Raw genomic sequence first — 430680 nt, 5'->3', positions numbered from 1 at the left:
CAATTCTGCACATTCCATAATCTTCCTAAAGACCTCTTCGTCTTTTGGAATTTCCTTTTCTTTCCATTTTTGTGCAAATGCAATTCTTGCTGCTACTAATATATGAATTATTAAATAATATATTTCTTTTTTATATTTGGTATCAGTAATACCCAATAAAAAGAATTCTGGGGTCTTCCTAATTTCCTTATTTGTAATTTCCTTTAACCATTTTTCTACCTTATTCCAATAAATCTTGGATTTTGGGCACGTCCACCATGCATGGAAATATGTGCCAATTTCTTTTTTACATTTCCAATAAATAGGTGAAGTACTTGGAAACATCTTTGAAATCCTATTTGGTGGAAGATGCCATCTATAAAACATCTTAATTTGATTTTCTTTAAAAGAGACTGATTTAGTTATTTTCCAGTTGTATATCCAAACCTTTTCCCATGTATTTAGATTTATTTCTTTTCAAAAATTTTTACACCAACTGATCATATTATCTTTTAATATCCAACCTATCATCTTATAGTTTATTAAATATTTATATAGCTTCCCAATCAATTTTCCTTGGTTTTGAATTAGTAATTTCCCAAGTATATTATTATCATTATTAAATATGAATATTCTCACATCTTTTTGATATCTAGAATTAATCTGGGCGTATTGCCACTAATCTATTTCTATGCCTGACTCCTGCAATTCTTGTTTTGTTTTCAATTTTAATTGATTATCAAGTAAATCTCTATATTTCCATATTTTACCTTCTTTTAACAAATTAGGGTGAGAAATAACTTCTATCAGTGAGATCCATTCTGGGATTACTAAAAAGTGATTTTTTAAAAATCTCATTCCAAATATCTATTAATGCCTTTCTAATTATGTTCCTTTTAAAGTATGAGTGAGTTTTAAACTTTTCATACCATACGAAGGCATGCCAATCTAACATTAAGCCATGGCCCTCTATTTTAATAATCTTCTATTTTCCAAAATTAGCCATTCTTTTATCCACTATAGTGCTGCCGCTTGGTAATATAACTTCCAATTTGGGAGGGCAAGCCCACCTCTCTTTCCGATCTTCTAATGAATTTTGTTTTATTCTTGGTTTCTTACCTTGCCATATGAATTTTTTAGTAATCTTAGTCAATTCTTTAAAAAAATTCCCTCCTGGATTTATTGGGATTACCTGAAATAAAAACAGTACTTTGGGAAGAATATTCATTTTAATTGTAGAGATTCTTCCTACTAGGGATAACTGTAGATTGTTCCATATTTCCAAGTCTTTTTTAATTTGGCCTAAAAGCTTTATATAATTGTCATTTTTTAAAGACATGACTTTAGAAGAAATCCAAATACCCATTTTTTTTTGTTATCTTCATATTTGTTGAGTTTTCTAATTGTTTTATCTGTAAATCCGTCATGTTTTTTATAAGTATTTGTGTCTTTTCCTTATTAATTTTCAAACCTGCCACTTTCACATATTCTTCTATTAAGTCTATTAATTTTGATATTGATGTCAGAGGATCTTCTATTATAAAGACCATGTCGTCAGCAAATGCATGGACTTTGTATGTTTCTTTTTTAATCTTCAAACCTTTTATATCATTTTCTGTCCTTATTTTTATTAATAGTGTTTCTAACGTTAAAATAAATAGTAATGGTGACATAGGGCAGCCTTGTCTAACTCCTCTTTGTATTTCTAATCTTCCTGTTTGTTAATCTCCTTCCAGAACTCCCCCTCCCCTTCCTCCATTCCCATGTGGGCAAAGGCCATCTCTCCAGCCACATGGCCAAGACAAAGGACCCTTTGGCTGTATGATGAGGAGCGGGGTAGCCACATGGCCCTACTGGGCCAGGAAGCCTCCATCTTGCCAGCTGCCTCTGTGCTACTCTCTTGCAGCTCTTTAAACTTGCCCCAGATCTGCACACGCTTTCCCAGCAGCGCACCTAATTGCCGCTAGCCAACCGATGCTGGCGCCACCTCTGCTGTCTCTTTAAAAGTGCTCCAGCTGACTCAGTAAGGAAGCAGAAAGGGAGCAGAATGCTCCAATAGTGTGGGGTTTGCCAAGTAGTGACTGTTCTCCCCCCTCCAGCGGTGTGGTTGAAAGGGCAAAGAAACTGGTGTCCGAACTCCTCCCCCCCTCGTTGTGTCATAGAAAGACTGGCTGGGACAGAGGGGAAATGTGGGGGAGGTGGGCAAGGTAGGCATGCAGACTCTCTGTTTCTTAGAGTGCTCTGGCTGCTGCCGGGGGAATGCACAATATAAATGAAGCATCCTGTCTGGCGAGGGGAAAAGGACTCCCCCCCCTTATATGGAATTATAATTTCCTTACCTGTGCATTGCAAGGCTGTGGGGAGGGAAAGCTCTGCCGACTCGCAAGGTCCAGCCAGACCGATCGGCTTGCTTATTTGCTGCCTTGGGAATCCTATCTGATTAGCAAATATCCTTAACTAGCAGTAGGTAATTCCAGTGAATGCTGAGTTATGATGATTAAGAAATGTAGGCCTAAACCTGTTGTCCATTTAAGGAGAAGTCACAGACTGAATCAAAATAGGATTAATTATGGAGGTTCTATTCCCTTTATAGTATTGATTTAGTCCCAATTACAACACTGGGCACTTCTAATCCAAATCACTTAGAGCTAGCTCCATCCATCTTGGAGGAGAAGCTATGCAAGATTATATTGATTACTCTTAGTACCTTTTTGACAATGTTGTTACAATGAGCTTTGGCATTCAGATCATTAGATATGAGAACTCCAAGATCCTTGACAGAATGAGGATCATCTACAAAGTCATGTCCTTCAAGCTTGTATTTTGTATTCTGATTCTTTTTGCCAATTTGCAAGACAGAGCATTTATTTGTTGAGATTTGAAGTTGCCACTTGTTTGACCATTCTGATACAGTGGTACCTCTACCTACGAACGCCTCTACTAACAAACTTTTTGAGATACGAACCCGGTGTTTTAAGATTTTTTTGCCGCTTCTCATGAACCATTTTCTACTTATGAAACTGAGCCGGCGCCGCTGGGATGCTCTGGCTACGGACTTCCATTGCCGGCTGAAGTGCCTGTCATTCTGCTGCACGGATCTCCCTCTGCTTCCTCCTATTGGGAATCCCTGCATTCCCTGCTTGCCATCCATCCAAAGCACTTGTCTTTCTGCAGGGATTCCCCTTTACTTCCTCCCGCTTGCCAGCACCGCTGGGATGCTCTGCCTCCGGACTTCCGTTGCTGGCCAAAGCACCTGTTGTTCTGCTGCAGGGATCTCCCTTTGCTTCCCCTCGCTGGGAATGCAGCAGAATCCCTGCAGCAGAATAACAGGCACTTCACTCAGCAACAGAAGTCTGGAGGCAGAGCATCCGAGCGGCACCGACAAGCGGGAGGAAGCAAAGGGAAATCCCTGCAGCAGAATGACAAGCACTTCAGATGGACGGCAAGCATGAAATGCAAGGATTCCCAGCGGAGTCCCAGTAGGAGACTCCTAAGATTCCCAGTAGGAGCAGGCGACGGGGATTTTGAAGCAAGATCGGATGGCTGTGGATAGCTCCTTGGACTCACTTCCAAAATGCCAATCGCCTGCTGCTACACTCTCTGCCTGGGGGGAAGGAAGAGGGAGAAAGAAAGGGGGGGAGAAAGAGAAGGGGAGAGAAAGGGAAGGAGGGAGGAAGAGAGAGGTGGGGAAGAAAGAGGGAGAAAGGGAGGGAGGGAGGGAAGGGAGAGAGAGAGAAAGAAAGAGGGGGGAGGGAGAGACAGAAAGAGGAGAGAGAGAAAGGAAAAGAAAGAGAGGGAGAGGGGGGAGAGAAAGAAAAGGGGAGCGCCGTGGCATATATTTTACTACTGTGCTTCTCCACCATCAGGAATGTATCATATACAGCTGGCATGTGACCCAGTTTTAAATACTTCCAAGAATGTTTCTCTGAGTCCTGATTGGGTGTTTTGTTGCCTTGTATTTGGTTTTTTGCAATTTGTTTGTGGCAATCTTTGCATAAAATAGAAGACAGAAGCATATGGACTTTATTTAAAAGCTGGTGGCTTTATTTTTTCAACCAAAATGATCTAATTGGGAAGTAGTCAAGTTTTGCATTTGTATTGATGTGATAAATGTGTATACATATTTATTGTCAAGCCGCTAAGGTAATATGCTTGTATAGTGCTTGTTCCATATCTCTCCATAAATAAATGTGACAATTGATACTGAGTTGATAGTGGGATTTGTTAGTTAGGGAACATTTCAGTATAAATTTTGCCCTACAGTAAATTAATTGAAGTGAACTCCTGGCTAATACCATTACAGTAATACCTCATCTTACAAACCCCTCTTCATACGAACTTTTCATGATACGAACCCGGTGTTTAAGATTTTTTTTGCCTCTTCTTCTGAACTATATTCACCTCACAAACCCAAGCCATCACCACTGGGATGCCCTGAAGCGCTGGGATTTCCCTGGGAATCCCCGCCTCCGAACTTCCATTTCCAGTCAAAACGCCCCATTCTTGCATTGCTGGGATTTCCCGGAGACTTCCCTCGCTGGGATTCCCTTCATTTTTGCCAGCGAAAAACTCCCCCCTTCCAAACTGCATGGGGAAAATGAGCACAGTGGGGTGGATAAAAACGAGAGGGAAAGACTCATGGAGCTCAAGAGAGGAGAAAGGTATGTGGGAGATGAGCACAGTGGGGTGGACAAAAACAGGAGGGAAAAACTCATGGAGCTCAAGAGAGGAGAAAGGTGTGGGGGAGATGAGCATAGTGGGGTGGATAAAAATGAGAGGGAAAGACTCATGGAGCTCAAGAGAGAAGAAAGTTGTGGGGAAAATGAGTACAGTGCGGTGGACAAAAACGGGAGGGAAAGACTCATGGTGCTCAAGAGAGGAGAAAGTTGTGGGGGAGATGAGCAGAGGGGGGGGGACAAAAACGGAAGGCAAAGTCTCATGGAGCTCAAAAGAGGCTCTTTTCGCCTTGCTTTGTTGGGACTGCCACCTCTTGCCACCTCTCGCTGTCCCTCTTCCCATTCCATTTGCCTCAGCTTCATCTGCCCGCTGCTTTTTTTTTTTTTAAAGTTTTAATGTTTTGGATTTTCCTAATGGACTTGCAAGCATTATTGGCTTTTCCATTGATTCCTATGGGAAACATTGTTTCATCTTATGAACTTTTCACCTTACAAACCTCGTCCCAGAACCAATTAAGTTCGTAAGATGAGGTATTACTGTATATGCTAAATTATAAGCATAACTCAAAACAAAGATATTAATTAATAAGATAATATATTCATAAATGTATTCCATTAGATATAAAAAAGAAAAACAAATCCTTATATATTAATCTAATAATGATCAAATAATCAGATAACAAACAACCATTTTCTATAAATTTCCATCTTTTGAATCTCAACTTACCCTTCTTTTACTTTCTTGTAATAATGCATTCACAACTTCTTTTCTTCTTTCTATATAATACAAGGGTTGCCCAGAAAGTAATGCACCATGTTTTTTTCTACAACAATTATTTATTGAACACAATGAAACTTACACATAAGAAAGAATGATGTTTCTTCTACATTCCCTATTTTTCATATTTTTCTCCATCCTATTCTATGGCCTTCCTCCAGCAAGACACAGGGGCATGTATGCCCTGTTGGTACCATTTCTTGTTAGCCTAGCAGGGACCCTCCTTGCATAAGCAGCTTCCTTTGCATGCAGGTGGGCCAAACCATCCTGTGCCAGCCCTGAAGCAGGGGGGAAGCCCCAGTAGAGAGAGGGGCAGTGAGAGGCATAAGGAAGCAGGCAGGGGGGGTTGCTGCGTATCAAAAGACAGATCGATTCCCCCCACCTCACTTCATGGAGCTAGCCCTCCCAGCTGCCCCTCCCTTCAAACCTGAACTGCCCCTGATGATTGCTTCGATCCCAGAGGCCTTAACGATGAAGTCTGTCTTCCTTGTCGAGGGGAAGGGGAAGCTGTCCATCTTTCTTGTTGCGGGATCCTGGTGATTGATGCGATCAGCTTCGGAGGCTGGATGGCATTGCTGCCCTGCTCTTTAGTCCGCTTCTGGAGGCAGCCAGGCTGGAAAGGGAGATGCAGGCGGCATGCAGGCCCTTAATTAGGGTGATAGCTCCACCCACACTTCCTCCGGCCCAACACTGCCATGCAAGGGCTGCTGAGCACTCTTGTCTAGTCGTGTGAGACCGCACAGCCCTCAGAACCCCAGAAGTCAGGTGCCATGCTCCTCCAGCCCCGATGCAAATGTCAGGCTGGCGCTAAGGGCGCCCAGCCTTTCAATTCTGGTTTAAATTCAATAGTCCTTTTCAAAATCTTTTGTATCCAGTACTGAATCTCTTTGCAAAATTTCTTGGCTTTCGTGCATCTCCTCCACATATGATAAAAAGAACCTGGTAACTGATTACATTTCCAACATTTCATTGACCTATTTTAAACATTTTTGCTAATCTCTTAGTTGTCATATACCATCTATAAAACATCTTATATATATTCTCTTTTTACGCTGTTGACATTGACATTTTATAATTTATTTCCCAAATTTGTTGCCATTTATCTATATCTACTGTATACCCTATATTCCTCATCCATTGTATCTTTATAACTTGTTCAAATTCTAAATAAATAGACAAGAAATAAGTATAAAACTTTTTTTATCACATGTTGATCTGGGCCAAATAAAATTTAATTTAGTTTAGTTTTTTCAAGATTTATACCTTCTTCTTTATTATTTTCATTATTTCTTGCCTGCAATTGTATATATGTATACCAATCAAGGTTTATGCCTTATTTTCTAATTCTATCATTTTTTTCAACCTTTTTGACTCTCCTGTTAAATCTTTATATCTTGATATTTTATTCCACTGTACTCTACTGGGGTGTTTCTGAGCTTCCAAAGGTGCAATCCAATAAGGTTTATTCCACTCTAGAATAATGTTTATTTTTATTTTGTCCCCAAATTTCAATTAAGGAATTTCTAATGCTATGTCCTTGAAAGTACCTGTGTATAGTCAGTTTTCCATACCATACAAATGAGTGCCATCGTATCTGTAAATTATGCCCTTCTAAAGTCAAAAGTCTTTTATTTCTGAGCGTCGCCCATTCTTCGATCCAAGTCATTGCCACCACTTGATAATATAAATGCCAGTTTGGAAGTCCAAATCCTCCTCTTATTCTTAAAACGTATAAACATTTTAAACTAATCCTTGGTCTTTTCCCTTGCCAAATAAATTTAGTTGTTATTCATATAATTTTAAAAGGTTTTATAATGTCTTGATTTCCTGCCCATCAATGACAACTGCACGTTTTTCCACTTTTGCAAATCACTTTCAATTTGTTTCTTCAATTTAATATAGTTTTCTTCCATTAATGTCAAACATCTTGCTGTTAACTGAATTCCCAAATATTTTACTCTCTTCATTACTTGTATGTTTAAAAGTGTCTTTAAATTAATTTTTTGGTTTTCTGTCATATTTTTTACAATCATGTTTGTCTTCTTATTAATTTTAAGCCCTGCTACTTCTTCATAATTCTCAATTTGAGTTAGGAGTTTTGGACCTGAAGTGAGTGGTTTTTCAAGTATGAAACTGCTTGCAATTTATACTGTTCGTCTAGAAATCTGAGGCCCAAAATCTCTTTGTCTGCTCTTATAGCTCTAGTCAGTACTTCTAATGTCAAAATAAATAACAGTGGTGATAGTGGACAACCTTGTCTTGTGCCTTTGGTGATTTTCACCTTATCTGTCATATCTCCATTCACAATTATTCTCGTGACTGATTATTATAAATTGCTTCTATGACATGTAAGAACCTTGCTCCAAAGTTCACATATTGTAGTTGCCTGTTTAGAAATGGTCAGTTTAAATTATCAAAAGTCTTTTGTACATCCAGAAGCATCAATGCCATTGTCAGGCCAAAGCCATCATGTGGAGTTAGAGACTTTGGCCTGCCACAGTAGAATAGTATTATGGGAACTGGGAGGGTTAATTGCATGAGAGGGAAAGTTACTAGTCACAACAAATTCCTTTTTTAGAATACAAAGTCATCTTTTGTTCTGCATCAACTGAAGTAAAGAGGAAGTTGATGAAATCCCTGTACTTGGACTGGTCCTCATGATGAACTTGTGGGTTTGGGGATGGGGGATGAACCTTAGCATGGGTGGGGAACTGGAAGGTGTGGCAATGGTGTGACCAACATGGCTTTGCTAATAAATTCAATCTTGGGTGAGAGAAATGGACTGGAATCTGATTTATTTCTCAGATGCTTTTTGGGACACTGACAGCCATCTGTTTTTCAGAATGCTGTTCATAATACTCGTAAGTATTTAAAATTATACACATATTGTCATTTATTTGTCTTTTAGATAAAAATCATTCTGATCTGTTTGTATAAATTCATTTAAATATCTTTTAAGTCCATTTGCAATAATTGATGCAAAAATCTTATAGTCAACATTTAACAAAGATATTGGTCTATAATTCTTTGCTTTTTGTATATCAGTCCTTTCTTTCTGTATCAGAGATATATAAGTTTCTGTCCAAGTATCTGGAATTTTAGCTTTTATAAATATTTCATTTATCAAATCCAAAAAGATAAGTCAAAATAACTCTTCAAACACCTTATAACCCTCAGCTGGTAATCCATCAGCTCCTGGTGCTTTGCCATTCTTTAGTTTCTTAACAGCTTTTGACAATTCCATCATTGTTATCTTAGCATATAATGTCTCCCTAATAGTTTCTGGAATTTTGGGTAAATTTGCTTTTTCTAAGTAGTGACATATTTTCTCATCCTTGATAATATTTTGTTATATAACTTTGGATAAAAATTCCATATTATTGCCTTTTTTCATCTTCTTTATATTTCAATCCTCCTTCTTCATCCTCTAAATATTTTATCCATTTTTTTTCTCTGTCTTTCCTTACTTTATAAGCCAACCATCTTCCTGGCTTATTTGCCTGCTCAAAAAAGTTTTACCATGTTTAAAAAAATATTTTTAGCTACCGTATATATTTGAACATAAGACGAGTTTTTCAGCCCAAAAAATGGGCTGAAAAATCCAACCTCGGCTTATACTCGAGTCACTGACGGCGCTTGGACACTGCAATGGCCCGAGCGCTGTCAGCAGGGACAGGCTGGACCCACTAGGGCATGGAGTCATCCCACTGATGTAAATGAAGATGCGCACAGCTTCAGCTGACTGGCGGCAGTCACTTCCGGGACTACCGGTCTTGGCTCTCCTTTTTTTCCCTGCTGCTGCTGCTGCCTCTGCACTCCTCACTTTTTTCCTGTTTCCTCCTTCCTGGCCTCAACAAGCTTCATTCTCTCTCCTCCCGGCTCTCCTCCACCCCCACGCGGCCACCTCCTGAGGCCAGGAAAGAGGGGAGAGGAAAAAAGCGATGAGCATGCAGATAGCAGCAGCAGCAGCAGCAGCAAGGAAAGAAAGGAGAGCCCAGCTGTGCTGCGCCAAAGCGATCAGCTCAGATGAAAGGGCTATGGCACAGTGCAGCTATCTTTTTTTGCTAGGCTCCCCCACCCCATCCCTGGGGGCCTGGGTGGGAGCTAAGCCAGAGGGGTGATTGTGACCATGGAGCGCCTCCCCCAGCTCCGGTAATTTTCTTTTGGAAGTATTCTTTGCTGCAAGAAAATTACCAGACCTGGCGGTAGTGCTGGTGGGGCTCCAAGCAGGCAGCGATAGCAAAGGAAGCTGAGCAGCTCTGATTGCAGCAAGGAATTTTTCCAAAAGAAAGTTACCGGAGCGGGCGGTGGGAGGGTCCTTTGAAACGGCCGAAGCAAGGGGCAGGTGGGAGCGCAGTGGCCCTCCAAGCAGACCCATCCAATGGGTCTCCACTTTCTGCTTTAGGGCAAAGGAAAGCAAAGCGGCGGTAGCGGCGATGACTTTTCCCCTCGGCTGCCTTTCCATGGCGGGAGCAGCGGCGGTGGTGCTTCAAAGCCTGGATGAACTTGTCTCCCAGGATCTGCCATGGGCCACAGGGTTACTGGAGGATCTGCTGCAGCTTTGTCCCTGCCAGCCATATAGCCAACACTAGAAAGCCATTCGGCAGGCCGTTGCCCATGCCTTAGCTGGAGCCACTAGTAACCCCGTGGCCGGTGGCAGGTCCTGGGAGACGGGCTCATCCAGGCTCTGAAACACCGCTGCCACTGCTCCTGCCATGGAAAGGCAGCCGAGGGGAAAAGTCGCCGCCGCCACCACTTTGCTGTTGGGGTGAGGCAGAGATGCGGGGATGGGCAGGTTGCCTGGTGTTGGCTGAGGAGCTTTCCGACTTGCCGGGAGGGCTCTTTGGCTGAGGGGAAAAGTCTGGCAGGTTCTGTGGGACTGCCCTTTCCCTTAGCAACCCAGTTTCCTATTCAGCCCCACCCGGCAGGGAGGAGAAGTCGCTTGGATCCTCCAAAGGGGCACCCGAAATGAGAAAGCACAGAGTGGAGGCTCGGACAGTTTATACGCACACGAAGAGAGGGGTGTGAGAGCACACACCGACACACACACACACACACACGCAGGCAGGCAGGCAGGCAGGCAGGCAGAGAGACAGACACAGAGAGAGTTGGAAGGGACTCTGTACTGTAGGTCATCTGGTCCAGGGGTCTCCAACGTTGGCCACTTTATGACTTGTGGACTTCAACTCCCAGAATTCCTCAGCCAGCAAAGGTGGCTGAGGAACTCTGGGAGTTGTAGTCCACAAGTCTTAAAAATTGCCAACACTGGGGATCCCTGCTCTAGAAACATTTCTTTTTAGGAATATTTCAGGTTTATCATCATCACCATATATTTCCATGCACTTCAAATGTGAAAATTGGAGTGGTCAAGAGAGGGGTCTTTGAAAACCTCATGGTATAGTAGTAATATTAAGGCAACCTCAGCAGGGAACTGTAATTGTAAATGATTCTATCACTAGCCATTTCTGTGAGTAAAGGAACAACTAACAAAATGAATTGTCCTTGTTTGTTTGTTTGTTTGTTTTGTTTGTTTGAGTTAGGGGTTAGGAGTGCAAGGTCTTCAGACCTGGCAAATTTAAGGCTTGTGGACTTCAATTCCCATTTCTGAGCTAGCATGATTGGTGTAGGAATTCTGGGAATTGAAGTCCACAAATCTTAAAGCTCTCAAGTTTGACGACCCCTAAGTTAGAGGTTAGGAGTGCAAGGGTCTTCAAACCTGGTAGATTTAAGGCTTGTGGACTTCACTCCCATTTCTGAGCTAGCATGACTGGTGGAGGAATTCTGGTAGTTGGTCCACTAGTCTTGAAGCAGTCAAGTTTGAAGTTTGTAAATGGTGTACATGGTTTTAAAAAGTGTACATGGTTTAAAAAAGTATACATTGTTGTAAAAAGTATTCTGCTACACTGGTTTTTATTAAACAATATAATACTACACCAATTGGTTCAGAATACTTTTTTCCTTGTTTTCCTCCTCTAAAATCTAGGTGCTTCTTATATACCGGTGTGTCTTATACACCAAAAAATAGGGTACATAGAATTAAATAGTATATTTTAGATGTTCAGTAATAGTAAATAGATAGGGAAATTGTATCTCTTTGAGGCAAGGAGAAGCCAGGTACCATAACCCTAACCCAAACCAGGGGGAGCAGCAGGGGATTGAGGTAAGTACTTGCATTTTTTTGCCTATACCTGCCTTGGGGGGACATATACCTGTTTATCCTCTTTTAAACTTACAGAGCTACTTTACTGGTTTTCTTTGAAATAAATATTCTAAAACATTTAATCTACTGATGCCTCAATTAATGTAATTTTATTGGTTTCCATTTTTATAAGTTACCAGTAGCCACTGCATTTTCCAACCTTGGCTTATACTCAAGTCAATAAGTTTTCCCAGTTTTAATGGCAAAAACTGGTCCCTCAGCTTATACTCGGATCAGCTTATACTCGAGTATATACGGATATTTTCTCCTTTTCCATTAAATTTAATTTATGCTTTGTTAAGTCTAACATTTCCTGAATTTCTGTATTTTGTGGATCTGACTGTAGAGACTGTTCCAGTTCTCTATGTCTCCTTTTGAGATCTCTTTTATATTCCAAAATTTATCTATTTTGGATGGTAAAGAAGAATGTGGTTACTATAAGATCTGGGGAAAGTTTTATGAATGGTTGGAAACTAAAAATAATTGAGGAATAATTTCTAATCACTTTTGAAGGAATGCATGATGATTTAATTTTAATTTACTGAGGACCTGATGATGAAATAAGGATTCGTGGCAACAATGGATAAGGAGTTAACGGAGAGATGAAAGGATTAAATTAGATATTGAGTTAAGATATTTATGTTTTATTATAGATAGAAAAAGAGAATATAAGGGAATAGATTTTATAATATTGCTATCTTTAGATGAAACGTCTCACGTGTAGTTAATTTTAATAATTTAGTGTAGAATATAAAAAGTGTATATAAAAGGCATCATTAAGATTTTTTCTGAATGTTTAATATAACAAAGAAATATCATTTATTGTTATTTTAGCCATTGATTCTGTTTTTTTACTACTTATATTGTTTTTACTGTATATGTTGGAGAAAAAATAAAGAAAGTTTTATAGCCCCCCCCCCAAATCTTCCACTGTAGCAATTCCTCCAACCAGCAGGTGGCACTCCTCATTAGTTCCACAATTCTATTTTCTCTTAATTAATATGCTGATGTTTAATTAAATCAATTTTATTAGATCAAATAATTCACTTCAAAGTTAATCCAAGGATTAAATATAAAAGTCATAAAATATAGGGCTTTTACAGCCTTAATATTTTTCCACTGTAACATTCAGTGCTCAATAGCTGCGTTGTCATTATTTTTTCCCCCAAACTTTTTGTTCCCATATGAAATCAGCAAAAAAATGGTCCCAAACTTCAATTCAGCTAAATACCTCACCAGCAAAACTTTTAGTCTTCTTCTTGATCTTTTCAGCTATCTTCCAATCTTTAACACAAATTAATATTTGTGTTTGTAGGCACTGCGACTTAGATGGCTTTCCCAAGCCAATATCCACTACTGCTGGTTGAGGGCTCTAAATGAATTCTCTATGGGGTTTGCCCAGCCCAAACAGATTGCTGATAGTGTCCCTCTTCTTCATCGCCCCTCCAAGGCAGTTCTGACCTGGTTCCAATTGAACCAGGTGACAGGGGTTTGTGATTCCCCCATAGAACACAGGGAACTCCGTGTCGCTGCAGCACTTGGCAATGCCTCTTGGAATAACTTTATTGTCACTTTGAATGTATATTAATTGGCAGACATTAAAATGAAATTTCATTATATACAACTCTCAAAGGGTCACCTTCAATATACACTACATAAACATGATAAAACAAATACATACATACCTACATACATACACACATATACATACATACATACATACATACATACATACATACATACATACAAAGTTATGCATATACCCACATATATTATATGATACAGAGAAACAACACAGTATAGTTTGGATGTACACAATGAGAAAAAAGAATCTTGCAAGTTTACCAAACAGATGGAATCTGGTAGTCCTGTTAGAAATACAGTAGAAAAGTTTGTAAGTAGAAGCAATTTTTCCCATAGGAATCAATGTAAAAGCAAATAATGCGTGCAAACACATTAGGAAAGAAATAAAAGCTTGGAATTTGGGTGGGAGGAGGAGGAGGACAGTCGCTGCCGAAGGAAGAAGGTGAGGTGAGGGGAATCAAAAAAATCCAAAACTTTAAGGCTTAAAAAAAAAAGAGGGACTGAGGCAGCGTGGAGCATGTGCCTCCCATATACCCAGCACGAGGCTACCTCCCATACACTGTGCCAGAGAGAGAAAAACCCAGGCAGGCAAGTCGGGGGAACCTCCCGCTCCTTTGACCGAAAGGCAGATGCTGCTGCTATCTGTCACCTTACTTCCCATGTTGAATGGCTCCCCTCTTCTCTCGCTTTTTAGCTGGCACCTTTCTTTGGTGACTTCTCGGTTTGGCTGAAGCCGAATTGATCCAGCTGGGGCAAAATGCCCCCTTTTGCCCCCAGACACTCGGGGAGGCAGCCTTGCGCTGTGTGTGTGGGAGGCAGCACGAGGGAGTCACCACAGCGAAGTGGTTTATTCCCTCTCCAAGCGCCCAGAGAAAGGAAAACACTATATTCGCTCTGGGCTGCTCAGAGCAAAGGGAGCATTTCTTTTCTCTGGGTGCTGGCAGAAGTTTATTCCCTCTCCAAGCGCCTAGAGAAAGGAAAATGCTTTGTTCGCTCTGGACTGCCAAAGCCTCCTTAAGCGCCACCGAAAGGTTCCTCTGGCAACACAGAAAAGCCCAAGATGGCCAAGATTAAAGGGGGAATGGGGGGGATGGGGGTGTCAATGGCCACGACAACATGGAGCCCTTGCTCTCATGAGAGTAGCCCTGAATCCCCACCGTCTGGGGGTCTCGGTTCTTCTGAACCAAGCCCTCACCTCCATGAAGGGGAGATGACATAGGGGATGCTGCTGGTGGTCTGGTTGGGGGATCGGCAAACCCCCATTGGACAAACTGGCTTATCTCGTGCCAGTGGTGGTACGAAGTCGGCCAGACAGCAAGGTCTGTCTATACAATAGTCACGGGAAGATGAAAGAAGACCGGTAACATCTGGAAAGAGAAAAAAAAAGCTGGAACATAGGTGAAATGAAGAAGTACCTAGCGGTGTGATGGTGAGAATGGAGTGCTAAAAGACTTTTTAAAAGATTTTTGGAGAATTGTTTACGAATGAAAAATAAAAGCCGGAAATGGGATCGTAGCAGCTGCTCAATGGAGGCATGCAGCAAACGCTACTATTTAGCAAATTGCCTAATATTTTCTCTTCTGCTTGGAAGGGCTTTAAAGGCTGTATAAAATTTGGAACTTGGCTTTGATTTAATTTGATTTGATTTGGATGATATTTGGACTTTTTTTTTTGTTCTATTTTGGTCAGAATTATTTCCTTCCGTATTTAAGGAAGTAACGTATTGGTCTGGATTTGGTTTGCTGTCTTTTTGTTTTGAGGAACTACTGCATTGCGATTCAAAATTTGCATTTCTATAGGTAAAAGAAGCTAACAGAGGATTAACTATTGGTTGTGTATCTTGCAAGGATGGACTCTCTTTGTAATCTTCTTAACTTCATGAAGAGAGGAGGACATTGGCCTCTACGTTTGTATACGTTAGATTCTATCTGGTAGAGACACTTTTGAATTCACATCTGGAGTTACAATGGTAGCGGAAACATGAAAGATAACACCAACAGCAATCGTGGAGTAAGGAATTTTGCAGAGACATGGTTACATAACTTGGTTATAAAGTTCAGCAAGAAACTCAACTTTTACAAAAACTGCTTCTTTTATAATTGGATCGGAGCTACAAATGGATTTATATTTGGAGAAAGATTTATGGACTTGAAATATGTTTGATAACAACAATGGCACCTTTAAGGAAAAATCATCCTTCTAAATTTTTTTTAACAATACAAAGATGGCAACTATCTTAACTAAAATTAGATTTTAAGGAAACTTTAAGATTAGAGGGATTCTATTTTTATTGGGAGATAGAAGGGCTTGATGGAAGGGGAATTTACTAACGGGAACAAAGATAATTATGTTGTGAATAATATATAATTAAGATGTTTTTGCTTGAATCTATTGTTTTAAATATTCGGAGAAGGGGGGTGGAGTAGAGCTAGCGTGTGGAAAAATGTAAGGGAAATATATTAAGATAATAATTGGAATTCAGGGCACTGTCATCAGATTTTTGTTATGTATACCATATATACTCGAGTATAAGCCGACCCGAGTATAAGCCGAGGCACCAGTTTTTGCCACAAAACCCTGGGAAAACTTATTGACCCGAGTATAAGCCGAGGTTAGAAAATGCAGTGGCTACTGGTAACTTATAAAAATGGAAACCAATAAAATTACATTAATTGAGACATCAGTAGATTAAATGTTTTAGAATATTTATTTTAAAGAAAACCAAAATTAGCTCTGTAAATTTAAAAGAGGGTAAACGAAAGCAATCTGGTAATAACAATAAATTAAAAAGAAAAAAAAGTAGCTCAATCAGCAACCAAGCTAAAACCTATTTCTAACCCTAACCCAGGGCTCTTTAAACTTGACAGTTTTAAGACTAGTGGACTTCAACTCCCAGAATTCCTGCACCAGCCATGCTACTTCAGGAGTAGGAGTGGAAGTCCACAAGCTCTAATCTTTCCAGGTTTGAAGACTTGCATTTCTAACCCTAACCCAGGGCTCTTTAAACTTGACAGTTTTAAGACTAGTGGACTTCAACTCCCAGAATTCCTGCACCAGCCATGCTACTTCAGGAGTAGGAGTTGAAGTCCACAAGCCTTAATTTTTCCAGGTTTGAAGACTCTTACATTTCTAACCCTAACCCAGGGCTCTTTAAACTTGAGTTTTTAGAAGCCTGGAGAGAGTTCATGCTGTTTCCTCCCCCCTCCCCCTCTTTAGCTTGCTGGCTGGCTCGTTGGCTTGATCTCCCACTCCTGATCCTCTCTCCTCCTTGTCTCCCTTTATTGCCCCATGTGTTGTGCAGGGAAGCAGATTTGCTAAAGAGATCCACTTGGGACGGCAGCAGGGAAAGGAGGAGGTGGAGAGCCAGAATAGCCCACAGCCGCGGGGGAGGAATAGGAGGAAAGGAAAGAGCTGTCCTCCTCCTCCTTCTCCTCCTTCCCCTGCTGCGGTACCAAGTGGATCTCTGTAACAAATCTGCTTCTCTCTCCGGCTGGAGGCTTCTAAATCCTGGAGAGAGTTCATGCCGTCCCCGTCCTCCCCATTTAGCTTGCTGGCGGGGCGCCCTCTTGTGGTGATTTGGCGCCCTCTTGTGGTGACTCGAGTATAAGCTGAGGTCGGGTTTTTCAGCCCATTTTTGGGGCTGGAAAACTTAGCTTATACTCGAGTATATATGGTAATCAATATGGAACATGAAAGGATTATGGAATTAATAATGGACTTAATAGTGGAATTAATAGTGGAATTAATTGAGGTGACTTAGTAATGAACTGAATTATTACAGATAATATTTGGAGATTGAATTAAGATATATTTAAGAAATTTGGAAATAGAAGATTATGTTGGTAACATTGGGACATTGAATTAAGATATAATTTACTGATTTAAACTATAAGAAACCTGGAAACAGAAGATCATGCTTGATTTCTTTTTCTTTTTTAAAGGAAAGGAAATCTTGCCAGTGGTAATCATTGAATTTAGAACTTACGGAATTATAGATTTTACAGATCACAATTTAGAAAGAAGGTTGGATTGAGGAAGGGGAAGTTTCTTTTAATGTAAGGGGTGTGCATAAGCACACCACTGTGCCTACCGTCCCTGTCCTATTTCTTCTTTTGTTACTTTTTATCATTACTTATCTAATGTTTTATTTGTACAAATTATCACCCTATAATTGTTTGAGAAAATAAATAAATAAATATTTGGATCAATATAATTAGAGTAGGGCACTAATTAGGATAGGGCATGAAGGTTCAGCTGGGTATGCAGCATTATAGTGAGAAATTGATTCCAGTGAGTTATTGGAGGGTTTTTTCCTTTCTTCTTCTCTTTTCTTTTCTCTTTATATATAAAGAAATATAAATTATTTTAGTGATAATTACTGAAAATAGAATTTATGGAATTATAGAAAATACAGTACAGATCATAAATTTCGAAAGGTGTTTTAATTTATGGAAGGCTATAACTTTAAATTGGACCAAGGAAGGGGAACTACTTTTATCTATTGGGACCAACACTCTTACATTAGGGCATGATGATTCCACTGGGTTTGCAGTGATAAAATTAGAGTAGGGCATGAAGATTCTGCTGGGTATGCAGCGATATACTTAGATTGATTCCAATGGGTCATCAGGAGTTTCTTTTTCTTTTCCTCTCTCCTTTTTTCTTTTCTTTTTTTGTTAAGGAATAGGGCAGGAGATTTTCTGGACAGGAATGTGATTATCTCACAGGATATAAATATTAGGAAGGTTTGAATCAATGTTTTTTTTCTTTCTTAATTATAATTATTCTTTCATGATTTAGATTGGGATGGAGGAGTTCAGTGGTTTATAGATGAACTTTAAGGTTCAGTAATTTTTGATGGTGTTATACTGAGCTATTTTGGGAAGTTGGTGAGAGAAGGAGAAAATATTTATTTTTCTTCCTCTTCCCTCTTCTTTTTTTTGTTTGCTTTGTTTCTTTTCCTATTTTTTTAGTAGTACTTTCCCCATTCTCTTTTTTTTTTCTTTTTATATATACTTTCCTCTTTACTTTATTTCATTTTTTTCCTCTTTACTTTTTAAATTCTATGTTTACATTTTTTATGATTCCTATATAAAGGAATTATTATTAATTAGGTTTTACAATATGGCTAATTTGGTGAATTTTTGAGATTTTAATTGGTCTTTTCCCCCTTGATTTGCATCTTGGAAGGTGTTGGTGTTCTTATTTTTATTTTTATTTTAAATCCTTTTTAGTGGGCACTTAATAATAATAAAAAAGGTTAATAAATATATATATGAAAAATGAAATGGAGGAGATGTGGAGAAATTTGAAATATTACAGCCTAATTAACTTGAGGCATTTAAAATTTGGATCAGCCTAAAAGATGTTTTAGCGAATAGCATATTAATATAAGAAATCTGAGCAGCTATTTATTATCCAGATGTCAAAAGTAAAGGAGGTAGCATTGGATTTGTATACCATAACTTTTAAAATTGAATTATTGATGTATTTATGTAATTTAATGTTGTTGGTACTTTATATTGTACTGTGATTGGTGAGAAGAAAAAAAATTGTGGGGGAAAAATAAAATAAAGGGGGAATGGCAGGAAACTGTATGCGCCTTTGTGCCACTCTCAAATTTCCTGGGAAATTTTTCCGGGCTCGGGTTATTGAGTAGAAAATGGTTCTTAAGAAGAGGCAAAAAAACCTTGAACACCTGGTTCTTATCTAGAAAAGTTCTTAAGAAGGGGCGTTCTTAAGTAGAGGTACCACTGTACTTCAAAACCTCCTCCCAGAAGTGAGCAATAGAAACATTCTATTCTATTAATGTTTCTGTTTTTAAACATTCTATTTAAACATACTGCTTCTGGCCATCTCAAGGTCAAACATATCAGAGGGCTTCAATTGTCTTTTTTACACACAACAGTCCATTCAATGTAACCCATAATATTAACATGAAGGAGTCAAACAAGTTAAGATGATAGCAATAATAGCAATCAAAATTTCACTGTATGTCCAGCACAGAAAAAGGCAATCACCATGATACCATTTTTGACCCTTAAGGACTAAATAATACAGACATATATTTACAATTGATTATTTTAAGAAGTTTCATAGAAGTATATGGGTCCAGCAACAGTACATATCTGAGATAATCCTTGATTTCCACACACTACATGCACAGTTCGGCAAACAATGCTATGGAAAAATATCCATCTAAATATGTGTCATAATTTTGGATGAATCTCACGATTGTAACACAGTATTGAGGACAATAATCATAGAGGATGTGGAATAAATTACTTGCTGAACCACTAATAGAAAAAAAGGACAGCAGTCTTATTACACATTCTATATTGAATGTACATCAAATTTTATATACAGTGATCCCTCGAGTTTCGCGATCTCGATCTTCGCGAAACGCTATATCGCGATTTTTCAACAAATGATACCATCTCGATCTTCGCGAAACGCTATATCGCGAATTTTCAAAAAATAATAAATTAAAAATACGTGCGCGGTTTTTCCCGCCCGATGACGTCACGCGTCATCACCAAACTGATGTCTACCATTGCTGGTTGGCCGAAATCTCGGCCAATCAGCTTTGCCATTGCAATAAGTTTGCCCGGCAATGGTGATACAGCAAAATTTCAGCCAATCAGCGTTGTCATTGCAAACATTTCGCCCGACAATGCTGATGGACAGAAATCTCGGCCAATCAGTGTTGTTTGCTCAGCGTGCTTTGCTTTGGAACTTTTGGAACTTTTGGAGCTGTTGGTCGGAGCTGTTGGTCGGAGCTGTTGGTCGGATCTGTTTCTTGGATCTCTTTCTTGGATCTCTTTCTTGGAGCTGTTTGTGAAGACTTCTTGGAAGATGGCACCTAAACGTTGCATGCGGAGTGGAGGTGGCGACGCTAAAAAGAGCAGGAAGATGCTGACAATCAAGGAGAAAATTGAACTTTTGGACATGCTGAAAGCGGGACGTTCTAATGTAGATGTTGGTCGGCATTATGGGATCAACGAATTGACTGTGCGATACATTCGGAAAGACGAAAAGAAGATAAGGCAAACTTCTCAGATAACATTCAACAAGGCTGCAAAAAGAATGGTGACGCCTAGAAACAAACGCCTTATGAAGATGGAAGCTGCTTTGTTTGTGTGGGTACAAGACTGCCGCAAAAAGAGCATTGCTTTGGATACGAACACTATACGAACCAAGGCGCAGCAATTGTACAACCGTCTTCAAGACACAGAAGGAGGCGATGCAGATGAGGGAAACCCAGGTGAGGGCTGGGGTTTTTTATTCTGTCATTACTGTATTTAAGTGTTTTTTAAGGAAGGAGGGAGGGAGGGAGGGAGGGATGGAAGGAGGGAGGGATGGAAGGAAGGAAGGAAGGAGGGAGGGGTGGAAGGAGGGAGGGATGGAAGGAGGGAGGGAAGGAAGGAAGGAGGGAGGGAAGGAGGGAGGGAAGGAGGGATGGAAGGAGGGATGGATGGATGGAAGGAGGGATGGAAGGAGGGAGGGATGGAAGGAGGGAGGGATGGAAGGAGGGATGGAAGGAGGGAGGGATGGAAGGAGGGAGAGGAGGGAGGGAGGGATGGAAGGAGGGAGGGATGGAAGGAAGGAGGGATGGAAGGAAGGAGGGAGGGATGGAAGGAGGGAGGGATGGAAGGAGGGAGGGATGGAAGGAAGGAGGGATGGAAGGAAGGAAGGAGGGAGGGAGGGAGGGATGGAAGGAAGGAGGGATGGAAGGAAGGAGGGATGGAAGGAAGGAGGGATGGAAGGAGGGAGGGATGGAAGGAGGGAGGGATGGAAGGACTGTATGCTTTCATTCAAGTAACTTCTCTCTCCCTTTCCTGTCATTCTCTGTAGATGAAGGTGCTGGTTACTCTGAAGACCCCCAGCCATCAACATCTTCTGCTTCTTCAGCCCCAGCCACATTCACAGCAAGCAAAGGGTGGTTTGAGAAATTTCAACGGCGCTATGGCCTGAAGAGTGTGTCATTGCATGGAGAAGCTGCCTCAGCAGATACAGGTGCAGCCGAAAACTTTGTCCAGCGCACGTTTAAAGATCTAATTGCAGAAGGAGGCTACCTTCCAGAACAGGTGTTCAACATGGACGAAACAGGCCTGTTCTGGAAGAGGATGCCTTCACGGACTTTCTTGATGCAAGATGAAGCCAAAGCCCCTGGCTTTAAGGCCATGAAAGATAGAGTGACTTTGATCATGTGTGGGAATGCAGCAGGCTTTTTGATGAAGCCAGGGCTAATTTATAAGTCACGAAATCCAAGAGCCCTCAAGAACAGAAATAAGAATGCATTGCCAGTGTACTGGATGCATAATCCTAAAGCATGGATTACAAAACCCCTCACGCGGGACTGGTTTCATCAGTGCTTCATCCCACAGGTGAAGGATTATTTGGCTGCCAAAGGACTCAATTTCAAAGTGCTTCTCCTAATGGACAATGCTGGAGGCCATGATGACCTGGCACATGAACATGATGGGGTGCAAGTCGAATTCTTGCCACCAAACACCACATCGCTTATCCAGCCGATGGATCAAGGTGTTATCCGCGCATTTAAGGCACTGTACACGCGCAATTCTCTTGGAAGCATCGTGGAAGCAAGGGATGCTGATGAAAACTTCACATTGAAGGCCTACTGGCGTCAGTACACAATTGCATCTTGTCTGAAGAACATTCAGAATGCCTTAATGGATATGAAGTCACAGACAATGAATGCCTGCTGGAGGAAATTGTGGCCAGAAGTGGTGCATGATTACAGGGGATTTGCTCCCGAAGAAATTCAAGATGCTGCAGTGCAGAACTCTGTGAAGCTGGCACAGGCACTGGGTGGAGAAGGCTTCGTTGACATGACACCAGAGGAAGTCAATGGTTTGCTTGATGAGCATGGCCTACCGCTGACAGACAGAGATCTGGAGGAGCTGACCAGGTCAGCGAGTGAAGAAGATGAGGAAGAGGAAGCTGAAGAAGCTGAGGAAGAAGAAGATGTTGGCCTAACGCTTGAGCGGGTTGCAGAACTGAACAGAGCTGCTGCAAATGTACAACGCATGGTGGAACTTTGGGATCCCAACATGACTCGCTCTATACAATTTAAGGCCTCCCTTGACAACACCTTTGCACCATACAGAGCCATGTTAGCCAAGAAAAAGAAAATGTGCCAACAACTGCCCATAACTATGTTTGTCACAAAAACCACGAGGTCTGTCACACCATCACCTGCAGCGTCCATTGTAGACATGGTGATAGAAGAAGATCCCGATTTATCCTAGTTATGCTAACCCCCCCAAAAAAATGTAAAAATGTAAATAAATATTGTTCTTATTTCTATCAGGATGACTAAGTGTGTTATTCAATGTGTACAGTACAGGTACAGGTAGAGGTAGAGTACAGTACATTAAGGGGATGGGAAATGGTAATTTGTGGGTTGAAAGTGTTGGGACTGAGTGGCATACAGAAGAATGAATGAATGACTGAGTGAATGAAATTCAAACACAGGTGAGGGCTGGGGTTTTTTTATTCTGTCATTGTTTAAGTGCTTTTTACGAAAGGAAGGAAGGAGGGAGGGAAAGAGGGAGGGAGAGAAGGGAAGGAAGGAAGGAGGGATGGAAGGAAGGAGGGATGGAAGGAGGGAGGGAGAGAAGGGAGGGAGGGAAGGAGGGAGGGAGGGAGGGATGGAAGGAGGGAGGGATGGAAGGAGGACATGAGGGCAAAACATCCAGGTTCTAATTGGACTTGAAAATCAGAAGTGGGGGAGGTGTTCTCACTCTGAACTAGCAACTTGAGAGGGGAAAACATCCAGGTTCAAAATGGACTTGAAAATCAGAAGTGACAGAAGTGTTCTCACTCAGAACTAGCAACTTGAGAGGGCAAAACATCCAGCGTCTAATTGGACTTGAATATCAGAAGTGGGGGAGGTGTTCTCACTCAGAACTAGAAACATGAGGGCAAAACATCCAGCGTCTAATTGGACTTGAATATCAGAAGTGGGGGAGGTGTTCTCACTCAGAACTAGCAACTTGAGGGCGAAAAATCCACGTTCTAAGGAGGGAGGGATGGGAGGGGCGAATCGGGCGGGCGGGGGGTAGCGGCGAGGAGCCCGGAGGCGCTGGGGGGGTGGCCGGCATGAAAAACAACCATTGCCAGCCTCCGAACTGCCGTCGCCCCACCATCTGCGCATGCGCGGCCATGGAAAACAGGACGCGCATGCGCAGATGGTGTTTTTACTTCCGCACTGCTACATCGCGAAAAATCGATTATCGCAAGGGGTCTTGGAACGGAACCCTCGCGATAATCGAGGGATCACTGTAGTGATTCAATTACTTTTCATTTATTCATTATTGTTATGCCGGGCTACCCGTTACGAGCCCCCAATTAAGTCCAAAGTGAAGACGTCACAGCCACCCCCCTTCAAAAGTCCTCACGCTGAACTTAACTGTGAATTTTTCCACAAAGTCCTTGTAAATCCTGAAGCCATTCACAAAGTCTTTGTAAATCCTGACGCAAACCACACTTCTTTATCACACAAAACGGATAATCTCCCATGCCAAGAGGCAACAACGCTGGCAATTTATCAGCAGCCCCATTAGCCTAATTGCCCCAGCCACAGGTGTTCTCCCTCATTTTCTATAATACTTGCACAGTTGTTCCTTCCTTGTCATAAACCTGCATCTGTGAGCATCTATGAATCCCTCCTCTTCTGAATCTAATGATGATGATGATGATGGCTCACTAATGGGGTAATTAGCTAATGGGCTGCCTGTAATTACTTTCTCATCCGATCCTGTTTCACTCCCAGAATCTTCCCCTGACACAGAAGCTTCACTATCTGAAGCTGTTGGTAGTAAAACCGGCCTCTGATAATGTGAAGATTCTCCCACACCAACCCCCACCATCCTTGGAACAGGAGCTGGCCCAGAGCCAACCACAACAATTATCTAGTGCTGGGAAGATGCAAATGGAAAGAGAAGACATTGCTCCCATTCCCTCTCATCTAAGATCATTGGAATGATTTTTTTCCAGTCAGTACTTGTGTGTGGAAAAAGCGAAATTGAAGCCCCGCCGCCCAGCTGTCGCCTTTTGAAACAGCCGGGGGGCTTCTCAGCGTCCTCCTGAACCCAAACGCCACACCTGAACTTTTGCTGAACTTCCAGGTTCGGCATTCGGGAGGCCGCCGAGAAGCCCCACTGCCTGGCTGTCACCTTTTGAAACAGCCGAGGGGCTTCTCGGCGACAGCCAGGCAGCGGGGCTTCTTGGCGGCCACCCAAACTTGAACCTGAACTTTTGCCGAACTTCTGGGTTCAGCATTTGGGAGAACGCTGAGAAGCGCCCGGCTGTTTCAAAAGGTGACAGCCGGGCGGCGGTGTTTTTGTGGGGGGGTTTTCCTTGCACGGATTAATGGATTTTACATTGTTTCCTATGGGAAATATTGTTTCGTCTTATGAACCTTTCGCGTTACGAACCTCCTCCGGGAACCAATTAAGTTCGTAAGACAAGGTATTACTGTATTTTTTAACTTTCAGAAATCCCTGTTTCTTTTGTTAATGAAAGCTAAGGGGATTTGCAGTGCATAAAAATCAGGAAGATTTTTGGCAAAGCTTCGTTTATACTGTCCACCAAAGAAACTGGTAGCCACCTCCCACTGTATCAATTGGTAGTTGATAAGAAGTCTCCACTTGGATGCTAAACTAAATATGATTAGTTACCAAAATTCCAGTGACTTTCTCCTTTTCTATACATTTGATTGAAGAAGATTCTGAGAATCTTGCACTGGCATCTCAATTCTTTCTAAATTTCTTACCAGTTTAAACATTTAAATATCTCAGCAGTTAACACCATGTTTTGGTGACTTTTATTGTTTTATTAATGAACAAAGATCTACAGTATTCATGGACTTCATCTTTATATATTTTTATCAGATGTTCATCCTAGACATTGGATATGGGCAAAAAGAATATCTAACCATTGAACATATACAAAATAGATACTCTACTACAAAAATAGGAATATAAAGCAATGAAACAAAAATAATTTAGGGAAAGCATCCAGAGCAGGATTTTCTAGAATTCTTTCAAACTCCTTATTAACGGTTCTGCTTTAGATCATATGACCAGGAAAGGATTTTCATTGAAGGAAAAAATAATCTGAATCAATTACATCTTCCATATGGTCAATTGCATCTGTCATCTGAATGCACTGGGGGTCCGTTCTTCATCTTTCACCTACTTAGGACATTTTGAAACTTGATATTTGTTGCCTTTTTCAACCATATCAGCATTGATGCCCTTTGATGCCTTTTTCAGATTCAATATACAGTAATACCTCATGATACAAACTTAATTGGTGCAAGGAGGAGGTTCGTATGACGAAAGGTTCGTAAGACGAAACATTGTTTCCCAGAGGAAACAATGTAAAGTCAATTAATCCGTGCAACCAAAAAACCCCCGCAAAAAACCGGCTTTCGGCGACTGCTGGGAAGCCGCGCGGCTGTTTTAAAAGGTGACAGCCGGCCTGGGGGGCTTCCCAGCACCCCCCCGAACCCGGGTTCGGGGTGGTGCTGGGAAGCCCCCCAGGCCGGCTGCGACCTTTTAAAACAGCCGCGCTGCTTCCCAGCTGTTTCCCGAAGCCGAACGCGGAAGTTCGGCTTTGGCGTTCGGCTTCAGGAGACAGCTGGGAAGCGGCGCGGCTGTTTTAAAAGGTCACAGCCGGCCTGGGGGGCTTCCGAGCACCCCCCCGAACCCCGAACCCGGGGTTCAGAAAAATTTTGCCTCTTCTTACGAACTTTGTTCGAGTTACGAACCGGCGTTCGGGAGGCTTCTGGGAAGCCCCGCCGCCCGGCTGTCACCTTTTAAAACAGCCGCGCGGCTTCCCAGCAATCTCCGAACGCCGGTTCGTAACTCGAAAAAAGTTCGTAAGAAGAGGCAAAATTTTTCTGAACCCCGGGTTTGTATCACGAGTTGTTCGTAAGACGAGGGGTTCGTATCTTGAGGTACCACTGTAGTTCTATTTAATGCATAAATATCAAAGACAAATAAAGAGGTGCTTAAATAGGTTTTCAACAATTTAATAAATATTCTGGCACCAAATTTCTGCTCTGGAATAAAGACTTTTAAGGAAACAAACAAAAAATAAATATAAAATTGTACATTCAGTGACATAACCAAATTCCAGTATAAAGCTAGATTTAAAAATTTACCACACAAAAAGAGAGACAGAGAAGTCCTTAGAAAAATCAAGATAAAACAATTATTCCACTCTGATTTTGTAGCCTCATGCCTGTTGCCTCTTTAAATAACTAAGATAAACTACTGAACTAGATTTAATGTTACACAGAACAAAGAAGACATTCAAAATGCAATAAAGTGGCACCTAGGCATTATCATGGTCTGCAAGTTTTTATCCATTTTCTTAAATGACAGGACACCAAGATTGGGTTTGCCTTCTTTGAAGCTATAGCTAGAGAACAATTATGTGCTGCAAACTAACATATCTGCAAAGGGCCCAAGGAGATTTTTGTTGAAAATACATCGGATCCAAACCAGATAGTTTGTGAATGGCTTAATGTTGTCTGAAAATGTGTGGTTTTGGTGGGACAAAATGTAAGGCATGTATGTATTTTCTCCTTGCTCCTGAATCCAAACTTCGTATTTTACTTCTCTGACCTTTAAGTATTTCAGGTTCCAAGGGATCTGCCAAAATACAGAGAGCTTAGCTTCACTGGTACCCTGGATAGAGGCTTGGCATTTAGCATCTCTAACTTTGCCTGGATAGAGACCACTAATCCACTTTTGTTTCTTAGGCCCTGGTTTTGTTTTCACTGTTTGCCTAATAATCTGGATAAGGGAAGCAATATTAATTTTGGTGTCCTGATAGATACGGAAAAGCCATTCTGGGTTGCGGCAACACAGGTGCCGGGAAACCTCATTGCTCTTTATAATGCGATCTTGTTCTGCTTTGTTTAAGTGGGCAATTCCTCCTTGATCCCAGGGTCTGTCTGGATAAGTCACAGTATTTTCCTTTTCAGTGTTTCGCCATGAAATGTATTGAAGATCCATGCCAGGAAGAGTAGATAATGTCTTGTAAGGGGTGTAATGCTCAGGATTTATAGCAAAAGGAAAGAGTTCCACAACAGTAGCTCCTCTTGGCAGGAAGAGAGACATCACAAGTTGAGCACCATGCATGCTGACAAGCATGGATGCATTGCTAATCAAGCGTACTATTTCTGAAAATGTATGGCCTTCTATGGAAACAGTAAGGGTTTTCATCTGAAATTCTTGAGCAAGTGCCAAAATTAGCTCTGCTTCATTTAAGATTAGTCTATTGATGGTTCGGCTGAATACTATTATATATTCCTCATCAAATAGTCTTTCCAAGCTCACATTTAGCCTCTTCATCATGAATGTTTTGAACTGTCTGATCTCATTGCCAGACAGCAGGATGTTGGCTTTAGGCCCCTGGGGCTGAACAAAACCATACTGATACCAGGTTGTGATTTTAGACAGACCCACATATGACTTGGTGAAGCACAGGAGCCGCCCAAGTGTTTTAAGCTGCTCTCTTAGAAGTGGTTGCTTGCTGCTAAGCAATTTGTATAGCTCAAAGTGTAGTCCTTCACTCCAGCCTTCCATGAAGAACAATCTGGTCTCCAAGTCCAAATCTGGGAACTGCTGCATTGTATAGAAAATTGGAAGGAGATCATCATGGAAAACATGCATCAAATTATCTGGATTGAACCTATTCATAATCAGTGCTACATCAGGAACAAAAACAGGCTTTGGCATAAATTTCAGAGCTGCAGCCGGTAGTTCTACAAAATTGAAGTACTGGGTATTATGGTCTTCCACTGAGGAGAGGTCAAGTAGGGCAGGCTGAAATCTTCTGGAGCCCAAGTTTGGAAGCATGACAGAAGAACTGCTATGGAAGAAGATGAATTCCTCAGCTTCAGTGGAATAACAGAGAGATTCAAAACGGCATATACGGTCAGTGTGCACCCTGCCTGTGCACACCATTTTGGTGCCATCTTCTACCAGAGCTTGAAGTGCAACATAATAGTCAATACTGACCTGAGAGATTTCCTGGGACTGGCGCATGAGGACTAACTCCTCTTCCAGCACAAAGACATGATCACGCAGCTTGATACACTTCCACAGCACAGCAGCCAGGACACACACTAGCAAGGCATTAAACACTGCAGCTATGTTCATTCTGGACCCAGATCCTAGCAAGTGGGCAGGTAGTAAACACTAAGGAAGAAGGATGCATTCTCAGTCTTCTTTATCATAATGGAGCAGAGATCTAAGAAAATAAAGTAAGAGCAAAAACAGTTATCGTGATAACAGTCCTCTAAAATGCATTATGTAAAGGAATACAATGATACCTCATCTTATGAACCCCCTGTCATACGAACTTTTCGAGATATGAACCCGGGGTTGAAGATTTCTTTGCCTCGTCTTAAGAACCATTTCCGTCTTATGAACCCGAACCCGGGTCCATGGGCTCTCTTAATGCATGTGCGCTTTCTTACTGATGCAGGGATTCCCCTGCCTTGTGACTGCCCCGATGATATTTCCCATTAGTTTTCCGCCCCCACCGGGATTCCCCGCCTCCCAACTGCCAGCCAAAACACCTGGGATTTTCCCTTGGCTTTCCAGCGGCTGGTCGAGATGCCCCCCTTCTTCCTCCTCTTGCCTGTCGGGAGGTGAAGCGCTGGGGGGGGGGGTGTCAGGCCAGCTCTCCTGCTCCACCCAAGCCGAACATGCAAAGCCGGGCCGCTGCCGCCAAAGGAGACTTAAGCCTCCGAGTCCTCCCTGCCCCTCCGTCCTGCCCATTGCTTGGCTGGCAGGATCCTCAGTAGCCGGCCGGCAGAACCTGCCTCCCGAGCCCCCTTGCCCGGTGGGAGGCGAAGCGCTGGGGGTGGATGTCAGGCTCCAGGTCCAGAGTCCCTCCTCCTGCCCCCACAAGCTTCGTACGAAGCCAAGCTTCTCAGCCAGGGGAAGCTGCTGTGGTGGTGAGGCGGGAGTGGTGTCAGGAGTTTCTCCCCGCGGTTTCCTTGCCCTCCCGATGGGGGGAGAAGCTCAGGAGAAGCTCCTGACACCATGCCCCCCTCACCTCCACAGCAGCTGGCTGTGAGGCTTGGCTGGCATCCAGCCCTCCTGGCGGCCACTTGCGACACAGAGACTCCCATGATCGCCGAGCCAGGGTCGTCAGAATCAACACACACACGCCCCTCTCTGCCTCCTCCGCCTCCTCCTGCTGCTTTTCCTGGCACTTTGCTTGCCTCCCGCCAACTGTCTGCTTCCCTGGCTCGCTGCTCCAGTCAGCTTCCCAGGTGCTGGCTTGAGCGAGCCATTCACGTTGTCCCTATGGCACTCAGGATAGGGGGAGGTGGCTGGGCTGCATTGAATTAACATTTTTCTCCTGATCATCTCTAGCTTTTTTTAAACTGGACACGAATTCGATTCCAAGGGGTAGATGCCAGAACACTTAGGAGCCAGGGTAAGGAAAGGAGGAAGACATTAAGAATAGTAATGGGCGATCCAAACTCGCACAATTCGGGTCCATACCGAATTTTGTGGTGTTCGGTATCCCGAACCCGAACCTGAATTTTTTTGAAAGTCCATGCTGAAGTTCGGGTTCGGTTCGGGCAACGTGGCGAAACGGCGGACCAATGGACATCCTTCTTCTTACCTGAAGCCATGCAGTCTCCGGACATCAAGGTAAATGAAAAGCTGGGATTGGCCATGTGTCCTGCTGACCACTGATTGGCCAGCAGTATGCATGGCTTGGATTGGTCCCCAAGGACACCTGACCTGCCTCTATAAAAGGCAGCACCTTGCTCTCCAGCCCCATTGTAAGAGATACCAGATAGAGAGGGAAAGTCTGTGTTACTTATACTGAGATGGATAGATAGATTAGCTTTCACTTTGTTTCTGCTACAAAGAAAGAGAGACCTCAAAGACTCTTCATACAAGTTGAAGAGACAAAAAAACTTTGGTGAGCATTGCATCCTGGCAGGGCAGGGCTGAAGAAGAAAAAAACACGGGGAGGCAGGGGGCCAGTTGCTCTCTGCTACACTTCCACTTTTACATTTTTAAAACTTTTTTTCCTTTCATTCATTTTGTGTCCAAATGCATTGTAGGGAACAACAATATTACTTTGTGGGTATTTTTGCAGTTATTTTCTCTATCCTATACTTCCAGTTTAAAATTTTTAAACAATTTTTTTCCTTTTATTCATTTTTATTTTGTGGACTGCCACTCAGTAAGCAAAAAAAAAAAGGTTGCTGAGTTTGAACAAGCCTGCTGTTCCTGTCTGAAGAAAAGGTCTCCAGTGCGGTCTGGGGTCCTTCCAGTCTTGCAAAGCAACACATGCTTGCAAGGCAAACACTATTTCCTTGTTTCCAGAGGAAGGAGGTACTCCCATACCTGTCTGAAGAAAAGGTCTCCAGTGCAGTCTGGGGTCCTTCCAGTCTTGCAAAGCAACACATGCTTGCAAGGCAAACACTATTTCCTGTATCCAGAGGGAGAGAGACTTGTCCAACATGCAGATTGGTTGGGTTTAAAAAGTTCATGTATAAGTGATAAATTGAGCCATTCTAGTAATTAAAAAGTGCAATGGCTAACATGTTGAAAGCCGCCCAGACTCTAAGGAGAATCGTGGCAGAAAAAACAAAAACATTAATAAATACATAAAAAGGGGTGGATGGACACTTTTGTCTCGCTACTGACCTCTGGCACTCGTACTTTTGGGTCCACCTCTGGGCCACTTCTTTCAATTTATTTCTGTGCATTTCCTTTTTTTCTATATATATATATAAAAAGCCACTAGTGCTCTCTGAAATTTATTTTTGGGTCAAACAAGGGCTAATTCCTATCTCTGCATCTCTTTCTTCTATCTAATCTGAAGCCTCTAGTGCTCTCTGAAATTTAATTTTGGGTCAAATAAGGGCCAATTCCTATATCTGCATCTCTTCTCTCTAATCTGAAGCTTCTAGTGCTCTCTAAAATTTATTTTTGGGTCAAAAATGGGGTGACTTCATGTATCTGTGATTTTGATGTTTTTCTGTCTAATACAAAGGCTCTACTGCTGCCTGGGCATTTAAGTTTTGCAAGGCATTTTTTCTCTAATTCTACTTCCGCCTGAACACCGCACCTTCATCTGTTCCTTGGACCAGTGTCACCGCAGGCCTTCAAACATGAAGAAAGCTGCGAAAAAGGGACATGGTCCTGCTGGTGGTGGTGGTGGTGATGGAACTGGTGCTTTAGGGGCAGGTAGAGGGCGTGTAACATCTGTGTGTCCTACCCTTTCCTATGGTGCAAGCAGGTGCCTGGGTTTGATGCAAGAAGAAGTTGGAGATTGTCACACTGTGTATTGCCAGCCCCAGAGACATTCAGTAATTAAATAGTTAACAGTGTGTATGTTAGTTAGCTCCACCCATTATGATGTAAAATCCTGCCTGTCTTACATGCATCATTTCCTTTCTTCTCCAAAAACTCCATCTTCTCTTTGTTAGCTTTGATGATGTAGCATGGCGGGCCCGGGACAGGGGTTTATCCTCTGTCCTGGTGCTTCTTGACCTCTCAGCGGCTTTCGATACCATCGACCATGGTATCCTTCGGCACCGGCTGGAGGGGTTGGGGTTGGGGGGCACTGTTCTCCAGTGGTTCTCCTCCTACCTCTCCGATCGGTCGCAGTCGGTGTTAGTGGGGGGCCAGAGGTCGACTCCGAGGTCTCTCCCTTGTGGGGTGCCTCAGGGGTCGGTCCTCTCCCCCCTGCTATTTAATATCTACATGAAACCGCTGGGTGAGATCATCCAAGGGCATGGGGTGAGGTATCACCAGTACGCTGATGATACCCAGCTTTACATCTCCACCCCATGTCCAGTCAACGAAGCAGTGGAAGTGATGTGCCGGTGTCTGGAGGCTGTTGGGGCCTGGATGGGTGTCAACAGACTCAAACTCAACCCGGATAAGACGGAGTGGCTGTGGGTTTTGCCTCCCAAGGACAATTCCATCTGTCCTTCCATTACCCTGGGGGGGAATTATTGACCCCCTCGGAGAGGGTCCGCAACTTGGGCGTCCTCCTCGATCCACAGCTCACATTAGAAAACCATCTTTCAGCTGTGGCGAGGGGGGCGTTTGCCCAGGTTCACCTGGTGCACCAGTTGCATCCCTATTTGGACCGGGACTCACTGCTCACAGTCACTCATGCCCTCATCACCTCGAGGTTTGACTACTGTAATGCTCTCTACATGGGGCTACCTTTGAAAAGTGTTCGTAAACTCCAGATCGTGCAGAATGCAGCTGCGAGAGCAGTCATGGGCTTACCTAGGTATGCCCATGTTTCACCAACACTCCGCAGTCTGCATTGGTTGCCGATCAATTTCCGGTCACAATTCAAAGTGTTGGTTATGACCTTTAAAGCCCTTCATGGCATTGGACCAGAATATCTCTGAGACCGCCTTCTGCCGCACGAATCCCAGCGACCGATTAGGTCCCATAGAGTGGGCCTTCTCCGGGTCCCGTCAACTAAACAATGTCGGTTGGCGGGGCCCAGGGGAAGAGCCTTCTCTGTGGTGGTCCCGGCCCTCTGGAACCAACTCCCCCCAGAAATTAGAACTGCCCCTACTCTCCTTGCCTTCCGTAAGCTCCTTAAAACCCACCTTTGTCGTCAGGCATGGGGGAACTGAGACATCTCCCCCGGGCATATATAATTTATGAATGGTATGTTTGGATGTATGTTTGTTTAGCAAATGGGATTTTTAAATATTTTAAACTACAATTTAGATTTGTGATGAACTGTTTTATTTTGCTGTGAGCTGCCCTGAGTCTGCGGAGAGGGGCGGCATACAAATCTAAATAATAATAATAAATAAAATGTACTTAACATGCCTTCTGAGGCATTATATTATATTTTCTTATTTTTTGCAATAAAAGTAACTCCATTTGAAAGCTGTTTCTATTCTTTATACATCGACCTCCAGAAATGATTTATTGCGGTCCATACGGGCTGTAATTTATCTCTATTTTCTGACATGGTAGCGAGAGGTTGGTTGATTTTAAATAACAGCTACCATCTTTTTTGTAATGCCAGCTAAACGAAAGAAAAGACTATTTTCTCAGTCCTTTATTGACCAGATATCTAATGAGCAATTTGCTGACCTGATGGATCTTATTCACACTTCTAAAGAAAAACGAAACCTCATCATGGAAGAGCAGAGATCTCTTCAAACAAAGGAACAGACTGGCTCTGAAGAAACAGTAAGTGATGAACTTCTTCTACAATTAGAGAGGGAACAAGGAATTTATGATGAACAAGTAATAAAATCCTCACAAGTTACCGGCCATCAGATTTATGAGGATAGTAATTTAGAAGAAGCTACCGTAATTCCCTCTGGATCTGCTAGTCAAGCTTTCTCCGAAAGCAGTGGGCTTCAGGGGCCCTCCCCCTCTTTAAAAGCAAAGCAAAAGTTAAAGCAACATCATCCGCATACAAACCTGCATTGGGTAGAGGCTATCAACAGAAGGGCTACACTTCGAGATATTCACGCCACAATCAGCCTAAAAGAGATGATTTTCAACGCTCTCCATCCAACGATCCTCAACGCTCTCAATCTGGCGATTCTCAATCTCCTCAATATCCTACTCCGCCCAGAGGAACACGTTCAAGAGGTTCCAGGGGCCAAGGCTCCAGCATCTACAGATCATCGCAAAAGGATTCAAAAGGTGAGACACGTCCTTATGTCAACTCTTTCCTCCTGAACAGTGTTCCAGAAAAAAGTCCACAGTACGATATTTGACATTTATGGACATTAGATAGCGGAGCAGCTGTCCATATCGCCTACCGGAAAGAACTTTTCACAGAGTTTCATCAGATTGACATCAAAGAAGTGCATGCTGTCTCAGATCACCTATGCAAAGTCGAAGGAGAAGGAACTGTCTTCATAAAAGAATTGGACCAATCCATCTCAAGTGTTTTATAAGTTCCAAGTGCTACAAGCAACATACTTAGTGTATACTGCCTGAATGAAGACTTAGGGTCTGAAGTGACTCATAAACTAACAGAAGCTTACATTGTTAAGGATGGCAAAGTTCTTTCTACCGGTGTCCCTATTAGGGGTGTTTACTACTTAAAGCCAAATCCTCCTGCAAAGGTTGATGTAAGTATGAAAGTTCCAAAGGGCGAAAGCACAGGCCCAGAGAGAAAACCTGTTGCCGCTATAGATACAAAGGCTCCTAAAGCCAATGAGGTTCCCAATGATGTTTCAAATGTTAAACCTGTATTAACAAACAAATCTTTTCATTCCAGGTGTGTTCATAGATGGCACCGTCGTTTGGGCCACACATCTTATCCAGTTTTAGCCAAGATGCCTGTAAATGGTTTTAAAGTTGATAGCAATTGCAAGGTTCATTTAGACTGTAAAATTTGCAACTCTGCCAAGTCCAAGGCAGCACCTACTGCCAAACATACTACACGTTTGTCTACACGCATTTTTCATTTGGTCCATACCAACATTGTCGGTCCATTTCGGCCTACTAAGAGTAACTGTAAATATTTCTTGACTATTGTTGATAGTTATTCTAGATATGGTTTTGTGTTTCTAATGAAACAAAAATCTGAGACTTTTCAGATCTTTAAAGATTTTGCTGCAGAAGTACTCACGCAATATGACGTTCGCATCAGAAGAATACAAAGTGATCGTGGTGGAGAATTTACGTCCCAGCAATTCCAAGGATGGATGAAAAGAAATTGAATCCGTCATCAAGCGTCAGCACCTTACACAGCCCCTCATAATGGTATAACTGAGAGACGACAGGGAGTCCTACAGACTATGTTTCGTTGCCTTCTAGAAGATGCTGACATGGACAATTTTTATTGGGGTGAAGCATTCAGGTATGCTAATTACATTGTTAACCATACATGGAGCAGTGTTATAAAACAGACTCCTTACTACTTGCTTCATGCAAAGAAGCCTGATATTCAAAACCTCCACATTTTTGGCTCATATGCCATGGTTAACGTTCCACTGGTTCAAAGAAAGAAAGGAGGTCCAGTGTCAGAGAGACTGAGATTTATAGGTTTTGATGAAAGTTCCAAGTACTACAAATTTGCTGACACTAATCACAGAGCTGTTGTTTCTAATTCAGCTAAATTTGAGGAAGATACAAATTGGTCCAGAATACACAGTAATGATACTTCAGTTTATTTTCCTAAAGATGATGTCCAAGGTACAGCGCAACCTGATCCACAGGGAGCTGTTCCAGATGATGCACAGTCTTCAACAGTCGCAGATGATGTTCCCAGCGATGCAATTGGAGACGGAGATGACCAAGATGAAGGATGGACCAAAGTTTCAAGGCGTTCGAACAGAACCACAAAAGGAATTCCTCCAAAGAGATACGAACAGAAAGTATTACACAAACCTTTTCCTTTTCTATGTAACAACATTACACTTCCTCCAGAGAACTTTTCTCAAATAAAACATTTGCCTGAGATTGAACAAGAAAAATGGTATGAGGCTATGGAAAATGAACTGGACAGTTTAAAGAAACTTAATGTGTTTCAACAGATTGAGCCTCCAATGAACAAGATTATTGGCACACGATGGGTCTATAAGATTAAACAAAAACCAAATGATGAGAAAATATACAAAGCAAGACTAGTAGCACAGAGGTACTCACAGCTGTATCCTGAAGACTACACAGATACATTTTCACCCACAGTTAAAAATGAAAGTGTCAAAATTGCCCTAACTACAGCTATTGCCTTGAATTTAGAAGTTTTCCAGTTTGATGTTGAAATCGCCTATTTGAATGCTGATCTAAATGAAGAAATCTACGTGAAGAGTGCACCCGGGTTCCAGGATCGAGAAGGGGATGTCTGGTATCTGCAGAAAAGCCTTTATGGGTTGAAACAGTGTGCTCTCATGTGGCACCGATGCCTCATAGAGAAATTAAATTCAATGGGCTTTAAGTCCGACTCTGATGAATGCGTGTTTACAAAAGGGCAAGGTAATGTTTATGAAATTATCCTTGTTTATGTTGATGATATTGTTTACATTGGTCCTAATAAACATATGAGTGAATTTTTTGCAAAAGGTCTAGAAAGACATTTTACTTTGAAAAGCTTAGGGTATATTCATGATTATCTAGTTCAGATTGAAAAAACTGAGAAGGGGTTTTGCTTTTCACAAGAAAGCAAGGTTGACCAACTTTTGCATAATCGTAACATGTCTGATGCACATCCATGTCGTTCTCCTATGCAAACTGATTTTTGCATAATCGTAACATGTCCGATGCACATCCATGTCGTTCTCCTATGCAAACTGATTTTTACAGGTTGAGTCAACAAGAGTATCCTCAATTTGAAGACCAAACGCTTTATTGGGTCACTGTTATACATTAGCAGTTGGACAAGACCTGACATTTCACTGAGTGTGAATCTCTTGTCAAGATATGTTGGCAAAGCAACTATGTTCCATTGGACATGCATAAAGAGACTGCTGAGATACATGAAGTATACAAAGGACATGAAGTTGTTCCTAGAGCCGAAACACGATAAGTATCCTGAATTGATTTGTTATGCAGATGCTGACTGGGCAGGTGATACAGAAACATGAAAAAGTACTTCTGGTTATATGATATTTTTAAATGGTTGTCCAATTTATTGGAAAGTTAGAAAACAGAAATTTATTTCTTGTTCTTCCACTGAAGCTGAATACGCTTGTGTTTCTGATTGTTGTAATGCTTTAACTAATGTTTCTGCTCTTGTTGATAGTATTTGGGGAAATCTCATGAAACCAATTGTTATTATGGAGGATAATGTTTCAGTCACGTTCATAGCTGAAACTGAATATGTTGGAGCTCGTTCACGGCACATCAACATAAGATATAAAAATACAAGAGAATGCGTGAAACAAGGATTCGTGAAACTACAATATGTGCCCACAACTGAACAGATTGCTGACTTGCTGAATAAACCATTGCCAGCTGATCAACACGAATACCTATCCAAGAAAATGCGCCTTATGTGAACCAATGTCCCTGATGACTGCCAAAGAAGGAGTGTCACGCTGTGTATTACCAGCCCCAGAGACATTCAGAGACATTCAGTAATTAAATAGTTAACAGTGTGTGTTAGTTAGCTCCACCCATTATGATGTAAAATCCTGCCGGTCATACATGCATCATTTCCTTTCTTCTCCAAAAACTCCATCTTCTCTTTGTTAGCTTTGAGGATGTAGCACGTACTTAACATGCCCTCTGAGGCATTATATTATATTTTCTTATTTTTTGTAATAAAAGTAACTCCGTTTGAAAGCTGTTTTTATTCTTTATACATCGACCTCCAGAAATGATTTATTGCGGTCCACGTGGTCTGTAATTTATCTCCATTTTCTGACAGAGATGACATGGCATGCAGCACTACCTTTTCCTTGTTATTGTTTTCTACACACTCTACCACATCTGCGTGTTCACTGCCTGAGTCATCACCCCCTTCCAAAGCAGCAAGGCCGTCTCACCCAGAAGCAGCTGAGTCCTTAATGTTGCTTTCTGTAACTTGCAACTGGGATGCCATGGGGCGTCCACCTGCCCAATCCGCAGTTGTAGACGTTGGGCTTCCAGATAGCCAGGAGCTTCTGCCGGAGAAAGAGGATGTGTCCATTGCATCATCGGGGAAGACCACGATCGATGATGATGAGACCCTGCAGCTTACTGCAATGTAGAGTCTGATAGGAGGGTAGCGGGGAGGAGTTGGTGGAAGAAGATGACGAGGTGATAGATCCCACGTGGACCGAAGGCCAACAGAGTTCAGAGGAGGAAGAGGCTGTGGTAGTCCCACAACCCCAGGCAGCCAACAGAAGCAGAGGGCGAAGGCTGCAAACCCTCAGCCCTGAGTCTGCTGGTACTACTTCCCACCGTGTCCAGGGGCCGAGCATGCCTCATGTGTCACAAAGAATCTCACCAGCATGGCATTTTTTCAAGCAGTTAACAGAAGACAGGAAAAAAAGTTGTTTGCAATCTCTGCCACCAGTCCCTGAAGCAAGGGAGAGATCTTAATAATCTCAGCACCAGCTGCATGACCAGGCACCTGATTTCAAAACATGACCTTCGTTGTAGACAATACCTTAAAAGTATTGGAACGCCTGGGTCTTCCTCTTCTGCTATGGCTGCCTCGGCCACTGCCAACGCCCCCCCCCCCCAACAACATGGTCACCTGTCTGTCCCCAAAGGGACAATGATGGACCACCACCAACACCAACACCACCACCACCACCACCACCAACGGAAGCACTGGCACCACCACCAGCAGCACCACCACCACCACCATTGCCAAGCATGTCTACACCATCCCAGGGAAGCATTCATCAGCTGTCCATCCCTCAAACTTTTGAGAGAAAGCAGAGGTTTGGCCCATCCCACCCACGAGCCCTGGCCCTAAATGCCAGCATTTCACAGCTGCTGGCATTTGAAATGCTACCCTACCGCCTGGTTGAGACACCAAGTTTCAGGAAATTTGTTAAATTGGCTGTCCCACAATACTCCATTCCCAGCCGCTATTACTTTTCACGCAAGGCCATCCCTGCCCTGCACCAACATATAATGGAGAAAATTCAGTGTGCACTGCAAAATGCTGTCAGTTCCCGCTTCCACCTCACCACCAACACATGGACCAGCAAACATGGCCAGGGCCGGTACATCTCTCTCACTGCCCACTGGGTGAATGTAGTGGCGGCTGGGAATGAGGCGGGAAGCAGTTCAGCGCATATCCTTCCACCACCCAGGATTACTGGACATCAGTCGGTGCCTGCTGTTGCCTCCTGCTCCTACTCTGCTTCCCCGTCTTCTTCCTCCACATCCAGTAAGCGCACCCCAGTAACCTCCTACTTCAGAACGGCCGTGGTGAAACTCATCTGCTTGGGCAAGAGACCACACACTGCCCAGGAGCTATAGACCGTCATCCAGGGACAGAAAGATGAGTGGTTGTTGCCGCTGAACCTGAAGCCAGGGAAGGTGGTGTGCGACAACAGGCAGAACCTTGAGGCAGCCTTGGGCCGAGCGGGGTTGATGCACATCCCTTGCATGGCGCATGTGGTGAACCTGTGGTGCAGAAGTTCCTGGTGAATTATCCGGGCATGTCGGCACTGCTGGTGTGCGCGGACTTTTGACATTCCCACCTTACTGCTGCTCGCCTATCTTCCCTGAAGAGGAACTTGTCCTTCCCAACCACTGCCTCATCTGCGATTTGCCAGGGTGTGTGAGCAACAGCAGGCAGTAGTGGATTACCAGTTTCATAACCCCCAGTCAAGTAGAAGTGCAGACCCACAGCACTTTACACCCAATGAGTGGGCCTCCATGAGGGACATTTTTTCCATCCTTAATGTCTTCCAGTATGTGACTAATATGGTCAGCGCTGACAATTCCGTCGTCAGTGCTACCATCCCCATGGTTTGCCTACTAGAAAAAACCCTTCAGGCCATGCAGGATGTGCAACAGGAGGAAATAGAGCGGCAGGCAGAACAGGAGGAGCAGGCGGAGGAAGGCCCATTTTCCCAGCAAATCCATGTCTCACAGGGTGGGGGATTGTGCCGACAGCAGCCAGGTACTGGCTGTTTTGGGGGAGGAGGAAGAGGACTTGCAGCAGGGCGGCCCCCAGTGCAGCTCATGGGCACCAATGGAGCGTGGCTGGAGGGGGAGCAGGAGGAAGAGGAGGAGGAGGAGGAGAGACCTGTTGCTGAAAAAATCGCCTTGACTTCGGGCAACCTGGCTCACATGAGCCACTACATGCTCCAGTGCCTACGGAATGACCCCAGGGTAGCCCGCATCCTCAACTCTGCCAGTTACTGGGTGGCCGCCCTGCTGGATCCCTGTTATAAGGACCGCATCACCTCCTTCATATCATCGCCCGAGCGGGAGCACAGAATATACGAGTACAAGCATGAGCTCATGGATGCGCTATTGGAAGAGTTCCCACAGCAATTGGAGTGCCCAGTGGTGGCACACGGAGTAGGTGTAGGATGCAGTCGGCAACGCAGCAGGGACCCTGGCAGCACCGCAGGGGGGTGATCATTGGAAGACGTTGGAAATATGTATGAGACCTTATTCGACATCCACACAGATGTACTACGCTCGGATGTGATGTCCCATAGCAGAAGGCATCACGTGACCTGCATGGTGGACAAATACCTGTCCACGTGCATGATGGTTCTTAGCGATGCCTCCATCAACTTCAATTTTTGGGTAGGAAAATTGAACACGTGGCCAGAGCTTGCCCTCTATGCCCTGGAAGTGCTGGACTGCCCTGCGGCAAGCATCCTGTCAGAGCGTGTGTTCAGCACCGCAGGAGGGGTCATCACTGACAGAAGGATCCGCCTATCCACAGTCAATGTTGACATACTGACATTTCTTAAAATGAACCAGGCATGGCTCAGAGAGGACGTTGCTATGCCACCACCTGAGTGAGTGGTTAAAGCGTTCGCTACTACCATCACGAACACCACCCTCACAGTTGTAAAATTCATGTTATGTATGTATATAGTTAGTTATATTTTTATGGTGAAAGTTTGGGTATAGTTTGTGTTTGACTAAAGTTTGTGTTCAATAAACCTATTTTTTGCACAGATTTGTTCTGAGTGCCTTAATGCAGGGGTCCCCAACTGCCGGTCCGCGGACCAGTACCGGGCCGCAAGGCATGTTGCACCGGTCCGCGGAGTCAGCAGCTGCTGTGGAGCTGGCGAGTGCCAAGCTGTTTCCTGTCTCTTTCCCCTCACGTTCACTTGGGACCGCCATTTGCCTCGGGCTGAGAAAACCTTTGCTTGCTTGCTTTCTTCCTTTCCTGTCTTTCTTCTCTCGTCGAAAGTGGTCTATTTCCTCCTTGCGAAGCCCTTGCAAAGCCCTCGCTCTGCCTGCAGCTCAAACGAAAAGGCTTTGGCATTGTGCAGCTCTTTTTTTGCTAGGCTCCCCCACCCTATTCCCGGGGTCCTGGGTGGGAGCGAAGCCAGGGGTGTGTGTGTGACCATGAAACCCCCACCACCAGCTCTGGTAATTTTCTTTTGGAAGGATTCCTTGCTGCAAGAAAATTACCAGACCTGGCAGTGGTGGGCGCTCCAAGCAGGCAGCCATCGCAAAGGAAGGTGACTGTGTCCGTGGAGGCACCTCCCCCTGCTCTGGGATTCCTTGCTGCAATCCCAGCCGGAACGGTGGGGGGGATGTCCTCTGGAACTGCTGAAAGGCAAACGGCGGTCCCGAGTGAACAGGAGGGGAAAGAGACAGGAAACCGCCCCCTCCTAACCTTCCTCCCTCTGTCACCTCAACTCCCCCGCAAAATTAAAAAGGGGGGGGAGAGAGACAATGGAACGATAAGCTAAACCCCCTTTCCGCCCCCACCGGGCCATAGAAAAATTGTCTTGCTGAAACTGGTCCCTGGTGGAAAAAAGGTTGGGGACCACTGCCTTAATGGACGTTCCTTCCAAGTTGTGTCACGTATTGAAAATCTGAGATATCCATGTGTATTTTCATGGGAAAACTTTTAGTGTGTCCTGAGTTCGAATCCAGTCAATGGCTGTACTGTGCACCTGGCCAGGAAGAAAAAAATTCTTTTGAAAAAATGGTTGCAGGGTGCCTAAATGCAGGGAGTCTTTGGAAAGGGCCTGCATACAACACTAATAAACTATAAACTATGTCCCTTCCCAGAACTGTCACCGTTTGTAAATCTGAGATATGCAGACTTATAGTAATGGGATGTAATGGTCTGGTTTGGGTTTGACAAACACGGTTTGTGTTCTTTCTCCACCAGTTGCAATTTGCCAGTGTGCCACTTTTGTCCAGTGTGCAAAGCCATCCAGCTATGGCATCAGAACAAGAGAAAGAGGAGGTGTCCAGGGCATCATCTGGGAAGGATGATGAGACCCAGATCACCGATACTGCAGCTTACTGCAATGTACAGTCTGAGAGTAAGGCTAGCGGGGAGGAGTCGATGGAAGAAGATACCAGGGGTGATGACGAGGTGCTAGATCACACATGGACCGAAAACCCTCAATGTTCAGTCTGCCGTTACTACTGCCCACAGTGGCCAGTGACCCAGCGTGCCACATAGCGCATGCCCTCCAATCATACAGGATTGCTGTGCAAAATCTGGTGGGTGGCTGCTGTTGCATCCTCCTGCTACTCTGCATCCCCGTTCACCCTCTTGCAAATTTAATTTGTGGGCAACCACAGGGCCACCTTCTTTCTCTGCCTTTCCTTTTTCTATGCAAGACAAAGTCACTAGCGCTGTCTCTCAATTTAATTTGTGGGCAACCACAGGGCCACCTTCTTTCTCTGCCCTTCCTTTTTCTGTGTAATCGGAAGCCTCAAGCTGTTACTACTTGTCACAGCGGCCAGAGACTGATAGTGCCACCGAGCGCATGGCCATCCATGACACAGGATTACTGTGAAAAAAGTGATGCCTGCTGCATATCGGATTGCTGGGTCAAAGCTGGTGGGTGGCTGCTGTTGCCTCCTCCTGCTACTCTGCATCCCCGTTCACACTCCTGCAAATTTAATTTGCGGGCAACCACAGGGCTGCCTTCCACGACTCTATTTTTTAAAAGTTCGGAGTTCGGTTCGAGTTCAGGGTTCGGTGACATCACCTGAATTTTTTGCAAAGTTCGCCTGAATCCGCCGGACTCGAACTTCGTTGAGTTTGCCCATCACTACTAGTTAAGAATGCACAGCATCGGGATAGGCAACTGACAGGCAAGGCAGCCTGCCCTGGGAATCCGAAGCCTCACTGGCCTGGGTTGAACGAGCAGAGGCTCCAGTGCCTTGAGCTTGGCTGTTTTCATTAGAAGGGGAACTGTCAAAAAAAAAATCCTGCTTGCTTTAGGTTTGAAATAAGTAAATTAGTGTTTTGTTTTTTCTAAAGGGGGATTCTGGAGTCAGAAGCTTGTAGAAGAAGAATCTGACATTGCCAAAGTGCCAAAAAAAATCAAATCAAATTGTCGCCCTGATTCGTGGTGTTAATTCAAAAGCAATTCCAAATGGCTCTCCAGCTTCAGAGAAAAAAGGGGGGAGGTCTCATAATCAACCACAACTGTAAAGAACCTCTGCAAATTGATGTTTTTGTTATAATCACTCGCAATGGCCAGATGCACGCACACGTCGCCCAACAAGCTACTGATTCCCCCTTTCTGTTTCTTCTTTTGTTGCTTTGAAAATGCCAGACCGTAAATTGCCAGCATTTTCGCCGAGGGAAAAGGTGAAAGTGAAAGGAGGGGAGGGTGTTGGTTTTCGTAATCTCGCGTTGCTCAACCACCCATTTACTTACCCATTTATCCATTTAAGCCTTTCACTCCCACTTCGGACTGTTCCAGGAAGAGGGAGAGGGGGGCTGGGAAGGGAGTTCCCTCGAATGACAATCAAGGACATCAAATCAGTCTTTACAAATGACAAAGTGGTGGTGTGTTTCCCCTCCCCTTCTCTTTCTCCACGCAAAGCTCTGCAATGCAAAGCCAGTTGCCCGGGTGACCTGATTCTCTCTCCACTTTCACCTTCTCCTTTTCCCTTGTCGAAATTGCAGACAATTTACGGTCTGGCATTTTCTTTCTGGCTCTCTCCTTCCTTAATTCTTCCTTCCTTCTTCTCTCTTCCTTCCTTCCTTCCTTCCATCTTTCCTTCCTTCCATCTTTCCTTCCTTCCATCTTTCCTTCCTTCCTTCCTTTTCCTTCCTTGTTTTCTTTCTTTTATTTTCTCTCTCTTTCTTTCTTTCTTTCTCCCTCCCTCCCTCCTCTTCCCTTGGAGCTTATTGTTCCATTGCCTCTCTTTCCTCTCCCCCGTTTTTAATTTTCTAGGCCCTCAACAGTCAGGGTTCAGGCCCGGCTAGAGCACGGAAACTGCTTTGGTCGCGATGATGGATGATCTCTGGCAGACCCGGGACAGGGGTTTATCCTCTGTCCTAGTGCTTCTGGACCTCTCAGCAGCTTTCGTTACCATCGATCATGGTATCCTTCTGCGCTGAGTGGAGTGGTTGGGAGTGGGAAGCATTGTCCTGTAGTGGTTCTCCTCCTACCTCTCTGGTTGGTCGCAGTCAGTGTTAGTGCGGGGTCAGAGCTTCACCTCGAGGTCTCTCCCTTGTGCGGTACCTCAGGGGTCGGTCCCCTCCCCCTGCTATTTAATATCTACATGAAAGCATTGGGTGAGATATTTCAAGGGCATGGGGTGAGCTGTACTTCTCCACCCCATGTCCAATCAGTGAAGCAGTGGAAGTGATGTGCTGGTGCCTGGAGGCTGTTAGGGTCTGGATGGGTGTCAACAGGCTCAAACTCAAGTCTACGGAGAGGGATGGCATACAAATCTAATAAATAAATAAATAAACTCAACCCCGACAAGACGGAATGGCTGTGGGTTTTGCCTCCCAAGGACAATTCTATCTGTCCATCCATTACCCTGGGGGGGGAACTATTGACCCCCTTGGAGAGGGTCCGCAACTTGGGCATCCTCCTTGATCCACAGCTGACATTAGAACACCATCTTTTGGCTGTGGTGAGGGGGGCATTTGCCCAGGTCCGCCTGGTTCACCAGTTGCTGCCCTATCTGGACCAGGAGTCACTGCTCACAATCACTCATACCCTAATCGCCTCGAGGCTTGACTACTGTAATGCTCTCTACATGGGGCTACCTTTGAAAAGTGTTCGGAAACTCCAGATCATTGCAAAACGCGGCTGCAATCTGCCCATGTTACTTCAACACTCCGCAGCCTGCATTGGCTGCCGATCCGTTTCCGGTCACAATTCAAAGTGTTGGTTATGACCTATAAAGCCCTACATGGCATCAGACCAGAATATCTCTGAGACCACCTTCTGCCACATGAATCCCAGTGACCAATTAGGTCCCACAGAGTCAGCCTTCTCCGGGTTCCGTCGATAAAACAATGTCACTTGGCGGGACCCAGGGAAAAGCTTTCTCTGTAGTGGCCCCAGCCCTATAGAATCAGCTGCCTCCAGAGATTAGGACTGCCCCCACCCTCCTTGCCTTCTGCAAACTCCTGAAAACCCACCTATGTCGCCAGGCATGGGGAAATTGATTCCCCCAGCTGTCCCGTGTTATGTATGGTTTGCTGAGTTGTGTGATTGTCTTTAATAAGGGTTTCTTAATATGTTCTGGTTTTCAATTTTAGATTTGTAGATTGTACTGTTGTTGGAAGCCGGTCTGAGTCCTTGGAGATGGACGGCATACAAATCAAATCAAATCAAACCAAACCAAACCAAACCAAACCAAACTAAATATCAAATCAAATATCAAATCAAATCAAATCAAATATCAAATCAAATATCAAATCAAAATCAAATCAAATCAAATCAAATCAAATCAAATCAAATCAAATCAAATCAAATCAAATCAAAGAATGAATGAATAAATAAATAAAGACTGTATTAAAGACTGAAGAAATGTGTTTAAGGATGGTGGTGGAGCCTCAGCCAACCCTGACCATCCGGCGGGATGGGGCTCAGCTCCATCGGCCCCCACCCCAATCTTCCACCTTTGGGGGTGCCTTTGGGAGGGCGCAGCAGTCAAATGAAGGGCGCTCGAAGGGAAGCTGCCTCAGCCAGGGAGAGGCGATACCTGACCAGCCCCTGCCACAGCCACTCACCTGGCTTGGCTGAGGCAGCTTCGCTCCAAGCACCCTTGAACCTGCCCACCCCTGCCTCAGGCAAGCCAGGCAGCAAAGCCCTGAGTTTCTTCTGCAGTGAGAAAGCAGCATCAGTAGCAGCAGGCGTGGCCAGGGCTGGAAATCCTTTATTGGTGCAGCAGAGGAGGTGGCGGCCACGCTGGCAGAACAGCCCAGGAGGCCCTTCTCCTCTGCTGCAGTGGGCCCTCCAAGGCCCTCCCCACAGCGCTTGGGCTGCGCTGATAAGAAGGAGAATGCTTGCCCGGCTTGGCTGAGGCAGAGGCGGGCAGGTTTGAGGGCACTCAGAGTGAAGCTGCCTCAGCCGAGCTGGGCCAGCAGCTGTGGGAGGGACCGTTCAGGTGCCGTCTCTCCCCGGCTGAGGCAGCTTCCCTCCGAGCGCCCTTCACCGACTGCTGTGCCCTCCCAAAGGCACCCCCAAAGGTTTAGTTCAGAATACTTTTTTCCTTGTTTTCCTCCTTTGAAATCTAGGTGCGTCTTATAGATCGGTGTGTCTTATACACTGAAAAATACAGTAGGTTTGAGCTCTGAGAAGAAAGGCAGGATAAAAACTTAAGGAATAAATAAATACCCAGAGATTTTGGGGACTCAACTTTTGCATATAAATCAGGCACTCTATCATGGAGTAACACCCCCCCCCAAGGGCTACAAGCAACATTGAATAACAAATAGAGCTTTGCTTTTATTTCAATACCTCAGAGGCAGGCAGACACTTCCGATTAAGACAGCTCTCGAGCCTGCCAGGGGAATTAAAACCAGCTGTTTTGCGTGCCTTAAAGGGACTCCCCAGGAGGAAGCGGGTGCCAGGCTCGGAGTGAGAGCCAGAAATCCTTGTCTGAGGCTGAAGTGCCGGGATCCCCCTTTGCCTGCCGCTGCCTCCGAAAACACTTTCAAGGAGGGTGGAAGCCCCACCAGCTGACAGGCTGACAGGCAGCTTCCCACACGTTAATCACCCATGAGGCTCCCCCCAGGCAGCCTCCACTGTTTCCTCCCCCCCACTGGCTCCTCCACCTGCCCCCGAACAAGGATCAGAATGTTGGCGGAAAAATAAAGCAAAAGGGGTGAGTTTTGGGATGGGTTTGCACGCATTATTCACTTTTACATTGATTCCTATGGGAAACATTGTTTCATCTTACAAACTTTTCGACTTATGAACCTTGTCATGGAATGAATTAAGTTTGCACATCAGAACAACTAGACAGAAGAACAGTTTTTTCCCCCAAACGCCATTACTCTGCTAAACAAATACCGTATATAGTTGAGTATAAGTCGACACAATTATAAGCCATGGCACCTATTTTTGCCACAAAAACTGGGAAAACTTATTTACTTTATAAGTCTAGGGTTGAAAATGCAATGGCTACTGGTGACTTGTAAAAATGGAAACCAGGCAAAGGGGGAGCAAGATAGAGAAGCCTGGCTGCTGTTGCTGATTCTGCTGTTTAGTATCCCTCCCCCGAGCTCTATCACCACACACCCCTCCATCAAGCCATTCTGGGATTCGAGCCTAAGAGAGGCTCCTATCTCTTCTGGGGTAGAGAAATAGAGAAGCCCGGCTGCTGTTGCCGATTCTGGCACTTAGCATTCCCACCCACAGAGCTCTACCCCTCCACACACACGCACATCCACCGACAAGGCGGGTGGCGGGAGGCGGCTTCTGGTCGGGGCGCCTGGAACTCTTAGGCTCAGTGGAGGTGTGGGGGGGTAGAGCTCGGTGGGAGGGAATGCTAAGCGCCAGAATCGGCAATAGTAGCCGGCTTCTCTTTCTCTCTTCCCCAGAAGCCACCTCCCACCACCCGCCTCACCCACCGCCTGCTTGTAAAAATAAAGCAATGATTGTCCTTTATATTCACAAAACTGCAAACCACAGAGTTTCAGAGCAATTGTTAGTTTAAAAAGTCAATAAGTCAAAGTAAATTACTGCAGTCAGTGCAGGAGCCCTTCAGACTTACGTCAGTCAGAAATAACTCACAAATTGAATGTCAAAATGTCCAGAAAGCCACAGCAAACACCAAACCACAATTTGTCAAACTTTCTTCAACGCTGAACGATAGACTCCCACACAAATCACTCCAACCCTCCCCTTTTTTCAAGGTTCCAGCAGCATCATTAAGTCTTATCACCTATGACCTATAATTTGTTCCTGCGTTTGCGCAGCTGCTCGTCTTCCCAGCATTCTCCATATCCGAGCATTCAGAATAGGGTTGTTCATTAATTCTTCCCCTTCTGATTCAGATGAACTTCTGGCTGGAGATCTGACTGACTCTCTTCCCCTCTCTGTCTCTCCAGTCCTTTCCTGCTCCCTTTCTCTCTCTGTCTCTGCTTCTGGTTCACTGTTTGATTCGTCCTCCAGCCACACTGGTCTTCTATAAACAAATGGCTCCCACTCCTCTGCATCAAAATCAGCCACCACAGGAACTGGCTTGAAGCCAACCACAACACTTACAATTTATATTGACTGGTTCCTAATATGATTTGATTTGTGTTGAGGTGGCTGGAGAGGAGAGCTTGCCACCAGTAACAATGCCTTTTCGTTCATAGCAACATCAGATCACACCAAAAAAATTATTCAAGGCTTGCCTTTTCAATGTTTAAGATCTTGCTGAGGTTCTGCATTTGAAGGTTTGCATTTAAAGGTTTGGAGTGAAATTGAGTCAGGAAGAGCCAGGACGCTGAAAGTCAGAGTACAGAGGAGAATGAACGAAGATTGCGACTGACTGATAGCTGAGGTTTCCAGAGGTGTTTGGAGGCTAGTGGAAGCATCTAGAAGTATGGGAGAGATGAGAGACGAGGAAGTGGAGATGACGCTGGGACTGTGATCAAGCACCAGGGACAACATATGATTTGAGAAGGGGCAAGGCAGGGAACCAATGGAGAGTGTGATGAGACTTTTTCCTGCATGTTGAGAGAGAACAGGAGAAAATGAAAAATGGACCAGAAATGGAGGAGGTTTGTCGGTTTGGGCTGTTGAGCGTGAGGAACTTTCAGAGACTTTTTGCCCAAAGGGCCTGATTACCGCCTCCCGGCCACAGTTATGATGGACTTCTCCATTATTATTGATTATTGTGGTTGGGAGTGCTGCCAGGGTCCTTTTTATGTAGACCATTTAAGGGAAGCAAGTACACCTGATTTTGGGACAGTTAACCAGGGGGATGAAATTCAAGACCTTGCCTGTCTCGACTGAGCGACTCCCGGACGAGCTGCTCTCCTTCCTGGAGGATTTCTTTCCACTGGCAACTCCCGGCTGGGATTGACCACTGCCACAGTCGCCAAGCCTCGCAGGATCCAGCCCCACGGCTGCTCCCGGGGTGGGCGCAGAGAGCGTGGCACTCATCTGACAGGTGTGGGATGTCTCTGCTGCTGCTGCTGCTGCTGCTGCTGCTGCTGCTGCAGCAGCTGGCCGGCAGCCGCGGGGTTGGATCCTGCAAGGTGCAACTGTAGTGGTAGTCAGTCCCAGCCTTCCTTATGACAGCCACTGACAACAGACCCTCTGTTTTTAGCTTGGACTTTGTTATCGATCTGAATGTAAAAACCAACAGACTCTCTGGTCTACACATTTGCCTTGCCATGCGGACCTTCATTATATTCCTGGTCAGTATGAAGGTGACACGAGACTGGATCCAGGTGGTTGTCAATGCTTCTCTGAGGGAGGGATTCTTTCCACCTCCATTAAAAGAGGCAGTTGTGCAGCCTCTCCTTAAGAAACCTTCCCTAGAACCAGCTATTTTAAACAACTACCATCCAGCCTCCAACCTTCCCTTTTTAGGAAAAGTTGTCAAAAAGGCAGTGGTGCTCCAATTCCTGCGGTCTTTGGATGAAGCCGATTATATAGATCCTTATCGGTCTGGTTTCAGGCCTGGTTACAGCACTGAAACTTCTTTGATAGCACTGATGGATGATCTCTGGTGGGCCAGGATAGGAGATTTTCCTCTATCCTGGTGCTACTTGATATCTCAACGGCTTTCGATACCATTGACCATGGTATCCTTCTGCACCAACTGGAAGGATTGGGAGTTCTGGGGTGGTTCTCCTCCTACCTCTCTTGTCAGTCTCAAGCACTATTGGTGGAGGGACAGATATTGTCTCCTAGGCCCCTTCTCTGTGGTGACCTCAAGGGTTGGTTTTCTCCCCCCTACTGTTTAATATCTACATTAAACAACTAAGTGAGATCATCCGTTGGCACAGGGTGAGTTTTCATCAGTTCATTGATGCCTCTCAGCTGTATGTTTCCACCCCGTGCCAATTCAGTGAAGCAGTTGAAGTGATGTGCCGGTGCCTGGAGGCTGTGAGGGTCTGGGGCATCAACAGGCTCAAGCTCAATTCTGACAAGATTGAGTGGCTGTGAGTCCTACCTCCTAATGACAATCCCAACTGTCCGTCCATCACTCTGGGGGGGATTTTGACCACCTCAGAGAGGGTTCGCAACTCGGTAGACCTCCTAGATACCCAGCTGAGGCTATAGCAACATCTCTTGGCTGTGGCTAGTGGGACTTTTGCACAGGTCTGCCTGGTGTGTCAGTTGCAGGCCTATTTGGACAGGGAGTCTCTTCTCACGGTCACTCAAACTCTCATTACCTTTAGGCTCAATTACTGCAATGTGCTCTACTTGGGGCTACCCTTGAAGAACATTTGGAGACTTCAATTAGTCCAGCATGCAGCCGTGAGAGCCGTGTTGGGCGTACCTAGGTATTCCCACATTAGTCCAGCACTCCATGAGCTGCACTGGCTGCCGATTGGTCTCCAAACACAAAACATTGGTTATTACCTATAAAGCCCTACATGGCATTGGACCAGATTTTTTACGGGACCATATTCTGCCTTACACGTCCCAGTGACCGGTTAGGTCACACAAAGTCAATGTCCTCTGGGTTCCATCAGCCAAACAATGTCAAGTGGCAGGTCCACTAAGGAGAGCTTTCTCTGTTGTTGCCCTGGTCCTCTGGAACCAGCTCCCCTCAGAGATTCGTACCGCCTCCACTCACTTTGCCTTCCAAAAGGCATTTAAAAACACATTTATGCCGGCAGGCTTGGGGACCATGAGCAATAGTTCCGCTCTGGCCATTAGTATGAATGAGGGATGATTGATTGTTTTTATATTAAGTTTTAACAATTAATAGCTAAAATAGCACTTAAGTTTGTTTTCCTCAGCTGGCAATTGTAGAACTATTTGTATTTTGAAATCTACTTTCAGTAGGATATACTGCCAAATATATCAGCACCAGTAACTAAGTAATATTTCTGATACTTCTGTACAACTCAAAATATGTAGCCATAGTAGATGTTTTTAATGTGATAATTAATACATTTTAGTAGACTGCATTTCTTATTTGGTTATCTCACATGTATACATATTACTCATGTTTGAATCTTTTAGTATATGATATAATGTGTAACGGTTTTAAGATTCATTTGTAGAACCAATTTTCCAGATAAATATGAAAATATTGACTGTGAATCTATGTGAATATACAATGGGATCCAAATATAGTAAAATTTTAAAGCAGGTCTAATATTTAAAACCCTGCACTACAGAACCTGAACACTGACTGCAGGTAATCTCTTTTCAATCTGATGTTCTCCAAAGATGTTGGACAACTCCCATTGCCACCCATAGCTAGGAAACACACAAGCTGCAGTTCAACACATCTGGAAATGCCTGGGGAGTGATATACTAAAGAGATAGAGTGATATACTCAAGAAAGAATTGGTTAACAATTTCTGAATGCACTGGCAGTTGTGTTTTGGATTTAGTTAAGCAAGGAAATCTCAAGGAACTGTCCCGTGATTTTTTCTCTTTTCAAAAGCTATTTTGAATGCTGGCATTTTCCAAATGTTTGAGGCTTTTGATTAATCCAATTTAGCCCAAGCTGTGCTTATAAAGAAAATTCAAAATATCACTATCTCGCATGGATTTCAACTCCCCAAACTTATAGTATCCCGAAGACATTAGTTAACTAGGAGACTTCATGAAAGCACTCGCTCATGCCACCCCACTCCATCCACACTTACCAAGGATGTCCCCCTAGGACGAACATAAGGCCAAGAAGAATTAAAGGGAAAATAATTAAAAGGACTCGCAATGAAGGCAGTCTTTTCACTCACCCTCTGATTTTGATTACTATCAAAATAATAAGAGCGGAGTAAAAGAGCTTCCTTTCTTTGCAGATCTGAATATGAGTCTCAGAGAGTACTCTGCAGTGGGGGAAAGTAGTGCTCGTCTTGCAATCCCTTCGTTCTCTCACCACCGCTACCGTCGCCGTACCAACCGTCCATAGACCAGCCAGCTCCTCACCTCCTCAGCGCTTCCTAGGACACTGCAGTAGTTCTCGCCCTGCTCTTGCAGCACTAGGCTCTCGGCCCGCTACTGGGGACGCACACGGCGTCGATGCAGTAGCAGTGGCCCGCAATCACTGGAAGAGAGCGATCCTCCTTCCGGCTGCTCCTTTGCCTACGCGGGAGCAAGTGGTTTAAATCGCTCTCTTGTTTATTACTACAGTATTTCTCTTCGGCCGGCGCTGTTCCCGGGCAAGACCCACTTATGCTCATGCTCGGTCCCGGCATGGCTGCCACGTTGCACCCTGGGAATTGTAGTTTTCCTAGCGTCCATTGCTGGTTTGTTTTTTTAATTTTTCATCTCTGAAATCCTCATGCAGAATTTGTTCATAGAGCTATAATTATTTAGGTAGGAGTAAATTACAAATATATATTTCACTAAACTTATTTTTGGTAGGCAGAAATGAACAATTAGTTAACGGTACTTTTAAAAATCTGAATCAATTCTTATCAGCAATATGTATAGATCTCTCAGGCATGCAGTATTTATATGGATGAAAGTCTTAAAACCAGGGGATTCCCTGAAATCTTTCTTCATCTTTCCTTCTTCAACGTTAAGTTAAAAACAAAGCTCTCTTAAGTGAATGTTTCACTTAAGTTGTCCCATCATCCCAGTGCCAAAGAAGCCCTCCATCAAGGAACTGAATGACTACAGACCAGTTGCTCTAACATCTGTAGTTATGAAAACCTTTGAAAGGCTAGTGATGTTCCATTTGAAAGCCATCACAGATCCACTGTTAGACCCCCCCCCCTGCAATTTGCATACTGAGCAAATAGATCAACAGATGATGCTGTTAATATGGCTCTACACTACATCCTTCAACATGTTGAATCTCCAATGACTTACGCCAGGGTCCTCTTTGTGGACTTCAGTTCAGCATTCAATACCATCATACCGGACATTCTCTTAACCAAACTAAATCAGCTAGTGGTACCTGAACACACTTGTAAGTGGATCACAAGCTTCCTAACAGACAGGAAGCAGCAGGTGAAGCTAGGAAAAATCACATCAGATATATGTACAATTAGCACAGGTGCCCCCCAAGGCTGTGTACTCTCACCACTTCTCTCTATACACTAATGACTGCATCTCATACGATCCATCTGTTAAACTACTGAAGTTTGCAGATGATACAACAGTGATCGGACTCATTCGAGACAACGATGAATCCGCATACAGACGGGAAGTTGAACAACTATCCTTGTGGTGTGACCAGAACAATCTAGAACTGAACACACTCAAAACCGTAGAAATGGTGGTAGACTTTAAGAGAAACCCTTCCACCCTTCCACCTCTCACAATACTAGACAACACAGTATCAACAGTAGAGACCTTCAAATTTCTAGGTTCTATCATATCTCAAGACCTAAAATGGTCACCTAACATCAAAAACATCATCAAAAAAGCACAACAAAGAATGTTCTTTCTGCGCCAGCTCAGGAAGCTCAAACTGCCCAAGGAGCTGCTGATTCAGTTCTACAGAGGAATCATTGAGTTTGTCATCTGCACCTCTATAACTGTCTGGTTTGGTGCTGCAACCCAACAGGACCGACACAGACTTCAGAGGATAATCAGAATTGCAGAAAAAACAATTGCTGCCAATCTGCCTTCCATTGAGGACCTGTATACTGCACGAGTCAAAAAGAGGGCGGGTAAAATATTTACTGACCCCTCAAATCCTGGACACAAATTGTTTCAACTCCTACCCTCAAAACGTCGCTACAGAGCACTGCACACCAAGACTAGACACAAGAACAGTTTTTCCCCGAACGCCATCACTCTACTAAACAAATAATTCCCTCAACACTGTCAGACTTTCTACTAAATCTGCACTTCTATCCTACTAGTTTTTCTCATCATTCCTATCACCCATTTCCTCCCATGTTGACTGTATGACTGTAACTTGTTGCGTATATCCTAAGATTTTTATTAATATTCATTGCTTATTTGACCCCTATGACAATCATTAAGTGTTGTACCACATGATTCTTGACAAATGTATACAGTGTTCCCTCGATTTCCGCGGGGGATGCGTTCCGAGACCGCCCGCAAAAGTCGAATTTCCGTGAAGTAGAGATGCGGAAGTAAATACACCATTTTTGGCTATGGACAGTATCACAAGCCATCCCTTAACACTTTAAACCCCTAAATTACCATTTCCCATTCCCTTAACAACCATTTACTCACTATTATTACTGGTACTCACCATTAGTGATCCTGATATTTATAAACATAATTATTTATCAACAATAATTAATTTTTTTTGTTATTTATTTGCAAAAATTATTAGTTTGGCAATGACGTATGACGTCATAGGGCAGGAAAAACCGTGGTATAGAAAAAAATCCGCGATGTATTTTTTAATTAATATTTTTTGAAAAACCATGGTATAGGCTATCCGCGAAGTTTGAACCCGCGAAAATCAAGGGAACACTGTATTTTATTTTATGTACGTTGAGAGCATATGCACCAAGACAAATTCCTTGTGTGTCCAATCACACTTGGCCAATAAAATTCTATTCTATTCTATTCTATTCTATATATTTCTAAACTAAGCCCCCCTACCCCGACTTCCAATGTGTAGAGCCGTATTCTTAATTAATCCCAAAAATCTGGGGGGGGGATTTAAAAACCATATATATATATATAGCATGTATTTGCTGAATTTTTTTTACCTACATACATACATATATACAAAAAATAAGAACAGCAAAGGCCCAACACTATCAATACCTTGCAATGAAAGTCAATGAAAATTAAAAAAAGCTTCTTCCAGCACATAAATAACAAGAAGAAAATCAAGGAAACAGTCACCACACTAAAAAATGAAGACTGTAATGAAATTACAGACAACCAAGATAAAGCACAGTTGCTCAATGTCTACTTTGCATCAGTCTTCCCACAAAAAGGAACCACCAACTAACCAACCTGCAACTCAACTACAATAAACAGCCCCGGAAGCGAACTCAACACAGGTAAAAATAAAATAAGGGACTACTTGTGGGAATTCAATGAGTACAAATCGCCAGGACCAGACTGACTTCACCCCAGAGTCATAAAGTAACTGGCAGACATCATAGCGGAACCACTTCTCCTCATCTACCAAAAATCCTGGAGCAATGGAAACCTACCGGAAGACTGGAAACAAACTGATGTAGTCCCCATCCACAAAAAAGATAAAAAGACTGACCCAGGCAACTATAGATCTATCATTTTGACTTCTATACCTGGAAAAACACAGGAGAAAATAATAAAAAACAGCTTTGCCACTACCTAGAAACAGACAAGATAATATGCAACAGTCAACACAGATTTGTCAGAAACAAATCATGTCAAACCAATCTCATATCATTTTTCAACATCATAACCAAATCAGTAGACCAACGCAACGTAGTAGACCTCATATACCTGGACTTCAGCAAAGCTTTTGATAAAGCAGATCACAATCTCCTAATCCACAAATTAGAAAAAAATGGGATAGACTTCAACACACGCAGATGGATAAGCAGTTGGCTGACCAACCGTACCCAACGTGTTGTCCTCAACGGCTCCAAATCCACATGGAAGAAGGTAGGCAGTGGGGTACCACAGGGTTCTGTCCTGGGCCCTGTGCTGTTCAAAATTTTTATCAATGACCTAGACGAGGAAATAGAAGGGGAACTAATCAAATTTGCAGATGACACCAAGCTGACGGGGATATTCAAAACCTAGAGGATAGGCTCAAAATACAGAAAGGCCTAGACAGATTAAAGCTGTGGGCCCAAACCAACAATATGATGTTCAATGTTGAGAAGAGTACACCTAGGTAAAAAAAACCTAGACACACATGCAGTCTGGGAGAAACTCCACTTAGCAGTAGTGACTGTTAAAGAGATCTCGGAGTCTTGGTGGATAATCAACTAAACATGAGCCAGCAATGTGCAGCAGTGGCTAAAAACGCCAACACAATTTTAAGCTGCAGCAACAAGGGGATACACTCCAAGACCAGGGAGGTATTAACACCACTCTATAATGCCCTGGTCAGACCACATCTGGAATATTGCATTCAGTTCTGGTCACTACATTTCAAAAGAGACATTGAAACTCTAGAGAAGGTGCAAAAAAGAGCAACCAAAATGATTAGGGGACTAGAAACCAAGACTTATGAAGAGAAATTGCTGGAACTGGGCATGGATAGCCTTGAGAAAAGAAGAACCAGGGGGGACATGATAGCTGTGTACAGGTGCTTGAGGGGTTGCCACAGAGAGGAGGGGTCACACTAGTTTCTAGGGCAACACAGAGCCAGACGAGAATCAACGGTTGGAAGCAGACCAAGGAGAGATTCAACCTGGAAATAAGGAAGAACTTCCTGACGGTCAGAGTGATCAACCAGTGAAACAGCCTGCCAGAGGAGGTTGTGAACTCCCCAACTCTGGACACTTTCAAGGGAAGATTGGACTCTCATTTGGCTGGGGTGCTGTAGGATTTCCTGCCTAGGCAGGGGGTTGGACTTGATGACCTGCAAGGTCTCTTTCAACTCTAATTTATATATGTATGTGTGTGTGTGTGTGTGTGTGTGTTTATGTCGGATCACCCTGGTATATTGAAGGAACATCACAGCTCCTTTTTGCCTCTAGGCTGACAACTATATTCTGTATGTAGCAAAAAACATGTGATACATATATATATGGGTATGGCTAGCTGATGAAGCCAAAATAAGGCTGAAATAGATCTATCCTAGTCTCCCTTAATTTTCAAATTCAGCAAAAAAAAAAAAGTGATATATATATATGTGTGTGTGTGTGTGTGTGTGTTTGTGTGTATATATATATATATATATATATGTATGTGTATATATATATATATATATATATATATATATATATATATATATATACACATACATACATATATATATGTTTTCGTAGATTTTCACGGTTACAGGTATGACGGTTTTGGTATATTCGGGTTTCTTCCCATGTAGGATTTGGAAATTTCTGGCGACGTTTCCATGAGGTCCCACTCATCATCTTCAGGCTGGTGTTTCTGTCCTTGTTCTAGGGCGAACACAAGATCATCCAGCGACTGATCCGGTTCTGTGATGCCATACTACTAGTTTGGGTGAACAAGTCCAAAACCATCCCTGCATCAGGTATGAACATTCTGGCTGAGTTTGGAGTTTGCATAATATAATGAAAGTGACTTTCTTTGTACTTTCCTTCCTTAAATAAATGAAATCTACTCTACTGAATTCAATTGAACCTATTTGAAGAAACATTGTATTTAAATAATCAGACATTTCCCTGTATGGATATTGTTTAAAATATATGTATATAATTTTATAGCAAATAACTATTCATTAAATTATTAGGTATGTGATATTATTCTAATCTTTTATGATTTATGCCCCTGTATAAAACTGATTATGATATTGTGATAGAGTATTATGCTTTCACAAAAATCTTTAAAATCTTAGTTGTTTGATTTTTTTTTTTTGAGAAAAAATCTGTAAAACTTAAATGCTCAGAGTGCTGAGTTTCACTTTCAATTGTGACAGGAGATAATTTCTCACAATAGGAACGAATGCGTGCCATAGATTCACCAACACGGCTCTATATCAAACCTTTTGAACCAGAAGTATTCAGGTTTGTTGGGGGTTTGGGGATGACACTATGGAGTCCGGTAATGAGTTCCATGCTTCAACAACTCGGTTACTGAAGTCATATTTTTTACAGTCAAGTTTGGAGCGGTTAATATTAAGTTTAAATCTGTTGTGTGCTCTTGTGTTGTTGTGGTTGAAGCTAAAGTAGTCGCCGACAGACAGGACGTTGCAGCATATGAGCTTGTGGGCAATACTTAGATCTTGTTTAAGGCATCTTAGTTCTAGGCTTTCTAGGCCCAGGATTGAAAGTCTAGTCTCGTAAGGTATTCTGTTTTGAGTGGAGGAGTGAAGGGCTCTTCTGATGAAGTATCTTTGGACATTTTCAAGGGTGTTGATGTCTCAGATGCAATATGGGTTCCAAAACGATGACCTGTATTCGAGGATGGGTCTGGCAAAACTTTTGTAAGTTCTGGTAAGTAGTGTGAGATTGCCAGAGCAGAAGCTACATAGGATTAGGTTTACAACTCTTGAAGCCTTCTTGACTATGTTGTTGCAGTGGGCTTTGGCACTTAAATCTTTTGTTGTTAGTATACTGAGGTCTTTAATCGAGTGGGGATTATCTGTGATAATTTGATTATTCAGTTCGTATTTGGAGTTCAGATTCTTTTTCCCAATGTGTAGGACAGAGCATTTGCTAGTTGAGATTTGGAGTTGCCATGTGTTAGACCACTCAGAAACAGAGTTCAGGTCTTTTTGGAGAGTAGTTGTGTTGTCGGTGGTGTTGAAGAGTTTTACATCGTCGGCGAAGAGGACACAGTTGCTTGTGATGTAATCGCAAAGGTCATTGATGTAGAGAATGAAGAGCGTTGGTCCCAGTACACTACCTTGGGGAACACCACTTTTAACTGGGACGGGGGTGGATATGGTGCTTCCTATTTTGACCACTTGTTATCGGTTTGACAGGAATGCTGTAATCCAGCTGTGGAGGGATCCTGAGATGCCATAGGATTTGAGTTTTAGGAGTAGTTTGTTGTGGCACACTGAATCAAAGGCTTTGCAGAAGTCGATATAAATTGCAACTATAGATTTCCCTTGATCTAGATGAGTTGTCCATATATTTTTGCAGTGGAGGTGCTGCAGGTTGCTGGATAATATTTTTCTGAAACCAAATTGTTTGTTAGAAAGCAAATTATTAGTTTCTAGATAGAGAACAATTGATTGGTTTATAATTGATTCCATGACTTTGCATGGGACGCAGCATAGTGAAATGGGTCTGTAGTTAATGACAAGATTGAGGTCTCCTTTTTTGAAGATGGGGATGACCATTGCTTTCGACCATAGCTTAGGAAGTGTGCTGGTTCTGAAGGATTTTTCGAAAATTATGCTTAGTGGTTTAGCTATGGCAGAAGAGAGCTTTTTTAGGAAGTAAGCACAAAGACCATCTGGTCTGACTGATAGAGAAGGTTTAAGGTCATGTAATGTTTTTTTCAAATCGGTCTTCAGAGAAGTCTATTTGGGTTAGGTCATTGAGGGAGTTTGAGGTGCGATTGGTGAAATTTGGGGATGAGCCATTGCTGTTAACAAAGACAGAGCCAAAGAAAGAGTTGAGGAGGTTGGCTTTGGATGAATCATCGTGGTATTCTTTGTTGTTGGGTCCTTTGAGAGGCGGGATAAGTCTAGAGTCTTTGAGTTTATTGTTGACAAAGTTGTAGAAAGCTCTATTAGATTTGTGTAGGAGGTTTTCCTCTTGTTTGCTGTAGTAGTTTAGGCATTCTGCTTTTATTTGATTGCAAATGCTTTTATATCGGCTTTTGAAGTTGGAAACTTGTCCTTTTTTGTTTTTCCTCCAGAGAGATTTTTTTCTTGTTTGTAATTTTCTTATTGAGATGGGGAAGTTATTTTTTTTGTTTATGCTACATGTTAGAGGTACATGAAGTCTGATGATAATTTTCATTTCGATTAGGAACGTGTTGTAGTGGTCATCAGTAGTGTAGCATTCAGAGAATAGAGTTTTCCAGTTTAATGTTGAGAGGTGGGCTTCAATGAGTTCGTAGTTCGCTTTTTTGAAATTCAATTTTAGTGTTGTATTATTTTGGTGGATCATAGTATGGCTTAGGTTGAGGCTGAAGTTTATCATGCTGTGGTCGCTATTGGAAAATGGTTCTGTTATTTGTAAGCCATATATTGCACTTTTTCTGTTGCAGAAGATGAGATCCAGACAGTTATCAAGTCTGGTATTGTTAGTTACTAGTTGGTCGAGTCCCAGATAGTTGACAGTATTATATATAGTAGAATGGATGGATTCCGTGCTGCATTCATTTAAGGACCAGTTAATGTGTGGTAGGTTGAGGTCTCCGAGGAAAATAATGGGGTATAGGCAGTTGGTTGCCCACGTTAGTAATATGGATAATTTGTTAGCATGTTCGATGTCGTAGTCCGGGGCTCTATAGCAGAGTAAGAAGCGAATTGTGGTATTTAGGGATAAATCACAGAAAATAGTTTTGGGTACCGATAGATCCTGTGCAACTTAGAGGATTTTTAAGTTCAGCTATTTTTTGTAGAATATAGCTACTCTGCCTCCTCTGCGGGATTCACGGTCAGAGCGGAAAACATGGTAGTTTTTTGATGAGATAATGGAGTCTGGGTAGGAAGCATTTAGCCATGGTTCACATATAAAAATTATATCGAAGTTGGAGGTGTCAAGTAGAAGGAGGAATTCAGACATCTTGTTGACTAAACTTCTAGCATTTAATAGTTTACATTTGAGACTGGTCTTGTGTTGGGCATTGGTTTTGGGATGGTTAGAGGAAGTAAGGGGCATGCTTTCCTATTCTTTGTTTGAGGTGGTAGGGGTGTCCATTTGTTGTTGTGGGATGGTGGTCTGGCAGGTGTCAGTTTGATGTTGTGAGATGGTAGGTTGGGAGAAGTTAGACCGGAAGATGTAGGGAGAATTATGGGTTTTGGGTTTGATGCATTCCGTGCGGTAATCTATGTAAAGGTTTGTTTCACCAAGTTCATAGCATCCCTTGAGTTCTGCCCGTAGTTCGCGAGAGCGAATACGTTGGAGGAGAGAAAGATCTGGTCTGGATCTGAGTTTGTTGGAGGACTTGTTATTTCTGGCACTCATGTACTGTTTGGGTCTATACGACCCGGACCAAAAAAGGTTTATTTTAGGTACTTAACTTTGGTCTTTTTGAAAACTGTTTTCACTGGGATACTAATTTGAACTTTTCTGAACACAATGAGAGTAAAATTGACATGAAAAAAGTAATGCTTATATTATTACTTTGCTCGCAAAAGCCCACCCCTAGTGTTTTTGCAAACATTTTCCAATTTATAGATAGTTTAGCCTGCAAACTGCATTCAGTTTTGCTAATCTTGGTGTTGGATTAGTAGATTGAACATTTCTGAACAAAATGAAATGAAAATTGAACTGAAAAAATTGATGCTTATTTATGTATTTTGCTCATAAAAGGGCCACCCCCATTTTTTCCAAGCATGTCACTTTATAAATTTTTCTAGGCACCTAATTCCAAATATTTTCAATAACCTTGGCATTGAATTAACAGTTTGAACATTTATGAACATAATGAAATGAAAATTGAACTGAAAACATTGATGCTTATTTGTTTATTTTGCTCAGAAAAGCCCCCCACCATGCTGTCTTCAGTTTTTTCAGTTTATATACAAATTATGCGGTTAATTTCAAAATTACATACTTGTTTTTAGTAAAATGGATTTCTTTCATAAAATTAATTGTCTGGCCATCATGTACTTGCTTTTCAAAAGTATATTCCAAGTATTTTCAGCCAAATCTATATAAAAACTGAACATAATGGCCCACAGCAAGACCGAGGGGTGGGGGCCCTTTATGAGCAAAATAAACAAATAAGCATCTTTTTTTCAGCTCATTTCTATTTTCCTTATGATCAATAATGTTAAATTTAGTATACAACATCTCCTGCAAACTCGCAGACACAGAGAGGTGATATGCCGCATGGGAAAATGATATTTTATGGTAAAATGGGCATTGCTAAGCTGGTGCCACCTGCTGGAAAGGGGAAGAAAGCATTTGAAGTCTGGACTGACCACAAAAATCTGGAGGCCCTTAGCACCCTGCCCAAACAAGTCCACTGGCTCAGAAGTTCAACTGATTTAATTTTGTGCTAAAGCAATGGACCGAGGGGGGGGGGATTTCCTAGCTAACATCCTCTTCTGCACGCCCCAGTACAAATGCATATGGAAGGTGGTATAGACCAGTGATTTTCAACCTTTTTTGAGCCGCGGCACATTTTTTACATTTACAAAACCATGGGGCACAGTTGGGGGGGGGCTAAAAAAAGCTTGGACAAAAAATTCTCTCTCTTCCTCCCTTTCGCTCTATTTCTCTCTCCCTCTTTCTCTCCCTTCCTCTTTTTTCTCTCTTCCTTCTTTCCTCTTTTTTGCTCTCTTTCTCTCTCCCTCCCTCCCTCTATGTCTTTCTCTCTCCCACCTTCCCTCCCTCTCTCTCTCTCTTGCTTTCTTTCTTTCTTGCTCTCTCTCTTGCTTTCTTTCTCTCTTTCTCTCTTTCTCTCTTGCTTTCTTTCTTGCTCTGTCTCTTGCTTTCTTTCTCTCTTTTTCTTTCTTTCTTTCTCTCTCTCTCTTGCTTTCTTTCTCTCTTGTTCTCTGTCTCTCTTGCTTTCTCTCTCTCTCTTTCTTTCTTTCTTTCTTTCTCTCTCTCTCTTGCTTTCTTTCTCTTGTTCTCTGTCTCTCTTGCTTTCTTTCTCTCTCTTTCTTTCTTTCTTTCTTGCTCTCTCTCTTGCTTTCTTTCTCTCTTGTTCTCTTTCTCTCTTGCTTTCTTTCTCTCTCTTGCTTGCTTTCTCTCTTGTTTTCTTTCTCTCTTGCTCTTTCTTTCTCTCTCTTTCTCTTGTTTTCTTTCCCTCTCTGAGCTTCGCGGCACACCTGACCATGTCTCGCGGCACACTGGTTGAAAAACACTGGTATAGACAATGTTGTGGTTGGCTCCAGGCCAGCTCCTGTAGCTGGGGATTTTGATGTGGAACAATGGGAGTCATCTGTTTACAGAAGTCCAGTCTGGTTGCCAGATGCCTCAGACAGTGAAGCTGAATCACAGGCAGAGGAAGGCAGTGCAGAGGAAGAGACAGACAGGAGAATGGGTGCAGCCTGCCCACTAGCTAGCCCACCAGCTAGAGGGTTCTCGGACTCAGAAGGGGAGGATGTCATGAATAACCCTAACATGAATCCCCACGTGTGCAAGATCTTGGAAAGACAGGAACAGCTACGCAAGCGTAAAAACAGATAAGGGAGTGCAGCTGTTCAGAGGTAAATTATGCTGCTGAAACCCTGATATAAAAGGGAGGCTTGGAGTGCTGGGGGTGGGCGTTTATCATTGGTGTTTTTGGAAGAAAGAAGATTGTGCAGCATGGTTTGCATTCTGTTTTGGATTTCTGTGAACCCTGACACACTCAAGCAGGAAAAGGCTGTGCTGATTGGAGTGTGGAACTCTGACTTTATTGCCTCACAAATCACTCCTTGGCTCTGGCACAAGCCTAACCATGTCAGGTGAACTGTTGTGAGCAACTCTAACCTTTTGGGACTTGTAAAACAGTAATTGGTCTTGCATTCAATCAGACATTTAGCCTCTGTACATAACAGAGACTTTCTTGATTCAATTGTCCTCCCATCATGTGTTTTACTTGATTCTGGGCTTGCAATTAGCCAGGCAAAACAAAATAAATGCCCACCTATCAAACACATGCCATCCAAGTTTCGTGGCTTGCTATTGTTTTGCCATGTTTGTTTTGATTGCTGCTGTAAAAGACATGGAGGAAGTTCAGGCCATGTTTGTTGCCTTTCGTCAAGTGCTGACTCAAACTGTAGCAGACTCCAGGTCCAGGTGGGCCAATTGGCTCAGCCACTCCAGCCAGCCCCGCTGGTCCAGCAGGTCGTTCCAGCCCCACAGCCTTTGCCACGTCGGAAGTGTTTTGTGGTCATGCCGGAGAAGTTTTGTGGAGACTGCTGTCAATTTCTTGCTTTTCTCAGTCAGGTGCAGCTTTTCATTAATACCCGGCCCATGGACTTCCCTCTGGATGCAGAGAAGGTGACTTTCCTCTGCAGTTCACTCGCTGGTCCAGCTGTGGCGTGGGTGTCACCTCTGCTGGACTGCAATGATCCACTGCTGCAGGATTATGCTGCCTTTTGCAACTAGCTGCAGAGATAGTATGTGGACCCAGTGCAGGAGCAGACGGCCACGTGTGAGCTGAAACAGCTGAGGCAAGGCTCACAGCTGCTGCCCAAGTATATTAGTGACTTTCACGACCTCAGTGCTGAAATCCAGTGGAATGAGGAAGCATTGCTGGAGGTCTTTCAGGATGGCTTGTCAGAGGCCATGTTGGATGAGTTAGTTCATGAGGTCCTTCCTCGCACCTTAGATGCTATGGAGCAGCACTGCTTTGATACTGAGGCCAGGCTGCTGTCCCGAGAGGCTTGTCAGGCTGTGCTGGCATGCTGTGCTGGCACGCTTCTGACACCATGCCTCTGTCTCCTCTGTGTCGGAGGTGCCAGCCGGGCCCATCCAGTGTCTGGTTCCCATGCCCTGATGTTTCGAGCCAGCCCTGCCTCCATGTCTGGCAGTCCGTCCGGTTTCCGAGCCTTGCGAGGAACCTATGGAGTTGAGCTCTGTCAGATCCCATGTATCCACAATGGCAAAGGCTCATCAGCGTGCGACAGGCCTCTGTTTCTACTGTGGGGAAGCAGGCCATTTTGCCAGTTCTTGTCCTCGCAAGTGGCAGAGCACAGCAGCAGCAGCCGTCCCAGCTTCCCCAGTACCACCCATGACGACCACAGCTCCTGCCTCACCAGAGCCGGTTCCCATGTCTGTCCCACCTCTGTTGGATCCCCTGTCAGGAAATGAGGGGAGCCTGGTCTGGTGGCAATGCTAGGTCGGGCAGGTGTTTAGCCCTCTCCAGACTCTCTGGCCAATGACTCTGGCTTGTACCAACATTTAACTCTTGACGTCCAGTTCCTGTTACCTTATGGCTTATGCCCTCGTGGACTTGGGGGCCACCACAAACTTTTTGTATGAGGCCTTTGCTCAGCGTCATTCCCTGCCATTGTGCCCTGCTAACCCTGCTCTCATGGTTGAGACCATCAATGGGTGAGTCTTGCTTTCTGGGCCCATCCGTTTCCAGACCCAGCCAGTGAGCCTGGCCATCGGAACTCATGAGGAGGCCCTCCAGTTCTATGTGTCTCGAGGTCTCCATTTCCCTGTGGTCCTGGGATTGTCTTGGTTGCGAGCGCACGATCCCCATGTGGTGTGCTTCCAGAGCTGCTTGTCATTCCCGAGCTTGCAGTGTGTGAACCACCACCATCATGTCTGCATTGCTCAGGGGACTGGGTCCCCCGAGGTCTCCTTGCCAGCCTGCCTCGAGGAGTTTGCCGACGTCCTCGACGAGAAGGAGGTGGATTGGCTACCACCACACCGGCCGTATGACTGCGCCATTGACCTCCTCCATGCTGCCAAGCTCCCTGCCACCAAACTCCCCACCGATCAGTTGTACTCCATATTTGACCCCAAGCTCATGGCCCTCAAGGACTTCATTGACAAGAACCTAGCCAAAGGGTTCATCAAGCCCTTGACCTCGCCCCACTCTGCACCTGTTTTGTTTGTAAAGAAGACTGGGGATCTGAGACTGTGTTGCAACTACTGGCAGCTCAATGCCATCACCCTGCACAACCGGTACCCATTGCCATTGATCTCAGAACTCATGGAGCATCTGCAATCTGCCAAGGTCTTCACCAACACCGATTTGCGGAGCACGTACAACCTGGTGCGGATCCGACTGTGGGATGAGTGGAAAACGGCATTCAAAACCCAGTACAGGCACTTCAAGTACACGGTCATGCCCTTCGGTCTCACCAACGCCCCGGTGGTCTTCCAGCATCTGATGAACGATGTCTTCTGAAATATAGTGGACCACTTTGTTGTCATTTACCTCAATGACATCTTGATTTATTCCCCCTCACAGTCCAGTCACCTGCAGTATTTACACTGCGTCTTGCAGTGCTTGCATAACGCCAAGCTGGAGAAATGCCAGTTTTTTCAAACAACCATTGAGTTCCTGGGGCACATCATTTCTCCAGAGTGCGTTGCTATGGACCCAGGCAAGGTGTCGGCTCTGAAAACTTGCCAACCCCTGCAGTGAGTGAAGGACTTGCAGAGGCTGTTGGGCTTTGCGAATTACTATCGCACATTTATCCCAGGCTTCGCCATCTTGACCGCACCCCTTACCCAGCTTCTGCAGAAAAAAGTGCCATTCCAGTGGTGGTGATCAGCCCCGACTGTCCACAGTCATTATCGGATGGTCTGCTCCAGTACCGCGGACAGCTGTACATCCTGGCAGGCCCGCCCTGTGGCCTGATCAAGCCTAGTACCATGACAATGACACCGCTGGTCACTTTGGACTGTTCAAGACTTTTGAGCTGGTGTCACAGACATTTTAGTGACCTTGGCTTCACAATGATGTAATTGTACATGAACACCTGTGTGTGTTGCCATCAGGCCAAGTCCACCACAGGAACCCCACTGGGTTTGCTGCAGCCTTTGCTGAGGCCCAAGAGGCTTTGGGGGGTCTGTTTCCATGGACTTTGTGACCCATCTGCCCCTGTCTTTGGGGTTCACAATGGTGATGGTGGTGGTGGACATGTTAACAAAAATGGCTCACATCATCCCCTGTTGACGAAGGCTCACAGTTAAAGTCACTACCCAGCTTTTTATTCAACATGTTTTCTGGCTCCATGGCCTTCCGGACATGGGGACCCAGTTCACGACGCAGTTCTGGAAGGAACTCATGTCGGCCTTGCAGGTGCAGATCTGCCTGGTGTCCACGCAGCAGCCCCAGACCAATGGTGGCACTGAGAAGGTCATTGGCATTCTTGAGCAATATCTGCACTGCTTTGTGTCAGACTGGCAGTCCGAATGGTCACAATACCTCTCAGTGGCCAATAATTCCCAACACACGTCAATGCAGACCACCCCCTTTCATGCCAACTATCGATATCATCCCTGTTTTTTCCCACTGACACTCTTGGATTCTCCAGTCCCAGCTGCCGAGGAGTTCCTGTCTGAGCTACAGTCGGTGCACGAGATGGTCAAGAGATACCTCAATAAAGCTAAGAAGGACTACAAGAGGTATGCCGACTGCTCCTGTCATGACGTTCCCCCCGTTGGCTGTCAGAGACCGAGTGTGGCTGTCCACCAAGTACATCTCATCTGAATCGCCACGCAGGAAGCTGGATCTGCGATCCATGGGTCCTTTCCCTGTCAAGCACATCCTCAATGCTGTGGCCTACCATTTGACCCTGCTTGCCTCCCTGAGGATTCACCCGATGTTCCATCACTCCCTCTTGGTTCTCGTTAATCCTGATTGCCCACTTCATCCTGGTCTCCCAGCACCGCCTGCACCTTGTGTTCATCATACAAGGTCTAAAGAATGGACAACGCTCTGAAACAAAAGACTTTTGATTTTAGAAGGGCACGATTTACAGATAGGATGGCATTCATTTGTATGGTATGGAAAACAGACTATACATAGGTACGTTCAAAGACATAGCATTAGAAACTCTTTAATTGAAACTTGGGGGAAAAATTAAAAACAAACATTATTCTAGAGTACCTTATTGGACTGCACCTTTGGAAGCTCAGATACACCCCAGCAGAGTACAGTGGAATAAAATTTCAAGATATAAAGATTTAATAGGACAGTCAAAAGGGTTGAAAACAATGATAGAACTAGAAAAACAAGGTATAAACCTTGATTGGTATACATATATACAATTACAGGCAAGATATAATGAAGATAATAAAGAAGAAGAAGGTATAAATCTTGAAAAAACTAAACTAGATGAAATTTTGTTTGGCTCAGATGAGCATATGATAAAAAAGTTTTATGGCTATTTTTTATCTATTGATTTAGAATTTGAACAAGTTAAAGATACAATGATAAAGTAGATGAAGAATATAGAATATTCAATAGATAGAAATAAGTGGCAACAAATTTGGGAAAGAAATTATGAAATGTCAATGTCAACAGTGTATAAGGAGAATATATATAAGATGTTTTATAGATGGTATATGACACCAGAAAGATTAGCAAAAATGTTTAAGAATAGGTCAATGAAATGCTGGAAATGTAATCAGTTACTAGGCTCTTTTTATCATATGTGGTGGACATGCACAGAAGTTAAGAAATTTTGGAAAGAGATTCAGCAATGGATACAGAAGATTCTGAAAAAGACTATTGAATTTAAACCAGAAATATTCTTATTAGGTATTTTACCAGAAAATTTTAATAAAGAAGAAACATATTTGATTTTACATATTTTAACAGCAGCTAGAATAGCATATGCATAAAATTGGAAGCTGAATAAAATTCCAGACAAAAGAGAAATAATACATAAAATCTGAGACTGTGCTGAAATGAATAGGCTTACTTTAAAACTTAAAGATAAAGAGGAGTGTGATTACTATAAGATTTGGGGAGTTTTATGAATGGTTGGAAATTAAAAATAATTGAGAAGTACCGTATTTTCCGGCGTATAAGACAACTTTTTAACCCCTGAAAATCTTTTCCAAAGTGGGGGGTCGTCTTATACGCCGGATACTGCGCCCATTCGGTGCCGAAGTCATTCATACGCAGCAGCCACAGCTGCGGGCGGGAGGAGGCCGGGAGCGGGATTGAGGAGGGGGGGAGCGGACCTGCGCTCACTTTCGGCTCCGGGGACTGCGGGTGGCTATGGCGCCGAAAGGAAAAAGAAGTTGCTGAGCGTCTCTTCGTCGTAAACCCGACGGGAGGCGATGCCGTAAGACGCCGTCTCCTCGAGCGCTCCCTTGCCGGCCGAAAGCTCCCCGAACTCCCGCCTGTGAAGAGAAACCAAAGGGGAAAATAAAAAAACAAGGCGTCGGGCGAGCGCCAACCGATTCCGGAGCTCCCTCGCCGGCTTCATCGACGCGCTGCTGTTGCTGCTGTCGCTGCCGCCTGAGGCGGCGGCACTCGAATCTGGCGTGGTAGAAAATCTTTGCCTGCCTCCAGATTTTCCACCACGCCAGATTCGAGTGCCGCCACCTCAGGCGGCAGCGACAGCAGCACATCGATGAAGCCGGTGAGGGAGCTCCGGAATCGGTTGGCGCTTGCCCGACGCCTTGTTTTTTCATTTCCCCCTTTGGTTTCTCTTCACAGGCGGGAGTTTGGGAGGCAAGGGAGCGCTCGAGGAGACAGCGTCTTGCGGCATCGCCTCCCGTCGGGTTTACGACGAAGGGACGCTCAGCAACTTCTTTTTCCTTTCGGCGCCGTAGCCACCCGCAGTCCCCGGAGCCGAAAGTGAGCGCGGGTCCGCTCCGCCCGCCCGGTTTGCAAGCGGGGCTTCCATTCAGGACGGGGGCAGGAGGGAGGGAGGGAAGGGAAACGCGGCCCTTTGCCTCAGCCCGCCGGCTCCACCAACACCCCATTTCTCGCTCGCTCGCTCGTTCCTCCCCCCCTTCCTTTCCCTCGCCACCGGAGCACAGAAGGGGAGCGAAGGCATGTGCGTCAGAAGAGGGGTAGTCTTATACGGCCAGTATATCTCAAATTCTATATTTTAACTAGAAAAGTTAGGGGGTCGTCTTATACACCCAGTCGTCTTATACGCCGGAAAATACGGTATTTTCTTTTACTTATTTTTGAAGAAATATATGATGATGTAATTTTAATCTATTAAAAACCCAGATAACGAAAGAAGGACTGGTGGCAGCGTTGGATAAGGAGTCAACACAGAAATGAAAGGATTAAATTAGATATTGAGTTAAGATGTTAAGATGTTTATATTTTATTATAAATAGAAAAAGGGAATATAAGGGACTGGATTTTATAATATTGTTATTTGTAGATGAAATATATCTCTTGTGTGGTTAATTTTAAATAACTTAGAAAAGAAGAGGATAAAAAGTACATATTGAAAGTATTATTAGCACTTTTTTCTCTCTCTGAATGTTTAACATATCTAAGAAATATTATTAATTATTATTTTAAGAATTGATTCTGTGTTTTTTTATTGCATATGTTGTTTTATTGTATTGTGAAAGAAAAATAAAGAAAAAATTTATACCCCCAAAAACAGAGGGGGGAGAGAGAAAGAGGGGGAGAGAGAAAGAGAGAAAGCAAGCAAGAGAGGGAGAGAGAAAGAGAGTGAGAGAGAGAGTGAGAGAGAGAAAGCAAGAGAGAGAGAAGAGAGGAAGGAAGAGAGAGAGAGAAATGAGAGCAAAATGGGAAGAAAAAAGAGAAATGAGAAAATGATTGAGGTAGAGAATGAGAGGAAAGAGAAAAAAACAAAAAGAGAGAGAATTGACTCTTGATTTAAAGCATATGGTAAAAAGCACCCAAATAATAACAGAGAAAAAAAACCCAGCCCTCAACTGTTTTTGGAAATGGTTCAAGAGTTCACACACACACACACACACACAGACACAAGGGGGAAGAGACATGGATGGAAAAAGAGAGAAGAAGTGAGAGAGGGAAGGAATGAGAGAAAAAGGGAGGAAGAGGGAGAAATGAGAAACAAATGAGGAGGAGAGATAGGAGAGGTACCCAGAATTTTTCCCCCTATTTATTATTTATTTATTTATTTTTCTATGCCGCCCAGTCCCAAAGAGACTGCCGCTCAGACACTATACTTTTCTACCCACACCGAAAAAAAATTAGAGGGAACATTGACCCACCACCCTGGACTGCTACAATTGGTGGCAGAGCTAATGAGGCCATGATAGGAAATCACAATGGACTTTATAGTGGAGTTGCCAAAGTGCAAGGGGGACACTGAGATCTGGACTGTGATTGACCTACCATGTTTCCCTGAAAATAAAAGTGCTTATATTTTTTGATGTGTGGAGCAAGATGGGGCTCCTTTTGCCATCTCTTCTCCCCCACTTAATGGTTATGGCAGGGATTCCTGCCCCTCGCTTAGCCACTTGCGCTCTTTGTGGATGCTATTTGGGGGTTGCAGGTGGGGAGGGGTGAGGCTGGGGAGAAGGAAAACATGCATCTTACCTGACTTCCAGCCCTGTCACATTTCTTGCTATTGTATGCAGGAAAACAAATTGTATGATTAAAAAAACTTCTCATGAGTTCAATCAATTAATTCCAACTTCTCTTTTAACCATGCAACTTGTTTCCCTACACTTTACGACAACAAATGAGAAGGAGCTGGAAGTCAGATAAGTCTGCAGAAGGAGCCCCATCTTCCACATGCCCCAATGGCAGCAGCAGTCTATATGCTTCCCTTCCCCACCATCTCTTTATTAAAAGCGGTGGCAGGTGGGGCGAGATGGGGCATGAGAGAAGCAACACACATGGAGTGAGATGGGGCTCCCCTTGCCATCAGTTCTCCCCCTTTGTCAGCATGGCAGGGCTTCCTGCCCCTCACTTAGCCACCCGCCCCCTTTATGGATGCAACCTGCACCCCCCTCAATAGAGAGACGGGTGCAGGGTCAGAAGGATGTGGGCATGGAAGTTCAGTGGGAAACAAAGGGAGCACTGTGGAAAAGGAAGTTAGGCAGGCTTTGGGCACATGTTGAAATGATGGCTGGGAGGGAAAAGGGTGGGGGTGAGGGGGAGGGCGGTGGGTTAGAACCATTCCTTGAGTGTCTGGAGTGCAACCTGCATGGCATCTGGGACTGCTAGGGGAGGTTTGCCTGGCAGAGAGGTGGGAGTAGAGTGGGAGTTTGCAGGTGAGGGGGATGGATGGATGTAGGTGGGCGAGCACCAAGATCGCTGGGGAGATTCCCACCTTTGGTTGCCCCAGTTGCTAGGTCACAGCACAGTGTGAAGAGCAATGAGTTATGCGTGTAAAGTGAAGTTACAGAAGATGCAGAAATGACTATTTTTTTAAAAAAATGTTTTTTATTTTTTATTTTTTACAAAGATCAAATAAATGAGAGAAAGATACAGAGAGCAAAATGAGAAAAAGAGAGAGAGATAAGAGACAGACACACACAGAGAGACATGAGAGACAGAAAGAGAGAGATACAGAGGCAGAAAAAGAGAAAGAGAGAGACAAGAGAAATGAGAGAGAGAAACAGAGCAAGAGAGTGAAATAGAGCAATAGAGAAAAAGAGCTACAGAGAGAGAGAGAGAAACAGAGAGGGAGAGAGAGGTTTCAGAGAGATACAAAGAGATATATGGGAGTGATACAGAGAGGTATATGAGAGATAAAGAGGGGAAATTGAGCGATAGAGAAAGACAAAGAGAAGGGGAGAGATGAAAGTGAAACATACAGAGAGAGATGGGAGAGAGAAAGATATAAAAAGAGAGAGAGATAAAAGAGAGAGAGAGAGCAAAAGAGACAGAGAGAGGGAGAAAAGATGAGAGATCCTGGTGTTTTGTTTTCTTTGGGAAATGGGTCTAAATGGCTCTGAGTGTTTAAGGTTGCAGAAACAGGAGGCCAAGCTAAGTGCCTGAAGGATCCCATCTCATCTAGGTGCTTCAGTGAGTGGTGTTCTGGACTCATATTAATGGTCCATAGGATTTTAAATTATAAATTTAGTGATCCCTGAGGTCTGAAAGATTGGTGATTCCCAGTCTAAACTATGCATTACGGCTTAGGAAAACATGGCCCTCCAAATGAAGTAGGAATACAATTCTTATTATCCATGGGCACTGTCCATGCTAACCAGGGCAATGAGGATTGGAGTCCAACAATATATAGAAGGTTTCAATGGAAGAGAATGTCTGTAGTTTAGGCCTGAGTGATCAAGTTCTGAGCATCAAGAACTCTACATTTAGAAAAGTTTCGTCATGCTTTAAAGCATCATCATCACTTAGTTATCGTTTAATTGATTTTCCAGTACATAGTAGGGGTTGGACTAGATGGCCTTTGTGGTCCTGTCCAATTTCAGCCTACACAATACGTCTTTATGAATCAGCACAATCTTTATATATCACAGCTAAAGTTATATTCACTCAAATCTAAGCCAAGGCGATGCAGGCATTTTAAAGATAAACTGTTATGGTGAAACCTTGTATTAAAAATATCCCACCAGCATTTGGTATGTATATAATATACCTTGCATTCCTTTCAACAGAACAAGGTCACTATGCAATGACAAGACTCATCACAGCCTTCTTTTTTCAGTGCACCTGTAACCATGGCAACTTTGGAGATGATTCTGATTTGGGATTGAAAAAGAGGGGGGAAATCAGCACAGAACTGATGGGCATGTCACATCGTAGATATCTTGGGACACATTTTTAATTATTGGGTGTATTTAATTACTATTGCAGCTTCTTTTTTGGTAAGTTGCTTTTCTGTAAGTTAAATGGCTCATTGGACACCAAATTCGCTCTTTATTTAAGCCAAATTGATTCCTAATGGTAGACATCAAATTTGCTGGATGATTTATGTGAAATGATTTTTGGAGATATCCAAAACTAAACTGCTTTGTTGGTTAAGTCCCTTGAGTTCATTCATAAGGGTAATTTTTAGCATAATGCTCCCCCCTTTTCTATTTTCCTCACAACAACATCTCTTGAAGGTGGATTGGGCTGAGACAGGGTCACTGTCCTAAAGTCACCCAGCTGGCTTCCATTTTTACCATAGAAACATAGAAACATAGAAGACTGACAGCAGAAAAAGACCTCATGATCCATCTAGTCTGCCCTTATACTATTTTTTGTATTTTATCTTAGGATGGATATATGTTTATCCTGGGCATGTTTAAATTCAGTTACTGTGGATTTACCGATCACGTCTGCTGGAAATTTGAACCAAGGATCTACTACTCTTTCAGTAAAATAATATTTTCTCATGTTGCTTTTGATCTTTTCCCCAACTAACCATATTTTCCATAGTATAAGACACACCGGAGTATAAGACGCACCTAGGAGGAAAACAAGAAAAAAAGTATTCTGAGCCAAATGGTGTAGTAACATATTGTTTAACAAAATACCAATATAGCAGAATACTTTTTACTATGTATACTTTTACAACCATGTATACTTTTTACAACCATGTAAAGTCAACAGCAGTATTAAGAACCATCATCACTATCATTAACAAATAAGGAGAGATTTTAAGGTTGAAGCACTCTAATTTTCTAGAAACCCCAAGAACTCCTCATCATTGCTGGTATCAGAGTTTCTGCAGCTCAGTTGTTCACAATCACTTTCTTCACTATCTTCATAAAGGATATCATCTTCCATTTAAGTTCCATCTAAGGCATTGCTAATGCCACATTTTTTGAAAGACCATGTAATAATTTCATCCTTCACTGAGTTCAATGATGTTTTCACTCATTCACAAGCTTGAGTTATAGTGGGCTTCCTCATTAGACCAGAGGATGTCAGATCATGATTACCAGCAGCCATTCATTTGTTCCACTCTTCTCGCATGTACAATTTGAATGGCTTGTTGATGAAAATGTCAAGAGGTTGCAACTGGATGGTAAGACCCTTAAAGTTGCCAAATTTGAAAACACCTGGCTAAGGGATTAGGGTGCAAGGGTCTTCAAACTTGGCAACTTTAAGACTTATGAACTTCAACTTCCATTCCTGAGCTAATCCTCCTCCAACGGTGGCCCCTTTGCTATTTGAACTTCTCAGCTCTATTTACAAACAGCCATAAACATTATCACCGGAGATTCAGGAAAGAAAGATCAAAAGGGGAGATAGCAAAATTACGGCACTTCTTTCACCTATTGGAACTGGCAGAGCAGAAGAGATTGAAATGGCAGCTTCACTGGAGATCTCGTCTGCTCTGCCAGTTCCAATAGATGAAAGAAGTACCATAATTTTCCTATCTCCCCTTTTGATCTTCCTTTCCTGAATCTCCAGTGAGGAATGCAAGGATGCAGGCAAATGAAACAATTTCCTTCCTTCCTAGTTACCATGTGCCAGATATATTGGTAATCCAAATGAGTGTGCATGTGGTCATACTGCTGCTGACTCTGGCTGCAGCCCAGGGAATCATCCTGTTGCCTGCATGTCTTTTCTCCTTCCTTCCTAGCCTGTCAGTTGGCTCGCTAGGGCAGCAGCGGTGGCAGCTCCTCAGGCAGTCTGGAACAGGCTTTGTGCAGGAAGGGCAGCTGCATTTTTTTGGTAGCAGTGGTGGGAAGGGCTCACTTTGGGCAGCAAGGGTGGCAGCAGCTGCTCTTCCTCAAACAGATGAGGGGTGGTGGGATGGCTTAGATGGTAAGGTGTGACAGGGGTCCTCGGCCCTCAGCTAACAGAACCCTTTCACCTTTTTGGTTGGTGGTTGGATCAATCTCCTGGAATACCGCCAATCAGCTGTCTGTTGCCACCCATTGCTGCTATTACTGCATCCAGTGTATTTCAGAATGGGCTAAATAGAGGTAGTCCTTGGCTTACAACCATTTGTTTAGCCACTACTCAACAGCAGTACTGAAAAAAATGACTTAGGAATTACCTTCACACTTATGACAGCTGCAGTATCCCAACATCAATATTCAAGCATATAGCAACTGGCATGTATTTAAGACGGTTGTAGTATTGATCTGAATTTGAGTACTTAGCAACTGGAATGTATTTATAATGGTTGCATTATTCCAGAGTCATATGATTTTCATTTGCTCCCTTCCCAGATGGTTTCCAACAAGCAAAATCAATGGGGGCAGCGGGACTCATTTAATGACTGCAGGATTCCCTGAACAACTGCACTGATTTGTTTAACAACTGAGGCAAAAATGTCAAACATTGGACATGACTCTCTTAACAATAACTTTGTTTAGCAACAAAAGTCTGGTCCCAATTATGATTGTAAGTTAGGAAGTACTAGTACTAGCATTTTCTTGGAAGCGTTATTTATTTATTATTTATTATTAGATTTATATGCCTCCCTTCTCCGAGGACTCTAATCTATAGCTAATCTATAGCTAATCTATAACATAGATTAGCTTTAATTTCACATGCCTTACATTGGAACACAGCTGGGCCTTTGGCTCTTCCTAGATTGATTGATTGATTGATTGATTGATTGATTGCCATTTAAGTCAGTGTTGACTCATTGCAACTGCCTGTCCCTCCTGTGTTTGCCATTGCCTACTTCCTAGAGTTGAGAGTGGTCATTCAGGTCATTCAGCTGACTTTGTGCCTAAGTGAGATTAGAATTCATAGTTATTCAGTTTCCAGCTTTGCACTTTATGCACTATAGCAAATTGATTCTGTAGCTCTATAAGCTGAACTGTTTTTCTTTCTTTTTTTGGGGGGGGGGGAGGTTATAAATTTTTTATTGTTTTTCACACCTTAGAGAGATTCCAATTTACATTCCTCAAATTAAAATATAATACAATACAATATCAAATGCCAAATTCTTAGTCAAATTAATCATTTTCTTTCTAATTTATCCAATTATTTCTGGTATACATCATTCATCCTGTGCTACCTCCTTTCCAAATGCTATCATCTGGATTTTAGATAACGTTCTTCACTTTCATTTATATTTGAAGTACTATAGCTATCTAAATTTCTCTTGGCTATTTGCTATTTTTCATAACTGTGCCATCGTGCTTCAGTCCCTTTCTAGTGTTCTTAGTAAACACATTCCTACTTTCATTTAAAAAACCCTCATTTTATTGTAGCTGCCCTTAACTATAGAAATATCCAAATTTACTTCTCTTTAAAAACCCAGGAAGGAAAAAAAAGAAAAGGAAAAAGGAAAAAAAAGAAGAAGAAAAACACTATTCATATCGTATTTTAATCTATACATAGGAGGAAGGGTTGTTGTTAGAGATTTTAAAATGTATTTCTTACTCAATTTATTTATTTCTCTTCTTTCATTATATCAGTATATCGTTTCTACTTTTAACAGATCAAAATAGATGTAAATCATTATTATTCCATTATTTTGTGCAAAAAGTATCTTCCGTTTAAAAAAGACCAATGTATTAGTATTCTTCCCTAATCTAGATATTTTCCACTGCCATTCTTAGTGTGATAATCTTCCCTAATCTATAAATTCCACTGCCAATCCCAATGTAATTATCTTCCCTAATCTGTGCGTCACTGTCATATCAGTGCAATAATTTTCCTTATTCTAATTATTTTCACTGCTAAGTGAAGTGCCATAATCTTCCATAATCTATATATTTCCCTAATCTATATAGTATCCCTAATTCTAAATACTGTATCTTCCACTATCGAACTCAGTGTGATAATCTTCCCTAATCTATTCATTTTGACTTTTCAGTTTCATCTGTCTTTCCTTATGATGTCTAACATAATTAGTGCTAGTTATTATCCCATATTAACCCTATTCCTGGTATTATACCCTCTCTTCCCTTTTCTTTTCCCCCTTCCTCCTATTTTATTTATCACCATAAATCAAATAGGCAATTTATAATTCAATCAATCAGAGGGGGAAAAAAGAGAGAAAAGAACAAAAAAGAAAAGTGAAAAAATGTAATCCAAAAATAATCATTATCATTATCAAATATCTCATCTATATTACACACAATAATCAGAGCTATTTTCAATTTTCTCATTTATAAGCCATTAAATCTTCTCCTCTTGTACAATTCTTCCATTTTATACTTTATATCCCTTGCTTATATATTTGCATATATGTATAGAGTATATGTATTTTCATTAGTAAACTCCCATAAGATTAAAATATTAATAAATCCAATTCATTATGTATACTCAATTCTTTTTATAATTTATAACTTTATGAGAGAAGAGAAAAGAGGAAAAGAAAGTGCTGATAGTTTTAGTATCTTCTGGATTTTCTTAAAAGTATTTTCATTTTCTTAAAAGTATTTAATTCTTCAGAGTATTTAATTTCAAATTATATTATTCAATGTGATTACAGTCAAATCAGGCAATCCAAATGTAATTTCAGTCAAATCGAACAGTGCAAATAGATCAGATCAGTTCAAATCAGTTCAGTTCACTTCAAACAATTTCATCTTGAACATTTTCTTCCTTCCATGCATTAGCTCAGTGGTCCCCAACGTTTTTTTCACCAGGGACCAGTTTCAGCAAGACAATTTTTCTATGGCCCGGTGGGGGCGGAAAGGGGTGTGGTTGGGGGTGGGATTAAGCATGGGGGTGCTGTCCTCCCCGCCCCTCTTTCCCGCCATCGCCCTGTGGCCAGCAGAACCTACCTCCCAAGCCCTCTTGCCCAGCGGGGGCTAAGCGCTGGAGACAGGGTGTCAGGCTGGCCCTCCTGCCTCCCCCCAGCCAAAAACGCAAAAGCGCCCCACGGCAGAAGCCAAAAGAGGCTTGAGCCTCTCGGTCCTTCCCGCCCCTCTGTCCCGTCCATCGTCCTGTGGCCCGGCAGAACCTGCCTCCTGAGGCCTCTTGTCCGGCGGGAGGCGAAGCGCTGGAGGGAGGGGGTGGCGGCATGAGGGCCGGCAGCTGCTGACTCCACGGACCGGTGCAACATGCCCCGCGGCTCGGTACTGGTCCGCGGCCTGGTGGTTGGGGACCCCTGCATTAGCTGATCCATCTTCTCATAGCAAAAATGTCAAAGTCTTTAGACATATAGCAAACTGCTATATGTCCTCTGGCCACACAATGTCGCTAAATAATCAATTTTCCAAGTCTTCTCTGGATAGCTCTTTTATTTATTTATTTATTTATTTATTTATTATTTGGATTTGTATGCCGCCCCTCTCCGAAGACTTGGGGCGGCTCACAACACGTGGAACAAATCATAAATAATCTGACAAATTTAAAATATTTAAAGATTTTAAAAAACCCATATGCTAACAGACACACACACAAGCATACCATGTATAAATTAAACATGCCCAGGGGGAGATGTTTCAGTTCCCCCATGCCTGACGGCAAAGGTGGGTTTTAAGGAGTTTACGGAAGGCAGGAAGAGTAGGGGCAGTTCTAATCTCCGGGGGGAGTTGGTTCCAGAGGGTCGGTGCCGCCACAGAGAAGGCTCTTCCCCTGGGGCCCGCCAACCAACATTGTTTAGTTGACGGGACCCGGAGAAGGCCCACTCTGTGGGACCTAATCGGTCGCTGGGATTCGTGCGGCAGGAGCTTGAGTCTGTTGACACCCATCCAGGCCCCAACAGCCTCCAGGCACCGGCACATCACTTCCACCGCTTCGTTGACTGGGCATGGGGTGGAGATGTAAAGCTGGGTATCATCCGCATATTGATGATACCTCACCCCATGTCCTTGGATGATCTCGCCCAGCGGTTTCATGTAGATGTTAAATAGCATGGGGGAGAGGACCGACCCCTGAGGCACTCCACAAGGGAGAGACCTAGGAGTCGACCTCTGACACCCCACTAACACCGACTGCGACCGGCCAGAGAGGTAGGAGGAGAACCACTGGAGAACAGTGCCTCCCACCCCCAACCCCTCCAGCCGGTGCAGAAGGATACCATGGTCGATGGTATTGAAAGCCGCTGAGAGGTCAAGGAGCACCAGGACAGAGGATAAACCCCTGTCCCGGGCCCGCCAGAGATCATCCATCAACGCGACCAAAGCGGTTTCCGTGCTGTAACTGGGCCTGAAACCCGACTGCTGGGGACCTAGATAATCGGCTTCTTCCAAGGACCGCTGGAGCTGGAGTGCCACCACCTTCTCAACAACCTTCCCCATAAAGGGAAGGTTGGAGACTGGACGATAGTTATTAAGCACGGCTGGGTCCAGGGAGGGCTTCTTGAGGAGGGGGCGCACGAGCGCTTCTTTATAGAGTGATGGAAAAACTCCCCTCCCCAAGGAAGCGTTGGTAATCTCCTGGGCCCAGCTCCGTGTCACCTCCCTGCTGGCCGAAACCAACCAGGAGGGACATGGATCCAGTAAACAGGTGGCGGAACTCACAGCTCCAATGGCCTTGTCCACTTCATCAGGTGTCACCAGATCAAACTCTTCCCAGACAGGTGGACAAGTACGTGCCCCAGTCACCTCAACTGACTCGTTGTCAGTCGACTCTGTTTTACAATTGGAGTCGAGGTCGGCCCGGATCTGAGCGACTTTATCAGCGAAAAACGTGTTAAAATTCTCGGCACTACTCTGCAAGGGCTCCCCAACTCCCCCCTGGTTAAGAAGGGAGCGGGTCACCCTAAACAGAGCGGCTGGGCGGGATTCCGCTGATGCAATCAAGGCGGCATGGTACGCACATCTTGCCGCCTTGAGCGCCACTTTGTAAGTCTTAATAAAAGCTCTTACAAGTGTTCGATCGGATTCAGACCTACTCTTCCTCCATCGCTTCTCTAGACGTCTCTTTTGGCGTTTCAACTCCCGGAGCTCCTCGTTGAACCATGGGGCTCTACGGGGTCTAACGCCACGGAGAGGTCGCAAAGGCGCAATCCGGTCAAGAGCCCCCGCCGCAGCCCTGTTCCAGGCCTCCGCGAGAGACTCCGCCGAACTGTGGACGAGTGCCTCTGGAATAACCCCAAACGCCGTCTGAAAGCCCTCTGGGTCCATCAGGCGTCTGGGGCGGAACATCTTCATTGGTTCCGCCTCCCTGCGGGGAAGGATTGGAGCCAGGAAGTCAAGCCGTAGTAGAAAATGGTCTGACCATGACAAAGGCAATGCTTCTAAGCCCCTTAGTCTCAGACCATTACTCAGTTGCTCGGAAAGGAATACCATGTCAGGTGCGTGCCCTCCCTCGTAAGTCAGACCCTGCACTACTTGAGTCAGGTCCACGGCTGTCAGGGTGGCCATGAACTCCTGTGCCAACCCAGAGGTTTCGCTGAGTGACGGCAGGTTGAAGTCCCCCAGGACAATAAGTCCGGGGAACTCCACCGCCAACCCGGCTACCTCCTCGAGTAGCGCAGGCAGGGCTTTTGACACGCAGCTGGGAGGCAGGTACGTGAGAAATAAGCCCACCTGAACCCCTAAGTCCAACTTCATCAAGAGAGACTCGCAACCCGCAATTTCCGGAGCAATGAGTCTACGCAGACAAAGGCTCTCCCTGGCTACAATAGCCACTCCTCCCCCCCTTCCCTGGGGTCGAGGTTGATGCCATATCTGAAAACCGGCTGGGCAAATTTCAGAGAGAGGAACACCTCCCTCTGGGTCCAGCCAGGTTTCAGTAATACATGCCAGGTCGGCCTCCTCATCCAGGATCAAATCCCGGATGAGGAGAGCTTTATTTACCACCGACCTGGCATTCAGCAGCAGCAACCTGAGCCCAGGGCCAGAGTTACACTCATCACCAGTACCCAAGATTGGGCTCACAGAGCCGGAACAAGGGACCGTTATTAAGCAACGATCCCTCGTTCCCCTGGAACGGCTAACTCTGTGGCCCCCGCCATATCTGCCTCTCCCCAGCAACACAGGGATATTCCGACCCCCTGCCCCCCCAGAGATCGGTGCCCCTTCCTCTCCTGTCTCCCGAGCGTCAGGTGGGCCAAACCTATCATTCACACTACTATCAATGAGCTCATCCATACCATACCCCCCCACACCCCCGCCCACCCAATCATACCAGTCATTCCATTCATAACCACAAGTATATTTATTCCAGTCATCCATTACTTTAGAACCCCAATTACGTTAAAAATCAATTTCCCTTTGGAAATCCGATCAGGTACCCTCTTTTTTTACAATAATTACAAAAATTATAGAATGCGCTGAAATGACTAAAATAGCAATGGAAGCACAAAATAAAAAAGATTCAGAATACTATGAAATATGGGGAAATTGGTATAAATGGGTTTCTCAAAAAAAATACAAAAACTACTTATTGTAAAATTTTTACCCCATTACATCATTAAAAGTACCTTTGAGCACTTAAGCCAATATTAAAACAAATTAAAAAAGAAGCACTAAAAACCAATTAAATTTGCAATGAAATTATACGAAATCTCTTTTTAACTATCTTTCAACCAATCCAACATACATCATAAGATTATCAACTTTCTTTAAAACAACTAATTTTCACTTATCATATTATTTCTATATTCCCTACACTACTTTCAAACAAAAGTCATCCCTAAAAACGTCTGCGCTAATCGCAGATTTTTTTTCTTTCTCCCCCTTTCTCTCTCTTTTCCCTCTTCCCCTTTTACCACCATAACTTTAACGTTTATAGACACTTAGAAATATGATATTTGTGTTAAAAATATATATACATATAAAGATTAAGAAATCAAGAAACATTATACTCTTTTTAAGAAACTCGTGCACCATAATCCATATGTATTACAGTGTTACTATAAATGATTTGACTTTGTATTCCCCCTCCCTTCCCCACTCTCCCCCACTCCAGACTTTTTGTTTTGTCCTCCTTCCCCTATTCCCCCCTTCGTTTTTATTATACTGTATTTGTAAATAAAGTATATTTTCAAAAAAAATAAAAATAAAAATCAATTAAATTAGTAACAGTATAAAATAACAGTTAATAACAGTTTAAAAACACTAAAACATTAATATATAAATATATAAAATATAAGCTAACATTATAAGTTAATATAAATTTATTTTGTTGATGGTATAAATCAGATCTTAAAATATTCTTCAATCATCAGTAATCAGTCAGTCCAGGTATGATGTTCTTCTGGTCTTCAAAGGTCTTAGGTCTTAGTCTAACTTAAAAAGTCTTGATCTTAATTTTCTCTCTTTCTAGGTGTCTTTTTAAATCAGTCCACAGGGGCATAGTTCTTCAATTCATCCACAGTCCGCAAGGGGCATAGTCTTTCAGCGATGATACACACAGATCACAAAATTAAGGTTAAGAGGGGAAGGAGTGGAAGGAAGGGGGGGGAAGGGAGTTGATAGTAATCCTCAGTTTTTTGACTCCCCTTGGCCCCCAGTAGCTCTCACCCACTGGTGCCATAGGGGAGGGGGCTAAATTAATTGCCCCTAAATGTCCTCGTTCATCTGTTGGCGTTACGGCTGACTTCCGCCACTGGACTCCATTTCTTCCCCGCTGTCTCTCTCCCCCGCGTTGTCTCTGTCATTCCCAATCACCACCATCTCGACACCGGACCTCTCACCTCCGGAGTCGGGTTGGGGATCCATCTCAACGGGGACTCGACTCCCTTCGCTCCCCACGACTCCTCTCATCACCTCCCCGCCGGCGCCGCGAGCCTCCGACCTCTGTCCGGTCCCGCCGCCATTCTCCGCGCCGGCCAGATGTTCCTCCGGTGCCACGCTCTCTGTCAGCTCTCCCTTGGCACCCTCGACACCCCCTCAGCAGTGATTCGGCGTTCCTCCGTCCTCTGCATCTCCCAGAAGGCTGTATCCTCTGCGAGGCTGCATCTCCCAGAAGGCTGTATCCTCTGCGAGGCTCGCCAAACGCCAAACGCCGCCGCCATCTCCGCGTCTCAGCTGGCCACCTTTCCTTGCCGCGGTCTCTCTCGGCGACCCCCCAACGGGCGGGAACATTCCCGACCCTCAGGATCACAAAAGTAGGGGGACAAAGTGGCCAGTGGACTCTGACCCATCTCCAACCGTCTCGAGCCCGGATTGACCCATTTTCTGATGATTTCCCGTCGTTTTCAGAGGAGCAGCGGACCCACCATGCTCCTCACTGCTCACCCCAGAACCGGAAGATAGGTTGTAACAGGGTGTCCAGCAAACCTGCTCAAAGCTCCCACGTGCGCTCCAAGGCAAAACCTCTTTTATCGTTCCTTCCATTTTTTTTAGTGACTTGTTCTTCCGGTATTACATTCCTCTTTGTTTATAAAAGAAAAGAAAAATAAAGCTTCCACAGCAGACGTTTAGAGTTCCAAATTAAAAAGGCAAATTTCAAAGAAGACCAATTAGATAGCTAGAAAGAATCGGATGATGGGCAATTCACTCCTTTTCAAAGCTTCCGCTGAAATGCCACATCGTACAGATAGCTGCCTTCTTCAATTTCAAGCCATTTTAGCTTCATCCAGCAGAAACGCAGAAACAAAAGTCTAAAATCCCATTCAGACACTCTCCGCTGACCACCATAGACAGGAAATCCCTTCTTCCCTTCTGTAAGTAATTCCTCCAACTCTCTTTCTGGACTCTCTTCTTCCGGTTCCGGTGGGGGCAGCAGGAGGGAGTTTGAAGACGCTGCTCCGCCGGACTACGGTCTAACATCTTAATTTAGATAGTATTGAATTGGGAGAATCAGCCTTTTGGCAATGCTTGGGTGAGGAGGAGTGACGGATGCATTTGCACTATCCAAGGGTTTGTTTCCGGATGATTTTTGGGTGAATTAGGTGACCTAGAAAATGCAGTAAGAAGATCAGCTGTAAGGCGGAAGATGGTGACCATTTTTACGAGCCGCCCCCACCAGCACCTTTGCTTCCATCCTTGAGAGATTGCCCGGAGACTGCCTGGACTGAGGGGACTGAGGGGAGCTGAGAGAAGGAGTGTTGGCTGTGTTCACGCTAGGGACTTCATTTCTGGGCGATTTTAGAGGATTTAGGCGACTTAAAATGCAGTGAGAAGATCAGCTGTAACGTGGAAGATGGCGACTGTTTTTTACGAGCCACTCCCGACGTTGCCTTTGCCTTTGCCTCTGTTTTAAGAGATTGCCAGGACTGAGGGGAGATTACCTGGACTGAGGGGAACTGAGAGACTGGTACTGAACCACTGAGTTAATATCTGGGAATGAAGGCGACCAGCAAACTGAATGGGCGGTAACCGGGCTGAGTGGAAGCGTGGCAGATGAGAGCAAGCCAGTGGAAACGAGGTGGAGGAACCATGCCGATTAGACCTGAAGCAGTTTGGCGACCGAGTGGTCCTGGGATCTGGATGATGAGAGCAAGCAGACCTGGGGCGCTGATTAAGGAAAGCTGCCAGAGCTGGCAGATCTGCTGGTTGGAGAGGCCTGGGCCGACCATTTAGGAGGAGGATTGGTAGTGCGGGGGCCATTTTAAGAACATGCAAGAAACCAGGAAATCGGAGATGCCGTTCAGTGAGAGTGGCCAGCATTGAAGGACCTCCTGTGGAACCCGAGACCCAACTTGCAAAGACTAAGTTCCCTGTGTGATGCCAGTGGCTAGAAGAAAGGAGAGTTTGATACCAAGGAGATGGAGGTGATAATAACGGGGAAAGGGGGTGGAGACTGAGGTGAACTCCCCACTCTATGGACTCCTATAAGGGTGGACAGTCTCTTCCTTACACCCCTGGAAGAACTTATAGCTCCCTTGTATGTGAACTGGTGATCCAGCTGTTTTTTATGGACATTGCTATTGGGCTGACCTGAACTGAACTGCTGCATTTGCACTTATTAATTAGCTTTTTAATGTAATTTATTCGATTCTATCTATATTCTCTATATTCTGTATTTTTGTATTTTATTACTGTATTTTATACTTTATATTAATTCTATTTTTAAGGATTTAAGGGTTTTTAAGGATGGATGATTGGGACTGTATGGATGATATATATGATATATTGGGGAATTTAATTGATAGATAATGAGGTGAGTGTAGAAATATGAATGGAATGAATGACTGGTATGGGTAGGATGAGTGGGGTGGGTGGGATTATGGTATGGATGTGATGAATAGGAATGATATGATTAGCATACCTTGCCTACCTGACGTTGGAGAGGCAGGAGGGGAGGGGGCACTTATCCCTGGGGTGGCAGAGGGTCAGAATATTCCAGTGTTGCTGGGGAGAGGCAGATATGGCAGGAGCCACGGGGCTAGCCGCTCCAGGGGAACGAGAGATCGCTGCTTAATAACGATCCCCCGTTCTGGCCCCATGAGCTCAACCCTGGACACTGGTGATGATTGTAATTCTGGCCCTGGGCTCAGGCTGCTGCTACTCAATGGCAGGTCGGTGGTAAATAAAGCTCCCCTCCCGCCGACCAGGCATGTGTGACTGAAACCTGGCTGGGCCCGGAGGGAGGAGTTCCTCTCTCTGAAATTTGCCCAACCGGGTTTCAGATTTGGCATCAGCCACGATCAATGTTCCCTCTAATTTTTTTTCAATGTGGGTGGAAAAGTATAGTGTCTGAGCGGCAGCCCCCTTGAGACTGGGAGGCATATAAATAAGTAAGTAAGTAAGTAAGTAAATAAGTAAATAAATAAATAAGAAAAAAATCCCTTCTTTTTTATGAAAATAAATTAATAATTAAAAAAACCCAAAACCCATTACTATTAAAACTAAATCAACCAGCAAAATCAAAAACATAACTATTAATAAAAACAGGTGAGGGCTGGGGGGTTTTCTCTCTGTTATTATTTAAGTGCTATTACCATATGCTTTAAATCAAGAGTCACTTCTCTCCTGTTTCTCTCTCTTTCCTGTCATTCTCTGCCTCAATCATTTTCTCATTTCTCTTTTTTCTCCCCTTTTTCCTATCATTTCTCTCTATCTCTTCCTTCCACTCTTCTCTCTCTCTCTTGCTTTCTGTCTCTCTCTCTCTTGCTTTCTTCCTCTCTCTCACTCTCTTCCTTCCTCTCTCTTTCTTTCTCTCTCTCTCGTTCTCTCTCTCTCCCCCTCTTTCTCTCTCTCTCTTTCTCTCTCTCTCTCTTGCTTTCTCTCTCTCACTTTCTCTCTTGTTTTCTTTCTCACACTCTGTCTCTCTGTTGTTCTCTCTCTCTTGCTATCTCTTTCTCTCCCCCTTTCTCTCTCTCTCTCTTTCTCACTTTCTCTCTATCTTGCTGTCTGTTGCTCTCACTCTCTCTCATTGTCTCTCCGTTCTTCTCACAGCGGAGGCTGGCGAAGGTGATATTCAATGTCGGGGGGGCGCGGGCGGTTGCGCACGCTCCCCATCCCCCTGCCAGCCCGCCCAGAACATTCAAAATAAGAAAAGCCTTCGCCGGCGAGCCTTTGCCTACGAAGACTCGTTGCTCCAGAGATTGCGGGTTGTGAGTCCCTCCTGGTGAAGTTGGACTTAGGGGTTCAGGTGGGCTTGTTACTCATGTACCTGCCTCCCAGCTGCGTGTCAACAGCCCTGCCTGTGCTGCTCGAGGAGGTAACCGGGCTGGCAGTGGAGTTCCCCAGACTCATTGTCTTGGGGGACTTTAACCTACCGTCGCTCGGCGAAACCTCTAGGCTAGTGCAGGAGTTCATGGCCACCATGACAGCCATGGACCTGACTCAAGTAGTACAGGGTCCGACTCATGAGGGGGGGCACGCACCCGGCATGGTATTCCTCTCTGAGCAAATGAGTAATGGTCTGAGACTAAGGGGCTTAGAAGTGTTGCCTTTGTCATGGTCAGACCATTCTCTACTGCGGCTTGACTTCCTGGCTCCAATCGTTCCCCGCAGGGAGGCGGAATCAACTAGGTGGTTCCGCCCCAGATGCCTAATGGACCCAGAGGGCTTTCAGAGGGCGCTTGGGGTTATTCCAGATGCACTCGTCCACAGTTCGGCAGAGTCTCTTGCTGAGGCATGGAACAAGGCTGCAGCGGAGGCTCTTAACTGGATTGCGCCATTGCGACCTCTCTGCAGCACTAGGCCCTGTCGAGCTCCATGGTTCAACGAGGAGCTCCGGGAATTGAAACGCCAGAAGAGACATCTAGAGAAGTGATGGAGGAAGAGTAAATCCAAATCCGATCGAACACTTGTAAGAGCTCATATTAAGACTTACAAAGTGACGCTCAAGCAAGATGCGTATATCATGCTGCCTTGATTGCATCAATGGAATCCTGCCTGGTTGCTCTGTTTAGGGTGACCCACTCCCTTTTTAACCAGGGGGGAGTTGGGGAGCCCTTACAGAGTAGTGCCGAGGATTTTAACACATTTTTTGCTGATAAAATCTCTCGGATCTGGGCGGACCTCGACTACAATTGGATAACAGAGTCGACTGACAATGAGTCAGTCAAGGTAACTGGGGCCCGTACTTGTCCATCTGTCTGGGAAGAGTTTGATCTGGTGACACCTGATGAAGTGGACAAGGCCATTGGAGCTGTGAGTTCCGCCACCTGTTTGCTGGATCCGTGTCCCTCCTGGCTGGTCTCGGCCAGCAGGGAGGTGACATGGAGCTGGGTCCAGGAGATTGTCAATGCTTCTTTGGGGAGGGGGTCCTTTCCAGATCCCTACAAAGAGGCACTTGTGCGCCCCCTCCTCAGGAAGCCTTCCCTGGACCCAGCCATTCTAAACAACTACCAGCCAGTTTCCAACCTTCTCTTTATGGGGAAGGTTGTTGAGAAGATGGTGGTGCTTCAGCTCCAGCGGTCCTTGGAAGAAGCCGATTATCTAGTCCCTCAGCAGTCAGGATTCAGGCCCGGCTACAGCACGGAAACTGCTTTTGTCGCGTTGATGGATGATCTCTGGCGGGCCTGGGACAGGGGTTTATCCTCTGTCCTGGTACTTCTCGACTTCTTAGCGGCTTTCGATACCATCGACCACAGTATCCTTCTGTGCCGGCTGGAGGGGTTGGAAGTGGGAGGCATTGTTCTTCAGTGGTTCTCCTTCTACCTCCCCGATCGGTCACAGTCGGTATTAGTGGGGGGGTCAGAGGTCGACCTCTAGGCTTCTCCCTTGTGGAGTGCCTCAGGGGTCGGTCCTCTCCCCCCTGCTATTTAATATCTACATGAAACCACTGGGCAAGATCATCCAAGGGCATAGGGTGAGGTATCATCAGTATGCTGATGATACCCAGTTGTACATCTCCACTCTATTTCCAGTCAATGAAGTAGTGGAAGTGATGTGCCAGTGCCTGGAGGCTGTTGGGGTCTGGATGGTGTCAACAGATTCAAACTCAACCCTGATAAGAAAGAGTGGATGTGGGTTTTGCCTCCCAGGGACAATTCTATCTGTCTGTCCATCACCCTGAGGGGGGGAGTCATTGACCCCCTCAGAGAGGGTCCGCAACTTGGGCGTCCTCCTCGATCCACAGCTCACACTAGAGAAACATCTTTCAGCTGTGGCGAGAGAGGCGTTTGCCCAGGTTCACCTGGTGCACCAGTTGCGGCCCTATCTGGACCGGGAGTCACTGCTCACAGTCACTCATGCCCTCATCACCTCGAGGTTCGACTACTGTAATGCTCTCTACATGGAGCTACCTTTGAAAAGTGTTCAGAAACTTCAGATCGTGCAGAATGCAGCTGCGAGAGCAATCATTGGCTTCCCCAAATATGCCCATGTTACACCAACACTCCGCAGTCTACATTGGTTGCCAATCAGTTTCCGGTCACAATTCAAAGTGTTGGTTATGACCTATAAAGCCCTTCATGGCACCGGACCAGATTATCTCCGGGACCGCCTTCTGCCACACGAATCCCAGTGACCAGTTAGGTCCCACAGAGTGGGTCTTCTTCGAGTCCCGTCAACTAAACAATGTATTTTGGCGGGACACAGGGGAAGAGCCTTCTCTGTGGCGGCCCCAGCCCTCTGGAACCAGCTCCCCCCAGAGATTAGAATTGGCCCCACCGTCCTCACCTTTCGTAAACTCCTTAAAACCCACCTCTGTTGTCAGGCATGGGGAAACTGAGATATTCCTCCCCCCTAGGCCTTTACAATTTATGCATGGTATGTTTGCGTGTATGTTTAGTTTTATAATAAGGGTTTTTTAGTTGTTTTAGTATTGGATTGTTACATGCTATTTTTATGATTGTTGTTAGCCGCCCCGAGGGCGGCATACAAATTAAATAAGTAATAATAATAATAATAATAATAATAATAATAATAATAATAATAATAATGTAATTGTTCAGCTACCATCCCGGCATTGCGTTGTCTCTGTAGCTGTGTCAGCACAGGCATAGCTGCCTGTCCGGCTTCACTACAGCCAGTGCGAGACAAGGCAGTTTGCCCGGTAGGGTATGCTGGCCCCTACGAGGCCTCTGGCAGCATCCCATGCATCATTCTCCCTGCAGGAGAGATCCCGTCTGGTCCAAAAGGACCAGAAGCCCCAGGCAATGGGAACTCGGGGACATTCCCAGGAGAGAGGGAATAATCCCCAGTGTAAAGGCCATGAGACTCCGCCCCTTCCTCAGCTGAACTATTTTTCTGGTTTTATGCAGTAGAGTGCTCAGTTCAGCAATTATTATTTGATCTTCCTACGATGATTTTTAAAAGATCTAAAACCATTTATGTTATTTAGTTTATCTTGCAGTCCCAACTCCTCGGTCTGCCGTGCATCAAAAGTCTGCTGAAGTTGGAGAAAGCTGGTACTGAAAGGGAAATGAGAGTCATGAATCCAAGTTGCTTAACTGGGAGGAGGAGAAGGAAGAAATAATAATTAAAGAAATATACATGATGAATCACTTTAATAACAACCCTCAATGTGTGCTATAGATGAGGAACATTTAATGATTTGCAATAGAAATAGCATTAATGAAAGGGAAGTTAATAGGTCCTTGAATTGCTGAAAGAATATTAGCTGGGTCAAAAGAGGGGAAAAACAAACATGGAATCTACCACTCCACCAAAATATTTTTTTGAAAAATCTTTGAATCCCTTTGTGGTACTTGGGATAAGAGCATGATTTGAATCCACCAGGAAAAATCCACATTAAAAATGTGCACCATAAATTGGTAATATTCCGCTACATTTACCTTTTGAAAAATTACTTACAGTAATACATTTCACAGATTCAGGACAAAAAATAGAGAAGCAGGGGAAATTGCCCAATCCACTTTTGCAGCCCTTTCCCATCAAACTCTGAATTGTCAAGTTAGGCAGAACTTTTACAGCTGGGGATCGAAGAGAAATTAAATATGGAAGCATCAGCATGCAAAATGTGTTTCTCCCTTGCAATTCTAATCTCTTTCATTGATTGAAGTTTGCAGACCATACCTATTTCCTTGATAAACTCTGTTTTTTAGGCTTGTGTCCTTCTGCAGTAGTCTTGTAAATGGACTTGCTTGCATTATTTGGAGGATAGAATGATACGAGTGCAGGAAATGGTCCAGGGGTACAATCCAGCAAGTTCTGACAGAATCTGGAGAACTGGTAGGGGAAATTTTAAGTAGTTTGGAAAACCAGCAAATACCATACCTGGCTGGCCCCAGAATGGGGAGGGAATGGGGATTTTGCGGTATCTTTTACCTGCCATGCCCACCAAGCCACATCCACAGAACTGGTAGTAAAAAAAATGGATTGTACTACTGAAATGGACTCTTGACAGACTGAAGCACAGTTAACCAACATTCTTAGTGGATTATGGTTGGTTGCTTTCATTCAATTATTTAGACTGGATTTGACAATTTTGTCCACCTATTGAGTCTTTCCAAGAATCTGAAATAGGCAGATTTTGCTCCTGTTTAAAAGTTTAAAAATATCATACACTAGCCCACTGAAGTCAGTCTAAGACAGTGTTTCCCAACCTTGGCAACTTGAAGAGATCTGGACTTCAACTCCCAGAATTCCCCAGCCAGCATTTGCTGGCTGGGGAATTCTGGGAGTTGAAGTCCAAATCTCTTCAAGTTGCCAAGGTTAGGAAACACTGGTCTAAGAAGTAAATGATGAAATGGATATTAACAGCGGGATTACAGGCAGAAAAACTGAAGCAATGAAAAGGCTGTGAAGAAAGTAATAAAAGAGAAAATGTCTACAGAACAGTTCTACTCAATTTGTGATAGGGGGCAGTATTTAATATATTTTCACAGCAAAACTATCCAAGCTTTTAATAAAGAGATGCTAGAAAGAAATAAAAATAATGAAAAGGAAAGAGAGGCAGAAAAGTAGTTATTTATTAATGCAAGATTGCCTTTGTTTTAATGTAAATCATTAATTAAATTATTAGCCACTCTGTCCCCAAATCATCCATATTCAAAGAGGTAGAAAAATCACGCTTTTAGATTTAAAACCCAGAAATTAGTTTGAAGAATAGCTTGGTATATATATAAGAACCCATTACTCAACTGAAACATTTTCATTTTAGTTAAAGTGCAGCATCTAAGAACTCGATTGACCCTTTTACAATTTAGTCAGCGAGGTTTGGTCTTAAAAGGGCATAGAATAAATCCTGTGGCTTTTTTCTTACAGTTAGTTTCACTCTGCAGTGATAGAAGTAGGCTGGAGCTCAGAGGTGGGCTGCTAAGGTGGAACGGTGATATTTGCTCACCCCCGTGGCTCTGAGTGCTAGCGGAGTCCAGCGCAATTATACTACTTCACCTGGTAGGTAGTGAAACATATTATTATTATTATTATTATTATTATTATTATTATTATTATTATTATTATTATTTAGATTTGTATGCTGCCCCTCTCCGCAGACTCAGGGCGGCTCACAGCAGTGAAATGTGCATGGACATGCAGACATGACTGTGTGTCCGTGCATGATTTTGCTATCTGCCCAGGCACAGTAGCATAATTGCGCTGGACTCGGCTAGAACTCAGAGCCACAGAGCTGGCACCCGTCACCATTTCACCTTAGCAGCCCACCTCTGCTGGAGCTTAGTCTATTGGTTGTCTCAGGCAAAAAATGGCCTCATTTGTGTTAATGTAAGAAATCATATACATGTAAAGAGCTGGAGACTCTCTGGGTTTGCATGCAAACTAAAGAGGGTTCTGCCATTAGATTTGCGGGGGGGATCTATAGGCCTCCAGGGCAATCTGAGGATTATGACAACAAGATGGTGGATGAAATTACCCAAATGGCAGTAAAGGAAGATATTGTGATTATGGGTGATTTCAACATGCCTGATGTTAACTGGAATATTCCTAGTGCCCCTACATGCAAAAGTAAGAATATAGTAGAGGCCCTTACAGGAGCAGCTCTGGCACAGCTGGTTAAGACACCAACTAGAGAGGATAATATTCTAGATTTAATTTTTACGAATGAAAACCGGGTTTCAGAGGTTAAGATGGGAGAAAACCTAGGTTGCAGTGACCACCAGTGTTCCCTCTAATTTTTTTGGGCGGTGGGCGGAAAAGTATAGTATCTGAGCGGCAGTCCCTTCGGGACTGGGCGGCACAGAAATAGTAAGTAAGTAAGTAAGTAAGTAAGTAAGTAAGTAAGTAAGTAAGTAAGTAAGTAAGTAAACAAACAAACAAACAAACAAACAAACAAAAAACCCACCCTGTTTTGCCTCAGAGAATTTCAAAATAAAATACTGTACTGTGTGTCTATAACAGTGAGCTCATAATAGGGCAACTCTATCAATATCAAAATGCCACTTAAATAGTTGAGCTAGTTTCAAACTAGATTTTGATTTTCTTTCTCTCTTCCTTACTCCCATTCTTTTTCTTTTTCTTTTCCTTCCTCTCTTTTTTCTATCTGTTTCTCTCTCTTCCTCTCTTCCTCTCTCTCTCCTTCCCTCTCACTCTTTCCCTCTCGGCTTCTGGGCAGGTTTGGAAAACTCTGAGTTGATGATGATTTTTAAGTGAGCGATTGCTCACTGCTCAGCTTAGAGGGAACTATGGTGACCACCTATGTTTGTGGTTTGATGTAAAAACTGATTGTGAGCAATCCTATACTACAACCAAAGTATTGGATTTCATAAAAACAAATTTCAATAAAATGGGGAAATATTTAAATAATGAATTAAAGGGCAGGGATAAAATGGCAGGAGCAAACCCCCTATGGACTGTATTAAAAAAGGCCATCTTAAAAGCCACTAGACTGTATGTAAGGCAAATAATTAAAGGTAAAAGGAAGAAGAAACTGCTATGGTTTAGTAATGATGTAATGGCTATAGTCAATGAAAAAAAGGCTGCCTAGAGGAGGTATAAAGAGCCTGGAAGTATACATGATAGATGTATAAAATGAGACAGAAGGAGGCGAAACAGATAATATATGCCAAATTGCCAAATCTGTGAAGAAGGGGGATAAAACCTTTTTCAGATATATTACTGATAGGCAGAAGAAAAACTGCAGCATCATGAAGCTTAGTACTGAAGATCATACATACATTGATGGGAATAAGGAGGTCGCTGACCATTTCAGTAGCTACTTCTGTTCAGTTTTCTCAGAAGGCAGCTTACAATATAATACTATAGATGGATATAGCACTGCTTCCAGCTGTACGGATTCAGCTCCAGTTATCTCAGAGGCCAATGTCTTAGAAGAACTCGAACAATTAAAGACAAATAAGGCAATGGGTCCAGATGGCATCTGACATATGTGATTGCTATCCCCCTGACTTCTTTGTTTAACCAATCCCTTTTAACAGGAGATGTTCCTGGTGACTGGAGAATGGCCAGTGTTGTGCCTATCCACAAGAAGGGCAGTAGAGAAGAAGCTGGTAAATACAGACCAGTTAGCTTGACATCAGTTGTAGTTAAAATGATGGAGACTCTACTCAAAAAGAGAATAAATCAGCACCTAAAACCAATAACTTATTGTACCCAAACCAGCATGGCTTTACTGAGGGCAAATCATGTCAGACTAATCTCATTGATTTCTTTGACTATGTCACAAAGGTGTTGGATGAAGGTGGTGCCGTGGATATTGCCTATCTAGATTTCAGCAAAGCCTTTGATACGGTTCCACATAAAGAGCTGATAGGTTAGTGAAGATTGGACTTAATCCCTGGATAGTTCAGTGGATTTGCAGTTGGCTGAAGTGTAGATATCAGAGGATTGTTGTTAATGGCGAGTATTCTGAGCCTAGCCTGGTTACAAGCGGTGTGCCACAAGGGTCTGTTCTGGGTCCTATTCTTTTTAATATGTTTGTGAGAGACATAGGGGAAGGTTTGGTAGGGAAGGTTTGCCTATTTGCCGATGACTCTTACACTGTGTGCAAAAGTGTGCAATAGGGTTGATATTCCTGGAGGCGTCTGTAATATGGCAAATGATTTAGCTTTACTAGTGGTCAAAGCAATGGAAACTGCAGTTTAATGTTTCCAAATGTAAAATAATGCACTTGGGCAAAAGGAATACTCAATTTGAGTATTGTATTGGCAGTTATTTGCTAGCAAAAACTTCAGCAGGGAAGGATTTAGGGGTAGTGATTTCTGACAGTCTCAAAATGGGTGAACAGTGCAGTCAGGCGGAAGGGAAAGCAGGTAGAATGCTTGGCTGCATAGCTAGAGGTATAATGAGCAGGAAGAGGGAGATTGTGATCCCGCTTTATAGAGTGCTGGTGAGACCACATTTGGAATACTGTGTTCAGTTCTGGAGACGTCATCTACAAAAAGATATTGATAAAATTGAACAGGTCCAAAGACGGGCTACAAAAATGGTGGGAGGTCTTAAGCATAAAACTTATCAGGAAAGACTTAATGAACTCAATCTGAATAGTCTGGAGGACAGAAGGGAAAGGGGGCACATGATCGAAACATTTAAATATGTTAAAAGGTTAAATAAGGTTCAGGAGAGAAGTGTTTTTAATAGGAAAGTGAACACAAGAACAAGGGGGCACAATCTGAGATTAGTTAGGGAAAAGATTAGAAGTAACATGAGAAAATATTATTTTACTGAAAGAGTAGTAGATGCTTCGAACAAACTTCCAGCAGACATGGTTGGTAAATCCATCAGTAACTGAATTTAAACATGCCTGAGATAAACATATATCCATCCTAGGATAACATACAAGAAATAATATAAGGGCAGACTAAATGGACCATGAGGTCTTTTTCTGTCGTCAATTTTCTATGTTTCTATGTTTCATATGAATGCTCTTTGCACACCTATCAAATGAACTATATATTTGCACTGTATATAATTATACAGTGTAAGAAGTTTTGTGTGGCACAATTGGATCCAGTCATCTTAATTTCTGAAATAATTCTTCATTTACAGCTACTGTAGCAATAGACCAAAGCAAATGAGCTGTGACACATTCCACTTTTGGTCCTCCTGTTTTGACAATTTTCATATTATGATTGGTATGGGCATCTGATACTCCAGGAATCAGTACTAGGCATTATTTCTGAATGTCTAGTTCCATTGGACCTCACAGAATTTAATTCTATGTAGATCTGCAGAGGAATAGAGTTTATATCAAAGCTTACAGTCCTCCTAATTTCAGAGCTGATCATGGCTTTTAGAATAATATAATATAAACCAAGTATTTCTTAGATTGCAACCATAAATCAAAGAAAATAGATATTCTTACTTAAGTCTTAGAAAAGTCTTAGAAAAGAATTTCCAATCTGTTTTAAGAATTCACTTCTAAATGGCATTACTAATTGGAACCAGAAGAAAGCAGTGCATTGTAAATATTATCACGGTGGCAATAGATGGCTAAGAGTTTGGCATGAATTGATCTAATTTATACATTCAGAACTTAATTATCACCCAAATGTCACTGCTGATTTTTATGACACATTTCTAGATTCTAGAAACACTTCTAAATATATATATATTTTAAGACACAATATTTTTGTTTGTTTGTTTTTATATACATACATACATGCATGCATGCATACATACACACATACGTACAAACAGGCCACCCTTCTCCAACTGGACCCAGGGCGACATACAACAATAAAAAGTCACAATAATAAAAATACAGTTATAAAAATACAATTTTAAATCCTAGTATTAAACATTCATACATTATGCATTCATAGCTACTGGCTGGAGCAGAATATAATGCTCAATGGCCCCAGGCCTACCGGCAAAGCTGTATTTTTAATGCCTTTCGAAAGGCCATGAGGGTGGGGGCAATACGAATCTACAGGAGAAGCTGGTTCGAATACAGGCACTAAATAGACTGCGGTGAGGGACATATCTACTTCTCAGGGCTATACAATCCCAAGCCTACCCCCACCTTTGATGATAAGCTGAACTCCCCCTGAGAAGAAACTGGACAGATTCGAAAAGATTTTCCCCCCAGTCAACATCAGGCATGTTGAAATCACCCATAACCACAATATCTCCCTTTACTGCCATTTGGGTAATTTCATCCACCATCTTGTTGTCATATTCCTCAGATTGCCCTGCAGGCCTATGAATCAACCCAATTCTAATGACAGAACCTTCTTTATTTTCCATGCAAACCAAGAGAGTCTCCAGATCTTTACATGTATTTTGAATTAGTGTTGTTTTTAGACTTTCCTTAACATAAATGGCTACTCCACCTCCCCTTCTCTCTATTCTATCCTTCCTATACAATGTATATCCTGGTATGGATATTTCCCATTCATTAGAATCCTTAAACCATGTCTCAGTTATGGCAACCAGATCCAAATTATCTCTAATTATTATGGCCATTAACTCACAGAGCTTGTTGCTTCGAGCATTCGTGCACATTACCCGAAGAACATTATTTTAATTATTAGTTTGCTCCTTACCATCAACAACTACATCTATTTTATTTACAGCTCCATTTTCATAAGCTTCCATAAATTGATTTATCCTCATTGGTCAGGGACAGAAACCATCCACATCAGTTACATCTCTGTCCCCTTTACCTAGTTTAAATGCCTGTCCAAAAAAGTTCTGGACTCCTCACCGAGCACCTAGGCACCCCTGTATGATGGATGCAAACCATCCCTCTTAAACAACTCCCTATTAGACCACCTACTTACATCATGACTTAAATAGACAAAAGCTTCAGCTTTACACAACTGCCTTAACCACACATTAAACTCTCTGATACAAGTTGTTTTATCACTGAATCAGTTATTCTGCCCAGATCCATGCTTAGACATTGGAAATCTCTTTTTACTACATTAACATTTCTTTGGGACAAATCATTTGTGCCAAGATGCACCACCACATCAACGTTATTACCTTTACTCACAGCCTTGACAATATTTGTAATCCGCCTCCTGTCCTTGCTGGCAGTGGTCCCTGGGAGACACCTCATCAGCTTCACCACATCCTTACTCTGTCCCAAATCAACACCTCTAACAGTTGAGTCACCCACAAGAAAATGTGTCCCCTTTTTATTTCTACTAACTGCACTTGATGGTTTGGTGACACTATGCACCTTACTTACAACAACTTCCCCTTGGAACATCCCCTCATTCTCCGCCTGAGGGGCCTCGCTAATATCTATAACATCCTTACCATTTAAATCCGCAAGAACATTATAGGAATTTGATACAGAGAGATCAAAATTGCTATGTTTTTGCTCCACTGCATGTAATCTTCCTGAACCAACAGTTGTCCACACAGCCCTCCTGCTCAGGGGGTGCTGTGGAAGTGGAGGCTGCACACATGGCTGCATTACAGCATGTGGCTGGGACAATCTTTCCACCTCTGACTGCAAGCTACAAACTAAGGATTGCAATCTAGATATCTCGCCATATAAACTAGATATCCTTATGCAAAGAGGGCAGCACCCTGAATTCCACAAGGTACTACGGAACACAACAGCCAAACAAGTGTTACACTGCACCAAGCCAGACATTTTTACAATTTATTGAAATACAAGCACAGTACTTAACAAGAAAATCAACAACCCCTACCGCTACCAATTTTCTGCTGGCTTTGGTTTATAGTTATACTGCCAATAAAATTGTCCCTTTCTTGCCTTTCTCCTTCTTCCCAGCCTGTAATATCTGCCCAAGCACTTTGAATTCAAGAAATAGAAAATGTCTTAAAAAGCACTACCTTTCTCTCCTCCTTCTTTCACTAGGTCTCAGGTCCCAGCCAGGAGCAGTTTTTCTGGCCTCTATGATCTGAAAGTGCAATTTAAAATGGCTTTTCCCTCCTTTTTTATCCTTTTCCCTCCTTTTTTATCCTTCCCTGTCTAGTCCCGCCCCAGCCTAATCTGTGAGTGGTCTGTGCTTGAACTCAAACTGCCAATAAAATTGTCCCTTTCTTGCCTTTCTCCTTCTTCCCAGCCAGTAATATCTGCTCAAGCTCTTTGAATTCTTAAAAAGCACTACCTTTCTCTTCTCCTTCTCTCACTAGGTTTCAGGTCCCAGCCAGGAGCAGTTTTTCTGGCCTCTGTGATCTGAAAGTGCACTTCCCTAGCAAAACCATTGAGCATAATTTTTGATAAATCTTTCAGGGCCAGCTCCCCATCCAACCTATGATCACTAGTCACAGTCATCTCTATCTTCAAAAAGGGAGACTACAGTCTCATTGAAAATTACAGACCAATCTTTATATGTTGTGTCACCTGCAAAGTCATGGAATCAATCATTAACCAATCCATTACCCTCTACCTAGGGATAAACAACCTATTCTCTCACAAACAATTTGGTTTCAGAAAAAAATTATCCTGCAACATACCTCTTCTACACTGCAAAAACACATGCACTATACAACTCAATGAGGACAAAGCAATAGATACAGTTTACATAGACTTCTGCAAAGCCTTTGACTCAATGGTACATGACAAACTACTTCTAAAAATTAAATCTTATGGCATTTCTGGATCCTTGCAAAAATGAATTATTGTGTTCTTCTCAACTAGGCAACAATGGTCAAAATAGGTAATGCTTTATCAAACCCTGTACCTGTTAACAGTGGTGTTCCGCAAGGCAACGTTTTAGAACCAACTCTCAACTTTATTCTTTACATAAACAACCTTTGTGATAATATAAAAAGCAATTGTGTCCTCTTTGCAAATGATGTAAAACTATTCAACACCACCGACAACACTACTACTCTTCAAAAAGATCTTGACTATGTATCAGAATGGTCAAACAAGTGGCAACTTGTTTGACCATTCTGCCTTTCTCCTTCTTCCCAGCCTTACACATTGGCAAAAATAATCAGAACACAAAATACAAACTAGATGATCACAACCTTGTTGACAATCTTCACTCAGTAAAGGACCTTGGAGTAGTCATCTCCAATGATCTAAGTGCCAAAGCCCACTACAACCGCATTGCTAAAAAAGGATTAGGAGTAGTCAACCTAATGCTGCATAGCTTCTTCTATGTTAATATTGTACTTCTGACTACAAAACATTTGCTAGACCAATTCTCGAATACAGCTCATCTGTCTAGAACCCACAGTACATATCGGGCATTAATACAATTGAGAATGTCCAGAGATATTTTACAAGCTGTCTCTGTTTGCAACAGAATACAAAATGAGGACCCAGATTGTGGGGGCAATATGCTGGCTAAAAGTGCTATTGCTACCATATTGTAAGCTGCCCTGAGTCTAAGGAGGAGGGCAGCATGAAAGTCAAATAAATAAATAAATAAATAAAATAAATATCTTATGCCACCAGATTTGAAATTTGGGGCCTAGAAAATTTAGAACGCCAACGCCTTTGATCTGACCTAAGTGAAGCACACAAAATTATATGTTACAATGTTCTATCTGTCAATGACTACTTCAGCTTTAACTGCAACAATACATGATCTAGCAATAGATATAAACTTAATGTAAACCACTCCAAACCTGACTGCAAAAAATTAAACTTCAGCAACAGAGCAGTCGATGCCTCGAATACATTACCTGAATCTGTAATTCCTTCCCCAAACCCCAAAAATTTTAACCTTAAACCGTCTCCTTTTGACTTCATCCCATTCCTTAGAGATCTGTAAGGGGCGTGAAAAGCACACTAGCATGCCTATCATCCCTGTCCTAAAGTCCCCATGTATTTCATAAAATACTATGTTTTCAAAACCATGCTTGTACTTTTACATGTTCATGTTAATGTTTATACTTTGTTTATACCCATAAATATACTTGACAAAATAAAAGATAGACAGATAGATAGACAGACAGAATGCAGATTTGTCCAAGTCGTGGGAGATATTATGAACTTCTGGTAGGATATTTTAATTTAACATCTCATGGGGCAAATCATTCACCCTACAGAGCAGTGTTTTTCAACCAGTGTGCGGTGGCACACTAGTGTGCCGCGGAACATGGTTAGGTGTGCCGCGAGAGGGGAGAGAGAAAGAGAAAGAAAGCAAGAGAGAGAGAGAGAGAGAAAGAAAGAGAGAAAGCAAGAGAGAGAAAAAAGAAAGAGAGAGAGAAAGAAAGAGAGCGAAACACTGAGGGAGAGACAGCAAGAGAGAGGGGGGGAGAGAGAAAGAGAGAGAGAATTCAGAGCTTTTTTGGACAGGCATTTAAACTAGGTAAAGGGGACAGAGATGTACCAGATGTGGAGGATTTCTGTCCCCGACCAATGAGGATACATCAGTTTCTGGAAGCTTATGAAAAGGGAGCTGAAAATAAAATAGATGTAGTTGTTGATGATAAGGGGCAAACTAATAATGAAAATAATGTTCTTCGGGTAATGTGCACGAATGCTCGAAGCTTGAGCAACAAGCTCTGTGAGTTAATGGCCATAATATCTAGAGATAATTTGGATCTGGTTGCCATAACTGAGACATGGTTTAAGGATTCCAATGAATGGGAAATATCCATACCAGGATATACACTGTATAGGAAGGATAGAATAGAGAGAAGGGGAGGTGGAGTAGCCATTTATGTTAAAGAAAGTCTAAAAACAATACTAATTCAAAATACATGTAAAGATCTGGAGACCCTCTGGATTTGCATGCAAAATAAAGACGGTTCTGTCATTAGAATTGGGGTGATCTATAGGCCTCCAGGGCAATCTGAGGAACATGACAACAAGATGGTGGATGAGATTACCCTAATGGCAGTAAAGGGAGATATTGTGGTTATGGGTGATTTCAACATGCCTGATGTTGACTGGAATATCCCCAGTGCCCTTACATGCAAAAGTAAGAATATAGTAGAGGCCTTTACAGGAGCAGCTATGGCACAGCTAGTTAAGACACCAACTAGAGGGGAGAATATTCTAGATTTAGTTTTTACAAATGGGAATCGGGTTTCAGAGGTCAAGGTGGGAGAAAATTTAGGTTGCAGCGACCATCTATGTTTGTGGTTTGATGTAAAAACTGATTGTGAGCAATCCTATACTGCAACCAAAGTATTGGATTTCAGAAAAACAAATTTTAATGCAATGGGGGAATATTTAAATAATGAATTAAAGGGGAGGGATAAAATGGCAGGAGCGAGCACCCAGTGGACTGTATTAAAAAAGGCCATCTTAAAAGCCACAAGACTTTATGTAAAGCAAGTAACTAAAGGTAAAAGGAAGAAGAAACCACTATGGTTTAGCAATGATGTAAGGGCTATAGTCAATGAAAAAAAGGCTGCCTATAGGAGGTATAAAGAGTCTGGAAGTATAGCTGATAGAGAGGTGTATAAAATGAGACAGAAGGAGGCGAAACAGATAATATATGCTGCTAAAGCCTCAAAAGAGGAAGAAATAGCAAAATCTGTAAAGAAGGGGGATAAAACCTTCTTCAGATATATTAGTGATAGGAAGAAGAAAAACTGCAGCATCACAAAGCTTAGTACCGGGAATAATACATGCATTGATGGGAATAAGGAGATCGCTGACCATTTCAATAGCTACTTCTGTTCAGTTTTCTCAAAGGACACCTTACAAAATAATACTATAGAGGGATATAGCATTGCTTCCAGCTGTACGGATTCAGCTCCAGTGATCTTAGAAGCCGATGTCTTAGAAGAACTTGAAAGATTAAAGATAAATAAGGCAATGGGTCCAGATGGCATCCATCCCAGAGTTCTTAAAGAACTCAGATCTGTCATTGCTACCCCCCTGACTGATTTGTTTAACCAATCCCTGTTAACAGGAGATGTTCCTGAGGATTGGAGAATGGCCAGTGTTGTGCCTATCCACAAGAAGGGCAGTAGAGAAGAAGCTGGAAACTACAGGCCAGTTAGCTTGACATCAGTTGTAGTTAAAATGATGGAGACTCTACTCAAAAAGAGGATAAATCAGCATCTAAAAAACAATAACTTATTGGACCCAAATCAGCATGGCTTTACTGAAGGCAAATCGTGTCAGACTAATCTCATTGAGTTCTTTGACTATGTCACAAAGGTGTTGGATCAAGGTGGTGCCGTGGATATTGCCTATCTGGACTTCAGCAAAGCCTTTGATACGGTTCCACATAAAGAGCTGATAGATAAATTAGTGAAGATTGGACTTAATCCCTGGATAGTTCAGTGGATTTCAAGCTGGCTGAAGCATAGACATCAGAGAGTTATTGTTAATGGCGAGTATTCTGAGCAGAGACAGGTTACAAGCGGTGTGCCACAAGGGTCTGTTCTGGGTCCTATTCTTTTTAATATGTTTGTGAGTGACATAGGGGAAGGTTTGGTAGGGAAGGTTTGCCTATTTGCCGATGACTCTAAAGTGTGCAATAGGGTTGATATTCCTGGAGGGGTCTGTAATATGGTAAATGATTTAGCGTTACTAGATAAATGGTCAAAGCAATGGAAACTGCAGTTTAATGTTTCCAAATGTAAAATAATGCACTTGGGGAAAAGGAATCCTAAATCTGAGTATTGCATTGGCAGTTCTGTGTTAGCAAAAACTTCAGAAGAGAAGGATTTAGGGGTAGTGATTTCTGACAGTCTCAAAATGGGTGAGCAGTGTGGTCGGGCGGTAGGAAAGGCAAGTAGGATGCTTGGCTGCATAGCTAGAGGTATAACAAGCAGGAAGAGGGAGATTGTGATCCCCTTATATAGAGCGCTGGTGAGACCACATTTGGAGTACTGTGATCAGTTCTGGAGACCTCACCTACAAAAAGATATTGACAAAATTGAACGGGTCCAAAGACGGGCTACAAGAATGGTGGAAGGTCTGAAGTATAAAACGTATCAGGAAAGACTTAATGAACTCAATCTGTATAGTCTGGAAGACAGAAGGAAAAGGGGGGACATGATCGAAACATTTAAATATGTTAAAGGGTTAAATAGGGTTCAGGAGGGAAGTGTTTTTAACAGGAAAGTGAACACAAGAACAAGGGGACACAATCTGAAGTTAGTTGGGGGAAAGATCAAAGGCAACATGAGAAAGTATTATTTTACTGAAAGAGTAGTAGATCCTTGGAACAAACTTCCAGCAGACGTGGTTGGTAAATCCACAGTAACCGAATTTAAACATGCCTGGGATAAACATATATCCATTGTAAGATAAAATACAGGAAATAGTAAAAGGGCAGACTAGATGGACCATGGGGTCTTTTTCTGCCGTCAGTCTTCTATGTTTCTATGTTTCTAGAAACCAAGAGATAGAGAGAAAGAAAGCAAGAGAGAGAGAAATAGAGAGAAAGAAAGAGTGTGAGAGAAAGAGAGAGAGAGAAAAAGCAAGAGAGAGAAAGAGTGAGTGAGAGAGAGAGAGAGAGAAAGCAAGAAAGAGAGAGGGGAGAGGAAGGGAGAGAGAAATGAGAGAAAATAAATAAATGAGAAAATGACTGAGGCGGAGAATGAAAGGAAAGAGAGAGAAACAAAAGAGAGAGAGAAGTGACTCTTGATTTAAAGCATATGATAAAAAGCACCCAAAGAATAAGAGAGGAAAAAACACAGCCCTCACCTGTTTTTGGAAATGGTTCAAGTGTGTGTATACACACACACACAAGGGGGATATAATATGTATAATATGTATTGTCTTAGAGTGTCATTTTGTGTCATTTTGGTTGGTGGTGTGCCCCAGGATTTTGTAAATGTAAAAAATGTGCCGCAGCTCAAAAAAGGTTGAAAATCACTGCTACAGAGTATGTCTTTACTAGGATGGAATGAGTTTCTGCAATGCTGCTGTCTATACAATTTGAAAGTGTGAGCCATTTTGAATGGCTAAGATTCCAACTCTGCCCAATATCATTCACCTTATGAAATACTTCCTCCCATTTGCATGCATAACATTCTGATTACTCTTTGCATCACATTTTCTCCCCTTTCTGTCATACTAACTGGACTTTTGTTAATTGCTTGAAAATGGTGTGTGTGTGTGTGTGTATGTGTGTTTATTGGTTGACTGTTCAATCTGCTGATCTACTAGTTGGAAATAAAGAATTAGAGATTTTGTCCTTTTTGCTTGTCCTGGAAACCTTATCCTGATTTGTGCAACGCTGGATCAATGCTGTTAAAAGAACTAGATTTGGAGAAAATGGCTTAGCTATTGGATTGATGTAGAAAGTGTAAACTTTAGTAAGAACATCATAATGAGGAAAGAAAGTGAAAAGCCAGGTCTTTGGGGGGGGACAACAGTAATTGAGACAGGAATTTTGTACTAGAGAAAAGTTAGTTCTTTCTATTACACTTCCAATTACATAATTTAAATCAAGTATAGATTAATCAGTTTCATGCTTTCAAATTTGCTAGTTTCATCTAATAGACTTACCTGTTTAAATATGAAAGGGACAAAAATGGTGAGGAAGCTGGGATTCTGCTTCCCGCACAACTATATTTGCCAATGCAGTAACCATGCCCAACAACATTGCTCAGACATGTTTTGACATTATACCCCCACCCTCCTTCCCTCTCTCTCCTCCCCTCTCTTCACTCCAATTAAAAGGAACTGAGTTTTTCCCCAGTTTCCACGTGCTCAATGTTCTTTTAGGGAAGGAGAAAAAGTAAATGATGTTACTTTGTTTAGGTAGTAGTAAATGTAATCTGAAGCTGAATCTACTGAAATATAGTTCTTAAATCATAAGAAAAAGCTGACTGCTTTGATCGGCAACTACCTGAAATAATGTTATATAGAAGAAAGTCAGGTTTGCTTTCATCCCAGTAGGTATAATATGTAAAAAACAGATTTAAATTAAAGGAAGGCAGATCATATTAAATGTTAAAAATAGTAAGAACAATTTGATAATGAAACCAATTATGCAGAGTAGATTCATCTCAAGATGAAACTGAATAGTTGCCTGTTAGGAATGTTTTTAACTGAATTCCTGTATTCAGCAAAGTAAGTGGGTGGGATTCTATGGTTATATTGTTTAGAGAAAGCAAAACCATCTGTATTAGGAAATTTACTGCTCCGAGTGCAAAATTGGACATCTGCCCCCAAATCCTATCCTGATGTCACCCTAGACTACAATGTGATTATCGTAACTATTGATGAATAAGTGCAGCTATGTCATAAATTCAGAGGAAGCCTCTTTAAATACAGATCCTCTCTCCCTTAGAGCTGAATATGATTCTTTATAAGGTTTGGTAATAAGCTTGATGCAATCCTCTATACAATCTGATAACTTCCAGAAATTCTGGGTTTTGTAAGTCCACTATATTTGAAAACCATCTCATTATGGAAGGCTACATAATGTGTGATAATCATGTCAAGGCACATATAAAATGATAACAATGATGGCAAGAGGATGACCACAATGTCTAGCTACTGTACATAGAACTAACTCATCTGGCAAGGCTGCATGGAAGTTAATGGAACTAAAAGTTTAATATTCCTGAGAAAGAAACAGAGCAAAGAAAAGAAAAGCTATGCCCTACACTTTCTAGATTTGTGTCAGAAACCTATTCCATAATGCAATATTAACCCTGAATCTGTTTCAGGGTTAATATTGGACAATCTTTGTCACCATCCCAGATGTGGGTAAATAGGCAAGAATGCCTAAGAGCTGGTTTGGGATTTCCTTTCAACTGATAGTGTTTGGTCAGCTGTTAGTATGAAATTTGAATTTGACATGAAAACCAAATCCTTTATTCCCTACCTTTATGAGGCTACAGAGAGGGGCCAAGGTCAGTGTGGGGATAGAAAGCTGTTTGCCCTTTTCTGGAAATGATACCCCCGATATCACTTTGATGGTCTCACTTTGAACCAATGCTGTGTGCGTTGCCTTCTTTCATCCCCGAGACCAACCCACTGGTGGGGAGTTGCAAACCCCTCATTTGGTGACCCCCAACGTGATCCAGATAAAGGACTCGTCTCCTGGTCCGACCCTACACCTTGGTTTGATTGCGCGCCGAGGGAAGGCTGTTTGCGAACGGAGCACCCTAGATTGGTGAGTATGGGATCAGATTTCTCTAAGTCCCAAATAACTCACTATGAGGAGCTTAGAGAAATCACCAGGTCATCCTTAATAATACTTAAAAATAATGGCAAGAATCTTCCTATGCCATCAAAGAAAGATTTGATTTCCTTTTTAAAATATATTTATCAAAATTGTCCTGCATATCTGGAAAAAGGGAGTTTGAAATGCTCCTCCTGGATTGAATTAGGAGCCTTCTTTCATGAGTCTCCGAGGGCTCCCACCAAAATTTTATCTACTTGGCGGATTATTATGGAATGTCTTCAGATACATGAGGGATCGCTGAAACAGGATGATTCCCCACCTCTGCCATATCAATCTGAATCAGAAAAACCCCTGTCTTCCTCCATTGAATCTGGCACTTATCCGGTCACACCCATTTCCCCTTCTGTTCCTCAGAACCTTACACCCATTTCTGCAGGAGCTATAGCTCAAGGAATTTTTGAAGCCAAAAGGGTTGGGGATTTGACCATGGAGGAACTACCGCTTTGTGCTCCTTTATATACCAACACTCAAGGAATTACTGTCGTTCAGCCACTTCCTATTAAGATTTTGAGGGAGCTGAAACAGGCAGTTTCTTTGTATGGAGTGCAAAATCCTTTCTCTCAAGGTCTTTTACAGAATATTTCTTTTACATATGTGTTGGTTCCGAATGATTGGAAAGATCTTATGTGAATGATTCTTACTTCTATGCAGTATGTTGTTTGGGTGTCTGAGTGGAAGAGGGAGTGTGAGAGAGTTGTTACAGCTAACCCTACTGTTACCCTTGATCATCTTATGGGCCTCAATGCTCTTTCTGCTTCTGCAGCCCAGGCTAATTTGCCCCAGATAGCGTATGGTCTTACTGGCCATGCGGCGCTTGATGCATTAAAAAAGGTAGAGGATACCACGCATACAACTAAAAGTTCTTTTACGAAGGTTTTTCAAGGCCCTAGTCAACCATATTCTGACTTTTTGGATGACCTTAAGCAGGCCATAGAAAGGGATATCCTTAATCCAATAGCGCGAGAGGAGTTAACTAAGAAGTTGGCCTATGAGAATGTGAATGAGGACTGTAAGCGGGTTCTTCAGCCTCTTCTCTCTCGCCTGGACGTGGGCTTGGCCGACTATCTCCGTGCTTGTCGTGTGGTGAGTACTACCTCCTATAACATGGAGACCCTTGCCATGGCCTTGCAGCAGACTCGTCCAGGACAAAAGGTCGGTAACTCTTTCAACTTTACCGCAGTAAAGTTCACTATAAGAATCAGTGTAGGTCCCGGGAGGGGGTGCTGCTGTGCGCCCGCAGAATTGTAATTATTCTGGGAAACCACGTACCTTATGCCCAAAATGCAAAAAGGGGTTTCACTGGGCTAATCAATGCCAAGCTCCCACTCCCTCTACTGTCCAAATTCAGGGAAACTAGAATTGGGGCCCTCAGCTAGCCCCGCCACAAAGGCTGATATTTTTGCAACGCATAATTCCTTTGCTATATCTATCCCTTAATTTGCTTCTGAGACTGTTGAGATACTTACTCCAGGTCTTACTTATTTTCTCCCTATAGAAAATGACCCAGCCTTCAAAGATTGGGACAAAAGGGGAATTGCACTTGTGGATATTCCTAGGTCTCTTCCTCTTATTGTCTACCCTAGGCGTCAGCTTATTGCCCAGGGTGTCTTGGCCTCTCCTTTTCTGTGGGACAAGGATGATCTTTCTTCTGTTTCCCTAATCTGCATCACTGACACTCCTCTTACTGTGCAGAGAGGAGATGTCGTTGTTCAGGCTATTCCAGTTCCTTTAGAGGAAGATCCTCGTCAATACCACAACATCAACGTTTTTTCTCTCCCTCTTTCCACCTCAGAGCCTGGCTCTAATTGTTACGCTGTTGACACTGCCATCTCTTTCATGCAGCCTACTTTAACCTTTCAGGTTAATGATCACTCTTTTTCAGGCATTTTGGACACAGGGACTGATGTTTCTGTCATCTGCCAAGCACAGTGGCCTTCTCAGTGGCCAGTCATCTCTTCCCCTGCTGTGAGAGGGGTGGGCGGTGTTCAAAGTGCACAGGTCAGTAAAGATTGGCTTCAAGTCACTTCTGAGCACTGTTCTGCTACTGCTCATATTAAGCCTCTTGTTCTTCCTTTGCATGTGAATTTGTGAGGCCGCGATCTTTTGACACAGCTGGATGCACATCTGGTATTTTCTCTTACTTTGCTTAAAAGCACTCTTGTATGGGTGGACCAATGGCCACTCACTTTAGAGAAGCAGTCTGATTTACATCTTTTGGTGGATGAGCAATTATCTTTGCAACATATTGAACCGTCTCTTAGTCCTTATAATACCCCTGTGTTTGTTATAAAAAAGAAATCTGGAAAGTGGAGGTTCCTTCAGGATCTCCATACTGTTAATAAAGTTTTACAGCCCATGGGCTCTCTTCAATGTGGTTTGCCTAATCCTAATTTAATCCCTCGAGATTGGGATCTTGTTATAATAGATCTTAAGGATGCCTTCTTTTCTATTCCACTTATGGAAAAGGATCGCCCTTTATTTGCCTTTACTTTGTTTCCTTTGAATAATTCACAACCCCCTACTCGCTTTCAGTGGAAGGTGCTTCCCCAAGGTAGCCCCACCATGTGTCAATATTATGTTAATGCGGTATTACATCCATTTCAAGAACAACATCCTCATCTTTTATTATATCATTATATGGATGATATCCTTTTAGCTGTGCCAGGTCCTTCAGGTACAGCCTCTTCATACATAGATGATCTAATTCGATTATTAGCTGATTCTGGTTTGCATGTTTCTCCTGAGAAAATTCAAATGAAATCTCCTTACTTATACTTTGGTCATAAGCCTTTGAATGCACGTTCAATCCCTTTGCTACCTCAGTTAATCCTTCCATCTACAACTACCTTGGTTCAATTACAGCAATATCTTGGGGCTCTTAATTGGGCTCGCCCGTATCTGGGTCTCACTACCCATCAACTTTCTCCTCTTTTCTCTGCATTGTCAGGTGGCAAGCATGCTGCTGACAAAATAATCCTTACACAATCGCAAAAGGATGTTTTACAGTTGGTTTCTCAGGCTCTTCAACAGACATGGGTTGATCGCATGGTGGAGAATGTTCCTTTGGTTTTGTTGTTATTAAATTCCGCTTCCTTACCTACTGCTATACTAGCTCAGTTAGGTCCATCTATGCTTTTTATTGAATGGATTCACTTATCCCACACTCCTAAAGCTACGCTTACATCTTTTCCTTCCTCCTATGCTACATTGATAATAAAAGGGCGTCGTCGTTGCTGCCTTCTGGCGGGAATTGAGCCTGTTTCTTTGATTGTTCCTTGTTCTATCCACACATGGGTGTCTCTTTTTGAAGTGTCAGAAGACGTACAGTATTCCAGGGCATGTTGCGTATCATACTCCCCTTGATCCTTGCTTATCATTGTTAAAGATATTGCCTCTTACTTGGGCCCCTACTCATTCCTTTCAGCCACTTTTTAATGCTGTTACAGTTTTTGCAGATGGTAGCAAAACATATGGGGCTTGTACCTGGCAGCAAGGTGATTCTTGGAAAGTTTTGACAACTACCCCTCAATCTTCTGCACAAAGAGCTGGATTGGCTGCTATCATTTTAGCTTTTTCACAGTTTTCAGATACCTCTTTCAATCTTATTCTAGATAGCCTCTACGTCATGCATATTGTTATGAATATTTTTGGCTCTTATTTGTCTCCATCCATAGATACTAACTTGCTAACCCTATTTCGTTCTCTTCAAGCTTTCATTCATTCTCACACAGTTCCTTTTTTTGTAGCTCATATTCGAAGCCATCAGCCGTTCCCTGGAATTTTACAGGAGGGTAATGATCGTGCTGACGAAACTGCTGCTTCTGCCGTGGCTGAATCGCCTTCTTCAGCCCTCTTTCCTCTTTCCTCACTCCATGGGAAAGCCACTCTTATTTTCACCAAAACAAAAAGGCCCTTGTTCGTCAATTTGGAATCACTTTAAGTGAAGCTGCAGCTATCGTTCAACAATGCCCTGAGTGTAGTCGCCAGGGTGTGTCCTTGCCCATGGGAGTGAACCCCAGGAGCACTGCAGCTACACAGCTTTGGCAAATGGATGTTACTCAATACGCCCCATTTGCTCCTTGGAAAGTTATTCATGTTTCAGTTGATACCTTTTCTGGTTTCATAATGGCCTCCCCTCAATGGGGAGAGGCTACGAAACATGTTTTTAATCACTGTATCCGCACCTTCTCAGTAATGGGATGCTCTAAGGAACTAAAAATTGATAACAGCTCAGCTTCCACTAGCTCTGCCTTTTCCTCCTTTTGTAATACTTGGGGCATACTTCATAAGTTTTGGATCCCATTTAACAGTCAAGCACAAGGGATCGTTGAATGCGCTCATCAGACACTTAAGTATACTTTGGAAAAATTACGAGGCTCCCAAGGAAGGTCAACCCCTGGCCTTCCATCATGTCAAAATCTTTTACCTCGAGCCCTTTACACACTAAATTTCTTAAACTTAACCGGTAATCCCCCTTTGTCAGCAGCAGATCGCCATTTCTCTTCCATCCCCACAGCAGATACCAGGCCTCCTGTCTATTATCGTCAGCTTCCTGATCCTGCTTGGAAAAGGCCTGCAATGTTAATTACCTGGGGTCGTGGGTATGCTGCAATCCAATTGGACGATCAAGTTTTGTGGGTTCCTGCAGGTCACGTGCGCCCATTTTTACCAAAAACTAAAGAAAAGGAATCCCTCTCTGAGTGCTGTTTATTCAACTGATGATGTCCATATCAATTACAGAGGCTGTTTCCATGCCCATCCAGGAATCCGGGCTGGATCACCCCCCAATTTTATGATGAAGTTTTTGCTGATCCTCCAGAATATCTTCCACCATGAGGATGCCCTTTTCTGAGCATTCATAAACGCCCCTCCCATATCACTTTATGGGATGAGTTAAATGGACCCATGTCATATATGTCATTTTTCCTGCATGTTTTTATTTTCATATTGTGTTTTTTGTGCATATCTCTTCTTATTGCTCTAGTTATTTGTTCCCGTGTTCCCACTTATACCCACTCTAGGCGTTCCGTGGATCTACGACGACTGGATTATAATATTTGGCAAGGTATTTCAAATGTTTCTACATTTTGTTTGTTGCAAACTGTTGACATGCATGATTCTTGGAAATTGTTTAATTCCTGTATGTACCCCCCTTTCTGTATTCCTCAATGACTCCTTTTTGTCAATGTTTTTAACTGCTCAACAACTACAATATACCCAGTCTCATGATTGGGGCCCCATGTCATATCGTCTCCCTTCTGGAGCAGTGTCATTATATACTCCTTACGTTGCCATAGGAGTAAATGTGATGTGTGCCCGTATTGTTAATTGCTCTACTCACAGGTCTCGCCCATACTGCTTGAAAACAGACGTGGTTGGTAAATCCACAGTAACTGAATTTAAACATGCCTGGGATAAACATATATCTATCCTAAGATAAAATACAGGAAATAGTATAAGGACAGATTAGGTGGACCATGAGGTCTTTTTCTGCCGTCAGTCTTCTATGTTTCCAAAGACTCCCTGCATTTAGGCTCCCTGCAACCATTTTTCCAAAATATTTTTTTTCTTCTTGGCCAGGTGCACAGTACAGCCATTGACTGGATTCGAACTCAGGACACACTATTTCCCCCCCCATGAAAATACACATGGATATCTCCGATTTTCAATAGTTGACACAACTTGGAAGGAACGTCCATTTAGGCACTCAGAACAAATCTGTGCAAAAATAGTTTTATTGAACACAAACTTTAGTCAAACACAAACTATACCCAAACTTTCACCTTAAAAAATAACTGACTATATACATACATAACATGAATATTACAACTGTGAGGGTGGTGTTGGTGGTGGTAGCGAACACTCTAACCACTCACTCAGGTAGTGGCACAGCAATGTCCTCTGTGATCCACGCCTGGTTCATTTTAAGAAATGTCAGTATGTCAATGTTGTCTGTGGATAGGCGGATCCTTCTGTCAGTGATGACCCCTCCTGCGGTGCTGAACACATGCTCTGACAGGATGCTTGCCGCAGGGCAGGTCAACACTTCCAGGGCATAGAGGCAAGCTCTGGCCACATGTTCAATTTACCTACCCAAAAATTGAAGTTGGTGGAGGCATCACTAAGAACCATCAGGCGCATGGACAGGTAGTCGTCCACCATGCAGGTCACGTGATGCATTGCCGACTGCATCCTACTCCTACTCCGCGTGCCACCACTGGGCACTCCAATTGCTGTGGGAACTCTTTCAATAGTGCGTCCACGAGCGCACGCTTGTACTTGCATATTCTGTGCTCCCGCTCGGGCCCTGGTATGAAGGAAGTGATGCTGTCCTTATAACGGGGATCCAGCAGGTTAGCCACCCAGTAACTGGCAGAGTTGAGGATGTGGTCTACGCTGGGGTCATTCCACAGGCACTGGACCATGTAGTGGCTCATGTGAGCAAGGCTTCCCGGAGTCAAGGCGATGTTTTCAGCAACAGGTCTCTCCTCCTACTCTTCCTCCTGCTCCTCCCTCCAGCCATGCTCCATTGGTGCCCGTGAGCTGCACTGGGGGCCGCTCTGCTGCAAGTCCTCCTCCTCCTCCTCCTGCCCCAAAACTCTACGCTGGCTGGACAGTGGAGTACCTGGCTGCTGTCGGCACAGCCCCCCACCCTGCAAAGACATGGATTTTCTGGGAAAATGTGCCTTTGTCCTCCTGCTCCTCCTGTTCTGCCTGCTGCTCTGTTTCCTCCTATCGCACATCCTGCATGGCCTGAAGGGTTTTTTCCAGTAGGTAAACCATGGGAATGGTAGCACTGACGACGGAATTGTCAGCACTGACCATATTAGTGTCATACTGGAAGCAATGCAGGATGGAACAAATGTCCCTCATGGAGGCCCACTCATTGGGGGTAAAGTGCTGTGGGTCTGCACTTCTACTTGACTGGGGGTTATGAAACTGGTAATTCACTATTTCTTGCTGTTGCTCGCACACCCTTTCAAGCATATGCAGCGTGGAATTCCACCTGGTTGGCAAATCGCAGATGAGGCAATGGGTGGGAAGGCCAAAATTCCTCTGCAGGGAAGATAGGTGAGCAGCAGCAGGGTGGGAACGTCAAACGTGCGCGCATACCGCACGTACTTTACCCAGCAGTGTCGACATGCCTGGATAATTAGCCAGGAACTTCTGCACCACCAAGTTGACCACATGCACCATGCAAGGAATGTGCGACAACCCCGCTCGGCCCAAGGCTGCCACAAGGTTCCGCCCGTTGTCGCACACCACCGTCCCCGGCTTCAGGTTCAGTGGCAACAACCACTAATCTGTCTGCCCCTGGATGCCAGTCCATAGCTCCTGGGCCGTGTGTGGTCTCTTGCCCAAGCAGATGGGTTTCAGCATCGCGTGCTGCCGTTTACCCAGGGCCGTTCTGAAGTAGGAGGTTACTGGGCTGCGCTTACTGGATGTGGAGGAAGAAGATGGGGAAGCAGAGTAGGAGCAGGAACAGGCTCCGACTGATGTCCAGCAATCCTGGTTGGTGGAAGGATATGCGCTGAACTGCTTCCCGCCTCATTCCCAGCCGCCACTACATTCACCCAGTGGGCAGTGAGAGAGATGTATCAGCCCTGGCCTTGTTTACTGGTCCATGTGACGGTGGTGAGGTGGACATGGGAACTGACAGCATTTTGCAGTGCACACCAAATTTTCTCCACTACATGTTGGTGAAGGGCAGGGATAGCCTTGCATGAAAAGTAATAGCGGCTGGTGCCGGTGATGCCGTTGGTGGTGGTGGTGATCCATCATTGTCCCTTTGGGGAGAGACAGGTGACCTTGTTGTTGGGGGGGGGTCGTTGGCAGTGGCCGAGGCAGCCACAGCAGAAGAGGAAGACCCAGGCGTTCCAATACTTTTAAGGTATTGTCTCCACCAAAGGTCATGTTTTGAAATCAGGTGCCTGGTCATGCAGCTGGTGCTGAGATTATTAAGATCTCTCCCTCGCTTCAGGCACTGGTGGCAGAGATTGCAAACAACCTTTTTCTTGTCTTTGTTAATTGCTTGAAAAAATGCCACACTCGGGAGATTTTTTGTGACACATGAGGCATGCTCAGCCCCTGGACACGGTGGGCAGTATTACCAGCAGACTGAGCGCTGAGGGTTTGTAGCCTTCTCCCTCCGCTTCTGGTTGCCTGGGGCTGTGGGACTACCACAGCCTCTTCCTCCTCTGAACTCTGTTGGCCTTCGGTCCATGTGGGATCTAGCACCTCGTCATCTTCTTCCACCAACTCTTTCCCGCCAGCCTCCTTCTCAGACTCTACATTGCAGTAAACTGCAGGAGTGGGGATCTGGGTCTCATCATCATCTATCGTGGTCTTCCCCGATGATGCCATGGCTCCTCTTTCCCCAAAATCTTCTCTTTCTCCAGCTATCCGAAGCCCAAGGTCTGCAACTGCGGATTGGGTGGGTGGATTCCCCACAGCATCCCAGTTGCAAGTTTCAGAAAATAGCATTAAGGACTCCGCTGCTTCTGGGTGAGACAACCTTGCTGCTTTGGAGGGAGGTGACGACTCAGGCACTGAACACGCAGATGTGGTGGAGTGTGTAGAAGGCAATAACAAGGAAAAGGTAGCGCGGCATGCCGTGTCATATCCAACTTCTTATTGCATCAAACCCAGGCGCCTGCTTACACCAGAGGAAGGGGAAGGAGACGCAGATGTTACACGCCCTCTACTTGCCCCTACAGCACCAGCTCCATCACCACCACCACCACCAGCACAGCCATGTCCCTTTTTCGCGGCTTTCTTCATGTTTGAAGGTCTGCAGTGACACTGATCCAGGGAACAGATGAAGGTGCGGCGTTCAGGTAGAACTAGAATTAGAAAAAAAAAGGCCTGTAAAACTTAAATGCCCAGGCAGCAGTTGAGCCTTTGTAGTAGACAGAAAAGTATCAAAATCACAGATACAAGAAGTGGCCCCGTGTTTGACCCAAAATTTCAGAGAGGACTAGAGGCTTCAGATTAGATAGAAGACGGAGATGCAGAGATAGGAATTGGCCCTTGTTTTACCAAAAAATAAATTGACAGAGCTCTAGTGGCTTTTTTTATATAGAGAAAAAAGGAAATGCACAGAAAGAAATTGAAAGAAAGTGGCCCAGAGGTGGACCCAAACGTACGAGTGCCAGAGGTCGGTAGCGAGACATAAGTGTCCGTCCACCCCTTTTTATGTATTTATCTATTTATTTAATTTTTATCCTGTGATTCTCCTTAGAGTCTGGGCGGCTTTCAACATGTTAGCCATTGCACTTTTTAATTACTGGAATGGCTCGATTGATCACTTCTACATGAACTTTTTCCACCCAATGCACATTGGACAAGTCTTTCGCTGAGAAATCTGCCAATATTCCAGAGCTCAAAACAAGGTGGTAATGCTTGATTAATGGACTTCAACTCCCAGAATAGCATAACCACGTTTGACCCAAAATTAAATTTATAGAGAGCACTAGAAGCTTCAGATTAGATAGAAGAAAGAGATGCAGAGATAGGAATTGGCCCTTGTTTTACCAAAAAATAAATTGACAGAGCTCTAGTGGCTTTTTTTATATATAGAAAAAAAAGGAAATGCACAGAAAGAAATTGAAAGAAAGTGGCCCAGAAGTGGACCCAAAAGTACGAGTGCTAGAGGTCAGTAGCGAGACAAAAGTGTCCGCCCACCCCTTTTTATGCATTTATTTATTTATTCAATTTTTATGCCACGATTCTCCTTAGAGTCTGGGCGGCTTTCAACATGTTAGCCATTGCACTTTTTAATTACTGAAATGGCTCGATTGATCACTTCTACATGAACTTTTTCCACCCAACCAATCTGCACGTTGGACAAGTCTCCCTCCCTCTATATACAGGAAACAGCTTTGGCCCTGAAAGCAGGTGTTGCTTTCCAAGACTAGAAGGACCCCAGACCGCACAGGAGAACTTTTTTGCAGATGGGAACACCATTCCCCCTCTCTCTGGATACAGGAAATAGCTTTGGCCCTGGAAGCAGGTGTTGCTTTCCAAGAGTAGAAGGACCCCAGACCACACTTGAGAACTTTTTTGCAGACAGGAACAGGAGTCTCCCTCCCGCTGGATGCCGGAAATAGCTTTGGCCCTGGAAGCAGGTATTGCTTTCCAAGACAAGAAGTTTCCCAGACCGCACTGGATAACTTTTTTGCAGACAGGAACAGGAGTTCCCCTCCCTCTGGATACAGGAAATACAGTAATACCTCATGATACGAACTTAATTGGTGCAAGGAGGAGGTTCGTAAGACGAAAGGTTTCCCATAGGAAACAATGTAAAGTCAATTAACCCGTGCAACCAAAAAACCCCCCCGCAAAAAAACGGCGTTCGGCGACTGCTGGGAAGCCGTGCGGCTGTTTTAAAAGGTGACAGCCGGCCTGGGGGGCTTCCCAGCAACCTCCCGAACCCCGAACCCCGAACCCAGAAGTTCGGCAAAAGTTCGGGGTTCGGGAAGCCCCCCAGGCCGGCTGTCACCTTTTAAAACAGCTGCGCGGCTTCCCATCAGCTTCCAGAAGCCGAACGCCAAACCCGAACTTCCGCGTTCGGCGTTCAGCGACTGCTGGGAAGCCGCGCAGCTGTTTTAAAAGGTGACAGTTGGCCTGGGGGGATTCCCAGCACCCCCCGAACCCAGAACCCGGATGTTCGGCAAAAGTTCGGGGTTCGGGGGGTGCTGGGAAGCCCCCCAGGCCGGCTGTGACCTTTTAAAACAGCCGCGCGGCTTCCCAGCTGTCTCCCGAAGCCGAACGCCAAACCCAAACTTCCACGTTCGGCGTTCGAAGACAGCTGGGAATCCGCGGCTGTTTTAAAAGGTCACAGCCGGCCTGGGGGGCTTCCCAGCACCCCCCCGAACCCCGAACCCGGAAGTTCGGCAAAAGTTCGGGGTTCGGGGGGGTGCTGGGAAGCCCCCCAGCCCGGCTGTGACCTTTTAAAAAAGCCGCACGGCTTCCCAGCTGTCTCCCGAAGCCGAACGCCAAACCCGAACTTCCGCGTTCGGCGTTCGGAGACAGCTGGGAAGCCGCGCGGCTGTTTTAAAAGGTGACAGCCGGGCTGGGGGGCTTCCCAGCAACCTCCCGAACCGAATCCGGGGTTCAGAAAAATTTTGCCTCTTCTTACGAACTTTGTTCGAGTTATGAACCGGCGTTCAGGAGGCTTCTGGGAAGCCCTGCCGCCCGGCTGTCACCTTTTAAAACAGCTGCGCAGCTTCCCAGCAGTCTCCGAACGCCGGTTCGTAACTCGAAAAAAGTTCATAAGAAGAGGCAAAATTTTTCTGAACCTCGGGTTCGTATCACGAGTTGTTCGTAAGACGAGGGGTTCGTATCTTGAGGTACCACTGTAGCTTTGGCCATGGAAGCAGGTGTTGCTTTCCAGAACAAGAAGTTTCCCAGACCGCACTGGGGAACTTTTTTACAGACAGGAACAGCAGGCTTGTTCAGACTCAGCAACCTTTTTTTCCCCCGCTTACTGAGTGGCAGTCTTGCTGCCCATAAAATAAAAATGAATAAAAGGAAAAAAATGGTTTAAAAATTTGAAAGTGGAAGTATAGCATAGAGAAAATCACCCACAAAACACCCACAAAGTAATATTGTTTTGCCCTTCCATTCATTTGGACACAAAATGAATGGAAGGAAAAAAATGGTTTAAAATTTGAAAGTGGAAGTATAGCATAGAGAAAATCACCCCCAAAATACCCACAAAGTAATATTGTTGTGCCCTTCCATGCATTTGGACACAAAATGAATGAAAGGAAATAAGTTTTTAAAATGTAAAAGTGGAAGTGTAGCAGAGAGCAACTGGCCCCCTGCCTCCCCTCCTCCCCCTGTCTTTTTCTTCTTCAGCCCTGCCCCGCCTGGATGCTCACCAAAGTTTTATTGTCTCTTCAACTTGTATGAAGAGTCTTCGAAGTTAATATCTTGTTATGTTTGCAAGTTGTTAAATAAATGTGATCGCTGATTGGAGCAGGCGCGACCAATGAGAAGCCCGCAAGCACAACCAATGGGAAGCCGAGGCGCGACCAATAAGGAATCTCTGGGCGCAACCAATAGGAAGCCCCGGCGCGAAGCCTTGAAACATTGTCACCAATCCCCAGCGCTGGTAACAAAGTATATAAGGTGCGGTTTTGGCCGCTTGTCTTAAAGTCACTACCTGCCTGCGAGCTGGTCACTTTTAATGTTCCTGATTATTGAATAAAGAGCTGTTACCCTCTTCCTCGGCCTCCAGCCTCTGATTTAACATATCTCTCTTTCTGTGTAGCAGAAACAAAGTGTGTGGGTCTTTGAAATCTAAACTATCTCTCCCTCTCAGTATAACACAGACTTTCCCTCCCTAGCTGGTATCTCTTACAATGGGAATGGACAGCAAGGTGCTGCCTTTTATAGAGGCAGGTCAGGTGTCCTTGGGGATCAATCCAAGCCATACATCCGGCTGCCCAATCAGTGGTCAGCAGGACACATGGCCAATCACAGCCTTTTATTTACCTTGATGTCCGGAGACCGCATGGCTTCAGGTAAGAAGGCTGTCCATTGGTCTGCCGCTTCACCATGTTGCCCGAACCAAACCCTGAACCCCAGCACGGATTTTCAAAAAAATTCGGGTTCGGGTTCGGCATCATGAACGGCATGAAATTCGGTACGGACCCGATTTGGGGAGTTCGGTTCACCCAACACTAATTAACTCCAAGATTAATATCAGATCAAAAATTATATAAATAATATCTCAATCAAGGAACTGCGGGCTAATCCAAGAGTACAGTCTAACCAACGAACATCTAGAATGACCACCACCAACACAGATAGGCAAGCTACTAAAATATAAACTTAGAACAAATCTGACTTTCTAGCACTGATCATGTTACCAAATTTGAGTAATGACATGGGTGCAAAACAACCAAGCTCAGAGAGCACCAAGCTAAGAGCACCAAGCTCTCAAATTAAAATGCAGATGACTCTTTTGTGTCGATCCAGAACACGGATTTAATTATATCATGGTTTAAAAAATGATTGTTTAACATATTGTATGAAAATAGTCATTGTCTTCCTGTTTTTCCAAGTCATGAATTATTTTTTAAAAAGAACATCATTGACAGTTGCTTATTTTGTTTATTTGTTTATTTATTTATTAGATTTCTATGCCGTCCTTCTCGAGGCGACTCAAGCAGCATACAACATTATAAATGGAACAATATGTAAAGAAATCTAAATTACTATAAAAATTATACAATTTACTAAAAACATTAAAAAACCCATATGCAGTCATGCACATTCATCCAATTCAATCATACATAATATTGGCTGGAGACAATCTCATCACTCACGGCCTCCATGCCCGCCAGCAGACGTAGGTCTTAAGAGCTTTATAAAAGACCAGGAGGGAGGGGGGTGGCACATATCTCTGGAGGGAGTTCATTCCAGAGGGCCACCACAGAAGGCTCTTCCCCTAGGCCCTGCCAGCCGACATTGCCTGACCGACGGGACCTGGAGAAAGCTGACTCTGTGGGACCTAACCGGCCACTGGGATACATGATATTTATTATAAATGCATTATATTTATTCTGTTCACAATCTGTTATTGTCTCTACTACTTAACTTTAATATTCTGACAATAAGATTCTGGTGAAAGAAAACATTGATTTATATCAACTTAATTGATTTAAATAAGATAACAAATTGAACAGGAATACCTTTATATATTTAGGCATAACATTTTTAAACTCTGGAGTATACTGGAGTGCAATTAAAGCAAAAGCTTGTTTAAATATATTGCTTATATTAAAGGATCATAGTTATCCAATGTCCCTAGCACCATTAATTGAAGTATATCCCATTTCCTCCAAAATAAGACATCCCCTGATGAGCAGCCCAATCTGGCTTTTAAGTGCATGGCAATAACTTATTTCAGAATTCAAAAAAATATAAGACAGGGTTTTATTTCACAGGTCTACAAAAATATTGTTTGCAATCATTGAGGTTGACCTTGTACTTTTTAAAGTCATTTTTTTGTTCTGATTTCAAAAATGTATATAGTTTTTCTGTAGCAGGTATACAGTAGTTTCCATGGAGCAGCATCATTATTATAAGGTATAGGAAATATACTGGCGACATTATATAAACAGCAATCTACATATCAGAGAAAAATGCTTGACCGTACAATTTTTATAGAACCAAAATAATTACACATGGAAAGTAGAAATCAAAATATGAGCAAAAATTAAAAGTGCTTGACATTAGACTGTCCTTGACAATACAATTTTTCAGGATTGCCCCTCCAACAGTAATCTGCCATCATTGAATCATTCCAAAAACCCTGGTAGTGGTGTTCCATTACTTTCATGTCCTGGTGAAACCGTTCGTCTTGTTCATCGCTTACATCCCCAAGATTTGTAGGGGCAAACTTAAAAAAAACCAAATGTGACTAGTCGGTATATAGATATTTCCCCAGAGATGACAGAGGCAGCTTGTATTTAGAACTGGTTTTACTGGTGATAATCTGGTAGATAACTATATTCAGGTGTGAATTAAATAGGCGTTGATTGCTTACCTGAACGCCTCTTCTCTTACGATGAGCGGGTACAGCAGTCATGTGGGTTGCTCGCTGTCCAATCCGTCGGAGACCAAGCCTAGTCTTTAAAAAGCCTGCTGGATCCGCCCCTTCCCCAGAATTCGCGAATCTGTAGACTTAGGCTCGATTGTGGTGGCTCAATAATGTTCAACTCTCATGATAGGAAGAAAACAGGTTAAAGGAATAACCATAGGTTTGAAAAACATAAAGGGAGGGAAGTGACTGCTGTACCCGCTCATCGTACGAGAAGAGGTGTTCAGGTAAGCAATCAACGCCTATTCTCTGTACTGAGAGAGTGGGTCCAGCAGTCACGTGGGACATACCCAATAGATGAGTCCCTAGGGAGGGATTTGTTCACTATCATGAGAGATAACGGATTAGAGGACTCTTCTGCCGAAGGCAGCATCTGCTGAAGTGTAAGAGTCAATTTTGTAATGCCTTATGAAAGAGTTTGGAGAGGCCCAAGTGGCTGCTTTGCAGACTTCTTCCAATGGAGCTTGAGTTGCCCATGCGGCAGATGTGGCTGCACTGCTTGTGGAGTGTGCTGTGATACTCCTAGGTATGGAAAGGGAGGCTGATTCATAAGCCTTTGAGATAGTCTCTGATCCAACGGCCTATTACTGTTGAGGATACCTTGGATCCCATGGACCTGGGATGGTAGGCCACGAATAGGGCTTCAGACCTTCGAATGGGTCTTGTCTGTTGCATGTAGATTCTCAGCGCTCTGGTGAGATCTAGGGTGTGTCATCTGACCGCAAGATGATGGTTCTGCTTGGAACAAAAGGAAGGCAAGACAATATCCTGGGATCTATGGAACATGGAACTGACCTTGGGTAGAAAGGTGGGGTCCAAACGCAGGACTACTTTGTCCGGATGGAACTGGCATAGATTCTGCCTGATTGAAAGGGCTGCCAATTCTGAGATGCGTCAGGCAGATGTTATCGCCACCAGGAATGCTACCTTGTAAGATAGTTACCTGAAGGACGCTGATCTTAGGGGTTCGTATGGTGCCTGAGTAAGGGAAAGGAGAACCCACGGTAAGTCCCAGGACGGATATCTGTGGACCGAAGAAGGTCTGAGGTTCGAAATACCTCTAAGACATTCTTGAAGCGGAGTGGTTGTCTGCGAGGTCCTGCTAAGACCGAAGATAGGGCTGCCAGGTGATGGATGGTGCTGGATGGGAGGCCTTGTTGGAACCCTTTCATGAGGAATGCTACTATCCTGTGGATGGGAAGACACAGGGGGGATAGATCCTCTTGTGAGCACCATTGGTGGAATTTGGACCAGGTATGGTCGTAAATCCTGTTGGTGGACAGTCTTCTGGCTTTTAGGATTATTTCTACAGTGTCTGGGTCGTATTCTCGCAGTTCTAAATTGCGCCGGATAATAGCCAAGTGGTGAGGTGGAACCACTCCAGATCGGGATGGAGAGAGGCACTCTGCTGCAACATATCCTCCAAAATGGGGAGTCGCCAGGGGTCCTAGAGGGACAGACATTGAAGGTCCGCGAACCTGAGCCAGCGTGGCCAGTGAGGGGCTATCAGAATCACCTGGGCCTTCTCGAGGATGATCTTGTGGATCAAATCTGGGAGAACTGGAATTGGAGGGAATGCGTAAAGCAGCCTTCGAGGCCAAGGGATTCTGAGTGCGCTGGTCACCTCCGCTCCCAGGGATGGAAACTTGGAGAAGAATTAAGGGAGTTGAGCATTGGCCTCGGTCGCAAATAGGTCTAGCAATGGGTGACTGAATCTGAGGCAGATTTGCTGAAACAGAGCCGGATGAAGGCTCCACTCTCCTGGGTCTAGAGTCGATCGGGCATTGCCATTTTGTGTCCCCGAAGGGCATTGCCCTGTACTGGTAGTGCTTGCCCTAGAAGGCAAAGCGAAGAAATTTCTTGTGGCGTTTGGCAATGGGAATATGAAGATAGGCTTCCATGAGATCCAAGGAGACCATAAAGTCCCCAGGATGGATAGAGGCTAAGATGGATGAAAAAGAATGCATCTTGAACTTCCTATACTTAATAAACTGGTTCAAGTTTTTAAGGTCCAAGATGGCTCTCCATCCTCCAGATGTCTTAGGGACCATGAAGAGGATGGAGTAGAAGCCCAGACCTCTCTGGGAAGAGGGAACAAATTGGATAACCCTGATAGACAACAGATGTTGAATAGCTTCCTCCATTCAGATACGAGATGGGGAAGACCTGGGGGATGGGCATGAGATAAAATGTTTAGGAGGAATAGAAATAAACTCCAACTGGAGGCCCCATTCCACAGTAGCAATCTGGAGGAGAACCAAGCCAGGCGCCCCCCTATGGGAATGGAATGAAGCTCACCATCTGGGCTTTCTAGAAGCTCTGGTCAAGGAGGAACCTTTTTGGTAACGGGATCCTCTACTCCTGGGATTTCTGCCTGCTTGGGAGCGAAAACGAGGGGAATACTGACCTGGAAGATGAACCCTTGATCTTGTTGATGATTTGGACGTTGAAAGGGTTGAGTTTTGGTGGCCTTCTTAGTGGTGGGCCCCAAAACCTTCTTTTTGTCAGCGGTCTGTGTGAGAAGAGGGTCCAGGAGGTCTCCAAATAGGAGGTCGCATTTCAAAGGACCCATGGCCAGCTGCCATTTTTGCCTCACCCCCGTCTGCCAAGGGTGCAGCCATAGAAGCCTTCTGGCCATTGTTGATGCCGCTACTGACCTGGGTGCAAATTTTGATGATTGCAGGGTAGCATCCGCTACATATTGGGCCACTGCAAAAATCTTGTTAAAGTCCTGTTGGGCCCGTAGATCATCAGGGGGAATGTGCTGCTGGAGCTGTTGAAGCCATAAAAGCATAGCTCTAGAAAAGAAAGATGCTGCTGCAGCACTCTTGATAGCCCAGGTATACGCGAAGAAACATCTCTTGAGCATCTGTTCTAGGCGTTTGTCTTCAGGTCGTAGAACCTCCTCTGCTTCACCCAGCATAGCAGCCACAGAATGTAGAGTCTTAACAGGTTCATCAGGTTTAGGGCAGACAAGAAGATCTTCATAAGAAGGGGAAAGCTTATATAACTTCTTGTCTTTGGTTGTGGGTTTAAAGCCAAAGGCTGGATGGTCCCACTGCTTAAGCAAGGCATCTTTAAACAATTTGGGCACTGGAATTACCTCTTGTATTCCTGCTCCTCCATGAAGTATGGTAAATTCTCCTCAGGAGGATCTGTGGAAGGAGTAGACTGTTTATCTTGCCCGGCTAAGCCTGTAGAAACTCTTGCCTTGAAAAGAAGAGATTTAAAGAGTTGGAATGGAAAGATGGCAGCCGGGGCTGGAATCTAAATTTGAGATTCCTCATCTTCCGACAGGTGATGAAACAGGTCATCATCCTCCTCTACGTCCACGTCCTCGTTCTCATCCTGGGAAGAATCCGAATCCTCATTAATTGGAACTCTGTAGGATGAGAGGGAACTCACGGGCCAGTGGGCGCATGGAAGGGGACGAGAGTGAGAAGGCACATTGATAGCCGAGAGATTGGCATCAATGGCTTTAGACAGTACAGAAAACATAGACTGAAACTCTGGAGGCAGATTAGTAATGTTTGCAGGTAAGGCTGGAGATTCCCTGAAGGCCGTCTGCTCCCGCACTGGATCCGAAAACTGCTGGCGCAACTGGGTTTAAAAGGCGGTTTAATCCTGCAGTATCGGATCATCTCTGTCCAGCAATGAAGACACCCAAGAAGCAGCGGGGCTGGCCAACAAACTGCAGAGGAACACCACCTTCTCTGCATCTCTTGGAAAATGGGGCAGTTGTGCATTAATAAACAACTGCACCTGACTGAGGAAAGCTGCAAACATGCGTCTGTCACCCTAGAATTTTTCAGGCAGAGCCACAAAGCATTTCCTCCTTGGTAGGGGCTATGGGGCAGGAGCTGCTGACTGCATCGGTGAAATGACAGGCTGCTGAGATAATGTATCCACCTGGCTCTGTAATTGCAGCACTATCTGCGTTAACCCTTGTATTTCCAATTTCAGAGAGTCGAAGACTGCTTGGATTTCTGCCATACCAGCAGCCAGGATCAAATAAATGCCAGAAAAATGAGAAGCAAGCAATCCAAAACACTTCACTCTGGAACGGTGTGTGTCTGGGGAGTTGGTGGAGAATTATACTGTTCTGCCGGACTCTCTGGTAGGAGCCTCCCAAAAATTCAAAGGTACAAATTTCACACACACACACACGTTTGAAAATTCAAAACAATGTTCTTTATCACAAAATTCAAAATAAACTAAGCACTCTTTTTGTATTGCAAAGAGCACTCGTCCCAAGACAACCTGGTAGTTTGTACAAGTCCCTTAGCAGTTTGTAAGTACTTAGCTTGCAACTGTGAAGAAAGTGACAGCCCTTCTTCCACGAAGTGAAACACACTTTGCTCTGCCTTGGTTTCAAAGTGGTGAAAAGTCAAGAAACAAAGGCCGGAGTCAGCAAGACATTCATGAAACACAACGATCAGATAATTCTCCACAACGGCCAAACCCACACGCTGCTATTTATAGCAGCAGCACTAATTACAGCAGCCCCACCCAACCATAGGTGGCCTCATTTACTTTTGTAATAATCCTTTAGTTGTTGCTTCCTATGCATTACTCTACGCATGTGTGGAGGTGTCATTAATTCTTGTTCAGAATCCAGAGATGATACAGATGATTGATCTCCTCCTGGGCTGTCTGCCAAATTCTCCTCCTCCCTGTCACTCAGGCCTCCTTGGTCAGAGGAGACTTTGTCAGCAGATTCCACTGGGAGCAAAACAGTCCTGCAGCATGTGAATGTCTCCCCTACATCCACCTGCACATTCCTTGGGGCGGGAGCTGGGCCAGAGCTAACCACAACAGGCTAGGTCCATTCTCTTCTCAGCCCTGGTGGGTCTAGCCATTGTATGGGCTCCCGAGGAAGAGGAGGAAGAGGTCTGGGGGATACTATCAATTTCATCGCCAGTAGGCCTAACCTCTCTGGGACCTTTAGTTGTGCCTCTCTTGGGAAACGAGGTCATGGCCTGAACAAATTACAGGGACAAGACTTGAGCCAAAATCTGATGGGAGAAGCTATAAGGGCAGCGTTCCCAAGAGGAAGGGGGGCCTGCTCCTAGGCCCAGGAGCGTCTGCGACTCAAAGTCAACTGGACGGTACCAGAGTTCGTGCCAGAGAGTGCAGAAGGGCAGGCCTCACTAACCTTAATTCAAAAGTAAACCAAGGCTGGTTTGGAGGCCTAGCCAGGGAGAAAAGACCTGAGGGACTCAAAGCTTACTCCAGGGCCAAGCGGTGGACTTACTGGCGCCAGGCGGGACATGCGTGGGTGATCCGCAAGGGCCTACAATTACTGGGCACTGAGGGCCTTCGTGCCAAAATAAACCGCTCCAAAAATTTAAATACGGAGAGGAGACTAAAGTCCAGGGGACAATCAAGGAAAGCTTGCTAACAGTCCCACACCGCAGGAGGTAAAAGAGCCCTTTGTTTCCTTTTTATTTTTTATATTTTTAAAAAAACTTTATTAATTTTCATAAAAAAGACAAACATACACACAAACATTTAACATATAATTGGGGTTACAATTACCCCTCTCATCTTAGAAGTCTATTTTTATACAGAAAAAGAATATACTATTAATTCATGAAATCAACATACTAATTTAAATAAAAAGAAAATTTTTGTTTTATATAATTCAAACATTTATAATAAAAAAATAAAGATAAAAAAGTTATTCTAATATGTTTACACTTTTCCATATCATTTAAATTTTTTAATCTTTTTTTAATCCATATATAAATTTTATTCCAAATAATATAAAATGTTGATTCTTCTTGATTATTCAACCGTCTTGTCATCATATCCGTCTCTGCACAATCTAAAATTTTCTTTATTACATCATCTTCCATGGGAGTATTTTCTCCCTTCCAGTTTTGTGCGTAAACTATCCTGGCTGCTGTCAAAATATGAATGACTAAATAAAAAATATATTTCTTATATTTCTGCTTCATTATACCTAATAAATAAAATTCTGGGGTTTTTTCTATTTCTTGTAGTGTAATTGGTTTAATTAATTTTTCTATCATTTCCCAATATAGCTTAGCTTTGCAACAAGTCCACCATTGATGATAATAAGAACCTATTTCTTGTTTGCATTTCCAACATTTGGGGGATGTATTGGGAAACATCTTAGCAATTCTATTTGGTGGGAGTTTCCACCTATAAAACATCTTAATTTGATTTTAGATTAGATTAGATTTATTGGATTTATATGCCACCCCTCTCGCCTTCTTGCCTTTCCAAAGAAATTTCCTAACTATTGTTAAATTCTTTAAAAAATTTCCCCCTGGATTTATAGGTAAAACCTGGAATAAAAACAGCATCTTAGGTAAAACATTCATCTCAATTGTAGAAATTCTCCCCATGAAAAATAATTTCAAGTTGTTCCATATTTCTAAATCTTTTTTAATTTCTTCAAGCAATTTTATATAATTATCATTTTTTAAAGATATAGTTTTAGATATACAGTGATCCCTCGAGTATCGCGAGGGTTATGTTCCAAGACCCCTCGCGATACTCGATTTTTCGCAATATAGTGGTGCGGAAGTAAAAACACCATCTGCGCATGCGCGCCCTTTTTTCCATGGCCGCGCATGCGCAGATGGTGTTTTTACTTCTGCACCTGGGAAGACCCAGGGAAGGTTCCTTCCACCGCCCAGCAGCTCATCTGCTCAGCAGCGCCGCAGCAGCGAGGAGCCGAAGATCGGGGTTTCCCCGCCGCCCACGCAAAGGGGAAACCCCGATCTTCGGCTCCTCGTTGCTGCCGCGCCCGCCGCTTGTCCACCCGCCACTTGTCCGCCGCTTGTCCGCCGCCTGCCTGCCCACCTGCCCGCCGCTTGTCCGCCCGCCGCTTGTCCGCCTGCCGCTTGTCCACCCGCCGCTTGTCCGCCCGCCGCTTGTCCGCCCGCCGCTTGTCCGCCGCCTGCCTGCCCGTCTGCCCGCCGCTTGTCCGCCTGCCGCTTGTCCGCCTGCCGCTTGTCCGCCCGCCGCTTGTCCGCTGCCTGCCTGCCCGCCCGCCGCTTGTCCGCCCGCCGCTTGTCCGCCACTTATGCGCCCGCCGCTTGTCCGCCGCTTGTCCGCCCGCCGCTTGTCCGCCGCTTGTCCGCCCACCGCTTGTCTGCTGCCTGCCTGCCCGCCTGCCCACCGCTTGTCCGCCCGCCGCTTGTCCGCTGCCTGCCTGCCCGCCCGCCCGCCGCTTGTCCGCCCGCCGCTTGTCCGCCGCCTGCCTGCCCGCCTGCCCGCCGCTCGGTGCACGAGAGAGGGAAAGTGAGAAAAAGAGGGAGAGCAAGAGGGGGAGAGATAGAGAAAGAGAGAGAAGGAAAGAAAGAAAGAGATGAGAAAGGAAGGAAGAGAGTGAGAGAGAGGAAGAAAGAGAGAGAGAGAAGAGTGGAATATTTTTTAATTAATATTTTCTGAAAAATCGCGATATAGCGTTTCGCGAAGCTCGAGATCGCGAAACTCGAGGGATCACTGTAATCCAAATTCCTAGGTACTTTACTTTCTTTGCTATCTTCATGTCTGTAACAAATTCTAATTGTCTTTCCTGCGATTCTGTCATATTTTTAACTACAAGTTGTGTCTTATTTCTATTTATTTTTAAACCTGTGATTTTCCATATTCTTCTATCATTTTGATCAAAATAGGTATTGTTGTTATAGGACTTTTAGTTATAAAAGTCAAATCATCTGCAAAAGCTTGTACTTTATATGTTTCTTTCCCTATAGTTAGTCCCTGTATTTTATTATTTGCTCTTATCTTTATCAGCAAAACTTCCAAAGATAAAATAAACAGTAAGGGTGAGATCGGACATGCCTGTCTCACACCTTTAAAAATTTCAAATTTTTCTAATTGCTCATTATTTAATATAATTTTTGCCGTTTGTTTCGAATATATAGCATCAATTACGTTTACAAATTTTGTTCCAAATCTCATTTTATTTAATTGCATTTTAATAAATATCCAATCTATGTTGTCAAAAGCTTTTTTTGCATCTAAAAACATTAAAGACATTTGTTTTCCTGGGTGTTGTTCATAATATTCTAGTGTATTAATAATCGTTCTAAGGTTATTTTTTATTTGTCTGCCTGGTAGCAAACCATTTTGGTTTTGGTGTATCTTCTCATCTAAGATCTTTTTAAGTCTTTCTGCATAAATGGAAGTAAATATTTTATAATACACATTTAATAGTGATATAGGTCTATAGTTTTGTATCTTTTCTTTGTCGGAACCAGATTTATGTATTAGTGTTATTAAAGACTCTGACCAGGATTTAGGAATTTTACCATCCATTATACTTTCGTTAAAAATTTCTAACATATTGTTCATTATGACATCGCTTTCCATTTTATACCATTCCGTTAGTATGGCATCAGGTCCAGTTGCTTTGTTGTTTTTTTCCTTTTTAATAGTTATTTGTAATTCCTTTATTGTAATTGGACTATCTAACCTTATATGTTGTTCTTCCGTTAATTGAGGTAAATCTAGAGAGTCTAAATATTTAAAAGTCTCATCTTCTTTTATTTCCTCTTTTTTGTATAATTCTTTATAAAATTCTTTTACTATTTTTGCTTTTTTATCAGTCTTATATTTTATCATACCTTTATTATCTACTAGTTCTTTAATTATTTTTGATTGCCTATATTTTCTTAGTTTATATGCAAGCCATCTTCCTGGTTTATTAGCATGTTCAAAATATTGCTGTTTGGCCCTTTTAATTTTCTCAGCTATTTGATTTTGCTCTATAAGCTTTATTTTATATTTAACTAGTTCCATTTTTCTTTTAGTTTCCCTATCTTTCGAATTATGTTGCAATAATACCTCTAATTGATTTAGTTCTTTAACTAATTGTTCATATTGTATCATTTTTTCTTTGTTTTTCTTAGCTGTATAAGAGATTGTTAATCCTCTAATATATGCCTTAGCAGTATGCCATAAATTTTGAAAAGAAGTTTCTGAATTTTTATTAATTTTAAAGAAAATTTCTAGTTCTTTTTCTATCCATTCCTTATATTGTTGATCTTTTATAATATTCCTATTCATCTGCCAATTTAAATGTTTCTTATAATTTTTCAAATACAGTAATACCTCATGATACGAACTTAATTGGTGCAAGGAGGAGGTTCGTAAGTCGAAAGGTTCGTAAGACAAAACATTGTTTCCCATAGGAAACAATGTAAAGTCAATTAATCCGTGCAACCAAAAAAACCCCCGCAAAAAAACAGCGTTCCGCGACTGCTGGGAAGGTGACAGCCGGCCTGGGGGCCTTCCCAGCAACCTCCCGAACCCCGAACTTTTGCCGAACTTCCAGGTTCGGGGTTCGGGGGGGTGCTGGGAAGCCCCCCAGGCCGGCTGTGACCTTTTAAAACAGCCGCGCGGCTTCCCAGCTGTCTCCCGAAGCCGAACGCGGAAGTTCGGCTTTGGCGTTCGGCTTCGGGAGACAGCTGGGAAGCCGCGCGGCTGTTTTAAAAGGTCACAGCCGGCCTGGGGGGCTTCCCAGCACCCCCCCGAACCCTGAAATTTTGCCGAACTTCCGGGTTCGGGGTGGTGCTGGGAAGCCCCCCAGGCCGGCTGTGACCTTTTAAAACAGCCGCGCGGCTTCCCAGCTGTCTCCCAAAGCTGAACGCGGAAGTTCGGCTTTGGCGTTCGGCTTCGGGAGACAGCTGGGAAGCCGCGCGGCTGTTTTAAAAGGTCACAGCCGGCCTGGGGGGCTTCCCAGCAACCTCCCGAACCGAACCTGGGGTTCAGAAAAATTTTGCCTCTTCTTACGAACGTTTTTCGAGTTACGAACCGGCGTTCGGGAGGCTTCTGGAAAGCCCCGCCGCCCGGCTGTCACCTTTTAAAACAGCCGCGCGGCTTCCCAGCAGTCTCCGAACGCCGGTTCGTAACTCGAAAAAAGTTCGTAAGAAGAGGCAAAAATTTTCTGAACCCCGGGTTCGTATCATGAGTTGTTCGTAAGACGAGGGGTTCGTATCTTGAGGTACCACTGTATATCATTAAAGGGTTTTGGTCAGCCCATGTATTTGTATAAATCTCAATTTCTTTAATTTGTTCTAGAGTTATTTTTTGGGCCCAAGCCATATCTATTCTTGTCCAAATTTTATGGGGATTAGAATAAAAAGTATATTGTCTAGTTAAAGGGTGTCTTTCCCTCCAAATATCATTCAATAGTAACTCAGATCTCATTTTCTGAAAAGTAGTTGGCAAGATGTTTTTCTTTTTCTTATCTTTTTTCCCCCAGAATGATCTAGTGATCTATTTGAAATTGCGTTAAAATTGCCAACTATAATCATATTTTGAATATTTAATTTCATTTATCTTTTGATGTAGTTGTTTATAAAATGTCATTTGATTATTATTTGGAGCATAATAGTAGATAATTCCGGGTGAGCAGTGAGGAGCATGGTGGGTCCGCTGCTCCCCTGAATGACGGGAATCGTCAGGAAAATGGGTCAATCCGGGCTTAAGACGGTTGGAGATGGGTCGGAGCCTACTAGCCACTTTGTCCCCCTACTTCTGCGATCTTGAGGGTCGGGAACTTTCCCGCCTGTTGGGGGGGGCCGCCGAGAAAGACCGCGGCAAGGAAAGGTGGCCAGTTGAGGTATGGAGATGGCGGCGGCGTTCGGCGTTTGGTGCTTGGCGGAGCCTCGCAGAGGGCACAACCTCGGTGAGATGCAGCCTTGCTGGAGAGAGGGGAGAGGACGAAGGAACGCCGAGCCATTGCTGAGGGGGTGTCGAGGGTGCCGAGGGAGAGCTGACAGAGCGCGGCACCAGAGGAACATCTTGCCGGCGCGGAGAATGGCGGCGGGACCGGATAGAGGTCGGAGGCTCGCGGCGCCGGCGGAGAGGTGATGAGAGAAATTGTGGGGAGTAAAGGGAGCCGAGTCCCCTACTGAGATGGATCCCCAGCTCGACTCCGGAGGTGAGAGGTCTGGTGCCGAGATGGTGATGATTGGGAGCGGCAGAGACAATACGGGGGAGAGAGAGAGAGAGAGACAGCGGGGAAGAATGGAGTCTAGTGTCGGAAGCTAGCCGTAACACCAACAGACGAACGAGGACATTTAGGGGCAATTAAGTTAGCCCCCTCCCGTTGGCACCAGTGGGTGAGAGCTACTGGGGGCCAAGGGGAGTTAAAAAACTGAGGACTATTCTATTTACTCCCTCCCCCCCCCCTCTTCCCCTTTTAACCTTAATCTCTGTGATCTATGTATACTACTGCTGAAAGACTATGCTCCCGGTGGACTGTGGATGAATTGAAGAACACTGCCCCCTTGTGGACTGTTTTTAAAAAGACACCCAGAAAGAGAGAAAATTTTTAAGATCAAGGCTTTTTAAATTAGACTAAGACCTAAGACCTGTGAAGACCAGAAGAACATCATGCCTGGACTGACTGATTACTGATGATTGAAGAATATTTTTAAGATCTGTTCATACCATCAACGAAATTAATTTTATATTAATCTATATTAACTTATAATTTTAGTGTATATTGTATATAGTTATATTTTTAACAGTTTTTAGTGTTTTTAAATTGTTATTAACTGTCATTTTATACTATTATTAATTTAATTGATTTTTAACGTTATTAGGGTTCTAAGTAATGGATGATTGGGATAAATTTGCTTGTGGTTACGAATCGAATGACTGGTACGATTGGATGGGCGAGGGCGGGGGCGGGGGGGGATATGGTATGGATGAGTGTATCGATAGTAGTGTGAATGATATGTCTGGCCCACCTGACGCCCGGGAGACAGGAGAGGGAGGGGCACCGATCTCTGGGGTGGCAGGGGGTCGGAATATCCCTGTGTTGCTGGGGAGAGGCAGATATGGCGGGGGCCACAGAGTTAGCCGTTCCAGGGGAACGAGGGACCGTTGCTTAATAACGGTCCCCTGTTCTGGCTCTGTGAGCCCAATCTTGGGTACTGGTGATGAGTGTAACTCTGGCCCTGGGCTCAGGTTGCTGCTGTTGAATGCCAGGTCGGTGGTTAATAAAGCTCTCCTCATCCGGGATTTGATCCTGGATGAGGAGGCCGACCTGGCATGTATTACTGAAACCTGGCTGGGCCCGGAGGGAGGTGTTCCTCTCTCTGAAATTTGCCCAGCCGGGTTTCAGATATGGCATCAACCGCGACCCCAGGGGAGGGGGGGAGGAGTGGCTATTGTAGCCAGGGAGAGCCTTTGCCTGCGTAGACTCATTGCTCCGGAAATAGCGGGTTGCGAGTCTCTCTTGATGAAGTTGGACTTAGGAGTTCAGGTGGGCTTATTTCTCACGTACCTGCCTCCCAGCTGCGTGTCAAAAGCCCTGCCTGTGCTACTCGAGGAGGTAGCCGGGTTGGCGGTAGAGTTCCCCAGACTTATTGTCTTGGGGGACTTCAATCTGCCGTCACTCGGCGAAACCTCTGGGTTGGCACAGGAGTTCATGGCCACCATGACAGCCATGGACCTGACTCAAGTAGTTCAGGGTCCGACTCACGAGGGAGGGCACGCACCTGACATGGTATTCCTCTCCGAGCAATTGAGTAATGGTCTGAGACTAAGGGGCTTAGAAGTGTTGCCTTTGTCATGGTCAGACCATTTTCTACTACGGCTTGACTTCCTGGCTCCAATCCTCCCCCGCAGGGAGGCGGAACCAATGAAGATGTTCCGCCCCAGGCGCCTGATGGACCCAGAGGGCTTTCAGACGGCGCTTGGGGTTATTCCAGAGGCACTCGTCCACAGTTCGGCGGAGTCTCTCGCGGAGGCCTGGAACAGGGCTGCAGCGGGGGCTCTTGACCGGATTGCGCCTTTGCGACCTCTCCATGGCGCTAGACCCCGTAGAGCCCCATGGTTCAACGAGGAGCTCCGGGAGTTGAAACGCCAAAAGAGACGTCTAGAGAAGCGATGGAGGAAGAGTAGGTCTGAATCCGATCGAACACTTGTAAGAGCTTTTATTAAGACTTACAAAGTGGCGCTCAAGGCGGCAAGATGCGCGTACCATGCCGCCTTGATTGCATCAGCGGAATCCCGCCCGGCCGCTCTGTTTAGGGTGACCCGCTCCCTTCTCAACCAGGGGGGAGTTGGGGAGCCCTTACAGAGTAGTGCCGAGGATTTTAACACGTTTTTCGCTGATAAAGTCGCTCGGATCCGGGCCGATCTCGACTCCAATTGTGTAACAGAGTCGACTGACAACGAGTCAGTCGAGGTGACTGGGGCACGTACTTGTCCACCTGTCTGGGAAGAGTTTGATCTGGTGACACCTGATGAAGTGGACAAGGCCATCGGAGCTGTGAGTTCCGCCACCTGTTTACTGGATCCGTGTCCCTCCTGGTTGGTTTCGGCCAGCAGGGAGGTGACACGGAGCTGGGCCCAGGAGATTACCAACGCTTCCTTGGGGAGGGGAGTTTTTCCATCACTCTATAAAGAAGCGCTTGTGCGCCCCCTCCTCAAGAAGCCCTCTCTGGACCCAGCCGTACTTAACAACTATCGTCCAGTCTCCAACCTTCCCTTTATGGGGAAGGTTGTCGAGAAGGTGGTGGCACTCCAGCTCCAGCGGTCCTTGGAAGAAGCCGATTATCTAGGTCCCCAGCAGTCGGGTTTCAGGGCCGGTTACAGCACGGAAACCGCTTTGGTCGCGTTGATGGATGATCTCTGGCGGGCCCGGGACAGGGGTTTATCCTCTGTCCTGGTGCTCCTTGACCTCTCAGCGGCTTTCGATACCATCGACCATGGTATCCTTCTGTACCGGCTGGAGGGGTTGGGAGTGGGAGGCACTGTCCTTCAGTGGTTCTCCTCCTACCTCTCTGGCCGGTCGCAGTCGGTGTTAGTGGGGGGCCAGAGGTCGACTCCTAGGTTTCTCCCTTGTGGGGTGCCTCAGGGGTCGGTCCTCTCCCCCCTGCTATTCAACATCTACATGAAACCGCTGGGCGAGATCATCCAAGGACATGGGGTGAGGTATCATCAATATGCGGATGATACCCAGCTTTACATCTCCACCCCATGCCCAGTCAACGAAGCGGTGGAAGTGATGTGCCGGTGCCTGGAGGCTGTTGGGGCCTGGATGGGTGTCAACAGACTCAAGCTCAACCCGGATAAGACGGAGTGGCTGTGGGTTCTGCCTCCCAAGGACAATCCCATCTGTCCGTCCATCACCCTGGGGGGGGAATTATTGACCCCCTCAGAGAGGGTCCGCAACTTGGGCGTCCTCCTCGATCCACAGCTCACATTAGAACAACATCTTTCAGCTGTGGCGAGGGGGGCGTTTGCCCAGGTTCGCCTGGTGCACCAGTTGCGGCCCTATCTGGACCGGGACTCATTGCTCACAGTCACTCATGCCCTCATCACCTCGAGATTCGACTACTGTAATGCTCTCTACATGGGGCTACCTTTGAAAAGTGTTCGGAAACTTCAGATCGTGCAAAATGCAGCTGCGAGAGCAGTCATGGGCCTACCTAGGTATGCCCATGTTTCACCATCACTCCGCAGTCTGCATTGGTTGCCGATCAATTTCCGGTCACAATTCAAAGTGTTGGTTATGACCTTTAAAGCCCTTCATGGCATCGGACCAGAATATCTCCGAGACCGCCTCCTGCCGCACGAATCCCAGCGACCGATTAGGTCCCACAGAGTGGGCCTTCTCCGGGTCCCGTCAACTAAACAATGTCGGTTGGCGGGCCCCAGGGGAAGAGCCTTCTCTGTGGCGGCCCCGGCCCTCTGGAACCAACTCCCCCCGGAGATTAGAACTGCCCCTACTCTTCCTGCCTTCCGTAAACTCCTTAAAACCCACCTTTGCCGTCAGGCATGGGGGAACTGAAACATCTCCCCCGGGCACGTTTAATTTATGCATGGTATGTCTGTGTGTGTGACTGTTAGCATATGGGGTTTTTTAAATATTTAAATATTTTAAATCTGTCTGATTGCTTATGATTTGTTTTTTTACATGTTGTGAGCCGCCCCGAGTCTTCGGAGAGGGGCGGCATACAAATCTAAGTAATAAATAAATAAATAAATAAATAGAAACAATGACAAGAGGTTTCGGATCTATATTTACCTGTACAATTAATATTCTACCATCCTGGTCAGCATATAATTGTTTGGAGTTTATTGAATTTTCGATATACATTGCAATACCTCTTTTTTTTTGTTTGCCAAACTAGCATACATATTTCAAATTTTAGAATTTAATAATAGTTTTCTATTAATCCTTTTAATATGAACTTCTTGTAGCATCACTATCTGTGCTTTTTGTTTTCTAAGTTTAGAAAATATTTGATTTCTTTTTCTCAGTTCGTTTAGTCCATTTACATTCACAGAAAATATTTTCAAATCTTCTGACATAATTATTTATAATATTTCTTGGTATCTTTAGATTCACGCTGTGGTTGTTTTCTTCTTGCTCCTAAGTCTTCCTCCTTCCCCTGGCTGGTGTTGCCCATCTCATCTTCTTTCCTTGCGGATATTTCTTTTATTGGTTGTTCAAATTTGCGTATTCCACTTGTTTCATAAAATTCTCTAGCATCTTCAACATTTTCTTTTTACTCTTTGTGATTGCCAATAGAGGGAGAGTCCTTCTGGTATGAGCCAACGGAAGATTATATTTTCTTTGATTAAAATCTTAGTTAAGAAGTAGTAATCCCTCCTGCTTTCTCTTATTCTTCTTGGAACTTGTTTCAATATTGTAATCTCTTTTCCTTTATCTTGTAATTTTTCATTTCTTGTCCACTTCAAAATAGCATCTCTTATAGTTTTCCTCACAAATTTAATGTGAACTTCTCTCGGTAAGTTGTGTCTTCATACGTAGCTTGTTTGCACTCTGTAAACCTTGTCAATTTCTTTTATTAGCTCCAAGGGATCCACCTGTAGGATTCCTCCAATTATTTCTGCCATTTTTTCTTGTAAGTCTTCATCTTTTTCTTCTGTTATATTCTGAAATCTCAAGCCGTAAGATGCACATTGTCATTCTAGATGTGTAATTGATTCGTCATATCCTTTATTTGGGAAATCAGATATATCTTTAAAGTCATCCATCCTTTGTTCTACTTTCTCTAATTTCCCTTCTACCGTCTTGATTCTTTGTTCGTTTTCTTTCAAAGTCTGTTGTATTTCAGCAACTTTCTCATCAACTTCCTTCATCTTCTCTTTCGTCTCTCCAGTGTCTGCTTTTAGTTCCCCTATTTCCGCTTTTAATTCTTCACGTTGTTGGTTCGCTTCATTTTGAGATTTTAACATAGAGTCTTCCATTGAATTCAGTGTTTCCTGGATTGTTTGGAGTGTAGGCTGTGTTTGGGCTTTCTCTTTCTCTTTAAGCTAACATACTTGCAGCTGTGCTTTGGTGTACTGGTGAAGGCAAAGGTGACACTTGTGGAGATGTTGAAGAGGTTAAGGTTTGTTTTTTTATTGTCTTTGTGAAGGTGGATGTACTCAACATCCTATTTATGTCTCAAAGTGATACTTATTTATAATCTGATTTTCTCACTCTTCTTTTGTTTCCTTTTTAAAATAATCCTTAGCTTGACGGTAACCTCCTGGCCGAGTAGATTTACTTGTAAATGCAATCCGGCAGCAGCGCGAGCAAGGTGTTTGCAAAAAAAACGCAGGGAGCCATGCCGCGGTTTCTCCCTCGGCGCCGAGCCCAGTAAGGCTGGCGTGCAACCAAAGCAAGCTCTAAGTAAAAGGCAGTAATTGAATTTTACTTATCTGGTAGAAAGAAGATGAAGGGAAGGTGTTTTGCAAGAGGAACGAGCCCCCATGAGTCCTGCTGGACTGCAGGACCGAGTGAATTTTGGGGAAGGGGCGGATCCAACAGGCTTTTTAAAGACTAGGCTTGGTCCCCGACGGATTGGGCAGCAAGCAACCCACGTGACTGCTGGACCCGCTCTCTCAGTATGGAGAATAGGTCAGTCTATTTCTTACAGATGAATACTTGCAGACAGGCAGTTTCTCAGCGTGATATTGTCTGCTTTCAGGTTCTCTCTCTGAGGAGACCTTCACTCAGTTACACCTCAGTGTAAGAGGCCTGCATAGGCCTGTCTCCTGTCACAGTCTCACCAGTCCTTGCTGCCATCACCATACTTTTCTGACTGACTCAAATCTTACCACCTCATAATAGTTAGCTCCTCCCGATAACATGTGACTTTCCAAAAAAACAGTCACTGGCTGACTGCATTGTCAATACTCCTTCCCATAAAACTCACTAAAAACTTTACTGATGTTGTCCCTGAAAGAAAATTCACAATTAAGTATGACAAACAAAGAAATGGCAATAACATTGAAAAACCACATATATTGAAAATGTAGAAATAACGTATTAACAAAAATGCTTCTGTATCAGAAACTTTATGTGAGAGAGCAAAACTAAGCATACTTTTGGAATCAGCACATCAAACTTCAGAAAACAGACATATTACCTTTGCTGATGATTTTTTTGTGTTGACCAGTGTTTTGGGGAAAACATGGTACAAAGCTAAGGTTACCACATTCTGTTGTATGGAGCAGATGTTTTATGTCTATATTCTACTCCAGTATTAATAGCACAGTCCCAACACCTGTATGTATTTTGGGGTTAGTTCTAAGGATATCTGTTGCAGGAATTAGAGCGGAATTGGGAATTTATGCATTTCATGCACTAAAATCAGAGCATATAACTACTGGCACAAAATCAACAAAATGGAGACTGATATGACTCCTCAAATTATGTTTATTAGGGCAGATAAAATCACAACTACAAACCTCATGGATCACTAAACTGATAAATTTTGTAAGAAGCCATGGTCTTCCTGTCTCTTGTATAACTGGAGTACAAGCTCCTATTATTATCAATCAACTTTTAAATTCACAAATTGCTTATTCTACATCTTTCTCCTGAAGGGAACGGTTAGGACTTGGTACAGAGTTTTTTCACATATACTGTTACTCAGGATTAGCTCTTGTTGCTTATTTCTATTTTACCTGATATCAACATGATGTCAACATTTCATTTATTGGTCTGTATATGTTGAGTAGCAACTGGGATATGATCTGAACATGTTCTACTGCAGGTTTGAAAAGAAACTACAGCCTCCTATCTCCATAACCTCCATCCCAGACACACCAACAACAACCAAACATCTTACAACTGATCCCATTCCAATTGGGTTCACAACCGCTGGTGATCACATAAAAGTGCAAGATCTCTTTCACAGATAGAAGCCAGGAAAAGCACAAAACCAGACAAAATAACTCCTTCTTGCTTACCAATTGTGCTAACCAATTGGCCCCCATCTTCTCCCAAATAATAAATCACTAGTGATATGCCATGTTCTTTATTGCTTCAAATATTCTGTATAATCTCACTGTCAAAAAAGCCCTCCATCAAGCGGGACTTCCGGTGGCAGCCAAGCCGTGTCGGGAGGCTGGAGACGGGGCTCTGTTAACAGACCTCCATTTTTGCCCTGGTGGTCGCACCGTAGCGATCTGATCGGACCTGCAGGGTCCGATCTAGAACAGGGGGCCTCTGGACATCAAGGGGGTACTCGCCGATGCCCCCGGGGTGTAGGATTGCCCCGCAGCGCCAGGAGCAAAGATCCGGGGCTGGTAATAGCCGGCGCCCGACCATAGTGACATCTCCACACGAGAGGAAGAACAAAGAAAAAAACTTGAGAAGTCTGAACCAACAGAGAAGAAAGAAAAAAGGTAAAGTGACTTTTAGCGCTACAAATAAAACTGATATATACTGAATTCAATTAAGGTGAAAAAGAAAGCAAGAATTTTGCCGATGTGAGTGGATTTAAGTAAGCTGGAACAGTTACAGCTCATACAACCATAGAGACTATAAAATAGAGCTTCAGCTCGAACTTACCCTAAATCTGTCTACAAATTTATTCCTGGAAGGTTTTCTCAATATATCGAAACCGAGGGGATAAGAATTCTGATTAATTGAACTTCATTCTAGCAATTAAATTTAAAACTATTGTTTTTTTCACCTCTTGCATGGAGTTTGTTTGGTGTCTTCGTTCACAGCAGCAGTAGCAGGGAAATAACATTCAAGATGAGGGATTAACATTCTATGAAGAATAAAGCCTTGATTCTGGAGTTGCCGAATCTTTTTTTTCTTTCCTTTCCATTGTTTTTTTGGATATACGAAAATATCTGGATTAAAGCATTTTAAAATATTATAAGCCATTTTTAGTTTGGATTATAGTCTACACTTTTTTTCCTTCCTTTTTTCTGATAAAATTGAACTCTGCTTAGAACTTTCTTGGATTTTATTTGGCTTTTATATTGGGACTATAATGTAGAATACAGTGGTACCTCAAGATACGAACCCCTCGTCTTACGAACAACTCGAGATACGAACCCGGGGTTCAGAAAAAATTTGCCTCTTCTTACGAACTTTTTTCATGCTACGAACACCAAACCCGAACTTCCGGGTTGGCTTCGGGAGGTTGCTGGGAAGCCCCCCAGCCCGGCTGTCACCTTTTAAAACAGCCCTGCAGCTCCCCAGCAGTCTCCAAAAGTTTGCTCTCCATGTGTCCTCAACCTTTCACGGAGGGTTTTCCACCTCTCCTCTTCCCAGTTTGCTCTCCATGTGTCCTCAACCTTTCACGGAGGGTTTTCCACCTCTCCTCTTCCCAGTTTGCTCTCCATGTGTCCTCAACCTTTCACGGAGGGTTTTCCACCTCTCCTCTTCCCAGTTTGCTCCCCATGTGTCCTCAACCTTTCACGGAGGGTTTTCCATCTCTCCTCTTCCCAGTTTGCTCTCCGGTCCTCAACCTTTCACGGAGGGTTTTCCACCTCTCCTCTTCCCAGTTTGCTCTCCATGTGTCCTCAACCTTTCACGGAGGGTTTTCCACCTCTCCTCTTCCCAGTTTGCTCTCCATGTGTCCCCAACCTTTCACGGAGGGTTTTCCACCTGTCCTCTTCCCAGTTTGCTCTCCATGTGTACTCAACCTTTCACGGAGGGTTTTCCACCTCTCCTCTTCCCACTTTGCTCTCCATGTGTACTCAACCTTTCACGGAGGGTTTTCCACCTCTCCTCTTCCCAGTTTGCTCTCCATGTGTCCTCAACCTTTCACGGAGGGGTTTCCACCTCTCCTCTTCCCAGTTTGCTCCCCATGTGTCCTCAACCTTTCACGGAGGGTTTTCCACCTCTCCTCTTCCCAGTTTGCTCTCCATGTGTCCCCAAACTTTCACGGAGGGTTTTCCACCTCTCCTCTTCCCAGTTTGCTCCCCATGTGTCCTCAACCTTTCACGGAGGGTTTTCCACCTCTCCTCTTCCCACTTTGCTCTCCATGTGTCTCAACCTTTCACGGAGGGTTTTCCACCTCTCCTCTTCCCAGTTTGCTCTCCATGTGTCCTCAACCTTTCACGGAGGGTTTTCCACCTCTCCTCTTCCCAGTTTGCTCTCCATGTGTCCTCAACCTTTCACGGAGGGTTTTCCACGTCTCCTCTTCCCAGTTTGCTCTCCATGTGTCCTCAACCTTTCACGGAGGGTTTTCCACCTCTCCTCTTCCCAGTTTGCTCTCCATGTGTCCCCAACCTTTCACGGAGGGTTTTCCACCTCTCCTCTTCCCAGTTTGCTCCCCATGTGTCCTCAACCTTTCACGGAGGGTTTTCCACCTCTCCTCTTCCCACTTTGCTCTCCATGTGTCCTCAACCTTTCACGGACGGTTTTCCACCTCTCCTCTTCCCACTTTGCTCTCCGGTCCTCAACCTTTCACGGAGGGTTTTCCACCTCTCCTCTTCCCAGTTTGCTCTCCATGTGTCCTCAACCTTTCATGGAGGGTTTTCCACCTCTCCTCTTCCCACTTTGCTCTCCGGTCCTCAACCTTTCACGGAGGGTTTTCCACCTCTCCTCTTCCCAGTTTGCTCTCCATGTGTCCTCAACCTTTCACGGAGGGTTTTCCACCTCTCCTCTTCCCAATTTGCTCTCCATGTGTCCTCAACCTTTCACGGAGGGTTTTCCACCTCTCCTCTTCCCACTTTGCTCTCCATGTGTCCTCAACCTTTCACGGAGGGTTTTCCACCTCTCCTCTTCCCACTTTGCTCTCCATGTGTCCTCAACCTTTCACGGAGGGTTTTCCATCTCTCCTCTTCCCACTTTGCTCTCGGGTCCTCAACCTTTCACGGAGGGTTTTCTACCTCTCCTCTTCCCAGTTTGCTCTCCATGTGTCCTCAACCTTTCACGGAGGGTTTTCCACCTCTCCTCTTCCCAGTTTGCTCTCCATGTGTCCTCAACCTTTCACGGAGGGTTTTCCACCTCTCCTCTTCCCAGTTTGCTCTCCATGTGTCCCCAACCTTTCACGGAGGGTTTTCCACCTCTCCTCTTCCCAGTTTGCTCCCCATGTGTCCTCAACCTTTCACGGAGGGTTTTCCACCTCTCCTCTTCCCACTTTGCTCTCCATGTGTCCTCAACCTTTCACGGAGGGTTTTCCACCTCTCCTCTTCCCACTTTGCTCTCCGGTCCTCAACCTTTCACGGAGGGTTTTCCACCTCTCCTCTTCCCAGTTTGCTCTCCATGTGTCCTCAACCTTTCATGGAGGGTTTTCCACCTCTCCTCTTCCCACTTTGCTCTCCGGTCCTCAACCTTTCACGGAGGGTTTTCCACCTCTCCTCTTCCCAGTTTGCTCTCCATGTGTCCTCAACCTTTCACGGAGGGTTTTCCACCTCTCCTCTTCCCAATTTGCTCTCCATGTGTCCTCAACCTTTCACGGAGGGTTTTCCACCTCTCCTCTTCCCACTTTGCTCTCCATGTGTCCTCAACCTTTCACGGAGGGTTTTCCACCTCTCCTCTTCCCACTTTGCTCTCCATGTGTCCTCAACCTTTCACGGAGGGTTTTCCATCTCTCCTCTTCCCACTTTGCTCTCGGGTCCTCAACCTTTCACGGAGGGTTTTCCACCTCTCCTCTTCCCAGTTTGCTCTCCATGTGTCCTCAACCTTTCACGGAGGGTTTTCCACCTCTCCTCTTCCCAGTTTGCTCCCCATGTGTCCTCAACCTTTCACGGAGGGTTTTCCATCTCTCCTCTTCCCACTTTGCTCTCCATGTGTCCTCAACCTTCCACGGAGGGTTTTCCACCTCTCCTCTTCCCACTTTGCTCTCCATGTGTCCTCAACCTTTCACGGAGGGTTTTCCACCTCTCCTCTTCCCAGTTTGCTCTCCATGTGTCCTCAACCTTTCACGGAGGGTTTTCCATCTCTCCTCTTCCCAGTTTGCTCCCCATGTGTCCTCAACCTTCCACGGAGGGTTTTTCACCTCTCCTCTTCCCACTTTGCTCTCCATGTGTCCTCAACCTTTCACGGAGGGTTTTCCATCTCTCCTCTTCCCAGTTTGCTCCCCATGTGTCCTCAACCTTCCACGGAGGGTTTTTCACCTCTCCTCTTCCCACTTTGCTCTCCATGTGTCCTCAACCTTTCACGGAGGGTTTTCCACCTCTCCTCTTCCCAGTTTGCTCTCCATGTGTCCTCAACCTTTCACGGAGGGTTTTCCATCTCTCCTCTTCCCAGTTTGCTCCCCATGTGTCCTCAACCTTCCACGGAGGGTTTTCCACCTCTCCTCTTCCCACTTTGCTCTCCATGTGTCCTCAACCTTTCACGGAGGGTTTTCCACCTCTCCTCTTCCCAGTTTGCTCCCCATGTGTCCTCAACCTTTCATGGAGGGGTTTCCACCTCTCCTCTTCCCAGTTTGCTCTCCATGTGTCCTCAACCTTTCACGGAGGGTTTTCCACCTCTCCTCTTCCCAGTTTGCTCTCCATGTGTCCTCAACCTTTCACGGAGGGTTTTCCACCTCTCCTCTTCCCAGTTTGCTCCCCATGTGTCCTCAACCTTTCACGGAGGGTTTTCCACCTCTCCTCTTCCCACTTTGCTCTCGATGTGTCCTCAACCTTTCACGGAGGGTTTTCCACCTCTCCTCTTCCCAGTTTGCTCTCCATGTGTCCTCAACCTTTCACGGAGGGTTTTCCACCTCTCCTCTTCCCAGTTTGCTCTCCATGTGTCCCCAACCTTTCACGGAGGGTTTTCCACCTCTCCTCTTCCCAGTTTGCTCCCCATTTGTCCTCAACCTTTCACGGAGGGTTTTCCACCTCTCCTCTTCCCAGTTTGCTCTCCATGTGTCCTCAACCTTTCACGGAGGGTTTTCCACCTCTCCTCTTCCCAGTTTGCTCTCCATGTGTCCCCAACCTTTCACGGAGGGTTTTCCACCTCTCCTCTTCCCAGTTTGCTCTCCATGTGTCCTCAACCTTTCACGGAGGGTTTTCCACCTCTCCTCTTCCCACTTTGCTCTCCATGTGTACTCAACCTTTCACGGAGGGTTTTCCACCTCTCCTCTTCCCACTTTGCTCTCCATATGTACTCAACCTTTCACGGAGGATTTTCCACCTCTCCTCTTCCCAGTTTGCTCTCCATGTGTCCTCAACCTTTCACGGAGGGTTTTCCACCTCTCCTCTTCCCAGTTTGCTCTCCATGTGTCCGCAACCTTTCACGGAGGGTTTTCCACCTCTCCTCTTCCCAGTTTGCTCTCCATGTGTCCCCAACCTTTCACGGAGGGTTTTCCACCTCTCCTCTTCCCAGTTTGCTCTCCATGTGTCCTCAACCTTTCACGGAGGGCTTTCCACCTCTCCTCTTCCCAGTTTGCTCTCCATGTGTCCCCAACCTTTCACGGAGGGTTTTCCACCTCTTGAAAGGTTGGGGACACATGGAGAGCAAACTGGGAAGTGAATCCACTGTTAGACTCCCCCCCCTCTGCAATTTGCATAGCGAACAAATAGATCGACAGATGATGCTGTTAATATGGCTCTGCATCATTTTGAGTCTCCAAAGACTTACGCAAGGGTTCTCTTTGTATACTTCAGCATTAAACACCAGCATACTGGACATTTTTCTAACTAAACTAAATCATCTAGCGGTACCCGAAAACATTTGTAAGTGTATCACAGCAGGGGGATGTAGGCAAAATCACATCAGATACCTGTATAATTAACACAGCCCCCCCCCCCAAGGCTGTTTGCTCTCACCTCTTATCTCTCTATACCAATGATTGTATCTCAAACATCCAACTATTAAACTACTGAAGTTTGAAGATGATACAACAGTGATTGGTCTCGTTCGAGACAATGAAGAAATACATACAGACGGGAAATAAACAACTAGCCTCATGAGACTGGAAAAATCTGGAACACACCCAAAACTGTAGAAATGATGGTAGACTTTAGAAGAAACCCTCCCATTTTACCACCTCTTACAATACTAGACAACATAGTATCAACAGTAGAGACTTTCAAATTTCTGGATTCTATCAAATCTGAAGATCTAAAATGGTCACCTAACATCAAAAACATCATCAAAGAAGCACTACAAGGAATGTTCTTTCTGCGCCAACTCAGGAAGCTCAAACTGCCCAAGGAGATAGTGATACACTTCTACAGAGAAATTATTGAGCCTGTCTTCTGTACCTCTATAATTGTCTGATTGGGTTCTGCAACCCAACAAGACACATCCAAACTTCAGACGATAATCAGAACTGTAGAAAAAATTACAGTGTTCCCTCGATTTTCGCGGGGGATGCGTTCTGAGACCGCCCGTGAAAGTCAAATTTCCGTGAAGTAGAGATACTTCCTTTCTTCCTCCCTCTCCCTTTCTGGCAGAATGCGCAGGGGCAACAGGGCAGCAATCTGGGGGCTTTGTTCGCTCTAGGGCGCAGGTGGGGATGGCAGAGACTGCTACTGCCGCCACCGATTTTGCAAACTGCTGGGTCCCTCAGCTGTTTGGCGGCCCATGTATCTTCTGGAGGCCGTGGCGGCAGGAGGAGGAGGCGCAATCTGTGCAGCGGCGGCCGACCCGTGGGCTGCTAAACAGCTGAGAGGCCCGGGGATTGCGAAATCGGCGGCAGTAAGGCTTGGCTTTAAGCCTTATGAGGGCAGTTGGTGGGGAATCCCACCAGTCAACAGCCAGAAAAGCCCTAAATTTAAAGGGCATTGAAATAACCTGGAACACAGTGGTTAACTTTCAAAACTTTATTTTGACAGGAGCCTAACTATACGTGGATACACTTTCACTCAGACGCGAGCTAGAGAAGAGAGCGCGTAATACCAGTGGCACTCTTCCTTTTATACTTTCTAACCCGGCAACAAGCAACCCTTGACAGCGCTACAAGATTGGCGCCAAACCGCGGCAGCCAATGAGAATCAGGTAAACAACTTTTAATACATACAGCGTTCTCTGCTTAACAACTCCAATTTTAACTTTTCCCCAGTAACAGAATATTGTAGAATCTTCTGGCCATAACACTCCTTCCCCTTCTGGTTTGTTTTGTAGGCTTTATTCGGACAAACAAGTTATAAAGTCCTCGAGCCGGCCAGGCTTCTTAGGAATACGTTCTGACCGGCATGGCTCATTCAGGACCTGGACATCCACAGAGGACAACGGCTCCTCTTGTCCCGCAGGTGAAGAACTTCCATGGCTGGAACTGGGCAGAGCTGAGGCAGCGCAGGAATGGTCATTAAACCCCAGTAAGTCCCAATCAATTTGTTCTTGGCCACGGCTGGGTCGGGCATAACTCCCTGTGGGGAGTGAAGGATTAGAAACCCCGTTACTTGGGTTGGCCAGGTTTTCTCTGAGACTGGCTGTTTCCAGCCTCCCCCTTACATGGTCTATGTGCCTCTTCCAGAGGCGTCCATCACTCAGTGTAATAACATACGTTTTAGGACCAGTTTTCTCAGTCACCGTCCCAGTCTCCCACTGTTTGCCTCTGTCAAAATTCTTTACATAAACACTGTGACCCACAGACACTGACCGTTCAGGGGATGTTACAAAATTAGGTTTCTCATTAACATAAGATGGGTGCAACCTATCTAGAGGAGACCTCAACCTCCTTCCCATAAGCAGCTCAGCTGGGCTTTTATTAGTTGTTAGGCTAGGTGTTATGTGTTGTGTCAGCAGGAAAGTGTCCAATTGTTCTTGTATATTACCTGGGGATGATCTCTTTATGGCCTCCTTGGCCACACGAACATACCTGTCTGCCATTCCATTAGCCCAAGCTGCGTGGGGCGATACCAATGCATGCCTTATCCCTAATTGTGCCAAGAACAGCTCTAGCTGTCGGGAGGTAAATTGAGGCCCATTGTCCGACACCAGGACATCTGGATACCCATGGGTGGCAAACAGCCTCCTCAGAGCTTGTATGATTGCACAAGATGTAGTGGACGCTAGCAAGATAATATCCAACAATTTGGAATAGGCATCTACTACAATTAAGAACATATTTGTGCCCATAGGTCCGGCCAGGTCAATATGCAGCCTTGACCATGGCCCTTGGGGTGTGTCCCACTGTACAGGGGTGGTCTTGGGAGGATTGGGCCTGGTTTCTTGACAAGGGCTACAGGTTGCAACCCAATCTTCAATTTCCTTATCTAAACCTGGCCACCAGAGATACCCTCTGGCCAAGGCTTTCATCCTGACCACCCCTGGGTGACCTTGGTGTAGCATATTCATAACCTGGGGTCTCAGTGCACTAGGTATGACCACCCTATCGCCCCACAAAATACAATCTCTCAAAACAGTTCTAGTCTTCTATTTTTAAACTCTAGCACTGAGTGGTCTTCCCCATTTGGTGGCCACCCTTTTAATATATATTGGAGGACCTTTCCTAAAACCAGGTCTTTCTTAGTTTCCATGGCCACTTCTTTTGCAGTAATGAGAGATGGTGTTAACAAATCAATGAGGAGGACGTCCTCTACAGGGGCAGGGTCCTCCACCCTTTGACCTAATGGACAATGGCTGAGACCATCAGCATGGTTGATCATTGACCCCCCCCTTATGTACCAGTACGTAGTCATATCCAGACAGAAAAATGGCCCAACGTGTCATGCGAGGGGACACAAAAGGTGGTGTTGGTCTTCCAGTAGCTAATAGACCTAATAAGGGCTTATGATCTGTGACCAATTGAAATGGTCTACCCAATAGATAGTGATGAAATTTTTTCACACCTGCTACCAAGGCTGGGGCTTCTTTATCTATTTGAGCATAATTCCTTTCAGCAAGGGACAACGTTCTTGAGAAGTAGGCCACCGGGGCTTCCTGGCCATTTGGTAATATGTGGGCCAGGACCCGTCCCACCCCATAAGGGGATGCATCGCATGTCAGCCTAAGTGGCAATGTTGAGCTATACTGGACAACCACACTTTGAGCAGTCAAGAGGTCTTTAATATTTTTAAAAGCCTGTTGTTCAGTCTCACCCCATCTCCATGGCGCTCCCTTGTGGAGAAGTCGATGAAGCGGCTCAGCTGCGGAGGACTTCTGTTTTAGGAAAACAGAGTAAAAATTCAATAGGCCCAAGAAGGCTTGCAGCTCAGTTCTAGAAGTGGGGGCAGGGGCGTCTTTGATGGCCCTGATCTTGTCCTCAGTGGGATGTATGCCCTCTTTATCTATCCTAAACCCCAGGAAGTCCACCGAGGAAGTGCCCCCCCCACACTTTTCAGGCTTCAGCCTCAATCCCTTTTCTTGTAACCTGTCTAAAACCTGTCTGATCCTATAGTGTAGCTGGTCTGGAGTGTCCCCTGAAATTAAAATATTGTCAAAATAGGGGACCACTCCTCTAATTCCTGAGAGTAACTGCTCCATAAGACGTTGGAATATACCTGGAGCCACACTGATCCCAAATTGCAACCTTGTGCACTTGAAAGCCCCCCTGTGGGTCACAATTGTTTGCGCCAGGGCAGTGGCCTCGTCCACTGGCAACTGCTGGTATGCCTGCGCAAGGTCCAGCTTGGCAAAGATTGTCCCTGACCCCAGGGTATGCAGCAGTTGTTGAACAACAGGTATGGGACAAGAATTGTGCTGCAAAGCTGTGTTTAAAGTCGACTTGTAATCAGCACAAACTCTAAGGGACCCATCAGGCTTCAGGGGAGTCACAATTGGGGTCTCCCAGGGACCATGCTCTATTGGAACCAGGATACCTTGAGCCTGAAGTTTATTTAATTGATCATCCAGTTTGTCTAGTAGGGGCAAAGGTACTCTGCGAGGCTTTAATCTGAGGGGTGGAACAGCAGGGTCTAAAGAAAAAGAAATGGGTGGCCCCTTATACTTGACCAATCCTGGCCTGAAAACTTCAGGAAATTCCTGGACAAAGTTGGGCTCCCTTAAGTAAGTTACCTTGTGAAGACCCGTGACAGCCAACCCTAAAGGCGCCATCCAATCGAGCCCCAGGAGGGAATGATTTGCACCCTCAATGACCAGAATAGGCAAAAAGCAATTCACATTCCTAAATGTGACAGGCACTACAGTGCTCCCCAAAACCCGGATAGGGTGTCCTTGGAAGTCTTTGATCGCAATGTCCAGCGGTTTAAGAGTATTCAGGGACAGCGATGGCAAATACAGTCTTAGCTTATGCCAAGGCATGAGAGTGAACTTAGAGCCGGTGTCCAGCTCCATGTGGCACGGCCGCTTATTCAAAAGGAGAGGTACAATTATTTTATTAGGGGCCGAAGGGTAAGTGTCACTGTCTTGAGATGCCCTGTTACCTCGGTTGCAGTCCCTCAATGTGTTGCTCCACGGTCGTCGGTTCCCTCTCCATTGCTGTCGGAAGGGCCGGTAGTCTTGTTGTGGCTGAAATGCGCGCTGAGGTTCTTGATTGAAAGGGGTATCCTCAGGCAGGATTGCTCGGCAGACGGCGGCGATGTGGCCTCTCTTGTCGCAGCGGCGGCAGAAGGCATCTTTGAACGGGCATCTTGAGCGGGCATGCTGGCCGCGACATCCGGCACACGCTAGAAAGGATGGACGAGCTTGTCTAGATTGTGGCACCCGCAGCTGGCAGCAGTGGTCGTCGCAGGGGTTGATCTCCGATGTGCTGTAGCCCTGGTAGTCGTTGGAGGTGGCATGAGAAGCCTCAGTAATCTTAAAAACGGTGGCCAGTTTGTCATTAGATTTGAGGTCTGCCACAGCAGCCTCTGCCATCTCTGCTGTTTGAGCAGCCTTAATGACATCCTGCAATGAGGAGTCATCAGCCACTAACAATTTGTTCCTGATTGAGACATTCCACATCCCAAAAATAATGGCATCGGTTAATCTCGCCTCCGGGTTGTCAAATTGACATTTCGATAAAATAGTGCGGAGGCGAGTGGCAAACTGGTTTATTGATTCTCCCTCAGCCTGAGCCATCCGGGAGAATTGGTGCCTAAAGACTCTGGCTGGTTTAGTTGGCTTGAAATGAGCAGCCAACTTAGCAATAAGTGTGTCCCACAAAACCGAATTTGCCGGTTCTGGGTCTGTCAGGATCTCAGCCAGGTCGAAAATTTGAGTCCCGCAATAATTTAAAAATAAAGCTCTTTTCTGGCCGCTGTCGGCATCTTTCATGCCGGCGGCTTCTAAAAATTTTTCAAATTTAGCCATGTAGGCTGTCCAGGTTGACCGCTCCGGATCGAAGAATTCCGGCGGCTGGATGATCAAAGGGGTCGCCATACTAATTTTTTCCTTTAAAAAAAATCGCCTCCGGACCCTCGTCGCCAGTGAAATAACCTGGAACACGGTGGTTAACTTTCAAAACTTTATTTTGACAGGAGCCTAACTATACGCGGATACACTTTCACTCAGACGCGAGCTAGAGAAGAGAGCGCGTAATACCAGTGGCACTCTTCCTTTTATACTTTCTAACCCGGCAACAAGCGATGCTTGACAGCGCTACAAGATTGGCGCCAAACCGCGGCAGCCAATGAGAATCAGGTAAACAACTTTTAATACATACAGCGTTCTCTGCTTAACAACTCCAATTTTAACTTTTCCCCAGTAACAGAATATTGTAGAATCTTCTGGCCATAACAGGCATCAATCCCGCTCCTTTTGTAAAGCCTGGGGTGGGCGCCGCACCGTCTGACCTCCGGGTGATGTGGCACCTGGGTCCCAGGCTGAAGAGAGGAAGAAAAGGGTGGGCAGGTTGCTCGGCCTGATTTCCCCCATGAAGAAAAAAAAGCCGCTTGAACCCTCTGCTTCCTCGCCTCAAACTCCTCCAAGCACTTACTTGCAAAGCGCTGTCTCTATGCCCCAGTGGCTTGGCATCCTGAAAGCCTGAACTATCGGCCCCCTTTGCTGCTGCGGGCGGGTAGCCGCCCATCCGGATCCGGAGGCTCGCCCATGGCCACCGAGGGCTCCTCTCCGAGTGGGGCTGGCCCCGAAAGAAGACGGGTCTGGTGAGGGCCCCGAAAGAAGACGGGTCTGGTGTCACCGCCGCGGCCGACAGAAGACACATGGGCTGCCAAACAGCTGAGGGGCCCTGAAGCAGCGAAATCAGTGGCAGCAAAATTGGCTGCAGCGGGTGGTAGTAAGTCTCTTCAAGTGGAGCATACCAATGCTCCAAGAATTAAAGGGGAAGGCTGGGGCAGAAGCGAAGCTTTTATTTAAATACGGCTTTTTAAAATAAATTTAAAATATAAAAAAATACCACGGGTTTTCCAAGATTTATTTTATTTATTTATTTATTTATTTATTTATTTATTTATTTATTTATTTATTTATTTATTTATTTAAAAACCGTGGTATAGGCTTTCCGCGAAAGTCGGACCTGTGAAAATCGAGGGACCACTGTACTGCCAAACTGTATGTCAAGCCAAAGTCAGAATGCTTGGAGGATTCTGGAGCAGAATGCCTGCAACATCCAGGTCTAGGATTTTTAGCCTCCTCCACTTTCCCAAGCCTGTTCCGTCCCCAGCCTTCTGCCCCCCAGCCATTGGTTGCTGCCTTTTCTCCCTGGCCCTTTTGCCAAATGGGCCTGAAAAGGAATTTCACCCTGGCCTGTTGGATGCAGGGGACACATGGTTGCCAGCCAATCACAGGATTTGTTACATTTCATTCACTTCCTTTTCTCAGCTTTGAAGTGAAATTGCATTTTGAACGTGGGGGAGAGGCGGAGGCATGTATCTACCTTCCCCCATGACAGCAGGTGAGCAAGCCCATGGAGGTGGGTTGGGCGGGTTGGCCTCCCAGTCCAGGCAGCGGCAGAAAGGTTCCATGAGGAGGAGATGGCGAGGAGGAGGAGGGCGAGGAGGAAAGGGAGGGCGAAGCGAGCCAGAAAGTCAGAAAGGAGGAGCAGCTGCTCTGGCGGCGGCGGCACTGACCACTAGAGCACGGCAACAGCAGCAATGTTTTTAACTGCGATAGCCAAAACAAATGGAGCCTTCACTATTTATTGACAGGGTCCGGACGGGCCGGCTCAGAGTGGAATGATCAGCTCACCTGCCCCCTCGCCGTATGACCCGCAGCTGCCCTAGAATGCTCCGTATCCCAGCTGGGACCGGATGCCTCTCCTGCCCTCTTCGGCTAAGGCATTGCATTCTTTCTGCTGAGAGTTTGGCTGTGGAGCCCATGGCTGCAGCAGCCAGGGCTGGCAGCTGGTGGTTATCCACACTGAGGCTTCCTCAACCCCACCTCCCTTGCAGCCTTGTAGCTGCAAGCAAACAAGGAAGCAAACGTGTGCCCTCCCCTACCTCCCCCTGTTCTCCACAGTTGGCACTTTGCGGGCTTGGGGGTGAGCGGGGGCCTGGCCCAGCACCTATTATTATTATTATTATTATTATTATTATTATTATTATTATTTATTAAATTTGTATGCCGCCCTTCTCCATGGACTCAGAGCGGCTTCCAACAAAAAATGCAGTCTACAAATCCAATATTAAAACAAAACATACTAAGAAACCCTTATTAAAAACAATCACACAACTCAACAAACCATGCATAAAACGGGACAGATGGGGGAATCAATTTCCCCATGCCTGGCGACATAGACTCTTCCCCCAGGCCTGCCGGGAAAGCAGGTCTTTGTAGTCTTTCGAAAGGCCAGCAGGGTGGGAGCAGTATGGACATCGGGGGGAGTTGCTTCCATAGAGCTGGGGTGGCCACAGAGAATGCCCTCTCCCATAGCCCCACCAACCTGCATTGCATAGTCAATGGAATCTGGAGAAAGCCAAACCTGTGCTATCTTACTGGTCTCTGGGAAGTATATTGCAGGACACAGTGCCGTAAATAGTCTGGCCCTAAGCCATATAGGATTTTATAGATAATAACCAACACTTTGAATTGTGACTGGAGACCAATCGGTAGCCAGTGCAGCTTGCAAAGAATAGGTGTTATATGAGTATACCGAGGTGCACCCATGACAGTTTGCGCGGCAGCATTCTGGACTATTCTGAACATACTTCAAGTGTAGCCCCACGTAGAGCACATTGCAATAATCAAGACGGGGGGTGCTGAGGGCTTGAGTGACTGTGTGTAAAGCCTCCTGATCCAGAAAGGGCCGCAACCATCTTCTCTACAACCTTATCCAAGAAGGGTAGTTTGGAAACTGGTCTAAAATTTTTCAACCAGGGACCCAGGGACGTTTTCTTGAGGAGGGGTTGCACAACCACTTCTTTTAGCAGTTGAGAAAAGGACCTCTCGCTTAAGGAAGTGTTAATCAATGCCAGGGTCCAACTGCGTGTCACTTCTCTGCTTGATGGAACCAGCCAGGAGGGATACGAGTCCAGTAAGCAGGTGGAGGAACTCACAGCTCCCATGGCCTTGCCCTCTTCATCAGACGTCACCAAATCAAATTCATCCCATAAAACAGTACTAAGACCTGTCCCTGTCATCACGTTCTGAATTGCCCAATTGGAGTTCAGGTCATTCTGAATCTGAGCTACTTTATCTGCAAGAAACTGAACAAATGCCTCAGCTCTAGCCTGCAAGGGCTTCACCATCTTTTCCTTGTTTAGAAGGGAATAGATCACCTTCATGGCATTGGACCAGAATACCTTCGGGACCGCCTTCTGCCACACGAATCCCAGCGACCAATTAGGTCCCACAGAGTTGGCCTTCTCCGGGTTCCGTTGATGAAACAATGCCATCTGGTGGGACCCAGGGGAAGAGCCTTCTCTCTGGCGGCCCGGACCCTCTGGAATCAACTCCCCCCAGAGATCAGGACTGCCCCCACCCTCCTTGCCTTTCGCAAACTCCTAAAAACCCACCTCTGCCGCCAGGCACGGGGAAATTGATTCCCCCCGGCCGTCCCGTTTTATGTATAGTTTGTTGGGTTGTATGACTGTTTTTATATTAAGGGTTTTAACTGTTCTTTTTTAAATCATTAGATTTGTATTATGTATTGTTGTTGTGAGCCACTCCAAGGTGGCATACAAATCTAATAAATAATAATAATAATAATAAAACAGGGCGGCTGGGCGGGAATTTGCAGATGCAATAAGAGCGGAAAAATGTGCACATTTTGCCACCTCTATTGCCACAAGGTAAGTCAATAAAAGCTCTTGTGTTCAGTCTGATTCAGAGTTACTAGATTTCCATCGTCGCTCTAGGCATCTCTTTCAGCATTTCATCTATCACAGTTTCTCAGCAAACCAAGGAGATCTCCGAGATCTACTGCTTCAGAGAGGCCTCAAAGGCACAATCCGGTCCAAAGACCCTAAAGCAGCCTTATTCCAGGCTGACATCAGGAACTCCACTGAATTGTGACAGACGAGTCGGGTATTTCTCCAAGTTCCCTCTGAAACCCTTCTGGGTTCATTAGGCGCCTGGGGTGGAACCATCTAATTGGTTCTGCCTCCCTGCGATGGGTGATTGGCTTTTCAAAGTCCAGCCTTAGCAGGGAGTGATTTGACTATGACAAGCGTGTGATGTCTATATCCCTTAACACCAGATCTTTTCCATTGCCCCAAGAGAAATACTAGGTCGAGTGTGTGACCCCCCTCACGAGTCGGGCCCTGAATTATTTGGCTCAGGTCCATGGTTGTCATGGAAGCCATGAACTCCTGTACTACATCAGAAGGTCCACCAAGTGATGGTAAATTAAAGTCACCCAGGACCATGAGCTTGGGAAACTCCACCGACAGCTCAACCACCAGCTCAAGGAGCAAATGGGAGGCAAGTATGTTAACAGCAAGCCCAACTGAACCTGAGTCCAACTTCAAAAGGAGAGACTCACACCTGACAATCTCAGGGGCAGGGACCTTGCGAGGGTTTAGAGTCTTTCGGACAATGACTGCCACTCCCCCACCTCTTACCTGGTGTCGTGGCTGATGTAAGACCGAATGTCTGGGCACATTTCAGAAAGAGGAACACCTCCCTCAGGTCCTAACCAGGTCTCGGTCTCACAAGCCAGGTCAGCCCCTTCCTCCGAGAGAGAAGATCTCGGATCAAGGGGGCTTTGTTGGCAACTAACCTGGCACTGTGTAACAGTAGCAAGTTAGAGTTAAAGTTTTAAGGCACCTGGCCAGAAGCAGATGGGAATATACTGACCCAATGGCCAAAGATTAGTACTCTATGTGGGTGTGGGAAGGGAAATGAACTTTAAACTGGAAGTAGAACCCCTGGGGAAATCAGATTTGGGTATTCCCAGAGGTACCAAGATGGCTCTAGGAATAAATTGGAACTTTGAGGAAATCTTTGCCTCAGACTCTGATTTAAATTTAGATGTTAATTGGAACACTGACATTGTCTTCCATTAAGGATCTTTACATTGCATGAATCAAAAAGAGGGCCATGAAACTATTTACTGACTCCTTGCATCCTAAACATAAATTATTTCAACTCCTATCCTCAAAATGATGCTACAGAGCACTGCACACCAAGACAACTAGACACAAGAAACTTTTTGCCCATCACTCTACTTAACAAATAATTCCCTCACCACTGTCAAACAATTCACTAAGGCAGCATTACTATTACTATTAGTCTTCTCATGGTTCCTATCACCCATCTCCTCCCACTTATGACTCTATGATTGTAACTTGTTGCTTGTATCCTTACTATTTATATTAATATTTCCCCCTGATTGCTTATTTATGACAATCATTAAATGTTGTACCTCATGATTCTTGACAACTATATTTTATTTTATGTACATTGAGAGCACATCCACCAAAGACAAATTCCTTGTGTGTCCTATCACACTTGGCCAATAAAGAATTCTATTCTATTCCATTCCCTTAGCTCTGTAAACCATGTAGAGCCCTTCTTATTGCACAGGGTATAAATTTAACAAGTAAATTTGGAAGAACATACAAAAGGCAAACCTTTGTAAGAAAAATTTAAGTAAAAATCATTCCAATATATAACCACGCCAAAGTTAAAAGTATTTTAAATATTTAAAAGTTTTTAAAGGGATGGACTATCAACTAGCCTCCTGCCACATTCTATTAAAAAAAGAGAGAGCACTGGCACTCCATATCTAATTAATTAATCCGTAACAAATTGCCATTTATGACACTATATTCTTCACTAATGAACACTGAAATTTAACATTTCTCTGATGACCATTCAATCTGGTTTCCGGTCTAAACGAGGAAGTACGTACACAACTCTATGGAGACCGTGAATTTAAAACTTCGTTTATGATCTAGACTAGAGCTTTGCTGATGAGATGTGGAGACATTACATATCTAACAATTAAGAGGTCAATGATGGGGGGGTCATTTTCACTATTAAACAGTTAACCTACGCTAGATATTATTATGAAACATTTTTCAACAATCAGGAACCATCTACAGGTTGGCACTATCAATATCAATTGCCGGACTTATGATCAGCATCTTACCTCACCCGAAGGAGGTGGGGAAAGACAAGCAGCAGAAATCTATTTCCCCTATTGGCTATTCTCGGATGGTGTCTTCCTCCTAGGACGCACGCGCATTTCCTTTGCCGAGGCCCCTCCTTATCTTGCGTTTCTTTTCCCGCTGCCGTCTTCAGGCTACGAGCTGTTGTTGTCAGTACGTTTCATCGCCTGCTGAGGGACGTAGGAAGCGCGAGCTCAGTCCGTTGGGCGCAGTGTGCGGAACTTAAAGGGTAGGGGTGCGGGTCACGAGAGGCAGAGCGATCGGCTGATCTCTAGTGACTGGTTGGCGCTTCTTTGCTAAAGAGGCCGATCTACAATCTACCCGGTGTGGTTTTAGACGGCGAATACTGAAGTGGAACCTTTGCTTTCCATAGAGAGAGCGGCGGCTGGGAAGTCGAGGCCGTGACAAAAGGAAAGCCTGCCGCCGTCACCAGTAGAACCGAGTAAGTTGTTAAGGGCGGGGTACGACGCACATCTAGTTTGGCCTTCTCTTTCTGAGGCTTACGGGGACACGTGCAGGTAAAGAAAGGGCAGCTATTGGGGATGGAAAACGTGAGTACCCTAGACGCTCGCCGTCATTTCCGAAGGCCGAACTCGAACTGGGGTCGTCTCGAAAACTATGTCGGTACGGGTTCGTGTGATTCTGTGACAAACGTGCATATCGTTCTCGCGTTCCTCTTTTGCAGTAGAGGGGCGAGGCGAGGAAATACGTATATGTTCGAGGCACAGAGACGGAATGCGGGATGGGGAAGGAGGCTCTTGTCATGTAATTGTAGTGTTCCCGAGAGCAGGCACGGTGGGTTAAAATTCGTTTGTTGTTTATAATCGTCAGCATTTGAAACAGCAGAGTTAAGATACATGAATGAGGGGAAGGTGAAATTGAATTTAATATTTTGTCCCCTTGCCATCGCTAGTGTTTTTGTTTCCGTATTCTTCCCCCATTTCCTTATTTATAGTCCAGGTAGCAGCATCCCCCCATCCCCCAAAAATTTCCAGCTGCTGTGCATTAGTCCTGCTTAGGTGGCAGATAAGAAATTCATATATTCGAACTGCAGATCTATTTGGGTGATGACAGTGCATCTTATTTCTGCAAGGTGGATAGAGAGCCAACAGGTTTGTTCAGAGTGAGCATACCCGACTTTATTTTTCTTGTGGTGCATGCACAGAGCTCTTTTCTGTGGAAGTGCTTACATAGCATTGTCATGCCAAAAACAAATTATAACGATGATCTTTTTGGCAAACAGCCATTTTTATAATTTGTTTCATATTGTTTTATTTGCCATCTTTGATAGAAACTTCAGACCTGTAGAAGGTCTTTGTTTATTCCCTTCTATTAATATTAATTGAAACATAGATGAAAGAGCATAAAACAGCCTTTTTATAGTTTAGACTGTACATATCTGTACATATCTGTTATTGATTAGAAACAAAATTATATTAACCGGAATGTTATAATTGTTTAATATCAGTATTTTAATGTGCAATGTACAATGGATATATTAACATTTATTTTTTGAACATATAAAATATTTCTTGAAATAAAAAAAATCTTATAGCTTACATTTTAAAGTTTATTTACTCTTTTAGAAGTTAAAACACATTTAGTTAACAAAGATAGTTGGATTAACTATGGTTCTCCTACAGTTGGCTAATATAGATATGAATCCTTCCAAAGGATATGAGACAACTGGCGTAATCATACTTATACTATGTATTTTTATGTATTGTTAATGGGAAATCAAGGGAATCAACATTTGATAAGAGAAGTGGGACAAAATAAGGATTTGGCATGTATGTATGGTTCCTCAAACAGTTGAACCTGATGGGAAAATTATATTCTTTTAGAATGTAAGGTTTACTCTCAGAACCAAAAATGTAACAATTAAACAAAATTTGGCCTTTTTTTGTAACTGCCAGCTGTAGTGATTATGTTGTATGACATTTCACACTAATAATTTCTGGTCAGAAATGCACAATTTGGCTGAGCTTATTTAGATAGTATATTTAGGAAGTATATAGATAAATAAATAATAGATAGATAGATAAATTAGTGAAGATTGGACTTAATCCCTGGATAGTTCAGTGGATTTCAAGCTGGCTGAAGCATAGACATCAGAGAGTTATTGTTAATGGCGAGTATTCTGAGCAGAGACAAGTTACAAGCGGTGTGCCACAAGGGTCTGTTCTGGGTCCTATTCTTTTTAATATGTTTGTGAGTGACATAGGGGAAGGTTTGGTAGGGAAGGTTTGCCTATTTGCCGATGACTCTAAAGTGTGCAATAGGGTTGATATTCCTGGAGGGGTCTGTAATATGGTAAATGATTTAGCGTTACTAGATAAATGGTCAAAGCAATGGAAACTGCAGTTTAATGTTTCCAAATGTAAAATAATGCACTTGGGGAAAAGGAATCCTTAATCTGAGTATTGCATTGGCAGTTCTGTGTTAGCAAAAACTTCAGAAGAGAAGGATTTAGGGGTAGTGATTTCTGACAGTCTCAAAATGGGTGAGCAGTGTGGTCGGGCGGTAGGAAAGGCAAGTAGGAGGCTTGGCTGCATAGCTAGAGGTATAACAAGCAGGAAGAGGGAGATTGTGATCCCCTTATATAGAGCACTGGTGAGACCATATTTGGAGTACTGTGTTCAGTTCTGGAGACCTCACCTACAAAAAGATATTGACAAAATTGAACGGGTCCAAAGACGGGCTACAAGAATGGTGGAAGGTCTTAAGTATAAAACGTATCAGGAAAGACTTAATGAACTCAATCTGTATAGTCTGGAAGACAGAAGGAAAAGGGGGGACATGATCGAAACATTTAAATATGTTAAAGGGTTAAATAGGGTTCAGGAGGGAAGTGTTTTTAACAGGAAAGTGAACACAAGAACAAGGGGACACAATCTGAAGTTAGTTGGGGGAAAGATCAAAGGCAACATGAGAAAATATTATTTTACTGAAAGAGTAGTAGATCCTTGGAACAAACTTCCAGCAGACGTGGTTGGTAAATCCACAGTAACCGAATTTAAACATGCCTGGGATAAACATACTGTATATCCATTGTAAGATAAAATACAGGAAACAGTATAAGGGCAGACTAGATGGACCATGAGGTCTTTTTCTGCCGTCAGTCTTCTATGTTTCTATGTTTCTATAGCAGACATAACTTGAACATAGTGTTTTTTTATAATGTTTAATTTTCTAAAGTATGTAATGAATGTGTTCTGTCCCAGGGTCAAGCCCCAAAATAAAATGCACCCCACCGGATTTAGTACTAAAAGTTTTACTACTAACAAAAATCTTAACAGTTTTGAGTCTTTTTTAAAAGAGAATAAAATCTAACAAGGGCTTCACCACACTGATTATATTTTAGCAGCTGGCCAGAGTCCCAAGAATAGGTAAACACAACAGTAATTACTAGATTGTAGCTAAGTTCTTATCATAGACTTACAGAGGTTCGCTGGACATTAATGCAGACAAGAATGTGGTTCTTTTAAAACACAAGCCAGAAACGAGATGCGACAAGATTTTTTTTTTGTACCATTACATTTTTAAATTAATTTTTTAATTGATTTTAAAATATAAAACACATACACAACATAGAACAAGTGTTCAGTGATTAATGCCCACCACCAGAAAACATTCGTATCCTTCCACCAAAATGGGGGAATATTTTATATATACCATTTAACCAGTAATGGGCAGCCAAAATTTTTACTGCCAAACTGTGGGTGTGGCTTATTTTGTGGATGTGGCTTAATGGACATCTGACTGGGTAGGAGTGGCTTGCCAGCCATGGGATTAGTTGGGAGTGGCTTGAATGATCAATATCATTCAAGTGAACTGTTAAGTCCTTGACTTAAAACCTTAACAGTGTCGCTCACTAGGTGACAATTTGTTTTGTGTTTCCTGCGCTCTCCTTCCTGGGTCACACCCCCCCGCCTCAGGCTGGGTAGCTAGGCGAACGAGTACTGCCAGAAGCATAAATGCTGCCAGCGCCGCTTCCACCCATGCCTTTTGCTTGCATCTCAGGTAGGTGGCCCCGTGAGGCTGGAGGGGAGCCAGGCAGGAGAGAGGGAAGCTCGTCTGAGGCCAGGAAGGAGGAAAGAGGAAAAAAGCAAGGAGTGCAGCAGCAGCAGAGAAAAAAAGGGAGAGGTGAGCCGAGACCAGTAATCCAGGAAGCGATAGCCATAGATTAGCTGGAGCTGATCGATAGCAACTTGTCCACCTGTCTGGGAAGAGTTTGATCTGGTGACACCTGATGAAGTGGACAAGGCCATTGGATCTGTGAGTTCCGCCACCTGTTTACTGGATCCATGTCCCTCCTGGTTGGCTGGTTGGTCTCGGCCAGCAGGGAGGTGACACGGAGCTGGGTCCAGGAGATTACCAATGCTTCCTTGGGGAGGGGAGTTTTTCCAACTCTCTATAAAGAGGCGCTCATGCGCCCCCTCCTCAAGAAGCCCTCCCTGGACCCAGCCGTACTTAATAACTATCGCCCAGTCTCCAACCTTCCCTTTATGGGGAAGATTGTTGAGAAGGTGGTGGCGCTCCAGCTCCAACGGTCCTTGGAAGAAGCCGATTATCTAGGTCCCCAGCAGTCGGGTTTCAGACCCGGTTACAGCATGGAAACTGCTTTGGTCGCGTTGATGGATGATCTCTGGCGGGCCCGGGACAGGGGTTTATCCTCTGTCCTGGTGCTCCTTGACCTCTCAGCGGCTTTCGATACCATCGACCATGGTATCCTTCTGCACCGGCTGGAGGGGTTGGGAGTGGGGGGCACTGTTCTTCAGTGGTTCTCCTCCTACCTCTCCGGTCGGTCGCAGTTGGTGTTAGTGGGGGGTCAGAGGTCGACTCCGAGGTCTCTCCCTTGTGGGGTGCCTCAGGGGTCGGTCCTCTCCCCCCTGCTATTTAATATCTACATGAAACCGCTGGGTGAGATCACCCGAGGGCATGGGGTGAGGTATCATCAGTACACTGATGATACCCAGCTTTACATGTCCACCCCATGTCCAGTCAAAGAAGCAGCGGAAGTGATGTGCTGGTGTCTGGAGGCTGTTGGGGCCTGGATGGGTGTCAACAGACTCAAACTCAACCCGGATAAGACGGAGTGGCTGTGGGTCCTGCCTCCCAAGGACAATTCCATCTGTCCGTCCATTACCCTGGGGGGGGGAATTATTGACCCCCTCGGAGAGGGTCCACAACTTGGGCGTCCTCCTCGATCCACAGCTCACATTAGAGAATCATCTTTCAGCTGTGGCGAGGGGGGCGTTTGCCCAGGTTCGCCTGGTGCACCAGTTGCGGCCCTATCTGGACCGGGACTCATTGCTCACAGTCATTCATGCCCTCATCACCTCGAGGTTTGACTACTGTAACGCTCTCTACATGGGGCTACCTTTGAAAAGTGTTCGGAAACTTCAGATCGTGCAGAATGCAGCTGTGAGAGCAGTCATGGGCTTACCTAGGTATGCCCATGTTTCGCCATCAGTCCACAGTCTGCATTGGTTGTCGATCAATTTCCGGTCACAATTCAAAGTGTTGGTTATGACCTTTAAAGCCCTTCATGGCATTGGACCAGAATACCTCCGAGACCGCCTCCTGCTGCACGAATCCCAGCGACCGATTAGGTCCTACATAGTGGGCCTTCTCCGGGTCCCGTCAACTAAACAATGTCGGTTGGTGGGCCCCAGGGGAAGAGCCTTCTCTGTGGCGGCCCCGACTCTCTGGAACCAACTCCCCCCGGAGATTAGAACTGCCCCTACTCTCCCTGCCTTCCGTAAAGTTCTTAAAACCCACCTTTGCCGTCAGGCATGGGGGAACTGAAACATCTTCCCCAGGCATGTACAATTTATGTATGGTATGTTTGTGTGTGCTTGTTAGTATATTGGGGTTCTTTTTAAACTTTTTTAAATATTTAAATTTATTTGGATTTGTTACGATTTGTTTATGCCTTGTTGTGAGCCGCCCGAGTCTGCGGAGAGGGGCGGCATACAAATCTAAATAATAAATAAATAAATATATCTATTTACATATTATAAAGTGATTAAATTTGTTCCTTGTAGCTTGGTCTCGAATTCTACTGACCATATATCTTCTTACCCTGTCCCATCGTCCCATCAGTTCCTGCAAATTAATTTCAACTGTAATAAAAACAGCATATAACAATCCAATATAATAAATCCTTATTATAAAACCAAACATACATACAGACATACCATGCATAAAGTTGTAAAGGCCTAGGGGGAAAGAGTATCTCAGTTCCCCCATGCCTGGTGGCAGAGGTGGGTTTTAAGAAGCTTAAGAAAGGCAAGGAGGGTGGGGGCAATTCTAATCTCTGGGGGAAGTTGGTTCCAGAGGGCCGGGGCCGCCACAGAGAAGGCTCTTCCCCTGGTTCCTGCCAAGCAACATTGTTTAATTGATGGGACCCGGAGAAGACCCACTCTGTGGGTCCTAACTGGTCGCTGGGATTCGTGCAGCAGAAGGCGGTCCCTGAGATAATCTGGTCCGGTGCCATGAAGGGCTTTATAAGTCATAACCAACACTTTGAATTGTGACCGGAAACTGATCGGCAACTAATGCAGACTGCGGAGTGTTGGTGTAACATGGGCATATTTGGGAAAGCCCATGGTAGCTCTCGCAGCTGCATTCTGCACGACCTGAAGTTTCCGAACACTTTTCAAAGGTAGCCCTATGTAGAGATCTCACCCAGCGGTTTCATGTAGATATTAAATAGCAGGGCGGAGAGGACCGACCCCTGAGGCACTCCACAAGGGAGAAACCTCGGGGTCGACCTCTCACCCCCCCCCCACTAACACCGACTGCGACTGACCGGAGAGGTAGGAGGAGAACCACTGAAGAACAGTTCCTCCCACTCCCAACCCCTCCAGCCGGCGCAGAAGGATACCATGGTCGATGGTATTGAAAACCGCTGAGAGGTCAAGGAGCACCAGGACAGAGGATAAACCCCTGTCCCGGGCCCGCCAGAGATCATCCATCAACGCGACCAAAGCAGTTTCCACCATGTACCAGTAACAATTTTGTATTGTCCATTTTCTCGCATCCTTCCAACCCAAGACTATTGCCACCTGAGTGCTTTCTATCACTGCTGCTTCTATTTCTCTAAATTCTCCCATTTCGTTCCTTTTAACTAGTACTGCCATTTCCTTTGTAATTGTCCATCGTATATTTAACATCCTATTAATATCCTCTTGCACTTTTTGCCAAACGTTCTGCACTACTGGGCATTCCCAAAACATATGCATATTCCTTATCTTTACACACACGCCAACATGTATTTTAACATTCTACTGAAAGTATGCAAGTAGAAGAAGTGTGTGATACCACTTATATAATATTTTCCTTCTCATTTCCCTAAACTTTGCATTATTAATTTTCCTTATATTGTCCACTATATTTTTCATCTCTTGAACATCTACTTGTAATTCACTCTGCCACCATTTAGTCAGTCCTTGGGTCACACACCCATCTGCCTGCACTAACATCTTACATATATTACTTGCTTGCGCCTCACTTTTTCTTCTTTTTATTTTTTCTAACTCTATCTCCTCCCTAAATAGTGCTTCTTTATTCTCCCTTTCATTCAGATATTTGCATTTATTTGTAGCCATCTTCCCTTACCCGACCACCATTCTATACGATTTCTACTTGGCCTCCCATCCTTCTTATATAACTGTTCTATCTTAGTTGTCCCTCTTCCCTCCAACTCTCCTTTAACCCTATTTAGATTTCTTTTGTTATCGCTATTTATTAAATATAACAATGACAATTTTGATTTATATAATCCTATTTTTCCCTGTCATTTTTTCCAAATTTGCATAGTTCCTTTCAAGGGACCTATTAATTTATCTAGATTGCTCTTGTTCAACCTTATAAAAATTAATTCTCTCTTCTTTATCCCATTCATCTTTTCCCAATTTCACCCATTTATTTTCAGATAATTGAAACTCAATCTTTCAATTTGAAATGCATCTCTATACAGCTCCAAATAGGGAATTCCTCATACACCCTCTTTTTCATTAGCTATTAACCACTTTTTCCTTACTATTTTATCTTCTTCATCCCAATAGTTAAGTTTTTTATCCCAATATCTGAACTTTGATGCTGATAAACCCCCTGGCAATACCTGAAACAGGTACATCATCTTGGGAATTATCATCATTTTTAATGCTCTTATTTTACCTATTCTCCTTAGCTTTTTCTCTTGCCAGCTCCTCGTCTGTTTCAACATTTTCCTCCATATTTGTCTATATTAAACCTCAATTTTTGCTGGATTACTCATTTAGAGTTTAAAAAAAATGTTTTTCCTCCACATCATAAAATACAAAAAGCAATATACCTTCTCTTTTGTTACAATAAAATAGTTTTGGATTAATAAATCTTATATAATCAAATTATACATTCTTAAATCTCATCTATTTAATTTCAGTTATCACACAGTATAAAAATTATATAGATACTTTATCAATTTAAAAAACAAATACAAACATTTAAATTCATTACTTATTATTATGCCATTATTATATTTCATCAAGCCCCTCTTGATAAATTAAAATTAAGCAATAAAAACAAATATTTTGATTTTCAAATCTGTAAACTCCATTTAACACACTAGTCCAAATTGAATAAACCTTAGAATTCTAAATTAAACCTACTTAAATCACCTTAATATATTTCATTTACTTATTTACTTCATTTACTTATAAATTTTATCAAAATTCATAAATCTACTACTACTAAATGAATCAAAAATAACTACTAAAATTAAAAAAACTATTATGAAGTATTATAAAATATTCTAAATACAACCAATCATTTTCAAAAAGCCCTTTTCCTCGTCTATACTTAATATCTGTCTCCCATCTTTTTATATAGCTTCTTTTTATTTTTCATTTTCATTTTACTCTTCTTCTTCCTCACCCATCTCTTCTTTAAATAAAAAGTCCCTTTAAAAATCCCCTCTTTGTAAATTCCCACTCTTTAATTCCCATTCCTTTTAAAATTGGTAAAATCTGATAACTTTGCTTATACATGTATCTTCTCTTAACAGTGCTTAACTTAATATCATTTAAGACATCGGCATTGATATCTTCATCCGCCAAACCTTTTTCAGGAGTTTCTATAATTTTACCCCCAGATTTCTCTTGTTCCACCTCAGCATGTAACCATACACCATCAAAAAAATATGTAATATATCCCCCAATTAATTCATCCTTAATCCCAAAATTATTTTTATTTCCACATTCATAATTGTCTCTTTATATGTTTCAAGTCCATCTTGTTCTGGTACATCTTCTACTCCCACTTCATGTTCTTCTGCTTTTTCTATTCCAATTCCAAATTCATCCAGTCGATTATAATGGTTGTCAATGTCCTATTTGCCATTTCCAATTTGTAATCCTATTCCAGTTCCAATGTCAATTCCAGTGATACCTTGTCTTATGAACTTAATTTATTTCGTGAAGAGGTTCGTAAGTAGAGCGCACGCGCAGTAAGAGAAAGCACACACTCGGGCTCGGGTTCGTAAGATAAAAGTGGTTCTTAAGACGAGGCAAACAAATCTTAAACCCCGGGTTTGTATCATGAAAGGTTTGTGTGAAGAGGCATTCATAAGACGAGGTATTACTTTATTAATCTCATTTCATGGTGAAAACCTTTAATGTCCTCAGAAATCTCCATGCGAAGCTCATCCAACAATCTCTTATTTCTCTCAATTCCTCCATCTCCTTCTCTTTTAAATAAGAAATGGCTAATTTTGTCCAGCTGCTTAAACAAACAGCCTACAAAAAAGCCAACAAGGCGGTGTGTGTGTGTGTGTGCAGAAGCAACAACAGGTTTAATTAATCTAGATAGTATGTTTCATGAAGGTCAAGTCTAAGTAAACAAAAAATTCTAACTTGAAAACTTTCTCACAAATACAGTCTCTGCATATCGTCCTTAAATTTCTTCTTGTTTTTTAAGTTTTCAAATTTTCAACTTTTCAATCCAAATAATATATATATATATATATATAATTAAAAATAAGATTTTACAAATTCACCAATATTCTTCCAAAATGATTTTTAGACGTTAACATCTACTCCCATTCAAAATAAAAACAACAATTGTAGTATCCATTTAGCCGCTCTCCCCAATTTCTCGAACTCCTTTTCCAGTAATCCATAAGCAGAAAGTAACAAAAAGATTTCTCCCTTCGGCAGCAATGCTCAACTTGACAGTTAATTCTCCTCGCCACAACACCAGCAGAAAACTTACATTCCTTTTTCTTTTCTAGATGACTTCCAATTCTTCAAGCAACTCTTTCTAGCACAGTCTCCTCTGCAAATGGCGGCTAGCCGCCTTTGCACTGCTGATGGTGGAGGCTTCAGGTCTGGTCAACCCTGGGGTTTTCTGACCCTAAACAGGGACAAAACCAAGTCCCCTTCTTCCCCTCCCCTCCAAGGAGGTTTGGGCCAATTGAAACTGAATTGGCACCCCCAAACAGCGGGGAACCGGTGTTTCTCTGCGGGAGCGAAAGAAACAGCGCTGCCACCAAGGCGCTGACCACGCCCCTCCTCCTCCATCGGAGGCTGGGTCAATATAATTGCATCATTTGCAAATAATTTTAATTTCATTTCTAATTCTATTTTATATCTTACTCAAGTATTATCTTGTCTTATCTTAGGTAATGTCTCTATTGTGTTACAAATAACATTGGAGATAATGGGCATCTCTGCTTGGAGCCATTTTGAATTTTAATTCTCTGCATTCCTTGTCCATTCACTCTTATGTATGCTTCATTCCCTTTATATATCTCTTTTATAGTTTCACAAAATTTGTCCCTCATATTTAATTCCTTTCATAATTTATATAAATAACTGTGATTAACTTTATCAAAAGCTTTATACACATCTAATTTCAAAATTCCCAATTTCCTTTTAGTAGCAGTAGCATGGGGCATCACATTTATTACATTTCTGATTGGTTCACTTATCTTCCTACCCTTTACGAACCCATATTGATCCTCTTCAATTATTTTTGGTAAGGTATTTTCAAGTCTGTTTGTCAATATCTTCATAAATATTTTATAATCTTGATTTGCCAAACTCTTCACTTCTTCACTTTCCTCCTGGATTGCACTCTCGGTTTTCTCCCTGCTCCTTTCTGAGAGCCTCTACCTGCACAACCAACTCCTTCAACTGCTCGTCTCTTTGCCTTTCCTCCTCATCTGGTGTGCCTCGACCACTGAAATAATCATCTCCTTCTGCTCTTTGTGGCTCTCCAATTGCTTCGCTTTCTCCGAACTCGATACCCAGCTGTTGCAGTAGCACTTTTCCCTCCTCCAATGATCATGCCTTAAACATCTTATTTTCTTGGAACACAAGGATAGCTGCAGGAAAAGCCCAGATAAACTTTACTCCACTTTGCAACAGGTGGCTTGAAATTGGGCTTCCTGAGAGAGATTTCTGAGAACTCTTATCTCATTTCCATCTTGATTGAGGGCCAGCGCAATTTTTCAAATGCTTGTAAATCATTTCGGCTTTCTTTTCACTGGCCAACACCATTACCGTGTTTCCCCGAAAGTAAGGCAGTGTCTTACTTTCTTTTTATCCCCAAAAGCCCCACTATGTCTTACTTTTGGGGTATGTCTTATATTGTCCCGGGCAAGGGTTGTATAAATACATTAGTAAACATGAAATAACAAATGCTATCTTTAGAATCACTTCCCAAACATAATATACAAAAAAACCCCAAGCGTGTCACATAGTTCGGTTTAAAAAAAAATTGACCTGTTGTGGATTTCTACCGTTTTTGCATATCTTTGCCAACAAATGTTACCACAACTTCTACAGGGATCCTACTAGCATATTATAGAGAGAGACTTTATTTCAGTACTGTATACAGAATGTAACTTTTTCCATATTCACTGAGCCATAGAGTTATCCATCAGTTTCTCCTAATGTTATTTAGTTCCAAACATTCTTCAAAAAACTAAAAAGCAAAAGAAAGTATGTACTGCTTGCCTATTTTACATAAATAAAATATACTCATTTCTGGCCAAAATGTAATATTTCCTTATAATACACACACACACACACACACACACACATTCACATATATATATAAATAAGCCTGCAACAATATTAAAATTATGAGTAAACAAATTTCAAATATTAATTCCAAGTTAATTACAGCAATAGCAACATGTTCTATAATTTTAATTACATTCAAACAGAATTTTAATTTTGATGGAATAGTAAACTTGTATAGCCCTATATTAAGAAAAATCATCAAAGCTCATTGTTTTATATTTGTTTGATCAATATATTTTTCCTGATTCTACTCTGCCACATAGTTTTCTACAGCAATTTTAAGTTATGTACCAGAGATCCAGTTTTATTATGAGTTTAAATGAGAAGTTATGTAGTCACTTTCAATTTATGGATAAGCCCTTCAGCATGAAACTGGATATAATGGATAAAACAAAATGATATCTTAGCTGGTAATTCGGTATTTCAAGGAATACCTTCTCTATTATGGAGGACTATGAAACCTTCAGACATTTTCAACTATTTTCTTCCAGGTGCTTCCTATCCCACTCATGTTTGAGGGAAGCATGCATGGTACCCACATAAGACTACTTACGGGACCATATCCTGCCACATACCTCCCAGGGACCAATCAGATCACACGGGGTTGGCCTTATCCAAGTCCCGTCAACTAAGCAAGTGCAGGTTGGCAGGCCAGCGGGAGAGGGCCTTCTCTGTTTGCCCTGGCCCTTTGGAACCAACTACCCTCGATATTCCTCCCTCCCCTCCCCACCCGTGCGCCTGCTTCGCCTCGCTAAATAGGGTCTAGCGCCTGAGGGAGGATGAGAAATTTAACGGCCATGGGGAAAGGCAACCGAGCGAGACTCGTGAGGTAAACTCGTTTCTCAGCATGGACCAGCAAAAGGTGGCTGCGGGAGGGAATACAAAGAACAACTGGAGAGATGGAGCCGTACTGGGCTACCCAGGCTTCAAAGAAAAAAGTTCGCTTCAGGGCAAGGGGGCGCAACCGACGCCGCTTTCGTAAGACCCCAGAATCCCTCTAAGTTCCAGTTGCTAACAAAACAAGCCACGGAGATCGGTCTGTGCGCCCACCTCCTGCCTTTCTGAGGGGACAACTCCGACACCTTCCCCCCTTCCCGGCCCCGCTCGCTCCCGCAGGTTTCCACTGCGGTCTCACCCTTTCGCTTGCTCTACCCGTTCCCCCTCCTTCCGAGGCCCCTTAACGAACTTTAACTGCTTCTTCCGCGACGACTGCCTCTCTTTCTTCGTCGCTCCCCGCGCCCCACCACCCGGCTTCAGCTTGAGGAGAGGCGAGTCCTTTTTCCTTTGGCTGGCTGCCTTTGCACAGGGCCCGATCGCGGGCAGCGTCGAAGTACCTTTTAAAGGGACAGGCCGCGGCGGCTGCTTTCGGAGTGAAGGGGGGGGAGTTCGGTGAAGTCGTCTCCTCCTTCTCCTCCCGGGCGCTCCGCATCCACTTGCGCTTCTCCTTCCCTCTCGCCTCGCCGAGTCAGCGCAGAAGGCTTAGCGGGGGTCCCCGGGCGGCGGGACGACTCCCTTTCCCTGCCCCCGCTGTCCCAAGGCCATGTCCACGGGCTCGCTGAGCGATGCCGAAGACCTCCCTGAGGCGGAGATCCTGGGCAGCCTGAAAATGGACTGCTGCCGCTCGCCGGCTGCTCCACGCCACAGCCCCGCGCAAGGCTCGGCCGGCGAGCGGGGCTCCCCGGGCAAAGGCCGGGGCGCGGCGGCGGGCAAGGCGCGTAAGAAAACCCCGGGCAAGAAGAGCCCTCCGGGAACGGCTCCCCCCCGCAATACCCCCGTGTTTCCCCAAAAGTAAGACATATGTCTTACTTTCGGGGTACGGCTTATATTAGCCGACCCCCCTGAAACCCCCCATATGTCTTACAATTGGGGGTGTCTTACTATCGGGGAAACACGGTACAATATCTCTTTGCCTCTCCGGATTTCTACGTGGAACACTCCAGTGAACTTGTTCCATATATTCAAAAACAATTTGAATGCCGTTCACCTTCAGCCAATCAAAAAGTGCTTCAGTTAATTTCAAGGCTGGAGCAAAATCTTGTTTAAAATCACACAAACGTAGATTTCTTCCCCTTTGGCGGTTCTCCAAATTAGTAAGCCTGTAATTATACTGCTTATGTTCTTCGGCTTGGCTTTTAAATTGTTTCTCTAATTTTCTAATTTTTTCTGTTGATTCTTCTGCTCCTTTTTAACTATTTGAACGTCCTTAACAAGGCTTTCCAATAAACCTTTCATGGCCTTAAATCTTTCTTCAAAGGATCCAACTATTTGAAGCAGTTTATCTAATTTCACTTCAGCATTTTCCCCAATGCTCAGGTCTCTTCCCTCTGCCATTTTCGCTTTGTTTGAAATTGTTAATCACTTTTATGATAGCGAAAGAAAGTCCGTCTTTCCCTGTCACCGTCTATCTTGGATTTTCTTTGTTCTTCTGTAATTGCTATACAGTTCTGCTTATCTTTAAAGGAGATTAAGGGGTTTTGGGGAGATATTTTCCAATTTTTCAAGTTCTCATTTGGGAGTTTCCCATAGGCGTGTCTATAGCTGTCTGTGACACATGCGTAATCCCAGCTGCGACAACATTCTTGAATGAACTGTGTTGTCCACTGTACTGAATGTATTGCATGATTCCTACTTAAATAGCCTGAGGGCGTGGCCCAGTAGCCAGAAGTGCTACTCACAAGGAAACCTCTTCCTGAATAAGCACTCTTGCCTCTTATAGGTCCTGCGAATCCTAGCATCAAGAGGCTCCTCCTCTTTTGAGTCACTCATCTCAGGAGGTGCAGAAAGCACTGTTTGTCTTCAGCTTCTGATACCATGTTCTCTTCTCCATCAGTCTTGTGTGCCAGGAACACGGGTCGCCTGTACCATGCCTCCACTATCTCTGAGTCCTCTGGATCCATTACTAATTGCACCAGATGCGAACGGGCCACAACACTATCCCTCACTGCAGGGCCCTTCCTTCAATTGGATTCCTATGGAAAGTGGTTGTGAATACCAAGACTAATTCAGGAGCATGGAAAGAGGTCATATCCTCCCACGTGAACTCCTCTGGCTTGTGCCTCTCCCATGCTACCAAGTATTGAAACCTGTTCTTCAGCTATAAGGAACTCTAATGCTTCAGCGGAGCATCCCAGACACTGGACACATGAGAGTCATGCACGCCCCTTCAAACAAACTTTTTGCGATACGAACCCGGGATTTACGATTTGTTTGCCTTCTTTTAAGAACCATTTTTGTTTTACGAATCCGATCCCGGGTGCGTGGGTTTTCTTACTGACCGTGCGCTCTCGTACTGCACGTGCACTTTCTGATTGCTGCAGGAATTCCCCTGCCTTGTGACTGTCACTGTCGGGGTTTCCCATTTGATTACAGCCCCCACCAGGATTCCGCGGGGGGGAGAGCTGTGCCTGAATCTGGAGCCTGCTTAGGAGCCGCCGCTTGCTTGGAGGAGGAGAAGCCGCAGCCGCCACCGCTGCGGGAGAGCTGCACCGGGCTCTGAAGTTTGCAAAAGTTTCTGCGCCTCTTCTGCGGCCGGGAGGCTCGGCGGGGAAGGAGGCCATGTTTGGGTGCGGGAGTCCAGGCCCCCTCGTCCACCTCCAGCCCCCTCGCATACCTGGTCTCCCGCCACTGGCTCCCACCCGCCCGATCCCCCCTCTCCGGCTTTCTCCACCTCCTGTAGCAGTGGCTACAGCAGCGGTGATGGCTGCGGATTCTCCGGTCGCTAGCGAGGATCCTGGCAGGCAGCTTCAAGCAGCCCTCTCGCAGCCCCTTCGCTGACAGCACTCCCAGCGAAGGGGCTGCGAGAGGGGATGGGCAGGCGTTCCCAAAGCGTTCGGCAAAAGCGCTCCCAGCGAAGGGAGCCCCTTCACTGACACCCCTGGACGAAAGCCCTCCCAGCGAAGGGGCTGCGAGAGGGGTGGGGCAGCCGCTTTTTGGGGGGGGTTTGATTTTTGATTTTTGGGTTTGCATGCATTATTCACTTTTGCATTGATTCCTGTGGGAAACATTGTTTCATCTTACGAAATTTTCACCTGAGGAACCTTGTCCCAGAACCAATTAACTTTCATAAGATGAGGTATTACTGTATTTTTAAAACATTAACAAAGTGAAGGATCAAAATTGTAGCACTGAATTGTAAAATTCATTGGTCATTTTGCACTAATTAATCTCTTGGCCCATGGATGCTCATCCTTTATGGGAAGTAGCTTTGGAACAATATATGTGCAGAAAAGCAAAATCAGGAAGGGGTTAAGACTTAGCTAATGTCATAATTATAACCCAAGTGTATATCTCTCTGTGCATGCAAATGTATCTATGTTGATCTGTCAAGCCAGCGCAGAAGTTGGTGATAAATTAACGGCTTGCCACACTATCTATAGAAGACCTGATGTTTATGGGAACTTGAGAGGGGTAGTTCTCAGGAGGGAACAGATTAGCCACAAAGCATTCTTTTGAAGGTTCAAGGACATCCTATGCCCATCCACCAGGGCGGCAGTGAAGAAAGGATTGACTACACTGGCACAATCTGATTGGCCAATCTGACAAGTTTTGGGTTGGGGGGCAAGGGATGTGAACTTTCAAATGAGTGGGAAATTCAAATCGAGCTTTCCCTGTGTAGGTTTCAGGTTGGCTCCAGAAATAAATTGGAAGTTTGAGCAGTACTTTGAGTTGGATTCTGATTTGGTTCGGATTTCCCTGGAACCTTGAAATGTTTAACCTGGATCTCATAAATTCTCACCCAGCTACCCATAGTTCAGGTGCTAGGGTGGGATGGGATTGTCCCAACATCCAACCTGACATTGAGTTGTATGAAAACTAAGGAAAAGGAAAAAAAAAGCAAGATAAGGACCCCCCCTATCTATCCAGTTCTTTCCACACGAAGACAAGTGGAATCCTTGGGGGGCTCTCTACTGGGGTGAAGTCTACTTGGACAACCCAATGCCCCCCTCCAAAGCCAGCTGATCAGCCTGGCCTAAGGAACCCTCAACATTGGCAGTTGGGAGGGGGAGAAGTACCATCAGCATCCCACCTCCCAGGCCTGGGAGCAACACCACCAGGGCAAGCCCCACCAGGATGGGCTTTCTTCCCTGGAGTGGGGTGGGCACAGAGCCAGTGGACCCCACGATACCTTTTGCAACTGAGCATCGCACCATGGATGTGGGTGCCCTGTAGAGCCCTTTGATGTCAGGTCTGGGTGCATCCACCCATTTGGTAGCAACCCAAAGAAGCTGTCTTTTCTCCATATTATCTGAATGGAGCCAGTAGCCATGTGGCTAGCCCGCTGTCCTAGCCAATCAGGACTGAGACAGAAGTCTTTAGAACAGCCGGATCCAGCCCTTTCCGAGATCAGTCCTCCTAGCAGTAGGATGTATTGTTGGTTTCTCCCACAAGCAGGGCAGCTTACACGCCTTTCCCTTCTACTTTTTTTTTTGCTTCATTCTCCACCTGGTGACTCCAACAGACTTTGAGATCAAGATCTCACCTAGCTGAAAAAGAAAGATTAAATGTTAAGCCTCTTTAAAACCTTCTTTCGTTTGACTACCCCCCTCCCCCGCTGTGTGGTTTCCTTCCCTTCCACCTTATTCACAGGCCTAGAGGAAATTTAGTGCGCGGGGGAGGGGAGATCTCTGCGGTGTGGGAGCTAGCTGGCAAGTGCTTTGCTTTGCCTCCAGCGGCTTTTTTGGGGGGTGGGGAGGTTAAAAATGTTTTTATTTTTCTCCATATAAACTTTTTCAACACATTTTAGAATATGTTCATATTATAATAAAAAGAGTATTGAGTTAGTACATTATTTATAATTAATCTCCCCCCAAAAATATTAGTTCCCAATTAATTACTTCAGGTGACAATCCAACCTCCCCCCAACCTTGACCTCTAATTTTGTCATCCGGATACCTAATTTTCTTCTAATTGAATTCAAGCTTAATTTCCTTTAAACCTTATTAAATTAATATCCTTCTCCTTTAGTACTTCAGATATGCCATAGTGCCTACTCTCCCTTCTTACGTATTCTCCAAAACCCTTACAAGAAAAAAGACTGTCAACTACAAACAATAAAAAGAAAGAAAAGAAAAAAGAAGAAAAAGAGAAAAAGCAAAATAAAGAGACAAACAAATTCTATTGTTATTACAATATAAAAATTAACCAAACCATTTTAAATCTTTGATCAGATCCCTTTTCCACCTTTGGGGTGGAAAAGGGAGCGTCAGAGACAGAGCCCTGTCCCGGACCTCCCGCTGCAACTCCATTCCCAACCAGAAGTCCCTACTATCCTACTAAATGTTGATTACAAAATTTATACTTCTATCTATGCACTAAGACTTAAAAAGATCTTAGGTGAAATAATACATGAAGATCAAAATGGCTTTCTACCAGGTAGACAAATAAAAAACAATCCAAGAAGGATCATCAATACGCTAGAATTCTATGAACAACATCCAGGTAGACAGATGTCATTAGTATTTCTAGATGCAAAGAAAGCGTTTGATAATGTAGATTGGACATTTATTAAAATGTAATTAAATAAAATGAGATTTTGGACAAAATTTGTTAATGTAATAGACACAATATATTCAAATCAAACAGCAAAAATTATACTAAATAATGAACAACTTGAAAATTTTGAGATTTTTAAGGGGGTGAGACAGGGTTGCCCTCTCTCACCTCTATTGTTTATATTAACCTTGGAAGTTTTGTTGATTAAGATAAGGGCAAACTATAAAATCAAAGGGTTAAATATTGGAAAAAATTTATAAAGTACAAGCTTTTGCCGATGATGTGGCTTTTATAGTTGAAAATCCCATAATATCAATACCAAATTTAATAGAAATGATAGAAGAATATGGCGAAATTGCAGGTTTAAAAATTAATAGAAATAAGACACAATTATTAACTAAAAATGTGACAGAAACACAAATAAGACAATTAGAACAAGTGACCGATATGAAGATAGTTAAGAAAGTGAAATATTTAGGAATTTTTAAAAGAAATTTAACAATTTCTTTAAAAAACGACAATCATTTGAAACTTATTGGCGAGATAAAGAAAGATTTAGAAATATGGAATAACTTACAACTATCCTTAGGTAGAATCTCAACAATCAAGATGAATATTTTACGTAAAGTATTATTTTTATTCCAGGTGATACCCATAAACCCAGGAGGGAACTTTGTTAAAGAATTAACAAAGATAGTGAAGAAATTTTTATGGCAAGGAAAAAAGGCGAGAATAAAATTAAGTACATTAGACGATATTAAAGAAAGAGGTTTTACATTACCTAATTGGAAGTTATATTACCAGGCTGCAGCCCTATCCTGAATTAAAGATTGTATAACTTTAGAAAATAGAAGATTATTAAACCTGGAAGGTTACGATCTTATGCTTGGCTGGCACACATTTATTTGGTATGATAAGGATAAAACACACTCTTAATTTAAAAAACACAATGAGAAAATCCCTATTAGAGGTTTGGAAGGATATAAAGAAAGATCAATTCTTAACTATCCCTGATTGGATTTCTCCAATAGAAGTAGTTTGTCATCCTAACTTAATTCAAGAAAGGAAGATACTGAAATATAAAGAATTAATAGATGAACAAATGAAATTAAAATCACGACAAAAATTGCAAGAAGAGGGAATAATAATTGATTGGTGGCAATATGTACAAATCCAGTCTAGATATCAAAAAGATATTAAAACATACATATTATATGAAGAGTAAAAATTATTTAGGGAATTTGTTAATTACTAATCAGAGAAAACTAATAGGGAAAGCATATAAATACATAATAAGCTATAAAAATGTAGATCAGACATTAAAAGATAATATGATAAGTTGGTGTAAAAATATAGGAAAAGAAATAGATTTGGAAACCTGGGAAAAAGTTTGGACATATAACTGGAAAATTACTAGATCAGTTTCATTGAAAGAAAAACAGATTAAGATGTTTTATACGTGGCATTTACCACCCAATAGAATTGCTAAGATGTCTCCCAAATATGTCCTCAAACTGTTGGAAATGGAAGCAAGAAATAGGCTCCTATTATCATCAGTGGTGGACTTGCCATAAAGCTAAATTATATTGGAATAGAATGGAAAGATGGATAAAAGAAATCACGTTACATGAGATTAAGAAAACACCCGTTCAACTTGCATATTTTCAGTGGAATGTTAAATGTATCTGTTGGCATGAGTGTCAAGATAAAGGAGTATTCATACATTGGGAATGCCTGGTAGCTTTTGGCAAAAAGTGCAAGAGGATATTAATAGGGTGTTAAATACACAATGGATAATTACTAAGGAAATGGCAGTATTAGTTAAAAGCAATGCAATGGGAGAATTTAGAGAAATAAAACAAGCAGCGATAGGAAACACTCGTGGTAATAGTCTTGGGTTGGCAGGATGTGACAAAATGGACAATGCAAAATTGGTACTGGTACATGGTGGATCATTCAATTTGAGATTATGGATAAAAGAATGAATTCAGTTAATGAAACTGATTTACAACAACTGATGGGACAATAGGACAAGGTAAAACGATATATAGCGAGTAGAATCCAAGACCAAGCTACAAGGAATAAATTAGAATCACTTTATAATACGTATACAGATATTACTGTCTGTCAGACAGTAATGCCTGTCGCGTGAAGTTCAGTGGTTGAATTCCTACCGCCAGAGGTTTAGTTTGGCAACGAAGAAAGAGAAACCTAGTGAGATCAGCTGTTGGGCGGAAAATGGCGGCTGGCTTTGAGTGCTGCCTCCGCCCCCGTCTCTGTCCCTGATGTATTGGTGAAAGGGATTGAGGGGACTTGTGGCTGTGTCTGAGACTGTGTTAAGGCCACCAACTATAAAATCGAATTGGGATCGTGGGAGGGAAGGTGACCTGGCAGCCAAGCTGGTGGAAGTCGGGCTGAGTGAAAGCGAGGCGAGTGTATGCGTGCATATGCAGAGCCGAACAGCGGATGGAAGCCAAGCTGGAGATCGAAGGCGGCTGGATGAGATTGAAGGTGGCCTGATGCCCTTGGGAGTTGGCTGGTGAGAACGAGCAGACCTGGGGCTCTGGCCACTGATCTGCGGAATGGAGCGGCTAGGACTGGCCATCGAAGAAGGAGTTGGCGAGGATGGTGGCCGGCTGCATTGTGGTCATTTTAAGACTCTGTGGAACATTAAGACTATGTGGAACAGCAGGAAGACAGAGCCAGAGACTGAGGTGAAATCCCCCTCCCTCCCTCTGGTCCATCACTGTTGGAAGACAGTCCTTTCCCCTTATTTCCTTGGAAAAAATTTACTGTAGTTAAGTTAACAAGGCTCCTCCTCCAGGACTTGATCCTGGACGAGGAGGCTGACCTAGTATGTGTGACTGAAACCAGGCTGGGCTCAGAGGGGGGAGTTCCCCTCTCTGAAATGTGTCCAGCCGGCTTTCAGGTACAGCATCAGCCAGGGAAGGGGAGAAGGAGTGGCTATTATAGCCAAGGAGACTATAGGCCTGCACAGACCCACTGCTCCTGAGATTGCGGTTTGTGAGTGCCTCCTTGTGAAGTCTGAACCTAGGGGTTCAGGTAGGCTTGTTGCTCACATACCTGCCTCCCAGCTGCATGTCAACAGCCCTGCCTGTGCTGCTCGAGGAGGTAGCCGGACTGGCGATGGAGTCCCCCGGACTTATTGTCCTGGGGGACTTGAATCTGCCATCGCTCGGCGAATCCTCTGGGTTAGCGCAGGAGTTCATGGCCACCATGATGGCCATAGACCTGACCAAAGTAGTTTAGGGTCCGACTCATGAAGGGAGACACGCCCGACATGATATTTCTCTCAGAGCAGTTGAGTAATGGTCTGAGACTAAGGGGTTTAGAAGCTGTGCCTTTGTCATGGTCAGACCATTTTCTGCTATGGCTCAACTTCAAGGCTCCAATCCTCCCCCGACTAGGTGGTTCTGCCCCAGACACCTGATGGATCCAGAAGGTTTTTAGAGGGCGCTTGGGTTTTTACCGGATTCACTCAAACACAGCTCGGCAGAGTCTCTTGCTGTGGCTTGGAACAGGACTATGACAGAGGCTCTTGACCGAATTACGCCATTGCAACCTCTCTGTGGCACTAGACCCTGGAGAGCTCCTTGGTTTACTGAGGAACTCCAGGTGTTGAAAGCGGTGGAGGAAGAGTAAATCTGAATCTGATAGAACACTTGTAAGAGCTCATATTAAGTGGCACTCAAAGCGGCAAGATGCGCGTATCATGCCGCCTTGATTGCATCAGCAGAATCCAGACCGGCTGCTCTTTTTAGGGTGACCCACTCCTTTGTTAATCGGCGGGGAGGGGTTGGGGAGCCCTTACAGAGCAGTGCTGAGGATTTTAACTAGTTTTTCACTGATAAAGTCGCTCAGATCCAGACAGACATTGACCCCAATTGGAAAGCAGTGTTGACTGACAATGAGTCGGTTGAGGTGACTGGGGCCTGTCCTTGTCCATCTGTCTGGGAGGAGTTTGACCTGGTGACACCTGATGAAGTGGACAAGGCCATTGGAGCTGTGAGTTCCACCACCTGTTTACTGGATCCGTGTCCCTCTTGGTTGGTTTGGGCCAGCAGAGAGGTGACACGAAGCTAGGTCTAGGAGATTATCAATGCTTCTCTGAGGGGGTCCTTTCCAGCCCCCTACAAGGAGGCACTCGTGTGCCCCCTCCTCAAGAAGCCTTCCCTGGGCCCAGCCATCGTCCAATCTCCAATCTTCCCTTTATGGGGAAGGTTGTCGAAAAGATGGTGTCGCTCCAGCAGTCCTTGGAAGAAGCCGATTATCTAGATCCTTAACAGTTGTGATTCAGACCCGGTTACAGCACGGAAACTGCTTTGGTCGTGCTGACGGATGATCTCTGGCGGGCCAAGGACCTGGGGGGGAATTATTGACCCCCTCGGAGAGGGTCCGCAACTTGGGCATTGTCCTCCATCCACGGCTAACATTAGAACACCATCTTTCGGCTGTGGCGAGGAGGCTGTTTGCCCAGGTTCGCCTGGTGCACCAGTTGCGGCCATATTTGGACAGGGAGTCACTGTTCACAGTCACTCATGCCCTCATCACCTCAAGGTTCGACTACTGCAACGCTCTCTACATGGGGCTACTTTTGAAGAGTGTTCGGAAACTCCAGATTGTGCAGAATGCGGCCGCGAGAGCAATCATGGGCTTCCCTAGGTATGCCCATGTTTCATCAATACTCTGTGGCCTGCACTGGTTGCCAATCAGTTTCGGGTCACAATTCAAAGTGTTGGTTATGATCTATAAAGCCCTACATGGCATTAGACCAGAATACCTACGAGACCGCCTTCTGCCGCACGAATCCCAGCGGCTGATTAGGTCCCACAGAGTTGGCCTTCTCTGGGTCCCGTCGACTATACAATATCAGTTGGTGGGACTCAGGGGAAGAGCCTTCTCTGTGGCGGCCCCGGCCCTCTGGAATCAACTCCCTCCAGATCAGCGGTCCCCAAACTACGGCCCGCGGGCCAGATGCGGCCCGCTGAGGTTTTTTAACCGGCCCGCGGCAGCACACAAGATTTTACTGATCGATATAATAAGAGAGAGAAAGAGGGAGAAATAGAGAGGGAGAGAGGAATGAAGAGGAGAGATAGAAAGGGAGAGAGAGAAAGGGAGAAATAGAGAGAGGGGGAGAGAAAGTGTGAGAGATACAAAGAGAGTTAGAAAGAGAGTGAATGAGAGAAAGAAGAGAGAGAGAAAGAAAGAGAAAGCGAGAGGGACAGAGAGAAAAAAAGAAAGCGAAAGAGGGAGAGATAGAGAGGGAGAGAGAAAGGAAGAGGGAGAGATGGAAAGAGAGAGAGAGAGAAAGAGAAAAATGAGAAAATGATGGAGGGAAAGAACGAGGGAGAGGAAAATGAAACAAATGAGAGAAAAGGAAGAGGGAAGAGAGAAGTGGAGAGGAAGGAGGGAGGGAGGGAAGGAAGGAGAAATGGAGTTTGTTGATTTAAGTTTAAATTTACTTGTTAATAAAGAAGTATAAATTACTTTATTACTTAATTATTAATTACTAGTAATTATTAATTACTTATTACTTCTTCTTTATTTTAAATATTGTATTTGTTCCCATTTTGTTTTTTACTTTAAATAGAGATTTGTTCATAGTTTTTTTTTATAGTCAGGCCCTCCAACAGTCTGAGGGACAGTGAACTGGCCCCCTGTGTAAAAAGTTTGGGGACCCCTGCTCCAGATATTTGAACAGCCCCCACCCTTCTTGCCTTCTGTAAAATGTTGAAGACTCACCTCTGTTGCAGGCATATCCCCCTGCCATTCAAAATAAAAACCTTCACCGGCCTCCACAGAGAAGAAAGGAAGAGAGAAAGAAAGAACAAGAGAGAGAGAGAGAGAGCAACAGACATAGCGAGATAGAGAGAAAGTGAGAAAGAGAGAAAGAAAGAGAGAGGGAAAGAGTTAGCAAGAGAGAGAACAAGAGAGAGAAAGTATGAGAGAGAAAGAAAGAAAGAAAGCAAGTGAGAGAGAAAAGAAGAGAGAAAGAGTGAGAGTCAGAGTGAGAAAGCAAGAGAGGGAGAGAGAAAGAAAACAAGAGAGAAAGAGAGGGAAAGAAAATGAGAGAGAGAGAGAGAGAAAGAAAACAAGAGAGAGAAAGAGAACAAGAGAGAGAATTGAGGCAGAGAATGACAGGAAAGAGAGAGAAAGAGAGAAGTGACTCTTGATTTAAAGCATATGGTAAAAATACTTAAATGATGACAGAGAAAAACCCCCCAGCCCTCACCTGTTTTTATTAATACAGTGGTACCTCAAGATACGAACCTCTCGTCTTACGAACAACTCGTGATACGAACCCGGGGTTCAGAAAATTTTTGCCTCTTCTTACGAACTTTTTTCGAGTTACGAACCGGCGTTCGGAGACTGCTGGGAAGCCGTGCGGCTGTTTTAAAAGGTGACAGTCGGGCGGCGGGGCTTCCCAGAAGCCTCCCGAACGCCGGTTCGTAACTCGAACAAAGTTCGTAAGAAGAGGCAAAATTTTTCTGAACCCCGGGTTCGGTTCGGGAGGTTGCTGGGAAGCCCCCCAGGCCGGCTGCGACCTTTTAAAACAGCCGCGCCGCTTCTCAGCTGTCTCCCGAAGCCGAACGCCAAAGCCAAACTTCCGTGTTCGGCGTTCGGAGACAGCTGGGAAGCCGCACGGCTGTTTTAAAAGGTCGCAGCCGGCCTGGGGGGCTTCCCAGCACCCCCCGAACCCGGGGGGTGCTTGGAAGCCCCCCAGGCCGGCTGTCACCTTTTAAAACAGCCGCGTGGCTTCCCAGCAGTCGCTGAAAGCTGTTTTTTTGCGGGGGGTTTTTGGTTGCACGGATTAATTGACTACATTGTTTCCTATGGGAAACAATGTTTCGTCTTACGAACCTTTCGTCATACGAACCTCCTCCTTGCACCAATTAAGTTCGTATCATGAGGTATTACTGTAGTTATTTTTTTGGTTTTGCTGGTTGTTTTAGTTTTAATAGTAATAGATTTTGGTTTTGTTTTATTATTAATTTCTTTTAATAAAAAAGAAGGGGTATTTATTTATTTATACTTTTATGCCGCCCAGTTCCAAGGGGACTGCCGCTCAGACACTATACTTTTCCGCCCACCCTGAAAAAAAATTAGAGGGAACATTGAATGCTATGTTGTGAGCCACCCTGAGTTTTCTTAGAGGGGCGGCATACAAATCTAATAAATTATTATTATTACTATTATTATTTTGCTCTTGAGTTAAAATGGTATATACAAGAAACACCCCCGATCTGGTGGTGGGCGTGAATGTTTGTCTGATGGTGGGTACTACTCACAGAGCACCTGTTTTATGTTATCTGTGTGTTTATATTTTAAAAAATCAATAAAAAATTTAATTATAAAGAAAACCCTATCTTTCCAGCATGTAGTTGCCATGGCTATGGCGACTGAGGTCATTTCACCCTCTGCTGGTCAAGGTCACAAATCTGTCACAGGGCATTCCAGCCCCCAAAATGACAGGAGACAAAGTCCTCTTTTCATGCCCTCCCTCCAGGGAGGTCTGGGCTGATCCATCCGGAATCGGCATCCCCAATCAGCGGAGATTCGGCATTCCCCCCGCAAGCGCGAAGGAGAAGCCATCTTGCCTCGATTTTGACCATGCCCCTCTCCCGTGAAAGTATTTCTTTCATTGTAGCCCCAAAGATGTCAGAGGCCATCATGCTGAGGCTAGCACAGTTAGATAAGTGGATGCCCAATATAAGATGGGAGGATGAGTACCGGAAGTTAACCTTGCTCATTGGCCCAACACCCCCTCTAAAGAATCAGAAGCACTAAGAAGGGTTGACGCCTGTGTCGCTGATCTATCCTCAACAGGCAGCCCCTGCGAGGTTGGCTACCCCACCTGGTTCCCAGAATGTGCCAAGAGAATTTCGAAACTTAGAGAAGGTGTTTAGTGAATAACAATGTAATGAACTTTTCCCCACCTGCCGACGGATTATGTGATAGAATTTGAGCCAGGTGCAACACTCCTGAAGCCAAAGGTGTATTCCATGTCCCCAAAGGAACTGGAAGAGCTGAGGACGTATATTGATGACAACTCGGAGAGGGGGTTCATCCAACCAGCAAAATCGAGGGTTGCCGCCTCTGTGCTATTCAAAGAGAAGAAAGATGATGGGTGTGTGTGTGTCATATTATATGTTGACTTCCAGGTATTGAATGGGTTGTGTGTGCAGAACACCTACTCTATTCTCTTCATGAAAGACTTTTTGAACCACTTATCCAAGGTAGATTTAATAGAAGCATAGTATCGTATCCGAATCAGGGAGTGGGACAAATAGGAAAATGCATCAACTACCCGCTGGGAAGCTTCCGATTCAAAGTGATATCTTTTGGACTGCAGGGAGCCCCCACAATTTTCATGCTGGAAAAGAAAGTAAAACTAATGCGACAGGTCTTGAAAAAACTCGTAGCTGCCAAAATATATGCAAAACATTCTAAATGCAAGTTCCAGGAGTTCACTGAATTATTGGGATATCGTATCTTCGAGGACAGGATCAAGATACACCCGGGGAAGCTGACATCAGTACTCAACTGGCAGCTCTCATGCACTCTCAAGCAATTGCAAAGCTTCCTGGGGTTCACAAACCTCTATAGGCAATTCATCCCAGCTTTTGCTGAAGTAGCCCTACCGCTGATGGAGCTGCTAAATACAGGCCAATGCCTACCAAGCCGAAGCCAAACCAGCAAATCGGTTGGACAATGGATTGCCAGAAAGCCTTTGAGTGCCTGAAGTGTCTCTTTGCCCAGGAACCGCTCCTGTAGCACCCTGACACCAAACAACAATTCATTCCGTTGGATGCTAGCGATGTTGCTGTGGTGTTGTTGTTGTTGCAAAAGAACGAAGAAGGCCAACTCCTGCCATGCATCTCCAAAAAATTGACAGCGATTAAGAGGAGATGGGCCATCTGGAAGAAAGAAGCCTTTGCCATTTGTTGGGCACTGCTAACCTGGAGGCAATTCCTAGAAGGAACCAAGATACCTTTCTAAGTATGGACAGACCACAAGAACCTCGAGGCCCCGAAGGCTCCTAGGAAACTTTCGCCCAAGCAAGTGCGATGGACACAATTATTTATGCGGTTCAAATTTGAAATGAAGCATATCCCTGCAGGGAAGAACCTATTAACTAATGAGTTGTTCAGGAAGCCGCAGTATGACAGTCAAAGAGAAGAAGAGTTTCACTCTGTGATTTCCATGTCAAACAGCAGGCACTTTCCCCTGAAACAGGAAACTGGTAGCCCCTGTCCTCACCAGAGGCCAGACCCAATGGTCAAGGGACCAAGACCAGGGCGAGTGTGCGGAAAAATTTAAGGCAGCTCTACCTAGTGATCCCTGCGTTAATGATAAGAAGGATATCCTAATAATGAGAGAAGGATTGGCAGGGAAGGGATCCAAGTTATATGTGCCTGACAGCCTCCGATTGCAAGTGCTCCAGCAGAGCCATGATGCCAAGCTGGGAGGACACTTTGGATTTCTGAAAATGCTCAACCTGATGCAGAGACAGTTTTAGTGGCCAAAGATGAAATCTGAGGTAGAGAACTACATGAGAAGCTGTGTTACCTGCGCCACCCAGAAACAACAGCCAGGAAAACCACCTGGACTTTTACAGCAGTGGCTAATCCCAGTAAACCCTGGGAAGAGATTTACAATGGATTTTATAGTGGAACTCTTGGACAGCAAGGGCAACACTGTGATCTGGACGATCATCTACTTGTTCTCCAAGCAAGCTCATTTTGTTGCTTGTTCTGGATTGCCAACTGTCAGACACTTAGCAAAGTTGTTCATCACGCACATCTACCGCTTGCATGGGGCACCCAAGAGGATAAAATCCGATAGAGGCGTACAGTTCACCGCCAAGTTTTGGAGAGTTCACACACGCAATTGGATCCACAAAAGGACTTAGCTTGGCTTTCCATCCAAGTACCAATGGTGACGCGGAATGGGCCAACCCAATAGAGAGCAATACCTTCGTTGTTATGTAGATTACCAACAAGATGACTGGGTGGAGCTGCTACCATTTGCAGAAGTGGCGTATAACAATGCTGTTCACAACAGCACCGGATTGACACCTTTCCAAGTCACCAGCGACCAAAAATCCTCATTAGTGAAAATTGGAAAATGAAAGCAGACAAATTAGTTATACAATTTCATAATGAATATTCAGATAAGCTCGAGGGTCTCCCTGGGGAAGGGAGGGGTGGTTAAATGATTAACTCCTTGTGATTTCTCTCCACTACAGGATACTTTTTTTTTTTTTTGAGGGGAGGCCACCTGAGAAGCCGGTGCAGAATTTGCTGATAAATTAATGGCTTGCCACACTTTTTATAGAAGTCCTGATGTTTATGGGAACTAGGAAGGGATGGTTTTCAGAGGGAACATATGCAGTCAAAAAGCATTCTTTTGAGGGTTCAAGGACATCCCGTGCCAACCCATTGGGGCGGCAATGAAGAAAGGATTGGCCACACTGGCACAATCTGTGGTCAATGTGACAAATTTGTGGGTGCTGGACAAGGGATGTGAACTTTGAACTGAGTGGGAAACTCAGATCCAGGTTTGACTTGGACTCTGATTTAGTTTGGATATTATCTTGTACCTTGACACTATGTGTTTCAGTATACACACACGCTTGTGCGTACACAAACACACACACACACACGTGTATTGTTGGCATCATGGATATCTGGTAAAACACTTGGACTGGAATGTGCTATGGATATCAGGCATGCAGTTCTTACCATAAGCTGTGAAGAAGTCATTTAATTTGTTGGTTGCTTCTTTTAACTAATTTAATATGGTCTTAGAGGCATATTTACATTTTTTATTAGACAATTAGTAAATTAAAAATAAAGGAATACTTATGTAAATAACTTGAACAAAGTAATTAAAAAGGATAGGTATATTTGTTAAAGAATTGTTAAATTTTGTGCCTGTAATATAGATTTATAAGTACAGTACAGTAATTCCAAATATAATTGGGCCACATTTTTATTAATCTGTGTTTTATTAATTAATGGTTTCAACAACTCTGTAAAACAGTTCCCCATCTTCTAGTTCATAAGTGTCAAACTCACTGTGTCATGTTAGCAATGTGATGTTTCACACTGTTTTTTCCCTTCATGGAGCTGGGATGGACATGGCTTGCGCATGACACATTCGGTCCGCAGGAGGCCAGTTTGACACCCCTGTTCTAGTTAATGATTGTTTGCTAACCATTTTTTGTGTGGGTGGGTGGGGAGGTTGAAAGCATAAAACTTATTGAAAGCATGCTAATATTTCAACTCTTGAAGAATTGTTCCTTCTTTTGCAGGTGTGTGTGTGTCTGTTTCTATGATTTTAGAATGTGTCAAACCTAATACTGAATTAAATAATTGACTGCCCCAAGAAATTGCAAAACTTTACCATTTAGAATTTTCCTGTAAGTTTAACATTACAAAAAATTTCTGATGATCTTAACCTTCAAAATTTGTATAGATTGACTCTTACTGTGAAGAAAAATACTTGAATTTCTATTTGGCAGAGATGTTCTTTATTTAAAAGACAACATCAGCAATAGAAAAGATTGACAATAAGAAAGAAATTGGTCCCATTCAGAGACATTATCAAAAATATCTTTTTTTTTTGTAAATATTTTTATTGATTTTTTAACAATTTTTATATCACACAACATAAAACAGTGCATAGTGAATTGTGCCCACCACCCCGACACACACACATTCCCCACCACCAAATTGGGGATGTTTCTTGTATAGTCCACTTAACCCAAGAGCAATATATCTATTTACATATTATAGAGTGATTCCAATTTATTCCTTGTAGCTTGGTCTCGGATTCTGCTCGTCATATATCGTCTTACCCTGTCCCACCGTCCCATCAGCTGTCCCAACTCAGTTTCATTATCCGAATTTATCCATTTCAAATTGAATATGGTCCACCATGTACCTGTACCAATTTTGCATTGTCCATTTTGTCTCATCCTTCCAACCCAAAACTATTACTGCCTGAGCGCTTTCTATTGCTGCTTTTTTTATTTCTCTAAATTCTCCCAACGCATTGCTTTTTACTAGTACTGCCATTTCCTTAGTGATTGTCCATTGTATATTTAGCATTCTATTGATATCCTCTTTCACTTTTTGCCAAAATTCCTGCACTATCGGGCATTCCCAAAACATATGCATAAACACTCCTTTATCTTGACAACCATGCCAACAATTCCCCCTGACATTCTGCTGAAAATGTGCAAATTGAACGGGAGTAAAATACCACTTACAGGCTTCAAAATTACCACAAATAACAGAAGATCAACAGACTATGTTGGATGGTCCAATAACAATGGAAGAACTCCTAACTATAATTAAAAAACAGAAAAACAATAAGGCCACTGGTCCGGATGCTATACCGGCAGAATGGTATAAGATAGACAATGAAATAGTAAGAAACTATATGTTAGAAATTTTTAATTCATGTAGACTTGAGGGTAAAATTCCGAAATCTTGGTCAGAATCGCTGACAACTTTAATACACAAATCCGGCACTGACCCACTAAAAATCAAAAATTATAGACCCATATCTTTATTAAATGTAGATTATAAAATATTTATTGCCATTTATGCAGATAGACTTAAAAGAATTATAAATGGAATAATACATCAAGACCAAAATGGATTTCTACCAGGGCGACAAATTAAAAATAACCTTAGAACAGTAATAAATACATTAGAATACTATGAACAACATCCAGATAAGACAGCATCCTTAATGTTCTTAGATGCTCAAAAGGCCTTTGACAACGTTAACTGGACATTTATAAAAATGCAATTAAACAAAATGAGATTTGGCTCAAAATTTGTTAATTTAATAGATACTATATACTCAAAACAAACGACTAAAATAATATTAAATAATAACCAATTACAAGCACTTGATATAAACAAGGGAGTTCGTCAAGGATGTCCTATATCACCATTGTTATTTATTATGACACTTGAAACTTTATTAATTAAAATAAGAGCGGATTCCGAAATAAAAGGTTTAACTATAGGAGACGAAACTTACAAACTCCAAGCTTTTGCAGATGACTTAACGTTTATAATTGAAGAACCGATAACAACTGTCCCTTCTTTATTGCAAACTATTGAACAATTCGGAAAGGTAGCAGGTTTAAAGATAAATAAAAGTAAAACTTCTTTCTTAACCAAAAATATGAATAAAATACAAGAAACTAAATTAGAAAATATTTCTGGAATAAAAACCGTAAAGAAAGTAAAATATTTAGGAATAAATTTAACAGCGAAAACAATAACTTTAAAAAATGATAATTATATAAAATTATTATCAGAAATTAAAAAAGATTTAGAAACATGGAACAACCTGAAAATATCATTTTTAGGAAGAATTGCCACAATCAAGATGAATATTTTGCCTAAGGTTTTATTTCTCTTTCAGGTAATTCCAATAAACCCAGGGGGAACTTTCTTTAAAACTTTGACAAACTTAGTTAAAAAATTTATATGGCAAGGGAAAAAAGCAAGGATAAAAATAAACTGTTTGGAAGACATTAAAGAAAGAGGAGGATTTGGTCTTCCAAACTGGAAATTATATTATCAGGCCGCCGCCTTAACATGGATTAAAGATTGGATAACCTTAGAGAATAAAAGAATATTAAATTTAGAAGGACATGATCTTATGCTGGGTTGGCATGCATTTATATGGTATGACAAGGAAAAAAATCACTCATATTTTAAAAGACACACATTAAGGAAGTATTTACTAGAGGTTTGGAAGGACATAAAGAAAAATCACTTCTTAAATGTTCCAGAATGGATAGCCCCCCTAGAAGCAATAACACATCCAAAATCTATAAAAGACACGAAAATATTTTATAGATATAAAGAATTATTAAATGATCAGATGAAGCTAAAGCCTAGGAATAAACTACAAGAAGAAGGGATAATAATAGATTGGTGGCATTATGCCCAGATTCGATCCAGATACCAGAAGGATATAACTCTTTATACTTTTAATAAAAGTAAGAATTTGCTAAGTCATTTAATTATTAATAATTCAGTAAAAATGATAGGGAAAATATATAAATTTCTTATCGCTCACAAAAATATAGAGTTGACTTTAAAAGATACCATGATAAGATGGTGCAGAAATATAGGCAAGGAAATAGATATAGATACTTGGGAAAAAGTCTGGATTAATAATTGGAAAATGACCAAGTCAGTTTCATTAAAAGAAAACCAAATTAAAATGTTTTATAGATGGCACCTTCCACCTAACAGGATAGCTAAAATGTTTCCTAAAACATCCCCACTGTGTTGGAAATGCAAGAAAGATATAGGAACTTATTACCATCAATGGTGGACATGTAGCAAAGCTAAAACTTATTGGAAGATGATTGAGAAGATATTAAAAGAAATATTAAAATATGACATAGATAACACCCCGGAATTTTACTTATTAGGAATTACTAATCAGACTTATAAGAAGGAAACTCTTTACTTAATTATACACATATTAACTGCGGCTAGAATAATATACGCGCAAAACTGGAAGGGGGAGGAAATCCCCAAGAAAGAAGAAGTTATAGTTAAAATATTAGATTGCGCTGAAATGGATATGATGACAAGACGATTAAACGATCAAGAAGATACAAAATTTTATGAAACATGGAACAACATATATAAATGGTTAGATAAGAAAAAATAAGAGATAGATCTGTTTTTATTTAGGTAATAACAATATTAGATGTATTTGTTGATGATTTTGACATAGTTGTTTACTCACAAGCGATATATTAAAAATTTTGTTTTATGTATGCTTAGTAATTGAGATTAGTTTGAATGTTTGATTAGATGAATATATTACACTTAAATAACATATTAAGCATTTTTACTTATACTGTACTAATATTGCATTTAAGATTTGAAAATTTTTTACTAGACTTTTTAACATTCAACAAATGTTTGATTATGTATTCTTTTCTCTATTTGAATGTATACTTTCAAAAGAAGCGGGGAAATACATCCCCATTTTATGTTTAATGTTTGTACGTCTGTATGTCTGTTTTATGAAAAATAATAAAAAAATTGAAAAAAAAAAAACACTCCTTTGTCTTGACACCCATGCCAACAATTCCCCCTGACATTCTGCTGAAAATGTGCGAATTGAACGGGAGTAAAATACCACTTATGTAATATTTTCCTTCTCATTTCCCTGATTCTTGTATTATTAATTTTCCTTATATCTTCTACTATATTTTCCATTTCTTGTACCTCTACTGGTATTTCATTTTGCCACCATTTAGTCAATCCATCAATTGTATCCCCTTCTGACTATACTAGCAATTTGTATATATTAGTTGCTTGCGCCTTTATCCCCTCACTTTTTTCTCTTATTATTTTCTCTAACCCTGTCTCCTCCCTCCATAATACTTCTTTATTCTCCCTTTCATTAAGATATTTACATATTGCATTTATTTGTAGCCACCTTCCCTTACCTAACCACCATTCTATACGATTTCTACTTGGCCTGCCATCCTTCTCATATAACTGTTCTATCTTAGTTATCCCTCTTCCCTTCAACTCTCCTATAACCCTATTTAAGTTAGTTTCATTTTCTCTATTTATTACATAAAGCGATGACAGTTTAGATTTATATAATCCTATTTTCCCCTGCCATTTTTTCCAAACTTCCATAGTCCCTTTCATTGGGCCTATTAATTTACCTAAGTCACTCCTATTCCACTTTCTAAAGATTAATTCTCTATTCCTCATCCCGTTTATCTGTTTTTCCAATCTCACCCATTTATTTTCACCTAATTGCAACTCCATTAACCTTTTCATTTGAAAAGCTTCCTATACAGCTCCAAACATGGAACTCCCCATCCCCCCTTTTTCATTTGCAATTAACCACTTTTTTCTTATTCTTGGTCTCTTATCTTCTTCAATCCAATAATTTAGTTTTTTGTCCCACTCTTTAACCTTACATGCCGATAGCCCCCCCGACAGCACCTGAAATAGGTACATCATCTTGGCAGCCATCATCATTTTTAAAGCTCTTATTTTAGAGAGTCTCCTTAGCTTTTTGTCTTTCCAGCTCCTCAACTGTTTCAACATTTTCCTCCATATTAGTCTATAATTAATCTCTTCAGTTTTCACTGGGTTTTTCAATAACCAAATTCCCAAATATTTTATTTTTTTAAGTCCTAATTTCAACCCTGATTCTTTCCTGATTTCTATCTGTTCTCTTGGATCTGTATTTAAACACATAATCTCTGATTTTTCCATATTAACCGACAGTCCCGATTCCTGCTTAAACTCTTGTAAAATATTTATTATACTTTAATCATCTCCATCGGGGTCTGGGTCAATATAATTGTATCGTCTGCAAATAAATTTATTTTCATTTCTAATTCCCCTATTCTATATCCTGCCCAAGTGTTATCTTGTCTTATCTTATTAGCTAAGATCTCTATTGCTATTACAAATAATTTAGGAGATAAAGGGCATCCCTGCTTGGTGCCGTTTAATATTTTAATACTCTGCGTTCTTTGTCCATTCACTCTTATATACGCATCATTTCCTTTATAAATCTCTTTTATAGTTTCACAAATTTCCCCCCCCCATATTTAGTTCATTACATAGTTTATATAAATAGCTATGGTTAACTTTATTGAACGCTTTATAAACATCTAATTTCAAAATTCCCAATTTCCTTTTAGTAGCGGTAGCATGGTGCATCACATTCATTACATTTCTAATTGGTTCACTTATTTTCCTTCCCTTCACGAATCCATACTGATCCTCTTCAATTATTTTTGGTAAAATATTTTCTAATCTATTTGCCAGTATTTTCATAAATATTTTATAATCCTGATTTGCCAAACTGATCGGACAGTAAGACCCAGGCTCTCTTAAATCTCGACCCATTTTCGGCATGGTAACTATTTCTGAAAGCTTCCATGTCTGCGGGATATCATGATTTAACAATACATTATTGAACAATTTCCCCAAATGTGGCAACAACACATTCACATAAGTTTTATAGAATTCCCCTGTAAACCCATCTGGCCCGGTGCTTTGGCTTGTTTTAACCCTTTAATTACTCTAGCAATTTCATCTTGTGTAATTTCTGCATTCAAAATTTGTTTATCTTCTTCACTTACTATTTTCCCAACCTTGAGGACTCCTATCTTCACTTGCTCCTCTTTATATAAATCTTCATAATATTTCCTCATTATCTCCTCTAACTGGTCATTACCATATCTAACCACTCCACTAGTGTCCCTCAATGCTAAAATACATGATTTTTCTTTCCTCTTCTTCAGATATCTCGCCATTTGCTGCATTGATCTTGTCCCCCAGCTCTGTATTTTTTGTCGCATCATCATTCTCATCTTGTTCCATTTGATCTCATCATACACCATCAATTGTTTCTTTTTCAATTTCAATAAACTATTCCAATCTCTACTTTTAGTTAATCTTAACTGCTCTTGTATCAAATCTATTTCCCTTATCTTCCTTTCCTTCTCTCTACCCCACCTCTTCCTAATATCTGCTTCCATACATATACATTGTCCCCTCATGAAGGCCTTACATGCATCCCACACAATTGATTGTTTAATACCACCCACATCATTAATTCTAAAATATTCAGATAACTCTGTTTGCAATTTCTCTTTATCTTGTTCCCTAGCAGTTACAACTGCATTATATCTCCAAATTCTTTGATTACGTTCCTGACCTATTTCCAATTCTGCCAATAGTGGGGCATGATCTGATATCCAAATACTTTTAATATCTAGTTTTTCAACTTGTATATTGCCCCCCCTATTCATTAATATGTAGTCTATGCAGCTAAATGTATGATATCTTGCTGAATAATATGTAGCTCTGTTTAAAATATCTGCATGAAGATCCACCATATTAAGTCAGTTTAAATGTAACATCCTGCTATTTGCAGTCCCATTTGTTAATTGCATATTAAAATCTCCTGCCAAAAAAGTTGAGCGCTCCATAAAATTATCTAACTTCCTCTTAGTATTTATTATAAATTGTTTTGTTTTCACATTTGGGGCATAAATTGCTGATAATGTCAGCTTCTTTTGATTTATTTTCCCTTTAACAAATATCCACCTTCCTTCTCTGTCTTTCTGAATTCCAACCTCTTCAAAATTAACCCTCTGATGAATCAGAATTGCTGTACCTCGGCTATTTTGTGTTCCTCTAGATTCAAACACCCATTTCCAATTTCTATCATTAATCAATTTATCCCTTCCTCCCCGTCTTTTATGTGTTTCTCTCAAAATCATAATATCCACCTTATATTCTTAGCCATCCTTAATATCCCAAAACGTTTCAAATCCGATCCCAAACCATTCACATTTAAAACCATTATCTTACACTCCATCATAATATACCAAAATCACCCTTTTCCCCTCTTGTTTTGCCCTTGGTTTATTTCCCCCCCTTTCTTTACCCCTATTACCCCCCCAACTTGCCTCCCCCGTGCTCCCCCCACCAAGTGGGGAGAAGACAAGAAAAGTCCTTGCCCATTCATGAGGCACATTATCTTAATTGCGTTCTCACTCAACTAGCTCCTCTTTCAACCCTTTTAAATTGTAATAAAGAGAAATCTTCTCCCCCCCTCCTTTCTCCTTTAAATAATCCCTTCTTTAATTTTAACTTCTTTAACCCCCTTTTTCTCCCCCTTAGACTTCCCCCACCGAATAACAAATATACAGGAATCCCAAGGCATCTCCAAGAAAGGAAAAAACAAAACAAAAAACCCAACAACAATAATAATAATTTTCTTTCCTCTCCTTTCCTTTTTTTTTTTTTTTTACAACAAGACAAGGAGACCAAACAACATCACTTTCTGGCTCTCTTCTCACGCAGAGCCCGTGTTTTTCTCTGCTCCTTTCTGATGGCCTCCACCTGCCCGGTTAACTCCTTCAGCTGCTCTTCCCTTCGTCTTTCCTCATCGTCTGGGGTACTCCGACCGTCAAAAGCCTCTTCTCCTTCATGTGCTAGTGCTCCAGTTTCATCAAACTTAATCCCCAGTTGATCCAATAAAGCTTTCCCTCCTCCAATGAACGTGCTCTGTACATTTTATTTTCCTGGAACACCACGATAGCCACTGGGTAGCCCCAGCTAAATCTGGTTCCGCTTGCAGTTGGTTTCAAAACAGCTCTCGCTCTCAGAGTTTCCCAGGAAAGATCCCTCAGAACCCTTATCTCATTTCCGTCTTGTTTAAGGCTCGTAGACGTCTTCAAAGATTTATAAATCATCTCTGCTTTTTTTTCACTGAGGAAAGCCACAACAATGTCTCTCTGCCTCCCATCTCTTCTTGGTGCCGCCCAGTGAACTCGCAATAAATCTTCCAAGCTGACTTGTACGCCTGTCTGTTTATTTAACCAAGCGCAGACTACTTCTGTTAATTTTGAATCAGAGGCAGAATCCATTCTGAACCCATGCAGACGCAAATTCCTTCTTCTCTGACGGTCTTCCAGATTAGCAATTCTATCATTCATTTGTTTTATTATTCCATCATGATCCTTCACTTGTTTTTCAACTTTCTGTATTTTTTCAGCAGAGGATTCCTCCTCCTTTTTAATTTGCTTTACTTCTGAAGCCAGATCACCCATTGTAGTTTCTACTTTAATAAATCTCTGCTCAAATCCAGAACAAATGTCCAGCAATTTATCCAGTTTTTTTTCAATATTCGCTAAGCTGGAAGCGTCTTATTTTTCCCCTCCCTCTGCCATTTTAAGATTTATTGTACTCATCACTTCCTTGTTATAGCGAAAAAACCTCCGTCTTTGCTTGAAATCGTAAATCTCTAAATTCTCTTTGATGTCTGTAGATTCCTGTACCTCCTATTTTTTTCTAAGAAGGATTTATAGTATATTTAAGGGAGAGAACTCCCTTTACATTATATATTAGTCCGGAGCCAGAGGCAAAGCAACTAAAATCCAAGTCCGCACATGTGCAATCCACATTATCAAAAATATCTTTGTCCCTTGGCTTCCGGGATTTCCTTAAAAAATACATTTGGACAGACATCAAAGATAAAGCCAGATCCACTTCTCCAGGAATACATTCCCATAATGTTTTAAGTCTTGTGTATTCACCATCGTATATCAAAGATGTACAGGATAGTGGAATTATATATTCAGTTCTCAAATATTTTTAAAAATAAGGGAAGTTTGCTATAGAATTAGAACATCATTAAAATTAGAATTTAAAAAGTATTTAGTAATTTAGGACTGGGTAACATATGTCATGATTACTAGAACTTTACCATCTTTTGGTCAATCTAAGGGAACATTCCTGTTTTGATACAGAAAAGAATAAAATATTAAAAGCCTCAATTTTGCCCTTCATGCTTTCAATTCAGATTTTATATATCTTAACAATATTTAAAATGTATTTTTTTTAAAATAGAAAACAATGTATTTTAGGATATGCATATATTCATATAGTTATTTTATGTGAGATTTAAACATTAAACAATTATGGTGGCTAATAAATATTTTTTTACGTAGGAAAAAGAGTGGAAGAATGTGAAACTGGTCTTGCTACTGGATATAGAAATGTCAATAGATGAATCTTCCAAACATGTGAAGAAAACTTGCAAAGATGATCTAAGCATAACTAAGATGTTACTTTGAAAAGGGCATTGCTAAGGTTAGTAGACTCCCAACATTCAATATAGGTTTTATTTTGCTGGGAAATTTGTCTAAGTTGTCACAACAATATAAACATTTTGTGTATAGTTTTAATATGGATTGTCAACTGACAATGTATCATTAAAAATAATTATTTTCTTCTCTGACAATGACAAAATATTACGACCTATTCCACTTCTCTTCCAGAAAGGACAAGATTAAAGTGAGAAAAAAGAGTTGGGCCAGATCAAGCTGTTGAGATGATTTTTTTCTAACCTGGGATTAACAGGATGTTGCAATTTTGTTTTAATTTTGCTAACATGGTTGATAATATGATGCACATCTTTCTTAGAAAAGGCTTGGCTATACAATTTTGATTGTATTATTACTGATAGTCCATTTTTTGTTTGTTAATATATAATTAACTAGATATGATAAGTACTGTATTTAATTTGATTTATAGGCCGCTGAATTCCTTCTGGACTCTGGGTGGTGAATATTGACATTAAATATATCAATTGTCTCATGAATCAGGCTTTCTACTGTAGTAATTTGTCTCGTAGTTTTTATATTATAGCCACATTATCTCTGTATGTGTGTATGTGTATATATTACACTGCTCAAAAAAATAAAGGGAACATTTAAACAACAGAATATAACTCCAAGTATTCAATGACAATATTTCATTCATTCAGATCTAGGATGTGTTATTTGAGCAGTATATATACACTGCTCAAAAAAAATAAAGGGAACACTCAAATAACACATTCTAGATCTGAATGAATGAAATACAGTGATACCTCGTCTTACGAACACCTCTTCATACTAACCTTTCAAGATATGAACCGGGCATTCAGGATTTTTTTGCCTCTTCTCACGAACCATTTTTGTCTTTTGACCCTCGATTCTTTCCTGGCTGCTGCTGCTGCAAGCAGCGGCCAAACAAGCAATTTTAAGTTTGCAGGCTCTGATGATCGAAAGGGAACTAGAGCCAGGCTTTGCCATGCGGGGTCTGGAGTGGCTGGAGGAATAAATGACAGGATCCTGGAACGTAAAGAATAAGGGTGGCTAGAGGAATAAATGACAGGGGATCGTGGAAAGTAATTCTTTACGTTCCAGGATCACCTGCCATTTATTCCTCTAGCCTCCCTTATTCTTTATGTTTCAGGACCATCTGCCATTTATTCCTCTAGCCACCCTTATTTTTACGTTCCAGGACCCCCTGCCATTTATTCCTCTAGCCACTCTTATTCCTTACGTTCCAGGATTCCCTGCCATTTGATTTTTGATTTTATTGGATTTATATGCCGCCCCTCTCTGCAAACTCGGGGCGGCTCACAACATGGTAAAAACAATACATAGTAACAAATTCAATACCCACCAATCCAATTACAATTTAAGCTAAAAAATTCATAAAAAACAACCCCAGAATATTAAAAAACAAGCACACAATCAATCTAACACCAAAACAAAATGGGCAAGGGGGAGATGTTTCAGTTCCCCCATGCCTGACGGCAGAGGTGGGTTTTAAGGAGTTTGCGAAAGGCAAGGAGGGTGGGGGCAATCCTAATCTCAGGGGGGAGCTGGTTCCAGAGGGTCGGAGCCGCCACAGAGAAGGCTCTTCCCCTGGGTCCCGCCAGATGGCATTGTTTAGTCGACGGGACCCAGAGAAGGCCAACTCTGTGGGACCAAACCGGTCGCTGGGATTCGTGCGGCAGAAAGCGGTCCTGGAGATATTCTGGTCCGGTGCCATGAAGGGCTTTATAGGTCATAACCAACACTTTGAATTGTGACCGGAAACTGATCGGCAACCAATGCAGACTGCGGAGTGTTGGAGTGATATGGGCATACTTAGAGAAGCCCATAATGGCTCTCGACGTTGCATTCTGCACGATCTGAAGTTTCCGAACACTTTTCAAAGGTAGCCCCATGTAGAGAGCGTTATGAGGGCATGAGTGACTGTGAACAATGACTCCCGGTCCAAATAGGGCCGCAACTGGCGCACCAGGCGAACCTGGGCAAATGCCCCCCTCGCCACAGCTGAAAGATGTTTCTCTAATGTGAGCTGTGGGTCGAGAAGGACGCCCAAGTTGCGGACCCTCTTTGAGGGGGTCAATAATTCCCCCCCCCCCAGGGTAATGGATGGACAGATAGAATTGTCCTTGGGAGGCAAGACCCACAGCCACTCCGTCTTGTCTGGATTGAATTTGAGTTTGTTGACACCCATCCAGGCCCCAACAGCCTCCAGGCACCGGCACATCACTTCCACTGCTTCGTTGACTGGACATGGGATGGAGATGTATAACTGAGTATCATCGGCATATTGATGATACCTCACCCCATGTCCTTAGATGATCTCGCCCAGCGGTTTCATGTAGGTATTAAATAGCAGGGGGGAGAGGACCGACCCCTGAGGCACATCACAAGGGAGAGACCTCGAGGTCGACCTCTGACCCCCCACTAACACCGACTGCGACCGACCGGAGAGGGAGGAGGAGAACCACTGGAGAACAACCTCCCACTCCCAACCCCTCCAGCTGGTGCAGAAGGATACCATGGTCGATGGTATCGAAAGCCGCTGAGAGGTCAAGGAGCACCAGGACAGAGGACAAGCCCCTGTCCCGGGCCCGCCAGAGATCATCCATCAACGCGACCAAAGCAGTTTCCGTGCTGTAGCCGGGCCTGAATCCAGACTGTTGAGGACCTAGATAATCGGCTTCTTCCAAGGACCGCTGGAGTTGAAGAGCCACCACCTTCTCAACAACCTTCCCCATAAAGGGAAGGTTGGAGACTGGACTGTAGTTATTAAGCACGGCTGGGTCCAGGGAAGGCTTCTTGAGGAGGGGGCGCACAAGTGCCTCCTTATAAAGGGCCAGAAAGGACCCCCTCCCCAAGGAGGTGTTGACAATCTCCGGGACCCAGCTCTGTGTCACCTCCCGACTGGCCGAAACCAGCCAAGAGGGACACGGATCCAGTAAACAGGTGGCGGAACTCACAGCTTCAATGTCCTTGTCCACTTCATCAGGTGACACCAAGTCAAACTCCGCCCAGACAGATGGACAAAGACGTTTAGCCCCAGTCACCTGGACTGACTTTGAGTGCTGCCACCGCCCCAAGTGCCTCGGTGTTTTCGGGCGTTTCGGGCGTCCTTTGGCTTTGTAGCTGACACCAGCAAGCTCCCTCCAGCATGTTCTTAAAGCTTCTGCTGGGCGCCCCCCTCCCAAGACAACAGCCACTCCCACTGACCACCGCCCCAAGTGCCTCGGTGTTTTCAGGCGTTTCGGGCGTCCTTTGGCTTTGCAGCTGACACCAGCAGGCTCCCTCCAGCACGTTCTTAAAGCTTCTGCTGGGCGCCCCCCCAAGACAACAGCCACTCCCACTGGCCACCGCCCCAAGTGCCTCGGTGTTTTCAAGCGTTTCGGGCGTCCTTTGACTTTGCAGCTGACATTTATTCCTCCAGCCACCCTTATTCCTTACGTTCCAGGATCCCCTGCCATTTATTCCTCCAGCCACCCTTATTTCTTACGTTTCAGGATCCCCTGCCATTTATTCCTCCAGCCTTTTTATTCCTACATTCCAGGACCCCCCCACCACCTCCAGACCCCCTTATTCCTTACGTTCCAGGACCCCCCCGCCAGTGTTCCCTCTAATTTTTTTCCAGTGTGGGCGGAAAAGTATAGTGTCTGAGCGGCAGTCCCTTTGATGGCTCAGCAATTGAAAAACAATCAAGCAGCCTGCAAGTCCCAACTACTCAGGATATCACGCCTAATCTACAACCATTAACTAATCAGCATACCTCAGCTACATCAACGACCCCAGATGTTACCCCACTGACTCACCAAGAAGTTTCTACACAGCAGGCAATTGCTGAGCCATCAAACCACACCCAGCCACCAGTATTTATAGAAGGAAGGCAGCTCAGGTCTCGCAGTGTTCATTCTAGAACAAGGACAGAAACACCAGCCTGAAGATGACGAGTGGGACCTCGTCGAAACGTCGCCAGAAATTTCCAAATCCTACACGGGAAGTAACCTGAATAAACCTGAATATATATACTTCAGCCTGATGATGGTGAATGTGATTTCACCGAAACGTCGCATAGACACTCAAAATATTACACGGGGCAAAACCCGAACTCAGAACAATCTACATACATATACCCGTGAAAATCTACGAAAACAAATACACACACACACACACACACACACACACACACAAATTCCCTTCTTTTTTATGGAATAAACAAATAAACAAAACCAAAATCTGTTACTATTAAAACTAAAAAAACCAGCAAAACTAAAAACACAACTATTAATAAATCCATGCTTTAAAATCTTCATTTCTTAAATATTTATCATAGTATTATTGTAATCTAGTAATACTATGAAAATCTATCTGAACACCAATGCATCAATTAATACATTTCCATATTTACTTTTCTATAATTTCATTCAATATTTCCAAGCTCAATTACTTTTCAGGCACTTAGCATTTACTATTGTTAACTTTCATCAATCATCTACATTTCCAAGTATATTTTAAATTCATAATGCAAACTCATAAAACCATACAGTACATATCATAAACCCCTTATTTATCCTATGTATCTTCCATTAATTTTACCTATGTAATTCTATATAGTTCTAAAATTCTAATCCAATTTTATAAATTAATACATCCCAATATTAAACAACGAAATTAAATTAAAAACAAAACATAAACATATATGAATTTCAGACTTCTTCCCCCCCCCCTCTAAATAGTACATTCCCATTTTGTTTTATACTTTAAAATAAGGCATGAGCAGTGTGCATAGGGATTTGTTCATAGGGTTTTTTTTATAGTCCGGCCTTCAAGCAGTCTGAGAGACAGTGAACTGGCCCCTGGGTAAAACGTTTGGGGACCCCTGCCTAAATATATCTTTTGCCATCAAGAAACCATGTTAACCATGATTAAAACCTTGTTTTTATCTTCTTTGTTAATCAAACTAATTTATGAATGGAAATACAAAGGTATATTTGCTCCCAATTAGTATATTATGTTCTATGTTCACAGAAGGCTTCATTTTAACAGAAGGCTACAATTGTTTGCATGTTTCTTTGGCTATAAATGCCAACCAGCAGTGGAATTTATTAAATATCTTGCTAAATATCTGTCCAGTCACTAAAATATCATACATTTGCTGATTCCTCTAGTTCAAAGTTTCGAAATGTATATTAGGATATTACTTAATGTTCAATTTTATAAGAGTTCTGTTTTAAGAGAACTGTCTGAGACAGCTTATTTACAATGTAAATAAGAGGCTGCCACAAAGAAGGGGGAGTCAAGTTAGTCTCCAGAGCACCTGTAGGACAAGAAGCAAAGCAGTGGGTGGAAACTAATCAAGGAGAGAAGCAACTTAGAAGCAAGGAGTGAATGTGAGAATAATTAATCCATGGAACTACTTGCCTCTAGAAGTTGTGAATGCTCAAACACTGGAAGTTTTAAAGAAGATGTTGGATACCCACTTATCTGTAGGGTTTTCTGCCTAAGCAGGGGGTTGGACTAGAAGACCTCCAAGGTCCCTTCCATCTTGGTTGTTAGAAAATGTTTCACATTTTAAAATATCTGTACAAGCCACAAGAGACATCTCTTTAGAAGAACATCTTCCCACCTTGTAGACCAGCGTTTCCCAACCGGTGTGCCGCAGCACACTAGTGTGCCGCGAGACATAGCCAGGTGTGCCGCCAAGCTCCTAGGGAAAAAGGAGAGCTTAAGGAGAGCCCTGCCCAGCTGGAGATTCCCTGGCAGCACCAGGTAGAAGCCGGCAATGCAGCACCCTTTTCCAGTGCCGCGCAAGGAGCTGGGTGTTGGAGTTTGGGGTGGGGAGCGATGAAAGTGCGGAGGCCGGCGCCGCGGCTGCCCCCACCCCCCAGTGCCTCCGTTCCCCTCACGCCCCTGGCTTCTCGCCGCTGACGCCCGCCCACCTGCTCGATCTGCCCCTTTCTCCAGCTCCTCCGGCGAGCGCTCGGAGAAAACCTTTTCTCAGCGGAGGTCGGAGAAGGTTCTTTGGAACGTCGGGGGTGCGTGCACGCGCGCGCCCTATCCCCCAGCCAGCCTACCCGGAAAAGCTTTGCCGGCCTCCGCAGAGAAGGAAGAGAGAGAACAAGAGAGAGAAAGAAAGGAAGAGAGAGAAAGAGATAGCAAGAGAGACAGAATGAGAGAGAGAGAGAAAGAGAAAGAAAGAAAGAGACAGCAAGAGGGGGGAAGGAGGGAGAGAGAAAGAGAGCCAAAGAGAGAGGAAGGAAGGAAGAGAGAAAGAAAGAGATAGCAAGAGAGACAGAATGAGAGAGAGAGAGAAAGAGAAAGAAAGAAAGAGACAGCAAGAGGGGGGAAGGAGGGAGAGAGAAAGAGAGCCAAAGAGAGAGGAAGGAAGGAAGAGAGAAAGAAAGAGATAGCAAGAGAGACAGAATGAGAGAGAGAGAGAAAGAGAAAGAAAGAAAGAGACAGCAAGAGGGGGGAAGGAGGGAGAGAGAAAGAGAGCCAAAGAGAGAGGAAGGAAGGAAGAGAGAAAGAAAGAGATAGCAAGAAAGACAGAATGAGAGAGAGAAAGAGAAAGAAAGAAAGAGACAGCAAGAGGGGGGAAGGAGGGAGAGAGAAAGAGCAAAAGAGAGAGGAAGGAAGAGAGAAAGAAAGAGATAGCAAGAGAGACAGAATGAGAGAGAGAAAGAAAGGAAAGAAAGACAGCAAGAGGGGGGAAGGAGGGAGAGAGAAAGAGCAAAAGAGAGAGGAAGGAAGGGAGAAATAAAGGGATGGAGAGAGAGAGAGAGAAAGAGGGAGGGAGAGAAAGAGGGAGGGAGAGAGAAATAGAGCGAAAGGGAGAAAGAGAGATTTTTTTTGTCCAAACTTTTTTGCGCCCCTCCCCCCTCAATGTTCCCCAGGATTTTGAAAATGTGAATAATGTGCCACGGCTCAAAAAAGGTTGGGAAACACTGTTGTAGACAATACTTCCAGAAACTGGGAATAACTATAAACAACTTCTACATCTAGTATCCAATATCCAGTATCTAGTTCAGGAAACACAGATCAGTTTGACATGCCTTGATTGTTAATTAATTATCTACCTTCAGTCTCTCTAGAACTTTCAGCTGACTTGCACCTAAGGAGGTTGTTTTGATGATTTATTTTTTTTTGCAAAAGCAAAACCAACATCATTTAGAAGCAATTACAAATGCCTTCAATGAGAATTTAAAAAATACAATATCCAATTAAAAAAGCCATACTTTTCTCTCCTTCTTTCTTCCCCGCTCCTTCCCCACGGTGGAAATCCAATCCAGTCAGTTTTAAAGTCACGCCGCATTTTGGAGTCGGAGGGAGGGGGGAAATTAGCTGTCTGCGCTTTTCTCGAGGGTGGAAATTCAATCCAGTCAGTTTTAAAGTCATGCCGCATTTTGGAGTTGGGACAAATGATAAAGGTCTGGTAACTTTATTCTAATTGCCAATTCCAGCGCAGAGGTCAGACCTCCGCGCTGGGATTGGAAACTCGTGGGCAGACTCACGTTAGAGGGAACACTACCCCCTTGCTGTCATTTATTCCTCCAGCCACCCTTATTTTTTATGTTTCCAGGAATCTCCCCCGTCATTTCTTCCTCAATCTGCCCCCTTTCCCTGCCCCTCCCCATTCTCTGTTTGCCTTGCTTCTAAAGTTTTGCATTTTCCTAATGGCTTGTACGCATTATTGACTTTTACATTGATTCCTATGGGAAACATTGTTTCATCTTACGAACTTTTCTTCTTACAAACCTGGTCACGGAACGAATTAAGTTCGTAAGACAAAGTACCACTGTATTCTCATTGATTTTCTGTACAAAGTTTAATGTGCTGACAACAAAATGAACTTGATTGTGGGTCAGTGCTGCTTCCTAAGAGAACAGTTTGATTTCACAGAAGTTTGATTTATTTGGAGTTACATTCTGTAGTTTAAGTGTTCCCTTTATTTTTTTGAGCAGATACAAAAGAATACACACACCTTTCGTAAACTTCTTAAGACCCACCTTTTCCGTCAGGCATGGGGGAATTGAGACATCTCCCCCGGCCTATATCTTTTATGCATGGTATGTTTGAGTGTATGTTTTATTTTAAATAAGGGGTTTTTAGTTTTTTAATTATTTAGTTTTTTAGTTGTTGGATTGTTACCGTATATTGTTCTTATTATTGCTGTGAGCCGCCCCGAGTCTACGGAGAGGGGCGGCATACAAATCGAATAAATATATATATATACAGTATATATATAAATGGTTGGACTCTAAAGAGAGATTATGGAAATAAGAAATAATCCATGATTTACATCTATTTATTTAGTGAGCGTTTGAAGTTACAACACTTAAAAAAACAATTTTCATACTTATGATCCTTGCAGCACCTCCATCACATAATCAAAATTTGAATGTTTGGCAATTGGTTCATATTTTTAATTATTGCAATATCCCAGAATCATATGATTATCTTTTGCAACCTTCTGACAAGCAAAGTTAATTGGGAAACCATTACTTAACAACTGGAGTATAATACACTTAACAAGAATTATCATTAAATGGGGCAAATTCTTAACTGTCCTGTCAGGAAGTTTGAGCTCAGATGCAGTTGTAAGTTGGGAACTTCCTCTATGATGCTTTGTTATTCTCCCTTTATCCTCTGTTACCATAAAGGAGTTTAAAAGAGAGATCATTTACTAATGTTGTCAGCAGCTTCCTCAGATTTCTTCATATGTCTTAAATTCAGGAAATAGGAGTCATCTGTTAATATTTTTTGTGGAATTGACTCCTCCTCCCCCCAAATTTTCTTTAATTCTAGGGTGCATAATTTGATGGTTCAATTATTTGGATTGTTAATTGAATCTTGTCCATATATCTGATATTTCTAGAGTGGCCAACCTAAATTATTCAAATTTCTTTCAAGAAAATTATTTTATGATGGGTTCTTTCATATATAAAGTCCAACTTTTACAAGAGCAGAAATGTTTTTCTAAATGTAATTCTATAATAATTTTATTTCTGATTTTTTTAGATTCATTTGGCAGTGAAGATGAGTCGTGCTTCTATTTCAAAAATCCTTATATGAAAAAAAACAAGTTTTAGAAAGTGCTGGCATTACTACTTGGAGAGTATGGCAGGTTTTAAACGAGGATATGATGGAAAAATTGCTGGATTGTATGATTTGGATAAAACTCTAGGCAGAGGGCATTTTGCTGTGGTGAAGCTCGCCCGACATGTATTTACAGGTGAAAAAGTGGCAGTAAAAGTAATTGACAAGACCAAGTTAGATACTCTTGCCACGGGACATCTTTTCCAAGAAGTCAGATGTATGAAACTAGTGCAACACCCAAATATTGTTCGTCTGTATGAAGTTATTGATACCCAGACCAAACTTTATCTGATCTTAGAACTTGGTGATGGAGGAGATATGTTTGATTACATCATGAAACATGAAGAAGGTCTTAATGAAGATCTGGCAAAGAAATATTTCGCTCAGATTGTTCATGCTATATCCTATTGCCATAAACTGCATGTCGTTCACAGAGACTTAAAACCAGAAAATGTTGTTTTTTTTGAAAAACAAGGACTTGTGAAATTAACCGATTTTGGATTTAGCAACAAATTTCAACCTGGGAAAAAACTTACAACAAGTTGTGGCTCTCTTGCATATTCTGCTCCTGAAATTTTACTTGGCGATGAATATGACGCTCCTGCAGTAGGTATGTTAATTAACTATTAAATAAAACCTTAATTGCTATATTTTTATGTTCAGATGAACTATTTTTGAAAAATTATTGTGTTTCCCAATTTATGTCATGCAATAACTGCAGTTTTCAGAATTCAAAGCTAATAGACTAAAAATAGAATTCTAAGTTGCAATTCTAAGACCTCTTGAGGATACCTTGTTATGAAAGGGTGGATTTAAATATTAGAAGTAAGCATTTTATGTCCTTTCATTGTATTAATCTAGTGGTAGAGGCAAGTAATTAGGTATCTTTCAGATACTTTTGAACTCTGAATTCATTTAAGCTTCAAGTAGTATGATTGACAAATTTCAAACAACTATATACTATTGCTGTTATTTCAATGACTCCTAAAGTTAACTACCAGTAGTCCTCAACTTAATGTCACAATTGAGCCAAAATGTATGTTGTTAAATGAGACATTTATTAAGAGAGTTTTGCTTCATTTTACAACCTTTCTAGCCACAATTATTAAGTGAATTACTGCAGTTATTAAGTTGGTAACAAGGTTGTTAAATGAATCTGATTTCCCTATTGACTTTGCTTGTTCATATTATCCAAGGACATTGCAACAATTATTAATATGAACCAGTTGCCAAGCATCTGAATTTTGAGCCGCTCTGAGTCCCCGGAAAGGGACGGCATACAAATCTAATAAATTATTATTAACTTATTATAATTATTATTATTATATGATCATGAGGATGCTGCAGAAGTTGTAAGTGTGAAAAATCATTATAAGTCATTTTTCAGTGCCATTATAATTGAATGGTCACTAAAATTGTAGTAAGTCGAAGACTACCTGTAATACCAGGTTAAAAGTTAATATAGAATATTCTATGATTTTGAATATACAGTACTGTGCTATTTACAATGAGTACTAGATAATATCCACTTCATAATACAGTATGGGTGCATACATTTAACTCAATAATTGCTTGAATTGTATTGACAATATAGAAAACAGCATCTTAAATATTATGAACAAATAACCAATACAATTGTCCAAATACTTGCATTAGAAGGACAATATCTAGTATTCTTATTACTGACTTCTCTGATAATTGCATTTAGCCTCTTGTTTGCAATAAAATATCTTCTTCAAATGTTTATATTATGTATCCTTTTTTGTGGCTCATGGAGTAGTGATTGACTATTGTACAGTTTTCAAACTGTGCCCTTCATTACAACTTTGAACAAAAGGAACTTAGGTGAAAAAAGGGGAATATCTACAGTAACCTTTCCATGGTTAAATAGAAAAGCAAGGGCTTGTTCTCATGAAAAACATGTCTGCAATTTTATGGATCAGGATTTGTTTGTTTTAAAGTAATTTAAAAATCCCAGACTAGTTTATTATTACACACACACTCACACACACACACCCTAATTACATCCCATTTCTGTTTGATAATCAGAAATATTTTAATCCACATGCTACTGAGATAATTCATCATAAAATAGTTGGTTCCCAGCTTTTGTCTTCTTTCTCCAGGATTTAGTTTAAGAGCTGCAATACAACTTTTTCATTACCAACCCTTGAATCCATTCATTGTGAATTGTAATTATGATTTGTAAAAGCTTCATGAAATTATAGCTTCATTCAGAGGTTCCAGATAGGATTGATTGATTGATTGATTGAAGCTATCAGTCTTGATAGCTTCAAGGCAGGATTAGACAGATTCATGGATGCCAAGTGTATCGGTGATTATTGAAACGGATGTCAATGTGCCGCCTCTATGTTGCTTGAGGCAGGCAGGATTCCCTTGAGTACCATTTGTTGGGGGTCAGGGGAAAGGGAGGGTCTTGCCTTCTCTTTCTGCTCAAGATCCCCATGGACACTTAATTGATGAGCCACTGTGTGATGTAGAATGCTGGACTCGATGGGCTTTGGCCTGATTCAGCAAGGCTCTTCTTATGTTCTTATGATTGGATTTATATGCCGTCCCTCTGGAGACTCAGGGCGGCTTACAGGATCATTTTTGAAATAACAAAACACATAACCAGTTAGGACCATCTTCCAAGTTTATATAAGGAATGTTAGTTTGAGTATGTGTGTTTTAATTAGGGTTATTAATGAATGTTTTTATTGTTTTAGAATCTGTTTTTACTGTTTTAGAAGTTATTTTTATTTTCTAGAAGTCACCCAGAGTCCTTTGGGAGTTGGGGGGCATATAAATATGTTAAATAAATATATCAAGAGCCTACGAGGTTCATAATTGCTCAAATCCATATTGTATAGATCTGATTTTCTGAACATGAAGAAAGAATCAATATAATAATAATTTGTTTCAGTGAATAAAACAGTTACTTGTTAGAATTGGACTATGATGACAGATATTTTCCCTCTAAATGTATAAAACCATTGTGTGTTTTTTTCTCAACACACATTTAAATGTTACCCTGGATTTCTTGAATTTCTATAGATTTTCTAATGTTACTAATTTTCTTTATTGTGCATGTAATAGAATCAGTGGAACATTGATTTTATTTTTACAAATCAAGTACAGTACAACAGTTAAACAGGAAATTCATTACTAAAGTAGTAATTCCCATAGATAGAAAAGGAAATGTGCAGGAAATAGTGAGTACATAGAATATATAATCAAAGCAGATAGAGAAGAAACAGTTGCTGGGAAAATATTACATGAAAATTTAGTATTAACTGTGAAATTGATTTAAAATTAAAAGTCTATTTTGCTTTCATGTGGCCATTGTGTGAGAAGTATTTTGGTTGTATATGTGACTTCAAAGTTTTCCTATTATAAGTAGAAAGTTAACAGTCTTAAAGATAACATTAGAAAGATAAAGTTGTCTTGAAAATGCTCTGACATTTAGTCTGAGACTAATAGAGTCAAAATTAATATACTGAATAAAACAAAAATTTGTTTGACATTCCTAAAGTTATCAATAAATATGGAGGTGAAGAAATTGGTATGTTCTTGAGAAGTTTTGACCATGGCTATTAAAATACCCACAGTTTCATACAGCCATTTAATTCATCCATTTCAATTTGGTCTGATTTTGGACTGCAAGACATAGCAATAGAGCAGTTAAGAATTATCAACCATAACTAAAATATTTTAGAATACATTAAAATTAAATAAAAAGAATGGGCAAAATTTATTTGAATTTGACAAAAATAAGAAGTTAAGAACATGTAATGAAATTATATATCTGTTTAGCAGTTATTTCAGTGAAGCTGGCCAGCATCCATAATCAAATTTTATCCAAATCTATTAAATATTGTATTAAATAGTATATGAATCAGGCCAAAGAAGTTCCTCTTTGAAGAACAGTTCCAAAACTGAATTGAAGAACCAGTTTCTTGAATAGGAAGAGAAATGCTTTCAAAGGAAAAAAAATGAGAAAATTCATTTGCCTTTTGGGAGGAAAAAAACACATTTGGGATCATCATGATCTGGATAATTGAAAATCTCTCTGCACCCAAGAGTTCCTTTTTTTCATGATCAGAAGCAGGCAATACAAAAATGAATGTTAAAAATCTTCTATATTTTTGTTAGGAAATTGATAGATAACACTGGGGAACAATTTGTAACACAATTTCTATTGAGTTTGATTTTTGAGCTTTTTTATAGTTAGTTAGGCATGCTAGTTTCAAAACTGTAGTTAATTTTCTTCTACCATGTCCAAGTTGTTTTCTCTGCACGTTATATATATAATATAGATAATTAGGCAACATGAGCATCAAATTGCATTTTTTACAAAGCTATCTTGCTAACTTCCTGGAAAATCTTGGTGAAGCCGGTTATGAGCAGGATGAGTGATTCCACCAAGATTTGAAGATGTGTTTATGGTGTTTGTTTGTTGGTTTGCTTTGTATGCAAGTCAGAGATGGCTGCAACAGTTGGGAGCACTGCTGTAGTTTGGCTTCTGGGTGGTGATTGTATTTGGTCCGTAGGGTGAGTGTGGGTTTGGGTCTGATGGAGGTGATTGATGGTAGTGTCCTGTATGGTTCTGAGTCTGGTTTCAGCTTGTATGGCTGGGATACGTTTGTTAATGAGGGCTGGTTTCCAGATGTCTGGTAGGCGGGAGGTGTCATCCCACATGTTTATATTTTGGGGGTGTTTTTCTATCTCAATGGCTTCCATGATTATTGTTTTGTTGTAGTGCTCTGTTTTAGAAATTAAATTAGTTTTGTCAAAATCAATTTCATGTCCTGTAGTTTTGAAGTGTTGGAAAAAGGAGGACGTTTTTTCTTCTTTTCTTAATGGTTTTTTATGTTCTGCAACACATGCATTTACTATCCTATTAGTTTGTCCAATATATGTCGCTGGGCAGATTTTACATGGTATTTGATAAACTCCTTGGTTTTCTAGCTGGATCTTGTCTTTGGGGTTTCTTAGGATGTTGGCTATTTTTTGATCTGTTCAAAAAGCTGTCTTGATGTTGTGTTTGTGGAGAATTTTGCTGATTTTATCTGTGGTGCCTTTAAGGTAAGGGAGGAGGGTGATGCTGTTGTCCTGTTCTGTGTCTTGGTCCTTGGGGGGTGTCTCTTTTTGAATTAGGTTGGTGATTGCCTCTCTTTGGAATCCATTGGAAATTAATACATTTGTGAGACTGTATAATTCAGTTTCCAGGTGGTCTTTGTCGGCTAGGTGTCTGGTTCTGGAGATGAGGGTCTTGGCTATGGAATTGATCTGCGCAAAGTGGTGGTGGGATTTAGTGTTCAAGTAGCGGTTGGTGTGTGTCTTCTTCTGGTAGACGGTGTGTCCTAGGGAGCCATTGGGTTTTTTGTAGATCAGGACATCCAGGAAGGGAAGTTGGTTGTTGGTTTCTGTTTCCACGGTGAATTGTATTTTGGGGTTTAGACTGTTGAGATGTGTGAGGAAGCTGTCCAGTTTTTCTTTCCCATGTGGCCAAATTATGAAGGTATCATCTACATAGCTAAGCCAGAGTTTGGGTTTGTGTTCAGATTTATCCTAGGCGTTGGTTTCAAAATATTCCATGTAAAGTAATACCTCATCTTACAAAATTAATTGGTTCCGGGACAAGGTTCATAAGGTAAAAAGTTCATAAGATGAAACAATGTTTTCTCCAATGCATTGCTGCGGAGAGTCCAACATGGGTTATACTTCAGCCTAATTGGTAGGGACTGAGTTAAAATTAACATAATAATTAAGTCCCGCCCAGTGCCTAGCCCAATAGGTCAATCTTAAAAACTCAGTCGTAGTGAAAGGGACTAGAGTTTACTATTCCTGTAAAGGATTTTAGATAATAATAATAGCAAGATTAAATGAGATTAATATATAAGATTGATAAGGATAATATTGTTATGATAATAAACATAAAAAGTTTTATGCATAATCCTTTTTCTTCTTTCTTTATTTCAGGGTGGAGGTACCCAGAAGGAAGATTCGGGCCTCTGCCCTCTGTGGGCAAGGTTTGCAACTGTTTACCTCCTCAGGGCCCCTGCTCTCCAAGAGCACTGCCCAGGGGACGGGGTTCCTAGGCTGGGTCCCTGACCTCCGTAGTCATATCCTCTCCCACAGCCTAGAGGCAGGTCTGTCTGGGGGAGGAAATTGATGATACGTGCCCCCCCACGCCCCGCACCCACCCCTAACCTCACCGAGTTGAAAACATCGCACTTGGCCTGGTAGGACTCCAGGAAGGTCGCAACGGAGACGGAGACAACGAGGTTCTGGACGCCTACCAGCTGCAAGGATTGCTGGTATCGGCATTGAGGAGAACAGTGTCAAACTTGGAGCTTTGACAGCTGCCATTTTGGGGGCAGAGACTGCCTATGAAGATGGCGTCCGCCATTTGGGGGGCACACCTGATAGCAAACACTGCCTCTCAGCTGAGAGGCGCCCGGCCAGAAGCCTCGCCTGTCACTCCTTAAGGAGAAGATCGCGCTCACCATTAATTTGGCGCACGCAGGAAAAAGGCAGCTAATGACGTTACCAACGTTATCATACCATGACCCTGACACCTCCAGGAATTGGAGGAAGGGCACAATAGGGAGGAAAGCCGACCAATCAGGAGACTTAACCTATTGGTTACTGGGCATTAACATTAAAAGGCAAGGGCATCAGTCTGATCACCTCATAGTGATAGATGGTTGTTAGCTTTCCAGAGATTCAGGTTAGGCCTTGCTTTATTATTGATTAACTTTTCTCCTTCGTGAATCGACAGGGTAATAAGTAATGATGTCTGAGCAACCCTCAGAAATACCTATTGGCACTGAGCCCAATTTGCCGGGGCCTTCTAAACTGCAGGACAAAGCCCAAATTGCTAAACCAAAGCCAAAAGGCTCCCATTCTTCTGCTGCCCTTAAAGAGCTAGAGTGCAGGATTAAGGCTTTGGAGGCTCAATTGGAAGCCTCTAAAAAGCAGGCTCTACTTTTATCACCTCAGGCCTCATCATCTTACCCGGTCTGGGCCCCCCTGCCTTAAGCATCCCCAAGGGCTCTGCCCCCTTTCAACGCTCAAAGCTCTTCGGGGAATCTTTAGATTCAGTCCTCATTGAGGACAAAGATAAACGTAAGGTCCTTCCAAGATCATCCAGACACCCGGACAGATGCCAGAATCTGTACTTCCGTCGCCAGCCATTTCGACATGACCGTTCCTTGGGAGCGTCCCCTGCCCCAAGGTCGTATATACAGGGATGATATGTCGGAGGACTTTTCTGGTCCTACAGAGGTGGATACGACGAGTGTTCCAGACAGTTCAACCAGTCTAAGAAACCCTTCCGGGGATCTAATCAAAAAGGATTCCGGAAGTCAAAGTGACTCATTAGAGATGATTCCCATTGGATGCGCCTACAATCTTTTGCCCCCTCTTGGGAATGTACCTCATCAGACACATGGGCGTGCAACACCGTGTCTCAAGGACTTTGCATAAACTTCCTAGGTACGCCTCCCCGGCGTTTTCTTCAGTGCCCTTTGACCCGCTGTCCGCAGAAGTGTGCCCTTCTTTTTCAGGAGGTCACTCACTTGATGGACATTGGGGCTATCGAGAGGGTCCCTCAACATCAGGAAGGCCTGGGGTGCTACTCAATAATTTTTATAGTGCCCAAGACCTCGAGGGGTCAAAGGTTAATGCTCAATTTGAAACAGTTGAACATCCATGTAAAGTATCAATACATTCCTTGCAGACCATTCTGGTTTCGATCAGGTGCAGCGATTGGCTTACGTCTCTCGACCTCAAAGAGGCCTACCTCCACATTCTGGTTCATCCGGATCATCGGAGGTACCTCAAATTTTGCCTGGAAGTTCAACATTTCCAATATCGCACGATGCCTTTCAGACTGTCATCGGCGCCGAGAACATTCACAAAGCTTCTGGATGTTTTAACCGCCACCTTGAGAACTCGTTCAATCCGCCCAGCCAGGTTTCAGGTGTGGCACCAGCCGCAACCTCAGGGAAGGGGGAGAGGAGTGGCAATTATAGCCAAGAAAACCCTCAAGCAGCGTAGGCTCACTGGTCCTGAGATTGCGGGTTGTGAGTCCCTTCTTATGAAGTTGGACCTAGGGGTAGAGGTGGACTTGTTGCTCACGTACTTGCCTCCCAGCTGCGTGTCAACAGCCCTGCCTGCGCTGCTCGAGGAGGTAGCCGGGTTGGCGGTGGAGTCCCCCAGACTTATTGTCTTGGGGGATTTTAACCTGCTGTCACTCGGTGAACCCTCAGGGTTGGCGCAGGAGTTCATGGCCACCTTGGCAACCATGGACCTGACCCAAGGGGGACACACTTTCGCCATAGTTTTCCTCTCAGGACAGTTGAGTAATGATCTGATATTAAGGGGCTTAGAAACATTGCCATTGTCATGGTCAGATCATTTTCTACTGCAGCTTGATTTTAAGGCTCCAATCCTTCCCCGCAGGGAGGCGGAACTGATTAGGAGGTTCCGCCCCAGATGCCTGATGGATCCAATAGGTTTTCAAAGGGTGTTTGGGGTTTTGCCGTATTCACTTGTCCACAGTTCGGCAGAGTCGCTTGATGCAGCCTGGAATACAGCTGCGAAGGAGGCTCTAGACTGAATTGCGCCTTTTTGAATTCTCTCTGGCAACAGACCCTGGAGGTCTCCTTGGTTTACTGAGGAGCTCCGGGGAATGAAATGCCAGAAGAGAATTCTAGAGAAACGTTGGAGGAAGACCAGATCCGAATCTGACCGAACACTTGTAAAAGCTCATATTGAGATTTACAAAGTGGCGATCAGGTCGACAATGCGTGCATACAATGTCGGCCTGATTGCGTCTGCAGAATCGCCTGGCCGCCCTGTTTAGCATGACTCGCTCCCTTCTTAATCAGGGGGGAGTTGGGGAACCCTTGCAGGGTAGTGCTAAGGCTTTTAATAAATTTTTCGCAGACAAAATCACTCAGAGCCGGACTGACCTTGACTCCAATTGGAGTGCAGAGTCGACTGACAACGAGTCAGTCGAGGTGACAGGGGCCCGTCTTAGTCCACCTGTTTGGAGTGACTTTGACCTGATGACACCTGATGAAGTGGACAAGGCCATTGGAGCTGTGAGTTCCGCCACCTGTTTGTTGGACCCGTGTCCCTCCTGGCTGGTCTCGGCCAGCAGGGAGGTGATATGGAGATGGGTCCAGGAGATTACCAACGCTTCTCTGAGGGAGGGGTCCTTTCCGGCTCTGTACAAGGAGGCACTTGTGCGCCCCCTCCTCAAGAAGCCTTCCCTGGACCCAGCTGTGCTTAATAACTATCATCCTGTCTCCAGCCTTCCCTTTATGGGGAAGGTTGTTGAGAAGGTGGTGTCGCTCCAGCTCTAGCCGTCCTTGGAAGAAGCCGATTATCTAGGCCCTCGGCAGTCAGGATTCAGACCCAGCTATAGCAAGGAAACTGCTTTGGTCGCGCTGATGGATGATCTCTTGCGGGCCCGGGACAGGTTTATCCTCTGTCCTGGTGCTTCTTGACCTCAGCGGCTTTCGATACCATCGATCATGGTATCCTTGTGCGCCGATTGGAGGGGTTGGAAGTGGGAGGCACCGTTTTATGGTGGTTCTCCTCCTACCTGTCTGGTCGGTCGCAGTCGGTGTTAGTGGGGGGGGGGGCAGAGGTCGTCTCCTAGGTCCCTATCTTGTGGGGTTCCTTAGGGGTCGGCTCTCTACCCTCTGCTGTTTAATATCTACATGAAACTGCTGGGTGAGATCATCCAAGGGCATGGGGTGAGTTACCATCAGTACGCTGACAACACCCAGCTGTACATCTCCATCCCATGTCCACTCAGCGAAGCAGTGGAAATGATGTGCCGGTATCTGGAGGCTGTCAGGGTCTGGATTGGTGCCAACAGGCTCAGACTCAATCCAGGCAAGACGGAGTGGCTGTGGGTAATGCCTCCCAAGGACACGTCCATCTGTCCATCCATCACCTTGGGGGGGAAATTATTGACTCCCTCAGAGAGGGTTCGCAACTTGGGCGTCCTCCTCAATGCACAACTAACTTTAGAACACCATCTTTCAGCTGTGGCAAGGGGGGTGTTTGCCCAGGTTCGCCTGGTGCACCAGTTGTGGCCCTATTTGGACAGCGAGTCTTTGCTCACAGTCACTCATGCCCTTATCACCTTGAGGTTCGACTACTGCAATGCTCTCTACATGGGGCTACCTTTGAGGAGTGTTCGGAAACTTCAACTTGTCCAAAATGCAGCCGCACAAGCTGTCTTGGGCCTTCCAAGAAATGCCCACATCTCACCATCACTCCGTGGACTGCATTGGCTACCGATTAGTTTCCGGGCACAATTCAAAATGTTGGTTATGCCCTATAAAGCCATACATGGCACAGGACCAGATTATCTCCGAGACCACCTTCTGCTGCACGGATCCCAGAGACCGTTGAGGTCCCACAGAGTTGGCCTCCTTAGGGTCTTGTCGACCAAACAATGTCGGTTGGCGGGACCTAGGGTTAGAGCCTTCTCTGTGGGAGCCCCGGCCCTCTGGAATCAACTCCCCCCAGAGATTCGCACTGCCCCGTCCCACCTTGCCTTCCGAAAGTGCTTAAAAACTCATCTTTGCCACCAGGCTTGGGACTTTTAGATCTTCCCCTGATCACTGAATGCCTTAAGTATGACCAGCGGTCCCCAAACTACGGCCCGCGGGCCGGATGCGGCCCGATGAGGTCTTTTAACCGGCCCAGGGCGGCTCACGAGATTTTACTGATCAATATAATAAGCTCCCGAATCTCCTGTCCACTCACTGCGGTCGGCTGCTGAGCGAAGAGAATTGGCCAATTTATTTCTCGCCTTTAGGGAGAGAAACTGCCCTATGGCAGAGCAGCAACAGTTCCTCTCCCTAAAGGCGAGAAATAAATTAGCCAATTGCAGGCCCACTTTCCTCCCCGCCTCCTTGCCTCTCCACCTCCTCCCCTCCACCTCCGCGGTGAGTGGACGCGAAATTCAGGAAAAGGCGATGGCAATTGAAAAACTGTCCACTGAGGGGGGGGGGAGGCAGCTGCTTGAAAACCCCTGACCTCCATCGCCTCCCCCCCTCCACGGCACAAGGCAAGCACACCTCGCCGCTGACACAGGCGGTGGGGACCGCCCTGTCCCCCTTCAGGGCCTCTTTTTCTCCCCTTCCACCACCCCTGTCTGAATGTTGTTTGCCACTTAGGAGTGACCCTCTCTCGGGCTTGTTGTGGATGCGGCGTGGATGAGGGGGAAAGCCGTAAGCGCGAATTAGCAAAACCAGTTCAACCTCTTCTTCCCCTCCTTACCGACTACTGAAGAAAAAAGAAGCTTCGTTGGGATTTTGGCTCTCCACAGAGACTTTCCAAATGTGCTTTTCCGGCCAGCCGGGCTTTCCGCCTCATCCACGCCGCATCCACAACAAGCCCGAGAGAGGGTCACTCCTAAGCGGCAAACGACATTCAGACAGGGGTGGTGGAAGGGGAGGGAAAAAAAAGCCCCAGAAAGCCAAGCAAACTTGCTGCAGCCCGCTCGGTTCTCCCCTCCGCCTTCCGCCAAGTTGGAACTCTTTTTTTCTTTCTTCCCCCCCCCTCTTTGGAGGCGCAGTTTTTTCCCCTCTTCCCAATCAGCAGGTGCGCGTGTAGATAAGTCCAACCACTTCCACCCCACCACCCGTTCCTGCAGGAAGAGGTCGGGCGCGCTACGCGGAGGCGGAGGTGGCGTGGGGCTGGGCGCTGAGCACCGTGGAGGGCGAAGGGGTGGACGTGATTGCTGCCTCTTAGCTGGAAGTCCGGTACTCTCCGCTCTCTCTCTCTCTCTCTCTCTCAGCGCAGCTTAGAAGTAACAATGCCCAAGGGCAGCAGCGGAGTTTGGAGGCTGCAGCAAAGCAGCACCAAGAAGGACCATATGTTGGTCCTTTGAAACCGCCGCCGCCTCCGTTTGGATGAATTCAGGGGGTTAGCTCCAGAGCCGGACGGGGGCGGACGCGACGGCGAAGTCCAGTGCTGGGGCCATGCAGAGCTGCTCATCCAGGGGGCCGTGGACTGGCAAGCCACCCTCCGCTCTCTCTTTCGCTCTCTGTTGCCAGCGTGGTGTAAGAGAGAGAGAGAGAAAAAGGGGGGGAGAGAGAAAGCAAGATAGAGAGAAAGTGAGAGAGAAAGAAAGCAAGAGAGAGAAAGAGGGAGAGATAGGGAGAGAGAAAGAGGGATAGAAATAGAGTGAGAAAGAAAGAGGGAGAGATAAAGAGGGAGAGATATAGAGTGGGAGAGAAAGAAAGAGGGAGAGGGAGGGAGAGAGGGAGAGATAGAAATAGAGTGAGAGAGAAAGCAAGCAACAGAAAGAGGGTGAAAGAGGGAGAGAGAAAGGAAGAGGAAGAGATACAAAGAGGGAGAGAGAAAGAGGGAGAGATACAAAGAGGGAGAGAGAAAGAGGGAGTGAAAGAGACAGTGAAAGAAAGAGAAAGAGAAGAAAGAGAGAGGGACAGAGAGAGAAAGAGGGAGAGATAGAGAGGGAGAGAGAAAGGGGGATAGATGGAAAGAGTGAGAGAGAGAAAAAGAGAAAGAGAAAAATGAGAAAATTATGGAGAGAAAACGAGGGAGAGGAAAATGAAACAAATGAGAGAGAAGGAAGAAAAGAGAGGGAAGAGAGAAGTAGAGAGGAAGGAGGGAGGGAGGGAAGGAAGGAAGGAGAAATGGAGGAAGTTTCTTGATTTAAGTTTAAATTTACTTGTTAATAAAAATGTATAAATTACTTTATTACTTAATTACTTCTTATTTTAAATATTGTATTTGTTCCCATTTTGTTTTTTACTTTAAATAAGATATGTGCAGTGTGCATAGGGATTTGTTCATAGGGTTTTTTATAGTCCGGCCCTCCAACAGTCTGAGGGACAGTAAACTGGCCCCCTGTGTAAAAAGTTTGGGGACCCCTGAGTATGACTGCTGAATGTTTGTTTAATAAGTTAATTGTTTGGTTATTTTTTTTTCTTTAATTGTTTTTAAATTGTAGTATTAATTGGATTAAATTATTGTTCTGTTTTTATATATGCTGTGAGCCGCCCAGAGTCTTTGGAGAGGGGCGGCATACAAATCCAATTAATTAATTAAATCAATCAATCAATCTTTATTTGATTTTCTTTAAAAGAAACTGATTTAGTTATTTTCCAGTTATATGTCCAAACCTTTTCCCATGTATCTAAGTCTATTTCTTTTCCTAAATTTTTACACCAACTGATCATATTATCTTTTAATATCCAACCTATTGTCTTATAGTTTATTAAATATTTATATAACTTTGCTATTAATTTTCCTTGGTTTTGAGTTAGTAATTTTCCAAGTACTGTATATTATTATCCTTCTGAAATATAAATGTTCTTACATCTTTTTGATATCTAGAATTAATCTGGGCGTATTGCCACCAATCTATTTCTATGCTCAACTCCTGTAATTCTTGTCTTGTTCTCAATTTTAATTGATTATCAAGTAGATCTCTATATTTCCATATTTTACCTTCTTTTAATAAGTTAGGATGAGAGATAGCTTCTATCGGCGAAATCCATTCTGGCATTACTAGAAAATGATTTTTTTTACCTCATTCCAAACTTCTATTAATGCCTTCCTTATTATATTTATTTAAAAATATGAATGAGTTTTAAACTTTTCATACCACACGAAGGCATGCCAACCTAACATTAAGTCATGGCCCTCTAAATTTAATAATCTTTTATTATCCTAAATTAGCCATTCTTTTATCCAAGTTAGTGCTGCCGCTTGGTAATATAACTTCCAGTTTGGGAGGGCGAGCCCTCCTCTTTCCCTTCAATCTTCTAATGAATTTTGTTTTTTCTAGGTTACTTGCCTTGCCATATAAATTTTTTTAGTAATCTTAGTTGGTTCTTTAAAAAAAATTTCCTCCTGGGTTTATTGGAATTACCTGAAATAGAAACAATACTTTGGGAAGAATATTCATTTTAATTGTAAAAATTCTTCCTGCTAAAGATAACTGTAAATTATTCCATATTTCCAAATCTTTTTTAATTTGGCCTAAGAGTTTTATATAGTTATCATTTTTTAATGATATAGCTTTGGCAGACATCCAAATACCTAAGTATGTTACTTTTTTTGTTATCTTCATATTTGTTAATTTTTCTAATTGATTTGTCTGTAAGTCCATCATGTTTTTTGTGAGTATTTGTGTCTTTTCCTTATTAATTTTCACACCTGCCACTTTCCCATATTCTTCTATTAAGTATATTAGTTTTGATATTGATGTCAGGGGGTCTTCTGTTATAAAAACAACATCATCGGCAAATGCTTGGGCTTTGTAAGTTTCTTTTTTAATCTCTAATCCTTTTATATCATTTTCTGTTCTTATTTTTATTAATAATATTTCTAATGTTTTTTTTAAAATAATTTTATTTATTTATTTTTAACAATTTTAAAATCACACAACATAAAACAGTGCGTAGTGAAATGTGAATTGTGCCCACCACCCCGACATACACACATTCCCCACCACCAAATTGGGGGTATTTCTTTTATAATCCACTTAACCCAAGAGCAATATATCTGTCTACATATTATAGAGTGATTCTAGTTTATTTCTTGTAGCTTGGTCTCGGATTCTACTCGTCATATATCGTCTTACCTTGTCCCACCGTCCCATCAGCCGTCCCAAATCAGTTTCATTATCCAAATTTATCCTTTTTTCCATAATTTCAAATTGAATATGATCCACCATGTACCTATACCAATTTTGCATTGTCCATTTTGTCGCATCCTTCCAACCCAAAACTATTACTGCCTGAGCACTTTCTATTGCTGCTTTTTTTATTTCTCTAAATTCTCCCATCGCATTGCTTTTTACTAGTACTGCCATTTCCTTAGTGATTGTCCATTGTATATTTAACATTCCATTGATATCCTCTTTCACTTTTTGCCAAAATTCCTGCACTATCGGGCATTCCCAAAACATATGCATAAACACTCCTTTATCTTGACAACCATGCCAACAATTCCCCCTGACATTCTGCTGAAAATGTGCAAATTGAACGGGAGTAAAATACCACTTATGTAATATTTTCCTTCTCATTTCCCTAATTCTTGTATTTTTAATTTTCCTTATATCTTCTACTATATTTTCCATTTCTTGTACCTCTACTAATATCTCATTTTGCCACCATTTAGTCAATCCATCAATCGTGTCCCCATCTGACTGCACTAGCAGTTTGTATATATTAGTTGCTTGCGCCTTTATCCCCTCACTTTTTTCTCTTATTATTTTCTCTAACCCTGTCTCCTCCCGCCATAATACTTCTTTGTTCTCCCTTTCATTTAGATATTTACATATTGCATTTATTTGTAGCCACCTTCCCTTACCTAACCACCATTCTATACGATTTCTACTTGGCCTGCCATCCTTCTCGTATAACTGTTCTATCTTAGTTATCCCTCTTCCCTTCAACTCTCCTATAACCCTATTTAAGTTAATTTCGTTTTCTCTATTTATTACATAAAGCGATGACAGTTTAGATTTATATAATCCTATTTTCCCTTGCCATTTTTTCCAAATTTCCATAGTCCCTTTCATTGGGCCTATTAATTTACCTATATCTCTCCTATTCCACTTCCTAAAAATTAATTCTCTATTATTCATCCCGTTTATCTGTTTTTCCAATTTCGCCCATTTATTTTCACTTAATTGCAACTCCATTAACCTTTCCATTTGAAAAGCTTCCCTATACAGCTCCAAACATGGAACACCCCATCCCCCCTCTTTTTCATTCGCAATTAACCACTTTTTTCTTATTCTTGGTCTCTTATCTTCTTCAATCCAATAATTTAATTTTTTATCCCACTCTTTAACCTTACATACCGATAACCCCCCCGACAGCACCTGAAATAGGTACATCATCTTGGGAGCTATCATCATTTTTAAAGCTCTTATTTTAGAGAGTCTCCTTAGCTTTTTATCTTTCCAGCTCCTCATCTGTTTCAACATTTTCCTCCATGTTATTCTATAATTAATCTCTTCCATTTTCACTGGGTTTTTTAATAACCAAATTCCCAAATATTTTATTTTTTTAAGTCCTAATTTCAACCCTGATTCTTTCCTAATTTCTATCTGTTCTCTCGGATCTATATTTAAACACATAATCTCTGATTTTTCCATATTAACCGACAGTCCCAATTCCTGCTTAAACTCTTGTAAAATATTTATTATACCTTTAATCATCTCCATCGGGGTCTGGGTCAATATAATTGCATCATCTGCAAATAAATTTATTTTCATTTCTAATTCCCCTATTCTATATCCTGCCCAAGTGTTATCTTGTCTTATCTTATTAGCTAAGATCTCTATTGCTATTACGAATAATTTTGGAGACAGAGGGCATCCCTGCTTGGTGCCGTTTAATATTTTAATACTCTGCGTTCTTTGTCCATTCACTCTTATATATGCTTCATTTCCTTTATAAATCTCTTTTATAGTTTCACAAAATTTTCCCCCCATATTTAATTTGTTACATAATTTATATAAGTAACTATGGTTAACTTTATCGAACGCTTTATAAACATCTAATTTCAAAATTCCCAATTTCCTTTTAGTAGCGGTAGCATGGTGCATCACATGGGATTCCTGTATATTTGTCATTCAGTGGGGGAAGTCTAAGGGGGAGAAAAAGGTGGTTTAAGAATTTAAAATTAAAGAAGAAATTAAAGAAGGAATTATTTAAAGGAGAAAGGAGGGGGGGAGAAATTTTCTCTTTTATAAAATTAAAAAGGGTTGAAAGAGGAGCTAGTTTGAGTGGGAACGCAATCCAGAAAATGTGCCTCAGGTATGGGCAAGGTTTTTTCTTGTCTTCTCCCCTCTCAGTGGGGGGAGCACAGGGGGAGGCACGTTGGGGGGGGGTAATAGGGGTAAAGAAAAGGGAAAAATATAAACCAAGGGCAAAACAAGAGGGGAAAAGGGTGTTTTTGGTATATTATGACGGAGTGTAAGATAATGGTTTTAAATGTGAATGGTTTGGGATCGGATTTGAAACATTTTAGGATATTAAGGATGGCTAAGCAATATAAGGTGGATATTATGATTTAGACAGAAACACATAAAAGAAGGGGAGGAAGGGATAACTTGATTAATGATAGAAATTGGAAATGGGTGTTTGAGTCAAGAGGAACACAAAATAGTCGAGGCACAGCGATTCTGATTCATCAGAGGGTTAATTTTGAAGAGGTCGGAATTCAGAAAGACAGAGAAGGAAGGTGGATATTTGTTAAAGGGAAAATAAATCAAAAGAAGTTGACATTAGCAGCAATTTATGCCCCGAATGGGAAAACAAAACAATTTATAATAAATACTAAGAAGAAGTTAGACAATTTTAAGGAGGGCTCAACTTTTTTGGCAGGAGATTTTAATATGCAATTAACAAATGGGAATGCAAATAGCAGGATGTTACATTTAAATAGACTTAATATGGTGGATCTACATGCAGATATTTTAAACAGAGCTACATATTATTCAGCAAGATATCACATATTTAGCTGCATAGACTACATATTAATGAATAGGGGAGGTAATATACAAGTTAAAAAAGTAGACATTAAAAGTATATGGATATCAGATCATGCCCCACTATTGGCAGAATTGGAAATAGGTCAGGAACGAAATCAAAAAATTTGGAGATATAATGCAGTTGTAACTGCTAGGGAACAAGATAAAGAGAAATTGCAAACAGAGTTATCAGAATATTTTAGAATTAATGATGTGGGTGGTATTAAACAATCAATTGTATGGGATGCATGTAAGGCCTTCATGAGGGGACAATGTATATGTATGGAAGCAGATATTAGGAAGAGGTGGGGTAGAGAGAGGGAAAGGAAGATAAGGGAAATAGATTTGATACAAGAGCAGTTAAGAATAACGAAAAGTAGAGATTGGAATAGTTTATTGAAATTGAAAAAGAAACAGTTGATGGTGTATGATGAGATTAAATGGAATAAGATGAGAATGGCGATGCGACAAAAAATACAGAGTTGGGGGACAAGATCAATGCAGCAAATGGCGAGATATCTGAAGAAGAGGAAAGAAAAATCATGTATTTTAGCATTGAGGGACACCAGTGGAGTGGTTAGATATGGTAATGACCAGTTAGAGGAGATAATGAGGAAATATTATGAAGATTTGTATAAAGAGGAGCAAGTGAAGATAGAAGTCCTCAAGGTTGGGAAAATAGTAAGTGAAGAAGACAAACAAATTTTGAATGCAGAAATTACACAAGATGAAATTGCTAGAGTAATTAAAGGGTTAAAACAAGCCAAAGCACCGGGACCAGATGGGTTTACAGGGGAATTCTATAAAACTTATGTGAATGTTTTGCTGCCGCATTTGGGGAAATTGTTTAATAATATATTGTCAAATCGTGATATCCTGCAGACATGGAAGCTTTCAGAAATTGTTACCATTCCGAAGATGGGTCGAGATTTAAGAGAGCCTGGGTCTTACCGTCCGATCAGTTTGGCAAATCAGGATTATAAAATATTTATGAAAATACTGGCAAATAGATTAGAAAATATTTTACCAAAAATAATTGAAGAGGATCAATATGGATTCGTGAAGGGAAGGAAAATAAGTGAACCAATTAGAAATATAATATTTCTAATGTTAAAATAAATAATAATGGTGATATAGGGCAACCTTGTCTAACTCCTCTTTGTATTTCTAATCTTTCTGTTCATTATTTATTATAATCTTCGCTGATTGATTGGAATAAATAGCATCAATTATATTAAAGAATTTGGTTCCCATATTCATCTTATTTAATTGCATTTTCATAAAAACCCAATCCACATTATCAAATGCTTTTTTAGCGTCAAGAAATATTAGTGCCATTTGCTTTTCAGGATGTTGTTCATAATATTCTAAAGTATTTATTATTGTTCTCAAATTATTTTTAATTTGTCTCCCTGGCAAGAATACGTTCTGATCTTCATGTATTATATCATTTATAATGTTTTTAAATCTAAGTGCATATATTGAAATAAAAATCTTATAATTTACATTTAATAATGAAATGGTCTATAATTTTCAATTTTTTCTTTTTCTGTTCCAACTTTATGTATTAATGTTATTAAAGTTTCTGTCCATGATCTAGGCAGTTTACCGTTCGCTATTATCTTATTGAATATCTAATATATTCGAAGAGAGTATATCACTATCTAATTTGTAAAATTCCACAGATATTGCATCGGGGCCTGTGGCTTTATTATTATTTTTTTATTTTTGAAAGATTGCTGTAATTCAAACATTGTAAAAGGTTTATTAAGTTTTTGTTGTTGATCTTCTGTTAATATAGGTAAGTCTATAGAACTTAAATAATCAAAAAATTCCTTTTCTTTTATTTCTTCTTTTTCACATAAATTTTTATAAAATTCTAGTACTATTTCCTTCTTTTCATCTATTCTGTGTCTTATTACACCTTTACTATCTAATAGTTTTTTAATAATTTTAGATTATCTTTTTTTTCTTAATTTATAAGCCAACCATCTTCCTGGTTTATTTGCATGTTCAAAATAGTCTTGTTTTGCTCTTCTTATTTTTTCAGCTATTTTGTGTTTTATTATATCCCTCTGATTTTTAACTTTGTCATCATGTTCATTATGTTGCATTTCAAATTCTAATTTTTTAAATTCTTCCACTAATTTTTGATATTGTTTTTTTTCTCTTTATTTTATTTTTTTGCCATATAAGAAATTGTCAGGCCCCAATCATATGCCTTTGTTGTATCCCAAAGATTTTGTGGGGTTGTATCATTGTTTTTATTTATTTCGAAAAAAAATTCCAATTCTTTTTCAATCCATTCTTTATATAAAGGGTCATGTAAAACATTTCTATTCATATGCCAATTATTAGTTTTTTCCTTACCTTTCCAATATATGACTATTGGATTATGGTCTGCCCAGCTATTGGTTTCCATTTCAATATCCTTAATCAGTGTTCCCTCTAATTTTTTTTTTTGGTGTAGGTGGAAAAGTATAGTGTCTGAGCGGCAGTCCCTTTGGGACTGGACAGCATTATAATATATATATATATATACCAAGACCGTCATACCTGTACCTGTGAAAATCTACGAAATATATATATATGTTTTTTTATGTCGGATCACCCTGGTATATTTTAAGGAACGTCACAGCTCCTTTTTTGCCTCTAGGCCCAACCCAGGACCACTACAAGGCAGTTAATATATTTTATAGCCGACAACTATATTCTGTATGTGTTAAATGTTTTTAGCTGGAATTTTAAAATTAAGGGAGACTAGGATGGTCCCATTTCGGCCTTGTTCTGGCCTCATCAGCTAGCCACACCCTTTCCTTTACTGGGATTCGATCTGGTGAACTCTGCCTTGTAAAGCAGAGAACTAGCAGTTCGAGCTATCAGATCAGAACCCTTCCAGCTGTGACGTTTTCGTAAATTTTCACGGGTATATGTATGTAGATTGTTCTGAGTTCGGGTTTTGCCCTGTGTAATATTTTGCATGTCTATGCGACGTTTCGGTGAAATCACATTCGCCATCATCAGGCTGAAGTTCCAAGCTTCGTGCTGTTGTAAAATGGAATGTTTGCAACTGTCATTTCTTCCTAGTATATAGTGTGGGGGTGGAGATTTGGTTTGAATGTAGCAAATAGATTGGGTGATTATGTTTTAGTGATCTGATTGGTTGGTGTAATCATAATTATTAGAAGGATTGACATGGTGATTTTTATGAAGTGTTTTTTGTTTAAGGCTGGTTTTCAAATTTCAAAATTCCAAAATCATAATTATTAGAAGGATTGACATGGTGATTTTCATGAAGTGTTTTTTTTGTTTAAGGCTGGTTTCCAAATTTCTGGTAGGCCGGACGTGTCATCTCTTTTATTTATGCAGAGGGGGCTCCTCTCAATTTCTATGGCTTCCAGAGCAATTCTTCTATATAAATTCTCTGTTTTGTGAAGTAATTTAGTTTTTTCAAAGTCAATTTCGTGCCCTGTTTTTTTAATGTGCTGGACAAGGGAGGAAGTCTTTTCTTCTTTTTTAACTGCATTCACATGTTCTGCAATGCGTTGGCTCACTCTTCGGTTGGTTTGTCCAATGTATGTGGCTGCACATGTTTTGCAAGGGATTTCATAGATTCCTTGGTATTCCAATTGGATTTTATCTTTGGGGCTCCTTAGGATATTAGATATTTTTTGGTTAGTGCAAAATGAAGTTTTGATGTTATGTTTGTGCAGAATTTTACTAATTTTGTCTGTGGTGCCCTTGATGTAAGGGAGGATGGTGGTACCATTGTCCTGTTCTTGATCTTGTTTTTTGGGGAGTGTCTCTTTTTTGATTAGGTTTGTGATTGTTTTCCCTTCGAATCCATTAGAAATTAATACATCTTTGAGTTTGTTCAATTCAGTTTTTAAGTGCTCATGGTCAGCTAAGCGTTTGGTTCTGGTGATGAGAGTTTTGGCCACTGAGGTGATTTGTGCGGGGTGGTGGTGTGAGTGTGCATTTAGATAACGGTTGGTATGGGTTTTCTTTTGGTAGATAGTGTGTCCTAGGCTGCCATTGGGTTTTTTATAGACCAGTACATCTAGAAAGGGAAGTTGATCATTGATTTCTGTTTCCATAGTAAACTGTATTTTGGGGTGTAGGCTGTTGAGATGTGTGAGGAAATTGTCGTGTGTGTGTGTGTGTGTGTGTGTGTGTGTGTGTGTATAAAATAAATAAATAAATAAAAATTCCCTTCTTTTTTATTAAAAGAAATTAATAATAAAACAAAACCAAAATCTGTTACTATTAAAACTAAAAAAAACAGCAAAACTAAAAACACAACTATTAATAAATCCATGCTTTAAAATCTTCATTTCTTAAATATTTATCATAGTATTATTGTAATCTAGTAATACTATGAAAATCTATCTGAACACCAATGCATCAATTAATACATTTCCATATTTACTTTTCTATAATTTCATTCAATATTTCCAAGCTCAATTGCTTTTCAGGCACTTAGCATTTACTATTATTAACTTTCATCAATCCTCTACATTTCCAAGTATATTTAAAATTCATAATGCAAACTTATAAAACCATACAGTACATATCATAAATTCCTTATTTATCCTATGTATCTTCCCTTAATTTTACCTATGTAATTCTATATAGTTCTAAAATTCGAATCCAATTCTACAAATTAATATATCCTAATATTAAACAACAAAATTAAATTAAAAACAAAACATATACATATATGAATTTCAGACTTCTTCCCCCCCTGTGTAAAAAGTTTGGGGACCCCTGCCTAAATATATATTTTACCACCAAGAAACTATGTTAACCATGATAAAACCTTGTTTTTATCTTTTTTGTTAATCAAACTAATTTTTGAGTGGAAATTTAAAGGTATATTTGCTCCCAACTAGTATATTATATTCACAGAAGGCTTCATTAACAGAAGGCTACAATTGTTTGCATGTTTCTTTGGCTATAAATGCCAACCAGCAGTGGAATTTATTAAATATGTTGCTAAATATCTATCCAGTCACTAAAGTATCATACATTTGCTGATTCCTCTAGTTCAAAGTTTCGAAATGTATATTAGGATATTACTTAATGTTCAATTTTATAAGAGTTCTGTTTTAAGAGAACTGTCTGAGACAGTTTATTTACAACATAAATAGGAGGCTGCCACAAAGGGGGAGTCAAGTTATTCTCCAGAGCACCTGTAGGACAAGAAGCAGTGGGTGGAAACTAATCAAAGAGAGAAGCAACTTAGAAGCAAGGAGTGAATGTGAGAACAATTAATCCATGGAAATACTTGCCTCTAGAAGTTGTGAATGCTCACACTGGAAGTTTTAAAGAAGATGTTGGATACCCACTTATCTGTAGGGTTTTCTGCCTAAGCAGGGGGTTGGACTAGAAGACCTCCAAGGTCCCTTCCATCTTGGTTGTGAGAAAATATTTCACATTTTAAAATATCTGTACAAGCCACAGGAGACATCTCTTTAGAAGAATATCTTCCCACCTTGTAGACAATACTTCCAGAAACTGGGAATAACCATAAACAACTTCTACATCTAGTATCAATATCCAGTATCTAGTTCAGGAAACCCAGATCAGTTTGACATGCCTTGATTGTTAATGAATTATCTACCTTCAGTCTCTCTAGAACTTTCAGCTGACTTGCACCTAAGGAGGTTGTTTTGATTTTTTTTTTTTGCAAAAGCAAAACCAACATCACTTAGAAGCAATTACAAATGCCTTCAATGAGAATTTAAAAAATACAATATCCAATTAGAAAAAGCCATACTTTTCTCTCCTTCTTTCTTCCCCGCTCCTTCCCCATGGTGGAAATCCAATCCAGTCAGTTTTAAAGTAACACCGCATTTTGGAGTCGGAGGGAGGGGGGAAATTAGCCGGCTGGGCTTTTCTCTCTCTTGAGGGTGGAAATCCAATCCAGTCAGTTTTAAAGTCACCCAGCATTTTGGAGTTGGAGGGAGGAGGGAAATTAGCCGGCTGGCCTTTTCTCTCTCTCTCGGGTGGAAATCCAATAAAGTCAGTTTTAAAATCACGCCGCATTTTGGAGTTGGTAGAGGGGGGAGATTAGCCGGCTGGGCTTTTGTCTCTTTCTCTCGAGGGTGGAAATCCAATCCAGTGAGTTTTAAAGTCACACCACATTTTGGAGTCGGGACAAATGATCAAGGTCTGGTAACCTTATTCTAATTGCCAATTCCAGCGCAGAGGTCAGACCTCCGTGCTGGAATTGGAAACTCGTGGGCAGACATGTCAAATCTCCTGCGCTATAGCGCACAACTCACGTTAGAGGGAACACTGTCCTTAATCCGTTCCATTGTATGTTCTGGTGCCCAGGCCATATCTATTGTCCAAATTTTGTGGGGATTTGAATAAAAGATGTATTGTTTATTTTGTGGGTGGCATTCACACCATATATCTTTTAACAATAATTCAGTACTCATTTTCCAAAAAGTTGTTGATAGAATTACCTTTTTTTTCTTTCCCTTCCTTTTTCCTGAATAATCCATTTGACTATCGGAGATTGCGTTAAAATCACCTACTATTATCATATTTTCTATTGATAATTCAATTATTTTGTCATGTAATTCCTTGTGAAATTGTTTTTGATTATCATTCGGTGCATATATAGATAAAATAATGAGAGGTTTTGGTTCTAAATCTTATTTCACAATTAAAATTCTACCTTCACAATCACTGTATACTTGTTTTGACTCTATTGTTTCATCAATATACATTGCTACACCTCTTTTTTTTGGTCTGCTAAGCTTGTATAGAGTTTCCCTAATTTTGGTTTATTAAGTAATTTTCTGTTTGATTTTTTAATATGAACTTCTTGTAGAATATTTATTTGTGCTCTTTGTTTTTTGAGTTTGGTCAATATTTGATTTCATTTCCTAGGGTTATTCAATCCATTCACATTGACTGAGAAAATTTTTAAACCTTGTAACATCTCTATTGATAGTATTTTTTGGTTTCTTTGGGCTCTCTCAATCTACTACTTAAGACCAATTCTTGTTAAATTTGTGGTTGTTTCTTTCTAACATCTTGTATTTACTCCCTCTTTACAGGCAGCACCCTGTTCCTCTTCTTTATCTTTAGGTTCTTTACGTGGTTCTATTCAATCCGCTTTGCACAAACAAAGCTCTTGCTTCTTCTACATTCTCTATCTTGATCCTTGCTCCTTGCCAGAATAGAGAGAGTCCTTCTGGTATTAACCATCGGAAAGTTATATTTTCTTTTATTAATGTAATAGTAAGGAAGTAGTATTCTCTTCTGCTTTCTCTCACTCTTTTTGGAACTTGTTTTAAAATTATAATATATTTCCCTTTATACTTCGGAGTTTGAGGTCTTGTCTGTTTTAGGATTTCATCTCTGATTATTCTCCTGGCAAACTTGATATGAACTTCTCTTGCTAGATTGTGTTTCCTCGCATAGCCTGTCTGGACTCTATAAATTTCATCTATTTCTCTTATAAGTTCCAGTGGGTCTATCTGTAGTATTTCTCCTATTATCTTTGCCATCTTTGCAAGTAAATCTTCATCCTTCTCTTCACTTATGTTTTGAAATCTCAGTCCATGTGAGGCTGATCGTAGCTTCAGATTGGCTATTGCTTCGTTGAAGCCTCTGTTGATTATATAACTATGTTCTTCGTATTCTTCCATCTTTTGTAAAAAACGAGATAAAGTCTGTAAATACTTGGGTTATATATTCAATATAAGTGATTCCAAACGTAGAAAAACAAAGTTTTTGAGTTTAATTCTTCTTAAATTCTTCTTCGTTCTTATCTGACTATAATGGTGTAATATTTAGTATGTAATGTTTATTTCGTTAAAGTCAAAAACAAAATCCAAGGGGAAAAAAAGCCTTAATGTCAATCTACAATCCTCTGTCTACAATCCACAATCTACGAAGAAAGAAAGGAAGAAAAAGTAAATAGTAAAAAATATTGAATCCATATAATCCATATGCTGCAGTTCTTGTAAAGTAGTCCCTTTACTAATTCATCTAAAAGTAAAAAGTCCTTTTGTAGAGTAGAATCGAGAAAATTATTTATCTTCTATTTATAATCCAAATTAGAAATTTTGTCCATTTATGTGTAAATTCGTTATAAATAGTATTTTAATCCATACAATTTAATTTCTTGTAAAATAGTCCTCTTAAAAATTCATCAAAGCCTCATATAAATCCATTTTATAGAATCAAAGTGATTTCTATCATCAGGGTTCAATTAGAAATTTTCAATAACCAGTGTCCAATGTTTAAAATTAAAGATCGTTTTTAAGAAAAAAGAAAACAAGTAGGCAACAGAACAAAGAAAAGTAAATCAGGTCGCAGCTTTACTTTCGCACAAGGATTTGATTCTTCAAAGTAAAAATTTTCTTCGTTCGCCTTTTAAATTCAAGTTCTTCACCTTTCAAAGAATTAGATTCCAAAATTTTACCTTATTCTGTACTCTGTATCTTTCTTTCTGTAGATCTTATTTCTTTTGACTTCTGTTTAAATCTTTGGCTTCCTCCTCCGTGTGCGAATCGTGATTGGCCATGTCCCTGCCGAGGCTGGGGCACGGTTCTTCATTGCTGTAGTTGCGGGGTTTTCCCTACCCTTCGGGGCAGTGGCGTTTTGCTCCTCAGGATCCAGGAGACCCCCTGTTCTGGAACGAGCCCTCCAAGCTCGGCCGAAGTGCAATTGATGCCTTACAGCATGAAAAAAAAGAAAGAACGGGGACAGAGCACTATCCCCGTTCTCCTAGCACGACTCGATCCCCAGCTGGAAGTCCGGGTATCATAAAATTTTAAAGCGTTCAATAAGGTTCTCTTGTTGTTTGTATGACGATTCAGTAAAAAAACATTTTGGTCGTGATGGATGAATTTGTTTAATTTTTTAAGTCTTTCTGCAAGGATGGCTGCAAAGAATTTGTAATCTGTGTTTAAAGTGAGAGGGGTCTATAGTTCTGTATCTTATTTTTATTTTGGATATCTTTCGGAATGAGAGTTATGCAGCCTTCTTTCCAAGATTCTAGTATGGTTCCATGTTCCAAAGTTTCATTAAACACATCAAGCACAAGCAGATGAAGTGGGTTTTGGATTTCTTTGTATAGTTCAAAAGGTATACCATCTGGACAGGAGTCATATTATTTTTTTGTTTGTGCTTCTTAATTCAGTTAGTGTAATCTTTTGGTTTAACGTTTTTTGTTGTTCATCTGATTTATTTGGTAGGTTGCTTTGGATCAAATGGTCCTTAATTGAATCTTCCCCTATGTCTTCTTGATTATTTAATTCGGTGTAATATTTATAGGCTACCTCTTTCTTTTTTTTATTCGCATATTCTGTTTCTCCTTTAGAGTCTATTAAGACATCTATGTTCCTATTTAACTGTTGTTTCAAAATTTTATGCGCCAACCACCTTCCTGGTTTGTTTGGAAATTCGAAATGTATCTGTTTCATTCCCTTTAGTTTTTTCACTAATTCTTCTTGTGTCACAAGTTTATTTTGTGTTTCAATATATTTAGAGTTTATTATTTTTTTGTCTGAGGGATTTTATTGTAGTTTGATTTCTAATTTGCGTAAGTCCTGTGTGAATTAATTAGCTAGTTTGTTTATTTTTTTGTTTATTGATTGATTGATTGATTGATTGATTGATTGATTGGATAAATGGAGTCCTCTCCAAGGACTCAGGGTGGCACACAGCATATAAAAAAACATAGCAATACTTCTAAAAAATCCAATTTAAATGATTAAAAAAACTTTTAAAAATTCATCATCATTCATTCAACAAAACATACTAAAATACTCATTGATCAGGGGACTAGGATCTAATGGCCCCAAGCCTGGCAGCATATATAGGTAATTTTTTACGGAAGGTGAGGAGGGGCAAGGAACGTGGGGTCAATGTAAATCTCCGGCGGAGCTGATTCCAGAGGGCTGGGACACCCACAGAGAAGGCTCCTCCCCTGGCCCCGCCAAACAACATTGTCTGGTTGACGGGACACTGAGAAGGCCGACTCTGTAGGACCTGACCGGGCGCCTGGATTTGTGCGGCAGAAGACGGTCTCGGAGGTAATCTGGCCCAATGCCATGTAGGGCTTTATAGGTCATAACCAACACTTTGAATTGTGTCTGGAAACTAATCGGCAGCCAATACAGTCCGCGGAGTGATAGTGAAACATGGGTATGCCTTGGAAGGCCCATAACGGCTCATGCGGCTGCATTTTAGACAATTTGAAGTTTCAGAACACTCTTCAAGGTATCCCCATGTAGAGAGCATTGCAGTAGTCGAACTTCGAGGTGATAAGGGCATGAGTGACCATGAGCAAAGACTCCCTGTCCAAATAGAGCTGCAACTGATGTACCAGGTGAACCTGGGCATATGCCCCCCTCACCACAGCCGAAAGTTGGTATTCTTTTTTTAAAAAAAATTATTGACAAATGGACAATACAGAACTGAAATCAAAAACAGGTATGAACACATTTGAAGAAAAAAAGGAAAAAGAAAAGATACAAAAAGTGAAAAGTAAGAAGTTTATAATGATAAAGGAAAAATAAATTACAATTGGAGAGATATTTTGCTCTCTCCTTCTTTCCTTGTTATATTTTGTAAATTTGCAATATAATATTTAACTTGCGGATTGCCATATCTATATTTTTCATGCTTTCCTAAATTATACTTCTTAATAACGAACAGAAATTTTTAATATCTCTTTCCATTTTAAAGTTATAATAAAAAGGTATCATAAAACTTTGAAAGGTCGAAACAATAATAATCTTAATAAAAAAGGACCATCTTTTGCATGTAGGACTATCTTGATTTCTCCATCTTAATTGGAGTCGGCTGTGATTGGCCCATGTAGTACATAAGATTTCAGCTTCTAAAAGTAGGTATTGGAATCAATTCTTGAATAGGATTTTTGCGAATGTGAAAAAAAAGTATAGTCATTAGTATTGAGATGTTGGATACGTCAGACACCTTCAGTTGGATTTCTTTCACCATTGCAGTGAAAGATTTTGGTAGGCGTTTTCTCATTTTCTTTTTGTTTTTGCCCTTATAGTGTAGGTTTCTGTCTGTAATTGAGTTAAAATCTCCAATTACTAATAATTTTTCACTTTTTGTATCTAATATTGATTTTTGAATTTTAGTAAAAAAAAAAAGTTAATTGATTCATATTTGAGGTATAAATGTTTACAATAATTGCAGATTTACATCCTATAGTAATTTGAGTTATGATATCTACCATCTTCGTTTAGGGTTGACCCACAATTTAATACAAGTCACTACTCCCCTTTTTTTGACTGGGGCTGAGCTGACGAAACATGCATCCAAGTTTGGACATTGTAGGAGATGACTTTGATCTTTTTTAATATGAGTTTCTTGTTTTCCTCTTCTTTCTCATTGGCTCAGGATGGATGGGGAGACCCCCTCCATGTCTTACCACAAGGGCTCCTTTCCTCTCTCTCTGCCTCCAAGAAGTTGGCAAACGCTCTGGCTAAAGCTCGATCTGCCAGCCTGGTGGCCACAGAAAACTTAAAAACAAAAGCCTGTGATCATGGCATGCCATCCTGGGCAGAGCAGCATGTGGCTTGTAAAAGGCAAAAGGGCCTGGAGAGGGAATTTGCCATTGAGGAGAATACGGGGCATCTCAGTTTGGCAAGGATCCCCCCCAGGCCCCGGTCCAGTTGTTCTTTCTTTGTAGTCTGCTAGGGGGATCCTTTCCCAGGTAGTGCTGCTGTCTCTAGGATCTCAGGGGCTCCAGCTATATGAGATGGCATCGCTGTAAAGTTACATCAGACACCTTCCACCTCATCTGTCCATCTTGTCCAAGGAGCTTACATTAGGCCTATGTGGTCTACTTACGATTATTTTGCTTATCAGTAGTTTGGAGACATGGGTCTCCAAACTACGGCCCGCATGCCGGATACGGCCCGTGGAGGCAATTTATCCAGCCAGCCACCTTCATCCAAACATAAACATTCCTCTCACAATCCCTCCAGCTATCAATGACAGGAAGAGTGGAGGCACAGGGAACGCTCACTGACCAATCACCTTTAGGATTCAACCCGACCACTAGCAATGAACCAATAGCAGGCCACCTCTCATCCATTCCCAGGAAGGTTCCTGCTTGGGCTGCCGCACACTTGTCATTGTGTGGCTGCGGCGAGTAGTTGAAGTTGCTACTCCTCCCTATGGTCCCAATTTCTAATCCTGGTCAGGACTGGAGGTAAATGTTGCCACCATTCCTGCCAGGATATCCCTTTTGCGTTCATCGAAACAGGCCCAGGTTTCACACAGTATAAATACATTTAGAAACTATATTATTAACTGCAGTATATGTATAATATGTACTGTGTCATTTTGTGTCATTTTGGTTGATGGTGTGCCCCAGGATTTTGTAAATTTAAAAAATGTGCCGCGGCTCAAAGAAGGTTGAAAATCACTGCCCTAGAGGACCTGAGGAGTCACCAGGATTTGTCAAAAATTATAGCAGCAGCGGACTTTTGCCAGGCTATTGCCTCATCTATGACTGTGTGGCAGTTGCTTTTGCTGTGTCATTGGAGAATAGCTGCAAAGAACTGTTGGAAGCTTGCCTCTGGCCCTTTTGAAGGGTGGGGGTTCCTTTTTGCCAGTCTTTGGACCCCTTCCTAACTCCTAACCCCTTATTCCAGAGATTTCAGAGATAAGTAGAAGATCCTCCCTTCCCAAATCAGGCTTCCCACCTTCCACCTCGCCCTATTTTCATTGGTCTTCCTCCAGACAGGGAGGAGCTGGGGCGAGCTTTTTCTGCCAATTTAAGCCCTTCCAACAGAGGTTCAATTCTCAGTCTGACCGACTGGCTTTAGGCGGCAGAAGCCAACCACATCATCAATATATGCGCCAGGGATGAGATAGCTTTATGCCTTCCTGACATAGAAACATAGAAACATAGAGTCTGACGGCAGAAAAAGACCTCATGGTCCATCTACTCTGCCCTTATACTATTTTCTGTATTTTATCTTAGGATGGATATATGTTTATCCCAGGCATGTTTAAATTCAGTTACTGTGGATTTATCTACCACGTCTGCTGGAAGTTTGTTCCAAGGATCTACTACTCTTTCAGTAAAATAATATTTTCTCATGTCGCTTTTGATCTTTCCCCCAACTAACTTCAGATTGTGTCCCCTTGTTCTTGTGTTCACTTTCCTATTAAAAACACTTCCCTCCTGGACCTTATTTAACCCTTTAACATATTTAAATGTTTCAATCATGTCCTCCCTTTTCCTTCTGTCCTCCAAACTATACAGATTGAGTTCATTAAGTCTTTCCTGATACGTTTTATGCTTAAGACCTTCCACCATTCTTGTAGCCCGTCTTTGGACCCGTTCAATTTTGTCAATATCTTTTTGTAGGTGAGGTCTTCAGAACTGAACACAGTATTCCAAATGTGGTCTCACCAGCACTCTATATAGCGGGATCATAATCTCCCTCTTCCTGATTGTTATACCTCTAGCTATGCAGCCAAGCATCCTGCTTGCTTTTCCTACCGCCCGACCACACTGTTCACCCATTTTGAGACTGTCAGAAATCACTACCCCTAAATCCTTTTCTTCTGAAGTTTTTGCTAACACAGAACTGCCAATACAATACTCAGATTGAGGATTCCTTTTCCCCAAGTGCATTATTTTACATTTGGAAACATTAAACTGCAGTTTCCATTGCTTTGACCATTTATCTACTAAAGCTAAATCATTTACCATATTACAGATGCCTCCAGGAATATCAACCCTATTGCACACTTTAGAGTCATCGGCAAATAGGCAAACCTTCCCTACCAAACCTTCCCCTATGTCACTCACAAACATATTAAAAAGAATAGGACCCAGAACAGACCCTTGTGGCACACCGCTTGTAACCTGTCTCTGCTCAGAATACTCACCATTAACAATAACTCTCTGATGTCTACGCTTCAGTCAGCTGCAAATCCATTGAACTATCCAGGGATTAAGTCCAATCTTCACTAATTTATCTGTCAGCTCTTAATGTGGAACCGTATCAAAGGCTTTGCTGAAGTCTAGGTAGGCAATATCCACAGCACCACCTTGATGCAACACCTTTGTGACATAGTCAAAGAAATCAATGAGATTAGTCTGACATGATTTGCCTTCAGTAAAGCCAAGCTGATTTGGGTCCAATAAGTTATTGTTTTTTAGGTGCTGATTTATCCTCTTTTTGAGTAGAGTCTCCATCATTTTAACTACAACTGATGTCAAGCTAACTGGCCTGTAGTTACCAGCTTCTTCTCTACTGACCTTGTTGTGGATAGGCACAACACTGGCCATTCTCCAATCCTCAGGGACATCTGTTAACAGGGATTGGTTAAACAAATCAGTCAGGGGGGTAGCAATGACAGATCTGAGTTCTTTAAGAACTCTGGGGTGGATGCCATCTGGACTCATTGCCTTATTTATCTTTAATCATTCAAGTTCTTCTAAGACATCAGCTTCTAAGATCACTGGAGCTGAATCCGTACAGCTGGAAGCAATGCTATATCCCTCTATAGTATTATTTTGTAAGGTGCCTTTTGAGAAAACTGAACAGAAGTAGCTATTGAAATGGTCAGCGATCTCCTTATTCCCATTAATGCATGTATTATTCTGGGTACTAAGCTTCGTGATGCCGCAGTTTTTCTTCTTCCTATCACTAATATATCTGAAGAAGGTTTTATCCCCCTTCTTTACAGATTTGGCAATTTCTTCCTCTTTTAAGGCTTTAGCAGCATATATTATCTGTTTCGCCTCCTTCTGTCTCATTTTATATACCTCTCTATCAGCCATTGCCCCTGATTTCAGCCATAATCAGGAGGGTGCTTCAGGAACGTGCAGACCTACTGTTGGTGGCTTCCCACTTGTCCAGGTATCTGTGGTTTACCGACCTAGTCAGCCAGTCAATTGCCCCACCCTGGAGAATTCCTCCAGATCCGGTCTCCCTCAAACAGAGTCTTGTTTAGCATCCAGATCCCCAGTGGTTTCAGCTAGCCATCTGGAGGTTGAGTGGGGCTTCCTAATCTGGGAGCGGTTTTCCATCAATGTTATACTGATGATGCAGGTGGCCAGGCAGCCTTCCACCATGCTGATCTATGAAGTGATCTGGAGGACCTTTTGCATCTGATGCAGTGAGCCCCACTTAGACTGTCAGGGAGTGGCGGCTGAAAATATCCTAGACTTGCTTCAAAGTGGTCTTGCACTCTATTGCCTTGGCCCATTCACTGTTATCCAATCTGGGATTTGGATGTAGTGTTGCAATCTTTGATCAAGCCTCTCTTTGAACCATTGCAGGATGTCTGCCTCTGACTATTATCATGGAAGGTGGCATTCTTGGTGGCCATTATGTCTGCAAGATTAATCTCGGAACTGGCAGCATTGTTGACAGACAAGGACCTTTGCATCTTCCATGGAGACAGGGTGGTTCTGTAGCTGGATCTTGTTTTGTGTTTCTGCCCAAGGTCAATTCCATCTTCCATCATGCCCAGGAGTTGATTTTACCTAACTTCTGTCCAGAACCATGCCACGGGTTGGAGATCAGGTGGTATACTCTTGGTGTGCGAAGTCCTCTTCGCATCTACATCTGCAGACCCCCTAAGGAAGATGGGGGTCTTGTGTCTTTTTGTGCATTTTTGATGGGCCCCAAGATTTTGTCTTCCACTGTCAGTAGGTGGCTTCATATGAGTTGCAATCTCTTCCCATGCCTCAGGATGTGACCGTACACTCAACCAGGAGTGCGGCTACCACTGCTGCCTGGACTACTTAAGCTACAGTCGAGCTACAGTTGCCTCTTCTGATGCAGTGTTTTGGCGGGCAGGTGTTGCAACGGGTGTTACAGGATCCGAGGATCTATGCCTGCCCTACTGGACTCCTTACTTTTGGTATATCCCATCCCAGACTCTCTTCAATGTGAGGGGAAAAGGGCATTAGTTCTTACCTGATACACCCTTTTTCCGAGGATTGAAAGAAGAGTCCAGTCCCATCCTTGGATCTGGTTTTCAGTTCTGGGTAGATTTGCTGTTTCCATGTTTCAGGTTTTTGGGGCCACATTTCTGAATTCTATGGGGAGTTTGCACCATTCACTTCGAACTTGTTTACTGAGGAAATATCATCAGGGAGGCGCATCCTTAGAAAATTCAGCCCAGTCCATAGAGCTATGGGGCTAGATTAATACATCTGGACTCTTTTTTGATCCTCGGAAAAAGGGCGTATGTCAGCTGCTATAGTCAGTATTAAAGAAAAATAAAACTCAGAATCCATTTAAGGTTCAAAAGTGAATTTATCAAAAATCAGAACTGAAAGCAATCAAGGTAAAAGCAAAGATTGAAGAAACAGGCATGGTACATGCGTATATCAAAACCCCTTTTTGATCCCCCTCTTGGAGATTGGCCAATCCATGACCATCAGGTGGACTCATCTTCAGACCCACGTCACATTTATGGCATGCAACTTCTAATGCTCTCTTCCTGGTCACCTGGTTTCTAGGAAAACAAAACTTATCCCACTTCACAGGGCCTCCTGCACTCTCCCCCACCCAATGCCTACGACCCCTCCCCGTTTCTATTGGCAACCAAGTGTAGAAGTAATGCAGAATCATAGCGAAGGTTGACATTCGGACCCCCTGGAACAGGGACTTTAGTCCTAAAAGAAAAAGAAGACAGCAACAAAACACACAATTATATATTACAGTTTGTCAGGGTACTTCGCTCCAAAATGATCAATTTCCCTCTGGGCACTTATGTGTTTCTCATCAACCCACTCTGCATGAGATGCAGGGAAATGTTTCCATGCCACCAAGTACTGAAATTTGCCTCTGTGTTTCCTAGAATCAAGAATTTCTTTGACCTCAAAATGTTGCTCTCCTTCGATGAGCAAAGGGGGAGGGGGAGCTGCTTGAGCAGGACACAAGTCGGATGAGCGTTCTGGTTTAAATAAGCTAACGTGAAACACTGGGTGAATCTTCCGTAACATTTTTGGTAGCTCTAGCTTCATAGTTACTGAATTCACCACCTGCACAATTGGGAAAGGTCCCACATATTTGACCCCCAACCTCTTCAACTTTTGTGTAGTCCTTAAGAACTTTGTGGAGAGGAAAACCCTGTCACCCACTTTGTAATCCACTGTACGACTCCTTTTTTTGTCGGCCTGCGCCTTACGGGCATTATGAGCCTCATTGAGGGCTTTACGAGCTACTGGCAAATTTGCTTTTAACTGGGTTACACATTCCTTTAAGGTAGGATGTTTTAGGTTCATCCTGTGGTAACTCCGGAATAGGTACAAATTCTTGTCCATTTACCAATTTAAAAGGAGTGAATCTTGTGCTACTATGTAGTGAGTTGTTATATGCAACCTCTGCAAATGTCAAAGGTATGCTCCAATTATCCTATTGGTAATTTAAATAACACCGGAGGTATTGCTCCAACAAGGAGTTGGCTCGTTCACGCCCTCCGTTCGTTTGTGGGTGGTGGATGTATACTCTGGACCGTATTCATGCCAATCCAGATCGTTGAGTGTAGTCTGCTTGATGAATCAGAAACCAATCATCTGTTTCTAAAACGTTTTGATAAGTAATCCAGAAGATCGGGCTTTCAGCCCTGCTCTCTGGTGACTGCCGGGCACACCCATTGTTGTGCCGGGATCACCGGTTGAACTATCTCCAGTCTACCACTGTTGTATTGAGGCAACCTAAAAAGGGTGTCTGCCATAAAATTGTTTCCTTCAGGTATATAGCGCAACGAAAAGTTGAACCGACTGAAATGCTGCACCCATCTAGCTTGCTTGGGGGGACAGTTTCCTGGGTTTTTTTAACACCTCTAAATTTTTGTGATCAGTCCATACCTCAAACGGCTGTTTAGTTCCCACTAGGAAATGCCTCCAGGACAGTAGGGCCCACCGCACTGCAAATGCTTCGTTTTTCCATGCCGTCCACCTATGTTCAGTCTCAGTGAGTTTCCTAGAAACTTCATCTCTCTGCAACAGGACCGTTCCCATAGCTGCATCGCTTGTGTCTACTTGGACTACCAAAGGACGCTCTAAATCTGGGTGTTTGAGGATGGGCTCACCCGCAAACAGTTTCTTTAACTTTTCGAAAGCCGCTTGATATTCCATGGTCCATTGTAATGGGCTGTTCGGTTTAGGCTTGCCTTCTTTTGTTTTCAACAGATTCATGATAGGCAAAGCTATTTGGGAGAATGCTGGAATAAACTGTCGGTAAAAATTGGCAAACCCTAAAAAAAACTGTGCAATTGCTTTCTAGTGCATGGGGGCTCCCATTCCAGGACTGCCCTCACCTTCTCAGGATCCATCTCCATCCCCTGGTGTGAGATGCGATAGCCCAAATAATCAATTTGCTCTGGTGAAATTCACACTTAGACAGCTTCGCATATAACTCTGCAGCTTTAAGCTTTTTTAGAACTTCCCTCACAAGGGCTACATGTTGCTCTAATATCTCTGAAAATATCAATATATCATCAAGGTAGATCAAGACCCCCTTATATAAATGCTCATGCAGTACCTCATTGATTAATTGCATGAAAACTCCTGGCGTCCCATGTAGGCCAAATGGGAGCACTCTAAATTGGAAACACCCTAGGGGAGTGATGAAAGCCATTTTCCATTCATCCCCTTCCTTGATGCGAACTCTATAATAAGCCTCACACAAATCCAACTTTGTGAAAATTTTCCCCTTTGCCAAATAAGTCAACATGTCCTTCATGAGTGGTAGGGGGTACACATTATACATGCAAATCATATTTAGGTTGCAGTAATCCACCACCATCTTCAGAGACCTGTCCTTTCCCCCGAATAGGATGGGGGCCGCCATCTGTGGCCTAGCCGGTTGAATAAAGCCCCTTGGTAAATTTTTGTCAATGAATCTGGCACAGCTTCTCCAGGGATCAAAGAGTATATTTTCAGTTTTGGCAGCTTAACTCCAGGTAGCATCTCAATGCTACAGTCTGTGACCCGGTGGGGTGGTAGCTTATTTGCCTCCTTTTCACTGAAAACTCCCTTGAGGTCCCAGTACTCCCTAGGGATTTTTTCCTCCCCATCAATTTTCACCATGCCAGGAGAGTTTCTCCGATCCAGTTCTGCTAGAACAGACCTGGGCAAAATGTAGCCTGCTGGCCGCATCCGGCCCGCCCACTGTCTCTGACTAGCCCATGGAGGTCAGTCCAATCTGTGCGCGTAGGCAAAAACAAAAAGCCGCGCGGCATTTTCAAATGGCGTGCAGCATTCCTAAAAGCCATGCGGTGGAGTCGGACGGCCTCGCTACCTGTGCGCAGAAGCAAAAAGCAAAAAAGCGGCAGTCACATCGTGCCTGTTGCTCGGCTGATGGTGCTGCCTACACCAGAGCTCTTGCCTCATCCTCTCCACCTTTCCCGTAAGTTGACTTAACCTTCTTTGGGAATTCATAGCGGAGCCTCTCCCACCCTCAGTGGGGGGAAATCAATTTGGGGAGCAGGGAGAGAATTGGAAGACTGAGAATGGAGGGAAGGGAAGGGAAGGAAGGAGAAATGGAGGAAGGAAGGAAGGAAGGTGAAATGGTATTATTCTGGAAATATAAAACTATTAGATATGAATCTCTCTCCCCTTTTATGGAAAGCAAACAAGTTCCTTGATAGATAAAAATAGAAGTAGAAAGAAACTAGACAACTTTAGGATTTTTTAAAAATGAAATAATCAGGTAGCATTATATGAATTGAATGAATTATTAACTTAAAATTGGATAAAGGAACTTTCCAGGATCATAATGTTTCATAATTTGGAATTATAGGGAAGTGATAATGACCAAATGATTTCAGCTTTTTTCATTTAGCATCTGTTACCAGCATATGTGTACTATATACCAGGGGTGGGCAATTAATTTATAATTATAATATATAATATAATATATAACTTCTAGATAAGAACCGAGTGTTCAAGATATAATATATAATTATTATTAATAATAATAATAATAATAATAATAATAATAATAATAATATATTAGATTTATATGCCGCCTCTCTCCGAAGAATTCGGGGCAGCTCACAACAATAATAAAAAACAATATTATAGCGAAACAAATCTAATATTAAAAAAGAAGCATATAAAACCCTATCATATTTAGAAACCAAACAACACATACATACCAAACATAAAATATAAAGAGCCTGGGGGAAAGGTGTCTCAACTCCCCCATGCCTGGCGGTATAGGTGGGTCTTGAGTAGTTTACGAAAGACAAGGAGGGTGGGGGCCGTTCTAATCTCCGGGGGGGGAGTTGATTCCGGAGGGCCGGGACCGCCACAGAGAAGACTCTTCCCCTGGGGCCCGTAAAACGACATTGTTTAGTCGACGGGACCCCGAGAAGGCCAACTCTGTGGGACCTTATCGGTCGCTGGAATTTGTGCGGTAGCAGGCGGTTCCGGAGGTATTATGGTCCAATGCCATGTAGGGCTATAAAGGTCATAACTGACAGAAATATAGCGATAAATTACAGCCCGCGTGGACTATAATAAATCATTTCTGGAGATCAATGGATTTAAGAAAGAATCTTCTTTCAAATGAAGTTTCTTTTTATTACAAAAGTAAAAAAAATAAGGAATGCCTTAGGAGGCATATAAAATACATCATGGCAGTTAAAAATTGAATTAAAATTAAATCTTTTTGCAGATGATGCTATAGTATTGACTGAAACCCCAATTGAAATGATGAAAAGAATAAAGATTTTACTCCAGGAATTTAAAAACCAGTCGGGTCTTACAGTTAATATAGAGAAATCAGAGATAATTTGTTTAAATACAGGCCCTAAAGAGCAAATTGAGATACAAAAAGTGTCAGGATTGAAACTAGGATGTAAAAAAATGAAATACTTAGGAGTTTGGTTGTTAAAGAATCCTAACAAAATTGCGACGGTTAATTATAATTCAATATGGAAGAGACTTCAAAAGCAGATAAAAAACTGGAGGAAAAAAAGGTTGAGAAGAATTGCTAAGATTAGAGCCCTTAAAATGATGATTATACCAAAAATGATGTATTTATTTCAGGTTTTACCAGGTACCTTTCCTGGTGCAAAATTGAGAGAATGGGATAGATAACTAAATTTTTGGATTGAAGGAAACAAAAGGCCTAGAACAAGGAAAAAATGGCTGTTTGCCCACGAGAAAGGGGGGGGGGGGGAGCCCGAGCTTAGAATTATATAGAGAAGCATTTCAAATAGAAAGATTAATGGAACTACAGTTATGGGGGGGAAAGAAGTGAGTGAAATTGGAAAAGGAAATTAATAATATAAATAATAAGGAGTTATTATTTAAAAAATGGAGTAAAATAGAAATTAATAATTTAACCGACCCTCTGAAAGCAGGTTTAGAAATATGGTTTAAATGGCAGGGGAAATGGGGAATTAGAAACTCAAAATTATCAATGTTACATGTATTGAATACAGGTAATGACGTTAACTTAAGCAGAATTATAAAAGAGTTAAATAGTAAAGGGATAATGAGAATTGAACAGTTATATGAGAAGGACGGGAGAGTTAGTAGAACTCGGCTGGAATGGTGGCTGGGTCAACAGAAATGGCTGCAGATTAATGCAATAAGTAAATATTTAAATAAAAGTGAGAATAAAGAAGCTTTCTTGAGAGAAGAAAATTGTTTAGAGAAAATAATAAAAGAAAAGATTAATAATACAAAAGCTCAAGTTAGCAATATATATAGAATGTTATTGCAAGCAGAAGAGGAAGTAATAAAAGGTTTGACAAGATGCTGGCAAAATGATTTACAAATACAGTAGATGAAAGTAAAATGAAAGAAATAGTAGAAAATATACATAAGATTAAAAACACAAGAGTTAAAGAGATGAGAAGAAAAATCTTACATAAATGGTATTACACACCAGCACAACTTGCACACTTCCAGGGGAAAGAGAAAGGTAATTGTTGGCATGGTTGCCAAAAGAAAGGAATTTTCATGCATATGTTCTGGGAGTGTGTAGAAATTCAGAAATTTTGGAAGGAAGTGCAGAATGAAATAAATAAAATGTTAAATATTAATTGGACAATTACAAAAAAAATAGCGATTTTAATTAAACAAAGAGAACTAAGAGATTTTAAAGAAATAAAAACTGCAGCATTGGAAAGTGCTCAAGCGGTAGTGGTATTGGGTTGGAGTCTATAAAATGGACATTACAGAACTGGTACTGGTACATGGTGGATCACATACATTTTGAAATCATGGAAATAAGATTAAACAACTTTGATGAAAACAAACTGGAGAAGCTGATGGCACGATGGAATAAGGTGAAAGGTTATATGCTGAGTAGAATCTGTGATGCAAATGTGAAAAATAAACTCCAATCACTCTTTCAGTAATAACAAATGCAAAGTAGAGCCAAGGAAATATATATATAAAAACTAGTAAATATTTGAACCCCCCTGCAATGGGTGGTGGTGGTGATGGGGTTTTTTTTTGTCGGTCAGGTGATGGGCACATGCACTGTGCACTGTTTTATGTTTGTTTTATGTAACCATATTTACAAAATCAATAAAAATATATTTAAAAAAACCCATCATGGCAGTTAACAAAGAATATATAGATACAATATGGAGGATCTGGAGGGGACGGATGTGATGCATGAATGATGTGGCAGGATTTTACATCATAATAGGAGGAGCTAATAAAACACACACACTGTTAACTATTTAATTACTGAATAACTCTGAAAGTCTCTGAATGTCTCTGGGGCTGTCAATACTCAGCATGACAATAACCAATACTTTGAATTGTGACCGGAAACTGATTGGCAGCAAATGCAGGCCACGGAGTGTTGTTGAAACGTGGGTGAATCTGGGAAGCCCCATGATGGCTCTCGCGGCCGCGTTCTGCACAATCTGAAGTTTCTGAACACTTTTCAAAGGTAGCCCCATGTAGAGAGCGTTGCAGTAATCGAACCTCGAGGTGATGAGGGCATGAGCGACTGTGAGCAATGACTCCCTGTCCAAATAGGGCCGCAATTGGTGCACCAGGCGAACCTGGGCAAACGCCCTCCTCGCCACAGCCGAAATATGATATTACAATGTCAGCTGTGGATCGAGGAGGACGCCCAAGTTGCGAACCCTCTTTGAGGGGGTCAGTGGTTCCCCCCCCAGGGTGATGGACAGACAGGTGGAATTGTCCTTGGGAGGCAAGACCCACAGCCACTCCATCTTGTCTGGGTTGAGTTTGAGTTTGTTGACACCCATCCAGGCCCCAACAGCCTTCAGGCACTGGCACATCACTATATAATATATAATTATAATTTATAATTATAATATAATTAACTCAGTTCTACCCAAAAATATACAGTAGTATTGGGTAGAACTGACTTAATTATATTAGTTTAAAACCATCCCAATTTCTCATGTGGCCCTATGGCAAAATTAATTGCCCACCCCTGGGCTAGAACAAACCCCAGTTCGTTCTTCCCTTGGTAAGTGACAGTCACGGCTCCCATACGCCAATTAATCTTGGGGTTCCATTTCTGCAGCCACGGTAATCCCTAAATAATTGCATTGTCTGGTAGGGGCCCCACAATAAATTGTATAGTCTCTTGATGGGACCCCATTTTCATGATTAAAGTCTTAGTCTCATGTATGGCTGGCTTCCCCCCTGCCATCGACCCATCCAATTGGGTAAATGAGATGGGGTCCCTCAGGGCCTTTAACATAAGGCCCAGATTCTCCGCCACCTCTGGAGACATAAGATGCCTGGTATAGCCCAAATCCAGAAGGGCTGACATGGTTCCCCTTGTCCCCCCTGTTGGGTCCCATAGTGTGATGGGAATGTATATACATCCGGAGGGGGGAACTTACCGGCACAGCTTCTTCAGGTTTGCTGTCCTTGACGATCAGATGTGTTGGAGGTCCTAGCTCCTCCCATTTGGGGGGGTGACTCTACAGCCTCTTTCCCCATTCGCCCGGCATCTGGGGTTTTCTTGGTGCGCTGCTCCAGTTTCTTTCCGCCAGTAAGGGTCACTCTCGGCACAGGTTTGCAAGGCACTCTGCTGCCCGATACCCCTCCTTTCCGCAAGGGAAACCAGCTGTAAGCCTGGTTTTCTCTGAGCTTGATCTGGCACCTTTCCTTGGGCCCCGTCCCCCCCCCGAAGGGGAACTTTTCTCACGCTGGCCCCTCAGGAATTCAATCTCCACCTTCACTGCCAGCTGGAACCATCTACTGAGGTTTCTAGGGGTTGCTCTGGCTCTGCAGTGTTGGTAAACCTCATCATTTAAGCCATCCATGTAATATTCTATGAGGATCCCCACTGTGTACGAGCTGCCATACACCATCAGCTCACGAAATTCCTGGGTATACTCCGCTACTGATCTCCCTCCCTGTTTTAGGGTCTTCAGCTTGGTTTTGGCTTTTCTTTCCGCCGCAGGATCCTTTAACCGTGCTCTGAGAGCCGTCATAAACTCATCAAAATTCCTAAGGGCGGGTCCCCTCTGTTCATGTAGGGAAACCATCGATTCCACCACTTTTCCATCAAGCACTCGGGTCACCACCCTCACTTGGGCTGGATCATTTGGGAGCTCCCCTCATAATTTTCCATGTACTGGTTCACTTGGGCCAAGAAATACCTTAGGCCTTCCGGTGCCCCATTATATTGCTGCATTAAGGGAGGGGTGTCTGGTGCTCTTCGCCTCCTGCTGTGTTTGCACTGGTGAGGGGGGATTTTGGGCTTGCACCAGAGGGGGGGTTTGGGCTGCTGCTCTCTGCCACATTCCCTGCTCTGAAGGCCCGTCTGTATCCTCATCCTCTCTTCGTTCCTCACTTGTAGGATCTGCTAGGTCTCTGTGGCCCCTTTTCTCCACCACTAATAGGGCTTCCTTGATGCCTGTAACCAGCTGGGCTAACAGACGGCCCTCCTGGCTGACCCCCCACCCCACCCCGTTCTTTTGTTTCTTACGGTGAGTCACATTTGCATCAGAAAAAAGAGGCTCATCCCCATGGATGATATATGTGGCTCATATATGTGACTTACTTCGACTCTCATGGACCATCTAGGGGCTCTCCATGGTGGCTCGGCTTGGAACTGGTCATCTCCACTTGGGCTTGAATCTTCCTCATTTTGGAGTATGGGGGGAGAGAGGGCTTCTTAAGCTGGTATCTTCCTCAGCTTGCTCCTCTCCGCTTTCATTCCGGGATATAGTTGCTCAGTCCCTGGTAGAATTAATTCTCCAGGAGTAACTGTTTCAAAGCAATCTTTGCTTAATGTCAGCTGCTACAGTCAGTATTTAAGAAAAATAAAACTCAGAGTCCATTTAAGATTCAAAAGTGAATTTATCAAAAATCAGAACTGAAAGCAATCAAGGTGAAAGCAAAGACTGAAGAAAAAGGCGTGATACATGTGTATATCAAAACCTCTTTTTGACCCCCCTCTTGGAGATTGGCCAATCCCTAGTGTCTATAACCATCAGGTGGACGCATCTTCAGACCCCGTCACATTTATGGGTTGTAACGTCTAACGGTCTCCTCCTGGTCACCTGGTTTCTAGGAAAACAAAACTTATCCCACTTCACTGGGGCTCCTGCACTCCCCCCCCATGCCCAAGACCCCTCCCCATTTCTATTGGCAACCAAGCATAGAAGTAATGCAGAATCATAGCGAAGGTTGACAGCCTATCAGGTAAGAACCAATGCCCCTTTCCTGCAGTACCAATCCTTGCCACCTGGAGATTGTATTGTCTTATAGTAAATTATTCTGCAAATAATTTTGCTGTGATATTTTAAAGAAGTTGCAGATTAATATGAAAGTCCCACAAAACTTTTATTAATACAGCTTTTCTGTAATACTGGTACCACTCTCAGGCACTTCGAGTTCTCATTATATTATAGTAATGCTTACTCCTATATGCTGACAAAATCTGCTAGTCCAACAGGTATATCTGATAAATGTCATATACAGTAATTAATTTCTAAGACTATTAAAATATTCTTCTCATGGTTGCTAATCTGAAGAAAGATGTATAATTTAATCATTTTTATTTCTGTTTTTAGACATTAATAACTGAGAAAGTATAGTATGCCTCCTTTGTTATGAGGCAACTACATTTTAAAAGATATAGCTTTTTTACTTTCTTTCTAAACTATAACATTTCTTTCATTAAAGAACAATTTATTAATTCTTTAAGGATTCAGTGTGAAATGCATTGGTGGACAGCTTTATTTGGCATTCTTTTCAAAATAAAAAATAGCATTTCAAATAATTTGTACAATAAAATTGATAGTAAATTTTGGGGCACTCTGCTTTATTAGATTTGTGACAAGCATTAAAGAGGCAGTCAGTGATGAAGTTTGGTTTCCATAGCAGTGACTTGATGTTATGTAAGGAGTAAGGAAGTTGCGCGTATTTGCCTGGTTGTCATGGCTTTGAGAATCTGGCTGGAACAACTTTCACAATTGGAGTGTTACAGAAGTATTTGAAAAAAAACAAATGCTAATCAAAAGCTATAAATCTTCATAAATTACAATTCCAAATTACATATTTGTTAAGACTTCCTTTAAATGAAGTACTATGTTTTAAACCAATGTTTCTAATATTTTTGTAGTCACAATCAGAAGTTTTCAATGGACCAGTACTTTTGCATCTCATTTGGAAATCAAGAACTCAGATTATGGAGGAAGAATGAGGATGCATACACAGCAAGATGCTTGAAGTCTAGGGTGAAGTTTCTACAGTCTGTGTTGATTTGGGAGCCATGTTATCTGCTGGTGTTGGTCCATTGGAAACTTTTGCATCTCATTTGGAAACCAAGGACCCAGACTACAGAGGAAGAATGGAGAAGCCCACACAGCAAGATGCTTAAAGTAGTGTTGATTTGGGGAGCCATATAATCTGCTGGTTTATTCAGCATTCATAACAAAAAGGCTTGATAGAGGCTTCAATGTTGTAAAATTTAACAGTAGGCATCTATAAAATTTTAGAAAAGAATATTCCTGAATGTAGGCTCCCATGGGAAAATCTACATAAAGTTTTAAGATCCTAAAGTTTTAGGATACCTAGGCTTGATTTTAAGGCTCCAATCCTTCCCCGCAGGGTGGCAGATTCAATTAGGAGATTCCATCCCAGACTGGTGATGGATCCAGAAGGTTTTCAAAAGGCGCTTGGGGTTTTGCCAGATTCACTTGTCCACAGTTTGGCAGAGTCACTTGCTGCAGCCTGGAATACAGCTGCGACGGAGGCTCTTGACCAAATTGCACCTTTGCGACTTCTCTCTGGGAACAGACTCTGGAGGTCTCCTTGGTTTACCAAGGAGCTCTGGGGAATGAAACGCCAGAAGAGAAGTCTAGAGAAGTGTTGGAGAAAGACCAGATCTGAATCTGACCAAACACTTGTAAAAGCTCATATTAAGATTTACAAAGTGGCGATCAGGTCGACAAGACATGCATACAATGTCGACCTGATTGCGTCTGCGGAATCTTGCCTGGCCGTCCTGTTCAGGATGACTTGCTTCCTTCTTAATCGGGGGAGTTGGGGAGCCCTTGCAGGGTAGTGCCGAGGCTTTTAATAAGTTTTTCGCAGACAAAATCGCTTAGATCCAGACTGACCTTAACTCCAATTGGAGTGCAGAGTCGGCTGACAATGAGTCAGTCGAGGTGACAGGGGCCTGTCTTGGTCCACCTGTTTGGAGCGAATTTGACCTGATGAAGTGGACAAGGCCATTGGAACTGTGAGTTCCGCCACCTTTTTGCTGGACCCATGTCCCTCCTAGCTGGTCTCAGCCAGCAGGGAGGTGACTTTGCCAATGCTTCTTTGAGGGAGGGGTCCTTTCCAGCTCAGTACAAGGAGGCACTTGTGCGCCCTCTCCTCAAGAAGCCTTCCCAGGACCGAGCCATATTTAACAACTATCGTCCTGTCTCCAGGTTGTTGAGAAGGTGGTGTCACTCCAGCTCCAGCGTTCCTTGGAAAAAGCCAATTATCTAGCGCATTGGTCCCCAAACTACGGCCCACGGGACACATGCGGCCCACTGAGGCCATTTATCTGGAGCCAGGCATTGGAGTTGGGGGCGGGGAGCGATGAAAGTGCAGAGGCCGGCTAAAGTTTTTCTTTTTTTGAATGGCGAAGGTTTTTCTTATTCTGAACGTTGCGCATGTGCACGCACTCCCTATCCCCCTGTGGGCTGGCAGGGGGATGGGGGCAGGGAGGCCACAACCTAGAGGCTCGGCACCCGCCCATCCACAGCGGGCAGGGCGGCCGCGGCTCTTTCCTTCTCCCGCTGGTAGCCATCGCCGCAGGTTCCTTGGGTGGGAGCTGCCACTCCCTCTGGGCAGCCCAGCCAGGCGGCCATAGAAAGTGCAGATCCTGTCCGAGGAACTCACGGCGACTACTCCCGGCTTGACTGGAGGCGATGCGGTAGAGCGGTGGGTGAAAGAAAGAGCCGCGGCCGCCCACGCCCACCACGAATGCTGGTGCCAAGATTCCCCGCTCCACACCAAGCGGGCTGAAAGGGGATTGGGATGGAGAGGCTAAAACTGAGATGCTCGGTACCCACCCATCTGTGTCATGGGGAGAGCGGCTGTGGCCGTGGGGTGGGAGCTGCCACTCCCTCTTGGCAGCCCAGCCAGGCGGCCGTAGAAAGTGCAGAGATTATTGCACTTTCTACAGTTGTCTGGCTGGGCTGCCCGGAAGGAAGTGGCAGATCCCGCCCGAGGAAATCACGGCAACTGCTGCCGGCTTGGCTGGAGGCGATGGCGGTGGGTGAAAGAAAGAGCTGCGCCCACGCCCGCCCGCTGTGAATGCTGGTGTCAAGCTTCCCCTCTCCACACCAGGTGGGCTGGCAGGGGGATGGGGGCGGAGAGGCCACAACCGAGAGGGTCAGCACCCGCCCATTCCCGGTAGGCAGGGGTGGCCGCGGCTCACTTTCTATTTCCTGCCGGCAGCCATTGCTGCAGGTTCCTCGGGTGGGAGCTGCCACTCCCTCTGGGCAGCCCAGCCAGGCGGCTGTAGAAAGTGCAGAGATTATTGCACTTTTTACGGTCGTCTGGCTGGGCTGCCCAGAGGGAAGTGGCAGATCCCACCCGAGGAACTCACGGCGACTGCTGCCGGCTTGGCTGGAGGCGATGATGGTGGGTGAAAGAAAGAGCTGTGGCCGCACCCGCGCTGCCCACCACAAATGTGCTGGTGCCGAGCCTCACCGCTCCACGCCAGGTGGGCTGGCTGGTGGATGGGGGTGGGGAGGCCACAACCAAGAGGCTCTGCACCCATCCATCTGCGGCATGGGGAGAGCGGCTGCGGCCATGGCTCCCTTTCCTTCTCCCACCGCCTATGTCTACCACCAGTGGCCATCACTGCAGATTCCTCAGGTGGGAGCTGCCACTCCCCTCTGGGCAGCCCAGCCAGGCGGCTGTAGAAAGTGCAGAGATTATTGCACTTTCTACGGCCGCCTGGCTTGGCTGCCCAGAAGGAAGTGGCAGCTCCTGCCCGAGAAACCTGCAGCGCCGGCCGCCGACTTGGCAGGAGGTGCTGGTGGTAGACATAGGCAGTGGGAGAAGGGAGACGTGGCTGCCCCTACCCGTTGCGGATGTGCCAGTGCCGAGCCTCCCCGCCCCCAGCCTCCGCAGAGAAGAAAGGGAGAAAGAGGGAACAAGAGAGAAAGATCAGCAGAGAGCGAGATAGAAAGAAAGAGGGAGAAAGTGAGAAAAAGAGAGAGAGCAAGAAAGGGGGGAGAGAGAAATAGAGATAGCAAGAGAGAGAACAAGAGAGAGAAAGAAAGCAAGAGAGAGAAAGAGTGAGAGAGAGAGAAAGAGACAGCAAGTGAGAGAGAGAGAGAGAAAGAAAACAAGAGAAAAAGTGAGAAAGAAAGCAAAAGAGAGAGACAGGGGGGGAGAGAGAGAGAGAGAAAAGGAGAGGAAAGAAGAGAGAGAGAAAGAAAGAAAGAGAAAACTCAGCAAGGAGTTGGGGACTTGCTCCACTTCGCCTCCTCTTCCTCAAGACGGCGTTAAGAAAACCGCAGGGTTTTTTTAATAGTCCGGCCCTCCAACAGTCTGAGGGACAGTGAACTGGCCTCCTGTGTAAAACGTTTGGGAACCCCTGATCTAGCGAGTCAGGATTTAGACCCGGCTATAGCACAGAAGCTGCTTTGGTCACACTGATGGATGATCTCTGGCGTGCCCAGGAGAGGGGTTTATCCTCTGTCCTGGTGCTTCTTGACCTCTCAGCGGCTTTTGATACCATTGATCATGGTATCCTTCTGTGCCAACTGGAGGGGTTGGGAGTGGGAGGCACCATTTTACACTGGTTCTCCTGCTAACTCTCTGGTTGGTCACAGTCGGTGTTAGCAGGAGGCAGAGATCGACTCCTAGGTCCCTACCTCGTGGGGTTCCTCAGGGGTCGGTTCTCTCCCCTCTGCTGTTTAATATCTACATGAAACTGCTGGGTGAGATCATCCAAGGGCATGGGGTGAGTTACCATCAGTACGCTGACGACACTCAGCTGTACATCACACCATGTCCACTCAGCGAAGCAGTGGAAGTAATGTGCCGGTGTCTGGAGGCTGTCAGGGTCTGGATTGGTGCCAACATGCTCACACTCAATCCAGACAAGACGGAGTGGCTGTGGGTACTGCCTCCCAAGGACACGTCCATCTGTCCATCCATCACCGTGGGGGGGAACTATTGACCCCTTCAAAGAGGGTTCGCAACTTGGGCGTCCTTCTCGATCCACAGCTAACTTTAGAACACCATCTTTCAGCTGTGGCGAGGGAGGCGTTTGCCCGGGTTCGCCTGGTGCACCAGTTGCGGCTCTACTTGGACAGGGAGTCTTTATTCACAGTAACTCAAACTCTTATCACCTCGAGGTTCGACTATTGCAATGCTCTCTACATGGGGCTTCCTTTGAAGAGTGTTCGAAAACTTCAACTTGTCCAAAATGCAGCCTTGTACCTTCCAAGAAATGCCTACATCTCACCATCACTCCGCGGACTGCATTGGCCACCAATTTGTTTCCGGACACTATTCAATGTGTTGGTTATGACCTATAAAGCCGTACATGGCTTAGGACCAGACTATCTTTGAGACTGCCTTCTGCCACACAAATCCCAGGGACCGGTGAGGTCGCACAGAGTTGGTCTCCTTAGGGTCCCTTCGACCAAACAATGTCAGCTGGCGGGACCTAGGGGAAGAGCCTTCTCTGTGAGAGCCCCGGCCCTCTGCAATCAGGCCCCCCCAGAGATTCACACTGCCCCCACCTTCCTGCCTCCCGAAAGAGTTTAAAAACTCATCTTTGCCGCCAGGCTTGGGGCTTTTAGATCTTCCCTCTGATCAATGAATGTTTTCAGTATGATTGTTGAATGATTGGTTTGATAGGTTTTCTTTTAATTGAATGTAATGGTTGTTTCAATGTATTATTAATTGGATTCATATTATTCTATTTTTGTACTTGCTTTGAGCCGCCTCGAGTCCTCGGAGAGGGGCGGCATACAAATCCAAATAAATAAATAAGTAAGTAAGTAAATAGTAATACAGTCCTGTCCCAGTTGTCAATGCTTAACTAAATAATATAGTCAACGGGTGGGTTCTCATTTAGCGATTGTCTCAGTAAATAACCATTCACACATATGATGATAATCAACAGTAATAAAACTACAGTAGAACCTCAACATACGAGCTGCTCTATATACGAGCATTTCGAGATGCGAGCTAGGAGGGGAGAGATATTTTTGTTCTACTTACGAGCCCAAATTCGGGATATGAGCGTTGCTTCCGCCGCCGCCAGGCTCCGCCCAGCTGTCATTTTGGAGAGAAGCAAGAAGCGGAGGAAGAGCTGGATGCTGGCGGCGGCGGAGGAAGGCAAATGCGGCTTGGAAGCTGGGAGGGGGGCAGAATATGGGAGGAGAGAGGCAGCCTCCACGCTTTCCTTTCGGAGGAAGAGCTAAGTGGCCAAAGACGTTCCGCCCCCCTCCCAGCTTCCAAGCCGCATTCGCCTTCCTCCGCCGCCGCCAGCCGGAGCGAGCTGTTGGGCTGCGCGTAGCGGGAGAAGCCTGGACAACGCTGGAGCGCTGGGCAGCACTACCGCCGCCGCGGGGAGAGGCGGGCATGTGGGCTGGCGGCATTGGGCTTGGTGGAAAGTCCGGGGGCAGCTCCAGCGACTCCCCTCCCGTGGCTGCTCGGTGGAAGGCAGAGGGTGCGAGGAGGAGGAGGGGGGGGCGAAAGCCGACACAAGGAGAAAGCGGAGGGGTGGGGGTGGCGGGGAGGCATAAGAAGAGAGGAACCCCCCTCCCTGCACTAACATTCTCTGACTAGCTAGAGGCGCGCGCGCGCGTGTCGGTGTGATTGCGACTCCCCTCCCGTGGCTGCTGTTGAGGCAGCAGCGGCTCTCTCTCCATTCTTCTCTTTCCCCCTCTCGGGCTCCGAATGCGGCGGGCGGCGGGAAGAGGAAACGAGGCAGTCCCGGATCGCTTGCTTCCCTGGCCAGCAAGCCTCGTTTCCTCTTCCCGCCGCCCGCCGCATTCGTAGCCCGAGAGGGGGAAAGAGAAGAATGGAGAGAGAGCCGCTGCCGCCTCAACAGCAGCCACGGGAGGGGAGTCGCAATCACACCGACACACGAGCGCGACTCCCACGCGCGCGACTCCCCTCTCGTGGCTGCTGTTGAGGCGGCAGCGGCTCTCTCTCCATTCTTCTCTTTCCCCCTCTCGGGCTCCGAATGCAGCGGGCGGCGGGAAGAGGAACCGAGGCAGTCCCGGATCGCTTGCTTCCCCGGCCAGCAAGCCTCGTTTCCTCTTCCCGCCGCCCGCCGCATTCGGAGCCCGAGAGGGGGAAAGAGAAGAATGGAGAGAGAGCCGCTGCCGCCTCAACAGCAGCCACGGGAGGGGAGTCGCAATCACACCGACACACGCGCGCGACTCCCCTCCCGTGGCTGCTGTTGAGGCGGCAGCGGCTCTCTCTCCATTCTTCTCTTTCCCCCTCTCGGGCTCCGAACGCTCCTGTCCTGGCTAAATCGTGTGGCAGCAAACATGCTTTGGGGGTTTGGCTGGGGGGGGAGGGAGTTAGGAAGGTGCTACTTCCCCCCAGCCAAACCCCCAAAGCATGTTTGCTGCCACACGATTTAGCGGCGAAGTAACGTGAAGGATTGGAAAGCTGAAAACGCCCGGTTTCAGCTCCCCAATCCTCCACGTTCCTTCGCTCCTGTCCTGGCTAAATCGTGTGGCAGCAAACATGCTTTGGGGGTTTGGAAGGTGCTACTTCTCCTCCCCAGACAAACCCCCAAAGCATGTTTGCTGCCACACGCGAGCGATCCGGGAGTCCAGGAGGGGGAGAGAAAGAGAAAGAGAAAGGGGGGAGAGAGAGAAAGAGAGGGATAGAAAGAGAGAGAGAGTGAGAGATGCTCAGTGAGCCTTTCTTTGAAGTTGCCTTTCTTTCTTTCTTTCTTTCTTGCTCTTTTTCTTTCTCTCTTTTACCTTCCCTTCCTCTATTTCTTCTTTTCTTTCTCCTTCCCACCTTCTACCCTCCCTCCCTCCCTTCACTCATTCCTCTCTTACTCTCCCCTTTCATACGTTTCCTTGCTTCCTTCCTCTGTTCCTATCCCTTCCCCCTTTCTTTCTTTCTTTCTTTCTTGCTTGCTTGCTTGCTTGCTTGCTTGCTCTTTTTCTTTCTCTCTTTTACCTTCCCTTCCTCTATTTCTTCTTTTCTTTCTCCTTCCCACCTTCTTCCCTCCCTCCCTTCACTCATTCCTCTCTTACTCTCCCCTTTCATAAGTTTCCTTGCTTCCTTCCTCTGTTCCTGTCCCTTCCACCTTTCTTTCTTTCTTGCTTTCTTGCTTTCTTTCTTGCTTTTTCTTTCTCTCTTTTACCTTCCCTTCCTCTATTTCTTCTTTACTTTCTCCTTCCCACCTTCTACCCTCCCTCCCTCCCTTCACTCATTCCTCTCTTACTCTCCCCTTTCATACGTTTCCTTGCTTCCTTCCTCTGTTCCTGTCCCTTCCCCCTTTCTTTCTTTCTTTCTTTCTTTCTTTCTTGCTTGCTTGCTTGCTTGCTTGCTTGCTTGCTCTTTTTCTTTCTCTCTTTTACCTTCCCTTCCTCTATTTCTTCTTTTCTTTCTCCTTCCCACCTTCTACCCTCCCTCCCTCCCTCCCTTCACTCATTCCTCTCTTACTCTCCCCTTTCATAAGTTTCCTTGCTTCCTTCCTCTGTTCCTGTCCCTTCCCCCTTTCTTTCTTTCTTTCTTTCTTGCTCTTTTTCTTGCTCTCTTTTACCTTCCCTTCCTCTATTTCTTCTTTTCTTTCTCCTTCCCACCTTCTTCCCTCCCTCCCTCCCTTCACTCATTCCTTTCTTACTCTCCCCTTTCATAAGTTTCCTTGCTTCCTTCCTCTGTTCCTGTCCCTTCCCCCTTTCTTTCTTTCTTTCTTTCTTTCTTTCTTTCTTGCTTTCTTTCTTTCTTTCTTGCTTTCTTTCCTGCTCTTTTTCTTTCTCTCTTTTACCTTCCCTTCCTCTATTTCTTCTTTTCTTTCTCCTTCCCACCTTCTTCCCTCCCTCCCTCCCTTCACTCATTCCTCTCTTACTCTCCCCTTTCATAAGTTTCCTTGCTTCCTTCCTCTGTTCCTGTCCCTTCCTTCTTTCTTTCTTTCTTTCTTTCTTTCTTTCTTTCTTTCTCTTTTTCTTTCTCTCTTTTACCTTCCCTTCCTCTATTTCTTCTTTTCTTTCTCCTTCCCACCTTCTTCCCTCCCTCCCTCCCTCCCTTCACTCATTCCTCTCTTACTCTCCCCTTTCATAAGTTTCCTTGCTTCCTTCCTCTGTTCCTGTCCCTTCCCCCTTTCTTTCTTGCTCTTTTTCTTTCTCTCTTTTACCTTCCCTTCCTCTATTTCTTCTTTTCTTTCTCCTTCCCACCTTCTTCCCTCCCTCCCTCCCTTCACTCATTCCTCTCTTACTCTCCCCTTTCATAAGTTTCCTTGCTTCCTTCCTCTGTTCCTGTCCCTTCCCCCTTCCTTCCTTTCTTTCTTTCTTGCTCGCTCTTTTTCTTTCTCTCTTTTACCTTCCCTTCCTCTATTTCTTCTTTTCTTTCTCCTTCCCACCTTCTTCCCTCCCTCCCTCCCTTCACTCATTCCTCTCTTACTCTCCCCTTTCATAAGTTTCCTTGCTTCCTTCCTCTGTTCCTGTCCCTTCCCTCTTTCCTTCCTTCCTTCCCACCCTCCGTCCATTCATTCACCCATTCCTCTCTTGATCGCTTAAAGCCGGTCCCTGCTGCAAAAAGGGTTGGGGACCTCTGTCCTACAGGATTGGGTGGCAGAGAAGTTGAACATATGTAAATTTAAAAGTTTAAGAAAGTTTACAAGTTAAGTGAAAGAAACTTCATTATTCATTTATATGTACATGTACATTTCTTCATTAAAAACATGTCTTTCTGCATAATTTAGACTAACTTTGTGAGTTTTTTGAGGGCTGGAACCAATTAAAATTATTTACATTAATTCCTATGGGGAAAAGTCGTTCGAGATAAGAGCTGCTCGACTTAAGAGCCCAGGTCCGGAACGAATTAAACTCTTATCTCGAGGTACCACTGTAATTTAAAGAGTAATTAGTACCCTTATGCTCAAATTTCTACACCTGAAAATGTGCTAGAATGAGAATAATGCTGGCATTGTTGATTGCCCCCCCTTTTTTTGTCATATGGTTTACTTACTGATCATGTCAATGGAATCAATTACAATTGCTAAATGAGAACTACCTGTCCTCATTTAGGCTGATTTGTTGCTTGATGTTTACACACTTAAACATTATAAGCAAACTTCATAACTGCTTGGCAGTTAGAACAGTTGTTTTATTATTTCTTTTGACTAATAGCATCACCAAATATAAAAGATGTGAAATGATTTATGCTGAAAAATAAAAAAGAATGAAACATAAACATTAAAATGTTTCATGAAAGTGCATAGAAAACATTTCAGCCCTTATGATCTTGTAAATTCTGACTAGTTAATACATTTGTTCAAATGGTAAAAAAAATATTTACAGTCTTGAAGTTTAAAATTTATTATGTTTTGCCAGATATATGGAGTCTGGGAGTTATTCTATACATGTTGGTATGTGGACAACCACCTTTTCAAGAAGCAAATGATAGTGAAACTTTGACCATGATAATGGATTGCAAATACACAGTACCATCTCGGGTGTCCAAAGAATGCAAAGAGTAAGTAAACGATTCTATTAAATGCCTTGTAATAAAAAGCATTATGCCAGTAATTTAAATATGGGCAGTGGTAAAGACTGGGGGGAACCCAGTCATTTCACTGCAATGAAAAAGTCACACACACACATGCACACACACACACACACACACACACCTTTCTTTGAATCTAATATATATACCCCCAAGATTTGTTCAAGGATCAAATGGAGGAATTTTATATATTATATTGAGTTCCTTAGAGGAGACGCAGGGTATAAATGAAAAACATGTTAAAAATGAAATAATTTATCCTCATTATTCAAGTTATCCACATATTTATTTTTGAATATCTTTTTTTCCCTATTTAATAATTATGCACTAGTCCTCTATTTTGTTTCCCCCTTAGTTTGCATTCACTGTTCTATGATTGTGGTTCTAGAAGACATTGCAAATTAAAATTCTGTCATAGGATAAAATATTATTTTAAGCTTTAAAGTTATAAGTATTCTGCTTTTGTACGAGAAACTGATTTTTAATGATGTCATATTATATTTCCATGCCTTTTTAAAAGAATGCTTGAAAAATTAATGAGAGCATGGATTTTTCAATAACTGTATTTATTTATTACATTTATATACTGCTCACTTCGCTTTTCAAAGTGTCTTAAAACTGTAAAAGTAAAAATATTTAAAACATTAAATACAAAGAAAGGAAATAAAAGGAAAGACCAGTACAGCAAATCGTCTCTGTCCACAAGTCACCTTCATTGTGGAATGTCCTTGTCAGGATCCCAAGACAATCAGTAGCATCAGGTTTTAACACTCTAGAAAACCAGGGAGTTTATCAAATACCGTGTAAAATCTGCCCAGCCACATATATTGGACAAACTAACAGGAGAGTAAATGCACGTGTTGCAGAACATAAGAATGCATTAAGGAAAAAAGAAAAAACCTCCTCCCTTTTTCAACACTTCAAAACTACAGGACATGAAATTGATTTTGACAGTACTAAATTAATTTCCAAAACAGAACACTACAGCAAAAGAATAATAATGGAAGCCATCGAGATAGAAAAATATCCCCAAAATATGAACAAGCGGGATGATACCTCCCGCCTACCAGACATCTGGAAACTAGCCCTCAAACGTAACCCAGCCATAAAAACAGAAACTAGACTCAGAACACATATTGCAAAACAATCAAGCAGCCTGCAAACTCCAACTACCCAGGATATCACGCCTAATCAACAACCATTAACTAATCAGCATACTTCAGCTACATCAACGACCCCAGTTGTTACCCCACTGACTCACCAGGAAGTTTCTACACAGCAGGCAATTGCTGAGCCATCAAACCACACCCAGCCACCAGTATTTATAGAAGGAAGGCAGCTTAGGTCTCGCAGTGTTCGCCTTAGAATAAGGATAGAAACACCAGCCTGAAGATGATGAGTGGGACCTCATCGAAACGTCGCCAGAAATTTCCAAATCCTACACGGAAAGAAACCCGAATATATCAAGACCGTCATACCTGTACCCGTGAAAATCTACGAAAACACACACACACACACACACACACACACACATATATATATGTGTGTGTGTGTGTGTGTGTGTGTGTATGTCACATGTTTTGTTTTTTTGCTGAATTTGAAAATTAAGGGAGACTAGGATAGGGCTATTTTGGCTTTGTTCTGGCCTCATCAGCTAGCCATACTGGGATTTGATCCTGGGGCCTCTGCCTTGTAAGGCAGAGAATTAACCTCTAGGCCAGCGTTTCCCAACCGGTGTGCCGCGGCACACTAGTGTGCCGCGAGACATGGCCAGGTGTGCCGCCAAGCTTCAGCTGGGTGGGGCGCTGCCGGTACTTCCGTCCTGGGGCTCCCGCTCACAGCTGTCCCCCGCCTCCTGCTCGATGCCGCGGTTTTCGGCGCTCTCCTGCTGGGCCCCAAAGAAGGAAGGCAGGAAGAAGGAGAGCTCCATTCTTCGCACCTTTTTCCCGCCTTCCTTCTTTGGGGCCCAGCAGGAGAGCGCCGAAAACCGCGGCATCGAGCAGGAGGCGGGGGACAGCTGCGAGCGGGAGCCCCAGGACGGAAGTACCGGCAGCGCCCCGCCCAGCTGGAGCTTCTCTGGCGTCGACGGCAAGTGTCCGATGGGAGCGGGGGGGGGTGGCCACAGCGGCCGCAGGCAGTCGCGGGGAGATGGCGGCGGCGAGAGGGATCGCTCTCTCTCTCTCTCTCAGCTGACTGCAAACGGGAGCCCTGACGGTGGCGGTTGGATGTGCTGCTGGACATCGTACATGCTGGCGCTGCGTGCCTGGCATATACGGTGTCCAGCACCACGTCCAGCTGCCGCCGTCAGGGCTCCCGCTTGCAGTCAGCTGAGAGAGAGAGAGAAAGAAAGAGAGACGTATAAGAGAGGCAGAGAGAGATAGAAAGAGAGACAGAGCAAGAAAGAGAGACAGCAAGAGAGGCAGAGAAAGAGAGATAGAGAAAGAGAGAGAGAAAGAGAGACATAGCAAGAGAGGCAGAGAGAGAGAAAAAGAAAGAGAGACATAGCAAGAGAAAAAGAGAGACTTAGCAAGAGAGGCACAGAGAGAGAGAGAAAGAGAAAGAAAGAGAGACATAGCAAGAGAGACAGAGAGAGAGAAAGAGAGAGAAAGAAAGAGAGATAGCAAGGGAGGCAAAGAGAAAGAAAGAGAGATATAGCAAGACAGTGAAAGAGAGAGAGAGAGCAAGAGAGAGAAAAAAGCAAGAAAGAGATAGCAAGAGAGACAGAGACAGAGAGAGCAAGGGAGAGAGAAAGACATAGAGGAAGGGAAGGAGGGAGAGAGAAAGAGAGCAAAAAAGAGAGGAAGAAAGAAAGAAAGAGGGATGGAGAAAGAGAAAGAAGGGAAGGAAGGAAAAGAGAGAAAGAGGGAGAAATAGAGCGAAAGGGAGGAAGAGAGAGGTTTTTTTTGTCCAAACTTTTCTTTAGCCCCCCCCCCCCCTTTCAGTGTTCCCCAGGATTTTGAAAATATGAATAATGTGCCGCGGCTCAAAAAAGGTTGGGAAACACTGCTCTAGGCCACCAGATCTGATCCCTTCAGCTTTGTACCAGGGAGGGGCTATATGCTTTTTGCCTAGAGGCAAAAAGGAGCCGTGACGTTCCTTCAATATACCAGGGTGATCCAACAGAAAACACACACACACACACACATATATATAATATACCTGCCATTGGCAGTTGCAAACATTCCATATTTACAACAGCACGAAGCTTGAAACTTCAGCCTGATAATGGTGAATGTGATTTCAAAATATTACACGGGGCAAAACCCGAACTCAGAACAAATATATATATATATATACAGTGGTACCTCAAGATACGAACCCCTCGTCTTACGAACAACTCGTGATACGAACCCAGGGTTCAGAAAATTTTTGCCTCTTCTTACGAACTTTTTTCGAGTTACGAACCTGCGTTCGGAGACTGCTGGGAAGCCGCGCAGCTGTTTTAAAAGGTAACAGCCGGGCGGCGGGGCTTCCCAGAAGCCTCCCGAACGCCGGTTCGTAACTCGAACAAAGTTCGTAAGAAGAGGCAAAATTTTGCTGAACCCCGGGTTCGGTTCGGGAGGTTGCTGGGAAGCCCCCCAGGCCGGCTGCGACCTTTTAAAACACCCGCGCCGCTTCGCAGCTGTCTCCCGAAGCCGAACGTGGAAGTTCGGCTTTAGCGTTCGGTTTCAGGAAACAGCTGCGAAGCGGCGTGGGTGTTTTAAAAGGTCGCAGCCGGCCTGGGGGGCTTGCCAGCACCCCCCCCCGAACCCCGAACCCGGAAGTTCGGCAAAAGTTCAGCGTTCGGGGGGGTGCTGGCAAGCCCCCCAGGCTGGCTGCGACCTTTTAAAACACCCGCGCCGCTTCGCAGCTGTCTCCCGAAGCCGAACGCAGAAGTTCGGCTTTAGCGTTCGGCTTCAGGAAACAGCTGCGAAGCGGCGCGGGTGTTTTAAAAGGTCGCAGCCGGCCTGGGGGGCTTGCCAGCACCCCCCCGAACCCGGGTTCGGGGGGGTGCTGGGAAGCCCCCCAGGCCGGCTGTCACCTTTTAAAACAGCCGGAAAGCCGTTTTTTTGCGGGGGGTTTTTTGGTTGCACGGATTAATTGACTTTACATTGTTTCCTATGGGAAACAATGTTTCGTCTTACGAACCTTTCGTCTTACGAACCTCCTCCTTGCACCAATTAAGTTCGTATCATGAGGTATTACTGTGTGTGTGTGTGTGTGTATATATATATATATATATATATATGTCACATGTTTTTTGCTGAATTTGAAAATTAAGGGAGACTAGGATAGATCTATTTCGGCCTTATTTTGGCCTCATCAGCTAGCCATACCCACTGGGACTTGAACCTGCAACCTTTGCCTTGTAAGGCAGAGAATTATCCTCTAGGATAATATATATATATATATATATATATGTTTTCGTAAATTTTCACGGGTATATGTATGTAGATTTTTCTGAGTTCGGGTTTTGCCCTGTGTAATATTTTGCATGTCTATGCGACGTTTCGGTGAAATCACATTCACCATCATCAGGCTGAAGTTCCAAGCTTCGTGTTGTTGTAAAATGGAATGTTTGCAACTGTCATTTCTTCCTAGTATATAGTGTGGGGGTGGAGATTTGGTTTGAATGTAGCAAATAGATTGGGTGATTATGTTTTAGTGATCTGATTGGTTGGTGTAATCATAATTATTAGAAGGATTGACATGGTGATTTTTATGAAGTGTTTTTTGTTTAAGGCTGGTTTTCAAATTTCAAAATTCCAAAATCATAATTATTAGAAGGATTGACATGGTGATTTTTATGAAGTGTTTTTTTGTTTAAGGCTGGTTTCCAAATTTCTGGTAGGCGGGACGTGTCATCTCTTTTATTTATGCAAAGGGGGCTCCTCTCAATTTCTATGGCTTCCAGAGCAATTGCTCTGGACATGGTGATTTTTATGAAGTGTTTTTTTGTTTAAGGCTGGTTTCCAAATTTCTGGTAGGCGGGACGTGTCATCTCTTTTATTTATGCAAAGGGGGCTCCTCTCAATTTCTATGGCTTCCAGAGCAATTGCTCTGGACATGGTGATTTTTATGAAGTGTTTTTTTGTTTAAGGCTGGTTTCCAAATTTCTGGTAGGCGGGACGTGTCATCTCTTTTATTTATGCAAAGGGGGCTCCTCTCAATTTCTATGGCTTCCAGAGCAATTGCTCTGGACATGGTGATTTTTATGAAGTGTTTTTTTGTTTAAGGCTGGTTTCCAAATTTCTGGTAGGCGGGACGTGTCATCTCTTTTATTTATGCAAAGGGGGCTCCTCTCAATTTCTATGGCTTCCAGAGCAATTGCTCTGGAATATATATATATGTACATTGTTCTGAGTTCGGGTTTTGCCCTGTGTAATATTTTGCATGTCTATGCGACGTTTCGGTGAAATCACATTCACCATCATCAGGCTGAAGTTTCAAGCTTCGTGCTGATATATATATTTATATATATATTTATATTTATATATGTATTTCAGCTTAAACGTGACATATATATATATATATATATATATATATATGTTTTCGTAGATTTTCACGGGTACAGGTATGACGGTTTTAGTATATTCGGGTTTCTTCCCGTGTAGGATTTGGACATTTCTGGCGACGTTTCGACAAGGTCCCACTCGTCATCTTCAGGCTGGTGTTTCTGTCCTTGTTGTCAGGCGAACACTGCGAGACCTGAGTGTTCTGTTTTGGAGATTAATTTCGCCTGGTGTATATACACCACCCCTCTCCAAAGACTCGAGGCGGCTTACAACATAAACTCTGCCAAAGGGGCTCATAGTTGACTTCCATCCATTTGAGTTTGGTAAAATGAAAATCCAGATGGAGGAAATATGCTGACATTGTAAACCATCCAAAGAATGCTATAAAATGAGTATTCCCTCACTTAATGTTGTGGTTTTCAGTTTTCAAGCTACTTTTATACTTAAGATAACAATAAGACTAGATAAATGCTATCATCTGCTGTGACTTAATATATTTCAATCTCTTTCCCCCCCCAATATTTTATTGATTTCCTTAAAATAGACAAAACTGACAAACACACATTTAACATATAAGTGGAGTTGTATCTTCCCCGCTTATTCTAGAAGTAAAATTTCGATACAGAAAAGGAATACATTCAAAAAATATTTAAATTCAACTTATTGCTTTAAATGAAAAGAAGAATTTTGTTTTACCTTATATAAAAAAAAAATCATATGTAAACTAGTTCTAACATAACTTAAATCATATCAATGCTAATTCTAACATAAATCTTAATTTATATCGCTACTAATGTAATTCTCTTATTTACTTATTCGTTATTTTAATATTTCTTATTTATCCATATATATACTTTATTCCATATTTCATAATATTCTGTTTCTTCTTGATTTTTTAACCGTCTTGTCATCATATCCATTTCAGCGCAATCTAATATTTTCTCAATAACTTCTTCTTCTTTGGGGATATTTTCCCCTTTCCAATTTTGCGCATATATTATCCTGGCCGCAGTCAAAATATGAATAACTAGGTGTAAAATTTCTTTCTTATATTTCTGGTTAGTTATATCCAGTAAATAAAATTCCGGGGTTATTTCTATCTCCTGTTTTACTATTTCTTTTATCATTTTTTCTATCATTTTCCAATATAACTTGACTTTACAACATGTCCACCATTGATGATAGTAAGATCCTATTTCCTTTTTACATTTCCAACATAATGTGGAAGTCTTAGGAAACATTTTTGCTATTCTGTTTGTGGAAGGTGCCATCTGTAAAACATCTTAATTTGGTTTTCTTTTAGGGAAACTGATTTTGTCATTTTCCAATTTGAGGTCCAAACTTTTTCCCATGTATCTATATCAATTTCTTTGCCAATATTTTTGCACCAACTTATCATATTATCCTTTAAAGTCAAATCTATATTTTTATGAGCAATCAAGTATTTATATGCCTTCCCTATTAGTTTAGTCTGATTAGTAACTAGTAGGTTACCTAGGAAATTTTTACTTTTATTAAAGATGTATGTCTTACTGTCACTTTGAAATTTAGACTGAATCTGAGCGTATTGCCACCAGTCAATTATAAATCCTTCTTCTTGTAATTTATTTCTTGCCTTTAGTTTCATTTGGTCATCTAATAATTCCTTATATCTTATTATTCTCATTTCCTTTACTGAGTTGGGGTGTACTGTTGCCTCTAGGGGAGAGATCCATTCAGGAATAGTCAAAAAGTGATTCTTCTTTATATCTTTCCAAACTTCCAAAAAATACTTTCTTATTGTATGTCTTTTAAAATACGTGTTAATTTTATCCTTATCATACCATATAAAGGCATGCCAGCCTAGCATAAGGTCATGACCTTCTAATTTTAATGTTCTTTTATCTTCTAACACTATCCAATCTCTAATCCATGTTAAGGCGGCTGCCTGATAATATAATTCCCAGTTAGGTAGTGCAAATCCTCCTCTTTCTTTAATATCTTCCAAAATACTTATCTTTATTCTTGCTTTTTTCCCTTGCCATAAGAATTTTTTAACTATCATTGTTAAATTTTTTTAAATTTTCCCCCAGGGTTTATTGGGATGACCTGAAACAAAAACAAAATCTTAGGTAATATATTCATCTTAATTGTGGCAATTCTCCCCCAAAAAGATATTTTTAAGTTGTTCCATATTTCTAAATCTTTTTTAATTTCTGCGATTAATTTCATATAATTGTCATTTTTTAATGTTATTGTTTTTGATGTTATCCAAATTACCAGATATTTAACTTTCTTAACTATTTTCATATCTAATATGTTCAAGTTGTCTTTCTTGAATTTTATTCATGTTTTTCACTATAAATTGTGTTTTACTTTTATTTATTTTTAACCCTGCAACTTTGACATATTGTTCTATTGTCTGTATCAATATTGGGGTTGTTGTTGTTATCGGATCTTCTATTATAAAAGTCAAGTCATCCACAAATGCTTGAACTTTATATATCTCTTTGCCAATAGTCAAACCCTTTATTTTTGGATCTGCTCTTATTTTTATCAATAAAACTTCTAAGGATAAAATAAATAATAATGGTGATATCGGGCAACCTTGTCGAACTCCTTTGCTTATTTCAAATGTTTCCAATTGTTCATTATTTAAAATAATTTTTGTTGTTTGTTTTGAATAAATTGCGTCTATTAAATTTACAAATTTAGTACCAAATCCCATTTTGTTTAATTGCATTTTTATAAAAGTCCAATTAATATTGTCAAAGGCTTTTTTGGCATCTAAAAACATTAATGATACAGATTTTTCCGAATGTTGCTCATAATATTCTAATGTATTAATGATCGTTCTAAGATTCTTTTTAATCTGTCTACCAGGTAAAAACCCATTTTGGTCATGATGAATTTTCTCATTTAACATCTTTTTTAATCTATCTGCATAGATTGCAGTAAATATTTTATAGTCAACATTTAGTAATGATATAGGTCTATAATTTTTTATGTTTTCTTTTGCAGTTCCTGGTTTATGGATTAAAGTTATTAAAGATTCTGTCCATGATTTTGGGATTTTACCGTCCATCCTACTTTCATTAAATATTTCCAACATATTATTTGTTATTACTTCACTATATATTTTATACCATTCTGCCGGTATAGCATCAGGTCCAGTGGCTTTGTTATCTTCATTTTCTTTCAGTGTTTGCTGAATTTCTTTCATTTGTTCTTTCATCTCTCCTGTAACCGCTTTTAATTTGCCCATTTCTGTTTTTAGGGCCTCTCGTTGTTGGTTTGCATCTTCTTGTGATTTAAGCATTTAGTGTCTCTTGTATCGTTACAAGGGTAGGCTGTTGTGCTTTCTCTTTCTCCTTCTCTTTAGCTAGCATGGTTGCAGTAGTACTTTGATGTACAGGAGATGGCTGTGGCGACACTTGGGGGGATGAAGCTGACGTTAATGTTTGTTTTTTAATAGTCTTAGTATGTGTAGACGTGCTCGACATCCTTGGCTTCACAACAATTTTCTGATTTATTTCTCCTTTGGAAAATTTAAAGTAGGGAAAGAAAATTCCAACAAACTCCAAACTTGTTAAGTTAAACTTCACTAGTTATTTCTAAGTATCACAATGCAGAAAACACAAGCACAACAAAAATATCAATAATCTTAATATTTTAACATCTATATACAGTATATCCTTAGTATGCACCTTTTCAATATTTAAAAATATAAATTTTTAATAAACCTTATTCTTATTATTTATTTTTATTATTGTTTATTGTTTATTGTTTTTAATAGTATAAAATTAACCTTAAAAATTCCTTTTAATTTCAGAAAATTCCAGAATGCAACAATATATAATATCTTATTATAACAAATCAATCCCTACTAATCAAATTTTTAGTTTTAGTGAAGAGAGATGAAGAGAGAGAGAGAAAAAAGAAAAAAAAGAAAAAAGAAGGGGAGAGGAGAGCCACTAAAAGAAAACAAAGGCAGAATTAAGAAATATAAGAAGCAAAAAAAAAGAGAGGAAAAAAGAAAGAATAAAAGGAGGGGGAGAGAAGGAGGGAGCACCACCACAGGAAGAAAGAGGGAAACAAGGAATATCTAGCAATTTATTTATTTCAAGACTATTTTATTTTAAAATTTATACTAATATCTAAGAACAAAAGAAACAAAGGAAGAAAAAGGAATAGTAATAATATTGTTTATAGAGAATTAAAAGAAAGAAATACAAAAAATACAGGTAAATATACTTAAATGTTATTCAGTCAAAACCGGAAATCTTTTGTTGATTGAAGTTCTAAGGAAGTATTCGTTGTTGTTTTTTAAAAAGTTCTCAAAGTTCTCGATGTAAGGTAAATAAATGCAATGCAATGTAAATCCAAGGGTGAAAGTTAATCAAAGGTTATATCCAAATTTATTTATAGTTCCGATTAGCAATGTAAAGTCCAAACAAGTATGTAAAAATCCAAAGTTTAATCCAGAAGTGTCCTGAAAAAATTTATTCCAAGAAAATCACGGAAAAAAAATTGAATCCAAGGATAACACAATTTTGAGTCGGATTTCAAACGTAAAACTTAAGATAGATCCTTAGAAATGGCAAAAGGGAGAGAAGAAAGCTAGTAAAGATTCCTCTTTATAGTAGAGTTGATGAGCGAAGCCGAGACCGATAACAATGAATCCAGCCAGGGGAAAAGAAAAGATCGAGTTCTCCAACGATACCAATCTTCTTGTTTTAAGTTGCCAGCCACAAATAACACATGATTCTTCCAATAATTAAGTTATTTGTTGATTTATTCCAATTTTTCTTTTCTTTTTACGAGTAAAAATTAGCAGAAAAAAACCCAAAATGTAATCCCTCCGCAAATAGATAGAAAATAGTGCCCGGGATTGATGTTTTTTAAATCCAAAGAAAAATCCAATTCATCATTTATAGTCTTTGTTAAATCATATTACTTGATATCTTCTTTCAAATTAGGCTTTTATTTCACTACAAATTTTATTATTAATTTAATTAAGATTTAATCCGAAGTAGAGAAGAGGGAAAGTAGTTCCAGCCGTTTGTTTTCCGGCCCCTGAATATGAATTTTCCCTTAAGTTTTTTATTTCGCCTTATTTGTTAAGAAAGTCACAATAATCTCCCAAGTCAGCGGATAATAATGGATTTATACCTTAGAATCTTCTTCTTTTGTATTCTTCTTCTGCTTCTGCTTGCTACACATTCACGCTTAGGTTCTTCTTCTTCTTCTTTGCTTGCTTCCCACTGGTGAGGGCGGATCGTAAATGGCCGAACTCTCTAGGGATCGAGAGTCGGTTCACCTTTTCCAGAGCTGCGGGGTAGTCCCTTGCCTTCGGAATCCCGGCGACGACCCCTCGGGTGCAGGGAAACCCCCTGTTCTAGGAACGGGCCGTCCGGACCCGATCTGATCACAAAAAGCGATCTCTGGAGAGGTTGAAGAGGTCTTGAGGACAGAGCCCTGTCCTGGAGCCTCCGCTACTATCCCGGACCAGACCGGACATGTCAACATATTTTAATCTCAAATGAATTTATTTATATGGTAATGGATTTGGAAAGTATCTCCAAAGGTCTGTGTAATAATTTAAAAAAATTATGGAGATCTAGTTTCTTGGTAAAATAATGTTTTAAAGGATGAATTCTACTAATGAAATAGCCAATTGTATGTTGAGTTAGAACCAGTTATATTATAAAAGAAAAACAGTTTTGTGGAATATACCCTTATGTAATTATGCTAATATATGCTTATATTTTTCTTGCTAGTTTAATTACACAAATGTTACAAAGAGATCCCAAACGAAGGGCGTGTTTGGAAGAAATTGAAAATCACCCTTGGCTACAAGGAGTTGATCCATCACCTGCAACAAAATATAATATTCCTTTGGTTTCATATAAAAATCTTTCAGAGGAAGAGCACAATAGCATCATACAGCGTATGGTTCTTGGAGATATTGCAGATCGAGATACTATTGTGGAGTAAGTAACATTTTTATACAGTTATAATTCAGTATGTAGCTATTATTTCTGATTTAGGTCTCATTTTATATAATAAGTGTTGCAAAGCTGTGCTAAATCTCTGAGCATTTGAACAGTACAGTATACTGTGATACCTCGTCTTACAAACCCCTCTTCATACGAACTTTTCATGATACGAACCCGGTGTTTAAGATTTTTTTGCCTCTTCTTCCGAACTATTTTCACCTTACGAACCCGAGTGGCTGCCGCTGAGATACCCCAAAGAGCTGGGATTTTCCTGGGAATCCCCACCTCTGAACTTCCCTTGCCAGCCAAAGCGCCATGTTCTTGCATTGCTGGGATTCCCCTGAGGCTCCCCTCCCTGGGATTCCCTTCATTTTTGCCAGTGCTGTTTTGAATCCTAGCGACAAACTCCCCCCTTCCAAACTGTATGGGGAAAATGAGCACAGTGGGGTGGACAAAAATGGGAGGGAAAGACTCATGGAGCTCAAGAGAAGAGAAAGGTGTGGGGGAGATGAGCACAGTGGGGGGGGGGGACAAAAATGGGAGGGAAAGACTCATGGAGCTCAAGAGAGGCGAAAGTTTTGGGGGAGATGAGCAGGGGGGACAAAAATGGTAGGAAAGACTAATGGAGCTCAAGAGAGGAGAAAGTTGTGGGGGAGATGAGCAGAGGGGGTGGACAAAAACGGGAGGGAAAGACTCTTGGAGCTCAAGAGAGGAGAATGGTGTGGGGAAGATGAGCGGGGGGGGGACAAAAATGGGAGGGAAAGACTCATGGAGCTCAAGAGAGGCTCTTTTTGCCTTACTTCGTTGGACTACCACCTCTTGCCACCTCTTGCTGTCCCTCCCCCCACTCGTCTTTGTCTGCCCACCGCTTTTTTTAAAAAAAAAAAGCCTTAATGTTTTGGATTTTCCTAATGGCTTGCACACATTATTGGCTTTTCCATTGATTCCTATGGGAAACAATGTTTCATCTTACGAACTTTTCACCTTATGAACCTCATCCCGGAATTAATTAAGTTCATAAGACGAGGTATTACTGTATTACTTAAATTTGATGTCTAACAATAATTATACAGTATTGACAGTGATTTGCTGCTCATTCGACTTTTATATTTTGAATGTTTTCTTTTATAACAAAAATTCCAACTTCAATTGAACAGTGTGCTTTTGGATACAGTCCAGGAAGTAATAATCAAGGTGTTTACAACAATATTCATTGCATTAGTAACAATTATACTAATATTAATAACAGTAATAATAATACTATTTGTTTAACTAGTTTTAATATATCGTCCTTATATTCTTGATTCTTCCATATGTTTTCTGTTTTTATCAGCTAGCCATTGATAAAATAAGTCCCGAATCAAAAAATATTCAGTTTCTTTTCCTTAATTGTAAGCATTAGCTTATCCATTTCTGCATATTCTAATATTTTTCTAATCATGTGTTCTATCTTAGTGCTGAGCCCCAATAATCAGATGCACACCAATTGTCTAACTAATAAAAGGATTTAATATTTACAAAAGTCTCAATATTTTAAGAGTCTTAAAAGAGTCTTTTCAAAGAGAGAAGCAAATCTAGCAAAGTGTTACTAGTTACCTAAAATCCAAGAGTGAAGATAATCAAGGTAATAATTACCAGCCATAGCAAGAGTTCTAGAATGTAGTTCACAGAAATTAACTGGAAGCCGAAGCTTATTAGCAAAGCTAAGAATGTTTTCTTTTAAAATCCAAACTGAATGCAAGAGCCAAGACAAGATTATTTCTAAATGAATGACATTTTTCTGCAACAAGGTGGGGCATGCCTTACCCTTAAATAGTGTTGGGGTGTGACCCATTACCCACTCATGAGTGACTCTTCTCTTGGCCAACCATTCCTGCCTTCTGGATGCCCTCCAAACTCTTTAATTCACAAAAGGCTACTCCTCTTCTCCTGAGTCACTCATGCGAGGAAATGCAAAGTCATTCCTGATAGGAAGTGCTGACTCACTCATGCCAGGAAGTGCAGAAGGCCCTGGTTGTTGGGACCTGGACCCCTCATTACATTCACTGTCACTCTCAGGTGCCAGGAATACAGGACACCTGCCTTGCCCTCCACAATCTCCTCGTCCTCTGAGTCCATAACTATATGCGCAGCACACTAGTGAACCACCACACATGTCTTCATATGTTGGGATCTCTTCACTTTTCCATTTTTGTGCATATATTATTCTCGCTGCCACTAATACATGTAAAATCAGATATACATTCCCTTTATTATACTTGACTGTTAAAATTCCAGCAAAAATATATCTGGTTTCAAGTCTATATATTGTTTTTATCATTTTTTTGACATGTCTACCACAGATGATATTATGAACCAGGTATCTGGTGACATTTCCAACATTTTGCAAAATTATCCTTGAACATCTTTGCTAATCTTGCGGGCAGAAAATACCATCTATAAAACTATAAAGCTTTTCTTTGTATGCAGTAGACATTGTTAATTTATGATTTCTATCCCACAATTTCTGCCATTGATCTAACCCAATCGAATGGCCAAATTTTTTAGCCCATATTATCATTGTCTCTTTTACATCTTCCATCTTAATACTTAACAAATAGCTATAAATTCTTTATTAATTTTTCATCTGCCCCTGTTATATCTCATTTAATTCTGCTAATTCTTTTATTTAAACTATACATTTTAACATCCTTCTTATATCTAGATTGTATCTGCACATCAGACCACTATGTTATCTCAATCCCTTGATCACTCAATTCCTGTTTAGTTTTTAGTTCCCCTTTTTCATTTAAAATATCTTTTACCTCTGATAACATTCTCTATATCAATGACATTTAAATGAATAAGTGCCTCTATTATTAAAAGCCAGACCAGTATTTTCAAATGGTGTTGTTCTTTAATTTTCTCCCAAACTGATAATAGTGCATTCCTAATGTAGTATCTTTGAAAATAGCTTTGTGTTTTATTTTTCCCATATCATAAGAAGGCATGATAACCTAATTCAAGATCATGTCCCTCCAATGTCAATAATATTTTGTTCCTTAAACCAATCCATTCTTTCAACCAAGTAAGTACTGTATTGAAGGCTGATAATTAATGATGGGCGAACCCAACAAAGTTTGGGTTCAGCGAGTTTGGCCGAACTTTGCCGTGAAGTTCTTCTGAAAATAAAACTACACTTTGTTAAAATTAAATTGACAGAGAGCTCTAGTGGCTTTTTTTTAGATAGAAAAAGGAAATGGAGAGAAAGAAAGTGTCATTGTGGTTGACCCCAAATTAAATTTAGAGAGAGCACTAGAGGCTTTAGATTACATAGAAAAAGGAAATACCTGGATATCTCAGATTTTCAAAAGGTGACACACCTTGGAAGGAGCATTTAGGCTCTCAGAAAACATCTGTGCAAAAAATAATTTTATTGAACACAAACTTTATTCGAACACAAACTATACCCAAACTTTTACCATAAAAATATCCATCCTCCTCCTCCTCCTCCTCATTATTATTATTATTATTATTATTATTATTAATTAGATTTGTATGCCGCCCCTCTCCGTAGACTCATAGATTATATACATACATAAGATGAATTTTACAGCTGTCGGGGGGCTGTCGGGGGGTGGTGGTAGCAAACGCTCTAACCATTCACTCAAGTGGTGGCACAGCGAAGTCCCCTGGGATTCACGCCTGGTTTATTTTAAGGAAAGTCAGTATGTCCACGTTGTCTGTGGATAGGCAGATCCTTCTGTCAGTGATGACCTCTCTCCAGTGCTGAACACACGCTCGGACAGGACACTAGCCGCAGGGCAGGCCAGCACTTCCAGGGCATAGAGGGCAAGCTCTGGCCACGTATTCAATTTACCTACCCAAATATTGAAGGGGGTGGAGGCATCGCTAATAACCATCAGGCGTGTGGACAGGTCTTCCACCATGTGTGTCACATTCTGCCTTCTGGTATGGGCCATCACATCCGATGGTGGTGGATGTGTGGGACGATGGAATAGGTTTTCCCACATTGTGGCCATGCTCACCCTTCCCCATGAGGTGCTGGCAGTGCCATTGCTGCATTGGCGACTGCGTCCTACGCATGCCACCACTGAGCACTCCAATTGCTGTGGGAACTCTGCCATTAGTGCATCCACAAACACACACTTGTACTCGCACTCTGTGCTCCCTCTCGAGTGCTGGGATCAAGGAGGTGATATTGTCCTTATAACGGGGATCTAGCAGGGTGGCCACCCAGTAACTGGAAGAGGTCATGATGCGGGCCATCCTGAGGTCATTGCGCAGGCACTTTAGTGGCTCATGTGAACCAGGCTGCCCTGAGTCAAGGCGATGTTTTCAGCAACAGGTCTCTCCTCCTCTTCCTCCTGCTCCTCCCTCCAGCCACGCTCCATTGATGTCCGTGAGCTGCACTGGGGCTGCCCTGCTGCAAGTCCTCCTCCTCCTCCCCCAAAACTCTACGCTGGCTGGACAGCGGAGTACCTGGCTGCTGTTGGCCCAGCGACCCACCCTGTGAGCCACAGCTGTGCCCCCCTGATGCCTGAGAAAATGGGCCTTCCTCCTCCTCCTCTTCCTCCTGCTCCTCTGCTTCCTCCTGTGCCATATCCTCCGGCATGGCCTGAAGGGTTTTATCCAGTAGGCAAAGGATGGGGATGATAGCACTGACGATGGCATTATCAGCGCTGACCATATCAGTGGCATACTGGAAGCTCTGCAGCACAGCACAAATATCACTCATGGAGGCCCACTCATTGGTGGTAAAGTGCTGTTGGTCTGCACTTCTACTCGCCCGGGCATTTTGAAGCTGGAACTCCACTGTTGCCTGCTGCTGCTCACACACCCTTTCAAGCATATGCAGCGTGGAATTCCACCTGGTTGGCAAATCGCAGATGAGGTGGTGGATGGGAAGGCCAAAGTTCCTCTGCAGGGAAGATAGGTGAGCAGCAGCAGGGTGGGAACGGTGAAAGTGAGCGTACACAGCACGCATTTTATTCAGCAGTGGCGACATGTCCGGATAATTGGCCAGGAATTTCTGCACCACCAGGTTGAGAACATGCGCCAGGCAAGAGATGTGCGTCAACCCCATTTGGCTCAAGGCTGCCACAAGGTTCCACACGTTGTCGCACACCACCTTCCCCGGCTTCAGGTTCAGCAGCAGCAACCACTTGTCTGTCTGCCCCTGGATGCCGGTCCATAGCTCCTGGGCGGTATGTGGTCTCTCGCCCAAGCAGATGAGTTTCAGCACTGCCTGCTGCCGTTTCCCCACGGCCGTTCTGAAGTCGGAGTTTGCTGGGCTGCGCTTACTGTATGTGGAGGGTGAAGACGGGGAAGCAAAGGAGGAGGAGGAGGCAACAGTAGGTACTGACTGATGTCCAGCAATCCTGGGTAGTGGAAAGATATGCGCTAAATTGCTTCCCGCCTCATTCCCAGCCGCCACTACATTCACCCAGTGGGCAGTGAGAGATGTACCGGCCCTGGCCATGTTTACTGGACCATGTGTCGATGGTGATGTGGACGCGGGAACTGACAGCATTGCGCAGTGCACACTGAACTTTATCCACTACATGTTGGTGCAGGGCAGGGATGGCCTGGCGTGAAAAGTAGTAGCGGCTGGGAACGGAGTATTGTGGGATAGCCACTTTCATAACATTCTTGAAACTTTCTGTCTCCACCAGGCAGTAAGGGAGCATTTCAAATGACAGTATATTTGAAATGCTGGCATTCAGGGCCTGGGCTCTTGGGTGAGATGGCCCGAACCTCCGCTTTCTTTCCAAAGTTTGAGGGATGGACAGCTGAAAGCTTCCTTGGAACGGTATAGGCAGGCTTGCCAATGGTGATGGTGTTAGTGCCGGTGCTGCTGCTGCTGCTGGTGATCCTACATTGTCCCTTTGGGGAGAGACAGGTGGCCTTGTTGTTGGTGAGGTGGCCGAGGCAGCCATAGCAGAAGAGGACCCAGGCGTTTGAATACTTTGAAGGTATTGTTGCCACCAAAGCTCATGTTTTGTATTCAGTTGCCTGGTCATGCAGGTGGTGCTGAGATTATTAACACCTCTCCCTCACTTGATGGACTGGCGGCAGAGCCTGCAAATGACCTTTGTCTTGTCATCTATAACCTGCTTGAAAAAATGCCACACTGGTGACATTCTTTGTGGCACATGTGGCATGCTCGGTCCCTGGCCAAGGTGGGCATTAGTACCAGCAGACTGAGCACTGACGGCTTGCACCCTTCCCCCTCTTCTGCTGGCTGCCTGGGACTGTGGGACCACCACAGCCTCTTCCTCCACTGGACTCTGCCAGCCTTTGGTCCATGTGGGAACTAGCACCTCGTCATCCCCCCTGGCATCTTCTTCTACCGACGCCTCCCCACTAGCCTCCCTCTCAGCCTCAACATTGCAGTAAGCTGCAGGAGAGGGGATCTGGGTCTCATCATCATCCATTGTAGTCTTCCTTGATAATGCCCTGGACACCTCCTCGTTCTCCGGCAGAAGCCCTTGGCTATCTGGAAGCTCAAGTTCTGCAACTGTGGATGGGGCAGGTGGACGGCCCATGGCATTCCAGTTACAAATGTCATCGAACAGCATTAAAGACTCCGCTGCTTCTGGGTGAGACGGCCTTGCTGCTTTGGAGAGGGGTGATAACGAGGGCTCTGAACACACAGATGAGGTGGAGTGTGTAGAAGGCAATACCAAGGAAAAGATAGCGCTGCATGACATATTATCTCCAACTTCTTCCTGCATCAAACCCAGGTGCCTGCTTGCACCCGAAACAAGGCACTAGGGCACATTGGAACTGTTGAAGGCAGGAACTGCAGTCTTGGTCAGGAACAATGTTCCCTCTAAGCTTTGCGCAGGCGTGCGGGCGCAGACATTAAGAGACCCCCTCCAGTGCAAAAACTTTTGAAGTGGTGCAAAGCCATGCAGTCCTGGATCGCTTGCTTCTCCGGCCAGCAAAGCCAGCTGCCCGGCTTTGTTGGCCAGCTCAGGAAAGCGGCGCTTTTGAAAAGCACGCGTTTAAAAAGTGTGCTGCTTTTCCAGGCAGCTGGCTTTGCTGGCCGGAGAAGCGAGAGATCCGGGACTGCGTGGTTTTGCACTGCGACAACTACAACAGCAACGGCGCTGTGGCGGCCTTAAAGCGCGGCCCTTCACGGCGCCCCACCACCCATTCCTGCAGGTAGAGGTTGGGCGCGTTACCGGGAGGTGGTGCGGGGCCTGGCACTGGGCGCCAGGGAGGGCAAAGGGGTGGACGTGGCTGCTGCCTCTTAGCTGGAGAGCTGGGCGGGGACAGAGGCAACGGCGGAATCCGGCGCTGGGGCCATGCGGGGCTGCTCATTCAGGGAGCCGCGGACCGGTAAGCCACCCTCCGTTATCTCTCTCTCTCTCTGTTGCCGGCTCTTTCTCCTCTTTCTTTCTCTCTTATTTCTCTCTTGCTTTCTTTCTCTCTCACTCTCTCTCTCTCTCTCTCTTGCTTTCTTTCTCTCTTTCTCCCCTCCTTTTTCTCTCTCTTTCTCTCTCATACACCACGCTGGCAACAGAGAGAGAAAGAGAGAGAGAGAAAAAAGACCAAAAAGAGAGGTGCTAAATTTTTTTAATCTGTGTGTCCCACACACAGACATAAAAAAGAACAGCCTTTTTAAAAAATAAGTAAACAATCTTAATGGAGTATTCTAAGTTAATGCCTTGAAATATATTTGGGGCAAACTTTAGAATCATTGCTCTGCTTTTAGTAAATTGAGTCATTCAAATTCCATTCAAATGTAAGCAATTTTCATATATCAAAACATTTACAAAAGTATCTTTAATTAAACCTTTTAAACCTCAAAAAGTCTTCAGAGGAATCAAATCAAAACAGTAAAAGACTTTATGAATTGGCTGTTCATTTATCCCCTTTCTCTCAAGCAGGGAAAAGCAAAGTAAGGAAAAAAACCCTGAAAGGGTACACTGAAAGGTGGGGGGGCTAACTCCCCCCTCACTTCTTCAAGGCAAAAGAAAAAAAAAGAGAACTACACAGAAACGTACAAACCAATCTACAATTATTCCAGGAGCTTTTTCACAAGCTAATGAGTTCCATTTTACACACAAACACATACATACACATAAAGTAATACCTCGTCTTACGAACCTAATTGATTCCCGGGGGAGGCTCGTAAGGCGAAAAGTTCGTAAGGTGAAACATTGTTTCCCATAGGAAACAAAGAAAAATGAATGAATGCGTGCAATGAAAAAAAACAGCAAAAAACCGCCACTACCCGGCTGTTTCAATTGAAACAGCTGGCCGCTTCTCAGCATTCTCCCAATGCCGAACCCGGAAGTTCGGCAAAAGTTCGGGTTCAGGAGGCCGCCGAGAAGCCCCGCTGCCCGGCTGTCACTTTTTGAAACAGCCGGGGGGCTTCTCGGCGGCCTCCCGAACGCCGAACCCGGAAGTTCGGGTTTGGCCTTAGGGTTCAGGAGAACGCTGGGAAGGGCCCCGGCTGTTTCAAAAGATGACAGCCGGGCGGCAGGGCTTCTCGGCGGCCTCCCGAATGCCGAACCTGAAAGTTCAAGAGAATAATTACTTCAAAGCCTGCTAGCTGTGCAGAGCAAAATTGGAACATAATTGATGCAAATTTTGGGAATGATTCACTTAATCACAGTGATCCACTTAGTGACAGTAACTTATTTAATGATGGTAACCCACTTAGTAATGGTGTCAGCATTCAGGGAGGAAAAGCTGAACAAGATATGAAGCAACAGATGATTGACACGCATGAGCAGCCAATGCCACGCAGGTCAGAGCAATGGAAAAAAGGGATTCCACCTCACAGATATTCTGCTAGTAAAGGTAAAGCGTGTAATGTATGAGGCAATGTGCTGTCCCCAGAGACAGAGATAGTTGGACTGTATTTAGGCATGTCTCTTTAAGATATTGCATTAGGGGAAATGTAGTGAAATTGCACTCTGGGTAATGTAGTTCTACATGTGACCACATTTGTGTATTCCTATTGGCTCTATCTCGGGATGAGGGGTAATTGGGGAGAACATTCCAGAGGATCTTTGTCTTCACTCTTTCACTAAGCCAGCCAGCATGTAGATGCTCCACCTAGAGCCTGGGTCAATTCAACCTCTTTTTACCTGCACAATGGGAAAGATTATACTGAGAAGAATCGCTTCATAACTGTGAGTTATTGTGAGAATGCCTGTAATAAAATGATCTGTGATATTTCATTGTGCTGAGTTATCTGACTGGGAAAAGTTGAGCTTATACCAGAACAGGCAAGAAACTATAAGGAAGTATTGGCATTACCTAAAGTTGAACAAATAAAATGGAAAGAAGTCATGGACAAAAAAAATGAAATCCCAAGGACCTGAAGTGTTCACGTCAATGACTTTGCCACAGGGTAGCAAAGCTGTGGGATATAAGTGGATATACAAGAAGAAAGTACTATCCAATAATGAGATGCAATATAAAGCAAGATTAGTGGAACAAGGTTTTTCGGTAAAAAATGTGCACTGAGATAAGGCAGGAACCAAATCTCGCTCTGATGCTCACATGTGCTGGACATGTGTGCACGCCGGCTAGTCACCCAGAGCTACACGCACAACCACACTGATAGCAGAAGTAAGCAGGAAACACCACCCCCACCGCCCCATCTGCATAGCATTTGTAGATTATCTTAGTTTCATTGCAAAGGATATACGACATATCCTTTGCACCACATATTTTTTCTTCAATAATTATTTATTGAATACAATGAAACTTACACACAAGAAAGAATTATGTTTCTTCTACACATCCTATTTTTCCACATAATCTCCATCCCATTCTATGGCCTTCTTCCAGAGAAATAGAAGGGCATGTATGCCCTGTCAGTACCACTCCTTGCTCCATGAAGCCATTTCTGTACTGTGCGAATTACCTCTTTGTCATCCCCAAAATGTCTTCCGTAGCTAACTGTACTTCTGCAGATTCTCTATAAACTGCACACAAACGTTTGTGAATGTCCCCAACAGTTTCTTTCTCCGCATTGAGAAATTCAATGATGATACACTGCTTGTAGCGTACATCACTTAGAGACGCCATATTGAAACACTGCTGTAGCTACGCTGTCTGAAAAAACACAAAATTTACACACACGCTCCTGACAATTCAAATAATGTATACATTATCTAAAGTTTTGCATGCATACATTACTGAACACACTTGTAAGTGGATCACAAGCTTCCTAACAGACAGGAAGCAGCAGGTGAAGCTAGGAAAAATCACATCAGATACATATACAATTAGCACAGGTGCCCCCCAAGGCTGCGTACTCTCACCACTTCTCTTCTCTCTATACACTAATGACTGCATCTCAAACGATCCATCTGTTAAACTACTGAAGTTTGCAGATGATACAACAGTGATCGGACTCATTCGACACAATGATGAATCCGCATACAGACGGGAAGTTGAACAACTATCCTTGTGGTGTGACCAAAACAATCTAGAACTGAACGCACTCAAAACCGTAGAAATGGTGGTAGACTTTAAGAGAAACCCTTCCACCCTTCCACCTCTCACAATACTAGACAACACAGTATCAACAGTAGAGACCTTCAAATTTCTAGATTCTATCATATCTCAAGATCTAAAATGGTCACCTAACCTCAAAAACATCATCAAAAAAGCACAACAAAGAATGTTCTTTCTGCGCCAGCTCAGGAAGCTCAAACTGCCCAAGGAACTGCTGATACAGTTCTACAGAGGAATCATTGAGTCTGTCATCTGCACCTCTATAACTGTCTGGTTTGGTGCTGCAACCCAACAGGATCGAGACAGACTTCAGAGGATAATCAGAACTGCAGAAAAAACAATTGCTGCCAACCTGCCTTCCATTGAGGACCTGTATACTGCACGAGTCAAAAAGAGGGCGGGGAAAATATTTACTGACCCCTCACATCCTGGACACAAATTGTTTCAACTCCTACCCTCAAAACGTCGCTACAGAGCACTGCACACCAAGACTAGACACAAAACTAGACACAAAAACAGTTTTTTTCCGAACGCCATCACTTTACTAAACAAATAATTCCCTCAACACTGTCAGACTTTCTACTAAATCTGCACTTCTATTCTACTAGTTTTTCTCATCATTCCTTTCACCCATTTCCTCCCATGTTGACTGTATGACTGTAACTTGTTGCTTATACCCTAAGATTTTTATTAATATTGCTTCTTCATTACTTATTTGACCCCTATGACAATCATTAAGTGTTGTACCACATGATTCTTAACAAATGTATATTTTATTTTATGTACGCTGAGAGCATATGCACCAAGACAAATTCCTTGTGTGTCCAATCACACTTGGCCAATAAATATTCTATTCTATTCTATTCTATTCTATTCTATAGGCTGCGGGGGGGAAATGTGGTGCATTGCTTTCTGGGCGATCCTCGTATCACGGTAAAATGAATACTTAGGTATTTGGAGGGAACTCTGATTATGGGTCTTCAAATATAGATATCTGAAGAATATTAAATTATGCCTCTTCCAATAATGAAGAGAGGAGTACTAAGTACTGGGAGAGCCAATGGTAACAAGGTCAGCCAATGAATAGGCCGAGCAACTAAATCTGCCAATGGGAGCTAACCATTTCTGAGTCTGTGCAGACAGTGGAAACTAGAACTTAAGCTTATAGCTGGTTGTGGCTCAGTCCACTCTGCACTCTCCCCTCTGTATTCTCTGCTGAAATGAAACTAGCTCCTGCTTGTGTTTACTTGAAGAAATAATCTTCTAATGGTCTGTTATTGTGTTTATAAAGAAGTTATTGAATCCAGCTGAATCAGGTCATTTGTGTGATGCTGATTTTGATTTTGCAACAAATTCTAATATAATTCATTGTTACCTCTAGCAACAATATCCTCCCCTCTTTATCTGCAAAAAATGTCTTGTTTTCATTGTTTAATTAATATATAAAACCACGGGTCTTTTGTTGTGCTAACGAGAAGTATAATTTACCAAGTTTAGAATATTCCAATAATTTATTGTGCTGGAGGTATTTTTGCATTTTTTTTATTTTTCTCCACTTTTTCACATACAAATTCAACATGTATAACCTTTCAATATTACATACATTATATAAATTTCATAATTATACATATTTATCCATTCAATGTCCTTCCAGCGGAGCAGCAACAGGTCGGAGGAGAGCCACTCTTGCTGAGAACTATGGTTTTTAACATCTCTACAATTACTTTGAGCCAGAAATAACTATCTCTTTATCAGCCAGAGCTTACCTAACTTCCAAACACCTGACTATGCTCCAGTGGAGACAGTCCAAGGCATCTTGAGGTCATAGTATTCAAGGGATGAGAACAACTCAGAACATGGAATTCAGAAGATGGCGGCTGCGCTCGGAAACCGCTGGTAGACCAAGAGCCAAACAACAAAGGTGGTGGATATCAAGAGCGGCAAATGAGACTAGAGACTGGATAGCCAATATGCCAAGGAAAGCCAGCCACCCAAAGTTATCCAGATTGTAAGGCTGACTTCACTCAGAATTTAAGAAAAATAAAACTTAGAGTCCATTTTGAACTTCAAAAGTGAATTTTACTCAAATCAGAAATGAACGCATCAGAATCAAAGCAAAGTTTGAAGAAAAAAGCGCGATAGTTGCTCATATAAAAAAATCCCACTTGCCCCCCTTTGGGAAATAGCCAATCCCCATTATCTGTCTTTGTCAGGTGGATACATCTTCACCCTCATGTCATGCTTATGAAATGCAGCTTTTAAGGGACTTTTTTCTCACCTCTTCTCAAGAAGAATTGAAACTCATCTTGGCCTTTGCCAGAGAAACAAAAGTTATCAGGGCCCCTCCAGAAACCTTCTCCTCCCAAATCCCCCAAAACCCTATCACCTCCCCCCGTTACTTATGACAGCCAAAGCATAGTGGAAAGATGAAACAGCTGACATTTGGACCCCCTAGAACAGGGTTGTTAGTCCTGAAAAAGAAAAGAGAACAAACAACTAATACAACATTATGCATTAGGGTTCATCAGGGTATTTTTTTTCTAAACCAATCGATCTCTCTCTGGGCATCCATGTGCTTCTCGTCCATCCATTCAGCATGAGATGGAGGGAAATGTTTCCAAGACAGTAGGTATTGTAGTTTCCTCCTTTTTTCCCTAGAGTCTACAATTTCTTGACTTCAAAATGTTGCTCTCCTTCAATGAGCAAAGGTGTGGGTGTGGGTGTCTGCTTGGGCAGGTCGTAGTTCTAATGTATGCTCAGGTTTGAGTAGACTAACATGAAACACTGGATGAATTCTTCACAGAGTTTTTGGTAAATCTAATTTCATAGCTACCAGGTTCATCACTTGTACAATAGGGAAAGGCCCTACATATTTGGATCCTAGTTTGTTAGACTTTTGAGTGGTCCATAAGAATTTTGTTGATAAAAAGACTCTGTCTCCTACTTTATAGTTTACTGGCTGAGTTCTTTTCTTATCAGCTTGTACCTTATGGGCGTGGTGAGCCTCATCGAGAGCCTTCCGAGCTATTGGCCAATTCGCTTTTAACTGAGTCACCCATTCTTTTAAAGTGGGTATTTAGGTCCATTTGTGTCAAGACAGATAGGCCCAAAATCTTGTCCATAAACCAATTTAAAGGGGTGACACCCGTGCTACTGTGTAGCTACCTCTGCAAAAGGTAGAAGTTAGCTCCAGTTGTCCTGCTGATAATTTAAATAACAGCGGAAGTATAGCTCCAACATCGAGTTGACCCTGTTAGTTTGTGGGTGATAGGTGGAGCTTAACTCCTGTATTGTGTATTGTGCCTAAACAGCCCAAGAACTCCTTCCAAAATCCAAGGTGAATTGAACCCCTCAGTCCAAGATGACTTGGTTGGGCACTCCATTGAAATCTGTACACATGCTGAATAAACAGTTTTGTCAATGCCCTAGAGGAGGGGATTTTTGGGTAAGCCGCAAAATGAACCTGTTTGGGGAAAAGGTCAGTAATGACCCAAATAACCATACTCCCCTTACTTGCAGGCAATTCCACAATAAAATCCATCAATATTTTCTTCCAGGGTGCCCCCGCCTTGCCACATTTTGTAACAGTCCCTGTGGCCAGACAAGGGGTGTTTTCACTACAGCACAGATGGGACAACTGGCTACATAAGTCTCGATGTCTTTTTTCATGGAAGGCCACCAAACTGACTTCTCAATAGATATAAGGTTTTCACAAATCCAAAATGTTCCACAATTTTAGAGTTGTGGCCCCTTTCCAATATTGTTGCCCATAAGGAAAATGGAACATATAATCTAGACCCTATCCATTCTAGTTCATCCTGTCGAGTACACTCCGTCTTGTGGACCAGGAACCAGTAATCAGTTTTTAGGGCTTCCTTTATTTTTGTGTTTAAATCCTGGGATTTTTGCACCATTGTCACTGCAGGGCATGCCCACTGCTGGGCTGGAATGACTGACTGAATTTCCTCTGACCTTGCGCTATTATATTGAGATAATCTTGAGAGGACGTTGGCCATAATTTTTTTCCTCCGGGAATGTATCGCAGTGAAAAATTGAACCGGGCAAAGTGCTGCAGCCACTGGGCCTGATTAGGTGACAATTTTCCGGGGGTTTTCAATGCCTCTAGGTTTTTATGAGCAGTCCACTCCTCAAAAAGATGCTTAGCCCCCTCCAGGAAATGTCTTCAAGTCAATAGGGCCCATCACACTGCAAATGCCTCTTTTTCCCACACTACCCACTTCCGCTCAGTCTCGGTCAATTTTCTAGAAGTATACGCACAGGGCCTCCGGCCCTGCTGCTCGTCTCCTTGTAGCAATACTGCTCTCCTGACCACATCACTAGCGTCGACTTGGACCACAAACGGATATTCCAGATCTGGATGTTTGAGGATGGGCTCATCTGCAAACAGTCTTTTAGCTTTTCAAAAGTTGCCTGACATTCCATTGTCCACTGTAGTGGTCTGCTCGGTTTAAGCTTAATCTCCCCATTTGTTTTCAGAAGGTTAGTGATTGGCAAAGCTATTTAGGCAAATGCTGGGATAAATTGCCGGTAAAAATTTGCAAATCCTAGAAAACTCTGCAACTGTTTTCGGGTACATGGAGCTTCCCATTCCAAGACAGCCCTCACTTTGCCCGGGTCCATTTCCACCCCCTGATGTGAGATGCAAAAGCCCAAATAGTCAATATTACTCTGGTGGAACTCACATTTAGACAACTTTATGTACAACTCTGCTGCCTTGAGCTTCTTTAGCATCGCCGTCGCTAAGGCGACATGCTCCTCCATTGTCTTGGTATAAATGGGTATGTCATCCAAGTAGGCCAAAACGCCATTATACAGGTGTTCATGAAGTACCTCATTAATCAGTTGCATGAACACCCCCGGTGCCCCCTGTAGGCCAAAAGGGAGCATCAGAAACTGGAAATGCCCTAAGGATCTGTTGAAAGCTGTCTTCCATTCATCCTCCTCTTTGATTCGGACATGATAGTAAGCCTCACGTAAATCCAGTTTGGTGAAAATTTTCCCTTTTGCCAGATAAGCCAACATGTCCTTCATGAGGGGTAGGGGATACATGTTGTATACACGAATGGCGTTAAGGTTTCCTTTAGTCTACTACCATCCTCAGTGACTCATCCTTCTTTTCCTGGAAAAGGATAAGGGCGGCCACTTGTGACCTTGCATGTTGTATGAAACCCCTCACTAAGTTTTTGACAATAAATCTACGCAATTCCTCCAGCTCACCCGGGTTTAAAGAATATATCTTTGGTTTTGGCAGTTTCACCCCTGGAGTGGTTGCTTATCTGCCTCCTTTTCACTGCCCCTTTCAGGTCCCAATACTCCTGTGGGATTTTCTCCTCCCCATAAATCGGCTCCACTCCAAGGGAACCCTTCAGTTCCATTTCTGCCAAGACAAAACCCAGCTCTTTCCCCCCCTTTCTAAGTAATGATCACAGCTTCAGTGCACCAATTAATGTCAGGGTTTCATTTTCTCAGCCATAGCAGTCCCAAAATAAGGGATTTATCCATCTGGGCCCCCACAATGAATTGTATAGTCTCCTGCTGGGATCCCATTGTCATGATTAGGGGCTAAGTGTCTTGCATGGCCAGTTTCCCCTGGCCATTGACCTATCCAATTGGGGTCATGGGCCGTAGCTTTAGTTCCATTTTCTCCACTATCTGTGGACATATAAGGTTTCTGGTGCAGCCAGAGTCCAAAAGTGCTGCTATATTACCCCTTGTCCAGGCAGGTGACTTACCAAAATGGCTTCCTCAGCCTCATTGTCTTCTATGAGTAGGCAGACCAAAGGGTCCAGCTCCTCCCCTTTTGGGGGTACGACCTCTATGGCCTCTTTTCCTTGGCGTTCTGCTTCTGGAGGTTTAGTGGTGTGTTGTTCCACTCTTTTGCTGTCAGTAGGGGTCACTCTCAGCACAGGTTTTGCAAGACACTCTGCTGCCCGGTGGCCTTCTTTTCCGCACCGGAAACATGATCATAGCCTAGGCTTCGACTCCCCAGACCTCCCACCTTTTCTCAGGCCTCGTTCCACTGCTGGGGTGTAGGTTCTCTCTCGCTGACCCCTCAGTAGATGGATCCCCACCTCTGCCGCTAGCTGGAACCAACGATTGAGATCTTTAGGGGCCCCTCTCGATTTGCATTGCTGGTAGATTTCATCAGTTAGGCCATCCATATAGTATTCCACGAGGATCCCTACTGGATATTTGCTCACATAGGACATCAACTCCCAAAACTCCTGGGTTTGTTCAACCACCGATCTCCCACCTTGCTTCAAGGTTTTAATTTTATTTCTGGACTTCCGCTCTGCCAAGGGGTCTTCGAACCGCGCTCTAAGGGCCATCATAAAATCATCAAAATTCCTCAGGACGGGGTCCTTTTGTTCATGCAGCAAAACCATCCAGTCCAATCGAGTGCTCTGGTCACCAACCTGACCTTAGTCGGATCACTGGGAAATTTCCCCTCGTAATCTTCCATATATTGGCAAACTTGGGCTAAGAAGTATCTTAAGTCCCCAGGGGATCCATCATACCTCTGGGTCAGTGGGGGGGCATCTGGGGCTCAATGCCTGCGAGGGTTGCCCCCCCCACAATGAGTTTGTACTGGGCGGACTCTGGGCTGCTGCTCTTCATCGTGCTCTGTCTCATGAAGGGCCTTCTGCAGGATCCCCCTCTCCATCACTTTTCGAGCCAGCCGGGCCCCGATGGCACTTCCTCTCCACTAATTGCAAAATCTCCTTGATGCCTACCGCTAGTTTCGATAAGAGGAGCCCCTCCTGGCTCAACTCTTCCCATTCTTTCTTTTGTTTTCTTCACCAGGTGACATTTGCATCAAGAAGGAGGAGGTCAATTTCCAAAGTATGACTTACTCCGACACCCATGGACCATTTGGGTGCTTTCCACAGCTGCTCTACTTGAAGTTAGTCATCTTTCCACTGACCCCACTCTTCTTACTTTTGAGCTATGAGAGAGGAGAAGGGCACAGCAAGCTGGTGGCTCCTTCTCACTGTTCTTCTCCACTCCCTCGATCGGACATTCTGCTCAGTCCCCTCGGTAGATAAATCTCCAGGATGACTCTTCACTGCAGAGACTTTGCTTAATGTCAGGCTGACTTCACTCAGAAGAAAAATAAAACTCAGAGTCCATTTTGAACTTCAAAAGTGAATTTTACTCAAATCAGAAATGAATCCATCTGAGTCAAAGCAAAGTCTGAAGAAAAAGGCGTAATAGTTGCTCATATAAAGAAATCCCACTTGCCGCCCTTTGGGAAATAGCCAATCCCCATTGTCTGTCTTTGTCAGGTAGACGCATCTTCACCCTCATGTCATGCTAATGGAATGCAGCTTCTAACGGGCTTTTTTCTCATCTCTTCTCAAGGAGAATCGAAACTCATCCTGTCCGTCGCCAGAGAAATGAAAGTTTCCCTCCTAAATCCCACCTCCCCTCGTTACTTATGACAGCCAAAGCGTAGTAGAAAGATGAAACATAGCGAGGCTGACACAGACAGTAAATTAAACATCCAACATTTTGGATATTTATTACACCAGACATTGCTGATGATGCCAAACATGGCGATGGGTGAGAGTGGACGGTATCGAGGCAGAGGGGAGCTGCGCTCAAGTTATGCCTGGACTCCTAAACAGGGCCAAGGACATTAGGTGGTGGGAGCAGCTACTGCCTGTGGGAGCACAGTACAGGATAAGGATCAAAGGATTTATTGTGGGCCGCTGATGAAAAAAGACCAAGACATTTGGAGTGAACTGGGGATGTACATCAAGGGCTTTTCAGCGTGGAATCATGATAGCTGGTCAGTAAGAGAGACCAACAATGGGGGGGATGTGAGGAAATGCTCGAACTGTTTGGGATTTGACCTGAAGAAAAAGCAGAGCTGAGGGTGCTGGCTGGTGGGAGTAGATGACCCTGAGGTTAACACCCTGATGTCTCTCTCCTCTTCAGCTTTGGTGAAGATTGCTGGGATGTCTGTTACTGCATTACTGACCTCTTGCTTAGATGAAACTACAAGAGGTCTACGGATACAGACACTAAGACTGAAGACTTTAGTACCTCCCTTACACCTGCCCCCTTTGTGAAGAAGAATAAACAACTTTTAACTCAGGACTCTCATAAACCATTTGAGACCTTTCAGGACTCTAAGGAAGAAGGACAATAAAATCTTTTCCCCCCTCATATAGAAGAACTGAGATTAATCAGTCTGGATAAGAATTATATCATCTTCCATTCCGATTCAAACTAATTGTGTTTATATCTGTTTCTATGCTGTTCTTATATTTTTTAAATACCTATATTTTAATTGGGGGAGAGTATCTTAGCTTAGTTTAAAGCAGTGATGGCGAACCTGTGGCACAGGTGCCACAGGCGGTACGCGGAGCTATATCTGTTGGCACATGAGCCGTTGCTCCAGCTCAACTCCAATATGCATGTGTGTGCTGGCCAGCTGATTTTCGGCTTGGGCAGAGGCTCTGGGAGGGTGTGTTTGGCTTCCAGAGAGCCTCTGTAGGGATGGGGGGGTGTTTTTACCCTCCCCTGGCTCCAGTGATGCCTTTGGAGCCTGGGGAAGGAGAAACATGAGACTACTGGGCCCACCAGGAGTTGGGAAACAGGTTGTTTCTTGTCTCTAGAGGGCCTCCAGGGGAGTGGGAGAAGCTGTTTTTGCCCTCCCCAGCATTGAATTATGGATATGGGCCCTCACGCACCCGCGATAGCGCATATGCACGCTCTGTCGGCACCCGAGGAAAAAAAGGTTCACCATTACAGTGGAACCCCGACATAAGAGCTGCTCTACTTAAGAGCAACTCGAGATAAGAGCTGGGAGGGGAGAGATATTTTTGTTCTACTTACAAGCCCAAATTCGAGATACAAGCGCCAAGGAGCTGTCTCCTGAAGCCAAACGCTAACTTCCGCGTTCGGCTTCAGGAGACAGCTGCGAAGCGGCGCGCGTGTTTTAAAAGGTTGCAGCCGGCCTGGGGGGCTCGGGGGGGTGCTTGCAGCTTTCTTTCTTGCTCTTTTTCTTTCTCTCTTTTACCTTCCCTTCCTCTATTTCTTCTTTTCTTTCTCCTTCCCACCTTCTTCCCTCCCTCCCTCCCTTTACTCATTCCTCTCTTACTCTCCCCTTTCATAAGTTTCCTTGCTTCCTTCCTCTGTTCCTGTCCCTTCTTTCTTTCTTTCTTTCTTTCTTTCTTGCTCTTTTTCTTTCTCTCTTTTACCTTCCCTTCCTCTATTTCTTCTTTTCTTTCTCCTTCCCACCTTCTTCCCTCCCTCCCTCCCTTCACTCATTCCTCTCTTACTCTCCCCTTTCATAAGTTTCCTTGCTTCCTTCCTCTGTTCCTGTCCCTTCCCTCTTTCCTTCCTTCCTTCCCACCCTCCGTCCATTCATTCACCCATTCCTCTCTTGATCGCTTAAAGCCGGTCCCTGGTGCAAAAAGGGTTGGGGACCTCTGTCCTACAGGATTGGGTGGCAGAGAAGTTGAACATATGTAAATTTAAAAGTTTAAGAAAGTTTACAAGTTAAGTGAAAGAAACTTCATTATTCATTTATATGTACATGTACATTTCTTCATTAAAAACATGTCTTTCTGCATAATTTAGACTAACTTTGTGAGTTTTTTGAGGGCTGGAACCAATTAAAATTATTTACATTAATTCCTATGGGGAAAAGTCGTTCGAGATAAGAGCTGCTCGACTTAAGAGCCCAGGTCCGGAACGAATTAAACTCGTATCTCGAGGTACCACTGTACTGGTTTAGAGTGTATGTATTTGAAAATGTATGTTTGGGAGATTGAATGAGAGGTTGTTTTAATTAATTTATGGGTAATTTATACAGTAGATGGGATAGTCTTCATTATTTTTTCTATTACTGCTATTGTGTATCGGAGAGGGAACTGTGGGTTGTGGAGAGAGGGTTTTTATCTTTTAATTAAATATGAAATGTGAGTGGGGAGCGAGTGTGATGTGTATTGAATGGCAGGCTTACTGAGTGGTTGGAGGGCCTATGGGGATGGGAGAACGACTTTGGGTCTGATGGAGAGCCAGGGCATTACAGTCGTTACTGGGAGGGGCAGATACAGTGGGAGCCGAGTGGTAGACCACTCTCGGGGAACGAGAACTCGCTGCTTGAAAGTGATTCCTTGTTCTGGCCGTTAGGTCTCATCCTGTGTAGTTGGTGTCAGATGTGGTCTGGGCCGTGGTCTCAGGCTGTTGATACTCAATGCCAGGTCGGTTGCCAACAAGGCCCTCTTGGTCTGAGATTTACTCTTGGAGGAGAGCGCTGACCTGGCGTGTGTGACCGAAACCTGACTGGAACCGAAAGGAGTTGTCACTCTCTCAGAAATGTGCCCAGACGGGTTCTGGTCTTGCATCAGCCATGACACCAGGAAAGGGATGGGGGAGTGATGATCATTGTCTGGGAGACTCTAAGCCCTTGCAGGGTCTCTGCTCCTGCGAATACCAGATGTGAGTCTCTCCATTTGAGATTGGATTTAGGGATTCAGGTGAGCTCAATGCAGTAGCCGTGGTGGCAGTACAGTTCCCCAGGCTTGCAATCCTAGTGAACTTTAACCTACCATCGCTCAGTGAAACCTCGGAAGTGGCGCAGGAGTTCATGGCTTCCATGATAACTATGGACCTGACCCAAGTAATTTGGGGTCCGACTCATAGAGGGGGACTCAATTTGGTGTTTTTCTCCACTGCACTTGGAAGGAGAGTCCAACATGGGTAATTCTGCAATCTTATTGGCAGAGACTGAGTTATTAATTTGAATAATTATTTAGGCACCACCTCCCTGTAGCCTCCATGAGCTCAGTTTTTAAAACTCAGTCTTAGAGTAGAGACTATTTTTCTGTTAGTGATAAATAAAACTGTTAAGTAAGACTGTTAAGTAAATATTGTTACCTGTTTAATGGATTTTTCTTTGTTTTCACAGATACTGAAGAAAACGTCGATGGGGTCTCTGCCCTCCGCGGGCACCACCCCCACCATTCCTCCCCAGGAGCATCTTCCCTCTGAGGGAACTGACCTGCACGGGAGCAATGCAGCCTGGGGTCCCTGGCCTCCACGGCCAAACTTGGCTGCAAGCCGAAGGGGGGGGTCTGCCCCCCCACTGGGAGGCTTCAGGACGGCCCTAAAGCCCCATAATGAGAGAGACCGAGGGCTGGATCCTTGCCAGGGTCTCTCAGCTGGGAAGCACCTAAATCGCCGCCGCCACAAACTCTGAGAGACGGAGCGGCTTGACTTGGCGGAATGCCAGCACCTCTCAGCTGAGAGGCGGCTGAGGACAAGCTGCCCCTCGCCCTTCGCTGGCGGAACGCGAGACGCCTCAGTAAAGAGCAACAACAGGGCATAGCGACGGAATGCTCCAGGGGGGGCTGAACACTGCCATTTTCTCTCCGCCCGTTGTTCTTCCCGGCCCGCCATTTTAGAGGCAGAAGGCAGGAAAGTTCCTCACCTCATAAGAGGAACCAGAGGGGCGTGGCTTTATAAGCTCTTCGCCTCAGCACAATATGTCGCAAATGCAACCCTTCAAGCTTCTAGATTCTCTGCAATGTCCATTGCACCTTCCGCTGTAGTCAGACGTCTCCACTGGCTTCACCCCTGGCAGGTGAGAGTGCGACAGAAATTGCAGTTGGCCATAGGCCCCCTCCAGCGTAAGGGCCTCTTCAGAGAGCTACTAGACCCTCTACTAACAGAAACCTCTAACAAAAGGAAAGTTCTGGCTCTGACCATTAAAAAAGCCGCCTCAAAATCCAACCAGTCCTTCCATCGCTCCTTTTGATACCCAGGGACCACCTACTCAATACTGAGGCTCACATGTCAGTATACACCCAGATTCTGCCCCCAGTCAGATAGAGGAGCAAGAGGAAGAGTTAATAACAGGCTACAATGAGTTAACCAACCATCTGGATGGTAGACTACCCAATCTTCCCATTGGAGGTCGCCTGGCCTGGTATTTCCCACAATTCAAAAGTTCTCTCCTTGGAATTTTTGTCAACTCCCCCAAATTTTTTCATTCCTTACTCAGTTCCATGGATCCAGAAATCCCTTGTCCTATGGAGAAAGCGATTACTCACCTTATTAAGATTAGAGCCATACAAAGGGTTCCAAAACATCAACGAGGTTTAGGATTTTACTCTATCTTCTGGTTGTTCCCAAAGCCTCTGGAGGTTGGTGGGGCATCCTGGATCTAAAAAAATTAAATCAATACATAAAATACCGTAAATTTAAAATGCATTCCCTCTCCTCAATCCTAGCTGCCTTGCATGAGGTGGACTACATGGCCTTGTTAGATTTAACAGAGGAATATTTACATATTCCTATTCATAAATCCCACAGACAGTTCCTGAGGTTCTTTTTCAAGGGATCTCATTACCAGTATAGAGCAATGCCATTTGGGCTCTCCTCAGTCCCTAGAGTTTTTACAAATCTTTTAGGGGTTCTGGCGGCCAATATCAGGTCTCTTCCAATTTTCATCCAATGCTATTTGGATGATATTTTGGTACATGCTCCCTCAAAACAGCATACCCTTAGATACCTTTACTTCACTATGAAAATCCTACAAAACCATGGGTTTTCCATAAATTTAGCGAAAAGTTCCCTCATTCCTGCAACTACAATTCAACACTTAAGAATAATCATAGATTTGACTCCTACAGTAGTTTCCCTGACCCAAGACAGACAAAATAGCATCAGGGAACTAATTACTCAAATTAAAACTTCAAGAAGGGCATCCTTTCTCTCTTCACTGTTAGAAAAGATGATCTCCTGCATTGGGAATCATTCTCTGGGCAAGGCTTTATGTTAAGGAGCTTCAGTGTTCCTGTTACGATTTCAGCAGTCCGGTCAAGCCATGTCTCAATGACCCATACTGATCCCGCACCATGTGATCAGATCTCTCTTCTGGTGGCACTCTTCAGCATTCTCAAAGGGCAGCAACTTCAAGGTCCCCAACAGGATAACCATGACAATGGACGGAGCCCAAATATCAGGTATGGTGGCCCAGGCAGCCTGGTCCCCATCAGAAGCCCAAAAACCCATCAGTTGGCTGAAGCTCAGGGTGGTACATCTAGCGCTGAAACACTTTAGACACTTGCTTCACAAACAACATATTCTGGTCTTAACAGACAATATTGCCCCCAGAATTCACATTTGTCACCAGGGCGGAACCAGATCCAAAGCTCTGATGCTCAAATCACTCAAGCTGGGCTTTTGGGAAAAGAAACATCTTCAATCTCTCTCAGAAGACCACGTATCAGGGAAGCTCAACCTGCAAGCAGACTGGCTCTCACGCAAGAGTCCGGATCCAGGCGAGTGGCAAATCATACCGACTCTGTTCAACCAAATTTGCAAACGATATAGTTCCCTCGAAGTCGAACTCTTCACGATTGCAATGAATGTGCAACTACCCCAGTTCTTCTCCCGGTATCCGGAGGCAGGAACAGATGAATGCTCTGAGGAGCCCATGGCCCTAAGGATTCCTTTATGTGTTCCCTCCAAGTTCTCCCAGATCTAGTCAACAGCATCCTGTATGAAGAAGCAGAGGTCATCATCATCGCTTCACACTGGCCCAGGCGAGCATGGTTCACAGACCTACAAGTGCTCACCATCGTACCCCCATGGCGGCTCCTCGTTTTGGAGGACATGCTGCGACAAGGTGCATCACATCATCCGGATCCTGGGTGGTTTCATCTGACCACCTGGAAGTTATCAGGAAAGGCTTAGAATCACAGGGCTATGACCCAGAAGCCATAGTTCTAATGCAGGCTTCAAGAAGAGCATCAACCAATTGCATTTATGGACATACCTGATTCTGCAAATGGTGCCAGTCAGAGGGCATCCCCCGGTATATGTTCCGCTACCAAGAATCATCAACTTCCTCATATGAGGCTTTCATATGGGCCTCTCAGCTAACACGTTGCACTGTCAAGTGGCCTTCTGTCTTGGTGGGTCCAAGAGGTGAACCTCTCCACAGTTTCCCTGCAATACAAGAACTACTCAGAGGAATAAATAACACACGACCACCTGTAATCCTCTGCTACCCAACATGGGACTTACCTTGGGTACTGTCGTCCCTCACCTCTTGTCCATATGAGCCAGTCTGGGAAGCATCTCTGAGATACTGTATCTATCATGTAAGGTAGTATTTCTAATAGCCATCACTTCTGCAGGACACATATCAGAGTTGGCAGCACTTTCCGTCCATCAGGACCTCTGTCAATTCCATTCAGAAAAAGCTGTCGTTAGGCTGGACCCAACTTTCCTCCCAAAGATTAACTCTACTTTTCACAGATCACAGGACATCATTCTTCCCTCATTCTGTACTTGACCAATTCACCGTTTAGCTACCTTAAATGTCACCAGAGCGCTAAGAATTTACATCGAACGTACCAGATCATTTCACAAGACAGAAGCTCTTTTTCTGACCTATCATCCTCATTCTCTATGGAACAAAGTTTCCTCTACAACCCTAAGTAGATGGATCCGATTTACAATAGCTAAGGCTTATGAAACAGTAACTATGCCAGTTCCAAGCAACATTAGAGCGCATTCAATTCACAGCGCAGTAACTTCAGTGGCCCGGGCAAGACAAGCACCATTAGAAGATGTTTGTAAGGCGGCCACCTGGTTTTCTCCAAATTCTTTCATCAAACACTATAAGATCGATTCATATGCCTCTGCTGATGCAGCCTTTGGCAGGAGAGTACTTCAAACTGTTTTATCTCATGATCTTTAGGTCACCCTCCCTAGGGGACACCTTCTCTTGAGTATATCCCATGTGATTACCGTCTCCTTCCCCAGCATGGAGAATAGGCGTTGGATACTCACCTGAACGCCTATTCTCATGTGTGGAAGGGAGGCATAATCACCTCCCTCCCTAATTGGGTTTACTAACCATTTCCTTTTCTCTATATTCTATCTTTCAACCATGCCGGGCTGAGAACTGACAAAAATCGAGAGGCAACACATGAGCCAAGTTTACAAATTCACGAACAACTGTGGAAGGGGTGGATCCAGCAGTCAATTTAAAGACTTGTCGCTCAGTCCTGATTGGCTAGGACAGCGAGCTAAGCCCATGTGACTACCGTCTCCCTTCCACGCATGACAAGAGGTGTTCAGATGAGTATCCAACACCTATTCACCCTAATAATGTGACACCCAAGTACAATTTTTAAAAAGCCAACTATGAACTCATAGATGCTGATCTCTGAATTCCTGACTGGCAAACTCTATTCTCTGGCTGTAACACTGCTGATGACCTCTACAATGCATTCTTCCTTGAAGTCAAAAAAAATTTATCAGACTACATGTACCACTAAAACTACCATAAGCAAGAAAAATAACTTACCCATTTTAATAATAAAACTACAAACAAACAAAAAATCTGTCTGACAGAAAAACAGAAAAGGTCATGAAGCCAACTTCAAAAGCCACTACAAAAGTATATGCCACCAAATAAAGACAGAATGCTTCAACTACCACAGCAAATGAGGAAAACCTCCTGTGCACCAAATCCAACCATGTCTTCTACAACTTTGTAAATAACAAACTCAAGGACTCAAGACCACTCCACGACTAAAAGGACCCAACAATAAAGAATGTTATAATGAATCAACCAAACCTAGTCTCTTTAACACATTATTTGACTCAGTCTTTGTAAACAGCAACAGCTCATCCCCAAAATTCACTAATCGCACCTCAATACCAAATACAAGCTGAAGACCTTACAGACAACCCTCATTCCATAAAAGACTTTGGAATACTCATATCAAAGGACCTAAGTGCCAAAGCCCACTGTAACAACATCCTCAAAAAGATTTAAAGAGTTGTTAACTTAATCCTACATAGCTTCTTCTCTGATAATATCATACTAGTAACCAGAGCAGACAAAACATTTGCCAGATCAATCCTCAAATACAGCTCATCTGTTTGGAACACCACATTTTGGACATAAATACATTAGAAAATGTTAGAAATGCTTCACAAGAAGAGCCCTCCACTTCTCCACACACAACAGAATACTCTATGCAACTAGACTCAAAATCCTAGGCTTAGAAAGCTTAGAATTACATCTCCTTAAACATGACCTAAGCATATCCCATAAAATCATCTGCTACAATGTCCTTCCTGTCAATGACTACTACCGCTTCAACCAAAACAATACACGGGCACACAACAGATACAAACTCAAAGTAAACCGCTCCAACCTCAACTGTAAGAAATATGACTTTAGCAACTGAGTAGTTAATGCATGGAACTCATTTCCTGACTCTGTAATATCATCACCAAACCCCCAAAATTTTATCCTTAGACTATGCACTGTTGACCTCACCTGATTCCCAAGAGGTCAATAAGGGGCGTACATAAGTGCACCGCGTGCGTACCATCCCTGTCCTAATGTTTCTCTATTATTAGTACCAATATCATGTATATAAACATTGTTATATCTTTGTATACTACCAAAACGTATTTGACAAAAAAAATAAAAATAAATGATCTCCTTAGAGCAGTGATGGCGAACCTTTTTTAGTTTGTGTGCCAAAAGCTGTGCTAGCATGCGTGCACTTTCCCGCTTCCCTTCCACTCCCCCATTCACCACATCCTGCCCCCTGCACACGCACAAGGGGCTTTCTGAAGCCTGGTAGCTGAATAACACAGCTACCCTCCAGAAACACCTTGAGTTTGTGTCTGAATGGTGAAACATCTGGCAACTCCAAATCTCAACCAAAAAATGCTCTGCCCTACACATTGGCAAAAAGAGTCAGAACACCAAATACAAGCTGAATAAATATGACCTTGCAGACAACCCTCACTCCGTTAAAGACCTTGAAATACTCATATCAAATGACCTAAGTGCCAAAGCCTACCGCAACAATATCGCCAAAAAGACTTCAAGAGTTGTTAACCTAATCCTACGTAGCTTCTGCTTCCGGTAATCTCAAACTACTAACCAGAGCATACAAAACTTTTGCCAGACCAATCCTTGAATACAGGTCATCTGTCTGGAACCCACACCACCTTTCGGACATATACACCTTAGAAAATGTCCAGAGATACTTTACTAAAAGAGCCCTCCATTCCTCCATTCGTAACAGAATATCCTATGCAACCAGACTTACAATTCTAGGTTTAGAAAGCTTTGAGCTATGTCATCTTAAACACGACCTAAGCATAGCCGATAAAATAATCTGCTACAACATTCTTCCTGTCAATGACTACTTCAGCTTCAATTACAACAACACATGAGCACACAACAGATACAAACTTAAAACAAACTGCTCTAAACTCAATTGCATGAAATACGACTTTAGTAACCAAGTTGTTGATGCATAGAACTCACTATCAGACTCTGTAGTATCATCACCTAACCCCCAAAACTTTACCCTTAGATTATCCACTGTTGACCTCTCCCAATTCCTAAGAGGTCAGTACAGGGCATGCATAAGTGCACCAGAGTGCCTTCTATCCCTTGTCCTAATGCTTCTCTTTGGTATCATGTATATAAATATTATATCTTTGTATACCACCAATATGTATGTAGGTGACTGACTGACTGACTGACTAAATAAATAAATAAATAAATAAATAAATAAATAAATGTCTAGAGAAGAGCAAGAAGTGGGGGGCTGTTTTCTGGAAAGAGGGGAGGGGGAGAATGTCTATTGCTCTGCCCCTTTCTCCATCTGACATTTTCCCTTCCTGGGTGTACATGTGCCTCCTAAGCGCCTTTGGCTTAAAAAATTGCAACAGGTGAGATCACAGTTAATTAACATTGTACTCCACCAATTGCTTCCGTGTGTTTTTTGCCTGCGACCTTCTGACCAACAAAGTCAATGGGGATTCCAAATGTATTTAATATGTTTCTAACTTAACAAATGCAATGATTCCCTGTGGCAAGAAAAATCATAAAATGTACAAATTCACTTAAATGGTTCACTTAGCAACATAAATTTTGGGCTTGGTTGTTGTCATCATTCAAGGACTACCTGTATTCATTGTTTTAAATTAGCTTTTGATTTTATTTGAGGGCAGAAATTAGTATTGAATTATTTCTTTCCTTTTTATTTTGCTTCCTGATGTCCAATAAAGTAGTGATAAATTACCAAACTCTGAAGGAGTGTGGAAGAAAAGGCAATCCATTGCACCTGAAGTGCCCCTATTCCAAAGTGAAAGTGTGTCTAACATTTCTTCCTTTAGCAATTTCTATCCTAAAAGTCATTGTAAATCAAGTAGTTCTCAGTAATCTTAGTTACAACTAGTTTTAGTCTAGCAACATGTGTCAGAAATTCTGTTGTAGAGCTGCATGATGAAATATAGGAAAGGGGTTGTATGCTATATCTGGTAATTACAAATACTTTTGAGACTCATATTCAATATATTATTGTAATCCAGAACATTCTTTCAGATACTAAGATTTTTTTTCACGTACAGGTAGTCCTCAACCTATGACTGTACTGGTCGTCCATTATGGCAGCTGTCATCCACTTGCCCAAACCAACTTTTGCTATGGAGGTTATTAAGCAAATGCCAGACACTATGTGAACCAGTTTGTTAATTACTGGTTTGCCAAAAGAAGGGGGGGGGGAATGCTGGTTTTAGGCAAAAATATCATAAAATGTCATCTTGTGCAAGACTCTGCAAACAGCCCTAAATGCAAGCTGGCTGCTGAGCGTCCAACGTACAATCAAGTGATCAGGGGTGGGGAGAAAGAAGAGACAGCCTTCTGAATTTCCTAACCAGGTTGTAAGTAAATAATCTAGGAAGAGAGAATAGTGTAACTTCAAATGATTGATAAGCAATAAGGACTAGCAATACCACTTAGACATAGATTCTGCTTCGTAATGATTTATAGCACTCTCTGAACGATTTACAGAGTAAGAACAGTGGTACCTCATCTTACGAATGCCTCTTCTAACGAAATTTTCAAGATACGAACCCGGTGTTTAAGATTTTTTTGCCTCTTCTTCCGAACTATTTTCACCTTACGAACCTAAGCCGCTGCTGCTGGGATGAAGGGATTTCTTTTTTTCCGCTTTTTTGAAGAAAGAAAAGGGAGGGGCGGCTTGGAGGAGGAAAGACTGCATTTTAAAAACTAGGAAAACAGCGTGCTTTCAGGCACTGAAAGAGTGTCTTCTGAAGAAAGAAAAGAGAGGGGCAGCTTGGAGGGGGAAAGACTGCATTTTAAAAACTAGGAGAACAGCGTGCTTGCAGGCACTGAAAGAGTGTCTTCTGAAGAAAGGAAAGGGAGGGGCAGCTTGGAGGGGGAAAGACTGCATTTTAAAAATTAGGAGAACAGCATGCTTGCAGGCACTGAAAGAGTGTCTTCTGAAGAAAGAAAAGGGAGGGGCGCCCCCCTTGCCTTTCTTCCTTCCCACTCACCCTTTAGCCTAGTCTTGCTTCTTCCACCCGCCCCCTTTAGCTGCTCCTCCCTGCCCTTTGTTCGCCTCCCTTCTAAAGTTTGGGATTTTCCTGAAGGATTTGCACGCATTATTTGCTTTTACATTGATTCCTATGGGAAACATTGTTTCATCTTACGAACTTTTCACCTTACGAACCTCCTCCTGGAACTAATTAAGTTCGTATCATGAGGTATCACTGTAAATTGTCCCCAATAATCTGGCTCCTCATTTTACAAACCTTGGAAGGATGGAAGGATGAGTAAACCTTGAGTCGGTCAAGATTAAAACTCAGTAGAGTCAGCCTGCAATAATGCATTCTAACCACAGTAACACCACAGGTATGGTTGTCTAAACTTGCTGCATTAATTTCCCCGTTTTTAGTAGTGAAGTGGCCATTTTTAAAGATGTCTAAAATACAAATTTTTGTAATAAGGTACTCTTCATCTTGTTGGCAATATGTCCAGTTTGAGAAAACCATTAATAATATATTTCATTTCTTCAGGGCTCTGGAAACTAACAAATACAATCACATCACTGCTACCTACTTTTTACTAGCAGAGCGGATTTTAAGAGAGAAACAAGAAAAAGAAATACAAACCAGATCAGCAAGTCCAAGCAATATAAAAGTGCAATTTAGGTAAGATTTAATATTTTATCTACTGTTTTGTGTGTGTGTGTGTGTGTGTGTGTGTATACACACACATACACACTCATCCAGCAAAATACATTTCTTTCTCATAGTAAATATGATGAGATCTCCCTTTCCATCCTTTCCTGAATGAATTGCAGGATGTGAGATATTATATGAATTTCAAGGCTAAGAATTAGTGCTCAAATTTAATGATAGAGGCCTTAAATCTATGATGTGTGCATAATAATAAGAATTTATTGTCTAATATTTTTTACAAACCCAATTATGGTATTAACTGTGAGATACAGAAAGACAAAGCAAATAAAAATGATAATGCTTAAATCTTACTACAGCCTTTTCTAAAGAACAATTGCATGAAAAAGCAAGAGACAGAAAAATAAATAAACTCTAAAAATATCAAACTAATTTTAATGTAGAAATCGAATAAACAACTTGAAGATACAATTAGGAAAGTCTCTTCAAGAAGACTATTTAAATATAAATTGAATAGTCTATTTAGATATTAGCCTCTATAATCGAGGCTAAAATAAATTTTATGTTATGATATAGAAAGAGCCCAAACAAGTTCAGAAAAATGGAACTGCATTTAAAAAGCTCCACCAAACAGACTATATTTGTGATGGCAAACCTATGGCACGTGTGCCGGTAGTGGCACACAGAGCAATCTCTCTGGGCACGCAAGCCATTGCCTCTTGCTCTTCCAGGTTCTGGCGTGCCGACCAGCTGTCTTCACATGTGCAGGAGTGCCAGAAACTAAAAGAGCAGAACAGGCAGGATGGGGCTTCCTTCCCTCCCTCCCTGCCTAAGTAGGCTTCTAGCAAGGGGGAAGGGCGCCTTCTGGCAAGGGGGTTGGACAGGGAGGGAGAACAAGGGTGTCGGGGGGGGTAAGAAAGAATCCAGAGGGCGCCCCCATATCCAAGCAGGCACCCCTCATTTTACGTGTGCCATCCAGATTCAAAAACCCAGCCCGACACCTCCCCCCCTGACCCCCCTCCGGCAGTTCCTCCGAGAGAAGTGGCACAACCACCGCTCCCCAACTCCTGCCATACATGGCCACTTAGGATCGAGATGATCCGGGTGGAAAAGTTCAAGCCTCCCTCCCCCCAGGTGAGCTGGCTGGTGGCGCGCCGAGGCCTCACTTCAAATGGGAGCCCGAGCAGGACTCGACCAGGAGCCGCTCCTGGTTCACGGATTTTGCATGAGCTTGTGGAGGGCTTGTTGGCTTTCCGCCCACCCCACCCCGATTAAGAGAGGAGGACTTCCTTCTGCAAGAGGCACCTCAGCTGGGAGGGGGCTCCTGGACTCAGTGGGGGGTGTTCTGGGGAAGGGCCACCTATCAGATGCAACTCTGGGCTGGGATAGGATGACCGGCAGGTCCCTAAAGCCTCGTGCCTGCCTTCGTCCCTGCCTTCCTTGTCCCCTCCTATGGCTGAGTCTCTCTCTTTGCCTCTCTGTCTTGGCTTCCTCCCAGGGGAACTGCCGGGATGGTGGGTGGGGACTCCCTGAGCCTCTTCCGCCAAGGAGAACAGCCATCGCGTGGGGAGAGAGCAGCCGTCAGGCTCCTGTGCAGTGTTGGAAAACACTGTGCGGCAGGTCATTGTTGAGTGCACGGCCAGGGCAAGGCCCGCCTTCCCCAACTTCCCAGCCGGCGCACTTCTTATCTCTTAACATTGTCTCCATGCACGAGCTATGCTCTCCTCCAGCCCTCCTGGGGCAGTTTGTCTTTCTGACAGTGGCTCCTCCTACTTTTCCTCCTGACTGCTCCATCAACCCAGCTGGATGTGGCAGTGTGAGAAACTCTGCCTGCTGCCCAATGTACCCAAGCTGATCAGGTGCTCCGAACCACAGATGCTCCTGGGGCCAGGCCTACCCCTGCCAAAAAGTCCTCCAGCTGCTCACTCCCCTTGGCGGGGGCTCCGCAACCTCACAATGAAAAAGAGAGAGAGAGATAAAGAAAGAAATAGGGGGAGAGAGAAAGAGCAAGAGGAAGGAAGAGAGAGAGAAAGAGAAAAGAGAGGAAGGAAGGGAGAGAAAGACAGAGGGAGGGGGAGAGAGAGAAAGAGGGAAAGAGAAATAAATAAAAAGGGAGAGAGGAAGAGAGAGAGAAAGAAAGAGGAGGGAGGTAAAGAGGGAGAGAAAAAGAAAGAGGAAGGAAGGGAGTAAGAGAGAGAAAGAGCGAGAGGGAGGGAAAGAGGGAGAGAGAGAGGGAGGGTGGGAGGGAGGAAAAGAGAGCAAAATCTAGTTTGAAACTAGCTCAACTATTTATGTAGTATTTTGGTACTTAGCTGAGTTGTCATCTGATTATCTGCTATCCAGGCTTTTTGTGAAGGATTTACAAGGCCAAGTATGCAACCAAAAGTAATTTGGTCATGTTTAATTTTTCTATACAAGATAATGACAAATTCCCTTCTAATTATATTGTACAGATGTTATATTTTCAGAGTTTTTAAAAAGAAAAATCAGCAACTTATTTATGTACAAATGTTTAACATTATGCCTTTTTCTAATTAGATATTGTACTGTTTTTAAGCCTCATTGAAGGCACTTCTGCTAAATGATGTTGCTTTTGCAAAAAGCAAAAACAAAACAAAAAAATCAAAACAACCTCCTTAAGGTGCAAGTCAGCTGAAAGTCCTAGAGAGACTGAAAGTAGATAATTCATTAACAATCAAGGCATTGGGACGGGTGTAGTAATATATATGGAATGAATGAGTGGGGTGGGTCGGATTATGGTATGGATGAGGTGAATGGGAATGACATGAATGATATCCTTGGCCCACCTGGCGTTGAAGAGGCAGGAGGGGAGGGGGCACCTATCTCTGGGGTGGCAAAGAGTCAGAATATCCCGGTGCTGCTGGGGAGAGGCAGATATAGTGGGAGCCACAGAGCTAGCCGTTCCAGGGGAAGGAGAGATCGCTGCTTAATAGCGATCCCTTGTTCCTGCTCCATGACCTCAACCCAGGGTACTAGTGACGAGTGTAACCCTGGCCCTGCGCTCAGGCTGCTACTACTCAATGCCAGGTCAGTGGTAAATAAATCTCTCCTCATCCGGGATTTGATCCTGGAGGAGGAGGCCCACCTAGCATGTGTGACTGAAACCTGGCTGGGCCCGGAGGGATGAGTTCCTCTCTCTGAAATTTGTCCAGCCGGATTTCAGGTATGGCATCAGCCTCAACCCCAGGGAAGGCGGGGAGGAGTGGCGTAGACTGGTTGCTCCAGATTGCGGGTTGTGAGTGCCTCCTGGTGAAGTTGAACTTAGGGGTTCAGGTGGGCTTGTTGTTCACGTACCTGCCTCCTAGCTGCATTTCAACAGCCCTGCCTGTGCTGCTCGAGGAGGTAGCTGGGCTGGTGGTAGGTTCCCCAGACTAATTGTCTTGGGGGACTTTAACCTACCGTCGCTTGGTGAAACTTCTGGGCTAGCGCAGGAGTTCACGGCCACCATGACAGCCATGTACCTGACTCAAGTAGCACAGGCTCCAACTCACGAGGGGGGCACGCACCCAACATGGTATTCCTCTTTGAGCAATTGAGTAATGGTCTAAGACTAAGGGGCTTAGAAGTGTTGCCTTTATCATGGTGAGACCACTTTCTACTGCGGCTTGACTTCCTGGCTCCAATCCTTCCCCGCAGGGAGGCGGAACCAACTAGGTGGTTCCGTCCCAGACACCTGATGGACCCAGAGAGATTTCAAAGGACGTTTGGGGTTATTCCAGATGCACTCACCCACAGTTCGGCACAGTCTCTTGCCGTAGCATGGAATAAGGCTGCAACAGAGGCTCTTGACCTGATTGCGCTGTTGCATCCTCTCTGTGGCATTAGACCCCAGAGAGCTCCTTGGTTTACAGCATGGAAACTGCTTTGATCACGTTGATGGATGATCTCTGTCCTGGTGTTTCTTGACCTCTCAGCGGCTTTCGATACCATCAACCATTGTATCCTTCTGGGCCAGCTGGAGGGGTTGGGAGTGGGAGGCACTGTCCTTCAGTGGTTCTCCTCCTACCTCTCCAGTCGGTGTTAGTGTGGGGTCAGAGGTTGACTTCTAGATTGCTCCCTTGTGGGGTGCCTCAGGGGTCAGTCCTCTCCCCCTGCTATTTAATATCTACATGAAACCAGTGGGCGAGATCATCCTGCGGCATGTAGTGAGATATCATCAGTACGCCGATGAAAGCCAGCTGTACATCTTCACCCCATGTTCTGGAGGCTGTTAGGGTCTGGATGAGTGTCAACAGACTCAAACTCAACCATGATAAGACGGAGTGGCTGTGGGCTTTGCCTCCCAAGAACAATTCCATCTGTCCGTCCATCACCCTGGGGGGAGAATTATTGCCCCCCTCAGAGAGGGTCCGCAACTTGGGCGTCCTCCTCGACCCACAGCTTTCATTAGAGAATCATCTTTCAGCTGTGGTGAGGGGGACGTTTGCCCAGGTTTGTCTGGTGCACCAGTTACGGCCCTACCTGGACCGGGGGTCATGGCTCACAGTCACTCATGACCTCATCACCTCGAGGTTCAACTACTGTAATGCTCTCTATATGAGACTACCTTTGAAGCGTGTTTGGAAACTTCAGATCGTGCAGAATGCAGCTGCAAGAGCAATCATGGGCTTCCCCAGGTATGCCCATATTACACCAACACTCCGCAGTCTGCATTGGTTGCCGATCAGTTTCCGGTCACAATTCAAAGTGTTGGTTATGACCTATAAAGCTCTTCATGGCATCAGACCAGAATATCTCCGAGACCGCCTTCTGCCGCACGAATCCCAGCGACCGATTAGGTCCCACAGAGTTGGCCTTCTCCGGGTCCCGTTGATGTCTGGCGGGACCAAGGGAAGAGCCTTCTCTGTGGCCACCCTGACCCCCTGGAATCAACTCCCCCTGGAGATTAGGATTGCCCCCACCCTCCTTGCCTTTCGCAAACTCCTTAAAACCCACTTCTGTCGTCAGGCATGGGGACATTGATTCCTTGGACAATTCAAAACAACCTCCTTAGGTGCAAGTCAGCTGAAAATCCTAGAGAGATTGAAGGTAGATAATCCATTAACAATCAAGGCATGTCAAAGTGATCTGTGCTTTCTGAACTGGATATTCGATACTACATGTAGAAATTGTTTATGGTTATTCTCGGTTTCTGGAATTACTGTCTACAAGGTGGGAAGATGTTCCTATGCCTCTTTTGGCTTGTACAGATATTTTAAAATGTGAAACGTTTTCTGCCTTGTACAACAATAACAACAGAATTGGAAGAGACCTTGGAGGTCGTCTAGTCCAGTGATTTTCAACCTTTTTTGAGCCGCGGCACACTTTTTACATTTACAAAATCCTGGGGCACACCACCAACCAAAATGACACAAATCTAATAAATAAATAAATACATACATACATACATACATACATACATACATACATACATACATAACCCCCTCATATATATAATCCCATGTAACATCCCCTTATAAATACAGTCAATCATCAATCATCCCTCCTGAAATTTATACCGCTGTCTCATTTATGGGTACTTCTCCTGTCTTTCCCCCTTTTCTCTCTCATGTTTCTCATTTCTCTCTCTTCCTCCCTTTTTCCCTCATTCCTTCTCCCTTTCACTTCTCCTCTTTTTCCATCCCTGTCTCTCTCCCCCCCTTATGTGTGTGTATGTATACACACTCCAACCATTTCCAAAACCAGGTGAGGGCTGGGGTTTAATTCTCTTTTATTCTTTTCAAAAACAGGTGAGGGCTGGGGTTTTTTTCTTATTATTTGGGTGCTTTTTACCATATGCTTCAAGAATCACCTCTCTCTCTTGTTTCTCCTCTCATTCTCTGCCTCAATCATTTTCTCATTTCTCCTCCCCTTTTTGTTCTCATTTCTCTCTCTCTCTCCTTTCCTCTTCCTGTCTCTCTTGCTATCTCTTTTTCTCTCTTGCTTTTCTTCTCTCGGGCTTTTTCTTGTTCTTTCTCTCTCTCTGTTGCTCTCTCTCATTCTCTTATTTTTTCTCTCTCTCTCTTTTCTTTCTCTCTCTCTTAGTCTCTCTCTCTCTTGTTCTCTCTTATTTTCTTTCTCTCTCTTTCATGCTTTCTCTCTCTTGTTCTTTATCACTCTCTCTCTCTCTCTCTGTTGCTCTCTCTCGTTCTCTCTCTTCCTTTCTTCTCTGTGGAGGCCAGCGAAGGTTTCCCTTAGTTTGAATGTTCCGAGCAAGCAGCCCCTTTACTGACAGCCCGGGACAGGACTGTGAGAGGGGTGGGCGTTCCCACAGCGCTTGGAGCGGCTAGCGGCCGGATCGCCAGCGCCGCTGCAGCCACCGCTGTGGAAGAAGCCGCACCCCAAAAAAGCTTGAGAGAAGGAAGGATCGGGCTGGCGGGGACAGCCACAAGTGGAAGCCTCAGCCCTGGAGCCCCCTCGCGCCCATGGCTTCTCGTCGATGTCTCTGCCTGCCCGATCCGCTGGAGTGCTAATAGCAGCGGCGGGCAGGAGCCCCCCCCCCCGCTATTCCCGCCGCTGCCACCGCTATTAGCACTCCCGCGGATCGGGCAGGCAGAGGCATCGATGAGAAGCCATGGGTGCGAGGGGGCTCCAGGGCTGAGGCTTCCACTTGCAGGGCCCCCCCCCCATTCCCGCCGCCGCCGCTATTAGCACTCCCGATGCCATTGCCACCGTGGGGAGGCAGGGGCAGCCGCGGCTCCCTTTACTCCTACTGCCGCACCTCCCTGCCCCTGCCTTCCCACGGTGCCTCCGGCCAAACGCGCCTCTGGCTTCTCCGCCCTGCCCCATTGCCCGCCCACTCTCCTCCGCCGCCGCCTCCTGCCTTGGGGCGAGGAGTCCGGGACTGTGTGGCTTTGCGCCATGAAGAGAAAACGGCAGCAGGGAAAAGTCGGCCGTTTTCTCTTCATGGCGCAAAGCCACACAGTCCCGGACTCCCGGCCAAACGCGCCCCTGGCTTCTCCCCCCTGCCCCATTGCCCGCCCGATCCGCCCACTCTCCTCCGCCGCCTCTCGCCGCGGCACACCGGTTGGGAAACGCTGGTCTAGTCCAACCCCCTGGTTAGGCAGGAAACCCTACACTTCTTCAGACAAATGGGTATCCAACCTCTTCTTTAAAACTTTCAGTGTTGGAGCATTCACAATTTCTAGTGGTAAGTTGTTCCATGGATTCATTCATTGTTCTAACTGTCAGGAATTTTCTCCTTAGTTCTAAGTTGCTTCTCTCCTTATTTAATTTCCATACATTGCTTCTTGTCCTACTTTCAGGTGCTTTGGAGAATAGGTTGACTGCTTCTTCTTTGTGGCAATCCCTGAGATATTGGAACACTGCTATCATGTCTCCCCTGGTCCTTCTTTTCATTAAACTATCCATGCCCAGTTCCTGCAGCCGTTCTTTGTATATTTTAGCCTCCAGTCCCCTAATCCTCTTTGTCGCTCTTCTCTGCACTTTTTCTAGTGTCTCAACATCGTTTTGGCCTTACACTTGTAATACTGCATAGTATCATAGTGAGATGCCACACATTTCACTTCCAGGCTCAAACAGTAGGAAACATTTCCCCCCTATCAACTATGGTTGGAAAATTTATTTATTTTATTTATTTTATTGGATTTGTATGCCGCCTCTCTCCAAGGACTTGGGGCGGCTCACAACATATACAAAGACAAAAGGTTCCAAGATGGCGATGAGGGTAGACGCATAGCCAGGCAGCAGAAGATTGAGAACAGAAAAAAATCAGGGAGAAAGACTGGCATTACCGGAAAAGGGGGGGGAGGGTAAACTGCAAACTGCAAAGAGTGACAAATTGAAAAGTAGCTGTTGGAGATTTTTGGAGGCACCGAGAGCGGCAGTGGGTAAGCGGAGAGGGAAGAGAGGGTCGCGGTGGGAAGGGAAGTAGGGAGAGCTACTCCAAGAGCTACTGTCTTTGTATATGTTGTGAGCCGCCCCAATTTCAAAATTTCAAGAGACAGAGGAGAGAATTCAAGTGCTCGAGGCCAGTGGGGGAAGAAGGAAACCCCCGACACCTGGCTGATTCCTCCCGCAGCACCCGACACCAGGCGGACCCCCGCCAGCACTGTTCCCCGTAAGCTGCGCGCACCCCAAAACGTCCCACGCGCACCCTTTTCCAAGGGCGTGCATGCAGCCGCCTCCGTCCCCCTCGTACCTGTGGCTTCTCGCCGCTGCCCCCACCTGCCCAATCCGCCTCTCTTTCTCCTCCGCTTCCCGCCTTGGGGCGCCTGTCCCGCTACTGTCGCAGTCCCTTCGGTGAGAGTGCTTTCGCCCCAAGCTCTCAGCGAGGGGGCTGCAGGAGAGGCGGGGCAGGCATTCTCACAGCGGAGACCGGCGAAGGTGATTTTCAATGTTGGGCGCGTGAGTGCGCACGCTCCCCACCCCCCTGCCAGCTCGCTCGGAACATTCAAAATAAGAAAAACCTTCGCTGGCGAAGGTTTTTCTTACTTTGAATGTTCCGGGCGGGCTGGCAGGGGGATGGGGAGCGCACATGCCCGCCAGCGCACCCAACATTGAAAATCACCTTCGCCGGTCTCCACTGTGAGAAGAACGGAGAGAGAATGAGAGAGAGTGAGAGCAACAGAGCAAGATAGAGAGAAAGTGAGAAAGAGAGAGAGAGAAAGAGGGGGGAGAGAAAGATAGCAAGAGAGAGAACAAGAGAGAAAGAGTGAGAGAAAGAAAGCAAGAGAGAAAAGTGAGAGAGAGAGAGAGAGAAAACAAGAGAGAGAAAGTGAGAAAAAGAGAGAGAGCAAGAGGAGGAGAAAGAGAGAAAGAGAGAGATGAGAGTGGAAGGAAGAGAGTGAGAGAGAAGAAGAAAGCAAAAGAGAGAGAGACAGAGAAAGCAAGAGAGAGAGAGGAGAGTGGAAGGAAGAGAGACAGAAATGATAGAAAAAAGGGGAGAAAAAAGAGAAATGAGAAAATGATTGAGGCAGAGAATGACAGGAAAGAGAGAGAAACAAAGAGAGAAGTGACTCTTGATTTAAAGCATATGGTAAAAGCACTTAAATAATAACAGAGAAAAAAACCCCAGCCCTCACCTCTTTTTATTAATAGTTATGGTTTTGGTTTTGTTGGTTGTTTTAGTTTTAATAGTAATGGATTTTGGGTTTTTTTAATTATTAATTTCTTTTCATAAAAATGAAGGGATTTTTTTCTTATTTATTTATTTATTTCTATGCTGCCCAGTCCCACGGGGACTGCCGCTCAGCACTATACTTTTCTACCCACACCGAAAAAAAATTAGAGGGAACATTGCCCGCCAGCCCTTCGGAACCTTTCAGCGACCCTTCCAGCAACCCGAAGCTCAGCTGATTCCTCCCGGAGCACCCGAAACCAGGTAGAAACCCCCCCCCCAGCCCTTCGGAATCTTTCAGCGACACTTCCAGCAACCCGACACCCAGCTGATTCCACCCGAGAGTGGCGGTACCAAGTGGAGCTTCCGCAGGACAAGCATCCCAAAACCACACCACCATGCAAACGCAATCCAATAGCACTGTCTAGCTGATATAAATCTCCCCGAGGCCCCCGATGCCCTACCGACCACTGAGTACATTCTGGAGAGCCGAAGCCCAGCTGATAAGTGGAGACATTCTGGAACACCAAATTCAACCAATGACGCCCAGCAGACCACCTGATTCAACCTGATTCAGCCGGGAGCCCCAAAGCCCAGCTACAAAAGCCTGACACTCAGCTGATTTATCCCGAAGCCCCGAATCCCAACCGGCACTGACCCCCCTGGAGCCCCCACCCAAACCATAAGACTAATCAGTGGCCGCCACCATTACAGAGAAACAGGCCAATGGCTACAAAGGGACACCAAGAAACCACATGACTTTGTTTGAATACCCATAACCAATAGGACTCCTAGGGGAAATAAAGAGCCTGCTTGAACCTATATTCAAGGGACACAGACCAGTGACTCAAAAGGGGGAGGGAGAAGAGAGAGAGAGAGAGAAAGAGCTTGTTTGCAACTCCAAGGGCAAACAAACAAAAACCGTTCAAATCTAATTCTCACCCAACAAATTAAAGGGTCCCCAAAACAACAACTCAGCAGAGCCAGCTCAATGCCACCATCTAACAAGGCGACTAGCACCTGCAGACTTCAGAAATAACAATCTACACACTCGCTCATACACCCACACAACATGCACCAAACACACACACTTACATAAACACACACAATCTGCACCAAACCACCATGCACATTTGAAAATCATGTTCAATCTACCCACAGACCTCCTTAACTTCAAATGTACTAAATGCAAACTGATTTATCTATTGGAAGAAAAATTGAAAATCTAGAGCAAAATCTGAACACCTTTAAACTAAACAACCAAAAAGAGAAACCCCAAAGCCCACAAAAAGAACAAGCACAAACAACACAAAAACAACCAAGCCAAGCCCTACAAGTGACACCCACCAGAAGACAGAAACAGCTGGAGATATGTCACCCACAGAAAGAAGCATAAAATAAACACAAAACCCATATCAAAAGCAACTCATCCACACCCAATACCACAAGCAACCAATACCATGGACTCCCAATAGAAAAAAAACAAACAGGCAGCTGATGAAGAAGCATCAGTAAGAACCCTCAATAAAATAGTACCAACAAACACCACCATTACAAAAAAGAACTCCTAAAGCAACCCTCGACAAAAGAAAAAAAGGAGAGTGCTTGTCATTGGGGACTCAATTCTTATGGGAGCCAAACCTGCCATCTGCAGGCCGGACAATCAATCTAGAGAGGTATGCTGCCTCCCTGGAGCCAAAATCTCTGACATAACAGAAAAAATAACCAAGATAATAAAGCCTACCAACTATACCCCCATTCGTATTCCATGTGGGAACAAATGACACAGGAAAAGACCTAAAAATAACAATGAGGGACTACGACCAACTGGGCACAAAGCCAAAGACATGGGTGCACAGGTAGTTTTTTGTCCATACTACCTACAAGAGGACAGCACCCGACAAGAGAATGAAAAATTCTGATATTGAACCACTAGCTAAAAGGTTGGTGTTGCCAAAGAAACTTTGGATTTTTTGCTCATGGATTACACTTTCTCCAGGATGGGTTTCTAGCTAGGGACAGGTGACACCTCACCAAGACTGGGAAAAATGTCCTTGGAAACCATCTAGCCCAACTCGTCAGAAGGTCTTTAAACTAACACTGTGTGGGGTGGGCAATCATATTCCAGAAGCTAGCATCAATCAGGGTTCCTCAGGAAGCAAGGTCAACAACGAACTAAAAAAGGAAAAGAGACACACACAAACACCAATCAGAAGACACTAAGGGCCCACACAAAAACAGGCACAAAGAACTCAAATGCCTCTATACAAATACACAAAGCCTGGGGAGCACACAGGGCGACCTAGAAAGTCTAATCCCAGAGGGCAAATATGACATAGTTGGAATCGCTGAAACCTGGTGGGATGAAACACACAACTGAAATATATAGATTAAAGGATACAAACTTTAAAAAAAAATAGATCATATAAAAAAGGAGGTGGAGTTGCATTGTACATAAAAGATTACTACAACACCACAAAAATACAAGCTACAAGAGAAGAAAACCCTCTAGAAAGCTTATGGGTCAACATTAAAGAAAAAAAGTGCAACACAACAATTGGTGTGTACTATAGACCAGTGATTTTCAACCTTTTTTGAGCCGCGGCACATTTTTTACATTTACGAAACCCTGGGGCACATTGAGCGGGGCGGGGGGCTAAAAAAAGTTTGGACAAAAAAATTCTCTCTCTCTCTCTTCCTCCCTTTTGCTCTATTTCTCTCTCCCTCCTTCTCTCCCTTCCTTCCTCTTTCTTTCTCTCTCTCCATCCCTCTTTCTTTCTCTTCCTTCCTTCCTCTCTTTTTTTGCTCTCTTTCTCTCTCCCTCCCTCCCTCTATGTCTTTCTCTCTCTTTCCTTCCTTCCCTCCCTCTCTTTCTCTCTTTCTCTCTCTCTTGCTTTCTTTCTCTCTCTTGCTCTCTCTTTCTTTCTCTCTCTCTTTCTTTCTTTCTTTCTCTTGTTCTCTTTCTCTCTCTCTTGCTTTCTTTCTCTCTCTATTGTTCTCTTTCTCTCTCGCTTGCTCTTTCTCTCTCTCTTGCTTTCTTTCTCTCTCTGAGCTTCGCGGCACACCTGACCATGTCTCACGGCACACTAGTGTGCCGCGGCACACTGGTTGAAAAACACTGCTATAGACCACCAAAGCAAACAGAAAAAATGGACAGTCTTTTCAACAACCAACTAATGCAAATTAACAAGAAAAATATCATAGTAATAATGGGAAACTTCAATTACCCGGACATTAAATGGAAAAATAATTCCGCACCAAGCGAAAAATCGAACAAATTTCTGACATGCCTTGCAGACAACTTCATAGTAGAAAAAGTAGAGGAGGGAACTAGAGGAGCAGCCACACTGGACCTAATTCTCACAAACAGAAAAGAAATGATAGTAGATGTCGAAACAGATGGAGTGCTGGGTGAAACAACCACAACATCCTCAAGTTCAATATAATAGTAACACAAACAATTGTACCCAACAACACCAAAGTCCCAGATTTTTAAAAAGTGGGCTTCAACAAACTCAGACAAAACGTGAGAGTGATCACAGCCCTGAAAGGCAAAACCACGCAAGAAGCTTGGGAAATCTTAAAAACCACAATCACAAAAGCCCAAAACAATGCTATCCCAATGAAAAAGAAACACGTGAAATCCCAAAAGAAACCAGCTTGGCTACACAAAGCCCTAACAAACAAACTGAATGAAAAAAAAGACAGGTACAAAAAGATGGAAAGAAGGACACATAACCAAGGCAGATTACCAACAAACAGCCAGAATCTGCAAAGAAAAAATCAGAGCAGCAAAAGCCCAGTACGAACTAAGCCTAGCAACAAAAGTCTAAGACAATTAAAAAAAGCTTCTTCCAACACATAAACAACCAAAAAAGCCAAGGAAACAGTCGGCCCACTAAAAAGAGAAGATGGCAAGAAAGTAACAGACAACAAAGGGAAAGCAGAACTGCTCAACTCCTTTTTTTGCATCTGTTTTCATTCACAAAGAAACAACAAAACAACGAGTTTGTACCACAGCTGCAGAAATCAGAACTGGAACAAAACTCTACTTTAATAAAAATATAGTAAGAGACCACCTATTGGAACTCAATGAGTACACATCGCCAGAGTCCTAAAGGAACTAGCTGATGTCATCACTGAACCTTTGTACCATATCTTTGAAAAATCCTGGATCACAGGCAGTGTTCCCTCTAAGGCGGGCAGCACACTACAGTGCGCTGGTTTTTACCTGTCAGTGTGGGAATTTTAAATTCCAGCACAGAGGACCTTCCACTCGCCTCCCCGCTTTGGCTGCCCTGGCTCTGATACCCACCTGCGCGGTGTTGGACGAGGCGTTGACCTGGAGCCGGGGGCATTCCTGTGCCGCTTTCCTGGGTCGGGCGGCACCCGCCGCCTCCCCCCCCCCCGTGGCACCAGGCAAGCATGGCTGTCCGGAGGTTGCTGTCGGGACCGCTGATGTCAAGCCCTGCGCCAGCTGCCCGGGAAAGCGGCAGACTTTTCAAATGCGCCACTTTCCTGGGTAGCCGGCTTTGCTGGCCGGCAAAGGGCAGCTGCTGCGACAGCAATGGCGCCATGGTGACCACAGACGAGGTGAGCTGCACGGTGGCGGAGGGAGGCAGAGCCAAGGGGAGGGCGCACCGGCCAGCAAAGTTTTCTTGCGCCGGGACCATGGAGGGGGGAACGGAGGGGGAGGGAGCCTGTCTTGGCACCAGGGGGTGAGGGCTGGGGGGGCAGATCCGCCGGCCCCACCAGCCCGATGTTCGTCCATGGGGGGCGCCGATGCCAAAAGGCAAGCGGTGCGGCCCGCCGCCAAGCTTCTTGCCATCCGTGGTGGGACGCCAATGCCAAATGCTTTCCATCCGTTGGGGTGGTGGAGGGCAGGCACAGGCAGCCCCAGGAGAGAAAGAGGGAGGGAGAGAAAGGAGAGAGAGAGAAAGGGAGGGAGAGAAAATGAAGTGAGAGATAGAAATGATAGAAAGAAAGAGGGAGGGAGAGAAAGGAAAGAGAGAAAGGGAGGGAGAGAAAGAAGGAGTGAAGGGGAGGAGAAAGAAAGAAAGAATGAGAGATAGAAAGGATAGAGAGAAAGAGGGAGGGAGAGGAAAGAGAGAAAGGGAGGGAGAGAAAGAGGGAATGAAGGAGGAAGAGAAAGAAAGTGAGAGGTAGAAAGGATAGAGAGAGGGAGGGAGAGAAAGGAAAGAGAAAGGGAATGAAGGAGGAAGAGAAAGAAAGAGTAAGAGATAGAAAAGATAGAAAGAAAGAGTGAGAGAGAAAGGGAGGGAGATAAAGGAACGAGAGGAGAAAGGGAGGGAGAGAAAGAGGGAAAGAAGGAGGGAGAGAAAGAACGAGTGAGAGATAGAAATGATAGAAAGAGGGAAATAAAGGAAAGAGAGAGAAAGGGAGGGAGAGAAGGAGGGAGAGAAAGAAAGAGTGAGATAGAAAGGCTAGAGAGAAAGAGGGAGGGAGAGAAAGGAAAGAGATGAGAGAGGAAGGAGGAGAGAGAAAGAGAAAGGAGGAGGAGTGAATTATGGATGTCGGAACTCGTGCATGCATGATAGCGCATGCCCACACTTTATTTATTTATTTATTCATTCATTCATTTATTTAAGTTCTATGCCGCCCAGTGTTCCCTCTAATTTTTTTTCGGGGTGGGCGGAAAAGTATAGTGTCTGAGCAGCAGTCCCCTTGGGACTGGGCAGCATAGAAGTATAAATAAATAAATTAAATAAATAAATAAATAAATAAATCCCTTCTTTTTTATTAAAAGAAATTAATAATAAAACAAAACCAAAATCTATTACTATTAAAACTAAAACAGCCAGTAAAACCAAAAACATAACTATTAATAAAAACAAGTGAGGGATGGGGATTTTTTCTCTGTTATTATTTAAGTGCTTTTACCATATGCTTTAAATCAAGAGTCTCTTTTTCTGTTTCTCTCTCGTTCCTGTCATTCTCTGCCTCAATCATTTTCTCATTTCTCTTTTTTCTCCCCTTTTTTCTATCATTTCTCTCTCTTCCTTCCACTCTTCTCTCTCTTGCTTTCTTCTCTCTCTCTCTTCCTTCCTATCTTCTCTCTCTGTCTCTTTCTCTCTCTCTCTTGCTTTCTTTCTCTCTCTCTCTCCCCTCTTGCTCTCTCTCTCTTTTTCTCACTTTCTGTCTCCCTCTCTCCTTTCTCTCTCTCTCTCTGTCTCTCTTGCGGCTATTCACCCATCACGCCAACTCCCTCCTCCTCACCCTGGGTACAGCATTCAGTGTATAAAACACACCCAGTTTTTTACCCTCTTTTGGGGATTTTTATACTCCAAAAAATACAGTAATTTTTTAATGCTTTCAGCTATTATATAACTTTTTTAATCTACATAATCTATAATTTTTTATTTAATTTGGGTCTGTATCTTCTTCGTGAATCAATATGATGTTTCTATGTGTGCTTCCTCCCAGGATGCTGCGTAGGTTGCTTTTTGTAAGGTTTCATTGCAATCTTCCAACAATAAGTCCTCTATAATATCAATGGTAGCTTTGTAATAATCTCCTGGAAGACTGTCCGGTCCAGCTGTCTTATTATTTTTCTGTTTAGACGCTGCTAACATCAATTTCTCCTTAGTTATTTATCTATTTAATGTTTCTTTATCATCTTTATCAATTACAGTGGTACCTCGGTACTTGAACGCTTCCTTTCTCGTACATTTCGGATAACGAACAAAATTTTCGGCAAAAATTTGCTTCGGTATCTGAACAAAAATTCAGATACCGAACAGCCAGAGAAAATTTTGTTCATTATCTGAAATGTAATCCCGGCAGCTTCAGGGGGCTGAGGAGCTCTCTAAGAGCTCCAAGCTGCAGGAAAGGTGGGGGCTGCTGCAATCTTGGCGATTTCCCTTCCAGTAGCAAGAGCTCCAGCAGCTTCCCTTCATCGCGTGACGTTCCCGGCGCTCTTGCTACTGGAAGGGAAATCGCCGCTGTTGCAGCCACAGGGAAGGAGAACGTTTTTGAAGCTGCTTACAGGTAATAAAAGGAAGCAATGAGGAAAGGAGCCCCTCAAAGCTGCCGGGATTGCAGCAGCCCCCACCTTTCCTGCAGCTTGGAGTAGCGAATTTATTTATCCCATTGGAAATAAAGAAAATAGATTTAATTGGTTCCCAGCGAGTTAACAGGGGCTGGGAACCAATTAAATCCATTTCCATTATTTCCTATGGGATAAATAAATTCGGTACTCAACCAAATCGGTTCTCGACCACACTTCTGGAATGAATTGTGGTCGAGTACCGAGGTACCACTGTATATTTAGGTTTTGCCTTGGAAAATAACTTATTTCTTCTTAATTTCATCGTTTCGTAACGTTCTTTAAAATAATCTAGTATAATTTCTTTTTTCTTATCTGGTTGATGATCTCATTTTTTATCTTTGCCCTCAAGTTGTTGTGCCATTTTTTTCTCTCTTTTTCAATTTGTGGGATAGCCATCTACCTGGTTTGTTGACATTTTCGAAGTGATCTTGTTTTGCTAATCTAATATTCTTAGCTATTTCTTCTTGCTCCAATAGGTTTAATTTTTGTCTCATGATTTTTTTTCTTTCAGAATTTTTAAGTTTTGTGGGGGTTGTAATTTATATTTTCAAAGTAGCTACTGGATAAATGGCTTGACTGGAGTTGAAATAAAGCTGGGAGAATGATAACATTTCCCTTACTTATATTTTCTCGCAGTGTCACTGTTCTTGTTTTTTTTTGTAAGAATTTTGTTTTTAAGAAAAAGGCTTAGTGGTTTAGAGATGGTGATGTTTATAGGGAAAAATGAGGAACGGGAAGATGCCCAGCCTGAGAATAAAATTAAAATTTTGAAGTTATGAATATTTTAAGAATGAAAATCTATATGCACTTAGAAATATGTTAACCTGAGCAGGACTGAACTGCTGAAATATACACATAAGACTGATTGAATAGATTCCCTAAAAACTCAAATTTAAAATTAGCACCAAGGCAATTAAACTTTAGTATGACGGGAGGTTAAAATCTAAATTTTTAAACAAATTTCCATACCTAAAATTTGGGCTAGAAATCTACTAATCATAAAAATGTATTGATATGATGTCTCATTCTCAATATAGTCCAAATTGGTCTGATTCCTCTTGATGAAAAAAATATTCAGAGGGCTCTGTGGGTTACCCATGGGTTCCAGGAAAATCAATACAATTATTTTTCTTTCACCTATTTGTTTTAACATGGTATTCACTACTTTTACTTTGAGAAAATAAATAGTTGGCTCTCTAATTTTTTCTCTTTTATTTGCATGACTTCAAGCCAGGGTATCAGTCACCTGTCCCATTTACAAATGGAAAAGGTTCCAGCAGTTCTTTTGAGAGCCACAGATACTGTGATGGGAATCAATGTTGGCTAGATTATAAAATACTGTTCTGGAGGTACCAGAATATTTGCTGGACATCTGCTCTTCCATTATTACTATGGCATTTTTAAAGTCCTAATAAGTTTCATTGCATTTTAGTATCACTCTAGTTACTAAAAAAGCAACCAATTAAACAAATAATGTCATTAAGAGGGGCGGGGGAAGGAACCAAAGATTGGTTTGAAACATTGGAATTTCCATTTTGCTTATATGTTGATGTAAGATGCCTTAATTTCTCTCTTTGTTTTCAAAACATGGCCTAGAATGATTTAAGAAATTAAAGTTTAAAGTGTAGCCGGACAGAATTAATTATTCAAATATTTGAACTCAAGCTAATGAATAAAAATGTGATTAATTTTAACATACATGTTGATTATTTCTTAATTATATTATTTGTAGCAATAATATATTGTATTAAAATAAGAAATATTTAACATGGAATTTCTTACTTTGAAGTATTTTTGCTTTTTATTTTTAACCAAATTTGCATTTTCGCGTTTCCTCTGTTTTGTTTCTTCTAGGCAATCATGGCCAACAAAAATCGATGTTCCCCAAGATTTAGATGATGACCTTACAGCTTCTCCGTTGTCCCATGCAACTGTTCCCCAATCTCCTGCTCGTAATGCTGAAAATGTTCTTAATGGACACAGAAGTAAGGCACTTGAGTCGGTCAAGAAAGAGGATATTCCTGAATTAGCTGGACCAGCACTTTCAGTTGTTCCATCAGTGAATTTAAAACCTACAACTAGTAGTCGGAAGTGCTTGTTTAGAGTGGAAGAAGATGAAGAGGAGGATGAAGAAGATAAAAAAATTATTTCCCTGTCAAATCAAGTTGTTCTGCGTCGTAAACCTTCTGTTACAAATCGTCTTACTTCCCGAAAAAGTGCCCCAGTTCTTAATCAGATTTTTGAGGAAGGGGAATCTGATGATGAATTTGATATGGATGAGAATTTGCCTCCCAAACTAAGTCGGCTAAAAATGAATATTGCTTCACCCAACACTGTGCATAAACGCTACCACAGAAGGAAAAGTCAGGGTCGTGGATCTAGTTGCAGTAGCTCAGAAACAAGTGATGATGACTCAGAAAGTAGGCGACGTTTAGATAAAGACAGTGGATTTACTTATTCCTGGCATAGAAGAGATAGTAGTGAAGGTCCTCCAGGAAATCAAGGAGATGGAAGTGGACAAGGAAAACCAAGCAATGGAAATGGAGGGATTGACAAAACTAGTGCTGGTGATAATCATAAAGAGGGTGGAAGTCCTTCCAGTAACTCTAATGGAAGCACTAATAACAATTCAGGTTCCACTCGCAGATGTGCAGGACCTGGTAATTCAGTGCAGTTGTCGTCAAGAAGTGTGGGTGATCTGGTTGAAAGTATCAAGTTGATGAGCATTTGTTTAGGTTCTCAGATTCACAATGGCACTAAGTACATAATTGACCCCAAAAACATTTCGTTTTCCAGTGTAAAGGTGCAGGAGAAATCAACATGGAAAATGTGCATAAATTCTGGGAGTGTAAATCCAGTTTCAACTTTGAGCAATATAAAATTGTTTTCTGACCAAATGTCAGATGCGGCAAATGAGTTAGAACAAATAAAGAACAAGAACTTGAAAAATAATGTGCTACAACTACCTCTATGTGAAAAAACAATATCTGTGAATATTCAGCGAAACCAGAAGGAGGGATTATTATATACATCAGGTCAGACAACTTGCTGTCATGTTGTTTGACAATAATCATATTTAACCTATTCTACTTGACATCACCAATCTTCCTGTTCAGAGCTGTGAATACTTTATTTCACGGAACCTTTTGTTACTTTGTCTTTATGTAAACATAGGCTTTAAGCAGTAATTTATTACAGTTTAATTTAGTTTTGCTTGTTATGACAATGCATGTACTGTGCAGGTTGCTAGTCAGTAATTTCTTTTGTTCCAAACAAATCCAAAAGCCACGGTGGTACAGTGGTTAAAATGCAGTTCTGCAAGCTTCTTCTGCTGACTGCCATCTGCTTGCAATTTGGCAGTTGGATTCTCACTGGCTCAAGGTTGACTCAGCTTTCTATCCTTCCAAGGTCGGTAAAAGGAGGACCCAGATTGTTGGGGGCAAATACTGGCTCGCTAAACTGCTTAGAGTAAAGCACTGTGAAGTGGTATATAAGTCTAAACACTATTGTTATTGTTATTTTTCTATCTAATTTTACTGTAGAAAATCTGGATTATAGAAGGCTTGTGTCCAAGTCCAGTATAAATTAAGCACTTCGTAATTTCACATTCTGCACTTAAATTAGAAACAGGGTTTTTCTTTCTTTGTAAGATGTCAAATTTTGTTCTGATCTTCTGTGTTGCTTAAAATACATGAGATGTGGCATAATTATCTGGGTTTGCAACAAAACCAAAGCAATAAAATTTTGATAACTCAAATCTCTTCTAGAGGTTTCAGGATTTCAAGGCTTGTACAAAGCAAAAGTGCACTGAAAAAATGATCTTAAACGCTTGATTTTTAATCCCACATCTTTGTCTTAAATGCATTAGTGATGGCTGAAATGAAGATCTTGATTTGATCTAGACAAGATTTTTTTAAAAAATCTCCAAGGCAGTTTCCCCATTATTAAATGCAGACAATCTTTTTAAAAAGAATTATCTAACAAAGGTATAGTGTAATTAAAATTTTCCCCATCCAAGAGAACGCATTCATTGCTGTTAAATATAATCGGTTGTAAAGTATTGTGGAAAATATTTAAAATGGAACAATTTGTGGTAGCTGAGAGCTATTTAAACAGATCTCTGGTTGATATCTATTCCAATCAATAATTTCATACGTAGTAACTGTTGATAAAGATATTGAAAAAGCAAAGGGTTTTTTTTTCAAAATTTACTTTTTACTATACCATTTAAGAGTTGATTAAGAATATAATAAAGTAATTTGAATATGCAGATAAATGAGACAAGATAGATAATTTCACTTTTGTATAATTTTAATTATATCAGGAATGCTTCAGAACACTGAAATACATACAGTCAATTCAGCTAGACATTTCTAGTAGAGTAGGTGAAGTTGCTGGAATCTGAACAAAACGAGTCTGTTCAGATTATCAGACTAATTGGAATACTTTAATATACCCCATGGCAAGATAGGTGGCATATAAATTTGATAATAATATATCCTAAGTTCTCTCCATGGATTCAAAATGCACCATGGATTATCTGACTAGAAAACAGATTATTTTAAGTGGACATTTAGTTCGGGATGTGATGTATAATTTGCTTTAATCTCCAAATAAAATCATTAACATAAGTTGGCATGGAACAATTTTCTTTCATTCATGAATATTTGATTTTTTTAAAAATCCCTTGCTACTGAAATGCTAGCAAATGAATGTTTTGGCACTTTTTCTATTAAAAACACTTTTTGACTAGATGAATTAACTTTTCTAAATATCTAGAATAAAATATTCTGAATATGTTCTTGCTCTGTGCAATGGGTCTTCAAAGCAATGCTGATAAGATCTATGTAGCAGCAACCCAGACAGTTGTCTGAGAGAGTTTACATACAGTTCAAAAAGTATTCATACTATATTCATTTCTGTCAATTTTGTTATCCTGCAGCCTGATTCTACAGTTGGTGAAATTCATTTTTTCTCATTAATCTACAGAAAGTGAAAGCAGAAGTTTAGAAATGTCTGTAAATTTATTAAAAAGAAAAAACTCAAATTTGGCATAAGTATTCAGTCCTTCACTCAGTACTTTATTGAAGCATCTTTGGTATCAGTTACAGCCTCAAGTCTTTTGGAGTATGAAGCGCCAAGCTTTGCACCCCTGGATTGGGGAATTTCTGTCATTCTTCCTTGCAAATCCTCTCAAGTTCAGTGAGCTGGATGGCGACTGTTGGTGGACAGCCATTTAAGGTCCCTCCAGAGATTTTAAAAAGTTCAAATGAGGACTCTGGCTGGGCCACTCTAGAATATTCATAGAGGTATCCCTAAGCCATTCCTGTGTTGTCTTGGCTGTGTGCTTAGGATCATTGTCGGGTTGAAAAGTGAACCTTCAGCTCAGTCAGATCCTGTGTGCTATTGTACCGGTTTTCATCAAGTATTTTGCTCCATCAACTAGGCCACTCTCCCTATACCTGCTGCTAAAAACATCCTCATAGCATGATGCTGCTATGCTTTACTTTTGGGGTGATATTGGGCAGGTGCCTGATTTCCTTCAGACGTAACACTTAAAATTAAGACAAAACAATTCAATCTTGGTTTCATCAGACCAAAGAATCTTGTTCCTCATAATCTGAGAATCCTTCAGGTTCATTTTTGCAAACTCCAAGCAGGTTTTCATGTGTTTTGCACTAAGGAAAGGCTTCTGTCTAACCACTCTGCCATAAAGGCTCCATCAGTAGAGGGCTGCAGTGATGGTTTTCCTGGAATTCTGTCCCATCTCCACACAGGATCTTTGGAGCTCAGTCAGAGTGACGATCGGGTTCTTGGTCACCTCTTTTACTAAGGCTCCTTTCCCCTGATTACTCTGTTTGATTAAGGTGACCAGCTTTGAAAGAGTCTTGGTATGTGCCAAAAATCTTCTATTTAAGAATTATGGAAGCTATTGTGCTCTTGGGAATCTTCAGTGCAGCAGAAATTTTATTGTCTTCCCCAGATCTGGGCCTTGCAATAATCCTGTCTCTGAACTCTGCAGGCAGTTCCTTTGACCTCATGGCTTTTGCTTTACAACAGCATGTGTTGTCAGCTGTAAGGTCTTCCATTGAGACGTGTGTTCTTTTCCAAATTGTGTTCAACAAATTTAGTTTACCACAAGTAGAATCCAGTGAAAGCAGGGGTGGGCTACTGCCTGGATTGGTGGGGGGGGAACGCAGTGGGGTAGAGTAAATGGATCTCCACCCTAGAGCACCCAATGTACACTGAAAGATGTTGAAAGAAAATGCAGGCGTACTGCATAAGCTATGCCCACAGTGTGGTAGTAAAAATTTTGGTAGCCCTTCATTGGGTGAAAGTATAGAAATATGTCAGCAATGGAAGGCGCCTGAATTAAATTACAAGTGTTGTTGCATAGGGTCTTAATACTTAAATCAACATATTTCAGTTTTTTATTTTTTAATAAATTTACAGATATTTCTCAAATTCTGTTTTCACTGTCGTTGTGGAGCATTGAGTGTATATTAATGAGAAAAAAATGAATTTCAATAACTAGATTCAGGCTGCAACATAACAAAATTAACAAAAGTGAAGGTGTCCGTATACTCTCTGTAGCTCAGTATTATGATGCTAGCAAAATAGTCAAATAAAATGCATTTCGTTTATATTATGGATTGTAGAGCACCAAAAAATTGTTACATTGGATTATGATTTTATGCTTCCTTTTTAGTACGGTAAATATCTCTGAAGGTACAATCTAAAACATTTTTAAAAGCCATTTGAGTTTATCATGGCTTTTTTCTAAGTAACGGATCCATCTATAGTTCTGAGTCACACAGTGTCTAGCCTTATTCAGGGTTTATAATTTTATTTCCCACGGGGTAGCAAGGTATAAATGAAATATTTCACCTCTTGTTGCAATCTTGTTTTAAACTGCTTGGATACCTTACCAGTCTGACATAAATACTCTGTAAGATTCTGCGTGTACATACATGCACAAAGCTGAAAGAACTGATATATAAGTGAAGCCATAGAAAATATTTGCTTGAAATTTTCTTGGGCAGGGATCTTACAAAGGGCCAAAACTATGAACAGTTCATAAATATCAATAAATAGGAATCTACATAAAGTAGGGGAAATTTATAAAGGGCATTGGCAATAAACTTTGTTGCAGCTTTTATTTTTAAGTTGCTGTAAATATCACACATAATGTATAGCCTAGGAATGGCACCTTTTTGAACAACTACAGTAGTTTTTGTTTCTTCCATTTTTATATACAATTGTATATATGTATATATGTAAATATATATATGGTGCTCTCTTTAGATCAGCAGTGTTGACCATTATGCTGCATAGCTGTAAAATAGCCTTTAGTTATATATGGTTGGGTGAACTACTTGTGTGTACAGATGTTAGCCTAAATGTTGTCTTATTCATCTCACAAGTGAATGACTGTGCATGTATTGTATGTTGTATTATGTTCTGTTAAAGGAGGGAGAAAATAACCACTACATTAAAATATATTGGACCAAACTATATAGAACAAGTAACAGTTTTCTGTACCCCTTAAATTTGTCTTTACAAATTGCTTATAGTTACTGTAGCATATAAATATTGTGAAAAGCAACTAGTCTTGTAGTTTTCTGTATGAATATATCATGTACCTCTAGCAATTTATCTGTATTTAAGATGTGACAATCTTGACAGAGAATTAATTTTGCAACTAGCAATTAAATTAAGCAGAACTGAATGCAGAAACATTAAGCATTTTAAGAAAGGGTACAGGAAGTTTATCTTTGTCAGTTGCTTCCAGCACTGTTTGGTTTTCTTCACTATGTAACTAATCCAATAAATAAAAATGATCCCTTGATCAGTGCAAAAAAGACTTCATGTCAACTTTATATACTCACTAGTGTAGCTTCTGTTTCAGCACTGAAAAATTGACATATTGGTAAAAGGTAAACTATAATTGTATTTGTAATTATTACTTTAGTTAATGACTGATAGTAGAATATTTTGCTGAAGTTGCTCTACCTTTTTCAAACCATACCCATAAAATTAGATTTTTTTTCTTTTACAGAATTGAATAAAATCACAACAAAATTTATTTAGGCAGGTAAAAAGGCAAGAATAAAATTAATAGATCTTCAGGACAAGAGAAGCAGAGGTGGGATGAGACTCCGTGACTGGTGACTGTATTATAAAGCAGCAACTTTGGTATGGGTTAAAGAATGGATTAATCTAAGAAATAAAAGATTACTAATGTTAAAGGCAAAAGATTTATACAATCGGAAGAGAAACCAGCTTTGATAAAAATGAATATTCTACCTCAATTATTATTCCTCTTTTCAACAATTCCAATAAAAATTGAAAACACTTATTTTAAAGGCATTAATACAATGATTTTGAAATTCATTTGGGAAAAACAGAGAGCGAGAATAAGCTTAAAATTACTTCAAAATGCCAGAACTAGAAGCGGCTTTGGATTGCCGAACTGAGAGATTTATTATTATGTAGCAGTGTTGATATGAATGAGAGAATGGATTTTATTAATGAATTCAAGATTTTTGACATTAGAAGGACATAACCTGCAGATAGCCTGGCATGAGTATATATGGTATGGGAAAAGTAAAATACACACTTATTTCCAAAGATATTATATTAGAAATTATTCTTATGGAAAAAAATAAAAATAAAATATTACATCAGTATACCTAATTGGATATCGACAATAAAAGCAAAAATACATCCGAAGCTGGTGGATTGGCAATAGATACATTTTGATAGAAGAAAAGATGTTGAAATCGAATCAAGAATTAGAAAACCAAAGAATTATAATGGATTGGTATACGAGACTACAAGTACAGATGAAATATGGAAAAGACAATAAGGCTGAGAATATGTTGGAAAAGATGGAACTAGGTGAAATGCTGTTAAATGTAGATGAAAATTTGATTATGAAATTATACAGTTATTTGTTGCGTGTAGAGTTAGAATTTGAACAAGTAGAAGATGCTATGATTAAATGGGCACAAAATGTTGGATACTCAGTAGAGTTAGATAAATGGAAACAACTTTGTGAAAATGACTATGGCAACAACTTTTAAAGAAAACTTATATAAAATATAAAATGTTTTATAGATGCCCCATGTCACTAGAAAGAATAGTTAAAATGTTTCAGGATAAGAATATGAAATGTTGGAAATGCCAACAAATACCAGGATCTTTTTATAATATGTGGTGGACATGAGTAGAATCAAAAACATTTTGAACTAGAATACAATATAGATTGAAAAAACGTTAAAACAAAAACTAGAACTGAAACCTGAAACTTTTTTAGGCATCTTGCCAGATAGTTTTGATAGATAAGAAACATACTTAATTTTACATGTAACAATGGCAGCAAGGATAGTATTTGCATAGAAATGGAAAGGATCTAAGATCCCATCTGAAGATGATGTACTTTAAAAACTTTGCATTGTGCCGAGATGAATAGAATGACAATGAAACTTAAAGATAGACAAGATTCTGAGTATTACAAGGTTTGGATGAAGTTTTATAATTGGATAGAAAATGAATATAGTTAGGTAGGAATAAAATAAGCATAAAGGTATAGGACTGAATTTAAAAATGGTTTAACCCAGATGACAAAACTATAATGTAAGAAGAAGGTACATATATATTAGTTTTTAAGGTGTATACTTTTCTGTCCGGCCCGATTTTTTATCAGTAATTAATCCCCAATGAAGACTCGAGAACAAAGTCTATTTATATTTTTCTGTTTACAAAGCAATGTGCTGGAAACAGCAATGAAATCATAGAAATGTCAGTCTGACTGCCAAAAGTCCACTATTATCAGCACAGTTAATAACAATTCAGGATTGCAGAAGGATTTAAGCGAGACTCTTCGGCTGTCAGTTCTCTCTCTATAGAAACATTGAACTGCACTGAGGTTTTCCATAATCCTCCCTTTTTTGATGTGAGTGAACTATAACACTATCCCCACTGCAGGGCCCTTCCCGTGGATCCTTCTCAGTGGATGCAATCTGGATGGGAACTGCAAATGAAAAGTACAAGTTAAATCAGAGGCATCCACATAACTTGCATCTACCCAGTTGCAATTATCCAGTCCCCCCTCGCCACTCAACAAGGTACTGGAACTGATCATTGAGCCATCAGGAATCTCGAATGTTTGCGATTTCTGACTCGGACAGATAATCTCGAACGGGGACACAGGTGGGACTGGAACAAGAGGCTGAAGCGGGCAATTGGGGCTGACTGGAACAAGCAGGGACCAATGAAACACCAGATGCACACGAAGAGAGCTAGGCAAAGTCAGGCAATAAGTCACTGGATTGATGACCTTCTCCACTGGGAATAGACTCATGAATCATTGATCCAGTTTGTAGTGTGGTTTCTCCAAGGACAAATACTTGGTGGATAGCCAAACTTGGTCTCCAGCAGCCAAAGGTGGGGTGACCCAACAAGAGTGGTCTGCACATTTCTTGTAATCCTCTCTGACTTTGTTCAGGTACCGCTTGACCATTTCATGGACAGACTGGAGCTCGGACAAGAATTCCTCTGTCACTGGAACTGGAAAATCAAGGAGCGTGAGTGGGAAGAATCTGGGATGATATCCATAGTTGGTAAAGAACAGAGTGGTTTGCATGTGCTGGGAGTTATTAAAGCAAATTTGGCCAAAGAGAGGTACCAATCATTCTGCTGGTCATTATTGAAGCAACGCAAGTACTTCTCCAGGATGATGTCCACTATCACAAGAACAGTCGTGGAACCGGAGGAAAGGAGCAACTTTGTTAAGAAATCTATGGAAATAGCTCCCCAAGGTCTCTCTGGCATCAGCAAAGGCTGTTTTCTGATAGCTTGCGCCTGACAGTATATGAATGTGTGTGTGTGTGTAATGATGATAAACTATATGATGGTATATTTGCATTTTACATACACGTAAAATTCTTTCCCATTTTTCATGATGTGTATAGACTGTTTCTCCATAAATTTCTGATTGGTTTGGACTTCAGCTTTCAGTCGCCAAGAGACATGCTCAGTGGATCTTTAAGAAGGTATCAGGATTTCCTCTGAAGTTTATATGACTTTTGTTTACAGTTTTGTTATTAGAGATGCAAAGGAATAGAAGCATTCAGTGAACTATTTTTTTTTCCAAAAAGGCACAAAGGAATGTCTGCCAATATGGAGCAGACTGATGCTTGCATATAAGGTGCCTCTCCACACCTCACCTGCACTGAAGGATTGTTTGATTATAGAGAGTGGGTGGGGAAAAGATTCCCTCTTGTTTTAAAAAACCCTCTCATTCTTGACAGTGAGGAAGCAGAGATAAATGGGCTGTTTTCTTTTTGACAAACAGAACCGAAGCTGATAAAGGCAAGGACAAGGGTCGGATGAAACCCCTGGCCAAATTTTTGTCCACAAAGTCCTTCAAGGTGACCAACGCAGGTTCCAACATAGAATAAAGGCATCCTACCAGAATCTTGAAGTTTGGGAGCAGGTAAATGGCACAATTGTAGGGTCTGTGAGAGGGCAATTGATCATCCTCCTCATCGAACACATCTGCAAAAGAGGTCGGAGAGCAAGGAGACGTTGGGTTGCCCTGGCCCCTGGGCTGCACAGATGTGGTGTATGTGGTCCACACACTGCAGGCTAAGGAATAAAAAAAGTTCTGGGACCATACAATGCGATGATCATGCATTCTCAATCACGCCAACCCAAGGACCAATTAAATAGTTAGGGGGTAGAGTACAGAAACCTGTGGCACCCCACAATTTAGTGGCTGAGGGGTGGACCTCTGACTCCCCACTAACACTGACTGAGAATGACCAGAGAGATAGGAGGAGAACCATCCTAAAACAGTGCCTCCCACTCCTAACCACTCAAGGCGTCGCAGAAGGATACCATGGTCAAGGGTATCAAAGGCCACTGAGGGTTCAAGAAGCACCAGGATAGAGGAATGACTTCTATCCCAGGCCCACCAGAGATCATCCATCAGCAAAACCAAAGTGGTTTCTGTGCTGTGACTGGTCCTGAAACCAGACTGAAAATCGGCTGCATCCAAGGATTGCCGGAATTGGAGTGCAATCACCTTCTCTACAACCTTTCCCAAGAAGGGTAGGTTGGAGACTGGTCTAAAGTTTTTCAATTCAGCTGGATCCGGGGACGATTTCTTGAGGAGGGGTCACATAGCTGCTGCTTTTAGCAGTTGAGCAAAGGACCCCTCACTGGATCCAACTTTGTGTCACTTCTCTGCTTGTTGAAACCAGCCAGAAAGGACATGGGTCCAGTAAGCAGTTGGACAAATTCACAGCTCTCATGGCCATGTCCACTTCATTAGGCATCACCAAGTCAAATTCATCCCATAAAACAGGACTAAGACCTGTCCCTGTCGTTTCATTCTGAATTGCCCTATTGGATTCCAGCTCATTCTGAATCTGAGCAACTTTATCTGCAAGAAACTGAACAAATTCCTCAGCTGTATCCTGCAAGAACTCCGCTGTCTCTTCCTTGTTTGGAAGGGGAGAGGTCACCTTAAACAGAGTGGCTGGTGGGAATTTGTAGACACAGGAACAGAAAAATGTGCACATTTTGCCGCTTCTATCACCACAAGGTAAGTCTTAATAAAAGCTCTTGTGTCCAGTTAGATTCAGAGTTACTAGATCTCCATTGTCGCTCTAGGCATCTCTTTTGGCGTTTCATCTCTTGGAGTTCCTTGATAAACCAAGGAGATCCCCAGGAGAGGCCACAAAGGTGCAATACGGTCCCGAGCCCCTGACACAGCCTTATTCAAGACCAACACCAGGAACTCCGCCGAATTGTGGACAAATGAGTCAGATATTTCCCCAAGTTCCCTTTGAAACACTTCTGGGTCCATTAGGTACCTGGGGTGGAAACATGTAATTGGTTCTGCCTCCCTGCGGTGGAGGATTGGATTTTCAAAGTCCAGTCTCAGCAAGGGGTGATCTGACCATGATAAGGGTATGACGTCTATATCCCTTAACACCAGATCTTTCTTCTATTGCCCTGAGAGAAATACTAGATTGAGTGTGTGACACACACCCCTTCATGAGTCAGACCTTGAATTATCTGGGTCAGGTCCATGGTTGTCATGGAAGCCATGAATTCCTGTACTGCATTAGAGGGTCCACCGAGTGATGGTAAATTAAAGTCACCCAGGACCATGAGCCTGGGAAACTTCACATGGCTGTTAATTCTTCCATGAAGGGAAATAGTTGGCCTGGCGGATTTCCAAGAAATAACACTCCACATCATCACTGAACCCCCACCATGTTTGACGGTTGGGAGAAGGCAGTCTGAATGAAATGATTTTTTTGGCTGTTTCCAAATGTAAACACGGCCAGAGTTCGGAAAAATGGTAAATGATGATTCATCAGAGAAAATCACATTTTGCCACTGCTCGAGGGACCATTTCTGGTGATATCTACACTCTAAATGCTTTGAAACATTTGTCTTTGAGAGCAGAGATGTCTATTGAGCTCTGCAGTGATTTTAGGAGCTATGGTCTTGCAATCCACTCTAACAATTCGCTTTAGAGTCCGACGGTCTCTCTCAGATAACTTCGACTTTCTACCAGACCTGTGCTTGGCTGAGGAGGTTTTCCCTTTCAAAAGCAGTCATTACTTTTGAGATATTACCTCTTGAAATGCCAAACATTCAGGCACTTTCTGTTATACTAGCGCCTGCCATTCGAGCACTAACAATTTGACCTCTTTGAAAGTCTGAGAGGTCTGCCATTTCTAGAAGGTTATACCCAATTTCCTTAAATTTCTGTAAAAAAAAAAAGATAGTTTAAAAAAACATATCAAATAACAGATTTTTTTAAAAAATTAAATATGTCAAGTTTTGATTGATTTGAACATGTTCAAACATGATGCCAAAAAGTCAAGTGTTTCCATTTTTTGTCCACCCCTGTAGTTTTCTAGCAACATATCAGCAGTCTGTTAAAAATAATTTTTAAATAGAATCGAAATCACTCAGAGGAAGGATAAGAGGGTGAGAGAGGAAATAGGTTCTGAGAACCTATGGGGTGGTGAGAGGAAGGAGGGAAGAGGGGAAGGAAGGTAGATGGGAGAGAGGGAGAGAGTGAGGAGTGGAGTTAGAAAGAAACATGAATACAGACTGAAAATGTATTAACAAGACAAAGATGTCAAAATGAACATAAAAGAGATAAAGAAATACTGTATGTAACATATCTTTGAGATGTATGTACAGTATATTCATTAATATTTGTATGAATTCAAAGTGGAGGAAAAAATAAATTTTTACAAAGAAAAAGGGACATGATTTATTAAAAGGATTTATTAAAAGTCTTCCTAAGGGACAAAGAAAATAAGATGCATACCTATTTTAAGAGACATAAAATATGACAAGCTTTCGTGCAAATACAGCAAGAGATTAAAAGAAAACATAGGAAAACCCCTGGGTATCCTCAATGGAAGAACCGTTGACTTACCTGAACAGTCTTCTCGATGCCCTGGAAGGAGAGTCCAGCATGGGTTTAGCTCAAGTCTTATTGGTAGGACTGAGTTTTAAATTAACATAATTAACATACTAATTAGGTACCGCCCCCTTGTTGCCCCAAGGAGTCAGTTTTAAAAAACGAAATAGGAATAATTCAACAATTTATTGAACAACAAGAATAAACAATAACTGGAAACCCCCATGGTTCAATAGGGAGGGTTTGGACTCTCCTTCCAGGGCATCGAGAAGACAGTTCAGGTAAGTCAACAGTTCTTCTCCCATGCCTCTGGAAGGAGGGTCCAGCATGGGATATACCCAAGTTAATGTTCCAGGGAGGGAGATTGCTGAACCATGGGCTGCGCCTCCTCGCACACTTTTTGAAGAACGCGTCGTCCAAAGGCAGCGTCAGCCGAAGCGAAGGTGTCCAATTTATAGTGGCGAATAAAGGTTGTGGGCGTAGTCCACGCCGCGGCCCTGCAGATGTCTTCAATGGGCGCTTGCGTCGCCCAAGCCGCTGACGAAGCCGCACTCCTAGTTGAATGAGCCTGGATCCCCGGAGGTGGACTGGTTGACTTTGCCTTGTACGCCTTGACTATACATAGTTTCACCCATTGACTAATGGTATTCGAGGGTATCTTGAGACCTAGTCTAATAGAACCAAAGGACATGAACAAGGCCTCAGTCTTTTGTATCGCACTGGTGCGCCTGATGTACAGTTTCAACGCTCTGCGCACGTCCACCTTGTGCCACTTAAGTTGCAAAGGATGATTACCTCGAGCACAGAAATCTGGTAATACCAATTCCTGGGCTCTGTGGAAGTGTGTGTTAACTTTTGGAATAAACGTGGGATCCAGACGCAAAACAACTCTGTCTGGATAAAACCTATACAAATCTGGTCTAACTGATAGAGCGGATAATTCGGACACCCGCCGGGCCGAGGTAACTGCTACTAAAAAGACCGTCTTAAGCGAAAGGAAACGTAATGGAACTGATCTCAAGGGCTCAAATGGTGGACCCGTGAGGGCCTGAAGAACCAGCGTTATATCCCAGGTGGGAAATCGTCGAACCGGCGGAGGGCGTGTATTAGTAGCCCCTCGGAGGAAGTCCTTAATCCAAGGATGGTGATTCAAGGAGCCCCCATCTTCTCCCTTTATAATGGTAGTCAAGGCTGTCTCCTGTCTCCTCAACGTGTTAGGTGCCAGGCCCCTCTCCAAGCCTGCTTGTAAAAATTCCAGGACAGGAAGCACCGAAGAGTCCTGGGGATGTAAATGTCTGTTGGCACAGAAGGATGTAAAGGCAGCCCATGTCGCCTGATAAATACGGGTGGTGGAAGGCCTTCTAGCCGCCTGAATTGTGGCAATAACATTTTCCGGAAGGTGACAACTCCTCAACCTGTCCCCTTCAAGTGCCAGGCGGTCAGGTGGAACCATTGGGGTTCTGGATGATGCACAAACCCCTGGCTGAGGGAGATCCGGTCGTCCGGAATTCTCCACGGTGGGGAGATGGATAGTCCCATGAGGTCCGCGAACCAGGGCCTTCGAGGCCAATGTGCTAACAGAATGACCTCCGCCTTTTCCAGCAGGATCTTTCCTAACACTTTCGGGATAAATGGAATTGGAGGAAAGGCATACAATAAGGTCCTTGGCCACGGAAGGTGAAGGGCATTGACTCCCTCGGCTCCCGGAGATGGAAACCGGGAATAAAACCTCGGGAGCTGAGCATTTTGGGGTGTCTCAAACATATCCACCGTTTGCTCCCCAAACCGACGGGCGACCTCTTGGAAGAGAAGAGGGTCGAGTCTCCACTCCGCCGGATCCAGCTCCTGTCGACTGAGCCAATCCGCCTGCTTGTTGTCCTCTCCCGCTATGTGTTCTGCGTGTAATGAGGATAGGTGAACCTCTGCCCAATCGAAAAGAAGAACAGTCTCTTCCATTAGTCTGAGTGACCGTGTCCCCCCTTGATGATTTAAATGCGCCCTGGTCGCCACATTGTCCATGCGGACGAGAACATGGTGGCCTTCGAGTAGTGTTGAAAAGGCCTGTAGTGCCAAGCGGACTGCCCGCAATTCCAGGATGTTGATATTGACCGGGTGTAAATCCTGGGGTCTCGAGAAGCCTTGTGTCACCTGGGAGTTGACATGGGCGCCCCACCCCAGGAGGCTGGCATCCGTGGTAAGGATGGTATAACGAAAATGGCCAAAAGAGAACCCTGACGCAGTGCCGGGGATCTCCACCACCTGAGGGAGAGTCGCAGATCGTGTCCCAAGGAGATCAGCTGATGTGTATGGCTTAGGCGCCATCGCTGGTAAGGGAGTAGAGTCCACTGAAGCATCCGAAAATGGTAGCGAGCCCAAGGAACGATGTCCACACACAACACCAAAGTCCCCAGTACCTTGGACAGGAGAGACAACGGGACCTTCCGTTGCCGCTGAAGTCTGGCCACTAGAGAGCAAACGTTGAGCTGTCGCTCCGGAGAAAGATACACTCTTCGGGACACCGTGTCTATTACTGCACCCAGATGGATGAGCCTGGTTGCAGGTATCAAGTGGCTCTTTGGTACATTGATCGTGAAACCGTGACGTTGAAGTAAGGCCAATGTGGTCTGCAGATCCCGATGTGCCGCTACGCAGTCTCCAGAAAGGAGGAGGATATCGTCCAAATACGCTAGGATCCGGATCGACTGGGATCGTAGATTGGCCATCAGCGCATCTAAGAGTTTTGTGAAGGTGCGCGGGGCTGATGACAGGCCAAAGGGCATTGCCCTGTATTGATAGTGAGCGTTGTTTAGGCAAAATCTCAGGAATTGCCAATGAACCGGATGTATGGGCACGTGCAAATAAGCCTCCTTCAAGTCGACTGAGGTAAGGAGGTCTCCTGCCCGAACCGAAGCTAGAATGGAGCAAAGGGAGCTCATCTTGAACCTCCTGTAGAGAACGTATTGGTTCAGACGTTTGAGGTTCAGGATGAGTCTGCAACCTCTGGATGTTTTGGGTACGAGGAACACCTTTGAATAAAACCCCGTACCCTCCAGGTTGCACGGAACCGGTTTGATTGCTTGGATCTCCAAGAGGTGCAAAATCTCGTGCTCCAAGAGAGCCTTTTTTTGCGCGGTCCTTGGGTACAGGGCAAGTTACAAACTGATGCGGAGGGCTGTGGACAAACTCGATTCGCAGCCCCCGAGACACAGTGGCTAACACCCAGGCATCGGTGGATGTAGTCTGCCAGACCCTGCTGAAGTGCTGTAACTTGCCCCCCAAGGGAATGTCGTCTAGGCAGTCATTTTGAACGTCGGAAGTTCCTTTGTTGAGATCCCCTAAAGGGGCGCCTTGTCTGGTGAAATCCTCTACTTCTATCCTGGAAATAACTTCGGTCACTTCTGTATGGCGTCGAGAAGTTGCCTTGGGAAAAGGCTCTGGCCGGCTGCGATGTGGTTGGAGTTTGGTCCCACCAAAAGGACTGACGACGAGAGTACGGTCCAGTCCTACGGTCCTGGCGGCGATAAGATCTCGGAAGGACCTTCCTCTTGTCCTTATCTTCCACCAGGACGGGGTCAAGCGCCTCCCCAAACAGTTTTGTGCCCTCAAAGGGAGCCGAGGACAATGTCCACTTCGACTTGGCATCGACTTGCCAGTTCCTCAACCAAAGGAGACGCCGTGACGAGATGGTTGACACCATAGCCCTGGAGGCAAATTTAGCTGCATGCAGCGTAGCATCTGTAGAAAATTCCGCCGTCGCCAGAACCTTATTCAGATCCTGCCTCAATCTGGTCTCATCGGAACCCAGTCTAGCCTGTACCTCCTGGATCCACATGATGGATGCACGATTGAAAAAGGAGGCCGTAGATGCAGCCCGAAGGGCCCAAGCGGCCATCTGATGAGTCTTCTTCAAAAGAGTCTCCGCCCTCCTTTCATCAGGCTTGAGGCTATCCGCAGTCTCCGAAGGAACGACCGCGTTGGAAACTAGCATGGCCACCGGTTCGTCCACGGGAGGAAACTGCAACAGATTTTCCATGTCATCATCAAATGTATAAAATCTGCGCTCTAAGTTTGATGGGCCTTGCGCCGCCGCTGGATGTTGCCAAGGGCGCTTGATGTTTTCCAGGAATATTTCCAACGCGGGAACCTTATCAGATTCCTTGGCGGGTTCCTTGCATAAAGTCGCTGATGTGCGCAGGCCATCCCCTGGTTCTACAGGAGTCGCCGATCCCGGCACATCCAAGGTCTGTTTCGCCTTGTGCAATAAAACCCTAAACAAGGAGGGTTTGAAAAGACCGGCTACTACTGGTTGCTCGGGAAAACTGAATTCGTTGTCCAACAAACCGTTCCCGTGGTCGCTGTCCTCCTCCAAATTGGACTGGTCACCCGTCATTGAACCCAACCCAGTAGGGGGCGGTGGAATTGACCAAAGATCTCTGGGTTGAGTGGCCTGAGATGGAAATGTATGAGAGTGCTGGGTTGCTGCAGCTATGCCTTGTGTATAGGCATTAGCTATAATGTCCTGTAACGCTGGTGAAAAAGCTTGCCAAGCGTCTGCGTGCTCTCTAAGGCCAGCTGCCATTGGCGTAAACGTAGATGAGGGAGCGTAGGTAGGCTGCATTCCAACCTGTGGTATAGCCTGACTATTGGATGATGAAGGCCTCTCAGGCCTGGTGACAGGTGAAGGCAAAGGCAGAGGGGGAAATTGTGCTGCCTGCCTGTCAGGTGACCAATCTCTCTCTGTTGCAGTTCCTTGGAGCCCCATTGACATACTAGGAGAGAGTGTTGATGGAGGAAGTGGTTGAAAAGGACTTATAGTCAGTCCCCCTTGTGCGGGGGGGGGACAAGGCCGCCTCCAAACGTTGTTCTAGGGCCTTGATCTTTCTCTCAGCCTCACGTAGTGAGGAACCTGACTGGGAAGATTTTATCTTGGGCTTGGCTGCAGCCTTTTCCTTCCCTTTTGATGGAGCCTTAGGTGTCTGGGCCTGCTCCTCCCTGGAATCGAGTTGATCAGCTATGAGAAATAAGGGGCAGCGTACTCACAAATTGAAATCCAAGAAATAAGTCACTGGCCTGTACCGAGCACAAATTCACTTGCAAGTGAGACCTGAGTACAACTGACAGCTAACCTCCGCTGTCACTGGCTAGCAAGGGACCACGTGACCTTCAGCGTCAGTCTCCGGGCAGATTAGGAGCCTCACTGACGCTGGCAATCAGCCCAGTTTGCGCCTTTTTAAAACGCCTTTTTGACAGCGTTCGCGCCTTTGGGGTGCTTAAAAATGGCGGGCGCGAGGACGGCGCCTCAGCAGCCGAGCGCCATGGCCACCAACAATGGGGAACTCTCCTGTCTCCCTGTGATCGCCCAGGAGGTCCCCGATTCTGCCAAAAAGGACCGTTGAAACTTACCTGAACGGTCTTCTCGATGCACTGCAAGGAGAGTCCAGGATGGGTAATTCTTCAGTCTGATTGGTCGGGACTGAGTTTAATTTAAATAATAGGCAGGCACCGCCCCCCTTAGCCCTCCAGTCTAAAGGAAACGAAGGAGCAGTATAGCTAACACAAATTTATTCAACATTCAAGGTAACTAGAAAAAAACAACTCCCAAAGGCACACCCTTGTCAGAAAGAGTCCCTGGTCCCAATTTTGGGTGGGTCTGGACTCTCCTTGCAGTGCATCGAGAAGACCGTTCAGGTAAGTTTCAACGGTCCTTCTCCAATGCACTTGCAAGGAGAGTCCAGGATGGGATATACCCAAGATATTAACCAAGGGAGGGAGAAGGTCGGACCGGGGGCTCTGAGAAGGAACACACCCGCTGTAGTACCCTCCTCCCAAACGCTGCTTCCGTGGAAGCGAAAGAGTCAATTCGATAGTGTCTGATAAATGAGGACGGCGCCGCCCAAGTGGCCGCCCTGCAAATGTCCTCTAGTGACGCCTGGGTCCTCCAGGCTGCTGAAGTGGCCGTACTACGAGTGGAATGTCCCGTGAGTCCCTGAGGCACAGGGGATCCTTTAGTTCGGTAAGCCTCTCTAATGCAATCACACAGCCAGCGGCTGATTGTCCTAGGGGAGACTTTAGTGCCCAATGTTCTGGTTGCAAAGGACACGAATAAAGCCTCCGAAACTCTGAATCCTTGAGTCCTGCGAATGTAAATTTTCAGAGCTCGTCTCACATCGAGCTTATGCCACCTAAGCTCCGAAGGGTGAGTCCCGTGGGTACAGAAGTCTGGGAGGACTACCTCCTGTGCCCTGTGGAAAGCAGAGTTGATCTTTGGTAGAAAGGCTGGGTCAAGTCTTAAGACCACTCTGTCCGTGTGAAAAGTACAGAGATCCTCCCTGATTGAGAACGCTGCAATCTCAGAAACCCTCCTGGCGGATGTGATTGCGACCAAAAGGGCCGTCTTGAGGGTTAACATTCTGAGAGGTATGTGGCGAAAAGGTTCGAATGGAGGTCCCGTTAAGGCGTGTAGCACCAAGGATAAATCCCAAGAAGGGAACCGATGGATCGGTGGAGGTCTGATGTTGGCGGCCCCTTTCAAGAAGTCCCTGATCCAGGGGTGTCTGGTCAGAGGGCGGGAATTGCCCCCTCCTATGATGGTGGATAAAGCGGCCACATGACGGCGTAAGGTGTTTGGAGCGAGACCTTTTTCAAGGCCCGCCTGAAGAAAACTTAGGACCAGGAGAGGGGAGGCCTTTTGTGGATCTACCTCCCGCTCCTCACAGAACCTGGAGAAGGAAAACCAGGTAGCCTGGTATATTCTTCTTGTCGAAGGTCTGCGAGCAGCCTGGATTGTATCAATAACTGCCTCTGGCAAGAGATGTTGCCGCTCAATCTCCATACGGTCAGCTGCCACCACTGTGGCTCTGGATGGGAAATCGAGCCCTGGGAGAGGGAAATCAGTTGATCTGGAATCCTCCAGGGGGGTGACACTGACAGTTGCATCAAGTCCGCAAACCAAAGGCGACGCGGCCAGTATGGAGCCAGCAACAGTACCTCCGCTCGTTGCTCCAGAATCTTCCGCATGACCCTGGGAATGATGGAGATCGGGGGAAATGCATACAGAAGTCCTGGCGGCCACAGCATCCGAAGAGCGTCCACCCCCTCCGCCCCCGGGGTCGGGAAGCGGGAGAAGAAACGTGGGAGTTGGGAGTTGCTCCGGGTAGCAAACAGGTCCAGGATTGGCCTCCCAAACTTTCGAGTGATGACCTGAAAAATTGCGGGATCCAGCTGCCACTCCCCTGGATCCAATGTCTCCCGGCTCAGCCAGTCCGCGCACACATTCTCTACGCCTGAGATGTGCTCCGCTGACAGGGAAGCCAGATTTGCCTCTGCCCATCTGAACAGGGACTCTGACTCCCTCATCAGTCGTCGAGACCGAGTCCCCCCCTGTCTGTTGATGTGAGACCGGGTGGAGACATTGTCGGTCCGAACCAGGACATGTTGGCCCGTTACCAGGTCCGCGAAGCTGAGGAGAGCCAGGGAAACTGCCTTCAACTCCAAGAAGTTGATGTTGACTTCTCTCAGGTCGGATGGGTCCCAAAGGCCCTGGGCTAAATTCGAGGAAAGATGGGCTCCCCATCCCGTCAGGCTGGCGTCTGTCGTCATCGTCAGAAAATGCTTGTCTAGGAAGAGTGACCCCTTTGTTAGAGCTGGGGAAATCCACCACCGTAAGGACCGTCGAACTGCCGGGTCGAGGTGCACCTGAAGGTGGGAATGGCTGATCTTCCTCCTCTGGTATGGTAGGAGGAACCACTGGAGAGGACGTAGGTGGTACCTGGCCCATGGAATGATGTCGATACAGGACACCAGTGTACCTAGAAGCTTGGACAGAGACGAGAGTCTGGGGAATTGCTGTGGCGCCAAGCCCCGGACGACCTCTCTGATTGTGGACTGCCTCTCTTGGGACAGGAAGACAAGGCCCCTCCTGGAGTCTATATTGGTACCCAGGTGGGCCAGCCGTGTTGTGGGAGTCAAGTGGCTTTTTTCGAAGTTGATCGAAAAGCCGTGGTCCTGAAGTGTCTGGATCGTGAGATGCAGGTCCTGAAGCGCAAGGTCCCTTGATCTGGACAGAATCACGATGTCGTCCAGATAGGCCATTAGGCGCACCGACCGCTGCCTGAGGCCTGCCGTGAGAACGTCCAGCAGCTTCGTGAAGGATCTTGGGGCCGATGAAAGCCCGAAGGGCATGGCCCTGTATTGAAAATGGGCTCCATCCAGGCTGAAGCGCAGATATTGTCGGTGAGACGGAAGGATGGGGACGTGTAGGTAGGCCTCTTGTAGGTCTATGGACGTCATGTAGTCCCCCTGCCTGATGGCTGCCAGGATGGAACGCAGAGAATGCATTCTGAACCTCCTGTACTTTACATAGAGGTTCAGTCTCCGCAGGTTCAGAATGAGGCGTGCCCCTCCTGACGATTTTGGTACCAAGAAGATCGCTGAGTAGAACCCCATACCCCGCTGAGGTATAGGGACCTCCTCGATGGCACCTATCTCCAGCAGGTGAGATACCTCCTGATATAGGAGCCTCTTCTTGGACATTTCCAAGGGAGCACGACAAGGCAGGTAGCGACGAGGTGGAGGGCAAAGAAATTCGATCTGTAGACCTTGTGAAACTGTGGAAGTCGCCCATGGATCTGATGAGGTGTTGGTCCAGACATCGGAGAAATGGGTTAGTCTGCCACCTAAAGGGATGTCCAGAAGAAAGTCACTTGGTCTTTCTGAACCCCCTGCCGGAACCTCTAAAGGGGCGGCGGCCCTGGTAGGACCTGGAGCGATCAAATTGTGGGTTCCTGTCCGTGCGAAAGGAACCCTGACCAAAGGATCCCTGAAAGTAGGACCTCGACCCCTGGTTGCTGGTCGAGGCGGAATCATTCCGAAAGGACTGCCGCCGTTGGTAGGGTGTAAAACGGCGTCCCTGCTTTTTACTGGAGTTGGGCATAATCTTCTTCTTATCCCTATCCTCCACTAGCACATCGTCCAAGATGTCTCCGAAGAGCTTCTTGCCCTTAAACGGTGAAGAAGCTAGGGCCCATTTTGACTTCACGTCGGCCTGCCAATTCCTTAGCCAGATGAGTCTGCGGGAGGCGACCGACGCGGCCATTGCCCTTGATGAGAACTTGGCGGCATTGACTGTTGCGTCCGCCGAAAATTCGGTGGCCGCCAACAGTTTGTTTAAGTCTTGGCGTAGTCTCGCATCCTGCGGATCGACCCTGGACTGAATGTCTTTTATCCAGAGGAGCGTAGCTCGATTAAAGAAGGATGCCGCCGAGGCGGCTCTTACGGCCCAAGCTGACATCTGGTGAGCCCTGCGAACAACATTGTCCGCCCTTTTGTCTTCCGCTTTTAGTCCCTCCTGGGATTCTGAGGGGACTAGGGCATTTGAGACTAGGCTGGTCACCGGCTTGTCTACTATCGGCAGCTCCAGGAGGTCCTCCATGTGCTGGTCAAAGGTGTAGAAACGTCTGTCCAGGTTAGACGGGCCCTGACCCGTCGCTGGGTTCTCCCATGGACGTTGTACAGTCTCTAGAAAAAGATGGGAGGACGGAACATTAATGGTCTCCTGTTTTGGAAATACAAAGAGACCACTCGTAGGCTGATCCAGAGCAGAAGCAGCCCCTTGACCTCCCTCACCAGCCTGGTCAATGGTGATCCTGGCTTTGTTCAGGAGAACCTGGAAGAGTGAGGCCTTGAACAGGCCTGGTAAGGCGGGTTGCTCAGGTGGCTGTTCATCGCCGGATAACTCATCCTCATCTTCGCTGAAGCCCTCTCTGGAAAAATCCTCCTCCTCCCCTGACTCCAGGATGGATTGAGAGGCTGGAGCCGTCCAGGGGTCTCTGAATCTTGACGGAGCAGGGCCGGCCGGTACCTGCTGCTGCTGAGCCACGCTAGCCTGCCCCTGTGTGTAGGCGCTGACAATTAGGTCCTGCAGGGCCTGAGGCATGGTTTGCCAGGCATCCTGCGCCGTGCGCAATCCAGCAGCCGTAGGGGTGAATGTGGCTGCTGTAGTCTGGCCACCCTGAGGGGGTATTGGCTGTGGAGCAGTGGCTGTGCTAGGCCACGCTGCTTGTCTACCAAATGTAAAGACATCCGGTCTGGAAGAAGTTGAGGGTTGGAAGTGTCTTTCCGGTGACCAATCCCTCACTGAGGCCGAGCCTACTACCCCTGGTGCAAATAAGGGGGAGGCTGGCTGAGGGATGGAAATGGGGGGCTGAGCAGGCGCAAGCGGGCCTCCAGACCTCTGAGAGGATTCTAACTGTTTCTCCAGCGCTTTAATCCTCTTCTCAGCCTCCCTGAGCGCAGCCCCTTGCGAAGATTTTTGTTTCTGGGGCCTTTCCTTGGGGGTAGGGGGCCTGGTGGCACTGGCTTCCTCCCCAGCCTGAATAGATTGGTCAGCCATAACGACAAGACTAACTCACGAAAAAGTTGAGTCAGCAAGGATCGTCTGCTTCTGCACACGCTAGCAACTGAACAGCAATCGAAGGTTGTTAAAGATAGAGTCCACAACCGGATCGTTGCTCCTAACCGCTAGCAGTAATGGCGTCCAAGGCAGTAACTGCTGGTTGGTGTTGTGCGCCTGCGTGTCTCCCGGCAGAGGGGACACTTGGCGCGAAAACAGCCTTGCTGAGGGAGACGCTGCTGTGCGTCGGGTTCAAAAAAACATGGCCGCCGGGCCGTTGCCCTGGCAACCAATGATGCCCTCAAACAGCAACTGGCCTGCCCGCTCGATTTCGGGCTTCTCAAAAATGGCCGCCGGCTGTTGCCAAGGGAACGGGCGGGAAGCCTCCACTGGCTCCCCCGCCCTTCCTCCAGCGCTGTAAAAAACGGCGACCGCCGAGGTTTTTCCTCGCCGCCAGTCCCTGCCGTATACAAAGGCATTTCGAGCCTTTCAGCGCTTCCCCTTTGTCTTCTTTCGGCCGATGGTAAGGGGGGGGGCGAGACGCGCTCCCCTCTTCACTGAGGACCTTCCCTCTCCTGGTCCTCGGGTTTATTCGCCACGGGCGGGACGGACCCTCCCGAGGCGTCAACCCCTTCCTCTCCTCCAGGGTCTACCTCGGAGGTAGTCTCCCTGGGTGCTCACTCCGGGAACAAGTCAGCCCACCCAGCTCGTGGGGTTGGGAAAGGAGGAGCTGCAGACCCCTGGATAAACCCACTGGAGGTTTGAATCCAGGGCTGCTTGAGGAAAAAAATTTTTTCCCCCAACTGCACCTGCAAGAAAAGAAAAGAAGAGAAAAAATATAAATTAGTACATATAATTAAACAATAAACAATAAATATAAATTTATTGAAGAGAAACAAACTCAGAGTCGGAAATACTGCGACTGAGTTTTTAGACTGGAGGGCTAAGGGGGGCGGTGCCTGCCTATTATTTAAATTAAACTCAGTCCCGACCAATCAGACTGAAGAATTACCCATCCTGGACTCTCCTTGCAAGTGCATTGGAGAACAAGCTGCTGTTCTCCACTCTCCGTTCCGGAGCGATCAGCTGTTCGGCGGCTTTTGAAGTCGCGACCGCGGCACCGGCCTCGATCTCCTGCCGCCCCGTCAATGGGGAGGGGCGGACACCCCCCATCTGGGGTGTAAGGGCTTAGTATGGCCACGGAGGTCAGGGACCCAAAGCCCAGTTGCTCCTTCTCAGGGCAGTACCCACGGAGAGAAGAGGCCCCATAAGGAGGAAAGATGGGGGTGCTGCCCGCGGAGGGCAGAGACCCCAAGCCAATCTGAACCTGTAGTAAAATAAAGAAAAAAAAACATTAAAAGGTTCAAACCAATTTATTTACTTTAGAACCATACTTATCCTAGAGGAAAGCAAACTCAAGTCCTTATCCTAGACTGAGTTTTTTAAAACTGACTCCTTGGGGCAGCAAGTGGGGGTTCCTAATTAGTATGTTAATTATGTTAATTTAAAACTCAGTCCTACCAATAAGACTTGAGCTAAACCCATGCTGGACTCTCCTTCCAGAGGCATGGGAGAAGCAGCAATCCACCCAAACACTCTAAATGTAAATAAGATGGTTAACTATCAACAACTTTTCAATGGACAAGGAATTTTTTAAAAAATAGATAACAATTGGGAGACCACATGCAAATTCAAACATGGTATAAAAACAATAAGAGTACAGATATGAAACAGTTTCATTTCAATTAGATAAAATATTGACAGGTCCAGATGGAAAATTAATAAAAACTTACTATTTATTAGAATTTGATAGAGTAGAACTTATAGTCAAAGGAGTTATGATAGCAAGGGCAAAAAATATTGGGCTTAGCACAGAATTAGAAGATAAGGGGAAATCTGCAACAGAAACTATAAAATAACTAAATCGGAGAAATACAAGGAGAACCAGAAAAAAAAAGTTCTACCGATGGTATATGACAGCAGTCAGACAGACAAAGATCTATCCAAACTTGGAGCCAAATTGTTGGAAATATGGTTAAAAGCGAAGTAGCTTTTACCATCATTCATTCATTTATTTATTTTATTTGTTTGGATTGATTGATTGATTGATTGATTGCACTTGTATGCCACCTCTCTCCGGAGGTTGTGCACAGAAACAAATAAATAATGGGTAAAAATTCATAGGTTGGTTCAAGAAATAAAAGGCCTTCAAGTAGAATATACACCAGAATAATTTTTGTTGGGGATTACCAAGGAGATTACAATAAAACAATTACATACATTATATATAACATTTGCACAATGTTGGAGACAAAAAAAAAAAATTCTCTGAAAGCTTAGTAATAAAAAAAATATGATTGTCCCGAAATGGACAAATGAACTAGGACAAACAGATTCAGAATACAGTATTATGCAATATGGAGGAAATTGTTCAATTGGACTGAACATAGAAAATGAGAAAAGTAAAACACAAATACAAGTAAAATGTGTATTTGAAACGTATGGAATATATTTTGAAATGAAAAGTGTAAATGATAACTATGAAATATGCTTGGATTAGAATGTAATTATATGTAAATAATAGATAGGTAAATGATAGATAAATGAGCAAGTTATGTATAACTACGGAAATTTGTTAAATGTGAAAAAAAATATTTAAAAATAAACAAGGAAAAATTAAAATTAAAGAGGAAATAGAAGATACTATATTAAATGTTTTAGGAATAAGCAAATGTGAGTGGATGAATGATTTGAGAATCAGATTGATCTAGTGGTTATGGCACCAGCTTAAAAGCCAGAAGACCCACTTTAGGCATAAGAACCTGACCATTTACTCTCAGCCCATAACATCAGACTTAGGTAACAAGCTGGTTGGGTAACAAACTGGCACAATCAATGGATCAACACTTAGTTGATTAAAAAGCAGAACTTACTCTTGCAAAAAGAAAAAAAGTGGATGAAATGGTCAGTTTAAATCAGATAAGTGTGATACACTAAAATAGAGCTGGAAAAACTTACTGATTAACTTCTGGTCACTCACTCACACTCCGCCCAACCTACCATATGAGGTTATTGTGATATAGACATCCCCAGCAAAAACAAAACTGTATATGCTGTATATATATATATATTTATTTATTTATTTATTTAATTGTATTTATATGCTGCCCCTCACCGAGGACTCGGGGCGGCTTACAACATATAAAAAAGACAATATATATATCAAAATCCAAATAATTAAAATTCAATTACAACTAAAAAACTAAAGAACTGAGTGTTAATATGCCACGGCTATCTATAGAACAACTAGAGAGTAAACGCTCCAATCACAGCAGAGGAAGTACAAAAAAACATCAAGTCACTACCTACCTGCAAAGCCCCAAGCCCAGATGGCTACATAGGGGACTTTTATAAAGCAATGCAGGAACAAATTACTCCATATTTTTACAGCACTGTATTCTTCTTTACTATCAGGACGCCAATTATCAAACTCTTTAAATATGGCACATATCAAATTATTGTCAAAACCCGGGAAAATTTGTGACATACCAGCCTCTTTTAGACCAATATCACTTATTAATGTAGATTTTAAAATTATATCCAAGTTAATGGCAAACCGATTGGCAAATATTCTCCCTACATTAATAACACCTACACAGGGCTGCAGTTACCAACATAAGGAAATCTCTATTAGCTCTGGATCAGGCAGCCACCAGGGTATCGCTGGGACCAGCCCCAGCCCTAATCAGCTGAGAAAGCTTTTAATAGTGTGAAATGGCAGTGGCTGGAACAGGTACTTGACCTATTGGACTACAGGGTTCTTTCTGTACCTATATACAAAACCTCTACCAAGCACCTTAAGCAAGAATATGTACTACCGGATTTATATCCACACCTTTCTCTTTGTTGAAGGGTGTCCAAGGGTGTCCTCTTTCACCCCTGCTTTTCAATCTGACCATTGAACCCCTGGTGAGAGATCTAGTGAAACAAAATACATTTAAAGGAATACAAATAGGATCTTCCACACTTAAGACCACATTTTTTGCAGATAATATCCTTCTGTTCATGTCTGACCCATGCAGGGATCTCCCTGAAATTTTAACTTTATTTAAGGACTTTAAATAAAGTCCTTTAACTAAATCTAAATGTAAAATCCTATTCCTGGAGGGAAGTACAGGAAAAAGAGATATGAGGGATACCTGTAGCATCAAATTTTGTGAAATACTTAGGCATAAAAATTGGCCGTTCAGCGGAATCGGTATATAGGCTAAATTACCCTCCATTAATTATGAAAATAATTCAAGAACTACAACAATGGCATAACCTCCCCATTTTTTGGGGGGACATAATCATTAATAAAAATGATGTATTTTTCCAAACTATTATGTCCAATGCAAACAATTCCCCTTCTTATAAAGCATGCTGATATCATGAAACTCAACAAAGCTATATCCCATTTTTTTATGGCAGGGCAAGCGCCCACGCATCCATTACCATAAGCTGATAGCTGCAAAGGAAAAAGGAGGGATTAATGCCCCTAATATTAGGGGATACAATTTAGTATGCATGATTAGGCACATTTGTGACTGCTTAAAAGGCGCAAGTATTTTTTCAATATATGATTTGGAATCTCAATACTGTGCACCCCGAGTCTTGGCCACCTTACTACATGTTAAGATAGCTCAATTACCATCATATATTTATCAATAGTTTTCCGTGATATCATAGCAAGATGGAAGGCCGTACAAATAAAATACCACCTATCGTTCAAGATATCAAAGTATCTACCACTTTGGAACCACCCGCGGTTCCCATGGGGCTGAGAAAATAACATGTTTGGAGAATGGAAAACAAAAGGCATCCTGCTAGTAAAACAACACCTGCATGAAACAGAACCTAAACTAGCACACTTCCAGAGGAAAGGGAAAGGAAATTGCTGGCATGGTTGCCAAATAAAAGGATTTTTTATGCATATGCTCTGGGAATGTGTTGAAGTTCAAAAATTTTGGAAGGAAGTACAGAATGAAATAAATAATATGCTAAACATTAATTGGATAATTACAAAAGAATTAGCAATACTAGTTAAATATGGGGAATTACGAGAATTTAAAAAATCAAAACAGCAGCTTTGGAAAGCGCTCAAGCAGTAGTGGTATTAGGGTGGAAGGATAGCAATAAATGGACAATCCAGAATTGGTACTGGTACATGGTGGACCACATCCACTTTGAAATTATGGAAATAAGATTAAATAAGTGATGAAAATAAATTGGAGAAGCTGATGGCACGATGGAATAAGGTGAAAAATTATATTTTAAGTAGAATTTATGACGACAATGTGAAAAATAAATTCCAATCACTTTTTGTATGTAAAGAAATGTAAACCGGAGCTAAGGAAGAAATTGAAACTTATTGCAAATAATTTAACTCCCTAAATGGTGGTGGGGTTTTTATTGGTATTGGGCACGTTTTCTTTTAAGTAATTTTTTGTTTGTTGTTAAAATTAATTTAAAAATTCAATTTAAAAAAAAAGAACCTAATAGTTGGACAGACCATAGCCCTATAATATTAACCCTAAGAAAGGAAAATAGTAGGAAACAAATAAAATGGATCATGGACAGATAAATATTAAAAGAAAGGTTATACACTGAGATGTTAGAGAAAGAGCTACAAATATTTTTTGAAATAAACAAAACTGAGTATATCTCACTACAAACATTATGGGACACAAACAAAGCTTATATTCAGGGTTTAACAATATCCTACCTGGCAAGGAAACATAAACAAAAAAAAATAAACAAGAAAAATTGGATCAAGAATTAAAACAAATAGAATTAGAATTACAAACAAACCCCAAAAGTAAAAAAATTAAGGAAAAAATAGATCAAATTAGACACACCATTCACCTTTTACACCAGGAAGAAATAGAAGATAAAATTAGGGCAGCTAAACAGTTGTATTTTGAACAAGCTAATAAACCCGGGAGATGGCTTGACCACAAATTGAGAAAGCAAAAAGAAAGGAAAATTATAGATAGATTGACAGATGAACAAGACGTTATTAAATACGACAAAGAAAAAATGAAAAGAATAGTAGTACAATTTTATAAGAAACTATACTCACATGAAGAAGTAAAAAAGGTGGAAATAGAAAATTACATTAAGTCATCAAACATGAAAACATTAACAGAAAAACCACAGCAAGAACTAAGCAGGCCAATAACATTAATTGAATCACAGGCAACGATAAAACTGTCACGCTGTGATTTTGACAGCCCCCAAAGACATTGAGAAACATCCAGTAGTTAGATAGTTAACTCTGTTTATTAATGTAGCTCCTCCTTTGTGATGTAACCTGTTTGCTCACATCCTCCTTCTTGGAGAAGAAGGCGGTCTCTAGCTTTAGAGAACCTCCATTACACTTCATCTTCATTTACAATGTAGATGTGCCATTTTATGTCTCTTCAGACAAACTTTATTTTCTACTTTTCTAATAAAAGAAATTGTTCATTCGAACATGCTCTGTCTGTACTTTAATAACCATCACCTCCGGAAGGTCCTGGCTCAGTTCCAGCGGGCTGAGCACCTTGCTTAAGGTAATGGTCCCTTCTAGAAATCCAACATGGTAAGCAGAACGACGGTTAATATTAAAGAAACAGACATTGCTTACATTCCGTAAGCATCACTAGCTCTCTCCTCCAAATGCCAGCTAAAAGGAAGAAAAATCCGCTCACGCAATCATATATCGATTCCCTCTCAAGCCAGCAGCTTGCTGAACTAAAAGAGACTATTCGTGCTACGGATAGTAAACGGAAACCGATAATGTCTTTGCAATCTGAGATGGAAACCTTTGAAGCTGACGATAATCAACAAACCGTAAGTCACTCTTTTCTAATTGACCCGGTTGGATTTCGGGAGGAAGAATGTAAATCTGCCCAAGGGGGCCCCTCAGGCAGTTGTTCAAATCAGCCTAGTGATGACGAAGTGGAGGAAGAAACTTTAACACTTTTCCAATCCCAAACTCTCCTCTCATCAGATTTGCCTGTAAAGGCGACAGCCAAAACTAAGCATCTTGATGATTTGGTCTCTCTCACTTCTGCTGGAATAAAGGGGACCACCTCTAATTTAAAACAAATTGAGGAAATAATGGAGAAACATGAGAAAGAAATTCACCAGTTAGAGTCATTCTGCCTTCACTTTGATAATTTACCTACTATGAAAAATAGTGCGCAGCAAGAAATTTATTTCAGTTACTTAGAAAAAGCAAATGAGGCCAGAACTGAATTAAGATCTTTGAAGAAACTCCAACTTAAACTGATTACAGAAAAAATGGAGTCAGTGTCCTTGGAAGATGCTACGTCTCAGAAAGCAGATAGTGTAGGAATTTACTCCTCCTATCCTCCTGAAAGCAGTCATGCGCAGAAAGGTCACGCTTCAGTGGTCACTCACTTCTATCCTGCCGTCTTATCTAACATAGAGGCCCCTTCAAGGGAAAGAAGGGAAAGAGGGGGAGGAAATTCCCCCACAGAAAAAAAGACGGAACTTTTGCCTTTTGCAGCCGCGAGTAGTGGGGGGGCAGATTCCCCCACTGCAGCAAGTTACGCAGCAGCGGCCACTAGTGGATGGAATGCCGGAAAGGCACAAGCTATTCCTGAAACCAATGTATATAATGTGAAGCCTAATGTCTCTAGAGCTTTTCTCGCCACACAGATGCAAAGGGAAATCCCTCAAGTTCCAGGCACTTCTGTTTCACCACAGAGGCCACCAGTCCTTACTCCACAGATGCCAACGCAGCTTCCCCAGATGGTTCAGCCACCAGGTTTGCCAGCAGGGGTTGGAGCTCAACTCCAGCCGCTGCAAGCAGTTCAGATAACTGCATCTACGAGGCAAACCATAACATCTTCTGCTTTGAAAGGTGAGTTCGTGCTGTTACCAAATGGACACAACTACAGGAAATGGCTTCACAGGATAAATCTGCACCTACTGGCTCACGACATAGATGGGATTGCTCATAATCCCCCAGTAAGGCGCTGGACTGAAGAAGAGAGAGAAGCTGACATAAAAGCCAAGCTACTCATTCTTATGAGCATAGACTCACAATTGTCAATGAGGTACACTCATGACATCACTTCTGCTGAGATACTAGAGTCACTAGACGGCATGTTTAGGCCTGTATCAGATGAAGGCAACTACATCCTGATATCCAAGTTTACTAACACTAAACTTCCAACTGGGGGTGAACTTGCTTCACACTTATCCAAGATGCTAACTATGCATAGAGATTTAGAAGAGAGAGGATACCGCTATGATAATAATCAAGTCAATGCGGCTATCATAACTTCCCTTGGTCCTGAATGGAAGGAAGTTATTTACAAGTTCAGTTTACTCCCATTGGCCCAAAAGACCACACAGAGACTCTGTAACATGCTAACAGAAGAAGAAGAATTGCTGCACACTGGCCTCAGACCTATGTCAGCAGCATTTAAACCTAACTTGGCAAAGAGCGGTCAACAGAAAACTAGTACTCCAAAGTACCCACGCCAGAAGCAACCTAAGAAGGATGACACTCACAAGTCAGCTGATTTGCATAGTGTCCATTCTGGCACAAATGACCCTCCACCTTATCCAACTCAACCAAAGAGCGCACAGAAGAAAGGATCCCGAGGAAAAAGTTCTGGGACTGCAAAGACAACTCCCAAAGACTCCAAAGATGAGAAAGCTACTTATGTTAGTACCATCCTCCTCAACACTGTTCCTGAGAAGAGTCCACTCTACGATATACGTGAGTTATGGACCCTAGACAGCGGAGCAGCGGTGCACGTCGCGTACCGGAAGGAATTCTTCACTGAGCTACACCAGACAGATGTCAAGGAACTGATTGGATTTGGGGATCTACACTCCAAGGTGGAAGGAAAAGGAAAAGTCTTCGTCAAAGAACTGGACTCCCTTGTCTCAAATGTTTTCTACGTTCCAACTGCCAAGAACAACATCCTTAGTGGATATTGCCTGAGAGAAGAATTAAAAGTTGTAATAAACTTTGAACTCACAGACACTAACATCATTAAGGATGGCAAACTTCTTGCTACTGCCATTCCCATTAAAGGTGTTTTTTATTTAAAACCTAAACCTCCAATGAAAGGTGATGTAAGTATAAGCGTTCCAATGGGCGAAAGCACAGGTCCAGATAGAAAGCCTGGTGCAACTTCTAGTTCAAAGGCTTCTAAAGCCAATGAAATCCCTGAGGTTCCTAATACTGTTACAAATGTTAAACCTATATTAACAAACAAATCTTTTCATTCCAGGTGTGTTCACAGATGGCATCGTCGCTTGGGGCATGCTTCTTATCCCGTCTTAGCAAAGATGTCTGAATATGTTGATGGTTTTAAAATTGATGGAACTTGCCAAGTTTACTTAGACTGCAAAATTTGTAACTCAGCCAAGTCCAAAAATTCACTGATACCTAAGGTTGCTGTCCGATTGTGTTCACGCATTTTTGAATTGGTCCACACCGACGTTGTCGGTCCATTTCGGCCTACTGTTGGTAAACGTAAGTATTTCTTAACTGTAGTTGACAGTTACTCACGATTTGGCTATGTTTTTCTTTTAAAACAAAAATCAGAGGCATTTTAGGTCTTTAAAGACTTTGCTGCAGAGATACTCACCCAACACGACGTCTGGATCAAGCGAATTCAAAGTGACCGTGGAGGCGAATTCATGTCGCAGCAATTCCAAGGATGGATGGCCAGGAATGGAATCCGCCAGCAGACCTCAGCACCTGCAACTCCCCAACACAATGGTATTTGTGAACGCAGGAACGGGATCTTGCAGACGATGTTTCATTGTCTCCTTGAGGATGCAGGCTTGGACTTTTCATACTGGGGCGAAGCAGTAAGGTATGCTAATTACATTGTTAACAGAACATGGAGTAGCGTCATACAAGACACTCCTTATCACTTGCTTCATGCCAAGAAGCCTGATGTTCAAAACATCTATATTTTTGGTTGTTATGCCACTGTTAACATTCCACTTGAACAAAGAAGGAAAGGAGGTCCTGTGTCAGAAAGAATGAGATTCATCGGCTTTGATGAAGTCTCCAAGTACCACAAATTTGCTGACTCTCATCACAGAGTTTATATTTCTAATTCAGCCAAATTTGAGGAAGACACAAATTGGTCCAGTATACATAGTAATGATACTTCAGTTTATTTTCCTAAGGAAGGTGTGGCAATACCTGATGCCCAGGGAGCTGTGCCAGATATTCCTGATGTTCCAGATGATGGACAGCCTTCGACAGTCGCAGAGGAAACCCCTGGCGATGAACTTGAAGGCGGAGATGATGATGAAGGATGGACCAGCGTTCCAAGACGTTCAAAGAGGACTACTAAAGGAACTCCTCCAAAGAGATTTGCACAGCAAGTATCTGAATCTCCTTTTCTTTTCATGTGTAATAATCTTACACTTCCACCTGATCATTTTCACCAGATCAAACTTTTACCTGAATCTGAACAAGAAAAATGGTATGAGGCTATGGAACGCGAACTGGACTGCCTAAAGAAACTTAAGGTGTTCCAACAGGTGGAGCCTCCCAACAAGAAGAAAGTCATTGGCACACGCTGGGTGTATAAGCTCAAACAGAAACCTAATGAAGGAAAACTGTATAAAGCTAGACTTGTAGCTCAAGGATTCTCTCAAGTTTATCCGGATGACTACACTGACACATACTCACCCACAGTCAAAAATGAGAGTATCAAGATTGCCCTAATCACTGCTATTGCTTTGGACTTAGAGGTTTTTCAGTTTGATGTAGAGACTGCCTATTTGAACGCTGATCTGAATGAAGAGATCTACATCAAGGGTGCTCCCGGATTCCAGGACCGAGAAGGTGAGGTCTGGTCTCTGAGCAAGTCTTTATACGGCCTCAAACAGAGTGCCCTTATGTGGTACAAGTTGTTATCCCAAAAGCTAAATTCAATGGGCTTTATTAAGTCCATCCCTGATGAATGCGTGTTCACAAAAGGGCAAGGTAAGACTTATGAAATTGTTCTTGTTTATGTTGATGATATTGTTTACATAGGTCCAAATGAAAGCACCAGTAAAACTTTTGCTAAGGGTCTTGAGAAACATTTCACCTTAAAAAGCCTAGGGCATATTAATGATTATCTAGGTGTTCAGTTTGAGAAAACTGAGAAGGGGTTCTCTCTTTCACAAGAAAGTAAGGTTGACCAGCTCTTGCAGAATTGTAATATGTCTGATGCGAAAACTTGTCGTTCTCCTATGCAGACTGATTTTTACAGGTTAACCCGAGAAGAGTATCCTGCTTTTGACAACAAAACACTGTACCGGTCAGTGATTGGATCGCTATTGTACATCAGCAGTTGGACAAGACCTGACATTTCGCTGAGTGTGAATCTACTGTCCAGATACGTTGGCAACGCAACCACGTTTCATTGGTCTTGCATAAAAAGACTGCTGAGATACATGAAGCTCACAAAGGACAAGAAGTTGTACCTCGAGCCGAATCATGTTGAGTACCCTGAAGTGATTTGTTATGCAGATGCTGACTGGGCAAGTGACACAGAAACACGAAAAAGTACTTCTGGTTATGTACTGTTTTTAAATGGTTGTCCTTTCTTTTGGAAAGTTAGGCAGCAGAAGTTTATTTCTTGCTCTTCAACTGAGTCTGAATATGCATGTGTTTCTGATTGCTGTAATGAGTTAACCTCTCTTTTTAATCTCATTGATAGTATTTGGGAAAGTCCAAAGAAACCAATTGTTATTATGGAGGATAACATTTCAGTCACACATATTGCTGAAGCTGAATTTGTTGGAGCTCGTTCACGGCACATTGATATCCGGTATCAAAATACCAGAGAGAAGGTGAAAGAAGGATTTGTAAAACTTCAGTATGTGGCTACTACTGAGCAGATCGCTGACTTGCTGAATAAGCCGTTGCCAGCTGATCAACATGAATACCTCACCAACAAGATGTGCCTTAAGTGAACTGATGCCTTGATGTCCTGATGTCCCTTATGTCCCTGATGACTGACAAAGAAGGGGTGTCACGCTGTGATTTTGACAGCCCCCAAAGACATTGAGAAACATCCAGTAGTTAGATAGTTAACTCTGTTTATTAATGTAGCTCCTCCTTTGTGATGTAACCTTTTTGCTCACATCCTCCTTCTTGGAGAAGAAGGCGGTCTCTAGCTTTAGAGAACCTCCATTACGCTTCATCTTCATTTACAATGTAGATGTGCCATTTTATGTCTCTTCAGACAAACTTTATTTTCTACTTTTCTAATAAAAGAAATTGTTCATTCGAACATGCTCTGTCTGTACTTTAATAACCATCACCTCCGGAAGGTCCTGGCTCAGTTCCAGCGGGCTGAGCACCTTGCTTAAGGTAACGGTCCCTTCTAGAAATCCAACAAAAACAACAGAAAAATAATAAGGCAGCTGGCACAGATGGTCTGCCAGATGAATTACACAAACCGGAAATAAAAGTACTAGAGGAAAATATGTTAGAAATTTATAACCACATAGCACAAGAAGCAAGACTACCCTAAATATGGTCAGAAACACTAATATTCATTATACCCAAAACGGAAACAGAAAAAGAAAAAATTCAAAATTACAGACCCATATCTCTATTGAACACGGATTATAAAGTATTTATTACAATTTAAACAACAAGGATCAAAAAAATTGAATCAATTAATACATCGAGACCAAAATGGTTTTCTCCCCAAGAGACAAATTAGAGATAATTTGAGAATAATAATAGACACGCTGGAATACTATGAAGAGCACCCTGAGAAACAGATGACATTGGTTTTCCTCGATGTTCAGAAGGCTTTCGATAATGTCAATTGGAAATTTATGATAACACAGCTTGAAATGATGAAATTTGGCCAAAACTTTATAAAATTTATAAATACAATATATACTAAACAAAATGCCAAAATTATTATTAAGGTGAACAGGCAGAAAAAATTGAAATTGAGAAAGGAATTAGACAGGGATGTCCTATTTCTCCACTTCTATTCATACTAACAATGGAAACACTACTAGTAAAAGTAAGAACAAATGAAGAAATAAAAGATCTAAGAATAAGGAAAGAAACTTATAAGGTCCAAGTGTTTGCAGACGATTTGGTATTTATAATTGAAGAACCATTGATAACAGCTTCCAAATTGATTAAACAAATAGAAGATTTTGGCAAAGTAGCGGGATTAAAAATAAACAAACAAAAAACAAAAATTATAACTAAAAATTGTACAAAGAAACAAATAAAACATTTGGAACAGATAACTAATATGCAAGTAGTTAAAAAAGTTAAGTATTTGGGAATTTGGCTGACAGCTAAAACGGTGACATTAAAAGAAGATAATTATATAAAATTAATGAATCAAATTAAAGTGGACATAAAAAATTGGAAAAATTTACAACTGTCATTAGTAGAAACAATTAATTCAATAAAAATGAATGTCCTACCAAGCTCCTCTTCCTATTTCAAACAATCCCTATAAATCCAGGCAATTTTTTAAAAAGAATTCGACCAAATAGTATTAAATTATATATGGTTAGGCAAAAAATCGAGAATTAAATTAAAGGCACTACAAGATGTGAAAGAAAGAGGAGGCTTGGGATTACCAAATTTTAAACTATATTATTATGCAACATCATTAGCGTGGATCAAATAATGAATTATGTTAGAGAATAAACGTATATTGACCATTGAAGGTCATGATCTATTATTAGGTTGGCATGCCTATCTCAGGTACAAAAGAGATAAAACACATAAATATTTTAAAAAGCATATCTTAAGAAATTCTCTTATCCAAACATGGAAGAAAATTAAAAAAAACAACAATATACCAAGATACCAGAGAGGGTTTCACCAATAGAACTAACATACCATCCCAGCTTAATCAGACCCCAAAATACAATTAGGTACAAAGAACTACTGGATCAACAAACAAATATAAAAACAAAAGAATTGGACAAAATGGCAAATTTATAGATTGGTGGACATACTTCCAAGGACCTCTGGAGCTGGAGTGACATCACCTTCTCGACAATCTTCCCCATAAATGGGGGTTGGAGACTGGATGATAGTTGTTAAGCATGACTGGGTCCAGGGAAGGATTCTTGAGGAGGGGGCGCATGAGTGCCTCCTTGTAGGGAGCCAGGAAGCACCCCCCCTCAAAGAAGCATTGACAATCTCCTGAACCCAGCTCCGTGTCACCTCTCTGCTGGCTGAAGCCAACCAAGAGGGACACGGATCCATTAAGGAGGTGGCAGAACTCACAGCTCCAATGGCCTTGTCCACTTCTTCAGGTGTCACCAGGTCAAACACCTCCCAGACAGATGGACAAGGATGGGCCCTGGTCATCTTGACTGACTTGTTGTCAGCTGACACTGCGATCCAATCAGAGTCAATGTCCATCCAAATCTGAGCGAATTTATCAGCAAAAAATGAGTTAAATTCCTCAGCATTGCTCTACAAGTGCTCCCAAACCACCACCACCACCCGTTTAAGAAGGGAGCATGTCACCCTGAACAGAGCGGCTGGGCAGGATTCCACTGATGCAATCAAGGCAGCATGATACGCACATCTTGCTGCCTTGAGCACCACTTTATAAGTCTTAAGCTCTTACAAGTGTTCGATCAGATTCATATTTACTTTTCCTTCATTGCTTCTCCAGATGGTTTAGGACATTTTGCCTCTGCCAGTTGGACGAAGCTCTTTCTTCCACAGCATCTGATCGGCCGCTGCATTCTCTCCTTTGCCCAAAGGCCCTTAGCTCTTCACCCCAGCCCTTTCGTCACAAAAATCCACATTCAGCCACAGCCTTTTGGCCACATGGGACACTTCGCCACCATCCAATCAGAATGGTTGTTACAAAATGCTACTTTTGGAAGGAAAGAATGGGACAGTTTGCTCTTTCATACACACACACACACCAGTTGAATGATAGAGATGGAAGGGACCTCAGTGGCTATCTAGTCTAACCCCCTTCTCATTTAGGAAACTTACAGAATGAAAGAGAGGGAAGGGGCCTCAGTGTCCATCTGGTCTGACCCCCCTTCTCATTCAAGAGACTTACAGAATGATAGAGAGGGAAGGGACCTCAGAGACCATCTAGTCCAACCCTCTTTGCAAACAGGAGAATTGGTCTTCTGGTCAAATTCTTGGGCTGCTAAATTGGCTGGTGGAACTCCTTGCCTCACAACAAGCTAATCCTTTAAAAGCTAATTTGGGAACCCAATCAGAGCAGTCCTCTCAAAAGAGGGTTGGGAGAGAGTGCTAGGTAGCATTATCTTAGCAAAGGACAGATGTGAAGTTACTCATTACTGTCTGGGGCCCCTTTATGAACTGCTCCTCATGGTAATCTTTGGAATTTTTACGATGCATGGAGCATTTATGACAAAAGAAAGTGTTGAGAGAGGCAAAATCTTGGAGGCCCCAGTCGTGGGGGTAGGGAGCCACCCCCACCCTCCACCCACACACATTTAACAAGAGTTGGAAGGGACCTTGGTGGTCATCCAGTCCCATCCTGTCCTTCCACCCATACACATTTGACAAATTCTGACCTGCTAAATTGGCCGGGGGAACACGCTGTTACATGGTCCTCTCTCAAACTCCCTTTGCATTTCTCTCTCTCTCTCTCTTTCCCTCTCCCCAGGGTCTCTTCCAACACTTGTTAATTTGTTTGGGAATCTGTAGATGTCACTGACTTGAGAAGGGGGTTGGACTAGATGACCTCTGTGGTCCCTTCCATCTCTCTGATTCTGTAGAAATCTGCTTGAGAAGGGGGTTGGACTAGATGCCCTGTGTTTTGTCATAAACGCTTGTTCCCTTTGCATCTGCCTCAAGGCATCGTAAAAATTCCACAGACAATGACGAGCAGGTCATAAAGGGGCCCCAGACAGCAGCCAGCCTTCACTTCTGTCCTTTGCTAAGAGAATGCTACCTAGACCATTGCCCCAACTAAATGTGACCAGGTATGCCAATTTATAGAATGATAACTCCTATATTTTTCAATTTTTTTTGTTAATTCCTGTTTCTTGGAAGATGAGGAGCTTTTTGGTGATTTTAATTCCATATCTATTGATGGGATAACTATCGGAGTTTAGCTTTGTTGAAAACAAAAGTTCATCGCTGCTGATAATGTGTGTGTGTGAGAGAGTGAGTGTGTGTGTGAAAGAGCTCCCAAAGCCCCCACACACTTTGGGACTCTCCACATGAATGCAGAAGAAGGCAAGGGATTGTCTAGATACCCAGAGTATGAACAGACCTCTCTCTCTCTGCAAACTGGAAAGGATCATTAGCCTCCCCAAGTTTTTTCCGACAAAGCCCCCTGCCCCTCCACTTTGGGGACCCATGCCTCTTTTCGCCCCTCCTTCATTTGTCTTGAGGGTTCCCAGAAGTGGGAGGGGAGGGGGCTTTGGGAGCTCTTTCACACACACAAACAAACACCCACACCCACACATACCAATTCTACTCAGAACCCCTCTTCAAGCAGGAAACTGATACAGAGTCATAGAGATGGATGGCACCTCAGAGGCCATCTAGTCTAGCCCTCTTCACAAGCAGGAGAATTGGTCTCCCAGTCAAATTTCTGGGCTGTTAAATTGGCTTGTGGAACTCCCTGCCTCATTCCTGAATGAGAATGGGGGTCAGACTAGATGGCCACTGAGGTCCCTTCCCTCTCTATCATTCTGTAAGTCTCCTGAATGAGAAGGGGGGTCAGACTAGATGGCCACTGAGGTCCCTCCCATCTCTATCAGTCTGTAAATCTCCTGCATGAGAAGGGGGGTCAGACTAGTTGGCTGTGGCTGAATGTGGATTTTTGTGACAAAAGGGCTGGGGCAAAGAGCTAGGGGCCTTTGGGCGAGGGAGAGAATGCAGCCGCCAATCAGCTGCTGCGGAGGAAAGAGCTTCATCCAACTGGTGGAGGCAAAAAGTCCCATCCCCTCTCCAGAAGTCTCTTCTGCCTTTTCAACACCCAGAGTTCCTTGGTAAACTAAGGAGCTTTCTGCGGACTAGTGCCACAGAGAGGTCGCAATGGCGCAATCCGGTCAAGAGCCTCAGTCGCAGCCCTGTTCCAGGCCAAAGCAAGAGACTTTGCGGAACTGTGTACGAGTGAATCTGGTAAAACCCCAAGCACCCTCTGAAAGCCCTCAGAGTCCATCAGGCCTCTGGGGTGAAACCACCAAATCGGTTCCGCCTCCCTGCGGGGGAGGATTGCAGCCTCAAAGTCAAGCTGTAGTAGAAAATGATCTGACCATGACAAAGGCAAAACATCTAAGCCCCTTAGTCTCATTACTCTATTGCTCTGAGAGAAATATCATGTGGGGTGCGTGCCCCCCCCATGGGTCAGACCCTGTACTAGTTGAGTCAGGTCCATGACTGTCATGATGGCTATGAACTCCTGTGCCAGCCCAGAGGATTCACCGAGTGACGGTAGATTAAAGTCCCCCAAGTAGCCAACCCGGCTACTTCCTCGAGCAGCAAAGGCAGGGCTGTTGACATGCAGCTGGGAGGCAGGTACATGATCAACAAGCCCACCTGAACCCCTAGGTCCCTCTTCACAAAGAGGGACTCACAACCCGCAATCTCGGTGTCTGGAGGCTGTTGGGGTCTGGATGGGTGTCAAAAGACTCAAACTCAACCCAGATAAGACGGAGTGGCTGTGGGTTCTGCCTCCCAAGGACAATTCCATCTGCCCGTCCATAACTTGGGTGTCCTCGATCCACAGTTCACATTAGAGAAACATCTTTCGGCTGTGGCGAGGGGGGCGTTTGCCCAGGTTCACCTGGTGCACCAGTTGCCACCCTACCTGGACCGGGACTCACTGCTCACAGTCACTCATGCCCTCATCACCTTGAAGCTCGACTACTGTAATGCTCTCTACATGGGGCTACCTTTAAAAAGTGTTTGGAAACTTCAGATCGTGCAGAAGGCAGCTGCGAGAGCTATCATGGGCTTTCCTAAATTTGCCCATGTTACTCCAACACTCTGCAGTCTGCATTGGTTGCCGATCAGTTTCCGGTCACAATTCAAAGTGTTGGTTATGACCTATAAAGCCCTTCATGGCATCGGACCAGAATATCTCCGGGACCGCCTTCTGCCGCACGAATCCCAGCGACCAGTTAGGTCCCACCGAGTTGGCCTTCTCCAGATCCCATCGACTAAACAATGTCGTCTGGTGGGACCCAGGGGAAGAGCCTTATCTGTGGCGACCCCGACCCTCTGGAACCAACTCCCCCTGGATATCAGAGTTGCCCCCACCCTCCTTGCCTTTCGTAAGCTCTTCAAAACCCACCTCTGTCGTCAGGCATGGGGGAATAGAAATTTTCCCTTCCCCCTAGGCTTATAGAATTTATGCATGGTATGTTTGAATGTATGATTGGTTCTTTAAATTGGGGTGTTTTAGATTATTTTTAATATTAGATTTGTTTACATTGTCTTTTTATTGTTGTTAGCCTCCCCAAGTCCGTGGAGAGGGGCGGCATACAAATCTGATTAATAAATAAATAAATAAATCTCAGGAGCAATTAATCTACATAGGCCAAAAGTCTACTTGGCGATAAAAGCCACTCCTCCCCCACTTCCCTGGGTCCACGGCTGATGCCATACCTGAAACCTGGTTGGGCAAATTTCAGAGAGAGAGAGAGAGAAAGAAAGAAAGATGATAGACAGATAGATAAATGATAGATAGATAATAGATAGATAGATAGATAGATAGATAGATAGATAGATAGATAGATAGATAGATAAATGATAGATGGATGGATGGATTGATGGGTGGGTGGGTGGGTGGGTGAGTGGATGGATGGGTGGGTGGATGGGTGGATGGATGGATAGATACATAGATATAGATACATAGATAAGTGATTAAAATAGATGATAGATAGATGGATAGATGATAAATAGATGATAGATATAGATAGAGACAAAAGATAGATAGATGATAGATAGATAGATAGATAGATAGATAGATAGATAGATAGACAGACAGACAGACAGACAGACAGACAGACAGACAGACAGACAGACAGACAGACAGACAGATAGATAGATAGATAGATAGATGATGGATGGATGGATAAATGATAGATGTGATTAAAAATAGATGATAGATAGATTGATAGATGGATAGATGATAAATAGATGATAGATATAGATACAGATAGATGATAGATAGATATAGATAGATAGATAGATACATAGATAGATACATAGATAGATAGATAGATAGATAGATGGATGGATGGATGGATGGATGGATGGATGGATGGATAGATAGATAGACAGACAGACTGATAGATGATAGACAGATAATAGATAAATAGATAGATGATAGATAGATAGATGATAGATAGATGATAGATAGATGATAGATAGATAGATAGATAGATAGATAGATAGATAGATAGATGATGGATGGATAGATGATAGATAGATAAGTGATTTAAAAAAGAGATAGATGATAGACAGGATAGATGAGAGATGGATAGACGATAAATAGATGTCTTAGGGTTTCCTGCCTAAGCAGGAAGTTGGACTAGAAGACCTCCAACGTTCCTTCCAACTTTGTTGTTATTATTATACAAGGCAGTAAGAAAATGTTTCACATTTTAAAATATGTGTACAAGCCACAAGAGACATCTATTTAGAAGAATATCTTCCCACCTTGTAGACAGTACTTCCAGAAACTGAGAATAACAATAAACAACTTCTACATCTAGTATCCAATATCCAGTTCTGAAAACACAGATCAGTTTGAAATGCTTTGATTGTTAATGAATTATCTACCTTCAATCTCTCTAGGACTTTCAGCTGACTTGCACCTAAGGAGGTTGTTTTGATTTGTTTTTGTTTTTTGCAAAAGCAAAAGTAACATCATTTAGAAGTAATTAAAAATGCCTTCAATGAGACTTTAAAAAAATACAATATCGAATTAGAAAAAGCCATATTTTTAAACATTTGTACAGAAATAAGTTGCCGAATTTTTAAAAAAAACTGAAAATATGACATCTGTACAGTACATTTACAATAAAATTAGAAGGGAATTTGTCATTATCCTGCATAGAACGATTAAACATGATCAATTTGCTTTGATTACATACATGCCCTTATAAATCCTCCACAAAAAACATGGATAGCAGATATTCAGATGACAAATATTCTAAGTATCAAAATGCCACTTAAAGAGTTGAGCTAGTTTCAAACCAGATTTTGATTTTCTTTCTCTCTTTCTCTCTCTTCCTCCCTCCCTCCTTCTTTCTTCCTCTTTCTTTCCCATCCCCTCTTTCTTTCTCCCTTCCTCCCTCTCTTTTCCTTCCTCCCTTTCTCTTTTCTTTCTCTTTTCTCTCTCTTCCTTCCTCCCTCCCTTTCTTTCTTCCTCTCTTTCTTTCCTGCCCCCTTTTGTTCTCTTCCTCCCTCCCTACCTTTCTCTCGCCCTCTTTCTCCCTCCCTCCCTCTTTCTTTCTCTCCCTTCCTTCCCCTCTCTTGACTGCCCTGCGCGCCCCTTGACAAGGACCCTTGGAGGGAGAAGGGCCAAAGCTGTGGGGGGGAGGGGGCAAATCCTGCATGCCTTTTTAGCCCTCAGGACTTTTTTTTTTCTTGGAGGTCAAAAACTTTTTCTTGGCGGTGCCCACCGTCACAAGGTATACCATGTTGCACACAGGGAAAAGGTTCATGTTTAAAGGGTTTGCCTGGAGAGCAGGAAGCGGCGCCTCTGACAAGTGGGGAGAAAAGGGAGCAGAGTGACAGTGGGTGGGTACAGCAACCCATGCACGCTGTCACATGCTCCCATTATTTTGGGAAACTTTGGGGCCTGCCCACAGTTCTCTTCGCCGGCTCTTGTTTATGGGAGGTTCTGTGCTTGAGAGCCTGCTTTGAAGCCGGAACTGTTGCCATGTTTGAATTACATCAGGGCAGAGCCATGAGAAGAACCCAGTTCTGTGGTTAATGGAGCAGGGCGTACACCAGTGGCCAGCTTACTATCCCAAGTGCCCACCTCCTCCTCACAATAAACTTGCCCCTAGTACCCTGCGTAGGTGGATGGGGGAAAGATCTTTAGCCAAGTGTCACAGAGCGAGATGAATGGGAATGTGGGAAGCACCCCCACCCCCCCGTTCCATATTCCCTTTTGTTCTGAGGCAAAAGCCTGGGAGGAAAACTTGAAAGCACAACTGGGCAAACGTTTCCGTTGGCGCAACTGGAATAATAATAATTATAATAATTTATTGGATTTGTATGCCGCCCCTCTCCGTAGACTCAGAATAGGCTTTAAAAGGGGACATTCTGGCTTGTTTTTGTGTCATTCATGGCTCAGGTCGACGTAGTGGGAAGTTCAGCTTGTATCTGTGAAGCCATGCAAGTGGCTTAACTAGGGAAATCAAGATCCACTTAAACTCGGGTTAGTTGAGTTGGGCAAAAATAAGGGGTGTGCATAAGTGTGCCAGAATGCCTTCCGGCCCCTGTCCTAATGTTTCTCTTTTACTAATATTATGTATATAAATATTGTTAGACTTTGTATACCTCCCTTTCTCTCTCCCTCTCTTTCTTTCACTCTCTTGCTTCCTTCCCCTCTCTCCTACCAGAGTGCCCAGCTGCACTCACTTTCGGCGATGACCAGGCTTCGGTTTAATATTAACCACAGTACTCACTGATTCCTCTTGCTGTGGTGTCTCTGACTTAATAGCTAAGCCCTGGGTTGGGCAGGGAGAAAGAAATGAGCGAAGCCTCCGGCAGCACACTTGAGAACACAGAAAAAGCGAGACTGCTGCTTGCACAGGTGCAGAGGAGACTCCCCAGCCTCTCCACCTCCCACCACTCACAATCCTTCTGCAAGCGCCCAGCGGGCAGGCGGAACAGCTATGGTATAGGTCTCTTGTATGAACCGCGGGGGTCAGACTAGCCATTAACAAGAGCGGAATCGGCGGTTCCAGCGGGCGGACAGGGGCAATCTCTCTGGTGGAGTCCTCCCACCAACCATCTCCAAGCCTTGAAGCCGGAGAAAAGGACCGAGCTCAGAAAAGCAAGCGAGCAAGCAAGTGATTCCGGACTCAGAGTGGACTATGTGGCTTCAAAACATACTGCACATTGGGTTCCTGATGGCTGTGCGGCTGCACGGCCGCACAGCTTAGAGGAACAGTGCCCAAGACTTCCAGAATTGGGACAGCTGGTGCTGCAGTCAGAAGAGCCTCCTTCCTCTCCGGATGATGATGAGAAGAAGTGGCAACCCCTTGTGACAAAGGAAATAGTAATGAAGACAATCTGATGGTGCGTGAAGCAGTTTACCTGTTCCTCATAAAGACAAGGATTAAAGTGCCCAAAATGGGAAAGGACGGCCGCACAGCTTAGAGGAACAGTGCCCAAGACTTCCAGAATTGGGACAGCTGGTGCTGCAGTCAGAAGAGCCTCCTTCCTCTCCGGATGATGATACAGAAGAAGTGGCAACCCCTTGTGACAAAGGAAATAGTAATGAAGACAATCTGATGGTGCGTGAAGCAGTTTACCTGTTCCTCATAAAGACAAGGATTAAAGTGCCCAAAATGGGAAAGGATGGGGAGGTAGGTGCCATAATAGATATGGGTTGCTCATGATGTCTAATCAGCAAGGTAGTGGTTGAAAAGCTGGGGATCTGTACCAGGGCCCTAACATGCCCCATCCAGTTCCAACAGCAGGACGGATCGCTAATCGGGGAAGCCCCAGCCACTCTCCTTACTGAGCCCATAGAGTTACAGATGGGCCGGCTTCATTTCATCATAGCCATAAATATGTCGGAGGCCAACATCCTAGGCCTAGCATGGCTAGACAAGAAGCCAAGGCCTAGCATGGCTAGACAAGTATGGGAGGTTCTGTGCTTGAGAGCCTGCTTTGAAGCCGAAACTGTTGCCATGTTTGAATTACCCACCATAAGATGGAAGGATGGATTCCGGAGGTTAACAGTGCACATTGGCCCGACACACCCTCTAAGGGGCCAGAAGCACTGAAAAGGGCTGATGCCTGGAGCATTGACTGATCCTCAACTGGCAGCCCCTGAGAGGAAGGCCACTCCACCAGGATCCCAGGAGATGTTGAGAGAATATTGAGACTTAGAGACTTTTCGCATTTTATATACTAATAGAATAGAATAGAATTTTATTGGCCAAGTGTGATAGGACACACAAGGAATTTGTCTTGGTGTATATGCTCTCAGCGTACATAAAAGAAAAAGATACATTTGTCAAGAATCACATGGTACAACACTTAATGATTGTCATAGGGGTCAAATAAGCAATGAAGAAACAATCAATATTAATAAAATCTTAGCATACAAGCAACAAGTTACAATCATACAAGTGGGAGGAAAAGGATAATATGAATTATGATAAAAACTAGTAGAAATAGAAGTCTATGAGTCTACAGAGAGGGGCGGCATATAAATCTAATAAATTAATAATAATAAATAATAATAATAATAATAATAATAATAATAATAATAATAATATGCAGATTTAGTAAAAAGTCTGACTGTCCAGGGAATTATTTGTTTAGTGTTTAGCAGAAGGTCTCTACTGTTGATACTGTGTTGTCCAGTATTCTGAGAGGTGGAAGGGTGGAAGGGTTTCTCCTAAAGTCTACCACCATTTCTACGGTTTTGAGTGTGTTCAGTTCTAGATTGTTCTGGTCACACCACAAGGATAGTTATTCAACCTCCCATCTGTATGCAGACTCATCATTGTCTCAAATGAGTCCAATCACTGTTGTATCATCTGCAAGCTTCAGTAGTTTAACAGGTGGATCATTTGAGATGCAATCATTAATTTATAGAGAGAAGTGGTGAGAGTACACAGCCTTGGGGGGCACCTATGCTAATTGTACATGTATCTGATGTGATTTTTCCTAGCTTCACCTGCTGCTTCCTGTTTGTTAGGAAGCTTGTGATCCACTTACAAGTGTGTTCAAGTACTGCTAGCTGATTTAGTTTGATTAAGAGAATGTCTGGTATGATGGTATTAAATGCTAAACTGAAGTCTACAAAGAGGACCCTAGCGTAAGTCATTGGAGATTCAACATGTTGAAGGATGTAGTGTAGAGCCATATTAACAGCATCATCTGTATGCAAATTGCAGGAGGGTCTAACAGTGGACCCATGATGGTTTTCAAGTGGAACATGACTAGCATTTCAAAGGTTTTCATAACTACAGATGTTAGAGCAACTGGTCTGTAGTCATTCAGTTCCTTGATGGAGGGCTTCTTTGGCACTGGGATGAAAGTAGAGCATTTGAAGCAGGAAGGAACATAGCACAACTCTAGTGATTTGTTGAAGATTTGGGTGAAGATGGGGGCCAATTGGTCAGCACAGGCTTTCAATCCTGCTGCGCTGTTCAAAACCACTATACACTTGTACTGTTTTCAATTCTGTGTGACTCGAACCGAAAATTCTTTATTTTAAGTGCTTATATTTGGTCAATTTGAAAACTTCTTTCCCTTGGAAACTAGGTTGAACATTTCAGCACACAATGAAATGAACATTGAAATAAAAAAATAATGCTAATTGGTTTATTTTGCTCATAAAAGCCCCCCTTTTTGTGCATTTTTTTTCAATTTATAGATAGTTTTGCCTGCAAACAACATAAAAGTTTCAGAAATACAGTGATCCCTCTATTATCACGAGGGTTCCGTTCCAAGACCCCTCGCGATAATCGATTTTTCGCGATGTAGGGTTGCGGAACTAAAAACACCATCTGCGCATGCGCGCCCTTTTTTCTATGGCCGCGCATGCGTAGATGGTGGAGTTTGCGTTCCCCGCCGCCCACGCAAAGGGGAAACCCCGATTCGGCTCCTCGCTGCTGCTGTGCTACCGAGCAGATCAGCTGCTGGGCGGCCGAAGGAACCTTCCCTGGGTCTTCCCACTCTTGCTGGCGGGCGGGCGAGCGGCGGGCATCAGCGAGGAGCCGGGGTTTCCCCTTTGCGTGGGCGGCCGGGAAGACCCAGGTTGGGGGTTCGGGGGGGTGCTGGGAAGCCCCCCAGGCCGGCTGCGACCTTTTAAAACAGCCGTGCCGCTTCCCAGCTGAGTCCTGAAGCCAAACGCGGAAGTTCGCCTTTGGCGTTTGGCTTCAGGACTCAGCTGGGAAGCGGCACGGCTGTTTTAAAAGGTCGCAGCCGGCCTGGGGGGCTTCCCAGCACCCCCCCGAACCCGGGTTGGGGGTTCAGGGGGGTGCTGGGAAGCCCCCCAGGCCAGCTGCGACCTTTTAAAACAGCCGCGCTGCTTCCCAGCTGACTCCCGAAGCCAAACCTGGAAGTGGTTTTTTTTTAATTAATTTTTTTTTTTAAATCGCAATATAGCGTTTCGCGAAGATCGAGATCGCGAAACTCGAGGGATCACTGTACAGGGAAATTGTTTTACAGGGTTTCAAACTTCGATTTCGAGTCTCACAGACTCAAAATGTGACAGCAGGGTTTGCCCAGGTTCGCCTGGTGCACCAGTTGCGGCCCTATTTGGACAGGGAGTCATTGCTCACAGTCGCTCATGCCCTCATCACCTCGAGGTTCGAGTACTGCAACGCTCTCTACATGGGGCTACCTTTGAAAAGTGTTTGGAAACTTCAGATCGTTCAGAATGCAGCCACGAGAGCCACCGTGGGGCTTGAAAGATTCGCCCACATTTCTTCAACACTCCGTGGCTTGCATTGGCTGCCGATCGGTTTCTGGTCACAATTCAAAGTGTTGGTCATGACCTTTAAAGCCCTACACGGAATTGGACTAGAGTACCTCTGGAACCGCCTACTACCACACGAATCCCAGCGACTGATAAGGTCCCCCAGAGTTGGCCTTCTCCGGGTCCCGTCGACTAAACAATGTCGTTTGGCATGCCCCAGGGGAAGAGCCTTCTCTGTGGCGGACCTGGCCCTCTGGAACCAATTTCCCCCAGAGATTAGAACTGCCCCCACCCTCCTTGTCTTTCGTAAACTACTTAAGACTCACTTATACCGCCAGGCATGGGGGAGTTGAGACATCTTTCCCCCAGGCTTTTTTATACTTTGTTTTATGTTTGGTATGAATGTGCTGTTTGGTTTTTTTAAATATTGATAGGGTTTTATATGTTTTTTAATATTAGATTTGTTCCACTACTATATTGTTTTTATTACTGTTGTGAGCTGCCCCGAGGTTGCAGGATAATTTCTTTCTGAATCCAAATTGTTTGTTAGAGAGTAGGTTATTATATTCTAAGTAAAGGGTGATTGATTGATTTATAATTGATTCCATGACTTTACATGAGATGCAGCATAGCTAAATTGGTCTGTAGTTGTCAACGAGAGAAGGGTCTCCTTTTTTGAAGATGGGGATGACTACTACTTTTGACCATAGCTTGGGGAGTGTGCTGGTCCTGAAAGAATTTTGAAAGATGATGCTTAGTGGTTCGGCTAAAGCTGAATAAAGTTTTTTTAGGAAGTATGTGCAAAGACCATCTGGTCCGACTGATAGAGAAGTTTTAAGGTCTTGGATAGCTTTTTCAACATGGTCTATAGTGAAGTTTACTTGGGTTAGGTCATTGAGAGAGTTTGAGGTGCGATTTGTGAAGATGGGGATGAACCATTACTGTTAACGAAGACAGAGCCAAAGAAAGAGTTGAAGAGGTTAGCTTTGGATGGATCATCATGGTATTCTTTATTGTTAAGTCCAACGAGAGGTGGAATAGGTCTAGAGTCTTTGAGTTTGTTGTTGACAAAATTGTAGAAGGCTCGGTTAGATTTGGTGCGAAAGAGATTTTCCTCTTGTTTGCTGTGGTAGTTGAGACATTCTGCTTTTATTTCTTGGCAAATGCTTTTGTAGTGTCTTTTGAAGTTGGTTACTTGGCCTTTTTTAATTTTTACACCAGAGAGATCTTTTTTTGGTTTGTAGTTTCCTTATTGAGACAGGTAAGTTATTTTTTGTTTTTCTTCTGGTTGAAGTTAGTGGTATGTAGTCTGATACATCTTTTAACTTGTAGTAAGAATGTGTTGTAAAAATCATCAATAGTGTTGCAGCTAGAAAATATAGTTTGCCAGTCAAGTATTGAGGAAGTAAGGGGCGCGCTTTCCTATTCTTGGTTGGAAGTACTAGGGATGACAATTTTTTGATGAGGGGTGGTGGGTTGGGAAGTGTGGGATTGTTGGGGAGCATAGTTCCCTCTAAGATGAGCAGTGAGCAATCGCTCACTTAAAAATCATCATCAACTCAGAGTTTTCCAAACCTGCCTAGAAGCCGAGAGGGAAAGAGTGAGAGGGAAGGAGAGAGAGAGAGAGAAACAGATAGAAAAAAGAGAGGAAGGAAAAGAGGGGAAAAAAGAATGGGAGTAAGGAAGAGAGAAAGAAAATTAAAATCTAGTTTGAAACTAGCTCAACTATTTAAGTGGCATTTTGATATTGATAGAGTTGCCCTATTATGAGCTCACTGTTATAGACACACAGTACAGTATTTTATTTTGAAATTCTCTGAGGCAAAACAGGGTGGGTTTTTTATTTGTTTATTTGTTTGTTTGTTTGTTTATTTATTATTTCTGTGTCGCCCAGTCCCGAAGGGACTGCCGCTCAGACACTATACTTTTCCACCCCCACCCCCCAAAAAATTAGAGGGAACACTGTTGGGGAGGGATCGGATTTTTGAAGGGAGGGTTATAGGTCTTGGTTTTGATGCATTCATTGCGGTAGTCTATGTATAGGTTGGTTTCACCAAGCTCAAGACGTCTCTTGAGTTCGGCCCATAGTTCACGAGAGCGGATGCGTTGAAGTAGAGTTAGATCTGGTCTGGATCTGAGTTTGTTGTAGTTGTCATTATTTCTGGCAATGGAGTTCATGGTTTTGATGAACAGTTGTTTGGCAGTTTCATTTTTGCAAACTATCCTACAGAAACGAGGGGCCTTTGATACATCACTGTACTTAAGTGCAGGGCCATTTCTAGTAACCTCTAGGATGTCATTGGGGCAAAGGTTTGTGGATGTAGATGGCGGATGATGTTGCATATATTTGTTAAATCAGATTCCCCATTTTCCTCAAGGCCAAAAAGGATGGCATTCTGTCACTTTTGTTCGCGCTCCATGACATCTTTTACAAGAGTGGGGATGTCAGTAGTTGAGTTTGCAGGTAAAGATTGTGGAGGACTTGGTGGAGTATAGACATGTGGTGGTGGGTAGTATAGTGTGTTTGTTTTGGTGGTTTATCGTTTATCAGATCTTGGATAATTTTTTCAATGGAAGCAAGCCGTGGTTCTATGTTCTCTATGTATGATTGTTGAGTTTTTATTTCTTTTAGGGAGAGGATCTCGTCAGATATGTTGTAGAGTGAGTCAGGTTTGGGAGTACAAGATGAGCAGAATAATAGAAGGAGGAATTATCTTGAAGAAAGGAGGCAATTTGCTTATTTATGTTAAGGCAGGTATGGTATGTTCTGCGCAGAGGTGGTAGATACCAGAAATGTGACTTTAACAATCATGAGTGCAAGCTGACACTCTTTGGAGGTTCAAAGTGTTCAAATGTCAACGCCTGAAGGACCTTGGATTTATCTGTAAGCTCTGGAGTGAGGAGGACGCCCAAATTGCGGACCTGCTCTGAGGGGGTCAATAATTCCTGCCCCCCCAGGGTAATGGATGGACAGATGGAATTGTCCTTGGGAGGCAAAACCCACAGACTCTGTCTTATCAGGGTTGAGTTTGAGTCTGTTGACACCCCTCCAGACCCCAACAGCCTCCAGGCACTGGCACATCACTTCCACTGCTTTGTTGACTGGACATGGGGTGGAGATGTACAACTGGGGATTATCAGCATACTGATGATACCTCACCCCATGCCCTTGGATGATCTCACCCAGTGCTTTCATGTAGATATTAAATACCAAGGGGGAGAGGACCAACCCCTGAGGCACCCCACAAGGGAGAAGCCTAGAGGTCGACCTCTGACCCCCCACTAACACCAACTGTGACTGACCAGAGAGGTAGGATAACCACTGAATGACAGTGCCTCCCACTCCCAACCCCTCCAGCAGGTGCAGAAGGATACCATGGTCGATGGTATAAGCCGCTGAGAGGTCGATAAGCCCCAGGACAGAAGATAAACCCCTGTCCCAGGTCCGCCAGAGATCATCCATCAACGCAACCAAAGCAGTTTCCATACTGTAGCCAGGCCTGAATCCTGACTGTTGATGGCCTAGATAATCAGCTTCTTCCAAGGAACTTTGGAGCTAGAGCGTCACCACCTTCTCAACACCCTTCCCCATAAAGGGAAGGTTGGAGATTGAACGATAGTTGTTAAGAATGGCTGGGTCCAGGGAAGGCTTCTTGAGGGGGGGGGCGCACGTGCCTCCTTGTAGGGAGCCGGAAAGGACCCCCTCTCCAAAAAAGCATTGACAATCTCCTGGACCCAGCTCCGTGTCACCTCCCTGCTGGCCAAAGCCAGCCAGGAGGGACATGGATCCAGTAAACAGGTGGCGGAACTCACAGCTCCAATGGCCTTGTCCACTTCATCAGGTGTCACCAGATCAAACTCTTCCCAGACAGATGGACAAGTACAGGCCCCAGTCACCTCGACTGACTCATTGTCAGTCGACTCTGTTATCCAATCAGAGTCAAGTCAGCAAAAAATGTATTAAAATCCTCGGCACTACTCTGCAAGGGCTCCCCAACTCTCCCCTGGTTAAAAAGGGAGTGAGTCACCCTAAATGATATGCGCATCTTGCCGCCTTGAGCGCCACTTTGTAAGTCTTAGTATGAGCTTTTACAAGTGTTTGATTGGATTCAGACTTGCTCTTCCTCCATTGCTTCTCTAGACGTCTCTTCTGGCATTTCAACTCCTGGAGCTCCTCATTGAACCATGGAGCTCTACGGGGTCTAGTGCCGCGGAGAGGTTGCAATGGGGCAATCTGGTCAAGAGCCTCCGTTGCAGCCTTATTCCAGGCCTCAGCAAGAGACTCTGCCCTACTGTGGGCAAGTACATCTGGAATAATCTCAAGCACCCTCTGAAAGCCCTTTGGGTCCATCAGGCATCTGGGCAGAACCACCTAGTCGGTTCCGCCTCCCTGTGGGAAGGATTGAAGCCAGGAAATCAAGCCGCAATAGAAAATGGTCTGACCATTACAAAGGCAACACTTCTAAGCCCCTTAGTCTCAGACCATTGCTCAATTGCTCAGAGAGGAATACCATGTCAGATGCGTGCCCCCCCTTGTGAGTCGGAACCTGTACTACTTAAGTCAGGTCCATGGCTTTCATGGTGGCCATGAACTCCTGCGCTAGCCCAGAGGTTTCACTGAGCGACGGTAGGTTAAAGTCCTCCAAGACAATAAGTCTGGGGAACCCTACCGCCATCCTGGCTACCTCCTCGAGCAGCACAGGCGGGGCTGTTGACACGCAGCTGGGTGGCAGCTACATGAGCAACAAGCCCACCTGAACCCCTAAGTCCAACTTCACCAGGAGGGACTCACAATCCGCAATCTCTGGAGCAATGAGTCTACGTAGGCAAAGGCTCTCCCTGGCTATAATAGCAACTACTCCCCCTCTTCCCTGGGGTCGATGCTGATGCCATATCTGAAACCCGGCTAGGCTGGTTTCAGAGAGAGGAACTCCTCCCTCTGGGCCCAGCCAGGTTTCAGTCACACAATTCCAGTGAATGGAGATGTGAAAACTGAAGGAATTGTATTTGAACTTTTCCTTTTACATGGATTTATAATATAAAAAAGGACTCAACAGAATAACTTTGAAAGCAAAAGGAATGCTAAGTCACAATGGGCGACATTTTAAATGGAGACTTCAAAACAGGATTAAACAGGACTATCAGTAAGATCCATTGTGACAGGACTAAATGGTCTTTGTAATTGATTATTTTGGATGGAGACAAACTTTGACTAGTAAAATGTAAAAAGAAAAAGAAAAAAGGGCAAGAAATTGAAAGAACTGATTAGTATTGAAAATAGAAATTAAATGAACTGAATGAAATGAAATGTTTGACATTTGGAAGAGATTTATATGTTTATGATCTGAATTTTCTAATTTCTTAAACCTTTATATACAAATGAGATAGAATTGATTAATTTATTGATTAATTAGTATATATTTATCAATAGAGCATATCATTGATTAGATATTGATAATTTATTTTTGATAATTCAAAACTTAGTTACTATATACATATATAGTAGTCTCCCTTAATTTTCAAAATTCAGCAAAAACATGTCACACACACACACACACACACTGCTCAGAAAAATAAAGGGAACGCTCAAATAACATTGAATACTTTGTTCTGTACAAAGTTGAATGTGCACAACAGCATGTGAAATTGATTGCAAATCAGTGTTGCTTCCTACATGGACACTTTAATTTCACAGACGTTTGATTTACTTGGAGTTATATTGTCTTGTTTAAGTGTTCCTTTTATTTTTTTTGAGCAGTGTGTGTGTGTGTAATATATATTTTGTATATTTATATATCTGTCATATATATTTGGTCATTGTATATGACCAGATTATTCAGTTAGAATAATCAGGAAGAAATAGATAAAGGTAGAAGATTAAAACTATGTTTTGACATAAAATATAGAGTTACATTAATTAGTGAATCGTGGAGGGATGCGATGAAAAGGGTACTAAATTGGAGTGGTGGTGGAAGAGGTGCATTAAAGTGACAAGCATGTCCAATTCAATGAGAATAGAGTCAGGATGAAGGCCGATAAATCAGTCAACATCAGCAATTCCCAGTCCCTCATTGCAATGATCAATAGAAGATATGATGTCAAGGGAGAGATCCAGCTCAATCAAAGACCTTCAGGTGATGCTCCTGCAGATGCAGGAAAATATGAACAAAAACTATAAAGACATTAAAAAGGAAATTGAAAAGCTTAGAAATGACACAGGAGAATTCACAAAAATAATGCAAACTATGGATGTGAAATACGAACAATTTCAACAACAAATACTGAAAAAGAAACAAAGGCTACAAAAGATAGAAGACAAAATGGATGCTGAACATAACAGAATAGATGAGATGAATGAAAGATTGGCCCTAGCTAACAAGGAACTATAAAATACAGTACTTCTTCTCGAATTGGAAAAAGCCAACCATTATTTACGTTTTTAGAATCTAAGGGAAGTAAAAGGAGATCTCCCAGATGTGATGTCAGAAATTTTGGCTAAGGCATTAGATACAGGGAAAGAGAAAATGCTTTCTGAGATAGATGAAATTTACTGCATTCATACGAACTATGTGAGACATCAAAATCTACCAAAGGAAGTCAATGTAAAACTGGTTAAAAAAATCAATCAGGGACAAGATATTACATAGGACAAGGAACGATCCAATTGAATACAGGGAGATAGAATTGATAGTTTTGCAGCAGGTGCCAAAATGAATTAGAAATCTCAGAAAAGCATACCTTTTTCTAACATCAAAATTAATACAACATAATGTAAATTTTAGGTGGTGGCGCCAGAGGAAATAATGGTCTCCTGGCAAGATAAAAGGGTGATAATCAATTCAATAGAAAAGGCAGAGGAATTTTATTACAAGAATTTTGGTGGGGAAGAAGGAGAGATAAGTGACACAAGGGTGAAAGGAATGAGACAGAAAGAAACATCAAATAGGGAAAGGGAAGAGGAGGTGATAGTTGTGATAGAAAAAAGGAATAATGAAGATGGCGGAACAGGAGAACCAAAAGAAATTAGAAGCACCAGGACAGTTAGACCAAAATATGAGTGAATTAGAAGGACAAAAGAAAGAAATATATTCAGTAAACATCAACAGAATAACCTCGCCACAAAAAAGAAAAACAATCAAACAACCTAACAGAAAACAATTTGATATAACAGCTCTTCAAAAGGTACAGATATAAATACTTGTTGCAGAAAAATAAATTAGGAGAATTATTTTCATCACTTACTAAAGAAAAAAAGAGATGTGATTTTCTATATAGAAGATATTCAAACTACTATATAAAAATGAAAAGGGAAGGATATTAATAGTAGAAGCTATAATCAATAATGCCCCAGTAACTTTAATTAATCTATATGCCCCGAATGAGGGACAGGAAAAATTTTATAAGAAATTGCAAGATAAAATTAGGGCAGCAGCAGAATATTTGCATTTTGGGGGATTTAAATGGGATAGTGGATAGAGATTACAACTACAAAAGAAAGATGAAAAATATTCCCAAATGCTTCTTTTGAACTCATTAAAGAATGGAAACTAAGGGATTGCTGGAGAAAAAGACACCCAGTTAAAAGAAGTTATACTTACTATTCAGATAGACATAACTCCTGGTCACAGTTGGAAATGGTATGGGTAACAACAGAAATATATATACAAATAGAAAAAAATGAAATAGAAACTAACCTCATTAGGAGACTTCTGGTGGGGACGTGGGGCGCTGCAGCTGGAAAAGAATGAGAACCGTTCTTCCTGGCTGCCTAATTTTCGCTTGCTGGAGATCCTTTGAAGCACGAGTCTGAAGGACGACGTGGAAGAAGAGGGGCCTCCCAGGCAAAAACGGGGCAAAGGCATTCGCCTGTTGGGGCAGAGGGCACCCCCTCTATCCAGAGCAGAAATCTTCTGCCAGTGTGGATTAACATGGCAGATCTGAAGCTGCAAAGATCCACAAAATAAGGAAGCTTTTAATTAAAGAGAAGCAGGTTGCATCTGTCTTGGAAACATACTTATGAGATTGAAAAAATCTAACACTTAGAGACTGGATCGCAGCGGTGGAAAGAGATTGTCAAAATTGTGAACTAGTGAAAGGAGAAGGCAAAATCGGAAATAATGAGAAAGTGATGGAGGAAACCAGGGAGTTGAATTCAGATCCTTGGATTGTAGAAGATCAGAATAAAAGGGAGAAAAAGCTGCTGTGAAGATCCTAAGATTTGCCATGATCCGGGAAAGACAGAGAGAATTTTGAAAAGTGACAATTGATTTAATCAGCGTTATTATCAGAACACAGCAGCGCATGGATGTCAGACAAGAGAACTTGTGAGTTTACTGAAATCACTAGAAGAGCCAGACAAATGTTACAGAAGAATCCAACGAGATCGGCTCTAGATATAAAGAAAAAACAATGTGGAATATATAAACTCTTTAATCATAAATAGGACAGGAACGTTTGAAGTAGATTTGCTGGTATTTATTACTTAAACTGTGTTTCTCAGATGACATTGTGAAGAAATCTTTTGGAGAAACCTATTTTCAAACACAGAGGATAAATTGATAAATTGTTTCACTATTTGCTGTTACAAAGATTGCTACAAAGGTATCTCTTTATGTTTTGTACTGCTGGACTCTCCTCCCTCTGGAATGTGGATGCAATTTAGGACTATCTGAATTATTTCTCTATATATCAACTTTTTCATTTTTTTCTATTTTTCTATTTCTATTGCAATTTTTAAAATATTTTTTGTCTTCCTGCCTTTCTATTCGTTAAAAACTATTTGAATTACTTAAATTAGTTATACTTATAATATATAGGATAAGTTAATTATTTTCTTTTCTTATTTTGTCATGTTATTATAATACTATTATATTCCAAAATCTTTAATTTACCATTTATATCAATCTTAATAGAACTTTGTAGATTGTCTTGATATTCAAATATTTAATACCATATAAGGAAATCCTAGTCTCTAGGAAACATAGGGGTAAATTGCAATATTTGGTATGAAAACATTTCCCTTCCTTGCATTCTGAATTGGTGAATGAATGAGATGTCAGAACTCCTAAAGCAATTCAATTGTTCCATTTCAAATACCCTGATAAACCCTGAATGTCTATTCCTCATTCTATATATTTTATGCTGTTTCCTGTTGCTGTTATGTCTTTATTTTCTCCTAGGATTAATATTCCTGTTGCAAGAGGACTGAATATTAGCCTGTTTGCTTTGGCTGCCATACAAATGGTGGTGGGGGAAGGTTAAGTATTTGGGAGGGGGAAGAAGAAAATGCTGGAGATGTTCTTGTATTTGATTAGGAAGTTAGGGAGGAATGTTCTCATCAAGTACTGTCATGCAATATGAACATGTTTATAACCTGTTCAAGGTCAACAGCTTCAACACCCAACTGGCCGGTGCACCCACCTGACATCTTGGGACATGGGGATTGGATGGTTTGCCCAGGGGGGTTATGAGGGAGGGTTGCAAGATTCTTTGTATATGCATTTACAGGCCTTTTGCCTCAGAACTTGCTTTCCTTTTGTCACTATCAGTTCTTGTCTATTAAGAGTATGCATCTCTATCAACTCTGCTCACCCGAAGCCTGGCGTTGACGCTGGAGAGCGGCCTTTGGGCTTTCGGCATCAGCGGCCGCCATGGGGCCATTGTCACGGCGGCTGCCCTGCGCTTTGTAAATGCACTGCTTTCTTGTGCTGCTTTCCCGGGCAGCCGGCTTTACTGGCCAGCGCACGGCGGCCGCTGATACCGAGAGTTGTCAAAGAGGCCTTGAAGGGGGACAGGGTGGTCCCCGCCATCTGTGTCAGCGGCAAGGTGGCTGCGCCGGCCAGGGCGGGAGAAGACTGGCATTGCGTCAACGCCAGGCTTCAGGTGAGCAGAGCCGCGCGCCGGCAGCGTGAGCTGTTGGGGACGCAGATGCGGCGCCTCTGCCGGGAAGGGCTGTCAGAGGCCCTGAAGGGGGACAGGGCGGTCCCCGCTGCCTGTGTCAGCAGCGAGGTGTGCTCGCCTTTGTTCTGTCTGGGTCCCCCCAGACGCCAACACCGCAGGCGGGGGAGGCAATGGAGGTCAGGGGTTTGCAAGCAGCCGCCTCCTCCCACACACACACTTAGCCATGGCGCACTTAGCTGTAACTTTCAGTGGACAGTTTTTCAATTGCCAATCGCCTTTTCCTGAATTTCGGGTCCACTCACCACGGAGGAGGAGGTGGGGAGAAGGAGGTGGAGAAGCAAGGGTTGGAGAGGAAAGCGGGCCTGCAATTGGCCCCTTTCTTTCTCGCCTTTAGGGAGAGGAACTGTTGCTGCTCTGCCATAGGGCAGCAACAGTTTCTCTCCCTAAAGGCGGCAAAGGAAGGGGCCATTTGCAGGCCCGCTTTCCTCCCCGCCCCTTCCCTCTCCACCTTCTCCTCGCTCAGCAGCCGACTGCAGTGAGAGGACAGGAAATTCGGGAGCTTATTATATCGATCAGTAAAATCTCGTGCGCTGCCGCGGGCCGGTTAAAAGACCTCAGCGGGCCGCATCCATCCCGTGGGCCGTAGTTTGGGGACCGCTGGTCCAGAGAGATGGCTCTGTGTGCCACTTCTGGCACGCATGCCATAGATTCGCCATTACAGATCTAGATAGTTCTAGTTGTTATAACTCTAGACATGCAGATCATTAGGTGGAAAGAGGAAGAAATCCCAGGTAAAGAATATAAAGGTGCTGCAAGAAATTGAAGGAAGTCCAGAATGGGGTAGATGGGTGCCATGTAATGTGAACTTAGGTAGGCTGGAAAAAGAGTGCCAGGGTGCATATGCAATGCAGAGTCTGATAAAAGGGGCATAGAGTGAATATATATGTCCAAGTACAGGGAGGCAAGGAAAGTGGACATGGTATGAGTGCATGTGTGAAGCCTCAAGGATGCCAAGGAAAAAGTATGAGGTGTATGTGATTTTGCAGGTGTAGAGAAAGAGGGCACAAAGTGTGTATGCTAGTGTAGCGAGATCAGAAAACGAAGGGCATGAGATGAGTGCATACAAGTGCAGGGGGGCCAAAAGGGCACGGTGTGCATGTAAGTGAAAGAGGAAAGAGAGAATGTGCATGCAAGTGTGGTAAAATTGCAACTAGTCATAAGGGGAAGCTGGTTGCTAAGTACTTGAATTGTGTTCATGTGACCAAAGGGGTGCTGCAATGGCCAGAACTTTGAGTGCTGTTCTTAAATCCCTTTGTCATAACTTTAAATAGTCACTGAATGAATGATCAAAACCTGAGGCGTTATTGTACTGTATCCTTCCATTTTCCAACAGAGATGGAAAAAATGTTAACTAATGAGCAACAATTTGTCTGAAGTTCTGTTTCATTATTTGCCATATCATAGTGCTATAATAGAAATGTTGGCAGTAAAGACTGCTTTTGTTTAAAAGTTACTCTAAATTTTTTTTAAAAAAGCATTTCGGACAAACAAATGCTCCAGTACACAGAAGGGTAAAATGGTAATTACAACAAACCATTTAATATAATTCTGCTAGTAGATTAAATTATTCTTTACCTCAGCCTATTTTTAATGAACCAGGAAAATAAAAGCTGAGTAAAAAGATTATATAAGCAGAGTGTATTTTGGGAGTGAATCAAGTTAACAGAGCTTCTTGCCAAATCAAATATTTTCCAGTTCTTTGAAATTAATAATTTTAATGGAGAATAATCATTCAAATTAAAATAGTATACACATTTTACAGTACATATTTTGACACAGCCTTACTATATATGGATGCTAAACTTGAAATTTATGTATTACATTTTACAGAAAACAAAATTAATTCCTTCTTCAATACAGTGTGTAGTAAGCTTTCTACAAAAAGTGATAAAATATTCTTCTTAACGTGAAGATGCCACAGGAATATGAATTTATATATTGCTGTTACATTCCAAAGGTGCAGCTCATATTTATGATTATGCTTAGTAAATTAGCATAAGAATCTTTTTAAAAATTGCAAAGTAATGGCTATAAGTTCTCACAAGATTTAGGAATGGCCTTAATTAGTTTCTATAGAGAATATAGTAATATGTAAAACAATTACCCTGAGATTTTTATGATGAATAAAGATAAAATAATTGATATCAGTTTGAAATAATATGAAAGTATAATATATTTTTTCTTCTTAATATTGTATAGGGCATAGCATATACTTCTGCAACTGTTCAGTTTATCATCCTAGGGTTCTTTCAGAGACTCTGCAGCCAATTTGATTTGCTGAAAGGAAATCAAAAGACATAAACATTAAAAAAATTATACAAACATAATCTGTTTATAGATATAAAGAAGAAAAAAATAGTTGTTTCATCAATATTGCCACAAATTATACTTTTGAGGACAATGAAAACAAAAGCATCATTCCCCATTCTGCTTCAATATGATTCATGTTGTTTTGTGATTAGACAGGATAAGTATATAAAGAAAACAGGCATGAAGTTACCTTCAATGAAGAGGTACATTTATAATTGTAACTTATAAATATAAAAAAGAGTGGAAGCCACATCTTTGTATTTTTTTTTCTATTTTTCTTTTGTTTTTGGCATTTAGAATAGAATAGAATTCTTTATTGGCCAAGTGTGATTGGACACATAAGGAATTTGTCTTTGGCCCATATGCTCTCAGTGTACATAAAAGATACATTTGTCAAGAATCATGAGGTACAACACTTAATGATTGCCAGAGGAGTCAAATAAGCAATCAGGAAACAATATTAATAAAAATCTTAAGGATACAAGCAACAAGTTACAGACATACAGTCATAAGTGGGAAGAAATGGATAACAGGAATGATGAGAAAAAACTAGTAGTAATAGTAGGGCTGACTTAGTAAATAGTTTGACAGTGTTGAGGGAATTATTTGTTTAGCAGAGTGATGGCATTTGGAAAAAAACTGTTCTTATGTCCAGTGGTCTCGTTGTGCACTGCTCTCTAGCAACATTTGGAGGGTAGGAATTGAAACAGTTTATGTACAGGATGCGAGGGGTCAGTAAATATTTTCTCAGCCCTCTTTTTGACTCGTGCAGTATATAAATCAATGATTCCTCTGTAGAACTGTATCAGCAGCTCCTTTGGCAGTTTGAGCTTCCTGAGTTGGTGCAGAAAGAACATTCTTTGTTGAGTTTTTTTGATAACGTTTTTGATGTTAGGTGACCATTTTAGGTTTTGAGATATGATAGAACCTAGAGGTTTAAGATCTCTATTGTTGATACTATGTTGTCTAGTATTGTGAGAGGTAGTAGGATGGGAGGGTTTCTCCTAAAGTCTACAGTTTTGAGTGTGTTCAGTTCTAGATTGTTCTGGTAGCACCACGAGGCTAGTTGTTAAACCTCCCATGTGTATGCGGTTTCATCATTGTCTCGAATGAGAGCAATCACTGTTGTAACATCTGCAAACTTCAGTAGTTTAACAGATGGATCATTTGAGATGCAGTCATTGATGTATATAGAGAAGTAGGGAGACACAGCCTTGGGGGAGGCCTGTGCTCATTGTACAGGTATCTGATGTGATTTTTGCCTAGCTTTACCTGCTGCTTCCTGTCTGTTAGGAATCTTGTGATCCACTTATAAGTGTGTTCAGCTAGTGCTAGCTGATTTAGTTTAGTTTAAAAATGTCCGGTATGATGGTGCTGAATGCTGAAGTAAAGTCTACAAAGAGGACGCTAGCATAGGTCTTTGGAGATTCAAGATGTTGTAAGATGTAGTGCAGAGCCATATTAACAGATCATCTGTCAATCTATTTGCTCTGTATGCAAATTGCAGGTGGTCTAACAGTGGATCCATGATGGTTTTCAAGTGGGACATCACTAGCCTTTCAAAGGTTTTCATAAGTACAGATGTTAGAGCAATAGAGTACTCGGAGAGGGGGGGGCATACAAATCTAATAAATAAATAAACTGGTCTGTAGTCATTTAGTTCATTGGTGGAGGACTTCTTTGGCACTGGGATGATAGCAGAGCGTTTGAAACAGGAAGAAACATAACATATCTCTAGTGATTTGTCGAAGATTTGTGTGAAGATGGGGGCCAATTTGTCAATTTATATTTTAGTTTTCTCTTTGATTTCTTGCTTTACCTTTTGGAGGGGAATATTTTCCCTTTGTTCTTTTAAAAAAACATTTAATATTTTTTTTTAAGGAAAGTTCACATTTATTGAAAATACTGTATTATTTGATTGTCATTTATATAATATGCCCCAGTGAGAACCTATATCTATATTTACTAGTTAGAAGGTTCAATGGGACAAATATTAGATTGCCTGATATCTTTTGGGAAATAAATGTAAATTAGCAGCATTACCCAGTGCATAATTAAAGCTCCCCGGGGTGGGTTCTAACTTACCTCATTGCCAGTTCGTTTCCTCCTGCTGTCAGGCCGAAGCCATAAGGCAGATTTTAGCCTGCCATAGTGGGGTAGTATTATGGGAACTGGGAGGGGTAGTTGCAAGAGAGGGAAAGTTACTAGTCGCAACAAATTATAAGAGTCCAAGGTCATCTTTTGTGCTACATCAACGGATGTAAGGAGGAGGTCAGTGAAATCCCTCCACTCGGACTGGTCATTCTGATGAACTTGTGGGTGTGGAGATGAGTATGAACCTTAACCTGGGTGGAGTACTGGAATGAAGTTAGTATTGGGATGGCAACAGCATGACCAACATTGCTCTGTTAATAAATTGAACTTTGGATGAGAGAATTGGATTGGAATCTGATTTATTTCCCAGATGCTATTTGGGACGCTGACATATATCCTGATGCTCATTTTTCCTCAGGGACCTGAGCTCAAATCCCTCCACTCCCAGCCATGGGTGGACAGAAAACTTAGGAGAATTGGAAGAGAAAGGGTTAACCGAAAAGCCTGCTTTGGGAGGGCTTGGAGGGATCAACAAGAATTGAAAGCATGGGGGGGGGGGGGGTGCAGAAAAGGCCTGCTTATGAGACGACTCCCCCTCAGGATCTGTCTCTCCTTGGAGCCATAGGAGAGCAGGAACTTCTGGACAAAGAAAGTGAGGCTCAAATGGGGGCAACTTGGTCACCCCACTCTGATTGGAGATCTCTGATAAGCCAAGTTGTTGGCCTGTCATAGGTTTGGAGTTCCTGGCCCGTGTCTCACAGCTAGTCCTTAGCAGATCTTCCTGACCATTTAGGATGCCTAACTATAAGTGGAATGCTCCCTAAGCAAGGCTCCCGGGCCCAGAAACGGGCATTGAAGGTCCCTGAGCATTCTTATACTGGGTTAACAAAGGGGTCCCTGTGAAGCAAAAACACCCCATCATTCCACACAGCTGTGAGTGAAACCCCTAAAGGTCTTCTAGCTGAATTGAAGACCACCTGGGTGACCCTTCCCTCTGAGTCCAGGTTGGCCCCAAGACCAGGACGGGGAAGCCCCCAGCATGGGAGAAGAGAGTCTGAGGTGACCCTTGATATGAAGACCTGAGGTGGTATACATCCCAGGGATGGGATGAGCACAATGCCAGTGGGACCCTAGCCTCCCCCATGCCCATGGGGCCCAGCAGCCACCTCTCTCCCCTGTAACCATGAGAACAAGTGCGGCCTCCTTCTCTGCCCAGCCACCTCCCCCTTCCAGCGGAATGGGACTGAGATGAAGCCCACCCCCTTAGCAGGGAGGTCCACTAGTGTGGGGAATTCATCCTTAGCAGTGTTCGGTCAGATTCGGATTTACTTTTTCTCCAGTGCTCCTCTAGATGTCTTTTCTGGCATTTCATCCCCCGGGGTTCCTCAGTAAATCAAGGAGATCTCTAGGGTCTACTGCCATAGAGAGGTCACAAAGGCACAATTCGGCCTAGAGCCCCCGCCACTGCCGTATTCCAGGCAGCAGCAAGGGACTCTACTGAACTGTGTACAAGCAAGTCCAGTAAAATCCCAAATACCTTCTGAAAGCCCTCTGGGTCCATCAGGCGACTAGGGCGGAACCTCCTAATTCGTTCTGCCTCCCTGCGGGGGAGTATTGGAATCTTAAAATCAAGCTGTAGCAAAAAATGATCTGACCATGACAAAGGCAAAATCTCTAAGCCCCTTAATTTTAGATCATTGCTCAACTGTTCTGAGAGGAATACCATGTCAAGAGTGTGTCCTCCCTCATGAGTTGGACCCTGAATTATTTGGGTCAGGTTCATGGTTGCCATGGTGGCCAAGAACTCCTGCGTCAAACCAGAGATTTGCTGAGTGATGGTAGGTTAAAAGTCCTCCTAGACCAGGGGTGGGCAATTAATTTTGCCATAGGACCGCATGAGAAATTGGGATGGTTTTAGAGGGCTGGACTAATATAATTAACTCAGTTCTACCCAATAATGTATATTATTGGGTAGAACTTAGTTAATTATATTATAATTATAAATTATAATTATAAATTATAATTATATATTATATTATATTATATTATATATTATATGTTATACATGTTATATATAATTATGTATTATATATTATATCTTGAACACCCGGTTCTTATCTAGAAAAGTTATATATTATATAATATATAATATATTATAATTATAATTATAAATTAATTGCCCACCCCTGGTATATAGTATACATATGCTGGTAACAGATACTAAATGGAAAAAGCTGAAATCATTTGGTCATTATCACTTCCCTATAATTCCAAATTATCAAACATTATGATCCTGGAAAGGTCCTCTATCCAATTTTAAGTTAATAATTCATTCAATCCATATAATGCTCTCTGATTATTTCATTTAAAAAAATCCTAAAGCTGTCTAGTTTCTTTCTACTATTTTTATCTATCAAGGAACTTGTTTGCTTTCTATAAAAAAGGGAGAGATTCATATTTAACAGTTTTATATTTCCAGAGTAATGCCATTTCTCCTTCCTTCCTTCCTTCCTTCCTTCCTTCCTTCCTTCCTTCCTTCCTTCCTTCCTTCCTTCCTTCCTTCCTTCCTTCCTTCCTCCCTCCCTCCCTCCCTCCCTCCCTCCCTCCCCTTCCTCCTTCCCTCCATTCTCAGTCTTCCAATTCTCTCCCTGCTCCCCCCCCAACCTGATTTTCCCCCACTGGGGGTGGGAGAGGCTCCGCTGTGAATTCCCACAGAAGGTTAAGTCATTTTACGGGAAAGGTGGAGAGGGCGAGGCAAGAGCTCCGGTGTAGGCAACACCATTAGCCGAGCAACAGGCACGATGCGACTGCTGCTTTTTTGCTTTTTGTTTCTGCGTGCCGGTGGTGAGGCCGTCCGACTCCACCACATGGCTTTTGGAAACGCCGCATGGCATTTGGTCTTTGCCTGTGCACGCATGCATGCACAGGTTAGACTAACCTCTGCAGGCCAGTCACAGACATCAGGCAGACCGCATCCGGTCCCCGGGCCATATCTTGCCCAGGTCTGCCCTAGTGGAACAATACGTCAGATGTTATGTGGGCTATAGCAGGACAATTGGGCTGAACTACTGCCTTTTGTGGAAGTAGCATACAACAACTCTGTGCACAGCAGCACAGGACTAACTCCTTTCCAGGTCATCAGTGGACAAGATTTTGTCTCCATGCCTGAACTACCTATAGAACCTCCCTCATACATCAGGTTGGTGGAATGAATGGAGAAACTAAAGAGAGGATGGGAGGACACCAAGAAGGCTCTGGTTGAAGCAGCAGAAGCCTACAAAAAGCAAGCAGACAAACATCGATCACTCCAACTCTCTTTAAGAGTCGGGATGTCAAGGCTGATAGGTTAATTAAACAGTTCCACAAAAAATACCCAACCAAGCCTAAGGGCCCCTTGGGGGGAGGGTTAAAAGCGATACTAACCCCTGTGTGTTTTATTCTACTGTTTCAGGAGTTGCTTCTTTGCGAAGTGGGGCTGTCTGCACATGTGCAGGGAAAAAACCCCAGAAAATATTTTTGGAATTTCTTTTAAAAAGGTGGTGGTCTCCCCGGACTGGCATTGACCCCAATTTAGATCAGGACATTGGGATGGCACATGTGAGAAAATAGTCAAAAGCTTGCCTTCTGCTGCAATTCAAACCTGGACTTGTTTTTTTATCTTTACTATTTGCACTTGTAGAAAGTGTCTCTTCATTCTCTGCTGAATTAAAGAAAGGACTAATTTATAATATTTGTAAGCTACCTAATTTACCTCTACTGTTGAGAAAAATGAACTGAATCCTTCCTTTTCAATGCAAACTGTAGACAATGAAAAAATGAAATAGCAACTAGAATCAGTGTGTTAGTGGTGAAGATATTGGACAGGTACCAGGAACACATGTGCATTCTCCCAAACCAATTTGCTGCAACTAGAACTCCTTCTATTAGTAATGATCAAAACTGAGCACAGTTGCTCATTATTTTATGAGATGGCAAAATTCATTAAAACAATATTCTATAAATCTCCAATGCTTAAATGAAGCAAACAAGTCTACCCATTTTGTCACTTTTCAAATATGGATCTTGTTACTTGCATTATCTTCCTATTTATTATGGACGTTTCTGCAAACATTCAGAAGGTGAAGACTGAGGTCACCTAGCAACTGGACTGTATGCTGATTGGATCATGTGACAGGTGACTTTGTGGGGGAAAGAGGCCAGTGAAGGGCTGCGAAAAATTTTACTACCACACTGTGGGAGGAGTTATTTTGTGGGTGTGGCTTTCGGCCATGTGACTAGGTGGGAGTGGCTTGACAATCATGTGACCAGGGGTGGCTTAAAGGTCATGTGACTGGCTTAAAGGATGGCCAATTTGAATAGGGGCAGGGTCAAATGGCTGCAGCAGCATGGAGCCTCCCTGCTGCCTTGGGGGGGCTCCGAATCCCCACTCTCCGGGGGTTCTGGTCCTTTTGAACCAGACCCGATCCTCCCTGAAGGGAGGTGACACAGGGGATGCTACTGAGGGTCTGATTAGGGGTCAGCATACCCCCCAGACCTACCAGCCTAGTCTCGCGCCGACGGTGGTGTGAAGCTGGCCAGGCAGTCATGCCTGAGTCAGCACCAGCAGCAGAGACAACGCAATGCCAGGATGGAAAGACGAGTGGTAACATCTGGAAAGAGGATGGTCTAAAGTACTTATAGAGTGAAGAAGAGATCAAATGATGTGCTGGTGACTGAGGGTGGCCGAGGGGATTTCAGGGTGGTTTTTTTTCTGATTTTTATTCTTAACAGAGCTAAAATTGCCGGAAATGGAAGCGGAAGTGGCTATATAGCCATGGGGCGAATAGCGAAAGGCTTCAGAATGCAGCAAATTTCCCAAGATTGGATTACTAAGAGATTTAATGTTGGGTTTTTTTGAATTTAGATTTTTAAATTGGAGGCTGTGTTTCTTTTTCTTTTATACATTAAATGAAGAGGAATGTTTTACATTGGAAGATATTAAAGTCTGCCATCTTTTGGTTGGAGGAATTATTGCAAGCAGTTATTGTAAAGATGTTTTTGACAGATGCTGGCCTTGGTGAAAGCGTATCTTATTTGTTTTGGTTACATATTTATTTTTAAGAAGAAAGGAGGTCCTCAGCTTTGGCTTGGAAGGAAGGAATTCTTGAGAGATGAGATAACTGAACTGACTGAGGACACATTGGATAATATTACTCGAAAAGAGTCTTAACGCACTATAAGGAATATGGATATGGCATATACAGATGACAGCAGTACTGTTAAAAAGAGGAAGAAGACTGAGCTTTACCATAGTTATAAATTTATAAAAGAATAAGACAATGTAAAATGATGAATTGGGATTATGAATGTTAAATTTAATTGGAATTTATTATGGAAAATATATGAGAAAAAAATGAATATAGAATGGGTGATAAGATTGGAAATATGGAGGGGGAATTAATGAGCAAGAATTATGTGTTGTGTGTAACAATGTTCAATTAAGATGTATTTTACTTTCTTTAAAAAAATATTTTTAGGGATAAATAATGCTAAAATGGAATGGTTGAATAAGGAAGATAAAATTGAAAATAATTATGATTATTATGGATGATTAATATTTTTAATACCCTTATTGATTACTTGAATTATAAGATTGATTATGTGAAGTATAATGGTAAACTAAAACAGAAGGAAAGGGAAAAGGGATATGATAAAGCTATGATTATTAAAGGAGGATGAATATGGGAAAAATAAATGGTACTATGTTTATATTGGGTACGATAACAAAAGATATACTGTATAGAGTAAATAAGAGTACTACTTTGGGCATGACAGTTAAATTAAATAGATTAGGGAAGATTATTACACTGAGTTCAACAGTGGAATATATATAGAATAGGGAAGATACATAGATTAGGGAAGATTATCACACTGTGAATGGCAGTAAAATCAAATAGATTAGGAAAGGTTATTACACTGGGTTTGGCAGTGGAATTTATAGATTAGGGGAGATTATTACACTGAGAACGACAGTGAAAAGTATATACATATTAGGGAAAATTACTATTGTACTGGGATTGATAATGGAAGATACTTTTTATGAAAAATAAATAGAAAAATATGTTACACTATAATTATGATTTGTTAAATTAAAAATGATATATTTGTAAAATGAAAGGAATGATATGTTTAAGCACAGAAAGAAGAATATATAATTTAAATTATTAATAATAACTTTTATTATGTTTTCTTCTTTCTTTCTTGTTGTATGAAGAGAAGTAAATTTGGAACTTTCTTTGTAAAGGGAAGTTATGATGAAATGAGGGTTTAAAAACATGAATCAGATAAATAATGGACTGCACGATGGCATAGTTTTAGTAGAAAAAAGCAAAGAGCCAAGAGATATTTTGATAGCTAATAGCATTTTGGATATGAATGAAAGCAGAAAACAATCTTTGAAATCCAGATGATAAAATTAGAAAAGGAGGTAGCACAAGATGAATGATGTATACCAAAATAAAACAGATAAATAATTAAGAATTTGGCAATTGATATTATATTGTATTGTATTTCAATTTGAAGGTATGTGAATGTGTATCTATTTAAAATGTGGAAAAACAATAAAAAATTATACACCCCCTCCCAAAAGGTGGCTAACTTGATGTCACTCATGTTAAGGGTTTGGGTTAGGGCAGTGTTTCCCAACTTTTTTTGAGCCGCGGGCACATTATTCATATTTTCAAAATCCTGGGGAACATTGAACGGGGGGGGGGGGGGGGCTAAAGAAAAGTTTGGACAAAAAAACCCCTCTCTCTTCCTCCCTTTCGCTCTATTTCTCCCTCCCTCTTTCTCTTCCTTCCCTTCTTTCTCTCTCTCCATCCCTCTTTCTTTCTGTCTTCTCTTTTTTGCTCTCTTTCTCTCTCCCTCCTTCCCTCCCTCTATGTCTTTCTCTGTCCCTTGCTCTCTCTCTCTCTCTGTCTCTCTTGCTATCTCTCTCTTGCTTTTTTCTCTCTCTCTCACTCTCTTCCTTCCTCACTCATCTTTCTTTCTCTCTCTCTTTCTCTCTTGCTTTCTATCTCTCTCTCACTCTCTTCCTTCCTCTCTCATCTCTCTCTCTTTCTTTCTTTCTCTCTCTCTCTTTCTCTATCTCTCCCCCTCTTGCTCTCTCTCTCTTTTTCTCACTTTCCCTCTCTTGTTTTCTTTCTCTCTTTCTCGTTTTCTCTCTCACACTCTTTCTCTCTCTTTCCCTCTCTCTTGCTATCTCTTTCTCTACCCCCTCTTTGTCTCTCTCTCTCTTTCTCACTTTCTATCTTGCTCTGTCGCTCTCACTATCGTTCTCCGGAGGCTGGCGAAAGTGATTTTCAATGTCAGGCGTGCGGGCTGACGCGCTCTCTCTCCCCATCCCCTTGCCAGCCTGCCCGGAACATTCAAAGTAAGAAAAACCTTCGCTGGCTTACTTTGAATGTGGCAGGGGGAGGAGGAGAGCGCGCACCGGCCTGCGCGCCCGACATTGAAAATCACTTTCGCCAGCCTCCAGAGAGCGAGAGAGATCGCCTTCACCGGCCCCCGTGAGAACGCCTGCCCCACCTCTCCTGCAGCCAGCCCCCTCGCTGAGAGCCCGGGACAAAAGCGCTTTCGGCGAAGGCAGCGGCGAGTAGCCTGGGGCGTGAGGGGGCTAGAGGTGCGGGGGGCGGGGCGGCCACGGCTTCGGGCGCACCCTTGGAAAAGTGCGCGGGGGGCGTTTTGGGGTGCGCTGGTGCAGGCGTGCGCGGCCTGGCACCCTCCCGCTCCCACCGCCAGTGCCTTCCCTCCAGGCCCCAAAGGACATTGGTTGCTGCCAACGCCAGGGAAGCTCCACCTGGGCGGGGCACCTCCGGTGCTGGTGCCTCTGACCTGGAGCTCCCACTCGCAGCTGCCCCCCGGCTACTGCCCGATGCTGCTGTTGCCGGCACTCTCCTGCTGGGCCCCAAAGAAGGAAGGCGGGAAAAAGGCGCGAAGAATGAAGCTCTCCTTTTTTCCCGCCTTCCTTCTTTGGGGCCCAGCAGGAGAGCGCCGGCAACAGCAGCATCGGACAGTAGCTGGGGGACAGTTGCGAGTGGGAGCTCCAGGTCTGAGGTACCGGCACTGGCAGCGCCCCGCCCAGCTGGAGCTTACCTAGGAGTTTCGCGGCACACCTGACCATGTGTCGCGGCACACTAGTGTGCCGCAGCATACTGGTTGGGAAACGCTGGGTTAGGGTGCCTGGCCTCTCCTCACCTCAAAGAAATACAATTTCCCTATCTTTTTATGATTACTGAACATCCAAAATATATCATTTAATTCTATGTACACAGTGATCCCCCGATCATTGCGAGGGTTCCGTTCCAGGACCCCTAGCAATGATCGGTTTTTCGCGAAGTAGCGCTGCGGAAGTAAAAACACCATCTGCGCATGCGCAGATGGTGTTTTTACTTCCGCCGCGGCAGCGAGGAGCCGAAGATTGGGGTTTCCCCACCACCCACGCAAACTCCTCGCTGCCGCTTGCCCGCCCTTCGCCTGCCCACGCCGTTCGCTCGCGCCGCTTCCCAGCTGAGTCCTGAAGCGAATTGGCTTCAGGACTCAGCTGGGAAGCAGCGCGAGCGAACGGCGTGGGCAGGCGAAGGGCGGGCGAGCGGCGGGCGCGCGGGCAGGCAGGCGGCGGACAAGCCGTTCGTTCGCGCTGCTTCCCAGCTGAGTCCTGAAGCCAATTCGCTTCAGGACTCAGCTGGGAAGCGGCGCGAGCGAACGGCGTGGGCGGGCGAAGGGCGCGCGCGCGGCGGGCGCGCGGGCAGGCAGGCGGCGGACAAGCCGTTCACTCGCGCCGCTCGCTCGCGCCGCTTCCCAGCTGAGTCCTGAAGCCAATTCACTTCAGGACTCAGCTGGGAAGCGGTGCGAGCGAACGGCGGGGCGGGCGAAGGGCGGGCGAGCGGCGGGCGCGCGGGCAGGCAGGCGGTGGACAAGCCGTTCACTCGTGCCGCTCGCTTGCGCCGCTTCCCAGCTGAGTCCTGAAGCCAATTCACTTCAGGACTCAGCTGGGAAGCGGTGCGAGCGAACGGCGTGGGCGGGCGAAGGGCGGGCGAGCGGCAGAGAGGAGTTTGCATGTGCGGTGGAGAAACTCCTCGCTGATGCTGGCCGCTCGCCCTCCCGCCAGCAAGAGGGGGAAGACCCAGGGAAGCCGCCCAGCTGCTGATCTGCCCGGCGCCATCTACGCATGCGTGGCCATAAAAAAAAGGGCGCGCATGCGCAGATGGTGTTTTGACTTTCGGGTTGAAAAATCGCGATTTAGCCCGTTCGCAATGATCGGGATCGCGATACCCGGGGGATCACTGTATATGCCATATGTGCAAATACATATAACACACAGGCACACAAAATTATAAATTATTTACTACATAAACTGTATGTATATGTACACACACGCACACATGCACGCACACGCATGCACACACACACAGCTCTTCTAAAATTATATACATTTAACTTCATTTACTGCAATAGGAAAAACATACCCAGAGCCCAGAAGGAAAAAAATAAAAAAATCCAAAGTTTTTCTACCGGTTCTGCGTACCTGACCAAAATTTTTCTACCAGTTCTGTATACCTGATCATACCCATAGGAGCCTATCACTGGAAGAGACAAACTTTTATTTTAATTGGGTGCAAACCCAGCAGGAATTTGGAGCCAGTTTTCCACCAAGCTTGAGCCATTATATGTCCCAATAAACTATTATTTGGGAAATATGCCTGTCTCTGAGTTTTTACAGCTGGGTATGTATTTATCACACATATTAATTTATTGTACCAACTGATTGTTCAAAATAGCAAATGGATATGAATCAATTAAACATACATCTTACAGTATCATTTTGTTCCATTTTACAGAATGAGCACATCCATTGTCTATTTTTTGGATTTTGGTGGGAATTTTATTCAAGGAGTCAAAACTGTATATAACTCACAGCAAGAAAAAAATATTATTAATTGTGACTTATGTGTAACTCATGCGAAATCTGAATGGGTACAAGACAAGGATGTCCTTCATTTCTTTTGCTGTTCTAGTATTGAAGGTTTGACTCCTTAGGGGTCATGGAATACATTTTTCGCTTAGGTAGCTTTTCCCCAGCACAAATTCTATTGCACAGTCTGTCAGTCGATGTGGGAGGAGCATAATTCCTGCTAAGACTCTGTACTCTTTGGGTATTCTTGGGCAGACAGGCAGAGCCTCAACGGCAGAGGCTACTCCTCTTTGCCTGAGGTTGCATGGTCCTAAAGAGAGCCAGTTCTTGGTTTGTGGGAGGGGGAGCAGCGGTCTGATGTCCATTTTTAGCTTCCAATAGCTGTCTTCTCATGTGATGGTCAGGACCTACTTGTTAGTCAGGACAGACCAAGGATGAGTGACTCGGTTATTTTGGGGCAACTATCAATCATATGATTTCCCAGTGGTGCCACAATTTCAACCTTACAAGTTCGGTGACTAAGGTTGTGGATGACCCACCCACTATGCATGCGTCACAGACAGCTCTTGATGTACCTACAAGAGCTCCGATATGAAAAATTGAAAAAAGTAGAAAATCTCCCCCAAAACATCATAATTCTCTCTTGAAGATAAGCAGAGTTGTACAGCAATTACAGAAGTTCAAAGAGAATCTAAGATTTGTGGCTCTAAGGGAAGATGGACCTTTTTTCGCTATCACAAAGTGAGTACAATAAATCTTAACAAAGAGAAAAAATGGTGGAAGGAACAGATCCTAACCTCAGAAAAATTGAAATGAAACTAAATTATTTCAGATTGTTAGATGCTTTGAACAAAGATTTCAACAAGTGGAGGGGGTGCTTGAAAATCTTTCCCAAGACCGTAAGTGATTGAACCCTGCTGCCCATTAAACCCACGAAGCCTCAATCCGTCCCAGCGCATCCCTGGATCACAACCCCCACCTAATCAACCCCAGCGCTCCCCAAGACCTCCAGCCCCAGCAAACTCACCCCAGCGCACCCCAGGACCATCCTCAGCAAACGCCAGCAGCCGAATCCCCTGCAGAGACTAACCCAGTCCCCATCCGAGCTGCCATATGAGGCTTGGAACTGCAACGCAGTCTGCCTGAGCTTAGCCTGCCTGTTCTCATCCTTGGTGCCATCCGAGGTTTGTAAACAGCAGCGGAGCCATCACGAATCCCCCTGCCTGCCTGGAAATATCCCCTGCTGAGCACTCTGTCCATTTGAAGCTCGGAATTAGGAAGAAATTGTCTGACCTTGGAGTCCCAGCTGAGCAGTGGAAGATTCTGCAAAAGCCCGGTATAGCTGCTAGCGAAAGGACTCCAACCTGAGGACTCTCAAAATCAGAGGGAATAGGCTAAAATAGCTGTTTTCCCCAGCCTCATTGCTTTGATCCTCTGAAGCCCCCCTGACTCTCCCCTGGCAGCCAGCCTGAAAGAAAGAAATTAACATTACAAGGAAGGAGAATTTCCTCCTTGGCAGCCAGCCTGAAAGAAACAATAAGGAAGGTGTGATCCCTCAGAGAGTTTGTTGATACAGCTAATTCCTCCCTGTAGCCACAACTTGAACCTCCATCACATACTTTTTTACATTCTTTTTTACTGCTGCCATTACTGAGGACACAAAGCACCAACCCACGTGATCCCCCATCATCTTTCCTCAGATCTACATAGCATCTCAAGGGCTAGCCAAACTCTAAAGCATCCAGTAACTAAAGCCCCTCCACTCAGTATACCATAAAACAATAAAACTACAAACACCTGAGGCCAACTATGCCAGTGAAGAAGAAAACACAGAATCTTCTTTCAAAAGATTCAAACAACATTCTATGTTGCAACATATGCAAAGACACTATACACCAGCGTTTCCCAACCGGTGTGCCGCGGCACACTAGTGTGCCGCCTGGGTGGGGCGCTGCGGTGCCTCCGACCTCTCGGCTCCTGCCCGATGCCGCGGTTTCTGGCGCTCTCCTGCTGGGCCCCAAAGAAGGAAGGCAGGAAGAAGGAGAGCTCCATTCTTCGCGCCTTTTTCCCGCCTTCCTTCTTTGGGGCCCAGCAGGAGAGCGCCAGAAACCGCGGCATCGAGCAGCTGAAACTTCCCTGTTGTCGTCTTCGGCACACCTGGCCGTGTCATCGTCGGCAAGTGTCCTTTGGGGCCCGGCGGGAGGGCACTGGCGGTGGGAGCGGGGGGGCGGCTGCAGCGGCGCAGGCAGTCGCGGGGAGATGGCGGGGGGGCGGCTAAAGCGGCCCCGGGCACCGTTCCCTGTAGGCTTTTCCAGGGGCGCGCCTGCCGGATTTCCCTCCGCGCGGCTGGGGACACGGATCCACCGCCCTCGCCAGCCCGATCTCCCTCCACCCGGCTGGGGAGGTGGATTCGCCACCCCCGACAGCCCGATCTCCCTCCAGTGGCTGGTGACGCAGATCTACCGCCCTCGCCAGCCTGATCTCCCTCCGTGGGGGGGTGGGGGGCGACGAACCGACGACCGGGGGCTGTCCGTCCGTGTTGGGTGGTGCAGGGCAGGCACAGGCAGCCACAGGGGAGAACAAGGGAGGGAGAGAAAGGAAAGAGAGAGTAAGGGAGGGAGAGAAAATTGAATGAAGGAGGGAGAGAAAGAAAGAGTAAGAAGTAGAAAGGATAGAGAAAAAGGAAGAGAAAGGGAGGGGGAGAAAGGAAAGAGAGAGAAAGGGAGGGAGAGAAAATTGAATGAAGGAGGGAGAGAAAGAAAGAGTAAGAAGTAGAAAGGATAGAGAAAAAGGAAGAGAAAGGGAGGGGGAGAAAGGAAAGAGAGAGAAAGGGAGGGAGAGAAAATTGAATGAAGGAGGGAGAGAAAGAAAGAGTAAGAAGTAGAAAGGAAAGAGAGAGAAAGGGAGGGAGAGAAAATTGAATGAAGGAGGGAGAGAAAGAAAGAGTAAGAAGTAGAAAGGATAGAGAAAAAGGAAGAGAAAGGGAGGGGGAGAAAGGAAAGAGGGAGGAAGGGGGAGAGAAAATTGAATGAAGGAGGGAGAGAAAGAAAGAGTAAGAAGTAGAAAGGAAAGAGAGAGAAAGGGAGGGAGAGAAAATTGAATGAAGGAGGGAGAGAAAGAAAGAGTAAGAAGTAGAAAGGATAGAGAAAAAGGAAGAGAAAGGGAGGGAGAGAAAGGAAAGAGAGAGAAAGGGAGGGAGAGAAAATTGAATGAAGGAGGGAGAGAAAGAAAGAGTAAGAAGTAGAAAGAATAGAGAAAAAGGAAGAGAAAGGGAGGGGGAGAAAGGAAAGAGGGAGGAAGGGGGGGGAGAGAAAATTGAATGAAGGAGGGAGAGAAAGAAAGAGTAAGAAGTAGAAAGGATAGAGAAAAAGGAAGAGAAAGGGCGGGGGAGAAAGGAAAGAGGGAGGAAGGGGGGGAGAGAAAATTGAATGAAGGAGGGAGAGAAAGAAAGAGTAAGAACTAGAAAGGATAGAGAAAAAGGAAGAGAAAGGGAGGGAGAGAAAGGAAAGAGAGAGAAAGGGAGGGAGAGAAAATTGAATGAAGGAGGGAGAGAAAGAAAGAGAGATAGGAAGGAAAGAGGGAGAGAAAGGAAAGAGAGAAAGGGAGGGAGAGGAAGGAAAGAGATGAGAGAGGAAGGAGGAGACAGAATGAGAGGAAGGAAGGAAGAGAGAAAGAAAGAGGGATGGAGAGAGAAAGGAAGGAAGAGAGAGAAAGAGGGAGGGAGAGAGAAATAAAGCGAAAGGGAGGAAGAGATATTTTTTTTGTCCAAACTTTTTTTAGCGCCCCCCCCTCCATGTTCCCCAGGATTTTGAAAATATGAAAAATGTGCTGCGGCTCCAAAAAGGTTGGGAAACACTGCTATACACGATCTTGATAAATACATCAAATGTCAATCCTGCAAAATTCCTACACACCAGTCTTGCCTAAACATAACTAATCCAATAGCCACCTTTGTTCAAGCAAATTCTTCATTTCTTTATATGTGCTCATCCTGCACCCCCAAGCTAAATATACTCAGCAGTTTGTCTGAGGAGATTAACACCTTAAAATAAGCCATCAAAACCCAACAAGCATTCATAGAAAGTATTGAACCAAGACTTCTCAAAACCCAACAAGCATTCACAGAAAGTATTGAACCAAGACTTCTCAAAACCCAACAAGCATTCACAGAAAGTATTGAATCAAGACTTCCATCCATGGAGAAAAATATCCAAACACTGATTAATCCAAATCCACCTGACAAAATACCACTCACCACTTCACCACCTCAACCTCAACCTCAACCACTTCCAATACTCTAAAAACCCACTAAATCTACCACTGATATCTCTACCCTAGTCAAGGATGCCATGGAACGTGAACAAAAATGCCAGAATGCTATCCTCTTTGGTCTTGAAGAAAGCCATGAATCAGATATAACAAAAATAAGAAACATCATCCACCTCCATCACTCACATACACAAACCATTGCCCAAGAAGACATTTTGGAAGTTACCAGAATTGGACCTGAGCACAAGTATAACAATGGTTCAATAGCCCTCCCCCCGCTTCTGCAAAGTGGTAGGCAAAAATGAACAAATAAAACAGCAATTCATCAAGACCATTAACCACATTGCCAGAAATAACAAGTCTTTCAACTAACTCAGATCCAGACCAGATCTTTCTCTCCTCCAATGTATTCGCTCTCGCGAACTACGGCCAGAACTCAAGAGACGCTATGAACTTGGTGAAACAAACCTTTACATAGATTACCACACGGAATGCATCAAACCCAAAACCCATAATCCTCCCTACATCTTCCGGTCTAATTTCTCCCAACCTACCATCTCACAACATCAAACTGACACCTGCCAGACCACCATCCCACAACAACAAATGGACATCCCTACCACCTCAAACAAAGAATAGGAAAGCATGCCCCTTACTTCCTCTAACCACCCCAAAACCAATCCCCAACACAAGATCAGTCTCAAATGTAAACTATTAAATGCTAGAAGTTTAGTCAACAAGATGTCTGAATTCCTCCTTCTACTTGACACCTCCAACTTTGATATAATTTTTATATGCGAAACATGGTTAAATGCTTCCTACCCAGACTCCATTATCACATAAAAAAACTACCATGTTTTCCGCTCTGACTGTGAATCCCGCAGAGGATGCGGAGTAGCTATATTCTACAAAAAAATCGCTCAACTTAAAAATCCTCAAAGTTGCACAAGATCTATCGGTACCCGAAACTATTGTCTGTGATTTATCCCTAAATACCACAATTAGCTTCTTACTCTGCTATAGAGACCCGGACTACGACATCGAACATGCTAACAAATTATCCACATTACTAATGTGGGCAACCAACTGCCTATACCCCATTATCTTCCTCGGAGACCTCAACCTACCAGACATTAACTGGTCCTTAAATGAATGCAGCATGGAAACCATCCATTCTACTATATATAATACCGTCACCTATCTGGGACTCAACCAACTAGTAACTAACAATACTAGACTTGATAACTGTCTGGATCTCATCTTCTGCAACAGCAAAAGTGCAATATATGAGTTACAAATAACAGAACCATTTTCCAATAGCGACCACAGCATGATAAACCTCAGTCTCAACCTAAGCCATACTATGATCCACCAAAATAATACAACACCAAAATTCAATTTCAAAAAAGCGAACTACGAACTCATTGAAGCCCACTTCTCAACATTAAACTGGAAAACTCTATTCTCTGAATGCTACACTACTGATGACCACTACAACACATTCCTACTCAAAATGAAAATTATCATCAGACTTCATGTACTTCTAACATGTACCATAAACAAAAAAAATAACTTCCCCATCTCAATAAGAAAATTACAAACAGGAAAAAAATCTCTCTGGAGGAAAAACAAAAAAGGACAAGTTTCCAACTTCAAAAGCCAATATAAAAGCATTTGCAATCAAATAAAAGCAGAATGCCTGAACTACTACAGCAAACAAGAGGAAAACCTCCTACACAACAAATCTAATAGAGTTTTTTACAACTTTGTCAACAATAAACTCAAAGACTCTAGACCTATCCCACCTCTCAAAGGTCCCAACAAAAAAGAATACCACGATGATTCATTCAAAGCCAACCTCCTCAACTCTTTCTTTGGCTCTGTCTTTGTTAACAGCAATGGCTCATCCCCCAATTTCATCAATCTCACCTCAAACTCCCTCACTGACCTAACCCAAGTAGACTTCACTGAAGAGCGAGTTGAAAAAGCATTATGTGACCTTAAACCTTCTCTATCAGTCAGACCAGATGGTCTTTGTGCTTACTTCTTAAAAAAGCTCTCTTCTGCCATAGCTAAAACACTAAGCATAATTTTAGAAAAATCCTTCAGAACCAGCACACTTTCTAAGCTATGGTCAAAAACAATGGTCATTCCCATCTTCAAAAAAGGAGACCCCTCTCTTGTTGATAACTACAGACCAATTTCACGATGCTGCATCCCATGCAAAATCATCGAATCAATTATAAACTAATTAATTACTCTCCATCTAGAAACTAATAATTTGCTCTCTAACAATTTGGTTTTAGAAAAAAACTATCCTGCAACCTGCAGCTCCTCCACTGCAAAAATATATGGACAACTCATCTAGATCAAAGGAAATCTATAGATGCAATTTATATCGACTTCTGCAAAGCCTTTGATTCAGTGGTCCATGACAAACTACTCCTAAAACTCAAATCTTATGGCATCTCAGGATCCCTCCACAGCTGGATTACAGCATTCCTATCAAACAGACAACAAGTGGTCAAAATAGGAAGCACCATATCCACCCCCGTCCCAGTTAAAAGTGGTGTTCCCCAAGGTAGTGTACTGGGACCAAAGCTCTTCATTCTCTACATCAATGACCTTTGTGATTACATCACAAGCAACTGTGTCCTCTTCGCCGATGATGTAAAACTCTTCAACACCACCGATAACACAACTACTCTCCAAAAAGACCTGAACTCTGTTTCTGAGTGGTCTAACACATGGCAACTCCAAATCTCAACTAGCAAATCCTCTGTCCTATACATTGGGAAAAAGAATCTGAACTCCAAATACAAACTGAATAATCAAATTATCACAGATAATCCCCACTCGGTTAAAGACCTCGGTATACTAACAACAAGAGATTTAAGTGCCAAAGCCCACTGCAACAACATAGCCAAGAAGGCTTCAAGAGTTGTAAACCTAATCCTATGTAGCTTCTGCTCTGGCAATCTCACACTACTTACCAGAGTTTACAAAACTTTTGCCAAACCCATCCTCGAATACAGCTCATCCGTTTGGAACCCATATTGCATCTCAGACATCAACACCCTTGAAAATGTCCAAAGATACTTCACCAGAAGAGCCCTTCACTCCTCCACTCGAAACAGAATACCCTATGAGACTAGACTTTCAATCCTGGGCTTAGAAAGCCTAGAACTAAGACGCCTTAAACAAGATCTAAGTATTGCCCACAAGATCATATGCTGCAATGTCCTGCCTGTCAGTGGTTACTTCAGCTTCAACCACAACAACACAAGAGCACACAACAGATTAAAAGTTAATATTAACTGCTCCAAACTTGACTGTAAAAAATATGACTTCAGTAACCGAGTTGTCGAAGTGTGGAACTCATTACCGGACTCCATAGTATCATCCCCAAACCCCCAACAATTTACCCTTAGAAAGATTATCTATGGTTGACCTATCCAGATTCCTAAGGGGTCAGTAAGGGGCAAATTCAAGTTCACTAGAGTGCCTTCCGTCCCATGTCCTATTGCTCTCCTATATCTCCTATACCTTTCTTCTATTCCTATATCTCTTCTTCTATTCTTTCATTATGTTCTATTACTATATCTTCTTTTCTATTCTTTCATAGATATATTTTACTATGAGTATCTCCTCTATAACCTTCATCATGTATTTTACTATGTGTATATATATATATGATTCAACATAAAAAAACATATAGCCCCTCCCTGGTACAGAGCTGGAGGGATCAAGGTCTGGTGGCTCAACTGCTAATTCTCTGCCTTACAAGGCAGAGGCTGCCAGATCGAATCCCAGTAAGGAAGGGTGTGGCTAGCTGATGAGGCCAGAACAAGGCCAAAATGGTACCATCCTAATCTCCCTTAATTTTAAAATTTCAGCTAAAAACATTTGACACATACAGAATATAGTTGTCGGCTATGAATAAATTAACTGCCTTGAAATGGTCCTGGGTTGGGCCTAGAGGCAAAAAGGAGCTGTGACGTTCCTTCAATATACCAGGGTGATCCGACATAAAAAAACATATAGCCCCTCCCTGGTACAGAGCTGGAGGGATCAAGGTCTGGTGGCTCAACTGCTAATTCTCTGCCTTAATAGGCAGAGGCTGCCAGATCGAATCCCAGTAAGGCAGGGTGTGGCTAGCTGATGAGGCCAGAACAAGGCCGAAATGGTACCATCCTAGTCTCCCTTAATTTTAAAATTTCAGCTAAAAACATTTGACACACACACACACACACACACACACATATATATACACCCACTAAAACCCTCATTGTGTATTGGAATGAATGAATGAATAAATAAATAAATAAATAAATATTAAAATAGTTTAAAAACGAGATGAGTCAGCTGGAAAAATTTAGAAATTAAAGCAACAAGTTAAAAGTGGAGCACAGCAATGTAGGAACATAATCAGCAGAGGTGCCTCATGATTGGACAAGGGTTTTTCTTGCCCCCCCCTTCTTGGCGGGGGGAGAATGGGGGAGGCACCTTGAGTGGGGTGATTGTAGTGAGGAAGGGGAAAATAAGTAAACCAAGAGCAAAACAAGAGGGGGAAAGGATTATTTTTGTATATTATGAGTGAGTGTGTTATAATGGTTTTAAATGTGAATGGTTTGGGATTGGATTTGAAACGTAATAGGATATTGAAAATGGCTAAGGAAAATAAGGTGGATATTATGATTTTGACAGAAACACATAAAAGACGGGGAGGAAGGGATAAATTGGTTAATGATAGAAATTGGAAATGGGTATATGAATCTCGAGGAACCAAAATAGTAGAGATACTGCGATTCTTATTCATCAGAGGGTTTTATTTGAGGATGTTGTGATTTAGAAAGATAGAGAAGGGAGGTGGTTGTTTGTTAAAGGGAAAATAAATCAAAAGAAATTGACATTGGCGGCATGCAAAAACAAAACAATTTATAATAAACACAAAGGGGAAGTTGGATATCTTTATGGAGGGCACAACATTTTTGGTAGGAGATTTCAATATGCAATTAACAAATGGGATTGGAAATAGCAGGATGTTACATTTAAATACTTAATATGGTGGATCTCCATGCAGATATACCAAATAGACGTACAGTGATACCCTGTCTTACAAACTTAATTGGTTCCAGGACGAGGTTTGTAAGGTGAAAACTTCGTAAGGCGAAACAATGTTTCCCATAGGAATCAATGGAAAAGCGATTAATGCGTGCAAGCCCAAAATTCACCCCTTTTGCCAGCCGTAGCGCCCATTTTCACGCTGGTGGGATTCCCCTGAGGCTCCCCTCCACAGGAAACCCCACCTCCGGACTTCTGCATTTTTGCGATGCTGCAGGGGAATCCCAGCAGGGGAATCCCAGCATCGCAAAAACGGGCGCTTCACTGGCAACGGAAGTCCGGAGATGGGGTTTCCCAGCGAGGGAAGCCTCAGCGAAATTGCTGCAGAGAGGGGCGGCATACAAATCTAATAAATTATTATTATTATTATTATTATTATTATTACTTTTTTTTTCTTTCTCTTTCTTTTTTCTATGGTTGCTGTTATTCAATAATGAAAGACTGCTAAAACAACTTCCTTCCCCCTGGCGCTTCTAAAGTTGATAATTTTGCTTGGTTAGCACTGCTGTCTGATAATTGTCTTCCCCTTTTTCTTATATTATAGCTTTTGCTTCCTTTTTCTTTTTCTCTTTTCTCTCCTTTCCCTCTTTACTTTTAAAAATCTATTTTCTTCCTATATAAAATTTATATCTACTTTAGATTATTGGCATATTAATAGGATTTTGATGCTTACTTAAGATTATTTATTATATTAGTTATTATTGTAAAATCTATATACAACTAGTAATTACAAAATATTTAGTACTATATAGAGAGTAATTTAGAAATTAGACTATTCAGAAATATCAAATAAGCACTTAATTACTATATACAACTAATAGAGTTTATAATTAATAGTATTTAATATATTGTAACATTAATTTATTTACTAGTTGATAATAAGATTTGCTTCGAAATAGAACCTTTTTTTGTATTTATTATGGGTTAAGAAAATATTGAACTAAGAAATATGTGATACTGTGGAATAATCTGCAAAGTTCATTCAACATGACCAATGTTTTTAACCAATTAACAATAATTGGTTAAAATCAACCCTCGAATATTACACTGACATCTCAGGAATTGCCTTCACACCAGAGAACATTAGATACGATGCTGTCTAAAGGAAAATCTGGATCAATGACTAGCTTACAATCAATCCAGGAGATGCTAATCCAAATGCAATGGCCAAATCTCAGATAACATTAGAAAGTAACAGAGAAGAAGCAAAACAGCAGCATACAGAACTAAAAGCAGAGATGGGCGATCTAAAAGAAAAAGTTAAAGGTATGGATGAAAAAAATGTAGATATCCAACAAACACTATTGGAAAATGAACAGAAAATGAAAAAAATAGAAGATAAGGTAGAGAAAGTCAAACAGAAAATAGAAGTGACTAAAGAGAAAATTGATGTATCAACAAGAAATTTAGAAGAAACTAGAGATGGAGCATGCATCATATAGCTTGCACTTCCAGAATATAGTAGAAGAAAAGGAAAAGAAGTTAGGAGACAGGATGATAGAGATATTGGCTGAAATTCTACAAATAGATCCACAAGAGATAATACATGAAGTCAATGAACTTTACAGGGTGCATACAAATTTTGCAAGGAGGCACCATTTACCAAGGGAAGTTCATATAAAATTCGCAAGAAGAGCTATAAGAGATGACATCTATAAATGGTCGTGAAATCAAACAATTACTTACAAGGGCAAAGAAATCATAATATTGAAACAGCTACCACGCAGAATAAGAGAAAAGAGAAGACAATATCCATTTTTAACCAAGAGATTGATTAAAGATAATATAATGTTCAGATGGCTGGTACCAGAAGGCATGATTGTAACATGGCAAGGAAAGAAAATCAGAATAGAAACCGTGGAAGAAGCAAGAAACTTTTGTGAAGAAAAAAGGTTAGGATTGGAAAAATTACCAAGCAAAGAAAGTAAGGGGAGCAGAGAGGAATTAGAAGAAGCAAGCAGAAGGTAGACAAATAAGTTGCAACAGGAAAAAAACAGAAAGAAAAGGAAAGAAAATTAGAACAGCAAGAAAAGATTCAACAAAAAAAGCTACGAGAGCCAAGATATCAAGCAAGATACTACAAATACTATAAATAAGAATATCAGAAGAATTAAATATAATATTAATCAACATAAATGGACTAATAACCCAAAAAAGAAGACTACTATTTACAAAACTAAACAAATTACCAAACGATGTGATCGCCTTGCAAGAACTATGTATCAATAAACAGAATAAAAGATTAATAGAAAATGCAAAATTGGGAAATCTCTACACTTCATTGGCAGAGCAAAAAATGTGGTGTTGCAATGTAGGTGAAAAAATCAGTCAATTCAAAAGAGATATACAAAGAAGGTAGAATATTAATAATAGAACTGGAAATTCAACAAAAATATTTAAATCTGATAACAATCTATGTCCCAAATGAAAAACAAAAAGAATTCTACAAAAAACTTCATGAAAAAAATTATAGAATTAGAGAATTTAATAATCCAAGGTGATTTCAATGCTATAGCAAATAAGTCACTAGATTACAAAAGTTAAAAAATAAGATAAAGCAAAAACAAATTGCTCAAGTACTTCTGGGAAATGTATGATGAATTGGGCTTAAAAGATGCTTGGACGGAGAAACATAAAACAGCACAACAATACACATACTATTCTAACCCACACCATAACTGGTCAAGAATAGATATGGCCAGACTTCCGATTTGACATCACGTTGCAGCGGAGCAGCCTCCGGGGAGCTCTCGGGGTTGTTCTCCGTTTTTGGGCTTTTTTGGTTGCCGTTAAGGCAGTTGCAGCCTGGAGGGATTTGCAGCTTGAAGAGGAAATTCCTGTGTATCCGTGGTGGTAAGGCAATCTCCCGGGGAGCGGGAAATAGCCTCAGGGCTGGAGCCGAAGAGATCGGCCTGTGCCAATCCAGAGACGTGGCCGCCTGACATTTAAAGGGGAAGCGAGAATAGCAGCTAAAATCAAGCTTGATAAGAGACAGTAACTGCCGAGATTGTGGATTGGTGGAAGGGCATGGATCGTGTTTTGGCAACAGCAGAGAGAATTGGAGAGAAGAGTCCCTGTTGCTACCTGATTGGGACAATCTGTTGAATATTATTGGAAGTTTTGAAGGATATCTCAGCGGCCATTGCACTGTTAAATGTTGTGGAAAGGTTGTATTGGCGGATGAATGAATCGGAGCTAGGAGATCAGAGCTTGGTGATAGGAGACAGACTATAGACCCTTTCCCCTTAACATCAACATCGGATTTGGATTGGTTTGATTAACAACATCGGACAACAGATGTGCAGCAAAGGGCAAGGTGGATTTCTTTTGAATGGTTTTCGGACGTTGAAGGGAAAAAAAGGGAGCGGCCTAGAAGTGACTTTGCAAAATCGAAAGCCTGTGCTGGGGATAAATAAGAATAAGGAGAACATTGCCCACCAAGAGCACTTAATAATTTGGATTTATTTGGTTCAGAACTTTGAAATTCTCAGAAGATTGCATGAAGATCATGTGAACTCTTAGAAAAGACCTGGGATTTTTGATCTTACAAGTCATTTAACTCTTAATAAACTCTGTAAACAATGTGAGCTTAGATATTGGACTCTGGATACAGGATATTCTGGACATTTTGACATCTGATTCATATAGGAGATAGAAGACTGCAGAAAAATCTATGGAGGTATAAAAGCTATACACTGACATCTGACTACTTGATATATTTATACACTTGAAATACCTATTAATCTCAACTTTTTTTCTCTTTCTCACTCTGAAATAGTATTTACTGTATTTTCTGCTCATTTAGCAATGAGAGGGGCAGCATACAAATCCAATAAATAAATAAAATAAAAAAATAAATATTACAACTTATTACTTACTCGTTTAAACAATATTTAACATATTTAACATAAATATATTTGAGATAAATAATACTTAGATATTCTGATACTAAAGTTACTTAAAGTAGAACTAGGGAAATTTATACTTTCAGACTATGTAATTGTCAACTGTTCAATTGATTAATACTTTCTATATTAAGTGATGAATTATATATGAACTTTTACTAATTGTTATTGATTGATCTCTTAATTTGATTTTCATTATTATCTCCTCTTACTTATCTTATTGAATTGTTAGTATTATTGACTAATTAATAATATTATTGATTACTGTTATTCTGTAACTGTTAGACTGATAATTATTTTAATAATAATTTTTAAAAATGTAATTTGAAGATTATCAATCACAAGGGACATGTCTAACATAGTGTCCATAAGTTCCATATTGCTGATTTCTGGATTATGAAAAGGGATAAAAATAAAAAGTTTTTAATTATGAGGGATGATTCATATAAAAGTAAAAGTTGTGAAAGTTTACTGCAAGTTAAAATGTATTAAAACAATTTATGTTAACAATTAAGGTTTAATTGGGGCAGATTTGTATCTATCTATCTATCTATCTATCTATCTATCTATCTATCATTTCTATGCATTTATTCTTAATGAATACATATATATATATATATTCACAGAATAAAAGGAATAGCTTCAGTATAGTTAATATTTTCTTTTCTGTATGGCATGTAAACTACTATCTAGTTACTATTTCTTCTCACTAATTGTATATGAGAGAAGCAAATTTTAACTTCAACACATTATATTCAAGCATTACTTGGATTGTGTGTTTTGCACATACCACACACTGCATACATGTAGCTCAAATAGAATTTTAATATTTTGCCCTACACTACAGTAACATTTTCTCTATAACACAAGTGATCATACTGAACACGGAAACAGAGATGGAAGAAATGTGAGGATTGGATTAGATGTTCTTTTGCCCTATATAATGAAAATTTTGTTAGATTAGCCAAATTGTTACAGTGGCAGTGCCTCAATGAATATTTAATAAAAATAGCTAAGAAAATCAAGGGAACATTGTCTAACAATCCAAAGAAAAGTTAATGGGAAAGATTGTGGCATCCAAGGCAATTTTTATTGAATGAATTTTTACTTTTGACTTGTTAAGAATACATTACATGCCAAATGTCATTAGCAAGAGAAATAATATTTAGACTTACATAACACCCCATAGTGCTTTACTGAGTAATTTAGATAACCAGCATATTGCCACCAACAAACTGGGTTCTCAGTTTACTGACCTCGGAAGGAAGGAAGGCTGAGTCAACCTTGAGCTGGGATTGAACTTCTGACTGTGGGCAGTCAGCCTGCAATATTGCATTCTAATCACTGTACCTAATATGTACCTAATGTTATAAGAAGATTGAAGAGGAGACATATACATGTACATGTACAAATATGTACACAGATATGTATTATAAATTAAGATTATAATTTAAAAATAAAAAAATGAACAGCTATGGTCATTGTATACATTTTAAACAAATGAGTGTCAATTTAATTAATTACAAAAAACAATATATGAGAATTTATTTATTTATTATTTATTTATTAGATTTGTATGCCGCCCCTCTCCGCAGACTCGGGGCGGCTAACAACAGTAAAAAGACAACGTAAACAAATCTAATATTAAAAAAATCTAAAAACCCCAATTTAAGAGATCAGTCATACATACAGTCATACCATACATAAATTTTATAAGCCATGGGGAAGGGAATATTTCAATTCCTCCATGCCTGACGACAGAGGTGGGTTTTTAAGACCTTACGAAAGGCAAGGAGGGTGGGGGCAACTCTGATATCTGGGGGGAGTTGGTTCCATAGGGTCGGGGCCGCCACAGAGAAGACTCTTCCCCTGGATCCCACCAAATGACATTGTTTAGTCGACGGGACCTGGAGAAGGCCAACTCTGTGGGACCTTATCGGTCGCTGGGATTCGTGCGGCAGAATCTCTACAGACTAAAAACAGCACAGCTTTCTGCATTTGTATTGCCTATATCAGAAATCTTACCTGTTGTTTCAGTGCTTCCAAAGATTCAAATTCTAGCCTTGCCAATTTTATCTCAATATCTTGGGGTTTGTCAGCAATCACATAGGACATAAGGAACTTCACTGCTAGAGCTAAATGCTGAAAAAAATAGATGAATAAAATAGCATTCAGGGATGAAATCTAATTATCTTAATGTTGTGCTGAAATATTTGCTCTTTAGTTCAACAGCTAATAATCATAATTTGAAAAACCATGTTTCTGGGATATTGGTATAAAGAAGAAAAATGGCAGATTCCTCTGGACATTCATATAGAAGTCTACATTAGGGTCATTCCATATCAAATGATCCAAATATGATTTTTTTTATCTGACATCTTTAGATTTTTTTAAATGAAGTACTACTTCAGTTAATTACAAATTAAAAGTTTTGATTTTTTTTTCATCAGTTAATTTTTTACAGACTTCTAAAGTTTTGAAAAAGCACAAATTTTGGCCTCATAAGGCTTTACATTTGGGCTAGAATTAAGATAAAGAGGTGGGAGAGGCATCATTTTTCTCAGAACGGTACCGGCTTTCATTTGATATGTCACAAGTCTGTGTTTCTTTATATTTTGTTTTGAAGAAATCAAATTCAAATTTTTGATGTGCAATTGTGAAAAAAAGTATGTTTTAAAATTGTGAAAAAATGCATGTGTGTTACTTGTGTTCTTGGCTATATTTGTACAGGGATTCAACTTAGGACCCTGTTGTGGTTGGCTTCAGATCAGCTCCTGTGGTGGCTGATTTTTAACAGAGTGGGAGCTGTCTGTTTACAGACGCCCAGTCTGGCTGGAGGACGAATCAGACAGTGAACCAGAAGCAAAGACAGGGCGAGAAAGGGAGCAGGAAGGGACTGGAGAGATAGAGAGGAGAAGGGAGTCAGTCAGATCTCCAGCCAGAGATTCACCTGAATCAGAAGGGGAAGAGTTAATTAACAACCATATTCTTAATGCTTGGGTGCAGAGAATGCTGGGAAGACAAGAGCAGCTGCGCAAACGCAGGAACAAATTATAGGTCGCAGGTGATAAGATTTAATTACACTGCTGGAACCTTGAAAAAAGGGAAGGTTGGAGTGATTTGTGTGGGAGTCTATTGTTCAGTGTTGAAGAAAGTTTGATGAATTGTGGTTTGGTGTTTGTTGTGGCTTTCTGGACATTTTGACATTCAAAACGTCAAGGGGCAGCATAAAAATCTAATAAATAATAATAATAATAATAATAATAATAATAATAATTATTATTATTATTATTATTATTATTATTTGTGAGTTATTTCTGACTGACGTAAGTCTGAAGGGCTCCTGAACCGACTGGAGTAATTTATTATGACCTATTGACTTTTTAAACTAACAATTGCTCTGAAACTCTGTGGTTTGCAGTTTTCTGAATATAAAGGATAATCATTGCTTTATTTTTACAAGCCTGCTTTTTGTGTGTGTTTGATTAATTACTTTTTTCCTTGGTGGCTCGAGGCCAGGCAGAACAGACCCTAACCCCTTCAATTTTTAAAAACATTTTAAAGCATTGAATCATCTGGTTTTATGTTTGTGTGAGTTTCTTCCTTTTTTCTTTTAAAATTACAACTTATTTAACATTTCTATGCAACAATAAACTCAAAAAACAAATACTGTAAGTGCCAGAATAAATACATCTTACTCATTATAACACAACTTGCTCAGCATTTTCAACCTAAATGCATTGAACAAACCAAAAGAAAAAAGGTGATCATGTCCTCAAGTGTGATTTTCTAAATAGTCTCACGCTAATATTATTATTATTATTATTAATTACATTTGTATGCCACCTAACTCCGGGGACTCGGAGCGACTCACAACAAAAACAATACAAATCCAACACTAAAACAATTAAAAACCCTTAATATAAAAACAATCATACATCTCATACAGACCATGCGTAAAGCGGAGGCAGCCCAGGGGAATCAATTACCCCATGTCTGACGACAAAGGTGAGTTTTGAGGAGTTTGCAAAAGGCAGGGGGGGGGGCAGTCCTAATCTCCGGGGGGAGTTGATTCCAGAGGGTCGGGGCCACCAGAGAAGACTCTTCCCCTGGGACCCACCAGACAACATTGTTTCATCAACGGGACCCGGAGAAGGTCAACTCAGGGACCTAACCGGTCACTGAGATTTGTGCGGCAGAAGGCAGTCCCGGAGATATTCTGGTCCGATGCCATGAAGGGCTTTATAGGTCATAACGAACACTTTGAATTGTGACCAGAACACTTTGAATTGTGACCAGAAACTGATCGGCAACCAATGCAGACTGCAGAGTGTTGGTGTAACATGGGCATACCTAGGGAAGCCCATTATTGCTCTCGCAGCTGCATTCTGCACGATCTGAAGTTTCCGAACACTCTTCAGAGGTAGCCCCATGTAGAGAGCATTACAGTAGTCGAACCTCGAGGTGATGAGGGCATGAGTGACTGTGAGCAGTGAGTCCTGGTCCAGATAGGGCCGCAACTGGTGCACCAGGCGAACCTGGGCAAACGCCCCCCTCGGCACAGCTGAAACATGGTTCTCTAATGTAAGCTGTGGATCAAAGAGGATGCCCAGTACATATATGTTAAAAACAAGATTAATAAGGCCGATCAATATTGTTAACACCTATTTATAAATGCAACAATTTTTTTTATTACCGTATATACTCGAGTATAAGCCGACCCGAGTATAAGCCGAGGCACCATTTTTTTGGCACAAAAACTGGGAAAACTTATTGACCCGAGTATAAGCCGAGGTTAGAAAATGCAGTGGTTACTGGTAACTTATAAAAATGGAAACCAATAAAATTACGTTAAATGAGACATCAGTAGATTAAATGTTTTAGAATATTTATTTTAAAGAGGGTAAACAATATTTATTTCAAAGTGGGTAAATAAAAGCAATCTGATATTTACAATAAATTAAATAAAATTAAATAAATTAAAAAGTAAAAAAAGTAGTTCAATCAGCAACCAAGCTAAAACCTATGAGTCAAAATCCCTCAAAACAGGATTTTAGAGACTTAATTTTTCTCTCTATAATCCAATGATAAAGTAGAGAGAAGAACAAAACAATATTTTTTCAAATTCAAATTGCACAATAATTTCACAAAATTCTTTTTCCCATCTAAGAATAAAAGATTTTCAGAGACATAAAAATTGCATAACATTCTACCAAACTACCCCAAGCCATGCAGCCAAGTTAATTACTGAGCAAATTTATGTACAGGATTGCATATTAAATCAACTCTTTATTCTGAGTTAAGCCTTACAGATTTCAATAGGACTTACTTACAGGCAACTGCACAGATGGACTGCAGTTTTAAGCATATCTATCAGCAAGTTCCCAAAAAACTGAGACTTATTCTGAGGTAAATCCACACAGAAATAACAATAGATTTAAATCCAAGAGGTAAATATTAATACTGTATTATTTTAACACTAAAACTTAATGCTAAGTGAGTACAGAAATGCTAAACATCTTAAGTATTCATGAATCTCTATGGGGTAGAAGAAAGCAGCATAATGTATCTTATTTTTACAATCTACTGGCAGGCTAAAATTAGTACGATTGTATATTGCTTGTACCATAACAAATCTACAGAATGAATCCAACAAAGCCCTTAAAAAGTACTCAATTCCTTTTTCTTTTTCTTCTACCCTTCTTCCTTCTCTCTCTCTCTCTCTCTGTCTCGCTCTCTGTGTCTCTTGAGAGAGAGGGGGGAAGGAGGGGGGAACTTTATCAAAGTTCTATAGCAGGGGTCCCCAAACTTTTTACACAGGGGGCCAGTTTACTGTCCCTCAGACTGTTGGAGGGCCGGACTATTAAAAAAACCCTATGAACAAATCCCTATGCACACTGCACATATCTTATTTAAAGTAAAAAACAAAATGGGAACAAAAACAATATTTAAAATAAGAAGTAATTAAGTAATAAAGTAATTTATACATTTTTATTAACAAGTAAATTTAAACTTAAATCAAGAAACTCCCTCCATTTCTCCTTCCTTCCCTCCTTCCTCTCTACTTCTCTCTTCCCTCTCTTTTCTTCCTTCTCTCTCGTTTCATTTTCCTCTCCCTCGTTTTCTCATTTTTCTCTTTCTTTTTTCTCTCTCTCACTCTTTCCATCTATCCCCCTTTCTGTCTTCCTCTCTATCTCTCCCTCTTTCTCTCTCTGTCCCTCTCTTTCTCTCTCTCTTCTCTTTATCTGTCTCTTTCACTCACTCTTTCTCTCTCCCTCTTTGTATCTCTCCCTCTTCCGCCCTCTTTCTCTTGCTTTCTTTCTCATTCTATTTCTATCTCTCCCTCTCTCCCTCTCCCTCTTTCTTTCTCACTATATTTCTATCCTTTCTCTCTCACTCTCTATCTCTCCCTCTTTCTCTCTCTCTTGCTTTCTCTTTCTCATACACCACGCTGGCAACAGAGAGAGAAAGAGAGAGCGGAGGGCAGCTTGCCAGTCCACGGCCCCCTGAATGAGCAGTTCTGCATGGCCCCAGCACTGGACTTCGCCGTCGCCTCCGCCCCCGTCCGGCTCTCCAGCTAACCCCCTGAATTCACCCGAACGGAGGCGGCGGCGGTTTCAAAGGACCAACATACGGTCCTTCCTGGTGCTGCGTTGCTAAAGCCTCCAAACTCCGCTGCTGTCCTTGGGCATTGTTACTTCTAAGCTGCGCTGAGAGAGAGAGCGGAGAGTACCGGACTTCACCGTCACCTCCGCCCCCGCCCAGCTCTCTAGCTTAGAGGCAGCAATCACGTCCACCCCTTCGCCCTCCATGGTGCCCAGCGCCCAGCCCCACACCGCCTCCGCCTCCGGGTAGCGCGCCCGAGCTCTTCCTGCAGGAATGGGTGGCGGGGTGGAAGTGGTTGGACTTATCTACACGCGCGCCTGCTGATTGGGAAGAGGGGGAAAAAAAATCTGCGCCTCCAAAGAGGGGAGGGGGGAAGAAAGGAAAAAAGAGTTCCAACTTGGCGGAAGGCGGAGGGGAGAACCGAGCATGCTGCAGAAAGTTTGCTTGGCTTTTGGGGCTTTTTTTTCTCCCCTTCCACCACCCCTGTCTGAATGTCGTTTGCCGCTTAGGAGTGACCCTCTCTCGGGCTTGTTGTGGATGTGGCGTGGATGAGGGGAAAAGCCCGGCTGCCCTGAAAAGCACATTTGGAAAGTCTCTGCGGAGAGCCAAAATCCCAACGAAGCTTCTTTTTTCTTCAGTAGTCGGTAAGGAGGCGAAGAAGAGGTTGAACTGGTTTTGCTAATTCGCGCTTACGGCTTTCCCCCTCATCCGCCGATAGGAGCTCCAAGAGGGAAGTAAAAGGGGGCTCCGAGTGACGCGGCTGTGGGAAGGGTAGGGCAGCTGCGTGCGAGGAGAAAAAGGCGAAGGGAAGGCGGCGAGGTGGAGGGGGGAGAAAGGGTGCACGCACGCACCCTCTCTCTCTTCTTCCCCGCGACTGCCCCGATGGCGTGCAAGGGGAAAAAGGCGAAGGGAAACCGGCGAGGTGGAGGGGGGAGAGAGAAAGGGTGCACGCACGCACCCTCTCTCTCTTTTTCCCCGCGACTGCCCCGATGGCGTGCAAGGGGAAAAAGGCGAAGGGAAACCGGCGAGGTGGAGGGGGGAGAGAGAAAGGGTGCACGCACGCACCCTCTCTCTCTTCTTCCCCGCGACTGCCCCGATGGCGTGCAAGGGGAAAAAGGCGAAGGGAAACCGGCGAGGTGGAGGGGGGAGAGAGAAAGGGTGCACGCACGCACCCTCTCTCTCTTCTTCCCCGCGACTGCCCCGATGGCGTGCAAGGGGAAAAAGGCGAAGGGAAACCGGCGAGGTGGAGGGGGGAGAGAGAAAGGGTGCACGCACGCACCCTCTCTCTCTTCTTCCCCGCGACTGCCCCGATGGCGTGCGAGCGGGAAAAAAGGCGAGGGGAAGCCGGCGAGGTCGGGGGTGGATTCCTGCTTCATGAGTCCCTCCCCCCACCTCACCAGATTCCCATCACCTTTTTTCCCTCTTGCAGTTGGCTGGCGTCTTTGCTAGAGCTGGGGAGAAGAGGCAATTGCCCCACTCTTGCCACAGCCGCTTCGCTTGGAGCACCCTTTGCCGCCGCACTTTGCCCTTTCCCACACCCGCCCAAGCCAGCAATGTCTGCCGGGCTCCCGCGGTGCGCCCTCTTGTGGTGACCCGGCGCCCTCTTGTGGTGACCCGAGTATAAGCCGAGGTCGGGTTTTTTCAGCCCATTTTTGGGGCTGAAAAACTCGGCTTATACTCTAGTATATACGGTATATCACAAAACATGTAATTTATGAAGTGTTTAAGAAGAATAGTACAGTAGTTAAATCCTTGATAAAATATGAACTAATCAAACAATTAATAGTACTAGCCTTTTGATATCAATTTGTCCCTTCTAGTGGGTGAAATGTAATTTTGACAATAAGCGCTTAGTAGGAATGGCCATTTCCTTTTGTGTTAAAGAGTATGTATGGCCTGCCATTGTGTTTGGCTCCACTTGAGTTAATATCTGATTTTTGTTAACTTTTAAAATGTCTGGTTTTCTTGGATACACAAAGGATGGCGCTTGACCAGAAGGATGAAAAAAGTCAATTCTACTTCTTCATTTTCACAATCTTTGCATAGTACAGTAGCCAGGTCACATAACAAGTTATGTCATCCATTGCCAATCTTGTACCACTTTCTACCACTACATGGACTTCACTGTCATTGCTGAATGAAAAATCCTTGTTTATATTTCTGTTTCACTACATGGAATAAAAGTATGATATTGCTGAGTTATTTTGATGGCTTCTGCTTCCTGTAACTGATGTTTTAATGAACTCTCTTCGTAGTCCTGGTTTATGCAATACATGAACTGGATGTTAAGAATATTTTATCACTCCATTTGAAAAATTGCATAGGTGTTAAGATTTGATATGAATATGGCCTCTGGAGGCTAGCTCGAGCTGCAAGGCATTTCATGGTGCCTCCTAAACCATCACATACACCTTTGCCATGAGCAATGGCAAAAAGTGCCATTCAACTTCCACTCCAAAATCTTTCTTTTGATGGCATACATTTATAAAGTTTTTCCTGTTTTTATACTGTGCAGAAGAGCCATCCAAGAAGTAACAGACCTTGCTTAAATTTGGTACTATCACTAAAATCAGTTTGATGCTTTCTTTGAGGTGATTGTATTAGTCAGACTGTTGGCAAGCTATAAATGAGTGTTTCTTAAGAACTATCAGCTGTACACAAAAACATTCTAGAAAATCTTCTGCACTTCTAAAATCAGTGTCAAAAGAACATCTGTCAATAGATATCCACTGTTTAAAAGTTATATTCTCTATCAAGGCCTCTTCAAAATGATATAATATTTTTTCTTTGAGAGCCAATACTGAAGGACATTTTTTAAAAAAAATATTGAGGTAACTACTCCAACTCTTTTCTGGACACAATATTTGAGACAGACATACTTTGTAATCACCAAGGTTGGACTTGCCAATCTGAATATCAGCTTACCCCTTCAATCATGAGCTTAGTGTTCTGGTGTGTTGAGATGCATACTGAGTGTGTACTACTACCACCAGCCAGGACACAATTCTTCGACTGCAGTTCAGCAAACTTTGAAAATTCTATTTTGGCAGAAATGGAATTTTTTTCTTTAAAAGTTCATAGGTTTCTTTCAAATTAGTAAGAACCAGTCTCTTCTGGACATGAGCTTTTACTTTCATAGACACACAATCTTTCTTGCCAGGCATAATTCACCTCAGTTCATCACTATTGTAAAAATCTTTCATTTTACCCACTATAGCTTCATCTAATATTTTGCCTGGTTTAGGATCAGGACAAGACATGAAACCTTTTTGTTCAACTAGACATTTGGCTTTTCTAGCCATTCTGTTGTTAACATTAAATTCATTTTCTCTTGTTTTGCATGTCCAACTCTTCGATAGCGTAGTCAGTATCATGGACTGTTCACTTCTGCTCTGAGGGGATTTAAATTTATCTTTAAGCTGAATCTCTGAATCAGTGTCATTTTTCCTTCACCTTCTACTGTTTCACCTACCAACTTAAGGGTCAATTTTTTTGCAATGGGCAAAAACATTGAAAGTGTTAGAAAGTGATTTATTCAAATACTCTATTGTTAAATCAGGATTTAAAAAATCCTCTGTTGGAAGTTACAGATTATTCGAAATTTTCTGTCTGCAGACTATTTTTCTCTTTTGCAAGTTGCTTTCTACAATTGTCACAAATTTTCATGCCTGCATTAATTGATGGATTTATATGAAATATTCAATCTTGTACCGGCCTAAGATTTTTTTCTTGTTGTGTGTCCAGCTTTTTCAAAAGGATTGCAACAGCATATATTATAAAATGCTATTCCTTGAGAAGTAGCAGCCATTACTGTGTGAGAAAAAATAGAGTTAATATTAAGTATGGAAGATGGGTAATAAAATAAAGATTTACAGTACACTATGTTACTACAAAGTGAGTATTAGGGCTAGTACACAAACAGTTTTTCTTGTTTGGGGATAAATGTTGTGCTTTTGGCAGAACTTTTCTACCCAGTTTGCTGCCATCGTTTTCACTAGCAATTAAGTGTATATATAGTGTATATCTGCATTAGTTTATTTAATCGCTAGTGAAATGGATAGCAGCATTTTTATATGTGATAAATGCTGTGTTTATTGCAGTGATCAAAAAGTTGTGCAAGCAATGATTTACTCACTTTGTTAGTGTTTCAAAAAAACTCTGCATGTATTTAACCCCATTGAATTCAATGGGGGGGGGGCTTTTTCTGAACGATGATCACTCAGAATAGCGCTGTGTGTGTACTAGTCCTTAATAAGAAAAGCATTAAACTATTAATATAAATTTACTCAAACTTTTAACACACTCATCAATATTGTAGCACACTGACTCCCTTGATGCTTGTGTAGAGACTACTGTTTGTTCCAAAGTGAACATGTCCAGGCATGTCAGGACTAGTGTTGGGTGAATCGAACTTGCATCATTTGGGTTCGTACCGAACTTTGCAGTGTTCGGCAGGCTGACCCGAACCTAAACTTTTTTGAAAGTCCATGCAAAAGTTCAGCGTTCGAACGAACTCCGCGATGCACCAGTCAACAGTCTTGTTCTAAGCTGAAGCCATGCGGACATAAAACTCAAGGAACGGCTGTGACTGGTCATGTGTCCTGCTGACCACTGATTGGCCAGCCGGACGCATGGCTGAGATTGGTCCTTTGGGACACCTGACCTGCCTGAATAAAAGGCAAGACCATGCGGTCCATCACCATTGAAAGAGCTAGTAGTTAGTTAGGGACAGTGCTGTTACTGCTGCTGACAGGGAGAGATAGGTTGGGGAGATTTCAAACATCAACTAGGCTGCATCAGCTGGCTGCTCCACTAAAAGGGATACAATAGTACCCCTAGATACGAGCATAATTCGTTCCAGAAGGGAGCTTGTATCTCGAGCATTCTCGTATCTGGAACAAATTGCTTTAGACTTTGTTTTTCCCCTCTGAGATAACCAAAAGCAAGGATTCTTGCGCCACCTAGTGGACGCTCGGCTCGTATCCCGAATTTCAGCTTGGAACTTGAACAGAAATGTTTCTCCCCTCCTGGCTCATATCTTGAAATACTCGCATGTGGAGCAGCTCGTATCTAGAGGTACTACTGTATTTCTCAACTGTGACATTGTCTTCAAAAGGCATCCAAGGTAAAGAAAGAAGAAAACATGTGTGGGCAGGGGCATACCAGCCTAGCCATCCAGGCAGGGCAGAAGAAAAAAGGTTTTGTGGGCAGGGTGCCAGTTCCTCTGTCCCCAAGTTGCATTTTCCAGTGTGCCAGTCTTGTCCTGTGGGCAAAACCAGCCAGCCAGGGTACCAGAAGAAACAGACTTTGGTGGGCAGGGTGCCAGTTCCCCTCTCCTCCAGTTCTAGTTTTCCTGTGTGCCAGTCTCATCCTGTGGGCATAGCCGCCTAGCCATCCATCCAAGGCAAACAAAGAAAAAGGCTTTTTGGGGACCTGTCTCGCTGCATCTTCTGGCTGCCACTAAAAGGGGAACCACACTTTCATAGTTCAGGTATGTGCGGAATTTAAAAGTGGATGGTCAGTCTTGCATTGCTGCTACTGACCTCAGTCAATTTAATTTTGGGTAAAACAAGGGCCAATTTCTTTCTCTGCATCTCCTTTTTCTATCTAATCTAAAGCCTCTAGTGCTCTCTGTTGTTTTAATTTTGGGTAAAACAAGGGCCAATTTCTTTCTCTGCATCTCCTTTTTCTATCTAATTAAAAGCGCCTAGTGCTCTCTGTCAGTTTAATTTTGGGTCAAACATGGGTCCGCTATTCTGGGAGTTGAAGTCCATTCATCTGAAATATGTCGTGGTTGAGAAACATGAGACTACATTAATGTTTAGCAAATATTTGGTTTCTTTTTCTTGGATTATTTAATCCATTCACATTGATAGAAAAGATTTTTGTATCAGTCAACATAACTATTTATAGTATTTCTTGGTATCTTTGTGTTCTTGCAATCTGCTGCTTGAGATCAAATCTTGTTGAATTTGTGGTTGTTTTCTTCTAGCACCTAAGGATTCCTCCTTCTCCTGGCTGGTGGCCCCCAGGTCCTCTCCACTTGCTTTTATAATTTCCTTATGCGATTGTTCAGTTTTATTCAGGCCACTTTCTTCAAAAAACTCCATGGCATCATCTACATTCTCAATCTTAATTCTTGCTCCTTGCCAGTACAATGAGAGACCTTCAGGGATAAGCCAGTGGAAGATAATATTTTCTTTAATTAAAATTCTAGTCAAGAAATAATATTCCCTCCTGCTTTCCCTAACTCTTTTTGGAACCTGTTTTAAGATTATAATTTCTTTCCCTTTGTAGTCCAGACTTTGATTTCTTGTCCATTTAAAAATATCTCTTATAGTCTTTCTTATAAACTTGATATGGACCTCTCTCGGTAAATTATGTTTTCTGGCAAAACTTGTCTGTACTCTATAAAGTTCATCAATTTCTTTTATCTGTTCCTGAGGGTCAACCTGTAAGATCTTTCCTATAATCTCTGCCATTTTTGAACCTAAATCTTCGTCCTTTTCTTCTATAATATTTTGAAATCTTAATCCATACGAAGCATGTTGTAATTCTAAATGGGTTATTGCCTCATCATATCCTCTATTTATTGTACAGCTGCATTCCTCAAATTCTTCCAATTTCTGCTCTACTTTCTCCATTTTGCCTTCAACCGTCTTAATCCTTTGATCATTCTCTCTTAAGGTTTGTTGTATATCTTCAATTTTTACATCCATTTCATCCATTCTTTCCTTCATTTCTCCTGTGTCAACTTTCAAATCTCCCATTTCAGCTTTCAGATCTTCATGTTGCTGTCTTTGGCCTTCCCACCCACTGTCTCATCTGCGATTTGCCAACCAGGTGGAATTCCATGTTGCATATGCTTGAAAGGGTGTGTGAGCAGCAGCAGGCAATAGTGGAGTTCCAGCTTCAAAATGCCCGGGTGAGTAGAAATGTAGACCAACAGCACTTTACCACCAATGAGTGGGCCCCCATGAGGGACATTTGTGCCGTGCTGCAGTGCTTCCAGTATGCCACTGATATGGTCAGTGCTGATAATGCCATTGTCAGTGCTACCGTCCCCATCCTTTGCCTACTGGAAAAAACCCTTCAGGCCATGACGGAGGATGTGGCACAGGAGGAAGCAGAGGAAGAGGAGGAAGAGGAGGAGGAGGAAGGCCCATTTTCCCAGGCAGCAGGGGGGGGGCGCATCCGTGGCTCGCAGGATGGGTGGCTGGGCTGACAGCAGCTAAGCGTTTTGAGGGAGGAGGAGGAGGACTTGCAGGAGGGCGGCCTCCACTGCAGCTCACGGGCATCAATGGAGCATGGCTGGAGGGAGGAGCAGGAGGAAGAGGAGGAGGAGAGACCTGTTACTCACAACATCTCCTTGACTCAGGGCAGCCTGGCTCACATGAGCCACTACATGCTCCAGTGCCTGCGCAATGACCCCAGAGTAGCCCGCATAGTCACCTCTGCCAGTTACTGGGTGGCCACCCTGCTGGATCCCCGTTATAAGGACAACATCACCTCCTTGATCCCAGCACTTGAGCGGGAGCGCAAAATGAGAGAGTACAAGCGTGTGCTCGTGGATGCACTAGTAGCAGAATTCCCACAGCAATTGGAGTGTTCAGTGGTGGCACACGGAGTAGGAGGAGGATGCAGCCGCCAACGCAGCAGGGGCATTGGCAGCACCTCACAAGGGAGGGTGAACATATTCACAATGTGGGAAAACCTATTCCATCGTCCCACACATCCACCACCATCGGATGTGATGGCCCATACCAGAAGACAGAACGTGACATGCATGGTGGATGACTACCTGTCCATGCGTCTCATAGTACTTAGCGATGTCTCCACGCCCTTCAATTTTTGGGTAGGTAAATTGGACATGTGGCCAGAGCTTGCCCTCTATGACCTGGAAGTGCTGGCCAGCCCCGCGGCAAGTGTCCTGTCCGAGCATGTGTTCAGCACCGCAGGAGGGGTATTCACCAACAAAAGGATCCGCCTATCCACAGACAACGTGGACATACTTACATTCCTTAAAATGAACCAAGCATGGATCCCACGGGACTTGGCTGTGCCACCACCTAAGTGAGTGGTTTGAGCGTTTGCTATCACCACCACCAACTCCTCCCCCCCAACAGCTATAAAATTCATCTTATGTATTTTTATAATCAGGTTATTTCTATGGAAAAAGTTTGTGTATAGTTTGTGTTCGAATCCTGTCAATGGTATAACTGGAGTTGCCCATCAATAAAAATTTTTTTTGCACATATGCTTTCTGAGAGCCTAAATGCATGTTCCCTCCAAGGTGTGCCACCTTTTGAAAAGCTGAGATATGCAGGTGTATTTTCATGGAAAAATTTGTGTATGTCCTGAGTGTGAATCCAGTCAATGGCTGTACTGTACTGTGCACCTGGCCAGGGAAAAAAAATGGGGGGGGGCACAGATGGTTCCACGGAGCCTAAATGCATGTTCCCTCCCAGAATTGTCACCTTTTGAAAAGCTGATATCCAGGAGATTTTCATGGAAAAATTTGTGGTTTTTTAAATTTTTACAGAAAAGGACACCATAGCGGTTTTGCAAGCAAAAGGAGGTGGGGAATCCCACGATGGGATTCCGGGGGTGGGGCTTTGACACCATGGAGACTCCTTCCTGGCGCATGGCTTTATTTCCAGAAGTGTTTGGGTTTGGGTTCGGTGAAGTTCGGCCGAACTCGCCGAACCCAAACTTCGTTGGGTTCACCCAACACTAGTCAGGACATGAAAGCTCTGAAGATTTGTCTTACTTCCTGACTCTGTGGTGCGCAGATACTTTACATGATTGACACAGCTGCTGGCCTGTCATCTAGTCTGCATTCACTATGTACCCTTGTTCATTCTTAGGATGAGCCCTAATAAAGCTTTCTCCTCTGTCCTCTCCTGCTTCTAAGCTGTAACACAATTAAATAATACAGTAATATCTAAAAATCATGGATTATTTGGTAAATATAGATCCCACACATTTAGACCATAAGCTGAACAGATCTAAATTCAAGATTTTTGAATTGACACTGTAATAATTATATTTTTAAATAGGATTCCATTGCGATCCCAACTTGAATTTTGATACAGATGTGGATAGGAGCATAGCAAGCACATGTGTATTTTTGGAAATTTTCAAAACTTTTTTTTAGAAATGCATTTTAAAATTTTGTGTTTACATTCGCATGGGTAAACTATTAACAAAGATACTCTTGTGACATATCTGGTGAAAGCCTGTACAGGTCTGAGTAGAATGGTGTTTATTTTATTTCTCTATCTTTTTTTCTAGTCTGAGTTATGAGGAGAAATGTAAGGGCAAGCAACACCAAAGTTCACACTTTTTCTGAACTTTGAAAATCAATTTTTAAAAATCTAGAATTTTTCTTCTTCACATTTTGCATTCTCTGACACACTATTACCAAATAACAAAATCTCAAAAGAATTAAAAATATAGAGGTAAAAATCATTGGTTCACTTGACATGGAATGACCCATTATTATTATTATTATTATTATTATTATTATTATTATTATTATTATTATTATTATTATTGTAAGGATTGCCTCTCTGTCTAACTTAAGAAAGCAAGAACGTCTGAGCCAGGTAGTTCAAAAGGATATTTTATTAAGCAGATGTGAAAGTATTCCATTCAGAGCAATGTCTGAATGCCCTTAGGCAAAACACATAGATTTAAAGAAGCAGAGACCCTTCCACATTATCCAGAAAGCAGGGGCTGGCAATATACAACCCTGGGAACCAGAAGAACAGATGTTTCCCCGAGCATCTTCAGTACTCCATTCAAGTGACATATTCAAGTGACAAAAAAGGAGGTGGAGTTGCATTGCATATAAAGGATCACTATGTTACTACAGAGCTAACATCTAACTAAAGAAGAAAACCCCTTAGTCAACATTAAAAAAAAAAGAATGCCATAACAATAGGAGTTTACTATACGCCACCAAGTCAATCAGAAACAATGGGCAGCCTCTTTACTAACCAGTTAACGCACATACTGTATGTTGGAAACACAACACAGTAATAACAGGAGATTTTAATTACCCAGACATCAATTGGAATGCCAACTCTGCACCAAATGAGAAATCAAACAAATTCCTAACCAGCCTTACAAACAACTTTATTGTCCAAAAGGTGGAAAAGGGAACTAAAGGGACAGCCATCCTGGATCTAATACTCACAAACAGAGCAGTGACAGAAGGAGTCGAAATTACAAGAAGGTTTGGTAAAAGTGACCACATCATACAAAAATTCATCATAACGCAAACACAAACAATTGTACCCAACTATACCAAAGTCCCAGATTTTAGAAAAGTGGACTTCACCAAACTTAGAGAAATTCCCTGGATGGAAGTCCTAAAGGGCAAAACTACACAAGATGCTAGGGAGGCTCTCAAAAACATGATCACAGAAGTCCAGAACAACACAATTATGATGAAAAAAACCATAAAATCCAAAAAGAAATCAACATCGCTACACAAAGACCACATAGACAAATTGAATGAAAAAAAAGACAAATTAAAAAAATGGAAAGAGGGATACATAGCAAAGGAAGAATACCAATAGACAGCCAAAATCTGCAAAGAAAAAAATGAGGACAGGGAAGGCCCAGTATGAACGAAGTCTTGCAACAAAAGTCAGACAATAAAAAAGTTTCTTCCAACACACAAACAAGAAAAAAATCAAGGAAACAATTGGTCCACTAAAAAGAGAAGACATCAAAGAAATTACAGATAACAGAGACAAAACCGAACTACTCAATACATTCTTCAGATCAATCTTCACACCAAAAGAAACAGCAAACCAACAAATCTGTATCACAGCTGCAAAAAACAGAACTGAAATAAAACTCAACATAAACAAAAACACGGCAAGAGACCACCTGTTGGAACTTAACAAGTACAAATCGCCAGATGGACTATACCCCAGAGTCCTAAAGGAAGTAGTTGATGCCATCGCAGAACCATTGTACCTCATCTTACAAAAATCCTGGAGAACTGAGGGAAGATTGTTTTTTTTATTATTATTATTAATAAAATAAATTTTATTTACAAAGATAAATACAATAAACACAACAGTACAAATAACAATACAAGCATGTAAAAAGAGAAAAAAAGAGAAGAAAAAATAGAGAAAAGAAACACAAAGAAAAAACCAAGAATTATACAGTGAATCATACGATAAACAGTGTACAATAACAACAAACAATAAAGGACGGGTGGGTGGATGGCAGATCTATATTGAGAGTGTGAGGTATAAATATTCTCTGTAGCCCATTACATTATAGCTAATAATCTAAATTATAAGTAAATAAAAAGAAGAGTTGAGTATAACAAAGCAAGGTTTTAAATAGATAAGGTTAATTTTTACATATATCTTATTTCATTCGTCCATTGAGATAATTTAAACACCAGATAATTATCTTTCTATATAGAGAATTTTTGAAAATGGCACAGTTGTTGGGCGGATTATTCTTTTTTTCTAACCAGCGGTAAAAGGGATCCCAGCAGTTATAAAACAAAGATTCATCGTTATTTCTAAGTTCCAGAGTTAGTTTGGTCATTTCTGCACAATTTCTAATTTTTTCTAGTATTAACCCATCTTGGGGTGTGTCTTCGTTTTTCCACCATTGTGCAAATGCTAATCTGGCCGCTGTAGTAATATGAATGACTAAGTAAATATGATTTTTTTAAAAATTCTGCCTTAAAATACCTAAAAGGAAGCATTCTGTGTTTTGTCTAATTTAAGATTGAGAATTTCGTCAAGCCAGGTTCCAATTTGTTTCCAGTAAGTCTGTGATTTTTCACATTTCCACCATAGGTGAAAATATGTGCCTTGTTCTTTTTGACACTTCCAGCAGGTGGGAGACAATTTTTTGTTTAACTTCACTAATTTTGTAGGAGTGATGTGCCATCTATAATACATTTTGATCAGATTCTCTTTATATGGAGTAACTAAAGTCAATGTAAAATTCCTGCTCCACATAAGCTGCTATTCTTCAGGTTTAATTTCATATTTAAAATCAAGATTCCATTTTTTAATATTAGTTTTTATTTTGGTTGTGTCAAATTCATTAGTTAATAAGCAGCAATAGAATTTTTTAATTAGTTTTTCCTGTGGTCCAACAAGTCTTTTATCTAGCAAGTTATCTTTTTCGATGCCTAGCGTATCTTTAGTAAATTTAGATTGAATTTGTGGATATTCCCACCATCCTGTCTTCTGGCCTATAGTTTCCAGTTCTGATCTTGATTTAATTTCTCTATGTATTTATTATGCCATTATACCTTATTATATTGCTCCTTTTATGCAGATTAGGGTGTATGTAGGCTTCTAGAGGTACGTACCATGTTGGGATTTCTTTGTAAGTTTGTTTCCTAATTTTTAGCCAGGTATTTAAAAGAGATCTTCTAATAGTATGAATTTTGATCTGTTTTCCCATAAGTAGAAATGCCAGCCTGAGTGGAGATCGTGTCCTTCTAGGTTTAGCAGTCTGGTGTTGGTTAGAAGTGTATATAGCTTTAATTGCGTTTATAAAGTTTTGACCAAAATCCATAAAAACCAGTTGTTTGAACATAAAATTCCAGGAAACGTTGTTGAAGGCCTTCTGGGCATCTAAAAAGATTAGAGCCATTTGTTTATCACTATGGACTTTGTAGTATTCAAGAATGTCTATTATCATCTTTATATTGTTTCTTAGTTGTCTACCCGGAAGGAAACCGTTTTGATCCAAGTGTATAAAATAACTTAGATAGCTTTTGATCCTATTTGCTAGTATAGAGCTAAAAATTTTGTAGTCCACATTTAATAAAGAAATAGGCCTATAATTTGTTATTTCCGTTGGATCAGTATCTTTTTTAGCTATCAGGGACAAATTTGCATCTTTTCAGGACAGTGGAATTTTCTCTTTCTCTAAGGCTTCATTATACACTTCTAGGAGGGTCTCCTCTGCTTTTTCTGGTAAGTCTTTGTAGAGTTAAATTGGGAGGCCGTCTGGTCCTGGGATTTTATTTATTTTTTGCTTTTTGATTGTCTCTTTTAATTCTGTGATTGAAATTTTCTTATTTAATAGCTCTTTAGTTTCATTAGGAATCTTAGGGACAACAAAGAATTTGATTACAAAAACAGAGGCAATAAAAAACAAAACAAAAGAACTCTCCCAAATTCTTTTTTTGAACTAACTAAAGAATTCAAATACAAAGACTGCTGGAGAGAAAAGAACTTACAAACAAAAAAATTCACCCACTACTTCCATAGACACAAATTGTGGGCAAGATTAGATATGTTTTGGTCTATGGCTGAACTTAACACACAAATAGAAGCATTCGAGATAGAGCCCAACCTAGCGTCTGACTATAACACATTAAAGGCAATTTGGAAAGTCCAAAAACACTGCTATAGATGGACATTCCAAAACTCGATCTTAAAACAAGAAGATTTTAAACAAAAACTTGAAAATGAAATGGCAGCCACTATGGCATCACGCCGTCTTCTCTGGCTCAGAAGCTGGCAGACTCCCGTTGTAAGTGGCGCCTGGCAGCAGCCCCTTTCAGTGGGTCAAAGTTGTTTGGCGACTCCTTTTTAAATTTTTATTTATTTATTTTGATTCGATTTTTATGCCGCCCTTGTCCTTAGACTCAGGGCGGCTTACAACATGTTAGCAATAGCACTTTTTAACAGAGCCAGCATATATTGCCCCCACAATGTGGGTCCTCATTTTACCCACCTCGGAAGGATGGAAGGCTGAGTCAACCTTGAGTCAGTGATGAGATTTGAACCGCTGACCTTCAGATCTACAGCCAGCTTCAGTGGCCTGCAGTACAGCACTCCACCTGCTGCGCCACCCCGGCCTTGGATTCAGTGTTGCTCGAAGACAAAGATAAACGAAAGGTCTTACCGAAGGCTTATAGGCACGCCGACAGAAGGCCGGCCCCTTATTTTCGTAGACAAACCTTTCGCCAGGACTCTACCGCAGTATCTGCCTTTCCACAAACCCAGAGATCCTACGGCCAGGGATTCTACCGGCAGGACAGACAGCCCTTTGCTGACAGAAGCATGGGAGGGTACCGCCAGTATACCCAACCTAAATGCCCCTTTCGAGGCCAGTCATACAGGAACTTCAGGAAGTCCAAGTGACTACCCAGCAGACATTCCCGTCGGAGGCAGATTACAACATTTTCTCACACAATGGGAGCTAACATCTTCCGCCCGCTGGGCTCTAAACACCATTCGATCAGGACTAAGTTTAGAATTTATTGCTCTCCCACCAAACTGATTCTTCAGATGCCCGACTCCCACCAACAAAACGGAGCAAAATCTTCTGAGGCAAGAAGTTCAACATCTGTTGGACATTGCAGCCATCGAACCGGTGCCCCCAGACCAGGAAGGTTGGAGGTTTTATTCGCTTATCTTCCTCGTTCCCAAGGCCTCAGGGGGCCACAGGTTAATACTAAACCTCAAACAGCTAAATGTGTACGTAAAATACCGCAGGTTCAACATGCAGTCGCTCAAGTCCATCCTAGCCTGCATCCAGCAACATGACCTCCTGACCTCCATAGATCTGCAGGAGGCTTACCTGCATGTACCTATCCATCCGGCTCACAGGAGGTACCTACGTTTTTACCTGGAGGGTGTGCATTACCAATATCGAGCCATGCCCTTCGGGCTATCTTCCACACCAAGGGCCTTCACCAAACTGTTAGATGTCGTAATGGCAGATTTACGCCTCCAATCGATAAGACTACAGGCATACTTAGACGACATCATTATTCTCTCCAGGTCCCTCAGCCAAGCGGAGGTAGACCTCAGGCACACCACACAGTCTCTGCAGGCACATGGGTTCTCAATAAATGTTCCCAAGAGCTATCTAATACCCACGACATCCCTCCAACATCTCGGTACGATCATAGATATGGTCAGCTGCCATATCTTCCTATCACCAGACCACCAGTCCTCTCTGCTGGAGAAGGTGGAATCAGTACGACACAAACACAGGATACACCTATCCCTATTATTTCAACTCCTGGGGATGTTTGTGTTTTGCATCGACGTTGTGCCATGGGCAACACTCGACGCCCATCAGCTGCAGTGGTTCCTTCTGCCATTTCAGAAGGGAAGAACCAGTCATACCAACAGACTGGTACCACTTCCCACCAAGGTTCGTCAATCCCTTCAGTGGTGGACGACATCAGCCATACAACAGGGCACCTGCTTCAAGGAACAGATGTGCATCACAGTGACAACCGATGCGAGTCTCTCTGGTTGGGGCGCACACACAGCTCAACAAATAGCCCAGGGCAGCTGGACACCGGAGGACCTGAGCAACAACAGCATCAACTTCCTGGAGCTGAGGGCGGTTTCACTGGCGCTTCGACAATTCCTTTCCCGAATTGCAGGCCGTCCGGTACTCATCCTCACGGACAACGTGGCCACCCGGGCACACATAAACCATCAGGGAGGCACCAAATCCAGTTGCCTTATGAAGGAAGCAGAATTAATGATATCCTGGGTGGAAATCAGGGCGGAGCACATAGCAGGAACCTCGAATGCACAGGCAGATTGGTTGAGTCAGGCAACCTTGGATCTGGTAGAATGGCGTTTGGATCCGAACATTTTTTTCGACATTTGTCTTCGGTTTGGAACACCACAGGTCAACCTTTTTGCCACCAAGGACAACACACAGCTCCCTCGATTCTTTTCATGCTTCCCGTCCACAGATGCAGAGGGAATCAACGCCCTGCAATCCCCCTGGCCGAGGGGCCTACTCTATGCTTTTCCGCGAACCCCTCTCATTCCAAGACTTGTCTCCAAGCTCCTGGAGGAGAGAGCGGAGTTAATACTGATAGCACCACACTGGCCGCGGCGCCCCTGGTTTTCCGACCTACAAGATCTGTCAGTCTCCAGACCATGGAGGTTCCTGGACAATCGGATAACGCTCTCCCAAGGGTCTGTTCAGCATCCGGACCCCCAGTGGTGGCATCTCACCACCTGGCACTTGAGGGGTGTCAACTGAGATCTCTACCTATACCTGAAGATGTAATCTTGACAATACAGGCAGCCCGTCAAGCCTCAACCACCAGAATTTACGGTGCAACCTGGGCAACATATTTCGACTTCTGTAAATCAAAGAACTTGAATCTACTTAAGGAATCACTGGAGCAGATTCTAACCTTCCTTCAGGCGGGACTGGATAAAGGACTATCACCTAACACTCTCCGACAACACGTAGCGGCTCTTTCCACAGTAATACACTTGGACAATTTAAGGTCTCTGTACCACCATCCTTGCGTCCGGGACTTTCTCCATGGTGCAGGGAGCCTGAGACCTCAGGTAGTACACAGATATCCTACCTGGGACCTCACGCTAGTGCTCCAGGCACTGACAGGTCCGCCATTCGAGCCAATACGTTCAGTTCCACTGCGTTACCTTTCAATAAAGACAGCCTTCTTGATTGCAGTGACGTCAGCCAGAAGGGTGTCAGAATTGTCGGCCTTAACGGTGCGGCAGGAACTATGTGTATTTCACCAGAACAGGGTGGTGCTGCGATTAGACCCAGCATTTTTACCAAAGATGAACACACCCTTTCACCATGCTCAGGAGGTCATACTACCTGATTTCTATGCGGGAGCCACTGATCCCCTCGAGCGCCGTTGGCACAAACTAGATGTCAGACGAGCCCTCAAAATATACATTCGCAGGACTCAACAACTTAGGAAATCCGAAGCGATGTTTGTCTCCTTCCTGCCGGCTTCCTTGGGTCAGAAGGCCACTTCCCAAACCATTGGACGTTGGATACGCTCCTGCATAACTGAGGCGTATAAGTCCTAATCCCTACAAGTTCCGCAAGGGATTACGGCTCACTCCACAAGGAGCGCGGCCACTTCCGCCGCTTGGAACACTCAAGCGTCGGTTGAGGACATCTGCCGGGCAGCCCATGTGGGCATCACCAACAACGTTTATTAGACACTACCGGCTGGATCACTTTGCATCTGCAGAAGCAGGCTTTGGCAGGCGGGTTCTCCAGAGTGTTGGCATCTCTACTGCTCCCCTGGCCGGGCTTGCTCCCTCCCTGTCTCAGTAGCTTGGGTATATCCCATGTTGGACTCTCCTAAGCAGTGCATTGGAGAAGAGCCGTTGTACTTACCTGAACGGTCTTCTCAATGCGCTGCGTGGAGAGTCCAAACCCACCCGGCTGTTGGCTCAGGGTTGCAGTTTTATTGTGTTTTATGTCAATAAAGTTTTATACATATTTATACTACACTTGTCTACGCCTTTGTTTAAAAACTGAACCCACTGGGACGGTTAAGGGGCATAGCCAATTTAAATATTTAAATTTTAAACTCAGTCCCTACCAATAAGACTAGAGTATAACCCATGTTGGACTCTTCACACAGCGCATTGAGAAGACCGTTCAGGTAAGTACAACGGCTCTTCACAATGGTTTTCAAGTATGGAAGCAATTATACATCCGAATGCTAAAGATTTACAAGGGATGATTAAATACTGTCAATTACTAGATAAAAGAGATGAATTGAAAGATAGAGATCAATTAGAAAAAAATGATGTAAAAGTAGATTGGTGGCCCAATACCCAAATATAATCAAGATTCCAAAAAGATAAAATAATGGGAATACAAAAAGGAGAATCTGAATTGGATAAAATAATTTTAGGGCAAGATAAAAAAATTATTTCTAGATTATATAAATATTTATTGAATTATAAAATGGAAGAGTTCATAGTTAAAGGTAATATAAACAATTGGATAAAAATTTTTGGTTATGTTAATTTAGATAAATGGGACATAATTTGATCAAAGAATTATAAACTAACAAAATCATCAGCATATAGAGAGAATCTATACAAGATGTATTACAGATGGCATCTCCCCCCTGCAAGACTGGCCCAGATGTACCCAAAACTAAAACCGCAATGTTGGAGATGTAAGGAAAAGATGGGAACTTACTATCACTAGTGTTGAGCAAACCGAACTTGCATAGTTCGGGTCCGTGCAGAACTTTGCGGTGTTCAGCATACTGAACTCGAACCCGGGCTTTTAAAAAAGTCCATGTTCAAGTTCGGCGCGGTGGGTGGGAGGTGGAGAGGGCTCTGACTCAGAGAAGCTGGTTGAGAAACTCTGAGAGTTGAAGTCCACAAAGTCTTAAAGAGAGTTTGGCTGGCTGAGGAACTCTGGGAGTTGAAGTCCACAAAGTCTTAAAGTGAGGCTGGTTGAGGAACTTTGGGAGTTGAAGTCACCCTGGCACTCTTTGGAAAGGGGAGGGGACAGCAGCAGGCAGAGGGAAATCCCCCCCACTCTCCTAGCCTCTGCGCCGCCGCCCGGCAGTCATCTTCTGAGAAGAGGAGGAGGAGCCGGGCGCCGGTGGCGGTGAAGAAAGGCGAACGCCGGGGAGCTATCAGCCGGTCAGGAGGCTGGGAGAGAGGTGGGAGACAGGAGGAGGGCTTTAAAAGAGCGGAGGAAATTTGGACCTTTGGAGCAGAAAGAGGGAGGGGAGGCGTGGATTGCCCACAGACGGGGGTGGTGGATTTCCAGCTGGTGGCTTTCAAAGGGGTGTGTGTGAGAGAGAGAGAGAATGTGTGTGCGAGTGTTGTGTAACTATGTGTGTGAAAGTGTGTGTGTGTGTACTCTCTGTGCAATCAGCAGCTGCCTTATTGCAGCCACCCCGCTTATTTATTCCTCAAACTAGCAGAGCCATCCATCCATTTAAGCCTCTTTCCCTCAGAAAGGATTTTCCGTTCTATTCCGCATTCTTGAGTCTCTCTCTTCACCGCTCCTTAAACTTAAGAAACTCACCAGGTCCTGCCCAGCCATTGACCCTCAGAGTGGAAAAAACTCCTATGGTAGAAAGGGGTGGGTGGATGTGGGGAAGAAATAGTGTTAAAAGCAGGAAGTGACCTAAACCCAATTATCAGGGATAATTCTCTCTAAGGGTTAAATTGACCAAGATGTAAAAGATTTGAAGAAGAGTTGTAAAATGGGTTTAGGTCACTTCCTGCCTCCCCTCCCTCTTTCTGCTCCAATGGTCCGGATTTCCTCCGCCCTTTTAAAGCCCTCCTCCTCCTCCTCCTCCTGTCTCCCACCTCTCTCCCAGCCTTCCGACCGGCTGACAGCTCCCCGGTGTTCGCCTTCCTCCGCCACCACCGGCGCCCGGCTCCTCCTCC

General features: G+C 43.0%; 3 protein-coding genes across 15 annotated transcripts in view; 1 reads left to right on the top strand and 2 right to left on the bottom strand.

Moving 5' to 3' along the window:
- Window positions 1–26263: 26263 nt before the first annotated feature.
- On the bottom strand, window positions 26264–156612 carry POMGNT2 (protein O-linked mannose N-acetylglucosaminyltransferase 2 (beta 1,4-)). 5 transcript variants are annotated; one of them, XM_070726912.1, is made up of 2 exons: window positions 156460–156612; window positions 26264–28510 (listed from the first exon to the last, which is right to left on the bottom strand). In XM_070726912.1, exon 2 carries the CDS (start codon window positions 28417–28419, stop codon window positions 26683–26685), a length of 1737 nt encoding a protein of 578 aa, XP_070583013.1. In that variant the 5' UTR covers window positions 28420–28510; window positions 156460–156612; the 3' UTR covers window positions 26264–26682. The 5 variants fall into 5 exon arrangements, with proteins under 5 accessions (XP_070583013.1, XP_070583014.1, XP_070583012.1 ...); XM_070726913.1 differs by lacking the exon at window positions 156460–156612 and adding an exon at window positions 51983–52350; XM_070726911.1 differs by lacking the exon at window positions 156460–156612 and adding an exon at window positions 52173–52350.
- Window positions 156579–324620, top strand: SNRK (SNF related kinase). Of its 6 annotated transcripts, none has more exons than XM_070726905.1 (7): window positions 156579–156920; window positions 195629–195770; window positions 204797–205484; window positions 258441–258582; window positions 269867–270079; window positions 300488–300622; window positions 318613–324620. In XM_070726905.1, the coding sequence occupies exons 3-7, from the start codon at window positions 204896–204898 to the stop codon at window positions 319820–319822; spliced, it is 2289 nt and encodes a 762-aa protein (XP_070583006.1). In that variant the 5' UTR covers window positions 156579–156920; window positions 195629–195770; window positions 204797–204895; the 3' UTR covers window positions 319823–324620. The 6 variants fall into 6 exon arrangements, with proteins under 6 accessions (XP_070583006.1, XP_070583007.1, XP_070583008.1 ...); XM_070726906.1 differs by having other exon boundaries at window positions 156605–156631; XM_070726907.1 differs by lacking the exon at window positions 156579–156920 and adding an exon at window positions 160457–160624.
- Window positions 324621–378925: 54305 nt separating this feature from the next.
- The window catches only part of ANO10 (anoctamin 10), a 154431-nt gene continuing 102676 nt past the window's right edge, over window positions 378926–430680 (bottom strand). For 3 of the 4 annotated variants that reach the window (XM_070730115.1, XM_070730119.1, XM_070730116.1), the window contains 2 exons: window positions 406907–407023; window positions 378926–379504 (listed from right to left, as the gene is read on the bottom strand). In XM_070730115.1, coding sequence (XP_070586216.1) covers window positions 379466–379504; window positions 406907–407023 — 156 coding nt within the window. In that variant the 3' untranslated portion in view covers window positions 378926–379465. The remainder of the gene's footprint in view (window positions 379505–406906; window positions 407024–430680) is intronic. The other variant, XM_070730118.1, reaches the window with a different exon arrangement.

This window comes from Erythrolamprus reginae, chromosome Z (assembly GCF_031021105.1).
Source record: "Erythrolamprus reginae isolate rEryReg1 chromosome Z, rEryReg1.hap1, whole genome shotgun sequence".
Classification (NCBI taxonomy): domain Eukaryota; kingdom Metazoa; phylum Chordata; class Lepidosauria; order Squamata; family Dipsadidae; genus Erythrolamprus; species Erythrolamprus reginae.
This window is presented reverse-complemented; position numbering and strand designations above follow the sequence as displayed.

Bases quoted from the DNA above. Each gene is read 5' to 3' on its own strand.
- POMGNT2 (XM_070726912.1), bottom strand. From the start codon at position 28,419: ATGAACATAGCTGCAGTGTTTAATGCCTTGCTAGTGTGTGTCCTGGCT.
- SNRK (XM_070726905.1), top strand. From the start codon at position 204,896: ATGGCAGGTTTTAAACGAGGATATGATGGAAAAATTGCTGGATTGTAT. The intron at 270,080-300,487 runs GTAAGTAACATT...TCATTTCTTCAG, and splicing joins GATCGAGATACTATTGTGGA to GGCTCTGGAAACTAACAAAT. The intron at 300,623-318,612 runs GTAAGATTTAAT...TGTTTCTTCTAG, and splicing joins AATATAAAAGTGCAATTTAG to GCAATCATGGCCAACAAAAA.